This window comes from Vombatus ursinus, unplaced genomic scaffold (genome assembly GCF_900497805.2).
Source record: "Vombatus ursinus unplaced genomic scaffold, bare-nosed wombat genome assembly UNPS02009062.1, whole genome shotgun sequence".
Classification (NCBI taxonomy): Eukaryota; Metazoa; Chordata; class Mammalia; order Diprotodontia; family Vombatidae; genus Vombatus; species Vombatus ursinus.
Genome location: NW_020948840.1, coordinates 12762204 through 13193356, shown reverse-complemented (window position 1 = coordinate 13193356; position 431153 = coordinate 12762204). Strand labels below are relative to the sequence as shown.

The window sequence follows — 431153 nt, the reverse complement described above, 5'->3', positions numbered from 1 at the left end:
GTTCAAAGCCTTTTATATTCAAACCCTTTCCTTCCAAATACCAGTTCCACAATAAATACACACAATGAATAGCAAAGAAACATGTTTAACCATATCATAGCAAAACAGAAATCAGAGAAGGTATACATAGGAAGATACATACAAACAATACAGAGTGAAGGGGCTCTCCCATTGAGATGGATGCAACTCAGCTCAACCAAGAGAATCCTAGATCTTACCCAAGAGGAAGTTATATATAAGAAAAGTAGAAGATAATTAAGAAATGGAATGCATTAAAATTAGGAGACATTGGGAAAGCCTTACTGTAGAAGATGGGATTTTAGTTGGGACTTAAAGGAAGCCAGGGAAGTTCTTGGTGGAGATAAGGAGGAAGACTGTTCCAGGCAAGAGGCATAGCTAACAAAAATACCCAGAGCTGAGCAATGGAGTGACTTATTTGGGGAACAGCAAGAATGCCAGTATCACTGGATTAAGGAGTCTGTATCAGGGAGTAAAGTGTCAGAAGACTGGGGAAGTAGGAAAGGGCTAGGTTATGAATGGCTTTAAACAACAGAGGATTTTGTATTTGATGCAAGAGACAATGGGAAGCCACTGGAGTTTATTGAATTGGGGAACTTGTGTGTATGACATGGCTGGACCTGAACTTTAGGAAAATCACTTTAGCATGGAGGATGGATTGGAGTGAGACTTGAGGCAGGCAGACCTATCAGCCCGCCACTGCAAAAGTCTATCTAGCCATAAGGTGATGAGGGCCTGCAGTAGAGTGATGGCAGTGTCAAAGAAGAGAAGGAGACATATTCAAGAGGTGCTACAAAGAGGAAATAGACAGGCCTTGCCAACAGATTAGATATGGGGGTTGAGAGGTAGTGAGAAGTCAAGGATAATACTCAGGTTGTGATTCTGAGGGACTAAGGTAATATTGCCCTCTACAGTAATAGGGAAGGTAGGACGGAAAGATAAGTCAAACTGGGATGAATATAGGAGGGCCTAACATATAATGAATTCATGAGAGTACAGTTGGGTAACCAGGACTTTAAGTGGAACTTATTTTGTTTAAAAATGTTGCTAGACATTATAAGCAAAATGGAAACTGACCCAGAGATGTTCAGAACAATATTCTCTGTGAAGTCTTACAGGCAAATGGCTCAGAAACAAATGTTAAAATATGGATAAGAAGAAATAAAAACAAACCTATATAACTGGAGAAATATTAATTGCTCATGGGTAGGTTGAGCCAATATAGAAAAATGGCAGTGCTACTTAAATCAGTTTATTATTTGGTGTTGTGTCAATCAAACTTCAAAAGGAATGTATTATAGAGTTAGAAAAAATAATAATGAAATTAATATGGAAGAACAAAAAGGCAAGAAGCTCAATGGTAATAAAAAAAATGGGGTGGAACAGGGTCTTTTAGCACCAGATTTCAAACTGTACTATAGCGCAATAATCGTTAAAAATTATTTGCTACTAGTTAAAAAAAAGAGAGAGAGGTTGATCAGTGGAACAAATTAGGTATCCAACATACAGAAACAAATGAACACAATGTTTAATAAACCCAAAAATTACAATTACTGGGGGAAGTGCTTAGAGTTTGATCAGACATCAAAGACACCAAGGTCATCCATGCATCCAGGGCCATTACCAGTCTTGACTTTTGTCTTGCCATTAGACTTCAATAACTCTGGAAGAGAGAGTGAGGCTGACAGTTTTGTGCAACTCTGCCTCACTTAAATCAATTTCACACACTAATCAAGACATCACTGTATGATGTCACTGGTTCTTTTCAAAAAGGAAGGACAATCCCCAATTGATAAACGGTCAACGGATATGAGCAGGCAGTTCTCAGATGAAGAAATTAAAGCCATCTATAGTCATATGAAAAAATGCCCTAAATCACTATGAATTAGAGGAATGCAAATCAAAACAACTCTGAGGTACCACATCACACCTATCAGATTGGCCAACATGACAAAACAGGAAAATGATAAATGTTGGAGAAGATGTGGGAAAATTGGAACATAATGCATTGTTGGTGGAGTTGTGAAATGATCCAACCATTTTGGAGAGCACTTTGGAACTATGCCCAAAGGCCTATAAAACTGTGCATACCCTTTGACCCAGCAATAGCACTTCTAGGGCTATATCCCAAAGAGATCATAAAAATGGTGAAAGGACCCACATGTACAAAAATATTTATAGCAGCTCTTTTTGTGGTGGCAAAGAATTGGAAATTGAGGGGATGCCCATCAGTTGGGGAATGGCTAAACAAGTTGTGGTATATGAATGTGATGGAATACTTTTGTGCTATAAGAAATGCAAGCAGACTTCAGAAAAACCTGGAAAGACTTGTATGGTCTGATTCTAAGTAAAGTGAAGCAGAACCAGGAGAATGTTGTACACAGTAACAGCCACGTTGTGTGATGACTAACTCTGATAGACTTAACCCTTCTCAGCAATGCAAGGATCTAAGACATCTCCAAAAGTCTCATGATGGAAAATGGTATCCACATCCAAAGAAAGAACTATGGAGTTTGAATACAAATCGAAGCATACTATTTGCTATTTTTTTTCTTCAGTTTTGTTTTGTTCCCTCTTTCTTGAGGTTTCTCCTATTGGCTCTAATTCTTCCTTACAACATGACTAATGTAAAAATATGTTAAATAGGAATGTATATGTATAGCCTATATCAGATTGTATGCCATCTTGGGGTGGGAGGGGGAGACAGAAGGGGAGAAAAATTTAAATCTCAAAAGCTTATGGAAGTAATTATTGATAAATCAAATTAAATTAATAAAAAATTAAAAAATTAAAAATAAAACGTCCCTCAAAAAAAAAACAGAAACAACAAAAAAAAAAATAAAAAGAAGGACAAACAACAACAAAACAAACAAAACAACAATCTTCCTGAGTTCAAATCTTGCCTTGAACACTTATTAGCTGTATGATGCTGGGCAAGTCACTTAATCCTGTTTGCTTCAGTTTCCTCATCTGTAAAATGAGCTGGAAAAGGAAATGGCAAACCATTCCACTATCTTTGCCAAGGGTCAGGAAGAGTCAGACACAATTGTAACAACTGAACAACAACAATAAAAGATATAGAATGTCATAGCATGAATAAATTAAAGGAGCAAAGAAGAAATGAACCATTAGATACATGGATTGGGGAAGAGTTCATGACTAAGTGAAAGAGGTGATCATGCAAGATTAAAATGGGGTATTTTGATGACAAAATTTAAAAATTTTTATACATATTTAATGTAATTAAAAACAAGTAACTGAGAAAAATAGTTGCAGCTAGTTTCTCTAATAAAGGTTTTGTATCAGAGATATATAAGGAATGAATTCACATTTCTGAGACTAAGAATCATTCCTCAATAGATAAATGGTCAAAGGCTATGAATAGTTTTCAAAGGAAGCAATTCAAGATATCAACAATCATATAAAAATGCTCCAAATCACTAATAGTTAGACAAATGCAAATTAAAGCAATTTTGCGGTTCAACTTGACACTTCTCAGATTGTCAAAGATGAGAAAAGAGAAAAATGACAAATATTGGAGGAGTTGTGGGAAGAAAGGTACATTACTGCACCATCAGTTGAATTGGTCCAGCCATTCTGGAAAACAATTTGGAACCAACCCCCAAAAGTTACCAAACTGTGCATTCTTTTTTACCCTACTAGGCCTATATCCCAAAGAAATTAAAAGAATCTCTATATGCAAAAATGTTTATAGCAGCTTTTTTTTCATAATAACCAAAAGCTAGAAAATAAGAGGCTAGTTTCCTATTGGAGAACGGCTAAACAAGTTGTTATTTGAATGTAATAGAATATTATCATGCCACTGGAAATGAAGAAATGGACAATTTTAGAAGACTTATGAACTGATCCACAGTGAAGTTAGAACTAGGAGAATAATTTACGTAATGATGTCATTACTGAGAAAAACAACTATGAAAGATTTTAAAACTTTAATCAGTGCAATCATAAACCAGGATTCCAGAAGACTGAAGATAAAACACACCAGTCACCTCCTGTTAGAGAAGTAATGAACTTAAAATGCAGAGACATACATTTATAGTCATAGCTAAAATAGAAATTTGTTTTAGACTATGTAGCTATGTATTGAAGGATTTATTTTTTGTTTGTTTTTGTTTTTAATTTGCTCAATAGGATGAGGTAGAGTAGTAGAAGGGATAGATTAATACAAAACTTGTTACTTGAAAAGTGAAATAATAAACTACATTGGTTAAAAAAAATCTTCTGTTAGCAGAGAGTCAGGGAATTATGAGGGCAAAATTTTATATACATTGTCAGATAGACATTGTAGGAATTGTTTTGCTTAACTGCTTTTCTTTGGTATAAGGGTTCTATTTTGGGTAGGGATTATAGGAAGATATACACAGAAATGACTGTGGCATAAAAATAAAAGACTCCAATAACATTTGTTCAAAACCAAATAAAATGCATTAAAAGGGTAAAAAGAAAGAAAGCATTTTACCAGATTCCTTTTATGAGAGAAATATAGTTCTAATAACTAAACCAGGGAAGGACAAAGCATAGAAAAAGAACAACAGGCAATATCATAAATGAATATTGATTCAGAAATTTTAAACAAAATCCTGTCAAGCAGACTATAATAATTTATCATTCATGATGATTATGGCCATTATGAAATCATTCATTATAACCAAGCTGGATTTATATCAAGGATTCAAGGATGGTTCAATATTAGGAAAACAATCAGCAATTGGTAGGAAGGATTCATTCACTATACCAGGACACCATGCAGTAAGATAGTTTGGGGAAGGGTCACTTTCCTTTTCTCTTTAGGCCCTATCGTTCCAAGAAATGGGCTTGCAGTTTTTGATCTTGTTTTGTTGGTCCTGGACTCAGGAGCTGGAGTTGAGAACTCTGGATCCCATGATTCCAGGTCAAAGGCGGAACCTGGCACAGCAAGGAAGCCCTGAGAAGCCAGAGTGCTAGTACACAAGCCCAGCAGGGCATTGGACTTGGAACTTAGTGGGATTAATGCTATGTAGGAACTGGGCTAAACTGTGAACCTAATTCCTCTCCCCTCCCCAGAGACTGTGGTGGTATAGGGAGAATTGTGTTCCCTATTTGCTGAGCTAACTGGAATAAAGAACTTTCCAGTTTGGCACTGGTCTACTATTTTATAGAAGACCCATGGATCACGACCAAGTTTCTTAAGCAAATTCAAACACTGTTCTTCCGCAACATCATTCCAGTTACCTAATGGCTCATCATAGACATTTAAATTGATCAAGGCCTTTAATACTCAGTTGGAATGACTATGACTGATTTGACTCAACTCAGATGCATTTCCACAAGGTTAAGGTAGAGGGTATAGCATTTCATCACTTTAGGTAGAGTGCGATAACTTCGTTGATTTACTCAATTGATCCCGTCCTTACACAGTAATAGTAGAAGACTTTAAAGTTCCTTTCTCAGAGCTGAACAAATCTAATGGAAAGCTAAACAAAAAGGAAAATGTAGAACTAGGAAAGCGGTAGCAATGAGGCTGGTAACAGATTGGACATGTGGGGTGAATAGGAGAGAAGAGCAAGTGTGACGTCAAGGTTTTGAGGCTAGGTGGCTGGGAAAATAGGCAAGTTCAGAAGAGGGAAGGTTTGGGAGAAGAATGCAGGGGCAATGCTGTTGTAGAACCGTTTTAGTCATGTCTGACTCTCCATGACCCCGTTTAGGGTGTCCTCGGCAAAGACATTGTAGTGGTTTGTCACTTCCTTCTCCAAGGGAAGATGAGGACTTCTATTTTGGATATGTTAAATGAATAAATAACTCCTTACTTCGCTGTTTTGTATGCCTGAGTTTTCACAGATAGGGTTGGTTTTACCTAAGGCAAGATAAATCTTTGCAGTGTAGAATCACAGTCACAGAGCTGAAAGGTCCCTCCTTGACTATCTAGTCCAACCCCTTCATTTTATAGATAAGAAAACTGAGGCCGAGTGGGATTGAATTTTTTAGAAGATCACACAGGTAGTAAAGTTCTATCTTACTTTTGAAAGATGCCTGATAAACCGAGGATACCTTTGGGCAAGCAACACTCACGGTTGTATTATATAAATGGCAATAGCAAGGGTTCAAATATATCCCAGTGCAACTGAAACTTGAAAAATCAGTCATCATACTTGACAAGTATAGTAAAGCTCTCTCTCTCTCTCTCCAGTCTGGCTCCCACTTATCTGTCCAGTCTTACTTCCCTTTCACATATACTTTATTCCAATCAAACTGTGTTTCCCATATCTGGAATGCACTCCCAATTTGCTTCCACCTTATAAAATCCCTAGCTTCATTCAAGGATAAGCTCAGGTGGCATCCTTTCCTTACAAGAAGTCTTTCTTGAAACCCCTCCACTAGTAATGCTTTCTCCCTCTTGAAATTACTTTGGATCATTGTATTTTGTATGTGTTATATCAGTCTAGTAGACTATTAAGTTTCTTAAAGGCAAATATTCATTTTTTTTCCTTTTATCTCTAGCACTTGGGTGGCACAATGGCTAGAACACTGGGCGTGGAGTCAGAAAGGCCTGAGTTTAAATCTGTCCTCAGACATTAAATGTGTGACCCTGGGCAAGTCACTCAACTCTGTTACCTTATCTGTAAAATGAGCTGGAGAAGGACATGGCAAAACCACTCCAACTTTTTGCCAAGAAAATCCCAAATGGGGTCATGAAGAGTTGGACACAACTGAAAGGACTGAACAACAACAACTTAGTACATTACCTTGTATACCATAGGGATTTAATAGCTATTGAATTGAGTTGTGTGCACAGAAAGGTTGCTTCCAGTTTGCAATATAAAGCTCATTTTGCTTTTCTTGTAGCACTCATCATGGTACATTTTAATGAATTTTCTAGATTTATTTTTGCTTCAGCCCTTTAGACTGACTTTTCATCAATTTGGTCTAGTTTCCTGTTAATTTTTAGTTTTATTAATTACTGTTTTTGCCCCCTTCCAGCCCCATTTCAACTCTTTTTGCATGCTTCTCACAAGACAGCTTTTAAGCCAGCTTCCTGATTTCAGTAAAATATCATTATGTAAACATAGTCATAGAATTATACAATGAATTAATTCACTTCCTTTTTGGGGCATTTGCAACCTTGCATAGTAAATTTATTTTCACTTTCATTTTGGTATTAGAGTTCAGGCTACATGAATCCTTATCAAGTAGGACTGAAATGCTTTAGTGTTACCAGGATTATCCAGCAGCTGAAGGAAATAACACCATACCAGAACTAGCCAAAAGTTTTCTTTAAATTCAACTTAGTTAAAAGTAAATTACCTGTAACTTGTTAATACAAAGCAAAAAAAAAAGCATAAAATGTGATAAGGATAAACTACAGACAATTTTATTTCGAAACTGAAAACCTGATTGTGCCTCACTTGATAAAGAAGAGAAAGTGCTTAATGGAACTCGAAGTCCAACTTTTTCCATTGGCAAATAGGAAATTGATGTTAGTGAATGTATGAATAGAGAAAGATAACTTGATTTTTTGTTATAAAAGTTTGCTTATAACAGTTGGAAAGACTTTGGACAGCAAATTAGGAGACAGCTTCCAGTTACAACTTTGAAAACCAACTAACTCCATGGCTTTGGACAGGTCACTTAACATTGCTGGACTTGCTTTTCTAGTTTGCAAAATGAGTGGATGGGACTAGATGATCTCTGAGATCACAGAATGAGAGAATCACAGAATCTGAGGGTTAGAAGGGACCTTGGTAACCATCTAGTCCAATGTATACCTGAAAGGAATCCCCACTACACCATACCTGACAAGTGGTCATCCAGCCCTCTGCCTGAAGACCTTCAAGGAGAGGAAGCTGCCATCACTCAAGGCAGCCCATTTCACTTTTTGGACAAGTCTAATTGTTAGCAAGTTAATCTAGATATTGGGGCTAAATCTGCCTCTTTGCTATTTCTAACCACTTCTCCTGGTTTTGTCCTCTGAATGCAACCAATCTATTTCTTCCCTATGTGACAACCCTTCAGATTCTTGAAGATAGTCTTTATGTCTCTTCCTGAGACTTCTCTTCTCCATGCTGAACAATTTCTTCAACTGATCTCCAGATGTCATGGACTCAAGATCCTTTGCCAGTCTGGCAGCTCTCCTCTGGACACTTCTCCTGCTTATCAGTGTCTTTCTTAAACTGAGGTCCCCCAGAATTGCACATAAAACTCTAGATGAGGTCTGATGAGGGCAGAAAACAGTGAAGAAGTCACCTCCCTATTCCTGCAGCTGTGTCCCTCAATGTAACCCACCCAAGATGGTATTAGCTATTTTGGCTTCCATGTCATATTCCTGACTCATACTGAGCCTCCAAAACTTTTTCACAATAACTGTCACCTAATCAAGCTGTTTTCATCCTGTTCTGGTGAAGGTTTTTCTGTTTGTTTGGTTTGGTACACAAGTGTAAGAATCTACACTTATCACTACTGGATTTCATCTTAGATTCATCCCTGTATTTTACCCTGTCAATATCTTTTTGGACCCTATCTGTATCTTTCAGTGTATTAGCTATCCCTCCTGATTTTGGGTCATTTGCAAACTTGGTGAGCACGCTATCTGTAATTTTATCCAAATCATTGAAAAGTTTTATTTTGTTTTTAAGTTTAAGTTTTAAGTTTTAAGTTTAAGTTTAAGTTTTAAATTTATTTTGTTTTAAGACGAGGTCTCCTATTTTGTCCAAGCTGGAAGTTCGGGAGCTGCTTATAGACCTGATCCCACTACTGGCTGTCATGAAAGTTTTGACTTGTTCTGTTTGCAATGTGGATTGGTTTGCCCCTCCTTAGGCAACTTGGTGGTCTCCCTCTTCTGGGAGCTCACAATATTAATGCCAAACTTAGTACAAACACCAAACTGGCATAGTCCCCTGCAGTTTAGAACTCCTGAGTTCAAGACACCCACCAGGCTCAACCTCCCACGCAATTGGAATTACATGGCCAGAGACTGATAAAAATGTTAAATAGGACAGGGCCAAGCACAGATACTCAGGGTTCTCCATTGGAGACCTCCTGTTAAGTTGACATTGAATTATTAACAACTCCTCTTTGAATCCAGCCATCCAGTTCTGAATCCATCTGATTGAAACATTGTCTAATTCATATCTGTTTTCATTTCCAGCTCTAATGCTGTAGGAATTTAACCCAAATTTCTGAGTCAGGGATTTAGAACTGGGCATTATAAAGCTATAAGTAAGCTTTCTGTGGGTTTATTTGGGTATAGGCAAAAGTTTGTTTTCCATTTCGTGGTTTCAGTGACACATTGTACCATTGTGGAGCTAGAGGACGAAAAATTATGTTACGTCTTAATTTAATTTTGGCCTTAAGCCCATGCCATATGAGGATCAGTTGAAGGAACCAGGGATGATTAGCTTAGAAAACATAAATTGGTGGGGACTTAATAGCTGTGTTTAAATATTTGAAAGGCTGTCTTGTGGAAGAGATATTTGGCATATTCATCTTGGTCTCAGAGGAAAGAACTGGGAGAAATGAGTAGAATTAAATTTTGACTTGATATTAGGAAAAGCTTCTTTACAATTAGAGTTATCCAAAAGTGAAAGGGGCTATTGAATTGGAAGTCTTTCAGCAGAGCTCAGATGAGTACTGTTAGCATCTGTTTTGGTAAGGATTCATTTTGGGGTATGGATTGTACTGGATGGCAATTAAAGTCCCTTTCAACTCTAATACTCAGCGATTCTGTGAATTATTGCAAAAAATATTAAGTAACTTCTATGTTTAAGGCACTGTTGTAGGTGCCAAGTTACAAAAATGAAAAGCAATATGTAAGATCATATATATATGTATATATATATATATACACACACATATATATACATATATATATGTTAGAATGTGGTAAGTGCATTAGTATCTCCATTACTTAACTTAGTACTTTGCACATTATAAACATTTAATAAATGTTTTTTCATTCATTAATAATTTATAAGTGAGGTCAAACAGAGAGAAATAAAAGATTCAGGGAGAGAAAAATCACACCTACCTAGGGAGATGGAAAAGGCTTCCTGAAGAAGGTAGCACCTGAACTGGACTTTGAAGGAAGGGAAAGATTTCAACAGATAGAGATTTGAGGAAGGAATACGTTCTAGGCATAGGTTGCAGTTGCTGCTGCTGCAGCAATTGAATGACCTCATGTACTGAATGCACTGAATGTGACATCACTATATATGTTGGGGTCAAGATACAGTGTGTTTGACTGTGGCTGATTAGACCAATGTGAGCCCAGAAGGCTCTACCACAAGTTGAGCACAAAGAGGCTGTTTGAACTTTGGGGATAGAGATGTCTCTATCTTTGTGCATCTCACATTTCTTTTGAGTTACTACAGTTCTGCTTTGCTCATAGACCCTTCTTTGATGCAGGCACTGCCATGCATCTCACAAGTCTGAAGAACTAAAGTTCTTCAGAAAGACTCAGAGATCCTACTACCATAGTGGTACTAAGTGGAATCTGTGAATTTTCATGGAAAAGGCTAAGACCTCAGCACTACTCTGACTATACTCAAAGGAGGCAATTTACATCAAGAAAAGGCTAAGTTGTCTAAAGTTGTCCATAGCAGTTTTATTTGTGATAACAGAGGACCAGAAACAAAATATGTGCTCAATGACTGCGGAGAAGTTCAATAGTGTGATGTAGCAACCAGAAAGTGTGATATTATCTTGCACTACATTAAGAGGGGCATAGCTTCCAGGAATAAGAAGATGATATTCTCATGGCATTCTGCCCTCATCAAACCTCATTTGGAGCATTGTGAGTTCAGTTCTGAGTACCAAGGCTTAAGGAGGACATTAATAAGTGGGAGAGTATCCAGATAGGGCAACCAGGATGGTAAAGGACCTTGAGTACATAACATAGGAGGATGAGATGAAGGAACTGGGCATGTTTAGCCTGGAAAAGAGAGGACTTGGGGAACATGACAGTTGTCTTCAAGAATTTAAAGGGTTATCATGTAGGGGAAAGGCTGCAATTGTTCTGTTGGGCTCCTGAGAATAGAACCAGGGTCAGTAGGTAGAAATTGCAAAGAGGTCAGTTTGTCCCCTAATGTCAGGAAGAACTTCCTAACAATGAGAGTTTTCTGAAAGTGGAATGGGGCGATGCCAGCATCAGGCAGGGAGGGTTGTAACTGCCCCAAAGGCTCCAATGCCTGCCCTCTGCCCTCTGTGTCTTTCCTGGGACCTGTCCCAACTTGTCTATCCCAGGATCTCTGTAGGACTCTAGAGATTCATTGTAGATTCTGAGGTTTGCTGAGGGAGTCTAGAGGTATTTCTCTTTGTAGAGTTGTGAATCTCTAAGCTATAACGGAGAGTTGAGGAAGGGGGTGGAGTAGAGGGAGGAGGGATCTGGGATCCTTGGCATCTGAGTATGCTGCCACCTTCCCCAAATCTGGTAAATGTATTTTGTAAGGCGGCTTATTGCAGTGTTAGTTGGGAAGTCTTTGTTGAGTAAAATCAAATATATCAATTAAAAAACTAATTACAGTATCTGAATGCTTGTGTGATATCACTCCATAGACCCTTGAAACCTGTGTTAGCCAAGTTGTTCCTCCAGGAGTGAATATCAATGGATGTAAGTTTGTGGGAAGATGACAAGAAAGCTCAGTTGGATCCCAAACCACATGGTGATTCACACTATCTGTAGGAATACAATTAAAATTGGAAGGACTCAGTCTAGGGGCTTCCAACCAGTAGATTGGACTCTACTGATTGATGTCAAAGACTCATCTGATTGATATCTAAGTCTTTTTTTTTTTTTGGTAAGAAAATGTTTATTTTCCTGGATGAGATGACACTAACATGAGCTGGATTTTTAATGGCAACAATGGCATAAGCTGCCAGCAGAAGCTTTTCCCAAGTGCTCTTCAAATTGATGATGTAGATGCCATCACTATTTCTTTTGTAGATATACTGTTCCATCTGGATGTACAAACTAGTGCCACCCAAATGGGTTCCTGCAGCAAGGAATTTGAGGACATCCTCCTCTTTCATCTGTAAGACTTCTAGGGCTCCAGACATTGTAAAAGTTTCCCTTTAAAGTTACAAGGGAAACCAAGAACAATGTCGTATGGAACCCTCTTTGGGGCAGTGCAGAAATGGCCCAAGTCTTTTATCAGTGCCAAATATTCTGCTCTCCCCAAAGTCCCTCCCAATTTTCTAGAATTTTCCAAGGAGAGAAGATGGCAAAGGAAGGACTTTAGTAAAGTAGAAAAAAAAACACTGATTTGCCCAGTTCTAAATCTAGAATCCTATGACATAACTTGTCTTCATGGCTGCCATCAGCAGAAATCACAGGCATCAATAGAATCCTGGCTTACTCTAGCTGCCCAGTCTAGTTATGGTAAATAGCATACTTTAAACTAGGGCAAAGAACAGGCAGCCTCTGCCCTGCTGCCAGGAGTTATAACTCCGTTGTGCTATTTGTAGGGCCCTCCCAGTTCATAAGGGCATTGATTTTGGCTTGTCCACTTGAAAGTTGCTTTGTCTATCACCTCCCACCTAGGCTGTACTTTTGGACAATGACACTGAGATTGCCTACTTGAAACCTGCTACCTGTCTGTTCCTTGTGGTTTGTTCTGAACTCCTGAATAATTAGCTTGGGAGTGCCTATTTAGAATCCACTACCTGCCTGTATGCAGTTCATGGACTTTGGACTCAGAGACTTTAGGCATTCTTCTTTACAGTGGTTAACTCCTCTTTGCCTATTTAGAACCTCAAAATCTGCCATATCCTTAAACAGTCTTGGCCTTTAGGGGCCTGGCCAATTATATTACTGTCTATATCTAATGCTTACTTTAAATTTTATTTTTCAAGTGTACTTAACAATCATTAAAAACTATAAACATTTCAATATACAAAAGAAAAAGTATTATATAATAAACTGTAAACTTCTGTTACATACAGTTTGGGTATTTAAAATATATGTATATATGTAATATATATTTATTATCTATATCTTTTGTATATCTGTGATATATATGCATACATATATAAATTTATATCAATCTATATATAAAATGTAACAAAGTAGTAATAAAATTATTCCACTTGTTTATGTCCCCTTTTGAATTGGTTTTTTTTTCCTGTGCATTTCTAAAACTTCCTTATCACAGACCTCTAGTTTGAAGCACTCTCCTGAACTCTTTCTAGATCTTCCTGACCTTAAAGCTGACCTGGCTCCATTGGTTCAAAGATCTATCCCACTTAAAACCTAATGACATATAGTATCCAGCTTCCTTTGGGTCCTATTTCTTGAATCCACTTTCCTTTATTTCATCTAACTCCATTTTTCACACTGCAGACCACAAAAGTGTATTTGATAGGATTTCTTTATGAAGGAAAAAAGAATATACAAATTCAGAAATAATACATTAAGATAAGGTACCAGATGCACATATAAAACAAATATACCTAGTCTTAGTCAAAGTGGCCCTGAACTTTATAGGATCATAGATTTAGAACTAGAAGGGACCTTGGAGGTCATCTGGTCCAACTTCCTCATTTTACAGATGGAGAAACTGAGGCCCAGAGCAATTAGCTTGCATAAGGTCCACAAATAACAAATAGCAAAATTGATATTTGAAACTAGGTCATCTGATTTCTTACTCAGTGCCTTTTTCTCAATGAAGTCTATCTAGTTATAATTCTCCAGGCCAACCTTGGCTTATAATGATTTTCTCTTGTTGTAGAGTACTTCCTTTTCAGTCTTCTTTCAGATTTATTACTTGAAAAAAATGACCCAGAGGGAAATTGTGGATTATACGTTCTGCTCCCACAATGTACATAGGGCAATGGGGAGTGGTGGGAGTGTATTTGTGTGTCCATATTCTACATGTGGATGAATCTGGAAAAAATAAAAAAGGAAAAATTCTGAAAGCAAACATATATCATTAGATAAGTTAAACATTCTCCATAGGAAAGGATTTATCAGAAGCTACTTATGTCAGTATGAGTCAGTAGCTCAAGTTCATCTATGCATCTTCAACCTGACACAAAAAGAATATTCAATATGTTAGAGTCAATGACTGTTTCATCTTACCCTGAGTTTCTGAAGTGAGACTATGTAAATGGATTTGTTATTTCCATCAATGAGAGCCTTCCCTTCACTGATTCCGATTGCAAGCTGTTCAGGTCCACACATGCATGTTGTCCCACAAACTTGCAGGAGAGCAGGCCTGCACAACCTGTGGCCCTTGAGCCACAGAGGATCCCTCTATATTTTTTGCACGCCATCCAAAATCCTTTGGCGTGCCTCCAAGTGGCTCTTGGGCTGGCGCAGGTTGTGCAGGCTTGCCATAGAGGATTTAACTGGTATGCTGGAGGCCTTCGTTTAGGTCTTTTTTCTATTTGGTGCATAGGGATAGAGTGCTTGGGCTGCCTAGCAGTGATCTGTCACTGTTGAAGGGAGAAATAAGTGAAAATTAATCAAAGGATTGGGTGTTGGGCCTGGAGTCAGGAAGACTCATATCCCTGAGTTCAAATCTGGCCTCAAACACTTACTAGCTGTGTGACCCTGGATAAGTCGTTTAACTCTGTTTGCCTCAGTTTCCTCATCTGTAAAATTAACTGGAGAAGGAAATGGCAAAGTGCTTCAGTATCTCTGCTAAGAAAACTCCAAATGGAGTCACAAAGAGTTGAACCCGACTGAAACAACTGAAGAACAACAACATGACATTAAAGGAGGATCACAAATATCATCATTTCTTGTAGAAGACTGTTATACTTTTTGTTTCAGAGATTTTTGTGTCATCAAAGGCCTGAGTATATTAGGGAGGATTTTCTTACCTTTTTAGCTTGTAGCCCCAACCCAGGAAACCTGGGGAAATGTGAACATGGGACTTTCCAGTATACCTAACCAATACATACTTGTAAGCACAGAATCAATTAATCAACAAGCATTTATTAAGTGCCAGGTACCAAAGATACAAATGCAATGAGTGGAACAATTCCTATTCACAAGGAGATTATGTTCTAACAGGGAAGATAACAAGAATGTAAATAAGTAAGTCTAGAATAAATATGAAGAGAATAAATTCAAAGAAGTTAAATACAAGGTAGTTTGGGAGGGAGGACACTAGTGGTTGGGAGAATCAGAAAAATTTCCTCCTGTAGAAGGTGGTACTTGAGCTGCATCTTTTTTTTTTGAAGCCATTTGGGGTTAAGTGACTTGCCCAGGGTCACACAGCTAGTAAGTATCAAGTGTTTGGTCTGAGGCCACATTTGAACTCAGGTCCTCCTGATTTCAGGGCCAGTGCTCTATCCACTGAACCACCTAGCTGCCCCTTTGAGCTACATTTTAAAAGAAGACAGAGTTTCTGTGAGGCAGCAGTGAGGAAGGAGTGAATTGCAGACATGGGGAAAGGTCAGTTCATGGAGATGGGAGATGTCATGTGTGATGAACAGAGAAAAGGCCAGTTTAGATAAATCACAGAATACAATAAAAGGAGTAATGTTCAAAGAGTCTGGCAAGATAGGTTGAGACCAGGTTGTAAAGGACTTTAAGAGCTAAACAAAGTAATTTAGATTTGAATTTAGAAGTATTATGGAGTCATTGGAATTGGTTCAGTAGGGGAGTGACATGTTAGGTAAATCACTTTGGCACAGTAGGTAGGATGAACTGGAGTGGCAGAGATGCAAGGTAGGGAAACTAATTAGTAAGGGGGCTGTTGTGATAATCTAGGAGAGAGGTGATGAGCATCTGAATTAAGTTGGCAACTGTGGGAGTAGAGAGAAGGGATCAGATGCAAGAGTTGTGGAGGCAGAAGTGGCAAAATTGATTGAATATGTGGGGTAAGTGTGAGGAGTTGAGGGTAATGCTAAAGTTATGAATCTGGGAGAATCAAAGGATAGTGGTGCCGTTGACAGAAATAGAGAAGTTTGGAAGAGGGAAGGGTTTGGCAGCGAAGATAATCACTTCAGTTTTTCATATATTGGATTTGAGATGTCTTTGGGACATGCAGTTTGAAATATCCAATAGGCAATTTGTGATGTGGGACTGAAACTCTGGGGAAAGACTAGAGTTGGAGATACAGATTTGTGAGTCATCTGCATAGAGAAGATAATTAATCTCACAAGGGCTGATGAGGTCACCAAGAAAGAGAATATAGAGAGAAATAAGTCAAGGACAAAACTTTCAGGTACATCCACAGTTTAGGGGCACAATATGGATAATAAGCCAGCAAAGGAGACTGGAAAGAAGCAGACAGGTAGGAGGAGAACCAGGAGGATGAAGTGTTATAAAGACCCAGAGAAGAGAGGGAGATCGTCAGTGTCAAATTCAGCAAAGCAGTAGAGAAGGATGTGAGGACTGAGAAAAGACCATCAATTAGATATTGTTCATAAATTTAGAAAGAGCAGTTTCGGTTGAGTGATGAGGTCAGAAGCCTGACTACAAAGGGTTGAGTAGTGAATTCAAAGAGAGGAAGTGGGAGCAGTGAGTATAGATAACTTTTTCTAGGAGTTGGGCTGAAAAAGGAAGAAGAGATAGAGGTCCAGTCCTCAAAGAGCTTATATTCTGTGGGAGAAACATATATAGGTAAATATACACATATATGGATACATAGGACATAAACAAAATAAATATCTTGAAGGAATATTAGAGCCTTAGTTAAGGTTTTTTAAGGATGAGACTTGAGCACGTTTAAAGGTAGAAGGGAAAGAACCAATAGATAAGGAGAGGTTGAAAATTCAAGGAAGAGGTGCGGTTTGCAATCTGCTGGAGAAGATTGGAGGGGAAGCAATCTAGCACACACGTAAGAGAGGTTGGCCATAGTTCACAATATCATAGGGGGAAAAAGCCAATTTAAGTGAAGGAGGAAAGCAAACCAATAGATCAATGGTTGATCCCAGACAAGGATGCAAATATACAGTTACTTACAATCCCAAATAAAAGGAAGTGTCTGTCTGGATCTTAACACTCCCTCAACATCCCAAGTTCTTTCTTGGTCTTTATTTTCCTGTGATTAGATGGGGAGGGCATGGTAGCTTCTCTGACTTCTTGCCACTCTGCATGGTCCTCCTACCTTTGTGAAATGGCTGATTCATCTGCTGCTTTCTCAGGCAAGATGAGAACAAAGCCCTAGACTTTTGGTACAATTTTCCCTGAGCAAGAATCAATTCAATTCAATTCAACTAATCTAGAATTGATTAAAGTATTTAATATGTGCCTGACATTATGTTAAGTGCTGAATAGAGAAAGACAAAACAGTTTTGTTTTTACAAAATAGCTCCTACCCTCAAAGAGTTTACATTTTGATGAAGGAGACAACATGTACATATATAAAAATATACAGACTACACACAAAATATATAAATACAGTATAATGTTGGAGAATGAGGACTAACAGCTGGAGGAATCAGGAAAGGTTTCATGTCAGAGACAGGGCTTGAAAAGAGTTTTAAAGGAAACATGGGATTCCATGAGGTAGAAGTGCAAAGGGAGTACATTTTAAACATGGGGAATAGCTAGTATAAATACACACAGTTAAGTAAATATAAAACACGTGCGAAAAAAAAAACCAACAAAATTATTTTTGAACAGAGACACTAACAGTTTGAGGAGGAATCAGGAGAAGCCTCTTTTATGAGGTGGCATCTAAGCCGAGACTTGAAATGAGCCTGAAGGGGTGGTTGAGGCAGTACATACCAAGCAATAGGGATAGCCTGTGTAGAGCCTCAGAGACAGGAGAAGGGATGTTGAGTGGTCCAGTTTGGTGGAAGCCTAGAGTGTATGAAAAATAGCGATGTAAAAATTGGCATAGAAAGATAAGATGCACACAACATTGTGAAGAGCTTCAAATGCTAAACAGAATTGTGCATATTTTATTATAGAAGGATGATTCCTTCTCAAGATTCCTTCTCTTCTTCCGTAACTGGCCGTCTTTGATGTTCCTAAATGGCCTCCGCTCAGTCCTTTAGCCAGACAATGGCTAGCCGCCCTCTCTCTGATTTCATCACGCTTGATTGACAAAACTTCTTCATCTTGTAAAGAGGTATGAGCATAGGCATATTTACTTTGCACTTCTTCTAATACCTTGTGTTAACCTGCCTCTTCTGTAATTTTGATTGGGCTAGGGGGAAATCAATTGGTCAGAGGTCCTGATCAAAGCCCTCTCCCAACTAATTGGGAGTTAAATGACTTGCCCAGGGTCACACAGCTAGTAAGTATCAAGTATCTGAGGTTGGATTTGAACTCAGGTCCTCCTGATTCCAGGCCCAGTGCTCTATCCACTGCACCACCTAGCTGCCCCAACTATAACATACCCAAAAGAGGTAACCAGGCTAGTGGCTTTGTGTGTATGGAATGAAAGGGATGAATAGGAGAGATACTATCTCTCCTGGTGATCTCATTAGCTCTCATGTTCAGCTGTTATCTCTATGCAAATGATGACCAGATTTATACTAGTCTCTTTTCTGAGCTTCAATTCAGCTTTTAGAATGTCCCACTGGACATTGAGAATTGGAAGACCCATAGGTATGTCAAACTAAACATGTCCAAAGCTAAACTAATTCTTTCCCCACAAACCTTCCCCTCTTTTTAACTTTCTTCTTAATTTTGAGAGCACACATTCTCCCGGTCTCTGGGATTTGCAACCTCAGTGTCCTTCTCAGCCCTTCACTTTCATTCACCCCGCATATTTAATTCATAACCAGAACAGGTATTTTCTACCTACATGTCTCTCTTCTAGATCCCCTTCTCTCCAGCTCATACACAACCACCACCCTAGGGAATCAGCTCTGTCCTGGACTACTGCATTCACCCTCCAATTGGTCTCCCTGCCTCAAGTCTTCCTCCACATAGCTGCCAAAGTGATGTTTCTATAGCATCAATCTACCATGCGACACACTCCCCATCTTCTACACAGTCAATACACTCCAGTGGTTCCCTAGTGCCTGTAGGGTTAAATATACTGTCTTCTGTTTGATATTTAAGTCTCTTCACAGCTGACTCCCTTACTACGTTTCCAGTGTTGTTACTCCTCATTCCCCTCCATACACTTCACCGTCCAGCAATAAGAGAGTGATACTCTCCCATGTCTGTGCTTTTGCACTGGATATCCCCAAACTGAAATGATCTCCCTCTTCAAGTCCATCTTTTGACATCCCTGGCTTCTTTCAAGAGTCAGCTCAAATGCCACCTTTGGCAGGAGAACTTCCTGCTCCTCCAGTCACTTGAGTCTTACTCTCTATGGTTACCTTCCTTTTACTCTCTATTATGTGTGTACTTATTTATTTACATGTTATCTCCCCCCTGTAGTATATGAGCTCTTTGAAGGTAGGGATGATTTTTGCCTATCTTTGTACACCAATTGCTTAGAATAGTTCATGTATGTAGTAAGCTTTTAACAAATGCTTTCTGGTTGACTGATTGATTGATTGTGGAGAAAGAAGATAAAATCTGGCAAATGGCAAATATGGAGTGAGAATGAGGAAGGTATAAACATGAGTGACCGGGATGATGGTGGTACCCTTAATAGTAATTGGAAAGTTTAAGAGAGGTAGGTTTGTGGGGAAAGATAATGCGTTCTCTTTTGGGCTTGTTGAGTTTGAGATGCCATGTACCTATGGGACATTTACTACAAAATACCCAATAGGTGATGAGGGACTGGAGCTCAGGAGAGAGATAGGGCTGGACATAAAGATCTGGACATCATGAGCAGAGAGATGATAACTGAACTCATGGGCAATGATGAGCTTATCAAATGAGAGGGGTAGAGAAAAAAAAAACAATTATGCTTCCCTGTAGTATACTACCTTTGTCGCTGGGCCTCAAATAACATTTTTCTTTGCATCTCTCTACTGCAATTATCACGTACTATTGTGTATCAGAGCTATGCTTCTAATTGATTCAAAGGTCTATGATGTCATGGGCTATGTCTTATACAAACTTTTTATATTCTTCCAGTGCTTAGCACAGCATTCTCAACATAGAGATTAGCTAATAAATATTTTGTTCAGTGAACATGTAGCACAGATAGACTCTTTCCCAATCCACACTTTCTCTAGCAGGTTGGGTGCCCACAGCTTGGCTACTACTCCCTGGAGATCTAGGGGTTGTATAGAGCCATCTTGGGGAGGGAAGCAGGAGAAAGGGGGAGAAAATTTGGAACTTGGGAGCTTATGGAAGTGAATGTTGAAAACTAAAAATAAATTAATAAAAAAACCCCAGAGTTCTAGGGGTATTTCTTAAGAGTAGGGTTTTTTCCCTCTGGGAACGTTGTTCATGGGCCCCCATATGATGTATTGTCTTAATATGAATTGACTGGTTACCAACGCCCTAATATCATCTAACCAGTTATTAACACTGTAATATCAATTTACCTATTGATCTCTCCTTAATATAATTAACAAATTTATGTTAATTAGCTTTAATAAAGGAATATTTACTGAGAAGTACAAAAGTACAAAAGCCTCCTAAACTGGAAGCACACTGTCCTCTGCCACCTCAGTGCTTGGGGAGAGTGGACTCATACTTAAAGGGTTTGCCACAAAACACTGCCCCCACCAAGTTCACTTCTGGATGTGGCATACTTGAGGAACGAGGTGCTCCCAAGCTTGCATGACATAGTGTCTCAGCTGCTGCATCGATTTACTACTAGGCTGGGTCAAACAAATCTCAGCGCTAGCTCATGGGGTTTTTCCATTGAACCTGAAGCTGAAATCCCCTATGTGTGTTGTTTCACCATTAGGAAATGAGCTCCTTGAGGGCAGGGACTGCTTTTCTATTTGTTTCTCTAGTACTTAGCATAGTGCTTTGAATATAGTAAACATTTACTAATTTAAAAAAAATTCATTTACTTAATAAATATACCCTTCCAGAATGATATTACAGTGTACGAGGTATTCAGGGAGGATTAACACCTTTGGTGTGAGGGCTGCTCAACCACCTTTGGTGTTCACCTGTCACTCAACTCTCACTTGTGCCTCCAAGAAGCTATAGCATGCACAGTGGCCACACTCTGGGAAACCTCTGGGTAGATGGGCTAAACCAGGTTGAGGGTAACCAACAGGCCTCAGACCTGTTAGTGAGTTAGGAGGATGTCTGCTCCAAGCATGTGAAGACTTCTCCCCAAAGAATGAGCAAATGAGAATAGTTTGTTCCAATCAATGGCCATGAAGGCGGCTGAAGCAGGCTTTGTGGAGTGCTTAGAGCTTGGTCGGATATTGAAGATGCCAAGGTCATCCACTGCATCCCAGGCCATTGCCAGTCATCTTGACTTTTGTCCTGCCCCTAGAGTTTGATCACTCTGGAAGAGAAAGGGAAGTCCATGAATTTGTGTAACTCTGCCTCACCTAAACCCAATTCATACAGGAGTCAAGATGGTGATGTCATTGGTCCTCTTCAAAAATGAAGCGGCAACAACAACAACAGCAACAACAACAGTGATGGGTTTCGTCTGACCGAGTCTCAAAAATACCTATGGGTTAAGTTTGCCTCCTGGAATTAGGTGCTCTATTTAATCTTGTTTGTTATTCATGCTATGCATATTTATCTATAGACACCTGAAGCCATCAGTTATATTTCTATCTCCTTTCTTGGATTTTGTCTCCAGTGAATTTCTGGCTAACTCTATTGCTGTTTTCCCTACATTATGACTCTAGCTTGATTGATATAGGCTGTATTCTTTATCCCTCCACCCCTCTCCCCCACTTCCTTTAGATTAGACTCCTAAGATTCTAGGTAAATACATTCTTTAATTAAAAAAAAAAGGCTTGATATGTTTTTTTAGAAACAATAGACACTTCCTAGTAAAGACCCAAATAAATCTTTTCTAACACGCATTCCCTGATAAAAAGCTAGATTCTTGACTTTTTACAAAAAGAAGGAATGCAGTCCTTTAGACCATTATATCTGACGGGTTTTGTGCCTCACCATGTTGGCTTTATATACACTGTTGCAGTCATTCTGTATGTTGTAGATATCATTCTGCTTTCATTATGCTGTATCACTTCATAAAAGTCTTTTCACATTTCTCTTAATTCTTCACATTCATTGTTACTTACAGAGCAGTATTATTTCATTATACTCATAAAGGAGCATAATTTATTTAGCTATTACCTAATAACTGGACACATATTTTGTTTCCAGCCTTTTGTTATCACAGATGCTACTATGAAAAGTTTTTTGTACCTTTTCTTGTCTCTGGGACATAATCCTATTAGTGGAACCTCTGAGTCAAAGGGTATGAACAATTTGATAAGTTTTCTTGTATACTTTCAAATTGTTTTTCAAAATGAATGAATTCATGGATCCTCATAGATGGCCTCTTCCCATAACCTCTCTAATGAGTGTTCCCATCTCTTAGAATTTTTGCTAGTTTATGGGTTTGAGATAACATCTCAGTGTTGTTTTATTTTGCATTTCTCAGATTATTATTGTTGTTGTTGTTCAGTTGTTTCAGTTGTCTGATTCTCTATGACCCCATTTTGGGGTTTTCTTGGCAAAGATATTGGAGTGATTTGCCATTTCCTTCTCCAGTTTATTTTACCAATGAGGAACTGAGGCAAACAGGATTAAGAGCTTTGCCCAGGGAGGCCAGATTTGAACTCATGAAGATGACTCTTCCTGATTCCAAGCCCAGTGCTCTATCCCCTGCACTATATAGCTATCCCTTCTCTGATTATTAGTGATTTTTAATATTTTCTTGATGGTGATTGATAGTCTGTCTTACCTTTACTCACCTTTAGCGCATAATCTGTCATGAGACCCAAATACAGCCTAGCCAATGTAGTCCAGCCTCTTCAGAGGTAGAGGTGTTCCAAATGTGGCATGGTCCTCTCCCACAGGTGGCATGGAAATTGTTGGGAGAGTGTGGCCACATGTATATGAAGAGAATTTTCCTTCTTATTGATATTGTTTTCTATTTAATTCAATGTCTTTGTTTTGAGTTAATATAGTCTGTGATTTGGTCTGATTAAAAAAAAAAAGAAGCAATGGATGAGGTCTCGTAAGCTGTGGTTTTGAAGAGATCCTGGCTCAACTTGTGACTTGAACCTGGGTGTATCTTTCAGGGGTCCACACTGAGGGAAGATAGGCTATATCTTGGGACTCTGTCACCTTATCCACTTAATATGATGAGGACACAAAATTTGGTCAAATATAATGTTCAATATTAGCTGCTTAAAGGACACATTCCTCCTCTAAAAAATAAAGATTCTAGCCTTTTTTTGTTTGTTTCAGGGAATTATATTAGAAATGGCCTATTTGGATCTTTAATAGGAAGTATCTGTTCTGGCTAAACAAAGTACATAAATGTATCAATCTTTTTTTTTTTTTTTTGAAGATTAAGCAATGTATTTTTTTGGAGTCTTGTCTCAGGACAAGCATAAGTAAATACAGAAATGTTCATCACCAGCATCAGGATAGCTCAGGGGAGGCAGCTGAAAAAATACTTTGTCATCAGAGGATTTAGGTTCAAATTCCATTTCAGCTACTTACTACCTGTGTGATTTGGAGTGACATCCTCTCCGAGTTTCAGTTTCCTTTTCTGTCAAATGAGAGGATTTAATTAGATAATCTCTCTGGTCTCTTTTAGCTCTAAATTTATGAGCACAGTTCCTGGCACATAGTAAGCACTTAAATGATTATTGATGGATGGTTTTTCAGTATTGGCATCAAGCAAGGTGAACAACAGGATGCTCAATTAACACCTATGTCATTGCAGATATCCTATGAAGAGTCAAAAAAAAAAAAGGATTTTTAATTGATGATGAGTTTCTCCAAAGGCTTCTATTCTTTTTTGTATATTTATTTTATTTTTTATTTTTTATTCTAAACTTAACAAATAGTAAATAAGATGAGCCAAATGCTCTCCTCTCAGATAGAGTCTAGGAATGCTATATAAGACTTCAGAATGAAATTGACAGGAATGTGAAAGAGATGGATCTGAAACCAAGCAGCTGCTCATGCCAATTCATGTGCACAACACATTCACTCCTCACCTTCTTAGTGTCTTTCAATTAGTTTGGATGCCATTTCATGTTTCATTTCTGTCTTTGTACCCTTGGTGCCTCGCACAGCACCTAGTGCTTGATAAATGCTTGTGGCTGATTGATCTTGTGGAAAGCCTTTCTTGATTTTCCTATGGGTAGGTGCTCATTCTCTCTCTCTTTAAATTATCTTTTATCTTTTCTGTTTAAAAGTTCTATCTTCCAACAGAATGTAAACTCCTTGAAAGGAAGGACTGTTTTTTGTATATTTGGAGCCCAGCGTGTGACAGAATTGAGGGGATTAGGACAGCAAGTGGCTAATTGTGGGAAATGAGTATCACATTGTCTCCATCTTGTGACTCAATTTTGGAGCTTGCTAAGTTTCTACTCAATTATGGGACTGGTCCAAATTCTGTCTTGTGAGAAAACTTTGTTCAATTGTGGGAATTGGGAGAAAACCTTTTTTACATTGTTTGAACCTAGCCCTGTGTGGCTGGGAAACTGGATCACCCATACCTGCTGTTCAGAGATCCTTAACAAAGGGACCTAAGTTATGCTGACCAAAAACCTGGTCATATCCAAAGACTGATGCCAGGAGTTTCTCATAATGTACTTCTCAAGCAACTCATATATCTTATATGAAAACTGGCCCCATACTGATCAGTTATTGTTTCCATGTTTCTTTGACTGTTTACTGATACTTGGGGGGAATGGGACACTTCTTTTTCTAAATTCAGGGAATTTTACCTGTTCATTCACTCTCCCCTTCCAAACTTAGAAAGTCTATAATCTTTCATTCAATTAGAAATCAGATTACTTAATGTTGTATTGTTTCCTTTTAATTAATTGACTTTATTTGATTAATTGTTTTTAACATATAAAAGTTTTTAACATATATAAAACATATAAAAGTCTCCTGTATTTGGGTTCCAGGACTAAGCTGAGGAGGTCTGGTCCTATTTGTTGGACAATTTGCATGCATTGCTTAATAAATTGATATACTTGGAAGATTGAACTTTTGTTTTCCTCAGTCATTTCATCTTTCACTCCCAACACATGGTGCATGTGGTAGATGTTTAATAAAAGTCTGCTGAATTGAAACAAGGACATGCAGCTGGATGAGCAGCCTGTTGAATTTCTCTTTCACTCTCTCATAGATGTTACAAAAAGATCAGTGAGCAGGGACTAGCACTGGATAGGGAGAAATTAAGCTGAGTGGAATATGAGAGACTACACAATGCTGTCAATAATCTCAAATTACCACAAAACCCTCATTTCTTGAATACCAACAAATATTCTCCCAGTGAACTTACAAAATAATATCAATCTGATCATCATCATAAACCAATTGATGACAAAACCCTGTATTATAAATACAGACCTCAAAATATCTTTCAGAATTCAACAAATTAACAATATTGGAAACAAGGCCATTGTCACAGATTCAACTGTTGCCCACAATCACCCAGATATAAACTAATCCTTAAGAAATGAGAATAATACTTTCAATAGATGTCACTAAACCTACTACATGTAATTTTCAATATATGTTGTACAAAAAAGCCTTCAAAATACAGAGATTTAGCAGAAGAAATAAAAACCATGTGGAATGAGAGGGAGGGACATCTCATCCTGTCTGCTAATGAAATTAGGCTGATGAGTTTTATTCACTTATAAAAGGCTGTTATTTTTATCTACCTCTGTAGTAGCCTATAGAACATTAAAAATAAAATAATAGCCTGACTTGTCCCAGGACCATTTCCATTTGTACTCCATTGAATAAGATAAAAACTCATATGTTTTAAGCTGCAAAGGCCTTTTCTCATGAGAACTCCTGTATGTTGGGTAGTAAAAGTAATGTTATACTCATTTTACATATGAAGAAACTAAAGCCCAGAAAGTTCAACTTTCATCCATTCAACAAGCATCTATTCCTTCAACACCCCTGGGAAGGCCTGAACTGGATTAAAATGTACTTGGAAAATGTTTAATAAGATAAAAATACAATGAAACATAGATAATGTTTTGTTGTTGAAGTTAATTTGTGGTTTTCTAAGTCAATATGCAGTTGGAGGGGTCCTTCCTTATGGTCTAGCAGTTCCCATATCTATTTGTGTTTAACATTTACACACAAGAAGTAATACAAAATACAATATCAAGGTCACAGAGGTGGGGAACCTGTGGACTCGAGGCCACACAAGGCCCCTGAGGTCCTCAAGTGAGGTCCTTTGATTGAATCCAAACTTCACAGAACAAATCCCCTTAATAAAAGGATTTGTTCTGTAAAACTTGGACTGTGTTAAAAGGCCACACCTGAGGACCTAGAAGGCCATCCGTGGCCTTCAGACTGCAGATTCCCCACCCTTGAGTCCAGAACATTTACCAGTTGAAAGGAGGTGGATTGATCATAGAGATATAATCAGAAACAACTAATGGAGAGTCTGGAAGACACTGAAATCCCCAAGATTTTTTTTTTTGAAGAGGAAGACCTCATTTTCCATTGATTGAGGCCTATGTGGAGAATTTATGCCAAAACAAAGACAAAGAATTGCATAAGATGAGAAAGGGTCTGGGTTCTGTACTGGTGGGAAAAAAATCAAACAAAATAGAGTCTGTTCAGGGTCATATTTACACTGATGAATAAATAAAAGTAATTAAATTATTATATGAAGATAAATTAAAATATCAAATTATTTGTGCACTCTCAGAAATTTTAATAGTACTTTATTATGCCTAGATGAATGTGTAAAATCATCTGGCTCCTAGAACGTGGACTATCTCTTTGAACTGGGCTTAGGCAATAGTGTAATAGAACTGATGTCTGGTGTCTGGTGTCTGGTGGATATGAATCTAAATAGGTCTTTGGAAGCAGGTTGACACTGGGAGCTTGAATATACTTGCATGGCCTGGATGGTTACAATGGAACAAAAATATGGGAGACTGGGTTAAGAATGTGAGATCAGTCTGAGTGGACAAGGTGAGTGATAGTATCTTAGATTTAGAGTTGGAAGAGTCCTTGGAGGTGATCCAGTCTAACAACCACATTGTGTATCTAAGGAAATTAAGGACCATAAAGGTGAAGTGACTTGCCCAAAGTTATAAGAGTAGTAAACGGTATTGGTATGTCTGGAATTTGAATTCAGATGTTCAGGTTCTGAATGTTTCCATGGTATAGAAAAATATATGCTAAAGCAGGGTGTTCAGTTTGTCTCTAAGCTAGATGACTGAAATATTCTAATTGGTCTCTCTGACTCATCTCTTCTCAATCCAATCATCCACTCCACAGTGGCCAAAGTGACTTTCTTAAAGGGAAGGTCTGACTATGTCAGTGCTTCCCTATTACTTCAAGGATCAAATGTAAATTCTGCTTTTCGGCATTTAAAGCATTTTACAACCCAATTACAATCTACTTTTTTGGCCTTAACACTCCTTTCATGTAAAGTATGATTCAATTAAATTGGACTTTTTGCTATTCCTCACACATATCCTTCCATGGTAGCATTTCAGTGCATTTATACTTGTCCCCGATGTCTAAATATGTATTCCCTCCTCACCTCTGCCTCAGTTTCCCTCAAGGCTCAGCTCAAGGGTCACCTTCTATATGAAACTCTTTCTCATCCCCTCTGCTGCTAGTACCTTCCCAGCAAAATGACTATTTTGTATATGTCAATATGTGTACATGTTATCTCCCTTGGCTACAATGCAAGACCCCTTCCCGTATGTGTTACTGTCCTCAGGGCCTAGCATTGTACTCTGCATATAGCTGGTATTTAATTGTTGATTGATCAGGGGAGCCCATAGAAAGTCAGGGCAATGTTAAAACCCAGAGTATAGTGGCATTTTCATTCTTATTGCTGGAAAGAAGTCAATAACAGAGATGTATATCAGTAGTGTCAAACTCAAAAAGTAATGGATCCTTTGACTTGGAAAACTACAAATTAACATTACTGATGTTTTACTATATTTTTATTTACTTTGTTAAACATCTCCCAGTTACATTTTAATCTGGTTTGGCCAGGTAAATTTGACACCTCTGGTGTCCTTCTAGACAGGGAAAAAGGTACTGAAAATAAAGACAAGTATGAAATATAGGGGATTTAACAGTAGTTACCTATAATCATAAGAGTGTGAGTACTTGGGGTTGAGGACTTTGACCTAGCAGGTAGAAGCACAGGCATTGAGCTATCCAATTCAATTTAATATTTACTGGGCACCTAATATGCATACAAGCTTCTCTGCCAGGTGATGTGGTATGCCCACATCAGAGAAGGTTCTATGCTCTATGAACAAAGCAGAATTGAAGTAGCTCACAAGAAATGCAAGATGCACAAATTTAGAGAATCCACCCCAATGTTCACATGGACTATTTGTGCCTGACCAGTGGCTGAACATTCTGAGCTCGTATTGGTCTGATCAGCCACAACTGGACACACTGTAAGTTGACTCTAGCATAGTGATGTCATTTTGGTCCTCTTTGAGAATGAAGGACAAAAACCAACCAATATGTGCACAGAGGATATAAAATCCACCAATTGCCCTTTCTGCCTTTGGGACCCAGTCCTTAGAAGCCAAGAGCTCTGTTCCTACTTATTGAATTCAAAGGGACAGTAAAATTTTCTTTTCCTTATGCTGACAATCTAGTTTTTCTAGGACCATTAACAATAACCAGTGAATATCCCCTCTGGAATTATCTTTATCCTCAATGTCAACCTCTTTAGTATCCATTAGGCTATTATCTTCAGCTTGGAAAGGGCCAGCCTGTAGTCATTGTATTGAGCTGGCCTTTTGCCCTAAGTCTGATTCCCCCTCATTGCCCTTCCCTACTTTGACCATGGGCTCATTCTGATCCAATTCTACTGAGTATCACCACTTGCTGTAGGCTGGACTTGGTTTAGCTTCAGGTTCAGATTTTGAATAAAATTGGACATCTGTAGACCAACTAACAGCTAATGAAAAGGAGGTTTACTTGTCCATTGTGCTGAAAGAATATAGCAATCGATTCTGGTGAGCAATGCTTTCCTACCTCAGTGTTGACCATCCTAGTTAAACTTGAGGGAGAGGTCATCACCAGGAAGCCACCATGATTATGGATTTAATCCCCTGAGTCAATTAAGTCTCAGGGATGGTTTTAATACCTTTTAAGGAAAAAAACTAGCTTAGCCTATATGGCAGATATTGCTCCAATGAAAAGTCCCTACCCTTTGAGGATACAACATATATACACATAAGTAAAAATTAGAACAATGATTGCTAGGTTGAGAGAGGTTATATGAGTTGCCTGGGGTCACATAGCTAGAAAATGTCCAAAGCATGATTTGAACTTGGGTTTCCCTGACATCAGTGGCTTACTTTACACATACATATGAAAGTAGCCAGGTTGGCATAATGAATAGAACTCGTGACCCTGGGCAAGTCACTTAACCCTGTTTGCTTCAGTTTCCTCATCTGTAAAATGAGCTGGAGAAGGAAATGTCAAATTACTCCATTATCTTTTTTTTTTTTTTAAATGTGAGGCAATTGGGGTTAAGTGATTTGCCCAGAGTCACACAGCTAGTGAGTGTTATGTGTCTGAGACTGGATTTGAACTCAGGTCGTCCTGACTCCAGGGCCAGTGCTCTATCCACTGCGCCACCTAGCTGGCCCCACTGCATTATCTTTGCCAAGAAAATCTCAAATAGGGTCAAGAAGGGTCAGGTACAACTGAAATGACTAAACAACAACAATTTCCTGATTCCATATTCAATGCTCAATAATACACTGTGCCCTCTGCAAAGTGTATAAAAATTTTAAGGAAAGAAAGTACAAGCAATCAGAAGTGTGGGTTGGGAAAGGCCTTATGTAGGATGTGATATCTGAATTATATTTTGAAGGAAGCTAGAAATTCTAAGAGGTATATGTCAGGTGTCAATGCATTAAATGGCCCTAGGACTCAGGGGTGGGGAACCTGTGCCTAGGTTAAAATCCTGCCTTAGACACTTGGCAAGTCTTTTTAACCTTCCAGGGCTTCACTTTTCTCATATGTAAAATTGGAGTAAGAATAATACTTACATCACAGGGTTGTTGTGAGGATCAAATGAGATAACATATGTAGAACTTTAAAGCCTATTTACATTTACCCTTATAACAACTAAGTTCACTGTTATACCCAAGTACTTGTAACAGTCCAAGTACCTAATAAACGTTTATTGAATTGAATATCTACATGTTAAAAGAAATCTTGGTGTGGCCTCACCCCCAACAATAAGGCAAACTCAGGAAATAAGACTGGGGCAGAATTCAAGCCCCCCAAGAATTCAAACTTTAAAAGGTTTATATAGACAGGAGTAAAACAATTTCCATATACGGGCAAGACAATCCTGATTGTTTTACTGTTCAATGAGGAGGTGGGGGATTAGTGTCACCTCAGCCCCTCCCCTGTTATAGTATCATTGGGAGATAATATCTTAGTAGACTGTCCTCTCCTACAAGTCAAGCTGCCCCAGTGCTGACTTTACACATACATATGAAAGCAACTTTGGAAACTGAGGCTCATAAATTAAAGTGATCTTTCCAGGGACCACATCTACTTATGGTGATATTTGAACCAAGTTTTTCCCAATTTCAAATCGAACGCTCTTTCCTCTTACAGGAAAGCAGATCTGGTTCAATTTAAGCAATATCTTTCTAATAATTAGAGCTGTCCAAAGAGGAATAGCCTGTCTTATGTGAGAAATGAACTCAGTCCCTAGATGTTGAAGCAGAAAGGGCAGATACTATAAAGGTGATTCTTGAACTGGGCAGGGAGTTCATAGGATCACAGATTTGGAGCTAAAAGGACCTCAGAGTTAGGACTAGGTGATTTCTAACTCTAAGGCAGCGTGGCATAGCGGGTATGGGATCTGCCCCTGGAACCAGAAAGACCTGGTTCAGATTCTGTCGATGACACATGCCAGCAGGAGCAAGTCACTTATCTTCTCAGTACTCCAGGCAATTCTCCACACTCGTCCCCTACACAGATGAAATCACAGGTACAGGTGGAAAAGAAGAAAAAAAAAAGACCTGTAGTCAAGCCGATTCGAAGAGGTTTCCTGAAATATGTCATTTGTTCTGAGTTCTAAAGCACTAGCATTTGGAGTACGTGTTATATCCCTGCTTTGCTACTTGCTACTTGTATGACCTTGGACATGTCACTTAACCTCTCTTGGTCTGTAAAATGAAAATGTTGGACTAGCTGACCTCTGTTTCCAGTCAGCTCTGAATCTATTAGCTATATGAAAACTTGGGGAGTCCAAGGAGGATGCGAGTCCAGGGGCCAGGGGAGCTTCGCCGCGCCACGATGCCACAGCCCTCCAGTGGCTGGCGGGAGTCCCGCCTCAGGCCGGCCGGCGAAGGCGCAGCAGAAGGCGTGAGGGTAGCCTGGGCCCCCGCCCCCATTCCCCCCCAACACGGAAAGAGGAGTTTGGCTCGCGAAGCAGGGTGGGGGTGGGGCCACGCGGTGGGAGGCTCGCTGAGCAATCTGGTAGCGAGGACTTGCGAGAGGAAGGGCACGCGGTGCGCGTGGCAGGCAGGGCCAGTTGTACGCATGCTTCGTCTGCCTTCCAGCCCTCTCCCACCCCACCTCCGGCACCGCCTCCCTTACCCCCGCGGGTCGCCGCGGCTCCCCGCTACTCCCTCCAGCCCCCTGACGTTCCTCGTGCGTGCCCGGCGCCCTGACTTCACTTCCGGCTAACGCTGCTCGGCCTGCCCCCTGGCCCCGGATGGTGACTGGCGGCGGCGCTGCTCCTCCCGGGACTGTCACTGAGCCGCTTCCCAGTGTGATTGTGCTGAGCGCAGGCAGGAAGATGGCGGCTGCCGCGGCCTCGGGCCCCGGCAGCTCCTCCTCGGCGGCGGCGGCCGGGGCCGGGGTCTCGGAGTGGCTAGTGTTGCGGGACGGCTGCATGCGCTGCGACGCCGATGGGCTGCATAGTCTCTCCTACCACCCGGCGCTCAACGCCATCCTGGCCGTCACCAGCCGCGGGACCATCAAAGTCATCGACGGCACCTCGGGGGCCACCTTACAGGCCTCGGCGCTCAGCGGTGAGTTCCGGGCGCCCCCGGCGGGGCCCCGGCCTCGGCGCGGGGAGGGGCCGGGCCGGGCTTCCGAGTGCCGGGGCGGGCACCGAGAGACAGGTCCCGGCCCTCCGGGGAAGGGGAGAGGCATGATTGGGGGAGGTAGCGGGCGGGCAGCGCCGAGAGGCGAGGCGAGGCCGGGCTCGGCCGAGGGCGGGGTGGGGGTGGGGGTTGGGATAGGAGTCTATTTTGGCGGCGGCTCCTGCTGGGAAGGAAAGGCCGGCCTGGAACCGGCGGGGAGTGGTGGTCGTAGGGGCTACCTTTGTGGGCCTCGGCCTTGGGCGGTGAACTCAGCTGGCCCTGCCAGTCTGGGGAGGCTCGGAGGAGGCCCCGGCGGAGCCCGTCTCGAGACGAGGCTGGGCCCGGGATGAAGGTGTTGGGTCCCGTGGAAGGGCGGAAGCAGCCGCCGCCGCCGCCGCCTCCGCCGTCCCTGGTTGATATGAAAGCGAAAGGGGTGTAAGACTGAGCCTGGTGCGGGCAGGCCGGCGGGGAGCCAGTTCCTCCGAGTTGAGGCTCCGGATGAGGGGCTAGGAAGAGCTCGGCTGCCCCGGGTTTCGTTTCCCGACCTTCCGCTCTCCTCCCTTCTCATTCTCTTTCTTTCCACTTCTCGGAGGGAGGGAGAAATAGGCGCCCTCAGGTGCAAAGGGCCTGCCCTTAGGGCTCCTCGGGTGGAGCGAGGAGTGGGTCGTGCCCTCTCTCCCCAGCCCCCCACAGGGAGGCATCGAGCTGGGCTGGATGCCACTCAAGTGGAGACCTTGCCCCCCTTGCTCCCTGTCTCCATCTCTTTCTCCCAGAGGCTAAAAACTTAGGATAAACAGAAGTGGGAATCTTGGCTCGCCTGGATTCTCGATTAGGTGAAATCACAGGGTTTTTTTTTTCTGTTTTTGTAATTTTGTGTACTGAGAGATGGTACTTTGAACTTATTAAGACTCCTGGAGAGAAGTTGGTGGGTGGGGGAGTAATTGACAGGCATGGTACCTTTTACCAAATGGTTGTGGGCCAAGCAATGTTTTAATGTGTACTCTTCTTCAAGTAGTATGTGTATCTAGCTATTTTAATGTTGTATCTCTTCTCTCAGCCTCCAAACAATAGAATGTAAAGTGCTTGAGAGGAAGTACTGATTTTACTTTTTTGTCTTTGTTATCTCCAGCTTCTGGCACAGTCCCTTGTTCGTAGTAGGTTCTTAATAAATGTTTACTGGATCAGATTAATATATATTGGGTCTAGCTTAATTAGAGTTGACATGAGGTATCCTTAGATTAGCAACCTTTTATATAAGAGTGGTTTTAGAGCTATAAATTGGGAGGCAATCCTGGTAAAGTGGGAAGCTTAATGAAGCATTTGGAGCCAGAGAAACCAGGCTCAAATTCCCGCACTGACAACTACCTATATGACCTTGGGCAAGTCGCTTAACCAGTTTGGGCCTCAGTTTGTTCAGCTGAAGAATGAGGGTTGGATTAGATAACCTACAAGGTCCCTTCCAGTGCTAAATTTGTGATCCTACAATATTAAATGAAGGATAAAGAGTTAGCACTGAAGTAGGTGAAGAGTCGTTTACTCCAGTGGTGTACATTTTATATATGTGTATGTATCGTAAAGGTTTGCAGAGCACCTTAGTCAATTCAAATCAACATGTATTTATTAAGTGTCCCTTACTTGTTACACATAGTGCTAAGCACTGGGGATTCAAAGAAAGGGGAAAAAAAACCCAAACCAACCCCCCCCCCCCAATCCCTGCTATCAGGGAGCTCACAGTCTAAAGGGAGAGACCACAAGCAAACAACTATGTACAAAGCTGTATCTACAGGATAGATTGGACATAGTCACAGATTTTACATAAGTAAAATCACTGTAACAATTTTATCTCATTTGATCTTCTCTAAAACCCTGTGAGGTTGGGGCTATTGTTAAACTCATTTAGCAGATGATGAAGCTGAGCTCAAAGAGGTCAAGTTACTTTCCCAGGTTTACACAGCTAGTGATTATCTGAGGTAGGATTTGAACTCAGACTTTCCAGACTTGCAAGTCTAGAGCTCTATCCAGTATGCCACCTAAGTGCCTCATAATTATAAGAAAATGACAGTAGTTTGTTTAGATATGAAAGAAATGAAAAAGGGCCAGTGATTAGGGTGACCTGTGTGAATTAGTGACTGAGTTTCTTCACTGTTTCTCAGTTAAAATTAGACTTGTCGTCAGGTGACTAGGCTAGATGCTTTCTTTAAGTTCCTTCCAGCTCTCGACCTATAATTTAAAAAAAAAAAGTATTTGCAGAGTATAAACCTGAGCAAAATCTAGAGAGTCAAGGGAAATATTGGTGTCTCGTTTGTTGAAGGGACAGGAGGGTTGTCCCATGTTTGTGGACACGCTCTGGGTCTAAAGTTGTGGTTGTTTGTTCTTTGTTCTCGAAGAGGACCATGACATCAGGAAGATGATGCCAGGACTTGCAAGTGAATTGGATTTAAGTGTCGGAGGGCTGTGCAAGGTCACCTGCCTCACTTTTTCCTCAGGAGTCATCTGGGTCCAGCGACAAGATATAGATTAAGACAGCTGGAGATGATCCCCAGGTCTACAGTCTTACCTCCAGAGAGGGTTGACAATTTTTTATTCTGTAGTTTAGTGGAAATTAGGAATTCAGGGTCCCAAGTGTATGAAATATGTAGTAGGCATTCCAGAAGGTTTAATAAATGAATGATCTTTGATGTAAATATTTGGGAGTAGGAAGGACTGCATAAGAGATGGGGAATACACCTTATTAATTATCTTGTATGGGTAGAAGAGAATTGAATCTTTGAGTCAGGAAGACCCAGGTTTCAAATCTAACTTTGGAAATTTAGTTGCAATGTAACTGTGGGAAGTTTATCCCCTGAACCTCAGTTTTCTCATCTGTAAAATGGGAATATTTGTAGCACCTACATTACAGAGTTGTGTATATCAAATGAGAAACTGTATGTATAGCACTTTGCAAACCTTAAAATGCTATATAAATGTCAGCTTATTTATAGGTATTAAAGTTTACTTGAAGTGAATGGAAAGAAGAGATCAGGGAGGAAAGAGTAGGTTGTGTGTGACTGGAGGCCACATTTAGGGTAAGTAATGTTTTTGGACTGTATCAAGATGGTTGGGGACACCTGAGGCATGCATGTGCTTGTACATAGGTGAGAGAAGAATATGTTTTCTGTGTATTTAACAAGAGAGTGTATGAATAAATGTGCTTTTTTTGAAAAGATGATGGAAATAGCAGTGAACCCCAAATGGCAGAAAAGTTTTGAGTATGTATACTCAAAAGTGTATTGTTTCTTTAATTGAAAATACTCCAGTTCTTTCAGAACTGTCTTAAACCACTAAATCAGCCACAAAGGTCATCCTAATCCTTATAATATTTACAATGACATTTCCTAAGTTGTCATTCTTACATGTTGCTGTATCATTAATAGACATACTCCAGTCTACCGTTTATTGGGAAAAGAATTGAAGGTCTGTAGTTTTTTATTTTGTAAGTAGCAATAACTAAAGTCTAAAATGTTTGTTTTTATACTTTTTGTAAATAGTAGAGATTAATGCTGAGGAGTCTGGGGAGTGAGTGCTTTAGGCAGATGTCAGTGTGTATAGAGGTATGGTATTTTTGTTCTGCTTAGGTTTCGGGTGGATAAAACTATTTACTTTCATTTGGTATTGGGTAAATTAGAGGTTTTTTTGTTGTTGTTGTTGTTTTTTGATGAGGCAATTGGAATTAAGTGATTTGCCCAGGGTCATATAGCTAGTAAGTGTCATGTGTCTGAGGCCGGATTTGAACTCAGGTCCTCCTGACTCCAAGACTGGAGCTCTATCTACTGCGCCAACTAACTGCCCCTAAATTAGAGTTTTATGATTAGAGAGTGGCCTATATTTGATTAAAACAGGTGAAAGTTGTAGGTGAGTATAGGACTACATTTATAAATGAAGTTATTGTAGTTGTGTACCCACGGATATTAGTGCATAAGCTTTTCGAAGATAGGAGCTATTTCTCCTTTATGTTTTCTTTTATACACACATATGTATGTATGTATGTATGTATATATGTATGTATGTATGTATGAGCATATTTATAGACTCTTATCAGGCCTTCAGCCCAACTTAGATTATGACACTTTAATGGTTGCTTACCTTGAGGGAAGAATGGATATGTTCTTTATTGGGCCCCACTATTATTTTGACTGCTTATTTCACTATAGCTTTACTTAATTCCAGGAGATTGGAGAAGATGCAAGTGGTAACCATTCAGTTCAATAGTATTTCAGTTAATAAACTTTGTGCCTACTTTTAGTAGATCTGGGGGAGATGCAAAAAAAGGCTTAATAGAGATGTGAGGGAAGTGCTTTGTGAAGTGTGTTATGCAGGGTCTGGAAGCGAATGGGGAGGAGAATCAGAGAAGCTTCCTGGAAGAGGCAGCATCTTTAGTCTTGCAATTAATGAAATTGGGGGGGAGTATATCCAGGACAATTTGATTGCAATGTAGTGTTTGGCAGGGAGTAATAGGCAGTAAGACTGGAGTTGTAGAGTAGTGCAAGATTATGCAGGGCTGAACTTTACTTGGGGGCCATTGGAAATGTTTGAACAGAAGAATGACATGACAGGATCTGTGCATAGGAAATGTACAGGTTATCCTTATTCTTTATCAATGGGAAGGATGGATTGGGGGGAGAGAAAGAACTGTTAGGATGCTATTGCATTAGTCTAGATGGATTGTTCAGTGGGACTTGAGGAAAGTGTAAATGGGAGGCAGTGTTGTTGAAGTAAATTCCAAGACTTGGTAATTTATATGAGATGAGAGAGGGAAGTAACTAATGTTTCCAATATGGGAGACTTGTGGTATCATGGAGAGAAATGATGAAGTAAAAATGAAGAACAAATGTTCAATCAATCATCAGGGATACAAAGACAAAATCAAAACAGCTTTGAATTTAGGAAATCTACAATCAAGTCAGGGAGATGTACATCTGTAGGTATAAACTGATGGATAAGTATAGTGGCTGGATCTATGATTTCATTGATGGGGGATGTCTCTTTATCAATGTAGGTTGATACTTTTTTCTGTAGTTTATAGTCTTAGAGAATTGCCATTGGCACTGAGAGATTAAGTGGCTTGCCCAGGGTTACTTACCAGTCAGAGGTAGGACTTGAATTGAACCCAGGTCTTTCTGAGTTGGAGGCCAGCTCACAACAGTAAATGAGTTTGTCTGACAATGTGTATAACGTTGTGCTCCCTGTAGTCTCCTGTCTCTATGGAGAGAGGAGATGTGTTTCATGTTCTATTCCTTGAGATCAAGATGGGTTATTAAAATTATTTAGAGTTTGGCTTCTTAGTGATTTTTTCCTACTTAGATTATTGTAATCATGTGTATTCTGATTTGCTTACTTTATTTTGTATTCTTGATGTTCTTTCCAGCTCTGGATCCATGATCCTATGAAAATAAATTTTCTCACTTTTCTCTTTTTCCTCATTTCTTATTGCACAATAATATTCTATTACTCTTATGTACCACAGTTCATTTAGCCATTTTCCAATTGATGGGTACCCATTTAGTTGCTACCACAAAAGTACTGCTGTAAATACTTTGATATAGATGAAATCTTTCTTTTCACCATTTTTGCTAATTTTCTGGATGTGAGGTGAAACTCAACTTGTTTTAATTTCTCTTATTTTTAGTGATTTAGAGCATGTTTTCATATAGTTATTGATAGTTTGCATTACTTTTGAATTCTGCATGTCCTTTCACCACTCATCAATTGGGGAATGGACTTACGCCTTAAATATGTGTCAGTTGCTGATATATCTTGGATATTAGGCTTCTACTAGTATTATTTGATGCAAATTTTTTTTGCCACATAATTTATCTTTCATCTATGTCAATTTTATTCTTGCAAAAACTTTAATTTTGTATGATTGCTGTAATCAATTTTTGTTTTATCTATCAATACGATTTTATTCAGTGCCTGTTATGTGCTCGGTACTGTTAGGTGCTGGGAATACAAGAATAAATGTGAGAAAGTTCTTGCCCTCAAGGAATTTATATTCTACTGATCAGGAGCAATATGTTCCCAGATAAGTAAATATGGCATATATACAAATAAATACAGTGACTTGGAGATGGAGGAGCACTACAGCTGACGATGAAGAAAGGCAGTTGAGCTGAGCCTTGAAGGAAGCTAGGGGTTCCAAGAGACAGTTGCAGAGACAGCGCATTCCTGGCATGAGGGACAGCTTATACAAAGGCATGGAAGTGGGAGGTGAATTATCTATATGGGAAATGGCAAGCAAGGGCACTTTAATTGGAGCCTAGAGTGAGGGAAGTGTTATGTAAAGCTTGGAAAGATAGGCTGAAGACAGATTATGAAAGGCTTTTAAACCAAGGAATTTTTATAATTTAGCCTAGAGGAAATGGGGAGCCATTGGAGGTAATTTAACAGAGGTCTTGTTATCCCCTTAATAAAAGGATTTGTTCTGTAAAACCTGGACTCAGTCAAAAGGCTGCACCCAAGGACCTAGAAGGCCACGTGTGGCCTTGATGCCTCAGGTTCCCCACCCCTGTTTTAGACCTTTGTCTTTGCCTCAGGAATGTCAGTTTGGTATAAGATGAATTGGAGAGAATGGAGACTGTTACAGGAAAAGCAGATGGTTGTATGGAGGCCAGTAAGAGGCTCTTGCAGTAGCAAAGGTAAGATGTGATGAGGTCCTAAACCAGAGTAGCTGCCAGAGAAAGGGATTGGTGTGAGACGTTGTACAGGTAGAGTTGTTGAAATGTCAAGACTTTGCAACTCTTTGGAGGGATAGTGGTGATGGTGAAGGAAGGTGAGAGTAAAGAGTTGAGGATGATGCCTAGATTGGTTCCTAAACCTGTATGTGTCAGAGACAGAACTTGAAGCTAGGTTTTCTTTACTCTAAGACCAACGCTGTAATCCCCTATGCTATTGAGACAGTTGAGATTATGCACCATAAATTTTAAGTGGTGGAAATTAGCATAATTTAGTGACTTTATTAGAGCTTTCTCCAAGCAGTAGGGTATGTATGTTTCTCAGGATTGGGGATCAGTAGGTCAGGAACAACTCAAGAGGGTGTGTGTATGTGATGTTCAGGTGATGAAGGGTTCTCAAATGGTAGCATTAAGTTGACAGACCTTATTCCCGTTTGCCAATTCATGGAAAGTAGAAGTCAACTGCTTCTTTATCCCAAAGCCTATTGAGAGAATTCCAACCCTTACCCAGTAAATACTTTATGAAATTGGGTTATTATAGTTCAAGTTCTTATCACTTCTCACTTAGACTATTGTAATAGCCTTTAATTGGTTTCCCTGCCTCAATTCTTTTCCTATTCCAATTCATTCCACCACTCAGCTACTAAAGTGATTTTTCTAAAGTGTAGATCTGACCATGTTATCCCCTACTCAATAAATTCCAGTGACTTTACTTATTTCTAGGATTGACTATAAAGGTCTGTTTGGCATTTAAAATTCTTAATAACTTGTCCCCTTCCTGTATAGTTCAAATCTTTTTATACTTTGTTATCCTCCATATACTATATAATCCATTCCTACTGTTGGTTTTGTTAGAACAGGATACTACATTTTCCATTTCTGTGCCTTTACACTGATTCTCCTTATGCCTGAAATGCTCTCCTTCCTCTCATTTTCCCTCTTCTCACTCCCTCTGCTTCCTCACTCTCGAACCCCTTTGCTTCCCTACCTTCCTTCAGTACAGCTCAGATTCCATTTTCTGCTGGAGTCCTTTCCAGTGCCTCCTAGTTGCCTAATGACTTCCTCTCTGAGATAACCTTTCATCTATTTTGTATACCTTGTGCATACTTCATTATTTATTTGTCATTTCACCCATTAGAATGTGAGTTCTTGGAGGGAAGTGCTTTTTTCCCCCCCTTTTATCCCTAATTCAGAAATTCTTAATTTTTCTGTGTCATGTATCCCTTTGCCAGTATGGTGAACTTCATGGACTCTTCAGAATATATATTTTTTTAAATTTCTAAACTTTAATTTTTATTTTAATTTTTTTATTTTTAGGCAGTTGGGGTTCAGTAACTTGCCCAGGGTCACACAGCTAGTAAGTGTGAAGTGTTTGGTCTGAGGGCAGATTTGAACTCAGGTCCTCCTGACTTCAGGGCCAGTGCTCTATCCACTGTGTCACCTAGCTGCCCCTCTTCAGAATATTTTTAAATGCATGAAATAAAGTACACAGGATTACAAAGGAAGCCAATTCTACTGAAATACATGTATTGATTTTGTTTTTAAGTTCATGGACCCTAGTTTGAGAACTTCTGTTGCTTAGTGTAGTACTGATCATGTTGTTGTTCAGTCATTTCAGTACTATTCTACTCTTTGTGACCTCATATTGGGTTTTCTTGGCAAAAATACTGGAATGGTTTGCCATTTCCTTCTCCAGCTCATTTTACAAATGAAGAAACTGAGGCAAATGGGGTTAAGTGACTTGCCCAGGGTCACATAGCTCATAATTGTCGGAGGCTAGATTTGAACTCAGGGTCTTCCCGATTCCAAGTCTGGAGCTTTACACCACCTGCTGCCATAATAAGAGCTTAATTAATATCTAATAAGAGCTTAATAAATGTATAATAACAGCTTAACAGATATTTGTTGACTTGATTTATTGAGAAATATTTTTTATAGATCAGTGGATGTTAGGGATTACTAATCTCTATAGGCTGAGACAGGGAGGATGACAGGTTTAGTACATTATACATAGACTAACTAAACTAAGGTTATGTAGGATAAGAGACTGCCTGGCTAGTGGTTAGAAAGATAGGCTCTAAGTCAGAAAGATCTGGTTTCAAGTCTTCTCTCTGACACACAGAATGGCTGTGTGACCCATTGCAAATTACTTCACCTCTCAAGGACCACAGGCAGCTTGCTAAGACGTTAGGTTACAAAACTGCCAAATCTGCATTGAAAAATTCTCTCTATTTTCTTACTAGGAAGTTTTCTACAGTGAGATGAACTCATATTTATGGACCAAAATAAAATTTATTAGTATATGCCTTCAGTGTGACTCTTTTATACTAGGGCTGCTATTGCCTGTTAGTTGGAGTCAGAACTGTTGATGTAGGGAATGGTGGTGATTTTCCCTTGGTTTTGTTGGTCAAAATTTCTGAGGATCTGAATGGTATTCTAAATCTGAGCCTTCTAAAAACTTTTCTCAACCAACTCTTCCAGTCTTTTATTTCATAATTGATCTCCACGTTGAACCCCACCTCTCAAACAAACTGGATCACTGATTGCCCCCAAATAAACTTTGAGAAAATTTGTTCAAGGTCATTCTTATCTTTCTTAAATACCTGTTACCCTGCTATCCACTCATTCAAATTCTGAGTAAAACCTCCCCTGCTTATCCCAGACTGTTATCATTTGAATTCCAGTAGTACCTACTTTTGGTAATTTTTTGTTTGCTAATTAATCTTTTTCACTGCCTTGTGATAACTATTATTCTTGTCTTGAACTCTTATTTATCAGTACCTTCTGGTCTCTTCAGACAAATTAACTTACCTCCTTTTATGAATTATGCACTCAAATTCAGCAGGTATTTCTACTGTGTGTCAAATTTAATTAGAATTTGAAGAATTTCATTGGATTTTTATTTAACTTGTTCATTTGTTGTCTTTCCATCTAAATTGTAAGACCTTTTATGATATGGACCTTGTCTTATGCTTCTTTCCATAGTGCCATGTACATAGTGTATAGTGGATAGGATTGCATATTAGCTGATATATAGTAGGTGCTTAATCCTTGTTGAATTGAATTGATTTGGTCTGTGAGCTTCCCATTACTTTGTAAAAGATTTACTTTTGATCTTTGAAACACCTCCCCCTCCTCCCATCTACTTAATTGCTCATATCATTAGCTATATCCTATATGCTTTTTATCATACCTAGGCAAATTTACTTGTCACCTGGGAATGATTCATGTGTCAGGCACTGTACAAGACTCTGGAGACAGAAAAATGAAACAGTCCCTACCTTTAAGGTTCTTATTTTCTACTGGGTGGAAACAACATGTACACACATAAATAAAAGGAAAATATATATAGATGTCCCAAAAGCCTTAGTGCAGTTTTAAGCTGCTAAAGCTTTAAATTACACTAAGACTTTTGGGACAACCTTTACAGATAAAATGCAAAGTAATGGGGAAGTTATTAGTATTAGTTATTGGTAGGTGGAATCAGGAAAGGCCCTCCTGTAGGAAGTGGCACTTGAACTTTCTTTTGAGGAAAAATAGGGATTCTCTAGGCAAAGATGAAGAGGGAGTCAAGCCAGCAAGTATTTATTAAGTGCCAACTATGTGCCAGGCTGTCTGCTAAGTACTATGGTTACAAAGAAATGCAAAAATAGCCCTTTCCCCTTAAAGAACTTACAATCTAATGGAGGAGACAACATGCAAACAATCATATGCAAACATGATCAGGAAAAGCTGGAGATGATTAACAGAGGGAAGACACTAGCATTAAGGGGGATCCAGAAAGGTTTCTTGAAGAACATGAGATTTTTAGCTGAGACTTGAAGGAAGCCATGGAAACCAAGGAGTTGAGGAGAGGATGAGGGACAGCAGGTGAAAATGCAGAGACTGGAGATGTAGTGTCTTGTGTGAGGAGGCTAGTGTCATTAGATCATAGATTACATGGAATGGGGGAGAGTAAGGTATAAGACTGGAAAGTAGGAAGGAGGCAGGTTATAATGATGTTTGATTGCCAAATAGTTGGGGTTTGGATGTGAGTGACATGGTCAGACCTACTCTTTAGAAAGATCACTTAACTGAATGGAGGATGAACTGGAGCGAGGAGAGATTTGAAGCAGGGAGACCAACTAGCAGGTTATTGCAAAGTCCATTTGTCAGGTGATAAAGGCCTATACCAGGGTGATGGAAATGTCAGAGGAGAGTAGGGGAGTATATGAGTGATATTGTGAAGGTAGAGAGTAGGGGAGTATATGAGTGATATTGTGAAGGTAGAAATGATAGGACTTAGCAGCAGATTGGATATGAGGGGTGAGAGAGAGAGAGAGTGAGTGAGTGAGGAGTTGAGGATGAAACCTAGGTTGCAAATTTGAATGACTGGGGAGGGTGGTGGTACCTTTGATAGTATTAAGGAAGTTGGGAAGAGGGAAGGCTTTTTTTGGGGAAAGATGACAAGGAAATTTGGGATCTGAATTGTGCTTGGGGCTAGATAAATAGATCTGAGACTCTGTCTTCATAGAGATGAATTTATAGTATTGATGAAATTACCAAGTGAAATAGTATAGAGGGACAAAAGAAGATGGTTTAGGACAGAACCTTGGGTTAGTGGATCAAGATCTAACAAAGAGGACTGACAGGGAAGAGTCCTACAGGTAGGAGGAGGAGAAGAAACAAGAGAAAAGAGTGCCACTGAAAACCTAGAGAGAAGAGAGTGCCCAGAAGAGTGTCAGAGGCTTCAGAGATATCAAGAAGGATGTGGATAGATAAAAGAACATTAGATTTGGTCATTAAGTGACATCAGTGGTAAATTTGGAAAGAAGAATTTTACTTAAAGGATGTGATATGGAACTAGACTGCTAAGAGTTAAGAGAGGGAGAGGAAAGGAAGTGGAGGCATCAGTTGTACATGGCCTTCTCAAAGACTTTAGCCAAGAAAGAGGGAGAAGAGAGAAAAGATGATAGCACGTAGGGGTGAGGGATTCACAGACTTGTTTGTAGGTGGCAGGAAAGCAGCCAGTCGACAGGAAGAGATTGAAGATAAATGAGGGTGGGTTTGATAGAGGGGGCGCTATTTGCTAGAGAAAATAGAATGGGGTCATGTGTGTCAGAGGTGTTTGCTTTGGCATAGCTTTTTGCCCATCTCTTCGTGAAGGCTGGAGGTGAAAGAGAAGATAGTGAGGGAAGGCATCTAAATGATGTGAGGAGGAAGGGAGAAGAGGGAGCCCTTGGTCAGTGGCCTCAATTTTTTTTTCACTAAGTATGAGGCAAGGTTCTAAGTGGCTCCAAACCTATGGACAGGGAGGTGGGGAGGGAAACCATGGCAGGTTTGAGGAGTGATGAAAAGTTTGGAAAAACTGCAATGGTGAGTGAATAGTGAATCAGTTAGAGTGATGTAAAAGGATTCCCTTGCTCAGCAAGCACCAGTTTGGAAGTATGTAACCTAAATTTGTGGAGAACCTACTCAGCACAGCTAAATGATTTTATCTAGCTTCATTTGGTAGCAGGAGAAGGGAAGTGAAGGAATGAAGGTAGAAGATAGTGGGAGTTATCCAAGCTAAAATTTGGCAGGGCAAGATTAGTGATTGGATAAGGGAGCAAAGGGACTTGAGAGTACAGGATAGCATAGAGTTAGACTGATTCACCAAGGGATTAAGATAGGGAAGGGAGGAGAGTGTAGCTAGTGTAGGGGTGATGACCTGGAAAACTACTGAGAGGTGGAGGGATTGAAGGTCATGTTGAATATGAAGAAAAACGGTTGATGGAATGATAAGAGATTATGATGAGATAAAGGAATTTCAAAGTTTATGAATGTGGAAGTTGAACATTTGTGAGTGATGGCAGGATCAAGAGTATGACCATCTCTGTGGGTAATCACGGTTGAGTAGGAGAGTTGATTAGGGAAAATGAATAAATTGAAGAATTGGGAAGTTAGGGTTTTTGAGGGAATATCAATTTGTGTTGGGGGAATATCAGTCAGTAAACATGTATTAAGTGTCTACTCTGTGCCAGACACTGTGGATATAAATAAAAAGAAAGACAGTCCCTGCCCTCAAGGAACTTAAAATCTAATGGGAGAAGACAGCACACAAAAGGAAGCTGAAAAGAGGGCAAGAAGGTACCTGGGATGGGGGTTGGGGGACAGGCAGGAAGAAATCCAAGCTGTGAGGAAAGGAAGAGAAGAATATCATTATGTATGTTAAAGGAACATCAGGTTTTCATGACACTGCTCTTTCTTGGTCCTCATCCTCCATGTAGAAACTCTCCTAGTCTCCTTTACTGGACCTCCATCCCCTGAGTGACTCCCCAAAGCTCAAGTATAAGGGTAGGAATTAGAGAGGAGAGAAAGACTGTGAGCCAGGCACTGAACTTGTAGAAGAAATAATAGTGTCCTGGAGGTTGGTACATTAATAGCTACTAGAATCTTGATTGGGTGATTAATAGGGATTGAATGAACCTCAATGCAGGAGAGGTTACTGAGTGATAGTGGTAGAAGGAGAGTCTGAAAGTGGGAGAGAGAAGTATTCTGATTCTTCCACCACAACTTGTATGAGTGAAACTGCACCCAGTGCTGGAAAGGATGGTGGGATAAGCTGTAAGGAGGGAGCCAGGTTTCGGGGAGTACAAGAAGAGAGAAGGAATGAGAAAGGAAGGTTTAAGATGAAAGCAAGTTTGTTGCCTATGGAGCAAGCATTCTAAGAAAGCTCAATGGGAAAGTTCAGTAGATCTGAAGTGGGGCATTGTAGGGATTGGGTAATTTTGATCTTGCTATCACCCATAAGTATTTGACTTTCATGTTCATGAATTCAGAAATTCTTTCATCTGATCATAAACTTTCATTATTCCATCTTTCCTGTGCCTTGTTGATCCCACTGAACCTGTTCTTCATCCTCAGTGAGATCTTCATTCCCTTCTTCCATCAGTCCTTTCCCTGGTCTTCACCCCTGCTGTGACCACACTCTCCTTCCTTCTCTGTCTTAACCCATTGCTGAACCAGTTCAACTCTACATAATGTTTTACTTTCTCTCAATTCTTTTGTCCTCCTTTCCGGTCTCTATTCATATCTTGTCAAATCCTAGACCTGGATTACTCTAATCATTTGCCTCCTTTGCTCCTAGGTGAAGCTGGAGGAAATCACAAAACCTAGTTACCTGATTGCACTACAAATTTATATTAATCTTATCTGAGTTGTGCCTTCACTACAGCAAGATAGTGCTTAACTCTTTCCCTACTTCTCCCCAATTAGTTTGCTACTCCAGAAGCAGCTGGCAGCACTGTGGATAGAGAGCTGGATCTGGAGTCTTGAAGAGTTTAAATCTAGCCTCACTTACTAGCTGTGTGATCCTGGGCAAGTCATTTAACCTCTGTTGATCTTAGTTTCCCCAACTGTACAATGGAAAATACAGCACTTATCTCCTAGGGTTGTTGTGAGGATCAATTGAGACAATATTTGTATGTCTTTTTGTATTAGTTATTTTGTTGTTTGTATTAGTCTTATTTGTATTAGTTATTTTGTTGTTTCCCTGGTTAGAATATGAGTTCCTTTGAGGTCAGGGACAGTTTTTACCTTTTTTAGTATCCTTGGTGTTTAACATATAGTAAGAGCTTAATGAATGCTTGTTGACTCATTTTCTGGGTTCAGGACACTACAACTTGTTATCACCTACCTTTACAAATGTATGTCATTGTTTCCCACTGCACACTTATATGTTAAGAGTCAAAATAGACAACTCTCTTTGAACTGCATTCCTTGTGAGTATAGTGGTGACAGAACTTTGGACTAAGCCATGTGGTCTAGTTTAAAGAAAATGGAATGTTTATTAGACAGGAGAGCAAATTTAAAGGGAGTGTGATAACTTTCTTTAAGTGTCTAAAGGGCAGTCCTTTAGAAGTAGGGTTAGACATTTTTCTACTTGGCCCCACAGTGCAAAACTAGAAATAGAGGATGCACACTGGGAAACTGATTTAAGGTTAACATAAGGAAAAACTTCTAATTAGAGCTCTCAAAAGGTGAAATATACTGGCATGGGAGGCAATGGGTTCTCATGCATTGGAGGTTTTCACATAGAAGTTAGATGATCAGTTGTCAAAGGTGGGATTCTTTTTTTCTGATCTGGTTTAAACTAGATAACTATTGAAATTCCTTCCATCTTTGATATTCTGTGATTCCATAGTGTTTTATGATGGGCCCAGGGGTGAGAAACCTGTGTCCTCGAGGCCACATGTGGCCCTTTAGGTCCTCAAGTGAGGTCCTTTGACTGAATCCCAACTTCACAGAACAAATCTCCTTAATAAAAGGATTCAGTCAAAGGGCCACACTTGAGGACCTAGAGGGTCACATGTGGTCTCAGGCTACAGGTTCCCCACCCCTGGGTTAGACTGTTTTAGTTTATAAAGATGGTAAGGAGGTATCAAGCAAACTATTTGGTATCAAAGGAGTGTTTGCTGTATGTATTTGTATGTATTGCTGTGATTTCTTTAATTAGTAACATTTGGACTATATGGATCATATTGTTCTTAAAATAGACTATATTCTCCCCCCTTCCCCATTTAGTTTATATACAACAGGGAACCCTGTGATCTGTGCCTTTTTTTTTTTAATTGATACAGCTTTCCTTCCATAAGAATCTGGTTTTAGGGAGTTGGCCTACATATAGATCAAGATATTGACCTTAGATATATAACTTTATAATCCATCGTTAGTGTCAGTATTTAACTACATAAAAATATTTGTGTATGAATCAACAGTCAATAATTTCTTAAGTTGCTACTTTTGGTAGGCATTGTGCTAAGCCCTGGGGATACAAAGAAAAAAAAAGAATTGATTTTGTCCTCAAGGGGCTTCCATTCTGTTAGATAAAACAACATATTTGTTGTTGTTTTGTTGTTCAGTCATGTCCACCTCTTCATGACTATTCTATTCTTCACTATCTCCTGAAGTCTGTCCAAGCTCATATTATTTGCTTCCGTGACATATCTCTCTCATCCTCTGCCAACCCCTTCTCCTTCAATGTTGTCATTTTTTCCCTCCAAATATACTGCTCTTCTTATCCTGCTTTTCCCATGTAAGCACTGATTTTTTATTGGAAAGTCGGATATAGTGACTAGAAATGAAGCAAAATGTGGCATTGACAGGCATTTTTATTAAGTGGTCACTAAGTATCAACCAGCATTTATTAAATTCATATGCCACAGGAACTGAATCAGGGATACAGAGTATAAAAAAACCAAAAAACAGACCCTGCTCTCCAGGAGCTTTGATTCTAATTGGGAAGACATATATGGTACATAAAAAGCACTGTAGATAAAAAGACAAGGTGGTACTTGAGCTGAATCTTGAAAGAAGCCAAGGATTCTAAGGACTTGGGTATGGAGAGCATTCCAGGCATGAGATAGGCAGTGCAAAGGCATCAAAATGGGAAATAAAGCAGTGTGTGTGAAGAACAACAGGTAGACCAGTGTAATTGAACCATAAAATGCTTGAAGGGGGATGAATGTATAAGAAGATTAGAAAGATAGGAAGGGGCCAGGTTGTGAAGAGTTTAAATGCCAAACATAGGAATTTGTAATTTATACAGGAGGTAATAGGGATTCATTGGAATCGATCGAGTTTGAGGTTGTCATGGGTCAGATCTTTGTTTTAGGAAAATTCACTTTGACAGGAGAGCTGGAAGATGGTTTGGAGAGGGGAGAGATTTGAAGTATGGAAACCAGTTAGAAGGCTATTTGCAATAAATAGTCCAGGTGAGAGGGTTTGTACAAGGGTGGTAGCTAAGTGAGTGGTGAGACAAGGATGTATATGAGAAATTTTGGGAAGGTAGAAAAGATAAGACTTGACAATAACTTGGATATGTGAAGTGAGTGCAGGTGAGGAGTTGAAGAAGTTGAGAAACTGAAGTTGCAAGCTTATTTGCTTGGAAAGATGGTGATGCTCTCAGCAGTAAGAAGGGAGAGTTCGATGACATGATGGGTTTCTATAAAAGATAGTCTGTTCTGTTTGAGCTGCATATGGGACATCCATTTCAAAATGTCCAATTAACAGTGGGGAATGTGGATCTGTGGTTTAGGATAGGTAGGATAGGTGGGGGGAGGTAGTTTCTTTTACATATAATACCTCACACTCTTGCTGTAGAGATCAAGAAAATTTTTTTTTTTAAAATTTGGTACCTATCAAGCTTCTTATGTTCTTTATATACGTAAGGATGTACATAGGATGGAGACTAGGACTGGATATAGATCTGGAAATCACGCATAGAAATGACATCTACATATAATATGTAATATAGTCGTATGTATAGTGTGAAGGGCAATGAATTTGGAGTCAAGACTTTCTTCTGGCTAACTGTCTTAGTTAAGTCATTCAACCTCTTAGTGCCTGAAGCACTAAATATTGCAAAATATGGTATGTATCAATTGTGGATGACTTCCAAATCTGCATCATCAGAATATATTTCTACACTGAGAATTCTCTTTACTCTCTGGGCAAAGAATCTTTTTACTCTGCTCTTATGTGACATCAGTGAAGTCCAAACTCATTGAGTTCTTGAGGTATTTCAGCTGTTTGATCAGGCTCACAAATGGTGTCTTCTAAAAAAAAAAGACAGGGAAAACAGATTAGGTAAGCCTCTGTAGTTCTAATGAAGTAGGTCAAATTCTGATAACCACATCACCTCTGTCTAAGTGATGGAAAACATTCTTCCAACTGTAACTTAAATACTTAGGGAAAACAAAGTCTTCTTATAAGTACTATAGTTACTAAAATTATAAACTGTTCAGATTCAACCAAATTTTGATGCCAATGAGCTCTTAATGCCTTTTCATTCATTCAATTAGTTATCTTCGTCTTCCTGAAACTACTTAGTATAATGTAAGAAGGAAATTTCTGCAAGGAAATATCAGTAAAATTATTATGTTCCAGACGTTCCTTCATTTCTCTCCCTCCCGTATAGTAATGTTGATTGGGCTGTGTGAATGGTATAGTAAGCACTTTGGCTCTACACTTTTAAAAAAAAGCAATTATGATAAAACTTATTACAGTCTCATTTAGATATTATTCTCTTACATTGTATATGGGCAGGTAGCTGCTTAGTGGATAGACTATTGGTCCTGAAATCAAGAAGACCCGGATTCAAATACAACCTCACTTACTAGCTATGTGACCCTGGACAAATCATTTAACTTCTATCTGCCTCAGTTTTTTTAACTGTAATGTAGAGATTATAATAGCATCTACTTTCCAGGGTTGTTGTGAGGATCAAATGAGATAATATTTGCAAAGTGAGGTAGCAAGGTGGCACAATGGATAGATGCTGGGCTTGAAGTCAGGAAGAATTGAGTTTACATACAAGGTAGACATTTAGTAGCTGTTTAATTTGGGACAAATTTCAACTCTGTCTCAGTTTACTGAATTGTACAGTGAAGATAATAGCACCTGTTTCCTAGGGTTGCTGTAGGATAAAATGAGATAATATTTCTAAAGTGCTTAGCATAGTGTCTGGCACATAGTAGTAGGTATTTAATGAATTCCTTTCTTCCTTCCTTCCCTCTGTCTGTCCCTCCCATCATGCTTTGTGTTACACATTTTATGGGAAGAAAATTGATCTTGGATTCTGAAATTAAACATTACATGCCCAGAAGTATGTGTTTGCTGTTGTGCACATTGGCTGTCATCAGTGGGGTTTTTTTTTTGGACAGTGTTCATAGGATCATAGGTTTAGAGTTGGGAGCAACCTTAGAGACTGTTGATTCTAACCTCTTAATTTCATTTCACAAATGAAAAACATGGAGGCTAAGAGATTATGACTTGTCCAGGGTAACACAGATAATAAGTGTCCTTGTGCTGGATTTAAACTCAGGATATGTAGCCCAGTGCTATATCCATTTCACCACCTAGCTGCCTAACAAAAAAAGTACTTCACACAGGACTGAATGTGAAGTACATAAATAACAGCTCTGCTAAATAGAAAACAAAGTGAAAGTGAGACAAGAGCAATAAGCTTAGCTTCATGTCCTATACCTTAGGGTGTCTGCTACAAAAAAGTCAAGCTCTGCTCAACTCCAGTTCTTATAACTGGTACCAACATTTAACTATTTATATTTATTTTTATTTTTATTTGGAGAATGGAAAAGGAGGCACAGAAGTGCAATGAAATCAACCAGTTAGTAAACGTTTATTAAGTGCCTACTATATGCTAGACACTTGCTAAGCTCTGGGGATACAAAAACGCAAAAGATGCTCTCTGCCCTTAAGGAACTTACAGTCGAATGGGGGAGATAGCAGACAGATATATACAAAGCAATCTATATGTAGGATAAATAGGACAAGTTAACATATGGAAGGCACTTTAATTAAGAGGAATTGGGAAAGACTTCCTGTTAGTTGAGACTTAGTAAATCATTATGAGTTAGGAATATGATGTGTGATATTGTTATGTCAGAGAACTTTAGTTTGAATTCTGTTGTTGGATACTTCGTGCTTGTATGACTTTGGAGAAATCACTTCTCTAGGCCTTAGTTTCTTCCATCTTTAAAGGGAATTGGAATGGGTGATTTTTAAAGTCCCTTCTAACTCTAAATCCTGTGATCCTGTGTCTAAAAAAATCCAGATAGGAAAAATCCTTTTAGACTTTTGGTGCTTTGATAGCTATGTTTAAACAAATTTGGTGCTTTGATAGCTATGTTTAAACAAATTTGTATTCTATAGTGATCAGACAGTGGAGGCTATCTATTGAGATCTGATAGCTGCCTGAAAAGGGCAAATGTGTCATCCATGGGGCACATGGACAGATACATTCTTAACACTAACCTCAAAGCACTGAATGTTGTGACACCAGAGTGGTATTAAGTAAATCCACTTGAATAATGGTTTGGTAATCAACGTGGACTAGAACAGGAGTTTATAACCAATATCTTTAGAGATGTTCTGGAAGATAATTTTTGCTCAGTTCTTAGGTTGAAATTCTCATGCTAGGGGATGCTATCACATTGATTATAAATCTGTTTTGAACTTCCTGAGGAATATGCCATGATTTTGGTTTTAAATATAGTACTTATAATAAGTTTTGCTGACTACTTTATATTTTTTCGACTTCTATGTATTGATATGAAAAATGTTACGAGCTCTGTCTTCATCAGCTGGCTCCCACTTATTTCTCTCTCCTTATCTCCCCTGTTGAACACCATTTGCACCAGCTAAGATTTCCCTTTATCTCTTGAATGGACTGCACACAATTCCTATCTCTGGTAACAGTGATTTCTCCCTCTACAAAACTTTGATAGCACTTACTCTGTGTGTGTGTGTGTGTGTGTGTGTGTGTGTGTGTGTGTATTTCATCAAGTATTTATTGTATATTTCCCAGCAGGGTGGTTTTTTTTTTTAATGTATAAAGAACATTCTAAGAGTGGTCTCACCATAAGATGTTCTAAACTTAGTTCTATAATATTACTAATGCTCAAGTATTGTTGGAATTTTTCTTTTAGAAATAGAGATGTTCTAAACCTCTATAATATTAACAATACTAAAGTATTGTTGGAATTTTTCTTTGGAAATACTTTCAGCTTGAGTGTAGAAGAAAACATGTTTAATAGTCAACCTTTGATTTTGGGAAAATTATGTTACCTTATTAATTAGTAGGATAGGCAGTATAGCATAGTGGATATGATACCGAACTTTGAGTCAGGAAGGCCTTGATTCAGATTCTACTTTAGACACTAGCTGTGAGACCCCGGGCAGTTCACTTAACTGACAGCCTCAGTCTGTCGGTGAGGGCATTGGATTTGTTGGCTTCTAAGGTTCTTTCCAGCTCTAAATCTGTCATCTTGAGATCCTAGGACCTAGCTTGATTATCTAATAAGGTTAACAACAATTGGGTTATTACAGGTGATATATTTTTCATGATTTTATTAGTGTAAGTCCACTCCCCACCATAGGAATTTGGAATTCCTCTATGCTTTAATAGAAGGTTTTAATGAATTGTAGTTGAAAAAAATCATCACCTGAACTAGGTAGTCCTCTCATTTCTGCTTGTGTTTGAAGTCTTTCCAGTTTGGTAGGATCTTTTTGAGCTTTGCATTCATCTGGCTCTGGCATGACCATCTAGAAAACTCTTATGTCACCTTGATGCTAAAGTAAGATATTGGAATGGGACATTAGTAGCTGGGTAATGGTGGTTACATCATTGGAGTCAGTCAGAAGAGCTAAGTTTGAATCCTATGTCAGATATTTGCTACCTGTGTGACTCTGGACAGGTCACATCACCTCTCAGTTTCCTCATCTGTAAAATGGGAATAATAGTAATGCTTACCTCATGAGATTATTGTGAGTCTGAGGTACCATATGCAGAGCACTTTGTAAACCTTTAAAGTACTGTGTAAATTCAAATATTATTAATTTTGACTATAAAAATCAAGTTTACTCTGAAAGGAAGAGTTTGTTATTATTGAGGTTATTCAAAAGATTTCTTCAACCTCTGAAGGCAAAAGAGGAGCTGCAGAAAAATTCCATTTGGGTAACAGCATTATTGGAATCAAGCGTACAACTTGTGAAGGTGTCTTTTGATTTTGAGAACAGCCATTTGGATAAGTTTATATTTACACATATATTCATATTACCTTATATGCTGTCACCCAACTAGATGCAATTTTCTTGGAGGCAGCAGCAGATAAGAGTATTGAACTTATAGTTCTGACGTCTTGAGTTCAAATCAAGCCGTAGACACTTACTAGGTGTGTGGCCATGGGCAAGTCGCTTAATATCTCTGTGTTTCAGTTTTCTCATCTGTAAAATGGAGATAATAATAGCACCTAGCTTTCAGGGTTGTTGGATAAAATGAGATATTTGTAGACCTTTGCAAACCTTAAAGTGCTATGTAAATGCAAATTGCTGTTATTTTTATAGCAGGATACATCTCTTGCTAGCACAGTGTTTTTCACATAGTGTTGGAATATTTGTTAATAATATAGTAAAATTGCTGGAATGGAAAATATATGCATAGCTTGTATGTAGGGTAATTCAGATTAGTTGGGATATTTGGAAGAAAAAGTTTAGGGATGATAACTCTTTACGAAACATACACTCAAATCCATCACAAATTTGTTCCGTGTCTGCTGTGTATAAGACAGAAAGCAGTCAGACATTCTGGATAGAGGATTGTAGACAGGAAAACTTGAGTTCAAGTTCTATCTCTGACACAAAATGACTGTATGATCATAGGCTACTTACTTAACATTTCAATTCCTGAAGACACTTGAATGTTACATGTGAGATACAAATTTGCGAGGAGGGGAGGGCATTTCTATCACATGAGGTCCCCTCACTGATGAAATCAGTTATGTTCTCCACTCTCTCCCTTCTCCCTAAAAAGTGTTTGACCCATTGTACTTTCTGAATACATTGTACCAGAAAGTTTTAAAGGATATTTTATTGTCTATTTCCATTATAAAGTAAGAATTATAAATTCCCAAGTGGAGCCTATCTTTGCTATTAGCACCTGCTCTTCCCCAGACTAATTTCTCCAATAATTACTCCAGTGATGAGTAAGGGAAGTGAGAATATTTCATACACTTGTAGATTCTGGAACTGTTTCCTGTATTTTATTTTATTATTTCTGTTGTCTGATCTAAGTGGCCATTCTTTTCTAGTAGAGGTTGCTATGTAACTAGTATTTTAAGATGAAAAAAAAATATAGCCTTTAGATTTTTTGGTAGTCTGTTGCGCTCTGTAAACTTCAGATTCTGTAAAATACTTAAAATGGAGCATACATTGTATTAGATTGGAGTATTTGGATTGTGGAGTAGTTATCTACACTGGATATATTCTTTTTGTACATAGTTTATTTGCATGTTGACTGTCCCATTATCATGTGGCCTTCTTGAGGACAGGAACCTTTTTTTTTTTTAATTAAATTTAATTTTTTTCAATCAGTGAAAATCCACAATCTCTCTTCTCCTGCTATTGAGAACAAAAGAAAAACAAAACCCATTACAAACATGTGTAGTCACACAAAACAAATTACCATGATGATCATGTCAGTCACTCTACAAACATTAGGTGCCTACTGTGTGCCAGGCACTGTGCTAATTGCTGGGGATACAAAGAAAGGCAGAAGACAGTCTCACTGCTCAGGGACATTCTAGTCTAATGGAGAAAGACAATACATAAAAAGAAGCTGAAAAAAGGGAAGGAGGGTGGGGATGGGGAGGGGAATGATGAAGTCCTTGCATCCAGGTAGGAAATGATGAGGTATCTGCCCTGGGTTCTCTCTTAAAAATAGAGAATCTAGGAGGGGGTCTTGAGGCAGTGGGTAATCAGAGTTGATTTGATCTTGTGAAGTTTCTGGAAACCATGGTTAATCAATAAACATTTATTAAGTGCCTACTATATTTTAGGCACTATGCTAAGTGTGAAGATACCAAAAGAGGCATGGGGAAATCCAAATGTTCAGCCAGGTGGAAAGTTTACAAATGTTATCTGTCTCATTTTGCTCTCTGAGTCTTTTACCTCTTTAGCAGGAGGTGGGTAGCATGTTTCATCATGAGTCCTGTGGAATATTGGATGTTCCTAAGTGTTTGTTTTTGTGTTTACATTATTGTCTTCAGTGTATAGCTTATTCTGTTGGTGCTGCTTATTTTACTCCTTATCTTTTCTTGCAAATCTTCTGAGGTTTTACTGAAACTATCTCTTTCACAATTTCTTATAGTAAAATAATATTCCATATTATTGATATATCATAACTTGTTTGGCCATGCTTTCAGTTAATGGATACTCCCTTAGCTTTCCTCTTATTACCACCTCAAAAGAGATATAAAAGTTTTTGTATAAACTTAGAGTCTGTTTTGCTTAGTTTTAATCTCTCCCTTAAACTTCATTTCCTTTAATTACTCCTTCTTCCTTTTCCCCATTGCCCTCCTATTTCTCTGTTGAATGAAATGTATTTTTGTACCCAACCTTGTGTGTATTCACCCCTTCTTTGAGTGCTGGTTGGTGAGAGTGAGGTTTGTGTCAGCCCCTCCCTCCTTCTTCTTCTTTGTTTGAATAGACATCTACTTATGCAGTTCAATTATGGGAGATACTTTCCCTGATCTTTCTTTCCCTTTTCCTTAGTGTAGTTCTCTTATGTTGCTTTTAATTTTTTTTCTTTAAAGATCACTAAGACATAAGATTTATTTTTTTAATTTTTTTTCTTAATTTTTTTTGATTTCTCAACAATCAGTTCCATATGCTTTTGAGTTTAAAATTTTTCTCCCCCTTCCTCCCCACCACCTTTCCCAAGACAGCACACACTCTGATATAGGCTATACATATACATTCCTATTAAACATATTTTCACCTTAGTGATGTTGTAAGTAAAAATTAGAACCAGTAGGAGGAACTACCAGAAAAAGGAAACAAAGCTCAACAGAAGAGAAAAAAAATAGCAAACAGTATGCATCCCATTCACATTCATAGTTATGATTACTATCTGTGTCTTTTTCTCCATCCTTTTTTCCTCCCTGTTTGTACTTTTCTTTCTCCTTTCTCCTTTCCCTCCCTCACTAGTGTTTTGCTTTTGACCACCGCCTCCTTCAGTCCCTCCTCCCTTCTATTAGCCCTTTCCCTTTTCTTCCCCTTTACCCTTGCTGCTTCTTCCCTCCCTTCTATCCCCCACCCTTTTCTTTCCCCTTTTCCCTCCTACCACCTATAGGGCAAGTTAGATTTCTATACCTAACTGATTATGTTATTCCCTTCTTGAGCCAAATCTGATGAAAGTAAGGTTCAAACAATGCTCATCCCCTTCCCTTCTTTCCCATTGCTGTAATAGGTTTTTGTGTCTTTTCCTACCCTTGTCTGCCTCCTTCTTTCTTAGTACAAGACATAACAGATTTATTACCAGGCCTTCTGTCTACATAGACTCCCTTTATAAGGTGTGATGGTAAGTTCACATAGTTAAGATAGGACACATGTATCATCTCCCCATACTAAAATGTAGGCAGTTTACTCTTGTTTAGTCCCTTATGATTGTTTGTTCTTCTTTACCTTTTTATGCTTCTCTTAACTTCAGAGTTTCTATACAGCTCTGTTCTTTTCTTCAGGAATATTTGTCAGTTGTTTTTTCATTAAAGATCCATCCTCTCCCAACCCCTGCCATAGGATTATACTCACTTTTGGTGGGTGAGTTATTCTTGATTATAAGATTATATTCTTTTCCTTCTGGAATATCATATTTCCAACTCTCTGTTCCTTTTTAATGGTGGCTGTTAAATCTTGTGATTGTGATTGTGGCTCCTAGGTACTTGAATTCTTTCTTTCTGGCTGTTTGTAGTATTTTCTTTGACTTGGAAGCTCTGGATTTTGGCCACAATGTTCCTGGGAGTTTTCGTTTTGGAGTTTATTTCACAAGGTGACTGGTAGATTCTCTTTTTAACTTTGCTCTTTGATTCTAAGAGATCTGGACAGTTTTATGGTTTCTTGAAATACTTTGTCTAGACTCTTTTTTGTGATGATGGCTTTCAGTTTGTCCAATGATTCTTAAATTATTTCTCCTTCATGTTTTCCAGGTAGGTTTTTTTCTATGCGATATCTTCAATTTTCTAAGTTTCCCCCTACCTTTTTGCTTTGTTTTAATGTTTCTTGTCTCATGGAGTAATTTACTTCTTTGTGACATATTTTAATTTTTAGGGAGTTTGTTGCTTGGGAAAGATTTTGTACATATTTCAAATTCTTCTTCCTCTTAGTACTTTTCCAGTTTTTTCACCTGGTGCACTTGTTTCATTTGTATAAAACACTCTTTAATTCTTAAAAAACAAATCAAAATAAAACCCCAAACAACTCTTACTTTATGTTTTCTGGAAAATCTAGTTGAATTTGTGTTCTAGTTGTGTTTTTCTTTGAGGTTTTGCTTATAGATATTTTTGGAGTGATTTTCTCTTCTGAGTTTGTGTTTTGACCAACTCTAATACCATAAAAGCTTTTTATGGTTAGACTGTTTTTGTGCTTGCTCATTCTTCTAGCCTATTTGAGAGGCAGCTAGGTGGTATAATAGAGGCCTGGTAGTCAAGAAGACCTGAGTTCAAATTCAGACTCACCCAGTTACTAGCTGTTTAACTCCAGGCAAATCACTTAACCTCTGTCTGCCTCAGTTGCATCAACTGTAAAATGTGGATCATAATAGCACCTAACTCCAAAGGTTGTTGTGTGAATCCAATGAGATCTGTAATGTGCTTAGCATAATGACTGTCACATAGTGGAAGCTAAATAAATGCTTATTCTCTTCTCCTTCCCCCTATTTCCTGATTTTGTACTTCATATTAGGGCTAGGTTTGGTGCATTTCTAGAGAGAATATCTGAGTTGGTCCTATTGCTTCTTTTTTGGAATATTGAGTGTTGTCTAATTTCAGGCTCTTAGGAACAGCTCAGGCAAGGGGACCTTTATGCTTTCAGTACTCTCATAGTGGTCTGATCCAGGGAATAATCTGATCACAGTCTTCTGGTCTGATTTCTGCAAGTCGTTGACCTGGATTTGGTTTTGAACAGCATTAGACCACTGCTGGACTTAGCTACTATCATCCAGCTGGTAATCTCTATTGGGAATCTGTAGTGATAGAACTGTAGAATTTTCCTTGTTCTGGGATGAATGCCTTGAAACTTCTACAGGTTTCAGATTGGACTAGATCTTGGATGTAGGAGCTTTGACTGTGTTGTCTTCTTCTGGTTGTATGTTTTGATCTTCTAAAAAAATTTTTTTTAATTTATTTTTTATTTTTTATTTTTTAATTTTAATTTTTTATTTATTTTATTTTATTGATCTTCTTTGTTACCAAAGAAAGATTCTGTGGTTTGATTCTTTTTGCGCCGCTTGCTCATGATCCCAGCCAATTACTCGAGTTATAAACTCTTTGTTAAGGTAGGAGTCTGCTTCCAGTGTAGAGAATGTACTGTTCCAAGCTTCAGGGGTTTTGTGCAGCTGTTTTCAGAGATATTTCTAGGGACCTGAAAATTTTCAGTTTTTCCAAGGTGTTATGGTCAAGGGCGAGGTGTTTACTCCTTTCCTGGCCTGTGTTCTGGTCTATGAGTGACCACAAGCACTCTTTTCCGTCTTGGAACTGTGAGGAGGATTCTCTCTCCACAGCCAGTATAAGGTCCACCATGCCAGCGCTCCTTCTCTCCCCAGGACCACCACCCAGAACTGTGACCCAGATCCAAGCACGGGCAGAGCAAGAGAATCCTGCACCAGCAAAGAGATCCCTGCAATCCCCCTCTGATCAGCCACCTGATTCCCCCTCAGTCTGTGGGCCGAAAGCTCTGGAGGCCAGTCATCAGCCTGGGGCCGCACTTGGGGAATGGGGCTGGGACCCTGCACTTCTCTCTCACCGCAGAAACAGACTTTTCCTACTGACCGTCTAAGTAATCTTTAGCGTTCATGGGTTGAGAAGTCTGGAATCCACCACAGCTGCCCACGGCTCTGAGGCCTGCGCACCCACGCCGAACTGCGTTCCTCTTCCAGCCTGGCATGATATACCTTTCCGATCAACCATCCAGGTTGTCTTGGGCTGGAAATTTGTTTCACTCTGTCTTTTTGTGGGTTTTGCTGCTTTAGAATTTGTTTAGAGCCATTTTTTTGCAGGTATTTGGAGGGGTTTGGGGGAGAGCTCAAGCAAGTCACTGCTTTTACTCCTCCATCTTGGCTCCACCCCCCTTGGGCTAGATTTTGGAACTGAGGTTCCCCCCACTCACGTTCTGGAGTCTAAGCCAAATAGTTGCTGTTTACTCCTGCACCTTACTACCTCCAAAAGCAGGTCCTCATCCCAGTCCACCTGGGATCTGTGATCCAGGCCTTCCCTTCCCATGTTTTATATCTGTGTCATTTTCCTTTCAAGTTACTGTTGTGCAAAATGAGAGATTTTAGACTTGATGGATTAGATGAATTTGGTACTGGTTAGATAGGCAAATTTCAAGAATACTGATTCAGTGTCTATTTTTAGGAAGCTTCCACTAGAGTTCCCTAGGGCTCTATTCTTGACTTTAAGCTATTCAGTTTTTTCTTTTCAATCAGTGCTTTGAATTCACGTATAGATAATTTTGTAGATGTTAGCTTAAGAGATACAGCTAACACAATGATTTTCACAAACTTAGTAGATCTTGACAGAATAATACATTGACTGGGCTGATTCTAGTAAGGATAAATGTAAAGCTTATACTTAGATAGTAGTTTGAAAAAGATCTGGTGATTTTGGTGGTCTTACAAGTTTCACATGAATCAGCAGTGTGATTTGGAAAATGTCAAAGCTAATTCATTCTTGAGCTTTTTGAAGAGAGGAATAGCTTCCAGGAATAAGGAGTTGATATTACACTTGTGCTTTGCCCAAGAGCATCTGGTATATTGCTTTCACTTCTGAGCACCACATCTTCTTAAGATACTTTAGGATTCTATCTCTATAAGCTGATGAAATTGTCTCCAGCTAGGACCTATTTTATGTATACTTGGTGTGGTTCAAGCTTTTCTCATCTTTGTTCTTTTTAGTATCAGTTTGTTTTTCTCCCTAATAGGGGTTTTTAACCAGTGGTCCATGAACTTAAATTTTTGTTTTGATCAATATTTCAATATAATTAGTTGGTTTCCTTTGTAATCCTGTTTTCTTTTAAATAATATTTTATTTTTCCTAACTGTATGTAAAACAATTTTTAACATTCGCTTTAAAACATTTTGAATTTCAAATTCTCTCTTTCCCCCCTTCTGCTCAAGATGGTAAGCAATTTGATACAACTTATATATGTGCAATCATGCAACACATATTTCCACATTAGTCATATTGTAAAAGAAAATATGGGCAAAAAAAGAAATATTCCCCTCCCCCAAGTAAAGTGAAAAATAGTATGCTTCAGAAGTCTTCATTCAGACTCCATCAGTTCTTTCTCTGGAGATCAGTAGCATTTTTCATCATGAGTCCTTTGGAATTGTCTTGGATCATTGTATTGCTGAGAATAGCTAAGTCACAGTTGATCATTGTATAGTATTGCAGTTACTGTGTACAGTGTTCTCCTGGTTCTGCTCACTTTGCTCTGTGTCAGTTCATGTCTTTTGAGGTTTTTCTGAAATCAACCTGCCCATTCATTTTTGATAGCATGTTAGTATTCCATTATATTCATGTACCATAAATTGTTTAGCCATTATTCAGTCAATGGACATCCAATTCTTTGCCACCACAAAAAATGCTGCTGTAAATCTTTTTGTACAAATAGGTCCTTCTTCCCCTCCTTTTTTTTGGGGGGGGTCTCTTTGGAATACAGACCTAGTAGTGCTCTTCTTGGGTCAAAGGGTTTGCATAGTTCTAGCCCTTTGGGCGTAGTTTCAAATTGCTCTTCAGAATGGTTGGATCAGTTCACAACTCCATCAGAAAACTGCATTAGTGTCCCAATTTTCTCACATATCTCCTCCAACATTTATAATTTTTCTTTTCTGTCATATTTTCTGTCATATCCTGATAGGTATGAGGTGGTACCTTAGGGTTGTTTTAATTTGAATTTCTCTACTCAATAGTGATTTAGAACATCTTTAAAAATCTGGCTATAGGTTTGATTTCTTCATCTGAAAACTGCCTTTCATGTCCTTTGACCATTTATCAATTGGGGAATGACTTGTATTCTTATAAATTTGACTGTATGTATTTGAGAAATGAGGCCTTTATCAGAAACACTTGACAGTAAAAATTGTTTCCCAGCTCTCTGCTTTCCTTTTAATGTTGACTACATTGATTTTGTTTATGTAGAAGCCTTTTAATTTAGTATAAAAGTTATCCATTTTATATCATGTAATGCTGTCTCTTGTTTGGTCATTATCCATAGATGTCTTAGGCAAACTATTTCATGCTCCCCTAATTTGCCCATAATATCACCTTTTATGTCTAAATCATGTACCCATTTTAAACTTGTCTTGGTTTATGGTGGGAGATGTTGATCTATACCTAATTTCTGCAATACTGTTTCCCAGTTTTCCCAGCAGTTTTTGTTAAATAGTGAGTTCTTGTCCTGAAAGTTTGTATGTTTGGTTTTATCAAACACTAGATTTCTGTGGTCATTTATTACTGTTTATTGTATACTCAATCTATTCCACTGATCCACCACTCTTTCTGATTGTTTTCATGATTACCACTCTATTATACAGTTTGAGACTGGTGTGGCTAGGCCACCTTTCCCATGTACTTATTCCCTTGGTATTCTTCGCCTTTTGTTTTCCAGATGAATTTTGTTACGATTTTTTTCTAGCTCAATAAAATAATTTTTAATAGTTTGATATAACACTGAATAAGTTGCTTTCTAGTGTTTTTAATAGGAATGGGTATTGTATTTTGTCAAAAGTTTTTCCTACATCTTTTGAGATAATCTTATGATTTTGGTTGGTTTTGTTATTGATAGGGTCAGTTATGCTGATAATTTTCCTAATATTGAGCCAGCCCTGCATTCCTGGTATAAATCCCTGTTCATAGTGTATGCACTTTGTGACGTTTTGTTGCAGTCTCCTTCCTACTATTTTATATAAAATTTTTTGCATCAATATTCATTAAAGAAATTGGTCTGTAGTTTTCTTTCTCTGTTTTGACTCCTCCTGGTTTAGGGATCAGCACCAAGTTTGTGCTGTAAAGGGAATTTGGTGGGACTCCTTCTTTGCCTGTTTTTCCAGATAGTATTGAAATTAATTGTTGAAATGTTTGGTAGAATTTACTTGTGAATCCATCTAGTCCTATGGATTTTTTCTTAGGGAGCTTATTGATAGCTTGTTCATTTTCTTTTTCTAAGATGGGGTTATTTAAGTGTTCTATTTCCTCTTCTGTTAATCTGGGCAATTTGCATTTTTGTAAATATTCATCCATTTTGCTTATATTGTCAGATTTATTGGCATATAATTGGGGAAAATAGCTCCTAATAATTGCTTTAATTTTCTATTCATTTGTGGTGAATTCATCCATTTCATTTTTGATACTGGTAATTTGGTTTTCTTCTTTCTTTAAATCATGTTAACCAATGGTTTATCTATTTTATTGTTTTTTCTTAAAACCAGCTTCTAGTTTTATTAGTTCAGTGTTTTTCTTACTTTCAATTTTATTAATCTCCTTTGATTTTCAAGATTTACAATTTGGTGTTTAATTGGGGATTTAAAATTTGTTCTTTTTCTAGTTTTTTTTTAGTTGCATTCCCAGTTTATTGATCTATTCTTTCTCTATTTTATTGATGTAAGCATTTAGAGATATAAAATTTCCCACAAGTACTGCTTTGGTTGCATCCTATAAATTTTGGTATGTTGTTTTGTTGTTGTCATTCTCTTTAATGAAATTATTGGTTGTTTCTGTGATTTGTTCTTTGACCCACTCATTTTTTAGGATTAGATTATTTTGTTTCCAATTAATTTTTAATCTGTCTTTCCATGGCCTTTTGTTGAATGTAATTTTTATTGCATTATCATCTAAAAAGGATGGATTTAATATTTCTGCATTTGGTTATGAGTTTGATTTTTTTTTTTTGGAGGCACCTGGGGTTAAGTGACTTACCCAGGGTAGTTAAGTGTCATGTGTCTGAGGCTGGATTTGAACTCAGATCATTCTGACTCTGGGACCAGTGCTCTATCTACTGTGCCACCTACCTGCCCCTTGTGAGTTTTTTACACCCTAATATGTGGTCAGTTTTTGTGTAGATGTCGTGTACCACTGAGTAAAAGGTATATTCTTTTCTTTTCCCATTTCTCTAGACATCTATCATAGCTAACTTTTCTAAAATTCTATTCACCTTCTTCTTTCTTGTTTATATTTTTAGTAGATTTATCTGATTCTGAGAGGGGAACATTGAGGTTCCACCACTAATGTAGTTGTACTGTTTATTTCCTCCTGTAATTCATTTAATTTTTCCTTTAAACATTTGAATGCTATTCCATTTGGTGCATGTATGTTTAGTATTGATACTATTTCATTGGGGTGCTTTTAAGCAAGATGCAGTTTACTTCCTTATCTTTTTTAATTAAATCTATTTTTGCTTTTGCTTTGTTGGACATCGTGATTGCTACCTGTTATGTAATTTTTTTTTTACTCCAGCTGAAGCATATTAATTTCTGTTCCAGCCCATTACGTTTACTCTGCTTCAAATGTGTTTCTTGTAAACAACATACTAGGATTCTGGTTTTTAAGAGGTTTTCCTGGCTTTTTGAGGCATTATTTTAAAGTTGTTCGGAGTGAAATTTGGGAAAACTTAGGCAAGTTCCTGTCTTACTCCACTACCTTGCTTCTTCGAAGTTGTAATCCTGTTTTCTACAGTTAAAAATATTATTTTAAAAATGTGCCTATAAGGCTTCACTGAATTTCCCAACATATCACAAAAAGGATGCTTTATAAGCTCATCAGGGATGGTAATGTTAGAGTGTGGATATAATGAAAAGAATTTGTTATAAATATCTTTACAAATCTTTCCCCCTTTTTTCTTCTCAGTTTATTGTCTTTATAGTTTTGTTCTTTTGGGTTAACTTTGCTTACTTGAGTATTTGGTGAAGCTTTCTTTAAATTATTTTTTATCTCCATTGTTCACAGTCTCTCACCCTCATTCTCTGTAAGATTTTAGAAATGAAGTTACTCTAAACTAGTATTTCTTTTGGCTGCTATTTCTCTCAGGTGGTTTTAGACTTTTTTGGTCTTGTGACAGTTTATTTACCTTGATTAAATTTATGAAGGAAATTATTGTACTCTTCCTTTATTTCATCTATATCTCATTTTCCTAATCATCAATAACTCATTTAAATAAGTCAAGATTTAGTTGTTTCACGTGTTGTATCTTTCTCATTTTTATTCTAACTTTGTTCTAATTTTGACAGTTTGGTTGTCTTACTGCACACTCACAGCCAGTTCTAAGGAGAATCTCTGAGTTGTTTTTCCATTTGGCTGTACTGCCTTTTGTCTTCTTGTTTAGTTCATTGTGGAATACCAAGTTTGAGATGATTCAGTTCTTCACTATCCACTGATTGGTGATTGGAAAAGGATCTCATTTAGAAGATCATTGACTAACTTAAAATTGTGATCCTTAATCCACCCTCTCTGTCCCCTTTTCCATCACTCTTCTATGCTCACTGAAGGAGGGGCCTATACAGAACAGAGGGCTATTTTATATTTTTCTTTCTTTTATGGGTTGCTATTGTCAAAGAATTCATCACTAGGTGGTCAATTTTCTGATGATAAGCCTCTCCCTACTTTCTGTTCTTAGAAAGCAGATTCAGTCTGTTGCTGATACCATACTCAAAGACTGGTAGAATTTTGTTCTCAGCTTATGTAATCTTTGAGGACCTAGGTTCACCTCCAGCTATGATGAAACATTGAATTAGGACTTTGTAGAAGACTAGTGGGTATTTAAAGAGATAGGCCTTTGTTTCAGAGGAATGTGTGGGGTCATTAAAAGATTTGTAATTACTCAGAACCTATACACTGGAGAAAAAGACATCATTGAGAGAAAATAAAGAAAAGGACCCAGGGTAGAACTCTAGATTATATTCAAACTAAGGGTTCAAGAGATGGATGATGATTCAGCCGAAGAGAGTGAAGAGTAGTCCGATATTTAGAAGAAGAGAGAGAGGATAGTGAGGGGAGAAAAAGGAGAGGAAGGAAGGAAGGAGAGAGAATAGAGGAGGGAAGAGGACACAAGGCAAAATAGAACATTTTAAAGAAGAATCAGTGGTCGACACTGTCAGAAGCAGCACACATCAGGATGGAAGGGAACTAAGAAAAAAGAAAATTGGATTTAGAAGTTAAGATTGTTGATTACTTGGAGTTTCAGTGGAGTGAAGCATAGTTGTAAGGGGCTGAGAAGTTTGTAGGTGGAATATGGAAGCATCTAGAATAGAAAGTTCTTCCTGTCAACCTGGCCATGAAAGAGAGGAGAGATATAGGTTTTAATGGATATGGGCATTTATGGAGATGACTCCTATATCTACATATCCAGCTCTCATCTCTCTCTTGTTAACCATCTTCACTTCATGGCCACCATTTCCAAATCATGGTGCCTGCATTTAAGTCATTAACTTTGTCTTTCTCCCTACCCCCACCATGAAACTTAATAGCATTTGTCTCATCTTGCTCAGAAATAGGCCTCCATAACACTTCCTAGATATTGTTTCCACTCTCCACCTGCTACCAGCTTTCCAGTTCCTCTTCATATATTGCCTTCCCTTTATTTGAATGTAAGCTCCTTGATGGAAGAGACTGCTTTGTTTGCTTGTTTTTGTATCATGAGCACTTAGCACAGTGTCTGGTATTTAGTAAGCACTTACTGAATCTTCTATGCCATTGATATTTCAAAACTAAACATGCCATTCAATCAGCAAGCATGTTTAGCACACATTAGCAAGCACACCTGCAATGAGCCACCATACAAAACGGAACTTCTGGGATTTGGATTTGGAGTAAGAGGACCTAGGTTTATATCTTAGTTCAGTGGCTTACTACTTAATGTGACTTTGGGCAAAATGCTTAACCTCTATGAACCTCAGTTTTCTTATCTATAAAATGGGTTGAACTAGATCTGTGTTTCTCAGATTTTTTTGATCTCAAGACTTCTTTCACACCTAAAAATTTAGGACCCTAGAAAGGTTTTGCTTGTGTGGGTTATAGCTATTGATATTTACTGTATTAGAAATAAAAATGTATTTGTATTATCATGAAAATAGTTTTGACCCTGTGGACCTCCAAACGTGTCTTGGTGACCCCAAGGGTTCCTGGACCATGCTTTGTGAACTAACTGCTGAATTAGATGATCTCTAAAGCCCTTTATGATTTTATCTATGATCTTATCATTATCTCTTACTCCTCCCTCCTCATCCCATTTCTCCTAATGTGTCTATTTCATTTAAGGGATAGATAAATAAGTGGCTGCTGAATTAAATTGGAGGCAAAGTCTTTCCCATCTCCTTTAGAGTTAGGAACCTTGGGGTTGTCCTAGACCCTTTCCTCTCAGTCACGTAGCCAATTAGTTGCTAAGTCTTGTTGATTCTATCTTTACAGATTCTATGCCTTATTTCTCTTTCTCTCCACAGACTACCACTACCCAGTTCAGGCTTTCATCACAGCTTATCTTGATTATTGTAATAACATCCTAATTGGTCTTCCTGTTTCCAATCTCACACTTCCCTAATCCATTTTACATATAGATGCCACACTGATATTTGTAACCATATCATTTCCCTGCTCAAAAAGCTTCTGTGACCTCCGTGATAAAATACAGACTCTTGCTATTTAAAGCCTTTTACAATCTAGCTCCAGCTTATTTTTCTGTTATGTTTATGCACATATATAAACTAACATTATATTTCCCCCCTACATTGTAACCAGCCTAACTTTTTTTTTCTCTGTACATGATCTTCTTATCTTTTTTATCTTCATGCTTCTGTATAAGCTGTTCCTCGTTTTTGGAATCCTTTCTCTCCTCACTTCTGTCCCTTGAGATCCCTGTTTCCCTTCAGAGCCAAGTTGAAATGCTCTCTTGCGAGATGCCTTTCCTGGTCTGTTGCCCCCCACTTCTTAGTCCTCTTTGATCTCTCTCCACATTGTATCTATCATTTAATAAATATTTCTTAAGGACCTGTATGTCAGGCACTCGAGACACAAAGACAAAAAAAAATTCCTGGCTTTCAAATATCATTCTTTCTGTTGAGGAAAAGGATGTACCAGTAAATATAAAGTATATCTAATGTAAATATAAAGAAGTTGAGTAGTTGAGAGGATTAGAACAGTCCTCATGTAATAGGTGGCACATGAGTTTTCTCAGAAGCTAGACAAGTTTCTAAGAGGTGGAAGTTATGAAAAGAGAGTTCATTAGATAATCTGTGCAAAGGTTCGGAGATTGGAGATGGAATAATGTGTAGGGCAGTTTGACTGGAATATAGCATGCATGAAATGGCTTAATGTGTAAAGCCTCGCAAGGTAAGCCAGAGCCCAGATTATGAAGGGCTGTAAGCAGTGGTGTTCTGGTAAATATTTAACTAGTTGGTTTTCCAGAAAAAAGAAAAAGTAGTAGGTAGGACACATTTTAAAGTTTAATTTGCATTATTAACATTTTCTCTATCACTTTATTAAGTATAAGCAATCAAAAAAAAATCAAGCTGTGATTTATATTGAGGATTTCCAAAGTGTGAATACTCACACTGAAAATTTAATGATCAGAGAGAACTGGTTTGAACTGACTTCAGTACCCCTGGCTGTATATGTCAAACAGTAGAGTTTGTATTTTATCTTAGAGGCAAAAGGGAGTTGTTGGAGCCTTGGAGCAGGGCAATGATGGGGTTAGATTTATGGTTTAGGAATATAGATTCGACATCTGTGTGGAAGATGGATTGGATAGGGAGATCCATTAGGAGGCTAAATAAAATAGTCTAAGTGAGAGTTGATGAGGACCTGAAATAGGATTTTGGCTTTGTGAGAGGACAAAGGGGATGCATGTGATACATTAAGGAGGTGGAATATATGAAGTTTAGCAACTGATGAGATGTGAAGGGTAAGACAGAGTGAGGAGTCTAGGATGACTCTGAGGTTGTGAATATGGGTGATTGGAAAAGATGAGGGTGAAAGAAATAAGAAACTAGAAAGACCAGTGCATTGTGGGTAAAGATTATGTTGCATTTCAGAGGCCTGTGGGACAGCTAGTGGGAAATGTACATCCAGCAGACAATTGGTGGGATTGGAGAGATACATATAGATTTATATATAATTGTAGGTAGGTCACCCCTCACCCCTGAACCTCAGCTTCTTTATAACATAGAAATAAAACACATCCACTACCTAAACTTTGCAAAGTTCAGGTGTAAGACTGATGTGAGGTATTGATATTTATGCAGTGATGGTCAAAATGGGTATTCTGTTCAGACCTTGATGGGCAGAGAGGGAAGGGCAGGGGGGACTGTATAGAACTCCATAATAATGTTTTTCTGTATTACTTGAGTTTTTCCACACTAACTTTAGCTTATATAAATATAGTTTAGCTTAGTTTTTTTTTAGTATTTTATTTTCCGCTAATTACATATAAAAACAATTTTTAATAGTAATTTTTGTTTACTTTTTTGTTTTCAACATGTATTTCCACAAGATTTTGAGTTCCAAATTTTCACCCCATCTCGCCCCTCCCCGTACTCCAAGGTGGCATGCATTCTAAATACCCCTTCCCCTAGTCTGCCTTCTCTTCTATCTCTCCCCCCCTTCAAAAACAATTTTTAACAGTTTTTAAAACTTCAGGTTCCAAATTTTCTTCCTTCCTCCCTTCCCCCAGCCCCTCCGTTGAGAAGGCAAGCAATTAATTCTATATAGGTTATACATGTGTAGTGATGCAAAACATATCCATAATAGTCATATTGTGAAAGATAACAGACCAAAAAAAACCTCAAGAAAAATAAAGTAAAAAAAAAAGCATGCTTCATTCTGTATTCAGACACTATCAGTTCTTTCTCTGGGGATGGATATCATTTTTAATCATAAGTCTTTCATAGTTGTCTTGGATTGTTATATTGCTGAGAATAGCTAAGTCATTCACCACTGATCATCTTACAATATTGCTGTTACTTTGTACACAGTACATTTCACTTTGCATCAGCCCTTTCAAGTCTTTCCAGGTTTTTTGGAGAGTATCCTGCTTATCATTTCTTATACTACAATAGTGTTCCATCATAATCACGTACCACACCTTGTTGAGCGTAATGTAGTGATTTTGAAACTTGCGAAGTGCTTCACACCCTTTATGGTTACTTATATAGCACTATTACAGTTTACTGAGAGTTTTACTTACAACCACTATGCACGAGAGGTGAATCAAGTAGTATCATAAATTTAAAGGACCAAATTGAGATTCAGAGAGCTGATGTGATTTCCCCAGTGTCACAGAGAAGCAAGAAGTAGTAGAGCCAAGACTTAAGCCTGCCTTTTAGCTAAATCATATTTGCTTCAACATGGCCACATATAGTAAAATGACTATATTTTGCATGTGTTAGTCTTGCCCTCTAGCTTTGAAAATTACTACCCTTCTTCAAAAGTGAACTAATGGATTCTTAAACTTTTGGTGCTAAAAGTCCTTAGGGTAAAGATAAGAGTTCTGTTGTGGACCTGTTGAGTTTGAGTGGTATCTAGAACAATCCATTTTGAAATTCTGATAGTCAGCTGGTGATGTAGAATTGAAGCTCTGAAGGAAAAAGCTAGGACTGGATAGATCTGGAAGTCATAAGTATGGGTGTGATAAACCTTTGGAAACTGGTGAAGTCAAAAGAAAGAGAAAGTAGAGAGAAAAAGGGGAAGGGCTAAGATTTGGGAAACACCCATATCTCTAGGACTGAGCCTTGAGGAACACGGGTAGAGGGCATAATGCTGGATGAACCAGCAGAAGACACTTTGCTTGCTTATTTTTGTATCTTTAGTCCTTAAGTTCAGTGCCAGGTACTCCACTCGTAAGTGTTTAAGAAATTAAAAGGATAAATAAAGTAGAGATCAAGTCAGAAAAGTTGAGGGTGAGTACAATGCTTTCAACCCTTCCAGTGTGAACTAAGAAGGCTTCAAGGGTACCTAAAAATGTAGTGCTGTGGACATGAAGGGAAGGTAGAGGAACATGAAGACCTGTGTGTGCAGATAAGGAAACCCCAGAACAGTCAGATACCTGTAGGCAGAACTCTGAGCTTGTATATGGGAATGAGAATTGCTAAAACTCAAATGGGAGGGATTAACCTGTGATACCTTGCAGGGGTGGGGAACCTGTGGCCTCTGAGGCCCACCTTGCTAGGGGCTCAGAATGTTTGCGCCATACTGACTTGAGCTACTGTGAGAGCCAAGAAGAATGCAAGACTCTTTGCCTGGAGGGTATAGATGAGCCCAGAATCTTGCACTGAGCACTGACAACATCCATGAAAGTGAAATCTGTGTCGGACCTCAGTATTTCTGACACAATATCCCATTTCAGGCTGCAAATATGAGTAATAGAAGAAGATACCAACAATAATGAAATTTTCTCAATCCCAGGATGTCCAAGACATAAAACCAAAGAAAAAAAAGAGAATAATTTCATCAGAAGGGAACCTCTGTTAAAAGAAAAACTTGGCCAGAAGGAGTATGAGTTCCTGGAAGAAATGGAACAAGAGATAAAAAAGAGATAAATGAAATGGGAGCTCTAGAGGAAAAAAATGAGGAAGAGAGTAAATGATTTCATACAGGACATGTTAAACCTTACCCATTCAATAAATGCCTGGAAAATTAGAATGGACCAAATCGAAAATAATGACTTAAGGAAACAATAAATACTAGGAAAAAAAATCAAAAGTCTGCAAAAAAAAAAAATTGAAGGAAATTCTATTTAAACAGAAAAAGCATTTCCTGTTTAAAAAACAAAAGTAACAACCTGACTTTGACATCAAGTCAAAAAGTCGTAATTTAAAAATTATTGGACTACTTGAAAATCATGACCAGAAAAGAGACCTGAGTACCGTATTTCAAGAAATCATATATGAAAATTGCCCAGATGTCTTCATGAATACGATAATGTAAAGAAAGACAACATAAGAGAGGTGAAGCACAACCACCACTGTTGGTTTCACATTTTTCTGTTAAGAAATGACATACTTAATCTGGCCTCAGACCAAACATTTGACACTTACTAGCTTTGTGACCCTGGGCAAGTCACTTAACCCCAATTGCCTTAAAAAAAAAAAAAAGAAATGGCATACTTTAAGAATGGAAAATTATAGGACTATCAACTCAGTTGTTGTTGCTCAGTCATGTCTGACTCTACATGACCTTGCTGATCATAGCAGCTATGCCAATACTGTCCATGGGGTTTTCTTGACAGACATAGTAGAGTGGTTTGCCATTTCCTTCTCTGGTAAACTAAGGCAAACAGAAGTTAAGTGACTTGTCCAAAGTCTCATGGCTAGTAAGTGTTTGAAGCCGAATTTGAACTCAGTTTTGAACTTTGAAGTCTTCCTGACTCCAGGTCCAGTGCTGTATCTACTGAGCCACCTAGCTGCTCCTTCCATAATTTGAAATTGTTTTTTAGAATAGCTTAATTCATAGCTACACCAGCTGTTAACATACTTTATTGACTCTTTATCTTGTACTGTATTTTGCCAGTTTGATAGTCATAGTAAATATTTAATAAGTGCCTGTTATGTATAAAGCACTATGTTAAATGTTGGGAGTGCAAATAAGAAAAAAGAAGGTCTTGACTTTTTAAGAGTGTAAAGGGACCCTGAGATTAAAAAGTTTGAGAGCCTCTGGTCTGAAGGATCTTGTCAAGTTTTCGGTAGACTTTCACTACTTCTTCCTCTTCTACACCAGATGTTGGCCTTTAAGCCGCAGTTAATGTTTGTTTGTTTTTTTTAAGTTCATGGCCAATAATGCAAGGCATGGTGATGAGATAATTCTTATTTCCTTTGGACTTTTCTATATATTCAATTTCATCAACCTCTTCATTTCTGTAAGGAGAACTTGTCAGGTATCTTATTTACCTCTTTATATTTAATGCTTTCTTAAAAAGTAGGTGTCAGTATTCTTCAAGTAGTAGGTCAACTTTTAGTATCTTCCCCATTTTCTGCCAGATTGGTAAATCAAAATGATCTAAGATTAAAATATATTGTGTATTTTTTATTGGTTTCTTGGGTGGCTATGGTAAAAAAAAAAAAGTCTTTTAAAAATATTTGCCAACTACTTAAAATAAGCCTATCCTCAGTTACAATATGTTGTCTGGAACATACTCTAAGGATTTTTACAACTTTGTAGACCTGGCCAGAACTTGTGCTTCACTGAGATATGTAATTTGAACCTAAGGTCACCTCCAGGCCAAAATAAAGTAGAAGTTTAGATTCATCAGTCTTTATTTGCATTGTGTAGTGGGTGTCCTGTACGTGACATTTAAGGGTTAAAATTATTTTTCTTCCCCTTCCATTGAAAAAAAATTTGGTCCCTGGCACAGAATTGTGCAAACTATGTAGATATCTTCTTCCAAATAAATTTCTTTAATTTAGTGTGGTACAGTATTATTACAATACATTTGGGGGGCTTTGGTCAGGGTGCCAGTTTGCTAAATGATGGATTTAATTTTCTTAAATTGTATTTGGGACACTTTTCCTCTTGCCAAATGTTTGATTTTTGTCCTCTACAGCCAAACCAGGTGGACGGGTGAAATGTCAGTATATATCTGCTGTGGATAAAGTTATCTTTGTGGATGATTATGCAGTAGGGTGTAGGAAGGACCTCAATGGGATCTTGTTGCTAGACACTGCTCTGCAAACTCCTGTTTCAAAGCAAGATGATGTAGTTCAGCTTGAATTACCAGTTACAGAGGTAAGTGAATTAAATATGAATGTCTTTACTCTCTTCTTTTATTAACTATTTTTATATGTGTAGATTCTTAAATGAGCTCAGATTATATTTACAAGGGAAGTGGTGTATCAAGTGTGTTTATGACCCCTGACTACAATCGTGCTTAAATATTGGATGTTCTATTGCACAATTATTCAGTGGATGTCTGCTGAAGAATGTAATGTCCTGTAGATAAACCAATGCCCACTGGGCATTATTTGGGTCTGTCATAATTCCGGGTTTAAATTTGAACATCATGTAATTTGTTATAGTGTTCAATTGTAAGAGCGTAATAATGTCAGTTTATAGTTTTGGATTTATTCCAAATGTGAAAGTATATTTCTTTAGGTTATTGAATTCTTAGCCATTTTTGAGCTAGTAGAATAGGAGTTGAAATTTTGAGCCCCCCATAATATGGGAATTCCATATAGAAAGTTATTTAAATACTTGTGTTTCCACTTGTTAAGCTGTTGAACAATTGCTTGTCATTTGAAGTTACTAATTTTTTAGTTAGCTAGCATTTATTAAGTGTCTGTTGTGTGCTAGGCACTGAACTAAAAACTAGAATCTTCAGCTGTGGAGAGCAATGTCTGTTATCTCATTTCTCATTTAGGATATTAAATGTCCAGCATTTTGAACTTCAGAAATGCTTGCCAGCTAGTTAATTGTGGCAGCCCCATGTTTTAATTGGTGAACACTTTGATGTTGCTTTTTAGTTTGAATATAGTACACCGAGTCCTAGTTTGATCTTTCTCATGGTGCAATGGAAGATGTTTTTCTGTATTAAATTTCTTTTCAAGGTGGATTTTTTTGATTTTCCATGTCCCTTGCACACAGTAGAAGCTTAATGAATGTTTTATGAATTGATTTGGTACTGAAGATGATCCTATAGGTATAACTTGCACCATGTGTCCAGGAAACAGGCAACAGCAACATAATATCTGAATTCAGGGCAGATACTTAGAATCTCTTGGGAAGTAGAGGTTGTAAATTTTACTCTTTATTTTATTTCCTTCTATATATAATGTTGACGATAGATGCTTGATAGTATGGGCATATAGGCATGTTGATAATATAATACAGATGTGAGACTTTTAAATGGTAAATATATAGTCTCTTTTTAAGTGTATCTAGAATTAGCATTGCTTTTTTCCTTGATTCAGAAAATTATAATCAGTTTTTAATATTTAAATGAAGCTAAAAAGAATTGTCTTTGAAATATAAGTATAAATGAGGAATAATAATAATAATAATAATTACTGCTTTTAAAGTATTTGAAAGTTTTGAGGTGATTTCCTCAATAATTTTCTGAGGTAGATAATATAAGCATTATTATCTATATTTTACAGATGAGGAAACAGCCTCAGGAGGTTGCAACTTTCTTGTGCTTAACACAGTAAATATTGGAGTCTCTGTTTTAAACCAGAGCCTCCGATTTACAAATCTGTTATTGTTATTATTATTATTATTATTTACTATGACATATTTCTACATTACATTTTGAGTTTGTAGTGTCTCTCTGGATTCCATGAGAGTAGGAGAATTATAGAATATGAGAACAGGAATAGATCTCATATCTGTTCTAATACTTTTAATTTTCTAAATGAGGAAATTGAAATCTGCAGTTAGGGCACATATGCAGTTTGTGATAGAGTTGGCACTAGAGCTGTAGTGTTTTGATTCTTACTGGCACCTTTTTTATGCTAGGTTGCCAAATGTTCAACTGAATGGCAATACTGATTATAAGAGTTCCATTCCAGCATAGGATTACACATTTAGAGTTGGTAGAGACCTTAAAGGTAATCTGGTCAAACTAGATGAGGAAACTCCAGGTACACAGAAGTGAAGTGCTTTTCCCAAAGGTTGTACATGTTAAAATAAATGGTAGACCTGCAATTTTACTTTAAATTTTATGCCCTTGTATACATTGCCTTTCATTCCATTGCCACTTGATCTTTACTTATGAATGAAATTAGTTTCATTGATAATGGGCAGTTTACTAATTATGTAATTATGCTGAAGAGTAATTTTTTTTTACATTAGTTACTCCTTAAGATATAGATTCTTTGTTACTGATATTGTGTCCATGTCATCATGCCGTTAATAGATGGAGATTTCACATTATTTTAGGATAGCTTCATGTCCACATTAACCTTTAATACATGTTATTGTAAAGGCTTTGGCACTTGGGGAATTAATAGTAAAAGCAGAGTTAAACTAAATAAATATGTAAGTATTCTCAGGTGATGACAAATGTTAACATTAACCTAATAGTGGGACTTAGTTAAATTACATCTTAATTTTTAACTAACCAATAATGACATTCCAATTATTGCAACAGTACACAGTGTATCTTATGTGTTTTAAACTGGACAGTGTAAAAAGACCTCTGGAAAGATGACATTGATTTCTTTTAAACTTTGATTAGAAACCATTGCAGAACAAAATCTAGAACCAACAGGTGGATGAGTGTATATTTTCTGTAAATTTTTATGTGTGAAAAGAAATAGCTAATAGTCTTTCAACTTCTTTCTGAACATGCTACTCAGTTTTTGATCTTGTGAAAATGAGCCAGATATTCCAACCTCCTTATGGTAGGCATTTAGGAGAAGTGAGGGAGTTATTACTTAAGTCTAAGAGCATTTATTTGATTTGACCATTGTATGCCTCATTTTATTATTGTGTCTTTAAAAACTAATAGAATGTAATAGGGATTAATGTTTTCATTTTTTTCTTGGTGTTCTCAGCACCTAGAATAGGGCCCAGCACATAGTAGGTACAGGAAGCTACTTTGTAGCAAGTTCAAGAAACAGTGGTAGCTATTTACAACATAGTCTAAGCTTAAATCTTAGAGAAAATATTTAAACCCATGTTAACCATTTCACTGGATTGCAGAGTACAAGGCAAGAGAATAAAGTATAAGATTAGGAAGGATTTAAGGGCTTTCAGGGCTTTAAACATGAAACAGAGGGTTTTTTTATATTTGATCTTGAAAGAACCAATATGACAGTATTTACATATACTAGTACTTTCCCTCCAAAATGGTCTTGTATCTTTTTGGCATCTATTTTTTTTCCTCTATATTGATATCTTTTCTTCTCCAGTGTGGCTCTAAGCCACTTGAAGATAAGGACTGTTTGGTTCTGGACTTTTTGTCTCCTGTACATATTATCGTGCCTGGCTCATGGTAAAATGATTAATATGTTTTTTGATTGATTAGATTGGTGACCACATTTTCATAAATACTTCTTCCTAAAAGAATTACAAAAGACAGTGATTATGTCAGGGTGTTGTTCTCCCAGCTGTGGCCCCTGACTTCTTTCTTCATTGACTGAATGTTTTAGTGTCTACTATGTGCCAGACATTGTGTTAGGCACTGAGCATACGAAGACCAAAAACCAAAACAAAAGAAAACCTGTCCCTACCCCATGGAGCTTATATTACTTACTTCTCAAAGCTTTTCCTTTCCCTTACCTTTAAACCCCACACATTTTCTGAAATTTATAAATTATCCTTGGTTGGGATTTGGCCCCAGACAGAAAACTGGGCACTTTTTAGTATTGCAGATTTTTAACATATCTTGCCTGATTTGTGAACTCTAGGGTTGGTGCTGTGTATGTTCAGTCCTGTTCTGAGCCCACTTCACCATATCATTGAATGCATAGTTAATACTAACTTTTTGCTTTGTTATTTAAATAGACTTGTAGAAACTTAAGAATTGTGAGCTATAAAGTTATTTTCTGTAATACCCCTGCCTCTTTGTAACATCTATCTATCCACTTGTCTTGTGAATCATCTTTTTTACTACCATCAATATGTTGCTGGAATCCTCAGCTATCCTTAGAATTCTGCATTTGAAACATGCTTATCAATATGAAACTAGATTCTAGCTAAAAAAATTTAGAAGATCTTGAAGTATAGGGAAAGAACACTGGATTTGAAGGTCAACTCTGTTATCTACTTACCTGTTTGTTGTTGGAAAAGGCATTTAACTTTGCTGGACTTGTTCCCCCACCTGTAAAGTGAGGGTTTGTATTAGATGAATTCACAGGGGCTAAATAAAAATCCTACGATCTTAAAACATCTTACCCAGAATTGAGCTTTGTATTCTGCATAGAGTCTGACCAATACAGATTATAGTAGTACTGTTATCTTCCTTTATTTGATCAAAATACTTCTTCCTATGATACTTTTTGTCCTATTGAGTTCCAGTAACTCTATCATAAGGTTGAATTATATATTGGACTTTTGGTCAACTAAATCCCTCAGGAATTTTTTCATAAGCATTCTGAGGAAAGAATTACCTTGTTCTCTACTTGTAGAAACTGAATTTTTGAACTACTAGAAAAGGACTGTGCATTTATCCACATTCAATCTCATTTAGACTTAGTGTTCCAAATTTTAGAGATTATTTTGAATTTTGATTTTGTCATTGAGTATTAGCTATTGCCTGAAGCTTTTTGTCGTATGAATATTTGATGAGCATAGTTTCTTTGTCTTAATTTACATTTTTGACAAAATTTTAAGGACAAACCTTATAGAGTTAAAGTTCAAAACCCTGTAGAAAGACTTCTCTTCAAGTAAATCAATGTGATTGTTAAACCAGCTGTAACTGTTCCAGCTTCTATTCCATTATCTTATCCAAAAGTTTATTATAAAGTCACAGAATTTCATAGCTGTAAGGGATTTCAGGAACCTTCTAATTGGAATCAACACCTAAAAAACTCCTATTGCAACACATTTGTTGCTTTGAAACTTCCTTCTGGGTCCAAGCAAAACTAGTCTAATTGCCCTTCTACATATGACCTTATAAGCACCTGAATGCTGTCATGTCTTCCCTGAGCCTTGTCTTCTCCATGTTAAACATCCCCATTTCCTTTAATAGATCTTCATATGATGTGGATTTTAAATGCTTTCACCATCCTTGTTGAATTTTTCTGGAGATTCTCCAGCCATCTAGGTGTCTTCTTTTTTTTTTTTTTTTTTTTTTTTTGGTGAGACAATCGGGGTTAAGTGACTTGCCCAGGGTCACACAGCTAGTAAGTGTCAAGTGTCTGAGGACGGATTTGAACTTAGGCCCTCCTGATTCCAGGGTTGATGCTCTATCTACTGTGCCACCTACCTGTCCTCCATCTAGGTGTCTTTGACATGCTTTTCTAAAATAAAAATATCTCTGTCATTCCTTTGCTTAGTAACTGGTCTAGATTAATCTTTTTAAAAGAAAAAAAAAACTAAACCTATTTCTAATATTAAAAAGTAGATTCAGGTACATGTGACCACTTGGTTGTAAATTCCCTCACTTTTTACTGATGTAATAGACACTAGTAAAGGGAGAATGCACAAAGTCACTCCACAAGAGATTGGATTGGGTTTGGAGATGGTGCTATTGTTAACTGTTTGATATCTCACTTAATGAAAATCTTTAGGACATTATTATTAGTTTTATATGTGATAGAAAATTCAGAATGGGCAAAAGCACCCCTAATTTTTGATAATATATGTTTAAAAAATTACATGCATTTAAAATTTTACTTGCAATAAAATGAATTTCATTGAGTAAATACTACATGCTAAATTTGAGGTGTTTGATGTATAAAAGAAAAATATAAATAATTTAAATTTTCATCCCTTAAATATCCATGGCACCTAGTTTTTCGTAGGTGATTTTTTTTTTGGTAAGCATTTTCCTTATGATTTATGACAGCATGTTGTAAAAATAGGATTATGTAGTTAGAAATTCCAAGTGTTTTCAAATCTTGATTTTCTCTTCCAGGTGTTTTCAAATCTTAATTTTCTTGAGTTACAGTGAATACCACATTGATGTCAAAGGGAAGAAAAGCAATGTCAAAACTCAAGAATATTTGTCTAAGATTGGAAAATAACAAAGTTGAGAATAGAACTTGAGTTTTCAAATTTCTTTTCTAGATCTTTCTTAGTATTTATTTTCCTTGCATAATTTTCATTATTCATCTTTTTTTTTGGGAGGGGAATGACCATTTCCATCTATTTTATGAGCATATCTATTCAGCAGGGCTCAAAAATAAAAGTACTTTTTAAGAAGCAGTGTGATTAAGCTCTATATTTTTCACTTTTTGGTATTGCTACCTGTGAGGATTTCCTGTGACCTTTGGTAGAAAATTTGTTCTCTTTTAGAGGTCTTAAGTATTTAATTTTTTAAAATATCAAGTATGTCATGTAAAATAGAAAATTTCTCCTATATTTTTTACTCAATAATAATAAAATAATTTCATACCTTGAGATTGGTGAAATTCTAGCTTAGTATTACTAATTTTAACTAATGGGGCATGGGGTAAAGAAAACATCTGAAGAATCTGAATGACAGTATTTTTAAAAATACAGTTGTCATACTTGGTGTTTTCAAGAGTAAAATAATTTAAAGCAAGGAAATTTTTTTCTCTTTTTGCCAAATAGAACTTCCAGGTTAATAGAGATCATAAAGTGAAGTCAACAGTTTAACCTTTTTATTAGAGTATTTACTCCTCTTGGAAATTGTTTATATTATCAATTTATTAAAGTATTAGTCTTTAAAATCAGTAATGCATTTGTAAGGCCCAGCTTATTAAGTTTTATTCTTTTAATTTTTATGTTATTCTTTCATTTTTTTAGGCCCAGCAACTTTTGTCTGCTTGTATAGAGAAGGTAGATGTTTCTTCTTCTGAAGGATATGACTTGTTCATCACACAGCTGAAAGATGGACTAAAAAATACATCTCACGAGACAGCAGCTAATCATAAAGTTGCTAAGGTAAGAATGTATAAATAAGAGTAATATATTGCATTAGAGTTATAAGGAAAAAACATTGTCTTTTTGTCTATTTCTCCACTCTTAGAGACAGTATTTTTTTAAAATATACTTGATAATTTAAAAGGTGTCTAAAAATCTTCACATTTAATTGTCTTTTATTTAAATATTTAGCTGGCCGAATTTTCTGGTCTGGCCTCTTCTTTATGCATAGTCTTATTGTGTTCAGGTTGGTTCTAAGCTAGTTTAGGTATATATTTTTATGTCCCTTCGTTTTTGGGGAATAGCTTAAGTATTCTAGATCAGATTTTATTTACTTCTTTGGGAGACTAGAATGTTTGGACTTGCCTTGCAGATTCACTTTACTTGTTGAAGAAACTTGAACTGGCTTTGAGGCACCATGAACTGATGTATAGAACTGGCAAATCTAGGATTTCCTAAGGCATTATTTATTTTTCGTTGGTGAGAATTTTCTACAAAGCTCTGGTTAGTGCCTTATGTCGGTGATTCTTAAAGCTTTGTCTGGTTTCTTAAAGCTTTGTATACGAAGGGAACCTAAATTCTGGCATGTTTAGTAGACTGGAAAAGATTGTCGTATGGTCCTAAAATCAGACTGTCTTTAGAGGACCCACCTAGCAAAATGTGGAGATGGTCATCATAAGTTTGGCCACTTAATGATGAATTCTTTGGCCATGATAACCCATGGAAAACAATACAAAAAGATCTTCAGTCCTGTGCCATTCTTCTACTTTTTTTAATTTTTAGAATGTCTGTATAAATGACAGCTTAATTGATGTTGCTGTAAATGTAAATTCTTGTCTTGACCAGTGAGTACACACATTATTGGAGGACCTGATTTTTTTTCTATCTTTTTGTTTTTGTTACAAATGAAATAGGTAAACAAAAAGATCCATAGCATACTAAATCTAAAGCTGGAAGGGACCTTAGGGATTACTGAGTCCACATAGTTCATTTTATAATTGAAGATTCTCAGGCCCAGAGGTGTTAAGTGATTTGCTTGGGCCATTCTGCTAGTAAGTGCCTGAGGTGGAATTTGAACTTAAGACTTGACTCCTGAATTATGCATAGTATTTCCTATAGTCCTGGGGTGGGGAACCTGCAGCCTTAAGGCCACAGGTGGCCTTCTAGGTCCTTGGGGGTAGCCTTTGGGCTGAATCCAAGTTTTACAGAACAGATCCTTTTATCAAAGGGCTGTACTTGAGGAACTAGAAGGCCACATGTGGCCTCGAGGCTGCAGGTTCCCTATCCTTGTTATACCATGCTATCTCTGTAAGGAAATGGGCAGCTAAATTGAAGGGTCATTCATAGGCTTTGCTTGTTAGACATAAATGATGGGGTTGTTAGAGTTGGTTTTACTCTATATTCAGAAGCAACAAGAAGCCTCAGGTGGAGTCATTCCTGAATTAACTCATTAACTCATTAGAGCAGGTATCAAAAGAAGAAAGAATAAAAATGAGGAAAGATATGGTATGCAGTTTAACTGATGCTAAAATAACTCACTTAACTTCATATGCTGACAAATGGAAAATTTGGAATAGAAATTCCAAAATGGAAAACACAGTTATCATATTTGTTTTATAAGTGCTACAAAAGTACATAGAAATCTTCAACGGGCAGGTATTTGATCTTTGAAAGTGAAGAGGTGTAATAAAGTTAACACTGGCTTAAATGTAAACTAAATAATAAAACATTATGGAGAAAGATGGTGCAAGATTATGATAAGAATCACTTCATACCACCTCACACCTGTCAGATTGGCTAATATGACAAAAAAGCAAAATGTTGAATGTTGGAGGGGATGTGGGAAAACTGGGACATTAATGTGTTGTTGGTGGAATTGTGAACTGATCCAACCATTCTGGGAGCAATTTGGAACTGTGCCTGAAGGGCTATAAAACTGCGCATACCCTTTGATTCAGTAATACCACTGCTAGGTCTATATCCCAAAGACATAAAAAAAAGAGAGAAAAGGACCTATTTATACAAAAATATTTATAGCAGCTCTTTTTGTGGTGGCTAAGAATTGGAAATCAAAGGAATGTCCGTGAATTGACGAGTGGCTAAACAAGCTGTGTTATATGATTGTAATGGAATATTATTGTGCTATAAAAATGACAAGCAGGATGATTTCAGAAAAACCTGGAAAGATTTATATGAACTGATGCAAAATGAAGTGAACAGAACCGAAAGGTGGTTATGCACAGTAACAGCAATATTGTACAATGAAGAATTGTGAATGACTTAACTATTCTCCTTAATACAGTGATCCAAGATAATCCCAAAGGACTAATGATGAAGTGTACTATCCACTTCCAGAGAAAGAACTGATCTTGTTTGAATAGAATTAAGCATGCTGTTTTTCACTTTCTTTCATCCTTTTTCTTTTATTCGAGTTGTACATGTGTAACCTATATCTGATTGCTTAACTATCTCAGGGAGAGCTGAAGGAGGGAGGGAAGGATAGAATTTGGAAATCAAAAAGTTTGAAAATTGTTTTAACTTGTAATTTGGTGAAAAATAAAATATATCAAAAAAGGAAAACAAAAGATGAGCCAAAAAGTTTGTAGAACTGAAAAAAAAATTAAAGGAGAAAAAAAGAAGAATCATCTTAAAGCTGGGAAAAGCAGTGAATGGAGGAGGGTATAGTGGGGCAATAGTTAAAAGACTCCTTGGCCACTAAGTTCACAACTAAGGGAACTCATCCTGAAGACATTTAAGGAGGAGACTGTAAGAAGTACAACAAATAAATGGTAGAAAAGTTCTGTAATGATTTTCATAAAAGGGACAGTGGACCCCACTACATTTGATCTTTTAATATGACCATTTATGATGTGCTGTCTAAGAAAATGGAAATGACATTGTAGAAAATATCGATAAGACCTTAAAATAGAGCTGGGCACTGCTCTACTAGGCCTATATCTCAGATCAAAGAAAGAGGACCACCAGTAGTTCTTTTTGTGATATTGAAGACCTGGAAACTAATGAATTTCTATCAGTTGGGGGATTCATGAAAAATTTTGGTATATAAATGTAACAGAATACTATTGTGTTGTAAGAATCATTGAAAGTGAAGAGAAGCCTAGCAAGATTTATAGAAACTGATGCAGAGTGAAACCACTGGAGCCAGAAATACAACTTATGTAGTATGGACGTTTTAAAATCAAACAACTTTTAAAGACTTAGTGACTTCGGTTATTCCAGTGACCACCCAGATTCTAAAGTTTGTATGATAAAGAATGATATCCACCTCTTAACATTTAGAATGAGACATAGGTGTTTAGAAGCTCTTCATTTTCCGTCTGTTGCTCTACTTGGTTTCAGTTCCATGAATATCAGGCTTCCATGTCGGGTACCCTCTGGCAGTTGTGTGTTCCCTGTATTTCCTTCAGCTTCCTTTTGCATATTGTCTTTCCTCATTATATTGGGTGGTCTTTGAGGAAAGGGATGGTCTTTCTTTTTCTTATTTTCATTCCCAGTGGAATACAAATGTACTATGTACAGTGGTATATAGTAGGTACTTAATAAATGTTTATTGACTGCTTTGACATGGCCAGTGGGTAACTTTGTCTTGCTTAAATTTGCCTGTTTATTACTAGGGTTTTGTTTTTTCTTTTAGATGAGAGGATTGGGTGGGTTTTGGCTGTGGTAGGAAGGAGTGAAAATAATTGTTAATTGAAAAGTAAAATAAAATGAAAAAAAAAAAGGCTCCCAAACAAATATGGAAAAATCTTTTATGGAAAAATTCATAGTGCCTCCCCCTCTTCCCCTGTCCATGAAAAAGATGCAGAGGAATGGAGCATACCTGAGTTATAGCCATATAAGATGAAAAATGAATAGAATGGATAAAGAATCCTAGTGAGGACATTAGAGAAAGTGACAGACAAATTATGATGTTACTTTAAATGTTGAAATTAAGTGTAGTTACAAAGCAAAAATAAAACAAAAACAAAAACAAAAACCAGCTGGGTCTAGACCAAGAAGACACAAAAAAAAGAGATCTGTATTGGAGGTGGCACAACTGTGAGGATGTTGAAGGATTTAGTTCTTAAGGTGGTAGATGTTACCAGAGGTCTGAAAAGAAATCCTCAGACCCCTATCATGACCAAAAAAGGGGCCACTGAGTGAAATATCAATAAGCCATTTGCTTACTTTGTTATGAATGAAAAATTTTTTATAAGGATATACTTGTTACGAGCATTAGAAAAGTATATCTAGGCTGTTACAATCAATATTCTACAGCATGTCATCTTTACTAAACATTGAGTGGGTCAAAGAACAAATCATAGAAATTGATTATGTGAGAAAAAATGATAGTAATGAAACAACATTGTCAGTATTTTGGGGATGCAGCTGAAGCAGTCTTATAGAAAACTGCATCCTAAAAAGTACTTTAATAAAATAGAATCAGAGGAGATTAATAAACTATGAACACATTTAATGAATATATATTTTAAACATGCTTTTAAATAATTATAAATCAACCAAAAGAATTATTAAAAATTAGAGGAGAAATGAAATAAAGTAACTAGAAACCAAAAGGACTATGGAAAGCAAAACTAAAAAAAGGAAGCCTAACAAAAGTTAAAAAAATTTCTGTGAAAGTTGAAAAGTAGCAAAATTGATAAACTTTTATCTGAGTTAGTAAAAGATATAGAAGTAAAGTGAGGATGTTTATTTTCCCTGCTGTTTTTTGATATAATTTTGAAAATGCTATCTGTAGGAATAAGTTAAGAAAAAGAAATTGAATACTTAAAGAGGAGATAAAACTATCTTTTTTGCTTTTGATAGGATGGTTTATTTAGAAAATCCTAGGACTTAAATCAAGATACCAACTGAGACAGAAGCTTCACGAAATTTGCAGGAAAAATAAACTCATAAAAACAGCTGCATTTCTGCATAGCTAGCATTTATACAATGCTTTAAGGTCTTTAGAGCACTTTACAAATTTTTAAATTTAGCATTAGTTTTATTGATAGTTTTTATTTTTGCATTATATATGTTTGCAGATTACTTCCACTTCATGAGAAATTTCTTGTCACAAAATAAAACATGAGAAGTTTCTTGTCACAAAATAAAACAAAAAAAACTAATCACATAATGACCTCATCTGAAAAGTTTATGCAATATTTCGTATTTGTAACATCCCATCAATTCACTATATATTTTAATTAACAGGGATTTATTTTCTCTCCCAATCCTACCCAGTTAAAAATCAAAGAAAAAAAAATCAAATTTCCTGTAATAAATACACGTAGTCAAACAAAACAAATTCCTCTGATATCTACGCAAAATATATATGTTCAGTTCTGTACCCTAAATCTATCCATAACCTATCACTTTCACAATTGTTTGTATTTTCAGTGTCATTGTCACTGTATAAATTGTTTTTCCTGATTATACTCTTTTCATTTTTATAACATAGTATAAATTGTTCTTCTGGTCTACTCACTTTGTTCTGCATTTGCTCATGCTGAGAGGCAGGTGCTATTATTTCCATTTGACAGGTGAATGAAACTGAGGCAGAAAGAGGGTGAGTGATATGCCTAAGGTTACATAGCTAATAAAATGTCTAAGGCCAGATGTATCTTGTCTTGATGACTCCAGGTACAGTGCTTTATCTACTTTGCTGTCTAGCTGTCTATACAACAGTAAAAAAAAAAAAAAAAAGTCCAAGAGGCAAGATAATAGGAAGGGAAATCTCACTATGTATAACTAAAAAAAAATCCATAAAATAGTTGGATCAGTCTAACAAAGCAGACAAAATACTTGTATGGTTTTATTGAATTATAAATAGATTGAATAAAGAACAACTTATAAAGCTGTAGGAATATTCAGTGCTGTGGCTATACAGTATTAATATAATAAAAATGACAGTACTACCAATGTTAATTTACAGTTTTAATGCTATTCCAATTGAGTTATTAAAAGGATATTTTACAGGACTGAGTAAAATAATAATTAATTTGGAGAAATCTAAGATCTACAATACCAAGAGAAATAATGCAAAAAGATATAGAAGGAGAATAATAACTTGTTCTCAGTTAATTGAAAAGTAAAAAATCTACATCATAAAACAATCATCAAAACAATTTGATATTGGTTAGAGAAGTAGCTCAGTGAAACCGACTAGACGGGAGAATCAGAAACTATGGAATTCAGTAGCTCAGTGTTGATACATTTGGGAAACATTACTTATTAAAAAACTGATGAAAACAGTTCTGAAGATTTTCATTGGATGGTATATGTGGTTTGACTAAGGAGGAGGGGTAGAGAGGTTACTGCATGACAGTGGTAGATAATAGTAACATTTAAATAGTGTTTACTATGTGCCAGACACTGTACTGAGAGCTTTAGGATTATCTCATTTGAGCCTCACCACAACCTCATGAGTTTTATTATTCCCATTTTACTTACTGGGAAACTAAGGCTAGCAGAGGTTGAGTAACTTGCCCAGAGCCACATAGCTAGTAAGTGTCTGAAGACTGGATATGAACTTGTGTCTTTCAGACTCCAGAGCCTTTATGCCACTGCTGCTTAGCAGCCAAGGTAGAGAACCTTGAAGTAGCTGTGGGAAGCAAAGTGTACTCCAACTCTTTCTACTCAGCCAGTGCGTGGGGGCCCAGGGGAATGAGTGAAAGTTTAGCTAGTGCTGGAAGAGGAGGCAGTGGAAGTTGTGTTATCAGGAGGGAGCTAGATCTCATTGAGAGCCAAAAGTTGGGATGAGTGGGAAAGAAAAACATTTAAGATGAAAGGAGGTTTATTGCCTGTGGACTAGGCAGAGAGCACAGTGGAAGGGGTAGATAGCTTTAGACTGGAAATTTGGATTGGATTAAGGGGAATGGGAATACTTGGAAGTTGGGGAGCAGAGTTTGAATGATTACCAGCAAGAGCTCAGTTTTATTGTTGTTATTTTTTGTTGTAGTCCTTGCCAGTATTGTTTTCCTGATTTTGTTAATTTCATTTTATATCAATTCATAGAATTCTCCCTTCCACCAAACACTCCTCCCACCTCGCTTTTTTGTATTTATCATATTAATGCTAGATATTTAGTAAATGCTTTTCTTTCGTTAATTATAGCACAGTAATATTCCACCGCTGTAATGGAATGTAATCCAACAGTTTGTTCATCCATTTCCCCATCAATAGGTGTCTTTTTTTTTTTTTCCCAGCTCTTTACTACCGCAAAAAGTGCTGCCTTAAATATTTTGGTTTATATTTGGGGCTTAATTTTTTGTCACTGACCTCCATGGAGTATAGATGCCTAGCAGTGGGCCAAAAAAGGTTATGAACATTTTAATCACTTTCTTTACATAATTTATATTGTTTTCCAGAATGGTTGTATTAATTCACAGCTCTAACAACAGTTTTTTAACATGCCATCTTTCCATGTTCCTTTAACATTTATTTTTCCCATCTTTTGTCGTCTTGACCAGCTTGCTAAGTGCGTGATAAGATTTGAGTTGTTTTCATTTGTTTTTCTCTTAGTAGTGATTTGGAGAATTCTTTCATGTGGTTGTTAATAGTTTGTAATTCTTTTGAGAAATGTTTTTTCATATCCTTTGCCCACTCAATTTGGGGAATTTATTTTGGTTTTAATGTTTTTTTAGTTGTCTATAAATCTTGTTTATCAGAACTTTATCAGTGACATAATCAGAAAATTTTTTTTTCCCTGTCAACCATTTCCCCCTTTTTATCCTTGTTTCATTAATCTTTTTCATTCGAAACTTTTCATTTTCATGTAATCACAGTTACCTATTTTATGTCTTATAATTGACCCTATCTCTTGTTTCTTTAAGAATTTAAACCCCCTTAGCTGTGAAAGATACGTGATCTGCTTCTCTTAAACTTTCTTATAGTATGAGCTTTAATATTCTGGTCATGTTTCCATTTTGAAGTTATTTTGGAATAATTGGAGGAATATTCACTGGTCATGACTGGACTGTGATAAGATAATACAATAAAAATAACAATAGTACCAAAGTTAGTTACAGATTTAGGGCTATGCCAGACAAATTTGCCAAAGGAACATTTTATAGAGCTAGACAAAATAACCTGGGAAAATGATGGGAGAAAAACTATCATAAAACAAGTCAAGAATTAAGTTATCAAGCATTTATTAAGCAGTTGCTATGTGCTAAGCACTAGGAATACCAGTGCAAGCAGAAAGAAAAACAATTGTTCCCCTTAAAGAGCTTGCTTTCTAGTGGGGGAAGTCAGTACATAAAGGGAAGCTGAAAATGAAGTGGGGGAATGTGAAGGTACCTAGCTGGGGGCTTTACAGAGAAAGTCTGGGAGAGTGAAGGGTGCAGCCTAGAAAGGACTTTCTAGGTTTCCTCCTTCAGATGGAGGTTTTAGGAGCAACCAGTCAAAACAGGGAGATACCACTAAGGTTGGATGGTACTTCCAGTGTATCCAGTCTCAGGGTGTAGTGAGCTTCCAGGGTGAAACGGCATTATAGGGTATTGTCAGAAAAGTTGGAGAGAGTCAAGAGTACAGACAGGAGAGGTTTATTAAAACTATTTCATCCTGGTTATAAAATAAAAAAGATACAGAAATAATTGAACTCAGTAAACCAGTGTTGAGTCCTTGAAAACTTGAAAATGAAATTACCTGGGAAAGAATTCCCTGCTTGATAGGAGTTGCTAGGAAAATTAAAAATTTGTCTGATAGAAGTTGTATTAAGCTATTTTTAATTTTGCATACAAATCTTCGGTGAAACTCTAATTTTAAAGATCTCTTCAATCTTACACCAAAAAAGTTTGCTAGTATTATTTTTCTTTTTGAGAAAATAGATTATGATCATAGGACCATAGATTTAGAACTAGAAAAGAGTCTAGAAGCCATCTAATCCAACCCCATAAAGAAATTGAGGCTCGGAAAAGCTAGTTAGTTGCCTAAGGTCCCACACATAGCAAATAGGAAAGTTGGGGTTTAGTAGTCTTTTCATTGAGCCATACTATTTATGTCTTCTCCAAATGCCTAGTATTATGATACATGCTCATTCGGTTTAGGCTGGTTTTTTTAATGTTTCATAGTACATACGTATCTGAGGAAATTACTAGGACAGTATATGGATATAGGCTCAAAAAGTTACAGGGGTAGGTGGAAGGAACTATTTGATTAAAAAAAGACAGTGATTGCTCTAGTGATCTTGTTTAGTCATATCTGACTCTTCAGGAACCTGTGGACCGTATCATACCAGTACTGTGTTTGGGGTTTTCTTGGCAAAGATACTAGAGTGGTTTGCCATTTCCTTCTCTAGGGGCAGAGATTAATCCCAGGGTCACACAGCTAGTAAGTGTCTGAGGTCACATTGGAACTCAGGTCTTCCTGACTCCAGATCTAGCACTCTATCCTCTGAGCCATCTAGCTACATTTTATTTAAGGTTCTGAGATTGTAATTTAAATTGTAAAGAGCCAAGTTAATTTCTCCTAACAGCTCCTTTTCACATACAGTAGCTGCCAGGTGCTTAGTGGTAGAGAATTTGGGTGGCATCATAGATTACTGTGGTTTAGATTTTTGAGGATGGGGAAATTGGGTCATGGTCAGGGATGAACACTTTTACATTGTGGCTGGAGTTTTCAAAAAGAGTTAAATTGATTTTTGTTTTTCTAGTTCAAAAATATGTGTAATAAGTTGAGCAAGAGAGAAAAAAAATCTGATAGCCTTGATTCTAAGCATTTATTTTTGGTCATTTAAAAATTAAATATTATTAACTTAACATTGAATATCAATACCACTAGCTGAACTTGCTTAGCACTACTTATATATAGTTACTAATTTCAGTGCATTAAAGTATGAAAACATTTTAAAATTTACTCTCGTGTTTGTAGTTAAGTTAATATATATATTGTATTCTGATTCAGCTTTCTTTTTACTGTGCATGATTTCATAAAGGTTTTTGTAGCTTTTGCTACATTCCTCAATCTTGTCAGTTTTGATTTTATCCCGTTATATTGCTTTGTCACATTTTAACCATTTGTTCAGTTGTTTCCAATTGTTTTTTCAACTGCATATACTGCTGCTATGAAAAAACTTTAAACAGGTGGCTCTACTAAATACTTAGTTCAGAATACATTTTCAAAAAGAGAATTGTTGGGATAAAAAGTATGGTTATTTTAAAATTTTAGACTATGTTCTGCCAAACTCAAATGATTCTATAACTTTTCATTCACACCAGGAATGAATTCATGTACTTATTTCTTCCCTTTCTTGCCAATATTGAATTTAGCTGCTTTTTGTTATTTCTGCCAATTCGATAGATATGATGGTGGTGACTTATTTTTCTGAAAGTTTACTGACTGACCGTTTTCTTAAAGCTGGCATTTTTTTCAAGTGATCATTAATGATTTGTATTTGCATTTTAGTAAGTTGTTCAAATCAGTCCTCCACCCCAGCTCAAAACTCCCAGTTGACAACACAAGAAAAACAAAATGCAAGGAAAACGTGTCTGGTCTATCAGACTGAATTTCCACATTGGCCACGTTAAAATTTTTTTTTGTCTCATTCTGCATTCTACATCCTTTTCCCCTGTATTGGGAGATGTGTAGCATGTTTCACTATTAGTCCTCTGGAATCCTAGTTGGTCATTATGCTGATAAAATTTAGCATAATTGTATTTTGTTACATTTATATACTAAGGATTATTCATCTGTTCCCCAGTTTATGGATATTCCCTTACATCCCATTCTTTGCCACCTCAGAAAGAAGTGAGTGTGTGTGTGTGTGTGTGTGTTTGTATTTATATATATGTACATATTTACATATTTAGCGTTTGTTTTGCTTAGTACTAATTCCTCCCTTATTTTACTTTTTCTAATTCCCTTTCCCCCTTCTTCACTCCCTTTTCTTTTTCAGTGAATTTCTGTACTTTGTATTATTCTTTCTTTTGACCAGTTCGGATGAAAATGAAATTTAAGAGTCAACTACTTCACTTCCCTCATTCATGTGAATGTCTGCTTGTGCACCTTGATTCTGAGATAATTTTCTGTAACTTTTTTTTCCTTTTCCTCCAGTGTATTTCTTTTTATTTCTTTCTGTTCTTTTTTTAAAAGATCATCAAGACATTAAAATCAATTTTCAAAAGAATTGCAACTATATACGTGATTGCTCCAAATCATTAATAATAAAAAATGCAGGTCAAAATAATTCTGCGGTTATACTTCACAACCAGTAAATTAGCAAAAATGGCACAAGATGGAAAATAAACTCAACAAGGATTTGTTAAGTACCTACTGTGTGCAGGCAGTGTAAACCAAGGGTATAAAAACAAAAGACATTTGTCAGACACAGAGAGAGACAGAGAGAGAGAGAATACAAAGGCATGCAAAATAGATACAGAGTACTTTTGGAGGGAGAGTATTAGCAATAGGGGGAGGTTAGGAAAGTTTTTTATGTAGAAGGTTGTATTTCTGCTGAGCCTTGAAGAAAATTAGAGATTCAAAGAGGGTGGAATGAGGAAGAAGTGCATTCCATGCATTAGGTACAACCATGACAAGAGCATGGATATAGGTAAATTGTGTATTAGGAAAACTATTAAGTCCAGTTGCAGTTGGAGAGAAGTCAATGAACAGAGTGACCTAAAAGTCTTAGTGTACTTTAAAGCTTTATTAAATAGCTTAAAATGTAAATTTTGGGAAGGACACTTTGTTTTACTAAGCCTGGAAAGGTCAAGTTGTAAATGTATTTAAATGTTAGAGGAGTTATATTTGATCTTTGGAGTGATTGGGAACAGTTGAAGTTTATTGAGTAGGGTCGGGTCTGGACTTTAGGAAAATCACTTTGGTAGTTTGTGGAGGACAGATAGTGGGTAGAATCTTGAGGTAGGAAGATTAATTAGAAGGTTGTTTCAGTAGTCCAAGTGAGGGATGAGGTGAGAGGCCTGGATCAGTGTAGAAAAGGACATAGATATGAAATGTTGTGGGAGTAGAGTACTACATGCAGGAGGACAGTCAGACTACTACCATGAATTGATCCTTTTTTTTCTATAAAAACAGTTGTTGTTATACTGAAGAAGTAATGAAAATGACCTTTTGACTGAGAGATCTCATTGCTAGGCACAGAAAGTTTCCATAGGCACCAAAATATTCATAGCATCTTTTATGATAAGAAATTATTGAAAATAAAGCAAGTATCCATTGATTGTGGAATGGCTAAATGAATTGTAGTACTTTAATTTAATGGAATATTGTAGGCCATTAAAAATGATGGCTAAGAAGAACCATGGGAAATGTATTGAACTGATGCAGATTGAAATAAGCAGAATCAGAAAACAGCAAATCCAGTGACTTTTAACATGGTAAACAAAAAAAACAATAAAATGACACTGAATGCGGCATAATTAAAATGTCCAACTTTGGCCTGAGACAAGGATTAGGAAAATTTATCTTCCTTTCTTTGGGTATAGAATATTGCATATACTATCAGACAGTATCAGTGTGTTGGTGTTTTTTCCTGAATTAGCTTTTTTGCCTTCACCTTTCAAAACTGGAATGGTTTACCTGGGTGTGGGGATGGGGTGAGATATATAATATTTGGAAATGAATAGGATAAAAAGGATATTAATAAAATTTTTTTCATTTATGTAGACACTTTCTGCCCAGACCTATTTCATGTCTTTGTGGAGACTAGATCCTAGTTTAGGTAAAGCTGTTATGAGTTGAGGTCCTAAATATGACATTCTCACTTCTGTAATACTTAATCTCTGCCATTAATTTGCTGTAAGACCTTGCCCAAGTCACATGATCTTTCGAGACCTCAGTTTTCTCAGATGGACAAAATGATCCTTACAGTATCATCTGTTTGTAAATGGCCTTTGATTCCATAATGTAGCAGTGCTTCAATTGAGTTTCATATTTTCTTGGTCTGGTCTTTTTTCTTTTGTAGCAACCAAAGTACCAACTTTTTCCACCATTTTTTGTTTACCTCTTTGTTCTGAAATCCTGATTATAAAGTAGGAACTAAAAGATGTCTGTCTGCTTTCACATGCTACTCTCGACTGTTCCTTATTCTGTCCAGAAAGTTAGTTATCTGAGCGACTATGATTTCTTTATAACTTAATATGTGCAAAGATTAAACCATAACTTGTCATAATAAGTATGTTAAAAAGATGCACTCATATCATTCAGCTATTTGTGTAGTGCCCTTATGTGTGCAGCACCATTTGGCATTCAGAGGATGTCTGGTCCTTTACCTCTGGCAAATTAAGATGTAGTTGTAGAAAGATACCAGTAAACCCTGGAGTACATGTGCAAATTATGTTACTAATACTTATCTCTTGCACAAATGTGTTTTCTTTACATTCCCTTTTTTTGTTGATTTAGGACTATTCAAAGACCACCGAATTTTAGACCTGGGAGGGACTTTTAGAGATCACCTAAAGATTATCTCCTCAACTAAGACCCAAAGAGGTTGGGATTTGCCCAACATCATACAGTTAGCTAATGGAAGAGTGAGAGCTAGAATCCAGGTATTCTGATGCCTAATCCAGTGTTCTTTTTAATCATACCATGCTTACTTAAAATTGTACAAATTTTTTTTTGTAGCTCATTATTATTATTATCATTAGCACTTCATTTTTTCATTCTTACTTCATTTTAAAATAATATTTATTTTTCCTTATTACATGTAAAGACAATTTTAAACTTTCATTTAAAAAATTTTTTGAGTTCCGAATTATCTCTTTATCTCTCACCTCCCACCTCCCAGAGACAATAAGCAATTTGATACAGGCTTTACATGTTCAATCATCCAAAACATATTACCATATTAGTCATGTTGTGAAAGGACATAGACACAAAGAAAAAAAAAACCATAAAAAATACAGAAAGTGAAAATAGTATGCTTCCATCTGCATTCGGACTTCATTAGTTCTTTCTCTGGAGGTGGAGAGCCATTTTTCATCATGAGTCCTTTGGAATTGTCTTGTATCAATTGTATGTAAAGGGAATGTCTTGGATTGGTTGTATTCCTGAGAATAGTTGAGTCATTCACAGTTAATTAGTGTATAATTATTTTTTTCAAATCTTACTTAATATTTTATTTTTTCCCAATTACATGAAAAACAATTTTAACACTTTTTTTCTTCCAAATTTTGAGTTCTAAATTCTTTCTCTTCCTTCCTCTCTCAGGAGAAAGGAGGAATTCAGGAAGACAGTCACACTAATATCATGAATTCATCCTTTTGGTCTAGAAAAACAGTTGTTGCTATGCTGAAAAAGTAATAAAAATAACCTTTTGATTGAGAGATATCACTGCTAGGCAGAGAAAGAAGAAAGAAGAAAATTGGAGATTCAAAGAGGGTGGGGTGAGAAAGAAGTATGTTCCAAGCACTAGGGACAACCATTACGAGAGCATGGATATAGGTAAATTGTGTATTAGGAAAAGTATTAAGTCCAGTTGCAGTTGGAGAGAAGTCAGTGAACAGAGTGACCTAGAAGTTTTAGTGTACTTTAAAGCTTTATTAAATAGCTTAAAATGTAAATTTTGGGAAGGACACTCTGTTTTACTAAATCTGGAGAGGTCAAGTTGTAAATGTATTTAAATGTTAAAGGAGTTATATTTGATTTTTGGAGTGATTGGAGTAATTACAATTACTCCTCATTGAGGAGGCAAGCAATTTGACATGTTATACATGTGTAGTCGTGCAAAACCCATTTCCATGTAAGTCATTCTGTGAAAGAAAACAGACCAAAAAAAAAAACCATGAAAAATAAAGAAAAAGTATCTTTGGTGCATTGAGGCTCTACCAGTTCTCTCTCTGGAGATGGACAGCACCTTTCATAAGTCCTACAGAATTGTCTTGGATCATTGTATTGCTGAGAATAGCTAAATTATTCATAGTAGATCATCATACAATATTGCTGTTACTGTGTACAGTGTTTTACTGGTTGTGCTCATTTCACTTTGCATCAGTTCATGTAAGTCTTTCCAATGTTTTTCTGAGACCATCCTGCTCATCATTTCTTAAAGCACAACAAAATTCCATCAAAATCATATGCAACAACTTGTTCGGCCATTCCCCAGTTGATGGATGTCTCCTCAATTTCCAGTTCTTTGCCACCACTAAAAGAGCTGCTGTAAATATTTTTTATACACATAGGTCCTTTTCCTTTTTTTTTTTTTTCAAATCTCTTTGGGATATAGACCTAGTGATGATATTGCATTGTCAAAGGGTATACATGGTTTTATAACCCTTTTGGGGGTGTAACTTATTATTATTACAGATTATTTTAGTTTTCCTAAGGTGAATATAATTAATAATAATAGTGATAATAACAATAATAATATTAGTAGTAGTAATGATAGCACTTTAGAATTATCAAAATTCCTTACAAATATTTTATTCTTAGAACAACTCTGGGAGGTTGGTGCTATTATTATCCCCATTTTATAGATGAGGAACCTGAGGCAAACAGAGGTTAAGTGACTTTCCCATGGTCACATAACTATTAAATTTATGGACAGAATTTTAAGCTCAGGTTTTCCTAACTCCAGGTCTAGTGCTTTGTCCACTGCGCCATCTAGCTGCCATTTATATAGCATGTGCCATGTAGTATCCCAGTGACAACCACTATGTCTCTTCAGAACTGTACTTAGCTCTCATTTTGCTGGCAGTTTGTAGTTTAAATTATATACTTTTATAATATATTGAAGATTAAAGATTACATTTACTAATGTATTTATTTTATTTAACCTGTTGTATTGTTATATAAAATTAAGCAAACTTTAAGTTTTTGCTCTCAACTTTTCCTCCTGTATATTTTTTTAAATTGTAGTGGGCCACAGTTACGTTTCATCTTCCTCATCATGTGTTGAAGTCTGTTGCCAGTGCCATTGTAAATGAACTCAAGAAAATAAATCAGAATGTTGCTGCCTTACCTGTAGCCTCTTCAGTGATGGACAGGCTGTCTTACCTCTTACCTAGTGCACGGCCTGAACTTGGAGTGGGTCCAGGTCGATCTGTAGACAGGTATGGAAATTTCTAATTTGTGACTTTTTTTTTTTTTTTTTGGTGAATTGAGACTTCATTACTCTAGTCTAGGGAATAATTAAAAAAGCAGGTTGTTTCCCTGTGTTGCTTTTAATAAGGGAGTCTATAGTTTTGAGAAAATGCAAATTAAAATAGATTTTCATTTGCTTCTGTTAAATTAGTAGGTGTAAAATATTTAATTTTTCACTTAGACATTTTTACTTGTATTATTCATTTTAAAGAGGCTACTAAATTATGTTTAAAATGGTATTTTTAGCATTTCTAAGTAGTGGACACTCAATGTAGTTTTTGAATCAAAGAAATTTAAAATATTGTACACTTAAAAATTACTTTCTCATTGATAGAACTTCAGTTACCTTTGGGATAACTTATAAGTTTTTAGTCGGTGCCAGACGTTAGCTGTATTGAGTTATTTTATTGTGAAATTTGGTGGGAAAATTTAAGATGGGATTGGTGGGGTTGTGGCACAGAGGGATTTTTAATGTAATGGTATAGTAAATGCAAAAGGTAAGTTGTGGTGAGCTGATTGCTTAAGACCTGCACACTTGCAGAGAAGCTTGATCTCAATAACATTTAGGAACTGAGCTTCGACAGGTATCAATGGATACATATTTGAAAGGAGGAGAATTAGATCTTTTTGCCAAGGCTGAACAGGAAGGAGACCACCCAGTTTTCACATGCTTGCTTCAGTAAAACCCAGACTAAATGATGGTCAAGAAATCCAATGAAAAGTTAATACCCCTTGTTCTACAAGTCTAGAAACCATTTCAAAAGAGTAAACAAGATTAGGCTGATATGACCTATTTTTGAAGAAGCCGTATGAGCTCTTTGTGATCTCAGCTTTTTTTTTTTTTTTTTTTAATATTCACTAGCCATTCCTTTAATAATATTAGAGAAATTTGCTAGGAATTGAAACCATGCTTACTGGTTTATCGTGGACAGACTTTATTTTCTATTTCTTTTTGAAAAGACATTTCATCTTTTCTTCTCCTGCAGTACCTCTACTATTTTCCATGATTTTTCAGCGATTACTTTCAGTGGCTCATCTTTCACATATGACTTTTTTCGCTACACTGAGATACTATTTGAGGTCAGAGGTTGTCATTCATTAAAATCAGCTATCTTCTTGCTTACTATTTCACTTGTTATTTTGAGTATCAATTCCCTATTAATTATGCTTGTCTTTTATTTCTAGTCCAAAGATGCTTTTTCTTGGTAGAGAAAAGAGAAGTAAAGTGAGAGATGAATTGCTCTGAATTCTTTACATAATTGCTTATCACTGTGCTACTCACCCTCTTCCTTCCCCCCCCCATAAATATAACTGTTGTATCTGATATATGTGATTCGTTCTGAGCCTGCAATCCACTTTTCTCTACGTAGAGCAATGAAGTGTTCCATCACTATTCTTCTGTGGTCAGCATTGGTCATTGCATTTAATTTTAATTTCTCTATCTTTTTGTGTTGTTTTTCAAGCAGTTTAGGATTATGGAACATAGAGCTGGAGTCCTTTGTCTTCTACACATGTGGAAACTTAATCTTAATCATTGGGTATTTTGGTCTTCTATTTCTTTTTTCTTCATAGAATCAATTCATATACATCTATGTTTCTCCTAATTGTTTGTTTTTTCTTGGCACACAATAATATTCCATTACATTCCTGTGCCACACTTTGTTCAGTCATTTCCCAATTGATGGGAACCTACTTTGTTTCCAGTTTTTCATTCCATGAATAAAAGCTATAAAAAATTACATAATTATTTACTGCTATAAATAATTTGGTATACTTAGGACTTTTCTTTGTCTTTTATTGTTCGTAGCTTAAAAGTAGTTTATTGAATTGCATAATTCCCATTTGTATTTTAGGATGTTTGGGCCAATTCACAAGTCTACCAACATCTTAGTGTTTCTCTCTTTTAATAAAATAGTGCCTCCTGCATGGATTATATCTATCTTTTGACAGATTTACAAGTTTTCTATGTATGAGATAAAAACCGTGGTGGAATATAAATTTGGATATTTCCTATTAATTGTGATTTGGAGCAACCTTTTATTTGGGTATTGAGAGTTTTTAATTCTTTTGAAAACTGATCATTCTCATTAAACCACTTATGTATTGGGAAACAATTCTTAGTCTTATTTGTGTTAGTTTCTTTTATATCTTATCTGATGTTATCAGAAATAGAGATGCAAAGTTTTTTTTCCTTCAGTGGACTTTAATATATTTGCTTTCATTTTATTTGTACAAAACCTCTTTACTTTTATGAAGTTACAGTTGTCTGATTTCTTTGATAATTTCCTTTCCTGTTCGGTTAAGAGTTTTTCTCTAGCGATACCTCTTTCCATTGTTCCTCTGTAAATAATGATGTGACCTTTTATGATTAGTTTGTAAATCCATTTGGAACTCATTGGGGAATGTTGCACAAGATATGCTAGTCAGAGTTGACAACATTCCGTTTTCCCTAACAGTTTTTCTTTAATACAGATTCCTAATTCTATCAGTTTATGTTTTTTTATTTTACTGAATACTGGGCTACTAAGCCCACTTATTTCTGATTTCTGTCTAGTCTGTTCCATTTATTAATGTGGTATTAAGACTTTTTTATCAGTAGAAAATAGTTCTGGGAACTGCTGTTTTATAATAATACTTTTATATCTGGAAATCCTAGGACCCTTTCATCTTCCTTTTTTTTTTTTTTCATTATTTCTCTACAAATTTTTTACCTTTTTGCTCCTCAAAGTTTGGTAAAGAGTTTGGTAAAGTGTCAACTTTGTAAATAGATTAGCCAGTATCATTTTTGTTTTATTGGTATAGGTCAAGCATAAACATTTACTACCCCTATAATTATCTAAACCTTTATTTTTGTAAAAATGGAATTTTTCTTTCTCTTGTTTTCTTTAGCTTTTTTTTTTTTTTGGTTGTTGTTAGTACTCTGAAGAATTGCTAATGGTTTTTGGAAATTTATTTTGTATTCTGTGATATTGTTGGAAGTTAGTTATTTATCATTATGAGGGAAGAGGTATAGTGGGAGACTGAGACCTTATGGTGGATTAGTCCGAAGGGAGTTTGTGCTTTGGAAAGCATACTTCTTTAAGAAAGTGCTGTGCCTCCATGGGTAGCATCCCTTCTTAGGAGAAGGAATGTGTGTGTTCTAGTTGCAGCCAGCATCTAGAGTGGTAGTGGGGACATGGAGCCTGAGATGATGTATGGCATGGAAATTTGGGATGGGGACTTATAATGATAAAGGGATGGGGTAGGTCCTGCCCTTATGATTTGGGACACAGGATAATGTCTTTTACTTGGCAGTATTTCTGTTAGTGTTTTTTCTTTGTAAATTATATTTTCTGTTACAAATTCTAATATGGACTATTAACTATTCCCCAGTATTTGCAATTTTTTATACTGTCACAGATAGTCTTCCTTGTTGGCAAGAATCAGATCCTCAACATATTTTCTCCTTGTTAGTTCCTATAGTCAGTCAGCAAGTATTTATTTATATTTTATTTATTAAATATTTAAAATTTAAAATTTTGAATATTAACGTGTTTATAATTTTTATTTGTATATGCTGACCAGCCATGATGCCCTCACAAATGGGGGAAGGCAGCATATAAAAAGTGGGGGTAGATGGGAAGAGAGAGTACCTTATGTGGGGGCATGGTAATGAAATCCTGAGAGTGAGAAGCAGGGATGAGAGAGGTATTTAGGATGGTGGGAGGAAATCACTAACAGGAGAAGGGAGCTGCAATGGTAGAGAGATGTCAGTGTCAGAAGGCCATAGGTGATGAGGGAACCACCATGGTGAGAAGGCAGCTGAGGCTGGGTGATGAAGTCCAGAGATTTGGAAACAGAGCCAGGAGAGGAGTGTTCAACATTAGGGTCAGTGTAAAGGCCTGGAAATCCAAAGGTGTGACAGCAGGATGCATGGCAAAGTCCAGGAGTCACGGTGCTTTGTCAGTAGGTTAGATGACAGTGGCTGGGGTTTTTTCCTACCTCCTTGCTATTTAGGATGGTTTCTGGCATGGTATGTTTCATTATTTGTGTCTTGAATGTATCTCTCTGAACGTTTACCACAAGGAAAAGAATGAAATTATCATTGTGACAAATAAAAAGTTTATTAATTATACTACTTTTGGTAGAGAAGAGAATCCTAGCAGCTCGCCGTCTGGATAACTTTTCTTTCTCTTTTCAGTTTCAAGTCTTTTGGATTAGATTTCTAAGACATAGGCAAAAACATTCTTAACATCTTATGGTCAGTTTATTATATCCCTGCCCAGAATCCTGTTAATCTCAGGCAACATCTGTTCAGGTCCCAAATCAGACTTTCTTTTCTGAAACCTATTCTCCCTCTTCTAGATGTGATGAATATATCACTTGTGGCTTTAAGGACTAATTTCTTGAACAAGATCTATCAGTTAATAAACATTTATGAAACACCTATTATGTGCCAGGCACTGTACTAAATTCTGGGGATACAAAACAAAAAAGAAAAGAGGACCTTTGTCCTTAGGAGCTTGCATTTGAATGAGAGAAGAGGAAGCTGAAAAGGGTTGAGGTGAAGGGAGGCAATGTGTTTGGGGGCATGATGGATCAATTCAAAAAGAGTACACTTGGGTGGGAAATGGAGATGGCTATCCTGGACCCCTTTCTTAAATAGAGGTTTTGGAGTTCATGGCTCTGCTCACTAATCAGAGTGGTAATATCATAATTTTCAGCAATCCTTTTTTTTTTTCATTTAAAAATTGTTTATAGTTTTTATACACTCAGGTGGTGTAGTGGATAGAGTGCTGGGCCTAGATTCAGGAAGAATTGTCTTACTGAGTTCAAATTTGACACTAGTTGTGTGACCTTGGAAAGTTGCTTAAAACTTTTTGCCTAAATTTCCTTATCTGTAGAGTAAACTGGGGAAACAAATAGCAAACTATTCCAGTATCTTTGCCAAGAAAACCCCAAATTGGGTCATGAAGTGTTGGACAAGACTGAAAAATGACTGAACAACAATAGTTTTTATATCATTTTCATTACCTCTCTATCCCAGAGAGCCATCCCTTTTAACAAAAAAATTTTAAAGGAAGGAAAAAAAAAACAATCAGTTCCATAAAGCTAACCAATTTTTTGAAGAAGTCTACCATTATGCAAAGCGTTCTACACCTGGGTCACACACCCTTGATGTGAAGGCTTTTTCATAATCTCTTCTTTGGAGCAAAGTTTGGTGGTTTTGATTTTGCAGCTTTTACTTTTATTTTGCTTTTTCTAGCAGTGATATTGAACGTTCTATTCTATTTTGTGTATATTATTTTTCTGATTCTTTTTACTTTGCATGAATTATTATATATTTCTTTGCTACTCTTCTTTATTCATCAGTTATTCAACAAACATTAAGTGCCTACTATATCCGTAATCACTCTGCTAAGCACTGGTGATAGAATGGAGGGCAAAAAAAATTAGTTTCCTTAAGGAGCTTACATTCCACTGGAGGATGTAAATAACAAGCTACATGTATAAGATATATACAGAGTATTCACATAATTCCAAATTACTTTCCAAAACAGCTAGGCCAATTCAGAACTTTACCAATAGTGAAATCACAAAAAAAGATAAAATTTAGAGTGGTTGTATGAAATAAGATAGTTTTGAAAAACAGGGACAGAATTGTAGCAAAATGTAAATTATGCTGGTTTATAGGAAAATGCTACTTTCTGTAATTTTATCTGATATCTCAGATTTGTTACTGGTAGCTTCTGTGTTATTTTGTTGGTATTAGTGCTATCAGGGCAGGATTATTTCTTAGTGATATCTTAGAGATAGTTCCTATTTATAATTTTGTTTTTCTAAACAAGTATTTTTTGGGAAATGTGGAGATAAGACCTATGATTTTAACTATGCTTGGGTATACCTGGTATAGATAATAGAGTTTGGGCACTGAGAGGTTAAGTGTTTTGTCCATGGTTGCTCAGCTGTATGTTTCACAGGCAGAATTTAAACACGTTTTTCTGATACCAAGGCCAGTCCTCTAACAGCTGTGTGACACATTAACACATGTATGCTTTTTAGAAAGTCTCTGGGAAATTAACCAATTCAATGAATTTAAAGAAAAATAGCTTTGTAACCATTTTGAGATTTTGGGGGGAATTATTTCTTTTCCCTTCAACAGTTGCCATTTGATAGAAGATGGGTAGTGTATACTTGTGCTTAGCCTTACTTTCTTGTCTCAACTTTCGGCAGGGGTTCTATTTAATTTACATATGCACCTGCTCTTGGATCTATTCATCTCAGTGAATGATCATTCCTTATTAAAGAAGTCTACATTTAGTAAGCTACTACTATTTGCCCTATATTGTGTTAAGTGCCAGGAATACAAAAAAAAGGGGGGGAAATAGTTCCTGCTTTCAGGAAACTCAGTCTAAATTGGCAAATAGCTTGTAACTAAATATGTACCATCAAGATATGGACAGCATAAATTATAGATAATCAATAGAGGGACGGTACTAGCATTAAAAGGGGTAAGGAAAGGTTCTTGTCAGAGGTCATATTTTAGTTGAGACTTAATGGAATCCAGGATATGGAGGTGAGGTAGAAGAGTATCACAGGCATGGAGAACAGCCAGTGAAAAAGCACAGAGATGGCAGATGGTGCGTCTTGTGCAAAGAAAAACGAGGAGGTCAGCATCACTGGATCATAGCGTATGTGCAGGTCGAAGAATACTGGAAAGATGGGGGAGAAGGCATAGATTATGAAGGGCTTTGAATACCAGGGCATTTTTTATTCAATCCTGGAGTTAATGGGGAGCCAGAGGAGTTTATTGAATGGGAATGGGTGGGAAGAAGGTAGGTGGTGTGATATTGTTGGACACACGCTCTTCAAGAAAATCACTTAGTTGAATGGAGGATGAACTGGAATGGGGAGGGACTTGTGGCAGGCATCCCAACCCCTCCCCAAGTTGCAGTAGTTGGATGAACCCCCACACCAGGCTGGTCATAGCATTAGAGGAGAGACAGGGAGATAGGCTAGAATTGCTAGCATGGTAAGATGATGAGTCAATTTTGGGCAGGTTGATTTTAAGATGTTTATGGTTCTTTAAATTCTAGAAGTTCAAGAGGCAGTTGGAGATGTGAGACTGGAGGTTAGAAGAGAAAATAGGGCTGCATAAATAGATATATGAATCATCTGTATAGAGATGATAATTGAACTCACAGGAGCTTATGGGATAAAGTGAAATGAGCATAGTGTAGATTTAAACTGGTTCACTATAGGATCAAGATAGGGAAGGGAAAAGAGTGTAGCCAGTACAATGGTGATAATCTGGGAGACAACTTGAGGGCTGATGGGACTGGAACATCATGTTGAAGATGGAGAACTGGGTTTATAAGGTAGAAGGAGAAGTGGAATTGACTACAAAGGATAATCAGGTAAGGACATTTCAGAGTTAATAATCATGGAATTGGGTATATTTTTGGATGATAGAAAGAAAGATCAAGGGTATGACCATTTATCCTTCTGAGATGTAGTTGAGGCTGTGTGGCTGAATTGGTTGTTGAAAATGAGTAAGTTGAGGAACTGGTAAGTTAGAGTGTTTGAGTTTAATATCAATATCAATGTCAGTATCTATATATGTGTGTGTGTATGTATGTGTATATATATACATATATATATATGTTATTATGTGTCTTAATGTGAAAGCATGAGGCCTTCATGCTAACTACTCCCCAACACTGCTGCCTTCATACTGCCTTAGTATGGGGAGTAGAAAAAGAATGTGAGCCATGCATTGAAACTTGTTTAGGAAAGGAGGATAGTGCCCTGGAGATTGGTAGATAAATAGCTACCAGAACCTTTCCTGCTTTGAGGTTCATTCTAATTCTCCCTCTACTTTATGACCCCTAATCAGTTCTTCATCCTCAACATGATGTTCCAATTCCACTGCCCCTCAGGTTCTTTCCCAGACCATTATTCTGTACCAGCTATGTTCTCTTCCCTTCCCCATTTTGATACCTTAGTAAACCAGTTCAACTCTCCACTATCCTTGCTGGGAAGTGGCAACAGAGAGCCACTTAGTCCCCTAACATGATTGGTGAATTGGGGATGATATGAGTAAACAGTCAAAACCAGAGTGCTACTATAAAGGGTGGCAAGGGAAGCTGTGTCATTAGGACAGGTGCCAGGTCTTACTAAGTACAATAAAAAATAAGGAGTAAGAGAGGAAAAGGATTAAGTTGAAAGCAAGTTTGTTACCTGGAGAGCAGGCATTCCACAGAGCACAGTGGAAAGGGTCAGTATCTTTAGAGTGGGATGTTTGGGGGTGTGTTGGGTTGAAGGAGATAGGCATAAGGGAGTTATCAGTGGGGGTGGGTGAATGGAGTTTGATCAGTGACAGCTGGGGGTTCAGAATCACTGGAATAGGGAGGGTGAGTGAATGTTAATCATAGAGGAAGGAGTTGAAGTAGCTTGTCATCATCCCTAGGAGTTTAATTTGGGGTCGAGTCATCCTATGGCATTAGTGGTGCACAGATTGAAAAGGATGGGAGTAGTAACTTGTGAGGGGGCAGGCATAGATGAGGTGTGTGGAGGTGTTGTAGGAAGCTGAAGAGGGTTCTGGGAGGGAGTGTGATTGAATGGCTGTTTGAGGGAAGTAGGACACTAATCTTTTTCTCCTGCAAGTGTAGAAGAATCTTAAAATACAGCCACTCTTATTGGTATTACTTTCCTTTACAGAAGGAATAGTTTATTACTACCGTTACTACTAGTATTACTTACTAGTGTCTCTGTGGTTTCTCTTAACTGTGCTTTAGAATGCCTCTATCAGTGGGTAGAGGACTGGCCCTGAAGTCAGGAGGACCTGAGTTCAAATTTGGCCTCAGAACAATCACGTGACACTTACTGACTGTGTGACCCTGGGCAAGTCATTTAACCCCAGTTGTCTTTAAAAAAAAAAAAAAAGAATGCCTCTATCAATATGAGGGCTAACCTGCCATTACTCTTGTTGTTTTGTGGAATTTTCAGATCAGGGAGAATTTTACATTTAGTAAAAATATAGGATCCTTGGTTTCCACATTTTTGGCTACCCCATTCTTTGGTCCATTGTTTTACAGGATGGACTATTTTAACACATTTGAAGTTGCTCATCAGTCTTTCTCTTTAGCTTATTCAAATTTCCTCTTTAGATTATTCAAATTTCTTCTTTATTAAATTTTACTTTTCCTTTTAGCTTAATTTTTGAAATAAATGTCTATAACGAGTTGCTTTTCTTTTTTAACACAGTATACATTAAACATGAGAATTATAAGGAAGCTGAATTCATGAATAGATACAACATAGGATTTTCTTTTATGAAAATGATGGGGCTCATGAGCATCATTATAATTTGATACACAAATTGAGTAATATAAAATGTGTTTATCTTTAGGTCATTGATGTACAGTGAAGCTAACAGACGGGAGACATTCACCTCATGGCCTCATGTTGGATATAGGTGGGCACAGCCAGATCCCATGGCTCAGGCTGGCTTTTATCACCAGGTAAAAAGATAAGTTAAATTGAATCTTAGTTTTTAACTTATTTAATTGTCCCAGTTCATAAAACTAGTTAGAGCCAGGGATCAAACTTGTGGCTTTTTATTCTAACATCTAGGTCTTCTGTTGTCCACTCTTGTATGTACTGTTTGCATGGGTTGTTGTCAATCCATATTCTTTAACCCTTCAACATGTCTAGTAAAATATGTATACAATGAGCATTTAAAAAGTATGGATAATAATGTTTAGAGCATCATTACATGTGTGGAGTGTTTTGAACTAAATAAACTTCAGTTTATAGGGCAGTACATTCACTGAAATCATTCAGTCTCCTTAGATTGATATGATTTTCTGTTTTATTAATTTTAATTGCTTCTTACATAGGTATTCTACTGTAAAAAATGAATTTTTTTTATTAAATCTACCAACACTTCTCCATTTTCTGTTGGACAAGAATACATTTAATGTTCTGCTTCAGGTTATATTTTACCTATTAATTTAATAACTTTTTGAGACTTGCGTGTTATAGTGGAAAGAGTTTAGGATTTGGTTCAGAGAACCTGGGTTAGAATTTGAACTCTGCTCCTTCCTACTATGTGTGACTTTGGGCAAGTCACTGAACCTTTTTTTTTCAGGTTTCTTATCTGTCAAATGAGGGTGTTAAACTAGGTGATCTCTTAGGTCACTTCTAACTTTAAATTGATCATCCTATCATGAGTTTTAGTTCTACCTTTATTAGGTAATATAATTTGAAGACTAAAATTTAGCGTAATTTTGGGGGGGGGGGCCCACAGGATGGAATGCTGGCCTGGAGTCAGGAAGACCTGAGTTCAAATCCAGACACTAGCTTTAAGACCTTGGACAAGTCACTTAACCCTATGTGCCTCAGTTCTCTCAAATGTAAAAAATGATCTAGAGAAGGAAATTGCAAGCCACACCAGAATCTTTGCCAAGTAAACCCCAAATGGGATCACAAAGAGTTGGACACGACTGAAATGACTGAACAACAACAAACTTTTTTGAGAGAGAGAGAGGTTTTCTTTGAAAATATTAATACTTGAATAATCTTTTAAATAGTGTTCATCAACAGAAATACAAAATTTAAAGATATACTTATTATTGCCACCATGCTTCTTAGCCACTTTGGTTGATTATTTTGACATTTTTACTGTGCCTAACTGTTGCCCTTTCCATATCATTTTGTATAGCCTGCCTCATCTGGAGATGACAGAGCCATGTGTTTTACTTGTAGTGTATGTCTCGTTTGTTGGGAGCCTACTGATGAACCTTGGTGAGTCTCACTCAGTGTTTTGACATAATAGAGATTATATCAGTCCCACAAATGATTTCAGTTCATTGTTTCTTGCCTTGCAATAACACCGATGGGCATATTGGCCTGTTATAGTATTGGAAAGTGTTAATTGTATTGAACACAAGCATAATAAGACTACTGTGTTGTTTTATAGTGTCACAATGGGCTGTTTGGATTTGTTCTGCTTGGTTACAGCTAATGATTTGGAGTCTCTAAGTCTTCTCTTTTCTTAAAATATCTGCCATAAATTCTTGGACAGTAAATTCAGGGGCATATAGTGATGTCTAATCATTTTATAAAATTGTCGAGATAGGAGAAACTTCAGAGGTCTTCGATTTGTATGATCTCTTGATTATTTATATTGGTGAGAAACCTGAGGCCTTTGGAGATTTTAACTTTCTTAGTGTATCACACAGTTACTTAGTGACAATGCCAAGACTAAAATCCAAACAGATTCATAACTATGAATTCTGGTGCCTGGAGCAAGTTCTCTTGAGTAGCTAGGGCAGAAGGGTATGGGAAGGCTTGCATCAGTTGAGTGTAGTTTCCCTGGGCAAGTGGGTGTTTTGTCTGCTAAGTGTCTGGCCTAAGTCCTTGTTGTACTCATCTGATGGCATTCAACCCCTCTGAAAATGAAGAGTAATTTGGCAATGGAGAAACTACATCTCCCAAGAGAAATGACAAAGGAACAGGACCTTCTGTTGTGATGGTACATAGAGAGGTAAGGGATTTTAGGAGTGATTAAGGATTGTGAAGTGTGGGGTTGGCAAATTGACTGCTTTGCAAAGGAAGTAAGCATTCTCTTTTCCTCCTGGGTTGATGTCTATCCTTGTAACCTAGATCAAAGCTCTAGTTGCCCTGGTTGACCTAGTGAGGGCTCTGAACACAAGTTGCCTGCCAGTGCTTTTTCTGATACATATATAGCCTGTGATTACCAGAATTGGATTAGATTTTATTGATTTCAAAACATGTAGAAATAGGTGTTATTCATCATGTAGGTCAGTAAGTAAGCATTTATTAGCCACCTGCTTTATGTTAGCCACTGTGATAGTTTTTGGGAGTACAAATAAGTCATTTAGAATGACACAATCCCTCCTCTCAAAGTGCTTAGATAATTTTTTCTGGTTTTATAATATAGTTGTTTTTTATTATCCTTCTTAATTAAGAGGAGCATTCTCATGAATTATATGCTAAATAACACACACTAAGAAAAAACAAAACTATTTGTTTGCCTGAGGGATACATTGTTTTGCATCATTTATTTCATAGTAAATTTACTTTCATAACTGTTTGACTTGGACTGGTTTATTTGCTTCCTCTAAGCATTAATGTACTGATGGGGAGTCCAGAAACATGTTGGTGGTGGAAATCAATTTATGGTTAGAATCTTGTATTAAATCTTCTGTACAAAGCAGAACTCATTATTTTTCCCCTAATCCATCCCCTGTTCCAAAATTTCTCTATTGCTGTTGAGGACACCATTTTCCTAGGCATCCAGGTTTGCAACCTAGGTGTTATTTTTTGACTCCACGACCCTTCTCTTACTCTGTCTCTTCCCCCATATACAATCTACTGCTAAGTCATGTTGATTCTACTGTCACAACATTTTTTTTAGATGCTGCTTTCTTTCTTCTGACACTACCACATACTGGTGAAGGCCCATCTCACCTCCAGCCTGCACTATTACAGTAGACTTCTGGTTGATTTCCATGCCTGAGGTCTCTCCTCAGGCCAATCCATCCTCTATTTAGCTCTCCAAGTGGTGTCCCTAAGCATAGGTCTGACCTTGTCATACCCCTCCAACATTAGTGTTTTCCTGTCATTTTGAGGATCAGACATAAAATTTGTCATTTAAAAAAAGACACAATCTGAATCCTTTTTAACCTTTGATTTAGCATGATTTAGCATGCCACCATTAACATGGTATTAAAAAAAATACCATCCAAGGTCATGTCTGACTGTTCATATACTGGTTATGTAGTGAATGAGAGATAGCAGATGGATAGCCTGAGTGGTGTTATGCTGGTTTTTTTTAGACATATTACAAATCTTCCTTCTTGTTGAGTTCATCTCTGATCTATTTTTGGAAAGATATGTTCCAACATTTTACAAGAAGCAAACGATTGGTTGCATACTAACATTGATAGGATCATGGATCCATTTAAATATATACATATCTATATCTATATGAAAGATGACAAATTGATTCATTGAAGAAAGGGGCTGTGTGTGTAAACTAGAGCTGTTTGTTTCCAGGAAAGATGTAGGAATAGCAATTTGGATTTTGGCAAACTAGGAAAGAAGAATGATAGACTGGACTGTAAGTTGCATCCTTGATCCTTACCTCTTATTTAATGGGGCTATTGATGGAGCAGACATCAGTTGTAGGGCAATAAATACAAGCTAAACACTGGTATTTTGCAAACTGTATTTGTGACCCATATTTGGAACTAAATAACAGGAGCTTATCTTCAGTAGTCCCTTTAAAGAGTTCACAATCTAGTGAAGCCAGTAAGATTTATTTTAGGGGAGACTTTTATAGAAATTGATGAATTGATGTCATCATTTTAATACTTTGCATTATCTTTGACTTGCTTTCACTTGTTGGAGCAGACTGTCTGCTAGATATTTTGGTAATTTTAAAAAATCTTTTGTGAAGGTCTGAACATGAGAGACATTCCCCAAACTGCCCATTTGTGAAAGGTGAACACACGCAGAACGTACCCTTGTCAGTTACACTTGCAACGAGTCCAGCACAATTTCCCTGTACTGATGGCACTGACAGAATATCCTGCTTTGGGTCTGGAAGCTGTCCTCATTTTCTAGCTGCTGCAACAAAACGAGGAAAGATCTGCATATGGGATGTTTCCAAACTTATGAAGGTATGTTTTTATTTGAAACATGAAAAGTGTTAATGAAAAAAAATTAGTCTAAACCTATATTTTTTATTTATTTAGGTGCACTTAAAGTTTGAAATTAATGCGTATGATCCAGCAATTGTACAACAGCTTGTCTTATTGGGAGAACCAAGCTCAGGAGTTGATTCAAGGAGACCAACTTTAGCTTGGCTGGAAGACTCGTCTAGCTGCTCAGATATACCAAAATTGGAAGGAGACAGGTATACAAGTTGCGAAATTAAGAAGCTTTAATAATGACCGCTATTTTTAGTGGTCATCAAACATTTTCTTGAATTTTTTTTATTTTTTGTAATTTCTACCAGAAAGACAGCAAAGTCTCTCCCTGTTTTAATAGGTTTAAGAAATCAGACATTATTATGGTATCAGTGGAGATAACTTTGTAGCTTTTTTTTTTCTCCAGAAAAGATTTTCTTCAACAATATGTAGCTTCTACTCTGTAGGACTGATAGTACAGTCAATTTTAAGACTTTATTAATTAGGGTAACATAGAAAAAATTGATAATAAATATTATTTATTTTAGCATAAATGCTGTCCATTTTCTCACAAAACATTTTGATGAATCTCTTAAGAAGCTAATTGACTGTTTTAAGTATTCTTCCTCTGTTTCATTCATTTATTGCGTTGGTGTTAAATGGTTCAGGATATGTAGAGAATGTGGGATATCTTTGACAGTGGATCACCAGTCATTGGCTAACTTTGTTGCAATCTTATTACAAAAGGAAGAACTTTGTTAAAATGCCGTTTGACCTAATCAGTTTACCTTTCTAAGTACCCTCTCAAGATCTTGTCTTTTATGGTTACTACTGCTGTCTTTAAAGTAGGAGAAGAGCCTCCATTTTATGTAACTTCTCTCAAATCGGCCACCTTGGTTTTCTGGAGGCTTGTCATTGTGTCTGTGTAACTAGTTCAGATCTCAGAGTAACTTATATAGCTCTTGTGAGTAAGCAAGTTGGTGTCTGGAATTAATTGCCACCACCTTTTGGGGATCTGTTGTGGTGCCAGTGGATGAAGGGACAGCTATTAAGGACCTGGAGGGTAGTTTCATGGAATAGAATCAGGTGAAGGGAACAGGAAAGAAAAGAATAAAAATAAGAACTCATGTTTATGTAGATAGCTGTTTACCCATAAGGTCTTAGATTCCTTGTTACCATATAATAATTTGCTTTATCTGTGACATAAACCTGAGACTTTCGATTTGTATTTTTTTCCCTTTATTAATAATACAAAAAGGGAAGAGAAATTATTTTTCTTAGCTCTATCCAGTTTACTTTGCAGTTGAGTATGGGAATAAGTGTATAAGAAACTGTGTTGAAGTTTGGCTTTGAGATTTATATTAGGTAAGAATAATTGAGGAAATAGCTTAATGGGAAAAGATGTGTTGAAGAAGTACTTAAGGTTGTTTGGTGATGTGGTTGTTCTAATTGAGCGTTTTGCCTCTGAATACTTAATTGCTTTCACCTATATGTGGTCTCTAATTATTTAATCAAAACTTGGTGAAAACCATGTAGGGGAAATAAAAGTGATTGTCTCCTCTCCCATACTAAAATTCCAAATGCCATTCTTTGGCATGGGAATTCTTTAAAAGAAAATCTCTTTTCTTGATTTTTAAACAGTTTTAAATATGATTTAAAATCACTAAATATGATACTTCGAAGGGCTGTAGTTGTTAATTGATTAAGCACCCAATAGGTACTTAGTAAGTGGTTGTTGATAAAGTTTCTTTAACATTCTACCTCACTGTGTGTATGGCATTGTGTATTTTCCTGGGGCTGCATGAGATAGAAAATAGCTCTTGCCCTCAAGAAACTTCCAGTTTATTTGGGGAGACAGTACATAAACAGAGGAAAATATGTAACTATTGAAGATAGTAAGTAATACTTCTTTTAGGTTTTTTTTTTTTTTTCTTAGCAGTTCAGGGTAAAGAGTAAGCCAGTTTGGTGAATACTTCATGGAGCAGATGGGATTCTACCATAAACTAGGTTTCCAGCCTTGACTTTTGGGTTGTTTTATAATGTTCTGGGCTATGAGGACTTGAGAGGGAAGAGTTGCCATTGGAACGTAGCAGATAAAAAACAATTCACCTTTGTCTTTTGGAGTTTGACCATGCTCTGCCCTCAAAACATCTTCACGCTGATACAGACTTAGATGTCTTCTTCCTGCTTCTTCTAACATCTAAACCTCAGGACTCATGGAATTTTTGTGAAATGGTGCTTTTACATCGCTGTTCACATTAAACCACTTGATCATCTTTTTCCTCTCTCCTAGTTGAAAGCAGTAGTAGTCAATCCTGGCCCCAGATATGAATCAGTGGCCTGATTCGAGGCCTGAAATGGGTCCTTCAGTATGAATTATTACCTTGACTTCCAAGTACAACAACATAACTATATTGATAATAAGTATAAGCATCCACAGACAAACATTTTCATTTCTTTCTATGTTCATTTTGATAAATTAAAGATTTTCTAATAATTTCAAATGCAAGACAGTGTAAAATTAGTTGTCTCTCTGCTAATACGTTTTAAACATTTTAGCTCTGTGCACAGTTAGGTGCTTAGTTAAGATTTATTTTATTTGTTTTTACCTGAACAAACATTGCCAAATTATAATTCGCTGTTTTCTTCTACTGTAACTTCTGGGAGTAGTTTTTTAAAAGTCTTGCATAATGACAAGTGCTTCTCCTGAATAGAATTTTGGGCTATGCTCACATTTTGTTCAGTTGCATATATGTTTTTCAAGTTGTGTCTGGCATTGGAAAGATTTTGCAAGACCTAGAAACTCTACTGCACAAATTTAACCTGTTCAAAAATAAAGAAAAGCATTCTTTTCTATGTAAATTACAGAATTAGAGAAATCCCATTCTAAGGAATTTGGGAGTTAGGGTTGGAAGGAAGGTAGTGAAAAAGTATCTGTTGGAGATATCAGTGATGAGACTCCACTTTGACTTCCATGAGTTCTGATAAAATTATATCAAGTGCACAGCCCTTTAATCTATAGGTTAAAATGTTAGACTTGTTAATTATATTAATCTTTTAAAATAATTGCCATATAGTTTCATCTGTTAAACTTAAATGGGACATTTAAATGAGATCTCTTATATTCTAATACCATATACCATTTATATTATTTGGTCAGCTCAACAGATATTTTGAAGTACTCACTATGATCTAGGAACTAGTCTATGTATTTAGAGGAATATGAAGTTGAGTTGGGCACAGACTTTAGCTTCAAGGAGTTTGACACCCCCCACCCACCCACATTCCCTATCAGTTCTTTATTTTTATGGACAGTGAACTACAGACTAGTTTCTGACTTTTGCCCCTAACGACTAGGTGCACAGTCCTACCTCTTTCTCAAAACCTTCCTTAATCACTTAGATCAGAGTTATCACAACTTCCCCTGTATTTATACATTATGCTTCTGATAAATCTTTTGGTAAATGAGATAAATATAAAAATGTGGTCCTTTTGCATCTAGGTGGATAGAGCAACTGGCCTGGGGTCAGAGAACCTGAGTTCAAATGTGGCCTCAGACGCTTATTAACTGTGTAGCCCTGGGCAAGTCAATTAATCCCAATTCCACCCTTTCTCCCCTTCCCCTCTGATGTTTCAAATTAATAGGGTGCTATATCTGAGTAGAGTTAAAATTGCTAGAGAATTGTTAGTTAATGTCATTTGATGAGTACTGAACTTCTTCAACTTTGTTTGCCAGAATTTCTCTTAGCTTAGATGACTTCTACCGTCTAGATGTGTTGTTGGAGGGTAGTAGACAAAAATTAAAACTGGATGAAGTTACTTTTGTGGTGCTGGGGTGGCTAGACTAATGACAGTATTCATTCAGTTCTGAACTGTAACTTGAGAATATGCATCATAGACAAGGAACAACAATCTGTGACTCAGGTCACTTCCCAAAATTAATGGGTCAGTAATATTCAGAACATTTCTTTCCAGTATTTTCTATTTAGAATTCCTCTGGCTTTGAATTGAATTTAATGATATAGCTTCATATACTTTAAAAAAAAATCCAGTTTATAGTTTACCTTAAAAAAACCCCCAAAGTTTTCTTAATGCCCTTATTTTCATAGCTTCCTTGTCAACTTGGAATTGTAGACTTGTTACTGAAATCTTAGTATCCTAATTTTATACTTCTAAACTTTTTTTGTAAAACATTTTCTAAACATTTATTTGTAAATTTTATACTTCTAAAATTTTTTTCTGCAATTCTCCCTATGTAAATCCTTAAGGGTTAATAGAATGTACCAAAAGGAAATATTGAGGATAGGTTGAACTGATAGTTAATGGTAGTACTGCTAAATATTATGTCTTAAGTAATTTTATATAATGCAATTTATATGATTAAAATTTTTTTTTTAGGAATCTTGTTGGCTGTTGTATGCTTTATGTAATGCAGTGTGTTCTCAGATTTAGATGTCTGGTATCATGTATAACAATGTTTTAGTTTGAAAATAAAATTATTTGCTCGTTTCTTCTTTAAGTGATGACTTACTGGAGGATTCAGACAGTGAAGAGCATTCCAGATCAGAATCAGTAACAGGTATGTGATAAATACTACATGATCTTATTTTTTTCCCCCTCACACGTGGAACTGTGGATTCAGCTTGGGCATAGAGCATACTTGTATTTTAAATGTTTTTGGATAATACTGCCTCACAGAGTACTTTGCCCATACACTATGTGCTTAAAAATATTTTGACTGAGAGATGATTAGGGTTGGAATAAAGAGCTCTGGATTTACATTTGAGACTACATACATTTAAGTTAAATAAAATATTTTGCAAGGGATAAAGGGGGGGGTTGTGATATAAAAATCAGAAAATGAAAAGCTAACAACCATAGAATAGCTTAATTTTTTATTTACATGAGGTACCAAAATTGATAATCTTTATTTCATAAAGCTAACTTTAAATAATAATTTAGGATATTTTATTTTAAAAATATAAAGATTGGAGGAAGAGGAAGCCTTGCATAATGAGATAATGTGGTGGACTTAGAATCATGAAAATCTATGTTTAGTCCCAACATGACACTTACTAGCTACCTGACCTGGGACATGTCACTTCACCTGTTTCTGAGGCAAATCTCTAGGAAATCTCTACTAAATCTTAGGTTATAGTTTCAGTTAGTGAAGAAAGTTTGTACAAACAGAGATTTCTCATGATAATGCATAAAATCACAAAGGGTAGGGATAAGATAAGTACTGATTTCTCTTGGAAGGTTAGAGAATTGTTTCTGGAAAGAAATAGGATGGATGCTAATGTGAACTGATATTAAAAAACCTGAAATAGATGGTAATTCCTTCTCATTTGGAAATATCTTAATAGTTTTTAGCTCACTAATTGCCATCCTAAGTTTTATGTGCTCACCATTTCCTCTTCGGACAAGCTCAGCAAAGATTGTGTCTGTTTTGACCAAGGTTCACTGTTTGGTGTTGGGGATACAAATAAAAAAAGTAAAAAAAAAAGTTTTTTCATTTCACTTCACCAGTGTGGGAGGATTGACAGCTGTTACTTGAGTAACCTTGGGCAAGCCTTTTATTATCTCTAGTTTTCAGAGATAATTTGAAAAATGAAGTGGTGGGGCTAAAGAGCCTTCCAGTGCCAAATTTATAATCATAGTAAAATGAAAAACACTAAATAGTACTCTCTGTAGAGACTGAATAAATGAAGAAGCATTTATTCGGTACTTCCAAATGAGATCAAATGAGATATTATTTGTAAAGCACTTACCACTGTGTCTGGCCCCTAGGTGCTTAATAAATAGTAGCTGTTCTTGTTTTTACTATATAAACCATTGGCTCAAGCACTGGGAATACAAATATAAGATTGAGATAATCCCTGCTTTTAGATAGCTTACTTTGTGATAGGGAGAGACAATTTAAGCACCTGATCCAATGAAAGTTCTCAGTTATTCTTAGGTTACAAGAGTCATGCAATGGCAGAACAGATAATAGTACCTGGTTTAATGAATGATACCATTTACTGGAATGTTAGGGAGATAAGGCTTGTTGTACCAACACACTTTCATGTTATTTTGATTGATTAAATATGTCTTTTTCTGATATTGAACTGTTTGACAGCCCCGAAGACTTTGTTGGTAAGAACTTTGTTTTCTATATCTATATTAGTGATTGCTGCTGAGAAGGAGAGGGTGAGGGGTTTCAGGGTGAGCACAGGCAGTTTTTAGTGCTGGACAGGGCTAGAGTTAAGGCCACTAGTAGGGAGGACCCCTGATACTCAGGGAACTCTCGGGCTCAGAGAGTTTGGTGATGGGTAGTGGTCAAGGTTTTTTGCTGCCAGGGCTTAGCTAGATAATAGACATTTTGAACATGTGATCTGAAGAGATGATAGATCCTGAAATTGTAAAGTAATTATAGAAGGGTTAGAATAAATCCATGGATTTCATATCGTTATTTGGGGATATTGGAATTCTGTCTCAGTTTTGTAAGATGAGTAGATAGGCATTTTGATTATCACATACTAACTAAATTTAGTGGAATCATTTATTACATGTTATAGAATTAATTTTTACATTGTGTGGAAGGTGGACTTCTGAGGTCCTTTTCATCTTGTAAGGTTCTTTGATTTTGTATTCTATACCATTTTAGCCTTTGTTCTTAGTTTTAAGAAATCCATTTTTTTTAGCAGCTTGCAAAGTATTTACAAAGTCTATTCACATTTGACAATATGATAGTAATAATCCTTGTATTGATTTTTAGTTATTGCTTGTTTGAAAACATATATAGTATTGCTAATACATATTGTATTTTCCTTCTTAGCTAAATCACCTGGAGTAAATTTATTTCTGATCTAAGATTAATTGTTTCATGCCTTGAAATACATATCCATATACCTGTTATATTGAAAAGTTCTTTTCATATTGACTCTTGAATGTTTTATATGACTTTCTTTTTGTAGTCTGCAACCCATGATGCTTTTCCCCTTTATTTCCTTCATCCTTCATGTCACTTGAATTAAGAAAATGTTTAATGGCAATATATATTAGACCATATTTCTGGTCCAGTCTTTAAGTCATCTTAAAGTCTTAAACTAAATCAAAAGTGTCATATCCAAACATAAAAGAGACCCAAAAGTAAACAGAAAACACCTTGTTTGGGACTACCAAGTTTTAGTATACACTTAAAATATTACTTTCATGATCCTAAGGAAAGTATTTGAAGAAAGAATACCTTTAGAAGTTAATAAGCATTTATTAAATAACTACTCTGTCAAGCATTGTTCTAGGCACTGGCGATACATGTATATAAAATTGAGATTTTTCTTTAATTGAAGGATGTTATGTACTATTAGTGTAGTGCAACCAGTATTGAGGAATGATAGTTTATGAAGGGAACTGTTTTGCAAACATTCGCAAGGATTGTGGTTAGAGCAGAAGTTTGTCCTTTAAGTGATATTCAATAGAAAATTAGTGATCATTTATATATATGGGAGTAGATTTGATGGTTTTAATAAGTTATGTTCAGAATTCAATAGATGATAGAGGTATACTGCAGGATTTTGAGTAGTGGAGACCACTGATTTTAGTGAGGTACCTAAATGATGGCTATTGATAGCATTCAAAATATACTGAAAGAAGGCTCCATTACTTGCAAAAAAGCTTATGTTTTCTCATCTGTCAAATGAGTTGGACATAGTTCCTGTCATTTCTAAATCTGATGGTACTAAAATCAATGAGGAGACTGTTAGGCAGTTGCATGTTTTCCATACTAATTGAGGGGAACAGTAAGTAATACAATAAAATGAAACAAATAGATAATACACATCACTTACGGCTTCTGTATTTTTCTAATAGTTCTTCTTCCCTTAGAGTAAGATTAGAATTAGTTAAGTTCCTTGAATATATAGCTAATATGATTAATAATTTAGAATCCTGCTATGTTTTATTAGTTATAAGCTAGTCTGTGATAAGAAATTTGTCATTGATAACTTTTCTGTAGGATAGAATTGACTATATTTTGAATTATATTTAGAGAATGAATACTGAAATAACATTCTTATATTTTACTAAATTAAAGTTATTAGTATTGTCTTTAACATTTTGTTGTTTTCATCTTTTTATTAAAACCACTGCATCTCTTAAATAGTGACCTAGAACAGTATGCTATAAGTGGAAAAGAAGTTCAAAGCAATGTGATATGAAAATCATTTTTATTCTTTCAAAATAAACCTAGTTCGGAATATCTTATTCCGTTTAGATATTTTAAATTATCTCTAATATATAATCACATTGCTTACCAAACAGTTATATACAAAGGGAAATTTAAAAAACAACAGTACTTTTTGCCTTAATTTCACAACAGTATGTATAACACATTCTTTTCATTTTTAAAGGGCATACATCACAGAAGGAAGCCATGGAAGTAAGCCTTGATATAACAGCTCTCAGCATTCTCCAGCAGCCAGAGAAACTTCAGTGGGAAATTGTGGCAAATGTCCTTGAAGATACTGTTAAGGATCTTGAAGAACTTGGGGCAAATCCCTGTGTAGCTAACTGTAAGAGTGAAAAGACAAAAGAAAAGCACCTGGAACAACACAACATTCCCTTTCCTTGTTTATTAGCTGGGGGATTATTGACATATAAATCCCCTGCTACCTCTCCCATTAGTAGTAACTCTCATAGGTCACTGGATGGTGTAAGCAGGACTCAGGGTGAAAATATATCAGAACAAGGGTCAACAGATAATGAATCCTGCAACAATTCTGAACTAAATTCTCCTCTGGTAAGGAGGACTTTACCCATTTTGTTACTCTATAGCATTAAAGAATCTGATGAAAAAGCGGGAAAAATATTTTCACAAATGAACAATATTATGAGTAAAAGTTTACATGATGATGGTTTTACAGTTCCTCAGATTATTGAAATGGAGCTGGATAGTCAGGAGCAGTTGCTATTGCAGGATCCTCCTGTGACTTACATTCAGCAGTTTGCAGATGCGGCAACCAACCTTACCTCTCCAGATTCTGACAAGTGGAACTCTATGTTTCCCAAGCCCGGGACTTTGGTTCAGTGCTTGCGGCTGCCAAAGTTTGCAGAGGAGGAGAACCTTTGTGTAGACTCTATTACTCCTTGTGCAGACGGAGTTCATTTGTTAGTGGGCCTGAGGACATGCCCTGTTGAATCCTTGAGTGCAATAAATCAAGTGGAGGCCTTGAATAATTTAAATAAATTAAACTCAGCGCTATGTAACAGAAGAAAAGGTGAGCTGGAATCTAATCTTACAGTGGTGAATGGCACAAATATCAGTGTAATCCAACATGAATCACCAGCAAATGTACAAACTCCTTTAATAATTCAGCCTGAGCAGAGAAGTGTTAGTGGTGGATATTTAGTGCTTTATAAAATGAACTATGCCACCCGGATAGTAACATTAGAAGAGGAGCCAATAAAAATCCAGCATATCAAAGATCCCCAGGACACAATTACCTCGCTTATATTGCTTCCACCAGATATACTGGATAATCGAGAGGATGATTGTGAGGAACCTGTAGAAGAAATGCAGCTAACCTCAAAGAATGGCAATGAGAGAGGAAAAAAGTCTGATATTTCTACTCTGGGACACTTGGTAATAACTACTCAGGGAGGATATGTAAAAATAATAGATCTTTCAAACTTTGAAATTTTGGCCAAAGTGGAGCCTCCTAAAAAGGAGGGCACTGAAGAACAGGACGTGTTCGTCTCTGTCATATACTGCTCAGGCACAGACAGGCTGTGTGCATGCACTAAAGGTAAGCTGTGTTGGTGGAACTTTTTCCTGACAATTTTTTTTTATGAGATTTCAAGATGAAAATTTAGAGTACGTTGATAGATATATTCTCTTCTTATGTTTTTATGAGTAAAGTCATCAGATATTTTGTTACTGATACATTTATTTTCCTACTATGTGTTTTCAGTTAGATAAGCTAATTTTCCTTATGTCCTTTATGGCACTATACATGCCTCTTTTTGGAGGTGGGGAGTGAGGCATGTGAGTTTTTTGCCTTAAAATATTTCTGCTTCAATCCACTGGTGGTGATCTCTTTTCATTTGATTTAGATTTATCCCATCTTTTACTTTCATCCTGTATAATTCTTATGCTCTTCTATAGAGTTTCTCTTTGTTGTAATAAAGGATTCCCTTAGTCCATTTTACTTTAGTCTCATTTCATTATTGGCTTACCTCATTTTCAACCGTAACTGTCCTTAACAGTGTCTGTTATTCCATTTCTTTTATGTAAGTCAGTGATTTGTGGTAATATGTTTATTTGCTTCCCTCTTCCTGCTTTCTTACAAAATATCAATTATTCAGGAACTGAATATCCAACTTATGGATTATCCAGGTTCTTTCTTTTTTCCCTTTGTTCTCGTTTTTGCTCTTTATGTTATAGCTTTTTAAATTGGCACTGCTTCTACGAAAGGATGGGCAAGAAGAGGACACAACTTAAATCAGTTGAGATTTAGCATTTCTGATGAGTTTATATGGGCTAAGTGTTTCCAATTATTTGATAGAATGGAGTTTTGAATTAAAAGATTGTTTTATCGAAATTATTTTTGACATCTCATATTGAGAATTGACGTCTATATGTCTTTGAGAGTAGTTCTTTTTAGTAAATGATTGGAGATTTGTTTTAAATGGACTTAAAGAACTAAAATTTTTAGTTAATATATGGTATTTTTATACTTATTTGATTACTTTTCCATGATTATGGAAAATTTATATTGTGTATTTTTTATAGTTTTGCTTAGTGTGGGAATAATCTATTGAAACAAATATATTATAGACAACTCATATTATTTACAATCTTACTCTCTTTCTAGATATAGGAACATGATGATGTTCAGTTTTAATCATTTGTTGAGTATCTACTACATGTTAAAACTGTGCTATCAATAGTTTGAAATGCTAATATGCTAAGCATATTTTGTTTATAATCAAAGAAATTGATAGGATAGTATGGTTTTAAGGTTGCATTAAAGAAGAATGAGTTAAATTCAAATATGTAGTATATTTTTGTAAGCTTGGAGTAGCATGAATTCTCTTGTAAAGCTTGCTGAAAATATGGCCTCATAATGGTGATTTTTCTTTAGTTGTGTCTGATTTATTTTAGTCACATTTTCTTAGTACAACTCTAAACTGCTTTCCAGAGGACGTAGACCAATTTATAGTTCTAGCAACATGTTAGTGTGCCTGTCTTTCCATAACTTAAATATTTCCAGCTTTTTTGTTGTTGTTGTTGTTGTTTGTTTGTTTTTTGACTAGTCAGTGGGATTAAATGACCTGCCCAGGGTCACACAGCTAGTTAAGTGTCAAGTGTCTGAGGCCGATTTTGAACTCAGGTCCTCCTGACTCCAGGGTCAGTGCTCTATCCACTGCGCCACCTAGCTGCCCCTTGTGTCTGATATGAACTTAACTGTTAAAAAGTTGAAAAGATGCAAATTTGTAATTTTTATAGAAAGATATAATTTTTTTGTACATCATCGCTGCATTTTGAAATGGTCAAAGTGGTGTGTGGTCCTACCGATCTCCCTTTAGAACACATGGAAGTGTGATATGTCAGGATAAGACTAAAAGTCATCATACAAGACTCTTACAGTTTTCAGTTACAGAATCAATTTAGAAGGGGAATGCTTTCTCAAGTTTCTTATCCATTGGTCAACATCGATAATTAGTCTGTGGAAAAGAGTTCGGAGTCTCCTTCTTGAACTCTGTGGAAAAGGGGACCTGATGCCTTTTAAAAAAAATTTAATCTGAGCCTTTATAGGAACTGCCCAGATTATTACTTTTTTTAGGGACTCTTGAATTCTTATATCTATTTATCTTCCTAAAGTAAGTTTAATTGTGGATGAGGAATGTGTTTTGAATTAGTTGTTCAAAAATGTGGAATGGTATTTAGGGATCTGAGACTTTCTCAAGGGTTGATTATGTATCCTCTCTTAAAAAAAAAGCTCCAGGGGGCAGCTAGGTGGTGCAGTGAATAGAGCGCTGACCCTGGCATCAAGAGTTCAAATCCAGCCTCAGACATATAACACTTACTAACTGTGTGACTCTGGGCAAGTCACTTAACCCCAGTTGCCTCATATTTAAAAAAAAAAAAGCTCCAGGTCATGTCATTTTACTTCATGATATACCTTAAGAGTGTTGTGAAGAAAGCTCTTTGCAAACTTTCATGTACTGTATTTGTGTGAAATGATTAGTTGAAGGGATTGTAGTCCATAAAGTCCATTTGCTACAACAAATCATACCTAGTACCTATAATTGATGATCTTTATATACTTCATACTATTTTAAGTATCTGTTTTTAATTTTAGGTGTAAATTACTATGGTATGGCTAGGTGATTAGAGTTTATGGCAGAATGTTTTGACTAGAGGAAAAAAGAATTTAAGCGTTTTATATTTAATGTATTATGATAATTCTGGACTAAATTGCAGTATCGAATGTGCATCTACCTAGAGAATTCAGTTATTCACTGACCCATTGTCTTGATATTGAGTAAAAAGTTTCAGCAAACACTTATTTAAACACTCAGCAAGTGTAATTTTAGGTCTCGGGGAAACAGATAAGTCAATGGTCCAGGATCTGGGGGAATGGAGATAATAGCGCCTACTATATATGCTGGGCACTTTTAAATATTATCTCATTTGATCCATTAAGTACAACTTTAATTTCTTCATTCATTGACTCTTATTTTAATTATCTTAAAAAGTGTTGTCAAAATTTTTTTAAAAAAAAATGTTGTCATAGATGAGTGTGAAAATTTATAGGAGCAGCTAGGTGGCGCAGTGGATAGAGCACCAGCCCTGAAGTCAGGAGGACCTCAGTTGAAATCTGGCCTCAGACCAAGCACTTGACACTTACTAGCAGTGTGACCCTGGGCAAGTCACTTAACCTCAATTGCCCCATCCCCCCCAAAAAAGAAAATTTATGCTTGTATTCCTTTTAGAGACTGGTAAAATTTAAGTGAAATCGTGTCTGTGTCGTCAGTGAATATTGTAGCACAAAATTTGACCAAAAGACAGAGTACTATGCCTAGCCTTTTAATGATTTGTTAGAATGAATGTAAACTCACTGTAAGTAGGGGGATTGTTTCTTTCTTTGTACTGTTATCTTCAGTGCCTGGCACAATAGGCACTTTTAATAAATGCTTATTGATTGGTTGATTTTTTCAGAATGCACAGTTGCCACACTAGTTGATGCTATATGGAGTTAGCTGTGGGTTTTGAGTTAGGACCTGGCTTTGCAATTTTCTTGTGTGACCTTGGCACTTGACTGTAAAATGGGGTGGTTGGACTTGATAACCTATCAGATTTTTTCCACATCTAAATCTATGATGCCATGACCCACTGACTCCTCCCTGTTCCGCTTAGAGACACGAGAAGCTTTTAAACCTGATCTTGTGGTTACAGTAGGATTGGGTGGGGTTCATGTCCCCTTCTCCCTCCTCACCTCTAATGGAAAACCAGTCACATGAGAGATTTCCTATCTACCCTTAGAACTGATATTAAAAAAAAAAAAGATCTCTCTTTGATTAGTTAGTGGCCCATCTCAAGAAGTAACCAGAACACCAAAATTTAAGTATTTGAAAAACTTTGACCTGCATTGTATTTCCTGCTAATCTTTCATTATAACAATTCTAATGAAATTATATTTCATTTTATTCAACATTGTTGTTCAGTGAACATTCTGATATGGTCAACTGTTTCTTTTAATGAGTTTTCACCATATTATAGGGGGAGAGCTTCATTTCCTCCAAATTGGAGGAACTTGTGATGACATTGATGAAACTGATATACTTGTGGATGGATCCCTTTCTAAAGGAGTTGAACAGTCATTAGAAGGTACCAAGCCCTTATCCAATCCTTCAAGTCCTGGTATTTCAGGTAAGAGGTTAACAGTTTTAGTGACTTATGTGATATTTCTTGAGTTTAATTCATACCAATCTTTCCCGCTCCAACCCTCCCCCCCCCCCCGAAATTGTTGGCTAATTTTTTAAAAAAGTTTTTTCTTTTTGCCATTAACTCTTGATTGTCCAGCCTATCTCTTAATGGCTATGGTGAAGATGCTTATACTTAGGTTATTTTTTGTAATTGATTGCTTAATGGTATTGGGCTGGATATTTCCTTGAAATATCCTTGTTTATATGGACTGAGTTTTATTGAGTTTTATATAGAATCACAGAATATGAAGTACCTCAGAGAATTCTGACATTTAATAATTGATCATTTGCTTAAGAATGTCATGGGAGTGGGAACCTACTATTTTCCAAGGAAGCCTTTTTGGGACAGGTCCAGTTGACCAGAAATTTTTTCTTATGTTCTTAAATCTTCTTCTTCACGTCTTCTACTCATTATTTCCTTTAGGAGAACAGTTTTAGGAGAGCATTAACAAATAGCTATCATTTGTTTTCCTCTCCTGATACTTTGCTTCTCCCAGACAATATATTCCTAGTTCATTGGATCCTCATATGGCATTATTATTGCTGTTTCCTCCATCTAATTGACCTTCTCTGGATGTGCTTCAGTTTGTTAGTTTCTTTCCTAGGTTCTGATCCCTAGAACTGAACTGATGTATTCTGATCACTGGAGCATAATCATTTTCATTTAGACAGCATTGCATTTTGACTATAGATTTAAAAGCACATTAAGTTTTTGTGGCTCATGAATTGACCTTTGGAACTACAAAAACTTGTTTCTTTTTCAAGGCAGCCCTTGCCTGACTTCCTATAGTTGTGCAGTTGATTCACTGAATGCCAGTGTAGCCCTTTATATTCATAACCTTCTTATGAAGATTTCTTGAATCCTGACTTTGTCCCCTAATTTGTTAACTCTCTTTAAGTTTTGCATTATTGACTTAAGATATTTCAGCATATCTATAATATCATTGATGTAGATACCCCCACAAAATTTATGGATTATAGTGCATCCCTGCTCTTTTATCTTTTGAGATTCTTTTCTATGTATTTCTGTAGATCCCCTTCAGGGATCCCAGTGTGGGGGCCTGTGTTTAGATTTCTTGATGTTGTGTGGACATTATTGGAAAATGCCGTCTCAGATATTCTAAGCGTGCCAATTTAACATCATCCACAGGAATATTGAATTGAACAGAGCCAAAGATATTTCTCATCTCTTCACATTATTCCAAGTTCACATTAACCCATTAATGACCACTCTTTAGTTCTGATCACTTAGCCAGTTTTAAATTGACATCTCTTTACCCAACGATGATGGCATGAGGGATTTTCTCACACGCATTGCTAAAATATTCTCAGATTAACCAATCCCTGTCAAAAAAGTAAATAGGGTTGGTTTAGAATGACCTGTTCTTCATGAAACTATACTGTTGACTTAGTGAACATAGTTTCCCTTTCTAAATGCTTATAATCAGCCCTTTAAGAATATTTTCCAGAATTTTAAAATTGGTATTTGATTCACTGGCCTATGATTTACATAATTCCCTGTTAAGTCCATTTTGATACCTCCATGGCAAGTCATCATTCTCTTTGATTTTTCGTAGAGTAGTAATTGCACAGCAATTACATCTACCTTTGGGGTATAGTTTATGTAGATTTGATGACTTGAGCACCTCAGCAATGAAGTAGCAAGTTAGTCACTTACTAAGCTCCTCCTTTATTTTGGGATTTCATCTCCTGTGTAGTCATGTTTAATCTGTTCTTCCCATTCTATAGACCACTCTCTTTGGCAGAAAAAAAGAGAAGCAAAATAAGAATTTAGTAATTTTATCTACCCTGAAAACATGTCTTTTTTTTTATGTTCCTTTTGCCTCATTATAGCCAAAATAAGCCCATTTTTTTGGTTCTTAAAAATTTATTACAATTCTTCTCTAGCCTCAGATAATTTAAAATTCTAAGCTCCTAATGCTTCTAGAAAGTTCATTACCCCTCTATCTCCTTAGATGGCTTTTTCTTTTCTTTTTTATTAGAATAATTTGACTTCAAAATTTCATCTTTGTAACTTTGTATTCTTCTTGGGTTCATGTTCATTAGATAATTTTAATGGTATCTTATCTCTTTTCTGAACCCTCAAATTCACTATCTCAAAATCTAGAGTGCATGGCAGATGAGAACTAGCCTTTTTTACTCTTACATGACTATAAGATGGAGAAGTTACTCGTTCCTTAAGGTTCCCATCATTTTTGCTTCAATACCCTTATAACTTGTTGGTTATAGATGGGTTGAGAATAGTGTTTCTCCTTTGCTCTCTTTCACTTTATGAAGAATCCAGTTATCTTTAAGGCAAGTCAAAAATTGATCAGCTTCTTTTGGCAGAAAGAAAAAGCATTCACAAAATTCATATAGTGCTCCAGCAGATATCTAGCATGCATAATTCTATCATGTTTTCATCAGTTTGCTTTGACTTTGTAGTCTATAACCACTTTTTTTCCCCCCATTTCTCATTGCATTGTTCTATTTTCATGTGTTCTCCACCATGCTTGCCCTGCATTCTATCTTATGGATTTCCTCATGAGACTTTATCTTCCTATTATAAAATTTTACTTCCTCTACTGTTTTATCTATCTTGCTTTTTTTGGGGGGGGTAGGCAATGGGATTAAGTGACTTGCCCAGGGCCACGCAGCTAGTAAGTGTCAAGTGTCTGAGACCAGATTTGAACTCAGGTCCTCCTAACTCCACGGCTGGTGCTCTATCCGCTGTACCACCTAGCTGCCCCATGATAGCTGCCTTCAAGGAACTTGCTTTTTTTTTCTTTTTTTTTCTTTTTCTTTCTTTCTTTTTTTCTTTTCTTTCTTTCTTTTTTGCAAGGCAATCAGGGTTAAGTGACTTGCCCAGGGGCACATAGCTAGTGTGTCTGAGACTGGATTTGAACTCAGGTCCCATGACTACAGGGGCAGTGCTCTATCCACTGCGCTACCTAGCTACCCCACTATTTTTGAGTAAGTTATATCTTTACTTCCATAGCCATGGTGCTCTCATGAGTTCTGTCATACCGTACCCAATCTGTTGCCTTGTCAAAATCTCTTTACTTTATTAAAATTTTGTACATTTGTATTTGGATATCTGTAATCATAGATTTTTATTCTTATCACTTGGATATTTTGTGAATTGTTGATTCTTTGCACTGGACTTTTCCTATGTTGCCACTTCTGTGGCATCTGATTTAACTGATATTTGTGAAAGAGTTTTCTCTCCCAAGTTTTCTCTCACATTTTTACTTGATAGCAGTTATATTCTGTATTCTTTGAAGATAATAGGCAAGTCTTTTAAAATCCATGCTATTTTATTGTTATGGGAAAGGTTTAAAAGAGAGTAGTACTATTTAGCTAGATGGTGAATATGAAATAATTTCTGTAATTGAGTTGGTGGAACTCGGGCTAAAATGAGGAAATTGCAGCGCTTCCCTACTTATGCTAAGTTATGTCTTCATAGAATGACTTCATTATTTCTGTAGATACAGATTTCTAGAACTTAATGTATGCCTGTGTTCCATGTCAGTTCATTTCATCAAGGAGTGATATGATTTGTTCTTTGACCCTGAAGGGTAGAAGTAGGAGCAATGGATAGAAATAACAAGTCCGTTTAGGCTTGGAATCAGGAAAAAATTCCTAATAATGAAATCTACCCAAAAGTACTATGGGCTGCCATGTGAGGTGTTGAGTTTGTCCTGGTTGGAGATGTTCAGGCCATACGCTTACTTGTTAGGTGAGTTATAGTAGAGATTCCTTCTGTGCATGACTTGTATTAGATGTCCTTACTAATTAAAATTCTGAGGTTCTGTATCTCTCATTTATTCATTAAGTCGCTACCATGTGTAAGGTGCAGTGCTGGAGGTGAAAGAAAAAGAAGAAAAACTATACCTGAATTCAAGGAAGTTACATTCTTCTGTGGGTATCAAAAGCTATGGAGGGGGCAAAAAAGATAAGGAATAAGATAAGGCCATTGTCCATTTGATTTAGCAGTTAGTAGAACATTGGTAATTTTGGAGAGAGCAATTTTTGTGTAGTGATGGAGTTAGGTTGCAAGGGGGTAGTGAAGTGAATAAGAGCTGAAGAATTAGATAAAAGGAGTACAGTTATCTTGTAGGAATTTAGCCAATTTAGACTTTCATGAACTGATGCAGAGTGAAATGAGCAGAACCAGGAGAACATTGTACACAGTGATGGCAACATTTTGCAATGACTGCCTTTGATAGACTTAGCTTTTCTCAGCAATTCAAGGATCTAAGACAACTCCAAAAGACTCAGGATGGAAAATGTTATCCACATCCAGAGAAAGAACTACGGAGTCTGAATGCAGATGGAAGCTTACTGTTTGCTCTCCTTTTTTATTATATTGTTTTGTTTCTGTTTTCTCATGGTTCCTCCCATTAGTTTTAATTCTTCTTTACATCATGACTAATGGGAAAATATGCTTTAAAAAAAGATGTCAGTGTTCAGAGGAAAAAAATATTTTTGCTATTATTATGAGACTTATGAAGTTCATGTCTGTATATATCTTTAGCCACTAATGTGATAGAAAATGTTCCCAACATTTGATATAATTTATTTATGTATTTATTTTGATGGTGGTCATCCATTCTTTCAGCATAAATTTTTATTGAGTATCTACTGAAGCACCATGCTATATTCATTGGTGATATAAAAAAATGAATGAGCAGAGACAGTCACTACTGCTTCAGGCGTTCATAGACTTGTAGGTGAGGTAAGATGAATGAAGCTATTATAATTGAAGATAGAATGTTAATTTCCAATAAAAAGGATACAAAAAAGAATGCTATGAGAATTTAGAAGAGTAAATCAATTTATTATGATTTGGGGGGATATTAATCACTTAATGAAAGTTTTAATTGTATATATTTTGATCTTGAGACACCTTGTGTGGTTATGTTTACATATCTTCTAATAAATAGCTCTATAATTTATAGATTTTAGGACCTAGAAGTCAGTTTTGATGCTAGTATAGCCTGGCCAAAGTTTTCCGTCATTATTTAGATCAGATTTGGTAAGTAGTATAGGCCTATCATTGTTTTCTTTGTAAGACTTTGTCTTACTTAGTCATTGCTTGTTTTTTGTAGTTACTCAAGCATATTCCATTCTTGTCAGTAGAACACAAGCTCCTTGAGAGCAGGGGATGGTCTTTTTTGGTTTTATCCCTGTCTCTAAACCAGTATTATTAAGTTTATGGAACATACTTAATAAAGGCATATTGACTAATTCTGTAAACACATATTAATCCACATAAATTGACGTGTTATGATTGTATAGACAAGAATATATATTCAATAAAACTTTTTTTTACTGTCTTCTCCTTTTTCTATTCCTTATCAACCTGTATTAAGGAGTTGATCTTTTGGTGGACCAGCCATTTACTCTTGAAACAATGACATCATTAGTGGAACTAACCCGCTTTGAGACCTTAACCCCACGGTTTTCAGCCACCGTTCCTCCGTGCTGGGTGGAAGTTCAGCAGGAACAGCAGCAACGACGTCATCCTCAGCATTTGCATCAGCAGCACCATGGAGATGCAGCTCAGCACACTCGAACTTGGAAACTGCAAACTGATAGGTAAAGTATTTTTAGGCCATTGTTATATTTGTTGTACAAAATAATCAGTTTTGTGCCAATGCCACTTTTGTATGGCTTTGGAGTTAAAAGACCTGTTTTCAGTTTCTTATTTGAACACTTAGTAGCTGTGTGATTGTGAGCAAGTCACTGAGATTCTTATTAAAATCATTTCTAAAGTAGGAATAATACTTTTTTGGACTACCTGCCTCATAGGGTTGTTTCAGTCAAAGGATTTTGTGTGGATGAAAGCTATTATTTTGTGCATTATTCCTCATTTTCCTCTTCAGTTCTTTATTTTATATGTTCAGTAGTGTCATCAAATTTTGAACACTACTATATTCTTGGATAAACTTTATAGCATGAAGTGGGAGTTAGTGTTCGCTCTACCTTAGATTGTGATGATTGATCAAATTCTAACATGTATGAATCTTTGAGGTTAAATCAGTTCTTTCCGCACTTTAAAAAAAAAATTCTGAAACCAAAACAAAAATTAAATAAAATTAGCTTTTTCATGGTTTTTATAGAACCAAGACGGAGGGGATTGTATGTGAAATTGAATCTGTTATATAGAAATTGTTTGTCTAAGTTTATAAGTCCAACGTGAAATTTTCAAAGCTGCCTTGTCTGTAATTCTTTTGCCTTTATTCTGTTTTCTTAATTTTTTTTACCCCATCCCTATTATTCTTCTTGCTCATACTTTGCAACAACTCTAATCCCCAGTCCTAAGTTTCTATTAAAAAGAAAAGAAAGGAAGAACATACATAGTCAAGGAAAACAAATTTCCCCATTGTTCATTTTGAAAAATGTATGTTCCAGTCTGCGTCTTGTATCTTTATGCAACTTATGTTAGAAGTTGATAGCGTGTTTTGTTGTTGGTACTATAGGACTGCAGATGCTTGTTATAATGAGATATCTTAAGTCTTTTGAAGTTTTTTTTTTTAAATGTTGGTATTGTGTAAGTTGTTCCCATGGTTTTGCTCATTTCATTGAATATCAGTTAAAACTTATCAGGAATCTCTGAAATTGTCTCTTCCACCATTTCTTGTGGAACAATAGTATTCCATTTCATTCATATTCCATAATTTGCTTAGCTGTTCTCCAGTTAGTTGAGCAACTTCTTAGTTTCCTTTTTTTTTTTAACTACTACAAAAAGAACTGTTTTAAATATTTGTGTACATATGTATCTTTTTTCTTCTTCTTTTGGGACAGATCACGTTTTAAAGCTTAAGTTGACCAGTGTCATCTACTAGTTCTCCTAGTTCACCACTACCTAAGTAAATTTAATCATACAGTCATAGGAAATTTTTAAAAAGCATTGACATGATAATGTAATTCAAATTTCTAGTTGTTGTATGTATTTATACTTTTTTGGTTATTTTACAGCAACAGCTGGGATGAACATGTGTTTGAACTTGTCTTGCCTAAAGCTTGTATGGTTGGACATGTGGACTTTAAATTTGTTTTGAATTCAAATATCACCAACATACCCCAGATACAAGTGACTTTACTGAAAAACAAAGCTCCAGGCTTAGGAAAAGTCAGTGGTAAGAAAGGAACAAAATTTATATCTTGAAAGAAATTTAATATCATAATTGTTTTTTGAGGGGTGGGGGTGAATTCTGACTTAAAGAAATTTTTTTTTTATTCTTGACTAATGTTTGATTCCCTTCTCCTCCTCCTCTCCCCAGTTCTTTTTCTAAAGCTTATTGTTTAGCATAGGAATCATTTTAGCTTTACTGATAATATGTTTCAGTTCATGATTTAAAATATATACATGCACAAATATAGTTACTAGAAATTTAGCCTTTTAAATTCCAAATTTTATAGTAGTTAACCTCTCTGAGTCTTTGCTTTTCTATAAAATGGGAATAATAGCTGTACTTCCTTTCTCATGTAGTTGTTGTAAGGAAAGTGCTTTTTGAAACTCAAGACATTATATAAATTCTAGTTCTTTTTTGGCATAGTGGATAGAATACTGCACTTGGAGTCAGCAAGAGATGAGTTTGACTGGCTTCTGACACTAGTGATGTGATCATGATCACGAGTGAGTCAATTAACCTCTCTGGTCCTCACAATTTCCTCATTTATCAAATGGGTTTATTAATTGTGTTATATACTTCCTAAAATTGTTATGAGGAAAGGCTTTGAAAAACTTTAAATTTGTCAATTTTAATTATTAATATTATTGAAAAAGCACCTTATGCTGATAGTTTTGAAAATGTAATTTTTTCAAGTAGCACTGGATCTCTTTCCAAACAGATTTTGTTATTATTATTTGAATCGAATCACTTGATCAGAGTGACTTCATTTTTTATATCAATGTGTTTTTTCTTCATGGAATTTTTAAAAGATACTATACCAATGAATTAATGAGCTCATACTTACTGAGTGTATGTGTTACAAGTAAAAGAACAATATTAAGAATGTTATGAGAATAATTATTCTTTATAAAAATGAAGAACAAAATGATCTCTGCTAGCATTGAACTTATATTCTATTGGGGAAGACAGTAAGCACATATAAAAATACATTATTAACATAGAAGTAAATAAATTAAAATACAAACATAGTAGTTAAAAACAAGGTAATTTGGGAGAACAGTAACTCCTCAGAGAGGTACGTTTTGAGTTTCAGGAATGAATTTGTGCACAATTTACATGTTTGTAAATAGAAATTTTCCTGTGCATGGATGACCTGCCTAGTATCATTAGTTAATTCCTTGAAAATACTAGATTAGGCAAAACAATCCATCAGTCAATCAAGATATTACCAAGTCTTATTATGTGTCAAGTATTATGCTATGCCCAGTGGATACAAAATGAATAACGAAACAGTCCTTGCCCTCAAAGAGATTATAGTCTGTACTTGAAATTAACATACGTGCATTATAAATAAAAGGTCATTTGGGGTCGTAGGGAGATACTACTAGCTGGGTTGATCGGTTAAGGTTTCCTTTAGAAGGTGGTATTTAATCTGAACTTCAAAAGAAACCAAGTATTTTAGGTGTCAGAGGGGAGAAAGACTGTGTTCCAGGCATGCAGTCAGCTACTGCAAACGTATGGAGAGGGAAGTATAATGTCACTTGTGAAGAAAAATGAAAAGGCATGTGTGGCAGCTCCATTTTAGATTATATGAAGTGGAGTAATCTATAAATTGGAAGCAGTTTGTGAAGCACTTCAGATGCTACATGGAGGAGTTTGTATTTTATCCTAGGGCTATGTAGGAACCACTGAACTTGATTGAATAGGGAATTGAACTCAGTGAGACTAATTTGAAAGCTTTTACATTAGTCCAGGCAAGAAGTAATGAGGTCCTGAACTTTGATGGTGTCTCTGTGATGTGATGTGAGCAGATGGGGTGGGGAGGAGATGTGAGGGACGTGGAGGAAGAATTCACAAGTCTTGCTAACTACTCATATATGTGGAGTGAGGGAGAATGAGGAGTTAGGAAGACTCAAATTGTGAACATATTTAACTCAAAGGGAAATGGGTGACCTTAACAAAAATTGGGAAGTTTAGAAGAATGATGAGTTTTTTGTGATACATATAAATTCTCCTTTATATCTATTGAGTTTGGTGGTCTGTGGGACCTGATAGGCAGGTAATGATATACAGCTGGAGCTCAGAAATAAGAGTAGGGATGAGTAGATCTCTCTGGGAGTCATCATCATAAACATGAAAGTAGAAACCATCAGAGCGGATGATGATACAGAGTATAGAGAAAACAGGAAAGTGTGCAGGAACTTTTAGGGATGGTACCCGCAGTTAAGACGACATGATATAGATGATGTTCTATCAGAGAAGTAAAGGTTAGGTAGGTGGAGAAGTGAAGAGGGAGAGGAAGGAAGGAGGAGGAGAGAAAGTCATAACAATGTCATTTGTTGCGGAGAGGTCAAGAAAGAAGTAGACTAAGGCCATCAAATTTTCTTTCTACTAGACAAACCCTTTCCCAGTACTTTGTAGTCTTAATGCCTGCTCTCTAAGATTTTTCTCCAATTTATTCTGTATATGTCTTGTTTGTACATAGTTGTTTACATATTGTCTCCCTCCATTATAGTATGAGCTTCCTGAGAGTAGGGAGTGTGGTTTTTCGTTTTTTGGGTTTTTTTGGCCTTTTTTTGTATCCTCAGCTCTTAGTATGGTGCCTGGCATATAGTAGGCACTTATTACTACAATAGCTTTCTCATTTGTCTCCATATCTATTATATATGTGTGTATGTAAGTATATGTATAACGTGTATGTATGTATCTCCAGATAGATAGTTAGACAGATAGATAGATCCAGTCTCTCTCCAATCCATTAACTGGTATCTTTAAAGCATAGCTCCGATCATGTCATTCACCTGCTCAATAAATTGCAGTGGCTCCTTATTGGTAACTTGGAAGGCAGCAGTTGCAGTTGAGTCATGAAGACAGAAACCTGATGTCAGAGATTGTAGAAATGATTAAGATTAGACAAAAAGGAAATTGCAAGGTAAACTTTTTTTTTTTTTTTGAGTTTGACGTTGAAAGCAGGGAGAGGTATTGTCTGATAGCTTCAGGGTATGACTTGTTGGGTCAAGTGAAGATTGTTTAAAGATGAAGATCTGAACATGTTTGTAGGCACCAGGGATGGAAACAATAGATAGGGAGAAACTAATAATTGGGCTGTTGTTGGGGAGGACAGGTTGTTAGAAAAATCTGCTGGAGGAGACTGGAAGCATGAAGGATTCATACAGAGAGTATAAACTTAATGAGGAGAAAGGCTCTTCATCAGATTTGAATTAGAGATGGAAAGAATGGGGGATATCATCAGTTGGTTTTGAATTGTAGGGAAATAGGAGCTCATTACCAGTGGCTTCCATTTTCTCAGTGAAGAATGAACCAAAGGTTTTTGCTGAGTGTTAGGGGATGGAAAGTCATTCTGTGGGAGGTTTCCCGAGTGGAGAAGGTTTGATGGACATGTGATGTTTGGTATGTGATGGTAAATATAGCCTGTAAATCAAGTTTGTTTAAAGATGTTTGCTTGTTAGTATGCTGTGAGCCAGATAACATATTTAGATCTAAGTAACTCCCTATAAAGTTATCAGTTTGTTTTGTGAAACAGATATAGTGTTTCCCAGTATATAGAAATACAGAAGTATTGACAATTCAGATGGAACAAAAAATATTAGAATTAAAGACACTTTGGTTAAAAATTAAGTCTGCTCATATTTCTGTCCTCTAGAAACAGCAGTAGATAGGCAGATCACCTTTCCTTTATCTCCAGCTCTTAATATTGAAGTGGAGCAAAATGGAAAATCTTCTCTGGTTGAACTCAATGAAGAAATGCAGCACATGGATGTAGAAGAATCACAGTGTAAGTTGAATTGGACAGTTCTTGTGCACTAAAGTAAAGTTAGAATTAAAATTACAGCATATTTCAAGCATTTTCAAAGAATAATACTTCTATTTCATGTATAAAGAATTTTTAAGAATAAATTTAAAAACTCAGTATATTTATTCAGTTACAAGCTTTAATTGTTATTTTACCTTTGTAGAGCGTCGATAGATTTAACATTGTTGCAATATTGTAGAATTCTTTCCAAACTTGTTGAAATAGAAATTGGCTTTTCAGTGGAAAGTAGTTGCACAGTGGGTTTTTATCACCTGATCAATGATTTTTCACTCATTGCTATGTCCAGTCATTTTTGATATTATGATTAATAATATTTTATACTAATTTGAAGTAGACATGTTATAAATAAAATATTAGTATTGCTACATTTTATTCAATAACTTGTTATTTCCATCAGTGTTTAAAAGAAAAAAAATCTTCTCATTTAAGGTCTTAGATTATGTCCTTTTTTAGAAGATCATAAGGAAGACATTTTATGTGGGCCTGTGTGGCTGGCTAGTGGCCTTGATTTATCAGGGCATGCTGGGATGCTGACATTAACAAGTCCTAAGCTTGTTAAAGGTAAATTAATTTATTTTCCAAATCTTCACTGTATTATGATATCTTCAGATTGGGAATAATTATTTCTTTATGGTACATCACAGATAATCCACATCTTCTTACCTTGTTTAATTTTTGTTTCTGTCCTTTAAAAATTTATAAAGATCTACCTAATGCTTTGCAAGAGTTCTTGTTTTTAATTTTACAAAACAACTTTTAACTGTATACCTTGTACTTGCAAGATTATAGACATTTATGGAACTAAAAGCATGTTGTGAAGTTCAGGTTCATTTTATTTCTGTTTCTTTTGGAAACAATCACAGTATGATATCTTTCTTGGCATGCAGTGTAATTTCATATTTACTATGTGTGAGGTTCCTTTTATGAAAGGAAGTATAAACAGAAATTTTTCTTGTTTTCAAGGTAATTAAACTCCACCAGAAGAGAGATTATGTACAGAAAAAAACCATCATACAAAATGCACTGTGAAAAGTATAGAAGAAAAAAGTATTTTGGGAATTTAGAGGGAAGGATATGATTTTTTTTGTTGTATTGAGTGGATATGTGCTCACGGAAGGTTTTTTTGAGTGAATAGTACCTGAATTCACAGTTAGGTGAGATTTCAACAGGTAGAGATGAGAATGGAATTGATTTTAGGCATTGGGAAAGGGTTGAGTAAAAGTATAATAAAACAACAAAGGAATGAGTTTGTAGGATGGTCGGTAGTGGGACTGAATGAACAGATCACGTGAAGGAAGAGGTTTATGAGATATAATTCGATATACAGTCTGGAACCTCACAGATTGGGTTTAAATGACGGTGAACAATTTGGAAATTTGTCTAGTAGGAAGTAGATAGCTTTTCAACATTTAGATGAATATCAAACTTCTAAGGGCAGAACTCTTTTAATTAGGAATATTTGCCTACCTGTCATTTATGGAGTAGAATGAAAGTTAGAATTCTAAAAAGTCTAGATAAAAGGTAATAGAGGATACTAGGATAGTTTCAGTATGAATGGCAATCCAAAGTAGGGGGTATATGCCAGTCTTGATATCAGCAAGTCCGGGTTTTAAAGAGCTTTAGATGTACATGCCAAACAAAGACTTTGGAAAGGTAGAATAGGCTAGATTTGAAGATTGGGTATGGGGTTGATCTAGAAAGAGGCTAAAAAATAAACTTAATTTCATTTCTGTCTGAGTAGAATAATGCCATGAATAGAGATGGTAAAGCTGGGTAGAGGAACAGTTTTATAGGTAGATTTTGAGTTGAATGTGTTGAATGTTGGGTACTAGTACAACTATTATTAAGTATATGTTAGATAGTCTGTAACAGCTTCTGCTATAAAAACTGCTGTTATGCATATTTTGCCGTAAACTGAACCTTTCTTTTTATCTTTGACTGCGTTAGGATATATATCTTACAGTAGGATCTCTCGGTCAAAGTATTTGGACATTTTATTCACTTTCTTAGCATAATTCCAAAATACTTTCCAAAACAGTTGGACTAATTCTTATTTTTTTTTAGTTTATTTTTATTTTTTCAATTAAATAAGCATTTAAAAATTAATCTTGTTTCTCCTACTATTCTCTCCTCTTCTCCTATCCACCCTTAATAGTAGGACTAATTCACAGCTCCATAAATTTGGTGTGCCTGTCTTTATACAATCCCTCCAACATTCACTATTCCTATATTTTTCATTTTCTGATCGGGTAGCTGATCTGTTCACTTCTAATTTTTTATGTTGTCACATAACCATTTTGACCTTATTGTCATATATGATGTAAAGAATTAGTTATATCCTAATTTCTACTGAACTTTTACTGTTTTTCCAGCAAATTTTATTAAATAACAAGTTCTTTCCTAACTAATTTATGTTCTTGGGTTTAGCAAGCACTGGATTATTGCATTAATTTGTTCTTCATTGTTTCTGATGTAGCTCGTTTCTTTGATGAGGTTCAATAGACTGAATGTGTGATTTTTAAAAATAAAAAAGTCAACAAAATTAAAATTAACACAAAGGAGGAAATCTTGAAAATTAGAGGAGAAATAGATCAATTGAAAAACAGGCTATAGAACTGAGAGGCAAAAAAACCCAACAAACCAGTTCTTTGAAAAGGCTAACAAAATTGATAAGCCTTAGTTAAATTTGATTTGGAAAAAAAAAGGATGAAAATTAAATTAATAAAATAGATGAATAAGTTGAAGTCATAACAGACTGAAGAGATAAGAATTATATCAGAACACTGTATACCTCTTCATTCCAGGAAAACTTAGAATTTAAAGAAAATAGAAAGTTATCTGTTTGTAACCTTTAACTATCAGTTTGGGGAATGATTCTTATTCTCAAATATTTGCTTCAATTGCCTTGTCTAATATTTTAAATATTAGACCTTTATCAGAAAGATTTGCTGCAGAGATTTTTTTTTCCCTGAGTAACTGTTTCTTTTCTAATTTTGTGTTGATTTTGTTGGTATAAAAACTTTAAAATTTTACATGATGGGAAATGCCTGTATATCTCCTCAGATCCATTTAGTCTAGTTTGGTCAAGAAATCTTTTGCTCTGTAGTTGTGAAAGGTGTCACCTTTTGTGCTCCTCTGATTTGTGTATGATGTAACCTTTCATATCTAGGTTACATACTTTTATGTAGCTGATAGACAGGGAAGGGAATTAGAATTTATTAAACACCAACTATGTACCAGGTGCTTTGCTAAGCACTATAAAAAATATCTTCTTTGATTTTCACAATACTGTGATGTAGGTGCTGTTAGTATCCCCATTTTACAGCTGAAGAAACCGAGGCAGATAGGTTAAGTGACTTGCCCACACCTTGTAAGTGCTTTCTTCATTGTGCCACCTAGGTGCCTCAGTTGTTTGTGGTATGTGATGTTGCTCTAAATTTAATTTCTGACAGACTGCTTTTCAGCTTTTCCTGCTGTCATTGCATCTAGTCCTAAAACTACTAGCAACTGCAACAAATGAGAGAGAAATCAAAGGCATAGGCATAGGAAAAGATTAAAAAAGTACTGATTTTCTGTTAAAATTATGTTACTTTGTTTACTGATTCTCTGGGGTTTTTTCAAATTGCTTTTACAAAATTACAAGTTGTATAATAAACTCAGAAGAATAACTGCAGGCTTATGTAGCTATGACAAAATCTAAGAGGGAATAACAGAAAGGGAAGTCTCATTCAAAATAGCTTCATAATGCAAACTTGTGCTGTATAATAAGAAATATTATACTGCCTAAATTAATTTACAGATTTAATGATATACTGATGGCATATTTTAAAGGTATAAGCAAAATAGCAAAATTCATTTGAAGGAAGAAAATAAATGAAAAGGCTTACTGTCTGCAGGGAAATGATGAAAATATTAGGACTGAAGAAGTAATAGGAGTTAGATTCCTGAAATTATGCCATAGAGTATGAGGTACAAAAATATTTAGAACTGACTAAAATCTGGGAATTAACTGCAGAAGGGTGTGTGTGTGTGTGTGTGTGTGTGTGTGTGTGTGTGTGTGTGTGTGTGTGTGTGTTGCATGCTCGTGCTTTTTTCATGCTGCAATCATTTCCTTATGTGTCTTCTCACATCTCCCCAACAAGATCATCTTTTGTTACAAACAAAATCAGTTAACTAAAGTTAAAAGACAAAATGTGTCTGATGTATCCAGCACCTGTATGCCTTTGCGTCACTGTTAAGAGAAGGGAAGTGCATTTCATTTTCTCTGAGATCAGCATTTGTCTGTTTTTGAAGCCATTGTTTATGTTGTTCTCCTGTTTCCACCTGCTTTACTCTGTTTCTGTAAGTTTTCCAGTATTTCTTTGAATTCCTTACATTTTCCACTTGTTATAGTACAATAAATGTTCTATTACATTCACATATATCAGTTTGTTAGGCCAGTCTATGATAATTGGACAGCCACTTGCTTCCACTTTTTCTTGGCCATAAAAGAGTCTTGCTTTGAATATATATTTATGTTGGGAGCCTTTATTTTGGCATTTTACTTCCTTGGAGCATATATCCAGAATGGGCAATATATAGTGCTAGAGGCAGTGGGTAAACCAAACTTAAAATGACACAATCCCAGCTTTCAAAGCTGTTGTCTTCATTAATTTTTATTTCTTCTAGGCATGGCAGGAGGAAAATACCGTTCCTTTTTAATTCATGTTAAAGCAGTGAATGACAGAGGAACAGAGGAGATTTGTAATGGTAACTTACGCCCTGTGGTAAGAATCCCATCTCTGAAACCTCAGAGTAACAAGGGGCATTCACTTGCTTCACTCCTGGCGAAAGTTGCAGCAGGCAAGGTAAGAAACAGTATCGTTTTGAATACTAGCTCAGCTGTGTTAAGTTTGAATGAAAACTAGTACAGGAACAGGCATTTGTTTGAGAGGCAGGATACCTGATTTTGAAGCTTTTTCTTTGACTTTGGGACTGTCATAAATCCTCTTCTATATCTTTCCTCAAATAGAAAATGTCCACATAACCAACCATGTAACAGTAGTTTGCAATGTATGTAGTCATGTTAAAGCAATTTAGGAGGGAAAAATTCAAGTTACTGTTCAGTGTTGGAATTTATTACATTGTACTTATAATCCTTTTTAGGACTTCATTAAATTTTTTTTATTAATAGAAGTTTAAGTTATAAACAAAGTTCCTTAGTTACTTCATACTGAATGAATGGTCCTTTTCTCACCCTGAATGTGAGTGAGAATGACTTTATATCTGTAAGAAATCTTGTGTTATTTCTAAAGGCATAACCTCAATCAAGTGTAGCACCATTCCATTTTTGCTCTTGGTAGTCATGTTCAGGAGGATAACTTTCTTAGTTCTTCTTGAAAAGTAAAATCGTATAACTTAGGCATTTGAATTATCATTTCAGTATATTTTTGGTGTTCATATGATTGGTTCATTTTTACCATGTTATATGTAATGGTCCATTTTTTAGTTTGTATAAATGGGAATTATGCTCTGTTCTTTCTGTAGGAATACAATATAAATGACAAAAGTTTGAAATGACTATTTGTAAAAGTAATTTTCCTAAGACCTATGTTCAATCAGATCACTCTTTGGTTGAATAACCTACAGAGGCTGCTTCTTACCTCTGGAAGCAAATATAAATGTCTTTGTTTGACATTTGAATATTTTCCCAATCTGACCCCTTCCCTCCTTTTCCTTCCCCTCTCTTCTGTCCCTCCTTCCCCCTCCACTCCCAACCCTGCCCTGCTTCCATTCTGTTCTTTCATACTGGCCTCTTTGCTGATTTGCACCAACAGTATTCCATCTTTCGTCATCATGCATTTGTACTATCTTCCTCCTATATTTGAAATGTGCTCTATTTTCTTGGATTCCTGGGTCCTTCAAAACTAATATTAAGTGCTGCCGTTTACATAATGCCTTTTCTGATTTCCCCTAGCTGCTGGTGTACTCTGTTCCCAACCTATCTTGTATTCTTCGTATGTACATTGTGTGTGTGTGTGTGTGGTTGTTGTTGTCACCTGTATTACAATATAAACTCTTTGAGGTCAGGGTCTTGTTTTAACTTTATTCTGTGTATCTACCCCACTTAGCAGAATGCTTATCATATAAAAGATGCTTAATAAATGCTTTTGGTGATGTTCCCTTCCTCTTATCTTTGTATTTTATCCTAGGCTTTTGTTGTGACAATTATCCCTTGGAATACTTATGCATTACTTATGTCTTTGAAGTCAAAATAAGGAATTAGAATGATTAGAGTTTTAAATTAAGATAGATTTTTAAAAATGTAAACCATTAACCCCCCCCCCCCATGTGTATTGGTAGCAAATATTTTTCATACATTTCTGAAACTTTTTCTATGTGGTTAGGAAAAGTCATCTACCACAAAGAGTGAAACTGGTGCTTCCTCAAGAAAATCCGAAAACCTCCGGGGCTGTGATTTGTTGCAAGAAGTTTCAGTCACTATTCGTAGATTTAAGAAAACCTCAATTTCTAAAGAAAGGCAAGTGTATTCTATAGTAGGGAAAACAGAAGACTTGTAATGGGGTGGTCATCTGTGTTCTAGTTTCAGCCCTGTCTCCTCATTTCTTTGGGCCTCATCTATAAAAGGAGGTTGGATGGACTGATCTTTGTTTCCTTCTTGTGCCAAAATTCTTATATTCAAATATTAATTGCTAGAAGACTTTGGTTTAAAATTCTTTTTAAAGTTTCCTTTAATTTAATGCCAAAATAAGTTTGTCCCTTTCTAAAAATTATTTAATCACTGATTATATTAACGTCTATAAAAGTAGTTTACCTATCTGTATATAATATCGTGTGCTTTATTTAAGATGAACTATTATTCACTGTAGTTTTGTGGGAAATAAAGCGTCTGTGTTAGAATTTTAGATCTGACACTCAGTACTGGTGTGACTTTGGGCAATTCTTTGCTGGAACTAAGTTTTCTAGGCTATAAATTGGGGTTATTATGAAGTTCGGATGATCCTAATATTTGTGATGTTAGAGGTAATTTCATTTTGAGAATTTTATTGTTGTCACTAATGCACTGATCATTTCTGTAGGGTACAACGATGTGCCATGTTACAGTTTTCAGAGTTTCATGAGAAGCTCCTTAACACACTCTGCAGAAAATCAGATGATGGTCTAACTACAGAACATGCACAGAGCCTTGTGTTGGATACATTGTGCTGGTTGGCTGGAGTCCATTCAAATGGACCTGGAAGGTAGTAAGATTTCATTAATTGCCTGTCCTTTTTCTTACTAAAATTGAATGCTATGTGATGGGATTTTCAAGAGTCTAACTTTCTGGTCTTATTTTTCAGCTCAAAGGAAGGAAATGAAAGCTTGCTTTCCAAGACACGTAAATGTCTTTCTGACATAGTACGTGTTTGCTTCTTTGAGGCTGGACGAAGTATAGCCCATAAGTGTGCCCGATTCTTAGCTTTATGCATAAGGTTGGTGATTCTTTTAGTTTACAACTTTGTATTATATGTTCATGCACACACAGTTTTGATATGCTGTTTTATTTACAGTTTAATATTATTAAAAAGTATGAAAATTTTTAAAATTACATATGTGAATAATAGATATTGATGGAATGTACCTTGAAAGTGCATCTAATGTGTCCTCTACCTTCAGACAAGAGCCACCTAAAGCATCCTAGTCAAACGTTTCACTTTATTTTTAAAGGCCTGCGCGGAAGAAGGTTCTACTCACTCTGGGTGATTCTCATATTTTATAAAAATTCACTTTCGGAAGTTATTTTTATTTATTCCTTTGTGCATCATCAGCATTAGACCATTTTTTTTTACTTTTATTCTCTTCTCTGTGGCTGTAGAAAACAATTGATCACCATGCTGTTGCACTTACATAATCACATTTCTAGGACCATCCCTCACCCTTATATTCTGCAGGCTAAATAACCACAATTCCTTTAACCTTTCCTCATAGGTCCTGTTTTCCAATCCTTTAACCATCTTCGTGGCTTTCCTCTGAACCCTCTCCAAGTTTTTCCACGTCTGTCTTAAGTTGTGGAACCCAGAACTGTATAAATTTTGCCATGTACAGTGCCTTCAGTTGTGTAGTGCGTATGATCATTATTGGAGGGGTAGGTGGGGGAATTTGAACCATAGATTCACTTAGGTTGGGGTACAGAGTGTGTTTTCATTTATTCATGTTTACCTTTACTTTTTTATTTGTTTCCAACTACTCTTCTGCGTTATATATAATCTTGTCCCATGTTTCAACAAGTCAGCGTGTTTTCTGTCAAATCATCAGATGAGATCATTTTTAGTAACATTAAATAGTACTTGACCCATGACTCTTCTTTGCAGATAACCCTTTGTTATATTTCATGGGGTCTGAATTGCACCACTTATAAATATTCTTTTCATTATGGTCCTCTAGTGAAACATATAGTTAGACCCTGTCATGTTAATTTGTATACCCTGAGGAACATAATCAGAAATCTTGCCAAAGTTGAGATGAAAGGCATTTTTTTCTTTTCTCTCTAATCTTCCTACATACTAATTCTGTCATACATGAAAATTATATTAAATTTGTGGCTGTTTTGGGGGGTTACTTCTGGTGTTTGGAATTTGATTCCTTCGGTTTTTTTTGTTTTTGTTTTTGTTTTTGTTTTTTTTCCTGATCTTTGTATTTTTCTTTAAAGGCCAGTTTGAAAGTACTTTATGGATATAGTAAAACTGTTAATTTTGTGTGAATGTGTATTAACCTCTAAGGTTAATAGGCCAATGAGGATTTTAAGCTCCTAGAGAAAAGTAGTATATATTAAAACATGATATTATTATTTCATCTTTTATTTTCAGACATTACCTGTGGTTCTGTCCATTACGAAGTGGTTCTGTAAAGCTGGAAAAAAAGACTAAGGTTTCTAGGATAGGCCTCCTTAAGTGTTTTCAGCTGGAGGCTGTGTCCTATGTTGTATAGAATTTTTTTAATAGCCCTTGATTTGCAGGAAATACTGTAGGCATTTTCCTTTCAACCCCTATTTACTTATTTGGTTTGTTGAGATAAGGGGCTTAAAGGAGAATAAAACAAGAGTGGTGACACCTTCCTTTTGAATATCTCTTTTGGTCAGAGTGGTTGAAAAAGAAGTTAAAAGGTTAGACACAATATTTAGAATGCTAGTTATCCTGACAGGTACTACCATTGAACATGGCCTTAGAACTTGATAAAAATTTTCTCTTGTCATAAACTAAATCTTTGGGACGTAATTGCTAAACACATTTTGGAGTCAGTATTGGTATCATAGAATCATAGATTTAGAACTGGCTGAAAGTATCGTTAGAATATTTGGCAGTGTTTTGGGCAAGTCAGTTAACATTCTTGGCTTCAGTTTTCTTAAAGAGATTGGATTAGAGAATCTCTTTAAAGTCCCCTTCCTGAGTTCTGAATCCTGTGTTCTCTGATCACAGAGTGTTACTCAAATGTGTGTTTTATTTTTGTTTTGATAGCAATGGCAAATGTGACCCAAGTCAACCAGGATTTGGATCTGTTCTGTTGAAGGCTTTACTTGACAATATGCCACTTTTACCTGCAGCTGCTACTGGTGGTACGTGAAAATAAACCTTCTAAAATTAAAAAAAAAATCCAAGTATTGTTAACTATTTTTTTTGTCCTTTTTTTGCTTTACATTTCTTTTCATTGGCTATCTTTTATTTTCTTCTTCTTCCTTTGGTTTGTTTACTATCTCAGTGATTATTAACTCCTTAGAGTTGAAAAGAAAAATAAAATCTTCTCATTCATTTTTTCTACTGATTATCTCCATATTGGGGATTGATGATTTAACGGGTCTGGGTTCAGACCATCATCCATCCTTCCCTTATTCATTTCTTTTTGTGATTCTGTAGGAGGTAATAGGATTCCCATAATAGTCTTCTAGGCCTTTTTTTACTTGATGGAAAGTGATAAACATGTGGTCTTCCCCCTTGTTAATTTGTGCTCTTGAGATGTGACTGGATTATCTTCTTTTCTTGTCATTTATATCTTTATGTCTTTCACTTCATTTTTGTATAGATGATGTTTGTAATTTGTAACACCCTGTACATCTTTTCTTACTCTTTGGATTATTTGCCATTTTGATTCTTTGGTGATCATGGTATCCAGTTCAGTTCCACAATCACTTTTTGAGTGCCTGCTACATACAAGGTCTGTGCTGGCATTGGGGATACAGTGACAAAACAAAACAAAAAAATCCCTTATGTTAAGGTACTTATGGTCATCTGTTAGATGGTTTGTAGGTATATTGTATTATTGTCTAAATATTACTGTTGAAAAAAAGTTATTTTGTAATCTAGGAGTAGCTGTGAATGGTTTTCAGTATACTATACTTTTTACATACACGATCTAGCCTCTTCCTCCTTTTAATTCTTAAACTCATTTCTGTTCATTGAATACCTGCAGTGCTTAAAATATGTATATGGATGTACTTACTATCTATCCAATTGTATGTAATAATCTGAGCAGTATGTATTTTTCATCCTTTTGCTATTACCTGAGTCAATTACTAGGCCAAGCTTTTGAATGGCCAAGGATCTCATTGATTCTTTAGTGTTCTTACATGATATCGTCTGTAAACATGAATATCTGGAGAATCTCACTATTTATACAGAATCCCTCTTCAATTTAGACTTTTCATAGCACATCTTCCATGGCCTTGCTCAAAGTCTTTGAGTCTTTTTTAAGCTTCTGTTGAAGCTTCTATTGATCATCAAGGGGATTATTATCTTGGGAACAAGTATACTTAAGTTTACAGTAGTTGATTTCTTCTTGAGCCTCTGTCTTTAAAGTTAATGCTTTAGCTAATATTCCTAATGGTCTGGTTTCCTTCTTCATGAGTACTGCAATGGGAGATAACCATGATGACATGATGCTCCCCATTGCTATTGGGTACACAATGAAACCAATTTTGCCAATGCCTTTATTTTCCCTCCTGTGGAAAACCTGTGAGCTGTTAATGTTTTTCTGCAACTTCATCTTTTCTGGTTTCCTTTATAGTGAGATTGTTCAAATCAATATAGTATAGTTCCTCCAGCAAATATTGGAGGTAGATTTCACATTTAGAGTTAGTACCAAGAGTTAATGATTATTAACAGTTTAAAAACTTTCTAAATATTCACATCTTCTGTCTTGTTCTCTGTTACTCTGTCATTGTTGCTTCAGAAAAAGTTCTGCATGGGAGTATGGGCTATTTTATGGACTTGCCTGTTTCATGTGTCAGCCTAGGTGAAGCTTTTAATTATCGAGTAATGAGAATCCTCGTCTGTACTTAAATCAGTTGATGTTTATATCTCTTCCCAAACCTTCCTAACTTGGTGAGACCTAGAAGAGCTTTGTGTTCCTCCTGCATAATCGTTAAGGGTTTTTGAGTGCCATGCTGAGCTATTGGATATTAGAATTCTGTAGTGCCTTTTATCATTCATTATCATCTCACATAAAAATTTTGATAATGGATTCAAATATTCTTTTTTAAAAAAGTGATAGTAGCATCTGTTACATTCGTTTTTATTTTGTCTCTGGATGTTTAACATTGTTATATCTTAGCATTGTCATTCTTTTCTAGTAATATTTTAGGTTTAATAATTTTATCTTAATTTTATTCATTTACAAAGACTGCTTTATCTAATGTAGCTTAGTTTCATCCTTTTAAGGGCTTTATATTTAGTTTCTTTCCTTTCACATATTTTTTCTTTTACTATGAACATCAGATTATAAGTAGGCTAAAGTTCTTTGTTGATACGCTCAAAACATAGAGAGTCTCTGACTTTACCACAAAACTGTGTAACTCTGTTTTTCTGTGCTTTTAGGATCTGTATACTGGTATTTTGTCTTGTTGAATTACGTTAAAGATGAGGATCTGGCAGGATGCAGTACTGCTTGTGCATCTTTGCTCACTGCTGTGTCCAAGCAGTTACAGGAAAGGTTAACACCGATGGAAGCTTTACTTCAAACCAGGTACTTTAAAATAAGTGATTTGGTTCCTTTTAGGTTTCCTTTCAATATCTCCTTAATTTAATTAATTTTTGAATGCTTCAGACACCTAACTAGCTATGTGATCCTGGGCAAGTCATTTCCTCATCTGTGAAACGAGCTAGAGAAGGAAATGGTAAACCTCTCCAGTATCTTCACCAAGAAAACTCCAAATGGGGAAACAGAGTCAGAACTGAAGATAACTGAACAACAAATTCTAGAGCATTCCCTCAGGTCCTGAAAAATTGGCTCACCTAAGGCTCAATGCCAATAAGTGTCTGGTGCAGACCTTGAACATAGGTCTTCTTGACATGGAGGCCAGCTATTTATCTGCTATGTGAAGCTTCTCATTTTTACTGTTTATCTTTGTGCTTGCTGTAGGACAGAAAAGCACAAGAGAAATTATTAGATGACTTGATTCTGGAGTAGTAGGCCAGAGAAGAAAGAAATCCTAGGAACGTGTAATATAGTTGCAGTGGAAGGAGATAAGAGAAGTCTTAACTTCCCAGACTGGCAAAAGAAAATGAATAGCATTAACATCGGACCTGACTCAAGGTCTAGGAATGTCCTATCACAGTTTTGTTTGCAGAAGGCGGTCTCCGTCCCCTTCATTTGGAAAAAAAAAATTATTTTTAATTTATGGAATAAAATAAGCATTTCCATAGCATAGTACAACAAAAATTTTTTTTTTGTACTGCAGTTCTACTACGTACAACTTGCTGTTCCTTTCAATATATGCAAAATTATCATGTAAATTTCGTTTTTTTTCTTCCCTCCCCTCCACCCCCTGTCCTAGAGATGGCTACCGTTAGACATAAAGTGTGTGTATGTGTTGTGTGTTGTGTGTGTGTGAAATTGTTCTACGCATACTTTTATTTATTGTTTCTTTCTCTAGATGTGGATAGTGTCTTTTTTATGTCCTTTATAGTTAATTTGGTTATTTATAATATCAAAATGACTTAGTCACTCAGAGTCATTCTTAAAACAATATTGTTGTTACTGTATACAATGTTCTCTTGGTTTTGCTCATTTTGTTCTTCTTTATTTTGTGCATGTCTTTCCATGTTTTTCTAAAATCATTGAGCTCATTGATGATGAGCCCCTTCAGTTTCTTGGCCCCTGTTCTGAATTCTCTCTGTCAGTCTTGTTCTTGACCTCAGAGAGTCTTTTCTTCTTCCTTCTGTCCAGTCTCTACTTTGCTCCTCCTGATGAAACATGTGCCCCAGGTTAGGGCAGACTTCCTTCTGAAGAGAATGAGAGGAAATGTGTTCCTGATATACTAATTTAGAACTCTGTTTTCCTGTAGAATAATCATTACAAATTATGGCTAGGAGGTCAGCATCTTACTATATCTCCCATTTGTGACACGGCCTGGAAAGCAGGCATGTGGGCCCCCCTATAGATATGTATATATATAAAATGTTGCGAGATGCAAACACATACACATAAAAATATAAATAATTTCTATGGTGATGTTTCCTATGTTCCAAACAACTGACTTAAAAAGATATTTTTGAGGGGCAGCTAGGTGGTGCAGTGGATAGAACACTGGCCCTGAAGTCAGGAGGACCTGAGTTCAAATCCGGCCTCAGACCAAACACTTAACACTTACTAGCTGTGTGACCCTGGGCAACTCACTTAACCCCAATTGCCTTAACCGCCCCCCCAAAGGTATTTTTGATATATAAACTTATAAATTAGTACTTCCCATAGTAAGTAGAGAACAAAGAAGTACTCTTGTGAACTTTTTATGGTTTTTTAAAAATAGAATATTTATATTAAACTGGGCTACATGGCATATGAGTAAACAAAAACTTTTTTGTAAGTTAAGCCTTTATGAATCTGTTAAGAGATGTATTTCAACTAGAAATTTTTTTTGTAAGTTTACCATTTAAAAAATAAAAATTTATAGAATGAAAACTAGATATCCTGAAAAATAAATTTTTAAAAATTAAGAGGACCTTCCCATCCCATCAAAATATTATTAGTTTTATTTTACCCAGGCATACACTGGAACTCTCAAATTTGAAAGCAGGCCTGTATTTAGGTTTTTTCATTTTTCATTCATTTAAAAAAATTGATTCAATATTTAGTATGTAAAAGTCATTGCTATAGATCTTGTGGGAAATAGAATAGTGACATATCCATCATATCTGTAATTTGTATCTTACATATTAGTTGGAGAGATCATATGTAGACAAGTAACAAGAGGTTATAAAATTGTCCTAAGTGAGGTATGAGTGAAGTTTCATTAATGGAAATCTTTTTATTCATTTTGAATGTATTGGTTCATTTCTTTTTCAGATATGGATTATATAGCTCACCATTTGATCCAGTTCTCTTTGATTTGGAGATGAGTGGCTCCTCTTGTAAAAATGTGTACAACAGCAGTATTGGTGTACAGTCAGATGAAATTGATCTCTCGGATGTCCTTTCAGGTATAATAATTTTATTTTAGACCCCAAATCTTTAATATTGATAAAATGGAGTTTGAATTTTCCTAACTGTACCGGTAATTAGATTTTTGGCTGATTATACAGTGATATAAATGTCACTGTTTAATTCTACTTTTTCTGTCATTCATCATCCATTTCATTTTCCTTCTCCATGTTTGCTTAAGGGAAAACTGATCTCCAGAGTGTTACCAACATGGTCAGGAGAGTTTTTTGAACCCACATTCTCTGATTCTGAATGTTCGATTATTAAATTAATAGGACAGAATAGAAGAGGAAGACCCAAAAGTAACCCCATGAGGGATATGAAAAGAGAGCTGTTTTTATTACATAGTCTGACATATGTAAATTACTGAAGAAAACCTGTTTGGGGGGTTTCATTTCACTTTAAATTGGGCTTTAAAGGAAGTTCGAGAGCCTACAGAGAATCTTTTTTATATGTCCCTGTCCAGAAGCAAAAGGTGGAATGGCATTTACCCAGAAAAGCGAACTGGTGATTTTTGTAATAAAATGTGAAGAAGAAATGAAATTCAAACAGCAAATTGTTGGAGACATATTGTAGAAGTCTTTAAATGCCAGGCTCAGGGGTTTGCATTTTAGCCTAGAGAAAAATAGGGAATTTCCGAAGAATGTTGAGTGGGGTAGTTATGTCATGTGACTGACAAAAATTTTAACTCGGGCTACAGGAGGTAAGGGAGAAAAAATAGTCAAGTTTGACCCACCTTGTTGACATTTAAGAGGAAATGTCTAATAACTTGCTAGCAATATGGTTCTACAGTTAACCTCAAGTATCTTTGTGATTTGTAATATTATAGGGATCCATATAGTATTGGAGTCATATTCTGATGGTAGAGATGATGTTTTTTAAACAAGTAAAAGTGGAAAGTGGGATTTAGTTAGGGCTCAACAAGAAGAAGTAGAAGTAATTCCTTTCTCCACTAAGTATTGTATTTCCAAATTTGTATTCTGTTTCCACTCCAGACTCAGTGTTGTTTGAAATCAATCATCATTTTCCTTCCAACAGTGCCTTTATCCTTAATGTTTTTGCTAATGGCACTAGGTGTTCTCTCAGTTATACCTGAGGCTTAAAACTTAAGTGTTTAAAAATTTTTTTCCCTTTATCACCCTGTATCCAGTCATTCCCTAGATCATGTTGATTGTTTCTTTACAATGTTGAATCCATCCTCTTCTTTCATATCTAAACTTTCTCCAGTGGAGCCTAGTGCAGTAGTATCTCTGCACACAAGTGTTTAATAAAAGTTTGCGTGGGGCACACTCTACAATTGCCTTCAAATTGTTACACCCTAATTTCTCCTTATAATGAATTCATCATGTGTATATCATGATAAAATTCACTGAAACATTATTTTGATTTTACATCTGTCATGTTCACAAATTTAGCTGACCTCTTTCACATAAAGTGCAACTTCCCTTAGTGTGACTTTAAAGGCCCAGTTCATTCATTTTGGGCCTCTGTCCTTATTTATATTACTACTATCTCCTCCCCACCTCACAACAACAACGGTCCCCACTCCCAACCCCACCCCCTGGGTTCTTGCACAAAACTTAAAACTAGTGAAGTCCTATCCATTGTGTAAAGGCCGCATTCAGATATGATCTCTTGAATGGAAATTACATCTCTGCTACCCAAGATACAGATGATCTCTTTGTTCTCTGATTTTATAGCCTTTATTATTTGTAACAGTTACGTAATACATTATGTAGCACTTAAGTTGTGTCTTTTGTCTTATTACCATAGCAATTTCAACCCTCACCTGACAAAAATCCTATCATGACTGTTACCCTGTATTATCCATACTAGTCCATTCCATAGTGAACTATCCATAGAAGAAGACAAAGGATGACTTATTTTTAAATTCTGTTGTATACCATAATGTTTAGGGTGGGGATTTTTAACTAGCAAAAAAATGCCCTTAATTTTATCATCTGGGGCAGCAAGTTGAATAACTCTTGGTGTTCTAATAATAACTTGTTGCTTTCATTTTTAAACATTTAAAGTTGTCATTGTATATGATGGAACTTGTTCTGTTGCAGGGAATGGCAAGGTTAGTAGCTGCACAGCTGCTGAGGGTAGTTTTACTTCTCTGACTGGACTCCTCGAAGTTGAACCTCTGCACTTTTCTTGTGTTTCAACCAGTGATGGAACAAGGATAGAAAGGGATGATGCAAGTACGTTTACTGGTATATACACTCTTTATTATTTTTATATACACTTATATAGTTCAAATAGAGAAATGAAGTGTTTTTTATGCCTTCTTGTGGAACAGAAAATTATATATTTATCCAGAGGGCTATTTTTGAAGAGGATAGATCTTATTTATGTCATTTTCATGACTGAAGAAAATTTCTCTCGTCTTCACATCATGTTGTTTAATTTTACCTTTGCTCATCCTGTTATCAGATATCTGTACATATGACAATTTACATACATATATATATTTCATGTATTTTAAATCACTGAAATCACATTTATCTTACTGTGTTGTTTTATGTATGATTTTTTAAAGATATTTTGGGGTGAAAAAGAATTCTTTTAAATTAGTGTGAAACAGTGTATGTTTTAGCTATGCATTGTTTCTTTTTAAAGGAATTAATATACTTTGAAATTTAGAACTAAATGTTAGCCATATTCCCTTTTGCATTTCTTTCTCCACTTGTATTTCTTTCTGGAAGTATTATCTACTTTCAGAGGACAAGCTTCTTGTGAGTACAAATAAGGATATGTATAGTTAATTTTGAGATCTGTTCCTATAGAATAATGCTGCAGGCACAACAGGCTATCAAGAATGCACTTCTTAATGCCAGACTGTTTCAGTTTTTTCCCCTGTTACTAACATGATCAGACAGAGGAAACATAAGTACATCTGTAGTTTATTTTGGTGAAATGTCAGTATTATATTACACTGTTAGTGCTTACATTTTTCAGCAACAGCTGACTATTTAACTGTGTAGGTGACTGGAGGGATTAGAAGTATTTATTTCTCAGTTTTCACTAGGACTTTAATAATTGGTATTGAGAGTGTTTCTAACCTTTTCCTTAAGAGGACTTGGATCCTCCATAAGCTTTTAGATCTTTCTATCCTTCCATCCATTCATCTTTAAAAACACCTTTCATTTCCTAAAGAACCATTAACTCTTTCTCTGGCTCTTTAGCACCTTGCTCATTATCCGAAGACAAGGGCAATGTAATTAAGATAAAGCAAAGTATACTTAATTCTTTTAAGAGAGAATTTATTGCAATGAGGCAATGGGCTATTTTCTTCTTTTTGTTGGATTGTCCATATAATTGAATTGATTTTCATGAAACAGTTAAAAAAGTGCTTCTCCCCACAAACATTGAAGGTAAAATGTCTATGATTGTTCTTAGTACTGAAAAATAATTTATATTTCTTTCAGTGCTACAAGGCATGCTTCAGATTTTATTAACAGTAACTGCTGAGAAACTGTCCATATTAATTATTTTGCTGATATTTTGTTGTCTGGAACTATTTGTTATAAAGTTATAACTTCAGTACAACGGCTAGTTTATTATCTTTAATTTGACTCCATCTCAAGTCAAATTGCCACTCAAGATGCTGGCAAATATAGTAATTGACACCAGCACTTTAGAGATTATAACTAGGTTTTAACTCACATTTGTGACTTTAAGGGTTATAAAGCACTTTATTCATGTGAGGGAGTAGTGCAAGTAATATTTTCTCTTTTCTTACAGATGTAGAAATAGGTCTATTAGAGGTTAAATGATTTTCTTATGATTAGTCAACTATTAAGTGTCTTGAATTTAGGATCTGAACCTAACTCTCTTAACTTCAACTCCAGAGAATTCTACTCACTATGTCCATTTCCACTAAATTTACCTTGACACATTTAGTAAAGCTATTATTTCTGGGCAGGCCATATCTCATGTGTTCAGGGAGTTTTTTCTTTATCAGCAGAAACTACATAAATACTAGATTTTGTAGCAGGGTTTATTGTTGCACAAGGTTAATGTTTTACTATAACTTTAAAAAATAAAAACTAACTTTGGTACACTCCCATTTGTCCTGGATGATTAAGAAATGGGCTGATTCTTTTTTAAAACAAGTTTCTGGTTAACTCAGCTTACCGTTTTTAAAGTAGTAGAAAAAATAAAATTACTTAATATTGTATTCACATTGATATACTTTTAAGTTTTTTTCTTTTTGAATTTAGAAGGAATCTTTACATTTTAAATGTTTATCATTGTGACATAAGTTACTTTGTATATCATCAGAGTGCATTATGGATATTCATGTTTGCTGTTAATAATTCTGGATAAATAGCAGTTCTTTTTTCACTTATTTATATTCAGATTTTTAAAAAATAAAAACTGTTACTGTATGAACCTCGTCTTCATCCTTGTTTGTGTGTGTTTGTCTGTGTGTGTTGTTTTTTGTCTTATGCCAGTGAGTTCCTTCGGGGTTACCCCCGCAGTAGGCGGCCTCTCCTCGGGGACTGTTGGGGAAGCTTCGACCGCCCTGAGTTCAGCAGCCCAGGTAGCTTTGCAGTCTCTCTCTCATGCAATGGCTTCAGCTGAGCAACAGCTCCAGGTGCTGCAAGAGAAACAGCAGCAGCTTTTGAAGCTTCAGCAACAGGTTGGAGACTCTTTGGCTGTTTATTTATGATGTCTCTAAACTTCAAAAGCTGAGAAAAAGTCCTCAAATAAAATTGGCCATTCTTCCTCGTCAAAGAAAGTGAGGGAACTGAGATAAACTAATTGTAATAGTTGCTTAAATAACTGACAATATGTGGTTTACAAACAACTTAGATGGTCAACGTAAAATATGAGTTTATAGTGTCTGAAATCATTAAATCAGTTATTTGATTCTATTGAGCACGTGTATGACGGAATACTAGTAGTACTCTTCATGCACTCTGGAAGGGAATCACATCCCTACTTGTGCAATTTAAATTGTTATGTTAAGATCCTAGGTGATAGACAAATTTCTGTTGTCATGGCACTAATGATTTGGGACTGTGTTTAATGGCAATTTGCATTATGTTTACTTAAACATCAGTACGATTACAAAGTGTGCCTTAGCTATTTAATTTTTATTTAAGTACAAGATACCAAAATTCAAAGCTGCATTGTTTTAAAAATTTTTTTTTACATGAAAATGACATTTCTGCTTCTACTCATTTATTCTGAACAGAGCTTCCCTCTCATTCCTGCTTTCACATCTATGCTTTCTCTCCTATCCCTAAAACCACTATCCTTTACAACTCCTTTACTTTTTGGGGAATGTTATAAAATAATTTTCTTAAAAATGTTTCATATTATTTTATTTGCTTTAATGTCAACTTCAGTTTAAGGATTGACTTATTTAAAGTGAGAATTTTATGTAAAATAAAATCGTTTTATTAAAATATTTTATATTTGTCTGACAGTATTTGCTTTCTTATCAACTTCATTTAACGAACAATTTATTTAAATCAAAGTTGGTGGCATAGTCGCTAAAATGTGTAACAGTGCATTGTTTATCTTTAGTATATACTCAAGCAAGTTTAATCCACATTTGCTGCTTTTGCTTATTTTTTTTCAGAAAGCTAAGTTGGAAGCCAAATTACATCAGACTACAGCAGCAGCTGCTGCTGCTGCGTCAGCAGTGGGTCCTGTTCACAACTCTGTGCCTTCTAATCCAGTGGCAGCACCAGGATTCTTCATTCATCCATCTGATGTTATTCCACCTACTCCAAAAACAACTCCACTCTTCATGACTCCACCACTAACACCACCAAATGAAGTTGTGTCTGTTGTGATCAATGCAGAACTTGCACAGCTCTTTCCAGGCTCAGTTATTGATCCTCCCACCGTCAATCTTGCTGCACATAATAAAAGTGCAAACAAATCTAGAACGGTAATTGATCATAGTTTTAAAAGACTAAATATTTTGATGGTCTAAGTATTCATAATTTTTAGTAGAAAACAATTTTATTCCAATTCAGTAACTAGATGGAAGCATATGTGAGGTGTATTATAGTAAGTTGTGAATACATTAAAATATTAATCAGTAAAGTGTTTGGTCTGAGGCTGGATTTGAACTCAGGTCCTCCTGACTTCAGGGCTGGTGCTCTATCCATTGCGTTGCCCCAACCTATCATTTTTTGAAATGTAGTCTTAACAGATTAGGTTAATCTTGAACATATTTTCTCTCTTTGTCATTGTTAGACTCCACTTGGAACGGGCCTTGCTCTAGCAATTTCTCATGCTTCACATTTCCTACAACCTCCACCCCACCAGTCTATTATTATAGAGCGAATGCATTCAGGTAACATAAGTCTTTAAAGTATTAAACATGTCTGTTTTGTCAATTGTTTTAAGATTTAATATATTAGACAAGGAATTTTTATAATAATTTTCCTTTGGGTCTTTGTAAATAAATAAAATAAATCTGCGTTTGTGTAGCCACAATTTTCAGAGATCAAGGAGATTGGTTGGGTTTGGACTGGTCACCAAATGAAGGAAGAGTACCACGAAGCAGGGGCAGACAGTCTTTGGAGAGAGTTGACTTCATATCTATACAAACTTTGTTCATGAACAAAATTCAGGGAATAAAATTAATAAAATGAAAGTTTGGTTTCTCTTGATGGCTAACATTCTCACAGAACTCTTTTTGTATGGAAGGCAGCCTACTCAGTCCATCAACCAGCAAACATTCGTCATACGCCTACTGTGTGCTAAGCTCATTGTTAACACTGGGCCAATTCCTTGTGACGGAGTAAAGAGCATATATTTGAAACTTGAATGGACCTTCTAGTTCCTCCCCTTCATTTTTACAGATGAGGAAAGTAAAGGTCCAAAGAGGGAAAGGGACTGGCTCAAGGTCACACAGGTATGAAGTAGCAGAACTGGAATTAGAACCTAAGGCCCTAACTCCAAATCTTACAATCTTTCCATTGTACCATCCTGATGGAGAGCTGTGGGTCGTTGGGGCTTTGTTTACTCAGTGTTCCCGTATTAGTATTTGTAGGCCCATTCAATCAACTTCTCTAGTTTACTGAGAAAGATTTAATCAAATTTTCCCAGTGTATGTTGCTTATTTATTAATAATAAGGTAGGCGATTTTACCTTAGAGTAATTTTTTAGGTTTCTGTGTTTCCAGTGACCTCAAATTATTTACTACTTTGCTTCTAGTAGTACTATATATAGTCTTCTGAAAGAATCAACTGGTATACCAACATGAGAATATGATAAGAGAATCTCATATTTTTCAGACTCCTCTTTTTTGGGGGTGGAATTCAGGACTTTGGCTCTTTTTTTCTTTGTGCCAAAGTATGTTCATCAAGCAAATTTAATAGCTAGGATAGAAATGGTTATAAATTTATAACCTTGTTAATATGCAGCTATTGCTCATGTATGTGTTAAAAAAGTTAATATATCTGTAAGTGTATATAGAATTGCCACACAAGTAGTACAAGAAAAATATAGCAAGCATATTTTATTTCAGTTGAATTCTTTGAAAATGATGATCCATACAATGATGGTTGGCTTGTAGTTGGTAGATGATAGTTACAGTGCTACTGAATCACAACATAAAACATTTTAAAATGGTAAAGAAGTTGAAAAGTGATCTGCAGAACTGTGAAAATATTTGTCTTTTAAAAATGCTGGATATAATTTGTTACCTTTTTACATGTTAAATACCCACACTAGGTTTTAAGTTCCTTGAGGGTAAGGATTTGTCTTTTCAGTCTTTGTGTACTCATCTTCTTGCATATATTAGGCGCTAAATAAATGTTGTTTGAATTTAGTGAGATTCAGACATTTTATTTGCTAAAACTATGTTATTGGTCTATTTTAAACCTGGTCTTAAGCAGTAAGGATTTTGCTTTTAGTTATTAAGATAATTAGTTTGCATAAATTGCTTTCCTACAAAATAAGGATAATATTCTTCCGGATCTCTGTTATACAATTAAGAATGTATGTGAATTGCCTCCTCAGCAGTAAGAAGTTTAAATTATTTAGCTTTTTCAATTGGAAAATAAGTCTGTCATAGGCTTCGGGGAATTATTTATTGAAAACTTGCAAATTCACAAATTCTTTTCCATTATTTAATGAGTTTACAGCTTATTAAATAGTTTTATACAATTTCTTCTTAAAATAATTCCTTAAGCCTTCCTTTAGTGGATCTTTTAGTTAATTGGTTGGCATGTGGTGTTTTCAGACAACTGTGCTTTCTTTTTTATAGGAGCAAGGAGATTTGTAACGTTAGATTTTGGCAGACCTGTACTCTTGACAGATGTATTGATTCCCACTTGTGGAGACTTGGCCTCTTTATCAATTGACATCTGGACCTTAGGAGAAGAGGTGGATGGAAGACGATTGGTAGTAGCTACAGATATTAGCACCCATTCATTAATTCTTCATGACTTAATACCACCTCCTGTATGCAGGTTTATGAAGGTAAAAAAAATTACTTGTAGGAAATTAAAAAGAAGGGAAAATAATTTGTTTTAATTTTATTACATTTTCCCATAGAACTAAACGAACTGTTTGTTCCATAAATGTTTCTGGCAACCTATATTAAGTATCATACTGGTAATCAATTAAAGCCTTGTTATGTATTTATCCAAATGCTTTTTTTCTAAAATGTTTATTGTGGCAGGTATTTGTTTTTCCTTTCAGATCACTGTTATTGGTCGGTATGGCAGTACAAATGCTAGAGCAAAAATACCATTAGGATTTTATTATGGTCACACCTATATCTTGCCTTGGGAGAGTGAACTGAAGTTAATGCATGATCCTTTAAGAGGAGAAAGTGAATCTTCAAATCAACCAGAAATTGATCAGCATTTAGCAATGATGATTGCCTTGCAAGAAGACATACAATGCAGGTTAGTGGGGGATATTTGAAGTGTTACTTAATACTAATATAAAATACTGGAATGAATGAATGAATGAGCATTTATTAAGTATGTACTGTGTCCCAACCATTTTGATAAGTGGTAAATGTACAAAAAGAAAAATAAGACGATCCTTGTTCTCAAGGAGCTTACACTATATTTGAGCAAAGACAGCACATAAAATAAAGTTAGTTGTATGGCAAATTGTAAGGCTCAGAAATCCTTATGTTATATCAGTAGATCTGTTGTTTGGTGTTTGAGGGGCATGGAGAAAATATAGTAAGACCTAGAGCAGAGGTGTCAAACTTATTACCTGAGGGCCACTCAGCAAAATTCCTGAATGTTGAACCAGATTAAAATAAAGTTGGGAAATGTTCAACAAAATAAGTAGTTATGTGAGTAGCCAATCCATCCATTTGACTGTTGGGCAGTCAGGACCTAGGGGAGGAATTAATGGGAGGGTAAGGTGTAGTAACTGGCCTAAATGATGGGGGAACCAAATGAAGGTAAGGAGAGAAGAATGCTTGCATGGTGGTACCTTTGTCTGGTGCGTGTTTGTATAAAGACAAATGTATTGCTTAAATATAAAAAAAAGGAAAGGAAGGAGAGAAACAGTATGTATTACATAGTTACAGAAATAAATCGGACATTTTGTTTAAGTAGTCTTTCATTATGTTCCTTTTCATTTATTTTCTTTGGTATTGATAACTTTAGCATATGTTCTTTGTGTTTTAATTCTTTGTATGTGTTTTTTACATGTGTAATTAAGGAAGAATGTGCACAAAATATTTTGTTTTGCATTTTTCCTTCATAGGTACAATTTAGCTTGTCATAGACTGGAAACCCTTTTGCAGAGTATTGATCTTCCTCCTCTCAATAGTGCCAATAATGCGCAGTATTTTCTGCGAAAGCCAGATAAGGCAGTTGAAGAAGACACTAGAGTATTTTCGGCCTATCAAGACTGTATTCAGTTGCAACTTCAACTCAATTTGGCTCATCATGCAGTACAAAGGCTCAAAGTAGCACTGGGTGCAAGCAGAAAGACCTTAGGAGAACTTCCTGAAGCTAAAGATTTAATTCAGATGTCCTCCACTGAGCAATTACGCACAATCATCAGATATCTCCTGGATACTTTACTGAGTCTCCTTCATTCCTCCAATGGTGTGTGTTGTGTTTATTTGATTTACTTTATCAGTGTGTTTGGGAGCATGGTTACTTTGTCCTTTAGTATTGGAGCTGTGGCTTATGTATGAATAATTTGGGGACCTGTTCTGGCTAAATGAGAATGTAATTATGCATGGTAATATTTCTTATTACTTTATTTTATTTCATTTCATTGGTAAATGTTTACATAGAGGTTTTCATTGTTCTCCTTTGGTAGTTGTAGGTTTCTGCATTCTTTGTCCTTGTGTCTGTGAATTGTGTTATGCAAACTGGTAAATATGCGAAAGTTTACATATTAACTCCATTGTTCCAATATATTATCTTTATAATCAAATTTCTTTCATGTACATTATCGAAAACACCATTTAGAAAAAATTGAAGACACAGTCAATGCCCTTTTCTGAAATTTTCATGTCTTTAATCATCAATTTATTATCCTTTACCCAAACTATTGTGGTAGATTCTAGATTGATATCCCTTCTTCATACCTTGTTCCATGATTTCCCACTCCTTTACATAGCTACCAAAGTGAGTTTTGACAGCACAGATTTGAACATGTGACTCCTCTAGTTAATATATTCCTGTGATTCCTTATTTCTTCTCAGATTAAATGTAAATTCACCTTATTTGCCATCTTAACTCCTTCACACTCTGTCCCCAGCCTACCTTTCCAGGCTTATTACACATTTATTCTCCTTTGTGAACTTTGCAGGTTTAGCCAAATTACACTTCTTACTCTTTCACGTATGCAGTTTTCTGTCTCCATGCCTTTGTACTGGCTCTTTCATGCCTTGGATTATAATCCTTTCTCACCTCCTTGTCTTAGAGTTCCTATTTCCTTCATGATTCAAGCTCATGCGTCTTTTTCTGCATGAAGCCTTTTGTAATCTCTCCAATTTCTAATGTCTCCTTAAAATTATCATACATATTTAACTATGCATGTTGTTTCACCTCATATATATAAACACCTTGAAGGACGGATTACTTCACATTTTCTTTCTATCTCCACATTTTAGCACAAGCTTAGCATGTAATAGACACTTAATAAGTGCTAGTTCGATTTATTGACTAATACTACTTCTCTTTTCTTTCCAAAAGCAATCAAGAAGTACAACATGGAAGCAGAATTGAAAATGATTACTTTTTTAAAAATTTATTAGATCTGATCAAGTAATGACATATTTGCAAAAAAAAAAATGTTTTTGATTGTGCTAGGCTACAATTGTCTTATTTAAGAACATTTTAAAAAACATTATTACTTTAAAATTTCTTTTTATTGAGAAACCAGTGTTGTTTCCTTCTTTTAACAGGACACTCGGTTCCTGCAGTTTTGCAAAACACGTTTCATGCACAGGCATGTGAAGAGCTGTTTAAACATCTGTGCATAAGTGGAACCCCAAAGATACGTTTGCACACTGGTCTTCTACTTGTTCAGCTCTGTGGTGGTGAAAGATGGTGGGGGCAGTTTCTTTCCAATGTTCTTCAGGAATTATACAATTCAGAGCAACTTCTGATCTTTCCTCAAGACAGGTAGGACTGGAGTTTGGGCATTTCCATTGTAAAAAGAGTCCATTTCGTTTATTTTCAGTGGTCTGATGTAGGGAGACTATATGGGAACTAAGGATAGGGTGAAAGAATCATGTAGCACATTAGAAATTAAGATTAACAAATATCACAACTACTGGTAAACACGGTCTTTTAAAACATTGCTTAAACCTTGAGTCAGGGTTGATGAGATTCCCCAAAATGGGTAATCTGAGGCATCAAGAGGAAGGAGATACATTTCCTGGTTTTTCAGGTCAGATTTTGTTCATCATTCATTCCTGCTGCCCTATGGGAGTGCAGAGATAAAAACCATGTTTTCCAGTGAAAGAACCTATGTTTGGCTGTAATTACAGTGATTGTTCTTCCTCTTTTTGAATTGCTGAAAGGAAGAAAAATAAAAATGTTGGTATTTTTAATAAAGCAAAATAAATATACACTGAAATATTAAACATCTATCGCATCCCTCACCTCCTGCGTGTGTGTACACTAGCATAATAGTACAAGACATGGTATAATTAAAAACAATTTAATTTTGGAAGTAAAACTGTTAAGTGTTGCCCTCTTTGTGATTGACACAGGGAGGCTTATTGTCAGAGCCCTCTTGTTTTATTCTGCTCTTTACTGCATTCAGTTCCTCCAGAAAGCAAACTGGAATATGAAAATATAAACTCCTCTGATTAGCTTTCACTGCCCTGCAGGACCCAGCCCCAATCTGTATTAACAGTCTCATTAGATATTACTCCCTGTCCTGTAATCCCAATTCCAGCACCAACAGGCAAGTAGTTAAAAAGTACAATAACAGAATAAACTAATTTTTCTTGTTTCTATCATTAGAATTACTCTTTTTTGAATAGCTCTTAAAAATTTTAAGAGCTTAGAGTCACATTAGCTATTGGATTAACAATTAGCAGACATAATTTTTGGTGTCAGTTCTGCTGATGACCAGTTGTTGTGACCTTGAGCAAGTTACTTTCATTATTTGTGAACTATGAGTTTAGGACTTGATGTTCTCTAATTCTGTATTTTATATAGTGTACATTATATTTCCTGGAAAGTTGTTTCCTAATATTAAGGGGTTTTGCCTTAGGAAATTTAGTTATCTAAACCTATGTAATCTATAGCTTGTTAACTATCCAGTTTTGCTATCTTTAGGGCAAACTATGTAAATTATATTTAGCTGATATATAGAAATATATTTTTAAATCTAGCCTTGATATTCACAGGTAAATGTTAGCAGAGATATTAAAATTTTCTATTTTTTCCTTTATTACTTTATCAGCTAACTAGGGTAAAATTTTGCTTTCTTGTCTTTATTTATATTCTTAATTACTGACCTCTTGTGGATCAAATTAGACCAAATTAGATTAAATTTAGATCAAATTGCTTATTTTAAATGCATTTCCTTAATAGATTTCATTTTCTTTCCTTGGTTATAGATGTATTCTACTTTTAGTCATAAAGTATATGCATATTCTTTGCTGAAAGGAGCCTTAGAGGTCATGTAGCCCACTCTTTCCTGTTAACAGATGGGGAACCTGAAAAACTGGGCCAGGAGGTGATTTAGCAAGTCACATGGCTTTCCAGGATCAGGGTTGGGATTTGAATCCTGGTCTTGTAAACTTTAAGTTCATTTTCCACCAGTTATACAGTTTGTCTTTCATCATTTTTGGGACTGATTATGTCAGATTGTCATGGACAAAATAGTTATACCAAGAAAACTTAGTAGAAAAAATGAAAATTATTGGTCTTGTGTGTGCTATACGGTTTTGTTTTGTTTTCTTTTAAGGGTTTTCATGTTGCTTTCCTGCATTGGCCAAAGATCACTTAGTAACAGTGGAGTCTTGGAAAGCTTGCTTAATCTCCTGGATAATTTACTGTCACCTCTTCAACCACATTTGCCCATGCACAGACACACAGAAGGTAATACTTATTTTAATAATCAGGTACTTATGTGCCTTATAATAAACAGAATATTATGAATTTATAATAATACATTATAATACTGTGTATATTCAGGATATTGCCAGAAGCCATATTCTTGACTCAGACTAAAGGAAACAGCAATTAATAATATTGTTTCCTTTCTTATCTATCAATTTTTATTCTTGGAAAGGGAAATTTGTAAGTCATTGAGGATATATTTCTGTGAACATTTTTTACTTTGAAGTATGGTGATAATTTGTTCACTTTGCTTCATACCTTCTAGTTCTTTTATCAGTAAAAATACATATATGTGTATATATATATTATATATATGTTGTCTCTTTTATCTTTAACTCTTCAAAAAGATTATTTGATGAGTCTAAAATCTCATTTTTTGGGTTTGTTTTCTTTTTTTGTCTTTTGTCTCCATCTTGTAGGAGTATTGGATATTCCCATGATCAGTTGGGTTGTAATGCTGGTGTCTAGATTGCTGGATTATGTTGCAACCATTGAAGATGAGGCAGCAACTGCCAAAAAACCTTTGAATGGTAAAGAAAGGGAGAGGTTTCTGACAGGTATCAAATGTTTACATTAATATGTTAGGGGGAATATAATGATGATTTTAGAATTACCCAGCACTCCAAACTGGATCTGAGAACTTAAATATAAACGTCATTGTTGAAAATTTGGGTTAATAAAATTTGATCATGATCATTCAGTACACATTTTAATAGTGAGTTTGATGGAAAATAGGTCCTTCTGTAAGGGAGACCATTTGTTAAAAAAATTGTTGTTTTAAAAAAGCAAAAGGAAGCAATTTAGTAAAACTAAGCATTACATAAACACTACAGTTCAGTAAAACTAAGCGTAAAGTAAGGCTTATAGTATATGCCATAGTCTGCACCTGTAGTTCCCCACCTCTGTTAAAAAGAGTCTCCTTCTCTTTCCTTTGTTGTTCTAATTGTTATGTATTCTTTTTGTTGCTAACAGTAAATTTTGAGGTGAAGATGGGAGGCAGTGTTGTACACTGGGAATAATGTTGAATTTGGAGCCAGAGGGCCTTGTGTTGAATCCTGACTACCATTTTGTATTGTGAACTATGTTAACTTTGTAACTACGCACAAGTCACTTAAGTTTCTTCATCAGTAAAATGAGAAGTTTTGAATAAATAACCTCTAAGTTACCTTAACTACCACATAGTTTCAATCTCTAAACAATAGGAACTGAGATTATAAGTCTCTATTCCCAGTGGTATAGGGAGAGAAATTGGTGATGTCAGTAGAAATATACAATTGAAGAGACATTCCTCACTGGTTTCTAGATTGTGTTCCTGAGGCTAGGAAGAATGGTGAAGACAGATTGTGCACCAACTTTTTTACTCTATTGTTTGTTTATGATAAATATGGTAAATAAACTTTATACCCTTTCACATTTAAAGGAAAAAACAAGGAAGCAGTTATAGTAGTAAACAGTGCTATAAATTATAATGCAAAATTTAATGATTGCAGTTCCGTTCATAGATTTTAAAGAAATACTGTGTCTTCCTCATGTAAGAAAAAATTCAACTTCCTCCTTTGGAAAGGAGCATTACATTATGAAGTTAACTTTTATTAACATGTTAAACTTGATCCTTACTCCAGACCTTTAGTTGTAGTGTTACTGTACTGTAGAGAGCATTTATAGTAGACTGTTGATAACATGTCTTCCTTACCATGGTGTAGTACAGTTGTGTCAGACTCAAATAGAAATGAATCCCTATGGACTGCATATTGACTTTGAACACTACAAATTAACAGTATGTTGTATTGCATGTTTATTTGTTAAACATATTTAATCTGGTTTGGGCAACACTTGGGAGTTTTGGGTACTGAATGTAAGCCCGCTTGAGTTTGATACTTTTAGTATAGTGGAAAGAGCACTGGAATAGAATTTAGTATTCCAAAGTTATGTTTTTGACTGTGCCACTAAGAAGCTTAGTGAAGTTGTATCATTTCTCAGGTCTTGATTTTGCTCTTTTGCAAACTGAAACCTTGATCATCTTCTGTAAGGCCTTCTGAAAAATTATGTGATTCCCTTCAAGATCTGCCGTAGTGTATTTGTGAAATTATTTAAAGCATTTTCTTCATCTTTGTGAAAGGAAATATTACTTATGAAGCTACAGATTGTTCTTCAAGTTGGACATTTTGCTCTTAACCTACTGAATCTATGTTGAAGAAAGTTTGAATGGCTATTTGAGTGACATTTTTATCAAACTAGCTAATTCTATTTAAAGCCTGTGGAAATTTTAGAGATTAATGAGACATCTAATATGATAATACAGTGAAACTAAGGCAAACAATTAGTAAATCATTACTTGAAGTTATTTACAAGTTGAAGGATGATAAAAATGTTTTCTACAGACAGGAAAGTCATGTTGTCTTTTTAGTAAAATTCTAGCAAATTACTATTTCCCTTTAGGAATTGAAAAAAAAATTCCTTCCCCTTCTTTTCTCCTGCTACCTCCACTCCTCCATGTGTCCTTAAAATTTTAACTTTGTAATGCTTGCATTATTTACATGTTTCCTAAGGGCATTCATCAGTAACTATTAATGAGCTTTTTTTTCCCCCACTGAGTTAGGTCACCAGTGGAGTTTCATTAACAACAGCCTGCATACCCAAAGCCTAAATCGATCTTCCAAAGGCAACAGTAGTCTTGATAGATTATATTCCAGAAAGATCAGAAAGCAGCTTGTTCATCATAAACAGGTAATTTTCAAGGTTTTTAAACTTTAAGCCTTTTTAAAACTTTTGGTTGTTTCATAGACACCTAATTTTTTAAAAAATTGCTCAACTTTAGGTAGCCAGGGGTGGGGAATCTGTGGCCTCTCAGCCACGTGTGACCCTTTGACTGAATCCAAACTTCACAGAACAAATCTTCTTAATAAAGGGATTTGTTCTGTAAAACTTGGACTCACTCAAAAGGCTACACCCAAGGACCTAGAAGGCCACATGTGGCCGCGAAGCTGCAGGTTCCCCACCCCTGAACTAACCATTATTCTCCCACTGGTTGTTACTCAGAATTTTCTATTTTGATCTTCCACTTACTCCTCAATTATGGAGCACAGGTTCTTTTGGGAATGTTTAGTTGCCTACCTCATGGGCTTTATTGCGCACTTCATTTTGTGTTTGTAAAAACTGTAGTTACTTTGAGTAGCACTGATTTTTGTCCATTTTAGGAATGATAGATTCTGAGTAGTTATCTAATATTCTGTTTACATGCATATTAGTCACATTGACATAATAGTAAGATATTTATAATAGATTTTGGGAATGGGTTTTCTTGATAGTAACATTGGCTTAAACTTAATTCCAGTGTCTTAAAAAGGATGGACTTGTAGACTGTATTTACAATGCTCCAGTAAGGGAACGGGAAGGATAACTACGCATATATCTTATTGTGGAAGGAGAAAGAAGGAAGAAAAGGGAATAGTTATTTGTATAAAGCATATTATGTGTGAGACACTGTGCTAAACACTTTACACATATTATCTATCTCCTTTGATGTTGACAACTGCCCTGGGAGGTAGATGTTGTTGTTATACGCTATTTACAGTTGAGGAAACTGAGGGAAACATAGAAGTGATGTGACTCACTCAGAGTCACATAGCTAGTAAGCAATAAGTATGTGAGGTCTGATCCCAAACCCAGTACTCTATCTACTGCACCACATAATTGTAACCTGTAGCTAACTGATGTCCCCACTGTAAATACATCTAAATACCAGCAACATTTTAGAACCATCTAGAAGTCACTGAAGTGTCTCTGTGTCCTAAGGACCATGGAACCTTTCCAATTGATTTGCAGTCAATACCTTCTATATATGCTGTCTGTCCCATTGGAATGTGAACTGCTTTATAGCAGGGACTGTTTTGTTGTTTTTTTTTTTTTTTTTTTAACCTCTTTATAGCTCTAGCACTTAGCACAGTGCTTTACACATAGTAAGTGCTTAACAGATTATTTTTTTCATTCTTCTCTTCACTGGTCTACCTGTGATTTCTGTTATTTGAAGCCATATATCTCTGTGAATAGAACCCTTTGATAAAGTATAGTTTACCAAGGAGAGAATAATTTCCATTGAAATGTAATGGCTAAATTCTTGAGGACAGTTACAACCTGGAAAATGATAGGTAACAAAGTCACTATTTAATTCAACAAACATTGATTAAGCAATTCCTTTGTTCTAGGGGCAAGGGAAACAAAGATAAAAATAAAGCAAAACCTATGCTTGAGAAGCTTATAGTCAACTAGAGGGAATGATAAATATGGAGCTAAGTAAATAAAAAATAGATTCAGAGTAAATGAATGGTAATTTCATAGGATTAGAGGGAAATTCTCAGATTCACAGGTTCAGGAACTCCATTTTCCAGATTCTTGCAGGTTATTACATTCTGGTTAATTGATTCATGGTGACAAAACACCCAACAAACTAATTTTTTTTTAACCAGTACACTACATTTTAGAATTCAAATGGAGGTATATATCTTTATATTAATGGGGAGACTCCATATGCTTTATCCAAGACACTACCTTCTCAGTACCTAGGTATTTGGGGAACTGAAATAGTGCATGGGAAATTGAATTACCAACAAGAAGATTGCTTGGTGAGCTCAAAATCTTAGCAAAGGGAATTGAATAATCTCTTAGGATAGTTTCATCCAGGTAAATTGAAGTAGTTTTTTCTTCTTAACTAAATACTTTACCTTTCTGGTGAGTGGAAAACATTCCAATATAATCTCCCCATATTTATTTTTCTAGCCCATCACTAGAACTTTCGTTATTATATTAATTGCTATAAAACATTGTTATATTAGACTTTCAAAAATTATGAGTTTTTAAGAGAAATGGGTTTTTAGAGCACTGACTGATACTTGGATTCTGTCCTAAAATCTGTAAGGAAATTTGAGAGTTGCCTCAATCTCAATGGTAATGACTTCATCAAGTATATTTTTAGGTATATTCCGGGGATATTTCTTCAGACGACTGTTTGCATTGCTGTTTATTGATTCTTGTACTGTTTTAAAGCAATTTCAGGATGTAACATTATTATATAGCAGCTAGGTGGCGCAGTGGATAGAGCACAGGGCCTGGAGTCAGGAAGACCTGAGTTCAGTTGCGGCCTCAGACACTCACTAGCTGTGTCACCCTGGACAAGTCACTTATCCTCTGCCTCAGTTTCCTCAACTGTAAAATGGGGACAGTAATAGCACCTACCTCCCAAGGTTGTTGTAGGGATCAAATGAGGTAATATTTGTAAAAGCGCTTAGCACAGATTAAGTGCTATATGAATGTTAGCTTTAGCTGTACATATGTTTTATACTTCTTTGCAACTATTGCAATCTTAAGTGAACAATTTGCATGTGAATAGAGTATTCTATACAGTTTTTACTGGAAGCTTTGGCCCCAGTGTAGAAGAATGCTGTATTTCTGTGGCTTATATTTTTATTTGTTAATTTTTATTTTTTAGCAACTTAATTTATTAAAATCAAAACAGAAGGCTTTGGTGGAACAGATGGAAAAAGAGAAAATACAAAGCAACAAAGGATCATCGTACAAACTTTTGGTAGAGCAGGCAAAACTAAAGCAGGCTACATCAAAGGTATTGTGATCTTACAGCTTTTAATTTAAAAGCCTACCTACTTCCCGAAAGTAGTTTTCCATTTTATTCTTTTAAATAATTGATTCCTGAGGTTTTGATCCATGCCAGTCATCACTATTCATTTAATTCACCAGTCATTTGAAACTCTTAGCTTGTTAGTCGTCTTTTCACTGAGTTCGCTTATAGGACCTTAAATCAGATCCTATGTAAAAGCATTTTGATAATTGCATAGTTTTAATCTAATATTAAATTTCATAATTGATATATTTCTGCTTTGGTCTTTGCTTCCTTAATTGTTATGAAACTGTTTCAGCATTAGAGCATTAGGTTATGGTCAGAAATTAATAGCCCGCACTCAAACCTGTTGTGCACAATACCTTTCTGGAGTGTTAAGCAAGGGAAGTGAATAAGCATTTTTTGAAAATAAGTACAGTGTTAAGCGCTTTTACAAGTATTACCTCATTTGATTCCTACAACAACCTTGGGAGGTAGGTGCTGTTATTGTCCCCATTTTACAGTTGAGGAAACTGAGGCAGACAGATGATAAGTGACTTGTCCAGGGTGACACAACTGTTGAGTGTCTGAGATCGGATTTGAACTCAGGTCTTCCTGACTCTAGGCCCAATGCTGTATCCACTGCGCCACCTAGCTGCTACCTTACTGTTTAGAAGCATTGGTGTAGGGAATTATTAAATTACTAGGAATAAATTTTTGTTTTACAAGTTATTTTTAAGGGGAAGAATTGTTATATTCTGAATTAAAGGAGAAAATAATGAATCAGGCTTCTCAGAAGTTTCCTAAATTTTTTAAAAAGACAACTAGCAATAACTTTAATTCAAGTTGTACTACTTTGGATTTACTTTTTAAAGCTTATTTCCCTTAAAACTCCTCAATTATTAATTAAAAATAATACATGTTTTTGAAATCTAAATCTTTTATGTACTTCACCTACCTAAAATATGAAGGGATACATATAGAGGGATATATATATAGATATAGATAATGGATGTAGATATATATCAAATGTATTCAAATGAATTTGTTTCAAAGTAATTAAAGGACTTGATTCATTCTAGAAATTAAAAAGAAGGAATGAATTCAGAATAATAGTTACTCTACCTATGAGTTATTTATTCTTTGTATATTCACTTTACACTAAAATATGGAAACAAACAAGGAATCCTAAAAAGTGTTGATCAGTCTTCATTTATGTTTTGGAAGACTTTTTATTTTTCATAAATTAGTTATTCCACAAAAGTAATACAAATAATTTTTAGGCTCTCAGGACCGCTAAAATGTGATGGTTAGAATGAAAAAGCCACAAGTGTCACCTAATGTATAGGCCCAAGTGACTTGAGTTCTTGTGGTCAACCAATAGGCTAAAACAAAACCACTGACCCCATCTCCTTATTATTTTGGACAATCTGTTTTGGGACACTTAAAAACAATCCCACGTAACATGTTATTTCATAGTAATTAGTCATCAATACATCACAACCCAGTTTCACTCTGACATTGTAAAACTCTTAGCAGCAATTTTTTTTTCTCTGAGTCCTAATGACATTGACTCTCTTCACTAATTTTTAGGTTACTATCATTTGTAATGTTGTTCCTGTGGTATCCCCACTTCACACCGTTTTGTCCAATTTCATTTAGTCTGGGTATGAGCAGGAGGGAGAGGAGAAGAAAGGTGTGGTGGGAGGTTTGATAATATATTTGTGTGCCCATCAGCATAATTCTAATAGAACTTTGCTGTGGGGAGAAAAAAACGTTTATTCTTGTTCCTACTGGTTGTTTCCATGTAACTCGTATTGACATTCTATATTTTATATATTTAATTACATCAAACTTAGTTATTGGTCTGTCATATTTGTTTTAATATTTGAGTATTGTTCCAATGAGCAGGTTAATTGCAATTCAGTTTTCGCCTTAGAATTTGATAGTCCTATGTGTTTGAAATTTTTTCCTACAGAAATCATCAAGGTTTGTTTTACATTTTGTGCCCAATTTTAATTTTATATGCAAAATTAGACTGAAATAGCTTAGTTAAGAAAATTTTAGCACGATGTAAAAATTTTTTAAATTCTCTGTGCAGCACTTTAAGGATTTAATTCGTTTACGTCGCACTGCGGAATGGCCTCGCTCTACGTTAGACACAGAAGTCTCAACCACAAAAGAAAACCCAGAAATAGAACCCCTTCCATTTACTTTGGCCCATGAACGTTGCATCTCTGTAGTGCAGAAACTTCTGCTCTTTCTTCTCTCCATGGATTTTACTTGTCATGCAGATCTCCTTTTGTTTATTTGTAAGGTAAAAGAATAGTTCGTTTACATTTAAAAAAAAATTTGTAAGGGGAATGGGCATAGTACAATCATTAGAAGGATGAGATTTGTTAGAAATTGGTAGAAAACAGTAAGTTGTTATAAAATAAATAGTAATAATAGAAGTCATACTAATATTTAAGATTCAGAAATTGCTTTATGGTTTACTAAATGCTTAACTCTCAACTCAGTGCAGTAGATAGGATATGAGGTATTATTACTCCCATTTTATAGATGGGGAAACTGGAATTAAGCCTCTCAGCCATACTGTATGACTTGCTCAAAGTTACCCAGGCAGAAAACGCCACAGTTAAGATTTGAATCCAGGTCCCAAGTCTTTTTTTTACCATTGTGCCACTCTGCTAATCATAAAGAGAAAAAAAGATGTTGGTCATTTTAAATTTAAATTTTAAATACCATGTGATTTCATCTGTATAAGCAGCTCCCAGTTAGGAACTCCTTCATCTACCAGTTTGACTTTATACCCTCTCTGCAACTTAGAGAATTGCCTGGAGCTGCAGAGAGGGGAAGTGTCTTGTCCCCAATCATAGTCAGTATGAGTTAGATGATGGATGTCAGCACAGGTCTTCCTGACTGTAAAGCCAATTCTATTTCTGCCATTCTATGCTGGATACCTTTCTGTGCATATTGTTATACACTCTTCTCTTGTTCACTTTCCCTTTATCTCTCTTATATATCTTGTTAAATCTCATCTCTTTTTTTTTTTTATCTTTTTTTTCCCTCTCATCTCAGTATCTGCCTGTCTCTCCCGCTTGCACATCTCCTTACCTGCAACACTTTTCCTCTTTATTTTACAACAGTCTTAAGTATTGCAAGTATCACTTTGTTACAAATGAGGAAATGGAGGTTCAAGGCTTAAAGCTCACTTGAGTGATTATCTTTAGAAGGCCATAGTTAACTTTGATGCCATAAAATAGTGAAATAAAACTGTCTGTTACTGTGGAAAAATGTTTTCCCCTTTCAGTTTTTTTTTAAAAGTTTTATTCACAGTGCTCTTTTGAATGCACTTTTTTTAGCCATTCATTTAAAGCAATTAAAATAGAGAATAAAAATTGAAATAATGGAAGCTTTCTTAGGTATGTACAACTTACAGATCTAGGAATAATCATTCCAGACATATGTTGGCCCAAAATCTTAATACTTAAAAAGGTATGTTTCTTAGAGGTTAATTTGAGAAGAAAACACATTTTAAATTTCTCCAAAGTGTTATTTTACAAACTGAAATTGGATTGTTGATATAGTTTTTACTTTCTAGATGCTTATTTATGTTTCCCAAAATTTATTAAAGGTTCTTGCAAGAATTGCAAATGCCACTCGGCCAACAATTCATTTGTGTGAAATTGTAAATGAGCCTCAACTAGAAAGACTCTTATTACTTATGGTTGGAACTGACTTTAATAGAGGAGATATATCCTGGGGTGGTGCTTGGGCTCAGTACTCCTTGAGTTGTATGCTACAGGACATCTTAGCAGGTAAGTTAGAATTTCTTTTTCTCAGGTGGCACATTTAATTTGTACATGAAAAAATTATTTTAACTCTAAAAAAACTGTTAAGTATTATCATTGGCTTTTATAAATTATATTATAATTACATTACATAATATATATATAATTAATAATATAATAATTATAATATAATAAAGAAATTACATTTGTAATTTATTTCGAGAGTCCTTTTGATGCATGTATACTACAAAAACTACTTGAAGATTGTGTTGACAGTGATTATTACCTGTATATTAAAATGTTGCATCACAATTTCCTTGAGCATTATCAAATTCATGTAAAAATTATTCATAGAAAATAATGAGCTAGATTATATATAATGAATAGTATTGGCATTTTTCATTATTGAAACCTAAAGAGAATGACTTAATTTGTTTTAAAATTTATTGTTAGAAAAATATTGCTTATGAGAGTTATTGTGACTTTATTCACAGGAGAATTGTTAGCACCAATTGCTGCTGAAGCTATGGAAGAAGGGGCAGTAGGAGAAGATGTAGGAACAACAACTGGTGACTCTGATGATTCTCTTCAACAGTCTTCAGTTCAATTGCTAGAAACTATTGATGAACCTCTGACACATGACATCACAGGTGAATAAATATATTTATATTTTGTAATAGTTTTCCTTCTTAAATTAGAATAGCATTTCTTTCTTAAATTAGCATGTGGATTTTAATATTTTGGTGTTATTAAGTACAATAGAAAAACCCAAATTTTAAAAATATACTTAGGGACTATAATCAGAAATATGGACATTTAAAAGACTTTTATGTCCTTTTTGAAATGACATTGTAAAAAAATTTTCAAATCAGAAATACTTCATATATAGTTTTTTTAGCTGGCAAGTTTTAAATGTGTTTATATTTTTAAGCTAAATTTCAGGTAATTCATTTTAACTTTAGAACTTATAATATTCATTTATAACATTATAACATTATAACAAATTCAATCGTAGGTGCTCCCCCTCTTTCATCTTTGGAAAAAGATAAAGAAATTGATCTTGAGTTATTACAAGATCTGATGGAAGTTGACATTGATCCTTTAGATATCGATTTGGAAAAAGATCCTCTTGCAGCGAAAGTATTCAAGGTATGGCATGCTTTAAATATTTAAATTAATTTGTAGAGATTTTTTTGGGGGGGAGGTGAGGCGATAAGGGTTAAGTGACTTGCCCAGAGTCACACAGCTAGTGAGTGTTATGTGTCTAAGGCCAAATTTGAATTCAGGTCCTCCTGACTCCAGGGCTGGTACTCTATCCACTGTACCCCCTAGCTGTCCCCAGGAGGGATTTCTTTTTTTAACCAGTAAGTGTTTGTCTAATGTCCCTTATATACTGAAAAATAGGTTTGAATCCACAACATAGGCCATTGTTTGTACAATTTTCAACATTAAATATTACAGAATTCGATGAGATGTTGATTTTAAATGATACATAAGTTGTAAAGTTAATATAATGTTAATAACAATATTTCTTATAAATTATTGTCAATAATAATAAAACTATGGAGGAAAAATGATAATTCTTTTAAAAGAGTTTAATTGGTTTCACTAAATGAGAAAAGTGTTCATAATTGTTGTTGCATTCTGAATTAGCAGTATGTAAATCAAGAATTAGGTAATCATTATAGTACAGTGTTGTTTTGGTTAAGTACAGATTAGATTATTCCACATTTGAACTTTTAGAAAGAAAGACTTTTATATCAAATAACAAAACAAAATAATTTTGTTACATAAAATGGGCAATTTTTAAATGTTTTGAAAATAGTTTTAATTTTGGCTATAGATTAAGGGGGCAGTTGCTTAATATTTGGTATGAGAGGTAGAATTACTGAATTTAAACATATACTAGATACTCTTTATAACCAGTTTACCTAAGTGTGAGGTGTGCTATGTGTTTGAGAAATGTAAATCTCAGGAACTTTTATGTCATCATGGAATTTGTAAATAGATGGTACTAACTGGAAGGAATTAATTATAAATTATGACACAGTAGATAGAAGAGTTCACCAAAGTGGATGGGGGAAAATAACCCACATTCTCTTATCTTTTTTTCATTTTTTCAAGCCTATAAGCAGCACATGGTATGATTATTGGGGTGCTGATTATGGCACCTACAATTATAACCCTTACATTGGAGGTCTTGGAATCCCTGTAGCAAAACCACCAGCAACCACAGAAAAAAATGGATCACAGACTGTTAGTGTGTCAGTTTCTCAGGGTAAGTATAATGTTTTGTTTTGTTTTGTTTTTTTGCTAGTGAAATATAATGTGAATGAGTAGAACTTTTGGGATGACTGGAAGGTCTCCTAAGACTTTTTGTCTCATGTGATAGAAGAATCTGTGATGTCATTAGTATAGGGAACTGCCTCCATTAATTTTTATCAAAAGACATCCTGATTTAGAAGATAAGTCCAAAATCAGACTGTATCTGTAGTCAAACTTGAATGTCAGTATTCCTGATCACAATCCCAGTAGTATCACTGCAAAAACCATCCTCTTTTTTTTAGTAAGTCGTAGGAGTATTATGTATTTGCCAGCTCTAAAACTAGTAAGACTTTGATTTTGTTTCCTTTACCTAACCTTTTGTGCAGTTGTAAATAGAAAACAAAAATAATTCATAACATAAGTACAATTTTGGATACTTATCTTGGATGTATCTCTCCTCCATCTGCTTAGGAACTTTTTAATAAACCAGTTTTGATTTATTTTGTTCATCTATTATTTTCCCCCCTACTTTAAAGAGTATGTGTTATTGAATAAAGTTTTATAAGACATTTGGGGCCATTTCATTAAGTTAGAAACATAGAATAAAAATTTTATCTTACTACCTTTTGACAGCTTTAATAAAACTCCAAAAGTAGGTGAAAAGATTATAAATATAATTTGATTTAAATGGGAACTGATGAAAGAACAAAGGAAGTATCCTTTTTTAACACAGAGTTCCTGCTTGTTAGTAGTTAATAAGCTACTGAAATCATGATAACAGAATAATAATAACAGGCAAAGGAAAAAAAAGAATGAACATGTACAGTGTATCTTGAGGTTAATTTTGGTGAGTGAGCCTGCAAATTAATTTTATTGATGTCAGTGTTCATTGTATATAGCCTTACTTCAATCTTTATTTCAGAAATTAAGTAAATGAAATGGAAAGTGGAGGTCATCTGAGAGTACACTGGGGTGTACTGTGATGAGTGTGGTTTTGTTGTTCTTTTAGCAGACATTTAGAGATTCATCAATTTATTCTTCTGCTTGTTAGGATCTAAAAATTGGGCCCCAAATGGCCATTATCCAAGTAACTGCCTAGTAAATAAGCTGGCTGAGGTTTTTAGGAGCACTTTGGATAGGAATGTAGCAAAGTCTGTCTATACTCTCTAGAGATTTGATTTAACTTCTGTTCTTTGAAACTCTTAAGCAGTTATTGTCTGCAGTTCATTTGACAAACCGGTATAGCTTTTTGATTTCTTTGCTTTTTACTTTTCAGCTGTTTAGATTTTTCCATTGATGTTTATTGTTCACATGTTAAAATATTGACTGCTCAAAATGAAAACTTGTTAAGTGTACATTTCGTGATTATGATTTATTTTTTTCAACCAGCAACATAAAGCATAATTCCGTGTACTTAAGCAGTGATCCGTAATTTTCAAAAAATTATGTATTTTGGTTTACATTTTTTAATTAGAAAATTTTTGTTTGAATGTCCATAAAGTCCAAAGAATATTCTCCGACGATTCTACCAAAATATTCACTCATAGACAGCTCTTAAGATGACACGCAAGGATTATGTTGAGTGTTTGACTTTTAATGTCCTTCAAAACCCAATTACTTCTTACCTTTCCAGTTGTCTTACACTTTACTCCCTTCCCTCTTTTCTGTATTTCAGAAATACTCAACTCGCTGTTAGTCCTTCCAGATATTTTATTTTTTAATTCAGAACATTTTCTTTTGGTTCTTTCCCATGGCTAAAATTTTCTCCCTCTTCATTTCTGCCCTTTAGCGTCTTTTCAGGTCTTATCCTTATTCTTACGGTTTTATCCTTTTTCTTATGAGCTTATCCGTAGTAGCTTTGTGACTCTATGCAATTTACCTGAACTTTGCTTCAGTTTCCTCAACTGTAAAGTGAAGATATTTATAGCACCTATATTCCAGGGTTGTTGTATGTTTGTAAAGTGCTTAGCACAGTGCCTGGCACAGGGAAAGTACTACATAAATGCTCATTCCCTCTTTCCTTCCCTCCCTCCCCAACCAAAATTTCACCTTCTGCAAAAAGCATTCCCCAATTCCCCTTAATGCCTGTGCCTTCAATCTGCTGATTATTTTCAGTTTACCCTTCATTCTATCGTTTGTATGTATATAATTGCAGATTGTCTCCTCATTTAGCTTGAGCTTCTTGAGAGCAGGGGATATTTTTTGCCTTTGTTTCTTTCTCCAGAAATTAATAAAGCTATTGTCACATAGTAGACACTTGAAAATGCTTCTTGACTTGACTTAACTAATAATAGATGTTACATGAAGCCTGTTAATAATTTTGCATTTTTTAAGGAAACAGGTTTCTGTGTTATAAATTAATACCACTATTATCCATTATTCCTAAGATTTTTGTTGCCTTTTAAAGTAGCCTTTTTGTACTTAGTTGTTATTTTGGTTATGCTTAATATATCTTATTTCTTCAAAAATTTTTTTCTTCTTTCCTTCACAATGAGTGGGTGAGGGATGGGAGGGAGAGAATTTGAAACTCAAAATTTTAAAAAAATGAATGCTAAAAATAAATAATAAAATTTTCAAAAGATTAGAATTTTCTCCTTTCTTGTAATTTTACAGATCAGTTCTTTATTGTTGTTTACATTTACTTATACTTTGTTAGTGATTTTATATTCTAGTCATTTTGTGCTGATTATTTAAAATATTTTTTCCTACATAGCAAATATTTGTCACTATATGTAATATGTATATAGTGCTTCTATGAATAGTTTAAAAAAAAAATTTTTTTTTGAGAAATTGTTTTTTCTATCCTTTGGCCACTCATAGGCAGATTATGGTTTGTTAACATTTTCCATATTTAAACTTACCAGGTATAATTTTACTCTTTGATTATTTAAAGATTTGTTTGTAGCTTACTGCATTATTTAACAACCCTTATGAGTCCTTGAGATAAAGAGGTGTTAAGAAAGTTAGCGTTTCCTTATTTAATAGTTTGGAATTGCAGTGGGATTTCCCAAATGTCATCCACTTTAATCTTTTCCGTCTACTCAGGTTATGTCTCTGTTCATTATCCTTCTGTATTGGGCTAGCTCAGTGGGCTGCCTACCAGATGCTTATCACCTTTTGAGCTTTAGCCACAGAGCTGCCAAAGTAAACTTCTTAAAGCATGTCTGACCTTGTCAGTCTCATACTTTAAAAAGCTTTCTAATGGCTCCCTCTTTCTTCTTGAGTAAAATACAAATTGCTTTTGTATTTAAATTCTTTAATGAATTGTCTCCTGCCTGCCTTTCAAGATTTCTTAAATATCACTTCTGTTTAGATACTCTATGGTTCACCATACTGACCTAATTTGGTTCTCTTTTCATAACATTTCATATCCATCTAACACCATTTGTGTTGACCAGAACTGGAATGCAATTCATTTTCTGATTCATTCTGATATTTATTCCTCTTCTTTCCCCATTGAACTTACTTATTTGCACGTTTCCCATTATATAATGTGAGCTCCTTGAAATAATGATCTGTTTTATTTTAGTCTCTAATGCCTAGTGTATGCAACGTGCTTAATACATTTTGAATTGATTATTTTGCGTTCTTTATCCCTTTTTGTTTTGTTTTTCCTGTGAGTTGGTAAACCAATTTTGGTTTCATTGAAATTGGTTTTCATTGAGGAGGCTTAAAGCAATCAGCACAGTGTTATCCAAAAATAGATTGTTAGGATAACTTTATTATATATTGAGGAAATTCTTATATTTTGTCTTGAAAAACGTTAGCACTTGTGATATGGGCAAAAAAATACTTTAATGAACATAGCTCACCCAATCTAATATGTGCAGGACACTAAGTAAGGTACTAGAATATGATCAGAAAAATCAATCACTTGCTTTTTACAAGATGCTCCTAGTCTTTTCGGGGAGATACCATATATGTGTATTTAGAATATATACAAAATGAGTGTGTGTGTATGTAATTTAATATTGATCCTCAGAGGACTCTCTATTGGATATTCTCTTCTTCCGTCTATCAAGAAACTTTTTGTCATCCTTACATATATATGGGAGACTACTTATTTACCTCATCCTTTAAGGTTGTCTTTTATCCTACTATGCAAAATTCTCATTTATAGTCAACAAAGAATAAACCTATCTGGACCGTTTCAGTATGCTGTAATGATATATACATTTCTTCATATTTTCTAATTGATTCCTTCAGTCATTTATCAAGTGCTTACTGTGTGCCAGGTACTGTGTTAAGCACTATATAGAACTGTCCCTGTAGGAGATTACTTTCTTAAGGGGGAGACACTATTTAGATAATATATAGTATTTATATAGTACTTGCAATGTGCCAGGCACTGTGCAAAATATTTTGCAAGTGTATCATTTGATCTTCATAATGACCTTGCAAGGTAGTTTTCACAGATGAGGAAACTGGGACAAAAAGAGAGTCAGTGACTTGTCCAGAGTCACACTTATAAGTGTTTTGAGGCTAGAATTGAAATGGATCTTCCAGACTGCATGTCAAGTGCCATGGAGCTGCACTGGCAACTTCTGTAATAAGATCTGTTCAGAGAATATTAAAGGAACCAGAGTATATATGAGATGAATAGGGCTTTGAAAAATTCTACAGTAAACAGTTTTCATCAACACAATCTCCGTATTAAATACTATATGTTCAATATGAGGAAGTGTAAATGCACATCAGGTCAAATGGGGAGAGTAAATGAACCTTATCAGTCTGAGGAAGAACTCCATAAATTATGTTATGTGGAAACAAATTAAGAATAGTGTGGAATTGGAGCAGCTAGGTGGCGTAGTGGATAGAGCACAGGCCCTGAAGTCAGAAGGACCTGAGTTCAATGCGACCTCAGGCCAAACACTGGACACTAACTGTGTGACCCTGGGCAAGTCACTTAACTCCAATTGCCTTTTAAAAAAAAAAAGAGTAGTGTGGAATGTTTACAGTTTTATCCTATGGACAATGATACTTTTGATCTAAAAAATATGGATAGTATAGCTTTTATAATTATAAATATTACAGTATTTGTTTCATTTTTGCTATTTATTTCTCTTTTCTTAAATTGTAGTTCTTTTCTCCTTTGATTTTTGTAGCTCTGGATGCACGTCTAGAAGTTGGACTTGAACAGCAAGCAGAGCTTATGTTGAAAATGATGTCCACTTTGGAGGCAGATTCCATTTTGCAGGCATTAACAAACACATCTCCGACATGTAACTAAAAACTATTTTATACTGTGATTTTTAAAACTTTGCTAGGTTTGCTGCCTTTAAATCTTTGCAAACCAATTGTCTTTCATTTTATTTAAAGTTAAACATAAATTCTCCCTGAGTAGTATGGCTTTCTGAAGCACAAATTTAATACTTTATTCTGCCGTACATTCAGTAAGTGCTCATGCAGTGTTGATGGTATGAGTCAGATGTTTATAAACTCTTATGCTTGTTTATGATTTATCATGTGCACTAGAATTATATACAGGAAGGGATTTAGTGTTTAGTTCAGCTACATTCCTTCAGTCAGATAAATGCATAAATCTGTCTGTCATTGCAACCTTTCTAGGTAGTTTTTATGTCACACTGTCATTTAACTTTATGTGTATGTATGTCCAAGAGAATCATGTTGTTCTCAAATTTAAGTTTATTTCCTTTACAAATCATGGAAGTATTGGTTTAATTTTCAGTTTCCCAGTCTCCCACTGGAACAGATGATTCATTATTACGGGGGTTCCAGGCAGCCAACCCAACCAACCAGCTGATAATTCAATTGTCCTCCATCCCCATGCTGAGTACTTGCTTCAACAAACTTTTTTCCATGCTCCAAGTTCATCATGTTCAGGTATGGCGCTGAGAACACGTGAAATTATAATTTTTTCCTTTATGCGTTCATTTAGGAAAAGTGATTATTTGTAGAAGATTTGATGTTAGAGTGTTGGGGAGAAAGGTTTATATAAAAAGTATTTTGACATTTAATTAAATGTATCAAAATTGAAGACAAGCTTTATTTTTCTGTAATAACGGCATATGGGGCTATGCATAGGTGGATAAAGTGTGGGACCTGGAGTCAGAAAGACTCATCTTCACAAGTTCAGATCTGGCCTCTGACATTGTGTGACTTGTGTGATCCTCGACAAGTCACATAACCCTGTTTGCCTCAGTTCCTCGTCTGTAAAATGAGTTGGAGAAGGAAATAGCAAACTACTCCAGTATGTTTTCCAAGAAAACCCCAAATGGGGCCATGAAGATTTGGACTCAACTGAAAACAACTGAACAACAGCCTGTGCATGTAGTTACATAAGTGGGAATGTATATAGGTTTTTTCTAGTATAGATTTAGGATTAAGATTATTCTTTTGTGTTTATGCTATTAGGATGAGATTTTAAAACATTTATGTTTAGAAATTTTAATATGTGTGTATGTATGTAGCTAATCTAGGAAATAAGAGTAAATGTTAAGCTGAAGTATAATTATTTACATAAATTTAAGTATGTTTCATCTTTTTAAAAATTATACTGTTGACTGTACAAATTTTTTTAAGCTTCATTTTTAATATTTACTTTTTAGTTGGAGTCCCTTCTACAGTTATGGCTTACATTAAGTCTAAATTCTAATTCCTCTGGGAATAAAGAACATGGAGCTGACATTTTCTTATATAATGCTAATCGGACACCTGTCATATCTTTGAATCAAGGTAAAAGAGTTATCAAGACTAAAGTAGCGCCTTACACAAATAAAACATGTCCCAAAAGTCTTACTGAAGTTTTGTGCTTTAACTTCAAAAGTATAAATGCCACAACCACGTGTATAAATACTACGATTTGCAGGAAAAAAAATTTTAAAGGCTAATTATCTAAATTTTTGAAGTATTGATGTTTATTTTTAAAATTCAACATAACCACCATCTCTAGTTGACTTTTGAACTTTGTAGAAACTTTTATTAGCTGCTTTTCCTAGCCTTAAGATGTTGCAAAGAATGAGGTTTTGTTGTATAAATGACAGTTTTAATGTGACCCCACAAGATCTAATGTAAATCAATCAGGCAGCTGTGGTAGTACAGAAGGAGACCTCCTTAGCCAATCAACCATTGTGAGAAAGTGCTAATCCAGAAATTAACACACATGCAGTACATAACAACAGAATGCCCTTTGTTAAAGTAAAAAAGTTATTATTCAAAAACTGATTATGTATTAAAGAAATGCAAATAACAAGTTTGTTGTGTTTATACAACCAAAATTATTAAAGCTTAAAACTACACTCGCTTTTGGGGCATCTTGTGTAACTGCGGCAGTGTAACTACCTTGAAAGAAGGGAGTGTAGGGGCAGCTAGGTGATGCAGTGGATAGAGCACTGGCCCTGGAGTCAGGAGGACCTGAGTTCAAATGTGGCTTCAGACTAGATACTTGAGACTTAACCCCAGTTGCCTTGCCAAAAAAAGAAAAGAAAAAGAAATAAGGCAAGGGTTCTTTTTCATCTTTGCATCCCCATTATATAGCACAGAATTTTGGCATATAGTTGGTGCTAACAAAATGTATGTTTTTATTGTTTTATTTTTATATTGATGATTTGGGATCTCTTAGCGTCTCATGGCATATTATGGGTACTAAGCAAGCTGAATTAGGATTTTAACATAAAAAAAGCAAATATGATATCCTGAGACAGTATGGCTATACAAGGGTGTGAAGTATTACAAAGAGACATGAGATAGGCTAAATCTTATGTAATGTTATTGCGGGGGGAAAATGACGTATACATGCATACAGAGCTTGAGAGAGAGAATAAATATGGGTGAATTCAGGAGACAACAGTGAATAGTCACAGAAAGGAACATGGAATATTTTGGTAAGGGTCTTCTTAGCTAAAAAATGATTAAAATTGTTCTGCTGGCACCTGAGAGCTGAATAAGGAAAAATGATTTTATAAGTTGTAAAGAGCCATGTTTGTGTTTCAGATAAGAGTTTCCTCATAATTAGAGCCATGCAAAAGTCCTGGTTTGAATTAATGGTCACTGAGGACCTTCTGTCAATGAAGATCTTTTATTCTCTGACTATTATCTATCTATACTATTATCGAGTAGCATTTATAGAGTAAGCTTATCTTTTTAATGATCTAGTAACTTTGAGTCATGTGTTCTACATTCTTATAAAGCCCATTGAAGACCTGAAAATTCTTTTTCAGATTGCTTTTCTAAAAGATAGTCTTGTCCCTTCTCCAACTCTTTTCTCTACAGCATCAATAACTAGCTTCTTAACAGTATTGGCATGGTATCCCAATACTTCACTTCGGACGTGGTGCCTAGTGCTTCATAGCCTAACCCTCATGACAAACATGCAGCTTAACTGTAAGTTAACTTGAAATTTTATTTCTTTGTAACCCTAAAATATACTTTTACTATTTTGAGTAAGGGAATATTAAGGTTTTCATGAAATTGGGGGGCAGGTAGGTGGCGCAGCAGATAGAGCACTGGCCCTGAAGTCAGGAGGACCTGGGTTCAAATCTGACCTCAGACCAAACACTTGACACTTACTAGCTGTGTGACCCTGGGCAAGTCACTTAACCCCGATTGCCTAAAAAGAAAAAAAAATAAATACGATATTGGGTTGTCAAGATAAATTTTTTGTAAAATTCCATTATGAATTTGAGACTGTTATTAGCCTGTATCAAATGGAAATGTACCTCTTGTAAAATTAATGTTGTCAGCATAGTTATTATACATGAGTTTATATAGCAAAATTTCAAACTCTTAAATTCTTAATTCTTGTATTAGCAATGATTATTTTATAAATGGATGTTAGAGATATGTAATGAATATGATCAAAGGGAACATGTTAAATGAAATGAAAAATTTATGTCCTGAAATAAAAATAAAGTTTTTCTTTTGGTTTTGATACTTTTTCTCCTAAGTACAAAGTTAATCAAGATTAGTCAAGGCATTAAGATAAATTTTTGTTGAGCCACTTTCATTTTTTTCCATCTTAAGGCTAATCCTAAGATTATCATGTATACATATCACTCTAAGATTACAGTAGAGAGGATGAATTTATAAAAATTAGCAAGTTGAGGGAAATCTCTATAACATCAACAATTTGTATAGCATCAAGTTTGCAAAACTGGTTAATTACTTCTGTGGCTTGTTATTAATAACTTAAAAGAATTGATCCCTAAAAATGCGACTTTGTAGCCTGCAAAAGTAGTGAATGTTGAATTACATATTGACTATTTTATATGTGTCTGCTTGTATTTTCTAGGGTAATAAATATTCATAGATGCTATATTGGATTTTTTTTATTACCAGGACATGAAAATAACTTTAAAAGTGCTTTGTGAAAGAGAATCTTTGAGACTTTGGGTATGATCTGTGATTAAGTCTAGCAAAGTAAATAGTAGAGAAGGGCAAATAAAACATGCTATATAGAAGTGCACTTAATATGCATCTATACATTTTGTACAGAAAATACAAATGAAAAATGACATCCGTAACATTTAATAGCTTCCAAAATATTGTCAACATTTTCTCAATAGCAGAACTGATTTTTGTCTTCTATATGTTGTTATTTTGTAGCTGTTTCCAGTAATGCTATTGGAACTCAGGAAAGTACTGCCCATCTACTGGTCTCAGATCCTAATCTTATTCATGTCTTAGTAAAATTTCTTTCAGGAACTAGTCCACATGGAACAAATCAACACAGTCCACAGGTAATAGAGCTTTTTCAGTATCAATAATTCGTCTAAGTTCTAAAGAAACAAATTTCTCAGACATTACTCAACTAAATTGTTACTTAAAGGTGCCTGTTTTTTGCAAAGTATTGGATTAGTCATTAGCAATGATGCCAAGACATGCCCCTTACCCTTAATTTTATGCAAATTTAATAATCTACTTATAGGAATTAAACAATAGTTATATCACATATAATTTTCTCTTAACTGTATGTCAGATAAACTATACTAAGACTATAATAAGAGTATAAAGTGTAGTGCAAAATCCCAGGAAAGTATGACATTTCTAACTGCTAGAATGAATGTAGTAATAAGACATAAACGTTAATTGTAGTATACGTATGTGTGTAAAATACATTAGTTAATGCCATAAAACTAGTCTAAAATATTTCCCTACATAATTATTCCACACTTCATTAATATAAAAATCACATTCTTCTTTCTAAAAGTTGTACTGTTATTCTTTTCATCAATGTGCTTTTTATAAGTTGCCTTCTTGGTATTATGAAATAACATCAAGAAAAATAGAAAATTTAATGAAAGTCAAGGAAGTGATCTGGATTAAGGCATTTTGAGATTTTTCATAGTTTACTGTATTATCTACAGTATGTAAATATACATTTGCATTTTCTCTCATTTAAATCCATTAATATTCTTTGTTAAGTGATTAGGGCAAGAAAACAGTGCTACTCACAAACATTGTTTTTAGTCTTACTAAAAGTATTAGAATGAATAAGTGTCTTTTAAGTTTATATTCTCTTGCAAATTCAAGTTTCCTTTATAGCATTAGTCTATTTGTTTGGCATGGTAAACCTTTAATATTTATATTTTCACCTGCATTAAAATTAATTTATCATAGGAAATTACCTTGATAAATTCATTATTTAACTTTGTATGTGTGTATGTATATGAGTAAAGAAATACTTTTCCAGACTTCTGGCTTTTTTTTTCGTGCTCTAATAGAAATGATCTAACAATCTATGCCTGGGTTACATGGTATTTGATGCTTTTAGTTTAGTGAAAATGTCTCAGGTATATATTTGGAAACATCAATTTTGTTTCCTTTCTCAATGCTTATTAATTTCAAATATGGTGCTTAATGTCATTTAACATTCATCTACCAATGCCACATCTCTTTCTACTTTTATCTGTATTTCTGAATGAAGGGAAAATGTAACTCTATGTACTCCATTCAACGAAAACACAAATGATCATTAAAACAGAAAAGGAAATTAATATAAGGAAATATAATGCTTTATCAGCTACATTTTATATTTATGTTCCTTTTATTTCTAGGTGTAAGCATACATATTTTAATTTTGCCATTTATTTTAACAAGTGATAGTTAATTAATTTGAAATGATAGGCATCTGAAATATATTGCTCAAAACATTTTAGGGTTTGTTAGTTTTTTTTTTGTTTTTGTTTTTTTTTTTAATGAGCCACAAGAGGTCTGAGAAGTTAAAAAAAAGTTTTAGATGAAATACTGTGCTGAGTGGACTAGGAAATTTAATTAGGGAGGTGTGATAGAATTGCCTTGCAGCAGTGATGGGCCCAGTTGAGGTATAGAGAAGTAGATCTGGGTTCAAAAAGACCTGAGTTCAAATGTTGCCTCAGTTACTTCGATAGTTGTATCGCTCTGGGTGAGTTACTTTATCTCTGTCTATGGCAGTTTCCTCATATGTAAAATGGGGATAATAATAGCACCTATCCTGCAAGATTGTTATGAGGATTTAATGAGATAATTATTGTAAAGTGTTTTGCAAACTTTAAAGCACTCTATAAATGCCAGCCGTTATGATGATGATCATCACATCTATGAAAGCAACTTTGGGATCTTCATGTTCATGCTTGTTTTGAACTTTCTGTTTTTTTAATCTTCATTTTTAAAGATTTCTCATGTGCCTTTCCCCAGGTCATTGTTTTTGACCTAATGAGGACTAAGGAAAATAATCTGAATTGATTACCTCAGAAAATTGTTCATCTCTTCTGCTTCATCATCACTTGCACAATCATATTCTTCCTATAGACTTTAGTGTGCTGGTTGTTTTTTCCTTTTTTAAATCTCACACACCATTCAGTTTTATATTATAGTACTTTGCATTCACATTGTTTTCGTTCTTTATGGATATTGTTATCCTCATTTTGCTTACTTCACTCTGCATCAATTAAAGTGTATTCCAATGTTAGCACATATTGTTCATTTCCTTGTCTCTTATGGCATAGTTATATTCTGTTACATTTTGGGGCCACAGTTCTTTTAATCATTCCCCAGTGTTATATACACCTATGTAACAAAAAATAGTAATGAATATTTAGATGTATATGAGATTGTCCTCTCTGTCACTAACCTAGTGGTGTATATTACACCAAGCAGTAAAGTGTCTGGTTGAAAGGTCATGAGCATTTCAATATTGTTTTTTATTTTTTTTCTCAGGATTTGTACTTGATTTCCAGAATGTTTGTACCACTTTTTTAACTGTAAGAATAATGTATTAGCATAGAACTTCTCTTCTCCTAACACTTTGGACTTGTTTTTCTTAAAAATTTATAGTTATGAGATGATAGCCATTTTAGCTTATGCTGTTTTCACAAAAAAAGAGTTCAGATTAAACTCTTTTTACTTAGTCAAGTGAACTGAAAGTAAATTGTATTAGCTGATAAAACCAGGAGGAAGAGACAGTTTAAGAAGTAGTAGAGTGTCTACAGTGAGGTTGAGTTATTTGACCCAATCAACAATAAGATATATTGAGTACTTATTATGTACCTGACAGTGTGCTAGAATTTGAGTGATGTGGGAAGTTGAGCCACTTAAATCACTCATCATGGGGGCAGCTAGATGGCGCAGTGGATAGAGCACTGGCTCTGCAGTCAGGAGGACCTGAGTTCAAATAAGGCCTCAGACCAAACACTTAACACTTACTAGCTATGTGACCCTGGGCAAGTCACTTAACCCCAATTGCCTACAAATTAAAAAAAAAACCAAAAAACAAAAACAAACTGAGTTCTAACTGAAACATCTTTTCGGGGGCAGCTAGGTGGTGCAGTGGATAGATTACCAGCCCTGAAGTCAGGAGGACCTGAGTTCAAATGCGGCCTCAGACCAAACACTTGCCACGTACTAGCTGTGTGACTTTGGGCAAGTCACTTAACCCCCAATTGCCTCACCAAAAAAAATAAACCAACAAACAAACAAAAATAAATAAATCACTCATCATGTTTAAGCTTCTTAAGAATGTAGAGGGCCAGCTGGGTGGTTCAATTGATAGAGCACTGGCCCTGAAGTCAGGAGGACCTGAGTTCAAATCCAGCCTCAGATGAAATATTTGACACTAGCTGTGTGATCCTAGGCAAGTCACTTAACCCCAATTGCCCCCCCCAAAACAAAACAAAACCCAGAATGTAGAAACACTACACTGTGAAATAATTTAATGATGCTGTTGATCCCATGTGGTAGGTGTGTCTGCATAGCAGGAAAATCTATCTCAGTCCTCAACATAAATATTACTTTGAATAATCTTCTTTTCTTTCAGGTTGGGCCAACAGCTACACAAGCTATGCAAGAATTTCTTACAAGATTACAAGTGCACCTTTCTTCAACATGTCCTCAGATATTTAGTGAATTTTTGCTAAAGCTAGTTCATATACTTTCAACAGAGAGGTAAAGCATGAATTTTTAAAAAATAATTTTGATAATTGATGACATTTTTCATTGAAATTGGTTATACGTGATTCTTCATATCATACATAATAATAGCTAAGATTTATAAAACACTTAAACTGTTATCATATTTTAAATATGTACTGGGAGACAAAGAGTTTTGGAATTTGTTTTCTTGATAAACTTTTGGTCAGGGGAACTAAAAGGAGGTGTAGTAAATGGTAGCATTAAGAGTTAAGTTTACCCACGGTAACTGAAAATCTCATACTTATTGCAGTGCATCATTCTTTTTTCATGTTACTTTCTCTGTTATCTCTCAGTCTCTTTTGTTATGGTAGGTGCTTAATAAAGTTCTCTTTATAAAGAGAACTTTAATTTCAATCATTATTCCATATATACAATATGTTTTTAACAACTGCTGTTTGGTTTAATTTATTTTGATTGTACCATGTATGAAGCAGTGATATCTAGGTTCCTATGCGAGGAGATTTTAAATAAACTATTAGGCTGTTGTCTCTGTCCAAAAGGAGCTTATGTTCTATTTGACAAAAAATACATTCTGTTCTCACCATGATGGTGAAGGTCTTTGTGTGCATCTAGTGAAGATCAGCTGAAGAAACTGTACATATGTGGCCTGGAGAGCAAAAACTCAGGGGAACATAATTATTTTTAGTTTCCCTGGAAGGCTGTTGTGTGTAAGATAGACTGGGTAAGACTCTTCTTGATTGAGCCTAGAATGTAGAACAAGGAACAATATTGAAATTTGCCAAGAAGCTAATGTTGGCTTGATGTCAGGGATGAAAATTACCGTAAATAAAAGGTATCTAAAGGAGGAATGGACTGATTTGAAATAGTCCGTCCATCTTTCACCCTGTGCTTTCGAAGCAAAGATTATATGATTGCTCATTATTTTTTATGTAGAGGAGATATACCTACACATTGGATGAGTTAGCCACTAAGTCTCTTTCCACTTTAACATTCTTTGATTCTGATATAAAAGCTAAATTTTAAAGACATGTAGGAAGCTGGAGTATTTTTCATTTGGGGTGAAGCTTGGTGCTTTACCTCCTTATACAACTGCCTTTTCCAGGGCTTTCTTTTCTATCTCTTTATCTTGTATTAATTAGAAAGGAAAATCTTTCTTCTACGTTGGCTAAAATAAAATTTTAAAATAAAAGGAAAAGAGTGAAAGGAAAAGAGAACCCTCTAATGAATGTAAAAGTTCTAGCCTGCAGCTTAACCCAAATGCCAAGTTAAAAAAAAAAACCAGTTGCTTGAAATATTGTTTTGCTTTCTTGTGTTCATTTCATAAGCTACTTTAAAATTGTCTCTTAAGAAATGATTGACCAGTGTGCATGTTTAAATCACTTCTCTGTTATTGCAGGGGTGCTTTTCAGACAGGCCAAGGACCTCTGGATGCGCAAGTGAAGCTCTTAGAATTCACACTGGAGCAAAATTTTGAAGTAGTTTCCGTCAGCATTATTTCCGCTGTTATTGAATCCATTACATTTCTAGTGCATCATTATATTACTTGCTCTGACAAAGTAGTGTCTCGCAGTGGATCAGACAGTTCAGTAGGTGCTCGTGCATGTTTTGGGGGACTCTTTGCCAACATAATTCGTCCAGGTGATGCCAAAGCAGTATGTGGAGAAATGACAAGGGATCAGCTTATGTTTGATTTGTTAAAACTGGTCAATATTCTGGTACAGTTACCCCTTTCAACTAATAGAGAATACAGTGCTCGAGCTCCAGTGGCTACTAGTACTACAGACAGTGTTTCAGATGAAGAAAAAGTCTCAGGAGGCAAGGATGGCAATGGAAGCAGCTCCAGTACTCAAGGTTCTACTGCCTATGTAGCTGACTTAGTGTTGGCCAATCAACAAATTATGAGCCAGATTTTGTCTGCTTTGGGCCAGTGTAATAGCAGTGCAATGGCAATGATAATTGGTACGTATATTTGTTGTTGTTTTTATTTCTTGGCCATTGTTTTTTGTAATAAAATTAGAAGCAAGTTCTTTCACTACACCGTTGTTACCAGAAATGGTGTTTTTTTTAATAGTAAAATTGATTGTGAATTATTCATTATTAAAGCTTATTAATTCCTCATTAGGAATATTGAGAATTATTATTCTTTTACATTTAAAGTTCCTTTGAAAAATAAGCTCGTTTTTGTGATTTGATTGACAAAGTTTTTATCTTATTGCTTTCCATTGTAAATTGAAATTAAGCATTGACAATAGGTTACTGAAAAACATAAGCCTAGTACCAAGTTAATATATTACTGTCTAGAAGCTCTTCACCTTTGCTTTTTCTGAGTTACAAATAGTTAATTTATGGGACACAACTATTCCTATATTGGTAAACCTGCTAGTATCTGTATATATACTATTTACAAAGTTAATGTCTGATATTTTATATAAAATTTTCTTATGATTATTTGCGTATTTTATTAGGATAGTAAATCAAAATTCCAGCTTTGTTATAATTTAATATCTAATACTTTAAAAAAAACAAGTAAACCATGTTTACTAACAAAAGCTTCTTTATGAATCCAGGTTTGCCCTGTTACTAGAATTATCACAGTTTTCTAAATAGTATTTAAACTAAAATGTTGTCCTTTAAAATACAACTCATGTTCTGATCCTGTTCTCATGTGCTATCACACTTTGCCAGGCATTTGAGAGGAAACATAATGATTTCATAGCTTTTCTAAGATTGTACACACACACTTTAATATACCACTTTTATTTCTGTCGTGGAGTAAGGGCTTACTTTGTTATATTCCTTTTTATACTATAATTGACCTTGTAGTTGAATTTTTTTCTTACATAATTTTCATGACTAAAATCAATATTTATATACAAAGAACTAATACATATACACTAATAAACTATTCTCAGTGTTATGGTCTTAGTTCTATGTATGCAGTCTCTTACACTTAGTAACCAATAAATGTTTGCTGCCTTCAGGATGATATCACTTAATTGCATGTTCCTCCAAATTTTCAATAAGATAATTCCCCCCACCCCCCAGTATTTTTTAGTTTATTATGAGAGAAACCTATGTTTAGGAGGCAAGAGATGGGATATGATCCAACAGAGGGTACTGAAAGGAATTATCAGGTAAGAGAAGAACAGAGACTTTAAAATCATTAATGATAGAATACGGTTTTGCTCTGTTGATTTCCATATGTGTCAGGAAATTTAAATGTTTGGTGAGTTTGATGGATGTTGTATGTATATATGGCCATGTCCATGGCTCTCTTAGGGAATCACCATTTAGTTCTTTTGTAATGGTGGTAATAGAATCCCCACTGACTTATATTGCCTGTTTCCTCTTTAGCATTTCCTTAAATGTGGAATGTTCCTCCTTCAAAGAGTATCAGATCTCTTGCAAACCTCTTCTTTATTGCTGTCATGTTATTTCCTTCTCTATCTTCATCACATCAAGACCTTTTATTTTGGTTTCCTTTTTGGGTCATGTCATAGAATCAGAGATTTAGAAGTGACCAGAAAGGTTTATGCAATTCAGCCTCTGTTTGTCTAGAAATCCTCTGTCATCCTAGTTTCACTTTTGGAAAGCTATTATTCTCAGGAATTTTCTTGTTTTTATCTTATAATTTGTTTCCCTACAACTTTTACCCAGTGTTTCCATCTTGCTGTTAAGGACAAGATCAGGTAGCATCCCTTTCTTGTCCTATAGCCTTCACATATTTATAGACCGCTATTCCTCTGAAGCTTTTTTTTTAGGCTAAACAATCCACGATGTTTTATATTAGTATATATCTAGTTTAACAACCCAGTTTTTAAAAAAATTGTTATTTATGGTTAGACAGTACTAGAATGTGGACCTGGTAGAAACCTTGGAGCTCATCTAGTCCAATTTCTTTATTTTATAAATGAGAAAACTGAGACCAATGGTAGTTAAGGGACTTGCCTAGGCTAAAAAAAGAAGCAGTGATAGAACTAGGATTTGAACCTAGGTCTTCTGACTTTAAGTCCTGGGATGTTTCTACTATACTGCATTGTTAAGATATTCTCCAGCTAGTCACTATCCTTTCTAAAATATGGCACATAGAAATGAAGATAATAGTCAAGAGTAATATGTAATTGTCACTTGTCTTATTCTAGCTAGCATGCCTCTATATTACACAGCATTCCATCTTAACTTCTTTGGTTGTTGTTATGTGTTAGATTTGTATTGAACTTTTAGACAAACTACAGATCTTTTTAACCTTGATTGTTGTCAAACTGCATCTCTCCCATCACATACTTGTGCTTAATTATTAGTTTTGTCCCATCATTTGTCAAGATCCCTGTAATTCAACTCTCATCTTATATATTAGTTTCTTTTTTTTAACTATTGTTCTATTTAAATGTTTCAAAGGTAGTTTATTTCCTTATTCAAGTCATTGATAATTGATAAGCACTGCATGACCAGGGACAACTCTCAGGAGCACTCCACTGATGAAACTTCCTTCTTGGTTGAAATAACAATAATAATAATAATAACGATAATAATAATAGGATGATGATAAAATAGCATTTATGTAGCACTTTAAAATTTGCAAAGTATTTTACATTATTATCTCATTTTGTCTTTATAACAGTCCTGGGAGGTAGGTGATATTATTATCCTTCTTTTGCAGATGAGGAAACTGAGGTAGGCAGGTTAAGTTCAAGGTTACATAGCTAGCTGGATTTCAACTCAGGCTTTCCTGACTCAGGTCAAGTGTTCTGTTTACTGTACTACCTACTTGTGAGCAAAACTTGTGTTTATGGGTTTGATAAATGTTGGTAAACTTTATCATGTGTATAGATGGCCATGTCTATGACCTTCTGTAGAGAGTCAACATTCATTATGGCATTGCTTTTTGGTCTGGTTATCTAACCAGTTCCTAGTTTTGTAATCTAGACTACATCTTTCACTTTTGTCCAGAAGATTTCATGGAAGTGTTTACTATTAAAATCTACCTTATACCCTCAGCAGTTTTTTCCAACCAGTAGAAGAACTCTGTCCTCGTTAATTAGTTGGAATGTTGAATTGCATTCCTCAGACTTTTTACCTTCTTTTCTAACCAGAATTCTAGACATATTTGTAGAATATATAATTGTCTCATGCAGAAGTTACCACATGTTTATCACCCTGACATAGTAGTTTACCATGGAATTTTCATGGTAAACTTAGTATTTCTTTGTAATTGATATAGGAAAATGCTATTTGTCAAGGCTACTTGGAAAGTTGACTTTATATTTTAATGTAATACCTGTTCTTATCTTTTAAGATGGTTATCTTTTTGATATAAGCTGTGTTTTTTTGGTACTAGGTGCAAGTGGCTTACACCTCACCAAACATGAAAACTTTCATGGTGGATTAGATGCAATATCAGTTGGGGATGGATTATTCACCATACTCACTACCCTGAGCAAAAAAGCTACTACAGTACAAGTCATGTTGCAACCAATTCTAACATATATGGCCTGTGGCTATATGGGAAGACAGGTAAGTCATTCTCAAGAACATTGCTGTGACGTGCTTGTTTTCTGTTAAGTATCACATTGCTACAATGATAGGGAAATATTTTGTAATATTATAGGTAGGTTCTGATTTGGAGATAAGTATGAATGAGTTTTAAAATTTTACATGACTAAGCCCTCTGTGTTACAAATCTAAATGATAAATATTAAAGCTTTGTTCACAGTCCATGATGAGGGTTAGATGTCCAGTTTGTAAAAAGGTGTATCAATTCTGATGCATTTTCAGTTCTAAATTTAAAACCATTTCTCAAACAACTTTTAAGTATCATTTATTACTATGTTTTATGTATCTTACTTTTTAATGAGCTGTTGTATATTCTTTTGGCTTTGTGTGTTTAAGCTAAATTTTCTTTCAGAAACAAATAATTCTTTTATTTTGAGTTTTATTTGAACTTGGAATGATTATTTTATCAAATATTATACATAGTAGAAATAACACTTTTAAAATGGAAATTCCAGAAGACATTTAAACAAACTTTATCTGGATCTTTGCAAAATGATTTTACCCTTATAAAACTATTGACTCAAAATGGGTGGGGCAGAGATTTACTGTGGAAATTAATTAATCCTCACACAGTTTGTGCATTCCTTTTTTATGTGCACTAGTATTATTGAAAAATATTAACTTGGGAAACAGTGAAAACAATGTTGTTTTTGAAAAATAATGAGATGTACTAAATTCATAGATATATGGTTGTCCTAATAGAGCTTTTTAACATAGATAATTTTCTGTTTTATACTTTGTAATTATAAAGTTCTTTATATTTCCTTAGGGCTCTCTTGCTACTTGCCAGTTATCTGAACCACTGTTATGGTTCATTTTGAGAGTCTTGGATACCAGTGAATCATTAAAAGCATTTCATGATATGGGTAAGAGAAAAATCTCTCCTGTTAACAACTATGTAAATGATTTTTAGGTGATTTACTCTTGAGATTCTTTTATCAGATGTAATCATCTGGATCATTGATGAGTTTTAATTTTAAATGTCAAATAAGTTATCTTTGGCTCATTTAAATTCATTAGCTCTCTTTTTGAATTTAGGAGGTGTTCAGCTTATTTGCAACAATATGGTCACCAGTACCAGAGCTATTGTAAATACTGCAAGAAGCATGGTGTCAACGATTATGAAATTTCTGGACTCTGGGCCTACTAAGGCTGCTGACAGTAGTTTGAAAGCAAGAGTACTAGCTTCTGAACCTGACAATGCTGAAGGAATCCACAACTTTGCACCTTTGGGTAGGAGAATCTGTACCTTCAACAGCTTTGTATATTTGTGTGTATTTGCTGAGTTTGGTTTTTGTACTTTATGATTGCTCTGAGTGCTTATGCTTATGTAACATTAATGTCCCCTATTTCTGTTGGGTCAGATATCCACTTTTATTACAAGTGATTAACAATGAAAATTGAAATGAAATAGAACCACAATTGATGAATATTAGGGATATTCTAATTTGTTAGAATTAGAAAGTGCATTGGCCTAAGAGTAAGGAGACTTGAACTGTAGTGCTATCTCTAATGCTGGCACCATTGGTGGCACTAATCACCTTGGGTAAATCACTTAACTCTTTTATATTTTTTGAGCTATAAAATGAACAGTTAGTATTTTATTAGATGGCCTGTAAGCTTCTTTTTCATTCTATATTATCTAACTTTCTCATTATCCCTTAATTTTCCATAGAACTAGCTTCCTGGCACTTAAATTATATGATGTTGGCATTTTTCACATTTTAGTAGCTTATTTAATTTAATTAAAGAAAGGTAGTTGCAAGTGGTGAAGTACAATTAACTTCAGCAGTCAACAATTTAATTTTTTAATTTTTGGCACAAAGCAATAGACCCTTTCTTCATTGTCTATCTAAAATTCTGTTTTTAACATTAATAATTTTATATCATAGACTGATCTGACTGTGAATTTGTTAATCTTTGGATCAAATGTTGGAATTTGATTCAGGAAGACCTGAGTTCAAAATTAGACTGCAGACACTTATTAGATGTGTGACCCTGGGCAAGTCACTTAACCATTGTCTCCCTCAGCTTCCTCATATATAAAATAAGACTGATACTAGCACTCAACTCCTGGGATTGTTGTGAGGATCAGTCAGTAAACATGAATTATGCATTTACCACGTGCTTTGTATTGTGCTAAATACTGGGGTTACAAAGAAAGGTGCTCACAGTCTAATGGGAGAGAATGTGCAAACAGTTCTGCAAACAAGGATAATTTGGAAATAACTGACAGAAGGAATACACTAGAATTGAGGGGACTGGGAATGCTTCCTGTAAAAGGTAGGGTTTTTATCTGAGACTTGAAGGAAAGAAGGGAAGCCACAAAGTGGAGACGAGGAGGGAGAGCATTCCAGGCTTGAGGGGACAGCCATTTTAGTTGGAGTGTCTTGGTTGAGGAACACAAACAAAGTCATTGTCACTAGATCATATAGTGTGTGGTAGTGGGTAGGAGGGAAGAGGGAGTGCAAGGTACAAGACTAGAAATATTGGTGGGGGGAATTAAATTAAGTAATATATAAAATTGCTTTGTAAACCTCAGAAGTGCTATATAAATACTATTATAAAATGATGGCCTTTACATAGGAATCAATATCGGACAGTCTTAAGTATCATAATATGATGAAATGTTATTTATAATTCATGTCTTTTAATGGCTTATAATAGAATTTGTGATTTCTTTCACTTTTACAAAACATTTCTCTTCTAGGGACTATTACATCTAGTAGCCCTACTGCTCAGCCTGCAGAAGTGTTGCTTCAGGCTACTCCACCTCATAGAAGAGCTCGCTCTGCTGCATGGTCTTACATATTTTTGCCAGAGGAGGCCTGGTGTGACCTGACTATCCACCTTCCAGCTGCTGTCCTTATAAAAGAGATACACATTCAACCCCACCTTGCATCTCTTGCAAGTGAGTAGATTGGGGAAATGCAGAGGGATATCTATCTTGCTTCAGAAAAATGATTTAATAACAGCCCATATCATTAAAATAGTCAAGTACAAATTTTGACTGGCAGTTATGACTGCCAAATGACGTAATGTGTTAGGAGAGAGGTTTAGTTCTTAGTACTGGAATTAAAAAGAGAAAATGAAAATCATACCTTCCTTTGATTCATTTCTAAAACTGTGTCCATATAATGAAAGGTACCTAAGAAATGTTAAGTGCCTTTTGTTGACAGAAAAAAACTGTTGTTCAATTCATTAAATGTTAAATATCTACATATAGATCACTTTAATATAAGTAAACCTACTTTAGATACTTAATAATTGTAAGACCCTGTAAAAGTCATTAATTTCTCTTATCCTCTGTTTCCTCATTTGTAAAATTAGGAAATGCCTCACGGGTTTATTGTGAAGAGCTACTGAGATAACATATTTAACATGCTTTAATAAACTTTAAATACTATACAAAATAAATAATAGCTCGATAATAATAATTACTATTATTTTATAAATTATAGCTAAAATAATAGCGATTATTTTATGTTAGATATCCTTATATATGTCTGTATATATTTGTAGTTACATGCAGCAGTATCACTGTTTCTAACTTTGCCACTTTTTACTATTTTTAAGGTAATTTCAGTGAAAAAAAAGCTTTTAACTTCAGTCAAAAATGAGCTTTACTTTTCTTTGGAGATTATTACTCTATTTATTCGATACTTTGCCTTTAGAAAAGAATGAAAGCAAGAATTGAACAGTAATTGCCTGTGACTCTTACCTTTGACTCTAGGTTTTAGTTTTGTCAAATTGAATACATAGGATAATTAAATTTCTTCACAAGATACAGTTTGCATTGCTAAGTGTGTTAATAAATACTTTAATACTAATAAATTCTTTGTCAGTTCCCCTGATATCTCTTGTAGTCATGTTGGAGGATTAAGTAAATGTAGATTTGCAACAGTTAAATTCAGAATATTCTTTAAAGTGAATATTTAGAATTCTTAATTATGAGTTGTATTATAACTTAGATCAAAATTGAGACATCTGTGAAACCATAATGAATATCAATGGCAAAATGTGAATTGAAAATAACAAATTTGCTTTATACACAGTATAGAAATCCAGATGAATTAAAAATGGATGTTTCTGTTGTGGTATAGAATAGTAACTGTTTCATGTTTTTTCTTTAATTATAGCTTGCCCTTCTTCAGTATCTGTTGAAGTGAGTGCAGATGGGGTTAATATGCTACCTTTGTCCTCTCCGGTGGTTACCAGTGGTCTCACGTACATAAAAATCCAGCTTGTTAAGCCAGAAGTAGCCTCTGCTGTTTGTCTTAGGCTACACCGCCCACGAGATGCAAGCACCTTGGGTCTTTCTCAGATTAAATTACTAGGCCTCACAGCATTTGGAAATACTTCATCAGCAACAGTTAACAATCCTTTTCTTCCATCTGAAGATCAGGTGTCCAAAACAAGGTATTTTTTCAGCATAATTTGAAGTAAGACTTTTTAATCAGACTTTTACACCTGCATAAGCGGGTGTAATGTGTATAAATGATACACAGAAATAAGTTAACATGAATTTTAATGGAATTTTTTCTTAATTCTGTATTTAAAAACCATGTGTATTATCACTGAAACAATGTGAGGTAAAATTTTAGTGTTTGTCATTCTAGCAGTTTTGTGTTTTTTGTTTCAGTATTGGTTGGTTAAGGTTATTACACCACTGCCTTACTCACATAAGTGATCTAGAAGGAATGATGGCAAGTGCAGCTGCACCCACTGCTAATCTTCTCCAGACCTGTGCGGCCTTACTAATGTCACCATACTGTGGTATGCATTCACCTAACATCGAAGCTGTGCTTGTTAAAATAGGCCTGCAGTCCACTAAAATTGGATTAAAGCTGATAGATATCCTCCTAAGAAATTGTGCAGCATCAGGCAGTGACCCTACAGGTGAGTATTTTGCTATATCCATTTTTTTCTTGTGGCAAATTGAAAATGATAGGTCATTGACCTCCTTTCTAATTCTCAACTAATATCCTTCTGTATAATCAATCTTCTGTAGTCTGTAACTTTTAAAATTAGCTTTCCTAGATACTGAAAAGTATCTTCAATTAAGAAAAAAACACATAAAATTCCAACTGATTTCAAACAGCAAAATGTGTATGTGTGTATTATTCTCCCCCCCGAATTTGCCCTATTTTTTTTAAAATTAATTCTGAGATTGCGTTTTTTTCTATTCCTTTTTTTCATGTGATAAGATTTGAATAGCCCCTTACTTTTTGGAAGACTTAATGGTTTATCTTCTGACTCTACAATAGACATTCTCTACCAGCTTGGAACCACTCAAGATCCTGGGACAAAAGACAGGTAAAATAATTTAAATTTCTTATTTTCCATATAAGAGAAAGATAATATAGCCTCTTGGAAAGAGAATTGATGATAAAGTCAAGAAGAACTAGGTTAAAGTCCTACTTCACGTATACTGTTCCAGTGACCTTGATCATATCTTTTTCCTTTTTCTGAATATAGTTTGCTTTTTTTCCTTGCTACATGTGAACCCTGAAAAAAACATGAAATATAGATACTGATATCTTCATTTATCTTTATTTGTATTTATCTTTATTTGTAAACTTAGAAGAAAGGAGTGAATCTCAGCCACGTTTTATACCCCTTCCAAAATTGTATGATACGATAACAACATAATCATTGTACATTGTGACTGAACACGTGCTTATGCTTTATCCTCCAGTTGGCTGTGTTCTGCCGATTAGTTTCATAATTAATTACTAATAGCAATTTAGACCATTTTGGGAGATGAATATTACTGTTGCCATCTTATTAATCACCACCAGTTTCCTACTCTTTTATCTGTCTTCACATGCATCATTTAACCTTATCAGATGTTTTCCTCCATGAATTTTATGCTTCTACCAACTTGGACAACTGTCTGTCCCATAATATGCCATGGACTTTCATAACTTAGGTTTTTTGTTATCTTTGCTTTCTTTGCTTGCCCATCTTTACCTCCTCTTTGCCCACTGGATTTGTACCTATCCCGTAAATCAAGTTTTTGAATGTAGAGGACTATGTTATCTACATTTTACATTTGGATTCAGTGGCTGTGACAGTGTTTTGCACATAGGTATTGAAGTTTTTTTGGTGTTGTATTTGACCCCATCCTCCCAGAAAGATGCATTTCACTAAGGGCCTTCTGTGTGCTAAGTAGTGGGTATGCAAAGATAAGAATGACATGGTCTCTGTCAGTATTTATATTCTTCCTGGGTATTACAAAAGGGGACAGAAAGGAGTTCAATCAATATTCAGGGTTCTTTTGCTGTCTTTCTTTGGTTTAGACTTATGATTTCATTAGTGTACAGAGTTCCCTGATAGGAAATTCTCTCTCACTCGAGATCTATAATTTTTCTACAACTTCAAAATTTACAGTAACGTTGGGCACTGAAGTTAAGTGTATATTTCAGAAGTTGCATCTTTGCATGCAGGTCTTCCTGACTCCAAGACCACTTTCTTATCTCCCATACCACAATCCTTCTCAAATATAAAATATTTTCAAAATACATAAAAGGCAATTTTTCTAAGAGGGAGCACCATCCATCAGAAGAGCTTAACAGAATCATAATCTGCTCATTGGAAGTGGCATTTGGCTTGAGGGTAGAAGGATTCTACAGGTTCCACAAAGTGGAAGAAAAGTAATTGAGAAAGAGTAATGTGAGATCTTCCTGGAAAGATATAGGAATGCAATTGTGAGTGTATTGTGACATACCAAACAGAAGAGTTTGTGTTGTACTCTAGAGGCAACAGAGAGCCATTGAATCTAAAGAATGACCTGAGTCACTTCTCAAGCTGAGAAGTGACGTGGTCAGTTTTACGAATTTAGCATTTGTGTGGAGGATAGATTGAAAAGAAAGCCTGGAACCAGAGAGACTGATTAGGAACCATTTGCAATGATCCCAGCAAGAGATGACAAGAGGCTAGAGCTGTGTCCATGTAAATAGAGAAATGTGTGTGACTATGAGAGATAGTATGCCACCGATTAGATAAGGGCATGGGATATTAGTGTCTTATTGATGACTGTGAGATATCAAATCTGGAGGGACCAGAAGGAATGTGGTAAAAAGAAAAAAATATGTAACAAAGTTAGTGTTAGCCGTTCGTTGAATCTATGCTGTCTACAAATGTTCTTTGCTCACAGTCCAGGTTTTCTAGTCTCTCAGTCAGGTACTCTTTTCCTCTTATTGTTGCCAATTCCCTTTGCAACCACCTTTCTTGGGGATATGTCAGAAATTATTTCCCATAATAAGTAGCTTGTTTTAGAAAACATAATCTGGTCCAGTCACTTGTTTGGTAGTATACTTCAAGATGTATATAGTACTGTAGTTACAGAAATTCTTATGGGCATATAGTACAAATATTTTTATAGATTACTTGCTCACAAACATACAACTTATGTTGGAAAAACATGAAATTCCAGGAATGGAAGTTATTAAGAACCCATCTAGTTCCATCCAGATCTGAATAAGAACCCCTTCTAAGGCAAACCCTGGAGGGACTCATCCTGTCTTTGCTTGAAGGCTTGCAGTGAGAAAGAACTGATGTTTTCCAAAGAAAACCCGTTATACTTTTGGGTAGCTCTAATTATACAAGTTATTTCTTACCCAGAACCTAAATTTACCTCTGTATCACAGTGAGGCATTAGAATAGTTTGTAATGCCACCAGTTTTTTGTAATACCATGATTTTTGTCAAGGTGAGCAGTATTTTGGATTTTAAGTAGTTATTGAGTGAAATGTATTTGTAATTTTGAGACCATAGTTACAGAAGACAATTTCGTTTATAATGTCATTTTTACATGTAATGCCCCCAAAAGTGCCTTCAGTTAAAGAATGTTTATTTCATTTTTTTTCACCCTTTAAATGTCTCACCCAATATTTTGAAAAGAAAGTGAAAATATCTGTCCCACATAATTACTTACACAATTCCACATGCCCACTAGTGAGTATGCATACACATTTTAAATATAGTTTTTTATTACACTGGAAGGAATATAAAATATAAGTGAGGTAAGATTCCTTTCCTCATTGAGCTTCCAGTCTTAATAGCTCTTTGTGCTTCTTCCTTGAAGAATTCAGGCTTTGTTGAAGTGGGTCAGTGACTCTGCAAGAGTAGCTGCTATGAAAAGAAGTGGAAGTATGAGCTACGTCTGTCCCAGCACGTCAACAAGAGAGTATGGTCTTTTGATGCCATCTCCCTCTCATTTGCACTGTGTTGCAGCAATTTTATGGCATAGCTATGAGCTGCTTGTAGAATATGATTTACCAGCACTGCTAAACAGGGAGCTCTTTGAGTAAGTACAGTATATGCAATCTTGTTTTCATAATTCTGTTACAAACTTGTGTATATGATGAAATGTACTTCACAATCCACATTCTGTATTTAAATGGGAATGTGTTATCAAATATATTGAATATAATCAGTTATAATCCTGGGGAGTTCTGGTATATCTTTAACTACCTTAATTTGGTTATCTTGTTTTAAAGAGGATAAATAATTGACTGTCACTCTTGTATATTGTTTCAACTCATTAAAAATCAAAATAACCTGTTGTGGATAACTGCAAAATTAATGATTTTTAAAGCAGATTTCTTTCATGTTTGAAAATAGACAAATTAATTTTTGTAGCCTTTTTAATGAGAGGTAGTTATTTTGATAGGTAGGAGACACTTTTGATCAATATGAAGCTAGTGCTACAAAGGTTTGCCATTATTTCCACTTGAATCTTTATTCTATTACTCTTTCTGTACCTTTCTTTAATGGTGGTGACAGCTGAGCTTTTTAGTGTATTTCGTGGGCTTAGTAAAGCTAAACATCTTCTGTTCTGCCACCTTTTTTAATTGCTTCAACAATTGTACTAACTGGTTTTAAGCAGGTATCGACCTATCGGTTTGAAAGATGAGAGTAGAATTCATTACTGTTTTCTGAATTACATGTAGATATTAAAATGCTTTTATTTTACATTTTAGCTTTTCATGGAAATTTTTTTATTTTGAATTTTGCCATTTTGTTGTAGAAATTTAGGAGGCATATTGTAGATATGGAATAAATTGTCCGGCAAATTAATATATAAATTTGGATGAGAGGATAAAGTATAAATCTTCACATTTTTCACCCTGAAAGCAATGTGTAGTTTAAGTGAACCTTATTGTCATTTTCTAATAGATAAACTGCATTTTTAAAAACCATATAATAGATTGTTTCAGAATATAAGTGTTTTGTTTTTTTAATAAAAAATTAACATTTATATACAATTTTCTTTGGCTTTTCCAGGTCACTTTTTAATTGGTCTATGTCTCTTCCTTGCAACATGGTTTTGAAGAAAGCTGTTGACAGTCTTCTTTGCTCAATGTGTCATATACACCCAAATTATTTTTCCTTGCTTATGGCCTGGATGGGAATTACTCCTCCTCCATTACAGTGTCACCATAGACTTTCCATGACTGATGATAGTAAAAAACAGGACCTCAGTTCATCTTTAACAGATGACTCTAAAAACGCACAAGCACCTCTTGCACTAACTGAGTCTCACTTGGCAACTCTTGCTGCCTCCTCTCAATCTCCAGAGGCTATCAAACAGTTATTAGACTCAGGATTACCCTCACTTCTTGTAAGGAGCCTGGCTAGTTTCTGTTTTAACCACATATCAAGCTCTGATTGCACTTCTCCATCAGTGGATATTACCCAGGACAAACTCAGGAGACACCATGTTCCACAGCACTTTAATAAGATGCCCATCACAGCAGACCTGGTTGCACCTGTTCTCAGGTTCTTGACAGAAGTTGGCAGTAGCCACATTATGAAAGATTACCTTGGTGGTTCTGAAGTCAACCCTTTGTGGACAGCCCTTCTGTTCTTACTATGTCATTCTGGTGCCACTTCAGGAGGACACAGTTCAGGGATGCCACAAACTAGTGCAAGGTCTACTTTGCTCTCCGCAGCTTCTGGAACAGGATTAACTACTCAGCAGAGAACTGCAATTGAGAATGCCACGGTGGCATTCTTTTTACAGTGCATTTCTTGTCACCCTAGTAACCAGAGGCTGATGGCTCAGGTAAGAAGATAAATGTACAAAGTAAATATTAAGTAATTTCCATTGGACTTCTTGGTGTGTAGGGAGAAAGTGATAGCACTTAAGGTAGATCCAGAATTTCTTTTTGATGGCACTGGAGGTGAACTTCTTGAAAGAAGTAAGGACTCTGAGAGGCAGAGTGGAGAAGGGGGTGCAATTCAGGCCTGTGAGACAAGCTGAACAAAGGCATAAAAATAAAAGATGGAAAAATAGGTATTTATTAAGAAACTATTAGTATGATAGTGTGCTTGGAACATTACTAAAAGTAAAGGGGAATAATTTATAGTGTGCCTGGAAAAAGATAATGGGAACCAGACAATAAAGCTGGATAGAAAGGTCAATGTTTGATCCTAGAGACAATAGGGAGGCTTTGGGACTTCTTGAACAGAGAAGTGACATCAACTGATCTGTCCTTTAGGAAGGGGGTGAAGTGGAAAGGGGAGAGGCTTGAGACTGGAGGCTATTGCAATACAAATGAGAGGTGATAAAGTAGATTGACAGGGATTTGAACTATGGAATTAAGATTTTAAAAAAAGATAATTACTCCATCAATCTTTTTTGTCTACATCCATTGCTAATGAGTGCGTTGTTTTGCAGGGAAACTATTAGAGCAGCTTGAACATTTATTAGGAGAATCATCATAGCATTTGTAAGCATTTAAAATGAGCCCACATTATAGAATTTTAATCTATTAGTCCATGATTATGAAACAGTTTCTCATGATAATTGGCGTAGCATGGGATTAATCTTAAAAAATATATTACCACTCATTGTTCTGTCCTATCTCCTTCTACCTTTTCTAGGATTTAGAAAATTGCTAAAATGTATTTGTGGTATTGAAACTTGGCTGTATAGATCTGTGCTTTCAACAAAGCATTCAGTCTCCTGGGACTTGGAAATTTTTGTTTTAAAGAGAGGCTTATTTCAATATTGCTATAATTAGATTATTTGCTTGATATTAGAAGATTTAATTTCTTGGTTGTGACTGTCGTATAATTGTTATTGTGTGAATCATAGGATCATAGACATAGTGAAGACATAGTGACTCCAAATCCAGTGGTTCCTTCATTCCCCCATATGTGCTTCCATTTAATTATTGCAAGGTATTGAGTCTTAAATGTAGTGTTTAGACTGCATTGATTTTTTTTTATTTTTTTATTTTTTTTGCATTGATTTTTTTAAAAAGGTTTTCTCTTATAACTTGTAAGAAAAACAAATATAGAGATTTAATAAGTCACATTTAACAATTTTAATGTCTTGACTTCCCAGGTTCTTTGTGAACTTTTCCAGTCATCCCCTCAAAGAGGGAATCTTCCAACATCTGGAAACATTTCAGGGTTTATACGACGCCTCTTTTTGCAGTTGATGCTAGAGGATGAGAAAGTGACAATGTTTCTTCAGTCACCATGCCCAGTGAGTATATTTTGTTTGCCCAAATCATTTCCATTATTAGTGTTTACCTGAGTCAAAAGTAATTATTAAAACCTATGAAAGGAGTCTGCCGCTATTCCGTATCATCTGGATTTGCTACAGAAAAAATGAATAGTTGAAAGGGACCTCATACTTAGATCCCACATGCTGATTATTTTACAGTCCTTCCCATAGACTTCTCCAAAAAGAGTTACTTATTTTACTGTGAATCTACTGTATCCTGTTGTTTTAACCCTCATAACCATTAGAGCACTCTCCTAAGATATGCTGAGTACAGGATTTTGTCAATCTATCTCCCTTCACAGGGAAGGATTGCTTTTCCAGTATCTACACACACACACACACACACACACACACACACACACACACACACACAGTTCTCAGTAAGAAATGTCTTTATAACTTCTTGATATGATTTCTTTTTTCTTCATACGTTTTCTTCATACTTATTATCTATGCTACATTGTTATTTGTCAGTCTGTGTTTTTAAAACCTTTTTTGCTCACAATTTATTGAAATATATGTGCTTTGCCATTTTGGGTAGTTTTAACACTAAAAAGATCAGTTATGTCAATTGCCACAAAAATTTGACTTTGGTATAAACTTTCTCCCCCTACTTATCTCTATTTTCATTGCTATATGGATTTTTAAAAAAAATATACTGTATCATTTGATACAGATTGGTCCTTTGAGGAACTCTTAAATTCCAATCTTTTTGTTGATAGTACAGTTTTTGAAATTTTAGTTTTTGCAGTCTTCTCAGAGTATAGGGGGAAAATATCCCAAGTAATTATGATAAAAATAAGGAAACAGACTCATTCATCATTCTATTAAACTTAAAAATATATCTTAAAATATGAATGTTGCTTATTAGATTTAAATATTTTGAATAATTTTTGTACTTTTAAACTTCTGGGCTTTGAAATTCTGTCTGCAAAGCAGAATGTAAGGTCGCTCTTTTGATTTATTTTTCAGTTGTACAAAGGAAGAATAAATGCTACGAGCCATGTGATCCAGCATCCAATGTATGGAGCAGGACACAAGTTTCGTACTCTTCATCTGCCTATTTCAACAACCTTAGCAGAAGTTCTTGATAGAGTATCAGGTTGGTCTGTCTTCAAGTGATTTTTCCCTTAAATTTCCTGAAAATTACCTTCATGTTTGGCTTCAGGACAGAGGCAATAGTTAGGGACTATTTCATTTTTGTTTGTGCCTCTAGTGTCTAAAACAGTGCACAGCACAGAAGATACAGATAAATGCTTGCTGATTGGCTTAAATATAACATCGATGTATCTTAAACTGTGCGTGGGATTTTAAATTTATTTTACCCATAATTGGACAGAGACATTGGGGATATTGTTATTCAGGGACTAGTTGGACTAAATTGGCTTTGAGATTTTGTCCATTTTTCTTTGACTCTATACTACTGTAGTAGTATAGTAAGCATCTAAGATACATTTATTTAAAGTTCTGATTCAATGATATCCATCTGCTTCTGAGCATATTAAAATTTTCCATTAAAAATTATTTCTAGTTCTTTTAAGTATTACTTTATGAGATGGATGGATAGAGAGTTGGCTTCAGAGTCTGAAACACCTGGGTTTAAGACTTCGAAAAAATACTGTATACAAGTATAACTCTGTTGAGTCAGTTAACCTCTCAGTATTCTCAACTACTTCTCTAAATGCTGTAAAAGTTGTAAAGCAGGTTCTATCAAGGAAGTTCTTTGTTGGGAGCTTCCTACATAGCTATACAGTTCCACTCACGAATAACCCCAAACCTTCAAGTTATTTCTAATTTCCCCCTGCAAGGGGGAGTAATGAGTTGGGGTAGGGTACAACAGAAGGTAATAAGCATTTATATAGCACCTCTTCTGTGCTAGGCACTGTACTAAGTGATTTTTTAAAAATATTCATCTGATGCTTATAACCCTGCAAGGTAGGTATAAATATCATTATTATTATTATTCCCATTTTAGAGTTGAGGAAGCTGAGGCAAACAAAGATTAAGCATCTTTCTTAGGGTCACATAGGTAGTAAGTATCTGATGCCAAATTTGATCTCAGATCTTGATTTCAAGGGCAGTACTCTTATCTACCTCACTACTAGCTGCCTCTAATGCATATATGAGTATTAATTACAAATCTTCTTTATAATCTCCCCATTTTAAAAAGAAATTATAGTGAAAACTGTGATGGTTATTTGCCCAAGACAGTAGTGACAACTAGAGAAAATAAACATTTTTTTTTAAACATTACATAGATGGAGTGTTACTTTGCTCTAGCTTTTACATCTATTCCAGAATTCTTGAGCATTGGAATAAATATGGAAAACATTGCTTATAAATTGACAAGAACTGATTATGTAGCAAGTTGACAGTAGCGTGTTATGTGCTTGCATAAATGGGCAATTAATACCTACATTTAGTTACTCCAAAAAATACCAGAATACTATTATTGTATGAGTGAAAAAAGGTGATTCAAATAATCTTCCTCATTATAGCTTAATTTTTGAGAAATCTCTTCATAGGTTCTGTTTTGGTCTTGTTTAAAAAATTCTTAAATACAATTTTTACAGATTATGAGGTATGTCAAATGTTGCATAGAAAAAATAAAGCATAAATTACTCAGATTTCATTGACTCTTAATACTCTCAGCGTCCGAAGCAACTCTCTGACTGTAAGTTGTAGGGAAGTTGCAGAGTTATCTCCCTTGGGAGCTCCCCCATCCAACAAGGTACAATCATGAGTCTGGACAAAAAGAAAAATGAAAAAAAAAATCTTCACTAATGTTTATAGTTAAAGTCATTTATGATAGAAGAATTGAAATTTATTGTATATTTAAACCTAGTTGTGAATTAATATAGTGTAGTGCTATTCTTCATTATCCCTTACTTAGAACATAGCACAAAACCTTTGCCTTGTTAATGTAAAGGAAGAGGATTGTTATAAAAATTATAGTATTGGAACCATGAAAACAATCAATGAAATGCATTTAGTGAAAGTGAGATAGCCTTATAATCTCAGACGTCAGTGTGTTGAAACCCCTCTTCTAATTAAATATTGAGAGGGTGGTAGAGTAGAAAAAGTGCTGCTTCTGTTTTTTTTTTGTTGTTGTTGTTGTTTGGTTGGTTGGTTTTTTTGGGGGGGGGGGTCAAGGCAGTGGTTTTAAGTGACTTGCCTATGGTCACACAGCTAGTAAGTGTTATGTGTCTGAGGCCAGATTTGAATTCAGGTCCTTCTGAATCCAGGGCTGGCGCTCTATCCACTGCTCCACCTAGCTGCCTCAAAGTGCTGCTTCTGAAAAAAAGAGGATCTGGGTTCTAATTCCAGCTCTTCCTCCTCCTACAACTGATTTAAACTCTCAGAGCCCTAGGTTCTTTATTTGTAAAACCAGGACGTTATACATGACCTCTATATGACCGCTTGCACACAGTATGGATCAATTTGTAGTATCTCCAGACTTTTGCTGCCATTCATTTGCACAGAATTGGATTAGACTTCCCAAGTTAAGGCAGTGAAGATTGGAATAAAAGGGAATGGACATGATCAACAAAAAGTATATTTGTTAACCATGGTTTCTGCTTGACTTACTTATTTCTCAGGTAATAGGATAGTCAGTTATAATCAGTTTTACCTTTGAACCTTTAAAGAAGGTATTTGGAGATCTGTCTTGAGATCTGTTCTCTGGACATCACAAATTTGAGTTAATCTGAGATTATACTGTTTCTTGTTAATTTTCTGTTTTAAACTGAGAAAGTATTAGGTTGGCATCTACAATTTTTGGATTGTCCACTAGATGCAGAAGAGTCATGTCATGTTCAGTATTGTTTCTGGGTTCTTGTTCACATCAACAAAGTCTGGACCTATTTTTATCTGTGGGTTTTTGCTTTGACAATGAAGATTATCATCTTTGATTAGTTTGCATGGGTAACTCCACAAGCCTGTTCCCATAAGGTGTGGTCTTATGTTCTTAAGTTTTTTGTAATTTCCTACTTTTCCCTTTGTTATTGTACTTCATTTTGTATCTAATCTGAAATAAAGTGAACTCTTAAACTCCTTTTCTCCCTTACCTTTCCATTCTTAATAATCTTCTAATTAGGATCTGATTATTTGCTCTTTTCAAAAGAGTATAGAATTTAGAGCCAGATGGAATTTTATAGATAATATGATTCCAGCCTCTTCACTTTTATAGAAATGAAAAGTTGTGTCAACAAAAGTTATGACTTGGCCAAGGAAAAAAGTAGCTAAACTAGGACTCAACAAAACCAGGTCTTCTTTGTTGCCACAACATAAGTTCTGTGTTGTAGAAGCCTAAATATTCAATACATAAACCTTATGGGGCAGTGTATACAATATTTTGTCTGAATAGTCCCCTGACTTTTCCATGTGAGGAATAAGTTGTTTCCTTGTCTCCAGGATTTTTCTTGTGTGCTCCTTAGTTTGTTTTTCTGTAAATGAGAGATTAACTTTCATTTCATTGTTGTAGTCCTTGCAACAAAAGAACCTTTGTTCTCTTGGTTTTGTTTATTTTGGCTTTGTTTCTCTTTGTGCAAATCTTACCTCTTTTCTGAATTTTTCATATTCATCCTTTCTTGCTGTACAATAGTATTCTATCACATTTATATATAATAATATTTCCCTCCATTCTCCCAAGCAGTGGTATGCTCATTTTCTTTCCAGGTTGTGGCTACTATATACAGTGTTGCCATAAATATTTTGATGTATATGTTGAACCTTTGCTCCTGTCTTTAATTTCTTTAGAATATCAGCCCAGTAATGTAAATCTAATTATATTTTAAACATCTCTAAAGCCAACAATTTTAAAGTATATATAAATTTTTCCCTTACTCTGTTTTGGACATTTTTAATCACAAGATTGTAGGAGTTAGAGCTGAATGAGAACTTCGAGATCATCCAATGTCATTTTACACAGGAGGAACCTGATGCCCAGAAAAATTATGTGATTTGTCTAATATCGCAGAAGAGTTGATATTCAAGTATGTCATCAAACTCTGAAATGAATGAATGCTATTTCCAGCACACCACCAGCTATGAAGTCATCTACATTATACATTTAGTATCTTTTCATATATGAAGAAAAGTCGCAGTGAAAATGAACACTATGGGGCTTCAAAACTTTTTTTTCCCTTTTGTTATATAAAGAAAGAAATGTTCATCTTTGGAACCGATGAAATCTACAGTAAAAATTTCAACAAGAATCTAAAGTCCATTAGCAATGAAGCTTCTGGTTATAATTTGTTAGTGTTCTTTTGACTTGTTTGCCCTACAGAAATATAACTTCATTTAGTTTGAATCTTATTGCTTCAACATCCAGCTCAGAGCTGGGTACATTGATTTATTTTCTGTTTCTTTTAATGTTTCCAAATCTCATTAGATTATTGCTTATATAATTGTCAATGATAATTGAATCTTGAGTTTTGAAGGGACCTTAGAGATCTGGTCCAAGTACTTTCTACTTACTGAAATATTTTCTATAAAAACACTCAATTCTCCTATTTTTTTGAACAGGTATAACTTTTTTAAAATTAAATTTTATTTTCAGTTCTGATTTCTTCCATTCACCTACCTTTTACTCACCCATTGAAAAAGTAAAAACAAAAACAAAAACCTAGTAACAAATATGTTTATTTAAAAAAAAAAACAAATTCCCCCATTAGCCTTGTCTAAAAAAAATGTGCTTCAGTGTATACTTGGAGTTCATCATTTCTCTATCTGGAGATAGATAACTTGTTTCATCATGAATTCTCTGGAACTGTTTTATTCCGTTGTGTTGATCATAGTTCCTAAGTCTTTCAGAGTTGTTTGTCTTTACAGTATTGTTTATTGCCTCCTAGCCTGCATTTTTGATAAGAAATGTGTTTTAAATAAATTATGTACTCTTCTGCAGACACCCCAAGTATCACTGCTAAACTAATTAATGAACAGAAAGATGACAAAGAAAAGAAAAACCATGAAGAGAAAGAAAAAGTTAAGGCAGAGAATGGATTTCAGGACAATTATAGTGTTGTTGTTGCCTCTGGTATGTTTTTATTTTTCTTTTTCCATCTCAATTTCATTTTTTGTTGTTGATTATGTAAAATAAGTGAACAGTTAAATCATTTAATGAAGTCAGTTATTTTTATATGCAAAATGTTGAATACAACACAGGAAAATCAGATTATGCATGAATATTTAAAGTGTACGTAGACTAGGAGGGAGTTATTTGTTAGTCCACCCATGAACCTAAAGAATTTTTATGCATCCCATTCCTTTTCAGCAATTCAGATAACCCTGAAAATGACTAAGGGTAAAAAAGAAAATTTAATTCATATATTTTCAGTTTGAGATATTTCTCAATTAAGATCTCAGTTGGTCTGTTTTGTGAAGTTGCTTCTCAGAAATGAGTGAGGACTTGTGTGCCTAGATCATTATATCTATGATAGGTGTATTTGAATGTCGAATAAAACATAAAAATTTTTTTTAACCTTCATTTTGTATCAGCAACTTGTATTTTCCAAGATTTCCAAAATCTTATGTATTTTCAAGGAGAGCTCGGATAGATTCATGGATGGCTGGATGCTAAAGAGGGGTGTATGTGTGTGTGTAGTGTGTGTGTTTGAGATACTCTAATCTTATTGATTTGTGACCAAAATTACCATAGTCTCTAAGCAAGGAAAAGTCAACTGAAAAGTTACCTTGAGTAAAGATGAATGGAATTTTTCCTTCTAATTTCTAACGTGGAAGTATATAATTGGAGAATCTTGAGTAGTCATGTGGTAGATGATAAATGTTGAATTATTAATGGGAGAGGAATTACCTAGCATACGTGTTACAGCTTAAGATGTTATAATGTTGTTGCACAAGGTAAAATGTTCAAATGAAATCTTGTGTAGTGAGCTTTATAAATTTGAAAGCACTATAAAGTGCAAACTCTTAATATTATGTGATGTTAGGCAAATCATGAGGATTTTTCTTTTTTTTTTTCCGTACTCTAGTTAGTCTTTGTGCCTCTTCTCTTGATCTCTTCTTTTACCTCTTTCCTTTTCCTTTTTCCTTTCTAATCTAGTTTATCCAACTGTTGTTTGGTTATGAGGGGTAATAGAAGTCACATGTTGGCCATTTTTATTGCTTCTCACTTGTTTCACTTTGTTTAATAAATGACAGTATGTATAATCTAAAATTGTTTTTGTTGTTGTTGTTGTTGTGGTTCTTGTTTTTGCCAAAATTGGGTTGAATTCTGAAAGACAAATTTGCTTCGAGACTCAGCATCATCAGCTCCTCATTATTGACCAACACAGGCCCAAGCATATTTATTATTCAATAAATGTTAGTGCACTAGTCAACATACCTACACATGTACTGACACATAGATATATGTAACACATACATATATACTATATCTTCCTCTCAGGTGTCCATAATTGTTCCCTTCAGGGGATGTAATGCTGGATTAATATGACATTTCTTTTTCTTTTCTGTCATGAAATCATTTCTTTTTATCAAACAACATCAACAACAACTTAAAATCTATGATTTGTTTCATTTTTTTCTTAGGCTTGAAATCCCAGTCTAAACGAGCTGTATCATCCACACCACCTCGTCCCCCATCGAGGAGAGGAAGAACAATGCCAGATAAAGTAGGTAGTTCTTCATCAGGAGCAGAGTCTTCCAGCAAAACCATTACTGTTCCAGTTTTTCATCTGTACCACAAACATTTGCCAGGTAATTTCCAGAATGATAGAATAGCTAAATAATTATTTCAGTTTATTTTAGCTCTATAGATTAGTAGCAGCAGCAGCATTCACAATGTATTTTGGCCTCCAGTTTACTTAGAGGAATTTGTAAATGCTGCATGTCATTATTTAAAAGAGAAATTTGATTTAAGTTCTCCCAGTGCCTCACTTTTCTTAAAATATTCTTCACTTTTATTGAGAACATTAATCTCTCCACTCCTCAGTACTCTCTCAGAGCATTACTGCTGCTTTGACTCCATATCCCTGTCACTAATTTTGATTTTGTAGTTAGCTAATTCAACTGTAGACTGACTTCCACTCTGAAATCCCTTGTCCCTTTGTCTTTTCACCATTCCTTACTTGCCAAACCTTAGCTCTGAAGTACCCAGCCTTACTTCCGCCCCCCCCCCTCCCTTATTTACTTTCTTTGTTGCTATACATATGCTGCTAAACCAAGCTGGAGGAAGACATAAAGCCATGCTGACTGTGTACATTGTAAATTCATGATAACCAGGCAGTCTTTTCATTCCTCCTTAATAGATTTCCTCTCTCATTCCCTACAAAAGTTTTTCAGCCTTCTTATCTCTCCTCAGGTCTCCTCACTGTCTCTCAGATGAGGACCTAACTTCTTACTTTTCTGTGAAAATTGAGGATGTTCAATGTGCACTCCCTCTTCTTTCCTTTTATTCATCATAAAACTCTTCGACATCATCCTTGATTCTAACTTGCTTTCTTTCAGTTTCTGAAAATGAAGTGGACGTTTTCTGTGCCCTTAATGTCATTCCTTCCCATCTGCTCCAAAAGATTACAACCTCAATCATCTTCTCTTTCTAATTTTCAACCTCTCTCCATCTCTTGGTTCCTTTCCTACTTCCATAAGTAGGTCATCTCTGTTTAAAAAAAAAAGTCTTCACTAGACCCCTTCATAAGAGCTATAGATATTTGCCTTCATTTCTTTTCTTCTCATTCCTTAACTTTATGCATTCATTCTTTTGACTTTATCACTTAAATGAAACTATGCTCTCCAAAGTTATCATTGATCTCTTTTCAACTCACCCTGTGCCCTCTATCTATCTATCTGTCTGTCTGTCTATCTATCTATCTATCTATCTATATCTATATATACGTACATATAATTTTTTCCCCTCCAACTACCCTAATATTAACAAAGGTCTCACGAGTTACAAATATCATCTTTCCATGCAGGAATGTAAACAGTTCAACCATAATAAGTCTCTTAGGATTTCCTCTTTCCTGTTTACCTCTTCATGTTCCACTTGAGTCTTGTATTTGAAAATCAAATTTTCTATTCAGCTCTGGTCTTTTCATCAAGAATGCTTGAAAGTCCTCTATTTCACTGAATGACCATTTTTTCCCCTGCAAGATTATACTCAGTTTTGCTGGGTAGGTGATTCTTGGTTGTAATCCTATCTCTTTTGCCCGCTGGAATATTATATTCCATGCCCTGGAGCCCCTTAATGTAGAAGCAGTTAAATCTTGTGTTATCCTGATTGTGTTTCCACAATACTTGAATTGTTTCTTTCTGGCTGCTTGTAATATTTTCTCCTTGACCTGGGAACTCTGGAATTTGGCTACAATATTCCTAGGAGTTTTCCTTTGGGGATCTCTTTCAGGAGGCGATCGGTGGGTTCTTTCAATTTCTGTTTTGCCCTCTGGTTCTAAAATATCAGGGCAGTTTTCCTGGATAATTTCTTGAAAGATGATATCTAGGCTCTTTTTTTGATCATGGCTTTCAGATAGTCCAATAATTTTTAAATTCTCTCTCCTGGATCTATTTTCCAGGTCAGTTGTTTTTCCAAAGAGATATTTCACATTGTTTTCTAATTTTTCATTCTTTTGGATTTGTTTTACAGTGTCTTGGATTTCTCATAAAGTCACTAGCTTCCAATTGCTCTATTCTAATTTTTAAGGACGTATTTTCTTCAGTAATCTTTTGGACTTCCTTTTCCATTTGTCCAGTTTTGCTTTTTAGGGCATTCTTCTCCTCATTGGCTTTTTGGACCTCTTTTGCCATTTGGGTTAGGCTATTTTTTAAAGGTGTTATTTTCTTCAGTATTTTTTTGGGTCTCCTTTAGCAAGCTGTTGACTTGTTTTTCATGATTTTCTTGCAAAACTCTCAGTTTTTCCTCTACTTCTCTTACTTGCTTCTCAGAATCCCTTTTGAGCTCGTCTAAGACCTGGGACTAATTCATATTTTTCTTGGAGGCTTTGGATTTAGGAGCTTTGGCTTCATTGTCTTCTTCTGGTTGTATGTTTTGAACTTCTTTGTCATCAAAGTAAGATAATATAGTCTGACTATTTTTGCACTGCTCACTCATGATCCCAGCCAATTACTTGAGTTTTAAACTCTTTGTTAAGGTAAAAGTCTGCTTCCAATGTGGAGAATGTACTGTCCCAAGCTTTGGTGGTTTGTACAGCTGTTTTCAGAGCTACTTCTAGGGACCTGAAAATTTTCAGTTCTTCCAAGGTGCTATGATAAGGGGCTAGGTGTTTTCTCTCCACCGCCACGCGAAGCTCCATCACACCAGCGTTTTTCCTTGCCCCAGGACCGCCCCTCGGAACTGTGACCCAGATCCAAGCACTGGTAGAGCAAGAGATTCCTGCCTCAGCACTGACAAAGAGATCTTTGCTGATCTCTGATCGTCCACTTGATTCCCCCTCAGTCTGTGGGCGGAAAGCTTAGGAAACAGCCGTGGCCCCAGAGGCTGCGCGAGACTTGCGACTGAGACCTATCTCCTTCTCTCACCGCAGTTACAGACTTTTCCCACTGACCTTCTAAGTTGTCTTTGGCGTTCGTGGGTTGAGAAGTCTGGAAACCACCACAGCTGCCTGCCATTCAGTCCTCTGAGGCCTGCTCCAGGGTCTCTGCGGCCTGCGCGCCCATGCCGAACTGCGCTTCTCTCCTCTCTCAGCGCAATATACCTTTCCAATCAACCATCCAGGCTGTCTTTGACTGGAAATTTGTTTCACTCCGTTTTTTTGTGGGTTCTGCTGCTTTAGAATTTGTTTAGAGCCATTTTTTATAGGTATTTGGAAGGGTTTGGGGGGAGTACTCAAACAAGTCACTGCTTTCCCTCCGCCATCTTGGCTCTACCCCTCATTGATCTCTTAATTGCAAATCTGATAGTCATTTCTCTGTCCTCATCCTTCTCTACCACATTTACCCCTGTTGAACACCCCTTTTCTGGATACCTTCTCCTTTCTGTATATTCAGTTACTGTCTGAGCTTTACTTCTCTATTTCCTTTGTTGGCCTATCCTTCATGGCCTCTCCCCTAGTTGTGGTTCTTGCTCAAGATTGGTCACAGGTGTTCATCTTTCTCAATAATTTCTGGATAATCTTATAAGATCCCATGGTTTTAATTATCCATCTCTATGTAGATGACTGATTAGTCCATAACTTGCTCCAACCATAGTTTCTAGTATCATTAGTAATTGTTCCTCCTACCACCTTGTGATCTAGCCAAGACCATCCTTCTCTCTGTTCTTTACTCATAATACTCCCTATCTTTCCTCTGGAACACAGTTTGCTCTATGAGTCCTTTCCTTAGCTCTCCAAATGCTAGTACCCTCCTATCTCAAACAAACTCATATTTAAAAACTTTGTATTTATTTGTATTTATGTTCTTTATATTCTGTATATCCTTACATATGTGCTTGTCGTGTTCCCCCATTAGAATGTATTTGTTTCCCTATTGACTAATGTGGTGTGGGCACATGAATATATATGCTTGTATACACAATAACCGTATATACATATATGTGTTATATATGTATGTACACACACTGTATGTACTATTATATGTGTTTCTCTCCCCAGTTATAATGAAAGTTCAGGGCAAGTAGATATTGTTCCATTTTTTGTACTTATTTCCCTTTGTCTAGCTAGTACATTCTTAATATATGTTGATTGATTAGCAAGACATGTCAATAATTTACTGGGTGTTCTATTTTTTTATCTAAATAAATTGTTCCTTATGTTTCATTTCTAAAATATTTTTTTAATTTTTTCATCATTTCTTTTTCAGTACAATGTGCATGTACTAACTCGATATGGATGCTTAGTTTAGATGAAAGATTGATTACATAAAATTTCTATGATTGGGCTATCTTGCTTTCAACTTGAAAACACAAATTATTTTAGTTGTTGATGTAGTAATTGGTTTATATGCAATCTTTAATTTATTAATTCCCAGAAGTGTCACTTTCTAGGAGCTATTTCAATGTTAAATTTTCAAACCATTGTGCTTAATTTTCTCATAGTCATGGAGAAGCAACCAACTAGTTTTAGTGTGATTCCTTTCATCACCTCTGAAACTTATTTCGTGGCTAGAAGGCACAGTGTTAGTATTGGATCTGGAATCAGAAGAGATGAGTTCATATTCTGCCTCAGACATGTACTAGCTGTGTGATTTTGGGCAAGTCACTTAACCTCTCCCTCAGTTTTATCTGATCTGTAAAGTGTAGATAATAATACCACCTGCCTTCCAATGTAAGGATCAAATGACATAATCTGATAGTGTTCCAAAAGTCTTTATGGTTTTGAGCTGCAACTACTTAAAACTTTAATAGCTTTGTATACAAGTTAAAACCACACAAAGAGATATCTTGTATGCCAAGCACTTTGCAAACCTTAAATGCTACATAAATGCTTGTTTTTGTTATTTTGAATGAGTATTCTGGTTTCTCCTTAGTCTTTTAGAATTAATTTCAGTGTATTCTTTGAATTCCTAATTAAACAAATAATTGAATTTTTATACCTGTCTAGTCCCCCTTTTCTACTCTGGACTGTTAATGGGCATTCTTTCCACTCAGAAGAATAAAGTTCCAAAGTGTGACACATTTTAAGTGGTACTTACTTTCTTTATGTAAATTTAGCGCTATTAAAATTGCGATTAGGAGGGATATTGAGGTCTGTGATAGAAAAGAAAGCAGTGATTGGGAAGAATTTGTTTGTAAGTATTATCTTGGTCAAGAAATTCTTAGCCCCACTGCTTCAAGTTAAACAGGATATTCTAAACCTAACAAAAAACTTAGAATAGATGTAAGTAGCACTGATCCTGGTTTGCAAGCATTTATATCTTTAACATTTGAAGCAGGTGACCATCCAAATTTGGAGGATAATATTTAACTACTCTACTGTCCTCCCCTCATCCTCAAACCTAAAATTAAGTGGGTTTTGGTAGGGCTTTAAAAGAAGACATTTTTCTGATCATTTCCCTTAAAGGACTGTTAATTGTTGGTAAATGTTCATTTTCCTCCAAACTTAAGAGACCCTAATTGATTAATTAATTGTATTCTATAGTTATGACTTTAGGGGTCTTTTTCCACTTTGCTATTTAGTGTGTTTAATTAAACAATACTAACCAAAATATCTTTCTAACTTTTACATAAGTGTCTTGGTTACATTGTTCTTAGGCCAACCACTGCCTGCTGAGATGACCCTTGCCCAGCTTTTAACTCTGTTATATGACCGGAAGCTCCCTCAAGGATACCGTTCAATTGATTTGACTGTTAAATTGGGCTCTAAAGTTATCTCAGACCCAAGTCTTTCAAAAACAGATTCTTTTAAAAGACTCCATACTGAGAAGGGTATGTATATGATTGTACTTGCTATAGAATCTGTTGTTTGGGAGGGTAATTTCAATTAGTTTGCTTCAGGAGCACTGATATATAATTCAAACCATGTTATAGTACTAAAACAACTTTATTTCTTTGTACCTCTTTCACCAGCAGTTATGGGGAAATATCACTAATGTATCTGCCTGGGCTGTAGTATTGAGTAATTAAGACAAATGATTATATTACTTTTAAAAAGGAAAAACTGATAGAAAATTTATAAATAAAAAATTCCTCGAATACAAGAAGTTTGAAGTGTTTTATAGATGTTCCATTAATTTATGCAATAGTCCTGTGAGACAGTAGCAGGCATTAATATCATCATTATGCAGTGAGACTGAGATAGAAAATGTACAGATTTGCCAAATTCTTGCTCTTAGTGGAAAAAATGTAGTGCATTCAACACCCAAATTTGCAATCTAGTTGTCTTCTCATTAGGATATATTAGGTATAAGGCAGTTCTTATTTTTTTAGAGTATGGAAAATCATAAAGTGAGATTTTTTTATTTAAGTGGCTGTAGTTTTTCTTGACTGATTAGAATTGGTAGATTTAATCCATATTTTTTGCATATTACTACTTTTCTCAGTAACTAGTTATAGTTTTATTACTTAAAATTTGTGTTTCCTACTTTAGAGTTGTAGGGGACAAAAAGCAAAGACGCCGAGGAGGTAAAAGAATTGGAGATTAGGGTGAAATATCTTGTATCTTTATGATTTCCCTTTTAAGATAATCTCTAGGTTTATTGGTTTCACTTCTCTAATAGGACACATTTCAGCTGGAGAGGTTATTTTCAGATCCATTTTTGGAATCTGATAGGACATGAAGCCACTAATATTTTTATCTTCACTCGTAGTCCTCAAATTCATTGAATAAGCCTGAGAAACTTTTGTAATGCTTCTATTCTTATATTCAGGAAAAAGTTAAGTAAGACTTTTTAAATAAACAAGATAGCCGTGTCTGATTTTTTTTAAATGAACTAAATGCGATAAATACAGTAATGCTATACCTTCCTTTTTATATCTTTCTTTCTTTTCATTTCATCACTACAGATCATGTTGACTTACTTGGGAGCTGTCCAGAAGATGAAATTATCGCTGCAAATGATGAATGTATGGAAGCAGTGTTGGATGAATCTTTTCTTGAAACCTGCCCTATTCAATCGCCATTGCAAGTTTTTGCAGGAATGGGTGGATTGGCTCTTATTGCAGAGAGATTGCCCATGCTATATCCAGATGTAATTCAACAAGTAAGTTGAATTTGTTATTTACATGTAATACAGTATAATAATACCATAAGTTATTTTTGTCTAACGTTTCCATTTCTGGTTTGTGTGAAAATTTTCTTTAAAACTGTTTAAAAATCTTCCTTCATCATGGGGTGTGTGTGTGTGTGTGTGTGTGTGTGTGTGTGTGTGTGTGTGTAGGTACATGTATCTGTATCTCTGATCAGAGATGTGATTTCTTCAGTATGGGAAACTTCCTGAAATGGAAGTTTGCTTCATTAGTACAGATTACCTGTTTATAATTTAGACTCTTGGACAGTTGGCCACCGCCACACAGCTAGTATGTGCCAGCAGCAGGACATGACCTCAGTTCTTCCTGACACTAAGATCAACCCTCTATGAGTCCATTTTACTTTTTTATATGTAATACTCTCTTTATTACTTTCCTGCGTAATATATATATTTTTAAAATACCCCTCTATACCTTCAGTCAATCTCTGAGTTGTTGTTCACAGTGAGTATGTTGTAGAGTTGGACACCACCCATTTTTCTTAGGACCTGTACTCCAAAACTGGTTAAGAATCACCTTGCCTTAGGGCAGCTAGGTGGTGTAGTGGATAGAGCACCAGCCCTGTAGTCAGGAGGACCTGAGTTCAAATCTGGCCTCAGACACTTCCTAGCTTTGTGACCCTGGGCAAGTCACTTAACCCTGATTGCCTTTTAAAAAAAAAAAGAAAAAAAAAGAAAAAAAAAAGAATCACCTTGCCCTTTGGGATGACAATGATAGAGCAAATCTATTAATTTTTTTCTTTGTGCAGACATTTATTAAAACCATTCTTTTTTCAAGTATTGAGAGATAGAGATTATAGATAAGAAGTCTACATTAATATGCTTTAAGGAGAGTAAAACAATTTAGATAACTGTAATACACAATGTTACCCAGTGAGACAAAGTGTTATGTCAGGTCATTTGGGTGAGAAAGGAACGATCAATACCAATTGAGTGGCATTATAGAGTGTTTCCTGGGAAAAAAAGTAGTATTTGAGTTGGATTTTTATTTAGACCATCTAACACTTTTTTTTATGCATGTATGCTTTTTTCTTTCTTTTTCTCTTTAATATTTTATTTCTTCCCCAATTACTTGTCAAGACAATTTTCAGCATTCATTTTTACAAGATTTTGAGTTACATAATTTTCTTCCTCCCTCCAGTTCCCTCCTGTCTTACTTAAATGGTAGGCAATTTGGTTGTACATGAGCTATCATGTAAAACATATTTCCATATTAGTCACAGTTTTGAAAGAAGAAATATAGCAAAAGGAAAAAAAAAAACCACAAAAAAGAATAAAGTAAGTGAAAAAAAATGCTTCAATTTGCATTCAGGGTCTATTATTTCTGTATCTTGATGTGGAAAGCATTTTCCTTCATGAGTCCTTTGTCTTGGATCTCTGTTGCTGAGAAGAGCTGCATCATTCCTAGTTGATCATGACAGTCTTCCTGATACTGTGTACAATGTTTTCCTGGTTCTGCTCATTTCACTTTGTATCAGTTCGTACACGTCTTTCTAGGTTTTTCTGAAATCTGCTTGTTCATCATTTCTTATAGCACAATAGTATTCCATTGCATTCACGTACCACAGCTGTTCAACTATTCCCCAATTGATGGGTATCCCCTCAATTTCCAATATTTTGCCACCACAAGAAGGCTTGCTATAAATATTATTACACACATAGGTCATTTCCCCTTTTTTGTGATCTGCTTTGGATGAAGACCTAGAAGTGGTATTGCTTGATCAAGAGGTATGCACAGTTTGGCTGCCCTTGGGCATAGTTCCAGATTGTTCTCCAGAGCAGTTGGATCAATTCATAACTCTACCAATAGTGCATTATTGTCCCAACTTTTCCATGTCCTCTCCAACATTTATCATTTTCCTTCTTTTGTCCTATTAGCTAATTTGGTAGGTGTTTTAAAACACTCAGAAGTGTTTTAATTTGCATTTTTCTAATCATCAGTGATTTAGAGCACTTCTTCATATGCCTATAGATAGCTTTGATTTCTTCAAAACTATCTGTTCATATTCTTTGACCATTTATCAGTTGGGGAATGGTTTGTATTCTCTTAAATTTGACTTAGCTCTCTATATATTTGAAAAATGAGGCCCTTAGCAGATACACTTTCTGTAAAGATTGTTTCCCATCTTTTTGCTTTCCTTCTAATCTTGGTGGAATTGGTTTTGTTTGTGCAAAAGTTTTTTAATTTAGTATAGTCAAAATTATCTGTTTTACATTTTGTAATGCTCTCTATCTCTTATTTAGTGATGAATTCTTCCCTTCTCCATAGAGCTAACAGGTTGACTATTTCTTGCTCTTCTAATTTGCTTATGCTGTCACTCTTTATATCTAAATCATGTGCCCATTTTGATCTTATCTTGGTATATGGTGTGAAATGTCAGATTATACCTAGTTTGTACCCTATTGTTTTCTAGTTTTCCCAGCAATTTTTGTCAAATAGTGAGTTATTATCCCCAAAGCTGGGATCTTTGAGTTTATAAGCACTATGTTACTATGGTCATTTACTTCTATGTCTTGTGTACCTAATCTGTTCTACTGTCATACCACTCTGTTTCTTAGCCTAGTACAGGGTAGTTTTGATGATTACTGCTTTATAATATAATTTGAGATCTGATATTACTAGACAACTTTCCTTTGCATTTTTTCCCATTAATTCCCTTGATATTCTTGGCATTTTGTTCTTCCAAATGAATTTTGTTATTTTTTCTAGCCCTGTAAAATAATTTTTTGGTAGTTTGATTGGTATGGCACTGTATAAGTAAATTACCTTAGGTAGAATTGTCATTTTTATTATATTAGTTCGGCCTACCCCTAAGCAATTGATATTTTTGCAGTTGTTTAGATCTGACTTTATTTCTGTGAAAAGTGTTTTGAAATTGTGCTCATATAGTTCCTGGATTTGTCTTAGCAGGTAGACTACCAAGCATTTCATATTGTTTGCAGTTATTTTAAGTGGAATTTCTCTGTCTCTTGCTCCTGGGCTTTGTTGGTTATATAAAGAAATGCTGATGATTTATGTGGGTTTGTCTTATGTCCTGCAACTTTGCTAAAGTTGTTAATTATTTCTCTAAGTATACTATCATATTGTCTGCAAAAAGTAATAGCTTTATTTCCTCATTGCCTATTCTAATTCCTTCAATTTCATTTTCTTCTCTTACTACTATAGCTAATATTTCTAGTACTATATTGAATAATTGTGGTAGTGATGGGCATCCTTGCTTCACTCCTGATCTTATTGGGAAGGCTTCTAGCTTATCTGTATAACAGATAATGCTTGCTGATGGTTTTAGATAGATAATGCTTGTCATTTTAAGAGATATTCCTAAGCTCCATAGTGTTTTTAATAGGAATGGGTGCTATATTTTGTCAAGCTTTTTCAACATCTATTGAGATTATCATGTGATTTCTGTTGGTTTAGTTATTGATGTGGTTGATTATGTTGATAGTTTTCCTGATATTGAACCAATTCTGCATTCCTGGTATAAATCCTACCTGTTATATAATGGTGTCTAATTCTTGTGATATATTGCTGTAATCGCCTTGCTAATATTTTGTTCAAAATTTTTACATCGATATTCATTAGAGAAATTGGTCTATAATTTTCTTTCTCATTTTTAGCTCTTGGTTTAGTTATCAGCACCATATTTGTGTCATAAAAGGAGTTTGATAGGACTCCTTCTTTGACTATTTTTCCAAATAGTTTCTATAGTATTGGGATTAATTCTTCTTAAAATGTTTGGTAGAATTCACTTGTGAACCCATCTAGCCCTGGGGATTTTTTCTTAGGGTTATTAATGGATTTTTCAATTTCTTTTTCTACGAAAGGGTTATTTAGCCATTCTGTTTCCTCATCTGTTAATATAGATAATTTATGTTTTTGTAAATATTCGTTGATTTCACTCAGATTGTCAGATTTATTGGCATATAATTCAGCAAAATATTTTGCTTTAATTTCTTCATGGGTAGTGATTTCATCATTTTCATTTTTGATACTAGATATTTGATTTTCTTTTTTTCTTTAATCGTATCAACCAATGGCTTATCTATCTTAATGGGTTTTTGTTTTTTTTTGTTTTTTTTTTCATAAAACCGGTTCCTAGTTTTATTTATTAGATCAATAGTATTTTTTACTATCAATTTTATGAATCTTACCTTTGATTTTCAGAATTTCTAATTTCCTGCTTAATTGGGGATTTTTAATTTGTTCTAATTTTTTTCAGTAGCACGCCCAACTTATTGATCTGCTTTTTCTCTACTTTATTGATGTCAGAATTTAGAGAAATAAATTTTCCCCTAAGTACTACTTTGGCTGCACCTCATAAATTTTGGGCTGTTGTTTCATTGTTGTCATTCTCTTTAATGAAACTATTGATTGTTTCTATGATTTGTTGTTTGACCCACTTATTCTTTTTATGTGATCTTTTTTTTTATATTATGACTGGGTTTTTTTTTTCTTTAATTTTAAATTTTATTTATTTATTTTCAGTTTTTAAACTTTTGAGTTTCAAAGTTTTTCTGCCTCTCTCCCGTCCACCCTCTCCAAGATGGCATGCAATCTGACACAGACTCTACATATATATTCTTAATAAACATATTTTCACATTAGTCATGTTGTAAAGAAGAATTGGAACAAATGGGAAGAACCACAAGACCGAAGAAACGAAACAAAAACAAAAAAAAAAAGAAAGAACAAATAGTATGCTTTGATTTGCTTTCAGACTCCATAGTTCTTTCTCTGAATGTGGATAGCATATTCCATCTTGAGTCTTTTGGAGTTGTCTTAGATCCTTGTATTGCTGCGAAGAGATAAGTCTATCAGTTAGTCATCACACAATGTAGCTATTACTGTGTACAATGTTCTCCAGGTTCTGCTCACTTTACTCATTATTAGTTCATATAAGTCTTTCCAGATTTTTCTGAAGTCACGCCTGCTCATCATTTCTTGTAGAACAGTAGTATTCCATTACATTCATATACCACAGCTGGTTCAGCCATTCCCCAGTTGATGGGCATGCCTTCAATTTCCAATTCTTGGCCATCACAAAAAGAGCTGCTATAAATATTTTTGTATATATGTTGACCCAGTTATTCTTTAGGATTAATCAATTTCCAATTAATTTTTAATCTCTCTTTCCACTGTCCTTTGTTGAATGTAATTTTTATTGCATTATGATTGGAAAAGAATACATTTATTATTTCTTCCTTTCTACATTTGATTTTGACATTTTTATTCCCTATTATTACGTGGTCAGTTTTTGTGTAGGTGCCATGTGCTGCTGAGAAAAAGTTTGATTTCCCATTCAGTTTTCTCCAAAGGTCTGTTACATCTAACTTTTCTAATCTATTCACCTCCTTAGTTTTTTTTTTTTCTTTTTTGATTGGGTTTGTCAAATTCTTAGAGGGGACAGTTGAGGTCCCTCACTAATACAATTTTGCTGTCTATTTCTGCCTGTGACTCACTTAACTTCTCCTTTAAGAATTTGGATGCTTTACCACTTGGTACATATGTGTTTAATATTGGTATTGCTTCATTGTCTACTTTACCTTTTAGCAAGATGTAATTTCCTTATCTCTTTTAATTAGGTCTGTTTTTGCTTTGTCTAAGATCAGGGTTGCTATCCCCTGCTTTTTTTAACTTCAGATGGAGCATAATAGTTTCTTCTCCAGTCCCTTATCTTTACTCTGTAGTGTCTCTCTGCTTCAAATGTATTTTTTTTTAAAACATGTGTTTTTAAAACTTTGGGTTCGAAATTTTCTCCCTTCCTCCCTCCCCACCCACCCTCATTGAAAAGGCAAGCAACTCAATATAGGTTATACATGTGCAGTTATGCAAAACACTTCCATAGTAGTCATGTGAGAAACTGACTCTATTTCCCTTAATCCTACCCCCCCCATTTACTCTATTCTTTCCTTTGACCCTGTCCCTCCTCAGAAGTGTTTGCTTCTGATTACCCCCTTTCCCAATCTGCCCTCCTCTCTATTATTCCCTTCCTCTCTTATCCCCTTCTCCCTCTATTTTCCTGTAGGGTAAGACAGATTTCCATACCCAGTTGAGTGTGTATGTTATTCCCTCCTTAAGCCTAATCCTATGAGAATAAGATTCACTCATTCCCTCTCACCTTTCCCTGTTTCCCCTCCAATGCTAGAGCCTTTTCTTTTCTGTTTTTTGTGAGATAATTTACCCCATTCTACCTCTCCCTTTCTCCTTCTCCCAGGATGATCCTCTCTCACCCTTTAATTTTATTCTCCAGATATCACCCTTTCATCTTCAACTCACCCTGTGCCCTCTATCTATCTATCTATCTACCTATCTATCTATCTATCTATCTATCTATATCTATATATGTATATATATATTTATATCTATCTATATATACATACATACATATAATTTTTTCCCTCCAACTACCCTAATACTGACAAAGGTCTCATGAGTTGTAAATATCATCTTTTCATGCAGGAATGTAAACAGTTCAACCTTAATAAGTCTCTTATGATTTCTCTTTCCTGTTTATCTCTTCACGTTCCACTTGTGTCTTGTATTTGAAAGTCAGATTTTCTATTCAGCCCTGGTCTTTTCATCAAGAATGCTTGAAAGTCCTCTATTTCACTCAATGACCATTTTTTCCCCTGCAGGATTATACTCAGTTTTGCTGGGTAGGTGATTCTTGGTTGTAATCCTATCTCCTTTGCTCTCTGGAATATTATATCCCATGCCCTCTGGTCCCTTAATGTAGAAGCTGCTAAATTTTGTGTTACTCAGATTGTGTTTTCACAATATTTGACTTCTTTCTTTCTGGCTGCTTGCAATATTTTCTCCTTGACCTGGGAACTCTGGAATTTGGCTACAATATTCCTAGGAGTTTTCCTTTGGGGATCTCTTTCAGGAGGTTATCGGTGGATTCTTTCAATTTTTATTTTGCCCTCTGGTTCTAAAATATCAGGGCAGTTTTCCTGGATAATTTCTTGAAAGATGATATCTAGGCTCTTTGTTTGATCATGGCTTTCAGATAGTCCAATAATTTTTAAATTCTCTCTCCTGGATCTATTTTCCAGGTCAGTTGTTTTTCCAAAGAGATATTTCACATTGTTTTCTAATTTTTCATTCTTTTGGATTTGTTTTACAGTGTCTTGATTTCTCATAAAGTCACTAGCTTCCAATTGCTCTATTCTAATTTTTAAGGAAGTATTTTCTTCAGTAATCTTTTGGACTTCCTTTTCCATTTGTCCAGTTTTGCTTTTTAGGGCATTCTTCTCCTCATTGGCTTTTTGGACCTCTTTTGCCATTTGGATTAGGCAGTTTTTTGGGGGTCTCCTTTAGCAAGCTGTCGATTTGTTTTTCATGATCTTCTTGCATCACTCTCAGTTTTTCCTCTATTTCTCTTACTTGCTTCTCAAAATTCCTTTTGAGCTCTTCCAAGGCCTGGGATTGATTCATATTTTTCTTGGAGGCTTTGGATGTAGGAGCTTTGATTTTGTTGTCTTCTTCTGGTTGTATGTTTTAATCTTCTTTGTTATCAAAAAAAAAATCCTATGGTCTGACACTTCTTGCGAGGTTTGCTCGTGATCCCAGCCAATTACTTGAGTTATAAACTCTTTATTATGGTAGGGGTCAGCTTTCAATGTGGAGAATGTACTGTCCCAAGCTTTGGTGGTTTGTACAGCTGTTTTCAGAGCTACTTCTAGGGACCTGTAAATTTTCAGTTCTTCCAAGGTGCTATGATAAGGGGCGAGGTGTTTCCTCTCTACTGCCACTGCAAGCTCCACCACACCAGCATTCCTTCTCACCCCAGGACCACCCCTCAGAACTGTGACCCAGATCCAAGCAGGGGCAAAGCAAGAGATTCCTGCCTCAGCACTGGCAAAGAGATTCCTGCAATCCTTCTCTGATCAGCCACCCGATTCCCCCTCAGTTGGTGTGCCAGAAGCTCAGGAGGCAATCACCACCCCAGGGCCACACTAGGGAACTGGGGCTGAGACCAAGCTTCTCTCTCACTGCAGAAACAGACTTTTCCCACTGACCTTCTAAGTTTTCTTTGGCATTTGTGAGTTGAGAAGTTAGGAAACCGCCACTACTGCCTGTGATTCAGTCCCCTGAGGCCTGTGGGGCCCACACTGAATTGTGCTCCTCTCCCTGCTGGGTGCCACAAAGTTTTCCAATCAACCATCCAGGTTGTCTTGGGTTGGAAATTTGTTTCACTCTGTCTTTTTGTGGGTTCTGCTGCACTAGAATTTGTTTAGACCCATTTTTATAGGTATTTGGAGGGGTATGGGGGAAAGCTCAAGCAAGTCACTTCTTTTACTCCGCCATCTTGGCTCTGCCATGAGTCTTCAGTTGTAAATGACCATTGCTGTTGCTGTTTCTGACTGTGATTCAGTCCTCTGATGCCTGCTCCAGGTTCGCTGCGGCCTGTGTGCCCATGCCGAACTGCACTCCTCTCCCTGCCAAGCGCAATATACCTTTCCCATCAACAATCCTATCCAGGTTGTCTTGAGCTGGAAATTTGTTTCACTATGTCTTTTTGTGGGTTCTGCTGCTTTAGAATTTGTTTACAGCCATTTTTTATAGATATTTGGAGGGTTTGGGGGAGAACTTAAGCAAGTCACTGCTTTTACTCTGCCATCTTGGCTCCACCCCCTCAAGTGTGTTTCTTGTAAGCAACATATTGTAGGATTCTGGTTTTTGATCCACTCTGCAATCCACTTCCATTTTATGGGACAGTTCATCTCATTTATATTCACAGTTATGATTACTAACTTTGTATTTCCCTCCATCCTATTTTTCTTCCTGTTTGTCCCCTCCTTTGACCCTTTCCCTCCTCACTAGTGTTTTTCTTATGTCTGCCACTTCCCTGGATCCACCCTTCCTTCTGTCAGTCCATCCATCTTCCCTGCCCTTTCTTTCCTCCTCTCCTACTTCCCCGTTTGGTAAGATAGATTTCTGTATTCAGCTGATTGTGTATATCATTCCCTGTTTGAACCACTGTTGATGAGAGTGTGGTTCAATTAATGCCCATTGTCCATCCTTCCCTTTTCCTCTCCACTGTAATGGGTTTTTCATGCCTCTTCATGTGAAATAATTTAACCCATTCTACCTCTCTCTTCCTTTTGTACTCATTATGTTCCTCTTTCTCATTCCTTAATTATGTTTTTTTTATATCATTCCCTCAATTCACCTTATAGCCATACCCTCTCTATATATGTTCCTTCTAGCTCTACTATTAGTGGTGCAATTTTTAAGGAGTTACAAGTATCATCTTCCTGTGAACTGTTCAGCTCCATTGACTCCCTTAAATTTTCTTTTCCCTTCTTCCCTTTTTCCCTTGTTAGGCTTCTCTCAGGCCTTCATTTTAATCAAGTTGAAAATAGAGATTTCAAGTAAAAAGGGAAGGGCAAAGGTTGAGACTTGATTAAATCAGTGTGGGGGGTAGTATGAATGGATTTTCTTGCACAAAAAGCTCCTACTTAATGTTACCATAAATCGGGTATGTAACCCAGTTTACATAATAATCTCAAGCCTTGCTTAGTAGTTAGGGATTTGGGTTGGAAGGGCTGAATATCAAAAATTGACTTGTCTATAGATATTCAAAGTTCGAAGCTTTGGGGTCTAGAATCTATAGATCACTGAATAGTATTTTACTTAATTATGTAAGTTCCTTATATTAGTTGCTATCTAGATTTTATCATTAAGGTGTGCATAGTTTCATACATATAGAATTTTATAGAATAGGATGAATATTATAGTAGAATGATATAGTATAATAATTATAGTAGAATAGGATAAATTTGCCAAAATAAGTAATTCCTCTAAAATACATTTTTAAAAAGGTAAAAATAGCAGCTGCTAAAGAAGAGACATAGGAAATGCCAATATATGGAAAAAAGTTTGAAGAAAAATAGAGCCATACTGAAAAAGTTTTCCCTAAACAAGAGGCATGTTAGTTGAGTTAGAATACTATTATTTTTCTATCTTAAGTGGAAGCAAGGAAAGTAATTACTAATTGTATGCCTTCTTTTCTATGAATTGTATTTTTTGCATAGAAAATGCAGGTATATGAATGTCAATTAGCTTTATGGTCTTAGAATCTGATTTGGTTAATCAGAGTGTCTCCTTGTTCTGTCAAGATAAAATACAGTGCTATTTTTCTAATATAAACTAACATCTGTTTTTCAGAGATAGCATGGGTTGTTGATTATGGATTTGTTTGTTTTGAGGAATGAAAGAAAAATCTTAAGCCTTAAGCATTCAGAAGAAACCAGAATATTTATAAACCTGTTAAATATCCTCTTTTCCTGCCAGTCTATGTAATCATGGTATTTGGAAGTCTACCTCACTGTGCAAAACAATTATAATAATAATTATATCCACACAATGTTAAGAGATTGATTGATTGATGGGTCCCATAGTATTGTATGAATCCTTTGTAGGGGATTTTCAGGAAGATATGGACAAAGACCAGAGAGTAAGAAAGCATGGGTGATGTTTGAAGGGACTGCTCACGAGATTGAGATTCCAGATTCATCAAGTTATTTACACAAGGCCCTTGAATTTTTATTTAATTAATTAGTTAATATTTAGTGTTCTTGTCATTGTTATACTTTTCACATGCTTCAGAAAAGCTGTAAATATTCATAAAGATTCAAAGCTTTGGAAGAATAGCCTATAAAAATATATCAGAAAATGCTGTGGTTCTTTTGTGTTAACATTCTTAATGTAGATTATTACTGATTTAAAGGCCTCACACAACTGGAATCCTTTAAGGTTATATGACAGTGGGTGGAGGTGTGTATGCTTTCATGCCTTTTAGCTATATGCTTTTCAACTCGGTGTTGCCGTGGATAGAACACTGGGCTTGGAATCAGAAAGACTCCCTTTCATGAGTTCAAATCTGGCCATAGTCACTTACTAGCTCTGTGACCCTGAGCAAGTCACTTAACCCTGTTTACCTCAGTTTCCTCAACTATAAAATGAGCTGGCAAACCACTCTAGTATCTTTACCAGGAAAACCCCAAAATGCAGTCAGACAAGACTAAAACGTCTGAACAACAAATTCAGAAAAACTATTTAAATGTTTTATGTCAGAATGTTTGCTCTGAAATTTAACTATTCTCACAATTCTCAAAAAAAAACCTAGCAAAACAATATAGGGTTTTAAATCCTAGCTCTGCTATTTATCATTTCTCTGACCATAAAGAACACATATATAAAGGGCTTTCCGAAACTTAAAAACGTTATGTAAATGCTAGTTACGATGATGAGTGAGTTCATCTAGATAACCTTTGAAGTCCCTTACAGCCCCAAATCTATGAAGATAAGATAACTTTAAAGTCAGGGAAAACTATTTCCAATTTTCACACAAATTTTGGAATATTAGCCCTTTGCAATTTGAGGACTTGTTATTCAATTCAGCAGTGTGTGTGTTAGGTTTGTTGCTAAAAGAAATTGTATTTTAAATAAAATCATTTGAAAATGCCCTGGAGAGGCTTATGATTTAGTAGAATTCATTTGAATAGAAATGTATTAGTCTTGGATTTATCTTTTCATAAATCTTAATTCTCATTTATTAGGCTTCCTAAATGTGGGGTGCTTCTCTTTTTATATGGTTTCCAGGTTACATACTGACAGTATGGCTGCTTTTACTCCTCTACCACTTTAATACACTAGAAGTTAGCAGCATTTTTAGCATTTGTTATTTCTTCATGTCTCATAGAGTCCTTAATTTTCATTTGGCTAATTCTTATTTTCAAGGAATTACTTTCTTTAGTCAAGTTTTGTACTTCTTTTTCCAGCTGTTAGTCCTCTTTGTATCTTTATTCCCAAGCTCTTGTTTCTTTTCTGATTTTTTTTCCCTTCACTGTTCTCATTTGATTTTTAAAATAGTTTTTGAGTTCTTTCAAACAGGCAAACCTTGTGTGGGAATTCTTGTTGGACTTGTCTCTAAGTTGTGTTTTTCTTTGAAGCTTTGCTTGTAGATGTTTTCAAGTCATTGTCTTCCTTTCTGTTTGTGTCTTGAATTTCCCTGTCATCTGAATAGTTCTTTGTGCTGGGATTTTTGTTTGATCATTTTTCCAGCCTGCGTCTTAGGTTTGAACTTTATATTAGTTCTGGGCTATGCATATTGATGTTAGCCTGAGATGTTAGTCTGAGCTTCTATCCTCTTACATACTTTTGTTTTCACAGCTCAGGTTGGGGGACAGCAAATTTTTAAGTGCTCCTGATATTGTATGAACCAGTATGAGATCTGGCCACTGCCCTCCTGGTCTAAGCTTTGCAATTTCCTGACCAAGGATTGGGTTTGTCATCTTTTTTTAGTTGGGAATTTCAGTAAGCTGCCCCTGGACACTGAGCCTCCTGGACTAATAAATAAAAATTATGCTCCACATTAAGGAAGCCTAATAATTGAGAATTATCATTTATAAAAAGGTAAATCCAGGATTAATAATTTTCTGTTCAAATTTATTTGTCTTAAGTCATAAGCCTCTCTAGTACATTTTCAAATGTATTTTATTTAGAATGCAGTTTCTATTAGCAACCAACCTATAATACACATGCACTAATGAGTTGAATAACAGGTCCTCAAATTATAAAGAATTAATGTTCCAAAATTTATTTGTATTCAGTGGAATAAACTGGGAGACTCTGCACTTTCAGAGCTATTGGATTGCTCACTCCCCTTTGGTCTGAGATTCCTGCCCTGGTTATTCCATTGCAGGCTTATATGCTGATCTGAAGGCTAACACTGAATCACTTTTCTGCTTCTAGGATCAGTGCCACACTGTTCTTTTCCTGTACTTGTTCCTTGCTCAGTATAGATCTAGGGCCAACTGCACCTCCACTCTGAATCTGACCCGAAACCAGTATTGGGCAACAAAGCTGCCGCTTTATGCCCTTGTGTTTTCTTCCCCTGCTTCCCTGTCTTGGTCCTTTTCCACTTCAGTCCCTGGATACTGAAATGCTCCACAGATGTCTGTCTCCCTAAACCTATCTTGGCTGTAAAAATAACTCAGTGGGATTTTCTTTATTTTCTTTATTTTCCTGATTATAATTCATTCTGGTACTTTTTCTACATCATTGAGAAGAAAGTATAGTGGAAAGCTAAGCTATAGTGCTTCCTCTTACTCTGCCACATTGACTCCACCTCCCATTTTCATCTTTTGTTGAGGACCTGAGAGTCACTGTTTTATAGAGAAGAGGAAGCTGGCCTTTAGTGTGAGGAAAATGTGAGCTCAAGACTGGTCTCTTGACATTTATTTGATGTGTGTTGCTGGGCAAGTTCCTTATTCTCTCTGTGGCTGCCTCTAAGATTGTCTTTTGCAGAGTAGGTGCTTGACATACATTTTTAGATCGAGTTTCCATAAGTGAAACTGAGGAGTAATTCCTCTGCAACTATTAAACCTCAGGTCCAGTCTCTCTACAAAAAGAAAAATCAGCACCTAGCCCTTGAAGTTCATACTGTAATCATCTAGGGCTCTGTAATTTCAACCTTATAGTTACTCCCCTTACTGGTATAGTTCATATTCCATATACATATTAAGACTTGCTATGTTCAAAAAATTCCATCACTTTATGGCTTTCCTATAAATGAACCTCTTTGTGTTTAGTCAGACTGGTTCTTTGAAAAGAAGTGTACATTCTGTTATTGGCCACATAATAAATCCTTTCCAGATTGGTAAGAATTTTACAGATTTTGGTAGGAAACCCCAAATCCCTTCCATTCCACAAGAGGTATTAGAATAAGGCTTTAGAGATTTTGAAATTGTTCATAAGTATGAACAGCTAGGTGGTATAGTGAATAGAGTGCAGGGCCTGGAACCAGGAAGACCTGAGTTCAAATCCGGCCCGACACTTATTAGCTGTGTGACTCTGGGCAAGTCACTTAACCCTGTCTGTCACAGTTTCCTCATCTGTAAAACAAGCTGGAGAAGAAAATGGTAGATCACTCCAGTGTCTTTGCCAAGAAAACTCCAAAAACGGACGTGATGAGTTGGACACAACTGAAAAACAACTATACAACAAAAAATAAGCACATTAAAAACTCTTAATGCTAGCTAAACCTATTTGATCATTCAGATATATCTGACTGTAGTTTCTCGTTGCTTCAAGTAATACAACTAAAATTTCTCTTAATATACAAATGTTATCCATCTAATTAATGCCATTGTTCAGACCCTTTCTGTTTTAATCATTTATCTCTTCTGTTTTCCTTCTTCCTAATTTTAAATTAAAGTAGATTCATGTATTTCTTAGTGTCTTCCTCTTTATTTCTATGTCTGTAGCTAAACAGCTCAAGATCAGATAAAAGGGTCAGGAAAGAGAGCTTAGCCGAATGAGACATTCTAAGTGTTTAAAAATATTAATAAAATTAACACCTTTACTATTTTAATTCTGTTCCAACATTCTTAACATAATTAACATGGCTACATTCTTCTGGTTGTATGGAGTCCTGAGGAAGACTTTAAATTTCTGTGTTTACCTATTCACAAAAGACATCCAAAAGAGATTTTAAAAAATCTTAATGTCATGTACTATTTCCTTGTGTGCAATTTGTAATCGTATCATTTTATTTTATAATTAACCAAAATCTTCAAGTTAAAACATCATTCCCATTTTCTCCCCTTAATAAATATTGAATATGTAGCATTATTTTATAACTCAGAAATAGAATTCCATTTCCTCATCTTTTCAGATAAGAAGTTTGAAATAGATGGCCTTTGAAGTCTCTTTAAGCTCTAAATTGATGATGATGAATTAATCAACACTATAGATAAAATATTGTACACAGGCATTTCCATACCAACACTTCTATTCAAAATATCTTCCTTGAATTAGAACATTACTTTCTTATCACATACAACATTGTGATCGTAGCTATACCATCCCTTTAATCACCAGTATCTTAACTTGAGAGGTACCATGGTAACCTGAATTTATAGCCTGCCTTTTACTCATACTGGCAGTGGGACCAGGAAAAAGGCATTTTCCCTCTCTGTGCCCTAAGTAACTCTCTAAAACTGTAAGTTGTAGATATACATTGTAAGTGTGGGAGTTTTATGTTCCAGGATATCTCACACCTATAAAATCACAATTCCAGGCCAAAAGCAAATGTTGACTGATGACTTCATTATGATTAATTGTGGAACATGTTAAGATTAGGTACACTAAGAAAAAAATAGTTTAAGAAACATACTATTTGAAAACTGTGTCCAAAAAGTTGTTTGTTATTCTGGGAAATTTAAATGAAAAGATATCCATGCCAAATGCAAAAGCTCTTAGAAAATTAATAATATTTTATATATGATGCTGAAATATAGATTTAGCCAAATGGAAATCAAGAAGGCAGTAGGGCCATCTCAATTTATAAGTGTCTGGCACAAGGTGACTTTTTTGTTTCTTAAATATGGCTATCATTTCTCTGCTTTTCATTAAACTTAGTTTTCAAACAAAGGTATAAATGGTATGTTAGAACTTGAGTAGACAAAAAGGAGCCTATTTCATTCCATCTCTGCTGTCGGAAACCCAGTGAGGACTAATCTTTTGAACTCCTATCTTTGACCGTAGGAAGGCTAAGACAACAGAATCTAAACCTGATACAATTTAAAAATATACACACGTTTCTGATTATATGAAATTTTCTTTTGCCTGTGACTGTATTATATATTACAACTTAGCCTTGCACTCTTATAGTTTTTAACTAAGTGGTTATATATTTTTTTATCTACTTCAAAGTCTTCTTATAATCAGAAGTTCTTTTTGTTTTTGGAAAGTAAGACATCTAGATTTGTTCCCTCTTCAGTTCTAGGTTGGTTATCTTATAAAATATCTGAATGATAACTATTCTCTCTAAGTTAGGCTATTTCAAATATTCTCTTTTCATTGGTGTGTAAAATGTATAGTAATTTAGCTGCAACTATAAATATACACCATTGCTAGACTCATTGTTTCTGGGTATGATTGTGTAGAATATGAGAATGATTTATTGTCCCCTTAATAGTACCCACCATATAACTTTCAATAAAGTTAATGGAATTAGATAAATTCTTAGGATATTACCATTGATTCCTTTCCTTATTTTCTACCCCTGGAAAACTTGGATCTGTTTCATCTTTAAATACCTGCTTCTGAAGATCTGGAGAGCAAAAATTCTGGGACCAATTCAGAGATTTGGATCTACTATTAGGTGTACATATAAGATTATTTCTTTTGGCTTTGCCCTAACCCAAGGGGATACATCATTCAGATAACTATCCAGGGGAAATGTCAGGAAGACCTCTTTATTCACTTTGCCATACAAAAGATCATTGTAGAGTTGTATTAACAGTCACATTTTAGGAATATGATGATGTTCCATTTCACTCAAGCATGTTCTTTATAATAAGACTTCCTCATTTTCATTGTTTGATTTCTGTTGTTTTAAATCTTCATAATTCATGTTGTTCTTCATGGACAAGAAAATATGAAACATTTTTATTCAAAATATATTTAATCCAGCTTCATAAAGTTACTAGCATTTTTATTCTTTGTAGGTCATTCAACCTCTGTCTCCCACAGTTTTCTCATCCATAAAATATATAGCACCTACTTCCTGGGTTGTTCTGAGGATAAAATGAGTATTATCTATTAAATCCAACAAATACATCAAATGTTTACTCTAGTTGTTGGTTGAGACACAGATTTAGTTAAGATATTGATGTTGCCCTTGGTGTTTATAATCTAGTTAGAGGTCTATGCAGTGAATATAGTCAAATGTTTTTGTTTTGGTCCAGAATTGCAATTCATTCCTTTCTGGGGAAATTTTCTACGTCAGTGTAGATTAGCACCTGCCCAGCAAAACATTGTCTGAGAGAGTTGCCTATGGACACTGAGCAGTTCACTGACCTGCCCAAGATCACACAGCCATCATGTCAGAAGACCCAGTCATTCTAAGTTTCTATCCATTATACTAGTGTAGTACAAAATTATGTACAATATAGTAAAGTTGAAAGAACTATGAATTTGAAATTGGGCCCTATAGTTGAGTCTTGCCACTTCAGCTTACCATCTTTGTGACTGTAGGCACTTGTCACTTGGCTTGTCTGAATCTGAATTTTTAGTTGTTTTCTATAGATTATTTTTGCCTTCATTTAATTAAGATAGTGGAAATATTTTCCTGCAAAAGCAGAAATAATTTGATATTAACATGAGTATAGCTAAAATAGTAAAACTTTATTCTTTCTTAGGTTAGTGCCCCAGTAGTTACATCTACCACTCAAGAAAAGCCAAAGGACAGCGATCAGTTTGAATGGGTAACCATTGAACAGTCAGGAGAATTGGTGTATGAAGCTCCAGAAACCATTGCTGCCGAACCTCCACCAATTAAATCAACAGTACAGACAATGTCTCCCATACCTGCTCATTCTTTAGCTGCCTTTGGATTGTTTCTCCGTCTGCCTGGTTATGCTGAGGTGCTGTTAAAAGAGAGAAAACATGCCCAGTGTCTACTTCGATTGGTATTAGGAGTAACGGATGATGGAGAAGGAAGTAAGTGTTATCTCTTGATTATTTTATTTGATTAATTCAACTAATATGCTTGATTTGAACATATCTGATAATGAGTCAACAGCTAGTTAAAGAAGAGAAACTTGACAGAAAATGGCTAGTGTTTTGGTCTGCCTTTGTTCTTTGTGGCCTAATGCTCCCTAGTGTTTTTGGATCCTAAAACAGAAGAATATAAAAAGGCTTTTATTTGATAGTTGCTTATCCCACAAATGTTTTTCAGAGTTTTTTGTTTGTTTGTTTTGTTTTGTTTTGTTTTGTTTTGTTCTGCAGTTTAAAGATAATCAAAGAATACTTTCAGGATTCCTTAAATCTGACTAATTTCCAACCTGGTTGATTAGAATTTTTCTAATTTTGTCTATAGGCTAGATACTTTAAAGACTTTTGGGACACCCTATATTTCTGAAAAGAGTTTTTTGCCTCTTTCTCTTTGTTAATCCAGGGGTGAGGGATGGTCTGGGGGGCAAAGTAGCAAAGTCATGCCACACAAAAAGAAGAGGCATATTGAAACATTTTTAAAAATGTACGGAAGATAACTTCTGGAAAGCACAGGCAAGACATATTTTGTTATGAAGAATGCTATACATATATTTTTAAAGCAAGCAATATGAAATGCAGTTTCAAAGTTTAATTTAAAATGCTCTTTTGTGTTCTTTGTATTTTAAGTGTTAAATTTTCCTTAAAAAAGTAAACATGAAACTAATGTTTCATCTATCTACCTCACAGTGAACATCAGATTCAGTCAGATATGTGAGTGCATTGTAAAATATAATGCATTTGATAGAACACAGCAAACTTACTTTTATTTAAACAAAATACACCAAATCCTGTCAGCATTTAGAATTTTCATATTGTATATGTAGTTGATAGGGATAGTATTTGGTAATCTTAATATCATCTGAGGAATGTAAGAAACATTTTGAGTTTGCAGGTGAAGGTGAAATTATTAGTAATTTGCTTTGGCATTTTATTATCATTGTAAATTTGACCTCATTATGCATAAATACCATTTTAAATAATCTAGTAATCCTTATTTCTCTCTCCCTAACCCAGGTCATATCCTGCAGTCTCCTTCAGCCAATGTGCTTCCAACCCTTCCATTCCATGTGCTGCGCAGTTTGTTTAGCTCCACACCATTGACTACTGATGATGGTGTACTACTAAGGAGAATGGCACTGGAAATTGGAGCCGTACACCTGATCCTTGCTTGCCTCTCTGCCCTAAGCCATCATGCTCCAAGAGTTCCTAACTCTAATCTCAATCAATCAGAGGTATGTTGGATCTCAGTTTTTTTAATTATGGAATCATAGTACAAATGATTGTAATATAGTGAGTAGTTTAAGGTTCTATTTTAAATATAATTTTATTGTTACAACACAGATATAGAAGAAAATATCACTTTAAACACTCTTTAATAACAAACGTATAAATGGTATATTAGAACTTGAGTGGACAAAAGAGAGCCTGTTTCACTCCATCATTTAGCTCTCCTTTCGGAAACCCAGCAAGGACTAATCTTTTGAATTCCTATCTTTGACCATAGGAAGGCTAAAACAACAGAATCCAAACCTGATACAATTTAAAAATATACGCACTTCAGACATAGTAAATACAAAAACAAAAATGAAATGGTTCCTTCTCTCAAGAAGCTTATGTTCTATTGGAATGATATAATACATACGCAGATAAGTAACTAAAGTTATTTCAGGAAGAAAAAGAACTAACACTTGGAGGAGTAGGAGAGGGACACATATCAGGAAAAGCTTTATGGAGTAGATGAGCCTTGAATGAACCTATGAATGCTAAGGGGCAGAGACAAGAAAGTTATTTTTTTACTGGCATGGAGGACACCTTGTGCAGAGGCACAGAGAAAGGAGATAGCTTATTGAGTTCAAGTTACAAGTTTACTTTGGCTACAAGTAATTTTGGCATGAAAGTTAGTAATATGAAATACAGTTGAGAAAGTATTTGATAACTGTATGGTAGAAGACATTCAGTGTCAGGCTCAGGAGTTTATAATTTACCCCAGAGACCATAGGGAACCCCTGAAGATGGTTGAGTAGGGGAATGAATATAAATTTATGATTTGTGTAGCAAAGGTTATTTAGTAAATGTTTTAATCTATAACATTTGTTTCTCTGAACAATGCTGGTATAACAAAAACACAAAATATCTTGAAAAGAAAGCAAAAAGGACCTTGTAGTATAAAGAGAAGTTCTGCCATTTACCAGTATTTCCTGCATGTACCCTTAGCTTTTTCCTCCTTATTTTGGTCAAGATTTAGAGAATTGTTAGCAAAACTACTGTATAAATAATCGTTTTTTTTAAGCCCCCAGTGTCAAGTACACATAACAGTACATCAACAGAAGAGCAACAGCTTTACTGGGCCAAGGGGACAGGCTTTGGAACAGGTTCTACAGCTTCTGGATGGGATGTGGAACAGGCTTTAACTAAACAAAGACTGGAGGAGGAACACGTCACCTGTCTCCTGCAGGTATTTTTGTTTCTCACGAGGGTGAAATGAGTAGTTATTCATAATTAGTGGGTTTTTTTTAAAGTGATTGCTTCACATTTGGAATCATTATATAATATTTTCATTGAAGCTTTAGGGCACACTAACTACGTTGATCATTGTGTCATAACTTTTAAACTACTTGAAATACTTCTGCTTCCAAACATCAGTTTCTTTCCCTCCTTGTGACTTCACTTCTTGGTGGTTGGCAGGAGGAGATGCCATAGCATATAGCATATAGTACTAGTCATCCTTGCTATATACATAATTCTTATTGTTGAATCTGAAATTTTTTTAACCTTTTGCGTTTTTCTTGATTTCTGTGTGCCACAAACTCCAAAACTGGTTTGAAACAGGTTAATTTGAGTAACCTTTATAGGTTTGAAAGCCACCTCACCATAGAGTGAGTTGAAGAAGGTAAAGTGGAGAAAGAAAAGAGAGTAAATCATTATTTTTCCCATTGACTTACTTTGGGATCTTATGTTCTATGGTCCTAAACTTTTTGATCAGAATGGAAATACTTGACTCCATCCAGCTTTGACTTATAGGATTTTTCTCACCCTCAACCTTTGTAATTGTTTTTAATTTTATCTGATACTGATAATAATAATATCTGATAAATTATTAGCTTTATAATATTATTTATTGTTCTCTATAAGACATTTTTCTAGTGAAGAGAGTACTTTTTTGTGATTCATAGCTAAAAACTTCTGCTTAAATTAAAACAAAGGAATAATATTTTGTTTGTTGTACTATAAATAAATATTTGTAACTTTTAGTTTAATTACACAACAGGGGACGAAGTAGCTCCTCTTTTTAGTTCTCTATGGCACTTTTCTGCCAATAAATGAAATAACTACTAGCAAACAGTAAATTAATCTTTTGGATAAAGCCAGTGACTTCCTTCTAGGCAGCTAAAAACACTTTTTTATGTCAGTGATTTTTCATTTTCAGGTTCTTGCAAGTTATATAAATCCTGCGGGCAGCTCAACAAATGGGGAACCACAGTCTACTCCTGAGGGGAGAGGACAGAACAGTAATGCCCTTCCATCTGTTCTTCTAGAACTCCTTAGTCAGTCCTGCCTCATCCCAGCAATGTCCTCCTATCTCCGAAATGATTCTGGTAACTCTTCTAGATCATATTGTAATTAATCTACTGAACCATGCCTTTGTGGGAAAACAGTTTAACTTGTTATTACAAGGTTAGTTTAAATTAAGAAGTTTAGTTATAATGAAATTTTAGGCTACATACAGTAGCTTTTCCTGCCAATTTGATAGATTTACTTTTTATTTGTTGAAAATGCTTTGATTCTGGGCTATTTTAGTTGGATAACATTCTTAAAAATTATGTCAATGGCAAGAGCTAAATTGTATTTGTTCTTAATTTTTGTTAGTTCTTAGCATTAGTTCACAAAATCCACACAAAGTGGATTTCTTTAGAAATTCTTTCTGTAAGTGAATGATATAGGGAAGCTAGAGCTCTCATAGTAATCTTGCATTCTCTTTTTGATTAAATGTCAAAGAGAAAATGTTTGAAATTATTTAGCTGATCTAATTAACTCATTAGCTGATTTGTTAACAATATTATTTCATTTTGCTAAATATCTTATATGCTTACTTGATATGATAAGGTTATCCCCCAGGAACATAAATATGCCAGAAAAAGTACTTTTTTTTTTAAGGCAGTTGGTGTTAAGTGACCTGCCCAGGGTCACACAGCTAGTAAATGTCAAGAGTTTGGTCTGAGGCTGGATTTGAACTCACATCCTTCTGACCTAAGGGCCGGTGCTCTACCCACTGCACCACCTAGCTGTCCCCAGAAAAAGTACTTTTCAAAACATACTACCATAACCAGATGTATGTGACCTGATTATTTAATCTTTTAAACTTTTCCTTTCTTCCCTGGTTTTTTGCATTTTGTTTTTTGTCATTCTAATTAGGGTAGCCATAAGATGAACAAATAGTAATGAAATATTGGTACAAAGTAAAGAAAGTAAAACAGCTTATTTTGTTACATATTAGCAGTTATACGTTAGCATCAGAAAAATTTTGTGGAAGGAAAAGTTGATTTTTTTTTAAAAAAGTACTGAAGGTTAGCAATTGTATATTTTATTCATGCTATCAGTTTCCCTTGTTACTACAGAGTTTGTTATAATGATGTTTTACACTTCCCCTATTTCCTTCTACCCCAAAAACCCAAGTCTTACAACTGGTCTTCCTTTTCATAACTTTCCTACCTCAAACACTTTTAAAAAGTATTATACTGTTGCTATTAAGTATTTGGACTCATTTCCCATCTTTCTCCCATCTAGATTTCTGTGAAATATTGCATCGACTTTACTTTTTACTGGTTACTCCCTTCCATATTCTATTATCTTCATATTGGAAGAATAAATAGGTGGAAATACAAACCTTTGTACTACACTTTCACATTTTTTAAAAGAAACCAAGTGATGAGTGTATTATGTAGCTTAGCATTGGGATTTTTTTTTCTTAATGTTGAGAAACATTCCTTCTTTATTGTCTTTTCTCTTCATTCAGTTTGAGAAGCTGGTGAGCTATTTGAGGTTAACAGTAGGTGATAATATTCAATTTTCATTCATTTCAACAAGCATATTTCATCCACAAGTCTCATTAAATTATGTTTGTGTATATATATGTTATACATACCTACATCGGAAAAGGAGTTAATAGCACTTCTGTTTCATTTGTCAGATCCAAATGAGTTTTGTTAGAAAAAAATGCAAATACTTTGGATATATTGATGAGGAATTGCATAGGGCATAGATAGTCATTAGTAAGCAATTGTTAAACACCTACTATGTGCCAGTCACTGTCCTAAGTGCTGGGAATGCAAAGAGAGGCAAAGACTAGTCCTTGCCCTCAAGGACCTTACACTATAATGGGGGACTCAGCATGCAAACAGCTATGTACAAACAAGCTATATATATAAAGGATAAATAAGAAATCTTCAACAGAGGAGGCACTGAAATTAATAGAGATTGTGAAAGACATCTGTAGAAGGTAAAATTGTAGTTGGGCTAGAGGGAACCCAAGGAAGCTGGAGGCATTAATGAAGAGGGATAGCATTCCAGGCATGGGGAGAGCCAGGGGAAATGCCTAGAGCCAAGACATGGAGTGTCTTATTGGTGAAACAGCAGGGAGGCTAAGGTCACTGGATTAAAGAGAAAATGGGTGGGACTGAAGTGTAAGAAGGCTGATAGAGAGAGAGAGACACAGAGAGTGAGAGTGTTTATGTGTGTGTAGGAGGGTTGTTATGAAGTGCTTTCAGCACTAAGCAGATGATTTGGATTTGATCTTGGAGGTATACTTTTTTGAATATGAGAGTGACATTGTTTTGACCCTGCACTTTAGTAAAATCATTTTGGTGGTTGAGTGAAGGATGGACTGGAGTGGGGAGAGACTTGTGACTGAAAGACCTATTGCATGCATGAGTAGATGAAGGCCTCTATCAGGGTGGTGGCAATATCTGGGGAGAGAAAGGTGGATATTTGAGAAATGATGTAAAGTTAAAATTGACAGACCTTGGTAACAAATTGGATACAGAATATGAGACATAGTGAACAGTCAAGAACAGTACTTAAGCCTTGACAGCATAAACTTGCTATATTTTCATTTTCTGCATCATTTGAAGTATTTAAATTTTCATTTAATTAGTAAGACAAGTGGCTTAGAAAAAGGTTTTTTCATGATAATTAATTCCTAAATAGGTAAGCAGATACAAGAAATAATTTTTCCCACCTATTATATTAACATATGACCTTTTGCTCTTTATTGCTCGTTTTGTCTTAAAATCAGATCAGAACACTTGTTTCAGAATTGGATATATTGTTTTCTGTAAGCAGAACCCAACTAAGAAATTTGCTTTAAATGTATAATTCTCAGGTTTTCTTTATATGATTATTTGAAAAATTGAACTACTAATTTTTAGAGTGTATGTGATAAACTCTTCAGTTCATATTTCATGGTTGTTGTATTCTTAGAGTAGGGCAATTTCCTGCAAGGAAATGAGAAATGCTGCCCATAATGACATACTCTTTACCTAAGACATTTCACATTATGTGTTCAGTTTGATAAGAGTGAATTTGGAACTGGCCCTTTGAATCAACAATGCCTCTTGCACATAAATTCTGGGAATTTTTCCAATGTATATACACTTTAAATGGAAATTCATTCAATTTGTTTTGAAATCTCTCAGGATCAAACTATTGTACTAAAATTATTTTCACTTCTGTTTAAAAATGTTAGGTCTGGTAATTGAGTGATAAATTATGATTCTGAAGCAGTCTTACAAATGCTTTTTGAATTACCCTGAAAATATTTTGATACTTAGCTTAAAAACCATTTTGTCTGTAAACCTATTTGGGAATGTTCATGGTGGCATCATAATTTCATCCGGAAGTGAAACCAATGTAAATGAAGTTCTAAAAGAAAGTGAACACCAGCTGCTACGTAGAGGGCAAGTAAACTAATCTACTTATAGCAGCAAGGTACCTTGAGGGAAAAACAGGAGGCAGATTGTGCCAGGCAAGTTGACCACTGTCTTTCCTTAGAAATAAATCAAGAAGTATATGTCAAGTGCTTATTATGTGCGAGGTACCATAGTAAGAAAATTATGGAGTTAGTTCAAGACCCTGAGCCCACGAACCCTAGTAATAGCAATGCTACCCTCACTCCTGACTCTACTTTAGCCCCACCCTCATAGCCACTATCTAGGAAAGCACCACCTGTCAAGATACAACCCAGCAGCAGGGGCAGCTAGGTGGTGCAGTAGATAGAGCACCGTCCCTGGAGTCAGGAGGACCTGAGTTCAAATCCAGCCTCAGACACATGATACTCACTAGTTGTGTGACCCTAGGCAAGTCACTTAACCCCCATTGCCTCGCCAAAAACAAAAAAAAAGGTACAACCTAGCAACTGCTTCTGCAGGTGCTGTAGCCACTGCCTCCTCAGCAACTACAGCTACTGAATTTCCAAAAAAGAAATTCTTTCCACCAAAGTCCTTGGCACTGTCAAATGTTTCACCTTCAGAAAACAGAGTTTTTAAGAAGGATGATGGACAGGTATGAGCAGTATCATCTCATAAAGCAGAGAGAGACCATTTAAATTTAGGATAAAAACAGTCTAAAGAAAGCTTTGAAAGACAACCAGCTAAGCAAAGTCATCCAAGGACATTGAAAGATAAAAACCAAAAGGAAACTACGAAAGGAAAAATGGAAGTGATTTGCAAAAACTATTATAACAAACTTTTTTTCCACCAAGGCTTGTGGAATTATTATACTTAGACCCTAAGCTCCCAGTCCCTTAGGTGTTTACTCAGATTTTCGCTAACAAGAACAAACAAAAGAAAGATGTTTTAGGACCAATTGACCAGATAGCTAAGGGAGGGGAAGTTACCAAAAACATGGAAAATAGCTCAAACTTATGATACCACCAAAAAAAAATTTTTTTTTTAAAGAAATTGACCGAGAGGACATCAATAACTACTGACATCTGTACCTTCTTTCACATCTATGCAAAATTTATATGGGCTTTGTCTTAATATTCATATTGAAGGTATCCATAGTGAGGGTATTAGTAAGGAATAGGCTTTTGCAAGCCAGATTCAACTGTGGATACTTCTTTACCATTTTATAATTAATGGTTTTGGTTATTTGCTGATTATGAAAAAGAATTTGATTCAGTTTAACAAAATACCATCTCCCAAATTCTTTTACAGCTGTTATGTCCCTTCTATGCACCAGGATTATTCAGTGTTCCTTGAAAGATGTAACATCAGTAATAATAGACTCCCTGGAGATCCAGATCAAGGACAGATTACCTGTGGTTGCTCATGTCCTCCACACAATCCAGTTTACTGTTCACATTTTTCTGATTATAACAAAACCCCAAGGCAGGGGTGGGGAACCTTTCCCAAGGTATTACAGATCCTTTTGAATAGCAGGGGCAATCTGTTGGAGGAAGCAAGATGGGAATAGGTTCAGTCTTACATTTAGAGGAGTTGGCCTTGGTTAGAAAGACCTGTCTTCATGTGAAGGAGGAGATAGTGGCAGAAGGATGATGTGAGATAAGGAAAGGAAGGTCTTGGCAAATGGCCTCAACTTTGTTCAGTAAAATATGAGATGTGGTTCTCAGCTGAGAGAATGAGGGGAGTGGGAGCCACAGGAAGCCTGAGGAGGGCTTTAAAGTTTTGGAAGAACAGCAGCGGCGAGTGAAATACCAGCTCATAGGCGTAAAAGCATTGCCTTGCAGCCATGTGAGGGCCCAATTGAAGTTATGCAATGTAACCTTGAATTCTCCTGAGGCATAGTTTGCTTTTGCTAAAGCAGAAAGCTGCATCAAAGTTCATCTAGCCTTCTTGACTTCTTTAAAATAAGCAAAAGATGTTTTCTGGCTTTTCAGAAGAGAACGGAATAACAAGCAGATCCCACAAGACAGTGAGGGACAGTTAAGAGTGGTACCTCTCAAAGTTCAGATTACCTTGTGACACTTCAGCCAGTAACAGGGATACCTGTTAATTGACTCATTCTCAGGATCTCTATATTTTTTTTCATATTTTATAAAGCCTTAACATAATGCTAGGGGGAAAAAATCTCTTAGCACCAAGGTGTCATTCTAATGCTACTAAACATGTTTCTTTGAGTATTAACCCAGGTCACAGCAAGTAGAAAAACTGGATAGTTTCCTGTGCCTCAAACACAGGGAACTAAATTCTGTACTCTAGGAAGCTGTCTCCAAGTTCCAGATCATGTTGAATACCAGAAACTGATGCCCTAAATTAGTCTAGCCAGTGGACTTTTCCTCTTGTTCCTTCCCAGAGCCCTCAAAGGGAAAAATGCCTGGGTAGAAAAATGATTTCTAACTCTTTAAGAAAGGTCTAAAGTCTAGACCAAAGGCTCACCTGACTTCTAACAGATTCTGTGTTGAGACTAAGCATTTTGAAGTTCATAAAACTAGGTTTCATGACTAGGTGAAATAACTAGTCTAAACCCATAATGAGTCTTCTGTTTTCAAAGTCAGTGAGTTGATGGATTATACCCAATAAGAAAAGGTGACTAACCTATTAGAACTATTTAAACTACTCAGAAGATATAGGGAGATGGATTTTGAGCTTTCTGCATTCTGGATAGATTCTAACACAGATACAGTTCTTAGGCTCACATTTAACTTTTCCTCTTCATATTGGTCATTTAAAATTATTTTCCAGATATTTATATCTGCTCACACCTCACCTTAAAGAAAATTCTTAATTAAATGTGTGATTGGGAGTCATGAAAATGAAAATGCCCACCAAAAGTCATGCATACGCATGCTTGTTATCAAACCTTTTCTTTTCACCTTGGTGAAGCACACCACAGAATCATTCCCAGTTAATGAGATGTTTAAAATATTGTACGACATAAATCTCACATCCCAGCCAATAGTTTGTTTTAGCAAAACTATTTGGAATACTGAGTCTGTTGGAGTTCATTGTATCTTTTATAGTTGACAAATAAGAAACTTGCCTTTATTATGTATGATGTTTTGACATTAGGTGTTATATTAGAACCCTTAAAACAGCCAGGGTAACCTATGGATGGATCTGTGATCTTATCAATTTGGGTTTTCTCTCTCGTGATGCAGAACTGTCTGGCACTTGTCCTTATCTTCCTACAAATTCACTACAAGAAATCAAGGCAGCAAAGTGGAAAACTCACCTTGCTTTCCCACTGATACCAAAGGTATACCATTGGTGTACTGAGGTTGTCTGTGTGCTAACTTTTGACACTTGGCCTGTCCATCTTCTCTTTCATTTATTTATTTCCCTGATGGTTACATCGTTTTCTGTTGTAGTCCGCTTACTACAACTTATATCTAAGATACATTTTCATTTCTTCAAAAACTGTCTGGCAGGCATACTTTCTGAATGCTGTCTAGCTCATCTCCAGTTTGTTTCTTGGCCCAACCAACTCAAACCTTTGTGCTGTTTTGTCCTATATAGAAATATTCCAATTGATGATTCCTTCCTAACCTTCCTCTGTTTTTACACTTTACTTCCCATATGCGTTCGTGCTATTTGCTTTGAGGTGACTTCATTGTCTTTTTGGAGCATCTGTCTAAAAATCTATCTGCAATTGATTAACAGAGTGGGCCTCCCATAAAGTTTCATATCATAATTTCAGCAATATGTATGCATCATAAACTTTCCTTTTTTTCCTATTTGGATTTCCAGTCTTTACTTCTTTTTAGTGACTCTGGACCTCAGTGAATATATATGTTATTATGGAACTTGAAACCAATTGCAAAATGTCATCCACAACCTGAGGATCTCTTGTCCTTTCGGAATTTGTGCAGATCATCTGTCTGGAGAGTTCACCTTTTGTGAACCTATCTCCATCTTTTTAGAAATTCATAAGCAGAAGATCATTCATCAATATTTTCAGTAATTATATCTCTCAAGGCATCCTGTAGATTAATAGTCATGGGAGCCTTGATAGAGGGAAGTCCATAAAACTATACTACTCTTCTGAGGCACCCTAACACAGTAGATCTTATATTTTCAACTTTTTACAATTTCTTATGTGACAGCAGGTACAGTCTTTTATAGAAAATCTTTTTAGCTGTCTACCTATTCTCTTCTCATGTTTTCAAAACACGAATTTTGGGGTGAGAGAGTAGGAGTGAGTAGGTATTTATTCTTGTCAGCTTCTTGGTTTGTACAGTATAATGTCTCTGTAATTTGGAGATCTTTACCTCTTTCAGACATTTTAAGAATTAATCTTTCATTGCTTTAAAAAAAATTGTCATCTACTGCTTGGATTTATTCTTTGTATACTTGGTATGGTTTTTCTCTTTTTCTGTGACTTACCTGCTATTTCCAATACCTCATCTGGTTCATCGGTGACTAAAATCATAGTTTCCAAATGTGGAAGTTCTACTTTTGTCCACTTTATACAAAACACATTAACCTACTTGTTCTTTCTCATACAAAATATTCCACTTCCCATTTCTGTGTTTTTGCTATCTGGAGTGCTTTTTTTCTCTCTCTCTCATTGTTGCATTTTAGAATTTCTAGCCTCCTTCAAAATTCTATTAGATGCTGCCTCCTACTCCTTTCCTTATCTTCCCCTCTGTAGTCCCCACTGCCATCATTTGCTTTATATTACTTGGCATAAATTTTGTATTCAATTAGCTATGCACATGTAGTTTTCCTTGATAGAATGTAATCTCTTGGGGTTTAGGGAGAGTTTCATTTTTTTCTTGTATCCCAAGTACCTATAATACTGCCTTAATAAATAAATGCAAATTTATTGATTGGTCATTTATAAAAAGGCTAACATCGTTCATCTCTTGGTTGTCCTCTTTCTAATTTTATCCCTTTTTTTTGCTTTTTGGTGAGGCAATCGGGGTTAAGTGTCAAGTGTCTGAGGTCTGATTTGAGTTCAGTTCCTCCATACTCCAAGGCCAGAGTTCTAACTACTGCGCAACCTAGCTGCCCCATTTCTAATTTTATCTTGAAATGCTCTTAGGAAGATCTGGTTTAGTTGTTTTTCCATACACTAAAGCTTTTGCCAGCTAGCTTTCACTTCTGCATTCTTTACTGCTTCATATGACTGTGCTACTTAAAATTTTCCACCCACCTCCTCCGTAATTTTTTCCAAATGAATTTATTTACTTAATCAGTGTTGCCCTTGGCTTTCATATCTCTTTCTCAGCTTAAAAAGGAGATGAGGTGTTTGCTGGCTAAGGCAGTTTGTGGCCTCTTTATTGTGTTGATCGCCCTTTAGGAGTAAGAAATGGGCCATGTCTGTGGCGCTCCCTCTCTCACTCTCTCTTTCTCTCTCTCTCTGTCTCTCTCTCTCACACACACTCACACTCTCTCTCTGTCTTTGTGTGTCTGAGACATTTAACAGGTCCGGATGTTATTGGAAACAGTATAGTTTTCTTTATCTCTTCTTTCACTTTAGAACTGAATTTTAACTTTGGTCTTAACTTTGATTAGTAGACTAGGTACACATTCAATTAATTCACAAATATATCCTATGCTGCAAACCAGCTACTATCAGTGTGTTAAGAGAAAAATCAATTTCATGTTGGTTGCCTCCCCATTCTTTTTCTTAAAGAAAGTACTAATGATTTGCAGGTGTGTGAGACTTCTTACTCATCTACCAACTTTTGACCTCTTCAGTTTTTTAACCCTGAACTATTTATTATTTAGCACCATTTTCTCCATCTTCACCTTAATGGCATTTAATATGAATATACCTTTACTTAGTTTGGTGTTGCGTTCTTAGTAGAATGTCTCCTTTTTTCATTCCTCTACAATGAATAGTTAGTATGTAAGTGACAATTATCATCATTGTGATATTTTGGCTTGTAAGTGTCTCATGAAATAATGTTACTTTTTTCCCTTAGGTAGAAGATGAGGCTAAGTCAAAGGAGATTTTAGGAAGCATCATTCTTTTGTTGTTTTTGTTTATAGATAGAATGTCAATAATCATGAAATAATAAAATAATATTCTTGCAATATTATTTCAGCTTATTTTTCAGTCAGTGATCCCACATTTAGAATAGAAAGAGTTAAATCAGTGTTTGTAGAGGATCTAAAAGTTGTTTCCTAGTACTCCCTGCCCTTTCTTCTACCACTATTTATCCATGAAAGCTTGAATACCAGTTTGTATTTTTCTTTCATAGTTCACCATACTTCAACTATTAGCCAAACCTCAGGGTTTGGCCTCAGTATTTAACAGAGCTTCTCCTTGGCCAGCAGAGGTTGTCTGTCACCAAGACCATATGCAATCTTTCCATCTTGTTAAAATCTACGAGAACTTGTACTTCACCTACATAGTCTTCAAAAATTCTTGGTAACCTTTATGTTATAAAGAGATTTTCATAATTAAATGAAATTGTGTAAAAGCTCACATTTTCTGATGGTTTATAAGTTTCAGTGATTTTTTAATCTGCCTGGCTAGTCATAATATGATAATGATCTCATTGTCTTTAGCAATAAGCCATGGTATAGTAACATTACCACAATCTGGTGGTAATTTCAGCATTTTACACTTAAATAATATTAAAATATTTGTTATAGACTATATCCATAAAATACTGAAAGTATCATCCTCTTTTACAATTAAGAAACTGGAATGATAGGATTTGCTAGTGTTACACAGCCAGGAATTTGCAGAATCAAGATTTGAGACTATGTCTCAAATGGTGAACCACAGGTTCAGTGTTCTTTCTTCTGCAGTTACTGCCTCTTAAAATTTTAATAAAGTAAGAGTTGATACCCTACTTTTTTAGTCATTGATTATTACCTTTGTAAGCCATTTGTGTTCATTACAATGAAAGAATGGCTAGTGGTAACAATCAAGGAAAATGTGATCTTAATCACCCTTAAGATATTAGAATAGTAACCAGTTAATCACTTAAATAGTCTTTCTCTCTGTACAAGGTGTCAAATATAAGTTAAGATGGATTCCTTAGAAATTCAGGGCTTCTTTAACTTTTTTCACTCACAACTCCTTAGCACTTCTTAGATAATCATTTTCTTTAATGTTTTGAGGATTATTTAAAAGCTTTGGACTTAACAACAAAGCTGGAAATCAATTCTGGTGTGGTGAAAAGACACCTGAGCTCACTAAATACTGGTTTGAATCAGATAGCATCAGGAGACGTGGCTTTTAGTGTGTCCATTATTTGCTTTGTAACTATTTAGTCTCTCTGGCCCAGTTTGCTTGTGGGTAAATATCCAGGGTATATTCCAGTTCTAGTATCCCATGATTCTGTTTCAATTTTTAATGTTTCCTATAGTGATGATGAAATTCATCTTCACTATTTATTACAGAGTTCGAGATAGGTTATTTTTGTTTTTGTTTTTTGGTTAGACAATGGGTTTAATTGACTTGCTCAGGGTGACACAGCTAGTAAGTGTTATGTGTCTGAAATCAGATTTGAACTCAGGTCCTCCTGACTCTAGGGCCAGTGTTCTATCCACTGTGCCACCTATCTGCCCAAGATAGGTTATTTTTGAAAATCTTATTGTTACTGCAGTAAAAGATCTCTGATTCATTCTGCTGTTAAGTATTGTGTTGTGTTGTGTTCCATCAAGTTGTCTGTCTGCAAACAAATTTAAAATAATTTAAAATATTCATTGGAATTCAAAGTACTTTTGTTTGTATAATTTAGAAGTTTTTTCTTTTAAACTATTAACTTTAGAAGTCTGACACATTCAAAAATTTTATTTAATGATTAATTTTCTTGCTAAAATTAAACCTTATACACACTTATATTAGGTTTACCAAATTAATAGAGAGAATTTTTAAAGCTTCTTTTAAAAGAGAATAGAGGGGCAGCTAGGTGGCGCAGTGGATAGAGCACTGGCCCTGGAGTCAGGAGGACCTGAATTCATATGCCGCCTCAGACACATCACAGTCACTAGCTGAGTGACTCTGGGCAAGTCACTTAACCCTACCAAAAAAAGAGAGAGAGGGAATAGAGTAAGTAGGTAAAGACCCTGAATGAAGTTTATAGGTAGTATTATATCAGTGGAATCTTACTCTTTGTATTTACTTTAGCTAATCAGAACATGTGAGGCAGCTGGTGCCTCAGTGGATAAAGAGGTGGCCCTGGAGTAAGGAAAGACTGGAGTTCAAATCCAGAGTCAGACACTTCCTAGCTGTGTGACACTGGGCAAGTCATTTAACCACTGGTTGCCTGACAAAAGGATCCTTTGGAGAAGGAAATGGTAAACCACTGTAGTTTCATTGCCACAAAAACTCCATTGGTCGGTGGGGTCATGAAGAGTTGGACAATGACAGCAACAGCAACAAAATCAAAAATGTTGAGAAATAACAGAATTATTCTAAATATTTTAATTTTTAAACTTTTTAATAAATTGTTTTAATTGCTCTAATTATAGTGAATCTAAATTAGTTCTTGGGTTTGTTTTTTGCTTTTCACGTTAATGAAATTATCTAATTGTTCATTCCTTTTTATTATGCTCTAGGCATAAAGTTACATCAATATGTATGTGTTTGATAATTTTAGAATTAGAAAGTGCTATTAGGTGTTATCCTATCCAACCACTTCATTTTATTGTTTGTTTTGTTTTGTTTTGTTCTATTGATCCTTTATTTTTAATCAGCTCCCTTGTTTTACAAATGAAAACTGAAACATGAGTTTAATTTTCTTTGTAATTTATCCAGGTGACATCAAATCATATGGTCAGGAATAATTGTTCTAACTCACTTCATAAAGCTATTAAAGAAATGGCACTGTGTTATTTGAAATAAAAATCAACTGATCACAAAATGTTCACACATTTTGTAGGAAAAATATCTACAGCTAAATCCCTTAGAATTTTTTACATATGTAGCTAATAAATATTTGTCTTTCTAGCAAATAACTTTTGTCATTTCCAAACTTTAGTGAGCACTGTATTCTCAGGATTGCTGGTATATATTATCCAGAAAATGTCAAGCTATACACAAGCTGGCTTCTGCTAGGAAGTTCTTTTACATCTCTTTTGTTTACTAGAGGAAAAAATACGTTGTGGAAGCAGTTTTACAATTCTGAGTCCTCAAAATGGGACTTCTCTATCCATTAGTAGCAATTCTTCTGAACCACCTTTCCAGGCTGTTCCTAATAAATGCCTCAAAAGCAATGCCATCAAAATCTTGTTAATGTTGCCAGTATTGATTTCTTGTCTTAAGAATGCATTCTCATCCACATCCTAGAAGGTAGGAGCATGTGTCTGTTCATTTGCTTTGTATGTTGCTTAGATTAACATATTTGTAATAAAGACAGATATTTAAGGCTGATTACAGCACTTCCTACTTCCATGTTTTCCCTTTTCTTGTACATTTTTCCAGACAAACAAAATCCATAGTCAAAAGAATGCTCCCTTTTTCTTAAATGTATGACTGCATTTAGCTTATACAGCTTGGTGAATATACGTAACTGATATTAGAACCATTCTTGAACTGATATGATTTTAATGATGGAAATAACTAAAGAAAAGGCATCACCATCTGCTTTGTTGCTGGGTCCAAAAGACTATAGGACCTTTGTGTCTCACAACTGAAACCTACAAGATTTGTTGTCTCTGCCGTTAGAATGTGAGCTCCTTGAGAATAGGGACTATCTTACTTCTCTGTTTGTATCCTTAGTGCTTAGCCCAGTACTTTGCTCATAGAAAGCACTTAGTAAATGCTTCGTTCATTCATTCTTTTATTTTTCATTTATGTAGAGTATATCTGAAAAACATGCACACAACTTTATTTTGACACTAAATCTCTGTATGTTGTCAGTGCAGCAAAATTCATAAATTGGACAATATACTTTCTTCACCTATGGTAGTCTTTCCTATATGCATCATTTTGAGTAATAAAGGGAATTATGTTAGAGGTTTTGCAGTGTTTTGATTCCTCATTCAATCACTGTCCAACATATCGGTATTGGTCACTGCAGCTTTCTGAAAAAGACATGCTGTATCAATTCTACAACCCATGTCTCAGGAAGACTGAGATGGGGGAGGAGAGTCAGGTATAAGGGTTGGGAGGATGATTTAAAATAAACATTTACCATATCAATGTACTTTTTTTTTATTTTAAAAAAAAGAACCATTCTTGGTTTAAAAAAAACAAAACTAGTACGTTTATTCTCAATATTGTAAAAGAAAATAATGAATATTATTATAAATTTTTAATTTTTAAAAAATTTCTCCCTGTTCTTACTATTTCATTGATATCTGATTTCATCTCTGCAAGTTCCTCCTTGACTGATACAGGTAGTGATTCCTGTATGACTTAATTGATCTTTGAGAATGGCCAGAAAGAATACTGCCAGTCTGGTCAGGAGCTTCTCTCATTGTAGGTGGGCTGGTCCATAGGTAACATTCTGTCAGTTATGAGACTGTACTTAAAAGTTTTTCTTTTAAATTCACACACCACTTGCATTGTTTTTACAGAACCCAGATTTAGCTACATACCATGATAAAGCATCAAAACAAATCTTGGTAGATGTTGCTTACAGAAAGAAAGAAAAACATGCATCCTGCTGAGAAGCTTGAATCTGTCATGAGTTTTAGGATGATAAATTGAAGACATGGAAGAACCAAGAAAGGTTTTTTGGATTTTGTTTGTTTATGGATAGAAGAGACCTGAGAATGTTTATAGGAAGTGGGTAAATCACAGAGAGAGAGAGAGAGAGAGATGCTGAAGTTGACAGAAGGTGTGATCAAAGTGTCAAGTTCCTAGAGTAATTGTCAAGGGCCCCTGTGGAGATCAATTAGTTTAGGCAAGACTGAGTCCTCTTCATCCTCTGAGACTAGATCAAAAGACATTGTTCAGTGATTTCGAGTGCTCCCCTAGCAAAAGACAGCCCCTGCCCTCAAAGAGTTCACAATCTATGTACAAACAAGCTATATACACGATAAATATCAACAGAGTGAAGGCACTAGATTAAGAAGACATTAGGAAAAATTTGGAACTCAAAATCTTATAAAAGTAAATGTTTAAAACTAAAAATAAATAAAGAGAAAAAAAAAGAATGTAAAAAAAGATTAGGAAAGTCTTCCTATAGAAGTTGAGATTTTAGCTAGGACCAAAACAAAGAGAAAGTAGGAGGCAGAGTTGAGAAGAGAGAGCATTCCAGGCATGAAGGGCAGGCATGTAAAATGCCAAAAGCCAAGAGATTGCAGTGCCTTGTTTGTGGAACAGCAAGGAGGTTGTTTTTACTGGCTCTCTGGGTGGAGTGGTGGTAGTAAGGTGTAAGAAATTTGGAAAGGTGGAACGGGGAGGGTTCTAAGTTGTGAAGAACTTTGAATGCCAGAGGATTTTGTATCTGATCCTGGAAGTGATAGGAAGTCACTTGCAGCTTATTGAGTAGGGACTGTGGCAACATGGCTGAACCTGCCATTGGGGAAAATCATTTTGGTGGCTGAATGGAGAGTGGACTGGAGACTTGAGGCAGGCAGACCAACCAGCAGGCATTTGCAGTAATCCAGGCATGTGAAGATGAGGACATTGTTGTTCCAGGATAGTGGCATTATCAAAGGAGAGAAGAGAACATATTCGAGAAATGTTGCAAAGGGAAATTGAGAGGACAGACCTAGGTATAAGACTTGAGAAGAGGGGATGAGAAATAGTGAGGAGTTGAGGTGTGTGAGCTTGTGGGACTTGGAGAAAAGTGTTGCCCTTGACAGTAATAAGAACTATTCTATGCACATGGATCCCAGTCCCAGCTTTTACTTGATTTCCATTGACATATCGCTTAATTTTCAGCTGGCCATCTTCACTTAGATATCATAAAGGCCCCTCACATTGAGTAAGTCTTAAAGCCTCATTTTCCCCTAACTTCATTTTTGTTAATGGTGCCATCATCTCAATCACCCAAGTTCAAAATTTATTTTAGTTTGTTGAATCAAAAGAAACATTATGCTTCAGGAATTAAATAGTGCATTCCAGAGCCAAATATCATTTAAGCTTTTAAATGTTTTGAATTATCCATTTTGAATAATATTTTGCTAATTACCCATCAATTAAATGGATAATCAAAAGTCGACAGTGTTTTTTTTTTAAACATTGAGATGCCACTATACATTTTTAGTTTCATAATCAAGTGCATGTTTGGATTAGTTGCTGTGTTACTTTTTGGGGTGATGTAAAGGTGTATGAAGTTGTAACTTTATTCATGTAATGAACTCCTAGTGTGAAAACTGTGTTCACTGATACAGATCCACAACTGTTTTAAAGCCTTAGAAAGTTGTCTGTGACTCTGAAAGCTTAAGTAACCTGCTTGTATTCACATAGCTAGTATGCGTCAAAGATTTAATTTAAAACCCTGGTCTTCCTAACTCAAGACTGATCACACCACACAGCACCACATCACACGTCTCCCATATAAACTGTCTTTTCCTAATACAGATTTTTAAAGTGGTTTTAGACATCACAAAGACAAAAGAGAAGATTTATGGCAAGTTGATGTAAAGACAAAGAGGCAAACGTGAACTGATTAAACGTAAACTTAAAACTAAGACAATAGAATCAGAGGCTATCATTATTGTGGAAATCTAATATTTCAAATAGAATTATACTTAGTGGCTAATTATATTGGTTGAAGAATGTGATTGTTTAAAAATAGCTATGAGTTCTCATTAATTCACAGAGTTACTAAGCCATTTTATGACTTGATAAAATGAGTCAAATTATGTTACAATGAAGTCTTAAATAAGACTTATCTAAAATTTGTGTTGCATTTGAATTTAGTTGTAATCATAGTATAGATTTTATTGTCTCTGGTATTATGACTTGAACTTTTGAAGTGGGCAGTTCAACTTAACTCTTTAGCTATTTTTGTGACCACTTAATAAAAATATTATTCTGGGTGTTTCATAGACATAATTGTTATGGTAACAGTAAAACTTCCAGTTAGTGTACATAAATATTATATTAAGATATTTTAACATAAGTTTGCTGAAAATTCTGTTAAATTTGCAAATGCATTTAATGCTATTTAAATAAAATAATCTGAACCATGACCTAATAAAATTGTAGTTCAATTTAGTTATAAGGCTGTTATAATGTTATTTTTTGATACTTAGTTTAGTGGTGTTCCAAAGTGAGCTTACTTTATACTTATGTTTTATAGCAAGTTTTTTTTTTATTTATCAGGTATAAAAAGTAATTTGAGTTTTGATATTGATATTTGATACAGAAAAAAACAAATGAAAGAATCAAACTTCATTTTACCTACTTTTCACATCATCTGTGCCTAATCTGCTCATTTTACCCACTACCATATGCCAGAATTTGAAGTATGAAGCCCAAAGTAATTAAATAGTTTTGATGAGATGAAAGATACATTCAAATATTTTAGTAATCAATGCCTAGTGCTAATCTGGAGTCTTAGACCTCAGTAATGCAATGTCACTGTAGTTTTAAGATAAAAAAGATAAATAAAAACAGTTCTCTAAATTCATTATTGCCAGTGATAATTAGAATACTGTGGCTTAAAATGAACATGTGGCTAAAATGCATTTCCATATCCAGTATAGTCCTTATTTTGATGCTTGGTTGAGATGGACAAACACAAAAGGAAAAAAAATTTCACTGAACATTATTTGAACTGTATTAAAATGTAAGGTTTTATTTAGTGACTAGGGTACCAAAAATATAAAACCTTTTTCTCCCCGTGTTTCTTGGAGATGAGGCTTAAGTGATTATTTGGCTTTATTTGAATATATTTATATGAGTATGAATATACACAAGCACATGCAGACAAATAATCCTTTGTGCAAAGTGAAAGAAATTTCATTATGAAATAAATTATAACTAAACTTCTGAAAATAGTGATGGCATAAAAATAAGCATTGTATCAATACCCTGCCCAGTGTAATGATAAAATAATAATTCTTCTCACTGGTCAGTAAGGGTTGGCACTGACTTCCAGTTATTGCTTTTCTGTAGGTTTATTAGAGTAACTTAATTTTAATTTCTCAGTGTGCAGCTCTCTTTGTATTTTTGTGTTGATCGCATTAAATATCTTGTACATTATTTCTTCTAACTTTAAAGTAGATACTATTTTAAATCATCAAAATGCTTTTCATTTCAAAAGTTCTACGGCAACATAAATGGTCATTTAATTTCAAGGAACTTATCACAAAACTGTAGTACGTAATGTTTGCATTTTTGAAACTTTATGTACATTTTTATTTCCCAGTACATGTAAAAGCTAAGTTAGCATAATTTGTTCCAAGTATAATTTTGTTAACTCTTAAGTAGTTAAATGTATGAGATTATTAGCCTTAAAAAAATCACTTTTTTTTCCTGATCTTAGAAAGAATAGTTTGCTATATAAAACCCAGGTTTAATAACCTGGGTTTGAAGCATTACCACTGGAATTATTTTTATTTATTGCAGCTTTGAAAATTAAATCCATTTTGTTAACCGATTAGAATATATATGAAAATTATAGCAATTTTTATGACCAAAAATAATAATTCTTCTTACTGGTCAGTAAGGGTTGGCACTGATTTCTTTGAAGAAAGTTCACCCATGAATCCCTGCCAAAAAATCTTAATCTTTTGACATCCATGGCATCCATGAGTTCTAACATTTCCTGCTAATTTCTGGCCTGACTGCCTGCTGTAGCCAAAATTCTGAGGCTCTAGGATTGAATTAGCAGGGAAATCCTAAACAGAAATTGCTTGTTGGAGTTTGGCTTAAGGTTGCATTCAAGGACAAGGACAAGGAAAGGAAGGACATAAAAAGTGTGTTTAAAATAACTGCCTTTGAACAGAAGTCATTACCTAAAGATAGTCTTTACCACTCTCATGTGCAACAGAATAATTACAGAAATCCTGTTTATTAAGTTTTTTGTTTTTTTTTTTTAGTAAAACTTCAGTATCAAAAGTCTTATGTGTTAACTGGGCAAATCCTTTTAAGATGATATTTAAGATGATGATTTTAGGTGAAAAATCCTACTTGTAAAACATGTGCTCTGTGAATAATATTTCATTTCTGTTGTTTATTGGACACATTGAATGAAGATGACATAATTTTTCCTTCACAGCAGTGCAGTTTTAATTTTAATTTCATACATCAGAGATTGAGCTACATTTTGACTGAGATTAGCCCAATGAACAAAATCCGGTACTGTGTGCTAATTTATTAAGATTTTCACTTAACTCTCATCTACAAGAATCCGGATTTCAGAGAATTATAAATAAAGGGTAATTACTACCTAAAGTGAAAGTGAGCCGTGTAATTAATGAATTTATGCCAAACGGTATAAGGATGTGATGACATTCTGCCTAACAAGATGATTATTCTTTTTCCAAGTCATGGCTGAGTAAAATATTTAAGATTCTACTTAATCTGGAATGATGAATTTTTCATTTGTAATCCTAAATTAATTTAAAAGTAAAGCTGAAATTTTATTGGTTTTTGAGTCCATTAGATTTATGATGTCAGATTTTTAAAAAATTTGTTAGCTTAATATTAAATTTCTAGCCTTTATAATAATCTCTTCAGTTCAATATTTCAAAATATGCTAAACCTTTATCGAAAAGGAAACAATTTTCCTTTTATGTCATATCTTTATTTTTATGTAACCTAAACTATTTTTTAAAAAAACCTAATAGCTTGTAAAGCATGCAACACCTTTGATTTTTTATCTAGAGCCAAAGGCAATTCCATCATCTGAAAATATTGATCATTATGTAGAAAGGTTCAAAATAATGCTAGAGAGTACAGCCTATGGTTAAAATTGTATTGGTAATTTTACAGTACATTTGATTAGTAATGTTCTTTCCATACTCTCTGAATTATCACCTTTTCAACCATATATATAGGTATATATTCAGGATCTCAAAGAAAAAAAGATTTTAATACAAGTTTGATTGTAAATTTTATATGTGTGTGTGTGTGTGTGTATATACATACATACATACATACATATATATATATATATATATATGTAATATGTACCCTGATCAAGGTGTCTGTGCCATTGCCATCTATTGTCTTGTTTACATGAGCAGTTTCTTGCATGCTTTGTAGCAGAAAAGGACAAAATTATTCATATTTATGTTGCTTCAGCCTCCCCAGTCTTTTATCTGTGTAAACTGAATCTTATCTGCCCATCTTGTCATACTTAGATTCCAATCACTGGATTTCCAGATGCATTTCACACTCAGTAATGTTGTGCCCTGAGTGGGACACTTACTCTGGAATGTGCCTTACAGCTTTCAGAGACACTGCTTTCTAAATGAAGTATTAGAAACATTCTTTTCAGTGCTGTTTTTTCCCCAAATATATAACTATCACTCGAAAATACCATCAAAGTGTAGTGTATATGTACACAAAAACAATAACAAAGAGGTTAAGCACTGTCCCAATGATTCCTAACATTGCTAAAATAGATTCTTCTTTTTCCTCTTTCTCCTCTTGCCTTTTTACATCTTCTACTGTAGTGATGGCAGAGGTGCCCATTTTTCCAGCAAATATCTTCACCAATATTTTGACAGCTAGCTAGAGAAAAAGAAAGAGAAAATGAATGTTCTCTAAAGAAGTAACTTTGAGTTTTCGGAATATAAGAACGTATTTAGCATTTGCAGTTATTGCTTTTCTGTAGGTTTATTAGAGTAACTTAATTTTAATTTCTCAGGGTGCAGCTCTCTTTGTATTTTTGTGTTGATCACATTAAATATCTTGTACATTATTTCTTCTAACTTTAAAGTAAATACTATTTTAAATCATCAAAATGCTTTTCATTTTAAAAGTTCTACAGCAACGTAAATGGTCATTTAATTTCAAGGAACTTATCACAAAACCGTAGTACATAATGTTTGCATTTTTGAAACTTTATGTACATTTTTATTTCCCAGTACATGCAAAAGCTAAGTTAGCATAATTTGTTCCAAGTATAATTTTATTAACTCTTAAGTAGTTAAATGTATGAGATTATTAGCCTAAAAAATCACTTTTTTTCCTGACCTTAGAAAGAATAGTTTGCTATGTAAAACCCAGGTTTAATAACCTGGGTTTGAAGCATTACCACTGGAATTATTTTTATTTATTGCAGCTTTGAAAATTAAATCCATTTTGTTAACCAATTAGAATATATGTGAAAATTATGGCAATTTTTATGACCAAAAATTATAGAATCTTTTAAGCCTAATTAAATTGCCAACCTAAATATGGTAATTTTAAAATTGTCAATTCTTACCCTACATTGCATCAGGAATAAAATGTCGTCAGACATGTTCCTTAGTCCATGGTAGTGATGAATCAACCTTTTATCTTCATAGATAACTGCTTTTTATGTTCAGAGAAAAGGAAAACGTGTATACAGCAAGGAATTCCTTAGTAAACAAATTTATTGTGGAAAAAAAACATAGAAAGCTTTCAGTCTCTTAAAAGGCATAGGCCTTATCCATCAGTAATCCATTGTGAAATTCATTGTAGCCTTTCAGTAAGAAAAGATAACCTCATTTTCATTATCAGTCCATACTGTAAACATGTTCCATTTTCAGTGGTAGAATTCTTTTTATTTTAAATCCCATATTTGCTGAATCAGGGTAACAATATCTGTCATTCAAATTTCATATGCTCAGGGAAAAATAGTGTTGCTATTCTTGTTTGTCGTTTTTTTCTGTCCGGCTTTGCCTTCAGACGAGCCTTTTAACTAGTGTACTCGTTTCCAGCCATCTGAAGAAGCTTTCTCCCGTTGAAATGCTGTAGCTCCAAATGCAGTAAGCTGAGTATTTGATTACACTACCTAGCTTTTGTCCAGACATCTGAAAAGCAGGAAAGTAGTTTTATTGTCATAATTATAAAATGTCACACACCTGCATTTGCAGCCTTTTGTGACAATTCCAAAGTATTCTTTAAGCATTGCATAATTTAGCAGCCAGGCACATGCAAGCAACAGAAGGACAGTGGTTTCAGTTTCTTACTATAGTGAGCTGTGACATTGATTAAACATGCACTTGGCACTTGCTGAATAAAGAAAGAGCTACAAGCTACCCTTGCAGACAGTGAGTTGCATAACAATGTGTGATGGCTCTGCTATTTCATTGTCAGGCCAGGCACATTTTAATCCTGTAACAACACTGAAGAGTGCCATGTGGAAGGGAGCTGAGTTAACTATACTTCAGGGTTTTCAGATGAAGCATATGACAAATGCTGACATTAAGGATTTCAAGCTTGAAACGGCGATTCTGTTGTTTTATGCTTTGCTTGACAGACAATTTTTCTTGATAGAATTAAGATTGTCTTTCCTTTTTATTCACTCATTGTCCAAAACATGCATACTTTAGTACAGGAAGACAAGTTTTGTTTTTGTTTTTGCTTTTTTGGTGAGGCAGTTAGGGTTAAGTGACTTGCCCAGGATCACAAAGCTAGTAAGTGTCAGAGTGGCAGGCGTCTGAGGTCAATTTGAACTCAGGTCCTTTTCACTGTACCACCTAGCTGCCCCAAGATAAGTATTTTAATGGGAAAATCTGAATATTCTAATTAGATGTCCCTTTCTCAAGCATATTACATTTGGACCTACTTTCCATTTTCATAAAATTTTGACATTTCCTAAAAAATATGTGTGCGCGCGTGCGCGCACACATACACACACACACACACACACACACAAATATATACACATTACCATAAAGTAGCTCCATGGTATAATTGATACAAAGTTGACTTCAAAGCCAGGAAAAAAATGTTAAGTTCAAAGCTTATGTCTAATACATATTGGCTTTGTAACTCTGAAGAAGTCACTTAACACCTCTGTACCTCAGTTTCCTCATCTGTCAAATGAGGAGATTGGATTTGATGGCCTTTCAAGTCTCTGCTAGCTCTAAATCTATAATAGTATGTGTTCACTTCATGGCTAAATTTTTGTATCTGAAACTTGTTACTATTTGTATAATTTACCTAGATTTTCACAAGTATTTAATTATGTTTCTCACAATATTTTTGCCAAAAAAAAAAAAAAAGATGGAAAGATAATGGGTTGATGGAACCAGTTTAATGGCCAAATTGAAAAATATTTAGTTCAGCGTCATTTTGGCAGGAAGCCTTCAATAACATTCCCCCGAGATATGTGACTGTCCATGTGCTAGTTAACATTTTTATCAGTGCCTTTGTGTTGTTGGAGTTATTTGTCCTTCCTTCTCGAAGAGGACCATGACATCAGGGAGGTGATGCTGTAACATGCAAGTGTAAAGGCCCTTAGATAAAATGCTCATTGGATTTGTTCATGACATGAAGCTAGGAGGATTAGTAAACACACTGAGTGACAAAATCTGGAAACATCTTAACAGGTTCAAACATTGACTAAATCTAAGAAAGTGATATTTAATAGGGATTAATATTGAATCTTATATTGTGATTTTGGAGTGTGGGAGAGGGGATAATATACAATGCTGCTTGAAGGAGGGTTTGGGACAAGATTGCTCCTTAGGGCCAAACAACATCCATCTTGTGTTGGACAAACCTTCAAGTACTAAAAGACAAATTATCTATTGGGTTTTTCACTTCTCCCTCTGCCTTCCCTTATAAAACCCCACCCTTTGTCCACATAGTGACCTCCAATTGCTTGATCCCTCAGTTCTCTCCCAGACCATCTCCTGTGCTAGCCACTCTCCTCTCTTCCTCATCTTGACTCCTTGGGAAACCAATTCAGCTTTTGAATCCTTAGCCCCCTTATCATTTCATGTACCCTACTAAGCGTCAGCCTTGTATCTTTCTCATCATTCACTACCTTTACTCCTACAGGTATAGTGCTGCTGAAAGAAAGAGAAAAATCACAAATTTATGTTATACAATCTCAACTAGTTCTTCACTGCTGCTAATCAGTCCTCCATTATGTGCCTCGTCAACTCAATATTCCACTCTCCACAGCCAGCAGCTCTTCCAAACATTTTCATCTCTCTTCAAGCCTCCATTGGCTCCCCCCTTCTCCTTTCTCAGCTGAGTGCCTTGCCTCATATTTTGTAGGAAAAAAAATGAGGCTATTCACCATGAATTCCCTCTTCTCCCCTCTTCCTCATCTCCTATCAGTCAGATACCTTCTGCCACTATTTCCTCACATGATGAGGTAGACTTACTCTGTACAAAGGCTAACCCCTCTATGTGCTCAAGCAATCCCCTTCCATCTTGTCTACTCCAATAGATTGTTCCCCATGCCATCCCTACTCCGTCACTTATTTTCAATCTCTTAAGTTTTCAGGACACTGCTCCCACCTAGTTACCCTCCTACTTTTCTGACGACTATTTGTTCTCCTTTACTAGATCCTTATCCAGATCATGCCCTCTGTTGGCATCCTACAAGTTCTGTCTTGGGCCCTCTTCTCTTTTCCCTCTGTACTATGTCACTTGGTGATCTCATCAGCATCTGTGGATTTTACTGCCATCTATCTGTATGCTGATGATTCTCAAATATATTTATACTACCCCAAGCTCTCAGCTGACCTACAATCTTGCATCTCCAACTACCTTTCAGACATCTCAAACTGGATGTCTGGTAGACATTTTAAACTCAACATGTCTAAAACTGAGCTCATTACCTTACCCTCTAAACCTCTTCTCCTTCCAGTCCTTCCCTATTACTGTGAAGGGCAGCACCATCCTCCCAGTCCCCTTAAGCTTGAAACCTAGGAGTCGTCTTGTACTCACTATCTATTACTTCTCCCCTCCCCACATCCAATCTGTTGCAACTTTCACCTTTGTACAATCTCTTGAATATGTCCCTTCTCACTTCTGACATTCCCACCACTCTTATACAGGCTCTCATTACATCACACCTGGAATATTGCAGTTGCCTGCTGATTGGTTTCTCTCTTCCCTCTAATCCATCCTCCATTCAGCCACCAAAATGATTTTCCTAAAGCACTCCTCTGACAGTTTCACCTCACTACTCAATAAATTTCAGTGACTAGTCACTGTCCTCAGGAGCATACATTCTTCTGGAAGATGCAAGGTATATGTAGAGAAGTTAGGTACAAGATAATTTGAGAAAATTAAGCATTGGATTAAATTCAGGATGGAATGCTGATTAAATTTGGAAGGTAATACAGGGGGATGGCATTCTCCTGTTGACACTGCATGGAACTAAAAATGAAAACTGTTTCCAAACATTTATGCCATTCAGTACTTACCATATATTTCTTTGTCACCAGATGGGACTTGATTGTATGTTTGTTTTATATTATTTAAGATTATGCATTTTTTCCTGGCTAAAATAAAACATTTTGGAAAGACTCTAATGTCAATAAAAGCAGTGATCCTGTTTGTATAGTTAGCAACACTCAATTCAATTGAAACTATTGATACCTGAATGATTTTGGTTTTTGTCATTGTATTTCTGATGGCTGTGTTTATTATAAAGTGATGGTGAGAAGAGCATAATAATAGTGATAATGGTGATGTTAGTTTTCTTTGTTAAAATCTAAAAAATGACTTTATTATATGTTAGTCGATAACACAGTTAAACTTTGTTATGTAATTGAATAAGAGTTTGCAGCACATTATCCAGAATCCGTGCTTTGAAGGAATTTCGAATGTTTTCTGTTAACTTAAAATTATTGATATAGAGCTAGATGAGGAGGAAATCAGGGTGCTGAATTGAAAGAGCAATCGTGTTCCTTGGGGAAAAGTTTTCCCCACTGCTTTTTAGCTGGCATATGTTGAACTTTCCTTGGTATTAGCTCACACTTTAGTTTATTCAGTCTTTGCAAGTACCTAACTGTGCCCTGGAGGCACACATTGTAATAAGAAACTAAATCTGATTTAAAAAAAATACCTATACTTTGCAGGACCAATGATTAAAGTTTGAATTACCCTCTCTTCTATGTCGTTTTTCCCCCATTATTCCCTCAATTCATTAGGTGAAAATATATTTCCAGATGATATCACTTCGAAAAAATGTAGTTTAATTTTGTTTACTTTTTAGATACAGTAACATTGAAAAAATACATTGAAAAAAATGTAGTATGTTTTCTTATTAGTAGTACACAGATCCCCAAAATCATGCCCTAATAAAAGTAAGTGGTGTTTTATCTAGTATTTGTTTTAAATTTTGATATTTAGTAGTATGCATTTTAAAACTAAATTTGCCGGTTTAGTCATCATGGAGTATTACTAGAGGAAATAATAGAGCATATCTACTTTTTTACTAATTTATCTTGATTTATCAACAATCACTTCCATAAGGTTTTGAGTTTTGAATTTTTCTGTCCCTTCTTTCCCCCATCCATCCCCAAGACGCATGCAATCTGATGTAGGTTATACATATACATTCCTATTAAACATATTTTCACATTAGTCAAGAGCATATCTACTTTAAATTTAATCTTTAGAGATTATGAACCTATAATACAGAACTTTTGGCTGTTGGGAAAAACCATTTTGATTTTGAAATTGGTTAGCTAGGACTTTTCACTCCATTTCATAGATTTCAACTAAGATAGTACTTATTGATTACCTCAGTGGAGGAATTATACTTAGTTTCATTATTTCTTCCTGAGTTGGTCTGTTTTGATATATTTCAATTAGCATTTTAAGCAATTTAAAGACTGAATTTTAGGTGACAGAAACTATTTCATAGATTTGTAACTTCTCTTTTTTTGAAGTTCATAATTTTTGATGTGTGTGTATACATACACAGCAGTTTTGGAAAAGAAACTTCTATGTAATAAATCATGAGTAAGTAAATAATTTATGAGAACTCAAAATAATTAATGTATTTCTGATATCTGAAACACAATGGTTTGACATTTGGAAAATACTTTCCCTAGATTTTACCAGATTTCTAGTCTGTTATGAATATTTGTAAGGCAACTGGTAGGACTATACTGGCCTTTTTTTGTCATTCTCCTTGACTGATTTGTAGATGGCCACTCTAAACTTCTTGATAATTTTTATTAGTATTCTTGGCACTTTATTTTCATGGTTTGAGAACTGTTCCTTCACTTTTTCCTTTGCTCATCTTCCAACTATTGGTTTCTCATTGAATTCTGCCCTTGAGCTTCTTATTTGCTTCCATGGCTTAAATGACCATTTCTAATGACTTCCAGTGAAGATTTCTCCACTCCCCATTCCCCTAACAGTTCCCCTGGGATTGAATTCTTTATTTATCACTATGTATTTACTGGATATCTTAACCTAAATGGACCACCACCCACCCCAAATGTAGTCAAAAATTTATCTCACATTCTCCATCCCCAGATTTTTGTCCTTCCCCTCATTTCTCTCTTTTATTGAATGGATCCAATATATCTACAAACACCACCCCAGGTTCAATATCTCAGCTTCTTTGAGTCTTTCTCTTGTTCAACTTGCATATATACATGTTTATCAAGTCCCTTGTCTTGAACCTCCACAATATTGTGTCCATCTGACCCCTCATACTGACATCATCCTACTTTAGGCCTTTATCTCTTCCACTTGGACCCGGGTTCCTAACCTGTTGGGATCAGTACTTAGTGACTTTCAAGAAACTTTCCCATGTCCATATTTATTATTAAACAAAGAGAATTCTTGTGTTTGTCATGTCGGTGCACATAAAAAATAGATTAATTTCGGTAGAAAAACATAGTTATTTGCTAAATATTCCTCACACCCCCTTGAAAAGGAATCTCATACCCTGTTGTGAAGGTTATGCATGTGCAGTTTAAGAACCCGTCATTTAGATAATTACAAGACCTCTTACTGGTTTGAAGGAAACTCAGGACATTTACCCTAGATAGAAGACAATAGCTTTCTTCAAGTATTTGAAATAATGTTCTAAGATAGAGGTATTTGATCTATTTCCTATGGTCCTAGAACATTAATAGCTCATAGCAGATTTATAGGCTTGGTGTTTAATAATAATAATAACACTCCATTAATTAATTGATTGATTAATTAAATTGAGGGACTTTTTTTTATAGCATTGCGGTTAAGTGACTTGCCCAACGTCACACAGGATTCAAATCCTGAGGTAGGATTTGGACTCAGATCCTTCTGATTCCAGGGCCAGTGCTGCATCCACTGCAACACCTAGCTGCCCCCCTTGGGGGCATACTTTTTTAAAAAAAGTTTTGTATTTCAAATTCCCTTCTCCTCTCCTTCACCATTGAGAAGGCAGACAGTATGAAATCTATTATGTATGTGAAGTCATGCAAAACACATTTCCATATTAGCCATGTTACAAAAAAAAAACCCCAAACAATAAAAAGCAAGAAACAAAGAAAATGAAAAGGTTATGTTTCAGCCTACATTCAAAATTTATCAGTTCTCTCACTTTCTCTTTCTCTTTCTCTGAAAGTAGACAGCATTTTTCATTGTGAGTCCTTTGAAATTATATTGGATCATTGTATTGATCAGAATAACTTTCACAATTGATTATTCTTATAAAGTTGCTGTTAGGATATACAGTGTTTTCCTGGTTCTGTTCATATCTCTTTGTAACAGTTTATATAACTCTTATCAGGTATTTCTGAAGCCATCCTGCTCATCATTTTTTATGGCACAATAGTATTCCATCACAGTCATATAGCGCACCTTGTTAAACCATTCCCCAGTTGATGGTCATTCCCTTGATTTCCAATTCTTTGCCACCAGAAAAAGAGCTGCTACAAGAATTTTTCTACAAATAGGTCCAAATAGGTTCTCTTTTCTTTCATCTCTTTGAGATACAGACCTAGTAGTGATATTGCTAGGTCAAAGTACAGGCACAGTTTTATAACCCTTTGCATGTAGTTCCAAATTGTTCTCTAGAATGGTTAGACTTGTTCATAAGTCCACCTAAAGTGCTTTAATGTCCCTGTTTTTCCACATCACTTCCAGAATTAGTTGTTTTACTTTTCTGTCATTTTAGCCAATCTGATAGGTGTGAGGTGGTTTAATTTGCATTTCTTTAATCAGTAATGATTTAAAGCATTTTTTCGTGTGTCTACTGAAAGCTTTGATTTCTTCTTCTGAAAACTACCTGTTTGCGTCCTTTGACCATTTATCAAAATAACACAAAGCTGGTAGTGATAGTTCACTGGATCCAAAAACTCCTTCAGGGCTATGCCTTGAAGGGTTCTACTCTTTATTCTGGCTGCCCCCTACCTGTCCCTCCCATTGGTGAGTGCAGCAAATGGCTAGGTTTATCTAGGCCTGGGCTTCCTTTTTCCACTTTTCTTTTGGGCAGCTTTAGTTGGCTTTGTATGCCTGAGGGCATAAGCAATGCAAAGTGGGCATGCTGTGTGTTCAGAACCAAGGCTGCAGTGAATTCAAGGCTATGAATTGAGTCAACCAACCTGGAAAGCACACAAAAAGTTACTAAATTAGGTTTAGGTTTAGCAATACTAATAATAGACATATACTCCAAAAAAAGAGAGAGGGAGGGAGAAGGAGAAACTGAGAGGAAGAAAAGAGAGAGAAGACTCTTTTGTACACAAATATTTATAGTAACTCCAATCAGTTTTGGCAAAGAACTTGAAACAGTGAGTTCCTGTTATTTGGGGAATGGATAAACAAATTATGGTATTTGAACATAATGGAATATTTATTATGCTATAAGGAATGATGAAAGGTACGGAATTACAGATAGCTAGTGAACAGCACCAAGAAAACAATTTTTATGTGACTACAGCATTTTAAAGGAAATCAACTAAGACTGAATGAAGCATTTAAGTGTTTTCCATGTGCAACAATTAGTAAGAAATATCATCAATGCAATGATCCATTGTGACTCCAAAGAACTGATGGTGAATTACATTTTCCACTCCTTGGCAGAGAGAATGGATATTTTCAGACACCGCCAGTGTGTGAATTTGTTTTGCCTAACTATTTATTTGATACAATGAGTGCTTTTATTTGGAGGGGAGAAGGAAGGGAATTGGAAGGAGGTGCATAGTGATACCTGGGAATGGGGGAGGGTAGAGAAGAAAAAATTTCCGTGAATTTTTTTTTTTAAAGTTCAGAATTGGGGGCACAGTTAAACAGAGCAGTGTTGAAGTAGACAAAGTTGAAGTATACATTTTTAAAAGTTATATATAGATCACATGTGTGTATGTGTATATAGTGTTACATTTCTTGCCTTCTCAGTGTAGGGGAAGAGTAGAGGGAGAGAGATGATTCAGAACTAAAAATAAAACATTTTAAATTTAAAAAAAAAAATTTTTTTAACCATACCATGGAGATTCAGGGTTTCATAAGCACCCTTTTTTTTCTTGGTATGGAGAAGTTACTTGTCATATTCATAATCATTACAAGGAAATTTTTTTAAAGTGCAGGAGGTATAAAAAATATGTTTCCATTGAAGGACAAAATCTTGTAGCTGTTACACTGCTGTTTTTCTCACATTGTTCTTTGATTTGGAATTTATAGAAAATTTTCACCCTCAGTAGTGTGGAGGGGCCCTCTGAACTTGTTTTCTTGAGTTGCCCTATTTCCCAGAGATGAAGCCCTCCCCGCCAAACTAACACAACAAACAGTGATCTTTTTTAAAATGAACTCTATTTAACTCTGAGTGCCCTTGAAGCCAAGTTAGCTACAAGCCTGGCTATGCCCAGTCTGCCCAGACTGATAAACTATTTGTGCAGCTGGGACATCCTCTCTCAGTCCAAAGTTCCCAAGCTTTCCTGCTCCCTTTTGCTCTGCCTCCCCTACTGCTCCCTTCTTCCTACTTTGTCACTCCCATTTTGGAGGGGATTGTCCACCCCTCCCATGAGACCTCCCTTTTTGCTGTACCTATAAATATTCAAGGCTAGGGGATGAGGTGGGATCAGTTTAAGGAGTTCCCACATGTTTGTGCCTTTCTCTTGTAATGAAGTTACTACCCATGTCTGGTGGAGTTGTGACCTTTGGTTAACAGTAGTAGGGTCAAGTTTCCAAATTGTTGTTAAAGATGGACTGTAGTTATGTTGTAGTAGACTCCTGGCAGATTCAGTGTGTCGTTTGATATTCCTAATTGCTACTTGAGTTACACAGAATGCGTCCTATTACCCATATTTGTAAAGCAGGACACTGACTTACCAAAATTGACCCAACTCTGAAGCAGGAGAGCTGGGACTTGTTCTCATGTGATAAATTGCCTTTATGTGTAGTATGATGTAGTACTGTAGTGATGCTAACTTTACTCCACACTTCTGTGAGGTGGTATATATCCATATTTGTGGTGTCAAACTTGTGTATTGCACGCAGGCCCACTCACCTGCATGCTTCTGGAACTTTGTTAAAACATAATGGGAAATGTTTAACAAAATAAAGATACAGTACAAAATAGATCATCTTAATTTGTGCTTTTCTTAGTCAGATGCAACCTACAGATCCATTTCTATTTAAGTTGGACCTCACTTAAATATTTAAAAAGAAAGGAGCCCCAAAGTAGTCTCACCACTATCACATAGTGGGTCCCCTGGCTTCAAAAACTGTCCCTTGCCCCACCACTCTAACTATATATGTTCAGAGTTGGAAGAGACTCCAGGAATCCTCTAATCAACCACCTTATTTTATAGATGAGGAAACTGAGCTCCAAGAAAGGAGAGTGACATGTCCACAGACACTTAGGATTCAAACTGTTGCCCTTTAACTTCAGAGCCAGTGTTCTTTCTGTTGTACCACGCTGCTGTCACAAGGGAGTACCTGGTTTGTTGACAGTCATTCCTGTATGAATAACTACTATACCAATTTAAAGAACAAGGAAGTCAATTCAGGTTAGCATTGTATGGGAAGGCATAGTAAAGACATGGAATTTGAGCCAAATTTTAAGGGTTAGATAATTAGAAAGGAACGTAAAAAAGGAATTAGGTGAACAAAAATGTAGGGACAGAATAGCACGAATCACTTTTGGGGAGCAGTTTGGCTAAAACAAGAAACTTATAATGGAGTACTTGTGAAGGTAAGGCTGAAAAGGAAAGTGTGATGGGGGGGGGGGGGGGGAGATGTATTGAGAAATTGCTAAGGAAATTGGCCTTTAACCTATATGCAGTCTTGTAGTAGTGTTTGGGATGGAACTAAGGGAGGGGAACAAGACTAGAAGCAGAGATGCTCATTATGTGACAGGGTGATATTCTTCCAAGTATGATATATGAGCCTGAATTAGGAGATTCTCTGTTAGATTTTAGAGATTATGAAGAATATTTAAACAGACTTATCCTAGATAGATCAGGAAATGGTGAGACAACTTGATGTTCAACAGAGAGAATTCATAGAACCTGGTAAGTGGTTGACTCTAGATGATAAGGGAAAAAAGAATATGAGATTATATATATAGAAAAAAGATAATGTAATTTTAACAAAAATGCAAGTATTTGAAATAGAATCTTCAAAAGTATTTTTTTGCTATCCTTATAATGGTCTTTTGACAGTCTGAGTTTATTTCTTCCTTTTACATAACAAATGACATCACTCTGAAATTTTATTTAAATCACCAATTGAAATTGTGTTGCACTTTTTATTGATATCATTTCAATTTTTTATATTCTGAAAATGTCCTTTATCTATGAAGTTAATTATTCAGACTGGAGTTTTTAGTATATTATCTTTATCTTAATTCACACATGGTACACGAAAGAGATAATTTTACCCTTAAATGTAGTACACAGGCATTGACATCATGATGACCTGTTTCCAGCTACTGAAGGTAAGTAAAGGAAAATATTTTAATTCCTCTAAGATTGAGATAAAAGCAGCATTGTTTTGAACTTGTTTTGATACTGCACGTGTATTTACCTTGTGTTTCTTTTTTCCCACTTGTTATAGTTCTTGATATGGCCAGACATGTTCCCCTCTACCGAGCTCTGCTGGAGTTGCTTCGTGCCATTGCTTCGTGCACATCCATGGTGCCCCTGTTGTTGCCTCTCTCTACAGAAAATGGCGAAGAGGAGGAGGAGCAATCTGAATCCCAAGCTTCAGTTGGGACATTGTTAGCAAAAATGAAGACATGTGTGGATACCTACACTAATCGTTTGAGGTATAATGATGTGTTCATGCCTTTGAAGTGGTCCAAACGTGCATGTATGTGTGTTAAACAGTTTAATTTCCCTTAAATTATGTCATGCATGAAAGGATTATCTATTTTTTCTTTTTTTTTTTCTTTTGCTTATTTCTGTTACGGTGATACCACATGATATTCTTCAGGTATGCTTGGCTTGGATGATGATAATCTGTTTATCAGCTAATTAAGAGCACTCTAAATAATTATTCAGTACTTTTCTTTCATCATCTCTTCGTTAAGTCAGGTCTTAACATTTCATTAAAATTACAACTTAATAAAAAATTAGCAGGCTTAATCACTATTTGTAGGCTTTTGCTTTCTACCAGAAAAATTTTGCTCCATTGTGACTGGTCATTTGTTGTTTTTTCATTGGTATTCTTAAAAGACATCTTGCCAGTTGGCTTCACTTTTTCCCCCCTATATTTGCTCTGTTTTCTGCCTTATTTTTCTAGCAAGCTGGAGTTAAAAAAAACCCACGTAAAGTGTATGATGACAGAGGATCACTTGCTAGAAATGTACAATAGTTATTTGCTAGTTTTTCCTTTCAGGGAGAAAAAGCTTCTTAGATTATCCTGGTTTAGTAGGTTGAGAGTGATGTCATCTCCTTTCAGTGACTGAATGCCAAGTACTGAGGAATATAAATTAGGGTGAAATCAAAAGGTGAACCTAAATGGACATGGTAAACAAGGATTAGGGATCTGGAAGGCTAGGGGTTTAGAATAACACTGAAGTAAAATATAAAATAGTTTTTGTCATGGTGGTACCATGGAGGCCATAATGTGTGATTTTCTTGTGGTAATATAGAGAATCATCAGGATCATGGAATAGAATAGTGTAGTGTATTAAGGTTAGTTGAATGTCATATATATTTTGAAAATGATATCCAGGAAAATAAAAGTTGATTTTATTTTATGCAAACAAAAGATAGGGTATGTATAATTTTAAGAGTTATAGATACTATGTCTACACTGGGTGAATTTTGCCCAGTATTCCTGCTTTGCACTATATTATGGTAAGTTTCATACTAATACAATTCAGGGTTTTCAAGATAGAAGTACTTCAAAATTTGCAGCAGTATGGAAGTTTTAATATTTAAAAAATGGAGAGAATATCGTACAGTGCAAAGAGCACACATTCTAGAGTAAAAACACCTGGATTCAAATCCTGCCTCAACCACTTATTACTGTGATGTTGAACAAGTCTTCATCTGTAAAAAGATGGGGTTAAACTAGATGGCCTTTGGATTCCTTCCTCCCAGCTCCAGATCCATGACCCTTTATTCCTGTGATGTTATTAGTGTTTACAGATAACCCACTAATGCATTCTCATCCTGTATAATATCTGTCTGTGTTTTTCCAACAACTTTCTATCCATGATCTACCCAGAACAATGGAAGCATTCCTTTTGTCTTTAACATTTCATGAGTATTGATACTACAATCAGCCTGTCTATTTATTAACATTTATTTTCCATGTTTTTTTTTGCTGTAACTGCTTGCTGTAACTTCTTTACTAAAAACTGACATGCTCTCCTTTCCATTGTATATGTTTTTGGTATCTTTTTGTAATACTTCTTACGTGTGAATTGTCATTGGTAACATGATGTAGTCTGTACCCTCAATGTGTCATATTCAAGGGGTGTGTGTGTGTGTGTATTTCATTAGATTAACTGAGTTGGGAAATATGCAGCCTTCATCAGTCTTTTTTGCTTCATGTGAATTGTCAGGGCAATGTGTTTTGGATCCTCTTGAGAAAACTTTGCACTGTTTTGTGGCTTGATGATGTCAATACAAGGTCATCATTAAAAAGAGGCACCTAGAAGACCTCACCATCAGTAGAAAATCCCATTTCCCATTTGAACTTTGCAAAAGACATCCTATATGACACAAGTAAATACCCTTTAGCTAATTTATGTATTCCTGTTTTATTCTTCACTTTGGTAATCAGAGAAGTTTTGAATTCATGCAGCCTTTATCTCTTATCCACCAAATCTCATTTTTCAACCTCTTCCTTCTTGACCTCCCTACAGCATTTGACAGTGTTGATCCACTTTTTCCTTCTGGATACTCTATCCTCACTAAGCACTGTTCTGTTGTGTTTCTCTTATCTGGCCACTCCTCCTTAGACTCCTTTACTGATTTTGCATCCATCTCATGCACATTTATGGTGAATAATTCTCAAGTCTCTGACCTGGACCCTCTTCTCTTTTTTCTCTGTGCTGCTTCATCTCTCCTCATATCTTTTATGCTCATCTTCACCCAACTCTCATCTGTAGCTCCAAGAAGCTGTAACATGTGTAGCAGCTATACCTGGCAAAACCATCTTGGCAGATGATCTAAACCAGGTTGAGGTTAATTGACAGGCCTCAAACCCATTGGCAAGTTAGGGGGATGTCTACCCCAAGCATGTGAAGACTTCCCCTTGTGAAATAGGTAGATGAGAACAGTTTGTTCCAATGGTCATGAAGGGAGCTGAAGCAGACATTGTGGAGCACTTAGAGCTTGATCAGATATCGAAAACACAAAATCATCTACTGCATGCTGGGCCATCGCTGGTCATCTGGACTTTTGTGACTCCGGAAGAGAGAGTGAGGCTGACAACTTTGTGCAACTTTGCCTCACTTGAGTCCAATTCACGCACAAATCAACACATCAAACCTTCATGTCATTAATTCTGTTCAAAAATGAAGTATAAACAATAACAAGATCTTCTGTAGAGTACCCAAAAAAAACTATTGCATAGTCAAACTTTCTTATCTTATATTTGTGAAAAATGTTTTTCATTTAATGCTAATAAATTTAATCTTAACGCATTTGGCCCTGTAGTCTAACCTTTCAAGACCTTTTTGGATCTTGACTTTGTCATTCAGTATTTGGCATGCCTCCTTGATTTCTGAATGATTGAATTAGGCGCTTAAGTTCTTACAGTATGCCAGTCATTCTGTTAATCATTGGCAATAAAAATACAAAAATGAGAGAAGGGAACTTTTATTTTGATAGTAAGAAATTAATATATATATCAGGTTGGTGGCCAATGAGAGAGTGACTGTTAAGTCACAGAGACAGTAAATTGACCCACTCAGTCAACAAAAATTAATTAAGCATTTACTATGTGTCATTCACTCTGCTAAGCACTGGAAATACAAAGGAAGGCCAAAACATCCCCTGCCTTCAAAGAGGTTACATGCTATTGGGGGAGCTCACATGTAAGCAATGAGAGATAACCTCAAAGGAAAAGGCATCAGCTGTTGGGGATCTTGAAAAGGCTTCTTGCAAAAAAGTGGACTTTGAGTTGTTTTGAAGGAAGTCAGTGAGACTAAGAGGTAGAAGTGAGGAGATAGAGCTTTTCACATATGGTAGATAGATAGTGCAAAGGCACCAAGGTGAAAGATGGAATATTTTGTCTGAAGTACTTAAGTAGTCCAGCATTCCTAGTATGAAGAAAGAGGAGTACATAGAGGAGAGTAATGTCTAAAGGACTAGAGTAGTAGGAAGAGGTTATTACATAGAGGGGAGAGTACATACAGTAGAATAAACCATAAGACTAGAAAAGTAGGAAGGGGTTAGATTGCAAAAAGCTTTAAATTATAAGTAGAGGACTTTTTATTTGATACTGTTCATAATAGGGAGTCACCAGAGCTTCGCCAAAGGGAGAAATCATGGTCCTATATATACTTTAGAAAAATTGCCTGGGCAGCTAAAGGAAGAATGGATTTGAGACAGAAAGACCCATTAGGAAGCTAATATAGTTGTCCAGTTAAATGGCAATAAGGGCCTGAACTAGGATTGTGGTTTTATGAGTAGAATGAAATAGATGTGTGCAAGATGTTTTCAAGGTGTAAATAATAAGATTTGGGAAGAAATCAAACATATGAGTTGAATGAAAGTAAGAAGTTGAGAATGACAGGTTGCAAGCCTGAGTGACTGGGGAAATGGTAATGTCCTTGACAGTAATAGAGAAGCTGGAAAGAAAGGATTGTTTGGAAGGCAAGATGTTTTGGACATGTTGAGTTTAAGATATCTATGGCACATCTAGGTGAAAATGTCTAATAGGTAGTTGGTGATATGGTACTGGAACTCAGGAGCAAAACTAGGTTTGGATTTATGGTTCTGAGAATAATCTACATGGAGATGATAGTTGAACCCGTAGAAGCTGGTGATCTTATCAAGTGAAATAGTATAGAGAAAAAAAAAGAAGAGGTCCCAGTACCGAATCTTGGGGGACATCCACAAATAATAGGCATGCCATGGATGAAGACTCAACAAAGGAGTCTTAGAAGGAACAGTCAGATAGATAGCAGGAGAACCTGGAGAAAACAATGTCATGAAAATCTAGAGAGGAAAGTATCTAAAAGGAGAAAGTGATCAACAGTGTCAAGTGCTACAGGGAGATTAGGAAGGATGAAGGAGGGAAAAGTCATTAGATTTGGCTATTTAGAGCTCATTGGTAACTTTGGAGACAGCAATTTTAGTTGAAAAAATGAGACCAGAAGCCAGATTGCAGTGATTTGAAGAAGAGAAGAGGAAATGGAGGTACTTAATGTATATTGCTTTCCCAAGAAGTTTACTTGAGAATGGTAGGAGAGATTAGGACAATAGGTGTTGGGAATGATCAGATCAAGTGAGGATTTTTTTAAGGATGGAGTAGACACAAGTTTATTTGTAGGCAGTTAAGAAAAAGCCAGTGTAGTAGGGGGAGATTGAAGACAGGAGAGAAAGTGGGCTTGATAGTAGAGGCTGTCTGCTAGAGAAGATGAGAGAATGAGTTCAAGGGTGTCCGTAGAGGGATTGACCACCAAGAGATGATAGATCCAATCAGCAGCTCATGAATAGGAGCAAAGGAGACAGATGATTATCCAAAAGATGTGATTGACAATAAAACAAGAGGGCAAGGGGCTCATATAGTGGCTAGTGTAGAGATTAATTGACTATGGGGTCAAGATAGAGAAAGGAGGACAGTGTGGCCAGTGCAGGAGTGAAAGGCTAGGGAAGATCTTAGAAGTGGAAGAAATGGAGGTTACAATGAGGATGAAAATCCTCATCAGGCATCATAAGACATAAGAAAAAAGGAATACACAATAAAATATATAATATGAAAAGGAACAATATGAGATAAAAGAATTTCAAAGTTCATGACCATGGAAATTGAATACTTAACAAAGATTTGATCATCCGTAGAGTGAGGAACTTGAAAGAATAGTTGAGGGAACATTCTTATGTATTATGTATAATTCCCCAAGTATAAAGACAAAGTTTGGGTAGAGGGTGATATCATAAGCCAGATACTGAGTTCACTGAGGAAAGAAGGAGAATGTCTGGGGGATGGATAGATAATGTCTGTCAGGAGCTACATTGAGTAAAATTAAGTATACCAGCAGCTGTGAGGGAAGGAGATTACAGAGTGTGGATCAGAATACGCAAAAACAAAAATTTCAGAACCACAAGATGATACACTCCGTCACCTCCCAGTGTTTTCACCATGTGTTAATGCCAGGCAAATGGACCTTGGGCATGCAAGGGGGCAATGATACATAGAAGGAGAACAACCTTCTACACATACTTGGATCCATGATTGGCTGAAAGGTGAACAGCATATTTTAACCTTTTCGTAATCCAAGACATTGATAAGAATATAAAAAAGCACAGAGTTAAGCGTAGATCCCTTAGCTACTCCTCTATAGACCTCCTCGATCCACATATAACCTTTGATAACTAATATATGAGTCCCTCCATTCAGTCAGGTATTAAGACCACCTCTCCAGACTTATCTAGTTCACAGCCCTCTTTTTACAAAAATAACATAGGAGAATTTGTAACATATTTTGCTAAAACCTCAGTAAACTGTATTTGTCATAGCATTTATTTACTTGTCTGGTATGCCTTTCATCAAAGGAAATAATAAGTTTAGTCTAGCATGACCTACTCTTGCTGAAGTTCTAATGGTATTTTGGTACTCCACCATGCTTCCTCCACCTTTGCTTCCTTTATTTTCTCACACGAATATCACTTCCTAATATGCAGTGCTACTGTCCTTCTGAATTGCCTATCTTGTTTATTTTGAGTAATTTTTACTCCCCCAAAACAATATTGTAGTTATGGTTTTCATCCCACCAAGTGTCACTGGTAACAGATTGATCCCTTTCTTCAGTCTTTGCGATATCATTGTCTTACCACTCGACTTTGATGACTCTGGAAGAGCTAGTGAGGCTGATGACTTTGTACAACTCTGCCTCACTTAAATCCACTTCATGCACAAGACAAAGACATCACCCTGTGATATCATTGATCCTCTTCCAAATGAGGGAACAAACAAGGATTAACATATAAATCATAGTTTTGTTTTTTTTTTCTTGGTGTTCCCTTTGCCTGTGTTTAGTATGAGTACAATACAAGGCAAAATGACTAATTGTGTAATAAAATTATGTGTCCTTCAAGGAGAACCTGATTTTTTTTTCACTTAATAATGACTTTTTATCTTACAGTTAGAGAACCTCTATATTGGTGTGGTTCCATAGTATATTAACTCCTTTGTTTATGTGTTTAGTTAATCTAAAACTGCGTAATTCTTAGCAACCTCTTTCTGCTTTTTTCCCCTCACTCTACAATTTAAATAGGTATTTGTGGGCCATTCAGATTTCTGGATTATTTTGTAATTTTCTCTGTTTAATGCATTACCATGACTCATGGTTGATTATATCTCATTCATTTCTAGCCCCCCTCACTCAGAACTGTGATTTCTAACAGTCTTTTCATTATAACCAAATCATACTTTGGAGGGACATGGTTTGGGGTGGGAAGTGGAATATCTTACAGAACTACAATGACAAAAATTAATATCCTTTAAAAATTGTAATAGGGCATTGATTTTTCTCTTTCATAGATCTTTAGGACTCCATGAATTGTCTCATTGAAAGAAAATAGGATCAGTCTTTCAATAAACATTTATTAAGTACTGTGCTGGGAGTACAAAGGAAGGCAAAACAATCCCAGTGGGGAAGAAAACATAGAATTGATTTGGACAAACAGGCTATATACAGGATAAGTTTGAAATAATCAGCAGAGGAAAGGTACTAGAGTTTAAGGAGACCAGGAAAGACTTCCTGGAGAAGGTGGGATTTTGTCCAGGACTTGAGGGAAGCTGAGAAGCAGAGGTGAGGAGGAAGATCATTCCAGGTGTGGGACACAGCCATTGAGTGTCATCTTAGGAAAGGTGCACAATAAGTTACCTGCTTCATATCTGGGCCCTACCATAGTAGAGTTTGGAGCTCTCAGATGTTAAGAAACAAGGCAGATCTGTTACATAGCCTCAGAATGTTTAAAAAAAAAAAAAACCACAAATCTAAAACATATGAGTCTTGATGAAGAAGCTGAGCAAGCTCCTTTGCTAAGCAGGTTGAGTGAATAGAATATGTCATTATCAGAATTAAGCAGGTAAACAAAACATCAATTCTGGCTGTCAAATTATGTTTTTATGTAATTTATTTTATTTGGGTTCATTTTCTTATTTTCTGTAAACTCAGGAAGCCTGTGCAAATAATGAAAACATTTCCATTTCTTTACCTGCCTTGGAATCACGTTTGTCATCAGAACTAAGAGGCAACCGGGGGGGGGGGGGGGGGAGGACTAGAAACTGATTGCATCAGGTGATATATTAGCTGATCTTTTAAGGAAGCTCTCCAATTTAGATGCAGAGGAGAGTAGCACACACATCCCAGCAGCAGCCTATGGAAAGACTATGTTATTTTGATTCAGTTGGAGAAATGGAAGCAATCATCCTCAGGCTCTTCATAAGAACCCCAGATGGTGATAATGGCTGGTGGTTTTCATCTCCACAGCTCCATAAAATAACATATATTTTGAATGTGTATTATAGACAATTGTCTTCTATGTAGATGAAACCTATTTCAGGACTTAATTGGATCCATGATACCACAAATGGGAATTCTTTCTCCATTGATGTAGACAACAGCACTCCTTCGGTACAGTTGTTTTTTGTTTTGTTTTTTTTTATTCTCCATAAATCCTTCATGGTGGATCTTGATAGGTTGTAAATAAGTAAATGAAAACAAAACATTTGACTCAAAATTAAAGGGAAAGTATACAATTAAAAATTGTAATAACCTTGATGAGCTTAATCTAACCATTCTGTTCCCAAAACTATATTTAGTTTTAAAGTCTTAAATTTTGTCTTTTCTAAGATAAAAGAAACCTTAGAAGTCACTATACATACTGTCAGGCTTGAGACTTATTTTTGAGGTGATCATGTTGGAAAGACAGATAAAGGCTTCTATATTTTATTGCATAGTTCTTAGAGTAATTTGTACTATAGAAGACTTTCCTTCTCCCCCTTAATACTAGGACCTTACCTCTAATATTACCTCCAGTTTACCCTGTATACATCTTGTATGTACATAGTCGTTAGCATTTTTTCACACCTTGTGCAATGTGAACCCTTTAAGGTGAGTGACTGTTTTTTACTTTTCTCTATATTCTTAGTACTAAATTCAGGGCCTGGTACATAGTAAGTGCTTAATAAATGCTTATTGACTTAGAGGAATTAACATATAAACTGGCTGTTGCTGATTTTCTACATTATAGAACATTATAAAACAATATACATTGTTTTATTGTGGAAAATATTGTGGAAATTTAGATGTTTTAGGGAACAAAAATATCTTACTACGAGCAAATCCCATTTTATAAGCTTTTAGATAACTCATGTACCAATAACTACTGTTGCAGACAACCTCCTCATCACCAATTCAACCCCCCTGGCATTGGAAATTGTTGCTACTGGAACTTACCTGTGGCATTCCATTGATTATCTTTTCATTGAACTACTTTGTCCCCTATATAGGACACCACTTTCCTGCTTCTGTCTGTTTATACTATTCATTTTAAATTAAAAGTTAATTATATTTGTTAGTTCAGGAGTACTTCTGTTACTCAGAATGTGTATAGTTAAGTACTTTGGTAGTAGTGAGTTAAGCAAAGACCAGCCACTGTAATAGAAACAGTTCTTGGAGTAGGGTTTTTTTTTTTTTTAATATACCTAGGAATTTCCAGTTAAGCCCCATTCTTCTTATCTGTTACCAGTCAAGAGATGGGCAGATGAATGCTACAGCTTTCAGCCAGGTATTGTTTATTCAACCTATCCCAAATTATAATTATGTAAAATATGGTAACTGGTTCCAGTGGAGCCCAATGCAGTGTGAATTTGAATCATTTGACTACATCAGAAAATTTATTCTTACTAATTGGGACTGAGTATGTATTAGTATAGTAGATAGGACTCTGCTGTGTGAGATATATTAAGATTCTTATATCAAGGGAGAAATAGAAAGCTTTAAGTATGTGCTCAAACTCCTTTCCTGAAACTGCCATTCACTTCACAATCTTTAATGTCTATGGCTGTTGTAGGCCAGGTAAGAATTTGCATCGATAGATTTGTTTTCTAAATGTTATGCCCTATAGAGATCACCCTAAATTTAAGTTAACCTAAAAATGAATGTAATCTAACTCAATATCTTGTTAGCATTTGTTGTCATTGCTAACTGTGAGAAAGCTTAAAGAAAATGTTTGTGAATTTTTCAAAATCTTTGCAAGATTTATATATAATAGATTGTTTGGATTTGACAGGAATAATCCTAAAGGTGCTTGCCAGAAGGGAGATCCTGGCATACTGTTAAATACAAACAGGGAAAGGGTGAGAAACACATGTACTTACTACCTCTTGTTGAGGGAAAATCCTTTTTCCTCTTCCTTTTCCTCTTTGAACCAGTAGGAAAGAAAAGTTTAGGTCAACTGGCTAGTGAGTGGATAAGCATGATATAGGGTTGTTGGGGAATGTGATGGTTTACAATTTTTCAAACTTGTTCTGATATATTTTCCAAAACCAAAGTTGAGTTTTGGCCAGAGTTTTCAGTTGTTTAGCAGACATCCTTAGAAGCCCTAGGCAAAAATGTTAGGTTTGTTTTCATTTTTATTTTTCATCATTAGTGATTGGTAACTTTTTTTTTTTAAGGCAGTTGGGGTTAAGTGACTTGCCCAGGGTCACACAGCTAGTTACTGTTAAGTGTTTGGTCTGAGGCAGGATTTGAACTCAGGTCTTCCTGACTTCAGGTCCAGTGCTCCATCCACTGTGCCACCTAGCTGCCCCCAGCTATCAGATTTTTAACAGGATATTTGATACAAAAAATTTTTTCCCTTACTAGTCCAGTTGCTTTGATTTAATTCTTCCATGAAGTTTTGCATTTTCAAAAAGAGCTCTGAACCTAAATAAATCTAATTTGCGGTTTTGTAGTAGATCTTTTTAAAAGCAGGAGTGACTATTTTGAACCAACCTGAATCAGCCGTTCTCCCCTAACCTTCAGTCAACCAAGGGTTAAAATGATTGGAATGAATATAGGGTGTCCCAAACGTCTTAGCTTGAAACTGAATCAAGACTTTTGGGATCTCCTATATTTTGGTTAGGTATGTGATCCACCAGTTTTTTTCCTTACCTATACAGACATTGAAAGACCTTTCTTTCTGCTTGTAAAGAGAACTTATATTGATATAGTCCGTATGTGGAGATTTCAGATCACAAATCTGAGAATATGGAGGGTTTCCTGTACTGTACCTCTCTAATTTGAAGAGAAACCTAAGATTACAAAGCCTTAAAATACGGTCCTGTGTCAGTTTATTTTGGTCCCTTCAAATTTTAGTATTTCTATAGTGGACACCTCAAGTGCTCTGCTGGTATCTGTATTGTGTCAGGAGGAATCAAGAATACCTTCAGCACTTTGGATGGTCCTCCTCAGTTGAAATTATGAGGCAGTATGGAAGGAGTCATATAAGCAAAGCAGACATGGATGAGTTTTGATTTGCATAGTTGGAAGGATCTTCCAAATTGATGAGTTAAGTCATTGAGTATATACATATATATATATATTTAAATATTTTATATTCCACCTTAAAAAGGTACTGTACTACCCTTAGTGATATTTTTCTCATATACATATATATGTATATGTGTGTATGTATACCTATATATCTCTCTCTACATATATATATATATATATATGAAGAATAGCCCATTTTTTTCTTTTTGAAGCAATTGATCATCATGGGAATATTTCAGAAATTCACTTAATTGTAAGTAAACCTGCATGATGAAATCCATTAGTCGGTTGCTGTCATAATCAGCTGCAGATTGATGGTGAAAAAACAGCAGGTTCCCCTCTGGTCTGGGATTCCTGCCCTGGTTATTCCACTGCAGGCTTCAGATTAGTCTGAAGGCTGGAACTGAGACTCTGTCCCCTCCTGTGGAAAGAACCAGACGGATGTTTTTTGATTCTGAACTTATTCCTTGCCCAATACATAGCCTATAGCCTTTAATTGTACCTTGTCCTAGAGCCTCACCTGTAGGTCAGGTCCCCTCCTAAGTCTGACCTGGATTTGAGAGCTGCCATTTAGCACCCATTCTTACAAGATTAGGGTCCCCTTTGTCAATCTTGGACCTCTGTTTGCATACAACCTTGCTCTTCTTTTAGTTCCCATTTGTGGACTGCTCTATGTTGCACATCCCTAACCAAAACCTGTACTCACTGTCTGCAAACCTGGCTCTTCCTGTACTGACCTGAGCTGGATAAATGACTTATTAAATTTATTCTTGGATTTCCTGATAGGACTTAGTCTGCTACATTTTCTAAATCTTTGTAGAGGAATTTTGATAGAGCTTGACTGTATTTCTTCTTGCTACTTCACCTCACTCCGCCCATTCCTTTCCAACAATGCCTGTTCCTACTAGACCCAGAAAAGAACCCTGTAAAAGCCCACTCAATTTTACTGATTGGAGAGAGTGTGGCCTGTTCCCTCTTGGGTTCCCAAGTGGCCTATTCCTGTGTTTATTCTCCCTGACCACACTTTCATTTACACACACACACACACACACACACACACACACACATCCCTTCAGTAAAGCTTACTTTTTTAAGTCTTATGGTAAGCTCCTTGTTTCCTTAAATTGGACCTGGGTATATCATACCTTCCTAAGTATGTGTTAAGACTAGTTTTAAGGAATTAGAAGCATTCTGCCTAACAACCATTGTTTCCTTGTTGATAGTATCTGTGCTTTGTTATGTTGGTGACAAACAATTCTACAGTCAGGATTTTAATAATCTTCAATAATAATCCTCAAACCCCACCCCCTTCAAAAAAATAGCACAGTAACTCCCAAACTCACAGATTTCTTAGTTAAATAAAGGAAAGTGTTGGCAGTAGTTAATACCTTCTTCCTTTTCTCTTTGGAACAAAAATACAGAAACAATACCAGTCTGGCAACCTTGACTTTATCAACAACTAAGACCTTAAAAATGAAATAGCACCAAAAAAGCCTCCACATGTAACAAAAATAGATTTGCTCAAGTATTTTGCATCTTTCACTTAATTTTGCACATAATATTTGGTTTTCTGATTTATTCTGGCACGCTCCAGTTTGATTACATATTACAGTTAATCACTGCCGCCTCCTGGACAAGCTTGTATTAAACATCTGCTTTGTGCCAGTCAGGAAGTAAATAAAGTGTTGTGCATGTTAACCTCACCAACAGCAAGCATCACAACTTAATTAGTATTTGGCTAGTTAAGCAGCTGAAGAATAAATTTAGATTTATTTAACAATTGGTCTACTAGACATTTATAGTAGCCAATGACCTCTTTCTACATGCAGTTTTTATTGTGCTTTTTTTTCTCCTAGAAATATATAAAGTAGATTAAATGAAGTGAAATCAAGATTCAAGGAAATTGTTACAGAAACATTCAGATAAATTACACTTCAATGGATCCTTGTTCTCATTGATGTTGATATTTCATCTTTATAAATCATATCCCTTCCAGAGCTTAGATAGTCTTCACAAGAACTGCATTACTTAGGTGATTACATTACAGGTGGATTAAATCTTGCATATGATCTAATCTAACCTCCATCTTTTTACAGATTGAGACTTGGAGAGGTTTAAGTGATTTGACTCTTTTTACTATACTAATTTGATAAACATAACCCTCTAGTAATAAGCTTATTGAGATTAGGCAGTCTGGTCCTTGTACAACTGACACATCACAAAGCCTATAACAGAGACCTTTTCAATTTGGTATAGGCTCTTAGTGCCCTCAGGCAACTTTTTAAGACTGTAAGTTGCAGAGAAAATATTGAATGGCATCGGTAGAGGAAGTTCATCTTGTTTGTTCGGTTTGTTGCATGTTGTATCCCCAATTGGATTCTAAATTCCTTGAAGTCAAGGACCATGTTTACCTTTCTTTGTAGCCCAGTACCTGATATAGTGCCTGGCATATAGTAGGCACTTAATGTGTTTTGAATGACTGACCTAGAGCTGCCTCTAGCAAACAAAAAATTCATAGGTTCACTCCTTGTCTCAGTGATGTACCAGAATTTGGACCCTGCCAACATAGCTTTTGATAACCTAGGGTCACTTCTAGGGCCATGATGAAGAATCAAAGGTAAGATATTTAATGTTCCCAACTTTTAGAAGAAGGAACTTTGATCCTATAGCCCTTTGTGCTTACTACTCTTGTTAAAGTAAAGGTTCCATTAATATCAAGAGACTGTTCTTAAATAATGGATTTGATGACCATGGCAATAAAATTTTAAAAGGGAGATTTATTGTACTATCATTAAAAAATTTTTTTTTGAATTTGTTAATCATCAGCAGTAAACATTTATTAAGCACCTACTATATAGAACAAGCTTGACCCTTGGGGAGATAAAAATTTTAAATAAGACACAGATCCTACCCTCAAAAGTTGACTTTCTTTGTTGCCAGTTAAGGAAATCCCCAAGTACTTTGATTTGCTTCTTAAAAGTTATTGGCAAAAGATATTTTTTTGGAGAGTCTAGTCATTGATTTAAAACCAGTTTTTAATGTTTTATTGACCTTATGTACTTCTTAAACTTTTGTCAAAGAAATGTCTTCTATCAATATAACATTTTTACCAGATTTTTCTTATTTTTTCATTTATTTATTACTCTTTTATATTTATCCAATTAAACATCTTAAGTGTAAATTTTTATTTTCTGTTTTTTAATTCAACAAATATTAAAGGTATAAATATATATAAGACAGAAACAAAGCTGCTTCTGCCCTCAAGGAGTGAAATTACATAATAAAATCCTTATAATACTCTCCCTTAAACTAGCTCCCTTCAGGGTTTGAGAATAAAGACAAAGGCTGTGTCTTTTGGGATCCTGGGTCTTGACAGGAAAGGGACTTGAGAGGTCATCTAGTCCTACATCCTCCTCATACACATGGGGCAACTAAGATCAGAAGATGTGAAATGATTTGTCCACAGTCACACCACTAGTGTCAAAAGTGGAAATTACATGCAGGTTACACCTCAACATGCTAAGACTATCCACTGTAGGCCTCTGGCCCCTTCATGTGTACTAAATCCAGTCCTGTTTCCATCCAGTTCTTCTGTCTATTAGCTGGCAGGGAGCTACTTTTATAAAGTAATCTACTTTGATGGATCTTAAATTGTTACTCTCTCTCTCAAGAATATTTGTGCTTTCACATTGATCTTCTTTAAATAGTACTCAATCAAGAAAAATAAATACAGTGATGAAAATTTTAGATCCAGTGGTAGAGCATTAGAGTATAGATTTGGAGTTAATAGATCCCCTCATACCGTACTATATAGGAGGCTCTGCATTTTAACCCAAATTTGCATTGGATAGTGGGAGTCACTCATAATTTTTTTTTTACTTACGTTATTAGCAACAAGAGTTATCAATTTGATCTACCACTTTTATCATGAATTATGAAAGTTTCTCTATTCTGAGCATCCTTTCTGTTCTAAGAAACTACATAGAATAGTCTTTGTTTTTATATTATTGGAAACCTACCCTTTTTCTGAAACACTTCTCCTAAATTTATGTAATTGTTTATTTCTTCCACCTCTTATCTTTATGCTTTCCAAACAGGGTGACATTTTTATTTGACCCTCTGTTCATTTAGGACAAAAATGAAATACAACCCTTCATAATTTTTAGAGTGAATTCAAGTAGATAACTAAAATAATCAGTAAGTGAAATGACATATACAAAAACTGAAATGTTTATTTCTAAGAAAGGGCTTATTAACTAAATCTTTTTGGCATTTTCATGAGGTTTATGGACCCCTTCTCAGAACTGTTTTTAAATGCATATAACATAGGGTTACAGAGGAAGCTAATTATATTAAAATAAAATTATTAGAAATAAGTTTACAGACTCCAAGTTAAAAACCTCTTCTAGGAGATTTTTTCTGCTATTCACTAAACTTTTCATAGGCATATATTCAAATCTTTTATAATTGATAAGAAAATATACATAGATCATCCAAAGTAAATGTCTGTATATATCTGTACTCATTTTTAGTGAGTTGCTTCTTAAAATTTTTTGCATTATGGCATATGGCTCAAGAATGTGCGAGTAATTGGAATTTTGTGTTTGTTCTTTCAATTTGGAGATAATCATAAGAAGTTTACTCTCTTGAACCTCCAGAATGTCTCTCTTAAGCTCTACCTGCTTTGAATAGTTCTATACCTAGGTGTCTCAGCATGTAGCTTTCAAGTTCCTTATGCAATGGCAGAATTGTATATTATCTTTGTGACTATATAGACTTCTGTTGAGGTGTTGAGTCCTGAAGTGGTTGGTCCTATATATTGTCCACCCTCCAAAAATTGATATTTTTAGTATATTAATTTGAAGAAGAATTTTTAAATGCTGAGGTGTTTTTACATGTCTTCCCAATTTTGACCAAATGATCCAACCAGAGCTATTATTAATAATCCAAAGATTTATAAATAATCTGTTTTAATTGGCAAAACCAGTTCATTCAGTTGAACTTTATTTTTTCTTTTAAGGAAATATTTGCCCATTTTGCTCATGTCCTAGTTCAGGTTATATATTTTGCTTACTTTGTTAGCTGGTTCGTGGAATTCACAACATAGTGGAAATGTTTGCAGATGTTTTGTGCAATAGCGACTACAGTTGCTTCCTCGTATTTCTTCAGGGCAGTGATCACAACCAGATTCAACGTATGCACAAAGCAGCGGATACCATGGTAGCGGCCGTCGCTGATTGCTTTTACCATGTTGGATCCATTGTCTGTCACAAAGATCTACTTCCAGCTAGGTGCCTTGAACCCAAATAGCTTTTCACACAGACTTCAGGATATGAGCCAAGGTATGGCCTTTTTTCATGAGCTGGGCCTACATATGGGTTGACAGTGACTTAAATACTTTATATATATCTATATATATATCTGTATATATATATAGATATAGATATAGATATGACACTACTGGATATAACAGTAGTGTCAGTGACCAGTTGCTGTCAGCATTATACAGATAGTATATGTTCTTCATGTATTTGAAGTGCTCTTACCATCTGGAATTTAATCTTCTTTCTTTTCTGTATACATCATAAGGAGAAGTGTTCAAGTGAAAATTGTTCTTACTTGGATCTAGTAAAGGGCTCTTATGAAATACTAGTTTTATGACCCTACTATTTTCTTTTATTGTGAGATCACTGTATAATCATCTGAGTGTCAATTATATGATCTAAAAATGCTGATGTAAGCTATTGTCTTTCTAGAGCAGATTCTTGGTTTTATTCAGGAATAAGAAGTTCTACAGCTCTCAAAGGAACTAGGATTAAGTTTAGTTAATTGCTTATGAATATTTTTTAAAAGGAGTCAGTGTAATGATAATATTGTGCTACTGTGGTTGACCACCAAAATCTAAACCCTTCCCCCTGAACCAAAAAGAGATGTGATTGTTCAAGGGAAGAACACCCTAGATGTTGAAATTAGTATTTTACTTTAGTATTCCTCCTTCTGCCTAGTAAGATATTTTTCTTTGAAGTGGATCTATTTCAGTGTTCAGTGGATCCACTTGATTGATAATTTCCATAAATCTTCTGATTCCATATAGTACTGTTACTAGCATCATAACACTTTTCCTTTCCTTCTCTTTAAAACCTTTTGGTTTGGGTGTTGCTAGCTAGTGTCCTGATGTTTAGGAACAACTTTTACATCCTGTCTAACAATTGGTTAATACCACAGAACTTTCCAAACATAATGAGGTGCTGTCAGAATTCTTGTTGCAGTTGTCTGGCGAGGTTGATGTGATTTGACAAGATCCCTGTATTTATTAACTGAGAGACAATCCCCTTTTTCAGTCCCTAGAAAGATCATGTGTTCTTAAACAATTAGTCAACAAGCATTATGTAGTTGCTGTGCTGGGCACTGGGATAAAAAGAAATGGAACAGCTCCTGTCATCAACGTGCTGAAAATTTCCCCCTTCTTCATGTAGTACTTGAATCGTATTATATGGTAAACTTTTATTAAGTGACAACTATGTGCTAGGCAAACTGTGCAGCAAATGTAGAAAGTTTAGAATGTGGCCTTATGTAGCTTATAGATGAATAAAATACTAATACAGATAGCTATAAAATACAGCACTACATGATGAATCTCTTAAAAGAGATAAACCACTGAGCAAAGACTAAAGGGGAAAATACAGATAATGAGGATCAGAAATTACCTTCTGGAGGAAATAATATTTGAAAAAGGCTTTAAAGAACAGGAAGGAATTCAACAGTTAAAGTGGATGAAAGAAGAGTTTTCTTTCTTTCTTTCCTTTTTTTTTTTTTTTTAAAGAAAATTGGGGTTAAGTGACTTGCCCAGGGTCACACAGCTAGTAAGTGTCAAGTGTTTGGTCTGAGGCCAGATTTGAACTCAGGTCCTCCTGACTTTAGGTCCGGTGCTGTAGCCACTGTACCACCTACCTGCCCCAAGAAGAGTATTCTTTGGGGTTTAGATGGGGAAAACTTTATCCTCTCTGCTCAGAAGATAATCCAGTTTATTAGGATATTGAGTATACTAGAGCGCCAATATGAGATTAAGATGAGAAAGATAAGTTAGTGCCAGATTGTGAAGGATCTTAAATGCAGATGGGAATTTAAATGTTCCTCAAAAGATAGGGAACTTTTGGAGGGGTCTGTTTGTTTAGGTTTTTTAATGAAGAAGTAACAAGAGATCCATGCTTAAGAAAGGTTTAGGAAGAGGTATGAAGGTTAAGTTGGAAAAGGGATAGGATAGTGATAAGAAGTCCTATAAAGAATCTATTAGTATCTTTCAGGTAGCGGGTAATGAAGAATAGTACTAGGGTTAGTAAGAATACAAAGTGAAAAACAGATATGGAATGTTAAAAAGGTAAAAATGATAGCATTTGATAATTGGACATTAGTGAGCAAGGACAGAGCTGGAGATAACCACAAGATTATGAACATATAATAATATAACTGGAATTTATTTAGCACTCTAAGGTTTGTGACTTATTTACATTATCTTATTTGATCCTCGTTATACATAACCTCATGGGTTTATTATGCTACAGGCATTGTAGCATCCTCCACCGGGGCAGGAAAGTTTGGAGGAGGAATAGGTTTAGCGGGGAAAGAAAATTAATTCCACTTTGGACCTCCTTGGAGATATCCAACCACCAGCTGACCATGTGAAACTGTATCTACTTTAGAATTTCTAAAAATGGAAGATTAGGGAAGGCACCAAGATTTGAGTTAATCTGCATAGAAATAGTAATTAAATTTGTAGACCTGATGAGATCACTGCGAGTATAAAAGAAGAGGGCCTAAGACAAAATCTTTAGGGAAACCCATGCAGGAATGGAAGGTGATCATCCAGCAAAGGAGACTTAGAAGGAACTATCAGACTGGGAAGAAGGAAACCAGAAGGGGGCCTTATCACAGTAGCCAGGAGAAAGGCAAGAAAGGGTAGGCTGTTAAGCAGAAGTGAGGATCTTAATCTGTGTTAGAACTCAAAGAGCATATGAGGACTGAGGAAAAGGCATTGTAATTATCAATAAAAAGATCATGGTAACTTTGAAGGGAACAGTTTGATTGGAGTGGTTGGGTTAGAAGCCTGGTTCTGAGGATTTGAGAAGTGAATGATTAGTGAATAAATGAACACAGCAAGCATAAGCAACTGTTTCTAGCTAGAACTTTGTCATTGAATTTGAGGAGATACACAGGATGATAGTTTGAGATGGCAGAATGCGGCAAAGATTTTTTTTTTAAGGTTAGAGGAGAGATGGCCTTGTTTTTAAGCATCAAAAAGAAACCAGTTGAAAAAAAAGCTTTCCAAAAGAGGTAGGGACTTAAGAGGCGAACATCTGGAAGAGGCAGGAGAGACTTAGAACAAGGCCATGAGTAGAGGAGGTAATTTTTACAAGAAGGGCTTCCTTTTCATTAGAAATTGGAACAAATAAAATGAAGAGGACAGGTATTGCTGTTGAGATGTGGAACAGGAAGCAACATCAAAGGCCCCACAACTGAAGGCTTTTTCTTAGTTAAGCTGGATGAAATATCTGAAGATAAAAGCATGAGAGCATAAAGAGATTAAGAGAGAAGAAGGTTTGGAGCATAGAAACTTGTGAGAGCGTGATATAGTCAGTAAAGGAACAATAAAAGCTTTACTTTATAGTAGTGAGTGACCAGTTAAGATTAGATAACATGAATTCATATAGCACCTAGTTAAAATGGTTAACCTAGTTAACTTCTTAAGCTGTGTTCAGACAGATGAGAGATATAAAGAAGGTAGTTTATGGGATTTCATACATATAGAAATGAAAAAGCACTAACCTTATTTTACAGATAAGTAAACTGAGGTCAGAGAAGTTGTGACTAGACCATGATGACACTGTTAACAAATGGCAGAATTGGAACCTGAACTTAGCTCCTCTAACACCAGACCCAGTTCTATAATGACTTCTTTTCCATGCCCTAGATCAACCAGGTTTGAGGATTGGCATTGCGTGCATGATGATAGAACAAGAGGGATAGTGATTGAAATGTGGAAGATGGGTTGAACTGGTCACCCATAGTATCAAGACTGTAAAGAAAGTGAAGCAAAAGCAGACTTATTTTTGAATTGGATGGGCAAGAAGGACAGGGTCAGTGGGAGGACAAAGGTCACAGTGAGGATGAAAAATAGATCTAGAAGTGAGGCCAGGGAGGCGTTTCAACTGGACCCTCTTTCAACTGAAAGTCTAATTTTTTTTTCTATAAGAAAAGATTCATTTTATTGACATTAAATTAATTTTTTAGAATTTTATTTAATTGTTTGAGCTTGTATTTTTAAAATTATTAATTTCATTTGGTTAACTACTCTGTTTCCTGGCTATATCTAGACTGATGAGTCATCATGCCAGGTTATTTGAATTAATTGAATATAAACAAATATCCTATTATAAAGAAAAATGTATTAACTTGGAAAAATAAGCTTTACTTTTGTTAATATGCTTATATTTTGGGGATAATTTTCATTTAGTTGGGTTCATGGATCACCATATATACATTTTTAAGCATTAAATAGTCGTTTATATATGCTTGAATATTTTGTATTAATATATGATAATAAAAACTAAAAATGGGATAGATTATTTACTTCACTTGAAACTTGAATGATTACTACAATTAAATTATAAACATAAAGATCAGCAAAACATAACTTTTTGTAGATTTCTTTACAGATTACACTATAAAAAGACATGAGAACTTATTTTATAATGAAATAATGTTAATGGAAGCACAGTTTGCAATATTATTTATGAACTTATAGCGAGATGTTTTTAAATGTTTTAAACTGCATTATTACTAGACTGTGGTAATATTAAAATTAAAGTTTTATTTTCTGGATATAAATATTGTTAGGGGAAAATCACGTACTATGTTTCCTTGCTTATTTAATTGAATTTGGTATTAAGTGCATTTTCTGTTTTGTTCACTGCCTCAGTGTTCCTGACATTATCACGAGTGTTTTGTCATAAAAAACTTATTTATAACAAGATTTCCTGAAGTGGACCTCAAGAATTTTGTTATATAAATACATGTATTTAAGCATACTTTAATTTCAGTTGGACTTAACAGCTCTTCTAAAAACTATTGAACTTATATTTACTCCCTCTAAATTCCCTGAATTTACATTAAATTCAGGTATTGTGCCACTGACATGGTAGTCGTTCTATCAGAAAACACCCAGACATGGTAGAGTTTTGTCTTTTATTTTGTTGGTTGGTTAATTTTTTAACCATGCTTACAGGTTATTAGAACATTTTTCTTCATTTACTGTTATGATGCAAAACTAAGAGTGTGGGGCAGGGGGAATCATCATGACATGTATCCGAGTAATTTTAAGATGACACCTAAAAAACCAGTGTTTTTTAATTTGGAAAAAAAAATTTCTTTAAACATTTTTAATTAACTAAACTGAATAATTTCATATTAGAAGCAACAACTTCTTAAAATGCCTCTCATAGTATACATTAAACTGACTTCATGTTAGGTAAAATGCAAAATTCATTTATACTTAAATAGTAGTAATAGTCTTGCTGTTGCTGATTGTTATGTTTAAGCTCTACAATCATATTTCTCTTCATATGTCCCTTTAAAAAATACAGATCTAAAAAGGATAAAGCTAAAACAGGAGTAAAACCAGATGCATCTGATCAGGAACCTGAAGGACTAACTCTTTTGGTTCCAGATATTCAAAAAACTGCTGAAATAGTTTATGCAGCTACCACGAGTTTACGGCAAGCAAATCAAGGTAAAATAATTCATTTGCCATATATAACCTTCTAATATTCTATTAACTGATTAATTTTGAACACGTTGATGTACTGAAAACCAAACCAGTTTCTTGTTATGTGTTATGGATAGTGGTTAGCACCTTATTTCAGAATTTTATTTCAGTATCAGATGGATACTCTAAGAAAATTGAGTGGTTGAAAATCATATACTAAAAATCTGATCATCTTTTATACATGCATCTTTGATTTAAAAGAAAAGTTTTAGTTAGTAGAGAAAGATGTTAAATTGTAATTTAAGTTAACATTTTTTAAAAATTACCTCCAGAAAAGTTCAATTTTGTTGTTACCTTTTCTGATAACTATTTTTTAAAAATCAGTAAGGGCTTATAAGATTTAGTATGTAGTCTTGTTGTAAATGTGCTTAAAATGGAAGGGAATGAATGCTTTGCCAATAATTATCAAAACAAAAACATTATAAAATACAAAAATTATAAAGCAAGTACATAATGGATGTTTATTGATGTTATTAACTTTCATTAGCTTTAACTGTAAAAGCAAAGTCTTTCTAGTTATAATCATTTTACCAAAATGCATAACAGATATCATTTTTCTTAAAATATTAATAACAGAAAAAAAATTGGCTGAATATTCCAAGAAGGCTGCTGTGAAACCAAAACCTTTGTCAGTATTAAGATCACTTGAAGAAAAGTATGTAGCTCTCATGAAAAAGTTACAGTTTGGTAAGTTAAAATCTTAGTATATGTTTTTAAAATTATTCATTGCTTATAAAAATGGTTGAGAGATCTACTAAATTCTTAAGATTATAGTTTGATTCTGTATGATATTTGATTTTAAATGTATAGTCTGGGGGAAAAAACCAGTAATATGTATATTTCTGCAATACTTCATGATTAGTTACATATTGTGAGAAGAATATCCTTTTTCATAGATAAGGAGTTTGTATATCAAGAGAAGGCACCTCTTTAGAAGGGATATGCCAAAGCTTCATTTTTTAAATAGTTCATAATTTTATCTGTCGCAACTCCTGATTGGGAGGAGAGCAGCTTAAAGGGAACTATGAATAAAGTCTTTTAGAGATCTGAAGCTTTAGTAGTGGATAAAGAAATTGTGAAAAATAAGAAGTGTTCAAGAAAATTTACCCTAAAAAACAGATAACCAGAAAAGGAATAAGTCATTTGCTTCCTTCCTTGACCTTGAATTTCTTGGTTTGGTTAAGAATTCTGGTGGAAGATGGAAACAGCAATTGCCACCTAACTTGGAAATGCATTTCTCTATATTTTGTTAATATTTTCCATTGGACTAGTGGCATGAGTCCTGTCCTTCTCATTTTGTATGCCACCGTTAGTGTTAGTAATTCATCATATTAATAAACATTACTGATATGTGCAAGACACTATCTCATTGCTAGAGATAGGCCTTCAGAGAGGTTACAGTGCACTGGGGTAAATACTCCACGTACACAAATAAGTGTAATACAGTGTTTGCAGAAGCAGGAAGGAGCATTGACAACGGGAGTATTCAGTCATGGCTTTGCAAAGAAGGTGTACCTTGAGCCTTGAAGAAATAATAATAATAGCATTTAGATAGTACTTACTACATAGCAGGCACTGCTAAGTTCTTCACAATTATTATCTCCTTTGATCCTCACAGCAACTTCGTGAGGTAGCTGCTCTTATGATTCCCATTCTGTAGGTGAAGAAACTAAGGAAATAGAGGCTAAGTGACTTGCCCAGAGTCACACAGTAAGTGTCAAAGGTTAGATTTGAACTCGGGACTTCCTAATTCCAGGTCCATCATTCTATCCACTGCACCACTGAGCTGCCAAAGTTTCTGAAAGCTCAAGATGTAGAGGGAGTTCAAAAAGAAGTATAACTGCCAGCAGTAAATTATTAATAGTATCATTGTACCCTACTTTAGTCAAACAACAACTGGACTACTCTGTTCAATCCCCAGAGTATCATTTAGGAACAATATTCTCCCTGGTTCCTAGTTCAATGAGGCACTATCATCAGCTGTCATCAGCTTCTTCCACAATTTTGAGCTTGTTCTGGCTTAGAGATTCGCTTCACAGTTTTCCTACTTCTAGAGAGTCATTATAAACTCTAATCCTTAACATTTACTTGTCTCTCAAGATTCACAGATGCCTAATTTGTTCTCCTGATCTGTCATATTATTTAGTATTTATATTATTTCCCTACTTTGATATCCTAAAATACATCTCTATGTTTCTTACATTACTTCTACCTCAGGAAAAAAAAAGTTTCTAAAAACAAATTACTAATGAAACCTATTCTAATTCAAAATAGTTACAGAAGGTATAAAATATTTGGGAGTCTATCACAATGGTCTGAAGAAATAAAGATGGACTTAAATATGTGAAGAAACATTAATTGCTGATGGACAGGTTGAGCCAATAAAATAAAAAATGACAATATTACCTGAGTTAATTTACTTATTCAGTGCTTCAGTCCATCAGGCTACCAAAGGAATATTTTATAGAGCTAGGTAAAGTAATACTAAAATTTATATTGGAAAACAAAAGGTCAGTATCCCAAGGATCATAATGAAAAAAATGGCAAGGAAGTGGGTGTCACTATCAGAACTCAAACTAAGGTACAAAACTGTAATTATTAAAACAGCTGGTACGGGTTAAAAAATAGAGATCTCAGTCAAACTGGATACCATACAAAATGCAGAAGAAAGCAAATATGGTAGCAGAGTATTTGATAAACACAAAGACCACAAATTTATTTCACCACAAATGTATTAAACCACCATCTGTAGTAAAAGAAAGGGTGTAGAAGGTCCAAGGCCTTGTTGCAGTCTTACCTCATACAAACCACAATCCATAATAGTTTGTTTTTTGTTGTTGTTTTGTTTGGTTTGGTTTTTGCAATTGGGGTTAAGTGACTTGCCCAGCATCACGCAGCTCATAAGTGTCAAGTGTTTGTTCTGAGTCCGGATTCGAACTCGGGTCCTCCTGACTTCAAGGCTGGTGCTCTATTCAGTGTGCCACCTAGCTGCCCCCTATAATAGTTTTTAACCCATAGATAGTTTTTAGCTATTTTAGAGCTATAAGCAACTCTGTCATCTTTATATTGTAGGTTTAGCTATATATTCAAATGAGCACATCTATATATATTCATATTTCTTCTGTGGCTATGTCCATTACTTTCCCAGTTTACCTTTGTGCAGCATAAGAGAGAGCAAAAGGAACTGGCTTATGAGCAGATCCTTTTGGCTAGGTAGATAATCCAAAAAGTTGGTTTTACTTTAAAACCAAAGATGACCATTACCTCCAGACGTTATACCAAGGACCAAATAGTTTTTACTTTTATTTTTAAGGGTTTTTTTTTTGTTATTATACTTAGTAAACTTTATGTTTTCTAAAGTTTTTTGTAATCTGCAAAGAAGATTTCTGAAAATTATTTTTACCATAATTGTTTAGTAAGTGTGTTTCTTTGGGTTGATCTTTTTTAGAGTGAATTCATGTCAGTTCTGCCATTATGTCTAATTGTTTAAATTTCTTTTTCATTTCCTATCTGTTCCCTGTGTTTCAGTGGAAAGATCAGTGGATTTCAAATCCAGAATCTTCTATTTAACTATCCAATTACTGTTGGAGCATCTGAACTTCATTCCCAACATGTCCACCTGAATGACTTTGGGCATTTAACCCTTCAGGCCTCTGCTGCCTCCACTTTAGAATACCAGAGTTAGCATTTAGGAAAAGACTTGAAATTAGGCTTAAAAATTACTAAAATGACTATTCCCTTTGACCTGGAAAAACCACTATTAAGCATTATACCTTAAGGAGGTCCGAGATGTACTTGTGTACAGCATAAAGTTATAGTAGCACTTTTTGTGGTGACAAAGATTGGAAACAAACTAAATGCCCACAATTAGCATATGGCTGTAAACAGATTGTAAATAATCATATGAAATGAAATATGAAGTGACATGAAGAATTTGGAGAAAAATGGAAGGACGTGAACAGCGAGTGAAATAAACAATACAAAGAAAACAGTATACACAATGAAAACAATTTAAATGGGAAGAACCAAAAAAGAAAACAAAATAAAAACCCTAATGCTGTGTAATTATAAGCACGAATGCTGACACCAGAGAAGAGTCAAGAAAATGCACCTCTCTCCTATGCAGAAGGACTGGAGGTGGGAGGGTGTAACATACTGCACACACTGGCCGACTCAGATGATGTGCTCATTGGATTTGCCAGTTGCTGTCCCCACCCCATCCCCCACACTTTCTATTTTTCATTACATAGGATTGTGTCTTAGTAGTAAAGAGGGGGAATTCTTTATTCTTATAATTATATAATAATTATTACATATTTAATTAATATTGATTATAATCATTATAATATATAATTATATGATATACCATAACATATAAATAATATTATATATAAAATATAATGCAACATTAATTTTATAATTAATAATTACAAAGATTATTATATAATAATTATATCAGTTGTTCTTAAAGTAATACAAAAAATATTGACAATGATAGGATAGATTACATATTTACATATATATTACTAGGTCCTTACAGCTCTAAATCTGATATTCTGTGGAACGTTCCCTCTGTATGTAGCTTCATTAATGTTATGCATTGATTATGACTGCTTAGTGAAGAGTCATTTTTACTTCTCAGAAGTCATATATAATTAGTAATTTTCATTTTAACAATTTTGGAAAGGCACTATGGGCTATAACCATTATTTATGTCTTCTATCTTATTCGTTTGTTTCCCCTGGATTGTTTTTTTTGATATCTTCTGTTTTGCATGAGTCGTTAGTTGTTTTCCTCTAACCTGGAATTATACTCTTGTTAACAAAGAAAAATAGTTAAGCACCAAGATTATAAATGCGAGAAATTAGATTGGTGGTGGTTTCAGTGGCAGAAATAGTGGCATCCAAATTTTTAGGTTTACATATTAGCCCAGTTACTGATTTCTACTTTAAGCTCATAGTATTATTATTTTTTTTTTTTTGCCTAGGCTGATTAACTTGGCATTTAATCATATACTGCTTTGCATCATTGTTGAGCTATTCCAAATTTGATTTACTTGATTTTGGGATTATAATCCTAACAGAATCTCACGCTAGTTTTTTGTCCACTACAACAGCTAGGCCCCCCCCCCCATAAAAAGGATGAAATAGCTTCATTAGTTCTTTAATTTCATTAAAAATTCATTGTTATTGCACTCTAGAGTAGCATCATTTGTAAGACTGGGAACTAGAAATTGCATATGTTTTAATAATTGTTTACTAATTTCATAACTTTCAAGTCTCGGGTTTATTTTATAATGTATACTGCTTCACATTTTCTGCTGTTTTCTCTTCTGTCCTAGATACATTCGAAATGGTTTCTGAAGATGATGATGGGAAATTGGGTTTTAAAGTAAATTATCACTACATGTCACAAGTGAAAAATGCAAGTGATGCAAATAGTGCTGCAAGAGCCCGACGTCTTGCACAGGAAGCTGTGACACTTTCAACATCACTGCCTCTTTCATCATCTTCCAGTGTCTTTGTACGCTGTGATGAAGAACGACTTGACATCATGAAGGTATATGGTATATTTTAATTTTTTTCCTCCCATCCTCTTTATTACTTATTAGAAGGCGCAAGCTGGGGATGCTATTATAAATTTTTTGCAGTAAATATTTTTTCTTAAAAAAAAATTCATGATAAGTACATTAGCAAGTGTTTTATGAGGTCCAAGGTGGGAGGTTGTTAGTGACTTGGCAAGTGGAGGATATCAGGAAAGGCTTTCATGTATGACTTGGAATTTGAGTTGAGCATTAAAATGTGGCCAGGAATTCAATAAGCAAAGAGGGAGGAGAGACCAACACCTCAGGCATAGGGAATGGAAAGAGCAAAAGCAAGAAAGCATGAGAGCATAAGAAATATTCAGAAAACATAGTAATAAGCCCATTGTGCCTAAATTAAGGGGGAGGGGACCAAGAAACAATATGCAATAAGGCTAGAAAGGTATACTAGTGCCACATGTGGCCCATAACATTCCTGACTGCTGCTGAGACAGCTTAAAATCTATTTGGAAAATATTTAACAAAAAAAAAATATAATAAATTATACACATATCACATTTTAAAACTAAGTCAATATGCAGCAGAAGTTGTTACATAGAGATGAGTGGCCCCTGTTTCTATTTGAGTTTGACATCACTATTGTAGAGAACTTTGAATGATAGGCAGAAAATTTTGAGTATTATTTCATGAGTAGTAGGGAGATAGTGAAAATTTTCAAGCAGAAGATTGGCAAAATTAGATCTATGCATAGTAAAGATTGCTTTGGCATCTTTATGAAGAATGGATTGTGAAAGAGTTTTGAGGTATTGTGCTTCAGTGAGAAAAATGCTCAACTTGAGGTAACAGGGCCTGAGTTTGAATCCCATCTCTGCCATTTACTATCTGAGGGACCTTGGTATGTCCCTTAACCTCTGTGAGCCCCAGTTATTTCATCTTGATCATGAAAGATTAAATTAGATGATTTCTGAGGCCTTTTGTAGCCCTAATCTGTGATCCTATGATCTTTTTGGAGGCTGTAGTAGTAGAAGCTGGTTGTAGTGAGGGTCTGTACTCAGATAGCACTGTGGGGGAATAGAGTGATGAGCCAGAGAGAAGCACTGTGAAAGTGGATTAAGTGATAAGTGAGAGAGAAACAAGGGTCAAAGGTAAGTTCAAAGTTGTAAACATGGGAAACTGAGTGAAAGTTGGTGCCTGTACTTTTGAACATGTTGAGTTGTGGGACATCTAGGTAAGGCAGTAGGCATTTGGAGACATCTTCATCTCAAACTACCTGTTTCTACCCCCATTGCATTATGAGTCTACAGCAACTGTTCTAAGGTCAATAAACACTTTCAATCAATGAATTCACTGCCCTTAAAAAAATTCCCATTCTCTATGTCTACTTTGCAGATTTGTTACTCTGAATATATTTGACATTTACTTACCTGTGTACGTGTTTTTCTCCCTCATAGTATGGAGGTGAATCCATATTTGTGAATTATACTGCCAAAGAGAGAGTATGGAGAAAGAAGAGAAGAGCATCATGAACAGACACTTTTAATGCCCTTATCTTAGGAGATGGGGTTTTTGAAAAACTGAGGATCAAAGGAAGGAGTTAGCAATGCTAAGAGAAGAGGGTATTTGAAGACAAGTTAGCACAGAATATTCAGTAACATAGGAAGTAGGTCAGTTCAATTCACCAGGCATTTATTAAATGTCTACTGTATGTTAAGAATTGGGGGTACAAAGAATAAAAGAGTCCATTCCCAATGAAACTTAAACATGCTACTAGGGAGAAAAACATGTAAACAGAAAAGTAAATGTCAGATATATTCAGAATAACAAAGCTGCAAAATAGACATAGAGAATGGGAATTTTCTTAAGGGCATTGAATTCATTGAAAGTGTTTATCCACCTTAGAGCAGTTATAGACTCAAAGTGCAATGAGGGTAGAAACAGGTAGTTTGAGATGAAAATAAATAATGACAGACTGACTTCCTGAATGTTGAATGTTAAAGGATCTCTAGGTTCACCCCTCATCATTTGTCAGTATCATCCAAGACTAGTAATTAAAAGAAGAAAGTTGCAACATTTTCTCTGCATCATCTAAAATACTTCTTCCAGGAGCTTGATCCACCAAAAAAAAGGGGGGGAAATCTTTTTTTAAAAAAAATACCTAAGAATTATAATCCCTATTACCTCCAGAATCAAATATAAAGTCTTCTATTTGCCTTTTAAAGTCCATAATAATGGGTGCCCTCCTATCTTTCCAGACTTCTTATACCTTACACATATGCATTATCTCTCTCTCTCTCCCTCTCCCCCTCTCCCCCTCCCTCCCCTCCCCCCCTCTCCCTCTCCCTCCCTGCCCCCTCCCTCTCTCTCCCCTCCTCACCCATTGGCACAGCCCTCCTTGCCATTCTTTGTAAAGGACACTGCATCTCCCCACTCTAGGTATTTTCTCTGGCCATCTCCTATGCCTATTATACGCTTCATCTTCTATGCCTCCTTTCCTCCCTGGCTTCCTTCATTTCTCAGCTAAAGGCCTACCTTCTGCAAGAAACCTTTCCCTGACCTCCTCAATTTTAGTGGCTTTCTTCTAAGATTCTCTTCAATTTATCCTATATATAACTTTTTTTTTAATATAATTGTTTGTATGTCGTTTTCACCCATTGAACTGTGAGCCCTTTGTCATTAGGTACTGTTTTTTGCCTTCCTTTGTATTCCCAATGTTTAGTACAGGACCTGGTACATAGTAAGGGCTTAATAAATGCTAGTTGATTTGATCTATGGAGTCTAGGTTAATTAAGCTATGTGAACACTATAAACGAGTAGCATCTAATATTTCAATATTTCTGAGGGTCTTATCCTTGGAAAAAAGGAATTGCTTCTGGATCCAGGGAATTTGTTCTATTGGGGAACACAGCCAATTTAAATTTGGCCACTGTACTACCTCCTTATTCCATTCCATCCCTCAGTTTGACATCCAATTTTTCCAAAGTACAGAGATTAATCTATTGACTTCCTAAGTGTTTTTCCCCCCAACTGGAGTTGTAGTTTGTGGTGATTTAGCAACAGTTGGATAGAGCATTATAAACCTGGGGAGATATCTATATCTATATCTATATCTATCTATCTATCTATCTATCTATCTATCTATATATATATATATATATATATATATACATTTTTGGCTTGATTAATGCCAACAGTTATAAGGCAATGTTTGGTCAAGGAGCAGCAAAGTAAATTCATTGACCTACATTGGATTCAAATAAATGATTCTAATTATCTGTTATAAAGACCTCATTGACTCTTATCACAAGCTAAGTTTATTACCATAAGAAGCAGTCCTGGAGCCTAAGATGTAGCATGTATCAGGTATAAGGTAAGATATTTGGGCTACTTGACCCAAAGTAGCAGCAGTCCTCAACTAAATACATTTGTAGCCAGTCTCTGGACTGGCACTGGCATTCTCTCCCCTTGAGAGTTCTAGAGGTACCCCTGAGAGGTCACAGTGCTTCTTTTCTAATGATTTCGGCTCATGCTCCCAATACCACTGTATGTTTGCCTCCACTGTTAACTCTCAATGATTAGGGTACCAGTTCCATGTGATCAATTAACATCAGTTAATTTTTATAGTGCAATATTACTTTAGAGCTATACCAAGAGTAGAAATAGAACTTTCCTCCACCCCAAAGTGCCTTCTGTCTCTGGAAAGAGCGGGTTCAAACTTAACACATTTTCTAAATAGCATTGGTTCTACCAATTTCATCAAGCAGAATGGTATGGTCTGGATCATGGGTGGGGAACCTAGGGCCTAGAGACCACATGTAGACCTCTAGATCTTCGGCTGCAGCCTTTTGACGGAGTCCAAGTTTTACAGAACAAATCCTTTTATTAAGGAGATTTGTTCAATGAAGTTTGGATTCAATTAAAAGGTCGCACCCAATGATCTAGAAGGCCACATGTGGCCTCGAGGCTGCAGGTTCCCCAGCCCTGGTCTGGATGAATGAATTCATATCCTTGCTACTATGAGCTGGATCAACTTAACTCATGTGGCTTCTAGCAAATTCTCACATAGACTTCAGCTCCAGACTTCTTATGGCTTACTTTCTCAGCCTTTCACAGCTCACAAGGACACAGCAATATTCAATCTCATTCACCTATAAATAGGAAAGAATAGACACAACAGAGGCATAAGCGAATGTAAGGCCGTGCACTGGTGGCATCATGATCATTCCAGACTCTCACCCAGTGGCTCTCAACTCTTAGTCCTCCCTGCTCTAGTGCCAGCCAAATCAGAAAGGGCAGTACCCAGAGATTTGCTTTGGCTAATTAGTGCTATTTGAATACATCCAGGTTCTGGCTTCACAGCCAATTACAAAGGCTCCTCTTTGCCAAGTGGCTGACAACTGAAACCAGGTATAGAATAGCTTTTCATTCTTCAAAGTCCATGTTGGGATGTATCACCTAAACTAACTTGTATATGCTCATAAGGACTGAGCTCATTGACCATTTCATTGGTTTGATTGTTATCTCTATTAAAATGACTGTCAAATTGATAGGTCCCAATCTTTTTTCTATTCTGAGCTGCAGGAATACATCTTCAGCTGCTTATGGATGGGGCATTTGAAATTCAACATATTGAATACAAATACTTTTATTACCCAAAAAATTACCCTTTTTTCTAGTTTCCCTGTTTCTGTCAAGGGCATCACCATCTTTTAGTTTCCCATGTTCATATCCTCACTGTCATCTGGATCTTATCATTTCTGTCTTCATAACTCATCTTCCCATCCCTTTCTCACCACTCACATTGTCACATTGTCATTGTCACATTGTCATTGAGTATAGCAATAGACCTCTAATTAGTCTCTTTGCTTGCAAGTATTCCCCCTCAACCCCATCCCCCCATTCATCTTCCACAGTTGTCAGTGATTTTCCTAAAGCACCAGTCTGATCATGTAACTCCCTCTACTCAATATACTAAGAAGACTTCATTTCATCTCTAGGATTAAATATAAGTTCCTTTGTTTATCGTTCATTACTCTTAATAGCTTGGTCTCAACTTTCTTTTCTACCCTAATTAGACATCACTCTTCTTTACACACTGTAGAGATCCAGCCAGATGGACTTGTCTAATATACCAAATTCTGTCTCTAGTCTCTGTGCCTTTGCATTGGTTTTCTCCCCTGCCTGGAATGTATTCCTTTCTCACCTCCACCTCTTAAAATCTCTATTTTCCTTAAAGATCAAGGGTCAAGTACCATCTTCTAAAACTTTACCTGAATTCTCTCAAACTACTAATGCCTTCCTCCCACCCCCACAAAAAAATATTTATTTTCTCTCTATATATATATGTCTATGTTTGTTTTGCCCTTTATATTGTCAGCTTTTTGAGGATAAGACTGTTTTCACTTTTTGTCTTTAATATTTCCAGTGCCTTGGACAGTCCTTAGTGTATACCACATGCAGGTAATAAATGCTAGTTGGTTAATTGATTGAAGAAAGCTATCTTTATTTTGATGCAGATTGTGCTTTTGATTTTTGACACAGAAAAATCCAAGTATATCAAATATTTCAGTCTTGATGTGATTTTTTTCCCCCCTCCTTACATCTTAGGTTCTAATCACTGGCCCAGCAGATACTCCTTATGCAAATGGCTGCTTTGAATTTGATGTCTATTTTCCACAAGACTATCCCAGTTCACCCCCACTTGTGAATCTGGAGACAACTGGTGGCCATAGTGTTCGATTCAATCCAAACCTTTACAATGATGGCAAGGTAATGTACTTAAAAAACTTTTTCTCATTGTATTAAAATGTTTTTGTAATGTTACCATGTATCCATATTTTAGTTATGTTATTTCACTATATTGAACCCACTTTATTTATAGGCTTGTGATTACTCCTTGGCCTTGTTATACAGCATTAGGTACCTTTCCTAAGGTTAAATGTGAGAGGAAAATGTTTATTTTTAATCTTTTGTTGTTGTCTTCTTTTTCATGTTAAATATGGGAGGTTACAACAAAAACGTTATTCCTCAGGTATAATAAAAATCTGTTTAAAGGTTCTTTAGACCTTTTACATGGTTATGTTTGCTGTGCTCTCAGTACAAACTATATGTTGACAGTATTACAGCATTTAAAAAACTAGGGGAGTGTACATCGACTATACAAATAGCTACTTCTCTGGTTATAAGGGACTGAATTCCTAACTTACCTTTACATGACAGATTTACTTGAAGGGGTACAGTTTGAAGAATGCTTCAGAAAGTGTTAATGTATCTTTGACTTGTTTAAAAATGTGTGGGCTGCCCCTGTCCCCAAAAGAAGCAAACTGACTGTAATTAAAACACTTTACTCGCTCTTGGCTATAATACAAGGCTTGGAATTAGAACCAATATTTTCTGTCAATTTAAAGTGTTTTAGCTGAAGGCAAACCTAGTTCTCTCCTTTATGCTTCCTTATGGACAAGAAAAAAAATTTCTTTTAAGCCAGTCTATGAATAAATATTATATAAAAATACTGATTATGAACTAAAGCATGAAAGTAGTTGATACCAAGATAGTTATGGGATTAGGGCACAATACCTGTGATTTTTAACTGATATATGGAAGACTTGGATAAGGAAATCCCCTCTACTAATGCCTAGCATTACCTTTTCTACAATTTAAAGTCTTAGAGTTGGCCTAAGGAACTGAGAGGCAAGATGACTTGCACAGGGTCACATGCAGTATATGGCAGACAGGTAACTTGAACACAGGTGTTCTTAGGTCAACATAATGCATTGCTTCTCTCGATATCTAGAAGAGCAAAAGGAATTGTTCCCTTCTGGCAGTGTGTCAAAGGAACAAGGTCTAGTAGATTTCTAATCACCATTTCATCATTAAATAGCTATATTGCATTGACCAACTTATTTAGCTTCTCTGTATATTAATTTCTTTGTCTTAAAAACAAGATCACCAGCTCTACAAACATGAGATAGTTGGGAGAAATTAAACAAGATCATGGATGTGAAATTTTAAAAACTATAAACTTCTACAAATAAAACTGCTTGCTAAATAATTTTCTCCTATGCTGAAATAGTATTGTAGGAATGTGCAAGCGATAAACTTTAAAACTTTAAACTTACTTCTTTTCTTTAGAAGACTAATGTCTTTTCTTTTTGGTTGATAAAGATCACCCTACTTTGAGTTTGTCTTCCAGCCATAACATGAGATAAACATTAATGGTTGCTGCACACTCAACTATAATCTCTTTAAAAAAGTAATTTTTACCTTGTCCTACCTTTCTTTTAAGTAGCAGATATCCTTGAATCCTCCAAATAAGTAATTATATCATAAACTCTCCATGATATTCTGAGTTTCTTCATTCAGTGTGAAGTTAGCAAAATCTTATAGTCTTTATTCTGGATTTTTTCCAGAAACAGCATTGCTTTTTCCAAATTTGATGAACTTAGGCACACATACCTACAGAGCAGTCTTTATGTCTCAAAATGAATTCATATCATATTTTTCTTGTTTATGTATTACCTTAAGCAAGTCATTTAATTTCCCTGGGCTTCATTTTCTTCTCTGAAATGATAGGTTTGGACTCAATGGTCTCTAATGGCCTTTCTAGCTCTACATCATCTATGATCCTACAATACATTTACCCACTAACTAGCCTTCATATGTATTCATTTTTACCTGCCTTTTTCACTCATCATGGAACTTTCATCCTTTTTGGAAATACTACAAGACCACATAACCAAGTATTTTTCTCTTCTTTCCTGACCTCCTGTCCTAAAAATTCTTTGGAATTCTCCATCCTCCAAGAATATTTTTTCAAAAAGTAGTTAATCGTTTTTCATTTAAATGAAATTGTAGTGCCATGTAGAGATTTGTCATATCCTGAAAATGTCCATTCCTTTCAACATCCTCACTACCCTTAAGGGTTGGAAGAGATAAGATTTATATAACATAACGATTTTTTTCTTCTAGCATCGACAGTTTTTGTTCATATGGTTCATCTTGCAATTTTCCCATTAAAGCTTTGTCTCTCTTCAGGTTTGTTTAAGCATATTAAATACATGGCATGGAAGACCAGAAGAGAAATGGAATCCTCAGACATCAAGCTTTTTACAAGTAAGGAAATTTTTTTCTCACCCTTTTACTTTTAAATACATAAACACAAAATAGCTGTAAGATGGTAACTACACAGGGAGAAAATATATTGACTCTTGGTTTTCTTTGTTCTTGCTTTTTGAAGTTTCTAGGTCTTTTTAAAAAAAAATTTGAAACAAAACAATTTCAGGTTTGTTGAGATTTCAGTGCTTTTTTTCCTAGTTCCATTTGAATTATTAAATTGCCTTTCTCTCTAATTACCTTAAAACTGAAAAAAGAAATTATTTTTACAGTTTAGAAAAGAGTTACAGTAATGCATTGGATGCTTTAAAAATCTTTCAATTGATGTAAAGAACTTTTCTAACTTTCAAGTGCTATATATGTCCAATTATTATTAGAACACCTGGGCACTTTCCTCGAGTCTGTTGTTACTCAGAAATATAGAATAAAATGTCCAAACTGAAAGGATCCTTAGAAGTCATCTTGTCAGTGAGATGTAGGATTTAAGAGCTAGAAGTAACTAAGACCATTTAGTCTACGCCTTTCATTTTACTGATGAAGAAACTGAGATCCAGAGAAATGAGTAAAAAGTCAAGGTACTATAGGAGTAAAGAAAAGAGTCCTGGATTCAAATCTTTGTCCTTTTGCAGACCTAAATCTAGTGCTCTTTCCCCAGTAATGGTATAACTTTCACAAGCCTCATTTTGCAGATGAGGAAACTCAAACTCAGAGAGGGAAATTGACTTGCCCATGTCACATAGTAAGTGGCCACACAGGGCCAAGCACCCTGGTCTCTTGGGTCATTTATTTTTCATCTGTGCTCTTTGTGTGTTCTGGCATTTGAAGGCTCATCCTGTTTAAACGCTTATACATTAATACATCATATCTTATTTTTTTGTCATGTTTTGGGGTTTTTGTTTTCTTTTGGTTTTGGTTTTTGGTTGTTTGTTTTTGTCATTGCATAATTTCAGCAATAATGAGACTACAAAATATGAGCAAGGGTCCATTAACCACTTAGTTCTTCTTTGCATAAGAAAGTGCTTTTTGCACTTCGTAGTTACATAAAAAAATTAACAGTTACCCATTTAGTTAAAGCAAACTGGATTTTGTTTTTGTGTGAAGCTCCAGACTGTTATGTGATATCTTCCATGTACAAAGTAGCTTGTCTAGCTAATTAAATCAAAGTCCATGGGGGATAGAAATTTTTCCTTTTTCCTTGCCTGATGTACATAGCATTAGCCTTAGAAAGGAAGAACTCACAGGAATCCTTAAAGATTCAAGACTGTGATTTATTTTTGATTCTTTGTCATCAGTCTTCTGGAGCATAAGCTGAAGAGTCGTCAGTACAGTGCATCACACCTCTCTTTACCAATCAGAAAAACAAGTAAGAATATCTCTGTGAAATTTATGATCACAATTATTTCTTGACTGCCTACTTCACTAACTTGCAAATGAAAATCCACAGAACTTGAAACATTTTATTTTCTCTTAAGCATATTTTAGTCACTATTATTAGTATAAATTAAACTTTTAATGAATTTTCCATTTAAGGAAAAAAGCAAAATAAGAATAAAGACCTCCTTTTTTTTTCTCCAAAAAAATGAATAGGAATTTTCTCACCATATAGACATTTGTATTTTTCGTTAACATTATAAAATTTTTGTGGAGCACTATTTTAGGCATTGCTGTTGCCTAAAACATTCTTCCAGTGTACAGAATCGCATTTATCTTAATAACGTTAACTTTTTTTCCTTGAGTATTAGTCTGTGTGAAAACTTTTTTTTCCCTAATTCTTCTGAAAATCTTTTGCCTTCAAAAATAGGGTCACTTAATTTCAATGTTGTTTCAAATAAAGGAACTTGATGTAGGCCCAAAGACAGCCACAAGTTAGAAAGCATTATAACTTTAAAGCATTATCCCTGAGGGGTAACTGTGTTATAACAGATAGAGATCTTTGCTTGAAGTGACAAAGACCTGGCTTCAAATACCTTTTTCTACTCATCCTGGGCGAGTCATTTAAACTCTCATTGTTCTAAGCCAGGGGTCAGCAAGCTATGATTTGGTTGACCCTCTTTTTGTTTGTTGTTGGTGGGTTTTGTTTTTTTTTTAGTGGTGAGCTAAGAATGTGTTTTACATTTTAAAAAACAGTAAAACTTCACTTTTGTATTGGTTTTCTGACCCCTGCTCTAGGCAACTCTTTAATACCATAAGTTGCAGCAGCAGTATAAGCTTTGGTAGAGGGAATTGACTCTTTGAGTTTCTATGTCAGTGAAACCACAGGTCTAATCCTAGAATCTTCAGGATATAGAATTCTCATAATGAAGAATATAACAAAATCTTGTCTTTCTAGTTTACTTAACTCTTTTGTGAAAGTTTTTAATTATGTGAGATTTATTAGTAGTGGTATGAACTCTCCTTTTGATAACACATCAGTATGTGTTTTCGTCACTGATTTTTAATTGAAATGCTTGTTGATTATGATGACACTTTCCTATTTATTTTGTCCTACGTATTTCCTTAATTATATATTTACCTTGGTGGATAACTTTGGAAAGATGTTTTACAAACTAAGATTCTTAATTTTTTTGAAATGGTATAGAGGCATTAAGTCTCTCCAACTATCATTTCTAATTGTAGAATCAGTGAAGAAAATAAAGTTGGTAAGAAAGTCTAGCAGCGCCTTCGTATCATGAATATTACTTGACAGAAACTTTTTCCCCCCAAAATTAAATTAGACACCTCAGCTACCTTCTTTACCAACAGATAGTGGTCACTTATTTTTCTCACAGGTTTTTATTGTTTTAATTGCCTGACGAAAGATGTCAAAATAATAGTTTTCCTTAGAACCTCAGATATGTAACCTCCATAGTATAAATACCATTCTTTACTATTACAGAAATAAGTTTTTGAAATATCACAAAAATGAAATAATCACAGTTACTTCTATAAAAGTCCCAAAGATATCTAGTGTGTTAGTTCTGTTCTGAAGAACCTATGGACCCTTCTTCTGAAGCTAATGTTGACAGACCACAACCTTCATCGTGTTCATACAGCCTCCTCATATTCCTTTCAAAATACCGAAGTGAATAAAAAATGATTTCTTGATCATTCAGGATGACATAGTAGAAAGAGCATTGATTCTGCAGTCAAAGGACTTGAGTTCAAATCCCACCTATGATACTTACCGTTTATTGTTGGGCGATTCTCTTAACTTGTGTGAAACTCAGTTTCATCTATAAGATGCAGAGGTTAGAACAGATGTCTTCCAAGAAATATCCCTTCCAGCTCTGTGTCTGTTATCCTCAGATTCTGTTAAGCACCTACTAGGATTTAAGCATGGTGTGACATACCCAGTATGACATCTTTATAACTTTGCCTGCATCTTTAGTGGTAGCTTTACTGTAAGCTAATGGAGAGGAGATATCTCAAACAACATGCAAATAATCACGCTAAAGGAGAGTATGCTTTAGCATACTAAAGAGTAGAAATAGCTGCAGTGATCTCTATACTGTTTTCAAAAAAGAAAGAAAGATCTCTTGGTTATGGCAGTTAATGTAGCATCTTAGGATTATTGCTGACAAGATATCTTTGGTATATAGCCATAGCCATGGGCATTTTGAAGTCTAATATAATTTTGAGCCACTTTGTAGAACCATACATAACAGTTGAGATCATCTGAAGGAAGGAGGGCTTTCCTCAGCTGTTCCTCCATCCCCACCTACCCTTTGCACTGGGCAGGGGGAGCCCCAGGGAGAAAGATAATGATCGGACTCTAGTTACCTTGCTGCATCCAGCCCTTTTCCAGCTTCATGCCTCATTCCTACTGGTCCATACTTTAAGCCATATGGATATGAGCATGACTTGGCTCAAGATTTATAAATTCTCTCTCTGATTTCCAGATGATGCAGCTATAATTCTGAAACTTTCCACAGTTTGGCCCCCTCTATTAGGAAGCATTATGTTCAATGATCCTCTCCTTAACAGAACTGAAATACCAAATTAAGGCAAACATGTTCTTTGGGCACTTAAATGACACAATTTTTTAATAAATGGTGGCAAAATCCCAGACCAAAATTATGGTCAGTAGCAAATCTCTAGAAGAGATCCTTAATATTTTGATGTGTATTTGAAGTTTCATCAGTATCATCCATGAGCCTTACAACATTACAGCTAGGTAAAATCATCAGCAGAATCTAGTCTGCCAACATTAGAGTGATGCCAGTTGCAATACAGCTTTGTTGGGCAATTCATTTATGGTATGATGGATGATTCCAGATCTCCAAGAAACTGAGCTAGTTAGCTGATATAGGCACGCCCTAAATATTATAAGAAGATATGCCTCAAAGCCATGCAGAAATTTGATTTCACATAGCCAAGGTTCATTCCCACTCCAAATATCTCAACATAAACATGTAGTTGAGGAATAAAAGCAAAGAAGAAACGGTGATTGTGTGTCTAAGAGCTTCTAAGAGATTTTAATTATAAAAAGAAGATGGAGCCAAATAACACCAGATGTAGCAGTTAGTGATTATAGCTAAACTCCATAGTATAATTCTTAGTATATATAGGATAGGAAAGATAGTCACATCTAAGTTGCTTCACATTGATCCATAGATCATGTTTGCCTCCAGTAGTATTCAGCATGAAGTAGAGTTTAAATACGTACATAATTGCATGTGCCTATGGAGCTGCATATATATGCAAAATATTTTCTTAAAAGAGCAAAGTTTTTCCAGTATTAAAAATCCTAAAGAAATCACTAGTTTTTCTTAGTTTTTTAGTCTTGTTTTCTCTTCAAGTCTCTAATGTGGATATTACATAGCTTGAGTAGATTAAAAAGAAGTCTGTTTTACCTGCAGTTTATTTGTACTGAATTAGATTGAAATTACTAAACTACGGAACTCATGATAATTTGGCTTTGTGACATAACAAAAGAGTATAACAATCCTTAGACTCTATTCCCCTTCTATTAACCTCCTGCAATGTTACTGGGCTAAAGTAAACACTCATTTTCATGGCACAAGAATAATAAAGCTCTTTAAGGGCTCAATGAGGAATATTTTTGTAGGTGTTGAAATGCCTTTTTTTTTTTCACCAATTTAAATTATATCCAATATTTTAGCTATCTGGTGTTTTCCAAATAGACCACAGGAAGGAATAAAGCAATCCTGTAAGTTTCTACAAGGTGTACTTTTCTTATAAATGAACTACGATCTTTGGCTAAGATTTTAAGTTTTTTATTCTGAAATAAGGAAGGCGGCCTGAGGTAGTGGATAGAGGGCAAGCTTTGTAGCCAGGAAGACCTATCTAAAGTAAAGTCCACCCTCTGACACATACTGGTTGTGATATCCTGGGCAAGTCATTTTAACTTCTCATTGCCCTTGGCAACTCTATGAGACTCATCTCTAAATTCCTTGTCTCTGAAATCACAATTCCAATCTGGTCCCTTTCTTCTGTACTGAAACAAAGGTGTGTATCTTTCTAAGCAATTAAATATTTCTAAATTTTTTCTGTGTTTATGACAAAGATACATGACAACTAATTTACAATATAAATAGATCAAGCATTATGCCAACATGTAGTGAATACTTACTTATACTAAAATGTTTCACTATTTCTTATTCCAAAATAATTTTGTCTCTTTTTTTCTGTTGTTATAACTGGTATAAATAGAATAAATGATGATGAGTAAGTGACATAAATTTGTTACGAGTGACTAAAAAGTAATTAGAATTTTGAGTTGTTTTTTTTTTTTAATTTACTACATGTTATATGGCATTTCACTGTAATGATTTAAAAACACAATAGTGTTTCTTAAATCCTGTGCATCGACATACTGTTTTTTCCCAATACTCCCCATTAATTCCCATCAGTGGAGGTTTTTTTCCTTTTATTAATCCATTCTTTCAACTACCTCTTCCCTCCATTGATCAAATAAAAACCCCCCAAAAATAAAGCCCTCAATGTATACCTGCATTACCCATCAGAACATTCTATCTTTAAAAAAAAAAAAAAATCAAACTAACAGCAAACCTAGAATTTATATATTAAATGGGTATCTTCCTTCAAAGTAGTTATCTTGAAGAAGTACTTATAACAAGCCTGTCACTCAAAATATTTTGGAAATCTTTTTTACAAATTATCTTCAGAATCAACTTAAAGGTCTCACAAGAAAATCATACCTTGTTACATTTCATTGTTAACTAAAATGGTATTATCTAGTTGAACTACCATATTATTGGTTTGATTTGCTTCTGAATGATGCTTGACTGTTTACTTAAAATCAGCTCCCCTAAAAGAAAAAGATTTGTCACTTGGTAAGGATATAGAAAGAAACATGCTAAAGGAAGTTACAGAAAGGAATTCTCAAAAATTTTTTGATGACCAGCTTTATTGGAATACACACTCACGCACCATCAGTCCAAAACCCCAAATGACTACTTTAAAGACAATACCCAGGCAACCAGAGAGAAATTGAGGTAGAGTAAATGGGCAGCAGGAGTCAAGAGATACCTCATGCACCATGCTTCTCAACAGTCTGCCTTTCTGGGGAGAAGCTCTGATTTCTGAGGACTCTGCCCTTTCCTATCCAGTGGGAACATTGAAGAGGGGAATTGCCCCTGTACCTCCTGCCCAACAGGGATTACCAGGAATCGGTGACTGTGGACTTCACCCAAGAGGAATGGAGGTACCTGCATCCCTCTCAAAAGGAGCTTTACTGGGATGTGAGGTTAAAGAACTACTGGAATCTGGTCTGGCTGGAACTAGCAGTTTAGACCAAATATGATCAGCCATTTGGAGTTAGGGGAAGTGGTCTGGATTTCAGAGGGAAATGGCCCAGGAAGCACCTGTTCAGGTGAGTGAGTGAGTGAAAAGCATATTGGGATACTAGACCCGAAACCAGAGAGTTGGCTCCAAAGATGGGCCTCTCTGTGGAAAAATTATTCCAAGCAAGAATCCAAGTCAATGGTCTCCATGTCTTCAAATTTGGTGAAGCCTGGGAATGTGGTGCCTTATTTAAAAAAATGGAAGAACAAGGAGAAACCTTTTGGATATGTGTAAACCCCAGAAATGAAGATTCCCAATTAAGTAAGAGGCCATGCGTGTTAAAAAAAAAATCATAGAGGTTTTTTCCCACAGCACGAAATATCTGTTGGAAAGAATTTCTTCCATCAATATGATATGAAGCAAAGGTCAGTCAGATTGTATTCATACCTACATAAAGGAGAATTTGCTCAAAGAAGATGTTTTCTAACCATAATAAGCATGACAAGTTGTTCAGTTATAATTCAGATCTTAATGAAAATTGTGGTATACATATTGAAGAGAAAGCACATTTATGTACTAAAAGTGGTTAGACCTTCAGTAGCATAAATATTACTCAAAATCAGGTAATTCATTTTAGAGAAGAAATTGTGAATGTTAACTAATGTGGAAAAGCTTTTAGTCAGAAAACAGGACTTAAAAACATCAGAGAATTTATTCTAGAGAGAAACCTTATAAATATAATGAATATGGAAAGGCTTTCATACAGAAGATAACACCTGATCATCAAACTTCATACGAGAGAGAAACCATATTACTATAGCAAATATGAGAAAGCCTGCAGACAGAAATTAGGACTTATTGGACATCAGAGAATTCATACTGGAGAGAAACCTTATAAATGTCATGAATGTGGAAAGTACTTTAGACACAAATCAGGACTTGTCAACCATCTAGAAATCATATGGGAAAGAAATTTTATGAATACAATGAATGTGGCATGGCCTTCCAGAGGAACTCCATATTTGTTCAACATCAGAGAATTTATACTGGAGAGAAACAGAAGAGAACACTTAATGACCATCAGAATGTTTATACTAGAGAGAAACCTTATGGATATAATGTCTGTGAGAAAGCCTTCAATCAGAAGAGAGCACTTATTGAACGTCAGAATACTCATACTGGAGGAGCAACCTTATAAAATCAGTTCTCAGTTTTCATGGGGGTAACATGTTCCTAGAAAGTGGTGTGAATGTAAAAGATGTAAATGTTGATTCAGTGACATCTGGGAAATAGGGGTTTAAATTCCCACGACCACTAAAAACTGTAATCTTTCTCTAAAGATTGCTAAAAATATACTTTTCTATTTACAATTTATAACAAAAGATTAATTCTGATAATGTGCACTTTTCCTAACACAGTAAACTATGAAATAACTCATAAAATGCAGTACCCAAAATAAAATTGGTAACATGCAAAAAAAAAGATAATACCCATAGAAATGTATGAATTATGGCATATTTAAGTCATATATAATAATCATAACTTGTATGTTATGACATAGATCTCTGCTATGTTTGAAATGCTGGACTTGGAATTGAGAATAGGTGGGTTTAAATCTACCTCAGCAATAGTTGGTGGGGGCAGCACAGTGGATAGAGCACCAGCCCTGGAGTCAGGAGGACCTGAGTTCAAATGTGGCCTCAGACACTTGACACTTACTAGCTGTATGACCCTGGGCAAGTCACCTAACCCAGTTGCCTAGCCAAAAAAAAAAAAGAAAGAAAGAAAGAAAAAACAGTAGTTGATGGTGAAACAAAAGTTTAGACAATGAATTGTTAAACATTATACATGCAAAGGCCTTTAAATTTCAATGAACAGAAATTTTAATTGGCAGAAACCAACAGTTCAGCTACTTCCTTTTGTACTTAATGTAGTTGTAAGGTACCTTACAGTTCTGAAACCAATTTACAATTACAATTACAATTACAATTTAGAACTTAATCCTGAAACAACCTGACTAGTTTGTTGGATTTAGGCTTTCCTTAAAACACAGAAACGTGGGGTGGGGAGGAGAGAGATTTAAAAAAAAATAAAGCAAAGAAATGACTGTGTTTAAAAAATAAATATATCCCACCCCAGATACTAGGTATAAATTACTTAACCTAGGCAAGTCTCTTAACCTCTCTCAGCCTTGGTTTCCTCATCTATAAAATTAAGGGTATTATATGTAGGTTCCTACTTCAACGCATTATATATAACATAAGCTCTTATTTGCTGTCTTTAACAACATTTTTTTATTTTAACATAATGAAAAGAGACCATTACATCTAGTGTAAAATAAGAAATCTACCCTTTCTTATAATTTAATTGAATTGTACATAAAAGTCTATATAGAAATATCTTGAATAATTTTGTTAAACATTTTTTTAATAGTGGCCATTGTTGCATCTCCTTTTTCCAAAAATTCTGAGACTTACTAATGTAGAAATTCTTAGTCTAGTTTTATCATTAGGTGTTTCTTCTTAATGAGGTTAACTGGTAGGTAGATAAAAATGAATTAATAATGTATGCTATCAATATACTATATTTTCTTATTTAGTCTTAGGGAGTTCCTGTAATATAAATTTCCCACTCAGGTGAAATTGCTGTTCCATTGACTCTCCCTAAATAGATATTCATAAAGATACTCATTTGTGTGCAGAGGGAGTTAAACAATATTGAAAGGTATGTAAATTAATATGCTTCAGTTATCTTATTAGTATATTAAAACTAAAATTGAAGTATTCTAGAAATCCGTGCTATTTCATTGATACTGAAAAGAATAATTTTAAAAAGATACTGTATTTTTGAAATATTTGTTGCAAATTAACTTTTTTGAAAGGTTACAGTATTATAATCATTATAATCATACAGTATTTTCCTCTCTTATCAAAAAAAAATCATCTTCTCAGAATTAATATTTTTTTGTTTGTTGCCTTTGAAATGTTTTTCAAATGCTATCCATCCCCAGAGAAAGAACTGATGGAGTCTGAATACAGATCAAAGCATAAGTTTTAACTTTACTTATTTTTCTTGGGTTTTTAATTTTGGTCTGTTTTTTTTTTTAACAACATGACTAATATGGAAATATGTTTTGTATGACTACATAAAGAATTAAATTATATATATTAAATTATTTGCCTTCTCATTGAGGGGAATCGGGAGGGAGGAAGAGAAATTTGAAACTCAGTTTGAAAAATGAATGTTGAAAATTGTTTTTTATATGTAATTAGAGAAAAAATACTAAATTTTTAAAAAAGCAATGATGCTTTCAGTTTTGCAAGAGTTTTTGTGTTTTCAGTGATCTGGGGACATAATTGCATTTCACTTACTCATTCATCCAGTTTGAAAGTCCTACTCCCCATTTCCTTCAAAGGGAGAAGGGGAAAAAGGAAGGAAGGAACTTTTGTTCACATAACAAATAACTAAATTAAAATAAAAACCAATTTGAAAATTTATTTTCTTAAGGATGAAATAAATCCTTTCAGTATATGCACAAAATGCAAAGGACTATTGATGATAGAGAAATCATTGTTAGAAATGTAATTTGCTGATACAAATATTTCTCCTAAAATTTATCCAAACTTAAATAGTTAGAATGATAATGGTTACCAGGCAGTAGTTCCTATAAACATTTTAGTCAATCTAGAAAATACTGTTGGGAGATTAGATAAGAGGATATTTAATTTCAGTCAAAAGGTTTGACATCATCTATTCGAGTGGTTGTCAAAGTACAGTCTGAGGGTCCCTGGTAGTCCTTGAGGTCAAAACTATTTTGATAATAATACTAGGGCATTATTTATTTGCAGTTTAAAATACTCTTCCCTTTCCCAAAAATGTATCTTTGTGGGACTAGATTTTCTTTGTATATTTAAACCAGTTAACAATAATATATCACACCAAATTGAATGCATAAGCAGACATGAGATCCATCTATCTTATATTAAACCAGACATTAAACAGATTTGCAGAAATATGCCAAACAATACCATTTTTCTCACTAAAAATTTTTAAAGTTATTTTCATAAGAATGTTATTTATGTTAAAATGTAATGAGTTTATTATTGTTATTTTAAATGAATTAATATTTTAAATTTTTATCAACTTAATTTCTAATAAAGGAAACATCAATAGATGTTTGAACAACCCACATAAACAAAAGCTTTTGAGGGTTCTCAATTTTTAAGAGTTTGAAGGGGTCCTGAGACCTCTCTCAAAAGTTTGAGAACCTCTGATCTAGTCTGTCATTATTACATATAAGAAAACTGAGACCCAGAGGAGTAGAGAAGTGACTCAAATAGTAAGGAATGGGAATAAGATGCAAATCCAGGTTCTTTGTCTCCCAATCCAGATAGCATGACTCAATAGAAGTATGAAAATAATTCCGAGTGACTTTACAGTATTTCATTTCGTTCTTTCTTGATTAAGTATATGTTAATGATGCATCTTAGGCAATGAAGAATACCATCTTTATCTTCTCATGATTTTTGCTGTCCTCTTTTATATGTTCCTAAGCATTACTCACTGGAGCTCCTGGAGGCAGTGGAGATAAAATTTCATCAATTATTGATTGATCCTATCACCTGTGGGTCCACAAGGTTATAATTTGGATTACACAAACATGCTAGTAGAATCTGAGGTATAGAATATTAGTAGCAGAGAATCTAAGATAACTATTCATGGTATGATAAAGGCATCTCTGTGTATGTTCAAGGTGATTGTTCTTAAAACACATTATATTCAGTTAACAAGCATTTATTGAGAGTTCAGTTATGTGCCTGTTACTGAGCTAAGCACTGGCAATAACGGGGCAACTAGGTGGCGTGGTGGATAGAGCACTGGCCCTGAAGTCAGGAAAACCTGAGTTCAAATCCAGCCTCAGTCTAAACACTTGACACTTACTAGTTGTGTGACCCTGGGCAAGTCACTTAACCCCAGTTGCCTAAAAACAAAACAAAACAAAACAAAGCACTGGAACAAGATGGTTAATAGTCCTTGCTCTCAAAGTTTGTCTTCTAATGGGAGAAGACAACACATAAAAGGAAGCTGAAAGAGGTGAAAAGAACGGGATTGGGTGGAAGATAAGGGAGTGAATGTACCAAGTGCAATGTGAATTGTAGGGCAGGATTGAGTTTTCAGGATGAAGTTTCTGAGGCGTAGTAGAGAAGGTCCAGAAAGGACTGAGAATTATAGTTAAGAGCAATCTAGAGACCGAGAGTTACGCTTTTAAGGCTCTGAGTTAAGCAAGTTGCGTGTGTGTGTTATACATGTGAACCGAAAAATTGTGCTTACTTCTGGGTGTCAGTTTAGGAGGAACATGGTAAGTTGTAGAGGAGAGCAATCAGGATAGGTGGAAGGAAGAAAACAAGTATTTGTTAATTGCCTACTATGTGACAAGCACTGTTTTAAGTGCTTTACAGATATCTCATTTGATCCTCACAGCAACCCTTGGGGATAGGTGCTATTGTTATCCCCATTTTATAAAGAAAGTGAAACAGAGGTTAAATGACTTACACAAATTCACACAACTAGTGTCTGTAACAGGATTTGAATTTTGGTCTTTCTGACTTCAAGGCCAGTGAACTGTATCCACTGTGCCTCCTAGTGGCTGTGAAGAACTTGGTATCAGTGTCATGTGAGGATAGGTCAAAGGAACTGAGAATGTTTAGTTTGGAGAAGAGAAGACTTGGTGGGCAAATTAGCTGCTTTTCAAATATTTGGCCCCATAGGGCAGAACCAAGGACAATGGGTACAAGCTTCAAAAGAGGCAAATTTAGGATTTGTTGTTGTTCAGTCATTTCAGTCATATCTGACTCTTTGTGATCCCATATGGGGTTTTCTTGGCAGAAATACTGGAATGGTTTGCCATTTCTTTCTTTAGCTCATTTTACAGGTGAGGAAACTGGGGCAGAAAGGATTAAGTGACTTGCCCAAGGTCAAGCAGCTAGGAAGTGTCTGAGACTGAATTTGAATGCAAGTCTTCCCGACTCCAGACCTGGCGCTTTATCCACTGGGCCACCTAGCTGCCCTGCAAAAATTTAGGGTTAGTGACAAGAAGAACTTCCTATCAGCTGGATATTTCTGAAAGCAGAATAGACTGACTTGCTGTAGTCTCCCTCTTCCATTGGGCTCTTCAAGCAAAGGTTATATGACCATTTATTGGATATTTTAATCTTTTTACTTATGAATTGGACTAGACAGCTGCTGAGATTCCTCTTGACTCTTAAGATTCTGTGATTGTCCATCTTTTGTGGAGTAGAAAAGGCACATAACTGTTTCAGGGGTTCTTTCTGGCTTCCTGGGAGCAGACACCAAGTTTTTTTTACAGGCTTTGTATATATGAGACAAGGCCAAGGATCAAATTTTGTAACCAATTTAATGTCCACTGGTCAGTTTAACATGCCCTAACGAGAGATCATGCAATTTCTGCTACCTCAGGCTAACCACTACATTATAGAGTATACCTGGGATTCACATGTTACCCAAAAATCTGTACCTGAACTTGAATTATTGTGTAGAATTTGAAATCTCTCAAATAGTCTTTAATCACCAATGCTTTTCAGTATAAAGAGTTTTAAGAAATAGAATTTACGTTTCCTGATAGTTTAGTATTTTTTCTTGTTCCATTGACTCTTTGGGATTTTGGTTATTCTTGATTAAAAATAAATAATTTTGACCTTGATGCTAGATATTAAGATTTAAACAAAAAAAAACTTCAAGGTATAACAATATTTTTCAGGCTTATGTTTTTGAGTTGCATAATAATTATTTTGTTAGCATTGAAATGGAAAATATATTTTCACGGTATGGAAATAATGTGCTTTTAAACATTGGAAACAGACTGTCATTCCTGGCATAGCAAGTTCTGAATCAACTTTAAAGGGTAAAATGATCTTTGATGTTGACATTTGATAGTAGATCTGTCATGGAAATTTTGTATCCTGACTGAATTTCATTCTACGAAGTACATGATAAATAAGGGCTGTGATTCAGTAATTTTATCATTGCTCTGGTGGGCAAGGGTGACCAACTTCCTGGTTAAGAATTTGTTTAATGTGTGTAAAAAGTATATTTTCATGCAGAAATCTGCGTTGTCATTTCAATCTTTTGCCATCCTTTAAAAATATTATTAATATTTTAAAATTTCAGAGTATTCATCATTATTATCAAGTGGCTTTTTCCAGGTGTCATGAATTTGTGAAACTGCCATGTACACTCATATAGGCTGTCTGCCTTCTTCGAATTTATAGTCTAATACAGAATATAAATTCTTTGAATTTATAGTCTAATACAGTATGTTAATGAAAATTAATAGAGGATTAAACATGAAACACTGGGAAATTGTTGAAATTTGTGAGCCTACCATCAGAGTAAAATAAGCAGTGACACATTAATTTTCAGTTCTTCTAAGGGTGAAGGAATCACCCAAAATCAGTGTTAGGAAAGGAGAAATGACACTTTAGTAACAATTCACAATTATGTGGAACTTTAGTTAGAAAATTGTTTTGCATATGTTCTCATTTGATCCTCATGACAATCCACTGATTTTCAGTAAGTCTTGGAGATACTTGGTAGGAAACAAAACAAGAAATGGACAAGTATCTTAACTCCAAGTTCAATACTTTCCACCACAACATGCTGCTTTTCTAGTACATTGGCTCTGAGGTTTCATTAATTTTGGCTTTACTTACCACTAAAAAGAGTGTAGACTAAAATTCTGTGATTCCTTATGAAGTAGAGTTTGACTGTGGTGTTTTTTTTGTTTGTTTGTTTCTTCATTTTGGGCCTGTGAGAATTGCACCATATTGAGCTGGAACTGTCCTCTCCAAAATTACCTACAATCTCTTCATTGCCAGATCTAAGACCTTTTGTCCATCTTCATCCTTCTTGATCTGTCTTGGGAATTGCTTTTGATAGTGTCCCTCACCCTGTTCTCCTTAATACTCTCTAGGTTTCCATGACATTATTCTGTCCTGCTTCTCCAGGTCACTCTTCAGTTTCCTTGACTGAATCTTCATCCAGGGCACGTCACTACCTGTGAGTGTCCCTAATGACTCTGTTCTGAGCTGTGTTCTCATCTACCTCTATTTCATTGGTATTCTCTTCATTTCCCAGATTTAATTATCATCTCTATGCTGATGATTCTCACATACATTTATTTAGCCCTAACCTCTTCTACCCTCTAAATTCACATCTCAAACTGCCTACTATTGGACGTCTTAAAATGGGTGTTTCATAGACATCTTAACATCAACACAAATTTGTCCAAAACTGAACAGATCTTTCCCCCCTAAGCCTTCTCCTTTTCCTCTCTTTCTTATTAATATTGAGGGTACCACCATCATCACTGTCACCCAGCCTTATAACCTAGGTGTGTGTCATCCTCAACTCTTCCCCCTCCCCACCCCCTGCCATATCCAATCAGTTGCCATCCTATTGCTTTTTGAAAGATCTCTCACATACACCTCTGCCACTGCCCACCCTGGCGTCAGCCCTCTTAGATTCATCCTTGGACTTTTGGGGGGAGGGGCCGCACGATTGAGGTTAAGTGACTTGCCCAGGGTCACACAGCTAGTAAGTGTCAGGTGTTTGGTCTGAGGCTGGATTTGAACTCAGGTCCTCCTGCCTTCAGGGCCGGTGCTCTATCCACTGTGCCACCTAGCTGCCCCACACCCTTATATTTCTAAAGTCACCTGCTGGTGAATCTTGCTAGCTCTCTTCTCTCTTTACTTCATTTCATCCTCCATATCAAACACAATCAGTTCTCATCATTCACAGTAGTGAAGATCGATAAAGTTGCCATAAACACTAAATTAGCAAATGCTAAGCCATTGCTTCTAGGAGAAATACAGGGTTAGGTTCCTACAAGCCTTTGGTCACAACTTGTACTTTGGCATTTTCCAGAGCAGCCTCATATGCAGATCAGTAGATTTGCTTTTTTTTTTCTTCTGGATGTACTGTATTTTGATTGATCAACATTGAACTCAACTCACAGCCAACTTTAACTCATGCTTGAATGAAACTCAGCTAACATACATTTTCTCCATAAGGCATGTGACAGCCTTCCTCCTTTAGCCACACTTGACAGTACTTCAGCACAATGCTTGGAGGTGGTTTTATACAATGAAATCACCAACAAAAAGCACAAAAATGTAAGTAACATGACACTAAATAGATGGCAAGAAGGACAATTGTTTACATTATGAAATCTGAAACAAGAAAGTAGAGCATCATCTTGTTTGACCTCAGCAGGAAACATGCTCATTGGGCAACTTGAATTTTTCGCTGCTCTACATGTTTCCATGAGTGACTACAACATCACCACAGCTACTGACTGAAAAAAAAATCACCACAGCCACAAGTGTTGATTTTGGGGTCACAAATAAATTTTAATGAGAAGGTAATTTTGCAAATACGTAATTCGCTAATAATGAAGATCAACTGTAAAGCTCCTTAAAGGGCTAGTCTAACTATGTCACTCTCCTATTCAGTAAACTCCACTGGTTCCCTCTTAACTTTAAGATCAAATCTAAAATACTTTGGCTTTTAACCTTACTCTTTCCTTTCTTTCCAGTCTTCTCACATCTTTACTTATCTTAACAATCTGCAATACAGTGACACAGGTTTCCTTGCTGTTCCACCTTCCTCCTACTTCCATGCATTTTCCTGGTTATCTGCCATGAATGGAACTCTTTTGCTCCTCATCTCTGCCTCTTGACTTCCTGCAAGTTCCACCTAAAGTCCCACCTTCTGCAAGAAGCTTTTCCCATTCCTTCTTGATTTTAGTGCCTTCCCTCTGAGATTACCTTGAATTTATCTTCTTTATATCTTCTTTGTATTGTCTTCCCTATTAGATTGTGAGTTCCTTGAGAAGAGGGATTGGTTTTTGCATTTCTTTCTTTTTTTTTCTTATACAATAAATAATCCTTTTTTTACAATAAATAATCTTTTTTTAAATTTGTTTTTAGTTTTCATCATTCACTTCCACAAGATTTTGAGTTCTAGATTTTCTCCCCATCTCATCCCTCCCCCCACCCTAAGATGGCATGCATTCTGTATAACTCTTCCCCTAATCTGCCCTCCCTTCTGTCTCAACTCCCCCTTCTCTTATCCCCTTCCTCTTCTATTTTCCTGTAGGGCAAGATAGATTTCTATACCCCATTTCCTGTATTCCTTATTTCCTAGTTGCATGTACATTTTTTTAATGTGTTTTTAAAACTTGGGGTTCCAAATTTTCTCCCTTCCTCCCTCCCCACCCACCCTCATTGAAAAGGCAAGCAACTCAATACAAGTTATACATGTATAGTCATGCAAAACACTTCCATAGAAAGTCATGCTGTGAAAAACTAACTCTATTTCCCTTAATCCTATTCTGCCCCTCATTCTTTCTTTTTGAACCTGTCCCTCCTCAGAAGTGTTTGTTTCTAATTACCCCCTCTCCGAAATCTGCCCTCCCCTCTATCATCCCCCTGCTCTCTTGCCCCTCCTATTTTCCTGTACGGTAAGATAGATTTCCATACCCAATTGAATGTGTATGTTATTCCCTCCTTAAGCCAAATCTGATGAGAATAACATTCACTCATTCCCTCTGACCTTCCCCCGTTTCCCCTCCACTGTAAGAGCCTTTTCTTTTCTGTTTTTTTGTGAGATAATTTACCCCATTCTACCTCTCCCTTTCTCCTCCCAATATAATCCTCTCTCACCACTTAATTTTATTCTCCAGATACCACCTCTTCATCTTCAACCCTGTGCCATCTATCTATCTATCTATCATCTATCTATACATACATATAATGGTTTCCCTCCAACTACCCTAATACTGACAAAGGTCTCATGAGTTACAAATATCTTTCCATGCAGGAATATAAACAGTTCACCTTAATAAGTCTCCTATGATTTCTCTTTCCTGTTTACCTCTTCATGTTCCACTCGAGTCTTGTATCTGAAAGTCAGATTTTCTATTCAGCTCTGGTCTTTTCATCAAGAATGCTTGAAAGTCCTCTATTTCACCGAATGACAATTTTTTTCCCCGAAGGGTTATACTCAGTTTTGCTGGGTAGGTGATTCTTGGTTGTAATCTTTGTTCCCTTGCCCTCCAGAATATTATGTTCTATGTCCTGCGGTCCCTTAATGTCAAAGCTGCTAATTCTTGTGTTATCCTGATTGTGTTTCCACAATACTTGAATTGTTTCTTTCTGGTTGCTTGCAATATTTTCTCCTTGACCTGGGAACTCTTTAATTTGGCTACAGTATTCCTAGGAGTTTTCCTTTGGGGATCTCTTTCAGGAGGTGATTGGTAGATTCTTTCCTTTTCTATTTTGCCCTCTGGTTCTGAAATATCAGGGCAATTTTCCTTGATAATTTCTTGAAAGATGATGTCTACACCATTTTTTCGATCATGGCTTTCAGAGAGTCCAATAATTTTTCAGTTCTCTCTCCTGGATCTGTTTTCCAGGTCAGTTGTTTTTTCCAGTGAGATATTTCACATTGTTTTCTATTTTTCCATTCTTTTGGATTTGTTTACAGTGTCTTGATTTCTCATAAAGTCACTAGCTTCCAATTGCTCCATTCTAATTTTTAGGAAGTATTTTCTTCACTAAGTTTTTAGACTTCCTTTTCCATTTGGCCAATTTTGCTTTTTAGAGCATTCTTCTCATTGACTTTTTGGACCTCTTTTGCCATTTGGGTTAGACTATTTATTAAGGTGTTATTTTCTTCAGTATTTTTTGGGGTCTCCTTTAGCAAATTGTTGACTTGTTTTTCATGATTTTCTTGCATCACTCTCAGTTTTTCCTCTTTTCTCTTACTTGCTTCTCAAAATCCTTTTTGAACTCTTCCATGGCTTGGGACCAATTCATATTTTTCTTGGAGGCTTTGGATGTAGGAGCTTTGACTTTATTTTCTTCTTCTGGTTGTATGTTTTGCTCTTCTTTGTCACCAAAATAAGATTCGATGGTCTGACTCTTTTTGTGCTGCTTGCTCATGATCTCAGTCAGTTGCTTGAGTTTTAAACTCTTTGTTAAGGTAGAGGTCTGCTTCCATTGTGGAGAATATACTGACTCAAGCTTAGGGGATTTTGTGCAGCTGTTTTCAAAGATACTTCTAGGGACCTGTAAATTTTCAATTCTTCCAAGGTGCTATGATCAAGGGCAAAGTGTTTACTCCTTTCCTGGCCTGTCCTCTGGTCTGTGAGTGATCACAAGTACTCTTTTCGGGCTTGGAACTGTGAGGAGGATTTCCTCTCTATCACCACTACAAGCTCCACCATGCCAGCACTCCTCCTTGCCCCAGGACTGCCACCCAGATCTGTGACCCATATTGAAGCACAGGCAAGGCAAGAGGATCCTGCACCAGCAGAGAGATCCCTGCAATCCCCCTCTGATCAGCCACTCGATTCCCCCTTAGTCTGTGGGCCAGAAGCTCTGGAAGCAGCAGCCCCCATGGGGCTGAGCTTGGGGACTGGGGCTGGAACCATGCTTCTCTCTCTCACCACAGACACAGACTTTTCCCACTGACCTTCTAAGTTGTCTTTGGTGTTCATGGGTTGAGAAGTCTGGAAACTACCACAGCTGCCTGTGATTCAGTCCTCTGAGGCCTGCTCCAGGTTCGCTGAGAACTGCCTTGCCTGAGTGCACAGGCCAAATTGCACTCCTCTCCCTGCCCTACAGTGATATACCTTTCTGATCAACCATCCAGGCTGTCTTGGGCTGTAAATTTGTTTCACTCTGTCTTTTTGTGGGTTCTGCTGCTTTAGAATTTGTTTAGAGCCATTTTTAATAGGTGTTTGAACGGATTTGGGGGAGAGCTCAAGCAAGTCACTGCTTTTTCTCCATCATCTTGGCTCTTCCCCCTCTCTTTGCCTTTCTTTGTATCCTCAGCACGCAGCACAGTGCCTGGCACATAGTAGGCACTTAATAAATGCTTTATCACTTGACTTGTTGACATCTCCCAAGAATTAAACAGTTAATTTTTGCTTAAAAATAATGACAAAAATAATTAAATAGAAAATAAATAGCTGCTTATTGCAGTAGTGGTAAATTATTGACCATATAGTTATTAAACTTTTTTGGCTTCAGTCATTTCTGAAATTTTAACTAGGTTTATTAATCTTAAAATCTTAAATTCAGCCTTTTATTTCCATTTTGCAATTTTTAAATTTGCAGTAAATGACATCTTTTATTTGAAATGTATAGGCCTTGGGGACAAGGACGGGTTAGTCTTATATCTAAATTTACTTTTTATGAGTACCAGGGATTCATCCTTAAATTCAGGAAGAATATGAAACTGGTTTTTGAAACTTGAAAAGGGGGAATGTGGAAAAGGTGGAAAATCTGAAAAATAATGTAGCTGAAAGTTTATCAAAGCCATTTTCTTTTTAGTGAATATTTTTTATTATGTTTAGAAAATATTCAAAGAAGTTGGAAAATACTTTTCCTGCTTAAGCTTTATTTCATAGAAAAAAAATCACAGGTCATAGTGAAGTCTTGGTTGCTCTGCTTATTGCTGTTTTATTGAAATTCCATTTTGAAAACTGCAGGTGAACATTGTTAGAAAATGTAAGCACCCTGGGGAAGGAAAATAGACACTGTAACAATTAACAGGAAAACAGCTGCAGGACTAAGTAAATTGCTTCAGAAAAATTGAGTACTAAGTGGTTTCTAGCTTAAAGATTTCATCTAAATGCCTAGGTCACCTAAAATGCTTCAGTCACAGTATAGTTTTATTTAAAAGTTTAATCTTTTCTGTTCATTACTTGTTTCCATACCTATGGATAATTTATTGATGAATGTAATTAAATATTATTATTTCTGAGGAAAATGACCACTTTTAATCAGCATTTATAACATTTCCTACCTTTCCAAGTTAATTTTATTTGTTTTTTTTTAATATAACATTTACATAACATTTTATGGTACAAAACATTTCATATACCATATGATTCTCACAAAACTTTTTGAATATTACTGCTAAGGTACAAAACAGGTCAAATGATTTGCCCAATATCATATAGCTAGTAAAGAGCAAAGCCAGAATCCAAACCCAAGCCGAATATAAGTCTAGTACTCTTCCCTCCAGCCAGAAAATCAAATCTGGTTCAATTTCCTTTTCCCTACAAATTGTATGTGGATTATATGCAATGGTGAGAACACTGGGCCTTGAATAAAAGGACCTAGTTTCAGATACCATTTCTGATGCTAACTCTGAGATTGGGCAAATCACTTAGCCTCCTAGGTCTGCAGTTTTTCCATCTGTAAAATGAGAGGGTTGGACTAGATGACTTGCTAAGGGCCCTTCCAACACAAAACCAGTGATCCTGTGATCTTATGTGCTTTCCTAGCTGACTTAACATTAAAGATACATGAAATAAAGTTAAAACCTCATTATAGCATTGTGCATTACTATACAGACTGATAATGTCCAAAATTAAATCACTACTACTATATTCCCAAAAGGACCTAATGTGACACTAAAGCATATTAATGGCTTTTTCCTCAACCCCAGTGTTGTTAAATAACTAGTTCGCAATTTTCCATGGTGATGATAAAAGAGCCTAGGATGGGGGCGGGGGGCAGGGAGACAAACTTTGCCCCACAAAATAAATCTCGTTTGTGTAGATATATGACTATAAATCCTGGAATATCAGTCTCTAAAGAATTGAAACTTTACATTATCCACAGGAGAAAGGAAAAACGTGTGGTTGTCTTTATAGCTGATTAAAAAATTTTGAATTACAGACAATAAATGACCTAAAAGATATAATCAAAAAAGATGAAATTATTAGAAAAGGAGGGAGAACGGGGGTGATAGTTTATTGTTCACACATAATATTAATAGAGCTAGGTGTTTGAGGAAGAGAAGACCTCATAAATTTGTCTCACTGCCACTCCTTTAGTTGGATGAGTAAAGTACCTTTTAAATGGACATTGTTTTTATCTTTCAGTGTATTGCATAATATTTTAACATATAAGATCCTTCATATTCTTTTATGTGGATTCCAGACTGAACTACCAGACCTTTGGTTCAGTTTGAGCTTAGAGGGAGGTCATTAGTATATCTGAAGGAATCTCTCTCTGGCCCTGTTCTGTTTGACATTTTTACCAAGATCAATTTTGAAAATAATAACAATAATAATAATAATAATAACTTATATAGTATTTTAAGGTTTGCAGAGTATTCAAACAATGCCCTACCTCTCTTCCATCCTTGCTAATTCTTCCATTTCTCTCTTCCCTTTTGTGGCCAAACTTTACAAGTCTGCTCTTCCACTTCTTATAATCCAACTTCTTATGTCATTCCACCAAAACTGCTTTCCTCAAAGTTACCAATGATTTCTTAATTGTCAAATCTAGTGGCTTTTTCTCAATCTTCATCTTCCCTGGTTTGTATTGAAATGAGGTTTTTAAATGAATGAGAATAGTGGCAGTACATCTGTGTAAGAAATCTTTTTTTTCCCAACATAATCAGGAAGTTGTTGCTTCTAGTTACATTTTACATATTTTTAAAGAACTGGAACACTATGAAATGTAAAGCACTAAAACTATACTACTATACCTAATATAATTGCATTTTAATGGTTCAGAAGGCACTTTATTCTGGTCATTGTCAGTATCATTTTTACTGTATTTTACATATACGAAATCTAAAATTTTAAATTTATATTTTTAGATAACACATAGAAAGCTTAGTATATATTCAAAGATATTTTGAAGAGCATACTATAATGCTGCAGACATTGCAATATAAGAGATTTTTTTTTTAGTAGCTTGAGCAATCTTCAATCAAACTGAAGAAGTTGAATCTATAAAAATAATATATTTGTGTACTTACTTGGTGTTATCTGCTTTTCCCACAGGTCTTGGTATCTGTCCAGTCCCTTATATTAGTTGCTGAGCCATATTTTAATGAACCAGGATATGAACGCTCTCGAGGTACTCCCAGTGGCACACAGAGTTCCCGCGAATATGATGGAAATATACGACAAGCAACAGTCAAATGGGCAATGTTAGAACAAATCAGAAACCCTTCACCATGTTTTAAAGAGGTAGGTTCTCTGCATCTTAGAGGAATTCCTTTTTCTCTTAAAGTGATGCTCATAGAAGATGGATTCATTTCCAATACTTATCAATTGCCTGTATTATGTGGAGTGTACAGTGTTTGTGATTGTTCAGTAAGATAGGCAACTAGGTTCTCTCCTGAGAGGGAGAGTGATAATAAGTTAGGAAAAAAATAAAAGAATTGTACAACAGTGAAAGCCCAGTTGAGGTTAGATACGGTAACTTTATAGTGAATCCAGTTGGCTTGCTAGAATTTCTCCAATAGTTTTCAGCAACGTGTGAGTTGGAGCATAGATAACGAACCTAGATGACTGGAGGACAAAGTTAATACCCTTTACAGACATAAGTAAATTTTGAACCTGGGCAGGTTTAAAAGAAATTAGAGATGCCAGTGAAACATTTTCGCAGTGTTGGACAGGCAGCTGGTGATTAGAGTTCAGGAGAAAAATTAGTTCTGGATATATAAATTTGGTAATGTGTTTAGAGAAGGTCATTGAAGCCATTGATGAGATCAAAATGTGAAAGAATTATAGAAAAAGAGGGGGGCCTGGGACGGGACTCATACTTAAGGGACAAGAAATGGATGATAAATCAGCAAAGGAGATGTAAAGGAGCAGCCAGGTTAGATAATTAGAAGAGAGGGAGTGACAGATTTCAAGGAATAAAAGAGTATCAGCTAGCATTTATACTAATAGTTCCATCATCATCACCATAGCTAGCATTTATTTTAGTATTTGCAAAGCAGTTTATAAATATTACCTTATCACAACACCACTCTGAAATAGGTGTTATTGTTATCTGTACAAACTGAGACGGAAGGAGGTTTCAGGGAGGGAAACTTGTGGAGGGACATACAGCTCAGTAAAGGTGTGCAAAGATGCAGAGATAAAATAGGATAAAGTCTAAGAGAAAGCTATTGAACTTAGTCATTAAGAGCTCATTGGAAACCTTGGAAAGAGTAGTTTCAGTAGAATTATGAGATCAGAAGCTTATAAGTCAGTCAACAAGCATTTATTAAGCACCTACCCTGTTCTGGGCACCAGGGATATAAAGACAGAAATTAAACATTCTATCTATCTAAATCTGTCCATCTATGTATATCACATACATACATACATACATACATGCATACATACATGCATACATACATGTATATATAAAGTAAATATGTAGGGACTTTAATCAGTAGACACTAACAGCTTCAGGCTCAGGGGAAACTTCATGTGGTATATGGCACTTGAGATTTAAGCTTTAGAGGAAAACATTCTGAGAGGCTGAGGTAAGGAAGGACATTCTGGGAACGGGGGTCCAGTGCAAAGGCACCAAGTTTGGCTGTCCTATAGCGTGTGTGAAGGTGAGTGATGTATAATAAGGTTTAAAATGTAGTTTGTAGCCAGATTGTGAAGGACGATTTTATTGAACAGGGAAATAAACATCATCAGAACTGGCTAGGACTATTACTTTAGCAGCTGGGTAGAGGATGGATTGGACAGAGGAAAGACTCAAGGCGGAGAGACCATTTAGGAGGCTGTTTTGTAGTCCAGGCAAGAGGTGATGGGGGCTTAAACTGAGTTGGTAGTTGTTTGGTTGAAACAAGGGGACAGATATGAAAGACATTGTAAACATAGAATTGGTAAGTCTTGGCAACTAAGGGTAGAAGCGAATGGGTGCTGTGGTTGAATACGCAGTGAATGTGGATAGTCTTTCTATGAGCTTGGCAGTAAAAGGGAACAGACATATAGTCATTTGAGAGGATGGCATGGTTGAAAGGTTTTTAAGGATTGAAATCTGAGCACATCTACAGGTAGGAAGGAAAGAGCCATCAGAAAGGGAATTAAGTTGAGACAAAGGGGGAATGATTCATGAGGCAAGCTCAGGAGACAAGATTGGCCTCAATAAAAGAAGAGTCTCTTCCTCAGAGTTTAGAAAAAAGATGACAGGTGAAGATAGATACCACTTTTGAGAAGTGGAGTAAGTAAGACTTAGGGAATTCGAAAGAAATGGCCTCAATTTTCTCAGACAAGGAGACAAAGTATACTCAAAGATAATGGGATAATGATAGTGTAATGCAATGGTATCAGATTCAGATAGAAATGGGGTCCACTAAACCATACATAAAAGATCCCTGTCGACCACATACTGATTTAGAAAACCACATGTTAACATTTTCTATGTTTTATTGTACTTTAATTTTTATTTCAGGCACTTAGCACAGTGCCTGACACATTGTGGGCACTTAATAAATGTTCCTTGATTAATATTTTGTAAAATATTTCTCAGTTACATCTGGTTCAGGTCACACTCTGCAGTGTGAGCATATTTGACACCTCTGGTATAGAGAATTTAAGGAGAAGAAAATTTATTGAAATAGCCACTATGGGGCCCGTAAGGTGCTATTTGAGGTATGTATTGAAGCAAGTTTTATGAGGAGGAGAAGAGGAAGAAGTGTTAAGAGGGAAAGCAGTTCAAAGACATGAAGATGGACATTATAATACAGTGCATGAGGAACAGATAGAAAGCTAGTTTAGCTGGATTGCAGAATGTAAAAGAGGCAGTAATGTTCAGTGAGGCTAGAAAGAGATTGGGGCAAGCTCTGAAAGTCTTTGAAAGCTATAGAGAGGAATTCCTATTTGATTCTTGAAGCAGTAAGGAGCTACCAGAATCTCTTGAGTAGTGACATGGCCATATCTGTCTTTCAAGGGAGATTGCTTAGCTGCTGAATGAAATGATAGGAATTGGAAAAGAGATAGCCATTTCAGTAATCCATGGGAGATGTGATGAGGGTCTGAACTAAGGTATAGTAGCTCTTGTGTAGAAAGAAGGGGTCAGAAGAGAGACATGTTGTGGAAGTAGAAATGGCCAGATTTGGCACATGATTGAATGAATGTGATGAGGAAAACTAAGGATTTGAAAATAATGTCAAGTTTATGAAATGGGGAGGCTAAAAAATTATGGTACTTTCAACAGAATAAGGTAACTTAATAAGTTCTGTTTTGGACATATGAAGTGTTCAACATGCAGTTAGTGATGGAGGACACTAAACTCAGGGTACAGATATGGATGAGTGGTCGATAAATATATCTGTGAGATCTATCATCTGCATAGAGTTAATTAAGCCTATGGGAGCTAATAAGGTCACTAAGTGAGAGAATACAGAAAGAAAAGAGAGCCTAGCACTGTCAGAGCCTTGGAGAATACCGAGAGTTGGGGAATGTGGTGTGAATGATGAGACAGCAAATGAGACTATGAAGGGATCAATCAGACTAGTAGGAGAACCAGAGGAGAGTAAAGTCCTGAAAACTCAGAGAGAGTGGTTAACAATACCTTATGCGACAGCGAGGTCAAGAAGAATGAGAACTGAAAAAAGGTTGTCAAATTTGGCAATTAAGAGCTCATTGGCAACTTTGGAGAGAGCAGTTTCATTTGAGTGATGAGCCATATTGCAGAGAGTTAAGGAATGAGTAAGAGGTAAGGAATTGGAAGCAATTAGTAGACTTCACTGAGAAAAGGAGAAGAGATATTGCACACTCCATCTGGGAATAGAATTTCAAAGGGTCCATGGAAAAGATAGGAAAAATCCTATGAACTAAAATTCTGTAGGGGAAGTTAGCCTGTGGGAGGTTCTCAAGAATGAAATTCTGTTTATTATGCATGTTTCCAGAAGACAACGGGTGAAAGTTGTAAAGAGGCAGATTTAGACATAATGTCAAGGAAAATCTTCCTAATGGTTTCAAAGGGGAGATGACTTGCCCCCAGAAGTTGTTGGTTTCCCCTCACTGGAGTCTTCAAGCCGGAAAAGGACAGCGTCATGACCTCTACCTGTCAAGTAGTAGGGACTGTATTTCAGCTATGAGTCAAATTAAATGGCACTTGATGTCCCTTTCAGCTATGATATTCTATAATTCTTTTAATGTTTTATTCTTGAGAATAATTATGTATGTTTATGAGTGGGAACTTTAATAGTATCTCTTTGGTCCCATAGATGGAAGAAATACACAGTAGGAATATGTGTTCCTCTCTTAGCTTGATTAGCAAACCTGGTCTCCTTGAGCTATACTGAACCCTTCTGTTTATCCAGGAGCAAGTGAAACCAGAACTGGAGTAAGGCAGAAAAAAAGGAGATGGGAGGCACAGGTAGAGATGGAAAAGAAAGAAAAGATGAAATGTCAACATTAGAAGGGTCAGGAATTAAGTTCATTTTAAAAAAAATGAGGATGATAAGGAAATGATGGGATGAAGGAATTGGGGGAAAAAAGAAAGAAGAAAGAAAGAGAAAGGACCATATTGATCCAAAAAAGAATGTGGTTTTACTTACATAAGTAGCTTATATTAGCCTGAGTATGACCTAAAATGGATCTATTTTCTATGTGTATACGCATTTTTCCTTTAAAATATATCATATTGGGGCAGCTAGGTAGCACAGTGGATAGAGTACCGGCCCTGAAGTCAGGAGGACCTGAGTTCAAATCTGGCCTCAGACCAAACACTTGACACCAGCTATGTGATCCTGGGCAAGTCATTTAACCCCAATTGCCTAAAAAAAATATATATATATATGATGTCTGTGTGTGTGCATATATATACATATACATATACATATACTTATACATATACATATATATATATATATATATCTCATATTGCATCTTTACTCAGGAACAACCTGTATTCAAACCAATATACTGTTACAGTTCAGTTCAACAGACATTAAGAAACTATTATGTTCAAAGCACTGCATATATTATGCATTTGGGGGTATTTTTTTAAAAAGTCATAGAATCATAGATTTAGAGCTAGGAAGGAAACTTGAAAGCCTTATTCTCCAACCTTCTCATTTAAGAGCTAAGGAAACTGAGGCCCAAAGAAGTTAAAATATTTTCTCATGGTCACATAGCTAGTAATTACTACATCTAGATCAAATGATAGTTCTCTGATTCCAAATCCAAGTCCCTGTATGAGATCCATAAGATCAGAGATTCAGTATAGTCTTTCACCTTCTAATCTGCTGTGCTGTGAACTGGGTCTATAATAAGAGGAAATGAAATTTGAGAGATGACCTGAGGAGCTCCCTGACAAAGAATGCATTTGGGCTTCAATTCATTAGTTACATGACTTCACTCTGTGATTTCCAGAGCCCTTTTTACCTATTTAGATATTACTATCAATATTATAGATGGTGGAAGTTACAATATGCACGACTTCTACAGAAATCCCTGACCTCTAAGAGCTAACATTCTAACAGAGAAACAACAGGTACACTGTAAATAAGTATTTGGTAATTAGTAATTAGGTAAATTAGAAAATAAGTGTTATTATGATTGCTAGTGAGGTCACCGTGAAAAAAAAAATCAAAGGAACCACCAGACAGGAGAATACAAATAGTGAGTAGTGTAATAGAAGTCAAGAAAAGCAATAATATCCAGGGAAATTTCAAGATAAAATTTTATTGACTTCTGATCAAAATGGCAGAATGAATAGGAACAGAATACTCCAATTCCCATACGTGTATTCCAGAAAATATGAAACACAAGAGCACCAAACCAAATAATGGTTAAGAAATAGAAACTACAGTAAGTAGTACAGTAAATCCCTCCAGCCTAGGTGGGCAAAGGAGGATAACCAAGAAGCCTGCGGGCACTAAGCACCTGGCAAAAACTCAGAAACCGTCTTGTTCCTACATCCTCAGAAGGCTCCAGCTCGGAAACCCCTACATAATGAGGCTCCCTCAAAATGGGGACAAAAGCCAACAGTGCTCCTTCCTAGAGAGCAGCAATTAGTCTTCACATCCTAGAGGCCTTGAAAGCTTGCAGCAAGCTAGCATGAACCCCTCTCATGACCTATACTATAAAGACACAAGTAAGCTTGTATCTTTAAAAAAAGCCAGCACTTTGTTCACAGCAGATAGCAGCAGAAGGGAGAGATAGTGGCAGACTTCAGACAACACAGATTGGGACCAGACAAGGGACTACCATCTCATCCAAATGTCCAGCACCCAGTTAGAACTTGGCCCTGATGTGTGAATTAACTGAAGGTACCAATGATAAAGAAACTTATGGTTCTAGGGATGTCCAGGGTAGAATAGAGTAAATAACTCCACAGCCACTGGGGATACAGCCTCAGATTCATGTATAGCTTAGCAATAAAGTCTATTGGAATTACTTAAGATAGGAATAAGAAATTTAAAAAGGATATTTTAGATGAAATGAGCACTCCAGGGCGAGAATAGGAAAATAAACACCTTAAAACAGGAAATGTGCAAAATCATAACCCAAGTGAGTGGCTCCCTGAAAACTGAAATTAATGAAAAAGAAATCATAGAGACAAAATCATGAGAAAAAATACTGTATCAAAATTAAAGAATTGAAAAAAAAAAAGAAAATATAAGCTTCCTTCTTCAAAAATAGTTGACCTAGAAAAGAGGTCCTGGAGAAGTAATCTTAAAATCATCTGACTACCTGAAAAGCGCAACTGAAAAAAGGGCCTGGATACCGTATTCCAAGAAGTCATGATTGAAAGCTCCCTAGACCTATTAGATTCAGAGGGCAAAGTGAAAATAGAATTATTTCTTGGTCACCTTCTGAAAGCTTAGTGTTTCAAAAGGCAAAAAATAAAACCTTACAACTAAGAATAACTTACCCTGTAAAACTGAGTATAATCGTACATGGAGGAAAAAGTGGATCCTTTTGTGTGTGTGTGTGTGTGGCAGTCGGGGTTAAGTGACTTACCAAGAGTCACCTAGTCAGTGTTATGTGTCTGAAGCTGACTTTGAACTCAGGTCCTCCTGACTCCAGGACCAGTGCTCTATCCACTTTGCCACCTAGTTGCCCCTGAAAAAGTGGATCTTTAATGAAATAGAGGACTTCCATATATTCCCAATGAAAAGAACAGAACTGAATAGAGCCTTTGAAATGCAAACTTAGGAGTCAAAAGAAACTCACAAAGGGAAATACATTGGTGCAATTAGAAGGGAATATGCCAGGAGAAAGTATTTATTTACTAATTGGGGTAAAAGAGACAAGGATTATCACCTTAAAATCCTAATGTCTTCAAAAGTCATAGGAAAATTTAAGTAAAATAGGTCTGGGGTTAGTTTTGTTCTATCTTGATTATCTTAAATGAATGAAAATGGAATATAGGAGGGAAGAAAGAGGGTAAAACTTAATATTTTTCACATAATCAGGGTACTTGAGAAAAGTGCTTTATAGCCATGGAAGGAAAGAAAATTGAACACAGACATACAGGGACAAACACATAGAGTTTGGTGTAGAAAAACATTAAACTCAACAGAGAAACAAGAAGGAACAGGGATGGGGAAGGAGAGGCTGGAAAGAATAAGGGAGAACTCCAGTTTTGGATGATAAGTTGTGAGGAGAAAAAGAATGACTAAAATGAAAGAAAAGGTAGAAACCTTTTATCTGGGCCAACGTGAGGAGAAGAAGAACAGTATAGGAGAACCACATTACCTCATTTTCTTGAGCACTATGTTACTCTTTTCTTGCCTTTGTAAAGAAAGGAAATGGGAGTAAGGAGAGTAATTAATATAAGAAAATGGGATGAAGGAAAATACTCAACTAACAATTATAACTGTGAGTGAAATAAAAAATGCAGAATGGATTAGAAAGCAGAATTCAACAGCATATTTATTTTGCTTCAGATGAACTAAAAAAAGCAGGGATAGCAATCATGATTTCAGAGAAGACAACACTAAAGTTCAACATGATTAAAAGAGATGAGTAGGTAAACTACAGTATGACTAAATGTGCCATAGACAATATCTGTATTTAATACATATGTACTTATGTACCAGATGGCATAGCAGTTGTATACTTAAAAGGAAAATTAATTTTTAGGGCGATATAGACAGTAAAATATACTAGTTTAGTTAGGGACCTCCTTGTGCCCCTTTCAGACTTAGACAAATCTAAAAAAAAAAGATAAGAAAGAGATTTAAGGAACTCATTTAAATTTTAGGAAAGTTAGACATGATAGATCTGGCAATTACTGAATTATAGTGCGAGAGAAAGAGAGAGGGTACTTCTTCACTGTTTGTGGTACCTTTACAAAATGTAAGTTTTAGGCTTAATATTTCAAAAATTGATAAAAGCAGGAATATTAAACATCCTTTTTTGACCACAACACAATAAAAATTGTGTTCAGCAAAGAGCCTTTTTAAAAAGTATTAAAAATTAGAGACTAAATAATCCTGAAGATTATTTATAATATCAATGTGTAATAATCAATGTATAATATTTATACATTGAGTTGCTTTCCTTTTCAATGAGGGTGAGTGGGGAGGGAGGAAGGGAGAAAATTTGGAACCCAAAGTTTTAAAAACACATGTTTAATAAAAATGTTTTCACATGCAACTGGGAAATAAGAAATACAGGAAATTGTGTACAGAAATCTATCCTGCCCTACAGGAAAATAGAAGGGGAAGGGGATAAGAGAATGGGGGGAGAGATAGAAGGGAGGGCAGACTAGGAAAAGGGTATACAGAATGCATGCCATCTTGGGGTGGGGAAAGGGGCAAGATGGGGTGAAAATTTGGAACTCAAATCTTGTGGAAGTAAATGTTGAAAACTAAAGAAGAAAGGCATAAATAGGGGGGAAAGGATGGCGAGAAAGACATAGTTATCATAATTGTGAATGTGATATATGAATGTAATGGAATACTATTGTGCTATAAGAAATGATGAACAGGCAGACTTCAGATAAACCTGGAAAGACTTGTATGGTTTGATGCTGAGTGAAGTGAGGAGAACCAGGAGAACGTTGTACACAGTAAAAGCCACATTGAGTGATGACTGACTTTGATAGACTTAACCTCTCTCAGCAATACAAGGATCTAAGACATCTCCAAAAGCCTCATGATGGAAAATGCTATCCACATCCAAAGAAAGAACTATGGAGTTTGAATGCAGATCGAAGCATACTATTTGCTATTTTTTTTCTTCTGTTGTATTTTGTTTCCTCTTTCTGGTGGTTCCTCCTCTTAGTTCTAATTCTTACTTACAACATCACTAATGTGAAATTATGTTCAATAAGAATGTATATGTATAGCCTATATTAGATTGCATACCGTCTTAGGGAGGGGGAGAAAAAATTTAAAACTCAAAAGCTTATGGAAGTGATTGTTGATAAATCAAAATAAATTAATAAAAAACTATAGAAAAAAGTATTAAAAATTAGAGACTAAATAATCTTGAAGAATAGGTAGGTCAGAGAACAAATAAAAGTAATAGATAATTTCATCAAAGAAAATGAATATAAATGAGACAATATACCAGAACTTTGGTGATGTGGCTAAAGAAATTAAAGAAAAATTGGTATCACTAACACTTTATTACCAAGAGAGAGAAATAACAGACAAATGAACTAGTTAAACAAACTATAAAAACTTACAAACCAAACTACAAACCACAGACTAAACACCAAAACAGATATTTTGAAAGTCAAAGAGATTAAATGCAAAAAGCAACATCGAATTAATAAATAAAACTAGAAACTTAAGAAAAATACACCAAGTTAAACAGCTAACCTAATTTTAAATAAAAGAAAGGAAAACTAAATTACCAATAACAAAAACAATTTCACATGAAGATTAAATGAAGGAAATTATCAGAAATTATTCTGCCCAAATATAAACTAACCAAAATGGAAAGTTTAGATGAAATGGTTGAATACTTTAAAAAATATACTCAGATTATCAAAAGAAGAAATAGCTTCAACCATAAATGAACTCCCAAAGAAAAAGGCCCCATAACCAGAAGTTTTACATTTTCTCAAAGATTCAAAAAACAATAAATTCCAACATTATATAAAAATTTGGAAAAAAATTTACAAAATTTGAAAAAGAAGAGATTCTACCAAACTCTATGATGCAAATATAATCTAAATACCCTAAACCAGGGAGAAATAAAGAGGGGTAGGGGAGAACCATAGATGTAAAAATTCTTCCACCTCTTGTCCTGTTCTTGTAAGTTTGCAGGGGTGAAATTTAGGTTTTTCTGTGCCAAACTCTTTATGTGTATACATGTGTGTTCAGTTCTCCTTTCCTCCATGGTTTTATAAGATGATATCTCTGATATTGATACAGAGACATTAAATGAAATGTTATAAAAGATAATCCTACCAAAGTTAATTTTTAGTTAATTTTTAATAAAGTTAAAGCACTGTTAATTCTGTACCAATCAAATTATTTAGGTGATGCCTTACAGAATTTGATAAAATAATAAAATTCATTTGGAAAAACAAAATATCTAAAATATCAAGAGAAATGATGAAAAGAGGTGGGGACGAAGGAGGAATAGCACTTCCAGACCTCAAACTATATTATAGGGCCTTGGTCATCAATGGAACAGACTAGACAAAGAGAGAATCAGAAACAGAACTCAATAATCCAGTTTTTGATAAAGCAGAAAACATAAGTTACTGGGGGGGAGGGACGACTCCCTATATAGTTTTGTTTTGTTTTTTTAATTCCAGTAAAACTGGAAAGCAGTCTGGCAGAAACATAATAATATGGTCATCACTAACATTTATATAGTGCCTACTATGTGGCAGGCACTATGCTATGCACTTTTATAAATATTAGCTCATTTGATCTTCACAGCAACCCCAGGATGTAGATGCTATTATGATCCATATTTTATGGTTGAGGATACAGAGGCAGACCAAAGTTAAGTGACTTTTCCACTGCCACACTAAGTGTCTGAGACCAGATTTGAATACAGATCATCCAGACTTTAGGTCCAGTTTCTTTGTGCTGCACCACCTAGCTACCCTAAGTTCAAAACCTTACACCATATTCTACAATATATTCCAAATAGATTTGTTGCTCATTCATTTTATAATGTCTGCCTTTCCATGACTCCATGGACTGTACCACACCAACCCCTTCTATCCTCCACTATCAGCTGAAGTCTATCCAAGCTCATGTTCTTTCCTTCCTTGACCCTTTATATCTAGCTCGCCTTCTGCTGTCTCCTCCTTTTGCCTTTTCCCAACATCAGTATCTTTTCCAGTGAGTCCTGTCTTCTCATTATGTGGCCAGAGTATTTGACCTTCAGATTCAGTGTTTGTCCTTCCAATGAGTACTCTGAATTAATTTCTTTAAGTATTGACTGTATTGATGTCCTTGCTGTCCAACACACTTCTCCAGCACCACAATTCGAAAGCATAGATTCTGTGGCACTCAGCTTTCCTTATAATCCAACTCTCACAGCCATACATTACTACTGAAAAAAACATAGCTTTGAGTCAGCAAGGTGATGTTTCTGCTTTTTAGTATGCTTTCCAGATTTGCCATGTCTTTCCTTCCAAGGAGCAAGTATCTTTTAATTTCATGGCTGCAGTTGCCTTCTGCAGTGATCTTTGAGCCCAAGAATGTAAAATCTGACATTGTTTCCATTTCTTCTCCCTTTATTTGCCAGGAAATGATTGAACCAGTTGCTGTGATCTTAGCTTTTTTAATTTTAAGCTTCAAACCAGCTTTTACACTCCCCTCTTTCACCTTCATCAAGGCTTCTTAATTCTTACGCACTTTCTACTATCAGAGTGGTATCATCTGCACATCTCAGACTATTGAGATTATATATATATCTTGAATACCAAAATCTAATTAGATAAATTTACAAAGATTTTTTTCTCATTCAACTGCTTTCCTTCTTATCCTAGATGCATTAATTTTGTCTGTGCAGAACCTTTTTGGTTTCATGTAATCAAAATTATCTCTTTTATCTTTTGCAATTACCTCTATCTCTTGTTTGTAAGAGGTACATCTTCTGATTCTCGTTTAATTTTTTTATAGTATGACTTTTAATATTAATGTCACATATCCTTCCTGGATCACTGCCATCACTGCAGAGGGAATTGCTTAGCTCAGTGAAACTCTGAGCTATCTGCCAGATGTAATTCCTTAAATCTATTCATCACTTCCACTTCATATTCATAAGAGATGTTATTTAGTTCATCCTTATACAGTCTGATGATTTTCACTACTTTATTCAATTTAAGTCTGAATTGCAAATTAGAAGCTCGTAATCTTGAGCCACAGTTAGCTCCAGGTCTTGTATAGACTGTAGAGCTTCTCAATCTTTGATTGCAAAGTATATAATCAATCTGATTTCAGTATTTACCATCTGGTGATGTCCATGTGTAAAGTCACCTTTTGGGTTGTTGAAAAGGTATTTGCTGTAGTTATCTTGACAAAACTGTATTAGTCTCTGCCCTGCTTCATTTTGTACTCCAAGGCTAAACTTGCCTGTTATTCCAATTATCTTTTGATTTCCTTCTTTAATATTCTAATCCCCTATGTTGAATGTGACATCTTTTTTTAATGTATTTTTCAAGAAGATGTTGTAGGTTTTCACGGAACTGTGCAAATAACTAAAATATCCATTCCCTTTGACCCAGAGATTCCATTACTGCACTTATACACCAAGAACGCCATTGATAAGGGAAAGGTCCCCATGTATACCCAAGTATTTATAGCAGCACTTTTTTGTGATAGCAAAGAATTGGAAACAAAATATTGGGGAATTGACAAATTGCAGAATGTGAATGTAATGAAATATTGCTACACTATAAGAAATGATGACTACAGATAAATACAGAGAAACATGGAAAGATCTATATGAACTAAAATAGAGTGAAGCTAGCAGAGTCAAGAAAACAATGCACACAGTAACTACAACAGTGTGAATGGAAAGAACAAGGGCACACCAAAAAAAAATTAAAAGTAAATATAAGAAAAATATGTAAATCAGGCAGGACATAAATTAAGAGAGATGAGGAGACACCCCCAACCCTTTGTGAAGATGAGTTATTGCATATGTTCAGATTTTTCATTGTATGAATTAATTGTGCTTTTTTTGGAGGGGGGCCTTTAAAAATATTTATTTATGAATTGTTGGGGGATGGATACTGTGGAAAACTAAAATAATGTAAAAAACAAGAAAACAAAATTAATTTTTAAAAAAATTTATCACAGAGACTACAGTAATATATTTAAAAGATTATACACTATGATCAGATTAGATTTTTACCAAAAAATGTGGGATTGGTTTAATAATAAGGGAAACTATAACAGATAACCCCAAATCACATGATTATGTTGAAAGGTACAGGAAAAATCTTCAACAAAATATAATACCTATTTTTATTAAAAAAAAAACAACAAAAAACAACCACTGAAAATAGAAGAACTAGCTAAATGAAGCTTTTACTTCACCAACTTGGTGAAGTAAATGAAGCAGGGCAGCTCAGCTCACCTGCTGCCACTACCAGCACCACGTGACCACCACACAGTTCAGCCACCAAGGCAAGTAAAGGGCCTACATTACTGGGAATAAATGGACATTTGTGTATCCCATCCCCAAGGGGAGAGTGACCTCTAAGACTTGGGGTAAAGAAGCTGCCTTCCCCTATCCCCCAAAGAAATGGCTCAGGGTTACCCAGAGTTCAGCAGTAGATCAAATGGCTAGGTCTACTCGTCTGGAGGACGTAGTCCTACAGTAAGGTCTGAATTAAGTTAAAATCATGTTTAAGTGTAGTAACTGAGGAAGTTAGATGATCCCTAATGCCATAGGGGTGGGAGGAATGCCAGGAACTGCCTTAAAAGCTTAGAGGTATCTTCTGGCAATCTTGCTTCCTTATATTTTATGAACTATCTGACCTAAATCTCTGCCTCTGCCATTTCCCTAATCATTTTAGTTCTTTGAATTTTGGAACTCTGAAAACACACTGGTATCAATCCAACCTAGATTTTTTGTTTATATTTGTTCTCCTACCCATTCTGACCCTCTCCCACCCAGGCATTTACACAACCACCTGCATTGTGTCAGCCTTTGCTTTGGATAGGATAGAATACAGCTGATACGTTATTCTTTTGATTTTATTCTTAATTGCATTGACTCGTGAAAATCACTTGCATCATGTATAGGTACCTTAATGGGTTACGTAGATATTCTTACATTGCCTATTTTCTTACAGGTTATACACAAACATTTTTACTTGAAAAGAGTTGAGATCATGGCTCAATGTGAGGAGTGGATTGCAGATATACAACAGTATAGCAGCGACAAACGGGTAGGCAGGACCATGTCTCACCATGCAGCAGCTTTGAAGGTAAATTGAACAAGCCCTTCTTTTCTTCATAATGGGAATCCTGTAGAAAATATCAGACTGTTTTAGCAGTTTTAGCAAAATTGACGCATCTTAACTGGTGCTATCTTGGATTCCAAAAGGAAAAGGAAACAAGTGGAAAAAAATATTGAAATTAAGTGGTCTGTACTGCCAATTAAACCCTCTGCAGAAGAGGACCAACAGTTTTTCCAGTGAATTAGTTTCAGGTGGGGTTTTCTCAAACTAGAGATTGGGAGTTTATGGACAGGATTTCTATTAAGTCAAAAACACTTAGTCCCTAACCATATTACTATTAGCATTATGAACTATATTACTATGTCTTAGCACTATCCATTATACTTATAAACAGTCTGAAGACTCCCCTCTTCTGAAAAAAAAAAGTTCCTTTTACCCCTGGCACTCCCTTGGAGCTGTCACTCTCTTTCTCTTCTCATTTCCAAGTGAGAATGTTGCAAACTGTAATTGCCAAAATTCTAGAAAGGGTAGTCTATACCTGCTGCTTCTAAGGCCCACCTATTCTCTTCTTTACTCCCTGCAACCTACATTATTTTTAAGCCAGTCTGTTGCGTTATCCTCACAATTCTACTCATACTACTTTACTCTGAATCAAAGTTAGCATTAATCTCATTAATCACCAATCCTTGTCTTCCTCAGATTTTCTTCAGAATTTGAGACGTTCTTAAAATGCATCTCTTGTTTTCCATAACAGTAATGTTTCTTGTACTAATCCTTTCTCTTGTATTTCCACTGCCATCACTTTAAACCAATCACTTGTCATGTCATACCTGGGCTATTATTGTTCTAGTCTCCTTGCTTCCAGTCTCTCCCTAATATTTTTATAGCCCTATATAGATTTCAAAGTGCATACATTATCTCATTGGATTATTACAACTACTCCATAAATTACGTAACACAAATATCATTATCCGTCTTTTTAAAATGTGGAAACTGAAACTTAAAATGCTTAACTAAACACTCAGTATACAGTTATGAATCACAAAGTTGAACTTATTAAAAACATCCTGCCCCATTGAAGAAAAAAATAATACTCTTATTTTAGGCACAGATCTGACAGGAATAATTTATTCATTTCATCATCATTCTATACTATTTCTGAGAAAGAGCGAGAGGAAGGTCCATACTATTATGTGGTTCCCCCATGCCCTCAGATATATTAATTCAAATCTTCTTGGAATGGACATTTATAGAAATCTTGAGTAAGAAATGTTCTAAAACTATAGTTACTACTACTTAGTTCCTTTGATGACCACCCAGCTCAAATATTTTCTTAGAATTAACAAAAGACCCCTCCTCCCTTAGCTCTGGTAATAGGGAAAAGGGAAACTTTCCTAAGATGGGTCTATAGCCCAATTAATTCTGGGGGTAGGGGAGACAATGACCCATAAACAGTTTTGGTAACCATCTTTAATCCATTTCCCTAAGAAAGACCTCTGCTGGGTAGCATAGTGGGTAGAGTACTAGGCCTAGAGTCAAGAAGACCTGAGTTCAAATCTAGTCTCAGAAACTTAATAAGTTGTAACAACTCTGGACAAATCACTTAACCCTGTTTGCCTCAGTTTTCTCATCTGTAAAATGAGCTAGAGAAGGAAATGGCAAACCACTCCAGTATCTTTGCCAAGAAGACTCCAAAATGGAAAAGAATCAGACACACCTGAAATGCAGCGACAACAACAAAAAGAAAGAACTTTAGCTCTCAACCTAACCCACCTTCAAACCAAGAAATCTAGAAAGGTTTTTTTTAAGACCAGACTATGACCTTAATCAGCATAGAGAATTATCTATGTAGAACAGAAATTTCTTCATCCACCAAATAATACATTTCAGAACCCACTCATTTTATTTAAAACATTTCCTTCTTGATTTAATTCTTACTGGTCTCAGAAATGTATTATTCCTAATGGTTAACAATTTATATAATAACTGGATTTCTATATCAGCTTAATGTATTTTGTTTAGGCAGCTGGGTAGTACAGTGGATAGAGCACTAGGAGTGGTGTCAGACCTGAATCCAGAAACAAACTCAGATACTTATTGTGTGACCTTGGGCAAGTCACTTAATTGCTACCTGCCTCAGTCCCCCCTCCCCACAGCCCCCAGAAAATGTAATAATAGCACCTGTCTCACAAGGTTGTTGTGAGGATTAAATGAGATAATATTTGTAAAACATTTAGCACAGTACAGTGCCTGGCATATAGTAGGTGCTTAATAAGTGCTTGTTCCTTCCCTCTGTATAAATGTTTCTTTTCTTCCCACGTGATCTGCAATACTAAAAACTCTCTTCTTTGCCCATGTTTAGCGCCATACTGCACAACTTCGAGAAGAGCTCCTAAAACTCCCCTGTCCGGATGGCTTGGACCCGGAGGCTGAGGACTCCTCAGCAATGTGCAGTGCTGCAGCGGGCTCTGAGGAGACTGCATTGCATGACCAGGTCACCCCCAGCAGCAGTAAAGAGCTCCACAGTGACTTCCAGTTATGAGCTGCACTGACGTGGGCTTTATAGACACAAAGGCTTTGAAGCACAAGCCAAATATGTCAATATTTGTATGTAAGAAGCTAATAATTATGTCATAGGTAATGGAACTGAAACTATACTGTGCCCTTAAGGATATACAGTTTAATTCAAGATGATCTTTTATTTACCTGTACAAGAGTGTAAACTTTTTTGTGCTTTTATTTTTCAATTGTGAGAACCACTGATTGGTATGTTCAAAAAATTTGTGTATACAAGAAATGGATAAATCACTGCTATATAAGGGAAACTACCTTAGGAAAGAATGTTTACTGAATGTTTATTATTTTTTTTTACTTGTAGAGTGAGGGCAGTTGTAACAAAGAATATATATTGGTCATTCTTACAGCTACTATTTAAAGTCAACAACTTTTCACTGAATTTGATAGATTCTATGTTTGGCCATACCTTAATGCACACAAGTTTGATTTCCGAAGACCTATATACTTCAATAAAAGTTAAATGGACATGCTCCCTCTTTTATGATTTACTGGTACATTTTTTAAAATAATAAATCTGCCATGAACTACATTATAGCTGGAACCTTGCACTTGTATGGATGAATTTATTACATTCAAAGTATTTAATTTTATGCTAAGTAATTCTAAAAATGCAGAAAAATAAATGGACATGATTTTATCTCATGCCAACATTTGGGCCTCTGGATTTCATCCATTCTTTGAGGTGAAATATGTAAAAAGTAATGATCAATTTTAAGCATCCGTCATAACTGACTCCTTCCAAAAGGGCTAGACTAAAAGACAAAGGGCTCTTCTTAACTGGACTGTCTGGTTTTTACTAAAGTCACATGTATGTATTGAGAATATAGAGAGCAGAGAGGATGTGCCCCTCTGGTGCTGTTACAGTGTATTCTGTACCTAGAGTATAGATTCATTTTCATGCAAATGCTTAGAGCCAAATAAATAAAATATTAGGTGGATTAGTATATGTCTTGTTTCTAAAATTACATGCCATTGTATAAACTTCAGATTCTATGGAGGACTGGAGAATTGTATTTAGGGCCTAAGGGGTGGGACACGTTATGGGAAATGAACACTTTTTCAGACATGAAGATAAAGGGTTCTTGACCCAACTTGCAGTCTTATTACAATAAAGAAAAAATACTAAGGTTAAACTAAATTGTAGATCATTATAAAAAATTGATGTAAAAAGTTACTACCTATGTGATTTGTGAACCTATGTTGAGAAACAAAACAAGCAACATTCTGAACAGGTCATCGTTGCTTTGGGCAGAACAAGGGAATTATTCTTGTGCAGCTAAATCTAGGACTTTCCATTTGAGTGACAGATTTGTGCTTCTCTATTGGACATGCCTTCTACATTAAAAGCCTCTAAGTTCCATTTCCATGGAAGGCCAAGAACCCATCATTTTCCCAGAAAGAACAGTTGAAGTCAGTGTCTCTGCTGGAAGATTTCCAGACCTGAAAGTGAGTAATAAGGTAGGTCATGTAGTCAACACGTCACACACAAAACTAAATCAATGTAGTGACAATGTTACTGTTATTACCTGTGGCAGAAAAGGGGCAAAGAATCCTATACTATGGGCTATAAGGAACCTCAAAGGTCACCTTGTCTTTTACAGATGGGGAAACTGAAGTCCAGATTGGTTCGAGGAAGTGGAAAGGCTGGGATTTGAACTCAGGTCTTCAGACTCTGGGCTGACTCTGACTCTCTTTGTTGTTATTGGGGTGTTGGTTTTTTTTGTTTGTTTTTTTGTTTTGTTTTTTGGAGTCAGTGGGGTGTCTCACCTTCATCCCAGGCAGGGTGATTGGCATAGTTGCCCGAGGATATGGAGAGATTATGTGGGAAGTGGTTTGCCCATAGTCACATAACTGGTTATGTATCCCAAGCAAGTCTTGAGCCCCAGCACTTTCTGATTCCAAGATTGGCTTGGAGCCCCCACGCTATCGAGTATTTAATGTCATTATAAAATTACTCAAAAAGTTACAAAGCAGCAATATAGAAAGTAATTTTCAGAGCGTAAATAGAAATTTTCATTCTGGATTCTTAAGACCCTATATATTGAATGGGATAATGGACTATGGGATACCCTACAGACTCGTATTAAGATGATGTGATACTTGCTCGATCTCTGACCCATGAGCTCATTAGTGTCAGTTCAGAAACCACCATGACTAGGAAAAAAAAATGCTCATGCTTTTTAGAACTTTGGGGAATTGGCAGAATTTCACTAGAAATCATGAGCAATGAATTGCCCTTTAATCTTTAGAACAGGCTTTTTTCTGTCTATTCAGCAATTATTTCCTCCAGTTTCACAGTCTCTTCACATGTTGGAACATAAGGACAAATTGTAAATGGCTATTCCATCTTTCAAAAACAAGTTTGTTGATACAAGGTTTATTTCAGCAATTTTTCACAAGCTTATTTTTCAGTCATGTCTGACTCTTGTTTTCTTGGCAAAGATACTGGAGTGCTTTGCCATTTCCTTCTCCCATGGATTAAGGCAAACAGAGGTTAAGTGACTTGCCCAGGGTCACACAGCAATTAAGTGTCATACCAGATTCGAACTTAGGTCTTCCTGACTCCAGACCCAGTGCTTTATCCATTGAGCCACCTAGCTGCCTCATTTATGCCATTGAAATAGTTATCAGCATTGGGTCCTAGGCTGTTGCTCACCAGAGCAGACCAAGATTAATTCCATTCAGCTTAGACAAGTAAGTGGGCGTGATACACTTCAAGATACACATAAGGGTTCACAGCTGGGAGAACAGCTAGTCTAGGGAAGGGAGGATGTTGGTACCTTAAGTCCAAAGAGTAGGTGAATTCTGAGTCCATGTAGGAAAAGGGAGCATTTATTCAAGCAGCAATTTCTTCAGCACCAGGCTAAGTGTTGAGCAATAAAACAGTCCCTGCTCTTCAGAAGCTCCCAGTCTAATGGAGGAGACAACGTGCAAATAATTAGAGATAAGGTATATGGCAGATCATCAAGAGAGGGAAGGCAATAGTACTAAGGAGGATTGGGAAAAGCTTCTTATAGAAGGTGAAATTATATCTGGGACTTGAAGGGACGTTGGAGATGAAGATGAGAGAAATGTTGTAGGCAGGAGCCAAATTATAAAGGGCTTTGAAGGGGAGCTAGGTGGCGCAGTGGATAGAGCACCGGCCCTGAAGTCAGGAGGACCTGAGTTCAAATCTGGCCTTAGACCAAACACTTGACACTTAACTAGCTGTGTGACCCTGGGCAGGTCACTTAACCCCAATTGCCCCCAAAAAAATATGAAGGGCTTTGAAATACCAGTTTTATCATTGATCCTGGAGTTAGTTGGCAAGCCAGTGCTGTTTATTTTTTGCTTTTTGATAGGTGTGTGGAGGATGGCCTAGAGTAAGGGGATGTTTAAGACAGCCACTAGCAGGTTTTTATAGCAATCCAGGGATGAGATGATGAGGACCTGCACCAGGATGGTAGCAGTGTCAGAGGACAGAAAGGGTATATTCAAGAGATATTATAAAGGTAGGCTTGACAGGACTTGCTAACAGAGTGGATACGGGAAGTGAGAGAGTGAGGAGTTGAGGATGATACTAGGTTGCAAGCCTCGTTGACTGGAAGGATGGTGGTGCCCTCAAAAGTAAAAAAATTAGATGAGAGGGCTTGGTGAGGGGAAATAATGAGTTTTAGACATGTTGAGTTTAAGATGTCTACAGGACATTCACACATCCTGGGCCCTCTTCTCTTCTCCTTCTACACTGTTTCACTTAGTGATCTCATCAGCTCTTACGGATTTAATTACCATCTATGTGCTGATAAGTCTCAGATCTGCCTATCCTGTTCCAAACTGCTGACCTCCCAGTCATGCATCTCCAGCTACCTTTCAGACATCTCAAACTGGATGTCCAGTAGATATCTTAAACTCTGTGTGTCCAAAACAGAACTCTTTCTTCCCCCCTAAATCTTCCCACCATCATCACCACCACCACCTTCCCTATTATTACAGAGGACAACACCATCTTCCCAGTCTGTCAGGCTTGCAACCAGGAATCATCCTGGATTCCTCACTCTCTCTCCCACTATTTGCCAGGCACTGTGATAGGTGCTGGGGTTAAAAAAGAGAAAAGATAGTCTGTCCCATGAAGAAGTCTCTTATCCCCCACATCCAATGTATTGTCAAGATTTGTTGATTTCACCTTTGCAACCTCTAGAATCTGCCTGGACTATTGTAATAACTGGGTCATGGGTTAGCCTGCCTCTCACCACTCCAATCCATCCTACATTCAGCCACTAACGTGATTTTCCTAAAGTGCAGTTTCAACCATGTCAACCCACCTCCCCCACTCAATAAACTTCAGTGGTTCCCTATTGCCTCCAGGAGCAAATAAAGTGTTCATTTGTTATTCAAAGCCCTTCATAACCTCACCCCCTCCTACCTTCCCAAGTTTCTTACACCTTACTACCTGACAAGTACTCTTCATTCCATTAATACTGACCACCTGGCTGTTCCATGAATAAAACATTCCCAGTGCTCTGGATATTTTCTCTCCCATCCCCATGCCTGAAACACTCTCCCTCCTCCACTCTGCCTACTGATTCCCGGTTTCTTTTAAATCCCAACTAAAATCCTATCTTTAACCAGAAGTCTTCCCCAATCCCTCTTAATTCTAGAACCTTACCCCCCTTAATTATTTCTTATTTATCCTGTGTATAACTTGCCTTGTATATATTTGTTTGCATGTTGTCTCCCAGTTAGATAGCTCCTTAATGGCATAGACTTTTTGCCTTCTTTTTGTATCCCCAGCACTTGGCACTGTGCCTGACATTAATAAATGTTTGTTGATTGATTGGTTGATCCAGCTCAAGATGTCTACTAGATAGTTGGAGATACAAGATTAGAGATTTAAGTAGATCTGGGAACTTCAATATAGAGATTAAAAAGAGTAGGAGAAAAACATGATTCTGAGTGAGTAGAATCTGTGCAAACAACCTAATGTCAACTAAGCCATCAGACAAAACAGGAGGAAATGAGCAAGTAGTGTTTCTGGGTTAAAAAGACATTTTCAAGCATCTAAGGATTCAGACCAAAAGCTTTCCTGTGACATGGCATGGCTGAACTCTGGTGGGTGTGTGCTGGGTGTCAGAGGCAAGGGCTTATCTGACAACACTCAATCCTCCCCCCCATTCCTATCATGGTAGCTGGTTGTAGCAGAGGTATGATTTGGTACCAAATTCAATTGAGATCAGTCATCAAACCAATTTCTGTGTTCAGTTAGTCTGAGATGTGACACATTAGATATCCTATAGTAAAACTCATCTACATTATTGAAGCATGTATTTTATTTCATTTACCATCTTCATTTTTAAACACACCTAAAACTTCAAGTTTCAAGAATAGAGTATGGTGACGTTTTAGGGAAATTACAATCAATCATCCCCACAGTCTGACAACCTATAAGTAAATGACAAGGGCTGTTGACCAGCTGAAATAGAAATCTCCAAAGCTAATGAATGTCCTGTCATTGCTGTACATTCTTTGTAGGAGATTCCCTCAGGCCCCCTCTCAAAACTTATTTCTTTTCTAGAAACAACCTAGGTTGTTTGAACAATCCTGGTTATCTTGCAAACCCAAGGCAAATTAGAAGATGAAAGACTACAGCAAACATTTTGCTTATTCATTGGTCATCTATACAGACCTCAATTCATCTATACCTCCCAGCTCATTTTGTGGCAATCCTGCCCATACCCTCCTATAAATCCTCCACTGGGGAGGCACCTGACATTTGAGAGGTCTTCGTGTAGCAGAAGAAAAACTAGATTTAATGTCAAATATCTGAATTTAAATCTTGGATCTACTAATCATTAGAGGCAAGTCACTGCTATAAGCTTCAGTTTCCTTATCTATAAAATGATATGGTGGTGCTGGATCTCTAAAGCCTTTTTTAGCTCTAAATCCTAGGATCTTTTGCCCTCTTCACTTACGTCATATCTCCTTACCTCCCACTGGAATTTATATAAGCTTTTAGGACAGTGACTGTGTCATATCTTTAATCTAGGGTGGTGCAATAGCCCCCCCCCCCAAAAAAAACAGTTCAGTTTGGCATTATAGAACCTGGGTTTAAACCCTGACTTAATCCTTTGTGACCTGAGACAAATAAATTAATATAAATTGAGGGGATTGGACTAAATGAGCCTCTCAGGTTCTTTCCAGCTCTAAATCTATAATGATCCAATCTTTGTATCCTTAGCACTTAGCATTTTGTTCATTCATTTTAATCATGTCTGGCCCTTTGTGACCCCTTCTGATGTTTTCTTGGCAAAGATACTGGAGTGGTTTGCCATTTTCTACATCTCATTTTACAGATGAGGAAACAGGCAAACAGAGTTAAGTGACTTGCCCAGGGTCAAGTATCTGAGGCCAGCTAGAAAATATCTGAGGCCAGATTTAAACTCAGGTCTTCCCTGACTCGAGACCTGGAGCTCTATCTACTACACCACCTACCTGCCCCAAATGCATTTACCATAGTGCCTTGTAAATACTAGACATTTGACAAATGTATGTTGAATGTTGATTTAGGTGCTCCTGGGTTTACAAGTATTAAGAAAATGGGTCAGAGAAAGAGAGAGAGCCCCAGACTGGTACAATGGAAAGAAAGAGCAATGGCTCCAGGGCAGGGGTTCTGAACTTTTTTTCTTTGTGGATTCATTTGGCTGGCTGGGGAAGCCTGTGGACAACTTCCCAGAAGAATGACTTAAAATGCAAAAATTTAAATACATATGATGGCAAGGAAAACCAATTATTTTGAAATATATTTATCAAAATATTTTTAAAAACAAGCTCATGGACCCCAGGTTAAGAACCTCTTATGTTCCCTCCCCACTCCCCCCCAATACCACTCTAGAGTCAGATGACCTTGGTTCTCCCTATTTAAAAACAAAAACAAACCCTAAAAAACAGTTTAGACTGTTTTTATTAGACTGTTAAATTAGGTTTGTGCCATATACCAATTAGTTCCAAATGGATTCATGACCTAAATGTGAAAGGTCATGCCATTTTTTGAAAAATATTTATATATTAGAGGAGAATGGAAGTAACTACCCTGCACAACCATGGCTAAGCAAGAAAGAGTTCTTAACAAGGAGTAGGGTTTACCAGAGGATGTTGATTACATAAAAATAAAAGTTGGTCACTCACTACCTATGAAGGTTCTTTTGAGCTCTAGATCTATGCCCAAGAAGTGTCCCCATAGGCAGGAGAGAGACTCCATGGGTACTGCATGCTCCATTCCACTTTCCTTCAAAATTCTCCCATAACTTTTCTCAGAAGAGCTTTAACTCAAGAAAAACAAAATCCCTGTTACAAACATGTATTATCAAGCAGAACAGATTGCTGCATTGGCCATGTCCAGAAGAAAACTCAAGCTGCATTCTGAGTCCATCACCTCTCTTTATCAGGAGATGGGGAGCATGTTTCCTGGAGTCCAGAAGACCTGCTGCGTATCCCTCAGCAAGTTTCTTAACCTCTGTCTGCCTCAGTTTCCTCAACTGTAAAATGAGGTTAATAATAGCATCTACCTCCCATGGTTGTTGTGAGGATCAAATGAGATAATATATGTAAAGTTCTTTGCACAGTGCCTGGCACATAGGTGCTCAATAAAAGCTTATTCCCTTCCCTTGGTCAAATTTACTCAGTCTTTCAAAATTATTTGTGCATTTATTGTTGTTATTATTATATAAATTTTTATCCTGGTGGTGCTCAACTTCACTTTGCATCAGTATAAAGTGTCTTTTTTTTTTTAAACAACTTCAGCAAACTGCCACACTACTCAGCTAATTCTTTTTAAGTGATCACGATCTGTACCCTTGGCCAAGTTTACTCAGAAGCAGGAAGTGCTGAGACAGAAAACCTTACTCAGCTATGGCCTTTTCTAGCTTCTAATCCCTTGTCCCTGAATTCTGCCTGTCTTGCTCTGCTCCTTCTGGTTCCTCCAGAACCCCTGGATACTGAATTTCTGCCAGGCTCTTTGACCTTCCTTATCCTGCCTTTTCAATATCTGGTTGTTTATTGACAATGTTACTTCTGATTTTTTTTTTTCAACTGTGAACAGAGACTGGAGGGAGAACAAAGTATAAAGCCTGAGAATACACTAACCTTAATGTTATAGTCAAATGAATCAAGTTGCTAACATTTAATCATGTACATAATTGTTATACAGCATAAGTAGGCATAAATTGCAAGAAATTCATGCAAGTAATTATCACCAAATAAAGAGTTTCTAAGATCTAGATTAGGGGTGGGGAGAAACTGGAACAAAAAAAGTGATCTGTTTTCTCAGAATAACCATAGATCCATAACCCAAGAAAATCTGTATTTCCCCCATCTCTGACAGAACTTTACTTAAGGCACCAAGTTTTGGGACAGAGTATTCTTAAGTTGTGCTTAGCTTAGAGTGGAATAGACAACTCTCTCCAGTAGGGGTTGTCCACTTTCATTAAGGATAAAAGATCAAAAAAAATCTGAACTTTTGAGATCTGAATCAAATAGAGTCGCCACCTCCCTCCTCTAGCAAGGAAAGAAACTGGAAACCACAAACTTTCTTCTCCATCCTCTTGCTAGAGACTGAGTATTGAGATTTGGGGGAAAGCAAAAGTCCAAAAATATATTTTCTCCACTCCCACCCCAATTATTTGGCTTAAACCCAGGCAGTATTAAGAAGTGAAAGGTAGGAAGAGAATGTTATCAATGGCCCATGCCTTAAAGTGAATTTACTTAACCCACTTAATCCTACTGCCTACATGAAATGCATTAAAACAAAAAAAAATCTTTGATAGGGCCACCAAAAGCTATTGAGAGATCATTAATTACTACAGAGCAGTATGCTTATGGTCTCATCTTTATAAAATCCTTAAGAGAATGATTTATATGTATACTCAAAGAATCCCTGATAGAAAATATAAGGAAGGAAACAAGCTTTCACAAATAATTCTCTTCAGCAGACTACATCCTTATAATGATATATTTGACTGAAAGATTCAGAGAATACAAGATCCTGCTATGTTTATTGCTTTAAAAAAAGCATTTGACAAAAAGCAAAATGTAATGTTATAGGCTGTCTTCCAGCATGGGATTTCTCATGCATATGTTAAGCTCATACAAAACTACTTGATGAACACAACCAGAAAAATAACTGAAAACTTTTTGGACTAGGCAATCAAAACTCAGAAGCAACTGAATATTATGGCCTGGTGAAGAAGTTATTGACCTTTCTGGTCATGGATCCCTTTGGTAATATGGTGAAGGCTACAAATTCCTTCTCAGATTAATGTCTTTAAATGTATGAAATAAAATATATAGGCTTATAAAAGAAACCAAATGATAGTGAAAATGAAGATGTAGTTTTTCCCACTCAAATTCATGAACTGCCTAAAATCTAACCATAGATCCCTTTTTTTTGGGGGGGGGGGTTGAGGAACCCAGAGTATGATAAATCTGAGGACACCATGTACTGAGACAAGGAATTCAGTTTGACAGAAATGAAGTAAAAAACATCTCAAGCCATATGCCACAATTAGTTACAAATGGGGGAGGAGAGGGAGGAGAAAAATTTGGAACTCAAAATCTTATAAAAGTGAATGTTGGGGGGCAGTTAGGTGGTGCAGTGGATAGTCAGGAGGACCTGACACTTACTAGCTGTGTGACCCTGGGCAAGTCACTTAACCCCAAATTGCCAAAAAAAAAAAAAAAGAGCACCAATAAAACACTTTTAAAAAGTGGGGGAAAGCCTTCTAATTATTGTCAAGCAAGGGATAAAACAACAAATGTATGCTCACCAAAGATATTTGCCGCTGTCACAGAGGCTCTCTTGCCACCTCAGTAAGATACTCAAACAGCTATATAAACAATGGTATATCGTTGTATGACCAGGACATTGAGTTAGTAGATCAGTACATTTATCTGGAATAGGCACTATGAATGGAAAATGAGTTAGTTCCAGAATGATAGAGAAAGAAGAGAACACCCTGGATTACATTTGGGAATTCTGTAATTTTTTAAGATTCCAAATTGCTCTCTCACACAAATATCTTTCTTTTTAACACAAACATTTTCCTAGCACAGCTGTATGGTTGAAAATCTTGGGATACTCCAGTCTCCAAGGAATCAAAGCTGTAGGTGACTTAGAAGGTAATGCTGGAGGGCAAAAGTAGGGGCTGGTTGATGTATGTTTCCATTGATGACCAAGATCAAGAAGTGGCATAAAAATATCACTGAGATAATGTTATGATCAGAAAAAGAAGTGGGCTAGTGGTGGAAAGAAGATGACATAGCCGACAGATAATCCAAGGGTAAAAAGACCTAGAGAAAGATCCAGCATTGTGAAAGGATCAAGGATCCATGAGAAAATAAGGGCAAGAATCACAGAAGATGAGAAAGTGTGAGTGATGTAATTTGCAATCTGCACCCATGGAGAAAGCACCCATATTGATGGGTATCGGAGTCTCAGCTCCAGAGAGAACTCTAAGTCACCTCACATACCAAGCCTCAGCATACCTGAGGTAAGAAGCCTTTACTTCCATGGGCTCAGAGGTCCAGAGCCGAGTGCCTGTGGCCCGTGTGGGTTATCTCTTCATCCCCAGTCACTTGAGAAGCAGAGGGACAGCTCAGTCTGGCCCTCTGGAACGTAATCATTTCAGCATCTGATACCATTCTCAGCCATCACAACACCATCCCTCAGCTTCAACATGATGCCTTCATGGTTACCCTGGCAGCTAGAGCCTTCCCCACAAAGATTACCTTGTATCTGGTTTGTAAATATTTTGCACATGCCTCTATATGAGCATGTGGTTTCTTCTTGAGTGCAAGGACTAATTTATTTTTGTTTTTAAAACCCTAGTACTTATTAGGCATTGAATTACTGCTTGATTAATTGATTAACTAACCTAAGGCACTGGACTTGGAGTCAGGAAGACCTGTGTTCAAATCCTGCCTCTGATACTTATTAGCTGTTTGACCCTGGTCAAGTCGTTTAACCAATTTGCCTCAGTTTCTTCATTTGTAAAGTTGGGATAATAGTAACACCTTCTTCACAAGGTTGTGAGAGTCAGATGAGGCAATATATATAAATCACTTTGCAAACCTAAAAGTTCTATAAAAATGTTAGCTATTATTATTATTGATCTGACCATCACCCATCCAAGCCCCACTCGCCCTCCTCTGTGATTCAGAGCTCTGAAACTCCTCTTTGACTACAATTTCTATTCTTCATTATCTCCTACCTTTGCCACTCCTAAAACAATTCTGTCATCATGACCTTAGTCTCTTCTTCCTTCTCTGTTCTCCCACTCTTATTACCTCATCCTGGTCTCCTTCCAAAGCCCTGACCCTACAGTTAACCAATTTAACCATATACTACTATCTGCTACCTTTGAATTCCTGGCCCTCTTACCATCACTTGTCCCTTTCCTAACCCAAACCCTGGGTTATTCCCACCATCTGTTCTCTCCTTGTATATCCACATCCTGCTGAATTCTCCCGGAGAAACCCATACAACTGTGTTTCAAGATTGGTCAATGAGTCAGTATTGCTGAACTGATGATCTTCTTGTCACCTTTAAGTCTTTATTACATAGGAACACTTGCTGGTATGAGAAGAAGCAGAGTTATAGTTAGAAATGAATGTGATTGAGGCAGCTGGGCAGCACAGTGTATAGAGCACCAGCCCTGGACTCAGGAGGACCTCAGTTCAAAACCGGCCTCAGACACAAAATACTCACTAGCTGTGTGACCCTGGGCAAGTCACTTAGCCCCATTGCCTAGCCAAAAAATAAATAAAAAAAAGAAGTCTTTGATCACAAAGTCTCAGAATTATAGTGTTAGATGACCTCAACATCCATTTAGTTCCACTTGTGACTGAATAATAATTCCACCAAGATCATATACTTGATGAATGGTCATCTATGCTCTGCTTAAAAGATCTCTAGGAAGGGGGAACCTCCTACTTTCCCAGATTTCACTTCAGCCTATCTCTAATTGTCAGACAGATTTTTCCCAGACTGGCCATTAATTCTGTGTGGCCTTGAGTGAGTCATATAACCTTTATGGACATCAGCTTCTTCATCTTTCAAATGAGAAGGGAAGAGATAGCATCGAAGGGTAATAGTTGCCACCGAAGCTTTTGGCCAAAGAAATCAATTCTCTCTCCCAGCAATCAAAAATCACTCAGCTGCAGCCTACTGTGAATTTTCCACTTCTAACTGCTAGAACCTGAGCAACGTTGAAGCCCTCTGTGGTGTCTTTGTTAAGCTTCTATGTTAGGTTTTTCTGCCTATCATTTCTTCTTCCCAGCTCTTCTACATTAAATGGGGGCCTCCTGACTCTCAGAGATTCATGTTTCACTTACAAATTCACAACCCCCCAAACTTCTCCTATCAAATCAATAGTCCTTTTAAAAAATCATACCTCAGTCTCCAAATGTTTATACAATTTTTAAAAAAATTTTACCCTCAGTCAAAAAAAGAGTTACTTACAAATGAACTAAAATATGCATCATGCTTGTAGCTCTAGGATTCACCATGAGCATCCATCATTTTGGTACCTTGAAACTGGTATCTTGAAACTGTGAATGTAGATTCATTTATCTACTTTTTAATAAATAAAAGATCTTTCCCTACCTACTTAAAACATTAAACTGTTCCTACACAAGTGAGGCATCATCTTACATCATTCACGAAGAGATTTGAATCTTTTATCATGTACGACAGATTTTTTTTTTGGCAAAACCTTATCTGAAAGCTGTTTCTGCATACATGTTTATTAGTAGTGTATTTTACAATAAGGTTGTTTTGCTACTCTTTATCTATCAATCGTCATCTTTAACAGCCACAACATCTTATGCCATTTACTAATTCACATAAATCTTTTCCTTTACACAAAAATTTTTTCTGCCCTTTTCATCACCAAATTGCAGTGTGCCTTATACTATGAATGAGTTTCTAAATACCACATTAACCATCTAATTCGAACCTTTGGTCTGTACCCATAGAAGGAGAACCTGGAGAACAGGATAACTGAATTATCATTCACACTTTGCCCACCCAAGACTCCCCATTGTTCTAACGTTCATGGTTTAGGACAAAGAAAATTTTGTTTCAAGAACTCCTTTTTTAATTAGATTCTTGAATGTTTTAATTAATTCTTCATGGAAACCACTAAGTTCCTTAAAGGATCAGCTCGAGTGCCACCTATATCAAGAACTCTCTTGATTTTCAATGTTGTCAATGGCCCTGTCTCCCTGTCAACACAGACTCAACTAGTGATACAGATATCAGTAGGTCAATACAAGAAAACATGTGGCTCCCAAGAAAATAAAGCAAGCCAGCCTACTGAGGCTTCCTTTGGCCTTGTAGCAAGTCAGTGAGATTACTGTATTTCTTACACACCCTAAATTATGTTTATTTACTTCCTACAGACCTTATGTGTACTTACCTGTGGAATGAGCTGAATCCCCATAGAAGAATGTAAGCTCTCTATCACTCTAGGCCCCTAAGTTTCAAGTCCTAAGCTGCAACAACAAAAACAACGGTTAATGAAGAATTGCTAGTTGGGCTTACCCATGTTAAATGACTCCCCTCTCTCAAAGTTCTCTATGTTGTTGGCATGTTATTGGAGTGACATAATGTTGATGTGTTGTTGAAGTGATATGCTGTTGACATGTTGTTGGAGTGACATTGTGATCTTGGTGTGTTGGCATTTTATTGGAGTGTTGTTGGAGCTATGTCGTGATGTTGGCATGTTGTTAGACTGATATAGTGATGGTATGTTATTGGCGTGTTGGAATGCCATAGATATGTTGGCATGTTTTGATGCGTTTTGTCATGTTATTGGACTGGTGTTATCATGGTGGTGTGTTGTTGGCTTGTTATTAGAGTGAAATCATGATCTTGGGGTATTGGTGTGTTATTGCTGTGTTGGTATTTTACTGGCATTTTGATGATGTTATGCTGTGATTTTTGCATGTTGTTGGCATGACATCGTGTGGTTTGTGTATTGTCATGTTGTTGCCTTGTTATTGGTGTATTGTTGGTGTGGCGTGGTGTTGATGTGTTTTGGCATGTTATTGGAGTGCCACCATGATATTGGTGTGTTGCTGGAATGTTGTTGATGTGTCATTGGTGTGTTGTTGGAGTGATGTCATGGTTATGTGTTTTGGCATGTTATTGGAGTTATAGCATATTGTTGATATTTTGGAGTGAGGGTGTAATGCTCGCAGGTTGTTGGCATGATGTCATGATGTTGATAACATGTTGGCATGTAATTGAAGTGACATTGTGTTGCTGGCATTTTAAAGGCTTGGCGTTGGCATGTTATTGGTGTGAATTATGTTCTTTGAGTATGGAACTTTCTCATCCTTCTTTCCTTCTTCTTTGCCAGATTGCCTATGCTATCTGGGATAGGTTTTCTTCTCACATCTCCAAAGCCAAGTATATGACTGTTCATTTGGGGCAGCATAATTCTTTCCTAAGACAAACCACACATACACATTCTGAAACAGTTCTAGAACATATATTTATTATTGTATTGTTGTATTTAGTGTTTGTGTTTTGATGAAGGCTGATATATTCACACAGTAGTGGGGAGATGAAGATCACAGAAGTGTGAAAGTATAAAGAATTCCTCCAGAACAGTATCCTTTAGCTATACCCTCAGCCCCTAGCCCCTTGAATTAGTAGTGGACGACACATTACAGCTAAGCTGGGTACTTTTTTTTTTTTTAAGTTGGAGTTTTTTATATAAGAGGGCAACACTGACAGGATGTCCAACAGGATGCTTCTAGCCAGAGGCCCATGGATGTGATTGGTAGACTTGGAGAATTTAGACACTGAGAGGACTGAGGTATCAGTGGGCTTTGAACATAGGCTATTTAGGATATTGATGTGCTAATAGCTAGCTAGCTGTGATTGATTAATGCGAGCCATTATTATCATTATTATTATTATTCTATATCTTGCAAAAAAGCAGCAGTTGTTTCCACTGAGAGACCTTGGCTGAAATGACTCATGAGATATCCAGAGTCACATCCAGGCTAAAATGCAACATTTGCGAAAGATTGTCAGAGAGTCTCCACTTAATATTTGAGGATAAATCTAGAACAAAGATAGTACAGTTCAACTGAAACCCATTTTGTTAGCCCCTTTCCATGTAATCGTCTAAAATAGATATCAGGTGTAAATTCTCCATCTGCCAAGTACTTAGCAGATTACCACTCCTAAGCATTGAGAACAGCTAAGCAATACAAATGCTTCATGGAGTGAGAAGAGAGCTACAAATAACTTGTTCAATGAAGAGGATCCTGGGCTTTTGAGCCAAAGGAACAGACTGTCTGGCAGATGTGACCAAGACTGAAAGACCTTGAATATGGGACCAGTTATGAGTTGTACTCCTATCATCTGAGAACCGGCATTACCAAGCTCATTACCCACTGGATACATGGGAATGGATTTTTCAGCCAAAACAAATCTGGAAGATCATCTCCCAAGTAAGTTTTGATCTGTGTCAGTGGAGGGAGTACCTAGACCAATGAAATTTTAGATCTTTGAAGGATGATGTGTACATATATGATAGTTGTCAAATATTTGGTGGAAGCAGCACATCTGTACTATGACTACCACTGCTCACCTCTCAACCAAACTTGCACAAAATAAAAGCTACACAGATTTGAGAGCTGTGGCAGAGTTAGAAGCAAGAATTTTTTTGGGGGGGGGGCTAGGCAATGGGGTTAAGTGACTTGCCCAAGGTCACACAGCTAGTAAGTGTCAAGTGTCTGAGGCTGGATTTGAACTCAGGTCCTCCTGACTCCAGGGCGGGTACTCTATCCATTGCGCCACCTAGCAACCCCCTTGAAGAAAGAAATTTTAATAACAGACTCAGTATGAATGAAATGATAGAGAGGGAAGAATTAAAGGTAGTCACAAAATATCAAAGATGAATTTATGGTAGTAACAGACAGAAATAGTGAAAAAGCAAGTAGTGGGAAAGATGAGTCTGGTTTTGAATATACTCATAAGTTGAAAAGACTGATGGAACATCTAGGTTTCTGTGTAAATTATGTATTATGAATCAGTATGTCTGAAAATTTTCCTCCATTTTCTACAGAGGAAGACCAAGTGTCATATAAATACCTAGATGTTGTACCAAAGTTTCTTAAGGAAATAGATTTTCTTTGTAGCATTCTATTATTGTATGTCACTTTGTAGAAGAACTAATTTTTTCTTTCTTTTTTTTACTTTTACTTTCTTTCTTTCTTTAAACAGTAATGATAGACAGCTATAGGGGAGGAAAAAGAGTAGGAGATAAGATACTCAGATCCATATCATTCTTTGTCCATGCTCTGTGACCTTGGGCAAGTTATATATCTTATATCTATATTTTTGGGCTTCAACTCCCTCAAATTTGAAATGAAAGGACTGCATCAACTAGTTCCCAGGGTCCTTTCCAATACTGCTTTTGATCATCTAAACATATTTAAATCCATGCAAGTCAATTAGTTGACTATTTTTATTCTAAAACAACTTTTGTCCTTTATTTGTGGTTTCTTTTATTCTGATGTACTTGTGACATGGAATATTTCCCAGGGTCTAAGTTTTCTGACTAGAACAATAGGTTATCAGCACAATGTGTGTGGGGGGATAATTTTATTTGATGAATTGGTCCTTTCACAAAGATAATTTTTGGCCTGGAAGCAAGCTTTCTGGCCTTATACAATCCCATGTACTCTTCAATCCACTGGCACTCCTTTCTATTCCCTACCCACCCCCCCCAAAAAAGACACTCTACTGCTCTGCTTGAAGCATTTTTTTTGACACCTCCTTTAAGGGAGGAAAACCTGAAGCCTATAGGAGCTAAATGACTTGCCCAAGGTGACACAGGTAGTAAATGATAAGAGTCAGGACATTCCATTACACCACGATTCCTTTGTACTGGGTTCTATCTTTTTTTCTTTATTTTCTGTTTTGAGGGGTCTAGGAGGGACCTTTGGAAGTCTGATTTTTGTTGTTCAGTTGTCACTAGTGTCTGACTCTTCATGATCTCATTTGGGGTTTTCTTGACACAGATGCTGCAGTAGTTTGCCATTTCTTTCTCCAGCTCATTTTATAGATGAGGAAACTAAGGCAAGCAGGGTTAAGTGATTTGCCCAGGGTCAGTAAGTAAATGTCTGTGGCCAGATTGGAACTTGGGAAGATGAGTTTTCCTGACTCCAAGCCCAATATTCTATTGACTGTGCCACATTGACACAGATCTACTAAGAAAAGAAGAATTCTTCCCTGGTGACTGTGATCTAAATTAGTGATAATCAAAATCTCTCTCAAATGGCCACTCAGAGCCTCATCCAAATTGCCCCAGAGTGTGAGGCAGGCAACCAGCCATGAGAAAATAAAGGAGGTTCAAAGCCCTGGCTCTTTTTTTTAGAGAAGCCAACCCAGAGAATAAGGGTATTGCAACCAAGGTCAAAATAGCTTCAAATTAAGCTGGAAGAAAAGACATAAATCTCCATGTATCCCCTGGAGTATCTTTTGTGACTATGTCCTGTGCCCATCCTTTTAATTGCGTTAGTTTTGCATTAAAATCTGAAAGAACTCGACCCTAACTTGGTTTCCTCATTTGTTCTCTCCCCCTACCCCTAAATATGACCTTACAAAGTAGTTTGTTCAATTATTTTACAGCTCTAAGTGTAAGGAAGTTCTTCCTTGTTACCTTTAAGATAGGTACTCTTAAATGGGGACAAAAACCAAAACGTGAAACTACTCGGTTAAAAGAAAATTAGTCTATCCCTTCTAGGGGTTCATTTAATAACTCATATTTATATAGCACATTGAAGTTTGCGCAGCATTCACCTTGTAACAGCAGTATAAGGTTGGCAGCACAAGCATTATTATCCCTACTTTATAGATAAGGAAATTGAGGCACTGGTCCATGAAATGACTTGTCTATGGTAATACACCTAGAAGGATTAAGCCTAAGGCAAAAGACAAAGCCTGGTCTTTGGACATCTAATTCATCACGTAGCTACTCCATTCTGCTTCTCTTGCTTATAAAGGAATCACTGTTTATCAGTTATCTAGTCTGCTCATTTTAAGTTGGGTGCAAACATTTAGGATTTTAGACAAAACTACTTGGGACATTATGCTTATTTCAAACTAAGAAATGTTTTCAATCAATATTGTCGTTTCACTCATGTCTGAGTCTTCATGACCCCTGACAGAAATGATTATTAAATAACTAATTGTTAATATTGGGGAGACAAAGGATTTATCCCTCTCTGAAACCTTATTCTCTACTGGATCAAGCCAGCATTTGAAGGACATAGCTGATAATGAGATTGGATTAGCCTTCAACTCAATCTTTTTCGGACTTGCCCATTGTATTCTACTCAGGTTTGGGAAATAAATTCTTAGACTAGATTGCCCAAGGCTGGGGGTGATTTGGAAGTAAAAATGACATGATCAAGGTCACTTTCCCCAGCACCTCATTAGAACAGGTCCACCTCTCATTGTAATATTCATTCTCTTATTACTTAACCAATCAGAGTGGATTTCCACCCTCAGGAAAACCCACCCTTCCAAGGGCATATAAGTATTTAGTGGGTTCCATGATTTGTCTTTTGATCTGAGAGATGGCCAAATGACCATCGTTTTATTAATAATATGCTAGCAATATTAACCCAGAAACTATGTCTCTGAAACTTTTTATATTCATACCCCATTTGGGTTTTTTTGGTAAAGATATTGGAGTGGCTTCCTATTTCCTTCTCCAGCTTACTTTACATATGAGCAACTGAGGCAAACAAGGTTTAGTGACTTGCCTAGGGTCACACAGCTAGTAAGTGTCTGAGGCTATATTTGAATTCGGGGAGATGAGCCTTCCTGACTTTAGGCCTGGCACTCTAGCCACTGCACCACCTAGCTGCTCAGGAATTTGTTGTTGTAAGTCAAATAACATTTTACAAGAAATATATCCATGGCAAAAAGATGGGCTTTTGTTTCAGGGAGAAATGAGTCCATTAAAATCAGAGGTAGGAAGTATAATTGTGGATAAGTCGGTAAACCTTAGTGAGTTTTAGTTTCTGCAGTTACAGAATAGAAATGAACCTGTGCAGCCTCTAACTTTAAGGAAGTTCAGTTTAGATGGCAAGTAGGGGGTCCTCCCTGCCCCCATAAGGTTTTTGTGTTGTCAATAAAACTCTAGTTCAATATTTCTTTTCCTCCTTCATAAGAGTTTTAGTAGAGGAAATGAGATGGGCAAAATGCCCTAGCTTCTGAAAACAGATTGTACTTAGAATACTTTAAAAATCATTTTTCAATTAGAGCAGAAACAAATTATATTTGATTAGGATACTGAATTAAATTACCTATAGATTACTTTATAATAATCTGTGCTAGGCTGTTGTAATAATATTGCTGCTAAAGCTTATGGTTAATCATTTTTTTTCATTAAGTACATGAGAATTTTATCTTAATGTTGACATAATCCACTTGTCATATCTTTCTTCATATCATCCTCACTAAAACCATCTAATAATAATTTCCCATTTTCTTAACTGTATATGGGACACAAGGGTTAGCAAAGCTTCTAAATTTTGGGGAAAGGTAGATGAGTTCATCTCTGTGAAGCTAACTTTCTCTGATTTTAAAGATCATTGAGTTCAAAGCTGCCTTTATTTTTATTCTGAAGATCATAGGATCATGGATTTCAGGGTGGACAGGACCTTCCAGGCCATCTAGTTTAACCCCCAAGAGGCCAGAGAAGAGAAGTAATTTTCCCAAGGTCATACATGCAGTACAGCAAATCCCAGAGCTGGGATTTGGAATAATAGGTGATGAAATTCCATATGAAATGCATGTTATATTTTATATTTTGGCAAAGAGCCATCCAAATAATAGCAACTCTCTAGACTGAAGCCTCAAAGGAGTAGTAGGCATGGTCCTGTGTGGCACTGTTCATGGTGGTTTTTTTTTTTAATCATTTTATGGGGAAAGAGAGTTGGGAATCAGTTAACTAACAATAGACAAGTTATTATTAAGTACCTACTCTGTGCCAGGCACTGCACTAACAATGTTGTTTTTCAGTCATGTCTGATTTTTTGTGATCACATTTGGGGCTTTCTTGGCAAAGATACTGGAATGGTTTGCAATTTCCTCCTCCAGCTTATTTTACAGATGAAGAAACTGAGGCAAACAGGGTTAAGTGACTTGCCCAGGGTCACACAACTAGTAAGTATCTTGTTGAGGTTCAGAGTTGGGAGAGCTGGTTCAGGTGTGAAAGAATTCACTTAGACTTTCTCGGTGACCACTGGGAGCATTACCGATGCAAAAGCAGTGGGCTAGCCCTGGAAAGACGACTAGCAATTTGCAGAAGGACAGAATGAGGAAGATGGTTGCTTACAAGATAGTTTTAGAAGTTTTTATGGGGGTTAAAGATTACAGACAGGTCAAGAAAGGATTTTATGACATAGGATGAAGGAGACAAAGGGAATTCTTCATGATTTAAGGATTTAAGGACAGGGCATAAGAGCACAGGTTAAAAATTAAAGGACAAGAGGAACATAGAATAAGGGACACAAAAGCATTTCTTTTGGTACAGATTCAAGATAAGGGGGAAAGGACTTTAGGATGCCTTTCAAGTTATAGAATTAGCTGGGGTTTCACAAAGTACTGGAAAAGCAATGTTAATATTCTCTTAGGGCACTATTTGTATCCACATCTGTCTGAGGCTGCATTTGAACTTGGTGCTTTAGAATTTGTTTAGAGTCATTTTTTTTATAGGTATTTGGGGAAGAGCTCAAGCAAGTCACTGCTTTTACACCGCTGTCTTGGCTCCGCCTGGATTTGAACTTGGAAAGATGAGTCTTCCTGACTCCAGGCCTGGCATTCTATATACTTCTTCACCTAGCTACCCCCTAAAGTGTAGGCTCAGTCATGTTACACTCTACTTGATAAACTCCAGTGGCTTCCTATTGCCTCCTCATTGGCTCAGAGTTGAGAGTGAAGCTTAAAACTTTGCATAGCTCTGCCTCACTTAAATCCAATTCACTAGCAAGTCAAGACATCACCTGTGATGTCATTGGTCCTTTTCAAGAATGAAAGGAAGAACAATTGTCTCCAAAAGTAAATACAAAATGCTCTGTTTGGCTTTTAGAGTTCTTTAAAACCTAACTCCCTCCTACCTTTCCGGTCTTCTTATACCTTACTGCACACCACATATTCTTTGATCCAGTGACACAGGTCTCCTGGCTATTCTCAGGACAAGAACCATCTCTGAAACAGTTATTATGTGGTGGGCAGTAAGGTGTTAGATTGTGAGCCCCTTGAGGGCAGGGACTATCTGTTACTTCTTTTTCTATCCCAAGCACTTGGCACTGTGCCTGGCACATTGTAGGGGCTTAATAAATATTTATTGATAGATTATCTAACTAGGGAAACAATATATTTGAAGTGGTGGCCAGAGAAGGGATCTATAGTCTGGGAAGTCACAAAAATAGTAAATGGGTCAATAAAGCAGTTAATTGATTTGCTCTTTTTCAGAAGCAGCAGAAGTGTTGATTTGATTGTCATTCTCAGAGAAAACTCTGGAGGAGAGAGGGGAGCGAAGTGCCTCCCCGCCTTTCCTGTTTTATTTTTGTCTTTGTATCTCAGTGCCTAAACTGTTCATTGATTGTGGTAATATGCTCATAGAACTGGAAAAAACTTTAGAAGCCACTTAATCTAATCATTTCACAGATGAGCATCTGAAGCCCAGAATGGGTAAATGACTTGTCCAAAATCACACAAAAAGTAGCAGAGTCGGGATTTGAACCAAGGTCCTCTGACTCCACATCCAGCATACAAGTATTTTTATATTTGAGTCAATATTTATATTTTCTGATTGGAAACTGGGGGGTGACCGATAAATAAGTTAGAAGCCATATTAATTTTCATTCTTCATTCTCCTGACCTGGAGAGAGGGTTGGGTAGTCTGTCCAATAATCATTGCCCTTAACTCCATTGATTAGGGGTTATATTAGGAGTTATTAGACTTTTTTGTTTGAAGCCTATAGACACATTCTCAGAAAAATGTTTTTAAATGCATGAAATAAAATATTCAGGATTATAAAGAAAATAATTTGTTAGATTTTAAGCTCCTCAAGGGCTAGGACTTTTGTCTCTTTCTGTATCCCTAACACTTAGCATGGTGTCTGGCACATAGTAGACTTTTTTTAATTTAAAAAAAATTTTTTTAACCCCCTTTTTTTTTTTAAAGGCAATTGGGGTTAAGTGACTTGCCCAAGGTCACACAACTAGTACATGTCAAGTGTTTGGACTGAGGCCAGATTTGAACTCAGGTCCTCCTGACTTCAGGGCCGGTGCTCTATCTATTGCGCCACCTAGCTGCCCCTAGACTTTTAAAAAATGTTTGAAATATAGTTATTAAAATACTTAAAAAAATTCACTGGGCCCTGGATAAGAATACCTGGCTCAAAGCTTTCCCTGGCAGCTCATATTTTCCTTTGTGGATAGAAGAGCTCAAGACTGCCTCTTCTCCTCCCACCCACCCTCCCCTTATTTTTATCCTTGGGCTTCCTGCCCATCAGCTGCTCAAACTTTCAAATGCAACAACTAGTTCAGTTTAACACCCTGAAGGGTCAGGACACACTGGCTCTCCGTGTCAAGTCGACTTAGTCTCTCTGCCATAAGTAATTGCTCAGAACACCTAAGAAGAAGCCTTGCTTTTCTTCTTCCAATATACACTGTTAACTCTAGTGCACCCATCCTCCTTACAAAACATAAGAGCAGGGCATTCATTCACTCATTCCTGCAAAAAACATTTGTCAAATTCCTAAATAAGAGGTCTGCTGGTCCAATAAGGCTGGGGCATCCTGTCCCATTGAGGAGCCATAGCTCTGGGCTCCCAAAGTGTGAGTTCAGTCCTGGGAAAGCCTAGCCTCTTAAAAGGTTTCAAGTTTTGTTATTGTCATTGTCATTTCTGGCTCATTATGCCCCCATAGGAAGAGAACTCTGAGAACAAGCTTTTAACAAAACCTAGGTTTGGCTAATGTCTAGGGCTTTCCCAAAACGGATTGCTAGAGTCCATTTCAGAACGGTACTCAATGTGTACATGTGGTACAATGTATACACTGGTACCAGGTATAGGCCCCCTATTTATTTCTTCTATCCTAAAAGAAACATTTAAATCCAAAAGATGCATAAGTGCTCAGTGATAAATAGTTAAACATGAAAAAGTAACCTTTAACTTCCACTATACTAGCCAAAGAAAGAGATTGATACTTAAAGCATTAAAACATGAAATATTTTGTGTGTTGATTAGAAATTTCACCTTCACTTCAGTCTATGCTATCAAAACAACTCCTTCAGAGTTCATGTCTTCTGGAAAGTCAGAGCGTAGCCTGGGCTCATCCTTCCATAGGTGGCCATCTCCTCCTCCAAGGAGTGCAGTAACAGCTGCAGGGAACACCTCCGGCTGCCAGTCACCTGAACCTCTCAATGATTCCAGACTTCTTGAGTCCATGAGTGTAGTGAGAATAAGTTTTATTACACAACTGCCTTCATTTTGTTTTGATAGAGTTGTTTTAAGTTTTTCATTAATAAGATAAGTCCTTGTATATTATAATGTAGTAAACGTGTTTGTTCTTGACTAATAAGCATATGTGGACTCTCCGACAGGATGGACTTCATGAGTAGTTCGTGTAATAAACTAAGAGGCAACTTCTTTGGTGAACAACTTGGGAATGCCCATAGCTTAAAAACTACTCAGCTGAGACCTCAGCCATCAGACTGCTCTTAGGTCATGACTAGGATAGACTCTCACACTCCTAGAACTTGAGACTCGAGCAGCCTTAGTTCCCTTGACAGTAGTGCTGATTGACAGCGACTTGTCAGATGACCACCTTGGAGGAAAGGACATGGTCTTCCCAGTTACTGGTTAGAGAGGGAACTGGGTAAAGAGGGAACCTTGTGAGCAAGGGTGTGAAAGACTCTTAACAAGATTTCTTTTTTTGGGGGGAGGGGGGTTAGACAATGGGGTTAAGTGACTTGCCCAGGAGTCACACAGCTAGTAAATGTCAAGTGTCTGAAGCCAGATTTGAACTCAGGTCCTCCTGACTCCAGAGCTGATACTCTATCCACTGAGTCACCTAGCTGCCCCATCTTACCAAGACTTCTAAGAAGATGGTTTGTTCTTTGTGGAAGCTGATGCTTTTATTGTTTGCATGAATTTATTAAGAAAGTTTGATTGCATGCACTGAGGAGGTTAAGTCAAATTAGCGTTTTCATCACACTAGTTAGCAAATCTAATGTGTGTACCAGTTGTTGCAATGAGATAAATGCCTGGGCCAGAAAAACACTATCTTGGTGGCCTGTCCTCCAAGACAGAGAGAGAAACAAGAAGAGGAAACTAAAGATTTGAAGTATAGTCTCAAGATCTTCTAGTCTGATTTCCATCTCTGGGTAGTCACCATTGCTGCTGGGGAGGGGGAGAAGAAATCTCTCCTCCCTCAACCTCCCACCACAAAAAAAAAAAAAGTTCCAAGCCAGAACAGAGCCTCAGAAGAGAGTGAAGGATGTCTTTTCTTTTAAAGTCTTCTGAGTGGGCAGCTCCTCCTGCTCAGATATCAATCATCTTTTCCCTCACCCTAAGGAGAGTAGAGGTGGATAGACACTTGCATGTGAGGAACAGCAGTAAGCCTCTTGGTGTAAAATTTCTTTATTAAATGGTGAAAATACATATCTCTTTGGAATTGGCCAGAGCACAGGTTCAGCACCATGCATGGTTCATTCACAGTTAAGGGGCTATCTGGATAACAATCCATGTCTCTCTGTCTTGGACTCTCTTCTCTTTCCCAGTGACTTCACTACCTCTGATTGGTTCAATTATTATCTTTGTATAAATGATTCCAGTGACAGTGGAGGATACTAATTGCATTATAATATTCTGTGTTTATTTGCACCCTTCCCACCTATTAAATCTTTTAGATATTTCTGGATTCCCCCCTCCTGCCCCCACATCATTAAATGCTCCTATAAGAAATGTTTGAATAGGTAGCTATTTTCTTATTTTTGATCATCTTATTATATATTCCCAGAAATGTGATAATTGAGATAAAGAGGATAATTATTTTTGACTTGGAATGTAATTCTAAAATGTCCTCCAAAAATCTATCAGCTTTTAGTTCCATAAGAAATATAGACGTGTACTTGCTTCTCCACAAACCTGCACTGTTTTGCTATTTTTATTTTTGTCAACTTGGTGCATGAGAGAGAGTACCTCAGAGTTGTTTTCATTTCCATTTTTTCATTAGATGGAATACTTTTTGAGTAATTTGTCATCTGCATATCCTTTGTTGTAAATTTTTTGTATCCTTTGAACATGTACATTAGGGAATACGTAGTTTCCCTTGGATAGTTTTATTCCTTCTATTTTTTTAATATTAAGCTTAAAAATCTGATAAAATTTGCTGCAAATACTTTTCTTAATTTTATTGTTGTTTATTTTGCATTCTTTATATAACCTAACAAATCTCTAATTTGTTCCAATTTTTTCTGTTTATTCAATATTTCTTTCCCTCATAGTTGAGATCACATTTTTTCTTTTTTTATATAGCCTTTTTAAAATACTTACATCTATTGTTTTTCAGTTGTGTCCAACTCTTCTTGACCAAATTTCAGATTTTCTTGGCAAAGATACATGAAGTAGTTTGCCATTTCCTTTTCCAGATCATTTTATAGATGAGGAAACTGAGTTAGTCAGAAGTTAAGTAACTTGCCCAGGGTCACATGTCTGGGCTGGATTTGAACTCTGATCTTCCAGATTCTAGGTCCAGCACTCTATCCACTTTGATCACTACCTGCTTCTTTCTTAAGTCTATTATTCAGATGTAAATTTTTTTTTTTGACACAAGGTACTGAGGTGAAGATTATATTTATTTTTTTACCACATTCCCAGGAAGTTTCTCCAAGAATATTGATTAATCTTTTCCTATTTTCTCCCATAGATTACTGAAACAACAACATTTTGCTTATATTGTGTTCTATTTCTGACCCTATTCTGTTCCATTGGTCTGTTTACCCCATTACAAGGTAATTTTAACATAACTACTTTGTTTTAAAGTATTAAAGTAAGGCCACCTACAGTCTGCTCTATTCTTCAAATGGCGTCTAGCTACTCCAGAGAAGCAGCTTGGTATAGTATACAGAGCCTAAGACCTGGTTGTCAGGAAGATTTGAGTTTGAATTTCCCCCCTCAGATACTTACTAGCTGTGTGACATGGGCAAGTTACTTAACCTCTCTCTGCCTCCATCTGTGCAAAATGGGAATAACTGCACATGACAAACACAGTTTAACAATAAACTAAAGTTGACCTCATCTTTGTGAACTGCCTGGGGCTGATCAGACAATGTCACTCCTAGCCTCTAATTATTTTGTAAATCTCCCACCAGCAGCCTGGCCATTCCCTCTGCCTAACCCTAACCCCTCCCACCTGTGAATTGGCCATTCCTCTGCCTAGCACCTCCCACCTGCAGCTTGGCTATTGCCTCTTCCTTAGTACCCTATATAAACTGTTCCCAGTCTCCTCCTCAGGTACCCTAGCACTTGAGAGATAGGACTTCCAGAAGCCAAGACAGTGGAGTAAGAACTAAGTTGCTCTCACTCTCCCTTATTGACTTCTTAAAAAAAAAAACTCAGAAAATACTGCCCCAGGAAAAACCCTGGAATACAGAAAGACAGAATGCAGCAGTCTTTAAGCCCAGGAAGCTTGGGAGATTAATGAGAAAGGTCTCTCTCCATCTGGTGGAAGGGGAGCAGTACAGGACGGGAGTCATCCCAGCAAGCCAGCGATAAGCCCCACCTCAGCAAACTAATAGGAGATCCTGAGCCCCAGGGTGGTGGAGCAAGCACGCACCAGCACCAGGACATCCAACTCCCCCCCAGCCCCCGACACCACCTTCCTGCCCCAGTAGAATATATTATGCTTCAGTTGAAGTAAAAACAAAGTAGGAATAGCAATTTTGACCTCAGACAAAGCAAAAGCAAAAACAGATCTAATTAAAAGTGATAAGGAAGAAAACTACATCCTGCTAAAAGGTACCATAGACAATGAATAATATCATTATTAAACATATGCACCAAGTGGTATAGCATTCAAATTCTTAGAGAGGTTAAGGGAGTTACAGGAAGAAATAGACAACAAAACTATAGTGGGGGACCTTAACTCCCCCTCTCAGAACTAGATAAGTCTAACCACAAAATAAATAAGAAAGAAATTAAGGAGGTGAACAGAATTTTAGAAAAGTTAGATATAGTAGATCTCTGGAGAATATTGAATTGGGGTAGAGAGGAACATACATTTTTCTCAGTGGTATGTGGCACCTACACAAAAATTGACCATGTACTAGGGCATAAGAACCTCACAATTCAATGCAGAAAGGCAAAAATATTAAATGCATCCTTTTCAAATCATGATGCAATAAAAATTACATGTAAGGCCATGGAAAGATAGACCAAACATTAATTGGAAACGAAATAATCTAATCCTAAAGAATGAATGAGTCAAACAACAAACCATAGAAACAATAACTTCATCCAAGAGAATGACAATAATGAGACAACATACCAAAACTTATGGGATATAGTGAAAGCTGTTCTTGGGGGAAGTTTATATATCTCAAAGCTTACATGAATAAAATAGAGAAAGAAGAGATCAACAAATTGGGCATGCAACTGAAAAAGCTAAAAAAAAAAAAAAAAATCCAAACAAATTAAAAATCCTCAGTTAAATACCAAATTAGAAATTCTGAAAACCAAAGGAGAAATTAATAAAACTGAAATTAAGAAAACTATTGAACTAATAAATAAAACTAAGAACTGGTTTTATGAAAAAAAAACACAATAAAATAAATAAACCTTTGGTTAATTTGATTTTTAGAAAAAAAAAGAGCCACCAGATTACCAGTACCAAAAATGAAAAGGGTGAATTCGCCACCAATGAAGAGAAAATTAAAACAATAATTAAGAGTTATTTAGGCAGAGCCATGATGGTAGAGTAAAAGCAGTGACTTGCTTGAGCTCTCCCTCAAACCTCTCCAAATACCTGTTAAAAAAAAAGGCTTTAAACAAATTCTAGAGCAGCAGAACCCACAAAAAGACAGAATGAAACAAATTTCCAGCCCAAGACAACCTGGATGGTTGATTGGAAAGGTCTGTTGCACCGGGCTGGGAGAGGAGCACAGTTCAGCATGGGTTGCATAAACAAAGGCAGGGCCTCAGTGAACATGGATTAGGCCTTAGGGGACTGAATCAAGGGGAGCTGTGGCAGTTTCCAGACTTCTCAACCCACAATGGCCAAAGACAACTTAGAAGGTCGGTAGGAAAGATCTGTGACTGCAGTGAGAGAGAAGCTCAGTCCCAGCCCCAGTCCCAGTTCAGCCCTGGGGCAATGGCTTTTGGAGCTCTCAGCCCACAGACTAAGGGGGGATTGAGTGGCTGGTCAGAGGGGGGTTGTAGGGATCTTTTTGCTGGTGCTGAGACAGGATTCTCTTGCTTTGCCTGTGCTTGGATGTGTCTCAGTTCTTGGTGGTGATCCACCAGTGGATGGGTCTCAGTGCTTGGTGGGGCAAGGAGGAGCACTGGCATGGTGGAACTTGTGGTGGGAGTGGAGAGGGAATCCTCTTCACATTTTCAAGGCAGAAAAGAGTGTGGTCACTCATAGACCACAGCACAAGCCAGGAAAGGAGTAAATGCCTCTCCTTTGATCATACCACCTTGGAAAACTTGAAAATTTACAGGTCCCTAGAAGTATCTCTGAAAACAGCTGCACAAAACCCCCTAAGCTTGGGACAGTACATTCTCCACACTGGAAGCAGATCCCTACCTTAACGGAGAGTTTAAAAGTAAAATCATTGGCTGGGATCATGAGTAAACAGTGCAAAAAAAAAAAAAAGTCAGATCATAGAATCTTTCTTTGGTGACAGAGAAGATCAAAACATACAACCAGAAGAAGACAACAAAACCAAAGCTCCTACATCCAAAGCCTCCAAGAAAAATATGAATCAGTCCTAGGCCATGAAAGAGCTCAAAAAGGATTTTGAGAAGCAAGTAAGAGAAGTAGAGGAAAAAATGGGAAGAGAAATGAGAGTGATGCAAGAAAATCATGAAAAACAAGTCAACAGCTTGCTAAAGGAGACCCCCCAAAAAATATTGAAGAAAATAACATCTTAAAAAATAGGCTAAGCTAAATGGCAAAAGAGGTCCAAAAAGTCAATGAGGAAAAGAATGCCTTCAAAAGCAGAATTGGCCAAATGGAAAAGGAAGTCCAAAAACTCACTGAAGAAAATACTTCCTTAAAAATTAAAATGGAGCAAATGGAAGCTAATGACTTTATGAGATATCAAGACATTGTAAAACCAAACCAAAAGAATGAAAAAACATAAGACAATGTGAAATATCTCACTGGAAAAACAACTGACATGGAAAACAGATCCAGGAGAGATAATTTAAAAATTATTGGACTACCTGAAAGCCATGATCAAAAAAACAGCCTAGACACCATCTTTCAAGAAATTATCAAGGAAAACTGCCCTGAAATTCTAGCACAAGAGGGTAAAATAGAAATAAAAAGAATTCACTGATCACCTCCTGAAAGAGATCCCCAAAGGGAGAAAAAAGACCTATTTAGCCCAGCTGTATGCCAATAAATTTGACAATCTTAGTGAAATGGATGAATATTTACAAAAATATAAATTGCCCAGATTAACAGAAGAGGAAATAAAATACTTAAGCCCATTTCATCAATTAACTCCCTAAGAAAAAATCTCCAGAGCCAGATGGATTTACAAATGAATTCTATCAAATGTTTAAACAACAATTAATTTCAATACTACATAAACTATTTGGGAAAATAGGCTAAAAAGGAGTCCCACCAAATTCTTTTTATGGTACAAATATGGTGCTGAGAAGAGCTAAAACAGAGAAAGAAAATTATAGACCAAATTTTTCTAATGAATACAGATGCAAAAATTTAGAATAAAATATTAGCAAAGAGATTACAGCAATTTATCTTGAGGATAATTCACTATGACCATGTAGGATTTATACCAAGAATGCAGGGCTGGTCCAATATTAGGAAAACTATCAGCATAATCGACCATATCAACAACAAAATTAACAGAAATCATATGATTATCTCAGTAGATGCAGAAAAAGCTTTTGAGAAAATACAACATCCATTCCTGTCAAAATGCTAGAGAGTATAGGAATAAATGGAGTCTTCCTTAAAATGATTAATAGCATCTATCTAAAACCATCAGCAAGCATTATATGAAATGAGGATAAGCTAGAAGCATTTCCAATAAGATTGGAGGTGAAATAAGGATGTTATCATCACTGTTATTCAATATTATACTAGAAATGTTAGCTTTAGCAATAAGAGAAGAAAAAGAAAGTGAAGTAATTAGAATAGGCAAAAAGAAACAAAGCTATCACTCTGTGCAGATGATATGGTGGTATACTTGGAGAATCCTAGAGAACTGAGTAAAAAACTACTTGAAATAATAAACAAATTTAGCAAAGTAGTAGGATATAAAATAAATCCATATAAATCATTGGCATTTCTATATACTACGAACAAAGCCCAACAGCAAGAGATAGAGAAATTCCATTTAAAATTACTGTAGACATTATAAAATATTTGGGAGTCTACCTGTCAAAACAAATCCAGGAACTGTAAGACTGCAATTACAAGCACTTTTCACACAAATAAAGTCAAATCTAAATAATTGGAAAAATATCAGTTGCTCATGGGTAGGCCAAGCTAATGTAATAAAAATGACAGTTCTACCTAAATTTACTCATTCAGTGCCATACCAAACTACCAAAAAATTATAGAGCTAGAAAAAATAACAAAATTCATCTGGAAGAATGAAAGTTCCGGAATATCAAGGGAATTAATGAAAAGAAATGCAAGGTAAAGTGGCCTAGTCATACCAGATCTTAAATTGTATTACAAAGTGGCAATCATCAAAACTCCTTGGTATTGGCTAAGAAATGGAATGGTGGGTCAGTGGAATAAGTTAGGTACACAAGACACAGTAGTCAATGACTATAGTAATTTACTGTTTGATAAACCCAAAGATCCAGCTTCTGGGATAAGAACTCACTATTTAACAAAAATTGCTGGGAAAACTGGAAAATAGTATGGCAGAAACTAGGTATAGACCAGCATCTTACACCATATACCAAGATAAAGTCAAAATGGATACCCCAGCACTTGCTGTGTGGCACTCTAATTTGCAACTCCCCCTGATTAAAGACCTCCATTTTGCTAAATTGGCTGTTTTCTCTTGAATTCAAGTTGACATGCCTATCTAAAAGGGTTAGTGTTTAAGATCAAATGAGATGAGATGTAAAATGGTTTGTAAATCTTAAAGCATTTATATAAGTATTATAGCTCATAACCCATTAGGCTCAAGAGGCAGAACCACCACTTCCATTGGATAAAGGGCCAGGTCTTAAGTCAGAAAGATAGAAGTTCAAATTCTGCCTGAGACACTTACTAGTTGTATGACCCTGGACAAGTCACTTAGCCCTGTTTGCCTCAGTTCCTCATCTGTAAAATGAGCTGCAGAAAGATATGGCAAACTATTCCAGTATCTTTGCCAAAAAAACAAACCCAAAAAGGGGAGATGAAAAGTTGGGCACAATTCAACAAGAAGACGTGTTTTTGCGGAAGCCCTCCACGCAGGTGGCTACACTACATTGCACCTAACGTTAGTAATCACAAAAAACAGGCTGAGTGAGGGCGTCCAAGTACAATCACCTCCTTTCCTTTCCCTTTCCCTCCTAGTGCGCCAGGATCCAAAGACACGTTCTGCCTCTCCCCTTCCCGGAGGCTAATAACTTTCCGCCTGGGAGAACACGTACCTCCACCCCTACGGGGCGGGTCCCAGTTCTGGGCATGCCCCTAGCCAGATTGAAGCCACCGCCTCCTTGGCGGAAGTGGGAAGGCTCCTCCTCTAGTCATTTTATTTTTCCCAGAGTTCCGTGAGATACTGTCATGGACGCTCCCTGGGTCCGTTTTTGGCACATGGGACACCAGGTTTAGGGGACACCAGGTTTAGGGGACACCGTCGGTGCGGCAGCCAGAGGGGATAGCGGGCTGAGTTAGCGTCCGGGCGCCCTCGGGTCGTTTGCTTCGGCCCCCCGGAGCAGTCCCCGTAGTAGCCGTCGCTGGTGCCCGGCTCCGGCGCTGCCATGTGGCCCCCGGAGCTGGCGGTGCTGAGGGGCTACCCCATCGACATGGAGCGGCAGCGATGGAAACAGGCGGACGCGGCCGGCGCAGGTGAGAGGAGGGTTCGCTGCCAGCTGCCCCGGGCGGCGTGCGCAGGCTGCCCGGGGCCACCAGCCCCGACGTCTCTGACGCCCCCGCCGCCTTCGTTTCCGGCTTCCTCACCTCACGTCCCAGCCGGTGTCAACAAACACTTTGTGGCCCGGGCCTTGGCCTCCCCGACTCCGGGCCTCCTTCAGCTGCCAACCTGATCATCCTGACGCACGGGTGTGGCCGTGTCACCCCCCCCCCCACCTCAGTGAATTCAGTGACCTGGAGTTGAGCCTAGAGATAGTAGAGAGCCAGTGGAACTCTGAACTAGGGAGGGACGTGCTCAGCGTTGGGAATAGCTATGTTGAGGATTCATTGGAGAGTAGAAAGAAAGGCAAAGAGTCGAGTTAAGAGGATATTGCAATACTTCAGGCAAGAGATCCGTTACTTGTAGGATCAAATAAAGCCGCCTCTCTGGTGTTTCTCTTCACCTGGCTGTCATGCTTTTCCATCTTCTTACACATTACTACTTTCCCTGAATTCTGTGATCCACTCCAGTTTGCTTGTTCTGAAACTTGGGCATACTACCTCCCATCTCTCCTTTTTTGCCATAGCTGTGCCCCACTCCTGGAATGCATTCTGTCTTCAACACCTCTCTGAATCCTTGTTCTCCTTTAAGACTCATCTCAGGCTACCTACATGAAGCCTTTCTGAGCCCTAATTAATGGTGCACTTTCTTTCCAAACCAACCTGTATACATTTTGTATATATTATTTATATATGCCCATCTTCCTGATAATAATTCAAGCTCCTTGAAAGCAGGGCCTGTTTCACTTTTGGCTTTATGTCCCTAGTGCTTAGTGAAGTCTCATAATGGATATACATCCTTGTCATTTGGTTGATGGGGGTGGAGAGGACTAAGGGAAGGACAAAAAGACAGGAATTATCCAGCACTGAGGGCAGACACCTGGCCCTTTTCTCTTTCTGATCTCTGGAGTCTGATGGAGATAGTAAGCCACTGGTGTGCTTCCATTGCTGTTGACTTTCTTTTTAGGGGAGTGGGAGGGAAAGTTGGGTTTGATTATGTTTTAATGTTTCCTCTCTCTAGTATAAAAGGATTTTGAGGGCTTTGGGATGTACCAGGAAGAGAAGTAGAAGCATTGTCCTTGATTATAGGTGAATTAGGGAAGATGGAAAAGTGATGGTTCAATTAAATTCAACAAGCATTTATTAAGCAATGACTAAGTGGCAGGGCCCTGGGGATACAAAGGAACATGTGTGTGTATGTAGAAAATCATGTTTACAAGTAACTAAATGAATGATAAATTCAGAATCTTAATTGTAGGGATGAGAGCAATATTAGCTTGGGGGGGGGAACAGATCAGGAAAAGTTACATGTAGGAAGTGGCATTTGAATTGAGTCTTGAAGGGAGCCAAAGATTCTGAGAGGCCTATTAGAGAACAGCTTGTGCAAAGGCATGGAAGTGGGAGATTGAACATCTTGGATAGGGAACAGCAGGTATTCCAGTTTAGCTAGAATGTGCATGAAATAGAGTGCCAACAAGAGTTTTTATTTGAGTCTAGAGGCAGTAGGGAACTCTTTGAGCCAGGGGAGTGATATGGTCAGCATTGGGAAAATCATTTTGGTAGCTATGTTGAGGATGGATTGGAAAGTGGAGAGACATAAGCCAATGAGCCAAAATAAGAGTCAAAATAAGGAGATATTTACATTGTGTACTTCAGGCAAGAGATGATTAGGGCCTAAACTAAGGTGGGTGGCTGTGTGAGTGTAGAGAAGGATGTGGATGTGAAAGTGGTGATGGTGGTAGAATACATGAAACTCGGGCTGGATCTGGGGATAGAGGAGATAGTGCTGGTCCAAAGAGTCTCCATTGTCTTTCAAACTTGGATGATTGGAAGGATGATGCCTTAAATAGAAAGTTAAAAAGAAAGAGTGATGAGTATGGGGCAAAAAAAATTTTTTTCTTTCTTTGGATATGTTAAGTTTGAGATGGTAAATGCCCAGTAGGCAGTTGGGGGTCCCCTAAGGCTCTGTCTTGGTTCCTCTGGTCTTCTCCTATGCTAATTTGCTTAGTGGTCTCATCATTTCCCATGGTCAAGTATCATTTTCTTGCAGATGATCGTCAGATCTACTTTTCCAGTCCTAACCTCTTTCCCGACCTCCAGTCTTGAATTTCTAACTGCTTATTAGACATTTAGAACTGGATGTCCCATAGACACATTAACTCAACAAGTCTGAAGTCCAAAACTGAACTCATCCTTCCCCCCCAAAACCATCACCTTTTCCTAACTTCCTTACTGTTGAGGGTGCCATCATCTTCCCAGTTATCTAGAATTGTAACCTGTGTCATCCTCAACTCCTCCTGCCCTTCCTATCCGTCTGTTGCCAAGGCTTGTTTTAACCTTTGTAACATCTCTTGTATATGTTCCTTTCTCTCCTGACACTAAAACCTCCCTGGTACAGGTTCTCATCACCTCATGCCTGGACTCTTTAAATAACCCTTGTTGGTCTCCATGCCTCATTCTTTCTCCACTCCAATCTTTCCTCTATTCAACTGTCAAATTGACGTTCCCAAAATATTGGTTTGACCTTATCACATCTCTACTCAGTAAACTGCAGTGGCTGCCTGTCATCTCTAGGATCAAATATACAATTCTCTGTTTGGCTTTTAAAGCCCTTTATAAAGTCCTCTGACTCCAGAAGTCAGAGGATAGTCAGAGCTGTCATGCTACAGAGAATGCTCATCAACTACTAAGTAACTTTGAAGTCGTTAACAACAAAAGAAAACGTTTTGAAATTTAATGTTGAATTCGTTTCTTAAATGTCACAGTACATATAGCCAGGTGCCAGAAGCTTATACTATTGTATGACTGTAAGGGTAAAGAAAATTGACCTTTTTGTTAGGGTCAGCTTGTGATCGTTGAAATCATTTCACAGTTTCCTGATAAAGTCCTGTCAGCTGACTCCCTTTTAGTTAGTTCTGGGACCAGCTTATTGTTCCTCTATGGTACCTGTCCAGGTATGTACTGATAGATCAACTAAATGAGTTAACCAATCAACTGGAAATCAAAATTTGTGCATTAATGTATTTTTCATCCATCTAAATTTTCCTGTGTGGATTGTTGAAATTGAGTAGTAATGGTCTCTGAGTATTGGTTGAAGGAATGGGTATGTTTTGATTCATTTAATAAGAATTTTAACTGCAGACTATATACTAGGCACTGTGTTAGGTATTGGGGATAGAAAGACAATCCTTGGCCTAAAGGAACTTATGTTTTATTGACAGAGATGGGGGAGCATTGGGGAGAGATTGTTCACAGATCAGTATATATAGGATATGTTTAAAATAGATAAACACTGATTTTGGGGAGCTGGGACAGGGGAACTAGTACTTGAGTGAATTAAGAAAGGCCTGTTGAAAGAAATAGCATTTGAGCTGAGCCTTGAAGGGAGCCAGCAGTTCCAAGAGGAGGGGATGAGGAGAGAGAGCCCTCTAAGCTTTTGTGTGGGGGGATTTGCAAAGACATTGAGGTGGAAGATGGAGTGTTGTATTTAGGGAACAACAAATAGTGTAGTTTGACTAGAGTGTAGTTTACATGAGGAGGAAGGAGTAATCATCCTGGAAAGACTGGCGTTTAAAGCCCTTCTCAGTCTGGTTCCAGTCTAACCCTGGATTTTTACATTTAGTTCTGGAACCCATGAAACTCCTTGAGTAGTGGAGTGAAGTGGTGGTCAGACCTGTGGTTTAAGAGCATCAGTTTGGCAGCTACATGGAGGTTGGACTGGAGAGGAGGGAGAATTGGGGGCAGTATAGATTTCAGGGGTCTACAGATTTGCATGGGGAAAAAAATCTTTATTTCCATAGAATTGGTTTCCTTTGTAATCCTGTGTATTTTATTTTATGTATTTAAAACCATTGTTTTGGGAAGGGATCCATAAGCTTGACCAAACTGCCAAAGGGGTCCATGACACAGAAAAGTTTTAAGGAGAGAGGAGGAGGTTTAAGGAAAGAGAAGGAGAGAGGTTGGTTAACAATGTCAAATGCTGCAATGAGAAGAGAAGACATATATGGGGCAGGATCACTTTCCTTTCTTCAGGTATTTAAAGAGCAGTCCCATGGAAGAGGGAATTGCTTGTTCAGATTGGCCCCAGAGGGCATCAGTGGGTGGATGGAAGTTGCTTAGACGAAAATTAAGCTTAATTTAAGGAAAAACTTTCTAAGAGAGCTGTCCAAAAATGGAAAAGGCAGCCTTTGTAAATAGTGGGTTTCCTGCTCATTAAAAATTTTCCAGCAAAGACTGAATGACCACTTCTCAGTATGTTATAGAGGGGATTCTAATTCAGGTATGAGTTGGACTAGGTAGTATATAAGAAACTTTTCTACTGTGAGATTCTGCAAAAATGAATATATAAAAATAAATCAAACCTCTTTTTGGCTTTAGCTCTATCAATGGGCATTCTCACATTAATCTAATTCACTCCCACAGCTTCAGCTGTCATTTCTGTGCTGTGATTCCAAAAACAAAACCTATGTTCCTACCTCTTCTAAAATCCAGTCCAGCATTTCCAAAAAACAGATAGTCATCTGGCCCTAAGTATTCCCACCTCCAGACTTCAGGAGGTAGTGGAAGATAGAAAGGCCTGGTGTGCTATGGTCCATGGGGTCGTGACTGAAGGAATGAACAGCAAAAATCCCACCTATATCAACATTCTACAGTCTGTAAGCACATTTGTTCTTTTTTCCTCAGAGCTAATATTCCTCCTGACTTGTCCTGTTTCTGTTAATGGTACTACTATTTTCTCAGTGGTGTAAGATTGAAACCTTGAATCTTTGTTTTTTCCTTTCTCCCTTTGTTCTTCATGTTTGTCATCCTTTCAGTTACCCAGTTTCGTAATCGAGGAGACATTTTTGATTCCTTACTCTCCTTCACCTCACATATCCATTCAGTTGCCAAATCTAGGTGATTCTACCCCCATTGCGTCTCTTGCATCCATTCTCTTCTCACCACTCACACAGGGATTACCCTGAATGGTTCTCATCAGGTTTCATCTGGATTATTGCAATAGCACCTTCATTGCTCTCCCTTCCTCAAATCTCTGACCTTCCAAGAACTTCCTTCAAGTAGCTGCCAAAGTAATTTTCCCAAATCCCCTGTAGGACATTACTCCCTTGTCCGAAGTGCTCCAGGTGCATCCTTTTATCTGCACAAACTCCTTCACTGTCTGGATCCATGATTTTTTAATCAATAGTCAATCAACAAACATTTATTAAATGCCTTCTATGTTCTAGTTTTCTGCTAAGTGCAGAGGATACAAAAACCAAAGTGAAACAATCCGTTCTCTCAAGGAGTCACATTCTAAGTGGAGAGACTCACTCCTCTGCTCTATTTGTTTTGTTTATACTCCAGCCAAACTGGTCCTGCTGTTTTTCACAGGTGACACTAGCTCCTGTCTCCTTGCTCTATGCCTGGAAGCCCTCCTTTCTCTTCACCTGCTACTGCTCAAAATTCTTAGCTTCCTTCATAATTCAGCTCAAGTAGTGCTTCCTCTGTGAGGCCTTTCCTGATTTCTAAACACCTCCCTCCTTTATTGATTTTGTATATATTTCATATATGTACAGGTTTCTACTTTGTATCTATCTGTAGTGCCTGGCACAGCTTCTGGCACATGGTACTTGTTAGTTGGTTGCAGTCCACTATTTTCTCTTTCCAAAATGTGTTCATTCCTTCATTCATTCATCCAACGCTTACTTTTTTTAATTTTAAAATTTTAATTAAAAATTTTTTTTCATCCAGTACTTATTAAATGCAGAGCCCTGTGGTAGGCACTTGAGGAAGATAGAAAGTTAAGATCAGAGACACTCCTTGCTTTCATGAAACTTAAAAAATTAGACAAATAAGCAAAGATAAATCTAACTAATAATACTGTATGAATTGCAAAACATTGCCTTGTGAGGGCTGAGAGAGATCATTACCAATTTTGAGTGTTGGGGAAGGCTTCGTGGAGATGGTGGCATTTGAGTTTGGATTTAAAGGAAGAATAGGACTTTAGCAGATGAAGAGCAAGAGAAGGGGCCCGTCAGGTTTGGGGAGCATGAACAAAGGCATAGGGGCAGAAGAAGATAGTGTGAGGGTCAGGGTAGGCCAAACTGTCTGTGGCATGGAGGGTACTAATATATAGTAGACTGGTGTCAGATTTTGGAAGGTCTCAATGCTAGGTTTGAGGGACCGAGCTTTACTCAGTAGGGAGGCATTGATGATTTTTGGGTGGGTGAGTGGCATGATCCTGTCTATGTCTAATCAAGGTAATTTTTGCACCATTATTTAGTACATAGCGGAGAGGGATGAAAATAGAGGTGGAATACTTTTTAGGAGTCAATGAGTATACTCCATCTCCTGAATTCTGTTTCTTTTCACTGTCCCTTTTCGTCCCTTGCCTGGAATACTCTTCCTCTTCACCTCCACCATGTGGCTTCCTTCGAGACTTAGCCTTAATCCTTCCTTCTGCAAGAGGCCTTTGCTGGTGCTCCCTCCGTTGTCTCCTCCAGTAGAATGTGAGCTTTGAGGGCAAGGACTCAGCTTTTTGCCTTTTCTAGTCCTTAGCACAGTGCCTGGTTTATTAAGTGCTTGATAAATGCTTATTGATTCAGGAGCCGGTTGAAGTAATCAAAGTGAGTGGTAAGGAGAGCTTAAACTAGGGTAATTTCTTTGAGGGTAGAGAAGAGAGGACTGATATAATGGGTATTGCAGAGGTGGAATTGATAGAACTTGCTAAGGGATTCTCTTCCCTCTTCCTCAACACTCATATCTGAAGATAAGACCTAGAGGAAGTGGTGATGTCATGGGCAGCAATGGTGAAGTTGAAAACGGGAACAATACTAGTACCAACTTTCCAGGGTTGTTGTGAGGATCAAATAACATAATATGTGCCTGGCACATAGTAAGTGCTTAATAAATCCACCCCCCTTCCCTTCTTCTCTCCTTCCCTCTCTCCATTCATTCCTTCAATCTTTCCTTCCTGCCTTCCTTCTTTCCTTCTTCCCTCCCTTCCTATTTCCTTGCTTCTAGGGGGTGGGGGGACATGGTTAAACAAAACTGCTGCTTTAGAAGGATCACTTTGGCAGCTGAGTGGAGGGTGGATGGGACCAGGGATAGACTTCTGGTAGGAAGGCCAGCTAGCAGATTTTTGCGGTAGTCCAGGCATGAGGACGTGAGGCTCTGTACTCCAGTGGTGGCAGTGTCAGAGGAGAGAAAGGGCCATATGAGAGAGCCATTATAAAGGTAAAATCCACAGGCCTTAGCAGCAAGTAGGATGCTGGGGAGTGAGAGAAAGTAAGGAATTGAGGTTGACATCTAGGTTTCAAGCCTGAGTGACTTAGGAGGACTTACTACTTATTCTCTTTTGGACTTTACACAAATTTTTTCCCCTATCTATAAAACTAAAGAGTTGGACTAGGTAACCAGTAAGATCCCTTTTAGCTTTAAATCCTGTGTTCTTTGTTCCAGTCCCTTGTATACATTATTGTGAAATTAATCTCCATAAGGCACATCTGTTCAAAAGCATTCACTGACTGTTGGTTGCTTATAAATTTAAATTTTGTACTCCTTAGGGTAGTATTCAAGGGCCCCTTTGGCATATCCCTCAACTTGTCTTTCTAACCTTATTTCTCATTCTCATACACAAACCATCTGTTTGAGGTGAACTACACTACCCATGGTATCATTATTATGCTGGTTTTTTTTCTTTCTTCTGTGACTTTGTTCATTTCCTCTTTCAGAAATTCCCTTCTAATAATGTCTCTGAAAACCCTATTCTTCCTTCAAGACCCCCCCCCATCTATAATGTGGGAAGGTTGTAATAGATATCTTTAAGGTTCTCAAAGGCTTTGCAGAATATCCACAGTAGGGCAGCAAGGCTGTTGTGGGACTTTGAGTTCAGTCCATATAAAGATTGGTTGATGAAATTGTTTAGCCTGGAAAAGAGAAGGGTGTGTGTTGGGGGGATGGGGTGGGGTGGCATGTGGGAGGGTGCTGAGGAAGAAAGTAGAGACATGGTAGTATTTTTTGTGAATTGGAAAGATTCTCATCTGTGAGGAGTAGATCTGTTTTGCCTGATCCCAAAGGTCGGAACTAGGAACAATGGGTGGAAGTTGCAAAGAAGCAAATTTTGGTGTAACGTCAAGAAAAACTCCCTAAAAAATGAGTTATCCAAAAGTGAAGTGTGCTTCTTTGGGAAAGTCGGGGCTGGGGCCTGGGGGGCTCTTTTAAGCAGAAGTTGGATGACTACGTTGAGGGTAGGTGGTAGAATACATTCTGGTCAGGTGTGGATATCAGGCTAGGTGACTCCTGAGGCGCCTTCCAGTACTGAGATTCCATCTGTACCATTCTGTGTTTCCATGAATTAGCACCTTCGGATTCCTCTTAGCTAGGAATGATAGATATAGCCCTTTCCTCAGAGCTGCTGTAAGTCTGTTTGTGCCTTTACTAACCACGGTCTTCCTTGGTCAAAGGTCACATGTTAGCTAGATAGGTTACAGTGCTATCTACACACACATGGTATCTATGTATGTCACCTGTGTGTTACATAGGTAATTTACATAGGTCATCTGCATATGTAAAGTGCTTTGCAAATCTTAAAGCATTGTATAAATACTAGTTGTTAATTATTATTGATTTACAAACTTGTTTTGTTCTCCCTGGTATTCTATAAGGTTTTTGAGTTTAGAGGCTGTATTTTACTTATCTTTGTGTCTTTCTTAGAGAGAGGCAAAATGGTAAAGGGGAATCAGGAAAGACCTGGATTCAAATCCTTCCTGTGATTACTACAGTGATTATGGGGACCTCCCTGAGCCTCAGTTTACTCATCTTTAAGATGGGAGCAGTAAGACTTGTAGTGCCTACTTCATTGGATTGTTATAAGGATGAAAAGAGATAATCCATACAAAACTCTTTGCAAATCTCAACAGTAATCATACTGACATTTATGTGGTGGCTTTAATATAGTTCACCTGCTTACATAATGTCCTTTAGCTATATGAACTTATGTTCATGGCTATCCTTAGTTTTGTGTCTGATGCTTTATGATTGTGCGGCATAGGACAAGCCACTTTCCTGAGGGAGGCACATTTCAGGTTTTTATGAACTTACTTTGAACTTTTAGAAATAATCAGTTCCTAGGAAGTCATTTTTGCAAGGTCCTGCATTTGCTTTCTAAGTAGAACTTTGGGGTGATTAGCTTACTAATTAGTTTTCTAATAAAACTCAGCCTACTGAGCCCCGTCCCCTCATTCCTTGACACATCACTTAAAATTACCTCTCAGGATTCTTTTTCCTTTATCTGTTATTCATTATTGTCCCACCCTTGGCTAGCCTCTCTTGTCATCTTACCTCTTTCCAGCCAAACTCTAATCTTTTGTAGATTCATGCTTTAGTCTACCTCTCTACAAAACCTTTCACTAGACCTCATTCAGTTGGGGGCAAATTTCCCCATGCTTTTCATCTTTTCTCACCTTGACTGAAACCTGACTTCCCCTAGCTGATGCCATTTCTCTTTGCCAGAGGAGGCTGTTATTTCTCTGACAACTCAGAGCTTCCTTTTTATAAGACTTCTACCTCGCTTTTAACAGGTACTGTTTCCTAGCTAGTCTGTTTCTACGTAGACATATGATGACCCTACGGGTGAAGATAAGACCATAAGACCATTTCATAGAATGTTAACTCTTCAAGTTACACGTGCTACTTAAAACGTATGGATCCTTTTTAAGTCTCTAACACATCTAGGGCCATTGCCAGTCGTCTTGACTTTTGTCTTGCCAATGGACTTTGGTGACTGGGAGAGAGTGAGTCTGATGACTATGCAACTCTGCCTCACTTAAATCCGGTTCAAGAGCAAGTCAAGACATCACCCCACGATGTCATTGGTCCTCTTTGAAAATGAAGGATGAATAACAGTCCTCTTTGAAAATGAAGGATCAATAACAATGGATGGAGTTAGTACAATGTAGTAGAAAAAGCCTAGGACTTGAGTTTTGAAATCAGTGTCACTTATTACTTGTGTGGCCTTGGACAAGTCACTCAACCTTTTGGGGTTCAGTTTCCTAATCTGTAAAATGAGGAATTTGAACTAGATGGCTACTGAAGTCCATTTTAGCTCCAGGTCTGTGATTCTTTCTTCCCCTCATTTATTAGGAATCAGTTTAGTTCCCGTGTGTCTTTTCTCTCTTTTGTTTCCTTCACACCCCACTTCCTACCCTGCTTTACTCTGCTTCTCTGTATTGTAAACTTGTTGAAGGCAGGATTTTTTTTTCTTTTGTATCTCCATTGTTTAATACAAGCACAAGAAAAGGCACTTGATAAAGATATGGTGAAATGAATTGAATTTTTAGCAATCCTGCTCCTGATGATAACCAAGGGGAGGCTGGAGGGTAGGATGGAGAAAGAAAATTACAGTTTTTCTCCTAAAAATTGGGAGTAGGGGCAGCTAGGTGGTGCAGTGGATAGAGCACCAGCCCTGGAGTCAGAAGAACCTGAGTTCAAATTCGACTTCAGACCAAACACTTGACACTTACTAGCTGTGTGACCCTGGGCAAGTCACTTAACCCCAATTGCCTAAAAAAAAAAAATGGGAGTGGGTGGTGGTTGAGATGACTTTGATTTGACAAAATATGCCTCTCATGTGGTACGTTCTGTGTTTATTTGCAAAGATTATGATTTTGAGGTAGATTTAAATAAAGAAAAATTACATGAAAGCTGTTTCCTTTCTTTAACAGTAATAAAAATTAGGCCTTAATTCCTAATTTGAAATTCATAGTACTTAGAATATGGTGGTGGCTTTGTTACTGTAGGAAATATAGCTCTGGATGATATGAATTTGCCCATTATTTAATAGCTAATGAGCATACATATAATATAGATTCTTTGTTTTTCTGACTTTTTAAAATGTTGAATGACTATATCATTTGTCCCATCTTATTTCATTATTTCTTTGTATTACAGATAGTGGATCCTTTTTACAGTTGCTGTTAGAAGGGAACTATGAAGCCATTTTTCTAAATACAGTTACCCAAAACATTTTTACTGCACTGATATTGAAAGAGGAGAAGATTGACAGCTACCTGGAAAAGCAGATTCTTACATTCCTGGACTGTTCAGAAGATTTGTATGAAACTGAAAGGTAGGACTTTTTTTTTTTTTTAACTGCAGTTGTCATAGTGGAAACAGAATTGTAGTTAACCTATATAGAAAATTGTTAACATTAATTCCATTCTTCATCTTACTTGGATCTCCGAGTGCTCCCTAAAAAATCTCAGTTTGAGATTTCTGCAGCATCTGATCTAGATTTTGTTTTGTTTTACTGCGTTGGTTCAGGATAAGAGTGCTTGGTGTTACAGAACCCAGTCTTCAGGTACGCATTTTTTGAACAAATACATTAGCTTTGTTTTATCCTTCCTTTGTGCTAGGAAACAAATTCTATAACAAGTTATAGGAGAAGCCATGTTTCTTTGGTTGCATTTTAAAAAATTTATTATGCTAGTGCTTGATTATTTTGCACTTAGTTTCCCTAAGGATTTTTTAAAAATCAAAAGTAATTATTTTTAGGGCCAAGTGATAGAGGGTAGGTCTTCCCAGAGACCAGTTTTCTACCAGAAACTCCCTCATTTTCTAGCTCATTTCTTTAAAGTAAATAATAAGATCTGCTACTGCTTCTACTCTCCATAGCCCTCTTCTTTCTGAGTAAGGATGTGTTTCACCTGTGACATTCCTTTGGAGTTTTTTCCTCTATGCTCAAATGTTGTACTATTGCTTCACTAGGTATTTTTTCTAATAAATTTCCTATGTCAAAGTTGTTAATTGTTGTCTCTTGGACTTTCCCAACAGAGAATACAGCTTTTGACTTTTTTTTTTGGCTGGTATTTTCTATAATTGAATTTAGAACTAGAATAAACTAGTCTGAGATGGATAAATTATATCCCTAACCAGTATAGGATCCATACTAACTCCAGCTTCCTGTTCTAAAATGACTTCATATTCATCCCTGACATGCATTCTGTGTTCCAGAAAAATTACACTACTGGCTGTTCCCTAGACTTTAACATTCTATTTACCACATCCATGCATTTGTATAGATTCTCTCCCAAGCTTGGACTGTATTCCTTTTAGCTTCTCCTTCTTAGACTCTCTAGCTTCCTACAAGGCCCTTCTCAATTGCTAGCCACCTCTCTTTTGAAGTCTCTTCTGATTTCTCTAGTTGTTCTTGCCATCTTGAAGTTTTTATTTATTTATTTGTGTGCATGTTCCTTCCCCTACACCTCGCCCCCTTTAAAATGTAGGCTTCTTGAAGGCTGGTATTGTTTTGAGTGTGCCTTTGTTTCCCCAACATAGTGCCTTGCACATAGTATGTACTTAATAAATGTTTGTTAAAATGTATTGAAAGCGTTATTGGTTTGGAGTTTATAGTTTTCTTTCTTTCTTTTTTTTTTTTTTAGTTTTCAACATTTACTTCCACAAGATTTTGAGTTCCAAATTTTCACCTCATCTCGCCCCTCCCCCCACCCCAAGATGGCATGTATTCTGAATACCCCATCCCATAGTCTGCCTTCTGTTCTGTTTCTTCCCCCCTTCTCTTATTCCCTTCCCCTTCTATTTTCCTGTAGGGCGGGATAGATTCCTGTAACCCATTTCCTGTATTTCTTATTTCCCAGTTGCATGTGAAAACATTTTTTTTTAAACATGTGTTTTTAAAACTTTGGGTTCCAAATCTTCTCCCTTCCTCCCTCCCCACCCACCCTCATTGGAAAGACAAGCAACTCAATATAGGCTACACATGTGCAGTTTTGCAAAACACTTCCATAGTAGACATGCTGTGAAAAACTAACTCTATTTCCCTTAATCCTATCCTGCTCCCCCCTTTATTCTCTTCTTTCTTTTGACCCTGTCCCTCCTCAGAGGTATTTGCTTCTGATTACCTCCTTTCCCAGTCTGCCCTCCTCTCTATCATCCCCCTACTCTCTTGTCCCCTTCCCCTCCTATTTTCTTGTAGAGTAAGACAGATTTCCATACCCAATTGAGTGTGTATATTATTCCCTCCTTAAGTCAAATCCTATGAGAATAAGATTCACTCATTCCCTCTCACCTTCCCCCATTTCCCCTCCACTGTAAGAGCCTTTTCTTTTCTGTTATTTTGTGAGATACTTTACCCCTTTCTACCTTTCCCTTTCTCCTTCTCCTAGTATAATCCTCGCTTACCCCTTAATTTTATTCTCTAGATACGACCCCTTCATCTTCAACTCACCCTGTGCTCTCTATCTATCTATCTATATATGTATGTATATATACATATATACATACATATAATTTTTTCCCTCCAACTACCCTAATACTGACAAAGGTCTCATGAGTTACAAATATTGTCTTTCCATGCAGGAATATAAACAGTTCAACCTTAATAAATCTCTTATGATTTCTCTTTCCTGTTTACCTCTTCATGTTCCACTTGAGTCTTGTATTGGAAAGTCAAATTTTCAATTCAGCTCTGGTCTTTTCATCAAGAATGTTTGAAAATCCTCTGTTTCACTGAATGACCATTTTTTCCCCCTGAAGAATTACACTCAGTTTTGCTGGGTAGGTGATTCTTGGTTGTAATCCTATCTACTTTGCCCTCTGGAATATTATGTTCCATGCCTTGCGGTCCCTTAATGTAGAAGCTGCTAAATCTTGTGTTATCCTGATTGTGTTTCCACAATACTTGAATTATTTCTTTCTGGCTGCTTGTAATATTTTCTCCTTGACCTGGGAACTCTGGAATTTGGCTACAATATTCCTAGGAGTTTTCCTTTGGGGATCTCTTTCAGGAGGAGATCAGTGGATTCTTTCCATTTCTATTTTGCCCTCTGGTTCTAAAATATCAGGACAGTTTTCCTTGATAATTTCTTGCAAGATGATTTCTAGGCTTGTTTTTTGATCATAGCTTTCAGATAGTCCAGTAATTTTTAAATTCTTTCTCCTGGATCCATTTTCCAGGTCAGTTGTTTTTCCAAAGAGATATTTCACATTGTTTTCTAATTTTTCATTCTTTTGGATTTGTTTTACAGTGTCTTGATTTCTCATAAAGTCACTAGCTTCTAATTGCTCTATTCTGATTTTTATAGTTTTATAGTTTTTATAGAGTTTATAGTTTTCTTTGCTCTGTATAGATGGGTTGCCTTCTTTCCAGCCCGTTAGTACAAGGATATTTTAGAGGACAACTTTTTTTTTTATTCCTCTCACAGATATTTATATGAATGGTGAAGCATGAGAATTACTTAGGAAAATGAACTCAATACAGTCTTTATCTAGGGTTTTCTTCCTATGTTCAGATTATCATTCAGATATTTTCAGAGAGCTGCTGAAATTTGAAAAGGACAGGTTCACAGGATCATGTCCCAGAGGTGGAATGGACCTTGGAGGTCATCTAGTCCAGACTCCTAATTTTGCAGATAAGGAAACTGAGGCCCATAGAAATTAAGCGACACTCACACAGGTCATAATCTGCAGAGCTAGCATTTGAACTCCTATCCTGTGGTTTTAGTTTCAGTACTTCAAGTTCAATGTTCTTTTTACCATACTATGGTGCCTCATCACTGAGATGGGTTAGTTTGTTTCAGAACTGTTTTGATAAGTATTCTAGATATTCTCAACCATTCTGAACTAAGATCATAGATTTTCTTTTATATAACTAAGATCAGACCATATGTACCTGTGGCTGTGCCCATAAAAAGGCTTCATGTTTATGTTTTTAATTCTCTCCTTTGCAGACAACAGATGATATTTCTGCTTGGAGTGAGCAGCTTACAACTCTTTGTTCAGAGCAACTGGACTGGCCCTCCTGTTGACTTACAGCCCCAGGACTTTTTGCCATCTGTTTTATTACAGCAGTTCAGTGAGGTATGTTGGCTCAAGCTTCTCTTTTGGGTTCTTCTCTGTTTACCATCTCTGAGAAAAAGTGTGAATATATGTGGAATTGGGGACCTAAAGGATAGTAAAGATACATATATAACTCTTCATCATGTAGGAAATTACATGAGTCCTTGTTCCTTCATTAGATTTATAAATATTTTGAAAAGTTCCAATTCTGCCGCTTTTTCAACTCCTAGTCAAATGATGATAACCTAGTTTGTTATGCATTTGGTTGTGTTTCTCATTACAGTGCAGACATCTTTGCCTCTTATTTGCAGTGTCTGGAATATATTAAAAAAATGTTAGAAAAATGTGCATATGCAAAACTTCTAGATCATGTTACAGATGAGAGTTATTGTTTGTGGGATGTGTGATCCAGGAAATTAAAGAAAACATTTATATTTAAGTTATATTTAAGAATAGTAACTGATTACGTTTCCTACGGGATCCTGGGCTTTGGATATAGAATGCACCTTAGATATCTTTTTCAACCCTTACATTTTGTAGATGAAGAAACTGAGATATAAAGGATTAAAGTGATACATAGAAGGTGTCACAGATAATATATCAGATAGATGCTACTGATTGGTCAGTTAACTATTCATCGTGGTAAGTATCTACACTATGCATATGCAGGATTGTGCTAACCACTGAGAGTTGATAAAAAAAAAATCCAAGAGCTAAGAAGCAGGAAATATACTGTCCTTTCCCCACAAAGAGAAGGGCTTCAGAGCAGTCACATAGATGTTATGAAGTCTATATATAAGGTACCCACTCAGCTATTCGATCATTCTTTAGATACAGTTCTAACAATCTTAGTTATCTAGTTTCCCAGCCCCATAGCAGAGGGGAATGGTTGAGCTAGAATTTGTGTGGTTGTTAGAGGAAGTTCTTCCCGGCAGTGAAGGAGACAAGCTCAAGCAGGAAGAAGCTATAAAGAAGGAGGTCAGAATTCAAAAGACGCAGTAATTTGGAGCCAGGAAGCATAGGGGCAAACTGTCCTGCATAACTCAATAACCTCTGAGACCATGGCTCTTCAGTAATTGATGGTCGCGATTATGCTGAGTCATCAAAAAGTTAAATTCCATGAAGGTCATAACTTAATGAATTTGCTTTAAGATGACAGGGAAATGTGTACTGGACCAGGTGGACAGGAAAGTGGTTACTAAACGCTTTAGGAAGGTTTCATTTAAAATTATCTTAGGATTGCAGACCTTGAGCTAGAAGAGACCTCAGAGGTCTTCTAGTCCAGCCTCCTCATTTTATAGATGAAGAAACTCAGTCCTAGGGATGTGACGTTATTTGCCCAAGATCACATCTAAGGATGTCAGATTCTGAGTAATGAGAAAACCGATGAAGGTCCTAGGGATCAGATAATGAAATGGACCTCTCTCCTCGTAGCAGAACGGAAAGGGAGCAGTAAGAAGGACTATCATATACACTGTCGGATGTAATCATTGTATCAGATATTTTTGCTTAATTGTTTTTCCTAGTCCCAAGGAAGGCTTCAATCCAGAGGGAAAGATTTAAACTGACTGTAAGGTAAAGACAAGAGGCATCAATAAAATGTGTTTTTCAAAAAATAAAGGATGTCCCTCATACTTTCTTTCTATTGCAACTGAGAAAGTTTTGTCAAGCAAGTTAAGTAACGTACACTGGGTAACATAGCCAGTATGTTTCAGAAGTGGGACTTGAACTCAGGCCTTCCTGGCTCCAAGGCCAGCTGTCTGTTCTCCATGCCTTTCCTCTTCATAGTACTCTATAAATAAGGTATTAGTAAATAAGAAATAATCTTTAGTTTTCAGGAGCTTGTGATACAGTTGGTAATTTGAGACAAATTCATGAAATAGTTAAGTAGTAATGAAAGACAGTATGAGATTAAGCTGAGTGAGTAGAGGACATAACTGCTACAGAAGTTCAGAAAAGGGGAAATTAATGGAGGCAGCAATTGTCAGCGAAGGCCTTGTGGAGGAGATCCTTGATCTGGGGTCTGACAGGTAGGTACCTGTGGTTTGGCAACATCTAGGAGAGAACAAGGATCCTAGGTGGGAATATCAGGAGGCCAGGCTTCAAGCAGAGCTGGACTCTATAAGCTACAAGGTTGTAGAGGCATTTACTTGGTGAGGGGGCAGAATATAGGTTGGAGAAGTAAGAGCAATGTTTGGAGAGATAGGATAGGGTCAGTTTGTAGAGGACATTGAGTGTCAGGCTTAGTGATTCTTTGTTTTATAGTCACAGAGGAGCTGCTGGAGTTTTTGGGCTGGGGAAAGATCCTAGCATTGGCAATGGATTTATGCTGATGCATCTTCCCCAGTTCTCCTGATGTATTTTTGAGACAGCTTCTGAGAAAAAGAGTATGGCCAAGGAATTTTAGCACCACAGCATAGCTAATCTCTTACAATCCAGCCCATTACTTTCATCAGGATTGTTATTTTAACCTGCTGAGCTAACTGTCCACATACAGCAGTGTTAACTAAAGTTTTATGTACAACTCTAGGTCACCTTTGCACATCTGGCTTGATCGATGTTAACTCCTCTTCCATTCTTTTTGCCCTGCTCCTCTAGATGTTCAATATCTTTCCATTGCCATGTTATTAAATGTTTTTTTTTAATATGCTTTGTGCTTGACAGTGACTGATGAAATATTCCTACGATCATCATAGCCTTAGCATTGCCTTTTAAAGTTAGATACATAAAACCAGGTGTGGTGTTGTACTTCTGTAATCCCTGGCTAGCAAGCAGGTTGAGGCTGGTTTATCTCTTGATTAGGAGATCCGAGGTGCAGTGGGCTGTGCCAGTCGGGTGTCTGCACTAAATTTGGCACTGATATGGAGAGCCTCTGAGATCAGGGACCTACTAGGGTTGCCTAAGAAGGGGAAACCAGTTCCGGTTGGAAAAGGAGTGGGTCAATGCTGATCATTAGTGGGATTAGGCCTTTGGGTAGCTCTTGCATTTCCAACTTGGAGGAAAACCAGTCTTTAAAAAAAAAAATTAGAAACACAAACAATTCCCTTTTAAAACTAGATTGTTACCCAAACCCTTTGGGAGCACGTTCAGAACTCAAATCAGAATACCATTGTTAATTCATAGGCACAGATAAGATACTTAGACTGTCTGATTTTCTTGTTTTGAAAAAAAAAGTTTAATTAGTACCATATTTCAAGTGCTTTGAGATGAAAGTTGAATAAGAAATCAGTCATTTATTGAGTATCAAGTGGAACCCAAATAATTTCCAAGTTAGTCATTTGAGAATGAAATATCATCTGATTAAATGATGCAATGCTTTTGTCTAAACTACATGTCTTATAAATGTGTAATGTGATTCTCTGTGATGCTGTTTATAGCCAGTGATTCTGCTTTCAGGAAAATGGTCTGAAATTTATGCTTAGAGTAGATAGGCTTTGACATCAAGTCAGGTCAAGTGGGTTAAAGATGGGTTTTCTCAATGTTGACTCTTCTCCTGTCACTTTTTCCATGGTGTCAGTTTAACTTAGCTTTTTCCTTCCAAGTTCTCTAACTTGAACGCTAGGGGATAAAGCCTGTAGATCCCCGACATTATAGTATGTGTGGATCAAAGAGAGATACCTGTCCATGTTTGACGTGTTAAGAGTGTATGCACTGCACTACAATATCCTGGCTTCTCATAATATATAGTTTTTTATTGACCAAAGTTGTGGTTGTTTGTAGGAAAGAAAATTAAGAGCTCCAGTACCCTGCCTCTTTGCCCTGCTTTAAGAAAAATAAAGTATGAGGGACATCTTTTATTTTTTGAAAGTTGCATTTTATTGATGCCTCTTGTCTTTACATTACAGTCAGTTATATCCTTCCCTCTGGATTGAAGCCTTTCTTGGAACTCGGAAAAACAATTAAGGAAAAATATCTGATACAATGATTACATCTGACAGTGTATATAATAGTCTTTTTTACTGCTCCTTTTCCGTTCTGCTGTGAGGAGGGAGGTCCATTTCATAATCTGATCCCTAGGACCTTCATTGGTTTTCTCATTACTCAGAATTTGATATCCTTTGAACAATCTTTTCATTTATATGTTGGGAACCATTGTTTTCTTGGTTCTGCATTTTTTGCTCAATATAAGTCCATACAGATTTTCCCTTGTTTCTTTGAGTTCTTTATTCATCAGTTTTTCTGTGCAATAATATTCCATTGCATTCACATGTCATTTTTTCAGCTGTTTTCACAGTTGAGAAAGAACCCTCCTTTGTTAATCCCATATTTTCGTGTAGCATCTTCAGTCCATTCCTTGCTTTCAAAGTAATTTTTTTTCTAAAAACAAAGTAGAATAAACATTGGATTTTGGAGTTTGAGGATTCTTGCTTAGTATTTGTGTGACCTTGAGCAAATCATTTCCCTTTTCTGGGCCTCAGTTTCCTTCTATGTAAAATGAATAGGTTGAGATAAATGATTTCTAAAGTCTGTTAGTTCTAAATGCTAGGATCCTATGCTCCTTTCCTCTAACTTTTATTCATGCATCCATCCATTCATTTGGCACCTTTTATTAAAATGCTTGCTATATAATGCATACCGTCTCAACCTCTCCTCAGATTACTTACTTCCCTGATAAGTAATTCTCCTGCAGTTGAGTGATGGAAAGAAAGCTTTTTAAAAAAAATAGAAAAGACTTTAGTGTGTTTGTGACAGAGAGGGAGAGAGCCAGTTGTATTAAAGAGATGCTAGAGAGAGGAGAATAACTGGAGTATGCTTGATGTTTCTTAGTGTGATATTCACTGCAGATGCTTCTTGTGGCCCTGACACTGTAGGAAAACAATCTTTCGTGTGGCAGCATTGGACACTGGCTGCCTTCTCTTCCACCTTTATGGCCCACAGAGCATTCCCCCCCCCCCCCACTGTGATGATAGGGATTCCTGAGGAGGCGTGGGAAGGCAGCTAAGGATGACAAATTAGGAAACTACGTCTGACGAGGAAAAGTTGAAGCAACTCCGTGATGTTTAGCCTAAAAAAGAGAAGACTTGGGGAATGGTACATAATTACTGCCTTCAGATATTTGAAACTCTGTCATGTGGATGAGGAAATAGACTTGTTTTGTCTGGGTCCAGAAAAAAGAACTAGAGGTCACTGTGTGCAAGTGATGGGGACGCAGGTGTTAGCTCATTACGTAAAAGATTTCTAATACTTAGAGTCATATGCAGTGGGGGGAAAAAAGCAAAAGTTGGGTGAGTGTCTCTCAAGGAACAGGAAGTATTACAGCATTGTGTGAGAAGCTGGAGTGGATGAAGCCAGTGAGGTTCAGAAACTGGATTCAAATTCCAGCTTTCTCACTTACTACTTGGGTGACCTTAATCAAGGACTTTATCTCCTGGACCTCAGTTTCTTCCTCCATAAATTGAGAGAGATGGACTAAATGATTTCTTAGGTCCTTTCCGTCTTTAAATGGATGAGCCTATAGATCATATCTCTGATGCCTTCTAATCTGCAGTATGCTAGTTGTCGCTGGTAAGGAATAGAGTACTTTGTTAGTTAATGGAGAGATGATTGTCTGTGTAAGACAGAAAAATTTCTGTGTTACTGTTTTCTTTTTTAATGAAAGATGTCTCATCAGTGAGATTGATATGTGATCACTTTAAAAAAATTTTTTTTCTTTCAGACCAAAGAATTATGCACAGTTGTTTTGAGTCTGTTGGTTCTAGATGGTGAATCGATCTACAGTCTGACTTCTAATCCTGTATTGCTGTTATTAGCTCGAGTAATACTGGTGAACTTAAGACATAAATTCCCCAGTGTCCAGGTAAGAAAAAAAAGTACCATGTAAGTTATTTCCCTGGTGGCATTTAGTAGGTACCAACATTAGACTATTTAAATGGGAATGATAATGCTCCTGTTTCCTACTTCATAGAGTTCTTGTGGATAAGCCTTATAAAGTGTTACAAAAATATGAAATGTTCAGTTAATTTCAATCAACATTTATTAAGTTCCTGCATTTGCCAGGTATTGGGTTAGATGCAAAAACAAAAAGGAGACAAACTCTGCCCTCAAAGCAGCTTATATTTAACTGGGGTGGGAGTCACATTGTGTACGTAGGTGAGTAAATACGAGACGTGGGGAAATTGAGAAAGGCCACTTGTAGGAAGCAGAACTCAAGTTGGGCCTTGAAAGCCTTAGGCTCTAAGAGGCAGAGGTGAGGAGAGAGGCTATTCCAGGCATGGGGACAGCCTATGCAGAATCATGGAGGACCATGGAATGCCATGTCCAATGAACAGTAAGTAGGAATGTTTGAGGGGCAGTGATGTGGAATCACTGGAAGGATAGGCCACAGCTAGATTGTCAAGGTATTTCAATGTCAAATAAAGAAGTTCACATGTTATCCTGGAGGTACTCAGGGAACCCCTGAAGCTTCTAGAGCAAGCGAGTGGCATGGTTGTACTTGCGCTTTATTAAATCATCCTGAAAGCATGAAAACAAATCAGGATGTTAGCAAGAACTCCACTGGGCTATCTTTGTTTATTTTGATTGATGAAATGATACCTAAGGAAATGGGTCTTTAAATGCTGTTCCAGGTTAGGTTTATATTAATCAATCAATAATAGGTAAACATTTATTAAGTGCCTACTATGTGCCAGGCACTGTGCTAAGCACTGGAGATATCTGTGTCCTCAGGCAGCTTACATGGAATTAAAGATTATAAAAAATTTTAACCTTTCATAATAAGTTAGTTATAGGTTCAAACATAAATCACCCTTCACTCCCCTTTACTATTATACAGTTATCTTCAGCCTTTTCTAGGGTGTTGTGGACAGCAACAACCTGAAGAAGTGGATTCTGTAAATGCAGGGAATTTAAATTCATTCTTCCTCACATCCTGATTTGTTTTTGTGCATTGGCACCAGATTAATAACAGATAACTCACATTTCTTTTTTTTTTTTTTTTGGTTTTTGTTTTTGCTAGGCAGTGGGGTTAAGTGACTTGCCCAGAGTCATACAGCTAGTAAGTGTTAAGTGTGTGAGGCCAGATTTGAACTCGGGTCCTCCTGATTCCAGGGCCGATGCTTTATCCTCACATTTCTATCATGCACTGATGTTACTAAGTGGTTTCTTCACCACAATCCTGTAAGGAAGGTAGTGTGAGTATTATTTCCATTTTTTGGATGAGGAAATAGAAGCTGAGAAGGGCTTACATAGCTTGTAAGGGTCAGACAGAGCTGATCTAGCTCCAAGTCATCTGATCTTTCATTAAGTGTGGCTGATTTGTAATAGTTTACAATATTTTTGGTGTTTATCCTGGGCTGATGTTTGGACCTACCATTCAAGCTCTGGAATATGAATATGTATTTATATAAACATATATTTATATATATGTCTACACACATGTATGTTTGTGTGTGTATATGTGTATATATGTATATATGTATGTGTATATCTCTCTGTATCTATATCTATAAAATTTGAGGTGGAGGTATTGGATCTGTGATCCAGGAAACTCCTGGTCTAGAAACTTCCTCCACCAGCATAGTTTGATTTCTCTCTAGCCTAGTCTTAGTGAGGTATGTGGGTTCATTGAAAGGTACATTGAGAGCTTCAGTGACTTGCCCATGGTCATTCACATAGCCAATATTCCATACCCAGATTTCCTAATTCCTATATTGCCTCTCACTGAGGAGGTACCAGGGCCAGGACAGCTGCAGAATGTCTTAAAATGGGCTTTTCATATATTTTAGTATGAAAAACCCTAGAAATGGGACTTAATTTGAGTCTATCAGAAGTCTTTAGAGAGTGGTTGTTAAATACAAGAAAACATTTCTAAAACACTTTAGTTTGTAGATTTCAATGTTAACTCTTCTTTCTTGACTTTTGTTTTCCTCTTAATCAAGATATTTTTGCTACATAACAATAAAAGACTGCAAGTTTGCTTATTCCCAATCCCTGCCAGCAGGTGGCAGGCTAGGTTAATATCAGGCAGAACTATGATATTATCATAAATCTTTTAGTCAGAAATTTTTTTTTATTTTGTTTTATACCCTCATCACCATTATGTATTAGAATACACATATACTTTTATTAGTGTTATAAAGAATAGACCTGAGTTCATTGCATTTAGGAAACTTCCAAAATTCTTTCAATGTTTGATAAGGGGGGATAATAAATTGTCTGTATCTTGCAGCATTGTTTCAAGGATTCAGTGATTTCATCTATGTGAGACAGCATTAAAAGGCCATGTACATATCTGTCCTTGTTGCCATTAATCTTAAAAGGAGTTAGTGTAATACAGTGTAAAGACTAATGAATTTGGCTTTAGGGGACCTCAGTTGCATCCCCCCTACCCCCCAGACATATTCTGTGTGACCTTGGGCAGGTACTTAACCTTCTTGGGTCTCATTTTCTTTTTCTTTTTTTTCTTTTTTTTAGGCAATAGGGGTTAAGGGACTTGCCCAAGGTCACATAGCTAGTAAGTGTCAAATGTTTGGTCTGAGGTCATATTTGAACTCAGACCTTCCTGACTTCAGGGCCAGTGCTCTATCCACTGTGCCACCTAGCTGCCCCTCGTTTTCTTTAACTATAAAATGAAATGGTTAAATTAGATGCCCTCTGAGATTTCTTTCATCCCTAAATCATGATTTTATGATCATAAATTTTAGTCGTTGTTGAAGGATAAAAAAGGTGAAGGATATGAAGGAAGTACTTATAAAAAAAAGGAATGAAAAATTTTTAAAACTTAAAAAGACAGAGAAACTTTATATTTGAAATGTTTTTGAATAAAGCATGACTAAATTGATTTGTTCTCCTGGTTCTTTTCCAGAGCACTTCTAGGATGAGAATTTGCCAACTAACCACAGCAAATACATAGAGAGTTTAGAAGAAATTCTCATCATTGAATGCATATCTTCCCCCCAATAACCTCTAAATGCAGCATTTGGAGTTTTCTGAGATTTATTTCCCAAACCACTTAATTTTGAAAATTCTTATTTATATTGTCTCTGTGTTGCATAACAAAGTGATGAAATATGTGGGTTTAACCTTTTGACAGAATCTCTTCCTAGTAGTCCTCTGAGTCATTTTGTTAGATAACATTTATATTTCTTAACTATTGAGAGAGTAGTATGCATTTGAAAAAAATCATTTTTGAGGGAGGTTATGTGAAGTGTATGTAGCTGATTTGTTTAAACGTTTGGGTTGATCCTCTAAAACTTTAAGTGATCTTTGTCCTGCTTTGTTACATGTTTGTGGTGTGACCAAATCATGCTGTTGTTGATTCTTTAATGGGCATGTCATTTGATTTCCCTATGGCTCCACTATCCATCCCTGTGAGAAAGCAAAACACTCTTCCCTCACTACTTTTCCCTTATATGTCTTGTTTCTCCCTACTGTAATGTAAGCCCCTTAAGGACATTTGTATTTGTATACCTACTAGCACTTGGTATGTACCAAGCGCTTAACAAATGCTTTTCATTCATTCATTCCTTCATTCATTTATGATAATTGTATGTTAATGAACTTTTCAGTAAATATAAGCTCCCTGTTAGTCAAGATTGGGTCTCTTGTATTTGTATCTCCTGCACAGTAACTCAATGCCTGGCACGTAGTAGATGCTTATTGTTGACTGATAAATTGGTTGCTCAGATGCGACATTCGTCATATTGGTCTCTGAATTAATTTCTTGAATGCATGAAATGACAATGTAATTGAATATGCTGTCAACAATTGGCCAGTAACCTTGAATCATGGCCCATTTATTATATTAAAGAATAATTGCTTTGAGCTGTGTTTTTGAGTTCCAGGATATTTGCTTCAAAGAATACACCCTCTGTGGTCCTCTAAAATGTAGAAGGTTCTGAGTCATTTGCTATATTAATTGATAAGAGTGTGAATTGAGAAAAGACTGTCTTGGATCTAGACTTAAGGCCATGTTTTGGGGGTTAAACGAATAATCTGTGTAGAATATGGAGTGTAGATTTAAGCCCGTGTGTAGAAGACTAGTTTCTTATGTTGATAAATACAGTCCTTGGCTCTTCAAGGAGAGGTTAGAAAGAGTGCTAGTGATGGTCTCTATCAGCTTTCCTGTACTCACACCTTCTGCATTCAGTACATTTGCACAAAGAGGATCTTTGAAGATGTGGATAACAATGGTGGCGCCTGAACATAAAAATGTCACCAATACTTAGAATTTGTATTTTTTAGCTGAACAGTGATTTCTTGTCATGTGGATTTTAATGACATTCTGAACAGAAAATTCTTCTCTCAAGTTGGTCTTAATTAAAATGTCCTTGGAGGCAGAGTATATCTTTCTCCATTGGAGATTAACTAGCTGTGAACTTCAAAAAATGTAATGTGAAGGCATAAGGCTGCCATATGACATTTTTTTTCTTTCAAGTGAGATTAATGGGGCAGTAATGAATGAGCAAAGCAATCTTAAGTTGCGTCAGTCATAACCTTTCATAGGTAACTATGGCGGCATTATTTGAAAGAAAATACTATTAGTGAATACGCTATCATCAATACAGTGGAATAAGTAAACATATCAGCCATCCAGTCTGGACTTCATGCTTTGTGAGGTTTAAGAAAAAAGCTGTCTCAATTTCCTTGCAATTGCTAAACTTCTCTTGACATCAGTTTAAAGTCCTCTTTCATAGTTTTGTGATTTTTTTATGTAGACATCATTCTTTGTTCAGTTTTTCCTTTTAAATGAAAAACTGGCCATTCTAACTCATACATGGTAGCTCTTAGGACTTAAAACTCAGAGATTTCTCTATTTCCTTTACTAAAATAGGGTTGATTTTGTTGTGGTTCTCTGGGCAGGCTGAGTGGTGGGCCATGTCCTACCTATTATTTGAAAACAGCCTCTCTGCTGGATATTGTGAAGAGTAACCACAATGTAAGAAGAAGAAAAACTGTAGATATTTAATAGAAATTTAGATAAAAATCCAAGAAAGCAGTTAGCAGTAAAACCTGTGACTTCATTATCTGCACACAGATGCACAAAGTATGTGTAATGTGCAAGCTAAAGCAGCTATTTTAATGCTGGGAAGCAAATCTGACATCATAGATGCTAGAGAGTCATGGTAGCTACTGATAGAATATGGCTTTGGAAGGACATCTCTTACCCATGTAGTTGAAACAGTGCAGGATTTGTAAAAAGAGGTCACTGAGGTTTATAATTTGTGACATTAATTGGGACATCATTTTTTTTTTATTATGAACTTGACAAACATCAGCAAACATGAACATATTCAACATTCAGATGAAATTGCACTTCTATTAAATAAAGTTTTTCAAAAAGTATAGAATAAATTTATCATGATAGTATCATGATAGTGCCCTGCTTGTGTCTGTCCCCTTTTGAAGTTCTTTTGCTTTCTTTTTTTGTATTTTTAAATGTTTCATTTATGCTTCTTTCTTTAAAAAAAAAAAATCTAGAATGCTTTACTAGTTTGTTTGTCATTCTTGCCTAGAGGCCATCCTAATTTTTCTCTGTATGGTTCCAGTTTTACTGTATGCTGCCAAAGCAAGCACGATTCTCCACTTTTCCCGGATCAGTTAGTTGTCAGTTTTGTCATTTCTCCCTCCAGAATATTTTTCATGTCTGTTCTCTTATGTCTTCTCACACAGCCTCTACCCTAGTTTAGGCCCTCCTCATCCCCCATTGGGACTGTTGCAATAGCCTTTTCATTTGTCTCAGTGTTTAATTTATTGTAGTGATGGGACTTCCAAATAGAGCTGGCCCATAGGCAAATAGAGTGCATGTTAAAAATCATGGCAGTGCATAAAGACTTAATAGTAATATCTGTTGGAATCATCTGATGAAGAAGCTGGGACTTGTTCAATCTGAAGATCAGCCTGGAGAGGGCCATGAATTAGATTTAAGCTTGAAGTGAGGAAAACTCCCCAACAGTTAGTACTGTCTATCAGTGGAGTGGTTTATCTCAAGAGATACTGTGGAGGTCTTCAAACAAATATCTAATGACCACTTGTTGTGTATTATTGAGAGAATTCTTATTCATGTGTGACTTGGACTTTATGACTTTTGAGAGTTCTTCTAGCCCTTAGATTCTATGATTTTGTGAGTTTAACAAAGTTGCTTAATATGTTTAAATCTAATTAAAAGTTGTATTTAAATGGATCTATAGGTATGCTGTAAATATATTGTTATTTTTTAAATGAAATATTTTATGGGGTATGAATTTTTCTGAATTCTTAATTTATTTCAGCTTATTGGGTTTATTTTTTCTTTTTTAGACCTTACCATGGTGGACCTTAAGATGTGTGAACATTCACCAGCAGTTGTTAGAAGAACGCTCACCTGAGCTTTTCAGCCTTGCTCAGACCAGTATTGAGCAAGGTGTGTGTTGAAATTTTCACGTGTGTTACCATAAAATTTCAGTTGAAATAGTTTGTATTCAGTTATTTGTCAGATTGTGACTTAACATCTGTTTTTTTAAATAAGTGTTTTTATAATTCTGATAAAAGCATCAAAATCATATAGTTGCATGTGCTCTACTAGATGTTTCTGAGAAAAGCAAATCATCAAAAATCAAGTCGATAGTTTGGGACTCAGAAAAGAAAATGATGGGTCTGAATAATAGTCTGAAGAACAACAAAGCCAAATAAGCATACATTTGTAGCTATTTACATATTTTGCGTGTCTCATCTGGAATCTTATCTTTATTTAAATTTTTTTCTTTATCTTTTGTTTCTATATTACCAACATTTCCCAGCAGTTAACAAAAACCTAGCATATCAGAAATTTGATTGTACACACAGTTTTTCATACCTAGTGTGCACTTACCTCTGCCAAGAAGGATAGGGGAGGTACCTATTTACATTTAAAAATGAATAGTAGATTTTAACACATACTGTTCTCATATTAGCTTAATAGTTACTTCTCCTTTATCCCCATCCATTTCATGTTCATTAATTTCTACATTCATATATACATCTTAATTTTTAGGTAATAGTAGTCATTGTGAATATATAATGCCATGTCTGGTTTTGCTTTCTTTAAAATTGCTTTACTTCATCTAATTCTTCCCCCAAATTTTTATATTCCTTATATGTTTATAGTTTTTGAATGTTTTATAGTTTTGCATTTTATTGATATATCAGTTTATTCAGCAATTAATTCATATCTATTATTTCTTGATCCTTTTAGTAGATTTGTCATATTGATGGTTTGTATTATTATCATAGTTTATTTTTTCTTGCCCTATTAACTTTTATTAATCTAATTGTGGATTTGTTTGTTGTGTGTAAATTTAACATTATTATATAGTATTTCAATTTATTTCACCTCTCTTTTTTCTTCCTCTTTTATAATTTTCTGCCTTGAATTCAATTTTATCTGCCTTTATTACACTCACTGCATGATCTTGGGCAAGTCACTTCATTTTTCTGGGACTCAGCTTCATCTATAAAATAAAGACAAGATAACTTCTTTGGATATTCCATGTTATTCTGTGATATTGATGAATTTATTTATTTAAACCATTGTGTAGCTATTCTTTTAATCTGAAGATTTAGACTATTCACATTTAATGTATAATAAATTTGATTGATCCTGTCATTTTCATTTTTTTCCTATTTTTGTTCTTAATCTTATCTATTAGGAATAGCTTAGTTGAGTTTTCTACAACAATTTCCAGTGCTAAAAGAAATAAATAAACAACCCCTTTTGGTTAAAAATAGAAGTTTCATTTTCAGGCTATCAGCTGCTCTTGTTCTCTCTCTCTGACTTTTTTTTTGACTGTGAGACTTTTATAATTATTTCTTGCCATTTTAAACACCTTATTTATAACTCCAAATATATTTGAACTCTTTGTGTTTTCCTTAATTCCAATATGTGCTTATAATATGAATTAATTTGTTTACACATGTTTCTTTGTAAATATTTAATATCCCTAGGTAAAAATAATGACAAACTTATATAATAGACACTTTTCATTGATTATATCTTGTCCTTAGATCTGAAATTCTCCTTTGATTATGGGGATCTTTGACGTTGTAGACTTTTCAAAATAAATTGTTAGAGTTTTGTTATTTTTAAGTATTTTTTTTTCTCGCCCCAAATAAAATGTTCAAATTAGAAGCTTCTGTAACTTTTGCTGCTTTTAAGGCATGTATATTTTTGATCAGTTCTTCCTCTTGTCTTCTGGCGTAATGATTCCTCATTGAAAAAATCTGGCAAGATATCAATGGATACTTTATAATACGTATCATAGAACCACAGGTTTAGACCCAGAAGTGTCTATAGGAGCCATTTAGTCCAAACCCCCTTATTTTACAGTTAAGGATTGAGGACTGGAAGGGTTAAACGGCTTGTCTAATGACAAGAATTAGGTCCCCTGGGTCCAAATTCAGTACTATTCCCACTGTACTCTGTTGCTTCCAATTTAATTTTTCTTAACTTTCTTGACTCGTTTGTAATTCTTTCATTGTCATAATTTTCAAATGTGATAATTTTGTGTCTTGGAAAGTTGAGTTTTGGATTTCAACATAGTGAGGTCAGTGACTTTTTTCTACTTGCTGAGTAATTCCTATTATTCATTTGTTCATTCAGGGAATAGTTTCTGATTACTTCTTTTAATATAGTGCCAAGGTTTTTGTTTTTTTTTTTACTTTCTGGCATCCCAATTAATTTGAGGTTTGAACTTCTCAACTTATCTTCTAAGACTATATTTTATCCCCTATTGTCATTGTTTTTCAAGTTCTATAACAATCTGTTTATTTTCTGATTTCATTTTTCTTGTCCATTGATCTTTTCTCAGCTGTTTTTTATTCTACTTTTTTATTCCTTCCATTGATATTTTGTATTTTTTCGTGCTGTGTTGCATTTTCTTTAAGTTTGTTTCTTTTTCTTTTCCCTTGCCTGTTTTTGGACTGAATTTAAATATTCCTTTGATTCCTTTAATATGTTTATTATACAGTTCATTTTATCTTTTGATATTTGTTCTATTGGTGTTAATTCTTACTCTTTTTTTTAATATTTGAAAACTTCCTCTTCTTTGATTTATTTATTAACTATCAATGAATTTTTAAAATTCACCATGGTTTCGGTGGAAATTTTTTCCTGTTTATTGAGAGGTGGATAGATGACATTCTATTTAAGAGGAGATACTTGTCCAGTTGAGAATGTGGTAGCTGGGGTTCAATCTGGACTCTATTATTCCTTCCATATTTTATGGGGATATCATGGAGGAAAAGTCAACTGGGCTGATGTTGTGTAAAAATGGTAGTTTTTTTCTAGATATTTAAAGACTCCTATTCTCTTGGTTGCGTTGTTACTATTCCATTGGGTGTTTGCTGGGGATTTCCCTTCTAGACTGAGCATTGACTGTCCTTTAACTGTTCCCTGGCTTTGAAATATGTTCTTTCATTTCATCCTCTCATTCTGAGAGGATAATATTAATATTTAAAATATATTTTATAGTATTAAACAATAATATTATTAATTATTTTAAATTATATTTTATATATAATAACATCAACAATATTATTAATTATAATTAAATCATGATATTAAATATTATATATTTTATAATATAATATTTTAAAAATTGCCGTTGGGCTTTTGTTTCTGATTGTAGATATCTTATGTGTTCTTTCAATTTTACTGACTTCTGTTATTGATTTACTATTATTGAGTTGTTTAACTTTTGAGCTGTTTTTGCTGTTTTCTTTTTTCTAAGTGGCCACTCCTTTTTTATTCTAAGCCATTAGTTCTCCTTTTCGGTTTTTCGTTATGAGCTCGAATATTGATCCATACTGTTGAACTCTGTCAAAAAGCCCTGAATTTCAGGGATTTATATCACTTACCTACTGTGTTGATAAGAGGATCAGGTGAAATAAGGTGCCTTGCACCCCTTACACTGATTTTTAAATGCCAGTAATTTTTATTATCATGATTGTTCACTTCTTTTATTAAACTAACTATTTTTGTTATTTGTGGCCAGTCAGTTTTCTAGTGTACTGGTAGAAAGAGCACTGGTTTTGAAGTTGGTTTCAGATCTCAGCTCACTTAACTGTGTGACTTTAGTCAGTCAGTAAACATTTATTAAGAGCCTACTATGTGTCAGGCACCATTCTAAGCTCTGAAGATACAAAACCAGGTATTCCCTACTCTTGAGCTCACAGTCTAATGGGGGAGACAACATCTTCAAACAAACAAGCTATATACAGGATAAATAGGAAAATTTAACAGAGGGAAGGCACTAGCATTAAAAGGGCAAGTCATTGAACTTCTATGGCCTCAGTTTCTTCATCCACAGAATGATGATGTTGGACTAGGTATGATTTCAAAGGTCCTTTCTAGTTCTAAATCTCTATTTCTAGAATCTGTGATCCTGTTCTTTTCTCTTGGAGTTTTGTTCTGAGTTTCTCATACTGTGTAGTATTTTTTTTCTTCATATTGAGAGTGTTTCTTTTACTCATTTCCCTAATTGTCTGTTAGTCCCCCCCCATCCCTCACAGAGGTGATCTAATCCTTGCTCCCCATGATAGCTCTTCAGCGATTTAAAGACAAGTATTTCCCCTAAATCTTTCCTTTTCCAGACTAAACATCCCTAATTCCTTCAGTTGAGCTTTATAAGGCGTGCACTAGAGACTTTCTTAAACATTCTGATTACCTTCCTCTGGACACTTGCTAGTTCATGGGTTCTTAACCTGGAATCCACAGATGTGGATAAATTTCAACAGGTCCATGTATGTGTATGGGAAAAAAAATTATAGCTTTTAAAAAATCTTTTATTTTTAACCTTGGACTGAAGTTTATAATTTCCTTTATTACTTAAAAATAATATTCTTAGAAGGAGAATACATATACTTCACCAGATTGCTCCAGGGATTTGCAGCACAGAGAAGGATAAGAACCTCTGCTATATTTTATAAGTGAAATTCCCAGTGCATGTCATCTTGAACTTAACCAGAATATTATAGATTTAGTCTCATTGGGGCAGAGTGCAGTGTAACTACTAGATGGCACAGTGATAGAGTCTTGAGCCTGGAGTCTAGAAGACCTGAGTTCAAATATGTCCTCAAACATTAGCTGTGTGACCCTGAACAAGTCACTTAACTGCCTGCCTCAGTTTCCTCAGTTGTAAAATTCTTATATAATAGCACCTATAGGGTTGTTATGAGGATCAAATGAGATAATATTTTTAAAGTGCTTAGTATAGAGCCTGGCACATAAGAATGTTAGTGGCTATTATAATTATTATTACTAATTGGTTTTTTTTTTTTAGGCAATTGGGGTTAAGTGACTTGCCCAGGGTCACACAACTAGTAAGTGTCAAGTGTTTGGTCTGAGGCTGGATTTGAACTCAGGTCCTCCTTACTTCAGGGCCAGTGTTCTATCCATTGCGCCACCTAGCTGCCCCTACTAATTGTTATTGTAGCAATACAGAGGATTTCATAGGCGGAGTTTTGATGATGGTATTCTCTTTTCTTGATGTGCTGTTCTACAACTACTACCAATAAAATTATGATAGATTTTTTTAAAGCTTAGTTTATATGTATATATATATATATATACACATATATACACTTATAGAATTTAAAAATACTTTTTTTTACATCTTACTATGAACAAAACATAGAAAACATTGAACAATATTTTTTTAGTATAAAGAAAATTTGGTACATTAGTTGCAAAACCATTCTGCTTGTCAAAAATCATTCCAGACAACCTCGTTCTGTTCCCTTCTGTGTATTTTAAAAAAAAAATACTTTGATGACACTAATTCTTTTTTTCTGTTTTGTTTTGCTCTTGCTGTCTCCCCCTTTTCTACCTGCCAGTAGGTGTACCACCCCTCCCCCAAACCTTCCCATGTAACAAATAAGCATAATAAAGCAAAATGAATTCACAAACTGATCTTGTCCCAAAAGATATGTCTCATTCTGCACCTCTCGTCCATTACATCCTTTCAATAGGTGGGGAGCATATTTAGTCATTGGTCCTCATGGTTGATCATTGCATTGACCAGAGTTCTTAAGTCTTTGAAAGTTGTTTTTCTTTACAGTGTCATAATCATTGTATAGATTTTTCTTCTGATTCTTCACTCCATATCAGTTCAAAAAAATCCTTTCACTTTTTTCTGAATTTCTCTCTTTTGTCATTTCTTAGGGAATGTAATGTGTCTCAGTAACTTCATATATCATAATATGCCTGGCCATTCCCTAGTTGATGGACACTCCCTTAGTTTCTAATTCTTTGTTATAACAAAAATGCTGCTGGAAATATTTTTGTGAGTGTAGGTCTTTTCCCTTTTATTTCTTGTGATATCACTAGGTCAAAGGATATGCACAGTTTCATCACTTTTTGGGTATAGTTCCAAGTTGATTTTCAGAATGGCTGGAGCAATTATCAGTCCGCCATCATTTATGTTTTGGTGAATAGTTCATTTCTTTTTTTTTTCTTCTCTCCCCTGTCCCCCAACTTAATAGTATTTTATTTTTTCCAATTATATTTAAAGATAGTTTTCAGCATTCACTTTTATAAGATTTTGAGTTCCAAATTTTTTTCTCCCTCCCTACCCTCCACTCTCCCCAGGACAGCATGCAATCTGATATAGGCTATGTATATACAGTCATATTAAACGTATTTCCACATTAATCATATTGTAAAAGAAGGATCAGAACAAAAGGGAAAAACCATAAGAAAGAAAAGAAAAAGAAACAGTATTCTTCGATCTGTGTTCAGATTCCATAGTTCTTTCTCTGGATGTGCATAGCATTTTCCATCAGGAGTCTTTTGGAATTGCCTTAGATCATTGTATTGCTGAGAAGAGCTAAGTCTATCAAAGTTGGTCATCACAAAGTGTTGCTGTTACTGTGTATAATGTTCTCCTGGTTCTTTGCCACCACAAAAAGAGCTGTTATAAATATTTTTGTACATGAGGATCCTTCCCCCCCCCTTTTTTTTTGGCAGTTGGGGTTAAATGGCTTGCCCAGGGTCACACAGCTAGTAAGTGCTTTCCCCTTTTTTGTAATCTCTTTGGGATACAGACCTAGAAGTGGTATTGCTGGGTCAAAGGGTATGCATATTTTTATAGCCCTTTGTGCATAATTCCAAATTGCTCTCCAGAATGGTTGAATCAGTTCACAACTCCACCAATAATGCATTAGTGTTCCAAGTTTCCCACATCTTCTCCAGCATTTATCATTTTCCTTTTTTTGTCACATTAGCTAATTGGATAAGTATGAGGTGATAACCTCAGAATTGTTTTAGTTTGCGTTTTCTCTAATCAATAGTGATTTGGAGCATTTTTTCATATGACTATAGATAGCTTTAATTTTGTCATTTGAAAACTGCCTGGTCATATCCTTTGACTATCAATTGGGGAATGACTTATGTGAATAGTTTATTTTGTAGAATTTTGTATTCTGCAGGGATCTTAGAAAATCAACTTGTCTATTCCTTCTCCTCTCCCACACTCCGCATCTCATTTTACAAGTGAGAACACTGAGGCCTCTAGGGGTTTGTTTCATTGATTTTATATAAAATAGGCTTAGGTAACTGTGGTTTGTTTTGTTGAAAGGAATAGTTAAATTGAAAAGATGGCAGATCCATCGTTGTGTTGGGATATAATAAGTAACATGTTTTAGAAAGGTCACTGTAGAAATTAAATTTCCCTGCCTATCTTTGCAAGTATGATGGAATATTTATTTGATCAGAGATTTTGTTTCTTAGAATGTGAGAAGGCTTTCTTTCTCTCTGTGTCATTCATGGTTCCTGTGGTATGGCAGCTGTGGCCTTTGTCAGTTTCTGGGTAAAAGAAACAGCTGTAAGGAATTCCTAAATATCAAAGCTTGTGGGGTTTTTTGCCCTAATTCCTTGGGAAATTTATTTTTCATGGCCTCTTACTGCCATTTGAAACAAGTTGTAGCATATATGAAAGAAGGGATGAGTATCTTTTCATTTTATGAGTGAACCTCTCTCCAGTGATGTTTGTTGAATGCGTGGTTGTTGTATGACAGGTGACCTGCAACATTGTTATCAGTCTTTCTGATTGTACTAATGTAGCAAAGTGTTGCCCAGTCTTTGATATAAGGATAGGATTTGTAGCTTGGAGGAAATCTTGAGGAAGTTCAGAGGCGAAACTGTTGTTTACCTTCCCTACGTGTTCTGTTGAATAGTTTATTTGAATATAAACTATAGCAAACTTTAAATGTTCTTTGGAGGGGTATCATTTGCTGGGAGTCATAAATATGTGCAAAGAATTTGAAAATGACACTTAGGAAAGTTGGGATGGACAATTGGCCACAGACTGAATACCCACAGAAGTGTGTGTGGGAGGTGATAGAACTTTGAAAGTATTCCGGGATGAATTGTCAAGATGTCTTAAATGAAGGGAGGCACCAAACAGTTGGGTAAAAAAAGGGGAAAAAGTGGTGATTGAAGACCTCTAGTGAGGGGGAAAAAGCCTTCTGACAATTACACATTCAAAAGTGGAGTGCCTGAGCACATTCTTTGTAGATCATAGCACAATAAAGCTAATAATACAGGGAGCACAAGCAAAAGATACCAACCTAAAAGGAGCCTTAATAATGACAACTTGAATAATGAGTTGATCAAAGAACAGATAAAATGTTTCTTCATCTGTAAAATGAGGATAATAATAGCACCTACTTTCACAGGGCTTCTGTGAATATCAAGTGATGTGATATATATAAAGTGCTTTGCAAATCTTAAGGTATTCTATAAATGTTATTTATTATTGTTTTTATTATTGGTGGGTTCTTGCTTAAAGGCTAAACAATCGCTTTTCAGGTTTGATGTAGAGTGGGTTCTTGTTTAGGGATGGGTTGAATTGTATGTATATTTTGGCCTTTGAGGTGCCTTCTGAGTAAGATTCTGATTCTTTTCTTCTTTATGATATCCAGCTTCTTGGAGATACACGCACACATGCACACATGCGCGCACGCACACAGGCAGTTTTCTCCCTTTTCCTTTCTTTTCTACTTTCAGACCCTTTTAATTTTGTTTTCAAGAATCTAGACAAATACCATCTTATCAATCTTTGTGTATTACATTTCTGTCCAGAAAACTATCATTTCTAAATTTTAAGGTATATTCCAGAAATCCAAACCGGTTTTTAGACATGATCCTGTTAACCTGAATTGTTCATTTTCCAAACCTGCCATTTAAATTCTTTTTCCTTTCTTCTCAGTTTGACGCACTTTTATTAGTATGCTGTCATGGAACAATTCATTCACCTTTTTTTTTTTTTTTTTTTTAAGCAGTTGGGTTAAGACTTGCCCAGGGTCACACAGCTAGCAAGTGTCAAGTGTTTGGTCTGAGGCCAGATTTGAATTCAGGTCCTCCTGACTTCAGGACCGGTGTTCTATCCACTGCGCCACCTAGCTGCCCCTTAATTCATTCAACTTTTTAACAGAAAAGTAGATAGGTATTCTTCCAACTCTTTCAATTTTTCTTCTAATAGGGAGACCACCTTGCCTTTTTAATTCCATCCTGGCAGAAACAAGAATGTAACCTTCAAGCTTTCTTCACCTTTCACCTGTACTTCAGTAATGTCCTCTTAGCTAATCTCCCTTCTCAAATCTCTTGATTTTCCAGTCAAATTGTTATTCCTAAAGCACAGGTCATACTTCTTGCTCAAAATGCTTCAGTTGCCTCTTGGATGAAATACAACCTACTCTGTTTGGCATTTAAAGCCTTTTACAGTCTGGTTCCAGCTTACTATTTTTTCCCCCAACAAAATTTGAAAATGTTTATTAGATGCCTACTAAGTGCTGCAGATGCAGAGATAATAAGTCTTACAGATTCCATAGAATCCCATTTTTGGATAAGATCTTAGGACTCATCTGGTCCATCCTCCAGCTCTGTCCAGTGTCTATCCACCTTTTGCTTAAAGACTTCTAGTGAGGGAGAACATTTCCCAGAGTATTTCTTCAAGATAAAGACAGTTTCCTCTTTTTACTTTCCTATTTCCCCCTGCAATCTTTTCTTTACTCCAGAATTGCCCACTCCTCATGCCATAGCCCAGTCCCTGACCCCTCTTTTTCCCTTAAAAATTACTTTTTTGTGAATTCAGTTATCAATAAACATTTCAAGAAATAAACAAAAGGAAAGAGAGTTGTATTAGAAACTGTGAACTTATGCAGTGTTTTTTTTTAAAGAAATAGTAACAAAATCACTGTTTGTGCCGTGTTCTGCACTTTTATCCCTGAGATTTAAAAAATGGTTTATTGATGCTCTTTTATTCTCATGTCTGCCACAACCCAATAATAGACTCTTCCTCCCCTGTAGAGCAAATGTTTATAATCAAGCAAAAAAAAAAATCAACTATTGGTTATGTCTGAGAGTCCTACCTGATTCTGTAGGTGTAGTCCATCATCTTTTTGCCACGAGAGGTTTCGTTTGCTTCATCCTTGGTCTTTTGAAGTCTTAGTTGGTTTGGTTGGAGTTCTCTGGTCTTTCAAAGTTGTTTCTTCTCATATTATTATTATATTCATCACATAAATTGTTCTCTTGGTTTTGCTCACTTTACTCTTCATCAGTTAATACAAATTTTTACATCTCTGAATCTGTCATATATTTCATTTCTTATAGCATCACAAATTACCATTATATTTATGTATCACATTTTGTTCAGCCATTCTCCATTTGATGGGTACTTAATTTGTTTCCAGTTCTTTACTACAACAAGTGCCACAATCAATATTTTTATGTATGTGGCTCCTTTCCCTCTGTCTTTGACCTCATTGGAATAAATAGCTAATGTAGTATCACAAGATCAAATATAGTTTAGTGACTTTGGGGGTATCATTCCAAATTGTTTTCCAGAATGGTTTAGCCAATACAGAGTTCCCCAACAGAACAATAATATGCCCATCCTTCTATAAGTCCTTTAATTATTGCTGTTTTCCTTTCTTTTTTTTTTTTTTGTCAGCTTTGCCAGTCTGATGTGTATGAGTTGGAACCTCAGAGTTATTTTTATTTGCATATCTCTTATTGTTTACTTGGAGCATTTTAATATGGTTATTGATAGTGTACATTTCTTCATTTGAGAACTTATTTGTATCCTTTGAATACTTAGTTCTTGGGGAATTGGTCTTATTTTTATATTATTTATACGGAATCTTTATAGCTTTATAGCTTGGATCAGTTTACTATGAAAGTTTTTCCCAGTTGTCTTCCTTTTGATTCTAACTGTATTTAATAGCATTGTAGAGAAACCTTTCGATTTTATGTAATTGAAATGACTAATTTTATCCATTTATGATCATCTTTGTCTCTTGTCTTCCCCTAGGTCATGGTTATGAAAAACATTTCCTTTCTTTGTCCTTGATTTTTTTAATCATCTGACTTTTTCTATTTAGGTTAAGAATCTGTTTGGAAAGGTAACATGGTGTAGTGAAGAGAGAGCCAACCTGGAAGTCAGGAAGATAAGGGTTCAGCCCCACCACTGAGACATATTGGCTGTGACGTTAGGCAAATCACTTAATATCTCATGTTCTAGGCAACATTAATATGGTAAATTGCAGAAAAGGATCTGATCTGTGTTGATAGAAAGAGTTTCTTTACCTGGGAATGCCCTCTGTTAATGAAATCGTAGTTCTGGTCCCTATCTCTATCATTCCATTTGGAATTTATTGTGGTTTATTGTATAATATAAACTCACCCTCTGTCAGAGTCCTTTTAAGTTTGTCTAGCAGTTTTCGTTGAAAGGGGAGTACTTAACGCCTGTAATAGGGCTTTGCTTTTATTGAATGCTATGCTGCTATATTCATTTACTTCTTAGTCTTGCTTACTTAATATTTTCCATTGATTAACTTTTCTATTTTTAAACTAATACCAAAGAGTTATAATGCTTATTACCTTACAGTATAGTTTGAGGTCTGGTGCTATTGTCCAGTCTGTCTTACCAGGCTAGTTGTACATCATTCTCTTTCATTCACTCTATCTTCCTTTCAAATGCCTTACTTACTCTACCCCGTCTATGTCATTCTATCTCCTTCCACTGTACCTTTGCTCAAGTTGTCCTCCTTGACTTACCATGTTCTTTTTCACCTCTGCTTCTTAGATTCCGTAGGTCCATTCAAAACTCAGCCCAAAGTGCCACCTCTTTCAGTAGATCTTTCTTTGTCTCACCAGTTGTTAGTGTTTCTTATCATTGTCCCCACAACCTTCATCACTTTTGTGTGTTTGTGTGTGTGTGCATGCACATACATATATTCATATGTGCGTGTGCACACACACATATGTGTGCATATATACACGTGTATATATAAATATAAATTATATATATATACACACACACACATATATTATTCACTTATCTGTGACATATTTTGCTCCCCCACACTACTGGGGTGGAGGTGGAGAGTTCTGGAAAGCCTGAGAGATCTCTGCAGACTGTTCCTGTCTAAATCTGTGTACCAATGGCTTATGAAATAATACAAATTAGATATTATCTTCTCCCAGTAATATATGCTTATTCTGATAAGGAGGGAAAATTAGTATTATCTTCATTGTTAGCTAGGCTATTACTTTTTATTTTATTTTATTTCATTAAACATTAGAGAAATGAAGCCTGCATTTATTTCCCAAATTGTAAACAGGTATAAAGCTTTTAAAACAACATTTATCTTTACAAAACTTCAACTGTTAATGGTTGAAATCCTTTTCAGATCACACATTGATCTGTTTTTGTTCACTTAAAGTTTGGGAGACCAAGACTTCCACCCCAAACCTCTAGCAAACTTATCAATAAATACTGCCTTGTATCATCTTATGATAACAATAAGTTACTACTTTTAAAATGAATACTACTTTTAATATTTAGTTTTGGGGTTGTTAGTTTCAAATTTGTAGTTTTGCTGGTGCCCCAATTTGCTCTGTAATCTTGGTCAAATTATTTAACTCTCCTCAAATTGTAATATTCATCCGTACTACAATCCGTAATTGTAGTATTCATCCGGCACAAAATCAAGTAATATTCATCCGTAATATTGGACTATTAATGCATCTCTTATACAGAAATAGTACCTATGGCTTAAATTTATAGAGCACTTTATAGTTTACAAGTTATTTTCACATATATTTTCTTAGTGAGGTAGGCACGTAGTGCATGTATTTATTATTCCCATTTTATAGATAAGGGTTGGAGAAATTAAGTGACTTGCCAAAATTAACCTTAGTCATTTTGTGGATGGAACTGAAACAGAGAACTTATATGTCTAAATTGAGGGCTCTTTCCATGATGTTACATTGCTACCCCAAATGCAAAATACTTGGCTGCTATAAGACATTTATATAAATGAAGAAAGATTGTTTTGTATTTCCTGCTTTCTGTTACTTTGCATATGTAGTATCCATATTGGTATTTATACTTAGTTAAACAAGACCCAGTTTTCAGTTTGAATATGAAGCTGAGTAATGTAATAGATTTGTTTCCCAGTCAACACAGAAACAAATTTAGTTAGTGCCAAAAAGTTGTTTCTTGACAAAATCATGTCAGGATTATTGGGATATAAATTTAAAACTTTCAGCTAACTCCTCTGCTTTCAAAATAGAAGTGCTGAAATGAAAATTAGATGTTATATAATATGCTGGTTGATTTAGGTGGAGATAATTCATTTACGTATCCAAGTGCTGTTAATTTCTGCTTGTCTTCATATTTTCAGACTCTGCCTTTAGGTATCCTGGCCTCCTGCCAGACTGCTTCAGCAGAATCCAATTAATGTGGCTGTCATTCATTTCATCACTGAATATCAGGAATGTGTATTGTTTGTACTGTCCTCAATAAGATTTAAGAAAGGATGGTTAAAGGCATATATTTTTCAAAAAGACAAAAGAAAATAAAAACAGTCTAGTTGGACATTTTCCACAAGCACCTACCAAAGCATCTGCCAAACTTCTTATTAAATTATTCATTCTTAATTTACCAAAAGTCATGGCCTAATCAGATTACATCTAATGCATAGGAATTTGCTGTGAGAAACCTTTCTTAGTGGAATAACATTGTCTGAGTGTTTTAATGAATTTGTAAGCAGCAGTGTTTTTCAAGTAGTGCATAGTTTCATGTTTTTCTTTAGAAGCACTTACTGCTTTATTAGTTGAGTTTTGCTGCCTGTAAATGGCTTGTGCTGTGAAATGATCTAAATTTTACTTCACTTCTGCACAACTCTATTTGGCAGTCATTTTATCAGAAAGGAAGAATGCTCTCCATTATGTTGAAAGTTTTGATCTTTTAATGTCAGGCTCAAATTTCAGAACCCAATTATGTATTTGTCTTATTATATGTGGTTAGCTTCAGAGGAAGATTTGATATAAGGCAGGTTTGCTTTTATGAGGGCCCCTTTATAAAGTTCTTTGGTTTATTAGTGATGGTTCTGTCATAAGTACTTTCCCCCAGTGCTTGAAGTTGTGACAGAGATTCAGCATATTCTTTGTTCTTCGTTTGCGCATTTTACACCAAAGCAGAAACATCCAGCAACAAACTGAAAGAAAGCACAGAGAAAAGCAAGTATGGTACAGTAGGAAAATAGAAACTGAAACCACTGGATTTGGAGTTAGAGGAGCTGGGTTTAAATCTTGGCTCTATTTTCTGTGTAAATTGAGTCAAATCATCTAATCTTTGTGGGTCTCACTTTTCTTCCTAGGGAGTTCGTTAATGGCTTGTTCAATTTGTTTTTCTAAGATGGGATTATTAGGCATTCTATTTCCTTATCTGTTAATTTGGGTAATTCATACTTTTGTAAATATTCATCAATTTCACTCAGATTATCACCTTTATTGGCATATAATTGGGCAAAATATTTCCTAATGTTGCTTTAATTTATTCTTCATTGGTGATGATTTCTCCCTTTTCATTTTTGATGCTGGATATTTGGTTTTCTCTGTTTTTAAAAATCAAATTAACCAATGCCTTATCTATCTTATTGACTTTTTCATATAACTAACTCCTAGTTTTATTTATTAGCTCAATAGTTTTCTTACTTTCAGTTTTATTTATCTCACCTTTTGTTTTCAGAATTTCCAGTTTGGTGCTCAATTGGGGATTTTTAATTTGTTCTTTTTCTAGTTTTTTCAGTTGCGTGTCCAGTTTATTAATCTGCTCTTTCTCTATTTTGTTGATGTAAGAATTTAGAGAAATAAAATTTCCCCCAAGTAATGCTTTGGCTTCATCCCACAAATTTTGGTATGTTGTCTTATTGTCATCATTCTCTTTAATGAAATTATTGATTGTTTCTATGATTTGTTCTTTGACCCACTTATTCTTTAGGATTAGATTATTTAATTTCCAATTAATTAATCTCTTTCCACTGTCCTTTGTTGCATGTAATTTTTATTGCATTGTGATCTAAAAAGGATACATTTAATATTTCTGCCTTTCCGCAGTTGATTTTGAAGTTTTTATGCCCTAATACATGGTCAGTTTTTGTGTAGGTGCCATGTGCTGCTGAGAAAAAAAAGTATATTCCTTTTTGTTCCCATTCAGTTTTCTCCAAAGATCTATCATGTCTAGCTCTTCTAATATTTTATTCACCTCCTTAGTTTCCTTCTTGTATATTTTTTGGTGGGATTTGTGAAGTTCTGAGAGAGGACAGTTGAGGTCCCCCACTAGTATAATTCTGCTGTTTATATCTTCCTGTAACTCATTTAACTTCTCCTTTAAGAATCTGGATGCTTTACCACTTAGTACATACATGTTTAGTGTTGATATCACTTCATTGTCTGTGGTACCTTTTGGCAAGATATAGTTTCCTTCCTTGTCTCTTTTAATTAGGTCTAGTTTTGCTTTGTCTGAGATCAGAATTACTTCAGTTTAAGCATAATAGATTCTATTCCAGTCTTTTACCTTTACTCTCTGTGTGTCTCTCTGCTTTAAGTGTGTTTCTTTTAAACAACATATTGTAGGATTCTGGTTTGTGGTCCACTGTACTATCCACTTCCATTTTATGGGAGAGTTCAGCTCATTCATATTCTTTTTTTTTTTGCTAGGCAGTAGGGTCAAGTGAGTTGCCCAGCATCACACAGCTAGTAAGTGTCAAGTGTCTGTGGCTGTATTTGAACTCAGGTCCTCCTGACTACAGGGCTTGTGCTCTACCTACTGGGCCACCTAGCATCCTCTATCTCATTCATATTCACCGTTATATTTACTGTGTTTCCCTCCATCCTATTTTTCCTTGTTTGTCCTCTCTCTCCTTTGACCTTTTCACTCCTCACCAGTGTTTTTCTTCTGTTTACCTCTTCCCTCAATATACTTTCCTTTCTATCAGTTCCCTCCTTCTTTATGTGAAATAATCTACCCCCTTCTCTCTCTCCCTTCCTTCTGCACCCAGTATACTCCTCTTTTTCAGCCTTTAATTAATTAGTTTATATCATTCCCTGAAATTCACCATAACCTCTATGTATATTCCTCTTAGCTATACTGTTAGTGGTACAATTTTTTTTTTTTGGCTAGGCAGTGGGGTTAAGTGACTTGCCCAGGGTCAGAGAGCTAGTAAGTGTTATGTGTCTGAGGCCTGATTTGAACTCAGATCCTCCTGAATCCAGGGCCGTTGCTCTATCCATTGCGCCACCTAGCTACCCCCGTGTGGTACAATTTTTTAAGAATTACAAGTATCATCTTTCCATGTAGGGATGTAAACAGTTTAGTTCCATTGAATCCCTTATGTTTTCTTTTTCCTTTTCTCTTTTTATGCTTCTTTTGGGTCTTGATGTTGGAGATCAAATTTTTTTGTTCAGTTCTGGTCTTCTCCTCATGAGAACTTAAAGTCCTTCTATTTCGTTGAATGACCATTTTTTCCCCTTGAAGTATTATGCTTGATTTCTCTGGGTAGGTGATTCTTGGTTGTAGTTCTAGCTTCTTTGCCTTCCCTCACTTTTCTTATATAGGAACTGAGAGTGTAGAACTAGATGACTTCCAAAATCCCTTTCAGTTCTAAAACTGTGATCCAAACTCTGGCTGCCTTTTTGTTTGCTAACAAGCATTTATTAAGTGCCTATCCTACGTCAGACATCGTGCTAAGAAAAGCAAAAATAGTCTCTGCTCTCAAGGAGATCATAGGCTAATAAGAGAATTAGTTTAATAGTACAAATTCTAAATCACCATTGCTACTTTGATGAAAGTCAAGTTTCATCGGTTTGGGTAATCCTCCTGCAGCCCCGAACTCAGTCCACTTGTTGTTCTGAGCCATTCTTGTCCTTGTTTTTCCTGAAGTTCTCCATAGAATATCTACTAAGTGCATTGCAGATCAGGGTGAGGGTTGAAAGTCACAAGTCTTCTTGACTTTATAAATTTTAGATACCACCGTGCCATTAGGACTCTTTTCTTTAATTCTCGGAATGTTATTGGCTCGTCCTCTTTTTTAGTTACGTGGAACCTCTGTCTTTTATGACATTTGTCCCTTGCAAATCCTCATTGGTAACATAAGATCATAGGAACATAGATTTAGAACTGGAAGAGAACTTTAGAGGCCATTGAGTCCAACCCCTTTATTTTACAGATGAGGAAACTGAGGCACAGTTGCCAGAACCAGCTTATGCCTGAGATTGCTGTCTCATGTTACTTAATAATAATAGTAATAATAGCTAGCATTTATATGTTACCTAGAATGTGCCAGACACTGTGCTCAGTACTTTACAAATATTATCTTATTTGATCCTCATAGCAATCCTGGAGGTATATGCTATTATCATCCCTTTTTTTATAGCAGGGGAAACTGAGGCAAGCAGAAATTAACTTGCCCAAGGTCACTATTAGTAAGGATCTGAGGCTGGATTTGAACTCAAGTCTTCCTGCCTATAAACCAAGTGCTCACTCTACTGTGCCACCTATCAGCTCCTGTTGAGTCTTTCCATTTCCTTTTGAAGTATTTGTAGTTTTAGTTCTTCTGACTGTGTGGTATTCTGTGATTTGCAACTATATAGAATACACTGTAGGGTTTTCTCTTTTTTTGACTGGATCTGTAATTGGTGTAGGTAACTCCCACTAAGAAATTCCCCAAAGCTCAGAAACTGTTCTGTGATTTGTTGTCTTGAGGGTAGACAGGTTTACTAAAAGGTTAAGTAATTTGTTTAGGGTTCCACTATGTGTCAGGCAGAACTTTCCAGGTGTTTCTGATTTTTTCTACCACTATTTTATCCACTTTATTTACCACTTGGAGCCACCGTGGCTCTCAGTTTCTAAAATATTGCCTGAAAGAAAATTTGGCTTTTGTAGCATTAAGTAATCTGGGGTCATCGAAAGTCCTGTGCTTCTTTCCAAATGTGAACCATCGTAATTTTTTTTTTTTTACTGAAGTCCTGCTCATTTACCTCATTAGCATAACTGTGACACTGAGTTCTTCAAGGCTTTGCAACAATAGGCCAATAGTGGCTGGTTCCACTGATCTGGAAAGTGGAATATGGTAACAGACTATGTCTGGTGTTTGAGGTTAATCCCAGCTTCCTATAAGAACGTTCCTTACCAGAAATTTGACTTCCAGGTGGTGACTTTTTTTGGGAGGAGAGCAAAGGCCAGGAAAATCTAAGAAATAGACAAAGCCATAAAATGGCCTTCAGTCTTGTATAGCCTCTGTCTTAAGGGAGTTTTAAGATTTCATTAAGAATGTAATTCTTATTTAGCAGTCATGTATAAAGAATACTTTTTCAGTTGTTTTTTAATTTTAATGTTCTTCGAAAAAAAATTACTATAATGCTTGTCACCCTGTTACGGTGAGACCACATCAAGGCTATAATCTGTTTAAATCTGGGTGTCACTTTCTAAGAGCGGCATGGATAACCTATAATATATACACAAGAGGTTGGTTGAGATAGTGAGGAATCCAAAAGCATGTCATGATTAATGGTTGGGGGAACTGGGGCTGTCTGTTTCAAGAAAAAAAAAAATTGGAGGAACATGGTTATTGTCAGATGGAAATAGAGAAAGGTGGTGTTGTTGTTGATTTTTTTTTTTTAATTCCAGTGGCCAAAACCAAGACTAACAGTTTGAGGCAGATATCCGATCAGCATAAGAAAGAACATTCTAACAGCCAGAGCTATCTGGCAGTGGAATAGGATTCCCTTAGGAATTAGTGAGCTTGTTTTCAACCAGAAGTTAGAAGGCCACTTGCCAGTGGTGCCAGAGAAGGGACTTGTGGCTATCAGTGCCTTGGACTTAATAAACATTTGTTATTTAATAAATGCTACATGTTTGTTCAGTTATGTAGGAAGTTCTGATAGACCACCTTTTATATTACTTATGGCTCTTAAGTGTTTATAGTTCTTATATTTGTGTGTGTGTGTGTGTATGTGTGTAACATATTCTATAATAGGTGAATTTAAAGTATATTGTTTGTTTTATTTAACTATAGAGACAGTTATAATTTAATATGTAATATATAGTATATATAGTATAATATAATTATAATTTAATATATAATTTATATGTGCTCCTGCTGGGTCACTATTTTTATACTGCATCAATATTTTATTCTTAATTTAATTTTTCTCATGAACCGTAATTGTTTTCTCACCGCCTCTCTTCTTCCCACATTGAAATAAACAGGAAAACAAAACCCTTGTAACAAATACATAGTTTTTTTTCTGAGTTACTGTTTTTTTTTTAACTCTCCACTCTTTTTAGTGAAGTAAATCAGAGGTCATCTCTATTTACACCCTATGAACTCTTCAAAACTCCATGTCTATAAATCTTCCCTGAGCACATGGGATTTATTTTCTATTTTTCTGGAACTTCTTTGCGTTAAAACTCCTTCCCTGAGGGTGAGCTATCCTGGTAGGTGTGTGAGTGAGCAAGCCTACCTCACATAGCTCCAGAAGAGACCAGACTAGTTCTATCTGGTTATCCACTTCGGCCATTTTCTTGCCATCTGCCCTGTTGTATGTGTTCTCTTGACCCTCCACACATCTTCCTATAACCTTCATTTTCCACTTTATGTTCTAGGAACCTTGATCAAATCAGTACTAATATTGATCTTGAAAGTGACTCACTTGACTCCACTGTAGTTCTGTTCACCGTCCCTATGACTTCTCCTTTTGTTTTTGTATCCTCAGGGCTTAGCACAGTGCTTGGCACAGAGTGTTTAATAAATACTTGTTGATTCATTGGTCAGGCAGCTCGATCATGCAGTGGATAGAGCACTAGACTTGGAATCAGGAAGACTCATCTTCCTGAATTCAAATGTGGCCTAAGGCATTTACTAGCTGTATGACCCTGGGAAAATCACTTAACATTGTTTGCCTCAGGTACCTCATCTGTAAAATGAGCTGGAGAAGGAAATGGCAAACCACTCCATCATCTTTGCCAAGAAAACCCCCAAATGGGGCTGTGAAGAGTTGGACACAACTGAAAATGCCTGAACAACAGAAATTCAACAAAATTGTTTTTAACAATATTCTTTATTTTCTCTGCATTTTCAACACACACATTTCCCAACAAACACCTCTTCCTATAAAGCATATTCTGTGAAAGCAGCTTATTGACTGTTAAGAGAAGGAGGGATGTATGTCCTTTATCTTTAACAGTATGTTTTTACCTGATAGTTTTGATGAAGATTACTTTATAATATGTTTATTATTGGGAGGGCCAATCTTCCATCATTTGTTGCTATTTGTAGCCTTTGCTAGCTCTCTGGGCTATTGTTGAATGAACTCCCTTAATTTCCTCTGATGCTGCATCCTACTCTTTTCTATTTGTCTACCATACCAGTCCATGGCAGCACATGGGAACAGCTTTGGTTCCTGCCGGGGGATTCTGGGGATCAGTCCATGGCAGCGATTGTAACGATGATTGGAAGTACAAAAGTTCTAGCATTTTCTGAGATCTCTCTTATAGAATCTTTTTCTGTTTCTTTCCCTACTGGCCATTGGGGAACATGTATGGTTATGGCTCAGTGCATTCTTCTGGGCTGTTTTTCTGTAGCATAGTGTCTCAGGAGCAACACTGGTTCTCAGCTCTACCCTGAGTCCTTAGATGGAGGATCATGCAGGTAGTGGGAGCACACTGTAGCTATATAAAGGCCTTATAATGCCTTTTCCCTAACTCTTTTTCTCTTCAATTACTATAACTTATTACTATAACTTTCTCTTCTTCACCTTTGATTATCTCTGCAGAATTTTCTGTCTTAGTTCTGGGGTGGAGGAAGAGCTTATGCCCATGTCTGAGGTAGCTGTGCCTCTGGGCCATGGTGAGAGCTGGATAGCAACCAGTAGTGACAGCAGTAGTAGAATATAACTAGTACGGGTCAGAGCGTATCTCATTTTTTTTTGTCAGTGCCTGGCACGATATAGGAGCATAATAAATTGTGGTTGATTTGTTGATTGGTAGCTGTAGCAGCAGCTGCATCTCTTGTTGTCAGCTCTATCCATTGTTTTTCCTCTCATTTTGGCCACAGTTCTATAGTTTTTATTGGTGATTGATGATAGGTTTTCTTGCCTTGTGAGTACAATAATATCTTTACAGAGAATAAATTCTTAATGTCTTCTCTTGTCTTACAGTGATGAAACTAGAAAATCTGTTGGCCAAGGAGACATGTGGATACCTGAATGTTCAGTTCCATCTTGAGTGTGCGCATACGTATTTGTATTATTATGAATATGCAAAAGCAAAAGACCAGTTCAGCGTTGCTAAAGACATAACCAAACTGAAAATTAATTTGACAGGTAAAAATCTACTTTTCTTGTTTTAGAAAATTTATGACCAATTCATATATTCAAATTTTAAAATTAAGGTTAATGTATCTTTGTTTTATGGTTGCTGAGCACTTTAGCATACCTATTTTACCATGCTCTCCAATTCTTCTCTCTTCTATTTTCCTTTTCTATAAATAGGGCTTAAAATTTTATTTAAATTTTATAACAAATATGTCAAATCTAAATATGTGCACTCAAATTATTAATATCAATAAGATGGTTTTATTATGAGAAACTTTGTTAAAGTCCTGCTCTGTGAGAGGCACTGTGCTAGTAGGTCTTGGGGATGCAGAGTCTGATGAAAACTTCTAATTATAAGAGCTTGTATTTTTTTAATTTTAACATTTTAATAAGTTTTTATTGATATTTTCTGTTCTTTACATCACCATAGTACGCCATGTGTCACTCCCCTTGCCCCTCCTAGAGAGTCATCTAATATAACAAATAGTATTTTTTTAGAGAGGAAAAAAAAAAGTCAGCACAACTGATTGATACATTGAAAAAATCCAAAAACATGCATTTTGTAATACCTGTGGACCTCCCACATTCATGAAGGAGAGGTTTAGGGGTGTCATACAGTTCTTCATTCTGTTCCTACTTGATCTTTATAATTTTGTTATATTTGATTTCTTTGGTGTGTAGTTTTTCCCCCATTTATGTTGTTGTAGTTACTGCATATATTGTTTTCTTGATCCGTATTATTCTGCTTCTCTGTGGTCATCACACATATCATTTCTTCTTTTCTTAATGGTATTTTATTTTTTCCAGTTACATGTAAAGACAATTTTTAACAATCATTTTTTATAAGATTTTGAATTTCCATTTTTTTCCCTCTCTCCTTTCCCTCCCTTCTCCCTTAGACAGTAAGCAATTTGACGTAGGTTATATATGTGCAATCATGTAAAACACATTTCCATATTGGTTATGTTGTAAAAAGAAACAGAACAAAAGGAAAAGACTATGAAAAAAATAAAGAATGTTAAAATAATGTGCTTTGATTTGTATTCAGACTTCATAGTTCTTTCTCTGGATGTGGATAGCATTTTCCATCTTGAGTCTTTGGAATTGTCTTGGATCGTATTGTTGAGAAGGGCTAAGTCTATCAGAGTTGATCATTGCACATTGTTGCTGTTACTGTGTACAATGTCCTCCTGATTCCGCTCATTGCACTCAGCATCAGTTTGTACAAGTCTTTCCAAGTTTTTTGAAATCTGCCTGCTCATCATTTCTTATAGCACAGTAGTTTTCCATGACATTCATGTACTACAACTTGTTCAGCCATTCCCCAGTTGATGGGCATCCCCTCTATTTCCGATTCTTTGCCACCACAGAAAGAGCCGCTATAAATATTTTTTTGTACATGTGGTTCCTTTTCCCTTTTTTATGATCTCTTTGGGATGTAGATATAGCAGTGGCACTGCTGGATCAAAGGGCATGTACAATTTTATAGCCTTTGGGCATAGTTCCAAGTTGCTCTTCAGAATGGCTGGATAAGTTCACAGATCCACCAACAGTGTGTTAGTGTCCCAATTTTCTCACATCTTCAACATTTATCATTTTCTGTCATATTAGCCAGTCTGGTAGGTGTGAGGCCTTACCTCAGAGTTGTTTTAATTTACATTTCCCTAATCAATAGTGATTTAGAGCATTTTTTCATATGACTATAGATACACACATCATTTCTTACAGCACAGTAATATCCCATTATATTTATGTACCACAATTTGTTTAGGGCAGCTAGGTGGCACAGTGGGTAGATTGCTGGCCCTGGAGTCAAGAGGACCTGAGTTCAAATGTGGCCTCCCCTGGGCAAGTCATTTACCCATTTGCCTCAGTTTCCTCATCTGTAAAATGAGCTGGAGAAAGAAATGGCAAACCACTCCAATACCATGAAGAGTTGGACATGACTAATCAACAAAATTACCACAATTTGTTTACCCATTCGCCAGTTCAAGAGCTTAAATTTGTAGGAAGACAGTGGAGTTTTGCCTTGGCCGGAGTATTTCCCCATCATTCTCTGGTGGGCTTTGGCCAGGCCCTACTGTGACTTTTGCTAAGACTTGATTGCCATCCATAGAAAAGCACCCTAAGCATAGGAGGCAGAGTAGCAATTTAACTAGTTGGCAGCAGGAAAAAAGAGTTGTAAAATAAATATGGGGTCAATGTCAAGAAAAAACAGGATTTTAAACTATATAATAGATATGCCTTTAAATCCTTTAGAGCCTGTCTTGACAATTGTCTGAGTAACCCTTAAGCTGAAAGAGCAGCCATCATTGGGGAATAAAAGCAATCCCGGGGGGGGGGGGGGGGGTCAGATCGAAGCTCCTTAAGGTCACAAGTAGACCTTGAACTTGAATTAACTGCTGTGATCAGGTACTGGGATGAGGGAGAGGGTTGGGTAGTTGGGCCAATCACTGACTGCAGCTATTATTGGCTTCGATTTTGCATCATGCATCCTTTCCCTGTCTGAAAACTGTATCCTTATCAGCTTAGTAAACATGTACACACACACACACACACACACACACACACACACACACACACACACA

The 431153-nt window shown here is 35.9% G+C and overlaps 2 protein-coding genes and 1 non-coding gene across 10 annotated transcripts in view; 2 read left to right on the top strand and 1 right to left on the bottom strand.

Moving 5' to 3' along the window:
* The first annotated feature begins 31712 nt into the window (after positions 1–31712).
* Positions 31713–348649, top strand: BIRC6 (baculoviral IAP repeat containing 6). 7 transcript variants are annotated; one of them, XM_027850508.1, is made up of 74 exons: positions 31713–32031; positions 72909–73090; positions 79736–79873; positions 95669–95862; positions 105285–105396; positions 106599–106681; positions 109362–109584; positions 109660–109820; positions 114114–114172; positions 117987–119381; positions 123362–123511; positions 128943–129168; positions 130552–130712; positions 134416–134505; positions 134974–135105; positions 139213–139391; positions 140931–141064; positions 141624–141785; positions 141885–142016; positions 144039–144136; positions 146391–146538; positions 148858–148991; positions 151062–151196; positions 153453–153640; positions 154589–154903; positions 155215–155314; positions 157235–157449; positions 157672–157880; positions 158704–159050; positions 160364–160583; positions 162385–162518; positions 162959–163096; positions 165139–165266; positions 168025–168156; positions 170252–170467; positions 171788–171971; positions 172439–172594; positions 172960–173093; positions 174069–174222; positions 179315–179431; positions 179899–180053; positions 180779–180905; positions 182442–182552; positions 183774–183907; positions 187462–187589; positions 188974–189536; positions 192916–193091; positions 193900–193996; positions 194169–194363; positions 195841–196041; positions 197270–197549; positions 197773–198029; positions 198338–198446; positions 201219–201440; positions 202421–203201; positions 204489–204632; positions 205626–205755; positions 210559–210690; positions 212205–212372; positions 217822–217995; positions 219073–219269; positions 236532–236832; positions 237901–238118; positions 239177–239341; positions 240314–240482; positions 272599–272809; positions 294355–294500; positions 295113–295223; positions 299878–300095; positions 305683–305844; positions 308110–308187; positions 330827–331015; positions 345021–345155; positions 347491–348649. In XM_027850508.1, the coding sequence occupies exons 1-74, from the start codon at positions 31713–31715 to the stop codon at positions 347668–347670; spliced, it is 14598 nt and encodes a 4865-aa protein (XP_027706309.1). In that variant the 3' UTR covers positions 347671–348649. The 7 variants fall into 7 exon arrangements, 6 of the variants coding, with proteins under 6 accessions (XP_027706309.1, XP_027706308.1, XP_027706307.1 ...); XM_027850507.1 differs by having other exon boundaries at positions 151062–151208; XM_027850506.1 differs by having other exon boundaries at positions 134374–134505; positions 151062–151208.
* Positions 348650–379748: 31099 nt separating this feature from the next.
* TTC27 (tetratricopeptide repeat domain 27) overlaps positions 379749–431153 on the top strand; it is a 228476-nt gene continuing 177071 nt past the window's right edge. For both annotated transcript variants that reach the window (XM_027850566.1, XM_027850565.1), the window contains exons 1-6: positions 379749–380051; positions 391044–391221; positions 394841–394970; positions 400606–400746; positions 407187–407289; positions 428410–428574. In XM_027850566.1, the coding sequence (XP_027706367.1) occupies positions 379964–380051; positions 391044–391221; positions 394841–394970; positions 400606–400746; positions 407187–407289; positions 428410–428574 (805 nt within the window). In that variant the 5' untranslated portion in view covers positions 379749–379963. The remainder of the gene's footprint in view (positions 380052–391043; positions 391222–394840; positions 394971–400605; positions 400747–407186; positions 407290–428409; positions 428575–431153) is intronic.
* On the bottom strand, positions 406358–406461 carry LOC114034794. The gene has a single exon (XR_003568140.1). It is a non-coding gene; the product is annotated as a U6 spliceosomal RNA (small nuclear RNA).

Excerpts from the sequence above, each read along its gene's own strand:
- BIRC6 (XM_027850506.1), top strand. The coding sequence starts at position 31,713 with ATGGTGACTGGCGGCGGCGCTGCTCCTCCCGGGACTGTCACTGAGCCG. Across the intron at positions 151,209-153,452 it reads TGATGCAAGTACGTTTACTG|TGAGTTCCTTCGGGGTTACC; the intron begins GTATATACACTC and ends GTCTTATGCCAG. Across the intron at positions 187,590-188,973 it reads CATATACTTTCAACAGAGAG|GGGTGCTTTTCAGACAGGCC; the intron begins GTAAAGCATGAA and ends CTGTTATTGCAG.